This window comes from Trachurus trachurus (genome assembly GCF_905171665.1).
Source record: "Trachurus trachurus genome assembly, chromosome: 4".
NCBI lineage: Eukaryota > Metazoa > Chordata > Actinopteri > Carangiformes > Carangidae > Trachurus > Trachurus trachurus.
This window is the reverse complement of record NC_139898.1, coordinates 11018768-11595483: the sequence shown is the minus strand read 5'-3', so window position 1 is coordinate 11595483 and position 576716 is coordinate 11018768. Positions and strand designations below refer to the sequence as shown.

Below are 576716 nucleotides of genomic sequence, written 5' to 3'. Positions count from 1 at the left end.
TTGTGTTAGATTTCATACAGGTTAAATGAATAGAATACAGTTTATAAGCCTCACTAGGTGTGTTTCCATTACCCCTAGAAATGTGCAAAACCTAAATATCGAAATAAAAAACTGGTAATGGAAACACCTACATTAAAAAAAAAAACTCTCAAATATCGCTAAAAAGTTTTTACGCTCTCATGAGGTGGTTTTTCAGACGTATCGATATAAACGTGTATCGCACAAGTGTAATGGAAACACTTTTTCGCATTTACACGTCACCAGCGTCACTGGAGTTGTGTGTGTCCACAGCTGTGTTGGTTTATGTGACTGGAGGGGACGAATGAACGGCATGTTTTTTGGCATTGCTGACCAGGGGCATTGTTTCTCAATAAATAAATTAGAAAAACCCTCCTGCACCGAAAGGTCCCCTCCATGTCACATAAACCAACCCGGTTGGACACAACCACCGTATATTGTTGTCAGCACCTCATCATCGCTGGTGTCTCTTATTTGTGGCCGCTGCCAGCGCCACACGGGCTTTGCCTTTCAGCAATCAAGCGCTTTTCGTCTTTGTTAAAAACAATAACAGCAGCAGCTGAGATTGCTGTACTGTCACCATGGAAACTTAAGACGCTTACGTCCAGCTTCCTCAAAGTGTAGTCTCGTGGGGCGAGAATTATGGGATATCGCGAGACTAGATTATATACGGCTCATTCGCCAAACACCTTTCAATGGAAACAACCGCAAATAGCAATTGTACTTTTTCTAAATTTCACAAATACCGCTTTTATTTTGCGAAAATCTGTAATGGAAACGCAGCTACTGTTAGGCTTCCTGTCTTTAGGCTCAGCTATAGGTGCAGCACGCCCATATTCCAGCTCTACACTTCGTGCACAAACAGAAGACTGATATTGATTTTTTATTTTTCCATGTAACACATGTATTTATCCTACCCTACATTGGTGTTTACGTGTATGAGTGTGTGCTGTAACGTGTGTGTGATTATGTGTGCATACCAGAGCGTATGTGCGTGTGATAAACATCTTGGCCAGTGTCACTGATACAGCGAGGTTAGAAAGGCCATCCGTGCTTCTCGTCCCTTCCCCACCCCGCCATCTCTCTCTCCCTCTCCTTCTCTTCGTCCACCTACGTCCACCTTCACTCTCTGACCTGCACTGGGTCACTCAGCCTCATCAGGAGATGCCTCTCTCTCTCTCTCTCTCTCTCTCTCTCTCTCTCTGTCTCTCTCTCTCTCCCTCTCATATAGCTGCTAGAATAAAGGCAGCACTGTATCCTACAAAACCAATGATGATGTCAGCTTGTTATTGACTCTCCCAGGTCTGAATGACTGAGCAGAGGATAGGGGGTGGGGTGGAATCTATCTATTGCAGTGAGGTGACCAGCCAGGCACAAATGAGCTCTAGTGTGTATGTGTGTGTATTTGTGTGTGTGTGTGAGTGTGTGTATTTGTGTGTGTGTGTGTGTGGTGTGTGGGGGATGGGTGGGATCCTGCAGTCCTCGTTTCCGCAGACATAATCTGTCCCAGTTGCTGCACACCTCTTACAGTTTACAATAAGCTCTCTCTCTCTCTCTCTCTTTCTTTCCACCCCTCCCCCACGTTCTCTCTCTCTCTTGTATAGAGATGGATGATATCATCTGAGCAGCCTGAGACATGGACATAATGGGCTGCAAGTAGAAAAAAAACACAACAGACTAACAATAATAAAGTCAGTGTAAATGCCATCATCTCTTAGATTTCACTGTTATATAGTATGTTTATATTTCTACAGGAGTGCAGAGGACAGCACACCTGACTAGAAATAGCTGTGTCTAAATGATCCATAACAGTGGTTTTGAATTTGAATTGAATTAGAAAATGATTTTTCTTATCACTACCAATTATTTTTATCTGCTCGGCTTTAGCTGGGACTTTGGTATTGTTCCAAACAGCCAATGATACAAACATGCAAACTGAACCATGACATGGCTGGTTTATGGTGATGGAATTTGTACAGTGCATTCAGACCGCTTCAACTCTTTCACATGTTATTATGTTACAGCCTTAAAATTGATTCATATTTTTCCACAAAGTGGTTGAAAATAATAATTATCATGGTTCAATTGGTTTAACACTTTCATCAGCTTAGAATGAGCCCTTTATATTTACAGAGGCAGTGGGGCCCTTTACTACAAAGCCAGCCATGTTGCATCACCATGTTTCAGGAAGCTACATAATGAACACTGTAGATAACCCGACTTGTTTTTTTTGCGCAACTCAAACGCCAGTGTAAAGCATAGATTGCAATCTGCAACCTCCCTGCTACATGCTACTAAATCAGTGGCACTTTAAAGAGGAACTATGCAAGTCTGGTCTCTTTTTCGCTGTGATGCTAACCCTCCTCCTGGCCATGTGCATTTGTTCACAATGAAGCCGGCAAGAAATCAATAGAGCGTCACATAACGTTATTTATCATATACGATGTTATGACGTGTATATTTGTGTAATTTAATCTGTCATAAACAAGAAATTACGGTTGACGGAGCGCGTATGTGTCGCAGTGCGCAGAGACGAGAGCTGGGACACCGGGGTGGCGGCCCCGATGTTAAATGTTTTACGTACTGGCTTTAACATGTTGCTTTTATTCACACAGGACATGTCATTAAAAAAAACCCTCTCGCTTCCCTTTATTAGAGACAGTTTCGTAGTAAATGAACATTTCAGTTGTTTGATAAAGGCTCTGTTGGCGGTGATGAACAGTTTTGCTGTTTCCTGTTTCCACCCATTGTGGCTCTTTCAGCTTGTGGGAGTACAGCTGTTATGGAACATTTACGTGACAGAGACCTACATTTGAAGCCAAGAAGACATTTCTTTTACAGAAGGATAAAGTGTTACATATTCTGCACATTAAAGGCTTTAGCTAGATGGATTGAGATTCACACAGTTCTACTCCAACTTGTTATTTGATATTCACCCTAAGCTTCTTGGTCTAAGTTCCCGGTCATTCCCAACCTCTGAAACCTTTCTGTGTTGTTTTCACTCTGACAACTTTTCACCTCATGTCTTTCCTCACAGTTCAGCCTCAGCTCTCTTTTGTTGAGCTTGTTCCTGTCTAAACACTTTTCAGCATAAACCATTTTACAAACTCTAAACTAGGCTACAATATATGGGCTATTCCACAGAATTGAAAATCAATGGAAAACCTTGTTTTAAAAAAGTTTTTTAATATCAAGATGAGAATTCTTGAAGTAAAAAACTCACTCAGATACTTTAATATTGTTAACTTCATCAGTTTGTGATGTTGAGTTCTTTTGTTCTGAAGAGTTTGGTGTGTTTTTTTGTTTTTGATTTTATACACTTCCAATTTTTGCTCACTATTCACTATGTTTAATAATTTTCAAGCGATTTTGTACATTATAGTGAAATACCCAATCTTGGGTTGAGTTCATTCTGCAAATCCTGTGAGACAATGCATTTCTTTTCAGAGACATAATAGTGGTTTGATTTTTTTTTTTTTGCAATTTTATTTGTTATTGCTCTGTTCAGGCACGTCTTAGGTATTAAGAAATCATCTCTATAGATGATTGAACTATTGTGAGCGTTAAAGTATTTGTATTAGGATTGAAGTCTCTAACAAAAGAGTTTTTTACTCATGGGTTTCTAAATCAATATCTTACTAAAACTGTGGCAAAGGTTGGACACAGATGTGTTGTTGAGGTCTTCCTCTGAGATGATCACTCCTGCTGTTGAACTGTCAAACTGTCCAGGTAAATGTGTGACTGTCAGCCACGGTAACATGGGGGATGTTGACTGTGTGATTGATGGAGCAACAGTATAATTTTACAGCTCAGTGAAAGAGCTCTTGTTTCCATGTAAACTCTTGATACGGAGGCTGTTAAACTGGGCACATTTAAAATCATCTCCTGACATCTCAGTGTTGCTTCAAATAAATAAAATAAATAAATAAATTCAGACTTAGAAAGGATTTGTTGGTCCGTCTGTTTTTGACCTTCATGAAGACGAGTTGTTTTGTGCGTCAGAGTTAAACTAAACTGGACTTTGAAACCACTGAAAGTCACTGACCTTCACTGTCCAATACACTGTCGGTGTCTTTCCAAAATAAATTTGTATAACAACTGATGCCACACAGCTAACAGCGGTGAATAGTTATTCACAGTGGTCTACATCAAAGGTTGTCAGTCATGGTTTTATTATGCTTTGATCTTCATCTATTAGATCGTCATGATAGAACCTCCATTATATGAACATTATTGTTTTACTGCACTGTTAATGACCCCACCCACAGATGGCATAAATATAAGTCTTGGATGATTTGATCAGAAATTTACAAGTACGTTATTTACACATGTCATTCATCTCCAAATATGTTATTATCAGTGACTTCCCATTATTGGATGTCACATACTTGCTCTATATGCAAACTAACATCATGTTTATCATTAAAATTCTGACAGAACTTCTTTGTTGACAAATAAGAACATACATTCTCCGATGCAGATGTTGTCACATGAGTAAAGACGGTCCTTCAGCCAAATGTGGTCTGAGTGATCATATCTCTATGCGTTCACACCTGTACATAGAGCTAGATCGCCTGAAATGCATGATCACAGCAGGTCTGAACAGGCCTTCAACACTGCTGAGCTCAGAAAGGGGGTGTAGGGTTGTAAAGCCATTATCATTAACAGTGAAAAGCAGCTGTCACTCTCCCTGCAGCACCAGTATGGCTAAATATTATTTCTACTTAACAGCCTCCACAGAGAATAACATCTCTCCTCTTTGTTATTTAGTTTTTGGCATCCTGAGTTTCACTGGAGCCAACTTAATGTTAAGTAGCCAAAATCATTGGTACCGACACTAGAAAGATTTTATAACTTCGGCTTGTTTGCACTCTGTGGGATTTATTATTAGTGTTTTCCCCTCCTCCCTCTGAGATGGCTTCTCTGTATTTTCATCTCCCTTTCACTCAGGAGAGTCTTTAACTGTCTGAGCTGGGTTTCCTAGTTGTAAATGTTAATGTGAGCTGGGATCGATGAGGATATTAAGGCGACTTGCCTCTCTTTGTCTTATCAGCCTGACCAAGCAGAACACACCATGCCATTCTCTCTCTCTCTCTCTCTCTCTCTCTCTCTCCTTTTAATTCACACACACAAACAAACCAACACAGTGCCTATGTAAAACATACAAGTCGTCTCTCTCTGTATTTCTTCTCCCCCTCACACACCCACATGAAAGCCCACACACTCACATTCAGGCAATATCTGCTTTTTCTCTGTCTCCATCTCTGCCGTGCTAAATAATTTAATCACTTAACTGAAACAGCCAACCATGCTATTCCAGTCTCCACCATGGAGGGTAAATTATAGCTGTGTAGGCACTGAACAGCCATTACTGTAAGGCCTTATGAAGACATATTATGGACCCATGCTTTGTTGAGACCTTGTCATTGTCAAGGCGCTAAATATGCCAGAGGTAGAGTGAGGTATTGTATGTCCTTTGAAGTGGATATAGTATAATGCTGGTATGAGTTTTTAAAGGCCAAGGCTGTTAGTGTTGGATGTGCAGTGACTGAAAAATGTGGCCAAAGGAGAGGGAGAGGGAGAGAGAGAGAGAGAGTGATCCAGTTAACTTGAGAGAAGGAAGGACAAGACTACAAGCACAGGTAACTGAAACAATGTCCAACCTGCACATGATGAATGTGTTAGCAAAGAATTGCTTCCTGATTAGGTCCTATCAGCCTTGACTATTAGTGTCAATGCAACATGGTTGAGGAATTACAAGTGTTCCTGACCTTGTTGTCATTGCTAGCAGCTGTGGCAGTTAAAACCTGCCAAACTGCCTTTGCTGTTCCTCATATTCTCTGCAACGAATCATCTGCTTCCTGTTAACGCCGACTTTTGCCTGTGTGCGAATAGCCGTGCATGTGTGTGTTTTCAGGTATGTCAGTCTGGACGGAGAGGGTTTTAATTTGAAACGCTGCTTTAAAAGGAAAACCTATGGTAGCCTAGGTTGATACATATGTTTGCAAATTCTACATATTGTATGTTTATGAGGCAAAATTCTGGATTCAAGTTGCTAGAAGCAACATACATAATGACATTACATACATTTTTATTTGGAGAGGAGCAGGTATGATTTTCATAAGTTTCTATCTGATAGTTGGAGTGGTTTTAGAGAAAAATAATTCCTCTGATTATCCTTCTTTAATGTTTATGATGGCTTAAAGGGATAGTTCAACATTTTGGCAAATTCGCCTATTGCCATAATTCCTATAGTCATAGGGTAGGTTTAACGGTACATCATCCCCTGTCTCTCATCAAACTCATCAAATAGCTACATAATCCAACAACTCCAAAACACTCTTGTGGAGAAGTTGTGACCTGCACATTTGCTACGCTATGAAATAATCATGTATAATTATGTAACATCACGACACACAAAGCAAATACTCTGAACTACTCCGCCAAGCAGCCCTGTGTGGAATGAAGTTTGGGTTATGCATTTGCCTCGAAAACAACTCTGTCTCATAAGGTTCGTGGTGAATGTGCAGGTCATAACTTCTCCACGAGAATGTTTTGGGGTTGTTGGATTGTATATTTGATGAGTTTTGAGCGACAGGGGACGATGTACCGTTAGCTCAATTGTGTTAGCTGAGCAGCTCGCGTCTCTGCCCCGCAGATCTCAAAACAACATGCACCGATAATTAAACTACTTCTATGACTATAGAGATTATGGCAATAGGCGAATTTCCCAAAATGTTGAACTATCCTTTTAATCGCTTCTCACATGTCTTTACGTGCAAATACAAATATGTATTTCAGTGGTAAACTGGAGATGTGAAAACTCCTCATACTGCCACCTACATGCCTAAAGTGTCAGTGTGTAGTTCTAGTAGTATGAATAGAGTTGTTTTTGTTAATGTTTGAATATGCAAGATATAAAATATGCTTTTAGTGCTACCTGACCATTCATGCACAATAAGTGCTCACATAGATCTCACCTACACACACATCAATGCATCACTTTATCAAAGACTACCATACACTAAAATATCACAAACACACAATTCAGTATTTTTAGCATTCATTTTGACTTTGCTCATTTTAGCAATAGTTTCCTGTTCACCTTATTTGTCAGTGTTTCATTGCATTGCATTGTCTACATAACAAAATATGCAACTGAAAAACTAAATTACAGGAAAAAGGAGCGAGAGAATCCCAGTGCCAGAGGTTGTAACTCGTAGTGTTTCACCCCAGGTGAGGACAAAGAAACAGACAATCTTGCTGCTGTCTCTGCTGAGCTGTTATCTAACACCTCTTGGCTCAGGATCCTGTGCTGTGTCCTGATTAGGACAGACAACACAAAAACAATATATGCCACACAGTCATTCTTCTGTAACTAGTTTTGTTACATTCCTTTCATTTTTCATCTCACAAACACAATAAACGGATGTGTGTGTGCAAACCCTTTTTATCATCACTATTACATCTAATTTCTTGTAATAAAGTGACCACCTGCAAATGTTTATGTCAAACACACTGATAAAAAATATTATTGTGCTCCACTTGTCTCTCCCTGATTTTACAGACTTCTCCAAATAGTGCACAATGCAGTTAATATTCATGCAACACACAGTCAGAGGTGGAGAGTAACTGTTGCTACTAATAACATTAACAATCGCTCTGTTTCATTGGAAGGCCCATTAACACCTGGTATTAACAAGTGATCTGTGACTGAATCTAGATTATCTGGATAATGACATTTATTCTAAAGGCCTCTGTTTGGACCTGGTTTAGTTAATGATCAGATTTCAATGTGTGAAAACTGGTCCGGTATGCCGCCGACAAGGAGAAGTAATGCCTTCTATGGGCATCTTTTTATTAAATAACTTTTCTGTGAGGCTGCACCTAACTTTCGCCTGAACTGTAGGTGGAGGAGGAGGCAGAGTTAGGTGACCTTACTTGCATGGTGTTGTTTTTTTTTCTCGAGAGTGTGGTCATACTGTACGTACTGCCTTTGTATTCTGCTCACATTTACTCCTCCAAGTGTCCCACTAAGTCACGAGAGTGTGAAGGTGAGACAGCAGCACACAGAGGAGGAAGCAGCCAGACAGTCCTGCAGTCCTAAATAAAGCTAATGGCCCGCTCGCTCTAGCTGCATATTTAACACACAGATGCTGCTATTTGCTCTTTTAGCAAGACAAACAAGTTTTATATGTCAAAAGCTGAACTGTTCCTCAAAATACCACAGCTTAAATAGCTTCATGCCAAAACCTGTAGTTAGCGCTGCCAACTATTATTTGATCTACTATTCCATAGAAGAAGAAAAAAGCACAGGCTTACAGGATGAAAACCGAGCCAAGGACACAAGTTTTACTGATAATGTGTAATTCCTGTTATATGGTCTGTCTGGGGAATGCCTCTCAAATTAGATCACCTCTATTTCTGTTTCTAAAATGAGCTCAGGATAATGTGGTTTGCTTGTGGATTCCTGCATGGGAACCTCACAGTTTACCATCACTTTGTGTGCAAATACAGGACTATATCAGGAGGGGCAGACTAATAGTATGCTTGCTGTTTTTCTGTGCATGAGCTAGTACAGCAAAAAAAAAATCAGAATTTTAAAAAAGCATCTCTGTTTGAGTCCTATAGTATTAAAGTCATACACTGCTGACTAGTACTGGTGGTAGTCCAGGTGATGTATTTGCTGCAGAATGAAGACAGAAGGAGAAAACACTGAGGCTGAGTGCTGCATATAGATGGTGTGTTGTGGTTTCCCAGAAAGTCATTACCCTGACAGTGGTCTGCTGCACCCTGAGGGGTTTCACTTCACAAGTTGCCACACTGGAACTGTTTCTACATCACTGTTTTTCTTCTTCATTCACGGGCCAGCAGAATCACTTAGCACTGTTGTGATAGCCACATTTCCTCTCAAAACAAAAACAAGTACAAGCATTTAAGTGTTTAAATGAGAACAGTGTAAAAAAAGAAAAAGAAAAAAAGATTGCCCCAATCAAATGTGTAGGGCCCCTCACTTGCACTTCAGCTGCATATGTGGAACTACAGGCTGAGGAAATACATCCATGTCAACCCTGTATAAAAGTCATTACCCATCCTCCACTTCTCTGTTGCAGCCTCGATAAAGCTCACACGATGCAGCACCCCGGGGCTTTCGCTCTGTCTGTGTGTCTGTTTATTTCAGCTGGCTCTTATCTGCAGTGTGTGTGTTTGTGTGTGTGCGTGTGCGCGCATGACGATGAGCATATGCTTCCAGTTAATGCAGACAGGCACGCATGAGTAATTGTCTATTCTTTGTTGTTTACATCTACAGAGTATGCCACTGAGTGTCTTATGCATCTCTCTATACAAGCCTCATGCTCCTGGCCCTCCTTACATCTTGTGGTCTGCACTGAGCCTACGTCCACACTGCTTCATTCGATTTTTTTTTTTTTTACTTTTTAAAAATTGAAATGGTGTTTTTGCTATCACACCTAAAAACACATGTACCAAAGCAATCATGTACAGTGAGCTTGTGCAAATTGGTGTTAACAGGAAGAAGATTGTCAGCTGCAGTTGATTACTTGCAAAAAATATATATATTAAAAAAATGGGGAACAGCAAAGGCAGTCGCTGTGTTAAAATGCAGAATTAAATAACAGCTGCTAGCAAAGACAGTGAGGTTGGTAAGAGTTTTATTTCATTCTCTGCTGGTTTCACCACTGGAAATTGAGGCAGATTACATCCAATCAGGGAACGACCTGGTGTGATTGTGTCGTCCTTTCCAGACTCCAGACTGCAGAGCTTTCAAATTAAAACCAGGCAAAAACATTGCATGCATACTTTTAAAACCCCCAAAATAGAGTATTTCAGAAATGTCAAAAAATCATTTGTGACGTTCTAATGAAAAATCTGCACATTGGTTAACTAGATGTTACATTACAAATATAAACCAAGTGCAACGCAGTGTAATAACGTGAATTTCCAATGAATGGGGTTCACTTGATTTATTGACTGGATATTGATTGGACAGCTTCATTCAAATGAGATACGTGTGTGGATTTTGTTTATATTCCATTCAAATAATAATTTAGACCCGGCACAGTGACTAAAACCTTAATGGCTGTTTCACCTGTTCTTATACGTAAATAAATATGTACAGTATGTTGACTGTAAACTAGTGTTTCAGATCATTTACAATTATTGCATCTACAGCTTTAGTTTTGCTTAAGCTTATCCTAATAAATCAGAGGACTATAGGCTCAGTAAATTCATGGTCATTATGGGAGTTGCACCAAACATGTTCTTATTCATAGTTTTGTGTGGTGTATTTTACCTGATCAGACTGTGTCAAATTTAATTTGGGCAAGGTTAAACTACATTGGGTTATACAGGAGTACAGTATGTAGTTGCTATGAGCAGCTGTAAAAGCTGGTCATCAAATGGGAGGAGGGAAAAACTATATGGTTTAAAAATGTTGATGATGGTAAAAGTTTTCAGACAGTCTGTCCACAATGAAATTCAGTGTTGCACTCAGTGGTTCACATGAAGTGCCATGTGCAACAAATGCAGAAAGAGAGCCCACAGCTTGCCTATTGTGTCTTTCTGAAAAGGAGAAAATATCAGAACACGTTTGCATCTTGGGTCATGTTGTACTTACTAGTGTTTATATAATAATCATTTAATTTCAATTTGACAATACAAGACCTGCAAATAAACAAAAACGGACGAAATATCTCACAACACAACCGTGTTTCTAGGGACACAAACAAGTGATGGACAGTGAGACGTGCCTTTGTTCAATGCTCCTTGGCTTCAGAAGTTGTGAAGACTATTGCCTGTTAGTGCTGTTTGATTTGTTTATTATAACATCAATATCACAGGATTCACATAGCTATGTACTGTTAACTTAGCCTTAGCCTCACTTTTTTGTATCTCAGGAAACACTGCTGCTGCGTTGTGAGTTTCTGTATTGCATGTGGTGTCAAACTGATGAAATTGTGTTTTGAATTTATTGTGCGTTTGTGCTTGTGTTTTCTTGCAGTGCAGCGTGTTGAGCCCTTAGGGCTACCATAGTTTAGGCTCCAGAAATAGTACAAATATAAGATATAAACGTACATAAACAAATATAAAATATAAACGATGCTGTGCAAAATTCTGGTGTGACAAAAAAAAAGTATAACAATTTAATATCTTGCAGTTTGAAGGTATTATCAAAACTAGCATGCCAATAGCTGCAATTCACAAAATATCTATATACATTAATTACAACATGAGGCTATTGGTGTAAAATAGATTTCAACTTGATATTTGTAAGTTGTTTTTGTTGAGTTTGTGCCAAGCCCAGCTCCAGTACACCATCCTTCTCCACACTGCGACACCCACTTTGATGTTTATGTGAGTGGAGCGTGCTTCCTGCAGAGGAGCTGGGGCCTAGCTCATTTTCGCCTGGCGGGTCAGCTGCTGTGTGTTTCAGTCTGAGCCGTTGGCTGCTACTGAACCGTTTGGCTCTTTTCTCTACTAGCGAGCAAACCTACAATCCAGACCCAACTGTCCATCCAGCTCATTTTTAAGGGGATTTATCATCATATGTGCCCGTGTATCCAAATCACATCGGTCATTGGGGATTCCTAGCACCGGTTGGCCGGGTCCTAAGGCCGTTATAACGCTTTTTCGAGGTTTAATTAGAGCTAGAAAACAGCGGTGGTGGAGGAGGAGGAGATTCCATATTAGGAGCACAGAGGAGAAGGCTCCCCCCTTGTGTGATTTGAAGCTTCTGGTGAGTGTTTATCGTCTTTTTACGCTGTTATCGCCGTTATAAATTATACCATCGTTTAGCCCGCTGCCGTATGTCCGTAAATACCACGCTTGGGCCGGTTATTGTGCTGTTTTCAACGTTTATTTTGATATTTTCTTTCGGGGTGGGGGATGGGCAGCGTCAGCGCGTGAGTAGGCGCGCGCGCAGCGTGCATGTGTTCGTGGGGCAGTTTCTCCTGAGCGCGCCCTTCCTTCCTGCAAGTACTGCTAGCTTTGAATCAAACGCATATTTAGTAGCTCTCAGCTATTAACGTGTAGTTTCTAATACACACACAATGCTGCTGAAATATAATTTATTTTACTTGGTAATTAACTTTATTGAAATTTTCTGTTTTCAAAAAAATATTTCTGTTCATTTTCATGTATTTTCCATCACATATTCATGCTTTTATTTCCTTACTTGATTTATTTACCTTCTTACATTTTTGGTTGATTACACTCTGATATCTATATGGCTTATGGTTGGCAACAAAAACTACAGCAGTTGTAAATCAAAACTGAAACTGTTCAGGCACAGTTATGATTTGTGCCATAGTTGCACTTAGCAGTTTGAGGTGTTACAGTTATTACCACTATTTAAGCTAATGTTGCTGTTTAACCATGACTGTGTGAAAGATTCCAAAATGCACAAGTGCATTTTACAGTATTACAGTACTATTATGTTTTAACATCTTTTGTCTCAATCTTATTCAAAGGTTACTAGAGTGCTTTGCAGCTGGTTACTCCAAAGCCATGGGTGGCGTGGGGGAGGGGTGAGACACACACAGAGGCCACACACGCACATGCACACACACGCACACACCCACACACCCAAGAGGGCCACTTGCCAACCTTGTGAAGCTCAACTCAATGACACAATGTACCAGTCCCAGATAAGCCTTTAGTATCTGTGCTAGGAAGGAAAGGGCTGGTAATACACAGACTATGTTTAGCTAGAGTTACTAATTGCTAACTTGACTAAAGTATTTATAGGTTTTAATTGAAATTTAAGTCTTTTGTCATTATGATTAGTTTTGAGCACACAACTTTGAAATTCTATGTTGTGCAGTAGCCTGTTGCCTGCATGATTTGTTCTGAGCAAATATTGCTCAAAGTGTGTTATATGAATAATAATGAAAGAGGTGTTTGTGGAAAAGTGAGTGAACTAGTTTATACTTAAAAGTAGAACTGTGAGAATTGGTGATATGATATCTTGAAGTGTGGGTGAAAGTGCAGTACAAGAACAGAGGAATTAAATGTAGAAAGCCATGGAGTGCAGTATAACACAACACCAATTTGTATTCATTGTTTTTGTAGAGCCTGGTCAATGGTATTAAGATGAGGTAATATTAATGAGACACAAACATGATCTGTCCATCCTATATGGCTGGTTAAACATGCCTATTCTATCCCATGTATTTTATTTGTGGTGGTAAATAACAATACTATGTCTTTAGATTTTTTGGATTAGTGTCATTGGCTACATATTATTTCCTCTCACTCAGTTTTATGAAATAGAAAATGTCAGCATTTGTGGTACATTTAAGTACTACCCTGAACAGAAGATGTAAGGTAATGTGTCCTTCACACTGTTGCACTAGCACATCAAGGCTGGCCCAGTACACCTTAGGAGACCTGACAAACCTGAAAGAAACAGTGATTTTCTTTTTGTTGTGCCCAATCTATGTGATATGTAGCTATTTAATGTCAACAAATGAATCTGTACACATTCTGAAGATGATTGCTCAGACTATCCTAGCTACAATTGTAGGCTCTGTTAAACTTAATAAATGAATGAATGGTTAAATGATGAAAGACAGATTTAATGCGGAGTGGCCTTGTCTCTATTCTCTGTATTACTGGAAACAAAAATACAAGTCATTGAGGTTGAATCGGTTAAGTTTCCCTAGATATTGCCTCTATTGTTGATGTCACCCTTGCTGACACCTTGTCTTGGTTTGGTTTTATATTAGTTAATTGGTCTGATATGGCTGTTGTTGTGACAAAGATTATTCTAATTTAATCTCTAATTAGTTACCAGTTACAGCAACGTTGCTCTTGTTGTTTTGAAATGTTGGCAACCGTACAGGAATAAAACACCTGAAAAAGCAACAAATCTGCTCCTTACTGAGCTATTAAAGGTCGTCTTTGTACACCAAGCTCTCAGCTTTCATTAGTCATAGATGGAGCACTCAAGTGTAAAAAGGTTGTCCTGTTCCTGTGTCCATCATTGATGACCTACATTAAGATCAGGGTCACACCTGCACATGTTATGTGGGTGGGTTGCCTGATAAAAAAAGTTCAGGCTAATGAATTGGTCAGTCATATGCAGCATGTGATGAGCTACCCCTGCTCCATGGCTGCAACTTTTAGCAGATAACCTCATTTTAGTAAGTAATTTTCATTATAATTAAGCTGGCTTTATTTAATAGTATGTAATCACACCTATTATGCCATACCTATGTTCTGCCTTGGGACTACAGATGTATATTTTTGCTAGACCATGTCATGTTTATTTTATACAGATGTTTATTACCATGCATTGTCTCACTCAAACAAATATCTGTCTTCTAGCATCTGATTGGCTGTTGTTCTAGGTGCTGTGTTATTGCAGTATGCTTAAAGCCATTTATAGCATTTTGGATAGAGCTGTGTATTGGCAAGACTAAGGCAATATGATACACATTCAGGCCCTATCCACACGAAAACACAGCTTCACCGAAAACGGTCTTTTTCTTGTTCATTTTGAAAAAAATCTCCATAAACACGGCATTGTTTCCAGAAATATCTGCGTACACGCAGATCCACTAAAAACAACTGAAAACACTGTAGTACATACTCCAGGCCTGTGTGGAGCGTGTGTGGCGCTGTAGTGCTGCAGAAACACAAAAAAAGAGAGAAGAATACGGAGAGTTCTTCACTGTAAACTCCAGATGTTATAAGTGGACTGGGAGTCGTGTCAGTGCAAATATGATGATCGGTGATGATTTAATGGGCACGATTCAGCTGTGTGTGAGCGACCTGACGGTAGTCGGCTGTGGTTGTTGTTACGTTACGTTCATAGACTGTGACGTGTAGCGGTGTGTGTCTCAGGTTACAGGTAGAGCGGTGGGGGGTATGGCATCATTGTTTCAGAAAAAAATCAGTTTTGGGCATCCAGACGAAAATGCTGGGGTGGCGTTTTCAGATTTTCCCACTCTGTGACCCGTTTCCAAAAAAAACCTCTGAAAACGCCATATCCGCCTGGACGAGAGGGTGAAACGATAAAATACTAATACAGATTCAAAGAATCCATATTTTTTTCTTTTCTTTTTACAAGTGGACCATTTCTCAAGGCCAACCTTATGAAGTATGTCGCCCGTCCTTTGGTGTTTAGAGTACATCAGAGTGATCAAAGTAAACTCAACTGCCTCATATTGTTACATTGATACAGTTTTCAGTTTTTAACGATTCGTTAAATGAGATTTAAAACAATAAAGACAGGTATTTTCTGTGTAAACAGAAAATATAGTCATCATGGTGCAGTCAGCAGAGAGAAAACGTCATAGCCCCTCTGTACAGTTTTGATTCGGCCTTCTCTGTTCTTTGTTTTGGTAGCTGGTCTGGATGTCAGTGTATGTTAGTCTGTGCATGTGAGTCCCTCCTGTTAAACTGTTGGCCTTGCCTGTGTTTACAAAGACACAGATGGCACAGTGCAGTATGCAGCTTTCAGCTGAAAGTGACCTTCCAGAATTTCTTCCATGGATGAAACCATGTTTTTCGGCTAGAAAGGCCTTGGGCAGAGGAAAAGAAGGACCAGAGGATAGGCAGACTGACTTTGGGGACTACTAGCTCAAATTCTGGCTGGCAGTTTTTACCAGCTCTGTCTTTCTCATTCATGCAGCCCGTCCCACCGGATAAGTCCAAGGGTGAATTTGTTTACCAGTCCGACTGTTGAGCTAACACTGGTCTAGCTTGTCTGAGATGGATATTCCTACCAGCCGCTGTTCAGATTGACCGAAAACAGGCTTTTCTTCTCCTTGATGCAAAAGGAACATAATGTTACATGTCGCTTTCTTTGCAAAATGGCCACAAAATATTAGCTAACTTTCTTTTACAAAAATGATGGATATGTTTTGGCAAATGTTGCTGTTGCTAATTGGTCTATTTTCAGCATGGCCATGGAGCAGCCTATCACAGCAGTACAATTTGTTGTGTCTGGATTATTAGCATTTTTTGAGTGCATGTTTTTATGGCGCTATTTTAATTGGCTTTGCTTCAAGTCACCTTTTCACTGTGGAACAATTTGTTGGGATCATGAAGGGAGGAGAGGTTGGACGTGTGGCCAATCGGGCTTTTGTTTGGTCTGAAAGGCTGGTGGTCTACTGCTGTGTGTTTACAAAAAAAAATCAAGCAGCAAGCGCTTAACACAAAACGTAACTTGAAACTGCCAACTTTACATATTAGTGTTTGAGCTAACGTTAGCGCTTTTTAACCATCAATCTGGTTGACCATCGTCACATTGGTGTCCTTACCTGATTGAACTGCAAGCAAGGTTTCTATTAATGGGCATACTGTACCGTCCACCAGAATATAAAATGGGAGCAGTGAGAGTAATCTGTGGTGTCTCTGTCTGTATGAACAGCTTCACTGGGTGATTTAGACGGAGGTGAAAGCTAGATGCGACCAGAATGGTCTTTGAGATATAACATGAGCACTGTTTGTACATGTGGGATTTAAAAAAAGCTCCTTGATGGTGCTTTCAAAGAGCAAACAATGAGCACAGGACACACGAATAGGAGCAGGCAGCTGAGTCATGTTATCTACACAGGACACATTGATTAGTTGGCCTTATTAAATCACAGAGGAAGAGTGGTGGAGGAGTACAGTTATGTAACCAGCGCTCAGCTCGACAGTGTTGTGAATTGGAAAAGAAAAGGCAAAATGGACAAAGAAGTGCAGTGAGTGAAAATGTCTTCCTTAGTTAGGTAATGGCCTGCCATGAGCTGGAGACACACAAATATGGGACAGCACCAGATCCTGTACACGTGCACAGATGATATAATTTATTAAAAAAAATATGAGTCTAATACATTGTAATTACATAATTTAAAAATTAAATTGATCTGGGGATTCAGGATAGTATGCAGTCAAAAAAATGGCTTCATAAAATAACCTGATCCCCCATTTACAGCAATGTTGACTGTGTATTTACCAGGCCCACTCCCCCTCATTGGAATACAATAGTGTGTATTGTCACGGTGGAGGTTGAGGGGGAGGTGTGGCATAAATACTCTCAGCACATAACTAAAGCGGGGAAATAAGTATTGAACGCGTCAACAGTCTTGCATGGCGAGCGTGCAGAGAGGCCATGGTGGTTGAGTGTATTACTCATTGTTTTTTTTAAAACAACTGTACTAGGGCTGTCCCAAACGATTATTTTTCTCCTGATTAATCTATCGACTATTTTTTCAATTAGTCGATTAGTCTAACGATTAATTTTTTGACTAATCTAACGATTATTTTTTGGTTGACGATTAGTCATTTACAAAAAAACACTTCTGAACACTTTTCTTATTTAAATTCTTCAGATAGGGCCTACTCTTTCTGGTGTGCATTCCTCTAAATCAGTGGTTCCCAACCTTTTTTCCTCAAAGACCCCCCTTGCTTTTGTCAAAGACAAGCCTTTTTATTCTATTTTGTGCGATTGTTCCTATTGATTTTGATTATCCAATTGGATGTATTATTGGAATTTTAAAATGTCAATATGCACATATATAATTTTGATAACCTCACAACCTCAGAACAAACAAAGCTCTGTGGACCCTCTGACATCTCTGACGCCCCCAAGGTTGGGAACCAATGCTCTAAAATTTAAATAATCTTTTTTTTTTGGAGGGGAAAAACTGTGCCACATCAGTTTGCTTTAACTTTTGCCCAAAAGTAAAATCTCGATTTTCTTCTCTCAAAAATCGATTTCCGATAACAATTTTTTTGTTAAATGACAAACTATTTTGTGTGCTGTTTGTGTCTTTTTAAATGGACCTAGAGTCTAATTATCTATCTATCTATCTATCTATCTATCTATCTATCTATCTATCTATCTATCTATCTATCTATCTATCTATCTATCTATCTATCTATCTAAAAATGTGACGTCAACTGACTGCCTTCCACTGATTGGCCAGAGCGTTGTCACCGGAAGAGTTGCAAGCGCGACGTCCGACCATTACGTCCGTCACGAGAATCAATACCGCTCATTTTACAGTAAAAACACACCGACAAATTGTTGTTATTCTGTCACCTGAGTTAAATGTCTGCTGTGTGGAAAACCACGCGGTCCGTAATCGAGACGACACGGCTGTAGCCGCTGTTATATGACTACCCCGCCCCCGCTGAAGAACTCAGCTGTAACTTAGAAAATCCTTGTCATATCACAGTACCGCTGTGATATGACGGCCGAGTCGAGCCGAGCCGAACCGAGCAGAGCTGTAACTGTGTAGTGGAAAAGGGCTGTTGGTCTTTTCGGCAATGAAATCCTGGCTGGTCATAGCAGAATGCCGACATGCTTGTTTACAGTGTGTGGGGAGAGCAGTGGGAGAGCGTGATGGGAGGAAGGAGGCGGCAGTCATTACGATAATTCAGCGCAGCGCAGATTCATGAACGGGGGCTTACCGTAATTACCCTAGTTAGAGTAAAAAATCGATTTTTAGGATTTCGCGTTTTTAACATCGTCCTAGGCAAATAATCGCACTTACGATTTTAAATCGATTAATCGAACAGCCCTAATAGGCACATTTATTTAGTATAGTCATGGAGCAGACCAGTGTTTCCTCTAGGATGTTTTTTAAGCCGGGGGTGCAGGACATCACCCTCACATACGATCTGCTTGCTGTGCTGCGTCCGGGTGCACAGAGAGCAGCAGCGAAGTAGATAAAAAAAAAAAAAAAAAAGACAACACGAGGACGTGTTTACATCTATGGATACATAAAGCAAGGAGACTGTGGCGGGTGGTCTGATTGTCCGACGAGGGAGGGGGGCACGGGGGGTCCGTGATTGGACTGTATGAGTTTCGTTTTTACCGCGCACCCTTCGCTCTGTGTGTGTGTGTGCGTGTGAGAGAGAGAGAGAGCGTCAATAACGGCGAAAGAGCGCTATGCGGAGATGAATGAACGGAACGATATTGCAGCTTCAGGTGCTCGTTCATCACCGTGGTGCTGCTGTGGTACAGCATGTGTTTTTCTGCTGCACGTGTTACAGTCTATGGTTCACAACCCGACGGTGTGTTGTACCTGTCGACGTATTTACGTCATCGACGTAATCGGAAACAACTCGACGGTATGTTGCACGTGTCGAAGTATTTACGTCATCAACGTAATCGATTAGGTCGATTAATCGGGACAGCCCTAAACTGTACCCGCTGATATCAGGTCTGTCTAAAGCTCTCTCTGAGCAGTCCTTGGCTCTTGGACAACTCTTCTGAGTATTTACTGTTGTTTGTTGCATGTCATTCCCCCTCTCTCCCTTTCTCTCTCAACTATCCTATCAATTAAAGGCAAAAAGCCCCCAAAATATATCCTATTAGAGCGTCTGTGACCAATGTCTTGAGAGAGCTCTTTGCTTTAGTTCATTATTCGATACTTCTTGTGTGACACCTTGGTAATGAGAAACCTTTTTATAGGTCATCAATTAGGACTCAACCAGCTGATATTAATTTGCACTGATAGGGGACAGGGCTCCTTTTAAAATACTGACAGATTTCAGCTGGTCTCTTGGCTTTCCATGGCTTTTTTCACCTCATTTTCATATGTTCAATACTTATTCCTGTAGCTTTAAGGAAAGATTACATGTATGAAGTAGGCCTGTTTGATTAATCTGTTTTAAATCGTAAACGCGATTATTTAGTTAGGACGATGTTAAAAATGTGACTAGGGTAATTACGGTACAGCCCCCGTTCATGTATCTGGGCTGCGCTGGGTAACCGTAGTGACTTCTGCCTCCCTCCTCCCAACGCGCTCTCCCCACACACTGTAAACAAACATCTCTGCGTCTCATCTCTTGTTAAGGCCAGCGAGGATTTCGTTGCCAAAAAGACCAATGGCCTTTTTCCACTACAGTTACAGCTCTACTCGGCTTGACTCGACTTGGTTTAGGTCTTTCTCCATGGCGGGGTGGTCATATCACGTCGGGTACGGCCGCGTTGTCTCGCTCTCTTTTTTCGATCCTCGGTTGAAGAAAATCTGGATTTTATTTTTGGCCAAAACTGAACAGCCCTAGTATGAATGAATGGGCCTGGGTGTGAATTTGCTGTCTGTCATGTTTCTCTGATACTTGCATGGGTTTCCCCACAAAGGTTTGCGGAATTGAACCTGAACTGAACCTGGAACCTGGAGGAAATTTCTCTGGCGTCTCAGTGATGTGTACTGCTCTAACAATAATAGGTCTATCGTTGACAAATCAAAGTTTCCGTTTAAACAGCTGACTGATAAGCATCAGACCAGGCTCACTGTATACTCTCAGGCTACATGTTGTTTTTATTTCACCTCTGTTGCTCAAAAAGTTGAGTGAAGTTCTCAACACACATTTCCTCTTTTTAAAAGACAGCAACAACATGAAGTCCACATAGTAGGAGCGCCCCCCCCCCCCCCCGCTCACAGCTCGGGCGCCGGAGCACACTGTCGTCGCTCGCTTTTTGCTCTTTTAATTGCGAGTGATTTGAGGGTATCTATGAGGAAAAATATCACACTGTATGGACAACTGTTTCAGCTGTTTTATTAAAACTGTTGACAAACGAATACTCGAGTACTACTCGAATAGTGAGCCCGAACATTCGGATAGTAAAATATGCTACTCGTTGCAGCCCTACCACATAGCTGCATCAGTATGATCTATTAATAATAATCCAACACAGCCATACTCCTGCATGTACGCTGCTTCAAATGTGCTTATACCTGGTCAGAGATTTTTGCGTACACAATACGCTCACGTTCAGATTTATAAATGCTGATCCTTGCGTCGGATTTGGCATATGCCCTTTTTTTTGATGTACGCATGTTTGATTTTGTCTCCAACAGTCTCCTGTTAAAAAAAAACCTTAACAACATTCAGTCGTACAAAGCTCCGTTTCTGGGTTTCAGAGAGGCAGTTTATTTTGTATTAAGTTGCTTGTTCTTGTACTTCTTGTGTCACACTTAACTTGCCAGAACACAGAGGTTACTTAATGTGGGCAAATGTTAATGTTGAACCCCGGCTCTGAAAGAAAGTTTCACATCACAAAAAATGCTTACAGGTTGGTGAAGGTATGCATGAGGTATTACCTTATATTAAATGAATTGCAGTGTATTTGGTTCTCAAAAATGCAAACATGCCCCTTCCCCCTTCCACTAAAACCAGTTCTTACCTCTCAAAATACAATTTCTGTCCACGGTGACCTTACTTTCTGCCACCACAACCCACTAGGACATAAACAAACAAAACACACACACACACACACAGAATTGACAGCGGTCACATGGTGTGTGTGGTAACCCCAGGGGTCAAGTTCTTCATTGTAAAGAATGTGTCTGTGCTCAGCCGCCCTCCCCCTCTTCACCCTGCAGCCTCTGAGTTTTACAGGCCTGCAGCCTCAGCTTCCTCTGCTGCAGAGAGGCTGAGGTGATTATTTGTACATTGTAGCTTGTGTTCCAGTCTCTGGGAAAGTACCAGTTCACAGCTAAGCTGACTGTATGAGATAGATCATCTGATTCCATTTGAACATATTAGACCGAACACAGGTGCTGATAGACTTACCCAGACTAGATTTATGTCTCACTTACTCTAAGCACTGATCCAACATGGTGATGACCTATCAGCTCAAGCGGGAAATCTTTTTAATTGTTTATTAATGTAAGTCTACCACACTGATTGATTGAGGGTTGCTAGATTTTTTTCATTGGTTTTAACACAGGTCAGACTACAGTTTTGACACTATGCTTGCATTTAGACCAGCAGCGGTGCCGTTTCAAAGAAAACGTAGCTTCATGATGAATTTCAGTGAGACCACTGTGCTGTCACAGCAGGGGCCCTGAGCAGAAATGTGATCCGAGCTCAACCTATAACACAGTTCAGTCCAACTTCATCTGGCCACAGACTGTGTTGGCCAGTCACACGAAGAAATGCACATACCAGGTAGAACACTTTGTGAACTGTGCTATGTAGTGTTGTGCATGTAAATATAGTTTTTTTCTTTTAATGCTACTTATTTTTTTCTAAAAAGCACCTTTAAATGTTATGTGAATCACATCTTTATGAGCACCCAGGCCATGCTTGCATTACAGCTATTCTATTTTATTCATGCTTTACTTCATCACCAGCAAATCAGATTACTACTCACATCATCTTCTCTATGCAGTTCACGCAACGTGATCGTTATAACCTGACACTTAAGTTACTGCACAAATACGCTCATGCATTTGCTGTTTGCGGCTGCAGTTCCCTGTTACGTGCTTTTTCTATTGTTTGTTTAGCTGATATTTACTGTTCATGTATGTTTAATAAAGGTGGACTGGTTATCCCAGCAGAGCCGTCATTTGTGCGCAGAGCTCCCTCCGAGAACAGAGCCCTCTCTGACAAGTGTCCCTGATTAAACCACAAGCATCACATTTGGTCACACATTTTGACAGGAATGCTCACTTTGCTCATTGGCTGATGGGAACGCCCTAATACAGCTGGTGTCCCCGCGTTGCCAGAAAGAAAAGACAAAGCAACAGTGGGCATTCCTCAGCTTCCAGGACAGGGTTGACCCGCCAACGCCACGCTGCAGCTGCACTGTGGACCCAGATTTTGTCCTGTAGTGTGGACTGCTGACTGACACTGGCTCTTTGCTTTGCTAATCCTCTTTTTTTTTTTTTTTTTTGGCCACATGTATTTGATTTTATCAGTAGTGTCTAATTGTGCACGTGCCGTGTGACTTAAATCCGAGAATGGTACTGGTCAGTGGGAAGGTAGATGATAAAAGATAAATTTACAATTCAGTTTCACACATGGTAGTGATTTTTAAAGTTTGATATATTTTCAATTAAGCACAAATGTTTGGCTATTTTATCATTTTAGAAAACTATAAATAACCAAGTAATACTTAGGAAGTATAGTTAGTATTCTTGCTCATCCAAGCAAAAATAATAATTTTACAATATATTTTGTCTGTGCATTGGCAGATGAAGTGGCATGACAGTTTTACTTAAGGTGATTATACGACAGTTATTGTACTGTGCTTACTGGGCCTGTGAACTTAAAGCAGAACTATGCAGGATTTCGGCTGTAATTATTGTGGCTCAGAGTCACTGTGATGGTAGAGTGACCTATTATGAGGTGAATGGGGTCTAGGCCAATGCGCTCACCCCCCCCACTGGCTGAAAACCGCACTTGCAAGATCAGTCCTCCGTCTCGGTGTAAATCTCATCAATGGATAGAACTATCGCGAGAAACTGCCTTACGGCAGTACGAGATAAGAACGCAGATGACGTCATGCATGTCATGAATCGTGATTGGTTTGAGTTCGGAAAGTCGGAGGAAACCATGGAAACATGTTTGTACTGATGAAGTTCGGCTTGTGGCTAACACGGAGCTAATGCTAACAGACACACACACACCATGGATCTTTTATAAGATAATGTAATACATCATGACACACACACACGCCTTCGCGTTTTGGAACCTTTATTCATGTGTGTGTGTATGTCTGTGTCTTTGTGTCTTTGTCTGTGTGTGGCCGTATTAGCGTTAGCTCCGTGTTAGCATTAGCTCCCTGTTAGCGTTAGCTCCGTGTTAGCATTAGCTCCGTGCTTAGCAAACACCGCTCTACCTTCAGCAGTAAACACAAGCACGTGTAGGGAGGGGGTGGAGGAGGTGGGGCGGCGAGTTTTTTTTTTACGACAGTGACATGTGCCTCCCAGAACTGTGGGGGAGCCCCGGAGAGGGAAAAAAAGAGAAACCAACGAAGGAGCGAGCTATTTCCGGCCAAGTTGCATAGTTCTGCTTTAATAGTGTGTTTGATTATTTGATAGTGGCAGACCTGAGCTCTACAGCCGATATTGACAAAACTGAATGATATGAAACATCTACTTAATGTGAACTAGGGCTGCAGCCGATATCCAAATGAACACATTATTGCGATTTAGCGCATATGTTTATTACCGTCACAACGCGACCTGTCCATGTGCCCGTAAGTGTGTGTGTGTGTGTGCGTGCGTGCGAGAGGGAGAGTCACGGCCGCCACAGACTCGTTTATTAATTAGGAAACGCTGGTTCATAAGTTTTGTTTTTAGACTTAGATTGCATTGGTGATGGAGCAGATGATTCAAATTAAAAAGAAACCAAAAACATTATTGGACGGTAGTTGAATGAACAGCCACCGATGTTGCTGAGAAAAAAAAACAAATTTGTTGTAGAAAAGGAAATCTGTACCCAGCCAATTGTTTGAACACAAGCTTTGTCCAAGTTGACGTCAGAAGCAGCAGTCATGTAAAATTGTTGCCTCGGGTGCCCTGGGCTTCTCAAAGGAGCCCTGTGTTCACATTAGTGAAGAGTCTCCAGTGAAACCTGACAGTGTGACAACTGGCCTGCTGTTATCTCTGGACGCCTGATACATCTGTTCCTTTGCTTCTGATTTTCTAGCCAACATACAAAAAGCAGGTGATTCATTTCCAGCTGTTGATCTTGGCCTTTTCTGGTCAAAATTATGACTTGACCGGCATGTAGATTTAACTCACTGTAGCTGGCTAATTACTGTTAACTCTGTTAGATGGTTAAAAACATATTCCATTGGTTAGTTTGACGGCCTCTATTTCATGGGAACATCCGGTCAGTGGAACCACAGCCTTAAAGGGACAACGAGGAGTTTGTATTTGGTTATAAAAAAGTCTCACGTTAATGTGGATGAATCTACGCTACCCACACTTGTTAATGGCTCCATTTTCGATAAATATATCGTTTTGTCTCCATCGTTATTTTGTTATTTTAATTAATGGTGGAAATGCTGGGCGAGCCGACCAGCGTTTCCTTACTTTCGGTTTCGTGGACGCTGCCCGGCGGGTCATGATAATAACGCCGCCGAATCGCTGTTTATGGTCGGAACTACGACGGTATTTGAACGTCTTCGAACCTCTGACTTTCATTCTTGATGAATGAAAACATTCTTGGCAAGACGTTCGTCTTGCGCCGGTCCAAGAATTTCACCGTGCGCGCGGAGGCTCATGGTAAATGTAGTATGAGAACACTTCGCTTTCCAAAACTCCTCGTTGTCCCTGCTGACAACTAAGCAGCTCCACTGGAATAGTCGGTTTTCACGGCCTTGCTAAGGAGCACCATGATGGTCATATTTGCAGCTTATTCACTCGTCTTGTGATTTTGACTTTGGCACATCCAAAGACATGCTCTCTTTCCATTCGATGTGTGAAATTCATACAGCCGATGTCAGTCATGTACCTGTGAAACAGTTTATTCCACTGCAATCCCACATCGTTCAACATTACTGCAGTGTCAATCTCAAAAAATAAAAACTGTGCACTACAGTATAAACAAAAATATGCAGCTCTCTCCCTCTGACTTGGATGTAGCTGTTTACCTTTCTGTTGAGGTGCTGCTTGTGTATTTAACTGCACCTAAATGTGATGGGATCCCTGCAGTGCTGTGATGTATTGTATTCCATCATTATCAGGATAGCCTGGGCTCAGCGGTGCTTTAGATGTTGATGTGTTTATTTGTGATTCGGGGTTAAATCTGTCCATACTTCAGCTGAGCTGGTCTCACATGACTTTGGATTGGCCAGTATTAAAGGGAGACTGATCTCATCGTGGATTTGTGAGGTTAGCGTGTACTTCTGATCTGACCTGTGTTTATGTGGTGGTGTTGAGCCGTTCGCCTGTGGGCAATAAGCTTCCTTTGTAGAGGAGCCGTGATTTTTATGCGTCGTGGCTTGCTTTATGATTGTGGTCATGTCTGACATGGATTACAGTGACTGTTATTGGAGAGAGGAGGGATTTAAGATGCGGGCTGATAACTTGTTTTATTTCAAAGTGAAGGAATTTTTCAGTGAGATGTTGTTGTTGTTGTTGTTGTTGTTGTATACACAATTCAATCAATTTGTGCAGAAGAGAACTGATACGATGGGCGATTGTTAACAGCATTAGCTTTAGTGAAACACAAGGAATACAGGGTTGTTATGCAAGTTGTGCAAATTTGACAAATGGGCACATGTGAGATTTTAATGCAAAAACAATTGTTGCAAAATATCACATGCAAATCACAACCATCACTGATGGAGGTTCTCTCAGTGAAGTGTGGATGAGCCCAGACCCAACATATACATGGCAAGCTCTGTGCAGTGACTGTCCACAAAATCCCACTGGCATCAGACTAATTATGACAGACCAGAGAGAGAGAGAGAGAGAGAGAGAATGGAGGGGCCTAAGGGAATCATTGCACTGTGCACAGTTTTACAATGAAATTACATTTTACTCATCCCAAATGTTAACTAAAAATAAAAAATAAAACCAGTGTTTGGTAGTCAGTGTCAATATTGAGGCCGGATACTGCAAATACACCAATGAATGGGAAACATTGTAATCTGAATGGCTGCAGCGGCCACGGTTTGTTACTCTGGTGATTTATCCCAAAAAAAGGGTTTTGGTTTTTTCATTATTTCTGTTTGTTATATCAGATAAATAGCGTCCGTGTCCGGTCGGCTCTCTTTGAGGGCAACTATAAAAAATCAATAACACAAAAAAAGATATAAAATGTATTAACATTTTTTAAGCATAACACACATCCGTTTTTCAATGAGTATTGCAACCTATATAATATAATGTCTGAATATGCACACTCAGGTCCTTGAGGATGAAAATGTCTCCATTATATTATACTGTTTTTATAGCCAGCCAGAGGTCAGTGTGACTAATGTGGAACCAGGAAATCAGCTCCAAAATCTTAGTTATTTTTTTTTACTCTTCCACTAGTTGAAGCCCAATTTGGCTTCTGAGGCAAAACCGCATTATGTTCATGGTGTCCATCAGAGGTATTCCTTCTGTATTACAGAGCACTGTAGGGCATTGTAAAAATAAATGTATGAAACTAAAGCAGTTTGGGTGTGTTGTGGTATAGATGTCAAGGTGTGGTGTATATTGAGAAATAAGAGACACCCCTCATCCACTCACACACCTGTATGTGTAGGCTTTCACACCCAAAACAATACAATACCATATCTCTCTGTATATGTGTTACAGTAAGGCTGAGGCTATTCAGCTCTGAAGGTGTCTGTTGTGTGTGTTGGAGGTTCATGTCATTTATGAGCTGTGAGCAAGTGGTTCTCATGGTGTTATTTGTCCTATAATTCAGACTGTGAACACTAGGGCTGCCCCCGACCAAAGATTTTCTTGGTCGACCAATAGATGGTCATTTATGGCGGTTAGTCGACTAATCGACCTCCCACCACCCACCCAGACCAGACACGGCTCCAAATGTTTTTTTGTTTTTTTTTACTGCAACCAATCGACCAATGAAATTTTGGTCGGCTAATGACCTTTTGGTCGACCAGTGCTTGGTCGACTATTTGGGGGCAGCCCTAGTGAACACCCCCTTAGCATTTTGTATACTGAAAATTATAGATATAAAAACATGCTAGCATTGTGTAAACAGAATGGGGTTTAATGTCTGAAAGTTGGTTGAATTAGTTAATATTTGGTAGCTATGACTTATGTTTTACTGTATTTGTGGCATTTTCTTGACTCTGATATTTTTTTATATTTTTAAGTTTCATTATTGCTATTGTAGTGTATGGTGTGTATATTGTGACCCTTAGCTATGGTTGTTTTTTCCTCTCACCTATCTCACCTCATAAACATACTATCTTAAAAAGCTGACTTGTACTGATTTGTTGAAGCTGTTCCAATGCCAATACCTAAATGATCTGTTGAGAGAAAACAAATTTGGCTGATGTTCCAGTTCTCTAATCACAACAAGTCAAAGTAAAATACAGGCCAAGCTGTTTTGCCATGCCCGTCACTTAGTAAAATTGCTGCTGGGGAAAAATATGACTTCTTGGTTTCTACAAATCTACACATCTACTGTGCCTTCCTACAAACTGCAATGGCCTGTTAAGTAGCAGAAGGATGGATAGGGGATAAAATGTTAACATTACCCTCTGTTGAAGTTAATCCACTGACTCTACTTACCTGGATTCTGCTGTATACAAGAACATATTGCTGTTCATTCCCTATTTAAAGAGTAACGGACAAAAGCAGAGATTAAAATCCCAGATGTTTCGCAACATTGCTATGTATCCTCTAGCAAAACCCCAGCAACCTTCAACACTTCAGCGTTTCTCTGGCCACACCCATCTGGTCTTGCTTCCTTTGTGGTAACATTATCTCTCCCTTTGCTCTGCAGCCTCCGCCACAGCTTCACCAACACTACAGACAGAGGTAGCAGAGAGCAGAGGGAGGGAAATATGGGAGCCATCCAGGGAAAGGGTGACTAAAGGGAAATAGGCACAGGAGGAATCAAGGTCAGAGAAAGTAGGGAAGGAAGCAGTGAGGAGGGAGAAACGGATTGGAAACGGTCAGTGATTTCCAGTGGACATGTCGCTGTTATGCAATCCGGCTTCTCAGTCTGAAGCCATAATTATCATTATCAGTCATAGATCACAGGACGTTACAGGCTTCAGGAAAGGAGTGTTGATAGCAGAGCTTTTGCAGAGCATTACTTTACACTACCCAGGTGTTGCTTCTTTGAGGACCGCCCACTGGGAATAGAGGCAGTGAACATGCTCTAATGGTGTGTTGTTGTTTTCCACTGTCCTCAGACTGAGGAGGTGAATCACTGCTCAGACTCCTGAATGGGCCTCAGTCACATGCTGTGACCATTCAGTCCCCGTGTACTGTTGGCTGACGCTCTGAGCTTTTTTATTAATTGGCATTAGTTAGAGATTATTTAACATGTGGAGAGTTAAAATGTTCGTAGTTACATTAGCAATTTGGAGTTGCCTACTAATGCACTGTAATCTGCTTTAAAGGTCCCCTGTGTGCTACTCTGTTGAGCGAAAGCAATCATACAAAAAGCTGCATGTGTGTCACAGCTAAACATCAATAAATAAGCGGTAGCCTATATGTGGAGTAGTAATGGGAATGTGTGTTGTGTTGCGCATTAAGGCTGATGTTTTGCAGATAAGTTTTGATTATTGTGCCAATTTTCTCCATCAATTCAATTGTTTGATGTTAAAAATGTTAACACTGACAAAAGCCACACATGATTTCATAACCATCAGCCAGAAAGCTTAACCTAAAGACAAGACTGTGATATTTTGATTTAAAAAAAAAAATTGATAATGGTAATTAATTTTCCTGCTCGCTGAGTCGTTTAACCTGTTGTGTACATACATACCAATGGGGGAGGAGTTACAGTGGACACAGGGCCCATTCATAAAAAGAAACTTAATAGCACCACTAAAGATCAAAAACTCTAAAAGTATCTTTCAATAAAACCAAAAAAAAAAAAACTTGCAGCAAGCTTTTCATATCTTGTCACATCTCTCATAAAGAGAATAATTCAGATTGTTTGCCATCATGAATAAATCTTCCAGTTCTCACAATGTAGATCTGTTAGAAATGGTTGATTTGATGGTTGACAGTCCTATATTGATGCTTAAAAACTGTGTCAAACCTGATTTGTGTTGGGGTAACGTTTGATTTCCAAAGTGTTTTCCAAGATACTGTTTTGGATTGTATTTCTGTTTTCTATTGTCTCACCTAACCTTATTCAAAGTCCTCTAACCGAGTCTTCCATCTCTTTTTGTTGTAGCTGCTGAGCCCATGGTAGAAGGCCCTGACTGAACAAACTGCTGGTGCATACATACTTACTACTGTGGTGAGTGATCTACCCCCAGATCAGATCTAGCTGGGAAGTGTCTCTACCTGCCTCATCACATCATAGGTCGTGCAGAGTTTATTTTCTAAGCCTGGACCTGAAAACATGAAATATTCACAACTCTCAAAAGACAAGGCAACCTGGATTTCTAGTGTCCTTTCACAATAATGGCTTTTGAATAAGACATTCGTTTGTTAGCAATGCTGGTTCTTGTTGCTTGACATTGGCCTTTTTGTTTAGAATTATTTTGAAAAATGAACCTCTTACTTTTGTAAAAACCTACTTTGCAGTTGCTAATTCACAATTTCTACTTTGATTTTCACAGAATTTCTGGAATAACATATCACATTATGACATTTGTAACTTTAGCTCTCCCCACATTCTGCCCAACTCTCCCAGAAACACTGTTGCCTCTGTGTCCCTCTCCCTCCCTGGTGTCTTCTTTTACAGAGGAGAACAGTGAGTTTAATTTCTGTGCTTCTAATCATCTGTGATTGCCAGACGGCTTGACAGCAGCTTCAGTTTGTCCTCAATTGGAAGAACAGCGCACTCTTCCTGTTTTGTACTGTTTAAGAGTCCAGCAGATTTCCTGTGAACTCTACCCACCAGCACAACAATGTTGATGTTAAATGCAGGATAGGACCCCGCAGAAGCTATCAGTCTCCTTGGTGATGCTCTTGTTTGTTTACGCCGGGAATACCCAAGGACATTCTGCCCGACTTGCTGACATTGTTCATTTGGTTCTCTGGTCGGATCCAAGAAGCTTTGCTGTGACAGCTTCGCTACTGCCGTCACCCATTTTAGCAAGTAGCTGTGCTAATGTCAGGTCAGCCCTATTGGAAGGCTTTGTTTTCCTCCCTGTAGAGCCCTCAGCTCTGCTCGTTTGTTTAATAATATTTCAGTGCTGCAGTACTTAGTCATCAATTTATGTGTTAATAACATAAATAGCTTATACGCCTTCATGCATGTTCTCACCAGAAACCACGTCATTTTATTTGTAGCACAGGAAGTGGTTTTCTCTTGTGATATTGATGTGTAATGGGCTGTGAATTTAATTGAGATCAACAGATATATCAGAGAGGTTCCGTGTTGCTGAGATAAGACTGGGCGTTAAAGTAAACAACACACCTAATTTGTTTGTGCCCCCCAGAAACCTTTCACCAACACACTGTGTCCTTGTATGGCTGCACAAGTGTGAAATGTTTTTCATGACCTCAGGAGCGAGACCAAAATGACACAGATGACAGCATGCCGTCACAGAGGCCCGGCTTTCCCACTGCTGGTTTTAGAGGAAGGTTTGAAAATCTTGCATGAATCGTTAAGGGTGCTACGAAAATGTGGCTTCTGCTTTTTAAGGATGTGTTTTATACTTTTATTGATGCAGTTGTGTGGAACAATGTGTTGCTCCCACAAGGCTGTTGCCCGAGAAGAAAGAAGTCTTTGTTTCACAATGATTCAGGCCACACTATTGATTCAGAGCAGCAGTTTGCCTTGAAATTAGTTTGTATGTTACGTCTCCTCCAGAATGCGCCCCGTTCTCAAAATACACCACAAATATTTCAGACACTTCTCCTCTAGTGTGTCTCGAGTTGCACAGGCCTTGTCCCTGGTTAACCATGACGTTCAAAACCCTTTGAGTCCCACAGTGTGAAAGAGTAAAAGAGGAATGAAGAGAGACAAAGTGTGATGGTTCAATATGGATGAGGTTTGGGTGATGGGCTTTCTACCACTTTGTTTTCATTTGTCCACATCTCTGGCAAACGTACAGAAACATACATCTGGCAATAAAACTTTCCCTGGTTACCATTAAAAATGCCACTGCGATGATGTATGAATGGCTTTAGTAAGAATGCAATGATTTCATTTGAGTTTTTCTTATTTTCTCCAATATCACTTGCACAGGCAGTTGGTATTGCAAAAACAGACGGCAAGAGGCAATTATATAATCATGTCCTATGTCTGTGGGAAAAGACAGAAATGAAATGTATCACTTCAATGGGCAGGAAGTAGTCTGGATTTTCTGGAGGTACAGTTACAGATGGTGAACAGCAGTTTTAAAAATTAGGCCAAGTTGAAAATATGATAATAATAAAACACTAAAGGTTTGCTCCCACCAAAGCCTTTGTGTACAAGGAGCTTGAAAACTTGGTAGATTCTTCATAGTAGGGTTGCTGGGTTGCTGCAATTACGTCAATATTTTACGTCAGCAAATCGTCTCCCTCGCATTGATTTATTTGTGGTGGCCAGTCACCATTTACCACCATCTATAATTCCTGTTTATCATTTATGGTCACACTGTTATCTGCTATCTGGTGAGACTGCGTAGTATCCACACTGGCCCTCGTTTATCAGACGTGCATAGGATCTGGTGTAAAAATAACAGGTGTAGAGTTGCACAATACCCACGGTACCTGCGGTGCCAAATCGTCACGGTTCCTACTATACCAGCAATTCTACACGACGGTACTACCGTGGATTACTATACTACCGGTGCCAGTTTCCGCTCCATAGCGGGCTGCCTCTACTCTCCTCCTGGCTTCTCACTACACACCACTCTGTTGTAAACAAACCCACATGGCAACGATGCTGCAAGGACAATTACACCATTAGTATACTTGACTAATTGATTGACAGGTTAGGCTAATTCATGGAAAAATAGTTAGTAGTGGTAGCCCTAGATTACAGCCACCTTAATTAAATATAAATTATAAAATATATTTTTAATGAGCAGTGTTCAAAGCAAGCATATTTCTTCTGGTCTGTATGAAAGTAACATGGTGCATTGACAGGTCATTGGGTGCATACACAGGTGGAGTTCACCTTATCTCTTATTCCAACACTCCAGCCCTGCTCACACCTAGCCCCAGCTGTCAACAAATAGGCTCATCCTGTTTGTCTGCCGCGTTGCCTCGGCGGTTTGCTACCGGAAATAGATGCTTGCCTAGTTCTTAAGTAAGGGTACGTGGATTAACAGCTTACTACATTAAAACCAACTCAAAACAACAGAATACTAAGGCTTTAATCCGGGATTTCATAAAAGTGTAGAGACTGTACAAACTCCGCACATAATCGATTCATTAGCATGTCTTCGGTGTCATGAGACCTTGCAGTCAAAGATTAATCAGAAATCACACTGATGTTCTGATGATTTTACACCTAATAATTTGTATAGTGAAAGAGTTTAATTTCAGAGGTCAGCCCATTCTCCTGACTTCATTAACAATGAGTTAATTAACATCTTTAGAGTTTTTAGTCAGCGATTGTTGTAATTTATTTCCGATCTGTTTTCGTATTGTACTTGGTAATGAATGTCTGTGCATGTGCAATGACGTTGTGCTGAATGTGGCAGGACTCCCCCCTGATGCTCCTCGGTCTGACTCTGACTACAGCTGTTCTTATTTTAACAGCATGGTGGTGGATGGGGTACTTGGTGTAGCGCCGTCACATTATAACCAAGCCTGAGATCTGTCCAACCTTCATCTCTGTTGACAGTTGAGCCTCCTTGAACCCCCAGATGTGTAGACCTGGCAGGCTGATGGGTTTGTAATACATTGGCAGAAACGCTGCAATGTGATGTAAACCATGACTCGTTCCTGATATTTGCATCACACTTGACCTTCTGAAGAGATTCCCCAAAGTGATTGGGACTCTCTCGGACGAGGTTGTCTAATCCACGCCGGCTTGGCAGTTCAATGTGAGATAACCACCGCTGATTCACTGACCTGCTGCATTCAGGTGCTCTGAGCAGGTTTAAGTTTCCGTCATGCGAGGCTAGCTGGTGAGGCCGGCGTGCTACCATCTGTCACCGACAGGCAGCTAGCCTCGCTGACCTCACACAGGCCATGTGAGCAGAGCTAGACTTGCCAATGCAATCTGTCACTCCAAGAGACCGGTAACCCTGGGGGTGGGGGGTGGGGGGTGGGGGGGGCACATACACACTGTGGTTCATTACTGTTGTCATTGCTCCTTCAACAGCTGCATGATAGGACTCATTTTACACATAACCATGGATAACTGTAGGTTGAGATTCAAGCATCTCTGCCCTTTTTCTCACAGCCAGTTTTGGCTGCTTGTGGCAACTGTGTCAGTGAGAATCTTTTTTTTTTTCCATGTAGTCTTTAACTAGGGAGAGTTGGGTGCATTTTTAAGCGAGAGACAATAAAAAATCGGTTTGCGCCATTCCCCCACTGCTTGATTTTTTTTCAGCTCCTCTGAAAATAGACCTAAACTGCCAGGTGTCAGACGGAGCCTTTAAATAGGAATAAGCCCCATCTCCACCTGCAGCAGAGAATCAGAGCAGCAGCCATCACAGCTTGGGTCTCCTTTATGTATCGATGCAGGAAAGGCTTCAAAGAACATGGCACCTAAATGGTGGATAATATTATCATGGACTGAGAGAGACAGGAGCACACATGATGGAGTGGCGGTGTCCGTTTTTCAAAATTTCATGGCCTGCTCCTAGCTTTTTTAAAAAGCTTGTCTCATGCAGTCTGTGATGTTAACACAATACAGTACACAGGCTGTTTCAAGTGAAACGGCAAAATCAAAAGCTTCTTTTGTTAGTACAGCCAGTGCCTTAATGTCGTTTTAAACAGAAATGACGATTCACATAGCAATTTAGATGGGTTGTTCTGCACAAATGGCATGTGATTTTAGTTCACATATCACAGCCAGTGTTTCTGTTTCCCACGGGTTTTCAGAAGACTATGGCGTGTGCGCGGGGGTGTGTGTGATCGTGGTTTAATTTGAAGACATTAGCGCGATTTAGTGCATTTAGCTTTTATTATTTTTACAGCGTGACCTGTCCATGCACCCGTGTTTGTGTGCGTCATGGATGTACGACGTGTGTGTGCACCAGCGCGGAAGAGAGCGTGAAGGAGGAGGGGCGGACTGACAGAGATGAGAGACGGTGAAACCCTGTTAAAAAAACATATTGTTGTTTTTGTTTTTTCCCGTGAGGGACTATGGCAGACCCATAATGTTTATTAATGGGAAACACTGACAGCAGTGACCAACAGCGATCTTTTCAAACACAGAGTTGGGAAACAATGGGGCATTCATTGTCATAAAACATATTGACAGTATTTCTATTAGCGATGCCCCAATAATGGTTTTTGCTGCTGATACAGATGGTCTAAAATTGAGATTGGCCAATCCACAGCCTATACCAATTATTTTTTGGTTGGTGTGTTGTGACAGTTTGTTTTGTTGTGGTGGCCTGTTGAGATGTGGGACTGCACAGCACACGGTGCTTCTCAGGTGTAGACGCTGAGTATTAACAACAGCTGATCCAATAACCAATCACATTGACACATAGACACAAAATCACCTGATCTTGATCAGCGGCTGATCAATGGTCCCTAGTTTTGGTTATGTAATTCTAGTAGAGCCTGACCAACGCCTGGGGGCTGATACTGTTGTCAGTGTATGAGTTGTTTTTTTTATTTTGATAATGAGGTATTGATATAGTAGCCAGTACTCCTTTCCGAAATATAAATGTGTTGCCAAACACTTAACACTATGAAATGAAAAATCTTTCTCCAGTGCAGTTTTCTGATAATATTGCCACTCTGATTTATCACAGTACATAATGCCACCTCCTACATTTTAGAGCCGAGTGTCATGGCAGAATAAGACGGGCTCGCTGGTCCAGCAGAGACATCCACTTTGAAAAAATGTGTTCCAACACTATCCATCAGTTCATCTGCTTCTGCTGTTTGTTTCGACAAGACACGGTCTTTGCTGCACATTGCTGGCTAGTTAACATTAGCCACCCAGCAGGCAGGGAAGGACTGAGATGTTGATGTTTCTGATGATATTGTAAATGTTCCAACATAAAAGCATACAACAAATACATTAAGTAAACAAAAACAACAAATCATATAATTTTGATGTAAATATAATCCTCAGTGAGCAGCCAAACGCCCTCATGACGTTCTTTCTACGATAGAAATACGTTTTGCACTTTTGCACCCCAGACCAGCTCCACGTGGTTGAGTCTGGAGACTGTGCTGGTCCTCCATCATGTGAAGCCACCATCTGGTTCTCTTGCTCTTTATGTTTTGGGTCATTATCTTGACCAACCAGTCTGTCTTCTTCTGCCTCTCCTTTCTGACAGCAGTACACAGAACTGCTCCCTGCAGCACAGTATTGTCATAATACTGCATCAGATGCCGTCGCAACAGTCTGATCCAACGCTGCTTTTTGTACAGCGTGTTTGCAAGTCGTCAATAAATTCCGGGTAACCTGTAGGAATTGTTGACATTGACTTTCATCCATTCACTTCCACTGCTGCAGGAAAGCTGGAAGTTAATCCACTTCTTTCTAGAAAAAAGGGTTCAAATTCCAAGAAACTTTTATTGACCATTTCCACCTTGGCACGTGCGCTGCTCACATCCATGGAAGGTTTTTCATAGTCGGTGTTCAAAGTCTTTTAACAGTCTGTTGCTCTTGTGGATAAACTGTTATCATGGGATAGCCTGAGTTAGGTAAACACCTGAAGTTGATGTGGTTCTGTAAGCTGCAGCAGGTGTGCACAGTTTAACTATTCATATGTTATGTCACCCAGCTCATTGAAGAGCTGACTTGTCCGTGGTTCAGCAGAGTAATGTGTTGCCACTCATACACCACCCTGGAACATGTCATTGCATTCAGTTCAGCTCCAGCTTGGCCATGTATACATCATGTTAGCACTCCTATTTTCTCAGGGGGAAAAGATTACAGCGTATTGATAGGCTGTAGTAATATTCTTATCACACCTCTGTGACTGAGCTAAAAGCTCTGATCGGACATGTCATTAGGCTGTTTGAGTTAATGAATTATGTATGCCAGCTGATAACCCACAGCAAATACACTATCATTCACTTAACACTTCTATTGATTTCATATTGTGGGGGAGAGACCCTGCCTCCTTGCTTTACATGTAACAAGCAAAATGCTGCATGACTGAAATTGTTATGTCCTGATTTTCCTTTGGTGTTGACTGTCTCTGCGTCTCTCTTTCTCTTCCTACCTCCCTCTCCCCCAATGCTGTGATTTAAGATTTATGTGTAGGCCAGTTTGCCACTGGTAGCAGTGTGTGTGTGTGTGTGTGTGTGTGTGTGTGTGTGTGTGTGTGTGTGTGTGTGTGTTTGAAAGAGAGAGAGAGAGAGAGAGAGAGAGAGAGGAGGGAAGAAATGCAGAGACAGAGATTCCCTTCTCTTCTCCCATCCCCCCACTGTTCTCCCACACTGTCAACACAGAGGATCCAGGCTGCAGCTGGCGGCTCCACAGCGCCACTGCAGTGGGATGGCGGCCGAGGGAAGTGCACCTCACTGTTTACAAACCTTGTGTGTCCTCCCCAGGCGCTGCTGCTGTCAGATGGGATTTTAACTGGGGGTCTGAATGATCCGTGACTCAACAGTCTGCAGGTTTATCGTTTCAACCAAACACAACATCTGTGGCTTCACCTTGCACTCGGCCCCCCCTCCCCCTCTCCTTTCTTGCACATGTATTATTCAGGGAAGTTGTTGTTGTTGTTGTGTTTGGTTCGGTTAAATTCCTGTATGCTTCACAGCCTAAATGCACAAGATTCAGCATTCAATATAATTAGCATTGTGCAACACAAGGTTGATGGAGTGTGGAGGATGAATTCAATAATCTCACAGCCTGAGGAAGGAAACTGCTCTGAAGTCAGGGGGTGTGGCAGTGATTTCTTCTGTATGGGCTCTGCACCTCACTTCACCCACATCAGTGTTGCTTAGTGCCTTAGTGATGTTCTGGCTGGTTTTAATCGCCTGTTGCAGAGCCTCGACTGTTCTGGGCCACATTGTGATGTTTAGAAACCAGGACTTCTGCTTCTGTATGAATTAATTTAGCTTTTATTGAAGAAGTGCAGTCATCTCCGAGCTTCCTTTGCCAGAGTGGAGAGACGTACGGTGACTGTGACATGTTCACATGCTCCACCACAGATCTATAATTAATGTAGGCAGGGGGTGTGTCTTAGGCCTCCTTGTTTTTTCATCAGCCCAAATGGCTTTAATATCAGTACAGTTAAAATACAGCATAGATGAACAGTATTGGTAAAATCCTCATGACAATTGTTGTGTTTTCATCCTCTCTGCTCTCTTCTGTTGTTTGCCTCTTGTTGTAAAATGCAGTCATGGAGCTTTGTAAGAGATGTAATGTGTTGTGGAAAACTGTGTGTTTACTTTTGTTATTGCAGCTCATGTTGAACAGAAAATCAAATAAATCACTTGGCCTGATTACTGTAAGGACTTAATCTTCTGTCGCAGTCACTGATTAGGCTGCTTTTGTGATGTGGCAAAATGGCAGTTTCGGAAAAAAGTTGTGGCATGTTGTGCCAAATGTACATGCATGATGAGAAATTAACTCAGGGAACGTCTGGCCAATGGCATGTCAGGAAATGTGGCCTCCTTTACAACATAGCTCTGGGGCTCTGGTCTATATAGTTTGTGTGTGGTTGCATTAAATTACAGTATAAACTCATTGTTTTGATGGAGGTTAGCTGGTTAACTGGTGGAGAGAGAGAGTGAGTGTGAGTAAGAAAAAAATACATTGTGGTTTTCTTTCTTGGTAACAATGGCCACAATTATTTTTATGAAAGTGTGAACATATTCCACATTTGGTGTAGTATCAACAAATGTAATTTCTTAGATTTGGTCCATGACCTCATTCAACTCACTTCCCCCCCATGCACAGTATCAGTTGGAGGAAGCGTATGTAGTGTAGTTGTGGTGATTACAGCTCGACTGTCCTTTGGTGTAAATGTTGCTTCAGAGTTGTTTTTCACTCTTCAAAGAACAAAAGTTATTAACAAACAGGATTAGCTTGAATTTCATTCAATATTTGTATGTTTGTTGCTTGTTGTGCAGTAAATTGTAGTGCATCATTTTATAGTTGTATCTGATATTTCACACCTTTGGAAAAGACTGATGCAACATCACAGCCAATCACCTCCACCTCATTGCATCATATTACACTGATTTGCGGTGCATAAATGTTTATTACGTGTATTCTTTCCGGCAGAGATGAGATTAGAGATATCAAGATGTGAGTATCTGAGCCAGCAACTGCTCTGGCAGTTGTTTTGTCCTGTTGCGACATTGTCAACAGTGGCAGTTACACATTAATGTCATTAACACGTGCTAACCACAAAGTGCTGGGTGTGGTTTTTAAAGTTAGCAGGCAGCTGCAATGTTTGCAGTATGGAACTGCTGTAAATTGGAAGTGAAAGCGGCCGACAGCTGCTTATGATTTAATAATAGGCCTAATTTGGAGTACATTATGTCTGCAGTGCCAGGGCACTAGTAACAGGTCCTGTCCATATGACAAAGTGCTGCCAGCATCAGACCACTATTGGGATTCTGATTTTCCTTTTGAGCTGAAAACCCTCATCTGAGGTGGTTTGCATTATTTTGTCCATCTGTCTGTCTCTGTGGAAAACACAACTCTCTCAGCAGAGACAGAGGGGACAGATAGATGTCGCTGAGCCAACATGCCACAGAACAATGTCACTTCTTCTTCTGCTGTCTTGGCTACAGAGTTGTTTCCATCTCCTGAGTCATGAGCAGCTCCCCAAACAGCTCAGCCATGGCACTTTACTCTGCTGTAGGGGTGATGCAACTGGCCCTGAGTCTGCTGCCACTGGCTTTAATGTGGAGAATGCTGCTACTGCTGCTGCTATTGTTGTTGTTGTTGTTGCTGCAGCGTGATTAGACAGCACAGGAGTAGACACACTGACCCTCTCTTACTTCACACAGAGTCATGTGTATTGTACAATTATGTCCTATTTGCTTTGCAATAACAAGTTTCCCCTCGGGCTGTCATTAAAGTTTAACCTCATCTCATCTTCTCTTGTAATTACCTGTGCAAAGTGGAGGGTGATACCACCACTGTGGGAAAACCTACCAATTAATCCATCATGCTATTGGTCAGTAAAGCCAGTGAAATGTATTAGCCTGACAGCCTGATCTTTAGTAACTGATATCCTGCCTGCAATGCTAAAGCCACACATCATGTTAAAAGTTTTCCTGTGCCAAATGACAAAAGAAATGTAACAATCTAGGAAAGAAATGTAACCTACTGCTCACCCCCCAGGAGACAGTATTTCAGCCACTTAGTTGCCATTAAATGCACAGAAAGCTTCTGCTTCTCCAGGGAGAAGGGGCTGCAGACACTGAGCTCCAGGCATTACATGGCTGATTATTCTCAGGTGAAACAGACTGTGAGCTGGTCCCTATTTGGAATCAGCTCCGTCTTTAAAAGATGTAGCACCCCGATCGTTATAAAGCAACAGACAAAAGCTAGGTTGAATCACAACACATTACAGTATATTCAGGTGGAGGTGGAGCCGCTCAGGGTGCAGGGCCCAGTCTTCTGGCTTTAAGAACTGCTGAGGGGAAATAATGTATGCATTTGTCATCACAAACAAGTGCAGCTGACAGCACGTCCTGAGCAGCAGTTGTAGCACAGAGCAGCACACAGCCAGCAAGTGTTTGGATCATGTGGGGAATGTAGATGACGGATCGTAAACGCATCAAAAGTGTTGTAGGTGCAGTTGAGACAACAACATTGTTGTCGTACCTGTTGTTAATTAAACAACTGTAAAAGCTGTGGAAACTGTACTGTAACAACCAATCTTTATGGAGCTGCTGTCCACGCTCAGGGGGGATTCTTTCTTTGCAGAACAGAAAGGGATTTAATTTACAAAAAACAACCTTCCTTAACAAAGAAATACCAGGCAAAGTTTGGCAGCATGAAAATAACTCTTTGCTTTTAATTTAGATGCCCCGACCCAGGATGCAGCATCCTTCCACCTTTAAAGGACAGTTCCGGGCAAATTCAACTTGGGGCTGTATTTTCCTAACATTTTAGGTCTAAAAGAAGGAATCTGAAGATTTTCAGTTTAATTGCTCCTGTTTTGCAGTAGTTGTGTTTGTCCCCGCATCGCCGTGCGGCAGCGATGAATGGAGCGGATTGAAGTTCCGCTGCTTAGGCTGTTTACATCCCTCAAAACTGCAATTTTTTTCCACAGACAGCGTCAGGTGGCTACTCAAACATGCACCGAGAAATCTGTTTACTTGAAGCAAGTCAAGAGTTGATATTCCTGTGTTTATGACACAAACCTTCCGACTGCACATAAACACACCGAGCGCGTCAACTTGGGTCTCGCACGAGACGCCGCAAGACTTTGAATTAGATCTAGTTTTACAAACACGTCGGCTTGCTTTAAGTAAACAAACTTCTCGGTGCATGTTTGAGTAGCCATCTGACGCTGTCTGTGGGAAAAAAATTGCGATTCTGAGGGATGTAAACAGCCTAAGCAGCGGAACTTCAATCTGCTCCATTCACCGCTGCCGTGGCGATGCGGGGACAGACACAACTACCGCAAAACAGGTGCAATTAAACTGAAAATCTTCAGATTCCTTCTTTTAGACCTAAAATGTTAGGAAAATACACCCCCGAGTTGAATTTGCCCGGAATTGTCCTTTAACCACGACTTTGTTGTCAGTCGTTGACGTTGACACAATCGTGTAGTCATGTGTCACAGTTCACTGTCCGTCTACTGGAAGATTACATACCTTCACATTGACACCTGTTACTTACCGTCTTGATGCAGCGATGTAGGCAGAGCTGACTGGTTTGTTAATCCCAAGGTGCATTATGGGAAGCAATGCAGGATATTCTTGAGGGATCACTCTGACAGGCAGCAGCAGGCCTGAGTAAAAAGGCCAGCATTACTAACATACCTGAAAACAGCCATACTTAAATATTTGAAGGCTTAACAGATGCACATTAGTTTAAATAACCAACTTTCTCAAGGCAGTAATCATTTATTTCTTTTCTTGAGATGATCAGCAGGTAACCACAGACCGTGGCGTTGACATCGCAACATAATCTGGCAGGAATGTGCTCTAGGGCCTCGCTGGTTGACATTCCACTGTGTTGTAGCAAAAGTTGAGGCAGGTTCAGATTTCACAACACCAACGTGGGTGTGAAGGCAGTGTGGGATAGGAGAGTAGTCTTCATTTTAGGCCAAAGGTACCTGCTCACACATTCCTGTCTTTGTGGTCACATGTATTGTGTCTTTTTTTTGATGAATCTCTCTGTTTTTCAGGTTAGGTGTGTGCGTTCTGACCTCATGGTGTAACAGGAGTAAAGATGAGCATTAGCAGTGATGAGGTCAACTTCCTGGTCTACAGATACCTACAGGAGTCAGGTATCCTCAAGTTCTTCTGATCATCATATCTGCATTTCTTTTAATTAAAATGTTCAGCCCTGCCCTGCGTCACCAGCTGTGAATTAAGATGAATCATGTCATATAGTCACTTACTTTAATTAGTACTTTTTTCCAAACAATCTTTTTTTATGAGTCATGGTCGGTTGTTGCGCTGTGGATACGGTTTGGCCACATCATATTTTTTGTCTCATGTAATGTGAAATTATAGAGCATCACGTTTTAATACTTTGGATCATTTTTCTGCAGCGCAATTCTGTTGTGATTTATGGGGAACTTAACAAATTTGTCTAAAGCACCTCATTAATCATTTGGTGTTTCTGTTCAATGAGTAAAATTAATTCAAAGCTCACCCTCAAATAACTCAAATGGAGAAAATTTGAAAAGTTAAAATGGAAAAAAATGAATGCGTGGGAGAACCTGATATAGATAGTTTAATTATTAAGATAAAATGAGTGCAGCGTGATGTTAATAGCAATTAAATATCCTGATCAGTAGTTTTTATTATTCTTTTCCATTAAGTTAGGGATAAATAGTAGCAGATAATAGATACATAGAGATAATTTGTGTTTGTGTGTACTATATATACTCTCCAGCTCATCTCCTCCTCACTCCTTACCTCTGTCTGCTCTCTCCTCCTCTCCAGGGTTCTCCCACTCAGCGTTTACATTTGGTATAGAGAGTCACATCAGCCAGTCCAACATCAATGGTGCTCTGGTTCCCCCTGCTGCCCTCATCAGCATCATCCAGAAGGGCCTGCAGTACGTTGAGGCTGAAGTCAGCATCAATGAGGTGGGACACAGATCGGATCACGCAAACACTTCTTTCCTTCTCTGTGTTCCTCCTATAACCCCGCTCGCCTCTCTCCCACTCTCCAGGATGGGACGTTATTCGACGGGCGGCCCATTGAGTCCCTGTCCCTAATTGACGCAGTGATGCCCGACGTCGTTCAGACAAGGCAGCAGGCCTACCGGGACAAGATGGCCCAGCAGCAGGCCGCCACTTCAGCCCCGGCGTCGGCAACCGGAGGCAGCATCGCCGGCAACGCCAAGAACGGAGAGAATACTGCCAACGGGGAAGAGAACGGAGCCCATGCCTTAGCAAGTGAGTAATATGACAGACACAAGGATGTGTTGGTTACCTGTGGTGTCAGAGATACTTCTCACTGTATGAAAAAGTGTTTTTATCTATTTTTCCACCTTGCAAATAGTGGTTTAAGTGAAATTGTTGGGTTAAAATCTCTTTACGTACGTTCAACAATCTCTACATGCATATTGATATCTACCAAACTCTGTGCTCAGACAACCACGCAGACCTGATGGAAGTAGACGGAGACGTGGAGATCCCTCAGAACAAGGCCATGGTGTTGAGGGGCCACGAGTCAGAGGTCTTCATCTGTGCCTGGAACCCAGTCAGTGATCTGCTGGCATCAGGGTGAGTCGCCCTCCTCTCTCCTGTGGTCTCTTCACTCTTTATAAAGAAAACCAGAGAAGTCTGTGCTTTTGTGCTTTTCTGCATATTTGAAAACTAAGTCAGCTAGAAATATTTTCCAGCTGCTTCGGCTTCACTCTTTTCTACTGTTGCAACAGAAGATTATTTAGATTATCGATTAATCTGTTGCTTCTGTTTTCAATTAATGATGTAATCTGCAACATGTCAGAGGGAAAATGTCTATATGCCAGAGCTGTTTTGTTTTGTCCAGGCTCAAGTGCAACACCATTGTTATGATGATTATTAATGTTATCAGTGTTGTTATCACTATTATTATATGATTATGCTATTTTTTAATATTGATTGTAATTAATTAATTGCTATTATTTTCTGTTTGATTTATTAATTGACCTCCCGTGGCATTGTGTGATTATTGTGTAATTGAGGAGATTACAATCAAATAAGTACCTCACCGCTGCGACTGGTAGCGTTATATATACAAATGGTAGCGTTGTGGTAACACTCTTGTGTAGACTGATATCTGCATGTTATTGTGGACAGACAGTTGCTGACATGTCTGTGTGTGTCTGTGTGTCAGGTCTGGTGATTCGACAGCTCGTATCTGGAACCTGAGTGAGAACAGTACGAGCAGCTCCACACAGCTGGTCCTGAGACACTGCATACGAGAGGGAGGACAGGACGTCCCCAGCAACAAAGATGTCACCTCGCTAGACTGGAATGTACGGAGACACACACACACACACACACACACACACACTTGTACAACAATAAACCATGCAGGACACTGTTGTGTACAGTAACACACTTCATGTATAGTCCTAGACCAGGGTGGCAAAATGACAACAAAGGCCTCCATCATAGAGGAACTCCCAGCAGGCACTGAACATAACATTTGATAATATCTAACAGCCGAGTATCACAGAGCAGAATTTTCCTTCAGTTCAGCCAATGGGCTGCAAAAACCGAGCCAAGGGCAGAGGCAAAAATTTCCTGGAAAGCATCCACGCTGATGGAAAACACAGGCCTCTTTTATAACAACCAGCTGAATCACAGCAAATGTTCATTCAGCCCGGACTGCTCAGGCAAATACTGCGACTGAAAAGGACATGGCTCTGTAAACATGATCTGATCTGGCTCTGTAGGACACACACACAGACACACAAACACACACACTTGACACATCTGTCCCTCTCTCTCTCTCTCTGACAGAGCGAGGGCACACTGTTAGCAACAGGCTCCTACGATGGATTTGCCAGAATATGGACGAAGGACGGTGAGTGGACTTAAATGTAGTTAATTTGTGCTAAATTCAAAGTTCTCAGTTGTATGCTAATGCATTTTCTGGTAAATGTTTGTACATTAGCAATGATTAAAATCAACCACGTGTTACCATGGAAACACTAACTGTGGTGTGATGTTTGTTGATGCTGTGATTACAGTAACGGCAGTATTACAGTGTGCCAGCATGGCTCAGTTAATCCTTGTGCAGTGCTGCCACCTAGAGGCAGGCTTGCAGATTACTGTTGGCTCACTTTGTCCAGGTTGTCGTGCCCTTAGTAGCATCTTGTTGTTTCAAATTTAATTCTCATAAGTTTTGTTTCCTCTGTGTTTTCTGCTCCGTAGGCAACCTGGCCAGTACGCTGGGCCAACACAAAGGTCCCATCTTTGCCCTTAAGTGGAATAAAAAGGGCAATTTCATCCTCAGTGCAGGAGTAGACAAGGTAATCCAGGCAACTCTAAAATTGTTGCACAATTTCCTGTGTAATCTTTCATTGATTACACAAACACTAACATTATAAGCTCTAATGGAACATGTCCATATCTCCTCCCAGACAACAATCATATGGGATGCCCATACAGGAGAAGCCAAACAACAATTTCCCTTCCACTCGGGTATAAAAGCATCTTCAGCACTGCTGTTTTTTTTTTAGCTGTAAAGTCTTACAGTCTCATCCTCTCATCTCTGTCTTCATCTCCCACAGCTCCAGCACTAGACGTGGACTGGCAAAGCAACAATACGTTCGCCTCCTGCAGTACAGACATGTGCATCCACGTCTGTAAGCTGGGACAGGACAGACCCATTAAAACATTCCAGGGACACACAGTGAGTTGTTTGTTTGTGTGTTTGTATATGGTCACTGTCATGTAACACCAGAACGTGCTGCACACGTCACCCCTCTTCTCTCTCTCTACAGAATGAAGTAAATGCAATCAAGTGGGATCCCACAGGGAACCTGTTAGCCTCCTGCTCAGATGACATGACGTTGAAGGTGAGCAGAGAGATAATACAAAAAAAAAAAACATCGGACGTCTTGTGCCATTTTTCTCACTGTTACCTTGACCTGAAAGTGCTCACCCATAAAGAAAGAGATGATGTATTTATGACTGCTGGGGAAAAGGAAAATCCATCTCACTGACCCTTGAAGTTGTAATTCATATTGTCCTCTAAGCTGAAATCTTGAAAGCTTCAAAAAGAAAAGTTACTGCTGGTCCAGATGTTGTTCTTCTGGGCAGCTTTTGTTTACTTGTGTGTTGACTGACTGAAGGAGTTTCCCAGGTCACAGCAGGTCATCACCTGATGGCAACAGACGATGGTCGAACCTGCAACTTGATGATTCGGTGAAGCGGTGGATGAAGTTTTTGATTTTTTGCTTGTGTGTGTTTTTCAGATCTGGAGTATGAAACAAGAGTCGTGTGTCCATGACCTGCAGGCTCACAGTAAAGAAATCTACACCATCAAATGGAGCCCCACCGGCCCTGGAACCAACAACCCCAGTGCTAACCTCATGCTAGCCAGGTGAGTGTCTGAGACAAACAACACATGGTCAGTAACAGTCTGCTGGTCAGATACCGCAGGAGGAAGTCAGGACACTGTCTCCTTCACTACCTGCTAGTAGCTGCAGCTACATCATTATTTTCATCCAGTTAGCCCACTGGTTGTTGTGATAGGCAATCAATTTGATTAACAAAAATGAAAAAAGTGTTGACCTTTGTTACTCACTGATTGTGCAGACAAATCAACTGCTACACAATAATACAGGATGGCACTTTGGGAGGAAAAATGAAACGACAGATCTGAAATTTAATTTTTAATTAAATTTTAATTAAATTAAAAACTTTTTTGTATTATTATTTTTATATTTTCCCTTAAACAGCAGGTAAACTTTTAGCAGTTCACACTGATTGTGAGTTTGAACATTCTGTTGCCTTTAAAGGACTAATATAATGGGCTTTGGAAATTTCAGTGCTAACAATAGTAAATCATGTTCTCACTGCGTTTTTCCCTGCTCTCTCTTCAATTCCAGTAACATTTACTTTTTAGTATTTACTTTCAGTGACTTCACCTCTACAGGTGTGCAGTACCTAATAGTAGATTTGATTTAATGTCGGCAGTTCTGTGTGACAGTGCACCAGGTTTCATCATTGTTTCCTCTCGGAGCCTCTGCAGACCAGTGTCACTGTGACTGCTTGACTCGATTGCTTGAGAACATCAAGGTTGTAATTATGTCATACAATTTGTCTGAAACCCGCAACCAGTATGAAGTGAAATATTTTTTTTAAACATGTCCTATTCCTCATTAGATGAACAGAAGCACCTCCATAACCCTGTTTGTCCCTCTCTCTCTCACTCCAACAGCGCATCGTTCGACTCGACAGTTCGTCTCTGGGATGTGGAGAGAGGCATCTGTATCCACACGCTGACTAAACACCAGGAGCCCGTCTACAGTGTGGCTTTCAGCCCTGACGGTCGGCATCTGGCCAGTGGCTCCTTTGACAAATGTGTACACATCTGGAATACACAGGTTAGTGGAGAACGGAAAGGGAGACAATGTGTATGTGACCTTTATCCAGATTTCACAGTTGAGATCAAGGAGGTTTCCTAAATAACGCTTCTATCCCCTGTGTGTGCAGACGGGCGCTCTAGTCCACAGTTACAGAGGGACGGGGGGAATCTTCGAGGTTTGCTGGAACGCAGCAGGGGACAAAGTGGGAGCCAGCGCGTCAGACGGATCTGTAAGTGCACACAGGGACTGTTTGACTGCAGCTTCTCCTCTGATAACTTTTTCTCTCACTTTCTCACATCGACATCTTTGCTTTCCCTCCTCAGGTGTGTGTACTAGACCTCCGGAAATAGTACTGCTGTTTGTTGGAAGCCATGGACCGACCATGAATGTGTACATAGCCAAATGACTGTCCCTGCCTGCCCTGCGTACTGCTCACGCTTATGACTATGGCCCCGCCCACCGACAGACAGGAAGCAGGAAACAGGAACAGGAAGCAAGCACCCGACACAGCAGGTCCAGACGCAGGGATGAACAGATGAACGGACAGACGGATGAACGGACAGACAGACAGACAGACATACAGACGGATGGATGGATAAGCGGGCGGATGGAAGCGCCCCTCTCTATCTGTGCAGACTCTTCCAGAGATGCAGAAGGGACGCATTGAAAAAAAAAAAAGAAAAAAAAAAGTTACAGATCCGTATATGTACCAAATTTGGAAGCTATTTTGCTTTTTTGATCTTTAAACCATGCTCATCGTCATCGAAATGAAAAACAATGAAAAAAGTGTTGATCTTTGTTACTAGCTGGATCTCATTGTGCAGACATATCAACTTCTCCACCATAATACAGGATGGCACTTAGTTTTTTTAAATTTCAGATCTCTCGTTTCAATGTTTTTATATTTTCTATTTTTGGGGGTTGGGGTGGGGGCTGGTCAGGTGAGAGTTTTATTAAGTGGAGAAGTACATACACACAGATACACTCAGACACACACACCAAACACTTGTCACAAACCGTGCCCTCGTCATGATTTCAAACCTAAAAGGCTTTTTTCCCTCATGTATTTCACTGTTTTCGGTTTCTGCAGTTGTGAGCGGGTCAAAATGCAGTAATTCTGGTGTCATCGCTTACTTTGACAACAAACTCTGGATTCTTCTCAAACACCCACCAGGGCACTGCTGACACTGATGTATGATTGGATGCTTTAAAAACAGCCGTGTGCACTATTTGGTCTAGATGGTGTGACCCACAGTGCTCCTGTCTGGACTCTTGACAGCAGCGACACATCTGACAGGACAGAGGCTGTCTGTTCTCTCCACTTGTCTCATGTTGTTCTCAGTTTGGAGTAATGCAACAATAAGTCAGGTCCCATCTCAGATTAGATTGTCAGTTCTTTTTTATCTTTACTGAAAACCATACAGATTCACAACACTAGAGTATTGAATTCATCGGACTTAAACCATTTCTAATTTGACTCACAGACACCTTCAAAAGGCTTCAAATCAAACCCACATGCCCGGAGGTGGTGTGTCAGCTGATTGTCCCATTAAAAGTATTTTGCTACTTTTAGCTGTTGCAGATTGAAGATTCTCAGAGGTCGATCCTCCAGGGGGGGCAGAAATAATAATCTCAGCGAGTTAAACCACAGAGGGCAGAGCCAAAGAAAAATTCACCAAGTACAAGAGGACACAGCTAATGTGACAGACAGCAGAGCTCCACTAGGACACGACAGCTGTGTTCAGAGTCGCCCCCTGTTCACTGTCTCCTACAGGTCACTTCCTGTAAACTGTTTTATTCTGTTGAGCAGGAAAAAGAGGTGTTGGATCATCTGTAAAATGTGAAACATAATGGGATTGCTAGTAATTTAGCATGCTCAACCTGAATAGTAACATTTTCTCCTGTTGTGGAAATTTCAAGACCACTATATTAAAAAAAAAAACATTTTAGAATATTAATTGGCAGTAAGTGTGAAGTGAACAAGGGGTGCGTTTGAACGCAGCCTCCGTGTAGCAGTCCATGCTAACTGGTTTAGCTCAGCTTCTGTCTACAAAGTAGTCATACCTGTCCGAGGTACTGACGTCGTGTTTTTATCATTCTTTCTCCTAATTGCTATGTAATGAATGAGTGAGAAAATGTCATCACCAATAATTTCTAAATAGTATTTTGACCAAAGTTTTGTCTTTAGCAGTCAAATTAGCCTGTTTCCTTCCTGCACTGTGGGGAAACTGTTCCTTGGCTCCGCTCTGTTGGACATTTAATTCAAACAGTGACTTAATTAAGAACCCCAGAGCAGCTCTGCCCCCGACACTTGTGGAACTGAAATTTTAATCTTCTGATATATATTTTTTTTACTCTTGTATTAACACAACATCCCACCTGACCCCTGGAACTGATCCTTGGAACAAGGTTACTATTCAGAAAGAGGCAGATTGAGCGTGAAAGCAGGACCTGAAAGTTTTTAATTTCCATTTCCATCTGCTTTCATTAGCAGGTCTGGTGGAGGATGTGGGGGAATAACAACACACCGCTATTCATGTCCAGCTGGAGCATTACAGGGCATAAACAAACGAGACCTAAAATAACAGTCGTAGCTAAAGGTCAAACGTAGAATCTGTTTCCCACAACACGACAGTCTGAAAACAGCGAGCTGTACTTTTGATGTGTTTGAATTCATCTGCCCTCTCAACTTCATCATTGGTTCTTCACCAAAATTCTGCCCACATTTTATTCTGAGGTTCCCTACTGACAAAACATTTTATACTCTTTTAAAGACAAATTTAAAGTTACATTTTTGTAATTTCTTTGTAGATTTGAAAAAAATGTGAATTAATGACTTATTGGCAGTGTTAATTTACATGTTCTATAAATTTTAAAGATTTTTTTTTTTTTGATGCTATTGCAAATAGTAAAGGTTGACCCTGTAATGTAAGGCTTACTGAGCTGAGCTGTCATTCTGAAGGCACCTTGCCTGGGAAGTTTTTCCCAGAAGCAAATTACCACTAAATTTGTTCTATGTTTTAATAAAGAAATGTTTGACTTTTACTTTTGCTTGAATCATTTTGGGAAGCCTTGTCCCAGGAAACGACTTTCTCCTGAAATCCCTCTTGGCTTTGACGGAAGAAAAAATTTAATAAAATTGTAATTTTTCAATCAAGCCAAGACTCTGGGGAATTTTTCTGTCCCCTCTTTCTCATAAAGGTCTACATATGTTTTATGAAGAAAGTTGCTCTGGAAGCGAATATGACCATATTGGTAGAAAATATTCGTCTAAATTCTGAGCAGTCAGACATTTTGAGCCCATAAACAGACTGTGGCTCTGCATTTAATTTTTTAAAGAAACTTCTCAAAGAATAATTCTATTTGGAAACAAACTTCTTCTCTGCTTAAATATTTTTGTGCAGCTCCAACAATTCACCAAAGTGCACATTCATAAACTCTTATTTTCCCCCAAACACTCACTCCATCATGACTTGTTTGCTTTGTGCACTCTGAAGTTTTGCTTGTTTAAACTGGGAGTGGTACAGTGAACTGCCATTTCAACCTGAAATGAAGCTGCTGATTTCTGAATTCTGTTTTACTTTTAAGAAAAACATCGCTAGTAGGATCAGTGATGAGAAAATATATGAAAATGTCCCATCCAAAACTGAGGGAATTAATAGTTTCAGACTTGAGCTGGAGATTTTTCTCTGGTAATATCTGACTGAAACCTGGTGATCAATCAAGTCATGGATGGTTTGAGCATGTCAGTCAGTTTAGCCTGACTGAAGTTTGATCAAACCAGAAACTGCCTCCAGAGCAGCTCTGCTTCTCACGAAACATTTGTACAACTACCAGTGAGCATCTTCCACTGTAAGAAGCCAGAGATTTCTACTGCTGGAGTTACAGTCCGTGTGTTCCTCCGCAGAGTCCTGTGTGCTAGTGAACTGTTGTTTCTTCCCTGTATTTGAAGCACTTGGTTTTGAATCCCTAAATGCATACACCTCACACCTCTCTGCCATCTTGGATGTGTGCCACACAGTGTGTCGGGGTCAACGTGGTCGGTCGGGCTTTGTGCCTGTGTTGCCGTAACAGAGCATCATGTCAGCCCAGCACCATCCCTCTCTCCGATGGCTCTCACAGCCTTTGTTTTTTGTTTTGTTTTTCTTTCTGCAACTCACATCACATCGATCTGTTCTCGTTGAAATCAACATCAGTGAAACAAAAGTCCAGAATAAAAGTATATTTTGATAAGAGTTTGGAGTTTTCATTTGTTTGTGTGTGTGTGTGCGCAGAGTTGCATTAAAATAGCATCATGCTCAAGTCAATAACATTCATGAAACCTTGTTTTATTCATGTAAAAACGCAAAACAGTTAACTTCATTGGCTTTTCATGAACCGATAAAACTTCCACTCTAAACAGGCTGAACCTCTCTCAGGTTAACATCCTCATGCTGGTGCTCTGTGCAGTGAAATTGAAGAGGCATGCTTCACTGTTGTAACGTGGGAGAAAGGGGATATTTGCTGCACTTCTCGTTCTCACTTGACAGAAAATTGCAGCTATTTGGATACTTCTATCTCCTAATTGACACCTTATAACCACTGGTGAATCTTGACCTTGTGAATATCAACAATTAGATCCAGAGTTATTAATTAATTATTTTTAGGGAATGGATCTGATGCTTGACAAAACAAAAATTCCACTTACTGAGACCAAAAACTGTTGAAATGTCCTGTTAAATCCAACAGAACTGAGATCAGCAGCTTTCACCATGGAGGTCGCCAACCTCCATGGTTTCAGTTCCTCCTTCACCACTGTGAAGATCAAATAATCAATATTAATCAACCATCTGACTAACAGGTGATGTTGGAGGTGAAGGAGGAGGAGCTTTGAGCATTAAGAGATGTTCACTGGTTACTAACTTCAAGACTGGGTTCTTCAATGATGCTCTAACCCTAACCCTTAATGACCGTCAGCTACAACATGCACTCGTTTAAAACTAAAGCAATAGAATCTAATAATACACAAGTATTCATAATGTATTTCATTTCAAAACCACCTCCAGCTCAGGGTAACTTTTTTCTATATGTAATATTTGTTTTTGTATTGGTATATTAAAAAATAAGCCGTCTGTCTTAATCCTTTTCTAGTCTACATCTGTATTTTCTATTTAAATGGCTTGCTGCAGTGTAATGAGCAATGACAATTTTTAATCTTTGCCACCATCACTAACACAAGCAATTAACCAATTACTGGCAATTAATAATCATCTAAACCACAATTTAGAAAGTATCCAAATAAATTAACCTGATCAAGAAATCTGTAGAGATACTAAAACTAAAACCAGGCTGGTGATCAGCGAGTAGTAACGATGTAGGAACAGATGTATCCAGGTAGATATTTATAGAAATAAAATTAGATTTTTGGAATGTGGCCTGAATCAAAGCCTGGTGGATTTGTGTGCATGAACTTGCAAACAAACCAATGGAAATCTTTGCCTAACATCAAGTTTCACGACTGCGGGCAACTATCACACCTCCACCCTCAGAGCTGAAAGTTAAAAAGGTGTAGAAAAAGTTGAGACTCTTGTTGTGGAGAATTATGGTTCAGCTTTTTGTGACAAATTATGATAAACTTTAAGAGAGCTTGATAATATACATTCTCTTTATAACTTTATACTCTGCATGGTGCATTGACGCTGGCTCGCCTTACAATATATTATAGTCTTTAGCGTTTCATTAAAATATTTATATACATGTGTAAATATAGAAGTACAATTAAATGATTCAGCACCTGGGACCAGATGTATAGACTGTGGCCGGTCAAACATACTGCACATCACTGCAAACAGCTGTGTCCACTTTGTTGAAACCGACTCAGATTGACCAGCGGTGCAGTTGTGTATCTGCACCGGAGTGGCAGCAGTAAACATGTCTGTGCTTCACATTACGTTGGGATCAGAATGGACGTGATTGGCTGCCACTCACACTGGATCAGAGGGTATTTCAATATAGCTGAGTCGTGCACAACTTTTCCTCAGCTGGCTCCACTTTTACTCTCTGTAGCCCAGTAGATAAAACAGTTTCTACTGTGATTATTTCATCACATTTGTGTTACCACACAGTGATTTGACTCCTCCTGCTTGCTGCTTCTAGCTATATAGAACATTAAATTGAGTAAGCTGAATAAGCATTCATTTTTACAGAAAGTTGCAGAATGCTGCAAAGTGCAAAAGTGAAAAACAATCCAAATGTTTTATTAAAGGATTTCACCTCTTATCTTATTTTTCATAAAACTACCTGAGGCTGTGACCTGCACACATTAAAGGTTGAATATGGAGAATGCTTATTAAAAGCACATTTTTTTCAAAAATAATACATCCACATGGCCTTTAGAGGGGAGTATTGCTTTTCCATAAAAAACATATTTAGTCTGAATTAACTAATTTAAGAAATTTTGACCGGTTCGACAATGCTGGCATTGTGGGTCACTTCTCCACTGTTTCGCTCACCCTCCGTGTGCATTTCTTTTCAACAAAGCCTTTTATAATCAATCGGGGGATCAATGGATTATCATGTTACAATGTGTGTATCTGTGTAGTCTTCATAAATAAGAGATTACAGTTTACGGGGCGTGTTTGTGTCACGGACTCGCCGAGAGCTGTGACACCGGGTCAGAGGCTCTGATCATGCAGGTTTTCAGCCACAATGTCGAAGCGAGCCTCCACCGTCATTTATCTAACATCACAATTAGTCAGAAGCTGTTTATTGAAGGTAAGAATGAAAACTTTAGTTTTGATAGCTGCTGAATTTCTTCATCTGTTTATTGTTTGAATGTAGAAGGTATTAAGATTTTTTCTAACCATCAGTCAGCTGGCCGATGACGCCTGTCTGTTTCTTCAAAATGATAAAAATGAAACCTAAGATAAATATCCTGCATAGTTCCAATCTGCTCTGTGCTACTCCAATCAGAACGGCGTCCCTAGCAACAGTCTGTTTTACTCAGCAACGGTCTATTTAACGATTTTGGGGATTCCTGATTGGACTGTACTGAGGGGGTGGGTGCTTATCAGTTGTGCAATTCGAAAAAAGAATCTTAATTCCAACCATCTGGGATGGTAACTTTAAATCTCTTTATGACTCTATAAAATATGTAAAAACAAGAAAGCTTTCAAGACATCCGGTCCATATTTAAGCAATATTACCCGAGAGGGTGTGTTTTAACGTAATTTGAGCACGACGGTGATGCGGTCAGGACCGAGGCGCTTATTATTTATTTATTGATAAAAAATTATCTTTATTGTATTTTTATTTAATTTTATTGATTTATTTTTGCCAAGCTCTGCTCTATGTATTATGCACTCCCTGTACGTCAGTGTTGTTTCATATTTGTATGATGTCATGTTGTTTGTATAATGTCATGTTTGTATAATGTCTCTAATATGATAAAAAAAAAAAAAAGGGTCCTCTCTTAATCAATAGATGGTGGTATTCTGCTCATTCCCCACTGACTCAACATATTCAACCTTTAAGTTTTACCATCAGTAGCTTATGCGTAAGAACAGGTGCATGATTCTTTTGGATGGACATCTCTTTGATACATCTGGCTCCAGGTGTCTGATGGGAAAATCCTTTCACACACTTCAGTTAAAAAACAACATAAAATAAAAATAAATAAATAATGAAAAAAATAGTTGAAACCTCTCTGCACACTGTGAGTCATGTTGAGTCATCATGGGCGAAGAGTGCAAAAACACAACGCTTACCTTTAAAGTTTTCAGACTGTATCAAGAGTTTGTAAAGTATGGACGCATGATAAAAGCACTTTGCAAAGCTTGAGATTTTTTGGCAATTGAACTCATTCTGGTCCAGTTCTGGTACCGCTGCTGGAGGATCAGAGCAGCAGAGACAGATTTGATGCTGCTAAGCTCCCAGTCAGATTCAGGTTGTGTGCCTCCTGACTGTGGCTGTAGAAAGACAGGTAATGAGCCACATCGGCCAGAGTCTGTAGGACGTCATAGGTGACTGCAAACAGGAAGTAGGTGGGCAGCAGCCAGGTGAGGCTGAAGACACAGTCACCCACTGGCAGAGGAACGGCAAGGTGTCTAGAGGGAAAGAGAGAGAGGTGAGGGGAGGAGGAGTTTCATGATGTAACCACAGACTAAAGAATTCATTCACCAAACAATCAAACTTGAGTTTCACTTCTGGTGCAGATCCCAATGTTTTGAAATCAGACCAACTTGACTGATCTCCAACATATGTGGTTTTCCATTTAATGAGAAGCCGCCGTGCAGGAAAACTTAAATAGGCAGCTGTTTGGCCTACTAATGTCTTCTGTCACAATCCAGTAATCTGTTTAATGAAAACAGGACACAGACTCTGCTGTATTGTCCTGTTCCATTCAGTACACAAAAGGTTCACCAGGCCTTTTATGGTCATTCCGACAGCTGTGAATTAACAGTGAGGAGTGGTGTTTACATTTAAAGATCTTTCTGGAGCATTCAGAGATAAAATAGGATTAGCATGAAACTGTTAATAGCCCTGGAGAGCCACATGAGACCCCCTGTAGCAGCAGGGCGCTGGTTGACCTGTAAAACTCCTTCAGCCTACATGGAAATACACAATGAAGGATGTCAAGGAGGGATTAAAGGGGAAATGGAAAGTCAGCAAGTGTCTTTTTGGTTTGACAGACAGAGCGAGGCTAGAACAAGTAACCTCTTCACAGCTACTCCCCCAGATATCAGTACAGTACCCCTCCTCTGCTCAGCTCCAGAGACTTCTTCATGTAAACATGTCATTTTAAAACAGGCTATGATTCCATTTTACTTTTCTTATGAAGACATTTGTATTAGTGCATTAGAGATTTGCTGGCATTAACGTACTTTCCCTGTCGCACTCCAGTATTGCATTCATTTTCTTTCAGGGAAGTGTAATGGTATGTGTAGTGTTGTGCTGTGTTGCTGTTGTGTCAAACGTTGTTAGTAGTGTGCAATAATAAATATTTATTCTAACTATGAAATCTTTGTTTTATCTAACTTTCGGTGTCATCATGTGTCTGAATCTTGTGTTTTGTGTGTCATAAAAAAAGTGTCAACACTTTTGACTAATCACCAAGAGAAACAGTTGTCAATTTATTACATTATTTATTTATTTCATTTTTCCTACTCTTATAATTTGGTTATAATTTAGGGGAAATTTTGATTTTTCTTGTAAGAGCGGTTCCATTTAAAACTCAGATGAATAGCCACCCAGTAAGTACCACATGTAACATTATATTTCCCATACTTTATGTTTCATAGTTTCCTTTCCTATATTCCACTTTTATATTATTTCCATCGACCTGCAGAAGTCTGACCAGACCAATCTCCGGAGTACAGGAACAGATGATTTGGAACTAATATTACCAAATGGACAGTTACTACCAAATTATTCATCTTTCCAGAAATGTTCCTGAGATAATATTAGGAATTTGCAGAGCTGTAAAAAAAAAAAAAAAAAAAGTGAAATATTTGAGGGGCCTCTTTGCAAGTTTTATTTTTTCACAAGGTCACAATCAAATGTAATTTTATGTCTGAACCAGGCGTTAGTTGCTGGACTAGAAATGTGGGTATTGATCTAATTAAAATACAAGTGAGCTACATCTTCAGAGCTAGTTGGAGGCTACAGTGAGTTGTAGCACGTTTATATCTTAGCTGCAGTGTGTTGATCTCTCTGGGACACCATGGAAAAGATTTTAACCTCACAAGCTGACAAGCTGCCCACCAGCTTCACTTTCAGGTAGAAAATACGTCTCTCACGCGGCCGCAGAGGTTCAGGTTACTCACTGGAATCTGTCCTCTCTGGATTCTCTCAGCATGATGAAGACAAACAGTCCCACCTCAGTGTTGAGAGAGAACGACACAACTTTGTCCAACATGACGACAAAACCCTGAAGAAACAGAAAACACTGATGACTGCTCCAACAAGAAGTTCATTATCATCAGCATCAGACTGTAATTATAATCATGCCTGTGTGTTATGTGTGTTATTTACCCTGGGATCACACACTGACACAATAAAGATGACGAGAAAGCCAAGCAGTGACATGAATCCTTTAGCCATGCTGGAAGAAAACAGAGGAGCATGTAATCAGCTTAATTAGTCGACATTAATGTCTGAAAAGTGTTTCAGATAAATCAAATGTCACACTCACACTCACACACACACACAAACACAAACACACCCTCCTCTTCTTCTTTCATACACTGAAGATACAAAAATACACCAGACGGTAAACAGCCTGTGCAATAGGCAGATTTCCTCAACAGTGTAATACAGTTCTTAATGTTTGCTTTAAACCATAATTATAAAAAGGAAGTACCATTTTTCAAATTAGCAGTAACATCACTGCGGTGCAACGACTGTCATTAGTTAAAATAAAATGAAACCCACTGAAATGTTGGAGCATTTTTTAATTCAAACTTTTGGATTTAGATGCAACAATGAAATTAACACAGTATGAATGAAAGGAAACCCTAAGATATTCTCATCAGGCTGATGGAACCAACAGCTCAAACATACTGTTATACTGTCATTAAAAGTAACATTTATGCAGTAGCCTAACTCATCTACACTTGGCAGTGTTTTACTTTCTGTTTTGACGAAGCTTCCTACGCTCATTGCCCATTACTTTGCTTCTGGATGGTGATGACAGGAGTCACCATCACCCACCTTTAATGGTGACCTTCAGCTCCACAGTTTGGTAGGACAAGTCACATACACGTAAACCAGTGTGTGGTAAAAAGCAAGACTTGGTGAACTTAATTCCACAGCTTGAAAAGCATTATATTGCATATTGGGAAATTAACTGAAATTGCAACATTTTTCAGTTTCTGTGTTTATGAAGAAGAACAAAATATATAATTTGCAAGAAAAGATATTCACTGAAGCTTGAAATGTCTCCTGATTGTAATCTTCACTGGGCTCCTACATGAGCCCTAAAACCTGCTGTGTCTCCGTTCAGCCAACAATACAAAAATAATTTTGCAAATCCAACTTGTTACACTCAGCACAGATCTGATGACTGATTTGTCTTGGTCATCATCAGCCCTGTTCCAGCCCAGGTGGAGGTGATAATGCACCTGATGCTGTTTGGTAACTGCTACAAACAATCCAGAGGAGAAATAACGGGGATGAACAATAACAAGAACTCATGCAGCTTAGTTGCAACAAAATCAGTCAATCTAAGCACCTCATGCTTTCACCACTGCTTCGTGTGTGTGTGTGTGTGTGTGTGTGTGTGTGTGTGTGTGTGTGTGTGTGTGTGTGTGTGTGTGTGTGTGTGTGTGTGTTCTGCTGCAAAGTGCATGTGATGACATTGCTCCTTGCAGAAATGCTAACTGATTTGCAGAATGTGTGAAAGTGTGGGTCCGCTTATTTATGCATACATGTATCTGCTGTGTTCCTTAGGCCTTCAACATGGATATCATTTCAACCCTCTATCACTCTATCACATGAATTTTTATTTTAGGGGTGGGGGTGGGGTATTTCACCCCAGTTTTTGGGAACTTCATGGCAATCAATGAACCCAGCTACCCGCTCAAACCGGTTACCATGCAACCAGCTCAAGCTGGCTACCAGCTGCCTCTCCTCTACCCTCTCATCCGTTGTCACCACTCACCTACGTGCTGAGCACACATGATGTTTGTTTGGCAGGTTTCTCTCCCAGGCTTTGGACAGCCACTCCAGCCGTTTGCTCCACATCGAACTCACCAGACCATCAACTGTAAGAAGTATTCATGATCAATTCATTACCAGCCCAACCACTGTCAAGCAGAGTAAAACAGTTCAAAGTTTCCAGCAACTTTATATGAAACAGAGGAACAGAGTTAATGAATGAACAACAGTCAAAGGAAAGGAGTGAACTTACTTGTGTGTTTCATGGCGGATCCCATCACCAGGAAGGACACGGTGACACTGATGGCTATAAACACCTGGATCAGCTCAGCCACCCAGGAGTACGCCTTGTAACGTTCATTAATAATCTGCAGGGGTTGGTGCGGGAGGTGATGGACGATGTTGGAGGATGAAAATGAGGACACACAGAGGAAGGAAGGCATGTTCTTTTTATACTTAAGCACTTTGCTGATTTATATTGCATCTGAAATATCTATTAACAGTATGTTGTTGCTATGATACTCTACTATATTCAAATTCATTGTAAAACATGGTTTATACTATTTGTGATTGTGAACCTGCTTTCTCACTAGCCTGATGATTTTTTTTTACTCCCATTAGTGAACTCGTCATTTTAGTGGTAATGAAAACCTGCTGACTCCATCTGAATAAAGTTTTTGTTTTGTGACAGACACTATTAAGTTGGATTCTGTCACTATCTGCACCAGAAAGTCTGAGGGTGCATTTGTAAAGCATGCATGTCGGCCAGAGTCCCATTTGGAGTTGGCTGATAAGACGTGTGGGTTTTTTCATAAAAATCTTAAACAGTGGTGCCCTGAGCGAGATCAGGCCAGGCCAGCCCCACTGTGCAATCTCTGACTACCAATTAGTTTGTCAGCCAGGCCCAGCCAGCCACCACAGCTAATTGCTGCATGTTTCCATTTAGCATCCCAGTAACTTGTTAGCTGGGGGACTTGTTAGCTAGAAGCACTGTTTAATGTATAATTGAATCAGAACACACTCGGATCACATCTCACCACAAACCATTATCAGACGCTGCATTTACTGCATTACCATATACTATCCACTGTGCAATGGCTTTTTATTTAATCAGTCCATAGTGTCGGCATTACAGCAGAGCTGCATGTAGACACTGTTACAGCACCAGCAGCACCAGCAGCTGTTAAAGGAGCAGTACAGAAATGTAATGTGAGATTTATCAATAGTAATGTTACCAAACATATAATCTATAAGGAGATTCATTAATATCACATATGTCCTCACATGGTATACAGTAAGTTACTGACATACAATACCTATAGACAGTATTAAGATATCTAAAGAATATTATACGTTATTTATTTGGCCCTGAATCATTGTAAAAAGATTTTTTTTTAAGTTTTCGCAGCCAGTGACATTAGGTAAAGACATTATCATGGCAGATTGATAGTGTAGGTCTGTGAACTTTTTTCATCCATGTTTTTATTGCACTACACTTTCCCTTTTGCTCTACTACTGCAGATGCTGTCATTGAAACAAACAAAACAACAAAAAACAGACACTTGACCCAACTCTCACCCATTCTCTTTCTCTTCCATTTTTTGGCAGTAGTACTGTAGTTTAATTTATGTGTTAAGAGTTTTCCTGTGTTGATGCAGGTTCAGGTAAGAGAGGCTGAGAGGCTACTCCTCTCTTTTTTGTTACTTTTAGCACGTCAGGCTACTGTTCTTCATTTCCGCTGTGAATTATACTTCTTTTTTCATTCTTTGTGCAGTAACAAACAGTAGTTTCTGCTGCCTGCCGTGCCCACGCTCACACCATCCTCCCCCTCCAGCATCACCACTGTCAGAACCAGCTGTGTGTCTGCAGTACAGCTACTAGGTACTGAGGATGCACATCCTTGACTCACACCATTAAGTCACAGGACAAAAATAGTTTAAAGTGGGCCCTGTGAGAGTTCAGGAAGAAAACGTTGTTTTTAAAAAAGCATGTATTTGATTGCTCCCAACCACAGCGAGCGGCCCCATACATCCTTGGTATTTATGTGGAGTAAAAATAACAGAGGTTAACACGCCTACCTGGAGCAGAACTGTTTGAGCTGACAGGCATTATGTAAATTCACAGGGGGCCTCTGACCTGAACAAACACATACTGTAGCGAGGAGTATGGAGTCCTACCTTAGTCAGTGGAATGGTTGCAATCTCTCCTGCTTTCTCAGACCTGAGGGAAAAACAAACATATAGGTAAGACATGTTTGTTTGCTTCACACTTAGTGATCACTTGCAGTTAAACGGTTCTTCCTCCCCCAGCCACATCTGTGGACGTGTCACTGAGCAGAGCAAATCTCCACCCAAGCAGAAACAGATGTTTAACAGCTGTAATGCCAGTCCACCTGCAACTGATTCTTCAGTCTTTTGACGTTACTATTATCTTTGCTCTCTGTCATAAAATACTGGACGATAAATTCATGTTTTCATGTAAATTAGTTTCTGTGATTACACACTGAATCAGAGGAAATGGAAGTGCAGAGATGGAGAGAATGAGGTCTCGCTAAAGTACGACAGCGATGCAGTTTTATTTTTGTAGCCTGTTTACAGTGGGTTTTATAGGAAAGCAACAAAATCACAAACTGCTCACTCAAACCTCCCACATTTTCTTTAAATGTTAATGGTAAATCCTGGCACTGGCCATGTGTTATGCTATCATCACTCCCCTGCGAGTTGGGTCTAGTAGTGTATAGCCTACTTGTGGGAAGTGAGTAAGTTTTATATAATGTAATCTACCTCAAATCAAGTTAAAAATGCACCCCGAAGGATAATTTAACAAAAAATATGGGTTCTGAATACTGTTGTAAATGAAGGACTGAGGTCTGTTATTTTAATGCATTTGAACATGTTCCAAGAAGATGGTTGTTATGAGTGGGTACTGAGTGTCGAGTCTGTCGACTGATGGGCAAAAATCTCATTTATCCTATTACATAATAAAGAGTGAAAGGTGAGGGGGTGTGAATGTGTCCTCTATCACCTGTATTCAGAACATCATCACAAGGCCAAAGACTGGATTCATACTAAAACCTTCCCTTATTTCCTTTGCATTTATCATAGGAATCACCATAACTAAAAGGCTGCCCTCTACATGAATTAATCTTCATTACGGGTCATTGATATAGAGCTTGGATCTCTCTTTCCTCTGGAAGCTGGCCAACTCCCAGGCTGCAGAGGGATCTCCTGGGGAGATACAAGTATACTACAGTGCAGGGAAATATTATCCTAAATATTAAATGAGGCACAAATGGTAGTAAAACATATGGCAGGCCAAGGCTAAAACTATGAATCAGTGTTTCCTTTTTAATTTTAATTTTGGCTATTTGTCTGCTCCTGCTGTAATGTGCTGTTTCATTAGTTGTTTCCCCCGTTTTCTCCCGCAGCCACAAACACACACAAGCAACATGTTCACTGGAACAGGAGGTAAGGAGAAGGGGAAAGAAGATGAAGTTATAGACTAACAAAACAAAGAGTGCTCTTGTGGTGCACAGGGCATGACATCTGTTACACAGCCAGTGTATCCTGCACGGTTTGCATAGTTTAATTACTCACACACAAGGGCAAAATAACCAAATGAATATTGTTGTTCCAGAATGACTCCTGATTCACAGCAGTCTAAACAACTACAGGGCAGAGTGATGTACAGTTTGGTCTATAGTTGTTCATGATCCCAGGAGGATGAGCCCTCAGACCATCAGTGAGTGTCTCAAAACTGACAGCAGCAAGTTGGTCTGTAAAAAGTCTTGACAACCAGTGGGTAGGTTTCTATTATATTTGCTCACACGGATGAATCAAGCTGTTTCCAACCTCTACAGTTCCTGTGGTACCATCATCGTTTCATACGGTATGTACACAAGAAATACCACAATGGATGGACCTAAGTATATCACTATATGAATGCTATGAGGTAATGAAAAAAAAAACGGTTGTATCCTAAAACTCCATAGTTCAGTGCTCTATCAATCTTTTCACGTGTTTTCATGAACCATATTCTAACATACTATGTTTTCAATCAAATCTCGTATTTCACTATACACGGCCTTTAATTGGCCTTGGAACTGGTGAGTATTATTGGGCAATGACTTGTACTGACTGAGCTCATACACAAATGTAAAGTTTGTTTGAGAGAAGAAGTTCCACAGATATCCAACAGTTAGTCGTTCTGGGTTTTTTTTTTTACAGACATTTATAGTCCCATGAAGCTATATCCTAATAACTTTGTTGATCTACTTTTTGGTGACTTGATCTAGTGGCGTTACTGATGTAGACTGCCATGTCCGAGTAGCTACTAAATGTATTGCCAAGAAATTCCCAGACACTCTTGTGGCACCGTCATCAGGTAAAAAAAAAAAAATCATTTAGCTGATGTTTTAGTATTTAGACTTAATACTTGACCCAGAATATCAACGTACTGAAGGGTGTCATGGCTGGTTAGTGGTGTGCGGTCATGTTTTTCATTTAGTATGATAATATTACAGTTATTCCTTGAGACAACAAGACAATAATATATTATCACATAAATGTATTTAATATTCAGGGATAAAAAGGACTATTAACAACTGATCATGAGATAAAATGATTAAAATAATAATTACATCCATGGCTGCTGTCACCTTGTGTAAAAACCTGGGGCTCAATATATGTATTGAATAGACCATTTACTGAACAGTGGGGTTGTCAGATAATTAAAATGTTAGATTTGTAAAGTATTAGTCATTAATGTTTATATTACTGGGCACCACTTTGCAAAATAAACTAGACCATCAGGTTTCTCTTTTGAGACAATTATAAGTATGTATAAACTCTCCATTACTTGACACCTGAGTGAGTGTGTCTGTGGGTGTGACAGTGACTGTTGTATTTTTTTTCACCGAGCATAATGTTAGATATTGCTTCATGAAGCATCTAATGGGTTTTGAATTAAAAACGTCCTGGCAATAACTCACATCTGCTTCAGTCTTTTAATTTCTCTCCTTCTCTTCCACTCTCTCCCTCCTCTGCTGCTCTATCTGCTGCTCAGCCAGTGGGGTTTAAACTCTGCATGGGTTGTGACATGCTGTGTCACAGCAGGGGGATCAGGGAGACAAAACTAATTAAGGGGACAAGCAGTAGCAAAGACGCAACACTGTATGCATCATTTATGGAGTTTCAAATCGCCAAAGCTAATAAACCTCATGCAGTCAGGAAACAGTTTTTGTCGTTGGCTTTGAGCAAAAACTGTAAAAAGAAAAAGAAAAAAAACTTTCGAACAAAAAAAAAAAATTCCACTTTCAGATACAAATGGAAAAGCAACAGATTTAAGATATACAAGAGTGTTTTTTGTGATCCCACTTGATGATCTAATGTACTGTACAAAATCAGTGCTTTCTGTGATAATCACTCTGGGCATGATGAAAGTGCTGAGAAGTGACAAACAGGAGGAAGAGGGCAGCTATCAGCAGACTGTATAAATAACTTCATAACTGCAGAGTTTTCAGTGGACCAGTTGTGTGGGTTTATGAGATGAACAGCTGTGAAGTGGGTTTATCACACTGGTGAGGGAGATCCCTGTCTGCATTTCACTGTGTCTTTTCTCTACTCGACTACATCCTCAGTTACACCTTTACTTAATGGCAGGCAATTTTCTTTTAGAGATGATGATTGCCAATATACACTTATCTGATTTTTTTTTATTTTTGTTATTTGGTTTGTTTTTGTTTTTATTAGCCTATGACATGTTCAATAAAGAATCGAAATGAAATGACTTACTCCTACATTGTAATTTGCATTTTTGCAAACACCACCTCAAAATCAAGTGTGCCTTTGAAACCAATCAGTCCTGAGAAGGAATTTACCTAACTTAAACCTCTCACTCCACAGAGTAGCTATAGGCGTAAGGCATTGTAATGGTTCAGTAACTCTGGCTGAAGAATTGCTAGTATGATAGCATGTGAGCTAATCCTGCTAATGTTAGCAGCTGATGTTACACAGAAACACTGTTTAATCCCTGATTTGTGATTAACCTCTGATTTGTGATTATATTTTTGACAAGAAGAAAGTTCAGGAGGACCTAAAAAATATTCAGATGCTGTAGCTATAGTACGTTAGCCAGTCTTGCTCAGCTGACATCAGGGACTAAACACTTTTGTCCATCCCTTACGCTTCGTTCTTATATATTTAGCTATAAAATACCAGACTAATCCAACTATTGTGATATCAGGTATCAAAGCTTGGAGCTTATCACTGAGCACAGTTGCCAGCAGCCCATTAAAATGATTAGCACATAGCAGTAGCCTAGTATTAATTTTCGCTTCTCTACAGAGATATTCATGGGAACTTGCTGCTAAGTCTTGCACCTGTTGCTATATACTGATGGCAGCTAGCTGTCCTGAGGCGAGGTGCTGACTCACTGCTTGACCTCTGGGAAGAGCTTTTTGCTGAATGACTCTCAGACTGTGCAAAGTCCCAAGCTGGCACATCTGACACCTGTATTCACCTGAGTGCCCTGCATGAAAGCATGGATGGCTTCCCCTCATCCATCCTGATGAACAAGGATAAGGTTACAGCTCTCGCAGGAGTGGACACACTCACGGGACAGTGCTGTGTGCTTTCATAGTCTAACCTTGGTGCTGAAACTATGAGAGATGCCATGTGTACTCTGCTGTCAAAAGCACTCTTATTTTAAATTCTGATTTGATGTATTTTTCTCCAGGCCCTTCAGTTTATAACACAGACCAACTGACAACCTATTTTTCTGCAAAAGATTTACAGGTGAGGGAGAATGAGAGAGGATATTGAGGCCTTTGCTGGGGGAAAAATGCACATTAAAATTGAAAATGTAAGTTTTTCATTATATTTCTATTTTCTGTAACTTAAAGCAGATATCAGCTTCACGGCCGTTTCGGCTAATGCTGCGTTCAAGGCAGGCTTTTGAAACCATAAGTTACAGCTTCAAGTCACAACTACGACTTGGTAGCGTTCCAGGTAACCCGTAGCTCGTGTTTTTACCATCCTGGTTCCTGTGAAAGTTCCCTATAACGGCCACTCGTAACTTCCGACCCGTGAACTCGTACCAGATCGAACTGGTATGACTTCACAGGAAGGAAAAACACAAAGTACGAGTTTCTTTGAACGCACCATGAGTTAGCAGCCCCCGCCCTTGTCAGGCATCAATTGGTCCTCGTGCTACGTCACCACATTCACGCGCATCCCTTGGCTGCACACACAGCCCTTCATGCCGTTCTCTCTCCTCATTGGATAACACTTGTATCCCACAAGGAAAATTTTCTCCTCGGGTTACAGCAGAGCAGAGTGACGGAGAGACTCGTGTTTAGGCTGAAATACTTCATGTAAGTGATTGCTGACGGAAAATAGGACTATTTAGGACTTATATTAACAAAAACATTCCACTGATATCTGCTTTAAGCATGTTGAAAGCTCTGTATAAAGCAGAATAAAAACAGAAAAGGAGGAAGTCAAGTCAGGATAAAAAACAATGACTGTACAGTCTGAGACTACAACTAACACTGTGGCTGTACTAATATGGCAAAAACTATGATCTTGATTCTTCTTATTATAAATTGTACAATCGATAACTTTTCCAGGAACCTTTGTACCTGGAAAATCTCTTCATCATGAGTTTTGGGTTCATTGGTTTTGTACTTTCAGGTATTCATAAAAGAGAGATGAGTTATTCCAGGAAATTTCCTCTGTGTATGTGAGTAAGCGATTCAAGTACTTTGTTTTTTCTGCCTTAGCCATGATGCACTCATCAAACTAGATTCAGTGACATCTCAGTGACAAACAAAGGATGTGAGGATTTGAAGAAGAAGACCATGAAGACAACATTTTCTAATGTGTTTGACATCAATTATATTCCCAAATAGAGGAAGAACTTCACAGATTTTCTTTTGCCAGTCATTGAACTGAAGTTCATTTAAATTTTGCACAGCTTTTAGACACAGACTACTTAGAGAGACAAAATTATTATCCCCCCTCTCAGTGGTTAGAGAAGGATATAAAAAATTTTTTTGAAAATATTCAGAGGCCGTCATCTCTGAGAGAGTAGATGGCAGTAAATAAAGACTACCAACGTTTGCAATGCTCGTTTGACAATTTTCCTAGAGAATTATATACATTTTTGAAAGTTAAGGATTATCCAAAAATTCCTGGAGATGCCTCTCCATCATCATCATCATCATCATCATCATCATCATCATCATCATCATCATCACATAATCCTATTCTAGCTCAGTTTGATATTTGTTACGAGCAAAGTCTTCCTGAGACTATCAAACCCACAGTGATACAATGCTGAAATCATGACTAAACCAGTCTCCTTATAACCAACTCTATTGTGAACCACTGTGAGTCAACTGTTCCCATTTGAAAACTAAGGTAATCATTCAGAGTGAAATTTAAATTATTTCACTCCGAGCACCTGTAGCTACATAACAGATTCATGAGTGACCCATTAAAGACAATAGTCATTCTTACTCATACTTAATAATAATGATAAAACACATTTAATTAATTTGAACTAAATCAGCTGTATCTCCCTGTAATGTTGTAAAGGCTCGATAATTAAAATGCTATTCAAAAGAGATTTGTGATATTTTAATTACCCTGAAGTAGTGATTTATGTAATATGAATCATTTTTGATTGGTCTCCACACTGTGTCTTTATTCACTGTCGACAAGTCACTTGTGAAAGTGCCCAATAAGACAATACGGTGTGGCTGGATGTCATTAGCACAGTGGCAGCCTTGGGTATAATCAGGTGTAGTAGGCAGTAATTTCAAATAAGCCCTTGACAATTGTGCTCAGCACATTCGTCACGGATTAAGTACATCCGCTCATAGGAGCAGATTGTATCAGAACAAATGAAGTGTGTTAATTGTGGAAATGTGTTCCCAGTGTAATTACAGTGACACCAGTAACAATGACCATGAACAGACCTACGGTCCAGATGCATGATGCAAAGCTCTTTCACACACCTACAGCATCTTAACGGTATTGTCTGTGATGCTTTTCATCCTCCCACACCTAGTAACTCTACACCAAGGCCACTGAGGCTTTCAAAGGGATGTGCTGACCATATAAGGCTTTCTGGGGGTGTTTCTGTATGTAAATGAGGCTGAGGAGATTTACCACTGAGAAGGCTGGATGATTACTGTGATGGCTACTGCGCATACATTTTGGAACTTTAAGTTTTCTATTAATGATTTTAGCCCTGGACTGGATTAAGGCGCCTTTGGCAACAGCCCTATCCGCCCTATACTTGGAGAGCACTAGTTGCATTTTTCCTGCAACTTGAGCATCTCCCCAATCACCTTTACCTGAAGAGTGATGCTCCCAAGTGTTTAGAAAACTGCAGGATATCTAAAAGCAAACTGCTGTTTTTGATCCCACTCACAGACGACATGAGGCTGATGGAGAGGCTGAAGAATCCCCTGTCCTCACTTATATTTCAGCTATTACCCTGCTCATCCTGACACGGCTTTAAGAAGCAAACCCTGCTCTAAAAAAAAACTCAACAGTTGAGGGAAACAGGGTTAAAGGACTGGGATTTGAAGCAGCATAACAACCATGTGCTCCTCAGCTTCTTTTTTTCAAAGAAATGAAATAAAAGTAGGTGAATTTTTCCACTAGGGGGCACTGTTGTTCTATCGAAACTGGAGCTGTGACAGGCAGAGAGTGGAGAGTACCTGTCACATAGGTTGTCTTAGCCATGTGGGTCACAGAGGCTCTGCTTTTTAAAGAGATGAACAATGAACAGTGATGGGTAGGGGGAAAAGAATAACACAGACATAAAAATTCATGCCAAGCTATCAGAATGAGAAACGGCTGTTCTGCAAATCAGAGGAATGAAGGAAGAATTAATGGGAGGGGACGGCCTGAGCCAGGGAGCTATTACAATTCAAGGATGCTTTGAAACAATTACATATTCAGTACCAGAGCTGCTAATTGTGCACATTCACACACTTCCCTGCTGATGTATCACTGCTGTCACCTTTGGGCGCCAGCATAATGGCGTACTGTACAATTCTCAATACAAAAAGCTAACTTTGCATCAGAAATGGAAATCTGCTGCTGTTTTTATGGCCAGAGTGGCTGTGGATGATGTAATGGCATAGAAAAGAGCTCCATGCCTGCCAAATAATTTAAGGGCTGGCCTGATATCACTGGATGTTATTTGATAATATGTCATTCTACCTCAGATAATGGAGGATAATTTGGAATAGTAGCGTTGATAGGCTATGGTTCATTACTATCCAGACCTCTGCACCACTTATTATTGAATCTGCCTTTCAATCCCGTTAACAATTTTAAACTCCAGAACAAAGTTGTGAATGGGGACCAAGTTGAAAATGTTTTGCATGTTGTTATTTGAGATTAGGTTGAATGCTCCACAAAAAGTTGGCTTCAGCTAAAAGTCTTTTGCGATTGCTGCGTCATTCAACTTTTGACCTAAGTCATAAACTTGCAGTTTAATAGATTTATAATGACTTCAAACTGAAGACTTTTTTGCTTGTTATCAGCCCACATGTCCATGATAACAAATAGTTTTTCACAGAATTCAAGGATTTTACATTTCTGATGACTGTGACTTTGAGTCATATTTTAATGGGAAGCACAGGATTTTCTACTATGATAAATCTCCATTTGCCTTACAGCTGTGTTCTGGACAATCCAATATCAATGCTTTGGCCTAGTCCTAAGATCATATGAGAGTTTATATCCATCAACCACGCAGTGGCTGTATGTGATTTGAAAGTCAGTATTCAGTAACTGCACTGACCAGTCTGGACCCATAAACAAACAGTGGTGTGAAAATGTAGTCGGAACTAAAATCCAACCTCAAACACATACAGATATATCAGTAACAGTTATTCCAGCAGTTATGCGCTGAACAAATATTCACGTAACAATGGGAAAACAAGGACACTGTACTGTGTAGTTGGGCAAAGTCTTTAACACTCAAGATCTCCTGCTATACATCAAGGGGCTATTTGTAAGTTTTACTTCCAACCAAGCACAGGATCTTGGTGGGTCAGGAGTGGCTGGTTATTGTTGCTAGACAGAGGATTCATCCATCATTGCTTTTAAAGGACAAGAGGTTATGATTCACCCTCAGAACAGCGTTATGTCTTCAGGGCAGACTGGAAGCTACAGTGAATGGCTATCGGAAAGAGATGTGACTCGGTGATTAGTGTGCTAACTTCTGCCGAAGAAAGGCATGTTACACAAAGTTAACACTAGCGTTCATTTCAACAGATGGACACAGGTGAACAAAGATAAAGTTTGATGCTGAACTCTTAATATCTCTGTTAAACGGGAAGGTAAACAGCTGTTAATATTAATGTTGCCGATGTAGGGACAACAAACCTTAGCTTCTTTGACTCAACCACCAGATGGTGCATCACTGCACCAGAAGTTGCTATGACACAGTGTCATAGCAACACAAAACACATGCAGTAATGGAGCAGTGTCTGCATAAAAAATACCAAGTATATGCCTTCACGTAATCCCCAAATTGTCAAAGTATGTGTTAAAACAGAAATTATTTTGTAACAACAATGTCAACTGCAGGTTGCAGTAAAGATTACAACAGTATTAGTTGTAGCTTACAGTACAGTATGTAAATACCCTGTGTAAATGTCTGGCTGCAGTAATTTACAGGCTACAGAAGTAGGCTCGTGGTTAAACAGTAGTTGGTTATGGCGAAAGAGAAAAGGCAAGAGAGGAAGACTCACTCCTCTAGTGAGATGTTGGAGTACCGCAGAGTGGGGGAGGTGGAATGAGGACCAGCTGGGCTGCTGGAGTCCCGCTGGGTCGTCTCTACTGCCATCCACCTCTCTGGTAATGATGTCTGGGGAACAATTTCAAGCACTGCCCAGCACCTGAAACACACAAACACACCCAGAGAAAGAAAGCTAATAAATAACATAGCACAATATCAATAAACAGCTCATTTTTCAACTAGTACGGTTCACATTCACACTTGTCACACATGGTCTCAGTGCGGCTGTTTTCGTGTGCACCTGAGTGCGACTGTTGTGTTCACACTGACCCAAACGCACCGCACCGCACCGCCCAGTGTTCAGCTGGGCCGACCCAAACAGTGCCTGTGTGAAAACATCCTCCGTCACTGTGTCTGTCACCTGAGCAACACGCCTCAGATGGCTCTCCGGCTCCACTCACCTACAGTACAGACTGCAGCTGGACCTCTCCCCTCAACTCAACTGTTTCTGTCAGAGAACGTGTTATGTCAGGTTGTTTTTATACAAGCTAATGGCTGTAAAATTAGAGCTGGCCAGTTAGGTAATGTAACAAGGCTGGTGAATGTTAATAGCTGCGCTGTTTCTTACCTTCTATTGACATTAGCCTACTGTCTGGCACTTCCTCCCCCACTGCACTTGTTCTAGCTTCAATATCACCTTAAAAAAAAAAAAAAAACAACCCTCAAGTCTTTATTTTGCCTCTTCTCTTCTCGTTTCTTTTTTTGCACATTTCCACTGACTGACAGGACATTCTGATGTTTTACTACAGGAGCTGGCTAAATGAACTCTGAAATTTTGAGTCAAAAATTGGGTCAGTGGCCAAAGGGGTGAGGATGTACTTAACCACTATTTCAAGGACAATTAGGAAGAAAAATAAAATGAAAAACTTTCATGTTACTCAAATATTAAAATATTTTTACCCAGTTTTTACAGTTCTTTTTACCCAGTTTTTTGCCCAGTTCTGGGACCCCCCCCTTCACCACGGGCCCCTGACAATTGACCCGTTTGTCCCCCTGTCGGCGGATGTGTGTTGTATCAACAGACACTAATGTTGGCCTACTACCATTGTTTCTAACCCAATGTGATAACATTTGTAACTCTTTGAAAAACAAACAAACAAAATAGCTGCACCATAGGCCCAACTTTAGTGTTCCAGGTACTATTCTATGGATTATTTGATAAAGCATGTTTCAGAACGATTCTGTCTTATCCAATCACAGTGTATAGGGCTTAGTGTTTTATGACCGCCAAAGCGGCAAAGACAAATGGCTGTAGTATTAATGGCTGCTCGGTGCCAACATGAAGATAAATGATCATGATCCAGAAGACAACACCACGAGTAATTGCACAATTTCCAAGATATGTATGTACGTACATCTAACTTTTCTTGAGCGCAGGGGCAGGATTAAATACATTTCATGATATGAAAAGATTTCTCTTAAACTGTTTGAGATTAGTTGCCAAAGGACCAAAAACAAGCTTCAGTTTCTTGCCGGAAGATGTTGTAAGACAGGGCCATTAGTCACAAAGATACACCACAGCCTATAATCTAAAGTAAGACACACACTCTTGCTTAGTCACCACTGGCACCAGGCTGCTATAATCAACATTTTTATATGAACAATGGATCAAATGAATGTGTAATGTGAACAAGCCACGGAGAATTATCACCTACCTCTGCACTTCCCCTCAGCCTTTCAAAGTATTGTCACATTTTTCAATGTACTGTTTTGGTTTTATGGCACAGCTTCACTGTTTTGATTCATTCTCACACTCAGCAGTGGTGAGACATCCAATGAGCCCAGCACCAAACAGCAAGAATTTAATGACTAGCCAGTGAACATAGCAGAGCACTTAGTAGCTAAAAATCCAGCTATTTTTTCTCGGGTTTTGGTGGAGACCAAAACAGAAGATGGGTATAGAAACAAAACTCCTGGCTAAGTAAAGACAGAAGAAGGCCATACAGTAGGTAGCGAACATGTTAGACAAATAAAAAGCAGCAGCAGCTTAAACAAAGGAGTGCAAACTGTGTGATCAACTGACTCAGATGTCATGATTTCACACCACCAAGCCCACTGTAATGTTGTGTACCAGTGGAGCAGCCAATCACAATGATTTTAGGGCTGGGCAAGTCACCCATGGTGGCTCAAGGTTGGTGAGTGAGAGCCTCACTATATATTATAATTAGATAGTGGCGGGAATGTGCCGAATCTACAATGAAATCTGAATAAAAAGAGCAAAGGTGGCAGAACAAATGCATAAATTGTTATGTATATAATGAATTATTAGTACAAATTTGTTTGGTCTTACTCATGATGTATCGTTGCTAAAACATGAGAAAAACATACAGTGCCAGTCAAACCTCTAGGAATGCATCTTCGTTAGAGTTAGCTTCTAATTGTTGTCAACGACAGCGCAGAACAAAATGATTTTAAATAGTGACAGACTGTGAGCCGTGCTTCTTCACTTAAGAAGGTCTGAAGATCTGTGTGGTCTCTCAGGTATTAGGTTTATTATAACCAATATCAACTTTATATGATTGCTCATATGTGCTGTTAGCTTAGCCTTTGTCTTTATCTGGGTCCGTCACTTGGGTCCTCAAAAATAATGTAAATTCTAAAAATAGATACTGAACAAGCTTTTTATTTAGATGAGAAAATAATGTCAAATTATTCTAATCTTATTGTTTAAAAGAGTAAGAATAGAAGAAAATTGATCAGACTTCTTCACATTAAATGTGTGCTCTGGCCATAGACTGTATATAGGCTCCGGCTCTTTCCTTGGGTCAGTCGGAGTTCTCGACAGCCTGGGCTGGCTCAAACAATACGGCTGGGCACGCCGGGTTTGAGTACAAATAACTCGGTCAGGTTGGCCATGGGCTTCCTTTATTGGCTGCATTCGGGGTGAGAATTAAGGCTCATAAACCGGCCACATTGGGTGTTTTTGTGTCACCTGTGTCTTTGCATGTGTTTTGTTAAGTTGAACTCTCGGGGCCACCATGGGATGACCATGTCTTGAAAACAAGCAGCCTCAACAATGTAGGCAGAAGTCTGATGGTTCCTTTGCAGGGAACCCTCTGAGACTTCTTACTGCATAACACTGTAGTCATGGCTGTCTTCCAAAAACTGTTTTTCTTCTTCTTTTTGAGAATGAGATTGCCACAAGCCTGACATGCAAACAGAGACATAGTACCTCTAAGACCTCCCAAGGACACTGTTTTGAATTAATTACACATTTATCAGAAAGACCAATCCACTCTAAACTGAAATTATTCATTGCTTTAGTTTTGGCAGGGCACTGTATCACAAACACGCTCAATCAAGAAAATTAGACAATCTTTGAAAACTGACAGTCTCACTAATGCTAATGATTTCATTCTAAATACAAGGCCACTGCAGCTGGTTAAACAGGTTCCACCTAACTGCTGGATGCCAGGGTTAACACACGTGTTGATAATTTTCTCTCTCCAACACCACAGGCCCCTCCTGTTCTAATTTTCCTTTGTTTATGATAGTCCTCATGCCTGACTTTGGCATCAATTTCCTTGTGCATTATGTAAATTCACTCACTCAGTGCTGTGTGTCTGTTGGGCTCTGTACTGTGTAGCCCTCAAGGTTTACTGTGCTCCCTGCTGAGTCCCTTAGTGCTTGATTCTTAAGGGGAGAATTTCAAGAGCAAAGCCTATTCAGAAAAACCTGCAATATGAAAAAAAAAAAACATTTCACACAACCTGAAGTTTACTTTGTAAAAAACACCACATCTTCTAGCAGAAATAATTCCCAGAAGCATTTGTTAAATTTGCATTAAATAATGAAGTGAGAAAACATGCTTATTATCAAGCAAGCATCTCGTACAAGTGATTACCATAACATCAACTTGATGTATACAGAGGAGAGCCTGTCCTCATGGAAGGAGTGCATGGAATCCTCAATAGGAAATGTTCAGGATCATCTTCTGCTGCTGTAGAAATGTGTCTACATAATTTATCTGAAATGTTATACCATCACTTTTTCCTTTTTATTGTCTGTTTACTTTCTCTGAGGTGTGCTAGAACTTTCACAGCTATGATTTACATCAGTCAGCAGAGGCGGCAAACTTTCTGCTGTTAATTGCCTCACCATGCCACATGCAAACAAGTCATTTTTATGCAAGTAAGGCATAAAAAAATCACTCTAATGTTTCCCTTCTTTTACTGCTAGCTTTTTAATGAGGTATCGGTCTGAAAACACATTTTCTATACCCATTGAGTCTTTGATCAGTTTGGTTTTAAGTTGATTGGCAATCTTACTTTAAAATGTTTAGTTCCTCACTGGACTATTACTGATATTGCTACATGTTGCATATAAACATGGTTACTTCCCCCCCAAACTCTCCCAAATTTAATCCACAGCTCTGTTGTTGTTTTAAACTGCCTCAGCCCACAACACTGGGAAGATAGATCCATAAATCATTTCCAATTCACATTCAAGAGATCAGCTGTATATTATCTCATCTGCCAGAAAACTGAGATAATTTGTTTTGACGTATTCTGGAATAAGCGCTGAAGAGGTTTCGAAGGCAAACTGAGAAAACAATATAGAATTATCTTTTGCTACAAGCATCCTCACGTCTTGATAGTTGTGGCATAAATTATCATCCACTTTCAAAAGACTCATACATCTGTGCCACCTTTCCTTCCTTAGTTTTGCCACCCTGTGATATCATTGAAAACCAACCAAATATTCCACTGGACTGTACAGTGAGACTGTTTCGCCAACTATCTTCTTCAAGGTCAATAGTAAACTCACATTCTCAAGTTTCTTTCTCAAGGCCGACATGGACAAAAAGTCCACAGCAGCTATAATTGGACCTCATGGTGAAATTTCATTGTTTTGTAAGAGTGAATTTTTCATCATCTAGATTCTGAATGCATCATATTCTCAATAGTATATTTCAATACTCTCATTTCAAGATGTTCACAAAGTGGGAAGTATCCCACACTCTAACAATATAACTGAGTATCTCCTGTCAACTGCTACAGTAGGTTACATTAGCGGCTCAGATACTGTACATGTATCGTGGCTGATCAAGAGTTCCAACCAAACTCCCCTTTGCATCGTCAAGGTGTTTAGCTCTGGTGGAAATCAGCCTGATAATCCCTCAGGGTACGGCTCGTCTTTGAAGGTTTTGCGAAAACAAAAACAAAGGGAGTGGGAAACAGAGAATAAATCACAAGTTCTTTGTTTGAAACCAAAGGCCATAAAGTTGGGATGCAGGAGAGAGAAAGGAATTCATGGACAGGTAAATTCTCCCCCCTCTCTGCGGCACTGGCAGTTGGTCTCTTTGAATCGGCAGTGCAGAGTGCAGCTCTGAGAGATTTATCCATTCATTTGTTGTGGCTACGCTCGAATGCACCCAACAACACACCATTTCTATTTTATTCTACTAGTCTTTCACTCTGCTGGGTGGCTCAACAGAATCATGTCCCCAACGATAATTATCAATCAAAATTATGGTCTGAAAAATGGAGGCAGAGGAAACTGCTTACCAGGACGTCAAATATGAACAGGACCCAAAATGAAGTAGTGTGATAAGAGGGAGAGAGAGGGGAGAGAAAGGTTTTGTATATCTGTGCAGTGCAAGCCATCATGATTTCAGTCAAAACACAGTAACAAATTGGTCCAGACTTTGAAGGACAAATAATCTAAATTTAAATTCACTGTCTAAACTCTGGGGTTAACTTTTCATTGTTTCCTAGCTATCAGACAATGTCTGCTATCTCTGGAAGCACAGTGAGTATCATAATGTATCCAGATTAAAAAGCTGTGGGCCTGAAAAGGTGAGACTATTTAAATGATAAATACTTGTTGTGATTTATTGCTCTTGTTCCATTTCATTCAGTAGAAATTACCCTAACAGAGCCCACACACCAAAAATGAGAACTATTAAGGACAACGTACTGTCAATGCACGACTAAAGGAAAAGACTCTCGATATACTGCAAAATATCACACTCAAAAGCCTGATGCTGCAGAGAGGGCTGAGATGTTTTAAACATTTAAATAGGCACACGCTTTAGGACAGTCCAAGAGAGGGATTCCTAGAGTACTTCACTGAAGCTACTGTGAAATAATCTTCAAAAAAAAAAAAAATGGAAAAAAGGAAGTGGCACTAGTAATAACATCTCATTCTGATTTCTTACTCATCTCCATGTACCTGCCTAATTGCTGCATGTGTGGATATGCCTGTCAACCTGCTGATTTCAGAAAAGGTTACAATATGAGATGCCTCCCCTCCGATGATGGAAAGGTGTTGGTGGATAAGAGGTTTGAGATGCTGTTTGATGATCACACAAGTATTTTGTTTGAACACCGACTCTTAAGGCACACTCTAAAAATAATACATATTCAGTGCTGAGCGTCACACACAACTTAACTAAATGCTGCCTGGACCTGAGGGAAGGATGTCAGTGCCAGTTCACCCTCCTTTCCCCATGTGTTAGTGAGCTCTGGCTTCCACTGGTTGTATAATTACTGTTCATTCAGAGTCATATTTAACTAAAAGTTCAGACACTGCTATAATCTTTAACTCTCTCAAGTGTTTTCCCATTGTAAATGACAGTCCCACAGTTGTGTCCCGACTCAGAGGGTATGGTATACAAAGGTGTGAATCTTCAAAGCCGTCATAGACCACAAAGCCTGACCTGAAATGAGGTGGTTTGGTCTATGAAGGATTTTTATTGAGAGTAACCGGCTGTGACCACGCTTGCCGTTGCGTAACTGAGTGCATCTCCAGGTGCCTAGCAACCTTAACAACACATACCGTATCAGTTTCTGTTTTTAAGACCCATGATTTTAACAGTTATACCATTAGCAGGTGAACTGAGGTGAAACCCAATACTCAATCAATATCTAACTGTGTAATCCTCTAGGTCTCTATCTGTGTTATTACCTTTCTTTACAGACATGCAATGAATCTTGGGATAGTATGGGCTGCATTTAAAGGTGCCTTTGTAATGGGAAAATTCAGTCGCATCACTGTGACCCAATTGGTCTTTCAAATCCCTACCACTTGAGAATTTAGTTCATAACAAAGAGAAAACTCATGAGGTGACACAACTGTTGAGTGCTGTAGGTTTTTAAATCACTTGTACATACCACTTGAGAAAAAAAAAAGTTTTGTATGACTGGTTCTTGCATGAGCCTCATGGTAGCCAGATCATATCTGATACATCTGCAGTAGCATAACCTGCAGAGTAAGTATCTATAGGAGTTCTCATATGTGTCAACCATGAATCTTAAAGAAACTGTGGGGTTGAAAGGTTCTTCCACAAAGATCAGTAAAAGTGAATGCAATCCAAAAGGAAAAATAGTCAATCATGTTGAGCTCTGTTAGAGAACAGAACCCATATAAAACAAAACACAAATTGAGAGGTAGTGAAAAGTAGTTCTTCAAAGTAGTAGCTCTAAGAATGCATTTACTGGACTAAAAATAAGAACAACAAATAAGCAACACTATGTAGGATTTGTGGTAGCTACTGCTCTGGTTGAGAAGACCAGCTGGCTGGGGTCTTTCCCAGAGAAGCCCAGTAGCCTACGTGAATTTGTTGCTGGTACCAGCGCCATTGCTGCCGCTGCCGTTACTGGTACTGATGGCGTTGCCATGTCATTACTGGTACATTACCGGTGCCATTTTTCTACCACTTTAATGAGTTTAGAAACATTATTTTAAGCTTGAAATACTACATAGCGCTGCTTTAAGGGTTTTCAGCACAAAGGTGGTGGGAAAAAGTGAAGTGTGTTTTCAGCGCATGGACATCACTGTGAAATGTTATCATGAATCGATAAATGGAGCTGCCCTGTGAAAAAAAAACCCAACAACCTGCCATTGTAGCGCATTGCTTTGCCACGCAACACTGCTTTCAAAATCTGGTGTGTAGGTTGGACACGAAACAGAAAAATGCAGCCTGAAGCTCATAAATCTCAGAGAAGTATCCCAGAGGAGAGAGACTTATTGTGTGGAGCTGCTGTAAGTTGTTTTGCCAGAAGCTGATCAGTAAAGTACACTAAAGGTCAGATACAACCAACTGGGTATAGCTCAGTAAAATTTGTCATGGGTGTGTGCAGCTCATGCAGCAGTGCAGCAGAGCATTTTCGTCTTATTTTCACATTTTCAGTAAAATTTCCTCCTATTATTTAAAAGATGTGATGGACACAACAGGTCTGTGAAAAGACTCTCTGAGGGTTACAGCGAGAATTATGATTTATGATGTTGATATCTGTTGGATTTGGACTAAAAAGAAACAAACCTAAAGAAACCAGTTGGGACAGTGCAGGTTTAACCTATCATTCATGTTGCACCTATCGTCCTTAGAAACCCAGAGCTACTGTTTCCATATGGAGTGGGCGGTGGTGATTATCGCTTGACATGAGCATGGTCTTTACAAGACCAGAGTGCATATTACACTTTCTGAGTAGCATTACATGTTGACAGATCTGAGGCTGCAGTGACTCGCTGTGAGAAAATCTGTTTAGCCTGCACTGAAGACAGCTCTTGGTGAGTAAAGGTTTCATGCTGAACTCATAATGTTTCTTCAGATCTGTAAGTTTACAGCTGTGAATGCTAATGTTATCTTTAGGGATTCATCTATGTACTGGTCTTTAACAATGTTCTAGTGCCAAAATGTCTAAGTAATACAAATATTTTTTTCTTCTTTCTTTTTCTCTGAAAAGTCTACAAGTAGGGCATAACTATGCTGCTATGGCAACAAGAAAGTGACTAATACTAATAAGTGATTAAAGAATACTGTACTGGCAGGTGTCACATAATTATACTCTCTGCATTGTTACTATTGATAATAATAGTGTAAATAATAAGCAGCTAGTCTGGGTTGGCACGGTGGTACAGTGGTTGTCACTGTCGCAAGGATTGATCCCCAGGCCTGGAGTCTTTTCCGGTGGAGTTTGCATGTTCACTTCTCACTGTGACTTTGTAGGTTCTCCCCAGGTTCCTCTGGCTTCCTTCCACAGTCTAAGGTTGATTAGTCACTCTAAATCGCCATGTCACGGACTGGAGACCTGTCCAAGGTGAGCACCGCCCTCACCATACTGTATGTCAGCTGCGAGAGGTTTCCCACAACACTGTATCTTTCACCTCCCATGATGCAACTAGACTCTTTTACACTCCATATCTATTATATACAGTAGTCTAAATCTATTATATAATCTATAATGCAGGTTCTCTATTAAAACACCTTACAAAGCATCTCCATAGCCATAAGGATCTTACAGAACTATTTGCATGGCTTGGTAGAGAGATGTGTTAAATCTGTTGTAGAGCTTTATACAGTTGTGTGTCTCTCCTTTTGCTTATTACACTCTGTCATGATGCTCTCCCAGTCTCACAGACTGACACAAACTCAAATGTCACACAAAATCACAGACAGTGCTGTTTATTTTCTTCTTGAGTTTTTTCTTCTGAGTGCTTACAGTATGTGTCTGTGTAGTGATGCAAATGTCTAAAGTGTGTGTGTTTTCAGTTCACCTGCTATCATGAGGTCACTAAAGAACTTAGGCACAAACAGCAGCATTGGTTTTAGACAGTAGAGACACAGTTGCTCTGTTTAAGGTCGCTCACCATATTTACCGAAGAGGATGAGGTCTGACTCCAGCTTTTATAAACCCCTCAGGCTTGTTTCTATGTCAAGGCCGGGAAACTGTGGGTTAAACGTTCTCCCTTCATGCACCTGTCTGAGACTCTTCAACTGAACCGAGTGTTTTCAAGAGTTTGTGGGTGGTCTGTGCTCCCTGGTGCATCCGGACTCTTCTGTGGATGATTGCTATGCCAGTCGGCTGTTTTTCACAGTGGATCAGATTTTCTCCACCATCCGGCCCGACAAAAGACTCAGAGCATCTCGTCTCTGCAGTCAGTCCTGACAATCTCTGTTTCCCAGATGCTCCAGCAGTGTCACATGTGATTATCCGACTACAATACTCGTTATGTCAGCAGGTTATGAACTATATAGGAAGATTAAGCATTATAATTACAGAACACTCAAGGGAACAATGCTGAGAATAACACTAACAAGGCAGGTGATAATTATGGCGACAATTTTATGCTTTCCACCAAAAATGTAACATGCATCTGTGTGTAAATACACACAACAGGAACACACCACCACTGCCACATGAAAAAACACAGAGGTCGATAACTGACTCTTATTGAAAAGCCTATTCTTATAGACTATAGCAGCTCACTGAAGACTAAAGTCACACAACCCCAAACCACAGAAGGGGCCAGACTACAAAAATAATACTAGAATATACTTTCTAACACCCAGTGTCAATCATGGTTTATCACACAAGCAGAATTTTCTAAATTTTCACATTTGGCGCAGTCTCTTCAAGACCTCGCTTCACCCCAGCCACACAACAGTCTACTGACCTCCTTATGAAACATACAGAAGCTTACACATAATGATTACTACAGCTACTACAGAACTATTCAACGCTTAGTACGGTATGAATCTGCACCTAATTTTGCCACAGTTTTTTTTATTTGATAACTTAAAAGCTGATCAGTCCAGTATGAGATCATATCAATACATAATTTTTGTTTCTCTTGCTTTGTCTGAAAAGTGCCATTTTAGTGTAAAAAATCTGTGAAAAATTATTTGTAAAAAAAATGGACAGTGCTGAAACCCATGTGACAAAGTTATGGGAAAATATTACTTCTGCACTGTCATTTTTCAACTATCACTGAGAAGCTAAAACATAGCTGAAAAAGATGAAACCCGAAGAGTATGTCAGATAAGAACAATTTATAACTTAGATTCTTTATTAATAAATACGTTTTAAAAAACTGGAGAATGGAGAATAATGTTCTCACCAGAGGATGTTGAGCACAGTGCAGGTTGTCAGACCTCCAAGAACTGCTCTTCGAAACCACAGGATCTGGATATGAAGAAAATAGAGTACACCGTGACCATCATCCTACCGTACGCAGACAGACTTACAAAAAGACATCTGTAAGATCAAACCATCTTAATCCAATACCAGTGACAATCAGTAAGTCAGTAAGTTATCAACTGCAACTTCTTGCTGCCCCTTCATTTATCCACATCATGTTATTAGTATGTATTGAAGAGAAGTCTTTATTAAGGCCTGTCAGTGACAGTGAGAAGGCGTGATCCTCTACCCTCTAGGGGGCTTGACTGTCTTTGTATGTTTTATGCAAAATATCTGTGTACAGTACAGAACGCCCTTCTTCAAAGACACTTTGGAGACAGTGACCTCCAAAATGAAAAAGCACATCAGGGACGATGATCCATTTATCTGTTGCACAGTCTCAGTCAGATGTAGGTCGTTATTTCTATGACACAAGGTTTGTTACTCTGACAATGACGCTGAAAAATGAGAGCAGCAGAAACACAGGCTTGATGTCGGTGACAGTGGGTAAGGAGCACATTCAATCCCACACTTAGAGCTCACAGCTGCAGTTGTGGCAGTCAGCATGGACAAACTGTTTAGAAAGGAAGTGGAGCCAGAGTTACAGGACGCTGTGCTCCTGGACCAACACTACTTCTTGATTGTGGGCTGATTCTCTGAGGATGATGATGAGGTTGGGAAAACAAGACTGAGAGAACTGTCATAATGACATATTAATGAACTACTATTCCCCTCAGCATCATCTAAATCGATCCAATGTGTGGATGCTAAGACCAGGAGATGGTTTACTCAAGCAAACAAAGGAGCAATGAGAGAAAAACAGATGCAGGGGTATAAAACAAGTGTGGATAAGGGACCATTTACGACCAGATCTGTGTGGAGGATGAATACATGAAATAAATATAAATGCCAGAATCATATTTTCCACATGGTTTTCCGTAGTTTGAGGCTTGACTGCATGAGTCTCTTTCAATTACATCATCTGGACCCTCATTCCCGTCTTAGCTTATTGGGACTTGACTGACGCAATGGTGCCACTGTTTGCTCAAGTGCACTCAAGTCCTGCTTTTCAGACTGTAGCGGTAGGAAGTGTGCATCATTTTGTTTTGACTGAGTGTCACTTGCTTTCAGTCCTGATAATTGAATGATTCTACAGAACAGCTCTTGTTTACATTAATGTCTTTTACACGTTTTGAAGACGCAAAGTGTTAATTAAAATGTACATACTTTTTTCCATTTGGAAATGTGTCATCTTATACATTATTCACAGACCTGAATTTGTCCTTCAAAAGCTAGTGAGACACAGTCGAAAGCAATGGTGTGACCAACTGTGGTGTCGGAGAAATGCAGCACTAAATGCTGAACTTAAGGTGCCATACTGAATATTTTCATATATTCTATTTAGATAACGTCTCAACAGACTTACTTGCATTGTCTTAATACATCTTAAGAAGAATTAGATTATTAATTGCCTGCTTCTTCAGGCCATGTGTGTTTAAGTCAACATTTAAGTGCCACAAATGAACGTCAGGGGCTGCACAGTTGCACCACAGTACTGCTGGCTCCTAAGGTGCTGAACTGGACCTACTGTTGTAATGACCATGCTGTCTGAAGTTATAAGATGAGAGAGACAGATGAGTGAAAGGTCACCACAGCCTTTCAGTCTTTCACTGCGCCCCACATGTTACAGTCTCTCTCAGTTTACTAATGCTGAAGAATAACAGTGCCACATCTTAATTCAGGACATAAGGGTGACAGGTCCACCAGGATGTAGTGGAGGACTAGATTTACCTGTGTTCTGTTGTGCGAGATCTGTGAGAAAAGCAAAGGCATCACGTTTACAATCCCTCCTGTTGAGACATAAGCAGAACAGCAGGTAAATCTCACAGGCCGTGCTGTCTGACCATTTTTTTCTTGACTGCATTCCTTATTCATCTACATCATTCATAGTGGCCAACTCAGTCGGTAACAAGCAGGAAATAACACACTATATGTGAAACAATACCATTTTGGAGGTACCTACTAGAGCTGGAAAATAAACCAAATTCAATAAATGACTCTTACTGACCGAAATGTATTTATACTATATATTTATTCCATTTTCTAAATCCCATGCGACTAAACCCAAAATAGAGGTGAAGTGACACAACAAAGGAGAGCAAAAATAACACCCTAATGTTGTTACTTCATCGAGAATAAGTACACCAAAGGGTAACTGAAGTTTTTATTTTTTCATCTAAATATTATATTAAAATGAATCTAATAATGATAGATGTCTAATAGATTAAGTCACAAAGTCAGTGTAATCTATTTTTTAAGTAATATTTTCCTCGCATGTTTGGTTTGGAGTCCACTGCTTCTGATATGTTGGTGTTTTTTCCTCTAGCTGATGCTTTAGAGGTGTCAGCCCATATAAGCTGCACTGAAATCTGTTTCACTCTGCTTTGAGGAACTGCATACAAAACTAAAAGGATTGTATTAGTCTGCGTTTCAGTGGGTAGTCGTGGAGTCCCATCATTGCCAGAGTGCTGTTTGAGAGGCTTTTAAATCCTGACCAGAGCATAATTTTGAGGTAAACATAATCCTTTTTAATCTTGAGAAAATGATTTAAAGTTGTTATATACACAGCTCCACACAACTAGCAATGACAAACTGCAAAGCAGCTGTCATAGCTGGCAGTTTGCATGTTCAAATAGCCCTCAGAATTAATGAAAGCTGGAGGAAGTACAGTCAGGGCTGTCGTACAGAAGCAAATGAAACAGAGCAATAACCCGTTGTTCTGCCACATCTGATGTGTTGCAGCAGCTTCAGGAAGTCAGAATCCTCTCTTGTGCTGTGGATGAAAAACTTTGAAGTGGAGTTGAACACTGGTTTAGATATGAGCTTAACACATGCTTGAATGCATTTTTGGATATTTTCCTACACATAGGATTGGGCTGCGTGACAGATTATACACTTGATGAGACACCAAAATACACTGTGTTTTTATGTGGGGGAAAGCATATCATGTAAATTGTAGGGATTACAAGCAATATACATGTTCAACACAAATATGGCTTTTTTGTGAAGGTCTAGCAACAGAGAGGAACAATGAGAGAAAGGGAAACTGCAAACAATTTCCCTCCAAACCTACAATAACAGGATGAATGCATTGATTTTCATCACAGACATGATGTTGTCTGATTGCACAGAAGTCTATAACATCGCAGACCATGGTGTGTCATGATAATCCATCTAAGTGCTTAGTCATACTACTCACATGTCATCACTTTTTTATAGGGTTCTGTTCAATTAAACAAGAAAAGGTCAGAACCTGTTATGTGGCTGCCGTGACGATAGAGACTGAAAACTGCAATAACGTCTGGCAAAACCACCAAAATTGTTTTTAAAAAATGACCAAGACCTCATTCTCCTGCTCAGTGAGTCTTATGTATAGTTATCTCTCCGCCTCCTTTATTAATAATGATGAATAATTATGAAGGTGAGGCTCAGTGATTTGAAAATTCTTCTCTGCTTCCCAGCCAGAGATGCACAGTGGACTACGCCTGGGAATACCATGGCTGAGAGGTGGAAATATCATCAGTCAGTCAGTCAGTTTCCAGATTACTGTATATACTGTAGCCCCGCTCTTGCAGTCCAGCCAAAAGTTAAAGATAGCACCAAATATCTTAACAAATCAATACAATACACAGGTGAAGTTTAGCTTGACACAGGGATGCTGTGTACATCTGAAACATCTGATCTATGACTTGTGTTCATGAAAGGTACTGGAGTCTGTTTTTCAAAGAAATATTCCCTCCTGACCAAACATAAGTGAGACGTTTTCAGGATGTTAAGTAAATCTAAATCAAACAGTATTACTTTTGGTTACACGTAAAGAGTGTGTTTGTTAATAATTATATATAAACTCTATGAATCTCTGTATTTTCTATTCAAGGAGCACATTTTGACCACTTTGCTTTTGATCACAGGTATGGTAAAAATAACCTGTATAATAGTAATTGTAAACACACAATATCAATCATACAAGAAAATATGTACAGTAACAAATGCAGTGATATAATGCATACAGTACAGCCACTGAAGGAAAAGAAGGACAAACTGAAACTATACTGTAAAGAGCTTCTTACCCAGAGCCACTGTGCCCATGAGGAAAGGTTTCCCCATCTGACTGAAGTCATTGGTGCTCTGAAGGCCGACCTCTGACCCCACTGCAAATGTCACAGCCACCTGAGACACACAAACACACGTCAGGTCTCAAGAGATTAATTTTGTCAAGGTCAAGAAGAAGATGAAAGCAGATCAACATCAAGGTGTCTAGCAGGCATGTAATTAATCCTCCACAGCAACACAGGGCAATAAAACCAAAGAAACATTTATTTGAATTATTTCATTCCTGAATCGTTGGGTTTGTTGTTAAATTCACCATTAATCTTTCAACCAGCTGGGGAACCAGATCTTTTTTTCTGATAACATAGATGAGACAAACACACAAACCATGGCATAAAAAGAGAAAAACAAGATTCTCAACTTCCCACACTCTCACAGACCAAACAATGTTGTGACTTTGTGCTCTGAAAAGTAGATTTAAAATCAATAGTTCATTTCATGTCTTTGAAGTTAAAGTGAAGACTGCAGTCAGTACATTTGTCTGAGTTCTTTTTTGTTTACTCACTGGGACACATGGAGGATTTGATCATTTTTGTTGATCTTCTCTAAGAAAGTGAAGATCTCTATTAAGAGGAACAAAAACCAGGCAGAGACCTTCAGTGAAAACACTCAACAGCCACAGTGATGTCAGAAACCTATGCAACATTTAGGGAGAAACATAAGTGCAGTCTGTGTGTGAGGCCAAAAACAGAGTGCCAGAAAGCAGGGCAAAGTTTAATCTTTGTGTTTTAAGTTTTAAAAAAAATGCTCTGTGCTCTGTTTGCTAATGGACAAAGAGAGAAGTGAAAACTCTGGAGATGAAGAAAGCAGGAAACCATTTTACAGCCACAGGTAAGTAATGGAGTTAAGGTAAGAGAGGACTGGAGTGAAGGCAAGGACAAAGAGGACAAAGCAGGGCAGAAACAAGACCCAAAACCGAACAAGAGCAATGGAGGAGAATGAGAGTACAGGATAAGTTAGTGGCGATTAGTTCTAATGTTAAGTTAATTCTTTTTTTTTAGAAAGTCTGAAATCTCAGAGACATCAGACTGTAGCATCAAACAAGACACTTGTCTGTGGTGGTAAGCGTGTTGTTTCATGCCTCAGTCTGCTGGGGAGGCAGTATGAGACACAAGCAATCAGGCTTTTTAAATTTTCTGACTCTTCATGAGAGTCATCTCATGGTGGACAGGTTTCATTAAGGCCACTAACTACTCTCTCTCTCTCACACACATACACACACACAAACACACACTTTACCGTGACCACTGCTTGACAGATTTTTACAAATTTAAACTTAACCTGAACCTTAAATTACCTTTAATTAGACACTTTTGTCCCCATGAAAACGACAAGCAGCCAGTGGATGTGAGGGTCTAAGGGCAGAGGATGTTGTTATGATGCTGTGTAAAGCCCTTTGAGACAAACTGTTCGTAAAAATGGGCTATACAAATAAAATTGCCTTGCCTTGCCAAAATATGAGAGTGGGGGCGCGCACACACCATAAACCTTACTTCATTCATTGTCCTGTTCCAAGTGATGTGACCTCCTGCCCCGGCTGCACCAGGGCACAATATTGTCATGGGAGCCAGTAGCATTAAAGGTTCAATGACAACTTTATTATAGGTGAGGGTCTGGAGTCTTGACCAATTATAAAGCCTGAATAAATGTCACGCTAATTATTTCCAGAAAGCCGTGAAATTGTAGTCGATTCTCCGTGAATAATCTACCTTCCAACACAATTCCACAGCTCAGTGCATGAGAGAGTCATTTAAAAGTGTGTATGTGTTTAGCGCGCATGTGTGTGTGTTTGAGAGACTGTGTTCCTATGTGTGGTCGTTGTAATGGCCAAAGCTTCATTCAGGCCTATTTCACAATGATTTAATAGGACTCTCATCAAGGTGTATCAACTTCATTTGGGACCCAGTGTTATTTTATTTAGCAGCAGAGGAAAGGAGAGGAGAGGAGAAGTCCCATTTAGGAAAAGCAGTGCAAAAGATAAGACACACAGAAAGAAGGAGAGAAGAAGAGAGAGAGAGTAATCAGTAACAAGGCTTCCTACTAACAGCTCTACCCATACAGACAGAGGGAGTCAGACAGAGCTCTGCTTCTAGTTAAAGTCTGTTAGGTTCTGGAGTTGGATGTAAATAATTGTGGATCCCAACTGGAGGCTGTGCTCAGTGTAAAATAAAAATTGCCTTTCCAGTCAACACCCGGTAGAATCCCTGCTATTTGGACTTTGTCTGTGATAGAGTGGCGTCTCATTTTCTGTTTCTCTCTCTCAACACAATTGTCCCATCGCTCTCTCACTATGGACAAAAATATAGATACTCTTTCTCTTCAAACTTTTTCTCTAATGGATGATATTGCTGTAAATACTTATAAAATCACTGCCCAGTCTCCTATGTGTATGTTGATTTTTAGGGCTGACACAAAAAAAATTGAAGCTTCGATCGTTGCCATGGTAATCGATCATGAAGTCTGTGATTGATTTTTCCCCCTCTCTATTTCTTTTTTGACACCGGTTCTCATCGGCAATTGTTACATTGAAATGAGTAGACTACTTGACATCCTGTAAACCTGCCTGATAAGTTTCCCCTAGGTAATGGGGACAGCCCTAGTGATTTTGTCATATTTTGTCAACTTATAAGTTATAAAATCAGCAATCCAGCAGAGGTTGTAGCTCTACATCAGTCTACAGCAGGTGCTACTGTAACATCCGCAGCGCTGCATTCACCATATTGCTGTACCATTTTAGATAGATTCTTTATTGTTATTTCCACAGCAACAAAATTGAAGTGCATCTCCTACAGTGCAAATAAGTCAGAAAAACATTAAAATACATAAAACACATACACACACACATACAGTATACACACACAATATACTGTCATTTTACCTATTGCACATTTGCTCGTTTGCAACCATTTGCTCATTAGTTCTATGAGTAACACATCACAAAACAAAGTACTGGACACACTAAAATGGTGGCTTGATTACTGTAATAGAGGATCATTCATATTGATCACCAACATCAATAAAATGAAATCACATTTTATTGTTCTTAAACTTACTGGACATTGTCTGTCCACGTGGAATTGTAGTAATTCTGGGGCATTAACAGATAACACTGGTGTCCCAAATCCATGCCTATTTCCTGTCTCACACTGACATACACAGACTGACAGGTCAGGACAATTATACAGATGCACTCACAGTGGCGATCACACAACTCACAAACATGAACCACACACCTCCAAAATAAAACTTCCCAAGTAGTGGGTGACATGATGTGAACTCTTTCCACTATCGGTGTCCTAACAGAAAACCAACCATAGATACAAAAAATCAATCCATCAATCAATGAAGCTGCCCTGTGATGTTTGTTTCTCTCTGTCCCACCACAGACCCCCAACTTACTCTTATTTAAATCCTGCTCAAAACTTCAGAAGTTTGGTTTTCTCTGTGGTTAGAGACTGTGGTTTTCTGTGGTTTTCGAGCTGTGGTTTTCTCAAAGTGTTTTTCACAGTGGAGGAACATCTCCCTCATGCCTCATGTTTATAAAGTGGAATAAATTATAGACACAATTATTTTGCATTATACTCCTGTGATGGAAAGGAATAAAAGGGACCACAGCATTGATTTTGTTTTGAGAATGTTTGGGGAAATCAGGTAAATACTGTAAAAGGCACAGTTTTTACTCCTGATGTGGAAAAAGACAATGAAAACAAAGTATTTGTTTTAGATGATTTTTTCAGTAATATCCTGAACTGAACTACTCACAATTCATGCAGGTGTACACACTGCAAGTGTGGGATATATTTGGTAAAGAACTTGAAATGGATAACAAGCACTTTAGTTAGAAATGAAATAATACTGAAAGGCTCACTCATGTTTATCATTCAATTTTGAAAGCAAATTTTAGGAGGGAGATACAGTATGCAAAGCAATTACTTGTCAAAGATCATATCATGGTACAAAACTCAGACCAACTCATTACCAGAGGCATTTGCTAGTGAGGATAAATGGAAAGAGAAAATAACAGGAACAAGAGAAGTCATACTGTAGATCAGTACTCCACCTCCCTTTTAATTTCCCTGTTGATGTGAAACATATTGTATGCATTCAGAGTTAGCCAAGTTTCAGTTGAGATTTTAAAAAAATCATGGGAGCATTGATTTCATTTTTGGTGTTGGAATTTGGCCAGCGCTGTAGAAAGTTTAACAGTTGTTTTTGAGAAAATTTTAATGTAATACGTGATGATGTGGGTCACACATTTTGTAGCTGTGGCAACAGGCTCGGCATTTTTGATTTTGCATGGTAATTCTGTATTATGGAGTCGGTAATTGGACATGAAGAAACTGGCCACAGTCGCACGGTGAGTCAACAACGGCCACTCTCCTTGGCTCAGAGAGGGAGTTGTATGGAGCCTTTGTACCAGCCAGCAGCTAGCGGGCCTATAGCCTTGCCCTGATGGATGGACTGAGGACAGTCTGATGACAGGTGTTCAGGCCAGTCAGTGGCCCAGGATGCTGATGCACTGCTGGCCAGGGGAGCTTGGGATCTGACAGGCCAATGACGGAAAATCCTGCAGATCCAGGATGTCGAATTTGTTTTAGCGATGGATTTCCACAGGCTGTTGGTAGTGGGGAGACCCCCTGTCACTGAGCCTCCATTTGCTGACGGCAGTCTAGCCTTCCACAAGCCCAAACAAGGGGGGTAGAGCTAAACAGGCTTTTGGTTCCCCAAGGAGATTCAGAGAAGATCGATCTGACCATCGGCTGCCTCCAAGGCTCCAGCGGGAAGCAACCAAGGTGTTGTTAATCTGCAGGTCCTGAAGGACGTTGGCTTGCCCTGATCCGTCCCGGACATTGCAACTACAGCTCAGTACACAAGTTGTTTAGGCCAGCCAAGAGCTCCACGGCAAGTTTGTCCTTCTGTTTGAGTTCAGCCTCCAGATGAGAAATGTTGCCACTCAATTTTGAAAAGGTAAGATGGCACAACTCACACATGGCCATCAGGTTAGAGGCAGGTGAGAAAAACAAGTTACAGCCACATCAGATGACAGATGGAATTTCTTATTCACTTAAAAGTTGTGAACAGAAACAACAAAAATCTGGAGACTGGAGAAAATGAGACAAAAAAATGAAAACATAAAGGGCCGATTTTAGTCAGTTTCTGGAGGGTCATTTTGAGCTAGACTTGTAGTTTTACTGTTTATGTACTGTGGGGGTGAAAGCACCCTGAGGTATTGTTTTAAATCACTGATTTAGTGAGTCTGTCATAACTTTGTAGGTGAGCAGGTGAAAAGGGGAAAATTGAAGAGATGGGAGATTGGTGGCTTGGGCTGAGGTGTATAACACATTGATTTAGCATTCCTAATTGCCAATGTCACCCCACAGCGAAATTGTAACAGTGCTCTGTTTGTTTACACGCAGGGCACTGGCTGCAGTTTATCTTAGTGTTTAGATATTTTATTTCATGTCTACTGGACCTTTAAGTGTGGAATGGAGTTTACAGATCTAATTCTGTCTCTGTGTTTTAGTGCTGCAGTGGTTGGCGGCCTCCAGTCCGCAGTGTGGTCAGGGTGTTGGGAGTTCACTCACTTTTAATGGAGATGTATTTTGTTGTGCACGATTTATTAGTGTTAGGCTTTAAATTTAGTTTTGATTTGGTTTATTTTTCACATGTAGCATACTCCCTCTGTTTGCTAGGCTTCCATGCTATGATTTGTGTGTCCTTTCTTCACTTTTAAACTGTATTACATGTTCTGATAAATAGGCACTGGCAGTTATGGCAGGTAACTGACTGTTGTGGCAACTGTGTCTCATTGTCCTATACATTATCCAACTTCATGCCACCACACTCTTAGAGGAAAAGACATGGAATTGTGGTTTTAACAAGCAACCAGGTGAGTATTCACCAACAACAGCTGGTATTTTGTACATATGGGGGGCCCACTTTCCATCTACACCATGAGGCTACAGCGTCAACATAGCTATCATCTCTGAACAAGACCCTCTCGATTCCTGAATGAGAAGACGCAGCATGTGAGTAACAATTGTAGCGTGACCAAGGGAGTTTAACTATTCTGTACCCTTCCTCTGGCAGGGAAACTCTTTCGGGACTGCTAATGGGCGCTTTTCAAAAGTCTGATTTTCATAGTACTGTTCAGTCAGCACAATCCAAATGATGGAGGATCTGTGTTGATAAAATGTTAATACGTTCTTTTGAGGAGCCTTAAATTATTACCGTGCTCTCAAAGCACTGATCTCACAGGGTGGTGCAATGAGTGTTTCCCTAGGTTTTGCTTCACAGTCTATTGACCTGCTGACCTACCACAATGGTGAAGGATTTTGGTAGCTCTTTGCAGCTTGAATACCTGCAAACACCCACCACCAACATAATGAGTAACTTGAATACATTTTCTGGGTTTTGTTCTTCCAACTTTCTGAGAAAATAATATGACCATATCTAGTCTTTACAGAAGGGAGAGGCAGTTGAAAGGAAGAGCTCCCAATCAACTGTAAGCCCCACATCAAGTTTAGTCAAATTTAGCCTCTTTATTAAGCTTACTCCTTAGAACATTTCATCATTATCCTAAAAAAAAAAGTTATTTGAGGTGGCCTATGTGCTGAGGTTGCTAAACTCTGAGCCGTCAGTAATGGCCAAACCGTACTACCCCTGCAGTCCTATTCCTCTACCAAAGTCACATGAGGCAAGGTATGTTTTTCCAGTTAAGAAAAATGGTAATAAAACAATCTTAAAAAACACGTCTGCGATATTGCTGTTGATGCTTTACAGTAGTTCCTGACTGAAGGTCATACTTTACCCACCCTTTTATTTGCCGTGACATCACTTATTAAACCCTCCGCCCCGTCTCTCTCTCTACCCCCCCACTATCTTGGCAGCTCAGGGCCTGGAAACTGCTGTTTTCTTTCAAAGTACACCAAGATAGAAACATTAATATTTCAGCCATAAAGAGAAAAATCACATTTGCTGGGCCATAAATGGCTGGTGCTTGACGATAGTGTGTTTTATTCTGGTGCAGTCGGCCTTGCCTGACCAGCTCTCTTTCATATTGATGCAGAGTAGAGGGAATGGCTCTCTGTCCCATGCTCCAGAACAGAACCTCTAAATCTTTACACCCCTCCCCCTAACCCACCCCGGACCCCGCCTAGCTCTAAGACACATTTCTTTTGTATTGTGTGTGTGTGTACATGCATATACACGTGAGCGAGTTCCTGTGTAAATATCTCCATCTACAGGATGTAGATGAAACAACCTCCTCATAACAGTGACGGACAATTCGCGACTACTTTCTCTTGGGGTAGTCAGTGCAATCTAAAATGAATCTGTCCAGTTTCTCCATTGTTCTTCAAAGACAGAAGATCCTACAGGGAGTCATAAAGGTTTCACTGGTTGCCTCCTGCTCTACAGGGATGAAGTCATTGATCTAATGTTGTGCTCCTACAGCCCCAGCATCTATACCTTTAACCCCACTATGACACATTAGACAAGGGACTCGTCTCACTGTACATTGTATGGAACTGGTGTTTGAATATGGATGATGATAATCAGGCACAACTTGTATTCTGTGCAATCAAAATGTTGTGTCAATTGCTTCGTTCCAATATTATCCAAATTCTTTTGTATAAATGTACACCCTAGTGATGATGCCAGAATTACGAATGATGATTGGCTACTGTCAATCTGCACAAGAGCTACTGACTCTCTGTTTTAAATACATACATGCACACAAAGCCTCAAAGACAGCCAATTAACGTGAACCAGGGTGTGAATATTATCACACATTTCTTGTGCTGACTTTTCATAAAATGGGAAATTTGATACTTCAAGGTTGTGCTTCAATGCAATATTACAGAAAATAAAAGGTTTTACATCAATAAGTTCCAACTGTAAGTGTTTCATTTGTCTGTGAGAGAAGGTTATTTGAGATAATGTCCCTGACAGCCTCCCCTACATTTATATTAAAAATATCTGAATGTTTTTTCTTTCCCAGTACAATCTTTTGTTCTGATAAAATTAGATACTTTTCACCAAATTATTCATTTTTTACTGGTAATATTTCTCACAACAACAGTACATTGTCTTATGTCACAAAACTGTGTTGTCATTTTACAAAAAAAGATGCATGTTTTAATGACACACTAAGTAATCTCACTGAAACAACATTTTGTTCAATGTTATTAGAAAAAAATGGCTTTGGGTGTTGTCATGCCATTATTTTTGTTGTGCATAGAGAGCAATTCATGATCTTTGAATTATGAATTGTAAGGATCAGTATGCATTTCAAGTTTTACCCTACAGGCACTCTGAACATATCACCAGTTGGTAAATTGAACTCTTGTGGCAAATACATCAAGTAGCATTACCGTTTCTCTGCCTCCTCCACATAAACTATTTAGTTTCAGGTTACATCCGCTTTATCCAAAATATAAACCCTTGGTGTAAAAGGTTGTGTTAATTAAGTCCTGATTTATGGCTAAAAAGTATTTTGTGACATCACACCATTGACTTTTGACCCTAATGTCCAATTAGTTGAAGTGACAGTTTGAGTGATATTTGCCTTTGGCCAAAAGTAATGTTTTGTGAGGTCACTGTGACCTTGACCTTTGACCTTTAGCCACCAAAATCTAAATGTTCATGAGCTCAGTGGACATTTGTTCCAAATTTAAGTAAATTCATTCAAGATTTTACGCTGAATTAGCAAGGCCAAACATGTTTTACACGGTCATTGTTACTGTACTTTGACTTTTAACCACCAAAATCTGATAAGTTCAGCGTTGAATCCAAGTGAACATTGTACCAGATTTCTATCACGGTGCTACAGAGTAACTTGTCCACAGGAATGGGATGTACAAGTGAACTGACACACAACCCCAAAAACAATATCATTGTACCTACAGCATATCAAATGCTGTAGAGGTGCATTTTCTCAGTTCTTTACTTAGATAAAATATACTGCATATAAACAAATTCAACACACCTCTCATAATCAGAGTCAGCCATTTTGGTTGGTAATGAAGATGTTTCATCGGCACTCCTTTGTCAGTCATGATATCCATAGACTGTAAATAAATGGGAGGAAGTAGCCTATAGGCCATTCTGACACCATTACCATCTTGCTAGTGCCACTGCCTAATGCCACTGAGCTCCCAGCAAAAATAAAAATGGTAAAAGAAGATGTGCGTGTGTACCTGAGACTTCGGTACATGCAAGCTTGTGGCAGGCATCCCCTCAGCCGCCTGTCATTCCAAGCGACATGCCGTTTACTTACAGGACTTTAAGCCTTAGTAAAACTTTAATGAGTAAGGTCTTTACTGTTTTTTGTACTAGGTCATAAACATGTATGTTTCTGCTGTTGTACATTTTAACATGGGGGTCTATGGGGACTGACTCACTGTTGGAGTAAGGCTAAAGCGGCCATTCAAAGTTTTTTAGTGCTGTGCCACTTTTTAGTGCTGTGCCACTCAATTATATCAGACCTAGTCAATTTTAGAAAAATGGCTGTTGTGTGACCTAATGGATAGAGGTTTATCTTAATAGATGGGGGGGTTAACCCATCTGCATGTGAATAAACATGAACAGACTGATTGGTCTGGTTTCAGGCTATTAAAGCAGCACAAATCTCAAGCTATCAGTGAAGTTACATTATTCACACAATTTTTGGCTGGGAAAACCATGAATCTGTCTTTCACAACATTATGCTATTAAACTGTGGGTGTTTTTTATTGGTGTTTAATGTTGTGTTTTCTTTTTAATGTGGATAGCTCTGATGTTGCTCCAGACAACCCAAGGCTGACTCTGTCTCTGCCAGTGGGAAACGACTTAATAACTCTGACTTCCAGCTCTTCCGGTACTAATTCTTGCTGCATCAGCTTATCTGCCAATATGTCAATAACTGAGCTAAACTAACGTGGTATATAAACTGCAGAAGAACAAAGTTAGAGCACATACAGAAAAAATGAGAGTTCCGTCCTTGGGGGCATTTTATGTAATAAAAGAATTGTGACGACAAAAATGGCTATTTGAAAGAGCGGCAAGGCCTGTAGAAAAACAATGGAAAGCTGCGTAAGCACTAACTGTAGTGACAGAAACATTTTCTTCATAAGTTCGGGAGTAATGTTTCAGGAAAATTGCAGTAACACAACAGTAGAGCTACAAGAATTTAGAAATTGAACTCAACACACAATTAAGATGTTTTACCATCTCCCGTGAGTGACTGATAGCAATTTTGAAAAGTCACTGTGCATTCAATCATAAAGTGAAACTTGGTCAGATCTGGCCAATAATGAAGAAGTTATACATCTGGATCTAAGATATAGGTGATTCAGGATGATTGAAGATAATGAAGAGTAAGGAAAACAGAACTATGCAGTTTCCAGGCAGTTTACATGTTTTTGAACTATATTTAACTTTGCATGCATGACCACTTAAAAAGGAAGTTTGATAGTGACACAAAATGTGCATTTTGTAAACTACTGCCTTAATTGGCTTTGGAAAACGCATATTAAACAAGCATGGGGTAACTGCAAAGAAAGTTGAGTCACACATTGTGTCCATGAATTTTCAAAATGTCACTTGCATAAATAGCTTCAGATGATACTAGCGTATTACATATGTGGTGGTCATGTGAGTAACGCTGTGTGTACCTGTGTGTTGCCTCTCTGTATATTTGGTGAAAAAGAATATTGGATATAATAATTGACACTGATATAATGAATTTTTCATTATTTTTTTCATTTCATTTTCTTTTTTTATCTTTTGTACTGATTTCACTTGGTTGGTGGTGGTTTGACAGTGGCAGCACTGTTGAGGGGAGCTACAATAGTATGGAGGTAAAGAAATGTTTAAATGTGGATCATTAAATAAAAGTGAAAATTCAAAGTGTTGGCCATCATATCACAGACTTTGTTTTTTCCACTTGCCATCAGTAGGTGTAGCAGCTAGCTGTACAAGCTTTGGAGTCAGTGCAACCTTGTGGGATGTAATGGTGTTGAATGTATTCTGACACAGGCCTCTAGACCTAACCCTTTCCTTCAAGAGCTCCCGCTGAGCTGCTGACGTTCCCTGACGTTAGCATGCGCTGACCTGGAAAGGCCCCAAACCATCACACACACAGTGGGCACTCAATAAGTACCACGACATCTGCATGAGGCGACAAGTGTACATTGCTACTTCCATCCATTTTCTCAGTGAGCACATGCACAGCTACCATGGCAACATGAAGTCCATCAAGAAGGCAGAGGGAAATACACTTTAGGCAGTGAATACAGACAAAGTAGAAAAGCACATAAAGTGTGAAGGTGACTGAGGAACTTGGAACACTTTTATTATTTTTTTAACAAAATAAAAAGAGGGAGAGACTCAACAATAAATCACTACAGTCCCAGCTGTATACTGGACAGTTATTCTTTTTTTTCATTCTTCAGGCTCTACGCTTCAGCAGATTCAATTTGAAATAAAATAATAGATGCTACATTAAACTGCCAAGTATTAACTTTACTTTGAGTCATTAGTAATATAGTAAGAACTGAGTGGGAGCTACACAAAGCCCAAGTTTTAGAGGTTGAAAAGTAAGCGAACATTTGGCTTCTAAATGTTTCCAAATGTTCCTCACTCAGACACCTGTATGTGCTTTTCTTTTTTTACAATGTTGGTTCATGATCAGAGGAGCTCATATGTGGCTCAGAGCTTTGAAGTAAAATATGAGAAAGTGAGAGAGAGTTGTCTGTCGATGTGAGAAGTAATGAATTGGCCATGCAAGTGAAGATTATAATAATGTGGCTTTAAAAGTTAAACAGTTGTAGGGAATTTGTTTGCCAAAATCAGCTGTTTTAGAAGAAAGTAGCAAATGAGTTTGTACAATGAGAAGCACAAGTCTTGTGGATGCCTACTGTATAAAATCATTTCCACAGTGAAAACAAAACCCCTTTTGACTGCACAGTGAGTCAACACTGTTTTTTTTTGTCAATGACTGAATGATTTTTTTCAAGCACAGAGAATTGTGAAGCAGCTGCCTCTGCCAAATTTCATGACAACTCTTGGTCCCGAAAAATTCTGGTACTTTCTTTTTCATGTTTGTCCAAATGTTCGTGACTTCAGTGGTGCTGTAAGGTAGGTGTGTGTGTGTGTGTGTGGGGGGGGGGGGGGCTGTAAGAGAGTTCAAGAGGAGGAGAATCGTGAGGACAGGTGAAACAGCACAGAGCGCAGGCATCATTAGTCTGGCTGGCAGCACCAAGATGCTTGGTCAAAGCTTCATTCAAAAATGCTGCTTAACAGCCTACTGGTTATTAGCAATTCAAGTCTTGTACCTCACGGGTGTCAACAAGACTCACATCAAGGCAACATGTCTGACAGTAAGACGTGTGCCATATGGACATTGGACAGACTGAAATTATAGTGCTTGCACTTGTTAATATAGGTGATATTGGCTTCAAGTGAGTAATTTGAAAGTTTACACTACACAGCTGCACTAACAGAAGTTGTGTTTCCTATACAAGGTGACATACTGAAACCCTAATACTGTACACCCTCTAAGCAGCGTTTCTCTATTTCTTAAGGGCAGACTGGACACTAGAGTGACTTTGTATTGGAACCAAACACTTTCTCTTAGAAAAAACACACAATATTTGAAATAAAATATTTTATGAAGCTCAAATTGATCTTTTAAATTAATGTTCTATTAAATAAATTTGGTATTTTGTTTGTAATATAATCCAGCATGTCTTAACTCACTCTAAATACTGTGATGGAAATACAAAATGCACAAACAAGGAATTGGATGAGTCAAACTTGTTTTATGGAGGAAAGAGAAGAAAAAATGTGATATTGAGAATGTTATTGTTTTCTCAGTAGTCTAGCAACTGCAATAAAAGTTTAATGTCAACTGTATCTCTCTACCTCTCCTCTCTTTCCATGTTTTATTCGTACTACAGATCAACACCTCTCCATTCCCTTGTTTTTGCGGTCTGTATTGATGCACTCTTCGCCATAAAGAGGAAAGCATATGATAAAACCTTAGCATTTTAATTCAGATGGGTGCAAGACTCAGACAGAGGTCACATCGCATTTGTTTAACAAATGAAATATATAGAACAGAGATGTATAGTAATACATCATCTCCCTAACAGTTTTAATAGTCATCATTATGGGGTGTTGGCTCCATAATAGCAAAAAGAGACAAGCTGTCAAAGCAAGAACACATCTCTGATAGATTCCTCTTTAATTATGGAGGGGTGGTAATACATCTCTATTTACTCGGACTATCATGGGATTCATCGAATATAGGATGTACACGCATTTGATAAAGTGAGCACCACACAGCTTCAATCAACTCAACATATGGAAAGTTTAATTAATAATGGTGAAATGCACCATCTGTCTAATCTGCCAGATCAGTTCATTAAACCAGGAAAACATCTCCTTCAGCAGACTGATGCTCTGATGAGGGTGCAGTTTATGTTCACTCTAAGTTGAAACTGAATCTATTTGTAGCAAATGTATCAAATGTTTAAATCTGCATCATCGGTACTCAGATCATGATTTATCTCTCCATCCATCAATCATCTCTACTGCTTATCTGTGCAGAGTGGCAGAGGGACCTGCAGCCAATCCCAGTTTAAACAGGGCGAGGACAGGGTTCACTCTGACCAGGTCTCCAGTCTATCTCAGAGCCAACATATGGACATCTTGCCCACTATCCAGTCAATTTACAGGTAATATGGCCTATAATAATATCCCCTTGATTTGATAATGTTGAATTGTAACCAGAGTAGTTTTTGCAGTACATTAAAATGTCAAACCTTTGTCCATCCAATTTTAATCAGTTCATCCTGAAGTCCAAGTGGACTGAGATGTGATGAAACTTCCTCTGGATGTTTTTGATACATTGTATCCATGAGAACGGGGCCTGAGTGACAACCTGAATATGCCTCTGGCCACAGCTGTCGCAGAGGTGGAGACATAAAACCCATTCTGCTCTCCTTCTGGAAAGTATCTGATTCATCAATGCGGATGCAAAACAATTACAGGGGCAAATGCAAGAAAAATAATGTGATTACCGTAACAATGAGCAGGGTTCCTTTCAGTAGGGTGAGCAGGGAAGTGATTGGCTGGATGACTGTGTGGGCCAGTAAGATAGCGAGAGTGAGAGTCCAGGTGAAGGCTGGGATCACATAGATGTGACTGTGGAGAAAACACAGACAGCCAATGAATGCCTTCATTTATTTATGTAAACTGGATATCTGCTCTGTCATGATTCAGACAAGGGCATGGAAAAACAGTAAAAAATAAAACACAAATACCATATTAAAAATAATTTAAAAACAATACATACCAATCTTAATGATTGAGAAATATTTTCTTTTAAAGTCATGTCAACAACAACATTTGATAAAATCAGTTAAAGGAACAACGAGGAGTTTTGGAAAAGCGAAGCGTTTTCACACTACATTTATGAGCCTCCGCGCGCACCGTAAAATTCTTTTGACCGGCGCAAGACGGACTCATGTTTTCATTCATCAAGAATTAAAGTCAGAGGTTCAAAGAGGTTCACATACCGTCGTAGTTCCGACCATAAACGGCGATTCAGCTGCGCTATTCTCATGACTCGTTGCGAAACCGAAAGTAAAAAACGCTGGTCGGCTCGACCAGCATCTCCGCCACCACTAATAATAACAAAATAACGATAGAGACAGAACGATATATTTATTGAAAATGGGCCCATTAACAAGTGTGGGTAGCGGAGATTCATCCACATTAACGTGAGACTTTTTTATAACCGAATAGAAACTCCTCGTTGTCCCTTTAAGAGTTAGAGTACTTTAACCAAAAAACTGTTAATTAACTTTTACTTTTAGCTTCATAAAATGTTCAATGACTTATTTAATCGATTAACTACTATAGTATTGGGCCTTGAAAGATGTAATGAGATCCACATTTGTATTGTTCCTTTTTGAGCCATTAGGTTTATATACTGTTTCATTTAATGTTTTATGGTCACTGTGGAGCACAGATGTGCAGGTTTTACAGATGAACTCTGGATTAAATAATTCAAAAGTTCTACAAAAGATTGTTAAAACCAAAGGAGAAGATAGATAACAGCCCTGGAAAATGCCCCCAAAGGAACAAAACAGTTGTAACTGTAATTTTTGTTAACACACAGAGCACAGTGCTATCAGTTATACTGTGAAGCCAAAAGAGGGACAAGAATTGAAAATAAGTTTCATGCTTAGTACTGGAACAATGTTTAAGTGCTCTCTATTCAATAAATAAACTAAACACAACAAAATAACATTATTTATTCAAGAGTTATACCTAAACCTGAATAATGCACCGTATAGCCTATGAAGCATATTTATTGGAGAATATTTAATACATATACTCTCTACTATACCTATACTATACTACTCCACTATGCTCTGTCTCCCCAAATTATTAAATATCTATTCAATATTGTAACATACAGGAAGGCATACTTTCACTTTTGTTATAGGTTAATCTGAGATTTTGATATGAATGACTTTATGCCAACAAACTGGATTGGCATGAAAATCAAACGTGTTTGAATTAAAATGTATTGCATCATGCATTTATATATTGCTATGATTTCACTGTGACCAACACGGGTATGTCTGTTTCCATTTCTAACCGATTATTGCTGAATTTCAAGTGGCCTAACTTCATGAATTAAGGCACAGTGCAAAGTGAGGCATACAAAAGTGCACTCAGGGTCCATACAATAGTGTAGAATTACTGTACATTGCTAGTTTGCAGGCAGCTCATGTGTGGATGTATATTGGCTTTTGCATGCAGATTCAAGTGCCCACCCCTCATGGGCACCAATGGATGCTGCTGCAGTGGCGATTTGTCACACGTGGATATAACTTAATATCACATTACTAATAAAGAAGCTTGTGTCCTGTCCTGCATGAAGAAGCACAATTCATTCTCTTCCAAAGATGAAAACAATTGTTCATCCAGAAAAACTTAAAAGAAATTAGAGACATTTAACAAGAACAAACTTAAATAATCAGATCATGAGAAATAACACAAAATGGGCTCAAACAACCATCAATATCTTTTCTCTTCAGGGCCAGTAAACATGCCTGATTTCATAGCCAATCTACCTGACATACTGTATCAATGTAGATCTTTGATATTAGAAATGTCTGCTTCACATACGGCTCTCTACTGAAGCTGTTTTCATGAGACAATCTTTTGGTCTGACACTGATATTGCATTTCTCTTTGTACATCAGGAACAGTTTGTGTTGCGCATCATACATATTATTTAAAAAATGGAATCAATCACACAAAATAAAGGTTTCCTTTCAAAAAATCCAGAATTGTCCATGTCCCAAAGATCTTTCCAGTGAGCTACTGTACTGTTCTTGCAAGTCTGTTCCATGGTCGAATCATCACACTTTTATGTCTGACTTTTAGATGCTGCCATCACATGCACTAATGGCCAAACTTGTGTGACCTTACAAACCATATCCACTAGGGGTGGGAGAAAAAAATCGATTCACATAAATATCGCGATATCTTTTTTGACGATTTTTAAATCGATTTTTTTTTTTCAAAAGTCGATTTTTTGGGGGGGGGGGAAATATGTAAAGCTAAGCAGCTAAAAGCTATTTTACTGTAATTCTCGCTGCAGCGCTGTTAACACGTCACTTTTTAAAGTTTTAATATTTTTTCATGCCAGAAAGTCACAGTTTAGATCCCCATTCTGTGGTCAGTTTATCCACATATCGCCTGTTGGGAGATTTCCTCCGACGTTTTTGGAGCTAATGTGGTAGCAGCGAGCAGGAGGAGCGGGGCTTCCCCAGTCTGCAGCCGTCTGCAGCTGCTCACTGGCCGGTCAACCTCCGTCATTGGGGGAGAAAACGACTAAGAAAACTTATCAGCAGGTTTTTAGAGGTTTACCGCCGGGCCGGCTGGTTTAATACTTTCTAGGAGATAAATGCTGGTCTCATTGATGAAATCTTACGTCTGTGGAAGTCATATTAGTTTGTTTGAATGAAAAGTGGAGCTTCAGGTGTGTAACGTTATTGGACAGAAGAGCTGTACTGCACTGTTTATTATTTTTTGTTTATTTTTTTTTTTTTTTAGGATAGTAGCTATATAAGTTCTTGTCATTCCAATTACAATGGTTAAAAAAATACTCATGAGAAATAAAAGTTTATCGCATTTAAAAGGGTCTACTTGCATTATTATGAAATATTATTATTATATTAGCGGTTGATTTGTTCTAAAAAAAAAAAACGTGTCAATAATATCGTTTATCGTCAATAATTTGTGAGACAATATATCGTCCAGCAAAATTTATTATCGTCCCAGGCCTAGTGCAGATAAATGTTAAAAATGCAGACTAAAAATCGAGAGAATCGGCAATATCGTAGAATCGCAATTTAAATTGAATCGCCATCCAAAAAATCGTAGAAGAATCGAATCGGGAGAAAAGCATATCGTCCCAGCCCTAATATCCACTGTGTTATATTATGCATTGTTTAAGGTTTCATCGACATTTTTATATACACAAAATCTTGTGAACTTGGTCATAATGTGCTTATTATATCATTCACACTTTTCTTATTTAACTGAATTAAAAAAAATAATGGTCACATCAATTTAGTGGTCAACTGGCTAATTATGTGAACTGTATTAATCCTTAGGGGCAGGATTTTAAGATTTGAGTTCACAAGAAGTAGGAACAATGGTGACCTTCTATTCCTTTTAATCAAACACATGAGATTTTACTGAAATGCAATGGTTAAAATGTTTTAATTCCTTAACTTTTGAGCAAGACAGAAAATGAGCAGTTTTAGAGGCTACAATTCCACTGAAAGATTATAAAAGACACAATAATCTGTTCCTTGGGTTGAGACTGAATCTCAGTAATGCCTAAAACCTTGCAGCACTCAATGGGGTTAGTTTTCAAGACACCCACTATTCTCCAGGAGTGGGACTGAGAGGAGAGTTTTTGTGCAGAGACCTGCAGTAACCTATTGATTGCTGCCCCTGGGGAGGCAGAATAAGGTGGTTTATCCAAAAGAGGCTGCCCAAGGTTTTTTTCACTCCAGTAACCCTGCCTCCCACTCCCACAACGCATCGCAGAATCTCCCCTGGCACTGAGCAGGCCGATAATGAAGCACCCAGCCGTGTCAGTGGTCTGACCGACCTGCAGTGTGTGAATAATATTATTTGGGTTAAGTATTTACTGGGCCATGACAAAGTAAATTAGTCCTGATAACCGATAAAGGTAATTATAGGGAAACAGTAGGTGTGTATGTGTTTGTGTGTCTGAGGATGGGGAGGTGCTTCAGTTACTTAAGTGTACTGACAAAGTTTGGCAGCAGCACCTGTAATGATAGCGCACTGTTTAGTTAAAAAACAGTAGTCTTTTTATGTACAGCATTATGGGGATTTTTGATATTTCCAAAATAAGAAATGCTATCAAATCCGGAGTAATAATCTGAAAAGTGACACAGCAAAACTAATAAGTTACGTTATGTTACATAACTGGGACGCGATATTTTTTTTCCCAGCCTAGCCACGCCAAGACGCCTTACTCCGCCTCTGATTGGCTGACCTCTGCAAGGCTAGCCTACCAACATCTTACCCTAACCTTAACCACTCCCTTCTTCATGCCTAAACCCAACCAGCAGAGTAGAGGGCATCGTGATAAGCCAATCAGAGGCCTAGTAAGGCGGGTCTTGGCGTGGCCATGCTGGGAAAAAAAATATTGCAACTGGGACTGGATGCAGTGCAGGTTCACAGTGTAAACTTAGCAGTGGCTAACATCATCACACCAACTAAAAACACACAGCATGTAAATTTGACAACTTTGTTCTAACTGGGACTTACATTGCTGCACTGCCCCAGACCAGTGTAACCAGAGGAACCAAATGGTCGGGCATACAGGCTTATTATTATTATTATCTAATCTTAAAAATCATTCCAGTACAATTTGAGTTGTGTTATCCTGTTCAAAGACAACTGAGCCATCTGTAAGTCTTTGGTTGTGATTCTGCCAGACCTTTTCAGGTTGGTGTTAGTGGCAGTAAAACCACCACCACCAAACATATGGAGGACTTTTTGAAGCCAGTTGTTTTTTGTTCTATAGTTTTGCTTTGGGGTCTGAGACTGAGATGAGGACAGAGAAGCTCCACCAGCTGCTACTAAAAGCTCACAAGGCATGTAAAAGCAGGTTGCTCTACAACGAAAGAGATGATAGGTTCAGGAGGAAACTACCATTGTAACCAAGTCTAAAAAGAAGACCAGGAGATGCTGTATAGTCAGGTTCTTTATGGCCACAGCATGAGAGGGGCTGCACACTGCAGTAGATGAAAACATTTTACACAAAATAGATCAAATCAACTATGACCTCGTCTGGAAAGTATAACTTCAGCTGTGTACACATAAGAGTAAAACAGCTGCACTCAGATAATGTTGAAGATAAAGCACGTAGACCTCAGACAAATCACAGACAGAATTTATTCATTTTTAATCTTAAAGGCAAACTCACAGTGTACATATGCAATATGGCGAAACACATTGGAATAGCCTTTAAGCTTTGTGGGTGCCAATTTCATGTGCAAGACCCGAAAAAACAGGGGTTCAAAAGGTTTATTATCAAATGTGAAGACAGAGCCTGTTATGGCTCAAATAATTATGAAATCAAATACAGCCACAAATGAAGGCATGAAGAGCTGAGTCTTTACTGAAGAAAACAGGCTCACAGACAGACAAACAGCATTCTTCTCTGTACTTGTGCTCATCAACTTCATCGCTTGCAGCCCAACTACTGTTCAAACTCAAAGTTCACCTCTACCTACAGTACCTGTAAGTTCAGATCAAATCTCGCTCGGCCCATTTTATCGATGATTCATCAGTACATCACATACTGTGCGTGATGTGTGGACCTGAGACAGCCAAGTATCTTAGATTTATTTCACACCAAATATCAGCAACAGCATGGGATTCTGAACCAGACTCAGGGATGAAACAACATTTCCTCTATGGCTGTAAACTTTTGATGGTTTGTCAAAGCAGGAATCTGACCATTAAGATAAAATAGCCCATTTGGCAATTTTCATATGCGTATTCAGAGATGTGAGGACCACCCTGCTGCGAGAGACTGACCTCCATGTCATCAACTCACTGCCCAGCTCCTTAGATGATTGGCTGGTCAGTGTGAGCAATCAAAACTATTGCAGTCTTTTGGTAATTATCTGTAGCAGCTATATGATTACACTTTTCCTTTGGGAAGATTGGATTTGAGCCTCTGTGTACAAATACAACAACACATTTCAATAAAAATAAAATGTTTATGGATGAAAATGAGTAGCGGCAATGCTCTTCACATCAAATTTTGTTAGATTTTGAAAATGCCCAGATATGCTAGTGTATAATGTCCTACTCTGTCATTTCAGTGTGTCAGTCTGTTCGGTAAGATGAAGCTAAATACACACCAAGGCAGCATGTAACAAGACATAGGTGCAACTGATTGACAGACATATTGAAAAATGCCCAATGCCCGACATCGCAGATATGATATGATAAGGACAGTGATTCCTGGATCTGCCCATTTAATTGGATCGGCTCTATATTTGAATAGTTTCTTCCCTGGCCCACTCCCCATCTCTCCACCACATTTGCTGCAAATTGGTTCAGTCCATAATCCATCAGGCAATTAAAAAAACAAAATCAAACATGAGTGATAATGTAACGTCCTTGGTGGTGGTAAAAATACATAAATCCTCATCATCTAATAATGGAATAGTTTTGCCTCAGGAAATCACTGCTGTACTGTATGTGTCTGCTTGCTTTAATCAGAAAGGAATGCCGTGGGTTGATGAAATGTTTTCTGAGCCTCCCACTCTGGTGGGCAGCTATTATCTTTCAGGGTTGCATCAGTTTGTTTTTGTCTGTTTTTTTGTCAAAAATTCAGGTTTAAGAAAAAAATATGTTATTGTGAAGTCATGTTGCCTTGAGCAAAACTCCTCTGAACTGACAAGTCACTTGCAACTTTTTGCTTTTTGAGAAATGAAAGAGGAGCTGATCAGGCTGATGTGGTAGACAGGCGATTTTGTCAATAATGACTCTTTCTTTACATCTGATATGAGAAGCTGGATACCTGCAATGATTTTTCAGCCATATATTTTTTAACATGTTAGAACATTATTTTTTCTATTATATTTTTTATTTCCTGTTTGGTGTATGGTTGATTCATTACTGAAAGAGGAAGCTCAACGAAGAAAGATACAAATAATGAAAACCTGATGGTAAATGGAAAAATATAAATAAAAACTTTTTTACTGTTAGGTCGTCAGTGACATGACTGTAAGGTTTGTATTTGTGATTCTGGTGTCAGAAACATTTGGTCGGTCTGTTTCATGTGCTCTCTCACAGATGCTCTTTCCAACTGAAGAGGAAAAAGATGCAGTGGTCCTTAACATCACTCCACAACGAGTGGATGGTGTATTGTTGCAGTTCAACAAGCCAGAGTGGTGAGTTTTACTCGCATGAAATGATGTTGCTGCATCACCAGTGTCATAAGTTGAAATGTCCCAGTTTAACTTTAATTCAAATCCTAACAAAAACTCAAGCTAATTAAAGGGATAGTTCCCTCAAAATTGAAATTTCACTCATTATCTACTCACCCTCATGTCGACTAAGGGCTGGGAGAAGTTTCAGAGTCCTCCGTGCCTTCTCTGAGTTACAGCGGGGCTCCGTGCAGCACTGCATGTCCATATGACGGTGGCGAACGGGGCTAAATTTTCTTTGTCCAAAAAGACACACCAAAAAACATCCAAATACCTCCATAGTGCTCGTCTGTAATGTCCCTCTTGTATTGAAGCCCCAACATGAGAAATTGTTCCAAAAAGAATTAAATAAGTCTATGTTTTAAGCTTGTTTGTAGCGGAAGCTCCCAGTGTTGCTCTGCCGGAATCTCGCGCGATTTGCGGAGCCGTGAACTGGGTGTCAATGCAAATCACGCGAGATTTGCACTGACACAGGCAAAGCGGTGAACTGAGACACTGGGAGCTCCTGCTACAAACAAGCTTAAAATATAGACTTATTTAATTTTTTTGGAACAATTTCTGATGTTGGGGTTTCAATACAAGAGGGACATTACAGACGAGCACTATGGAGGTATTTGGATGTTTTTTGGTGTGTCTTTTTGGACAAAGAAAAGTGAGCCCTGTTTGCCACCGTCATATGGCAGTGCAGTGCTGCACGGAGCCCCGCTGTAACTCCGAGAAGGCACGGAGGACTCTGAAACTTCTCCCAACCCTTAGTCGACATGAGGGTGAGTAGATAATGAGTGAAATTTCAATTTTGAGTGAACTATCCCTTTAACAAATACTGAAAGCTGAACCTAAATGGATTTTATGGAGATGATTCACATACTGGCTGTGTCATGTTACAGTAAGTCACTGAGGATATCCAGAAAAACAATGGTTCCATTGCGGTCACATATTGAACAACTTTCATTTAGTCTACAATTGTTTAGTGTATGTTGAAGTCAGACTTACCTCACATTAAGAAGAGCAGCAAAGGCCTCACTGCCAGCCAGGACATAGCTGATTCCAATAGATATACTGGAGAAAGACAGAATGAGAGATGAGACAGATGAAAGAAGAAGAGAGAGGCAAAGAACAAGGGGGAAAGACGTTGTTAGGTACTGTATAAGACAGTGACTGGCCGTCATCTACTGCCCTGGTTACTTCTGACACAGATAATGTCAAAAGTTGAACAAGCACCTCCTACGTTGTATAAAACATTAGGATGTTGCCTGACTGCGGCGCCTGAGGCTATGGACAGCCAAGAGATTTCATTTTAAAATAATTTCTTGTCTGAAGTGAGTCGCCTGGATCCTCTACAATTTCTCTGTCTTATATTTGCTCAGAACAAAAGTTTCCTTTGAGGGCTTGGTTGTATATATCATATACTTTTGCAGTTTGTAGACTCAATCACACACATGCAAGTAAGAAATTCATATAAGGAGCTGGTTGCTGCTAAACATTAGAAATTAGTGGTTTTTACTGTAGGCTTCAATCCGAGGAGAATGACAAGACAGGCTTTTGTAGCTCAACATCTGTTCCTTTCCTTATAAATTTAAGCCTCTATAATCTCTCAGCAGTTGCTTGTTGAGAGTGCAAATCCATTAGTGGGTTCTCTAGACAGCAAAGTGTTATTTCGGAGAGCTGAGTTACACCCACGCTTTCAAAAATCTCCTCTTTCAAATCTTAAAAGGAATTTCCAACAAATTTAAGAACTTTCATGCAGGCTCGTCCTCTCATCTACGGCAGTCTGAGCCACATTTTCTTATTTTCAACTTGCCAAAGATGCAGAGCAAAAGAACAGAAAGGCAGTGATGTCAAAGCTGCAGTAAGATGATTCAAACTCAAGATGCAAAGGCAGGATCTCTTTCATACAAAATAAATAGAGATATTATAAAGTTAACTTAGATCATCAGGGATTAGGCACGCAGTTTCTGCATATCTGAATAGAAACTCTGATTCCTACTCTCCCATATACATGAAACCTCTAAATGAGCTGCAATTCACACATCAACACACGATCAGCACAAAGATTTTACCATCTAATGACCTTGTGATCTCTCCAGTGTAACATGTTGTAAAACCTATAATTCAGCATCAGTATGATGTGTGACAGTGTGCAGCTAGGCCATTTACTGGAGGAACACTGGATCTACTGTATAAGCTCATGTGCACACATTACTGCTTGTGAATTAACACCTTCTTCTGTCACATGTCAGTAAGTAAAACATGTTTCTTTAACTTTTAGTAGTATGCAAACTCTCAGTCCTAATTTGTAGCAGAGGAATAATAATAATAAGGAGTCAGTTAACTTGACACACACTTGTACACTTGTGGCAAATCCAATGTCCTCCACTTGACCTATACATGTAGAGGCTTTGAAGTGAATTCCTACCTATCCAAACATGACACAAATGGGTAAAAGACCAGTGCAATAGTGTTGATCCACCGTTAACCTTTAGAGCCATGGTGAATCCATTTACAATAAATGATGGTTATACTGTTAGATTTGGTGAAAGAGCATCAGCTCTTTGAGGATTGAGGATGTGGTTGAGAACGTATCTCCCTTCAATGAACACAGAGTAAAGTCCAAAAGCCTGAGACCATTTAAGTGAATAAGAAAGGGGTCTCAGACTTTTGAAACCCACTGCACATGAAAATTAAATACAACTTCAGCAAAATGGCAACATGGTAGATTTTTTCTCTCTCTCTGAGACCCTACAAAGACATTGTTTTGTCACATTTTATGCCTCTTTCAATACTGTTATGTATGTATTCAGAAAATGGTTTCCCTTAGATACATCACACTTCCTAATCCTGATACTCAGTAAATAAATCGTTTGAATCCCACAGCCTTAGTATTGTTGCTGACCATGTGGCTGCAACATTAAAAACTTCCAGCAGGATAACTGGTCTAAAGAACACAAGACAGTGGACTGAATCCAAACCTCTGGGATGTGGTAGATTGATGCGGGGAGATATGACAGGAGATTGGCAGTGTGAATGTGCAGCTGACACATGATGTGAGAAATACCATGCCGTAATGCCAACATGGATCAGAGTCTCACAGTGAAATTCATGTCACAAAGAACTGAGACTGTGTTGAGAGCAGCGGGAGGAACTTATAAACGATGGTGTATCTAATAAAGTGTTTACACCTATCTATTTATCCTATCAACCAATCTACCTACTGTATTTATTATGTGAAGTCATTTGTCTTCCATATTTCTATTTTGCCAAAGTTAATTTTGAAAATGCATTATCACTGTGAACTTTTGCAGACACACTTTAAAGAACTGCCTGCACCTGCCTGTGTATTTGAGTGCATGATGTGTATATTTGCATCTCTCCACATGCTGCATACGTATTACAGTGTTTCTTATGTGTGTTAAACACCGTGTAGGGCAGAACATAAAGACCACAGTGCACCAAGGTTAAAAGATGCAGGTCATGTTCTGTGTGCTGTATGTGTCTGTGTTCGTGTGTGTGTGTGAGGTCGAGACTTGGCATTGATCGACCACTAAGCCTCCTTGAACACAATGAGGGAATTATCGATTGGCCAGGTATTACAGAGCTGCTCACACTCTGATAACAAGACATTCTACCAGCGACGCTGAGGGCGCCTGTGCCTATATGGACACGCACACACATCAAAATATACACACAAATCAACACACCGTCCTGTCAGTGCTGCAAGCACTAGATTCAAGCAATACAGGACAAAACAGATTACTATGCAGCATGTAGCATGGCAGATAAGTGAATATTCCCAGTGGCAGCAGTCAATCCTAACCTTAACTGAAGCATGTTTCTGGGTGATGCATCAGTGTTTTTCTCAAATAAACAATAAATATGAGCCTATACAATGACTTTTCCAGACCATTATTTTTACTGAGTGGTGCAGATAGACCATTAGTTAGAAGCGATTGGAGAAACTGATAAGAAACAGAAAAATAAACAGTTCTCCATTACAGCAATCAGACATCCCTTTAAGTTTATAACAGGTAATATGATATGGTGTGTGTGTGTTTGAAACTGGGGTTTATACTTTACGAAAAAAGGTAGTATTTTTCTGTTTGTAAGTGATTGCATTGAGTATTCTTTAGCATACATCTTCATACACCTCAGTGATCTCTAGGACATCTTAGGACATTAAAACACTGTTTCATTTAGCAGCTGTCAAATTCAACTAAAGGCCAGAAAACTGTGAAAACTGGCTGGTCACCTACAAAAAGTCAGTGGACTGCAGATGCTGCAGGACTGATCATATTTTATCCGTATTTGGCTCCAGCTTGTAACTCTCAATATCTCAAGATTGTGCAGCAGAAGCCAATGATATAAAGTCTGAGCCTCAAGGACAGTTTGTACACAAGTCTGCTGCCCTTGCTCAGTTCTGGCTAGTTATCCTGGTCCAGGACACTGACCCTGAAATAAGTTCTTGACATTGTTGCAGTAGGCATGTTAGGATAATTTATTGTTTTTATTGAATGGGATTGAGGTCAGGAGTCCTTTTTTTAACCTTAGCCTATAATCATGATATCAGTTTGTGAAGCTGTTGCAATCATCAACAAGTCATAACTATTCCCAGGACCTTTAAAATGTAAACATCACAACATCAAACTAATTATAATACAGAGAACATGTTCTCGTTAACTTTAACTATCATGAATATTAGGTAGCTTTCATATTAATTAATATCTTATAATTAAGGGGGGGGGGGGGGGGGGGGGGGCTCTTCATATAACATATCACTGTACCTTATATTCTGTGTAAGTAGCTTAATTAGATCTTGTGTCAAAGATATTAAAGGGAAATTCATGAGGGAGAGGCAGTCAAGACTGGACAATGGTTTACTTTGTGGTTACTTGAGGACAATCTGATTTGAGTTATTTAAATTCAGGATGAAGATTGCAAGTGTGCTTTTAAGTTTGCCTTTTTTAAGTACATTTTTGTGGGTTTTTCACTTTTAATGGATAGGACAGCTGAGAGAGAGTACAGGAAATGGGAGGCAGAGAGGGGGGGAATGACACGCAGGATACGGCCACTCAACGTGGGACTCGAACCGGGGTCGCCTGCAGTGAGGACTATAGCCTCAATACATGGGGCGGGTGCGCTACCAACTGAGCTAAACACCGCCCCAAGTTTGCCTTTTAAACAGCACTTTTCTGTCAGTGGTCAATATATGCAACTATGAGCTTGTCCTGCTAGGCTTACACACTATCCACAGTATCCCCTCATATTTCATATTTTTGTTTTACATATATCATCTAAATGCATTTGTACAATCTTTATTTAGACACATGATGATTGTCAGCTTTGACTAATATTCTGATAGTTTTGTGTGAATGCCACTAAACCCCTGATGCCGCAAATTTAAAGGCTGGGAACTGCTCTTTAATTATTTGGTGATAATGCCGAGATGTACTGAATATGACAGGTGAAAAGGTTTGAACATATTGTTGGGAGCTAATTGTGATAAGCCTCTTTTGTGAAAGGAAAAATGCACAATTGAAAGGGAAACCAGCTTATGGTATAAAAGTAACAAGGAAAAAATACACACTCAGCCTCGTGTTGCCTCACACATACAGTACTGCCTCATACATTCAGTGTTATTATTGCTTGCTTAAATGTTTGTTTGTTGTATTACCTTCATGTGGCATGCTATTGTTGCATGATTGCTGTGTTGATTGTCTGTTTGTCTCCTCTAGTTGCATTCATTTTGGAAGTCCCTATGCATCTGCCGTGCTCTTCTTCTGCATGCCACATGTGCTACACCCTTATGTTATGTCTCTATTTGCTGTGTGCCTATGCGTTTCTATATACGTAAAACTATTTTAGTGATGTGTGTGCTTTTAGGTAGTATTGTTTTAGTGATATATCATGTAATTAGAGCCCTGCACTGGAGCCCCAAGTCCGAGGGGCCTGAAAGCCATTAACTCGGACAGAGGCTGGGCTTTTATAGCCAGGCTAGCGCCGCCTACTGGTTCCGGCAAATTTCATTTGCCTCAACAATGTAGTCAGGACACTAGCAATGTGTTTCGGTTTGCTCCGTCCGCCAGAGTGGACGGACCAATCAGCGAACAGACGGGTAAGTGAAGGCGATGACGTTGAACTCAAGCGCTCAAGATTAACCTATGAGCTTAACCGGTGTATAGCACACGTGACCACCAAGCAGCAGCGATTAGTTGAAGCAAATGTAAGCAACCGCCTCCCGGAAGCAAACAAATCTCTACGGCTGGTGTTCAGACGCTTTTTGAAATGTAATGAAATAAGCGGCTGATGCATCAGGCTAGGGCTTTTAAACCTACCAATAGGAAGATGTTTTTTTTGTTTTAAACTTAAAACTATTTAAACGGTGACACTTGAACGCAGCAAGCCGCTCTGCCCCCTCCCTCCCCGCTGCACGTCACTCACATCACTGTCACTCGCATCACATTACGCCAATCCCACTCCTGCATCCCGACACAAACATGGACAACAAAAATAAAAAGATTAGAAACGGCGAACAGACAATGGACAACGCCAGGGGAAAGGCTACGTACTGGAGTAAGTTTAAACTCATCACAGCCATTGAAGATGAGCCGACCGGGTTTGTTCGTGCGCTGCTGCAGTTGCATCACACTCACTTGGTTACTTCAATAATTTAATAAATCCATATTTAACTTAATCCTTTCAATCAAAATATTATGAATATAGTTTAAAACCACGCTGGAACATCCAATTAAACTATTTTAATGTCTGCATTAACAGCCCACAGGTTGTTATGGGAGGGGAGGTTTAAAATAAAATAATAAAAAGTCTTAGGGCTTGATTCGGGTTGGGCCTGAGAATTCTGAAAACCTGTCGGGCTGGGGCCCAGACTGTAGGCTTGTGCAGGGCACTACAGTATGTAATGACTGTAATTGTGTTTTGTGGTGTTGTTTTACTACAGGCTGGCAGTTAACACCTTTCCCAGGGACTACAGTTGAAAACTAGCTACTTAGCTAATACTGGCACATTTACAGTAATAATAACTAATGTGCACTGTTCCTGTGTGTAGATAAACAAACAAACAAAAAAAAACATTAAAATTCTGCGAAGATCAACCTCAAGGTAACTTACAACTGGAAGAGGAGGATGCAGTTGAAGGCATGGCTCATGGGCCGTGAGAGGAAGATGAAGCCAAGCAGATGAAGATTGGGATGCAGGCCTTCTTCTTGGTTGTGCAGAGCAACTGCATCTGACTGCAGAAGACCTGAATCTGAACAACCCAGACAGACAAATGGACAAGATGGTCAGTTCACTGAATTCTTACCATCCGGAGAGTGTTCATGGTTAGTTCTTCTCAAGATTTTTTGAAGGCTGTTTAGGGGGTATTTCACAAATGTTCTATCAGAAGATAAGGCACTCACCTTAGCTCCACCACATATTTCATTATTTCACATCCTACTTAAACTATTAATTGCATTGTGTTGTCCTTTTTAAGATTATTTAAACTGACTCATCTGGACTGGAACCATGTTCTACCACAAACCCAGGGGAACTGTTGCTTCTCCTTTTAGTTTAAGCTCCCATTCAACTTCCAGAGTGGAGCCATGTAGCCAATTACAATTGTACTGCTTGTTTGTAGTGTAATAACTTTGATATAAGTGGTCCTGGCATAGTGTACATTATTAAACATGATAGTCAAAATGAGCATCTTAAATTAATGACAAACAAGCATGTTATATTCATGGCAAAGCAGCGGCTCATTATATAAGAACAGAGCACTGACACACAAACACCACCACCACCACCATCTGTGCCAGTGCTCAGGTTTAAATAAAAAAACATGCCAGTCCTTTACACCAACAACTGCACAGCATGCACATGCAGTTTTTATGGTTAAGAGGTGTTTTTGTCTGATTTGATTAAATAATGATGGCTTGTTTATACCGGTGGACTCTGCTGGACGAAAGATTTTATATTTATTTCACCTTGTGCTTTTTTCAGCTTAACTTTCCCTTTGTTTGTGTCATGGAAAACAATACGGACAACAAGTGCCTAAAAATCTTCTGAAGCATTTGCATTGTTAAAATTAGTTAAATTATCAATACCAGTTTGGGGTACTACCAACAATTAAATGTCCTGCAACTAAAAAAAGTTCCTTAAAGGCCCCATGGCATGAAAAATGTGATTTTGGTTATTTTTTCGTGCTTGGGGAGGTCTCTGGGCCTCGTATATACTGCCCCATGCATCAAACTGGTCATAAACGGAGAAACACACACCGCCCATTTGTACGAACATTCTCTTTAAGACGAGCAGATAGCACTTCCTCCTTTCTGTGATGTCACACACAAGGTAACTCCGCCCACCGTGACCAGTTGTTTTTTTTCAATTTTTATGAATGCAGCTTAGGTTTAAGTTACTTGCCTGTGATTGGCCCGACCACATGACACTCAAAAACAGTCAGCCAATCAGAGGAGAGGTTCTCATTCTCTCTTCTGATTGGCCAAATGACCTGTGCCTGCTAGAGCTCCAGAAAGAGGCAACAGAAAGGGGCAATATAAACGATATTAAGCAGATCACAGGTACTCATCAATCTTGTTAGGGATATCAGCAGGTAAATAAACCCAGAGAAAAGTGCACAGCATGGGGCCTTTAAGTCAAGAAAGATCATAACAAATGTACCTTAATTACGAAAAGGAAATACATATAATTAAACACTGTTGATAGACAAAATAAGGAGCCTTTTAATGTTGTTTGGGTAGTGGTAGCTACACTATACTTCCAAGTGAGGCATTAAATGGAAATAACCAAAAGTGCCATGTTGTTCGGTATAGGTTGGGTCCAATACAAAACAACAAGGTAGAATTCTTTCAAAAATGTCATTAATTAACTAATAATCATGTAGGTGAGTGAGACAAGGTCCATTAACACAAGTCTAAACCCAGATAGATTCCAAAAGGTAACATGAGGGTCCGAAGTGAACAAAAAGCACTAAGGGACACTGGGGAAACCAAACTGGCACACAAGGAATTACTGGGTAGAGCTGAACAGAACTACACAAGCAAAACAGATGAACTGACAAAGAAAGAGGGGAAGGCAGAGACTTACTGTAGATACACAAGGGAAGCAAGGGTGATTGAACACAGATGAAACACATCAGGGCCGGGCAGACAATCACAATAGAGAGAAACAGGTCAAAGACAGGAAGGAAAACTAACATACACGGGGACTGTTTCCAAAATAATTAACTACTCCCTCTACAGTGAGCTTGCCACTTGGTAGTGCCAACCAAATGTATAGGATTATCTTATATAGTGGACTCATATGCATCATTAGAAAATATTGTAAACTATTGTTACTACTATCATGCATTGTGCTGACACTGAAAGACATGAAAACTCTGCCAAGAAAATGACTTGATTTCTGTCTAAAAGTGTTTCCTTTTTTTCATTTTTACTTGGTGACTTGTACGTAGTTCCCTATATAGACCTCCATGGATAATGAGTAGTGAGTTGGAGCACAACCAAGAGAAGTGATTACAAAATAAATGCTGATGTTTCCACTGCTGAACAGTCTGGCTTTAAGTGACAGTTGGCAGAAACCACAAAAACATGACAAACCAAAACCCAAAAATAACACCAGTAAGTACAGAACCAACTCTAACACTGAAATGAGCCCATGAAATTACAGCCTATTGCTGAAAATGAAATCCGGCAAGTTACATAGACAACAAATTAGCCATTATACAATATAATTTTTCCAGTCAGTGGGTTACCCAAGCAGCTTAGAAGTAAAGGCCAAAGAACCCATTGGTCCATATAATTATAAGGCAGTTCTTAAATCATGGAGTAAACCCTTTGTGAAAGTGTTAGCATAAATTGCTTAATTTCATTGTAGGCTACACTCCAGCAAACTTGACAAAGTAAAAAAAAAAGAAAAGAAAGAAAGAACAACCCAATTATCTTGTTGCAGTAAAAGCATCAAGGTTCATCACAGGAAAAAAAACAGCAGGTATTCTCAGTCATTTTTGCCTGTTGTGTAAGAAGAATTATGTTATGTTCTGGAAAGATTTGTTATTCTCCATCTTTTTTTAGCATACTGTAATTTGCACATTAACATGCATTCAATGGTTTATTCAAACATATAGGCTAGTAGTTGACCCCCCAGTGTTACATCCTGATTAAGTACTTAATTAAGTACTTTTTTTTTCATTAACATTGTCATTTATGTTTTTTCTCCTTCTATCTCAAGTTCAACAGTTTAATCAAACAGGGCTATGAACACTTTTTAATTCATACCCTGGAAATGTGGCACACTAATTGGAGAGGTCAGTCACAGGTTTAAGAGAGCAGAGAGATCTCAGAGCCTTTTATGACTGATGAATGCATTCAAATGTTCATAATCTGTGAATATGTGATCCTGAGAACATAGCTACCAGTTATCCCACTGTTGCGCAGTAGCACAATGTTACTAGTTTAAACTACATTTCTCAGTAGTGTGGCGGTAATGTCACAGATTTCTGGATTAAATAACTTTCCAGTATCAAACCTCTTTAATGGATTAAGTTCTGCAATGTCGTCCAGGCGAGCTACATTTTCTCAAGCATTAGTGAAGCTCATACAAAGCTAATCATTCTACTGCAGGTCTGTGCATAATGCCAATGACATACTATGCATAATAAAAGCTACACAAACTGCTATATCATGAGGACCAGTCCTTAGCCTGATGCGTATGACAGGTGAGTTACTACAAACTCACAATCATGAGTTTACTTGATGTAACTATGGCAGCGTGAACCTGTAACACAGAATTTACCCAACAGTGAGTTATGCATGTGTGCGCATATGGCTATCCATTCAGAAGTTTAATGAGAGAGCTTGACATTTTATTAGCAAATAATAGGATCAGCCCGCAATAAGCCTCATCACTAATCCACCAGTAATCATGGCTGAATGGTTTTCTGCGTATTGTCTGATATCCCTGTGAGTCTGAAAGTGTAAATACATCTTTAGAGATTTTGGCCACATGATGCTTGTAATGGAGATGATAAAAATAGAAAGAAAAAAGCAGGGGAGATTAAACAATAACAATTGAATATCACATTATTTGTTGGCTATTTTGTTTCAGAGGACCTTCACACATCCAGGGAAAAACATCTTTTGTTGTTTACTGTTGAAAAGATGTCTTTGTCATGCCGCTCACTCACACACTACTTACACTTGTGCATGCACAAGCACTCACACACACACGCTAATACAGTCCATATATGCCCCTGGTGACTATATGCAATGCAGCTGGAGTCAAATGCATCATGGATAATATGTATAATCTGGGATTTTATTTCTCAAACCAAAGGGTTTGGGGGTGAAAAACTCAGAACACTGAAAGTATTTGATGTGTGACAATCATGGAATTTCACAACCACCTATAAAATGTGACTGATGAAACAGATATCAAAATACACCTGTAAAATCATGCAGATTCTAGTCATACTATTCCAATATCTTGCAATTTGCTAACTCTATCATAAAGAGATCTTATAAGCGCTAAGATATGTTTTGTTATTGTTACATTGCCCCAATACCTTCCATAACTTACCATAACCTTTAGCCACCATCATGTTCACAGTAAAAGAGGTAATAATGTGCACTCCAACGCTTATGAGGAAACTCACTCAGTGATGTTGCTAGGTACGCGTCCTGCGTCACTGATGCATTAAAATCTGAAAGGACGCAGTAAACTCACTACCCATGCGTCCCAGTGAAACACCCCATTTTTCCCATGAAAAACGATACGTTGTGAACAACAACTCGTGTTTAAAATCATAGTAACTAGTAGGGTTGTCACAAGGACCGACACTTCGGTACCAAGTCGATGTTCATGCTGAAATTATACAAGGAGTGAGAAATATTAGGCCAGGGTTATACATGTGTTGGCCCCTCACAAAATTGTTGCGTACCTGCTTCTGCATTTTCAACATCATCTTCATCCTCATCCTCTGTGAAAGCTGGATCCTCCACGCTCACCTGGTCCATCACAATACACTCTGCAACATCCGTCTAGGATCAACATACAGAGATTACACTGTCAATATGTTGTTTTTTCCATTACAAAAAATTTCTATTATCCATTTGTTGAAATTTGATTGATAATTATCTAATGGAAATAAAATCAGCTGAAATAATACATCTGACATTGCTATGGATGGTAAAATGTATGCTGTTGTCAATACATTTTGACCTCTGATAAAAATTCCATATTAACACAACCACAAGCTGAGGACTCAATATGCAGAAGTCAGACACAGAGATTAGAGGCAGCGTCTTTTCTACAAACTTGGTCAGTATACATGAATCAATCAGGCAAACTAATCCAAGGGCTGAAGCAAAATTCTGGGACAACTAAGAAACTGGTCATAGACACATTAACGATGAACAAGAAATATCCTCATGGAAGAGTGTGAGCACCTGTGCGAAAACTCTGACCCATGTGGGACACGGTAATGGTGAAACACGGTGAGAAAATTCAAATATTAAATCATGCATACAGTCACTGCTTTATCCTGCCATCATGCAGGCTTTTCCTTTGGCATTATAATTTTAAAATCATTGAATTCATGCATTCCTTTGCTGTGCAGTGTATTATACTGCAGAGCAGCTGTTTGAGCTGTAGATAAAACCACTTTGTGGAAAAGATGCCAGATTAAAGAAATTAAAATTAGCATTCAATCAGAATTCAACTAGGAGGTTATAAAACCAAATCTACATGCAGCACATTGAAGTTGTTGTTACCAGTGGAGCCTAGCAAAAACAATACAGGTAAAGTTTAATCAGCTGCTCACCTTCAGAGATTCCAGCTGCACCACCTGACATTTCTGAAGAAGTTCCACAAACAGGTAGATAAGCAAGGCCTGCATGACAGATTATGAAAATTATATTAACAAGTTATCAATTGTTGTTGTACTATTATATTTACAATGAACAAGAATCCGGAATGCCCTGAATAAATGAACTCTGGGAGACTATAGGACTTAAAGCGATTGGGGCTAAACCGTGACATCCAGCGTTCAGATTCTAGATTGCAGCGCTCACTCGCTCACCCCTCCTGTCGGCAAAGTGACGGTGGCCGCCGAGGACAAACACGTTCACAAACTAACCACTAACTGCTAACAATATCTTTAACCAATTACTGTCGTTTTTTTTTAATCTTTTTTTTTTTTTTAACACACGTGCAGACTCATGCCTTCAGTCATATTTCACAGCAAAAAGTTACACAGGAGGACTTACAGGATGTGCCAGTTACACAGTGCGGTCGCATGAAGGAAGATCAGAGGACAAACGTACTAGGACATAGATACGGTATGATGAAAAAAAAAAGGACGTGGGTCGCTGCGCTCTCCAGTCGCCGGTTCAGCTGCAGCTCCACAGCTGTCCCTCTCTCTTCAGCCTGGTGTTTGGCTGCACTTTATAAAAACTGTTATAAAAACAGCTCAACTAGCTGCTAATGCTAACTAGTACCGTGAGTGTTGTGTAAGGGCAGAAAAAAACAAAAAAACTATGTCGATTATCCACTCAATAGTGTGTTTGAGCCAGGTTTGTCCACTTTCGCGTACCGTATTCAAAGATGGCGATGCAACATGACAGCCTCCGGTGGGTGCACCTACCACCTGTGTATTTGTAAACAACTTGTTCTGAACTACGAGACAGCTTTCATTTGTATGCAGTTGTGATTAGACTTCGGTAAATACGTATTTATGAAAGCAATATTTAATTTTTGCTAAGACAAAGCCAAATAAGCTACATACAGTATTGTCCCTTTAAGTTGAGCACTGAAGTGAATGATAATGTCATTTTTTGTTTTATAAGTCAGTTATCAGGCTCCAATTATATCAAAAGGCTATATGAAGGAAGTGCACACATCACAAACAGTTAGCCCTCCTCTTGCCATTGCCTCCATCTTACATCTTGAGAAAGTATGAGTCATCTCATTTGTCTCAATAGACCATGCCCATTCTATAAGAGAATACAAGTCAATGTATTATTTACCTGGACAAAAAAGCCAACAAGAAAGGAGACAAGGAAAGGCACCAATCCAGCGTGGGCTATCGTGACTGGCAGACCTAGAAAGGGATAAAAAGGAGTTCTGTTCTGAATTTGATCTCGCATCTGAAGACATGTTCAACTTTTAGGCAGCATATCTACCTGTCTACATGTCCCTTTCTCTGCTCATCTCTCTCTCTCAGACAGACACTTTCCGCTCTGGCTCCAACTTCCCATAAAATTTAATGGATAGTGCTCATTTCAATATGAGATTTAAGTGATTGAACAAGTATTAACTTGGAAGGGCTCCACCTTTGTGGAACTACATGAAGACCCTGCTGAAAACAAAGTAGTTAAATGTAATGTCCCATGTAATTTCCACCTCTACAAAAATCTCTCTGGTGTTAACTACACTTCATAAACCACAGTTAAATTTGCCATGCCAATGAAAACCGAGAGATGGACCGAGCTTTAATTACGTTCCAAAATGAACTGATATTACAGAAAAAGAAGCCTTGTAGACAGAGCGAATACAGCTCATCAAAGTTTTCCACCATATTGCTTGAGTCAACCATACGCAAGTCACACCTTCATAATTGCAGTCCAGTAAAATAATTTTTTTTTAAATGCTTGAGACAGTGAACTGTAGTGTGCGGTGCTGCTGATCTTAGTAATAATAATAGTAATAATAGTAATTATAGCTGCTGCGCAGCGATGGGTAGGGTCCGGGCTATTGGCAAATTCTGAGCAACAAACAGGAGAATAGGAAGACAAGCCAGTTGGCCTTATAATGTTCATTTTACACCAGTTGAGGCTTCAACCAGCAATTTCTGGAATTAAGACCATTGTCTATCACACTGAGCTAATTGGCAAGTGGCAGTTCAACAGTGGCTTCACAAATTGAGTAAGCCATTCACTATCATGCAGGCAGATTTGAAACCACAGTAAAAAAGACTTCACAAAGACTATTTTGATGTATTATCATTTTCACCCTTGCTGGGGCTTGAAACCCACATCCTCTGACACCAAGAACCAGCTCCTAACTCACTGAGCTAATTGTCTGGAAGTGAGACCTGGTGTGTGTCTTCTCAATTAGACTCAGGGAGTCACAGGCCGGGCAATAGTTATCTAGGCAGAGTTCAAAAATTGTCATAATGTCAGAAATTCTGTTTTCTTAACAAAAATCTGATAATACATAAATTGCATCTAGACACCGTGGACATGTTGGTGATTTGTTTTTAATCATCAGTGTTTTGCTGCACAAGAGAATATCTGATGTTTTAAAATGATAATTTCATTCACCTGTTGACACAGAACAGTATGAGGGTGATGTCCTGGTGTTTAGATTGTCAATTAACATTTGTTAATATCCTACATAAGAAAATAAAAGTGCTTACCTAGGATTCCAGTTCCTAATATTGTTGCAATGGTCAAGAAATCTAGGAAGACAAACAGAGCTTGATCAGACCAATGAAAGCATTATTTAGTCACAAAATGAATACTTGTCACAGAGGTGGAACTTACTCTTAATTAATAGTCAGGGCTTGGTCTTGTATCAAAACACCCAAATACATTTACTGACATGTTTAATTTCCAGGAACAATTCAGAAATGCACATTCAGGTGGTGGAATGATCGCCTGTGATGAAAAAAGAAACCGACCGTCAGCGTGAACTCAAATAACTTCAGTAGCAGCAGCGATATCTCAGCTGAGTTTCCACTGTAACCGGTCCCCCTTCTACCGCTCCATCTGCTTTTTCAATTTATTCACAGGTGTAGAACGAAACACATTTCTCAAAACTGCACACATCATCTCTACAATCATTCATTTTCACACAACTAGTCCTAGCTCACTGCCACCGCTAGGAGATTAGAAGCCACCATTACAGCAAATCATCTGACCACCGACTCGCCCCAAACTTCCTTCACACGACTCCACTTCGGCGGCAGATGGCAACATACACAGACGTACAAACATGCAGGATGAGAGAGGTTGATACCATCTGCCATTACACAGCCTCAGCACCCCATCATTACCACTTACTAAACTGAAATGACATTATTCAAACTGCAAGCTGTTCTCTGTGTTCAATTTAGCTTGTACCATTGTTATCACTGTGTGACTGTTGGTCTCTGAGTTCTGAGTTGCAGCGGAATTATGTTTATGTATGATGTTTTCATGACTTTCAAAGCTGTCAGAGTTGTGGATGCTGTTTCCCTCTGAGAAACAATAAGCTAAAACAGTACCTAAATCATGGTTTTAGTGACTGTTGGTATAGCTTTTCAAATATCTTTTGACCTCTTTGAAAAAGCAATGCCTACAGTGACCTAGGATTTCACCACATATGGAAGGAGGTGATTGTTACTTGACAAGAGCTTTTGGCTATTATTGTGTTTGAAATAAAAGAGGTTAGGAGCAAAGCTATGTCTTCAGTGCAGACTGGAGACTACACTGACTCGCTAGAGAGAGACAAGACAGGCAGGACAAGCTGGTGGGCGCGCTAACTTTAGTAGAATAAAAAGACACGACAGAGGCAACAATTATACTGGTGTTGCTTTCCACTGCTGGAGACACTGCCAGTTTGACTTCATGCAGCTTTGTGCAAAGATGACTTACACACTCATCAGTAAAGTTTTCAGACATGCCCATGTCACATGACATTAAACCCTATGAGAGTTTTCAGACCCAGGTGCTGTAGTCGCTCTCCTCCAGCTGCACCTACAGGGGACCAACCACCTGTGACAACACAGCTTTGCCTTAATTGGCTTAAAGCTTCGCTGACACGCACGATGTGCTCTAGGTTTTTATTCTAAGAACTTCAGATCCATTATCTCCCATGGTTATCTCTCCCAAAAGGGATGCAATTTATTTGATCTCCTCCTCCTTCTGGCAGCACATTTTTATATATGGGCACCAACACCATCGTTTTAATTTCAAGGCAGAAAGCTGTAAAAACGGCTTTGTTCAGGAGTTTGTTGTTGTAAAAGAAGTAATGTCCTTGTAGGAGGTCATATTTTTTTAACTGTCAGATTTCTTTTCTTTTCACTCCCTTGTCAATATGGTGGCACTTGTTTTTCTCAGAGAATTTTCTAGTCTGTGGCCTTCAATAAACCTGAAATAAATAAAAATGTAATTTCTCACAAAGTGCTACTCGGGCAGGTATTAGGTCTGTGACTGTTCCCCGTGACTTAATCCAAAATGTTTTCATAAAATATTACTTCGATTTAATTTAATGTGTCAAAAAAACTAATGTAAACACATGTTTGGCCTTTAAAAGCTTTTGCAGCCTGACATGTTGAGGATGACACTGATATTTAATTACCAGACTACATCAAAATCTAAAATGTGGCTGGACCCTGTCCATTCTGTCTAGTGTCAGCCAGTTTCAGCCTCTCTGTTGCTGTTCAGCCAAACACTGAACATCTGTGCAGTTATTCTGCACTGAGTTGTGACCAACCTGCTGTATGACACAGGTACTGATTTTCCCAAATTTGTGGCATGATGCTCATTGATTATGCAGTTCTGCAATGGAACAGATGCCTTGTAGTTTTCTGTTTCTCTTTAGCTTTAATATATAGAAAAGGCCTAAAATGTATCATGACCATACACAACATGGAGAACAAAATTGGGTATTGAGTATTCAGTGATTATTACTATATGTGCATTATTACATGAGTAGGCCACTTGGTGCTCATGGTTCAGGCTACATGCGTCTTTGAACTAGGCCTTCTTTCTGAAGGCACACTCAAGTGCACTGTGATGTTTCATGCATCTTATGATGATAACAAACTCTGTCCACAGAGAGACAGAAGACACAAATACTGCCTCTGTGTTAGTTCACAATAGGATTCTACAGGACCACATTTTGTTACACACACACAGACTCACAGACTCACAAGGTGAAAACAATACCAGCCTCCCTGTTGTGGCTGGTAATTATCCCTGGTACACAATAACATAACCTTGACTTCATGAATAAAGCCTCCAAAGCATTGATGTACGTGGTGGGAGCAGCGCAGCCATCAGCCAAATTTAAGATGACTCCCTATTATTTATTTACAAAAAGTCTGATCTGAAGCAGCTAATCAGCCAAATGGAATAACAACTGTATGAAACAGTTTTAATGATTAGGAACACCCTGTTACTAATGTCTTCAAGTGAGTGGGTTTGAGTCAAATTGGATCTCAGCGATCTGCAAATGTGGGCCCAGTTGTAAAGTGTGTTCTCTACTTCAGACCCCTAACTTGTCTGACTGACTCAATTTGAACTACACAACTTCATCATTTATTTACTATTTCTTACACAATTTTGACTATTGCAGTGACAAAATCTGTTCCCACTACAGTTGGTAACTCTGCCAGGCTCTTCCCCGCCCTCTGTTTTCATTCTGCCACAAGCTTCCCACTCCACAGGCCCCAGTCCTGCTCCCAGACCCCTGTACCCCCAACCCAGAAGTGAACTTTACCAACAGTCCCCAGTTCAGTGGTCTTCTATTCCACTATCTAAGTGCACACCTATGGAAATAATTAATGTATAAGGTTGCCATCTCAAGACTGATAGGAAGAAAAAAGGTGGTCAGGAGTAAAACAGAAAGTTAAAGGCAGGGGGGGAGATCTATTTCTGGAGTATTTTTTTTTTACTGAATTGCTGCTTAATATAATAATGCATTTTATTTATAGGCGCCTTTCAAGACTCTCAAGGTCGCCTTACAATTGCTTTACTCCTCTTTTTATTTTATGTATGCCATTTTTACTGTAGGGCAGGCTATAATCTTCAATTTGGAGTGACAAATAAAACCTTGAAGCAAGAAGATTTTGCCTTTTGTTTGACATTGATGTACATACAGTAATTCAATAACAGTTGTAAATAAGGTTTATTTTTTAATATTTTACAGTTCAAAAGTAAGCTCACTACTGTCTGTCCCATAGAAGAACATGACAGCGGCAGCCCAGTCAGCAACAGGAGGACTCTCCTTTGTATTAGAATTTAAAAAATATAAATAATCGTTTTTTTTCACCACCCCTAATATCGGATCAATATCGGTATCGGGCCGATATTGAAGGCTGCAATATCGGTATCGTATCGGAAGTGAAAAAGTGGTATCGGGACATCCCTAGCAACAATAGTCAAATTCTGGTGCGGCTCATTTGTTATGTGAATGTGGCCAGACCTCGATCCGTTCCACCTGCCTGGTGTATGCCACATGTTTTGATTGAGTCATGTAAACATGACGTACCACGCATCTTTTTCTGGTCAGATGTCATGGAAACAAGACACCCAACATGCCAGTGGTGCGGTGTTTGGCCCAGAGTGAAAACAAACGTGGTGAACGCGAACTGAGCAGAAAAATGAAACAATGCCTCATTTTTGCATCTAGTGCACACCCTTGGTCCGCATCGTGGTATCGAATTTAGAGTATTCACTGGTATTTGCATTGACTACTGAAATTCTGGTATCGCACACACACACACACACACAAGAACACCAATATCAACCCAAATTCGAGCTCAGCCGTCAGACTTGCTCTCACTCTGCCTGTTACAGTAGCTTTAGGTTAGAGAAGTTTCTCATCACTGAAACTCATTAAAACACACCTCAGGTCAACTGTGTCACTGGACTGGATGTCACATTTCATGCTATCTCCACAGAGCATATAGAGTCAGGAAGTCACTGGATATGGAAAAAGTGACAGCAAGATCTGCTGAGGCTAAGGCAGTCACTATGGCCATGTGACCAGAGCCCCCCAGCTATACACAGAGCTGCATGGTACTACTATATGACATACTGCAGTTCCTGAGGATGCATGAGACACATACAGTGGGACCCCAGGACTTCTCCCTCACTGGAGCTGAGCTGATTATAGCAAAAAAATGTAACACAAACTCAACCAGCATAAATAAATATACTGACAACGAACAAATCAGTGATTCTTCTGAATCTAAGCATATTAAGTTTTTAAAAAAAAGTTTCTTAAAGGAACATTGTGTAACTTTTCCTGTTATCTATTCACGAAAATCGATTATTTCATTCAAAAGTATGTTTTTCATTCATCAGTAATCACCCCCATCAACAAACTTAAGTGTTCCGGTAAGCTCTGAATTTGCCGTTCATATCATTCATGGAGCGGGTCAGCTCGGTGCTGGCTGCCATGTCGTGTCGCCATGTTTTTACGTTCAGTGGCAGCGTGACGGTAGGAAACCACGGAAACTCAGCGGAGACACCGGAGCTGTCGGCTCAGGTCGAGGTGGCGTCTGTGAAAAGTCACAGCGACAGTCTGCGGTCTGCCCAATTTCATGTGAATGCAGTATGAAAAATATGATTGAGTTGCTTGCAATATATACAACCGTAACGCTAGATGGGAGTAATTCCTACACAATATACCTTTAATATACAAGGTCAGTTTGATAAGATATCACCTGATCGTAACAGGTCTTTTAAAAAGTAAACGTTACTGACAAGATGCACTAAACTTCTCAGGTCAGAGTGAAGTACATTTAGTCTAAATTGTAAAAGAGCATTTCAGTTATTATTTATGGAAGACCTTTTTAGTTCATTATTGTTCTTCTGGGAATTCCTCACTTGATCTCCAGAAACATGTTGCTTATTAAAAGTGTTGCTTGAGCCAGCTGAGGACACGGCACTGTACTGTACACATGATTACCTCCAACTAATTTTGAGTGCATACAGAGTTCATGTTCTCTACGAAAATAAGACTTTTACAGTGGAAGAACTGAGTAAACTAAATGTGTTTTTCTGTATTTTTCACACACGTAATTCTGGATCCATCTATTGTATATCTGGACATCATTGCGGTGTAAAGACCAGACTGATCTGACTGAAATGGGAAAACAAGAGATGTGGAACGTGGTATGTGTTTACCTTTGGCCCAAACTACTATCACTTTTTTCCCTATAGAAATACTCAGCAGCGAAAAAAAGAGAGCACAATGCATTAGCGGAAAAACTAAAAAGGTAATAAAGATGTTGGCTCTTACACTTGGATAGTGAACGATTAGCCATCATTGGCATTGAATAGATCACAAAGTACATCACAACATAAACCATAATGCACCATCATAGTGGTATCACTGGAGCCAATCAAAATAGGGAAGTTGCTTACAACTTACAAGAGGGTAAAAGACCCACATGAGGCAACAAAAGAGGTGACAGTCACGCATGTATTACGCGAATAATGTGAAGTGATTAGGCTACCTTTACTGATATTAATCAGACCTTTAAAGCAGATATCAGCTTCACGGCCGTTTCGGCTAATGCTGCGTTCAAGGCAGGCTTTTGAAACCGTAAGTTACAGCTTCAAGTCACAACTACGACTTGGTAGCGTTCCAGGTAACCCGTAGCTCGTGTTTTTACCATCCTGTTGTCTGTGAAAGTTCCCTATAACGGCCACTCGTAACTTCCGACCCGTGAACTCGTACCAGATCGAACTGGTATGACTTCACAGGAAGGAAAAACACAAAGTACGAGTTTCTTTGAACGCACCATGAGTTAGCAGCCCCCGCCCTTGTCAGGCATCAATTGGTCCTCGTGCTACGTCACCACATTCACGCGCATCCCTTGGTTGCACACACAGCCCTTCATGCCGTTCTCTCTCCTCATTGGATAACACTTGTATCCCACAAGGAAAATTTTCTCCTCGGGTTACAGCAGAGCAGAGTGACGGAGAGACTCGTGTTTAGGCTGAAACACTTCATGTAAGTGATTGCTGACGGAAAATAGGACTATTTAGGACTTATATTAACAAAAACATTCCACTGATATCTGCTTTAAGATCAAGCAGTTTTAACTGAGTGCAACATTACTGGTGAAATTAATTTATTATTTATTTGATGTCCTACGTGTATGTTCCTTCCTGGAGGTGGGAGGAGAAGAACTTGAAACAAATATCAACCACCCCGAGGCAAACAGTCTCAACCGGACAGCCTATTAGCGAAGACAGTGGTTAGTTAGTCAAAGCCTGAACCAACATGACTTCTGGCATTAAGATGACCTCTGGCATTAAAATGTAAAGCCTTAGACCTCTGAAATACTTTGTAATCACATCACCCCTTGTGGTATGATTCTTGTTCATTATAGGGTTGTGGTTGGTGTGGGTTATAAGTATAACCCTCACCTCTACATCCCAATTCCCTACATCCCCATCATGATCAAGGTTGTACAAAATACAGCAAGCAGATGCTGAAAAGCTGATGGTCTGAATATTGTTTCTCTGCATGTGTGAGAACCAGCAGAACGGCTTCAGAATCTCAAATGAATATGTTCTATCACGATTCATGCGCTGAGGCCAGGGATCAGCATGAGCAACTGCTGTTAAGGCCAAAAGCTCTGGCCAGCTGCCATGGTGCCCCACACTGATGGGACACAACCGCCTCTGGCTATGAGCTGGACAAAATGATCAAATAGATAATTTTCCAGTTCTCATAGGGCTTTTAGAAAATCTATGTGTCAAACATCAACATCTGAAACTGTTCTGTGGAATCCAGCTTGGGCCCCTTGCAGGGCTTCTCACGCAGGACAGGTTATGTAATGTACCATGTGTTTAGTATGGCACAAAACTCATGCAAATGTTTCAGTGGTGTGTACTGTTATATTACACACTTCACTATAACCTTGTGTGGTTGAAGTCCATGTGGGCCATAAGTCATCATGCTATGCTCAGTATGCTGTGGGTTTAACTCAGATCAAGGATATTATTATAACATCATGGGTAACAGTAAAGACATATTACACAGATACATTTTTACAGCTGTGTAGCCTCCACATACCCTGCGCCCCTTCACTTGTCCTTCAGAAAGTTTTAAGTGTGTGCCCAACCTCTCTCTCAAGAGAAAAGGGATGACATCCTCCACAAATTGGAGTATTTTAAGAACAATCCCAGAGAAAGGGCGACACAAACTTTAACACTGCTGCAAAAACACCAGATTCCAGACAAAGATTTTCACCAAAAAAAAGGTGCTTTAGCCAAAATCCAACACTGTGGTGAGAGTGAGCCAAGACAGTGAGGTTGTGGGCACAAGTAAACAATCAAGTGGCAATCACAAAGATGCTCTGTAGGCTGAGAGGAGCTGTAGATTCAGCCAATAATTCCCTGTGGCTCTTTTACCACGAGCTACCACTTACAGTTTTCTCCAACTCATCATCATCATCATCATCATCATCATCATCTCATATCTGTATGTGACTCAGTCACTCAGAGGCAACATCAGGCCAGTTTTCAATGAAAGGGGCTTGATAAAGTGTGTAAAAAAAAGACGAGTTTTTTTCTAAATTAAAAATATATCATGTAATTGGGTGCTAAATTATATTTTAATCCTTGTTAAGAGATCAACTTCCAAACTGGCAAAATAGCTTCCGTGATCATCATTTGTGACAAATACTACTACTATCTTAAAAGGCCTTTCTCGAAGCAGACAGTCTCACTTGTCATTGTGGGAAAAGTATATTACTAATAACATAACAGATGAATGTGAGAGTGTCACAGTACGCCCTGACATTGTGATCGTGATCAAGCCTGCAGCACCAGCCTTGCACTGCTGCTGTCTGAAATTCAGACAATTTTTGATTATGTTATTTACACCTGAGCTGACAAGTCACAGCATGCACTGTTGTACTGACCAACACCCACTACAACATCTAAGCTGCAATACAAAATAAGCTGGTTGAGCTGCAAAAATAGTTAAACCTGTTGGTGACTTTCTATGTGCTCACACAGATACAAACTGAAAACAAAATGCAGTACTTGAACTCTCACAACAATACTTTTAGTAACACGGCCCATTATAAAGTATCATTCGTTATTGGTTGACAGCTTGGAACGACACCACCACTGTACAGCTGAAAGCCAAACTTATGAACAGGATCAAAACAGCCATGAAGGTGATCAGCAAAACAGACTATCCATCCCTCAGACCACATATAAAACAACAGGCACAGGATTTTCAATGACCCAACATCAAACCCCCTTTTCACAGAATATACAGAATAACACTTCTTAATAAAAAAAACAGGCCCTGCATCCTCTTCAGTAGAGTTGATGCATGTGTAGTTAGTGGTTATGGCCTCTCTTTTTTTTTTTACTTTTTATTTAATCTATTTAATTCCTTCTACCTTGTCTTGAACTCAGTTCTAACTGTGTGTACCTGCTTTAAATTGCACCCTTATCTAAATTATAAATTGCAATGTATCTTAATTATGAATTATGAATTATCTAAGTTGTGCCAATCAAGGTGGTAGTAAACAACATCAAGGTCTTGTCCCTGCCTAGAGGAAACTTTACGCCATGCTTGCCAGTGTTGATGGTTGTTTATGTGCACCACGTGTACTCTGTACTTTCTGCAGTTTTCTGTTTGCTGTATTGTTGAATGTGTACCATGTCTACACCATGTGTACGCTACACTTAAAGCATGTTGTGAATGTGGTTTTAGGAGGCAGCTGTGTCAGCACTCGTGCCCAAGATAAGTTTCCTGCCAAGGATAAATAAAGTGTATCTTAATTAAAACTACATGTTAATCACCAATGGGCAAACCCTGATTCTGTAACCCTGACACTGACTGAGAAATCTCATCACTTCTGCTTGTAAAATATTCACACTACAAATGATCTGTAAACATTGTTAAAAACACAAGGTAGTAAGTCAAGGAGCCGGATACTTTAGGAAATCAACTGTACATTAGTGGTCCTATTTGTGCCAAAGACAAGAGAGCTCACACTGATGCTAGAGCATTGGTGTTCACTACAAACATTACATAGTAGCTAAATACCTGCACACTCTGAGGCAGCTGTGAGACCCTTTTCTCAGATGAAAACAAAAACCATCAAGCGGCCCCCTCTGTCATCACGTGCTGTTAGTTGTATTGACGAGGCGGGTCACTTTTCTGTCACATTCAAATCCATCACTTGCACTCTATGGACCTCCCATCATCACTAGAAATAAGCTGTCATTTTAAATCACCTTGATCATTTTTCATTCCCTTATCAATCCTCCTCCGTGCTCTTCCACCACCCCTCTGAAGACGGCTGTGGGACATATGGCATCAGTAATTAGAAATGTCATTATAATCTTTTTCATATTGTCTGTGTTCTCACAGCTGCCAAGGCATGTAATATAATGACTCAATAACTTGTGTTACAGAGACAAAATTATGACACTAAGACAAGAACAAGTGACCATAATAGACATTTTGATGCCACAGACATTGGCCCCTTGTCTCACAGGTATAAAGGTAAAATTGGGCCTATGTCCCTACTTTCTGCACAGGTTGCCAAGGATACTGTCTCCAACCAAAACCATCAAACTTCTGCTTTTTTTTTTGTCCATTTCCTTCAAATTGTGAAAAGCCCCATTTCCCCTGCCATATATCACCGCCACTTTGCTTCACTTGTCAGCAGGAACTTTTTCAAGCTCACTTCTAGTTATTTTCCACGAAACCTGAGTTAATCACTTGTCAGTGGCAGCGGGACAGGAAGTGAAGTTTGACCACCACCAGTGACAAAAATTACACAGAGGAAATATCAACTGGGCCAGAAGTGTCAGATATGAACTGGATGAACCATTGGTTGCTTTGCTTTAGCTTAGCCTGATCAATAACATTATATAGCCTACATTTTATCTCCTTATTTTGTAGGCTAAATAAGGAGAACATTTTTAAAATAGCTTTACATAAAAACAACAACAACAACAACAACAACCTTACAGCTCAATTAACAAACATGGCAGGGTAAAAACGAGCAGCAAACGTGCTCATTAAAAAAAAAAAAATGTTCACGTGACACACTAACTGAGGAGTCATTACAAAAAAGGCTGAAACCTGAAGTAGGCTACGTAAGAAGCACGAGCCACTGGTTCATTTTAGGCATGCCGAATTCAAACGTGAATCCTAATGCTTGGCTACAGATAATGGTTGGCTAGGTATCAGAGCGATTGACGTCGACTTTGTTTATTTATTTTGCCTTCTGGTGGAATTTGTTTCCTCTCCATGTTTGCCCTCGCGTGCCTGTATCTCGGTGCATCCCCCACCTCCCTCCCTTCCCCCAAACAACACGTTTGTGGCTCGTCTCCCTCCTGATGTGACATGTCCATGTTAAAGCCTGCTAGTGCATTTTCTCACGGTGACGAAGCAAAAGTCGGTCAGTACAGTGAGGCGGCACATTTCTCAGCACGTTATGACAGAGATAGTGAAGCCTGTTATCGGCGTTTGAGTGTGTAAACGTCGCGGTGCGTCGGTACTCACAGCACTGAAGGTAAATAAACCGCAACTTCCAGTGTCTGTCCTGGTTTTTCCGCGTTATTTTGATGGACAGAGTGTTGAGACTGGTGTCGGGGACAGGACAGGGACTTGTTTGGTTTCTTATCTCCTCTGCATCGGTCGCCATCATTTTCATTACCCTATCTTCCCCCCACCTCATCTCTCACTCCCTCGTCCTCCTCTCCCGCCCCTCTCTGTGGCCAAGCGTGAACGCGCACGGTCCTCCGGATGCTGCACGTGCCCGGTAATGCTGTGGGGTTGAGCAAGACAGCATTAAAAAAAAAACATAGACACATTGATAACAGGAGTAGTCTTCTCTCCTGGGTCAGGTAGAGTCCACTTATAGATAATTTGTCAAAGTCATTGATCACTATTAGCATACACAGAAGTGAACCAGTTCGGTAGGCTATAGACTACCTTCTATTAACACAACATTTTTATAGCAGCAGCATTATGAATAGATATAAAACAAGGCTAGAGTTGATAGAAAGCCACAGTGATGTGATCAAGAAGCACATAAAACAACAGTGTAATAGGCTATCTATTTTCACAAATATATGAATGTAGGCTATCATTTACATAAGCTATACACTCACCTTTATTCATCTGTTCTGTGACAAGGAGACATGGTCAAGATGATCTGCTTAAGTTCAAACCAAGAATAACAATGTGGAAGGAAGGTGATTTAAGTTCCTTTGTACCATTGACAGTGACAGTGACAGGGTGCCATCTCGTTAGCTACAAACCAGCAGGATAACACTTCATGTCAGATGCACCTAATGAAGTGGCCAGTGAGTATTACAGCATATAGCTAACAGTAATAGCTACCATTCAGAGTTGTAGTTTAACAAATAAAACAAGCAAGCAAACAAAAAATCTGATGCATTACTATGGTACAGTAATCCACATTTGGATCTGGATGCTGTCTTTCTGATTATCCCTTTGAAGTCAAACCAATTTTAGCCCTAATTCACAACATAAGTTATCTGAAGGCACACTATAAGAAAAAACGTGGACCTTGTTTTCCTTAAAGAGACCCAATAGATCCCACCAATAGCAAGTACATATAGAAAACCTTTCTCAAGCAGAACTAGACTCGGGGTGCGCGGCCATCTGCCTTGATCGGTTGGTTTGAAGAAGAAGGAGATAGAGAGAGAGAGAGAGAGAGAGAGAGAGAGAGAGAGAGAGAGAGAGAGAGAGGGAGAGGGAGAGGGAGAGGGGTACAACATGTACAGGCAAAATCTAATAGCACAAATAAAGCTGAGAATTTTTTTTGCAGTTGGCATTAGACAGGATCAGGCAGCAGAAGGTGGCCCATAGTTGCAGATCTAGACTTTTTGAAATTCTTTTCCAGCTGATCTGTGAAACTAGCAGGAACAAAGACAGGCGCTTAAAATGTTTATTGCATTGAAAATTCAACAAGTCTTGAACAGTGAAGAGGACAAAAACCATGCCAGAAAAATCCCTGCGTAATGTAGTTATTAAGTTCTTCTGTCATGCATACGGAAACCAGGCTATATTGAATCATCAGATAATTCAGCTAATGACAAGTGTAGTATTGAAGTGGAGAGGCTTTTTGAAACATCCACTTTGACAATTTCATACAATTATAAAACATAATAATTGTTTTTTTTTAGATATTCAGAAAATAAGGTAGCACAGTGTGAAGGGTTCTTGGGAAATGCAAAAGTTTGGAGAAATCTTCTAAACAGTATCATCACAGAGAAAGTTCACAATTATGTGCAAATCCCAGTTTACTACTAGGTCTAAAAAAATATCTAACCATGTATTCTATTAAAATGTTCAAATAAATACTGTACATAGAAGATAGCTCACGATTCAACCAAATCAAGCATTTTTCAACCTGTGAGTTGAAATGCAGTGATACATTTTGTACTGCAGATCATCACATGTAAGTTTACCGACATTAAATCATAAATGTCTAAGTCCTCTAGTCAATAGTTAAACCAAGTCAAAACAGATAATCAAAATACACATTTTTTAAGTCAAAGGAAATGTGAGAACCACTTAACATTTTTATGTACAACAATGTAACATATAAGCATGAATTCATACTACAATTGTGAGGAACAATGACATTCAGCGTAGATGTATTACCATGCAAATGCAATCCTAAAACAAAGAGCCTTACAATTGCAAAGGAGTCATGCTGGGAAACAGACTTGCCATAGTGTTACACATCAGACCAACTGGAATCTAAATCAAAGAAGTATTATGGTAAACAGTAACTATGTTAATGTGCAGTGACATACTTATTTCTAGGTCAGGCATACATGCTGTGCAGCAAAGTCTTACATAGTTGATTGATAATTGATGGAAAATAGTGATTGGTGATAGTAATGACAGCTACAGGAATACCTGATGTTGCTTCCAGTATGTTAAGTTTGTGCCACAGCGACAGTATCAAAGTACACTTGTTTCACCATTAGACAATGCACAATATACACTGGTTTCACAAAATGTACAAAGACCAATCAACAACACAGCCTTTCTTTCAAATGGGGAATGTAGCATTGAAATATTCAAGGTGGTAATTGAAAATCAAGTATGTAATATCACTTTTTCATGCCATGAAAATGATTATTGGCTCATTGGATTTTTTTTTTTTTAATCTCATAATATATTATAAAAAACAAGCTAAAATTTTCTTAATTTTACCACACCTCATAATTGGTGGAGCGATTACATTTGTGGATACAGCACAGGATCATCCATGTATCGTTGTTTTCTACTGTACTTTGTCAACTAACCAACCAACAAGCAGCAGGCCTTTTTAATGAAGCATTTTGTTATTAATATATTAGCCAGTACAAGAGATGCATTCAGACTGAACATGAAGCAAAACTTGTAATATGCATGCAGTCTGTTTATTTACCACCTGCACATACTGTACTGTACTGAAAGCGATAACAGTGTATGTTTTCCAGCACAGCAGTTGGTAATGGATCAGATTCTGCAGCTGACAGAGGTGATACCTCCAATAGTGCATTACATCAACTAAAATCTGGTACTTAATCAAGTTTTTGGTATACCATTTGCATTATTAATTAAAGCATTTGTTTTATTTCTACTGGACAAAAGGCACATGATTTAAAGCAATGGAAATTTACATTTCTGATCCCTGGAAAGTTTCTTTTTTCAATCAATATTGCAAGTCTGCTTATTTACAAATACAAATGAGCAATTCCCCTTTAAAAAATTGTGTATCAAATCATTGGTATAAATTCAGATGTAATTCTTAAAAACACTATATCTAAAATGATCTTGAATGCATCATTAGAACTATTTAAACACGAAACACGAGAATACCGTCAGAAGCAATTGTAGACAATGCTCTTGCTATCTTTCAGAATATTTCAAAAGTACATGAACTTTACAAAATTCTGATTTAGTAAGAAATACAAGGTGCAAAATTGAAGCCCATCCCATACCCTCCCACCATCCTACATGCATACAAAAGTCTATCACGTTCAAACTATTACAAATAAGCAAAGGTATGAAATAATCATTTCACAGTATAAAATTGTGTTTTATGCATTGATTTTTCTCACGAACACTATTCTAGCAAATAACATGCCTAACTACAAAAAACCTGAAGCCCAATTGCTAATAGAAATGATGAATTACATAATGCCCTGCAATTTGAAAGGTTTGCAGAAGGAGCTGATCTCTGGTTGGTTAGATTCAGTGATTTGGTTACATCCTGAAACCCATAAACCAACATAAACTCTTCCTCACTAATTAGTCATTAAACAGTAACACAAAATATATTGCTCAGGTCTCAACTCAGGCTTGTGGAGGCTATTAAAACCAGCACATCAGCCTTAGACTCATGAATTTCTTGTCATAAGTGGAGCAAACCGCTGCACAATGACAGAGATCACTGAATGGGGTTGTTAATTAAGGAGAGAATGTAAAAAGAATGAAGAGAAAGAGAAGCGATAACACTGACTTCTGCCCATTAAAATATTAAGAGTTTGTAGAGTCTAGCACAGAAACACTGTGGGTGTGGGAAAGAATAACAAGTGGAGACATAGAGCAATTTTTGACAGTTTAGTTATAATTGTTGTTAATACAGCTATGTGTATCATGATGCCAATTCTGCTATTTGATGTAGTAAGGCAGTATTTAGGTCTAGACACAGTTACTTAAAGAATTGTCTCAAATGCCAACTTCTTAATAACAACCCATTAAAAAAAATGTAAACTACATGTATTTGTAGCATTTTCTCTGGTTATCTGCCAAATTTAGTTGTTGATCTCTGCCATTGGCAGCCTGCTCTGGTGACCCATGAAAAGCGTAAACTACCACTCATATGCCAGAAAAACTGCTTAATTTCACCTGGCATTCAGGATTTGTAGGACTTGCTAGTGTGAGGAGCAAGGACATGCTCCCCCACCAGCTTCCCACCTGCTAACATTGCCACATAATATGGGTGTTGATTGGGGCTCCAGGCCAAGCCAGAGGCATTGATGGCCAGGTGTTGAAGAGTCCAGAGATCTCTACAGTGGTGAAGTGGGTGTTTTGCATTCAAACCACTAGGATGTCCTCATTACAGTCATCCATGAACAAACACCTACTGTATTTATATACCACATTACTTTATTTCTTTGTGCCGTTTACTGACTACACTGCAAGGTGAAAAAATAAGGTTTCATTTTTATTTACTTAAAGCATTTGCATTTGCTCAAATAGCTTTGTTCTCTGGCTTTAAATATGACTTATTGCTCTTTGATCAAGCAATGACCCATCAGATGTCACGCCGGCATACTTTGATTTTAGAACAGCTAAATGGTGTTGTCGGGTTGACTTACAGTATATTAGCATGGCTTATTGCTTGAGAAGGGACAAGTGGGATTTTGAAGTTGTAAAGTGAAGTTGTTATTTAATTCAACAAGACAATTACAGGGATTTTTAACCTGGTGTCTTATAACTTTTTGAGTTACATTTGTAATCTCCATCTCCCTTGTAGAACTGAAGGAAATATGACTTGAGCAAAACAACATATAACAATAATAGATGCATCAGCAGCGGCATGTGGAAGCCTCCTGAAGCTCTCCAATAAATCATTTAAAACACTTCTCTTTGAATCCAAACCAGCAGTTTGGTTAGTCGGCTAATGATTGGTTCAGCAAGACCAAATGGAAAGTTTTATTTGGAAAGTTTTTGGAAGAGTAAGGGTTTGCTGCTTGTCCAGATATACCTTGCTTTGCCTTGCAGTTGCATTTCAATGTTTCGAAGTGTTCGTTTCACAAGATTCAATCAAATTGTTCCTTATTGAGATACCACTTCTGAATTGCTGCTTTAGTCTTCTCTGAGATTTATTGCTGGGTTATGTCAAGGAAAGGACAAAGTTTTCTAGACAACAGAGCAAGTGTCTGGTGATGGCGAAGGAAAAGTCTTAATTATCTTAAAAAAAAAAAAAAAAAAAAAGACCATGTGCCTCTTAATACTAGTCAGCTTTCCTATGAAGAGGAAATAGTGCAATTTCAACGACCCCCATTATTTGCATATCAAAGAGCAATGTGCAACAAGTTAGTTTCAATACATTCATCAATCAGAAAACATTTTTTACGACCTTAATTATAAATCATTCAAAAAATGTCCATGAATTCTCACTATATTCTGGACTGTTGTTGATTCAATACTGCTGATTGAGGAAGTTTGGAATAATGAAGCTCAATGTATTCTTTTCCTATGGATGCACAACCCGTCAGGACATTAGTACAATGATGTGGTTTAAGGTGAGGTCGGTCATGGGTGGTCAGTTGTGTATTAGTATTCCCGATGTGATTTAATTTTATTGACTTGATTAGTGGCAGTGTTGAGCGCATCCAAGCTGATTTGTGGATCTGGGACGGTCAAGATCATTTTGTGTCATTTGGGTAGTTTTCAAACAAGTCCAAGCCAAAGCACACCAGCCTCTCAGCTGACCGGATAGCCCTGAGGATAAGAGACAGAGACTGGTTCATTGTGCTGTGGCAAAGCACTTCTTTGTTGGCAGAGTTATGTTTGACTGATTTGCTGGTGACACTGCAGTGCAAGACAGCTTCCTGTGAGAACCTGAGGATGGAAAACTGAGGAGTCTTTCCTGGGAGGCTGTATAACAGGTTCCTGTAGAGAGACAGAAAATAACTTAGATCAAAGGTGCAGAATATGATTTAAAGTTAAAGATATCTTATTAATCCTTCTCAGGAAATAAAAATTGTTACAGCAGCAGCACCAAACAAAAGACCAAATACACGCCACAGCATATTGCACAACTCGTTAAGCATGAATAGATAGATAAAAGTAGCAAGGTCTAAACATAGAGATTAAAAATATATATAAAAAGAGGGCAGTACCATTGATAAAAGGAGACATCAGGTTACCACTAGTTAAAATCTTCAAATAATATCATCAGGGTTACTTTCTCTATCTCAATGTTCTCTTCTTCAGACCTGTCATTCACCCACAAAATGTCCCTGGACCTTTCCCAGTTAAGGTTCTTACACACCAGGAAGGTATTCAAACTCTAGTTTTCAGTCCTTTCACACAGACTGCGAATGTTAATGCAGCGGAAATGCGACATGGGTTTTTCTGAGCTTTTGCCCGGCGAATGAACAAATCAACCAATCATGTTGCATGCAAAGGAGGTACATTACAACCCTACACAACACCATGACAACAATGTCAACAACATGTGTCTCTTCTCCACCCTGTCTTGTTTGACAAGGGACACAAACATTACAAAGGAAGGACAATGTGTGGTGAAGGTGTCAGGATTGTGATCAGATATTGAGTTGCTGTTTTGGAGGTAGTAGAGTTGGTAGCAAGACGACAGTGGAACAGCAGGTTGTCTAACTTTAACAAACCAGTGTTGAATACGTCAGGGATCATCAACAAGGCAAAGAACCACCTGACGCAAAACTTTGGTTTATAATTCTGTCGCATATTCGCATCTCCTCTGGTATGAATGGATTTGATGTGAAATGTTCGGCAGCAAGATATTTTGCAATTTTGTGTCTTTTATCTGTCACGTCCCCGGTGTGTAAGTGCCTTTACACTTGTGCAGCTTGGTAATCACTCACATTTTTCGGCCCCAGTCTAAACACTTGCTTTTGTCACTGCTTCGACATCAAGTTGTCTGAACATGTTCCTGTTTCTGTTCTTTGATGGATTCCATGTAGGTGCTTACTGCATTTATTTCTCTATTGTCTGAAGCTGGATACCCTCTGATTGTGAGTCTGTTTTCATCTTTTAAAAGCTACTGCACTGCAACATCCTTCCTGTGTGTCTACGACTGGGTGTTCTGCCTGTGTTGTTTTCAGCAAACCCTGACACCCATTGCATTGGGAACTTTTGGCAGGAAGTTTCATTCAAGATAACTTGACACTTGGTGGGAAGAAGACAGAGAAGATGGTGAGTGTGACATGACTCGTACAGAATGAGCTCTGCAGAAATGTACATTATATTTAGTTTGTCAAGACAACAGCTAAACATGAAGAAAGTTTCAGTTTGAGTGAGTGGTTCTACGCCACTGAGGAAAACAAGGCTGGATCAAAACTGATGGACCACCTATGGTTAAATCCTGATTTTATAACTGACTGACAAAATCACCAAACACATAAATTGCAGACAAGACTATTGTGTGATTGCAGCTGCATTTACTTACAAAACAATTGCTCAGAGAGTTAGAAGAAATAGACAGTCTGTCTTTCATTTTTGAGAGCAAGTGAGCGAGAGTCGGAGGGAGAGCGGATTACACCCAATAAAAGGCTAAAGACTGGACCTCAGACCATCAGGGCACTAAGTCCAAATGGCACACATCCCACCAAGAGCGCCACAGGGTCTTAATATCTTAATTTGTCCATCATACTGAGCACAGCCTCCACCTGTGATCCCCAATAGTTTAGTCTCAATTTAATGGATGGGTTAGGGCAGTGTTTTTCAACCTTGGGGTTGGGACCCCATGTTGGGTCACCTGAAATTAAATGGGGTCGCCTGTCTAGTAATTGATTAAAAAAAATGACTGATAAAAATATTTTTAAATTAATTTTAAAATTATGATTAAAAACACCACACAGAATCTTAAACAACTGTATTCTATACTTTAGCTTTCTCTAATATAAATAAAATGTTCAAATAAAATGCAGCATATAAAAATATCTGAGCTGGCACATTTTGATTGACGGGCTCGCCAGAAATATGTGATGTCAAAATGGGTTCATGAGCCAAAAAATGTTGGGAACCAGTGGGTTAGGGTTATGAATCCTCATTAATGATGACTTATCTCTGTGCAGTGTGTCTTACATTTGCTTCTTCCTCTGCCTCCTTTATTAATATGCACCAGTGGCGGCTGGTGACTGAAAAAATAGGGGAGGACAGGAGAACACCAGTCCACGGCGTCATGTTATTTTCTACTAGTTGACTACTTATCCCTACTTTCTTATATTCAATGAAAATTAAACAGTAAAACAATGTCTTACAAGATTTCTTAAAAACAAGATAATTTTATTCAATCTTACTGTTTTCAGATTAACACAGGCCTAATGAAAAAGACAGAGCCTTTATCATGGATGTGGGATGTCAAAAAAAAAAAGAAAAAGAAGGAAAGGAAAAACAAAAACCATGAAAATCTGTAATTAATAACAAAGCAAAGTGTTCCACTCAAATTACATACATATTTGGCTTTTACCTGAGCTGAAAAAAAAAAAAAAAAGTCTGGTCGTGTCTTTGTTTACCCTCCAGATGCCCAGGTCACGTAACTGAAAACTATGAACAATCTCTCTGACTGCTTCTCTCTGATATCTCCTAACAGTTTATCCAGAAATTTGCTGGTATTTCCTTTAAAATCGATGTCATTATCGCTGAAAACCCCGTAATTCTTCTGCTAGGAGCAGCATGAGCAGCCCGGCTGAGTGAAAGTTTAGCGCACATAGCAACAGTAACCAAGGGGGGTTTGAGAACTGTCATCATTTTACGTGTCTTAGCCAATCACAGATCAGCATGAAAAAATCCTAAATGCATTTAGTGAATGGAAGGAGAGCCCGCCCCCAGGTGTCTAGAGGAGGACAGAAGCCCTCCGTCCTCCTCTAAGCCCCCACCTTCCTGCTCCCTGCTCCTCACACAGACTACTCTGTCTCCTCCGCCTGCAGGCGGCGCTGTTGAACCGTTTTAAGTGGATTTAGTGGATTTTCTTCCATAAAAGAGATTAAAAATATATTATAAATGATTTGGTAATGGTTAATTTCAACCAGTTACTCTTTATTAAAAATATGTTGATCTTCCTCTTGCTTCTCAAAAATAGAGGAGGACCAACCTCCTCTGCCTCAATGGACCAGCCTCCACTGATATGCATGTAGTTACAGTAGGTTATTTTTCTATAACGCAGGCGAGGCTCAGTGTATTGGAAGCTGTCCTCTGCCTCACTGCATCTTGGCACTCCAGTGACAAGTCAGTGAGTCAGTACTGTAGCACTCAAGATCATAGGGTTGGCTTCATTTGTGTAGTCCAGCCAATAAAGGCCCTGATTTAAGATCCAATGATAATGAAGGGCATAACGCATATAATTCAATAACTCACACATATCATGTTATGGTTCACATTAATTTTAGGTTTTGTGTAATTCAACCTGCAGCTGATTTTTTACTGGCCAACTGATGCTAAATGAGTGCAGAAAATAATAACTGCTGAAAATAAGTAAAGTTAAGTTTCATTCTGTGACCTCTGGTTAATTTTCTGAATATGAATTATTGTCCTGAAAGACCTTCCTATCCATGTCTCTTTGTCTTCTTGTCACTTGTGTAGTACCGGGTACACGGCAGCATGCACACATGAAGCAAAAACACATATATAAACACAGGCGAGCCTTTGGGGGCAGAAGTGTAGTCATTTGTAGGTCAGAATGGCAGAGACTGCAGAGGGTTGCTCTCCTCGGGGCTCAAGTACATCGATTTCTCTTAAAGTGGCTGAACGGACAGTCTTAGAGAGTAAATGGAGTGATTCTTCATCTGTTAAGACACAAGTTGTGAGCTGTAGGGTGTGAAGGAACACTGACCTTCAGCACACAATTTAAACTCAAAGTCACAGCAGTGTGATGATTCTCTATCTACTCAACTACATAACACCAGTATGTGACACCAGTAAGGATGAACGGAACGTTTTTGGCAGCAGCTTTCATAATTCAGAGAGCAGCACATCAACACATGTGTCAACAGCAGTCTCCCGAAGCAGGCCAGAGTTTTAACTGGAAATATAACACTTTTGGAAAATATAAAACAAACATTGATACAAAACACTGCATCAGCACTGTATCAGGCACTACCTATCACAAGTCATTTTCAAGTCACTGTAAAGTTGTTCATCACAACTTTGCTCTAAAGTACATGAGAATCAGTGGCTGCCAGGGAGGTAGAAAAACTGACCCTGTCACAGTGAAAACATCAATAGGCCTTTTTCATGGAGGACATTCTGACATGTCACAGATGAGAAAGCACAGTTGTAAATGATAAAATTAATGAAGGCTGAATTCTATTTAGCTGTGTCAGTGTCAGGCTCCTGGTGTTGCATGCTGGCACACTGTCATGGCTTATCGGATACTTGTAGGAAGAGAGTGAATCAGTTGCTATATGTCTGCTATGAAACGAGCTAAACTGGTTGATTCTGCAATATGTGGGTGGCTTCTAATTTACGCCCATTTTCCCATTCTTGTAGATGCAATACCTCAGTGATGCCTTCACATGAACCTCTTTAAATCGGACTCAAGAATTACATTTTGGTGCTCAAAGGTCAAGGTCATGGTGATTTCATAAAACATGGTTGTGGCATAGTGAACACAATATCTCTGCAACACTTTAAGGGATCTTCTCCAAATTTTCCCACTTTGCCCACCAAATATTCATGTTCATCGTTACTTATTTTGGACCTTTAAAATAGGAATACATTTATACTGTGGAGCTTACTGTATTATTGTACGGTAAGGTTTTGATGTTGTGACATGCCTTACAATAGGCCTACCGCAATAAATATTAAACCGTGGACTTGTTATTGAGGTATCGAAATATTTTGAGTTTTTGATATTGTTACATCCATAATGGAAACTGTAGAAATGAAAGCAGGACAATAAATGACACAAACAGTTAAAAAAGAAAACAAAATAAAGGGGTGCTCTGCAGAAATAAGGTTATCTTGTCTGTCCACCTCCCTTAACCTGGGGGCTGTCACCCCCCATGAGTATTTGAGTATAGTTCTCTTTACAGCAGCTCTGAGTACACATAAAGACATCTGCTATTGATTGGCGTGGCCCTTGGCAGCCTGACATCTACTCTTAAGTGAGGCCACATCCTGCTCTGCCACACAACAAAATGGGTTTAAACACAGTGTTCACAGGTCCCAGGTGTCACTCACACTAGAGCAGCAATGTCCATCCTGCACTGACAGCTGCACGGTGTGCTTGTATGTGCTCTGCCACCTTTTTCGTGGGATTTAATTCAAGGGCTGACCTTCCAGTTCTGCAAAAAATGTAAAGCTTAAGGGCTCACATCTGTAACCTGACTATTCTAAGGTAAGATGGACCTTTATTTGGCACTACATACACCTGAAAGCCAATAAATGCAAGAAATATGTATTTAGTGTCCGTGTCGCAGCAGCGCCGCGCCACCGGAAGTGGCTAATTTTTATGAAATTAGGTCCAACCTCCAGATAGATGAGAAGGTGAAATACATGATAACTCAGTGTGCTTAATTTATCAACTTTCAAATCCAGGAGGTTCCTGTTTAATACTGTATGTGGGTCAATGTAATGGTTTCCTTTCATCACTTTTCAGAGTAACATAACATAAATGTGTTTAATATCTGTGGGAAAATGTGAATTTTGGATTTCAAAATTGATACATTAGTTAAACATTATCTTCATAATATTCAAAGACACAGACCAGGTATTTAATCTTCAAAACATATTATTCTCCCAAAATCAACAACTCATCAAAGAAGCCTAATGGTTTTGTCAAAGTATCTACATTTATATTTTATAACCAAATTTGTACAAATTAAACACATAACAGCTTTCATGTAACTGTAGAAGTATGAATGAAAAACCTATTCAAGTGTTAACACTAACAGGTTTGTATTTTAAAGCAAACATCATCATCATCCCTGTCTAATGATTAAAAATGAACTGTGATGGTGGGCAGAAACCATCGTGGGTTCCCAGAAGTTAATTCCATGGCAGAGGCTTTAAAGAAGGGTGGCATCTGGCATCATCCAAGACCTGAGTGAGTCAGATAATCCAAAATCACCTCAAGTACCTCATATCTCATCAGTATCCCCATGACATCAGAGGGTAGAAATTAAACATTATAGCCAAAGATCAATCAGTTCAAATTCCACCTCAGTCAAGGAAGTCAAATAACCAGCCAACCAAAGGGGGTTATTGCATGTATTGCCCTAGTTTAGTCTACTCGAGTCAGACACCCGGGATATAAATGCAACATGAGTGAATGAAAAGAGCCAGCAAGGCTGGACTTGATTGATGTTTTACCATTACCATTGCTGATGCTATTGGAAGGAGTTGCACAAGTTGCCTTGTCCATAATTCAACACCTTTTCCATAATGTTTGCACATCAAGTGTGGAACGAGGCAAGCTAATAAATGTTTTGCTTGACATGCATTACTTTGGCTGAAACATTCTAGGCACCTAAGATACTATTGTTCATGCCCAACAAGGACGAGGGATCAATATACGAGATGTGAAATGGATATACGACACTACAAAGACAATACCTTTGTTGAACAAATTGAATAATAAGGTCAAATGAACTGCCAGAGACCTAGTCAGAATAACACTAAGGTATTACAAGGATATTCTTCATGAAGGGGTTAGCCAAGGTTAGATCTCGTCTACAACACCACAGGGTAAATTGGACAGACTGTGATGGATTTGGTGCAGTGGTGTGTATTTGGTTAGTCTCACTCCAGTGAGTTGTGTGAAACAACTACAATGACCTTGGACTAGATGAAAGTTGACTCATTCACCATTGGAAATCAAACTAACATCAGTAAGTGCATGGAAATCTTTGTTAACACAGACAAAAGGACTTCATCTCTTTCTGGTTGCCTCAGCTTTGCTCCTCATTTGCATTACAATAGTGTATCACATATTATGAATTGCTCCTTCTGTATGTATTCTGTTACATCAAAGGCACCAAAATATACTGCTGTCAGAGTCAGCTTTTTTTTTTATATATGGGTAGTAGTTTTGGATTCCATTTTGCCTAGCTCAAAATGTGTTTTACACTGTCTCTCACTGTAATATGGTTCCCAAGCTGATGGTTTTCACATAATCTTGGCTGCAATATTGTAATTCATTGCATTTCTGGTTTACCATGTTTTATACTTTATAATATATCTTCATCCTAGAAACCAAGATCATATCACTCATGCTGAACTCTCTTCACAGGTTATAAGGAGTTTTTGGAAATTACTTTAAGATTTTACTGATAACATTTAAAGCACTTAATGGTTTAGCTCTCAGATATATTGCTGAATTGCTGCTCCCCTCTGAGCTTGAGTGCAGCCTCAGATCCTAAGGCTTTGCTGGCTAAAGAAGAATAAAGGTGCACAAATCTTTTAACGTGACAGTAAAATGAGGAAGTCTCTGCCCTGAGATCTGGGGTCAGAGAATCAGTTCCATTTTTGTAACCTGATCAATTCAACTGATCCATTTCATTTTATTTCACTCTTTGATTTAAAGGTAGCCTATTACATAGGTTTGTTTTCATGACCTATGTGTTTTATCACCATTGCCATTTTATATTACATAATTGTTGTTTCTTCCATGTTAGTTCTGTATTGCTTTTGTAGTTGTATATCCATTTCCCTAGTGCCTGATCCTTGTGTGACTTGGCTGAGAAGTAAGGGATTTCAGTGTGCTGTCAGTAAGGCAGCTTAACTGTACAACCAAACCCACAGTCATGTCAAATATGAAAGTGAATGTGTTTAATAGGGGTTTGTTAAGACTAATGGCGCGTTCATTACAACTCAGAAGTCGTAAAAAAACAAGCTCCGAGTTGTCAAAAATGAATTGAACGGCGTGGAACTCGGAAATTACAGGTCGGAAACTTAGGTATCATTTCAGAGCTCCGACTTTCCGACTTGACATCACGACAACATCAAAACATGGCGGCCCTCGTCTTAAATGGTTAGAAATGAAAAAAAATAAGTTATTTGTTGAGGTTTTAATGCATATTTTATGTGTATTATTGCAGTATATGAAATACATTTATATTAAGCTGTAATTGTTGTATTGTGTGAAATTGTGGTCCTCCTATGTAACGTAAATAACGTTTAATTTGTTATCTAGGGCTATAACGTTATATGTGCACTCATCTGCGGCATCTCCTTCATTTGCCTCCAAAATAAACATAATTTGCTGCTGTATATATTTTCCGTATGGGTATCCATGTTTTGTCTCTTCCGAGTTATTGCAGCGTGAACACAATGATGTCAGAAGTCAGAAATTTCCGACTTCCGAGTGGTTTTGAACGCAGCACAAGACTAATGACTAGCTCATGTAGTGTGTTTAGTGAAGGATCACTCTAGGCTCAGTGAAGTCTGGATTGAGCTTTAGACCTGGTTCAAACACCAATTCAATTCAGTGTCAGTAATACATCACTTAATGGATACATTGTCTAGTGTTTAAGTTGCTTGTTAATTCAACCTCTGTGGATACTTTTCAACAAACTGTGTCGTTTTTTAGTGGGTAAGTCATGCCAGAGTGTGAATGTGGGTATACGTCTATCCTTCATCCAAGTCCAAACACAAGAGACATAATGTCATTTTTATGGCCTCACAGTTTTGCTAATGAAGCAGAAATACTTTATCAAGTTTGGCAAAGAAAGGCAAGAAAAGAACAGGACTGAAATAGGAATTGACACATCCAATTTGTGTATGTTGTGTAGTGCAGCTGCTCGGATCAGTGCCTTAATGAAGGCAGAAAGACTTTTTGTGTTCAGCCTAGTTGAAGAAACCTCTGGGACATTTAAATTATTAGTTTCAGATAGACATAGTATTTTATGCAGTCTGTTGTTTCAAACATAGATCTGTATACTATCCTCAAGAATATTTTGCTTGACTACAAAGTTACCCAGTGGAAGCATATGTAGAGAACAACAGGGGGACATTGATAGAGCTTTGGGGAACACCACAGGTCAGAGGGACCAGAGGGGGAGCACATCTCGGAGAATAAATTCTAACACATATTTTTAAGGTAGTATGACAAAAATCCTCAGCAGCTGAGCGCATTAAACAAACACTTACATCAGTTTTTGCAAAATTATTTATTTCAGTGTTGCATATGAAAACCTGTTTGGATTTTCCTTTCCAATAAAGCATGTTTACTGTTGTGTTTACTGTTGAATAATAGTTGTTTTGTTTTTTTTTAGTTAAAACTGATTATTTATGAAAATTAATCAAATTTGAGGAAAACTGTTTCTGAGAAATGATAATTTGGAGATGATTATTTGATCTGAGAGGATTAAAGCAGAAGTAAGTGATATATTTGTGTTAATATAAGTCTTAAATAGTTATATCTTCCGACAGCAATCACTTACATAGAGTGTTTGGACCGAAACACGGGTCTGTCAGTCACTCTGCTCTGCTCTGAGCCGAGGAGAAAACATTTATCGTATCCTACAGTTTTTATCCAATGAGGAGAGAGAACGGCATGCAGGGCTGTGTGTGCAGCCAAGGGACGCCGTGAATGTGGTGACGTAGGGACGAGGACTGTTATGGTGCGTTCAAGGAAACTCGTAACTCGTGTTTTTCCGACCTGTGAAGTCGTACCAGTTCGATCTGGTACGAGTTCACGGGTCGGAAGTTGCGAGTGGCCGTTATAGTGACTTTCACAGGTAAAACAGGTCGGAAAAACACGAGTGGGTTGCCTGGAACGCTACAAAGTCGTAAGTTGTGACTTGAAGCTGTAATTTACGGTTTCAAAAGCCTGCCTGGAACGCAGCATTAGCCAAAACGACCGGATCGCTTACTTCTGCTTTAAAGTTGGATGAACCACTGTATGTTCAAGGTGGAGAAATAAGCTGTGTAATAAACTGTTAAAAAACCTTTCTTAAGAAAATCAGAAAATGTCTTAAAGCAGAAGTGAGTGATATATTTGTGTTAATATAAGTCTTAAATAGTTATATCTTCCGACAGCAATCACTTACATAGAGTGTTTGGACTGAATCACGGGTCTGTCAGTCCCTCTGCTCTGCTCTGAGCCGAAGAGAAAACATTTATCGTATCCTACAGTTTTTATCCAATGAGGAGAGAGAACGGCATGCAGGGCTGTGTGTGCAGCCAAGGGACGCCGTGAATGTGGTGACGTAGCGACGAGGACTGTTATGGTGCGTTCAAGGAAACTCGTATTTTTCCGACCGTGAAGTCGTACCAGTTCGATCTGGTACGAGTTCACCGGTCGGAAGTTACGAGTGGCCGTTATAGTGACTTTCACCGGTAAAACAGGTCGGAAAAACACGAGTGGGTTGCCTGGAACGCTACAAAGTCGTAAATTGTGACTTGAAGCTGTAATTTACGATTTCAAAAGCCTGCCTGAAACGCAGCATTAGTGAAAACGACCGGACCACTCACTTCTGCTTTAAGTATTTGATAAAGACATAGTTTATCAACCGTGTCCTCCAAAATGCACAGTAAACAGCCTTGAATCCATTTAAGGAGGCAATGTAAACATGATGCTCTGGTGAAATTGTTTTTTTTTTTGTTATGTTAGTGATGGTTCATTGCATTTTAGTTATCTACTGTATGTGTTTCTCTGGAACTCCTGTTTTTGTCCAGAAGTATTTTAATAGCTGAAGAACTATGTATTTTCACATTTGCAGCTGATCTGTTCAATGTTAGTGATGATATTAGGTCTAAAAATGAAAAGATTGTCTAGGAAGTATTTTAAGGTTTAAAGCAATACTTACCTTTCTGGAACTTTTGCACATTTCTTTGTCTAAGTTAAAATGCTATTAATAATCTGATGATACATTAAAATGTAAGAGAAACCCAACAGGGTTAAAAACTCATCATTTTTTAATTCTCATATAATTCTGAGAAAAGTCTGACCAATAATATTATTCGGTCCGATTAATAAGATTTGACGAGCGACCGAACCTACTTAATATGTAAGCACTTTGTGCACCCCTCTCCTCCTCTCCCCCCTCCCGACCAGGAAGAACGCTTATTGACACAGAGCAGTAGCAGGACATGAGCAGAGGAGACTAGAGTCACAACACACAAGAAAGAAGGTTTTTGGAAATAAATAGTTTTTTAAAAGACCAATAACTGCAGCCGCAGCTGGTCGCGGAGTTTCATGACTGATATTGTAACGTTGATAGTGATCAGCCCCGAGTGATACGTAAACATAGGAAGTCAAAAGCATCCAGTGCTAACGGCTAGGCTACTGTTAGCTCCCTTAGCTCTGTGAGTTCTCAGCGGTCCGGACCCGGTTGAACTCCGGACCGGCGCGGCTCGACTCGGCTCGGTCTGGATTTATTTTCGGCCTGAACCAGCGCATCAGGTGGCGCCGTTCCCGGCCGCCAGCCCGGCTCGTTGAGAACTGTAATCTGTAACAATCACTTCCCCTGCGTCTCCAGTAGCAGTAGGCTAACAACAGTTTATTATAAAACTCATTAGCAGTAGGCTAACAACAGTTTATTATAAAACTCATCAGTCATCATCACTGAGTCCGTTTATACGGTTTAAAACTCCGGTGTTGTGTTTGTTTGTGTTGTTCCCGTTTCACTCGCGTTCCTGTTCTGTTTACCGTTGCCATGCCAACGCATGCAGCAGGGAGGGAGGGGGCTCGTGGAGATGCAGGAGGAAGGAGAGGTGGGTGGGACTTGTGAGGGAGGTGGAGCTGTTGATTTTCAAATGTTTGTGCTGTGCTGAGTGAAATGCCAGATCGGTAAGTATTGCTTTAATGTACAATTTGATGATTTAAATGGTTCCTTGATAAACATAACCACGATGATACATAGGAATGAATGAATTTGCACCCCTGCATTTCTGTACACCGCAGATGTCACAATAATGTGTTCTCACTGCTTACGTTACATTTTGCTGCGTAAAAAACAGGACGAGTTAAATGAGAAAGAGTCAAAAATGTTTCAAGTCTGTTTCTGTGCTCTTAGTCTAATTGTTTGAGTCCTGAGAGGGAATGGTAACTTCCTTTATAAATGAGTGCTATTAAGCCTTAATGTTTTCCTAGCATGATGGAGCAGCTAATTTCAACTTGGATACTAATGGCAGTCTAGGACAATTAACATGTCTGTTACTGCCATAAACTGTGAATAACACTGAACAGCAGATGCCATTAATTCAGTTGGGATCTAGAGGAAATGTAGACAGCTAAAAAGCTGTGTGAGTGTGAGGATGGTTAAATTCAAACCGACAGAGGTGTTACTGTAGTGAGATGGAAATATAGTCACTGGGAAAAAATTCCCACCATCAGTCAAGGTCAGCCATCCTCCAAAAAAATGTGACTTGACATGAGTAATTGTGTTTATTCTTCAGCTACGTGGGCAGTTTGACTAAGGGCGTTTTCACACCTGCAGTTGTTCCGATTCAGCAACTAAACCGATACAACTGTTGCGTTCTTTTTTCTGGGCCGTTTGTGTTCACATCGCATGATTCTAAAGCGGTACAGCGCTTTGCGCTGTGGAACAGCGCCATAGCAACGGCCCTAACAACACCCCATCAGCTGATCAGCAACAATGGCAACAATGAACCGCGGGCTGACTTGCAGTAGTGAGGAGGTTCAATTTCTTATTAATATTTGGGCAGACGAGTATTTAGTTGAAGTTCAATACCCAAGCTGACTGGTTTATGGCTGGGGCGAGACCTTGATCTTGTGCCTATAATGTGCTATAGATACAAATGTAGTCTAATAGCTACATTATTGTTGTGTTGTCTGCGTGTGTTCTTATTTCTTCAATAACGACACCGTATATTGTAGTTCTCTGAACGTTTACTGTCTCAGGTAAAGATGGCACGTTACAGGCGCACATATCCGGCTGGCCGATAACCCGGAACTACCCAGCATGCAACATGTCTGTGAGGTCATAGAGAGCCTAAGCGGAAGCAGGAAGTAACGGTCGCCATGGGACCTCAACTCTGAAAAACTCGCCATTCAAATGAATGAGACTGAAAATTTTATTTCGTGATCCGTTTGAATTGTGCCATGAGAAAAAAATATGTCCTCTACCTGTTTAAAACATCACGTTTCATCCCGAGAAATCAGCAGTTTGTTGTAAAGCTATTGTAGAATAAAATTCAGAAGAATCTGTAAGCAGAAAGACTACAGGTCGCGTAGGTGACGTCACACACCAACTGCCGCCCTTTCCCGTGTCAGTTGGTGACGTATTTTCTGTGGGACACAGATCTGTAGTCCGTAGAGCGGTCTTTACACAAAATACATTCTTCTGTTGCCGTTTTATGATAAACGGCTGATTTCTCTTCATGAAACGTGATGTTTTAAACAGGTAGAGGACATATTTTTTTCTCATGGCGCAATTCAATCGGATCACGAAATAAAACTTTCAGTCTCATTCATTTGAATGGCGAGTTTTTCAGAGTTGAGGTCCCATGGCGCCGTTACTTCCTGCTTCCGCTTAGGCTCTCTATAGTATCAACAAAATACAGTCACACCACATCCCCCTTTCTTTAGGCTTTGAACTTACCCTTACCTTCACTTCAGTTTAACCTTAGCTCAGGCTTCAATACAAATCAATAAACATTCTTTGTATAACCCCAAAACAGTACTTTCAGTTCCTGCTATCAATGTCACCATATTTCACATAACACAATAACAGTTGGATCTCAACAAGTCTAGTAAACCTGTAAATAAACTGTATTAACATTGGTCAATTTCCACATCTCCATAAACCATAATAAAACATAATAACTAGACTGTTTCCTCAAATACACTCTTGTTATCTCCTTTTTTTTTTTTTTTTTACATTACTTGTCTTGTCTTTTTTCTTTCTTTTTTTTTCACAGATTATCTTTACAGGTCAAGCCTGTGTGGCTTCTTTACTTCTCTGCCTGACCTCGTTCTCATGATGCCAGCTGCATCCTGAAGTTTAGCTGGTGACACAGTCTCTGAAAAAGTCTTTTGAGGAGTCTCACTCTGAGACTCAGATGCTGGCATGGGCACCAAATGCAGTCTGTTCCTCCTGAGTTCTCCTTGTGGTCCCCTGACCAGGTAGGACCGTGGTGAATGATGTTTAGATATCACAGTCCCTTCTGCTTTTGCGTCTGAGATCCACACATAATCTCCAGGTGAGAGCTCTGGGAGATCTCTTGCTCTGTGTCTGTGATTGAAGTGTCTAGCCCCCTTTTCTCTTTGCTCCCTCTCCTTGTGTTGGACAGCTTGAAGGTCTGGGAGAGCTGGCTGTAAAGTCTCTGGGAAGGTGGGCAGAGGGGTGCGAAGGCGACGTCCCATGAGCAGCTGGGCTGGGCTGTAGCCGTTGCTCAGAGGCGTGGCCCTGTAGGCCAGTAAAGCACGGTAGGGATCACGAGCTTTCTTGAGCAGGTTTTTGATAGTCTGGACTGCACGCTCTGCTTCCCCGTTGCTTTGGGGAAACTTGGGGCTGCTGGTTACATGGACAAACCCGTAGTCTGATGCAAACGCTTTCATTGCAGCTCCCGAAAACTGTGGGCCATTGTCACTCACAAAAATCTCTGGGATACCGTGTCTGGCGAACATTGATTTCAGGTGAACGATGACATCTGCTGACCTGGTTGGGCTGAGCTGAGCTATTTCAACAAAACGAGAATAATAATCTACCACTAACAGAAACGTGCTGTCTCTTAGGGAGAACAGGTCAGCACCGATTCTTTGCCAAGGCCTGTCTGGTAATTTGTTAGGCATCAAAGGCTCTTTTGCATTAATCCTCTCTTTGCAGCATTCTCTACACCTAAGGACTAGCTCTCTTATCTGACCACTAAGTCCAGGCCACCACACTGTCTGGCCAGCACGGTCCCTGCACTTTACCACACCCTGATGACCCTCGTGAATTTTCTCGAGTACATCATTTCTCATGTTAGCTGGTATAACTAACCGTGTGCCGTACAGAAGAAGTCCATTGTGTACACTTAAAACTGCTCTCTCGTGCCAGTAGTGTCTGATTGGTGCTGGCAATTGGCTCTTGTCAGGCCAACCTTCCAGACAGTATTTCATTACTTTAGCACAAACACTGTCTGCACACAGCTGCTCGCGCAGCTCAGTCATGTAGTTGTCGCTCGCTGGTAGGCCCTCAATGACACAGTCAATGTAGATGTTAGTATCCTCCATCAGGCCTATGTCAGCCTGTGTGGCACTATTTGTGAGGGGTGAACGTGACAACGTGTCAGCTGCTGTGAGGCTCTTACCCGGTGTGTGTGAGATGGTGTATGAGTATCTCATCAGGCGCATCCTGAACCTCTGTATCCGAGGCGGCAGCGAGTCGAGAGCCCGCCCACCTAGTAAGCTCACCAGAGGTTTGTGGTCCGTTTCTAGCTCGAAATGGAGACCAAGGATGAAGTCATTGAACCTCTCGCAGGCCCAAGTCAGAGCTAGCGCTTCTTTTTCCAGCTGGGCGTAGCGCTGCTCTGTCACCGTCAGTGACCGTGAGGCGTAGGCGACAGGTGCCCACGTCTCTCCAGCCTTTTGTAGCATCACCGCCCCCAACCCGTAGGATGAGGCGTCAGCAGATATTCTCAGAGGTTTGTTAGGGTCATACAGCTGGAGAACAGGTGATGTCAGCAGCTCCTGTTTAAGTCCATTAAATGTCTTTTGCTGCTCTGGACCCCAGTACCACTGATTCTTTTTTGACAGGAGGTCTCTTAGCGGTTTGTCCTTTTCCGCCAGGTTAGGTATGAACTTCCCTAACTGATTCACCATACCGAGGAAACTCCTGACCTCGGTTGTGTTCGTCGGCTCTTTCAGCTCCTGCACAGCTCTTGTTTTGTCAGGATCAGGTTTTAGTCCGTCAGCTGAGACGATGTAGCCGAGAAACTTCACCTCTTTCTTTCCAAACTCGCACTTTTTCAGGTTGAGCGTGACTCCTGCTTTCTCTGCCCGCTGCAGGACTGCATGCACCCTCTCATCGTGCTGCTCCTTCGTGGTCCCCCAAATGAGGAGGTCATCCATGTGACAGACAACCCCTTCAAGGCCTGCCGTCACTTCAGTCACCATCATATTCTGGAAGTGCTCCGGTGCGGAGGAAATGCCGAAGGGCAAGCGGTTGAAGTGGTAACGCCCAAATGGCGTTATGAAGGTGGTGAGGAGCGCCGATTCTTTGGCCAAAGGAATCTGCCAGAATCCCATGTTAGCGTCTAATCTGGTAAAAAGCTGTGCATCAGTAAGCATGCCAAGAGTCTGGTCAACTGAGGGAAGAATAAATTTTTCTCTGCACACTGAGTCATTTAGGGGTGTCATGTCCACACATATTCGGACCTCTTCCTTGTCCTTCTTTGGGGCTACGACCATGCCGCAGCACCAGTCCGTGGGCTGTTCTACTCGACTGATGACCCCTAGACTCTCCATCCTATCTAACTCAGTTCTCACTTTACCCATTAGAGGTATTGGCACTCGTCGTGGCACCTTGAGTGAGAATGGTTTAGCATCAGGCTTGAGTTTTATAGTGTAGGGCTTCTGAACCCGGCCAAGACCATCACAGAGTTTTGGGTAAGCAATTTTCACTGTGTCTAGGTCTATGCTTATACTGTCTAGCCTAGCCACAAGCTTGAGCCGCAGTGAAGCTGCTCTGCTCAACAGTGCTACCTGTAGATCCTTCACTACAAATAACTTCTCTGTGGTGTCTCTCTCCTTGTATGAGAGTGTCTCTGTAGTAACCCCTGTGACATCTAGTTTTGTACCCCCTGGGCCATAGAGTGGTTTCTGAACTCTGTCTAACTTTCTGTCTTTGTGGATGATGCCTTCTAGCACATGCTCAGGGATAGCTGATACGTCGGCTCCGGTATCTATCTTAAAGGTTACTTTTCTGCCTTTCACATTGATGTCGGCCATCCATGGACCCTCACTGTCCTCAGAAGTCATTGTTCCTAGAAACAGTCCATCAGCATCATGCAGTACTCCAGTGTCCTCAGCTACTGCATTGACTGAGCTGGCAGATCTGCACACCCTCCCATAATGACCACGTTTTCCACAGTTGTGGCATTCCACACTTTTAGCTGGACATTGTGATGCAGGGTGAGAAGGTGATTTGCCACATTTATTACATGACTTGAATCCCCCCGTCTGAATGGGTTTCTTGAACGGCTTCTGTTGCCTCTGTGGCAGTTCTTTGAATTTGCTTCCGAGTTGTTTACTCTTTTTGAAGTGCATTGCATCTATAGCTGCTTTACTGGAATTTGCCTCCCCTCTCAGGTCTGATTGCTGGCGTCTAATTTCTTCTGACTGCCTAGCCATGGTGATAGCTTTGGTGAGGGTGAGGTTTTTATCCAGCTGCATTTTCTCTGACAATGCTGCATCTTGGAGGCCTACAACTAGCCTGTCTCTCAAGAGTTCATCATGCAGTTGTCCATACTCACAGTTTTCTGACAGTGCATAAAGTGCTGTGATGAATGAGTCCACCGGCTCCCCTGGCTGCTGCACTCTCTTGTTGAACCTGGCTCGTTCATATATGACGTTCTTTTTAGGAATGAAGTAGCTGTCAAATCCCTGCTTGACAGTCTCGTACTGCTTACGCTGCTCACTGGTTAAATCCAACCCCCGTAGCACGTCGTCAGCCTCATCTCCCATGCAGTAAACTAGCGTGTTTACTTGGTTAGCGTCGGATGATTCATTCAAATTACTTGCCAGTCTGAAGCGCTCAAATCTCCGTATCCACTTCTCCCACTCATGGGGCTTGGAGAAGTCGAAGGAGTCCGGAGGTTTTATGGTGAACGTAGCTGTTGGGCCGGCCTGTTGCGGTGCGTCTGCCATCTCTGCGCTATCGTCCGCCGCGGTCCCGGCGTCGTCTTGCCCGGTCAAGTCCCCCGCGGTCTCGACGTCGCCGACCTCCGCCGCTAGCCTTGCGTTAGCCGTGTTAGCCGCCAAGCTAGTTCGCGCCTAGCTCCGTGAGGCTCGCCGTGACTACCGCCGCACTGTGGACCGAGGCAGCTCCGCTTCTGACACCATGTTGTGTTGTCTGCGTGTGTTCTTATTTCTTCAATAACGACACCGTATATTGTAGTTCTCTGAACGTTTACTGTCTCAGGTAAAGATGGCACGTTACAGGCGCACATATCCGGCTGGCCGATAACCCGGAACTACCCAGCATGCAACATGTCTGTGAGGTCATAGTATCAACAAAATACAGTCACACCACAATTATTATTATTATTAGCCTTATAGCCTATGTGTGACCAAGCGTGCTGTCCGCTGTCTCAGTGCTGACACGTGAATGAATGACAGAGCGTGTAGGCCTACTGCCCGTGAGAGAGAGACAGAGAGAGAGAGAGAGAGAGACAGGGAGAGGGGTGGTCAGGTTGTGTTGGTCAAGCTGTGTTTTCAGTTTCAGGTGTCATAGTTATGTCAGATGAATTGTCCTCTAACACAGCCATTCTCAACCTTGGGGTCCCTCCCGACCCCAGTCGATGTGACTGGAGGGGACGAATGAACGACATGTTTCTTGGCATGCATTGCTGACCTGGGCATTGTTTCTTAATAAATTAGAAAAACTTTTCTTATCATTCCCCTTTTCCGTGCATGGTTGAAGGAGATTGGCTTGCATCCACGCTCCACTCGCTCCTGCGCCGACAGGTCCCCGCATGTCACATAAACCAGCCCGGGTGTGTGGACACCGCATCAACTCGCCACCCGCATCTATTTAAACTCTGTCGCTTTGTTTTGTTCTTTTGCCCTGATGAAAACCTCCAGGTCGGAATATTGGCCATGGAGACACAACTACAGCAGCCAATTGATTTTTTCAGTGCAGGGATCAAGAACTAAAAAGGCAAAAAAAAAAAACCCCCACCGCGGACAGCGCTGCGCTTTATCCATCATGCGTTCACACCGGCGTGTGTGTGTTTGTGTGTTGGGGCGGGGGGGGGACAGCAGTGCATGTGAAATTGGGGTCACGACTCAAAAAGGTTGAGAACCACTGCTCTAACACACCCTACAGTTTGACTCTTTATTCTTCTAGTAAACGGGCACCGTAGCATGACTAGTTATAGGGGTTGTTTGCGGAGCTCTGCCCGGTGCTGATCGCCGCGGGTCAGCTTGGAAAGGCTGGTGGACTCATGGCTAGAGTTTGCGTCTTTCTTTTCTTTTTGCCACCGGCTTTCCTGTTTTGTGTACATTATGAAAAGGCCAAGACGACACGCTGCTGATGCTCCATTATGTTTTTGGGGCAGTTGCCCGTGGTCCTCCTCCTCCGGTTGCCAGGTAACCGGTCAATTTGTTCCGATACATGTGTCGGTTGCGTTCTCACTACAAACGAACCGCTCCAGGGCTCGGATGGAAATGAGCCGAGACCGCCTCTCCCAAGCGATCTCGGCCCGCTTGTTTTGTTCCGCATCGAGCGCGATTGCTGTGTTCACATCTGACCAAACGAACCGATATATGACGTAAACGCTCCCTGTTTCGGAACAAATGGTCAGGTGTGAAAACGCCCTAAAATAACTTCATCAACTAACCTGCATCCTTCCAACTGAAACAGCAGTGGTAGCTCAGAGCCAATGAAATACTGCTGCTCTGCCCCCAAAATCACAGCAGTGTGTAAATTATTTCCTTTTTGTTTTTTCTTTTCCTTTTGTCTGAAGGAATAAATCTGCATTCACTGCAAAGCTTAAGTTTTGTGTTCCATTATTGCTGTTAGACTCGTAGAACAAGTAAAAAAAAAAAAAAGATGTGGTCCACTCAATACAAGATACATGGTGAACGTGGGATTTAAATCATGGGCAACACTACATGTGTGAAAGTTATTAGCAGAGGAGGTCAAAGCAGGGAAAATGATGTGTTTCTTCTTTTTTCTGAAGGGAGGGTGGAGTAAATATGTACCAGAGGCGATTCCTCTAAGACTGCAAGGGAATCTCTGCTTCCTCTAAAATGTCATAAAATAAATGGTCAAATATGAACTGTCATGTTTACAGTTCATTGACTACAAAAAGTGTTAGAACACGTTCAACTCTGAGATGAGTTTGTTCAGAATCAGCTACTTCTCCCATAGCATCACAATGCATTAAACCTGTTGAAGCTCAGTGTCTATGGACTTCAATGGGGCAGCATAGAATTTTTTTTTCTTTCTTTTTACTGAAAAAAATCTTAAATCTTAAAATAAGCATCATGGCTACCATCTCTACTGTAGTTTCTCCTGTGTGTGTTTTCTTTATCAGTGCTTTATTACACAGTTTTTTTTTCTAGCTTTCTAGCTGACCACAGCAGAAATACAGCACATGAAAAGCATTTCAACTTCAGGGATGTGAACACAATTCAGGGACACACAAGAGGGATTTAGTGTAGAGTGTGGTGAGACAGGTGATACTACTGAGAAATAGGTCTTATACTGTAGAAGCTGTTAGCATTACATTCACTTCCATATTACATAGTATTATACACTAGATGTACACTCAATAACTTTACAACCTCCGCATGTAATGACAGATGACACTAAGACCCAACATTAATGTGTGTACAGAATGTGACAAGAGTTGTTTGTTTCTTTTATACAAACGCACACCAGGGCACACATAGTCACACACAAGCATGCTGCAAACACAACACACATTCCCACCGAGGGATTTATTTCAGTCCGCTGATGGCAGTGGCAGTAACGCATTAAGAAGCATAGCAGTGGCAGGGAGGAGGAAAGACTGCCAGCACTCAAACACGGTTGTTGACAAATGATGAATGGTGTAGAGTTTCAATTTAAATCCTTTTTAATGATAACTAGGATGGAGAATAGGACCAATTATTGCACCAGAAAGCGATGCAGAAAAGAAGGAACTGCTGACACATACAACAAACTAATCACAAACGAATTGCTGGACGTAACTGAAGTATGTTGGATTCTGGAGAGGATGAGTTTATGGAACGTGAGGAAAGACATTTCAATATTTTCCACTGAAAGAGGGAGGGGTGACAGTACACCCACTACCTCCTTCTACACGACAACACCATAGCAACTGTGAAACAGTAGCTTCTCTCCTACCTGTACACTCCAGATGGTGTCTGTGGGATGATGAAGCTCTTCTCCAGGTCACGGAGCACATCGTTGAGCATTCGCACGTGGGAAGGGTCCCGCTCCTTAGGGTCATTGGCAGGACGCATAGTCTCTGACTGGAAGAAAGCTGCGTGGTCTCTCAACGATGCTGCTGAGGACAGCAGGGATGGAGACACCACGCTTTTATCTAGACACATACAGTATGTGGAGAAAGGACAAAGTAACAGAAACAACAGATGAAGACACGGATGTTAACTCATCAGGTATGTAAATGTCTGTGCCAGCTGAATTACGTACATAAGTGAGCACTGGGTGAATCAACTACATGCAAGAAAATGCAGTCACACTGGAAGGAGGAAGTGAAGGTGTCATGCTGAAAAATCATTGTAGTTAAAATTGTACAATGAACTAAGGGACCTGACAAATCATTTACAAAAACAAACAAACAAACAAAAAAACATGAATAATGTTTTCTAATGTGTGAAAAGAAAGAAAGAAAGAAAGAAAGAAAGAAAGAAAGAAAGAAAGAAAGAAAGAAAGAAAGAAAGAAAGAAAGAAAGAAAAAAGCCATGATAGGAACTTTTCAAGTAGTCACTTGTGGACCACCAACATTTTTGAGATGATTGAGTGGGCCATGAGTCAGAAAAGGTAGGAATTCATGAAAAAAGAAAAAGAAAAAAAGAAAAAAACCATACCCGTCATTAATCAATACTTTTTGAAATATACAGTACATTATTCAATAGATCTGCACATGCAAGCACTGTTTCTGTACACAAACACATTTGAACAAGAAACCATGGTGAAAATAATTTAAAACTTTTCTCTCCCATGTCTCTCTTTAAACCCCTAAAGCACCGTCCACTCAATAAACAAAATTAAACAGACCCCGTCCTCCATTTTCACTTGTAGCTACAGTACTGATCAGTTTATTCCAACAATTCTATCCTCATTAGCTTGTCAACACAAAGCTGGCTTGTTTTACAGTGCTCCTGGCACTGCAAATCAATTACCTTGTACTTACAGTTAATTGGCTTGTATTCTTAGCTCTATTAAATTATATCTGGCTGAATCCACTGGGCTTGTCTTGGATAATATGTTATTGTCTGCATGAAAACAATGGTTCACGTTCAGGTGTCCAAGCAATTACATGAGCTCCATAATACCACTGTTCACCATTACTGCAATTCTACAGGTCAGAAGTTGTTAACGCAGCTGGACAAAACTAACAAATCCATCCATCTGTGACAACATTACGTAATATGTTTTAAAAAGAGCAGAACATTTTGATGTGCTGCTAACGTCTCCGACTGTTGTACTCTCCTTTCCAATTTCTGCATTGTTGTGTCTAAATCAGAATGACTGCCAGAATAAATATAACATTCATTTACATATCTAGAGTGTGATGTATCCTAAACAAACATGTCCTGGAAGTGAGAACTCTATAAACTAGTTTATTGAATGTTTTAATTATTTAAATTATTCAATTCATGTGCATACAGAATAGCATGATTATTTGGTATTAACTGGTATTAGTCCATTTGTGTATTTCTCTCTCTCCTACAGCTTTTCATCATACAGACTATAACAGATGTGAGTGTGAACGTGATCCAAACTGCCATGCACACATAGTGCAGATCAAACCTGCACATAATACTGGGTTTTGGAGAGTTATTTGGTGACAAGGTTGATTGCTTTGAACGTGATTTTCATCGGGACAAAAGAATTTCATCCTAACATGGTAAATTCAGTAAGAAAGAACAATGGATGAGAGACATGAAGGTCTGGTGTTCCTGACCTTGTTCACAGGAGGTACGGTACAGCATGTACAGTATAGACACTTTAGAAAATGATGGGGATGTGCTGTGAAAGATTTATGTGCACAGAAATTACAGCTGCATGTCTTTGCTTCCATTGTTTGGTTTTGAGAATATGAAGAATTTTCTGAATTGGATCATTGCCCGTTAATGAGCAGTTTTTATACTCTAATCAAAAGAGACTATAAACTAATAACTTTCAATATAACGAGTCTTAATCAACAGACTTTCCAATGTGTTTGTGTGTGTCTGTGGATCAGAGTGTGTCTCTGTGTTGGGAACAGAGTGTGACTCATCGGAGAGGAAAGGGGAAGACAGTGGGGACAAAAATAGACAAAGAGAACTGTTCTCTCTTACAAATTTAAATGGCTCTGCTGCTTGCAGCCAGCTGGGACTCATGAAATATTGTTTGATTGTTGTAATCCATCACATCTTTTGACACTCAGGGACCTTTTTGGATGTGTTTGTAATTGGGTGTGCAGTTGGGACTTGGCCTCTTGCGATAGCAGTCAGAAAAGAGAGAGAAAAACAAAAGAGCTTCAGAGTGACAGAGTGATTCAATGGAATAACGTCTTTAGTTTCTATGCAAACCAACATCTACAGATGCTTATAAATGTTGAGGGGTTGAGTATCATGTGGATTTAATTCATTCTCATTCGTCATTGAGGTTGATATACCACTGAATCCTGGCTCATATTGTGTTTGTGTAAGAAAACAGACATGACTTATACATGGCTTTTTCTTGATTTAAATATATAATTGTAGAAAAATAAAAACATTACAATGTCTCTTTTGCACACCTTGAAAGTTCAACTGTACTTGAAGTAAAGTGAAACAAGTGTGACATTTGAAGATATACCTCCTTTCATAAATATTCTTTTCTGTCAGATTTATAAGACTGTGCACACACACATACTCACAAACACACACAGCAGTGCTATTTTCACCCTCAAAATTCATTCAAATATGAAACAAGGCATTCACATAACTATTGCATCCATTTTCATTTTCGCTCTTCCTGAACATTGTTGTCTTCAAGTTGCACAAGAAATCAATGTATAAACCAAGCTGACATTGTGACATTTCTCTAACATGTACAGGCCTCATTTTGACTCCCCCAGTCATAGATGTCATACCTGTATATGGATGTAGATGCACATTTAATCAACCTGTTAGCATACGAGTATATATACAGTATATGTATGTACATATGTATTTATACCTCTCCTCCCACTCGTCTTTTAGAAGACCTATTCAGCCTCTTGCACCGAAAGATCGTCAATCTGTTCCAGAGCTGTCATTCTTACACCTGGCCATTATGCACAGCTCTGCTATTAATAGCACATGTAGAATCAATAATTCATTAATCAGAGGACACATCTGTATATTGTCAGTCATGGCACATGTACTGTACATCACAAGGTACTTAATAGCCAATATATCACAGTGAAATGGTGAAAAAAACAAAATGCAAAAAGAGTAAATTTAAGGAAATATAAAAGTGAGCATGGCGGTTAATACAATTTGTAACATGCAGATAGGTATGTAGACTTTGTTGTTGTTTGTCATTGTTTATTCCTGGGAAACGACAAGTGCATGGCATTATCATTTTGTGATATGTAATGGTAATATTGTTCTATTACCATGTGGCAGATACTTGGACATTTCATTTTATCATGGGACAAACACACATACAAAGGGAAACACAAAGGGACCAAGTGAGGATAAAGATTCTGATCCTTGCAGTAATCATCCAATGCTAACTATATTTCATTTAGTAACAAGGACACTTTTCTATGAGGGGCCGTACAAGACATAATTTATACTGGCATTCTCACACACACATTCTCCATATTCTCACTCTCACACACATTCCTCTCACATACATATATTCTCACTCTTAAGGCCCTTTCACACCGGAGACGTTTTTTCCGGAGTCAAGTCGATTTTTCTGAGCTTTCGCCCGGCGAATAAACGCATCAACTAATCATGTAACATGAAAAGGAGGTACGTCACAACCCCCACGTCACAACACCATGACAACAATGTAAACAACCTGTGTCTCTCACCAAAGACGGTTTAGAAATAGCAATAGAGTGTGTTTGCTCGCACCACCTTCTCACCATCTCTTTTTATATACAGTCTATGTTCACCACCTTGTCTTGTTTGACAAGGGACACAAACTTTAAATATGAAGGACAGTGATCAGATATTGATCAGACAGTGATCAGATATTAATCAGTGATCAGACAGTGAACTGCTGTGTAAAGTTGGTAACAAGACAACAGTGGCATAGCAAATATGGGAGGGATAATTAACGAGTAGTTGTGTTAAATGGATTTAAGACATGACGTGGAGGTGAAGAACCACCTGTCGCAAAGTGAAACTTTGGAATATAACTGTCGCATCTGTCGCATATTTGTGACGCTGCCGATATGAATGGTCGATGTGAATGGTTTTGTGTCGTTTATTTGTTACGTCCACGGTGTGAAAGGGCCTTTACACACATAGAGAAGCAGTATAAGGCTGAACCAGAGACCCCCACCCATTTGTGTCCATCGGTGAATAAGCATGGAGTGATCTACTGTATTGGACTAACAGCTGGAAGGAGGTTATTTGTTATTTGAAGAGGAGGCAGCATCTGAGTCCTTGGGCCGGTTGATAACAATTGCTAAAGAAAGAGATACACAATGAAATAGGACCAATGATGATGATGGTGCTTGTCATGACATCGCTGCATTAGCAAGCCTCCCTGAACAATATGCAGCACCACAACTGAGTTTCCAAGCCTCTACAAAAAAACCTGAAGAGGAAATACAGTAGAAAGGCTGCAGCAGCAACCTAGCAATATGTTGTTGCCACAACCAGCTACCTCAATAGCCACCCAGCCACATATATGGAGAAAGAGGTAAGATATTTGGAGTTTGAGCTCTGACTGCAAAATGGTCCATGTACTCGGAGCAGAAAATCTAAAAGCTTTCTTCCCCATTTCTGTTCTCACCTTAGGAACAGTAAAATGACAAAAGTCCTGAGAGCGGAGACTGTAGGCCCTATTATTCAAGATCAAGATTGCCCCATATTTAAGTCATATTCAAACTTGATCCACCAAATTGACATGGGATTAAGGAAAAACCACAGTGACGCAGAGATGATTTAAACGGTGGTAAAAGCCATTGACACAGGCTTGAATTTACGCGATATGTAGGAAATCCAAGTCCAATCTCACCCTTTCCTAACTGCGCACCATTTTAAAGGGCCATTACAAAGAAGATGGCTCCACTGATTTGTACCATCGCCTGATAAACATCACTCAGGACAGTAATTGCCCTAGAACTTCCTTTTTAGGGCAAAAGAGCTGAAGTAGAGACTCTTAGTTGCATCAAGAGAACCCAGTGCAGATGAACAGTATAGCCCTGAATCGGTACAAAATAACTTTCTTAGGGCTGTTGGGACAGGACTCATTAGTGACAATGTAAAATGACAGCTCAAAACTAACTTGGATGATGTAACTGTCACTGAGGATGTGTTGATTGCAAAGACAAAATCTGGAGGCCACAGTGTGAGCAAATGGGCATCCTCTGCATCCACAAACTATGTGAACTTGTTAGTTATGTGTAATAAAAGCTAAAGTTTCTACTTATTGTTCTATTCAGACCTCATCACTTGAGGGAACGCTCAGTTGTGTGGGAAGTTGACATCTTGCTTTGATGTTATGGCAAATGCAACATGTTGGGAGCTCCAGGGACTGATGTGGGCTTCATGACACAGTGACCAAAGAGTTGGCTTGGAGTTTGTCCTGACAGACTTTCAGTTGTTAAGAAACAAAATGCCCTATTCTGATAAAGCCACGACTGAACAAAGACAGGTAGAAAATCCCCAAATCTAGGTGTCAAAAGCTTGTCATATCATGCACAAGAAGACGCAAGGCTGTCAGGTGATGTGACTACGCACTGAGTAAAGGGTCTGAATGCTTAATGTCACTGTGACATATCAGTTTTCTCCTCTTTGATAAATGTAATTTTCTTTTGTCATCTTTGCTTTGTCATCATTGGGTAATGTGTGTCGACTGATGGGTCAAGAAATGTAGAAATAATCCCTTCATATATATATCCCATTCACTTTATTTATTTATACTAGTAATTCCCAGCACTGACAGTAGCCTGTTTTACCTTTCTGTGGTAGTGCTGTTGAGGACCAAAGGCAGCCCTGCTACTGAGCTCTATCACTACAGTAAATTAATGGAGATTTATGTCAGATCAGAAAAGACCACAGGCAGTTTTATATGAAAAGAGAAAAGAAAGGAGAATTGTGATTAAAAAAGTTGAACAAAAGGTTTTGGGGGTTTCAATTAGCTCTGGTTGTTTGATCTGAGTCCCCTCCATGACTGCCAGTTATGAATACTGCAGTGCTTCATGCTGGCTGTGAAGAATCCATTAAATATCACTGGTCCTCTGCCGCAGGGGGCTGCTATAACACCCAGACCAGACACACACGCACTCTCACACACATAAGTATTTCTGCTCATACACCCACAGACATAGCCATTCCCCAAAATATACTCGCAGTAATCTTTGAATAGACCTCAGAATTACATGTGTCACGCATACATACACACATGCACATCATGTCCTCTCACTTATCGCTTATCCACATTCACACTGTACTGGCACATTCATGATCACATCCACTTTCTGCTCAACACACACACACACATATTCTTCTGCAAATATGGGAGACAAAGCTCCTTTCAGCAGCTGCAGTTATTTCCTTGACTTTGCCTTGTGTCTTGAACCTCTGTCACATCTGACCAGTGAAACATATTTATATGGAAATCTGTTGTTTGAGAGGTCGGCTGCTACCAGCTAGCCAACCTTTATTTAGTATTCAACAGTTTAGAACCGGCGGCACCTCTGAACAGTATTTGCACAGTCAGTGTGCATGGCTTTTGCCTCTATGTTCAAGGGGTGTGTATGGGGCTCAAACACAAAGGTAACTAATTTAGGTCACTGTGACTACAAGGTTAAAAGTGGCTTGCGTTGACTCCAAAGTCTGAATAATTAATGGTTGTCCTTATCATCCTATTTTGAAAATGTATGAGCACAGAATAACAAGAGTAATATCTCACAGTAAGTAGACATGTGAGCGTTGGCTCAGACTGGCTTCCTCTCTGTATAGACAGTGGTATAGCTAATGGATTAATTTTGACTCATATTAACCTAGAATAACCCATCTGGATACACAATCACATAAGGATTTTAATTGAGGCCATTAAGATTTCTGAGAAAAATAAAAACCATAAGGCTCTACAACATAACCCTAAATAATAAAAGACTCCTAATGCATTTTCTGTAAAACTGGGCTCACCACAAACTCTGGTCTAGACGCAACTGTTTGAAAAATGTTTTGTTTTTCTTCTGGTTTTTAAATGTCTTTTCTCTGAGCTTCTTTTCCCTCTTTGTTATTCTTGTAAAGAGTTACGTCTGCTGGGGAGGCAGACGTGAGGGAGCTGATGGCCACACAGAACCACAGGGGGCTGCATAGCCTGCTCTACTGGGCTGATCACCACACGCAGCACTATCGATCTCTCTCCATCTTGCTCTCTTTTGCTTCCCGTCCCTCTCTTGCCCTCTTTCTGTATTACCTTTTTTTCACATTGAACCACTGGCCCATATGCCTCCGAGCTGTCATGTAAAGTTGTTGTTGAATTGAAGTCGTAAATGTGCTCACAGTTGTCTTCAGAGATGCCTCAAACAACCTGATCTATGTAGAAAATGGGTGTGTTTACTGACCCTGTCACTGTCGCTTTCTGTTTGCAGGATGTTGTTACAAGTGCATTACCAAATCTGGCAGCAAATGTAAATATGTCCCACTTAGTAGTTCACTGTCTATAGTAGTAACAGAGTCACTCAGTCAACCAGGTGTATAAAAAATGATTTTAGGATGGGAACTTGACTCCATCCTGAGCCGCTGTCACAAGCCAGCAGATTGCTATAATTTTGCAGGCTAATGTGCCAACAGGCTGACGCAACAGGTACCAGACTACATTAATTTGGTCACTATGTTCATTTGGGATGAAAATTATCCAGATTACAAAATACAACATTTTGTTGCTAACTAATAAATATTATAATAGAAGTCTTTGTTGTTGCACACACACTTTTTTGCACAATTTGGCGAATTGTGGCAAAACTTTACACACATGCCAAACGAGAGGGAACACTTGGAGCCGAACACATTGTTCAATGGCAGAATGAAACAGTTAAGTCAAAACCTGATAAATGCATCTTTCCAATTAGTACTATTATTACTATTACTAGCACTATTATTATTGTTGTTGTTAGTCTTAATTATCCCAGAGGGGCAGTTTGAATAGCGAAAGTAGTGATGCAGACAGCACACATCCCAAAATAAACAATGAGAACAGACATACATTATTAAATATAATTTTTGTAGAGTGTAATGTGCTATAAAAAAAAAAAAACTAAACAGCACAGCACCACCAACAAAAATGACCTAAATCTTGTCATTATCTGTGGGAACAAATGATCTCAAACATCTATTTGACTTGTCCTTCCTACAGAAGATGGACCTTCCTACACATGAAGGAGAGTCTAAGGGTGACTCAAGGTGCACTAGAATGGGTTTTTGGCTTCTGAGTGGCTCTTGTATTTCATTTTGATTTTGTCACACAACGCAAAACCAAATTCAGAAACAAGCTTATTTAGCCAAAACAGGTTTTTACAGCACAACATAATTTACATTTACATGGTACTGTGAATACGGCATAACATAGTCATGAACAATGACGGGGCTGGGTTGGGACAGACACCAACCCCAGGATGTGGGGCACTAGTGCCTGGGTCACATACTGCTCTGTCTGAATGTATGCATTAGTAACACCTCAGAATCTACTGCCATAGCTTCACAGCACAGTGATGCTTGCACATATTCATAGAAGGCCACTGTCAGGCCATGACTTACATTAGGACGTGGTTCACCAAAGTGACCCTAATGTCATATGAAATATGTGTCTGCCTGTTGCCTTGTCGTCTCTGCTCTTGTCATCCTCCTCCTCCTCCTCTCTCTTCTCCTCATACACAAGGTTAAAAGCAGTTTTACATTTTTGCTGGCACTAAAACCACAACCTTTATCAATTCTATTGTTCACCTCTCCTGAGCTTCATGCATCCTGGTCTAAAAAAAAAAGCTTTAGAAAATAATATTTCAATAACTGTGTGGAGTAGAAAGACAAAAGAAACAATTGACACCGTGTATGGAAAATATTTGTTTAAATGGATAAAAAATAAATGGTCAATACATTTATTTGAATGACCAAACTTTCTAAATCCTCACAACTAGATTTACATAGAACTGCTAAATTGAACTGTCTTGTCTTTGGATTTTCTGACACATAAAAGAAAGACCAGATGATATGAAGTAGTCATGAGGTGTGTGGTCTGGTTGTGAAAAAAGTCGCAGAGATGAAGATGTGCATGCACTGTCACGTAGCGGTGCTGACTTGGAGAGTAATTCCTGATCATCACCTCGCACATGGCTTGTCTGAGCTGCTATCTGTGTTGTTGGAATAAGATTGAACGTTACGAAACAACACAACTTATTCTGCTACGCATTTCACTCAGGAGATTTTGCAATGGTTGTCTGCCTCCTAAACCCCATCACTCATGATATGTGTCAACTGCAGCTTGATGGTGGAAACTTCAACTAACATAAACTAGCGCTGAAAAAAAGGCCATTACACAACACGGATGGTTCAGAACCACATCACACAGCATATGTTTTGTTTTCTGGTGAAAAGTGATCATGACCTTTTTTTAGTACAGCTTTGGCAGTATGCTAATACTGGACTGTACTAGCCTAATCTCACCATTGCTCACCTGAGGTCTACATGAGGTAATAAGGCTCAGACTGCTGCATGTTTTGCACTTCAAAGTACAAGTGTTTTCCAAATGATTGAAACATGTAAAGTATTAAATGAAGTGTCAAATATAAAATAATGTCTTGTATAGTTGTAAACAAATCAAAGTTTTGATGCTTTGATTGTACAATTCACTCTTTTCCATTATAAGCATTATCATTATTATTATTATCATTATTACTATTATTATTGAATGAATTGAATTTCTTTAGGATTCTTGCAATTATAACACGAGAAAATGGAGGTTAAATGTGACTGCTCTCTGAACGTTTCACTCTTTAGACTGCTGAGCAACAATAGAATATTTATTGACTGAGGCACACTCAGAGAGACACGACTGGCAGGCAGCACCACAGCAGGAGCAGTGTGGACACTCACTGTGAGCTGCAGCAACTCAGTAGGTTGTCATCATACACATTTTTTTTTTTTGACACAACACAAAACAACACTGACACATTATCCCCTTGTGAAGTTCTGGTTATTGAAGTAAGTCACAACCAAAACAATGCACTGAAAGATGTTAAAATGTTTTGCAGAGGCAATAGTTCAGGTAAAATTCAGAGTCAGTGGTTTGTCACAATGGGTGAATCCTTTCACACTGCATAGCATAGTAAACTGATCAATTGTTAATATAAAAACTACTGACTAATGCAGCTTTAAATCTGTTTCAGGATCCTACAATCTTATGTCTCTGTGCTGAGGAACATTGAAAGTATTAGTCATATGGTAATTTGCGAGATATTTTGGAATCAGAGACTCATCCTACTTTACCCACACATACTTGTGTCTTTTTATCTTCAAATTATAAGGTGCTATTCTAAAATCTACATGCCAGTTTTTCTTTTTACCCTGCAACAACTGCCATTAACTAAACCGCACGCAATCCTAACACACTAGAAATTATTTATCGTGCCTCACTATCTGTTACCACACACACACATCAAACAGTATTCATTTCACTGTCCTATTCCTCCTCCTCTTCTTTTTCTCCATCTGCTTCCCCTGTATTTTTAACCAGGAGGAGATAAAAGCTCTCTCCCACCTGTTTTCTTTCTAACAGAAGCTGTTCTTTATAAAGCATTAAGAGTATCCGCACGCTTCACATAGTCAAATTTATAACTTTAAGACGTTTATAATGCCACCTGGAATTAAATTTAATACCAATTTAATAACCACAATAAAGAACCCAAAATCTGTCACAAGCAGCCTCTTTCTGATTACACACAGCTGATGGGAACAGTAAAACTAAATGTAAGCATAAGGAAAATGGCACTGGGGGATGAACTGAAGGGATGTGGTGTCCAATTGTGTATTATAAAGCTCAGGTAATTAAAATAAAGCCTGTTCCCTCATGACCTCATTTCATAACGCAAGGCCAAATGTGAAAGCCACACTAATCTGGTCCCATTCACAACTTTTGTTGAAACCACTCAACTCAGGACTTCCTATTTGTTTTATTTTGTAAACATAAAGCCATAATGTTATATCCTGCAAATACATTCAGATATATAGATTATTTCAGAGGCTTTAAAAACCAATGGATGACATCACAGTCACTTTGATACAGTAATCATGCTAGCAGAGAAGGATGCTCAGCTAGTAGCTACTTTCTTGCAACTTTTGTGCCTATGAAATGAATTAGAATATGATGCTGAGAGTTGTGACTGTTGTGGTCTCACCCAGTTTTAAGAACCAGTAGAGTGAGGAATTTCTAGGAGTCATATAGTACCCTGATCTTCATAAAGGAATCTAGAAAATCAGACCACAGAACCAACAGAAACACTATGGGTATATCATCGTATTTTTAGTCGATGTCTTTTCTTCTCGATGAAATGACAGCCTTATTGTACGGTTCTTCAACTTGGCACTATCCAGCTAAATTGCCAAGAAGGTGTGGCTGCCATAGCTGCCATGCCAATGTGCACATGCATGCAAATTGAACTGATATAGGGGGAGACAGCAGGAGCAGACATAGGGGCACAATGAGGGACAATGTGATGAAGAGACAGACAGAGGCTACGGGCAGGTATAATAATCAGTCATCTCTCTCTTAGGTCATAATCCCTCCATTAGTCTCAGATGGGGAAGCATAACCACTCAATCTAGGCCTTAATGGGACAGTGCTTACATGCTTAGACAGAGCCAGTGAGCTGCTCAGCAACTGCCTTGGTGGTAGAATGAGTGAGACTTGAAGTTGGAGCATTCCTTTTTCTCCATGCTCTGCAGTCTCTGATCTTAGCGTGTAAATGTTTGATAGACATTAGTATAGATGTATTCTATTTAAGCATGAAGAATTAATTCTGTATTTTCTTATAGTAAATCCTCAGCTAATCCGGAACAGACCAACTTAAATACTGAATTCATTAACTATTCATGCATCTCGCTCTATTTGTCAACTCCTGTACTTTTTTCAATTTTTTTCTTGGTGCACAAGAAAAGAACACTGCATTTGTTTTTTTATTCTGAGTTTGCCAGTGAACACAGCATGCAGGCTAAATGTATCAAAGCCACTGTTGTGCATCCTCTTTCAAAGGTCATCTTAATATTCATGCTCTGAGTGTGACTGAATAAGCGGATTTTGGCTCCAAAGGCCTAAGATGTTGAACAGAATGTTAACTGCTGAATATTTGGCCGTGTTCATTTACACAGAGTTCAATTCAGAGCCTGACTAAAGCGTTGCATTCTTCTTACTGCGCTTTGATAAATATGTAAATCATTCATGTAGCTCATACACTGAGGAGCACATTCTTAATTTAACATAGCTTGAACCTCAAGTTGAGGTGGTGCCCCTAAAATACACAATGTCCCAAATTGCACTGTAAGCCTACTGCAGCTAATATCTATACTGTAGTCTACCAAATATGGCACTGAAGGTGATGGTATTGATTGATATTGATATTTGGATTGATATTTATATCCACTGAACTATTGGTGCTTTCCAATTACCTCAGAAATCGGAAGTTGGAGCTGGGAATTATGTCACACCCGAGTTGGCGGTATTCCAGTAACCAAGTCGGAAAACATGGACACCTAGTCCTGTTGTTGTTGTTAGCCGTTGTTAGCTGTTGTTAGCAATACCAGTTGAAAACAACGCATAGAACGGTATTTAAACCATACCGTACCACATGGGCGAGCGGTCATAATAAGCTATAAATGCAGTGCATGCCCAAGCCCTTCAATAAAAATAATTGAAAATATTAATCTGGCAGCGTGTTCAATTATACAATACCTTAGTTCTACTGTTTTGGTCTTAAATCCGTGCCTAATCTGTCCGTTTTGCTTGCGAAAAGCTGGAAAGCTGACAGCTTGTTTCGCGCATGTGCACTGTGACACCGAGTAGTACAGTTACTGCTAGAGGCTGTGTTTACTGTAGATGAGCATTTTGAATGGCAAAAAAGCTGTCAGTGAAGCAGCTTATCTGCCAACGCGCATGCGCAAAATTGACTTGTTTGAATTGTTCCGCGGGAAACTGTCAGTGGTTCATTTCATTGTGTAGCCTGGTCCAGTCTTTGCGTTCAGTGCCGTTTTCGCGGAGAACTTTTGAGGAAAAGAAAACTATACTTTCAAGTGTTGTCAGGAATAGATTCTCGGCTTTTGGCCCGTTCCGTTCACCTCCGCATAGAGCTCGTTGTCCGTTATTGGCGGAGAGAGAGAGAGAGAGAGAGAGAGAGAGGTAAAGTGAAACTCATACGGCCCGACAGGTCCGGTCTGACAGTGACATATTGCCTGTTCATTCATGAAAACCATCTCGAAACACTCTCAGTCAAACAAGGTGGGGAATGAGAAATCTGCGGCGCCACTAGCCTAGAGTAGTTCGCTCATTTTAAAAACACACCAGCAGCAGCGCCCGCGGATCTGTACCTCTGATCTGTACTGAGACGTGTCACGTAAATGTTGCTGTGTGGAAAATCAGCTGTGGTCTGTGATCGAGGTGAAGACGGGTGAGTTTGGAGCTGACGAAATGATCGCGCTGATGACCGTTTCGTTACATTTTTCTCATTGAAAATCTATACAACTGGCATTTAGATGATGTTCTGCATAAAAAATGATCACTATAAGCGGTTTCCACCTTAACCGGTGTATTTTAATGCCAACATATTACATTTATTAATTGATTTTATGAAACAACCAGAGGTTACAGTGATAGTTCAGATCATTCCACATGGTGGCGTGTGAGGTAGTCACTGCTTTGTCTTCTCTTGGAACAACAGTTTTTCCAGCCATTGTATGTACAAATTCATACAAACAGGCAGTAGGTGCGCTTGCACATAGTAATTCTTTTAAGTGGCTAAAATCAGTTTTTTTTGTGCCCCCCATCCAGCAGTACATCACTCAGCTTCTGTGCCAGTACCCCAGGCAGGTTCTCTAAACTGGAGTGCACAACCCAATGCAAAAAACCCCCAACAAAAAAACACTTTCACCTTCAAGTGGAAAAAGTGAACTGGAAAGAAGGGCAAGCCCCATAAGGTCAAAACAGGATAGTTAATTACTTTTAGATCCTTCAGACAAGTCGGAATACTTTAATGAAGACACCCAACTGTGTAAACATTGTGTTCCCACCTCAGACCCAGTGCATGCTGGGATAGCATGCTGCATATGGCCAGCAGCAACGTCTTCAATTCTTGTAGGTTGCTGGGACCTTTTACATCAAAAATTCCACTGGGATGGTAAGAGATTTAAATTTTTAACAACTGACTTAACAGACCAGAAGAAGAGGGAAAACCAGAGGGAACATAGGACAGACAAAAGAAAGAGATTCAATGAAGGGAGAGCAGAAGAAGAGAGGCCTCAGGGCTGTCTGTGGAGGTCCAAGGTTAGAAGAGGACAAAGAAGGATGCGGAACACTTGGTTTTGAATTTTACAAATAGGAATCAAGGTCATTTTGCTGGAGAATCATAAGAGAGATCGATATTTTCAGCTCAACAGCTGAACCAACACTAAATCATCCTAATGGGTGAGAAAGTCTAGGGAAAAGGCAGTGTGTGTGTGTGTGTGTGTGTGTGTGTGTGTGTGTGTGTGTGTGTGTGTGTGTGTGTGTGTGTGTGTGTGTGTGTGTGTGTGTGTGTGTGTGTGTGTGTGTGTGTGTGTGTGTGTGTAAAAATATGTAAAAACCTTTACCCAAAATGTTTTGCAAGTGAGTTGAGAGTGTTCCGCATACTGTACTCTTGGGGTTCTTATGTGCATGTGTGTATGCTTGTGTGTGTGTGTGCATGGAATGTCATTTTGCCTTCCATGTGAGTGTGTTGTTTGCTGGAGTGTGTATCAGGGATTGATGCTGAAGCTGCCTGGACAGCAGAGATGAGTTATGCCTCTGCGTAAAAGCCCAGGACAGCAGCCACTGACGCACACACACACACAGGCATGCACGTACTCTCTCTCACACACATACACACACACACACAACCAAGTCTCAGAGTTGTTTGCTGCTACAGTAAGACCATAACCAAATCATGATCTTCTTCATATGTCACGACTTAATTTACAACCGCATCACTGTTGGTCTAAACACACAGAATGACCCAGTGTGCTATGATATGTATCTGCGACTATACGCTGTGCTGCAGCTAAACACAAAGCCTCAACAAACGAAAGCACAGTTGTGCAGTCTACCCAACTGTTTCATGGTGTCCTCCAATTTTCCTACTAAGGTAAGCTACAGTAGAACAGGTCATTTTTAATTCTAGCCGTCTTTTACTTCGACGACTTGCCAAGTCCTGAACTCATCCTGACATGTCATAGCGGGGAAAACCACAGTGTGCTGGTGTTGTGCATGCTGGCTCACTCTCATGGCTTACACTAGGAGACATGATGAAATCAAGCCATCATTTTTTTCACTTGTCTCACAGGTTAAATACCTGCAGCAAACAAACAACATTGAACACACAGAACTGTTTGATTGAGTAAAAAAGAAAGAAGAAAAAACATTGCCTTAGGAGGTGATGCATTAATTGTTTTTCTGTGCAATGAAGGATTTATGGCATTACTTCCAACTACAGTGCAGCATATCTGGTTACACTGCCACTGACTTTCAAGACCTCAGATCTCAGCCAGTTAAGTACTGTATTATTCATCATACATGTTGGGTCTTAAGTCTGACCACTTGTTCACTTGGGGGCAGCACAACAAGCTGTTTAACCTTCAGGTGTGGAGTCATGTTCAATATTTGCTTTCTTTAAGATCTGTTTTGGTCTCCACCAACCTCTGCAGAGTAGTCAAACAGAACAGTATTTTACCTTTGAGTTTGTTTTGCACATCCAGGGCGATGTCCAGAGGGTAGAATGGCAGTACAGGATCATTGACCAGGCGGAGAATGGCTTCTGCTGTCATCTGTAGAAACAGCCAGGAGATGATTAGGCAATATTTGATTTTGTTTTTTTCACTACTGCAATGATGTCATTCAGACGTAACAACACAACGTTTGATTAGTTGTTAGTGTGATAAACTTTGTACAGGTACACAGGAATCGCATTGGTGCACATTATTGAAGTGCAAGGTTAACACTATTACTACTATTATTTTGAGATTTTGTTGTTACAGTCAATTTTGTACTGTCTCTATTGTCAATCAATGAGTCATGTTTTTTGGTTGTAACTTGTATTCTTGTTAAAGGACAATTCCAGGCGAATTCAACTAGGGGGTGTATTTTCATATAATTTTAGGTCTAAAAGAATGAATCTGAAGATTTTCAGTTTAATCGCTCCTGTTTTGCGGTAGTTGCATCTGTCCCCGCATCCCCACGGCAGCAATGAATGGGAGTGGATGTAAGTTCCGCTGTTTAGGCTGTTTACAGCCCTCAAAGCCGCAATTTTTTTCCACAGACAGCGTCAGATGGCTACTCAAACATGCACCGAGAAGTTTATTTACTTCAAGCAAGCCGGCATGTTTGTAAAACTAGATCTAATTCAAAGTCTCCCGGAGTCTCGCGCGAGCCCGAAGTTGCAGTGCTGGTGTATTCAGGCGCAGTGGGAGCTACCGCTTGTGTCATAAACACAGGAATATCAACTCTTTACTTGCTTGAAGTGTACATTTTTTTCCACAGACAGCGTCAGGTGGCTACTCAAACATGCGCCGAGAAGTTTTTTTTACTTGAAGCAAGTCAAGAGTTGATATTCCTGTGTTTATGACACAAACGGTAGCTTTTCCCACTGCACCTGAATACACCAGCACGGCAACTGGGTCTCGCGCGAGACTCAAGGAGACTTTGAATTAGATCTAGTTTTACTAACATGTCGGCTTGCTTGAAGTAAATAAACTTCCCGGTGCATGTTTGAGTAGCCATCTGACGCTGTCTGTGGAAAAAAATTGCGGCTTTGAGGGCTGTAAACAGCCTAAACAGCGGAACTTACATCCACTCCCATTCATTGCTGCCGTGGGGATGCGGGGACAGATGCAACTACCGTAAAACAGGAGCGATTAAACTGAAAATCTTCAGATTCATTCTTTTAGACCTAAAATGATATGAAAATACACCCCAGAGTTGAATTCGCCTGGAATTGTCCTTTAAATAAACATTTGATCACAAAAAAAGGAATCACATTGGTAAACAATAAAAGTATTTAGGGTTTCATGATGAATTTTGAAATGAAAGCTTTTTCATAGTTACGTAAAGTGTCTGTAAATGATGCTGGAAGTTAAGACAGTTAAAGCCTATTGGGTATAAATGATCCTTTCACCACAGCTGAATGCCCGTCCAGGTTTGAATAATAATAATAGTAATAAAAACCATTCTTGACCTCAAAACAAAATAATCTTGACTTCAAAACTAAATTGCTTTGACGTGTGTGATAGCCCCTGGAAAAGAAAAGACCAATGATGGTATGCACAACATTTACAAGAATTTGTTTTTATTTTCCTAAAGTTTGACCCATGAAAAATGACTAGACTACTGCATGTTGTAAAATAAGGACTCTACCAATGTCTACCCACAATAACTTCCCTTAAATCAGACAATAGCAGACTCCATCAAAGCTTCTCACACCTTGTGATAATTAAAACTATACCCCTCTTAACCATCTTGTCAAACACAGTGTTTGCATGTTTAATAGACTGAAACAAGCTCAAGAGGAAAAATCTCACATAAGCATATTTGAGATATTTTCCTCAAGGTTGATGCCAATATAAACATATTCTGGTGGGATATTATTCATAAAATCTTAAATGAGTTTTTAAAAAAAAGGGTCAATAAAAATAGACCTGAATCTAGACCTTTAACTCTTCACTCTTGGTCTCTTATTTCTGCTTGCTGTTGTTTTTGCTTTTGTAGCTGCTTGATTCTGCTTGCACTTTACCTTTTGCTGAATCTCTTGAATTTATATTCAACACCATTTTTAAAAAACATTACATAAGAGCTTTCCTCTTTGTCATCTTGTACTAGACAAGTGACAATAGTATGCATAAAAAAACGTGTTAAAACATTGTTATGAATATTTTTGTTGATAAACTGGTGCATTGTTGTGTTAATATCCAAGATGCACAATCCAGACACCATTCAAAAAGATCCCATGGTGCTGTGTTTGTCTTAAATTTCTCACCTACTTCAAGGCTGTAAAAGACATCCCACATCAATACAAACATTTTCAAACTACTGTATAATGAAACACATCATGTTAATTTCCATGCCTTCACTTGTCTTGTTTCACTAACGTGTCCTTGTGATTGGTACTTAGGAAGGTGCAGAAAGTCAGTCACATCATGCTGTGTCTTGTCTCCCCTGTCGTCACAAGCCTCAAATTTGATTCTGCACCACACACCTTTGTGGTCTGCTCTCTAAATTAAAATTTCAGACCCCAGGAAACCTTGTGCTTTTCATACTGACATGACAACAGCTGTCATGTAAGGGAAAACATAAATAATTGGGACACCTTTGGCTGTAGTGTGAGCAAACATTTATGGAGATCTCTGCCTGTTCTGGCACCCCATACTGAGCAGCACCGTCCAAATCACAAAGAGTGTCTGTCTGGCTCTGCTCTCAGACAGTGAAGTGTCATTCTGATGCAAACTGAGTCACTGATTCAGCCCTTTCTCTCAGCAGGTAGAGGACTTGGCAGGGCTTCGACATGGATTTTTAGTGGAGTATAACATCACTGCAGCTCAGTGTGCTAACCAACTACTCTATAAAAAAAACCACACAGCTGAGATTATTGATGCACCGATCCTCTTATTTCACACCTAGACTGTATCATTCTCACAGGAAATACAGCCCTCATTGGATTGCAAGAAAATCTTGCCACACTATAATTGCAATCAGCTATATCAACCAAGGACATCACATGCATGGTTTAACATGAACTAGCTTCATTTACACATTACAAATTTAAGACTCAAGATACAGAGCTGAACAAGAATCATTTTCTTTTGTATTCACATCATTCTTTCATCCGGATCTCCCTGACATGTACAGTACAGTATATCTAGCTGAATATTTCCATCAAATTATATTTTTTCTATTTTCAATTGACTATTTATTTTGGGGCATTTTTGTCAAATTGACCAGAATTCGTAATAAATGATAATATGAGCTGTACAAAATGAATCTTTTCAAAGTTGGATTTTAAAAAAATGCACATGAATTTCAGAATCTCTTAGTGTTTGCTTTGTCCTGCTTTAACTAGAGTGTGCTCGAGCTGCAGCTGTGTACTGATACAAGTTTGTGCAGAATCTGATGACCCATGTTATGCCAGAGTGACCTGACAGTTCTCCGTAGAGCTTCTTGGGATGTCACAGAGTGCTTAACATTCTCATTCAAGTGCCCCCATAAATGTTGAATGAGGTGAAGGTCAGGTAACTGTGGAGGAAAGTCCATGTCAGTCAGGTCTTCAAGCAGTTTTTGCTAAGCACTGAGGGGTTCTTGGAGATGTGTTGTGCTTGAGTATAAATCTATCTCCACAAAGATGGAATCCATGTCTCTGAGTGATGGAGCAGTACTTCTCCTTGGTCAGAGTGGAGTATATGCCGTGCATGTACTGTATATACCCAACTCCAAAGCAAGCAAACTACTCCTGGACATCAATATTACTTCCATTACATTGCAGGGTTGATATGCTGCAGTATCATTTGTTGTCTGCCATACATGTCAAACTTTGATTCATAGGTAAATTTTTTCCAAACTTGTGAAATGCTGGTGTTTGGTCTTGTTTTTTCCACCTGAGAAGTGGTTCAAAAACTGTATTGATCTTCTGATGTTGTGGTCACTTTCGGTCTGCCTGATCGTACTGATCGTTCAAAGACCCCTCAGAAACCTTTAGCCATGATTTGGGGCTGAAAAAAAGCCAGTCTTTGCTAAGAATGACAATTTCACTTATGGCGTGTTCAGGTTTAAATTACATTTTTCTTTGCTGATCAAGAAATTGTGCAGGTGTGGGACTTAAAGCAGAAGTAAGCAATCCGGTCGTTTTGGCTAACTTCCTGTCAGCAGTCCCCGCCCTCGTCCCTACGTCACCACATTCACACGCATCCCTTGGCTGCACACACAGAGAGGACCGCCCCTTTATGCCGTTCTCTCTCCTCCTTGGATAAAGGTTGTAGGATACAAGGAAAGTTTTCTCCTCGGCTTACAGCAGAGCAGAGTGACTGACAGACCAATGTTTCGGACCAAACACTCTATATAAGTGATTGCTGTCGGAAGATATAACTATTTAAGACTTATATTAACACAAACATTCCGCTTACTTCTGCTTTAATTACAGTGCATTCAGACCAGCTCATTGCAGGCTTGTTTTAAAATCTAAATGATTGTACCACTTCCTAGTGACCTTGTGCAGTCCTACTTTATTTTTTCTTCTTCTTCATTTGCTCGGTTTCAAGTTTCATTGTTTGAAGTGATAGTTCTGGTAATTTGAATTTGGGCAGTGAGAGGTACGTTTATGGAGTTCATTTATTGCTTGCAAAAAATTCGATTCAATATGCCACCAATGGAGAAAGAGGCACTGGCAGAGAAACTGAGTGTCGTACAATTGGGGATGGAGTTGTCTGCAAAAACATTCTTTAGCCTCACAATATGCCCCCTGAAAAAAGCCTATATCAGTTGAAGTGTACTGTATGTACTGAATATTTTCTCTGCTTAACATTGTTGCCAAACAGTGTTTTTCATTTGGCACAACATTTTGTGAACCAGTATTCTTGCACACTGTAGCACACTACAGTATTGGTGCTGATTGGTTCATGTATATTGCTTGATATACATTTCTTAAAGCAACACGCATTCCAGTTATTTTTTTTCCAAATGGTGGGTTTCATGCATTGAAAGAAGGTTTGACCACAGAGCAGTTTTTAGGGAAGGATCAGTCAGGTTTAAGAGATCTGAAGACATACTAAGAGCAAATCAGATCTATCATGCTTTCACAGCGATCTTCAATCTCACTTAATCTACCTAAACAGCTGTCCCAATATAACTACTTTGCTAGTATTTGAGAAAATGGCTTACAGTGTACAGATCTGTTGTGCACCTCTGTGCGCTGTTGTCACTGAAATCAATCTGGTAGGGGGGACGGGGGGGGATTAGAGCATTGATTTGAGGCTGGTGAGTAATACTACTGCAGAAAGCATACATCAAAAGCCTGTAATGTGGTGGGACAGAAAAGGACGTTGATTTCTTATTTATGGCCTTATTTCTGGATCGTCTCTTTCCAAGGCAGAGGGAAGAGAGAGACAGAGGGAGAAAGAGGGAGAGAGGGAGGCAGTGTGAGACGAGATGGTGAGAGATAATGATGGAGGAAGAAAGGCAGAAAAGAGGCTGTGACATAACAGAAAGAAAAAGACAATTCATACTAAAGAAAGATGACAGTTGGAGTGGAGGAGAAGGTAGAACAAAATAGCCTAAGCATTCCCTCTCCTGTTTCCTCTTTTCTTGCCTCATGATGTCCCCTATTCTCTTCTCCCCTGACCTTTGAGATTATAATGAAATCAGTCCCATCTGCCTAGGTTAGAGTTCAGGGATGAAACACCAGTTACCTGTTGTGAATTTACACAGTATATCAAAGGAGAGACGGAGAATTGTATATGCTACGTACGTACAGGTATAGACAGGTATATGTATTTACCAATGGGTCAGAGGTCAGAAAGGGCAGTGCTCCCACCGTAGCCATTACATAACACACCAGCAGGCTAGAAACACGACTGTACTAATAGGTCACAATAATGACCTATGGAGCTGCTTTCTATTTTCCCTGCACTGAACTTTTTGCACTGGACTACTGAGTCCACATTCCTACCTGAAGCTTAAATTAAGTCAGGGCTAATGTATTCACCAGCAAAAAAAAAAAAAAAAAAATGTTGGCACAGAGTGATGAGTGAATGGAGTTGACTTTGTTTTATTTGTCAACCAATAAAAATATAAATCCAGCAGATTCCAGACACAAGCCTAAAATTCAGATTTGTCTGTGTTTATATAAGGTCATATATCTAACAAAAAATTACAACTGTCACTGCAACAATTTGTTATATTTTTAATATGTTGCCATTATGGAGACATCTGCCAATGAGTTGACCTTTTCCCCAGTGAACTTTGTGTTTCAGTATGTGTTATAGTTCCAGTTTCCATTTTACTCTTTGGACTTTCTTTATATTTTTGAATAGGTGATTGTTCTCTTCATAATTAAATTATAATTTCCCAAATTTTATCTTCATTGCATGCTGAGTTGGATATCACTGAGACTGCTGTGATCTTATTTCAGATGAGTCCAAGGTAAATGGTTATAGCTACAACTTTTTCATCAAAACGATTAATTTAAAAAAAATAATACATCCACAGAACATCTAGAGGGGTGCAGAATAAAAGTATCAATTTTACTGATTTTTTTTAATAGTATATAAATAATTGTTTTAGTATGAAATTATTCAGCTGCTGCTCGTTAAATACGGTTAGCGTTAGCTTAGCTTTAGCTACTAGCTGCTCCCAATAGACGCACCTGGAAACCAGTGCAATTAAAGGTTGGAGCGAGAGCGGGCGAGTGTGAGTGCGACACTTACTGGCCAGGAGGAATCAAACTTGTAGCTGACACCTTTAATGTAACCTAATGAAACTGTTAACTTGATGACTCAATACTTAGCATTTAATATTGTTATATTTTTCATAACCAACGTAACAGTAATTAAAATATCTTATTTTATCATATCTTACCATTTTAGCAGAGAGGACACTGAGGATGTAGGTCAGCAAATGTGGGACTGTGGGACAGTGAGGGGGTGGGAGGTTAATAAAATTCTGGAATCAATTCTCAAAGCCAGAGGTAGCCACAAAAGAGGAGAAACTGAATCATATTTGCCTGTCTTGGTGAGAACCGTGGCTGTATTTTTTGTTTGTTTGTTTGTTGGGGCTGTTGAATGGTGCAGCTGGATGCTGGGTTTTGTGGCATACCACTGAATGAGGAACTGAAAAAATCCAACTGGTTATAAATAAAGGCATTAATCAAGGTTTTGGTAACCTGGAATGAAAAAAGGAAAACACAACTAATCCTAAAAATGTGCCTGTCCTGAACTGAGAGATGGCAGTCATGTTACAATAATGACAAGAAAAGTTGAAGTGAAAATGAAGAATCACAAATCCCAATCAAAAAACTGAATCCCTCATGTGCTTTCAACTCAGGGACCATCACTTCATCTAACATAAGAAATAAGAAAGGACGCCAAAGAGGTTGCGAGTGAAGTGATAGAATAGAGGTCTGCAGAATTTATGGAGTATCATCAGTATACAGTACCAGTGGAAGAAATGCTACAATCCACTGCATATACCAAGAACAATAAAGAGCCAAGAACTGACACCACAGCTATTAACCCTAACCCAGACCCAGGTAAAGTTCTGTTACTCAGCCAATCAAAATCAGTACCTCAAACACAACCAACAGGGAGTATGGTTCAGTGTCAGACATTAGTATCTGACCATATTTTCATGGGGAATCCCATATGGGTCACAGAATGTGGTAAAAATTACCTTTTCGGGCATTTGATCAAATACACTGAACAGGGAAAAGACACCGCAGTAGACCCATGCCTCCCTGTAGGGATAAAATTATATAATCTAGCCTGGGAACACCTTGGAATCATCAGGAGGAGCCGGAGTTCTGAAATACTGAGCTTAGCCTGCTGCCACTGTGACCCAACCACACATAAAAAGAGAATGGATATATGGATGGATGGCTAAAAGTCATAATTGAGATGTATTTGAAGTTCCAAAGGCACTGGCAGCAATTACCAACTGAATATTCACTGACATTAACAACAGACTTTACAATGAGTTGATTTGAAAGAGCCCATGGTGATCCACAACATCAAAAGCTGAACTTAACAGCCTTAATTTTGGGTAACTGTTTAATGTGCTGGAATAAATGAATAAAGCTAATGTGACACATCTGAGTCATATAGTCTCCAGTCTCCAACGTGAAGTGTATAACTCACTTAAGAATTACTGGAGTGTGAAGAAATAGTAGAAAGACCAATAAGGGTGGGTCTGAGCCCACTGAATGGAAAACTGTGGAACTGAGGTCACTATCTTCCTGGTTATCATTCCTCTTAAAATAAATTGGTGATACCAAATACAGTACATATATGAGTTTCAGTAAAGTGCAGAATGACCTGCTGGCAGTCATCAGGCTTGTAGCACTGGTGATGCAGGATGACATCACCAATGAGTCTGTCACTAGAGACTCACCGAGACTTGGTGACTGTAGCTCGTGGTTTGTTTGTGAGATTGTGTAAACACAAACTGGAGCAGATGGAAAAATTGCCCAGAATGCCAGCTGTGAAAACCTGTTTACACTAAATTTGAAGAACTGAGGAGATCAGACCAATTACCAGCAGTGTGTGGCTGTATATAAGCATGCGGGTAAGAATGTAAGTATTTGATCCTTCTGATAAATTTGAATTGGAAAATATTGATGGTATAAAAATTGGATTATAGACTGGGACAAGGGGTCTGGAATGTAATGGTACAATCAAGGATATTAATAATGATAATTATTATTATCATTATTATTATTATTAAAAGAAGAAAAACATGCCATAATTGTTCAAGCACTTTTGCTGCCTCAGTTGGATAAAAAAGAAAGGTGAATTACTTTACATATTTAATGTAAATTTCAGTAAGGACTCAAATAAATTGTATATATTTAAATATACCTACCTTAATCTTAATTTTCTTAGTTTACTTGTGCATGACCATGTCTGATTGGAAGTTGTAAAGGACATGTGTGAAGGTGGAAAAGAAGACTGAAAATGTCAACAAGAAAGATAAAATCTGCAGTGGCAAAGGACTGGATGCTCACAATTTTTTTTTATTACTTTCTTGTTCACTGTTTCAGCTCATTATATAAAGAGACTACAGAATGACAAACCATGAAGATATGTATCTGTTCATATTAGTGTTTTGTAGCATACGTGAGAGTGAAATGGAATAAGACAAGTGAAGGACTTTCCAAGTGTAACAGATATAATCCTCACTGAGATATTCAAAAATTGAATTTTGAAAGTAGACTTTGGATAACCAACGCAACAAAGGGAAATTCTGAAAGTGAAACTGTGATTGAAGGACTTACTGTAGAGCTGAGAACAAACCTTGAGAACAAGATGAGAGGACATGTTGAATGGTTGGTGCTTCAAACAGCAGAGGGCTCTGGTGTGACATGCTATCTACCTTAGTTTCTCTCCCTCTCTTTCTCTCTCACACACACAGAGAAGCTATAGTATATTCTCTGTGACGCACAACTGACACAGACTCACAGCCAACTCCTGTCCTATCCGGATCGGTAGCATCATTTGCAGTGCCAGTCTATATAAATGCATGCACGTAGACTTCCAGAGTGGCAGCGCTACCTTCAGAGCATGCAGCGCTTACATCTACACACACACAGACACATCCCCACAGGCGCTTGTACGCAGATGAAGCAGGCGAGAAAATGAAATGATGATGGTCAGATGGGATGGATGGAAGAAGCAGAGCAGGTGACGGACATCATTTTCTCTTTCTCTCTCAGTGAAGTGGTAATTCTGTCCGAGGCTGCGATCTCATTTGCCTGCCTGCCTGTTTTCCCCTGAGGCCTGTGGAGAGATGGAGAGATTCTGCTCTGATTCAGGACGCCCAGTTCTCTGGGCCAAAATAGGCCTCATGAATAAACCATAAACTATGTAGTTAAGTTATGTAACGACAGCACATGAATAGATGCAGCACGGTAAAGTACAGTAGGGGTGGCATTCACTTTCTCTTTTGAAGCTTTGGTCAAGTGAATAAACAAACATTACAGTGCACATGCATTAAGTGGGGCCCCAACAAATGTTCATATGGGTAAACACCCAGTGTGCTGATACTGACTGAAGTTATACCAAAATTCAATATTACATTTCCATGTATTAAATACAGTACATCTAAAATAATTATAAACCTGTTCGGAACTGGAACAACTCTATATATGGACATGTGTCCAACTAAAATATGTATGTATAAGATACTTGAATATACTTCCATTACAAAGCCAGTTGATATTTGATATGATGACTGTAGAGTCTAAAGTTTTGACACCAGTTTCCCAGAATGTGAAAAATCACATACAGTATACTGACATTTAATACTATTGGTATTTCATGTATATTATAAAACTTCTATCTCCATATGTATATGTGTGTGATAATGGATCCCTTTGAAGGTCACAAATGTATCTATACTTATATACATATCCTAATCCACTGCACAGCAGAGCATATTTGTCATATACCGTATTACATTTTGGTATGGATGAGGCCATACTGTATGCCCCATTTCAAATACACTGATAAAGCAAGTTGAGGTTAGTTGAGGTTAGAGGCTCTGTGAAACTGTATTTAGGCCCAGCTTTTCTTTGGCATCAGCCAACCATTATTCAAATAGTGACAATATTACAGTATTGATGTATGAGTTATTACAATACATCTTGAGGTAGACATGGAGATCTGCACCAAATGCTATGACGATCCATCCAATAGCTTATGAGACATTTCTTGTAGCTAAGGTAGGCGGAAATTGTTTGAGGTCACTGGTAAAAAATTCCATAATCACCTTCCAGTATTTTGTAATTCAAGTGCTCTGAGAGTAAATTATGAGAGTGTACCTCCTCTCGGTTCTATTTTCAGGCTGCAGGCAATCTTGCAGACAAACAACAGGAAACTCAACTCGAGAATGTTCCTATCAAGTAGGTACTCTAGAAATGTAGATGTGTTTCTACCTCTACATGTACATGACATGTGAGATGGATATACGTATCTCTGTAATATTGTTCAAACATTGCAAAGCATTTCCTGAACATGAAATGCATGAATGTGCCCCAAATAGGCAGCAGCAGCTTTCTTTCTTTCTGTCTTTTTTTCTTGCTTGCTTGCCAAGTCCACTTTTAAAAACTCAGAGGATCATCAAATCAGTAGTAGTTAGTGACATATTTCGACCCGACAGACGGGTCTGCATTGCGTCCCTAGATGCTGTTGGTGAAGCTAAATATGAACATACAGGGTTATTGAGCCCATGTCTTGAAAAGGTTGAAGCTACTGTATGTGCTGCAGGATGTGGTTAGGTGGAATGTGAAACACAATGGTGATACAGTAGCAAAATATACTTAATTATAATCTTGAACCTGTGTGAGCTTTCAATCTAATCCTCAAAATATCTGACACATCCAAGATTTATCCGATAGTGGTAACTAGTGGGAAAAGGCACCAAACTGAACCCAAATGTGCTTAAAGACAATGATTTATCTATTTATTTTTTCAATCAATTATCATGATTGTGATGCTCTTGGATAGGATATTATTCACAAGTGACGACTTAAGCAACATTAGACATGGAGCAGCAGTGAGCTGTGCTACGATTTTGGGCACACGACACACTTCCTATTACAAACTCTTCATCATACTGAACAGGGTTGGATTGATAAGAGTCAAAGTATGGATGGTCATCTATTTCTTCCTTTTTAAAAAAAATAAAATATCATTAAATAACTGTGACAACTCTGGCACATATTCACTATAAATGAGCAGTGTCTTTTGAAACAAATACGATACATACCGGTAACGCTGAAGTGGCAGAATAGTCTCTGGTTTCAGACTGTTGGCCTCAGCCCCAAATACTCAGCAATTGTATTTTATCTCTTTCAGATCCAAGACTCTTTGAGAAGAATGTGCTGCTTCTTCAAACACTTGCACATGTAATTCCAATGTTATTACTAGAGGACGAGAAAATATTATGGTCCCAGAAACTCTCCCACTATCGTCTGCTGTAGCAGCCCACACCAGAAGTCATCCTTAATTTTTTTTTTTTCATACAAAAAAACTCAATTTGTTGAGATAGTGATCGCAGCAGGGAAGAAGTCAACTCAGGGCCCCAGAGTAGAGGGAATTAAAAAAAAAAAAAAGCTGTGTGCTGGAGTTGAACTGGGGTTCAGCTGGCGGCAATGCTGCTCTTATGACAATGAGCCGTCTGCTGCCTCTAGGCCGAGCACAAGCTAGACTACTTTGCCAGAATATAGCTTTTTTCAGCCTTCACTGTTCAAAGTTCATGCATGTTTGTAGCAAAATGGGTAATTAGATTTGTGAGAGAAAAGTAGCAAGGGCACATTCTGTTGTAGTTTCAGGAAAGTGTGCCTTGAAACTGTGAAAAGTAGCAATTAAGGGAAAAAAATCACACAACTGCCCTTAACTTGAGTGAAAATGAGTTTCAAAACATCAACACTAGAAAGAACCAACGGCACACAGTAATGCAAACAGATCCAGACAGATCCAAACAGATCTGACCAACAATACTGAATGACTGTGGGCTGAACTCTATTAAAATGGGCTTTCCCTATTTTAAATCTGCTTAACAAATTTGACTTTAACTTGAACCATTGTTAACACAAGCCCAACAACATAGTTAAAGCTGCACTCACTGATATTCTTAGATCAATAGGTCAAATGGCTAGGAGCAATGCGACAGATGGTGCTCATAGAGATGAACCCACAAAGAAAGAGTTTCAGCATCTCTCAACCTATTGGGAACTTTTATGTTTTTTTTCTTACTCTCACTGCTTCTTTTCAGTGGCAGTAGACAGGCGTTTTCAAACGCAGACAACACAACTTTAGCTGATGAACATAACCAGCAAAAGAGCCTGATATTTCTCTGAGAGTTGATGGAAAACAAAACAGAACTAAAAGGACAGTAAATGTTGGAGTCAGGTGGTTAGGTTAAGGCAGAAAACCCTAACCACCTTTTGGGTTTATTAAGATTAGAAGACCTTCCACATCATAGTACAATTAAAAACAGAGGGGCATCGTGTAGCTCAGTAGAGCGAGAGCAGGCGCCCCATATACAGAGGCTATCGTACTCGCCGCAGCGGCCCCTGGTTTGATTCCACCGGTGGCCCTTTGCTGCATGTCATTCCCCCTCTCTCTGTCTCCCCATTTCCTGTCTCTTTACTGTCCTATCCATCAAAGGCCTGAAAAGCCTCAAAATATACTTTAAAGAATAAAAAATAGATGGTTAATATTATGAAATAGTTTTGGGAACAACACTTCCAGCCATTCACCCTGACCCTTTTCTCCACAACTTGGACTTGCCACCCTGCATGAACCACTCTTTATACAACATCATTAACAGAAGTAGTCTAACAGTAATGTCACAAAGGGTCCCAATAGACATATGACAGGACTGAGATAGGCCTGGCTAGTTCTGCATTAGCTCACAAACTTTTTTCTTAGTGTTACATGTTATATGTCGTCCAAGGAAACAGATGTTATGTATTTTCACTTACCTTATCTACAGTAAAAAAAATATTATTCATATAAATGGCACTAATCACTTACATAAATTTGGCCTTTTAGGGTATTTTTTTTTAATCATTATTCTGTTCAGGCAATTCTTCTCTGCAATTCATGTTTTTCCCAAACATGGTTGCTATAGGTGATTTCTGACATGACTGCAAAACCTCTGTATTTTACTTCATTAATATAAAAAGCCCTCACACACCCTGCTGTCCATGCAAAAATACATTTACAGTCAGTGCCCATGGCTAACACTAGCAGGAATATTTACAGACACAGGGCATGCAATGAGCTGGTTTTTGGAAGACATCTTTCCTCTGCTTCAACGAGCCCGAGTTTTAATAACAGATGGTCGAATCGGCAGTTCTCCTCTCCTCTACACTGCATGTGTGTGCAAGTTTTTGATTGCACTGACATGGAACTAAATCAAAGAAAGAGTTTCTCTCCCATAGACAACCAATTATGAACATACCTAACTGGCTTAGCTTTAATTGGATAAACACAGGGTTGAACCTACGCTACCCATAACTGAATGTGACAGCAGTAAAGTAGAAATACACACTGATCTGAAAACATTTAACCTGTCAGGCAGCCATCAGATATGATAGTCACTACCTTTTTCAAATTATCATAATGGAACAAAAACACTTTGTAGCAGAAACTGAAAAGATGTGAGACAGACCTATGCTTTTGCATATTATAAAACTACATTTCTAGAAGGCAAAAATAAGAACAATTTGGAAAAGGGAGTTATCTTCTCCATTCATGCTCAGCTCGTTCTAGAGGACGATTTCAGGATGTGTTGGAGAGTGACTTTGCTGCAGCGTGTGCTTTTTATCTGCTCTAGGCTGTGTTAGATCATCATGTGTGACATATTGGGGAGCGGTGAATGAGAATTCTCAGACATGGTGCTAATTAATTCGCTCTTTGGCGACCATATAGGCTCGCCCCCGTGCCTGCTGTCTCTGTATGGCACTACGTGACATATGTACTCTGGAAGATTGATACTGCAAATGGCGGCACTCAGCCACGCTCATTACAGAGAAAGCCTCAACAAAACCTCAAGCACTTTCCAAGGATCAGGTTTGGTGCTTGAAATTCCCATCTAAAGAGCAGGTGCAAAACATAAAGCTTTATAGATAAGAAAGATTAGTGAAGAGGACAACCTATCCAATAAACCTGTCGAACCTTTGTTTGATTTGTTCCATTCTATTATCTGAATTACAATTCATCTATAAAAGCTAAAACACAAAAATACATATATTCACAGGGAATACACGTGTTACACGTCTAATTACATCCATTAGTGATACAGAATACAGCGTCTATTGAGTTAGGCTACTTGCATCCACAATAATTTTAGGGAGCAGACTGACAAGTTATTCACTGTAACAAACCTAATACTGCGTTCAAATGGAGTCCGGCAGATGGCCAATGCCACTGGACGGAACGGTGAAAACAAAACAAACGGTCCGACGGCAAAACAATACACACGTGTCACTATGTTGCTATGGCAATGTTGACATATTCATACTCATTCGTTAGGAGAAAGGCAGTTTGTGTGTCCCTTATCTGTTTGCATGAAAAAAAGACGAAAACAGCAACAATATGTCAATATAATATACTGTTGTCAATACCAGCCATGTTCCACTCGCCTGGCAACCACGTCACATGCGGTTGATGGCAAAAGTTTAAATATTTTAACTCCGGACGGCATTGCCGTTTGCCGTTGCAGTCGACGGTATTCTTAACCGGCCTCCCCCAAGTTTTACCATCGTTCTCTCCTCCACTAAACTGACATCCGGTTTGCCGTCTGCCAGACTCCATGTGAACGCAGCATCAATTGGCAAATATAGGTTCCCTTCATCCAAAAAGGAGTTGCGTAGAAGCACATGTTACAACACATGAAAAGCACATTTAAGAAAAGCTTGACCAAAGAAATATTCAACTTGTAATTGTTTAAAGCAATGCAACTTAGAATAAACTGAGACATAAAACATAGGGTTTTAGTCATAACAGGGTTTAAACTGAAATTTTATGACGTTTGTATTAAAGAACAGGAGTGGCTCTGTGATTATGTAAGCTAAGCAGACAATTAGGGCTGAAACAACAAATCGATAAAATCGATAAAAATCGATTAGAGGGGAGGGGGGAGGGAGGGTTATGTTAAAATGTTTGTACTGTTGATAATATTTGACCTTGATATATGAAAATTATGCCAATAAAAACAGTTGTTCAAAAAAAAAATTTGATTATTAAAAGCTAATGAATAATGAAATTAGTAATTTCATTATCCATTTGTTGTGTTGCATGATTGATATGTCACTCATTATGTGGTGGAGCTATTAACTTCATGTTGAGCGGAGCCAGTAATGCAACTTGATGGATGCAAACTGCCGTAAAACACCATAGAAGAAGAGTGGAGAGCTGGTATTTTAAAACATTTACCAAGGCGGAGAAAATGTTTCAACTGAAATCTTCTAAAATGTGGGAGCATTTCACTCTACTTAACGGCTGGTAGCCCAGGGCGGCCATCGGCCAATACACAGTTCCGTTTCTTTTTTTTAATATAAATAACTGACAGCCGTGTTTATCTGTGATCTACCTGTTGACCAAAAGCCTCTCGTGATCGTTTAGTAATACTTACAGAGGTCTATGAACAAGCCTTATAGAGAGGTCTGGTTTTAATTACTGTACCATGGGGATGGTCAGACCAGCCCGTTGAGAACTCAAATGTAGGAGCCCCTACAGATCCATGAACATCTGTTAGTTCAGAGTAACAGACAAGCAGCCCACTGCTTTAGAGCATAAAGACAGGAAAGAGATGTGTGTGTGTGTGTGTGTGTGTGTGTGTGTGTGTGTGTGTGTGTGTGTGTGTGTGTGTGTGTGTTCTTTATATGTGGGCATAAATAAATATTTCAAATGTGAGTGACAACAGAATCTCACTGGGCCGGGCCAAATCAAAGTCCAGGGCTGTTTTTCAGTCCCAGCATGTGTAGAGAATAAGTTTGTTGTGTGTTGAAACAGATCATGTTTACAGTTAGTTTTGTGTTAGTCCACATTATCTGTGGTCAGTCAATGTCAAGATAATCAGTTTTGCCCATTGAGATTCACAACACTTGACTTTTCTTTGACCCAAACAGTCAATTTCAAGCTCTATTGACAACTCAAGGCAGTGCAGCAGCAAGACCTTCAACCTCCAAAAAGCAGGTTGCTTGTGTAAGTGTATTGACCCATGGTGTCTAACAGCATCAGGCATACTGGACCTCTGTTGTCATGGTAACAATGGTAAAGGTTCTGGGATGGTCGTGGTTTACATATTAAGTCAATGCAAACAGGCGATTGAGTGAATATTCGCTCAGGTGAAAAATCGCTGAGGCTCCGAGCGACAGCGACAGAGCAATAGAGGGAAAATTCGCTCATCGCTCGAGATGAGAAATCCCAAGTCAATGTCATTTTGCTGGTCGTCAGTCGCTTGCCGTTCAATGCTGATTGGCTGCCGTAATCCCGGTGGTGCCGGTGTATACAAAGAGACCTTCTTGTGTCTGTTGTATGTGCCAAACTGACGAGCGATTGCAGCTGAGCAATGTAGCGATAACAAAGGGGTGATACGAGCGACAGCCTCGAAAAAAGTAAAAGGTCCGGTGTGAATGCACCTTTAAGGAAAGGCCTCATGCTGTGCACTTTTCTCTGCGTTTATTTACCTGCTGATATCCCTAACAAGATGTATCATTGGTTTTGAGTACCTGTGATCTGCTTCATATCGTTTCTACTGCCCCTTTCTGTTGCCTCTTTCTGGAGCTCTAGCAGGCACAGGTCATTTGGCCAATCAGAAGAGAGAATGAGAACCTCTCCTCTGATTGGCTGACTGTTTTTGAGTGTCGTGTGGTCGGGCCAATCACAGGCAAGTAACGGAAACCTAAGCTGCTTTCATAAAAATTGAAAAAAAAAAAAAACTGGTCGCGGTGGGCGGAGTTACCTTGTGTGTGACGTCACACAAAGGAGGAAGAGCTCCATCCATGCACCTCAGCTTACACTACTGGAGACTTTTGACCTCTTCCATCTGTTCCTTTTATAATTACTACAGCTGCAAGAAGTCACCCAAGAATAACATGGGGGAAAACAAACAAACACACAAAAAAACCTATGGGTTCTAATAGCATCTTTTACAGAAAATATTTGTATGTTTTGACAGGACCGCCTTGAGAAAGGTATGATTAATGAATTCTTCTATACTGCAACAAAAACAAAAACTGAATTATCAATTTTCTAATTGCTTAGGTTTTCAGTACCTCTACAAAACAACTCTACAAATACACTGTATGAAGCTGTTTGCATCAAATACAAGCCCGGAGTAGAACTGAGACAATGATACAACTGTTTTCATGGGAATGTTGGTATGTTTTCTCTTGTAAAATTTAAATTTGACCTTTTGGCTGGAACACTCACACACACACAGGATGACATTTGCAATGTGCAAATTGTATTTCTCTGGTGTGTTGTGCCTGTACTTTGTGGAAACTGCATGTACATAGTTTTAAACCAGGTACTGAATTACCGGCGTGCCCTTCAGTAAGTCAGTCAACCTTGATTCTCACCGCACAGATTCCAGGCCAAGTGGTTCCATATTGCTGTGTTTGTATAAAAGCTTGTCTCACAGGGGGTTTGGATGTGTGTGTCAGCACAACAATAGCAAGTCTTTCAGAATAAATCAACCTACATCGAATCCTTAAATGTCCTCATGTTTCAGCATTCAACAACTATGCTTGTTTTTCATGCAGGCGTCTGACAGGAACAGAAGAGAAAAGTATAATAAAAGCTGGACAGGGGTGGCAAGCTATAGTAGGAGCGTAGTATGAATATTCATTTCACATTGTATCTGCCGCCACTATAATGAGTAAAGGAGGGTTTCTGTAATACACAGAGGTCATGAATCACTTGACCTGACAAGAGGGAAGACAGAGGAGGGTTGAGAAGTACAAAGGAAAAAAAAAGTCATAGAAAATTGATGGGGGAAAGTAGCAAGAGGAAGGTGAAGAGGTGGTGAAGACAATGGAGGAGGAGGAGATCAGAAAAATAGAGGCTTATGAATGGAAACAGAAAGAAACACAGATGGATGGAGGGGAAAATTAGATGAGGTAAAAGGGAAAGGACAGGTCATGAGAAATGAAACAAAAAGAAGAGGACAAGAAGAAAGACTGAAGAGGAAAACACATCAGAGAAAGAGTGGAGAGGAGGGCCATTAAAGGAATCAAATGTTCTTTGTGCTCCAGGAAACATATGGTGCTTCTGCTAACTCAAAGAACGACACAAAGTCAATTGAAGTATGCATTGTAAAAAGGAAGTGAGGAATACGGCAGGTTTTTCAGAGACTGTCCCAGATTTGAAGTGACGAGAACACAGACAACAAAATCATTCATGTGTCCCTGGTGGATCATTTGCTCTACATAATGCTTGGCAATAACACTTGTCAATGCTAACACAACTAATTTACAACTTAAGCCATGCTATCATAAAATGTGCTGCAGCAGAAAAGGTAAGTACAATGTGAGTGTTCAAAAAATATTTAGTCTGTAATTTTACTGCTGATTAGTCTGACTTCATTACATTCTCTCATTCTCTATGTCAGATCAAATGAGGTAATGGTCAAATTTGATCTGCTGCCACTGACCTTTCACTTTGTTTACTCTGAAACATCAAAATACAATTTTAATATTTTGAGACTGTAGTTTTATTTCAATGCTGTTTTTCACTTTTTCAGATCAGGTTTTGTTTTCAATGCCAAATTTTTATGCTCCGATTTTTTTATTAACAAAATATTGCTGTTACTGTTCCAGTTATGCATGGAATTAGTACAAGGCACGAGACAAAAGATTCCATAATAATTAATTAAATTGATTGTAATTAAAAAAAATACAAACAAGTTCAAATGAATTATTTTCGTTTATCGTTAGTCTCTGATTATACATTTCTCTGTTTTGTTCATCATAAGCAATAAAATACATCAGTTATGTTTTTCTTGAACTACAAAATCTCTGTACACTAAGGTAAAAAAAAAAAAAAAGGTAAAGTACATAGATTATCAATTACAATATATAAATATTATAATTATTGATAATACTACTTTTCTTAGCAGGTAAAACATTTTACTGGATGATGATCATTGCTTTTGTATTTTTCAGTACTTTTATGGAATTCTAACATGGGTCAAATTAGAGCTGCAAACACTAAAGGATCTAATATCAAAGAATCTCCACACACACACACACACACACACACACACACACACACACACACACACACACACACACACACACACACACACACACACACACACACACACACACACACACACACACACACACACACACACACACACACACACACACACACACACACACACACACAGGTGTCTCCACTTCTTATCTGTTTACACCTCTCCAGTAAAAGAGTGTGTGGGTGTGTACAGACTGTGATTGACATCAAATCAAAGAAAATTTAATATTATTCAAAAAAGAAAAGCCTTTGAAATTTGTTCAGAGCCAGAAAACAAGACAAGACAAACAGAGAATTTGAGAGCTTCATTCAACTAACTTTATACCTTTAACTTTATATGAAGAAATGCACAGCAATGATGAACAAACAAACTTTAAGCATGGTGGGATTTTGTTTTCCTCTGAAATATTTTTTCTGTGGATATCTAAATGTCTGTCCTTGTTTTTTGATTATACAGTATACAGTATGATCTGAAAACAAGTAAATGTATAACAGACACCAATAAAGCACTACACTCATTTGTGTGTGTACAAAGTTGCATTTTTACAGAAATAAGGACAGATGATGTAATGGTGCAGTTGAGTCAGAGAATCTTATTGTCTCTTTAAAGTTTTCTCCCTATACGTATATGTGTGTGTTTATTAAACAGGTCTGTCAACTCAGCTTTCAGTTGATTTGATGGGCTGAGATCAGATGTGACAGCAACAGAGACTGTAGGGACGCACACACACACACACACACACGCACACAGTCTCATGGGAGCTCTCCCTCTCACATTCATCTTTAATCCGAAGCAAATACAATGAAACCCTCCCCACTCCCCTGTCTGCCAATCATCCAAGCCTGATAACTCCACTTTTTGACTCCCAGAAGAAATACACACACACACATTGATGCACACACGCACATACACTTGGCCTTTATGTGTGTGTTGACCTGTATCTTCGAGGTCTCTGAGGCGTTTCCCTTCACGCCAAAAATATCTAGCTCCTCTCCATCAACAGCGCCCCGGGAGTAGCCGCATCACATTTTCATGTCCGTCTATTGATTAAATGGTAATGCCAATCAATTTTTCATCTTCTGCATCTTCAGCACTGTTGTGAAAGTGTTAGAGAAGACAGAGATACAGTAGCCACTATGATAACAATACAATCTGGAAGAAACTGGCCAGAGAGCAGCATTAGATAAAGTAGCAAAGAGTAAAATAAAAAGAGTACTATATATACTGTATACACACACACACACACACACACACACACACACACACACACACACACACACACACACACACACACACACACACACACACACACACACACACACACACACACACACACACACACACACACATACACACACACACACACACACACACACACACACACACACACACACACACACACACACACAAACAAACCCACCCCCCAAAAAACAAGAAGGTAATAGGAGACTATGGTACATTTGTGTTATTGCAGTATAAAAGCCTTTGGCTGTTTTGCAATGTGAGCAGAGCAGTATTATGTTTTGGTTTAATAATTCATTAGACATGGGGTTTAAAAGTTACAGCACACATATCTGTCATGTGACCTTGTCTGGCTCTGTGTGTTAACTAATGTCTGTGTGCCCGAATGACTTCCATTTCTGTCTATGTGTGTGCATGCATGCTGATAGGACTGCACTTCCATTTGGGCATGAGTGGGCATATGCTCTTCTCTGTTCCCCTGAGGAGAAGGAGAGGAGCATGAACTCATCTGCAGGATTTAGAATCATATATATCTTTTAAAAATTTCAATTTAAGGGCCATTTTGCCAAATTATAAATTTGTTTCTGGCTCCTTTAATTGGCTTTAGTGGGACTTGTAACACCACTGCAGGGCAGATTACGGGAGCAACTAATAGAGAGAGATAGAGAGCAGAGTGAGAGTCAGTGAAGATGGGAATCACTAGAGTATTCATGAAAAGAGAGAGAAAGGAAGACATCTTCTGGCATCAAAGCAGCTCAGCTTTCTACTGTGTAAAATAATTAAAAGGAGCAAAATGGAGAGAAGAGTAAGTAAGTCTTTGGAGCGATCAAAGAATCAAGGGGAAATGCAGACAAGCACGCGGTCAGTTAAGGTGGAAGATTTTCACAAGGTCCACTGGCAACAAAATAAAATCTTAAGCTCTATAAAGCACAGAATAGAGTTTAAATTACCTGTAAATCTTACCGCACCAAGACTAAAAATAATGTACGTGCTGCCATTCAGTATCCACTCATTCAGGTGTTTCACGTGCTGTCACAGCAGCACTTCACTATGCATTACTGTCTACTGCAACAGCCGACATCTGACCACACCCCACAGTGATGATGGGTGTAGGTGTGCAGCTGATGCAAGTTACTCAAGCAGTGTGAAAAAGTGAGAGAGAGCAGGGCAAGGAGGGCTTAATCTCTGCTCTGCAATGAAATATGAGTTTATTCATTTGGGTTTCTGAGCACTGAACATTATTATGTAAACACAAAAATTTTACAAACAAAAGCTTCATGACCATTTCATACCTGTGAACTCAGCTGTTGCTTTTCCCAAACCTGGTGGGTTGATTAAAGCAGAAGTAAGCGATCCGGTCGTTTTGGCTAACTTTCTGTCAGCAGATGGAGTTAGCAGTCCCCGCCCTCGTCCCTACGTCACCACATTCACGCGCATCCCTTCGCTGCACACAGAGAGGACCGCCCCTTTATGCTGTTCTCTCTCCTCATTGGATAAAGGTTGTAGGATACAAGGAAAGTTTTCTCCTCGGCTTACATCAGAGCAGAGTGACTGACAGACCCGTGTTTCGGACCAAACACTCTATATAAGTGATTGCTGTCGGAAGATATAACTATTTAAGACTTATATTAACACAAATATTCCGTTTACTTCTGCTTTAAATGGCTGTGATGGAGTGATAGATCACTGGACTTTACAAATACACTTTAATGTAGGTGGAACTCATGTTGTTCTAACAACTATCAGTACATTTACATAACATTCATATTTTGACATTTGTATCCACAGTGACCTGCAAGTGAGGAACATCACTAAAGCTTCAGTGCATTAGCCTAGGAAACCCTGGAGTAAGTACTAAGTAAAGCTCCTATTTACATAGGTGCAAGGGAGGTGAGTGTGCTTCAAGTGCATAGTAAGTGTTTGTTAGGCATGTAAAGATGGTAAAGGAGAGGCCATGCTTACATACAGTCTTGTTCCACCATCAGGGAGCCATGGATGAGAAAAGACTGATCTGTGGTTGGCTTGTGTGCAGGGATGGCAATGCAATGCAAGACAGTGACCAAGAAAGAGCATTATTAGTGGCTTAAGTTTGATTTGGGTGCTCATGAGTAGCCAAGTCACATGACACCTTTTCTGATCAAAGAGCAGATGGGCTACTACAATAAATTGAGATTTTGATGGAGAGACTGATGAGCAGGGATCACAAGAAGTTCACCCTGAGACATGTTTATTTAAGGAGGCGTCCCTCTATCCATGTGAATGAGTCAGAGAGACAGGGCAATATCAATGCACTGCAGAGTCTGGGGACTACAGATGAAAAATAGCCTCTTGGCTAATTCTGGCGCATTTGCAGTAATGTTATTAATGTGCACTGTCCCTGTTTTCAAATAAACTTATTATTATTATTAGACCACAGGTTAGTCTTGCTCCAATGAGAGGCACAGTTTGGTATTGTCTGCATAGTAATGATATGAGAAGCCATGTAATAGGATAATTGGGCCAAAGGAGGTGAAGTGCATTGTGAAAAGTAGAGCTCCAAGTAGGGATGGAGTGATTTTCGATCGGATCGTCTATCAGCGATCGAAGGGGACGATCGTGATTTTTTTTTCAAATGGCGATCTTTAAGGTGATCTTTAATTAATTTACTGCCATAAAATGTTAAAGAAATAATCTCTAGAACCTGCGCTCTACTGTGTAGGCTATTTGAAAAATGTTTCGTGGAGCAACATGTCCATACAGAGCCTTTGGATCTGTGCAACAGAGGAGTGAATATTAAACACACACACACTGTTGCATCTTTTTTTTTTTTCTCACTTTTTTTCGGAGGTGCATGCCGCGGACGCAGGCTGTGCGGGGGGCGGGTCATTAAAAACACTGATGATGAAGTCCAGAGTGTGTTATCAGGGGTGCGCTGATGTTAACGGGAAAGCCGGCGGAGGTGTGAGGGAACCGGGTGAGACGGCGGCTGGGCGCATCAGCAGAGCGGGGTTGAAGCAGAGAGCAGAGCGGGGAGAGTGAAGGCGGCGGCGGCGGCGGCGGCGGCTGCTGCACTGTGACTCTCCTCCTCACGAGCTCCACACTGACAAGCTACCGGCAACACAGCGCCTCTGTCTGCCCTTTCAAAGTAAAAAAGCCCGCTGTCTGACGTTTAATTGCGGCGGGATGGGTTGTGAAAATAGATGCGGTGGGGCGGGTCAAAATAGATGCGGGACCGGCGGGTTGGAAAAAAAAACCGGACCCACGCGTCATGCATGCGGCTTGTCTGTGTGTGTGGACGACAATAACGGAGAGTGAGCGCTATGCGGAGATGAATGAACGGAACTATATAGCAAGTTTTTTTTTTTTTTTTTTTTTTTTAAGCTGACGTAATTGCACCCCCCCCCCCCCCCCCCCCCAGCGATTGGATCGCCTATCGGCGATCGACAGTGTCCACGATCGAATGATCTGAATATAGGGCCGATTTCCCATCCCTAGCTCCAAGTACCAATCCTTGAGGCATTCCAATGGGAAAGTAATGGGGTAAGGATGTCTGTTCTGAAGGAACACTTGGTGACTTGTAAACAAAGAGTATTTTGTCTAAGATGCTCATGTTGGAGACTACAGACAGTGATATGTGGTAAAGGACTGAGCTGCAGCTCTTGCTGCCCTCAGGTTGTCTATCACAGAAAGACAATCCACAACAGAGCTGTTTCAGTGGATTGCTGCTCTTAAAAGTCAGGCTAATTATTCATGTGGTTGAAGATCATTCCAATATAGGAATTCTAAAACCTGCTTAAAAACCATTTGTTCTATACACTCGGATATGAATTAAAATTACAAGTCAAATCAATAGTTCTCAACCTCAGTGAATCGAATGAGGGCTTTTGAACAGAAAAGTTACCTTAACATTTTACAATGCAGTAGTGATGGGATGGGCAGTTCTTTTGACTGTACTGAATCACTAGAATCAGTTCCTTAAAATGAGTCGTTCAAAAAATTCATTCACCGAATCACCCCCCCCCCCCCCCCCCCCCCGTCAGACGTTACGGCCGTCATCGCCGGTGCAAAAAAAAAAAAAAGAAAAGAGGGGGGGGGGGGGGGGGGGGTGCGTAGTACAGTACAGTAGACATTCGTGGGAGAAGCAGCAAATATTACTACATGGTGAACGCGAGTCCTGTGTGCACAGTACATTCACTTAACATGACGCTACACAGCTCTGTGCATGCAGTACGCCAGGCAGAGTGACACAGCGCCACATTCAGCACAGTAGGCCTACCTGAACCTGAATCACGTCTGCAGCAGCAGTTCTCTGGTGCAGGTTCGCGAATCACCAGTGAGTGAGTGAGTAACAGCTTCCCCAGCGGCAGTTCTCTGTGTGTGCAGTAGGTTTGCGAATCGTGAGTGAGTGGCAGCGCAGACCTGAATCACGTCCTCAGCGGCAGTTCTCTGTGTGCGCAGTAGGTTCGTGAGTGAGTGGCAGCGCGAACGTGAATCACCGTGTCAGTACGACACGGAGTGAATGGGCAGCCTCAGCCCCCAGTACATGCAGTGAACGACGCGCACAGAGTGAACTGGAGCTGTCAGCCCCCAGTACAGTGAACCACGCGCGCAGTGAGTGAACTGGAGCCCTAAGCCCCGAGTGAACGCATCACTGAACATGCACCGTTCCCTCGCAATGAGAGTCTCCGCCACCAGATTCGCAGGTCATTCAGTGATTCACAGACCACACAGCAGTTCCACTGTCGGCCTGCACGCTCGCTGCTGAGCTCAACTACTGAACTGAGAAAGGAACGAATCAGGTCAGGAAGTGATTCTAGTCAGTACGTTCACTTAAATAATTTGTTCCTTCGAACGAATCACTCGCGAACGACACAACACTACAATGCAGTTGGAATGGTTCCCAATAAAGCAAGTGAGAATTTCTTCATTTGTATGACTGCTGGTGCAATATTTGGGCCCTTGAACGAGGTTGTGAAAATATTCTATATTACAATATTCTTAACACATTGGACAGTTTAAAGCTTACAAGAAGACACAAAGTATGGTGCATATGTTTTACCACCTGACACTTAAAATGACAGTCATAGATGCTGGCACATCAGTGCCATGATAGTGATTTGGATTTATCATTTGTTCATGTACATGTATAGAGCAGTATGCCAGGGTCACGTAGCCTCGTAAACCAGCCTCTCGCGGAAATGCATTTCATTTCATTTCTCGGGAGAGTCTGGCCTCATCCCCCCTGCAAGCGTTTGGGGTGGGCGGGAGCTGGGCGGGAGCTGGGCGGGAGTAGTAGCAAAGACGGTTTAATATCTTTGGTAGTAGCGTTGACAGACAACCCCATTCAGCCAATCAGCAAGTTGGTGTAGTGACGGGGCTTTGCACCAGTCGGTCCCTGATTGGCCAACGTGCTGTGTCAATCACAGCGGGCGACGCTGATTGGCTCGGCCTTCTGAGGGTTTCAGTCCAAACGCTTAGAATGGGGATGAGGCCAGACTCTCCCTCGGAATGAAATGAAATGCACTTCCGTGAGAGGCTGGTTTACGAGGCTAAGGGTCACGAGTGCATGAAAAGCATCAGTGCAACTCACTGCATAGTAAGACTGCAAAGCAAATAATTCTGAGCATGCCAGGGAAACATGAATGATGTAAATGGGAGCACACAGTGTTAAAAGTCCTGCATACATGTAAGTTCAGTCAGAATGCATTTTCAATCATTTCTATTGCTGGTGGGCATGTTTTCAGTCTCATCCGATTACATATTGCTGTGTTGCCAGAGGGGTTGAGATTGACCCGAATAGTCAGCAGATAATTGTACTCTGCTTGAAAAAACAACCAAACAAAAAAAAAAACCTCAATGAATAGCAATCAATTTTTTAACCCACTGATTTCTTTTATATTAAAACATAACATGAAAAAATAACCATCACTGCAGCTCCTTCTTTTATTGTTTAATTGAAGTTACATTTGTCTCAATAGCCTATTTTTTCTGTCATAGTCAATTTAACCAACTTTGTATCTGGGCCTCCAATCACATACAACCTTTTAATGTTAAGTGTATGCAATATAGCCACAGAGCTGCTTGTTTTACATACATGGGTAGGCTAAATCTAAGAGAATAATTTCTTGGTGTCTTATCCTTATTCAAAATTGTATAAGACATTGTATTTTTTTTAAGTGAATGGTGCAATGTCTTGTTTTTAGAAGAAGAAAGGGATGAAAAGGAATTTTAGACAAAACTGACCTTCCAAAGTTTGACTGAGTGCAAAAATGGACTAAAACTGCTTTAGATTGAAAAGACAGATCAAAAAAGCACCTGCTTTTAAGGGACTTGGAAGCAATTATAGTGTGGAAGTGCAAACTTTAGATAATAGCTACATTTGGGGAGTAAGGTATGTAATTTCAAGAACAAACAATGGCTTTAGAGTCGCCAAAAGGTTTAACTTTGCTGTGTGAACGATTCCATTTTAAATTGACAGAACTGTCAAATTCATCGTTCAAGCTACAGAAAAATATGTTACCAAGACTGATTGATTTCAAGATTTCCATGCATGGAGACAAATGTGAAAAGACAATTTGTGCTGAGATAAATCCACTGGTATATGTGACCTTAGACTTTTCGAACCCAGTGTACATTTTTGGCTGCAGTTTTAGTGAACAATTAGGGCAGAAACTTCATTGTTGAGATGCAAAAAAATCTAGATCTGAGCATTTGCATTAAAACACCAAAACGTAGAAGAGACATATTATGTGTGGCTAAATTTTGGTATGAAAAGTCACACATTAATTGTGTATAATGACCTTGAAAATTTAATATTTCAACAAATAATTTGCAATCATTTGTACAAAAAGATATATTTACTGCCCTCTGAAGTGCAGGCAAGTACAACAGACTTTTCATTTAACAATTCCTTTAATACTGTTTTGAAAGGAATAGCATCTTGAATCACTTCTGTTATTATCATGCCATTAAAACCTTTTTTTTCCCATCTGATATGAACAAAGATAAAATCATTTCTCTCTTTTCTGATAGACCGTTGATACCGAAACTGAATGAAATCAACAGCTATCCTACAAGCTTTGATTACAGGAATAGTTCACCAAAAAAATAAATTCAGTCACCCTCATACTCATGCTGATGAATACTCTGGAGTAGTTTTTTATTCCTCAAAGTGCATCTGGAGACCCGGGAGGGGGGTACATAGTCCAATGAAAACTTTATATGAGAGTAATAGCACCCAACAAAAAAACGTCCATAAAACTACACAAAAACCTTGTAACATTCCTCCATACTCCTCGTCCGCTGCAATCCAAGTGTCCTGAAGGGATATAGTCCAGAGTTTACTCTAAACAACGTCATTTAGGACATTTTTACAGCCTAAACAGTGTAATGGTAAATTTGAATATTCCTTTGTTTTAATCACTTGTGACGTCCCTACCCCCTGCTTCCCCTCCAAGGTATCAGATCCTCTTTTGTTTGTCACCCATTTGTGTATTCTAATGTCTAGACCTTGTAATTGCATTTCAAGTTCCAGAGACACCCAAGCTCTCATTTCCTCATGATATACTCAAACCCTTTTGTATTTTAAAGTGCATTGATTAGACCACTTAATCACACTCCAGGATGTCGGTGCCAACACCTGAAAAGATATCCTGAGTAGGGGGCTGACCCCTGCAGCAGACAAAGGGGTGTGGAATATACCTGAGGGGGCGTTCCTCAAGTATAAATGTTTAGGTCTCCCCATTATCTTGGTCTTTTCTTTACCATCACTCGGATATGAATTGACCTTTTCTTGCAAGGAAATAAACACATGTCGGCCGGCAAGGCTCTATTTCATTCTTCACCAGCAACAGAGAATTTCCACGACAACAGTCATGTATTGAATTTTCCTGGTGCATGCTCTCGCGTTCACGCGACGCACATGGACATGACTGGACTTGCCCAAATGACGTAGTTTCGGGTAAACTCTGGCCTGTATCCCTTCAGGACACTTGGATTGCAGTGGATAAGCAGTATGGAGGAATATTACAAGATTTTTGTGTAGTTTTATGGATGTTTTTGTGTCGGGCACTATTACTCTCATATAAAGTTTTCGTCGGACTACATACCCCCCTCCTGGGTCTCCAGATGTACTTTGAGGAATAAAAAACTACTCCGGAGTATTCATCGGCTATTCCAACTGCTTTGCTCAGGGAGAAGGTTCAGGTTCATACACACCAGAACCACCAGAGTGTCTCGCAGCCTCTTTCCACAGGCTGCGGGGCCGCTGAACGACTTGCCACATCATTACAATAACTGTGAACTGGACTTTGCATTTGTGCAACATACAACATTTACACATCTGATCCGGTCCCCTTTCCCCCAATATCCTACATTCAATCTCACACAGCCAACATGGCCACTGTGCTGCTGCACCTTTTGCACTTTTTTGCACAGAATATGGTAATTGCACTTTGTAGATATTTTCTGTCACTGTGGTACTATGCCTGTGTTGCTCTAAGTCATCTTGTTGTTATTTATATTGTGGTATTTATGACACTAAAGTAAAGCAAGTATCAGCCACACTATTTATTATGTTATTAACTCATTGAGTGCAGCGCTCTTTTCCAAAGTTTTAGTCAAGTGTACCGGCAATTTAGACCATTTTTGACGATTTTTGTAGAGCCACAGTGTATTCTATATTATTGCCACCAACACATACTGGTGAAAGGTGAAACTTTATGCTTCAAATTGCCACAAACCGTTTGTTTCTACGAGCCTCCGTTCCTGAGAAAACTCAAGCTAAACATGGCTGGGTTTCACCAAAATCCCTGCTTTTTTTCTAGAAAAGGAGATAGAGCGTCTTTTATGAAAGGTGCTCTGTTTGTGCCTGTCGCTCTTCTGACACTCACATTTCTGGATCAAAGGGCTCGTGTAAGATAAATATATACAACAATTGTTGTTCTATTCACAAAACCACCATCGGGGGCGGGGGGGGGCGCCACTAAACAACAATAACACAGACGCACCTTGCCGTGTCACAGCCTCTCGCCGCGGAACGTGATGGTCTCTCGGCCAAAGCAGGTCGGGCCGGTGGTCCCGGTCCTTCTGTGGTACCGGTCGGTGGTGCTGACCTGCTTTGGCCGAGAGACCATCACATTTTACCCAAGAGGACACGGTCTTGCTTGAGATGAAGACCGGGCGGGACTGTCGGCTGAGCGCTTCCTGTTTGCGCGGGTGAAAGCGGAGCGGCTGCGCTTCATCCACATACAGAACTCGGTTTGCAAAAGCCGAGTTATGATAAAAACTTCCAGATCTTGAGTTGTCTTGAGTTTTTGATCGTCATCTATTTCAGTTCTGCTCGTTGTAGAGTCCCCAAATTTACACATAAGGTGTGTTAAAGTGTCTATTTTCATAATTTTAAAAAAAAGCAAAAAACGTAAAATTACGTTATTGGCACTCAACGCATGGGAACAAAAAACGTAAAATTACGTGGTTGGCACTCAATGAGTTAAAAGGGTGATTAGTGGGGGGGAGAAATACAGAACAAGATATTCTTTATCCGTTTTACAGCAGCAGTTTTCATGCCTGGGTTGAACACATATTTGCCTGGAGGCAAACCAAACTTTAAATCAAGTATTTCCACAGACTTCTCACTACAAACATGGCTGTGTTTTTCTCTTCTTCTTTGTAGAAAACTGTGAAAATACTGGACTGAAACATTGGTTTTACCCTGAGGCAGTGGAAGGTAAAGCAGAATAATATTTGGATTCCTCCCCCTTAGGAAGAAGTCTAGACAACTGTCAAGAGTAGGAATGTAATGTACAGAGCTTGAAGTCACAAATTGGGCCATCTTTAATCCAACCCTTACATTTATGCAGCTGTAGTTTGATATTCAAGATAGAATTAAAAACAAACGACAACAAAACCCTTTACTTTTTACTGAAGAATCCAACAGATTGTGTCAGCATCGAGAAATCAAGAGCTTGACATGCAATCTACGCCCTTTTTATGTTATTAAGCTATGGGCAATAGTTGTTCGAACGTGCAGTTTTACTGTTGGTCTTGGAGATCAGTTTTGTCACATATCTTTGGAAGAAATGGTCACTAAGTCAAGATTTTAAGTTTTTAGGCTATGCAAAAATCAAGAGTTTTTATAAAAAATAGTACCTTTTAATGTTCAAAATTAAGAAATCAACCATGAAATGCCGTATTTGGTCAAGCCTGAATTCAGCACACACACAATTTTTCACAAACACCTTAAATCTTTAATCAGTATATCTCTTCCTAAAGTATAAGCCCCTGCTGGAGTATGAGATTCTGTTGCTCTGCTAAAGCCAGTTTTCAGCTGTGGGAAATATGAAGCAGGTCCTCAGATGAGCAGGGCAGCAGCTTAATCATTAGGCCTGATGGATGAGGGCCTGAGTTGGGCAAGGGGGAGGAAGAGAGGGATGGAGGAGGAGGAGGAGCATTAGACAAGAAGGATGGTGAGAGATGGAGGGTAAGTGGGAAAGAAAGAGTGGTTGAGAGAGATTTACAGGAGACGCAATAGAAGGGGAGCAATGGAGAGCAGGATGAACAGAGGGGAGACATGCAGGTGGCCACAGAGGAGGATCCGTCTAACAAATTACCTTCTCCTCCATTACAAAGGCTGTCAACCTGGATGCCTCTGTCAGCTCTCATACACACTCATGCCCGTCTCTGTCGTACACACACACACACCACCTATAGACATAACCACGCACATGCACCTTACCAACGCATACATACGGCTTGTACTTGCTTCACTGCTTTCCCAACGGTGTACACACACGCTTGCATGCGCACACGCACTCTACCTCCTGTTAACAGATGATAAAGGAGCTTGTCATCACAGCAATTCAGACTGCTGCTGTAGTAACGTCACAGCAACTCCAGAGTGTGTCAGACAGAAGTGACTGTAGCTGTCAGCCGCTCATGTTTTATAGCAGGCTATTGTAAACGTGGCTGCTTTGACAGAATGTGTGGCTGGTTGGCTGACTGACTGCTTCACTGGCTGATTGACTAGTTGATTGGTTGAATGATATTATCATTTTCTGCCCGCCTCTCTCCACAAGCCATACACGTAGGTGCTGGTTCTTCAACAGTCTCCATCAAAAGAGAATATGCCCTCTGATTAGTCTGATTGGAGCTGCTTTCCCCAGCTGTAAACAGCTCTAGATGAGTGAAGGAATTAAGTTTGATTTTATGCTGCTATGTAGGAAAAGCTAAACTGACATTTGTATGCGACTAGATGTGCTTAAAAATGAATGAGCAGATATTTTTGTATAGGTACTTCTAAAATTCAGTGAGTATGAGGCCTACAGTGGTACGTAAGCTGTGTCCCAATTCAGCAGCTGCATCTTTCGGAGGTGGCATTTGAAGGCCGATTACGTCACAGCGTCGCAATGAGGCCTGTCCGAATTCAAAGGCTCCTCCAAATGCGACCGACATATCCAACCTTCCTTTGCTATTTCTAGGAGGACGCACACGCACCAATCCAAGATTCTTTGTGCACTGTTATTATTTGCCACCTAGCATTCTATGCTAACTATCAGAACGCTGAGGTGGCTCCGCGCTGTAGCAATGGCAGGCCCAATTGACCCTTTGTCAAGGCCCCGCCCCCCACGGTTACTGTTGCTAGGTTGGACAAACAATGGTCACGGAAGGGTCAACTCCCATTGGAAACCATTGAAAATTAGGCAGATTTAAATTGCTAGTAAGGAAAATTTGAATTAACTTACACATCAGAAAAATGGTGTCCGTGATAGAAGACAGATGTGGCTAAAGAGCGATTGAACGGGCATTACCTGACTTTTCCGAAAAGTGGGGAAAAATCATTGTTTTGGTCACTCACTAGCTAGTAGCTAACGGCGCTAGCTAACGTTAGCTACTAGCTAATCTCCGCCGATCTCCCGTTTCTCCTCGTAAAACTTCACAAAGTTCAAAAGACATTAGTAGCGGTAATGTTACGTTTGCTAGATAACTTTGAAGGTATTAGATGTTCTCTGTCTATGAACACAACCAGAGAGTGGACTGGAGGATGAATGAGCTTCAATAGCACAAAGTACAGCCAGGGAAAAACAGGCTCACTTCTCATGAGGACTGCACAACAACAAACAAAACTTTGCAGTTAACCCCTGACCTATGCCTAGAGCTCCCCCTAGTGGACCACCCCCAAACCCTATTATTAAGCTCAACTAAATACACAACAGAAGGTTAAAGTAATATTATTTACAGTACATAGGCTAAGTATGTTTATTGATGTCTTGTGTTTAGGGAATGGGATAAAAATGACTCCAATACGTTCCAGATATCGTGAGTCGTTATTGCAGGAACCCCAGGCACATTTTAACCATATTGAAAAATTATAAAGTAGTTTTTGCCCAAAAGTTGCTGTCTACCTATCTCGTTTCATAGGGTTTCATTCCAGGGTTGTCCAACCTTAGAATGTTGCGCAACACGTGACATGGGGAGAAGCACTCTGATTGGTGGAACAGCAGACCAATCAGAAGGCCAACAAAGGGTCAATTGGAGGCGTGGTCGTGGTCTTCCCCTGAGCAGGGCTCTGCTGGCTGTGTATCCCAAGGTGAGGAGCTGAGTAGCCGTTGGAAGTGCAAAAAACCCGGCACTGTCAAATGTTTAATGTTAGGATGTTGGTTGTGTTCGGACACAATCAGGAAAAGCTCCGAAGGGTGGACTGTACCATTTACCAACAGTTGATGCGGCTGTCTGAGGTACCTCGGAAGCCATTGCCTCTGTAGACCACGTAGGCTGGGTCCTCCGAAGGATCTGCAGAAGTGTCTGCAGGAAATAGTCATATGCTTGCACTGCAAAACTGAGATGTTACCAAACTAACTGCCAGGCATATAAATAAAGTACACTTTACCTTGCAAAGAGTAACAGTCTTGCTCAGTACTGTGTGATCAAGATGAGTTTGCCTTAAGCTGTGCAGCTGGTGACTGAACATTTTTTTTCCCCATGGGTTTGTCATAGCTGTTTGTGTTGGCTGCTGAGAGCATTCAGTACAACAAACTGTACTTGAGTCGTCTGCAGCTCATAGTAGCTCTCCTACATACTTTCTGCCTTCGACACTGCTCATATGCCAAACTGCAGCCCATACACTGAGGAATACCCAAGAGACTGCCTACGGATTGTGGGACTCTCATGCACCAGAGTCGCAATAGACTCGGTGCTTGTTAACCTGTGAATATGCAGAGTTTGATGAGACTTACTGCCGCAGCCTTTCACACACTATTTTAAGAGGATCATGAAGAAATAACCTTGCTTCCACTTGATATTTGCACTGTATACTCAAAAACTTGCAATGCCCAATACATCTAGACCAGGTAAACAGAGGCAGTGTACACTGGCAGTTTATTGTAGTTTGTTAGACACCTGGCTAAAACTAACAGTCCAGCAATAAACCCTCCATGTAGGTTATAATTTTAAGTGAAATTGTTTTGGAGTGGTGTTGATTGTTATGAACTTTATGGTCATTTTGGAGGATGCAGTTTGTGGTGCTGTTAAATCATAGTGCATTATATAGACATGTGTTTCAACCCACTTACATAAAACTCTATGCATACCTCAGTGGTTCATCACTCATACACTGCACCTTTAAATGTGGTCATACAGTTAAAACAGTAATGCACTAAAACAGTTCCATTAAAGACTGAAAATGAAGGAGGATGTATTTAAGGACTGTTGTTTGGTCTTGGACTGTATTAGGTCTATCTGGGAGTACCTAATGAACTTTCAACTAAGTATGTACAAAGGCACCAGGTCAAAGAAAATTAAGAGTTTGTGTGGGTTCTGAGAAATACAGATTTTATATGTTATGCTCCTTTACATACATTTTTCTTCAGTCATGTTTTGGTCATTACTGTATTGATATCATATATTCACATTTATATATTTCAAAATGAAGTACTATTTAAGCTGTTTTGCAGCAGGTACTGTAGGTAGCAGCATCTGTAAGGCAAAAATGACTAAAATAAAAGGTGGATAATGATAAAATCAGTTTTAGCACAAGGCCTATGGACCCTAAAACTAGAATTAGGCAGTGGTCAATGTTTATGTGTTATGTGTCGATGTTTATGTGTAAATTTGGTACATGGTTATCAAGGTTACTGTTCTGCTGTGAGGAAACTAATTAAACTTAGATGGGTGCTCGTGGATGGTAAAATTGACCAACAAACCTGGATAGTCAAATCAAGGGCTTCGAGGGTCTGCTTCCTGTCTTCCAGATCTGTTATTAATTCACAGTTAAAAAGAGGACTATTCCAGGATCAACACTGAAAATGGAGACTGATCTGGTCTGGTCATTCTATATTCTGAGGTAATTTGCTTTGGGACATGAATTAGATTCTTTGCAATAGCGAATTGTCTAACTTGTTGAAGGACTTTACTTTCTTTACTCCAGAGTTTTTTTTATTAGATTGTCTATGGATAAACAGTGATGTTATCTACTGTTGCTGAAAATGACAGATTAGCTTACTGTTAGCTACTTCATAGCATGTGCTTTAATTTCCAATGTTGGCTTGGCATTTCGCTACAGTAAGTATCATGTTATCACATTTTACCAAACCCTGGTGCTCAGTCATGACATCAAACAAACAATGCAAAATTAGCTGCAGTAGATAATTAAACAAACAAACAAAAAAAAAACAGTATGTACTAATTGTTTCAAGATTCAATATACAAGACAACTTCATTAATCCTTTAAAGGGCAATTCCATTTGGCAGCTCCCGCACCACATACTCATAACACAAAACACATAAAAAAAGAAAAGGCATCTAGGTTTGAACCCAGAACCTGAAACCCCCATTTACGTAGATATAGCATATTTGCTATTGCATATTTGCATATTTGCCTGAAACCCCCATTTAGATATAGCATATTTGCCTGAAACCCCCATTTAGATGCATATTTGCCTGAAACCCCCATTTAGATAAAGCATATAGCTATTGTCTTTTATACAACAGTTAGTTCCGACCGGTCCCAACCGAGCAATTTGATTGGACAAGAGACGTTCCATGAGTGCTGATATACAGTATAACAGCAATGCGACTTTTTACAGACATTATCACTCCGCTGTTCAGCTGGACAGGAGCTAAGTCAGAGCCACGCTCCCCATACAGGAGCTGCCCCATCTCTCTGCTGCTACTACAGTTATAAACGGACCTGAACATTAAAACCCGGACCTGACCTGGTCCGTCTAATTGGAGATAAATCTCTACTAAACACGGCTGGAAAAAAATCGCCGCGGGGGCAACTGGGTCATTCCAGAATTGGAGGACATTTACGGACTGAAACACCTCAAAATTTTACTATTTATTTGATCATTTTCTGCTATATATTTAAGAAATACAGGTAATTAATCATCAAATAATTATGTTTGGCCAGCTCAGGACTCAAAGTGACACTTTTTATTAGATATTTTATATATTGTGTGTGCTGCTTGGTGCAACCCTGTTACCAATACTCAGGAACCTGTAAAGGTATTATATAAGTATTTATCTATAAATATTTGCCAAAATACATAATGAATATAATCATACACACTACCAAAATAACAATAGGATAAACTCTCATGAGCTGATACAGTCATTTAAGATAATTTTAAGATAAATTACACAGTAACAGGGTTGAAATTAGAGTAACAGGGTTGAACAAAGTAACAGGGTTGAATAGATTAATTACTTTTGATTGTAGATTATGACATAAATCTCAACCCTGTTACTCTGAAGTAACAGGGTTGCAAGTAACAGGGTTGCAAATCAATGCTTATGTCAGCTGTTTAGCAGAAGAAAGATGCTAGCTATGGAATGTAATGTTACTGTAAGGTTGAGAACAAACTTAGTTATTTAAAGGAACAAAGAAAACTTTGAAAATATTTTGCCTTATTCTGGTAATATGAGTAACAGGGTTGCATTGGTTAGAGTGACGCACTCAATCAGGGCAGACGAAATGTGAAAAATATGAAAAACAGAAGAGAGGACTTATCTTGTGTCTACCCATGCTATTATCTAACAGTTTGATAATACAAATTCTTTTGTGTCATGTGTCTCACACTTCTTTTTCTTCTTCTTCTGTGCTAAAAAGGTTTTGGTAACAGGGTTGCGTGGATGTTGAGGGACACAACTTTAGTGCAAAATTACTTTTATTTAAAATATGTTTATGATTAAACTAAGTGTTTTTACACTTACAAAAGACATAAATCAACAAAATCATACAAAAAAATTAAAATTTTAAACTTATTTTAACCGCTTTATTTGACATGCATGTTGGCCATCAAGAGGGTGGGACAAGAGAAAAAGGCCATTTTAGGGGGTGCTTTGAGTTATTTTGTATTTTAAATAATATTTTGGAACCAGTTTTTGTATAACTATATTTATATTTTGTCTCAGAGTAATTATAATTTTCACCACAAATGCAAGTTTTGGAATTTCATGCATGATTTATTGAAAATGAATGGGTGGGACATGAAATGTCCTCCAATTCTGGAATGACCCAACTACGTTTTGACGGCGATGTGTTTTGATATTAGCGTTAGCTGTTGTTAGCCACGTAGCTCAGCTACTTGGCTTCAACTGTGTTTATATTGATTACATAGCAGATAAACAGATGTAATACGGTATCGATAACGTCTCTGTGTGTCTTCACGCTGGTCCTGTTGCTCCGGTGCTAATCAGACACGGGCTCCGAACCAGAACCAGCACTGGAAGCAGCTCGGTGGAAAAGCTTGTAGCTAGTAGCCATAGATATAAATGGCTAGTAGCAAGCTAGTAGCAGAGCGATAGATATAATCGCTCTGGCTAGTAGGACATGTTTATGTGTTGCCTGGCAACAGCCTTGTCTCCCTTCCAGTTGCGGAACTATTTCTGTTGGCGGAGCCAAAGAAATGATTAAATAAACAAACAAATCATAATCTTTTGTAGTTTATTACTGTTCTAAAATGCGCTGTTGTACTGTATATCAGCACGGTGTGATTATCTGCGGCACGAGGCCTGCGACCGAATCACAGCCGTGCTGATATACAGTACAACAGCACTTCCTCTCGTGTGATATTGCTTAATTAACCTATCTTTTCTCCTTCACAGCCCCCCTCCCCCCTCCCCTCAAGAAGCGTATGCCTCTTGTCAGGCCATCATTGTAAATAAGAACTTGTTTTTAATTGATTCTGCCTGGTTAAATAAAGGTTAAATAAAAAAAAAGATAAACTTGTAATTTCAGTTGTTCATTTGTTTTTCTATACAATTTTAAGAAATAGTCAATTTCTAACCCAAACCCTCTAAAGATTTGGTGACTGTTATTCATGCTTTCATAACCATCACTTGGATAACTGCAATTCCCTGCTCACAAAAAAAAATCTCTTCCACACAGATGTACTTCACTGGCTACCTGTTGCTTTTAGAATCGATTTTAAGACTTTGTTGATTGCTTACAAAGCTCTGGGAGGCTTTGCCCCAAGCTATCTATCAGATTTGCCACTGCCCTTTGCTGTGTCTCTTCCAGCTTCCTCAGACTGTCAGAAATGTTGCTCCTGGTTTTTCCAATGTAGATAGGTGAACAAAGGTGATGTAGTCTTCACAGTTAGACTTTGGAATGACTTGCCTGGGGAGAACAGGCAGTCATCTTTTTTTTTTTTTTAAAGAACCTGTGCTTTGATTAAATTTCATGTTATTTTAGTGCTTTTTGTGCTGTTTTGTGTTAATATGGTGATTTCTTTGTCGTCCTTCTTTATTGTTTTTCTTTTCTTCTTTTTGGCTGGACCACAACAGTGTGGCCAGCCTTACTGATTGTTTCTGATTGTTAGTGAGTGATTGACTGAATGACTTACTGACTGGCTCACTGAGTGATCGTAGTTCAGATATCAAACATTGGTGAGACAAATGGCACATGACTGGGTTAGAGTTTCACCATTGGCCACTGCTCTTCCAAAATGAATTTGTGCAAACAGACACAGAAACAGAAACAGAGAAGCACATTCATTACAAAAAAGAGCTGTATTAGAATACTGGATGGAAGTGCAGGATAGAGGCAAACAGATAAAGGGCAATAACCGGCTGGTTGCAGGCGGGATGCCATTAAGGGGCCGTGTCCACCAGACGCGCTTTCAGCTCTGACAGCGCTCTCAGCGCTGCTTTCCCAGCGCTTAGCGCTCTCTCTCTCCCTCGTCAGAATGCCGCTGTTGCTAGGTTACAAAACGAGTCCTCTGACACTTCCGTGTTCCTGCCTTGTTTAATGTAAACACTACAACGAGTGTCAGAAATACACAACAGCATTAGCAGCAGCTTTTGACATGGACCCTGAGGTCGGCCTACCTTCAATACAAGTGTGGGTCATGATATAAACCGAGCCACGTCTCCGGTTGTGTTGCTGTCGGTAACGTATGTCCTGCCCCTTCTTGATTCTGATTGGTCAGTGCGGTGAAAAGTGACATTGACGAGCGCGGCGCTGTTCTAAAAGTTGAACAGATTTCAACTCGAAGCGCTCTGAGCGCCGCGACAAAAAGAAGCAAGCGCCCAGGGCGTTTTACCGCCGAGGGCGCTGAGCTCTGTGAGCGCCCAACTCAATAGGGTTTGAATGTAAAATAGACGCCCAGAGCGCTGAAAACGCGTCTGGTGGACACGGCCCCTAAGTCAGTTCTTTTCAGAGGTTCACAGTTTTCAATTATGTTTTAAATGTCACACATTGAACACATGGTGCAGCCATTCATCTAACAATTTTGTCTTGTTTTTTTGTTTTTTAAAAAGAGTTCTGTTGTTATTGTAAATTACTTTGTAACTTACATAAAGTTACTATAAAGCTCTAAATGTTGAGACACCTTTTGCAGATTGACATAAGCTGGGCAACAAAATTAGGTCTTGGCTATGACTGATTTACACTGCATGGACCAAAGCTGACCGACAGTGCCTGGTCTTACGATACATACACACAAAGCAATGATTGTTACAAAGCAAAAATATTTCACTCTAACTTTGGCCTTTAAAAAAAATAAGGGGGGGGGGGTCCTCATTTCTGGGGAGGGGAGTTTGGACTGCCAAAGTGAAAGTGAAACCTCTCAATCAGTTCACTCTCTGAAGAGACAGAGAGTCAGAGTCAGGGACCATTTCTTGCCTTCATACCCTTTTGTTTTTTTGTTTTTTTTTGTGAACAAGATTCACTTACTAGTCTGACTTTCCAACCTATACTTGATGCATACAAAACATTTAGGTTACACTAAACAATGATTTATATCTCAGTGGTGCACTAGACATAACTTAAGTGAAGCAAGTCATTATTCAAAAGCTATGTTCCCCTTTCAGTTTAAGCACACTGGTGCTGGTCTGTCTACGTAGTCTGAGTGTTGTCACAGAAGTGATGGTCCTGAATTCAGATGAAACACTGACACATTTTTGGATTTTAAGGAGAAACCGATGAAAGCAAATGAGTCAGACGCAGAGCTTTTTCATTACATCTTAACTGAACTGTCCTCAAACCAGACCCAAAATAACTCGCCTTGAGGGAGTGGGCAAGTTTAATTACATGCCCTGTACCTTCCCATTCTCCACACATTTAGTTCAAGTGCTTTCAGCATGAAGTGGAAGTCACACATTATGGCTGTGATTACTGCTTACATTTGCAAGTATGCATAAGAGTGCATGGACGTGGAGGACTATTTCTATGCTAGGATCCAGCACTGCATATGAATGTGACAGCACAAATGCAGAGTACATAATATGTGTCTAAAAATGTTTACTTAAATTTGGGTACTGCAGTGTTCCCTTGTAAGTTACTGCGTACTGTGTGTAATATTCACACCATAACAGACTGTAGCCACACAGGGAAGTGGAAGATAAATGAGACCTAAATGAGTGTGGGTTATAGAAAGAGCTGGGAGGGCAGAGACTGGGTGGTAGTAAGATGGATTGTGAGGTCAGTATTATGCAAGTGACTCGTTCCCCCATAACCAGTGGCCTGCATGATAAAAGCAGCAGTATATTTTTATGATCCTTGATTCCAAAAACTATATCCCAACTTTGTAACCAGGCTGAAGAAGGTTAAAAGAGTTAAGTTGAGTTTTATACTGTATGTGTCTTCAGGGGTTACAGTGAAGTTTCAGAGCCTCCTCACATAGCCACCATGACTTTTTCATGCTTTAGCTAGCGGGCACTACCTCAATGATGATGATCAGCATCTAAATTGAAGTCTGAGAGGCTGCGGTGCCTCATGTGGGCAAATCATATCTCCCAAAAGTTCCTTAGGCCTGAGCAACAGCACACAGATAAGTCCAATCTATCAACACACACGCCAACGCTTTGATGTCAGTGGATGGAAAAGCTTCTGTTTTCCCTCCCCCTTTTGGCTTTGCTTAATCTCTATTTTATGTATTTGCTCTTCTTGAGCATTTATCAAGAAGAGGCAGTGGGCAAGGCTGGAAAGCAATAGTGTTGCACAAATCAGCACGCTAATTAGATTACAAATGCTTTTGTTTAATGGTTGACTATGTTCTGGGTCATGCCTACACACAAGCATATTACAACTGCGAGATTAACATTAAAAACATCATGTTGTTCTTTATGAGAAAAAAGGAGCTTTTGCTGATTAAGATTATTGTGCTGCAAATAAGAGGTCTTTCAATGTCTTAGATCCTCTCAGAAACTGATCCGTGGAACACTCACACGGGTCTAATGTTTATAAATGATAGAAGAGCCAATCCAAATCCAAGAGCTCTAAACTGGTCCCTGGGATAATCAGACAGAGTCTGAAAAGACCTTATTTAAACATTCCAGAAAATCCAAAATGCATTACCAATTAACAGGCCGTTGTGATCCCTGCTGTCCCTTTTCCTTTTCATACTGTAGATCACACATATCATTATGCATCTGGAAAACTTTTTTTTTCCTTTTTATTCCTCTCTGCAGTCCTGATTGTCCTTTTTAGTCTGTGTCTGTCCTGTTTGGTGGTTGAACCAAACAGGCTATCTGTGTTGGATGTCCGCTTCAGGTCCTGTGAGCTGGTGGTTCCCAAGAACCTGAAAGTTTCCACAGTAGCCACAGTGTTGTTGAGTATGGTGATGAGGGGCAGTGCTGGGCTGCTCCTCCTGAAGTCCACTATCATCTCCACAGTCTTTAACGGGTTCAGCACCAGGTTGTTCTGATTACACCAGAGGACCAGCTGTTCAATGTCCCGTCTGTATGCAGACTCGTCACCGTCACTGATCAGGCCGATGACCGTTGTGTCATCTGCAAACTACAGGAGTTTAACAGACTGATCTCTAGAAGTGCATTCATTGGTGTAGAGGGAGAAGAGCAGTGGGGAGAGCACACATCCTTGGGGGGCGCCGGTGCTGTTCGTCCGAGTGTTGGATGTGATCTTCCCCAACTTCACCTGCTGCCTCCTGTCTGTCAGGAAGTTAGTGATCCACTGACAGGTGGAGGCTGGGACTGTGAGCTGGGTCAGTTTTGTGCTGAGAACTTCTGGGATGATGGTGTTGAATGGCGAGCTGAAGTCCACAAACAGGATCCTTGCATAAGTCCCTGGGGAGTCAAGATGTTGGAGGATGTAGTGCAGTCCCATGTTGACTGCGTAGTCTACTGACCTGTTTGCCTGATAGGCAAGGTCCAACATGGGTCCTGTGATGTCCTTCAGGTGGGACAACACCAGCCTCTCTAATGTTTCCATGACCACAGATGTCAGGGCATCGGGCCTGTAGTCATTTAGTCGTTTAGGATTTCTTTGGAACCAGGCTTATTGTGGAGCGTTTGAAGTAGGAGGGGACTTCACACATCTCCAGTGATCTGTTGAAGATCTGACTGAAGATGGAGGCTAGCTGGTCACCACAGACCTTCAGACAGACATATCATTTGGACCTTGTCCACCCTGTGTTGGGACTTGAGAAAAAAGGAACCACAAGGACACCTGAAAATTTCCACTATGGGTCCTGCATGTATTTGTATTCAGTTGGACTTGATGACTATGAATTGTCCTGATATAATTTTGCCTGTTTCATTATAATATCAGACCAGTGTGACTCCCATGTTCCCTTCAGAAGTGTCTACATTTACAGGCAGATCTTCAGACCCTACAACTAAATCTCATAATCGTTAACTTCTTCAAAGTGAGAAAGACTGATGCACACTCTTTATTATCACTTCACAAAAACGACTCTTTGTTAATTGCTCTGGACTTTCTGCCCTTTTTTTGTTCCAAGCAGAACGTCACCCTCAAATGAACTCTGTTAAGAAATTCTTAACTCCCTATACTGATCACGTCTGACGGCATTTGTGTTCTTTGAGACAGAGATGAGAAACGGAGGTTAAGTGCAGGATTCACAGAACTGAATAAAAAAGACAAATGAAGAAAGACTTTAAGATAAAATGTGCTAAATACCCCTCCTATTCATCCTCTTTACCATCATGCATCTGAATTTCTTCCCAGCATATGGGGTGCTCATTAGTGTCTTTTTCTTCCTGCTATCTTTGTTTCTTTGTCATTTCCTGCCCTGTCTTTTTTCTCTTTAACTCTCCAGATTGTTCTCCCTGTGCCAGACTCACAATACTCTATACTTTTATTGTCTTTTTTCCCATTTGTCAGTCAGATCTCTTTTTCTATTTTTCTCCTTAATTTCTCTCCTGTTTACATCAATCCATTTCCCTCTCTCAATCCATAGATCAGTTGAATTTGGTCTTCATCACCTCACTTTCATCTACTTTTGCAAACCTTACATAATACTTTGTCATCCTCCCTCTGTCAATTTTCTTCTTGCTCTGTTGCCACCTACCCCTACTCTCTCTCGAAACTTTCTTATTTTTATCTCCACTTTCTCCTTTACCATTGCCTTGAGGGGCTCCTGTCCTTCAAAGAAACAAAAGAAATAAAAGATAAGAAGTATATAACAAATGTATATTCATTTGGTTCAGGGTGAGAGAGTCTACAGTGTTTTGCTGTCATTTACAGTGCAATAAGAGCTTAACAATTGTAAATCCCTTTAAAACCAAAGACGGACAGACGTCAGTCCCGAATGTCTGAAAGTCAAGCCAAAAATGAACGCAGTGGCGAACCGCTCTCCTGCTGATGCAGCTTCAAAGAGAAGCCAAAGCCCACACCTCTCAAAGCTATCAACCCAGGGGAAACACTGATCTCGCTCTATGCTTTCCTTTGTGCTTCCCTCAAAGACAAGGACATTGAATCAATTTCAATGATACTTGTAAATTGCTTGTAAACATCGTCCAAAGTTTCCGCTCATTCCACTTTCACCATGCCCTCATTCTGCAGGTACCTCTGACTCTCGAGCTACAAAGACCCACGGCAGACAGCCTCCCAATTTGAGTCTGCTACCGTTACAATGACGTTTTTTCTCTCTTCACCTTTGCCAAGAGCTTGTTTGTGGTGAGAACTGTTGGATGGCTCTCTATTGTGCTGTAAGGTCTTAAAGTATTAAATATATTTTATATATTTTATTAATATATAAATTTAACTCAACTAAATGTCTTGAAATGAGGAAAACATGTAAAAAATAAAAATAAAAACTTAAATCTTTTGTCTTCACCCCTTTTACTTTTACATGTTACGATACAGGTCTTGCAGCACATTGGAGTCAGGGAAGGAGGAGTGACTCCAGACTTGGACTGATGGATCATTTTGTTCCATGTAATACATTAGTACAAATAATTTGATGTCACTAACCTTGTGGACAACATTGTCAGTGGGTGTTGTCCAAAAAGTTACATTGTAATAAAAGATCAATGAGACTGTATTTTAAATCATGTTCACTGTTGAAAGAAACCAACACTGACAGTTTAAAGCCGATAACAACAGTGTTCAACTCTAAGGGACACATGTTGGAAAAAATAGTTATAGGTTGTATAGATACTATATTTGTATAGATACTATATTTAGGTTAGGCTATATATAGGTTGTGTAGATACTATATTTCTGATGACAACAATTTTTGACATAGGTGAAGCAAATATTTTGACTGTTAACGATTTGGCCTGTGGGTTGTGTATATTCCATATTCATACATTTAGGACATGCAATCCTTTCTTGCTTGCAAGTAATAGGCATAATGCCTAATTAATGATTAATGCCTAATACATTCATGTTCAGCAAAAGCATGCTCTAAAGCCTCCCCAGGTCCATTGTGCACGCCCAGCTGTGTGCAGCAGGGACCGGTAAAGGAGCATGCCAGGGCTATCCATCGCTGGCTTGATCAATGCCAGCCTCGCCGCGCCAAGTCCGGGAAAGCCAACTCGTACACAACGTCATGCTTTAAAAAATTAGCTGCAAACACAACGCTGCCCATTGAGAGACACCGAGGGAGCAAGGGAGACAGGACGAGAGCGGGAACAAGAGAAAGCGAGAGCGGGGGAGAGCTGCATGCTGTTGCCACCTGCCACCCTGAACCCTCCCCACCGAGTGGAGTCTAAAACCGCACTTGACAAATGAGTAGAGGGACGCAGAGCATAGGAACAGTCCCTGAGCTACAACACTAACAATGCACATACGCCATTCCATAGAGAGGAAGGAGGTGGATGTGGATGTGTGTGTGTGTTTTAGTGCGAGAGAAAGCGAGCGAGAGTGCAATAGAGACAGGAAGGGAGAAGGAGAAGAAAACATTGGGTTGCAATGTGTGAAAAGAAAATGTAAAAAAAAAACAATTTAATCCATATACTGCTTAATTCATTTGTCAAATTATAATTAGAAAGCAGACTGTATAGAATTTTCTCTTGGCAAAACCTCCTGCATAATACACTTAAAAAAAACAACACAATTGCAAATGCAGGGGTCCAGGTTCAAGACTAACCTGTGGCCCTTTGCATCATAACATCCTCATCCTGCCCGTTTCACTCTCACTATTAGAATTAAGGCAAAAATGACATTTTAGAGCCTCTCAATTTTGAAATTGTTGAAAGTCCAATGGGATGTAACACTGTGATATTGGGATCACTGTCGAGTGATCATTGCCAACTCATTTATCTTAGTTTTAAACCATATCGAAACCACATTTTTATTCTGTGACTCAGAGAAGATTCAGCTCTCAAATGACCTAACTTTCCTGTAGCACTGTTCATGCTATATTTTACTTTTGTGTCCTGTTATTACTTGTTATTTGCTGGTGCAATGCACCAGTTTCCACACAGTGACAGTCAAGGTCTTTTGTTCTGCTGCACAAAGGCAACTCATATCAATCGTTTGATGTCAGGCTAAAAATGATGTTGCTTGTTTGACAGACAAACATTTTTAAGCCAAAAAATCTCAAACAATTCACAAACACTTCTAGTGTCTATTTATAAGAGAGTTTGCTTTTCTTTTCCCATGTCTCCCATCCAGATAAATTATTTTCTGATGAGCAGATAGACAGCCTGACATTTGACAACACACGTGCACAAGCCACAAAAGAGGTCAAACACACAGTTTTGCTGCCTTCCCTGAAACCCCTCCCAATCTGAATATTTAACATGGGGAATAGCATCTCTGCCACCTCCCCACTGTCCTTCATCATGGCATGTTGTGTCAGTGCATCCATCTCTATCTCTCTCTCTCTCTCACACACACACACAGTCTTTTTACAACTTGCACAAATGACATCTGGCACTTTGCCTGATCTCCAAGGATGTGATGATTAAGGTCACATGCCAACTGTATTTCTCCACTGCCCACCATGTCTGCAACCTTACTCTTACTTACACACAAGGATTTCCGTGAATGTCTCTGCTTTGATGACAATAAATCAAATAAAAGGTGCTGTATATTTCAACACAACAATGTATGTTTACCTGCAATGACCTGATGACCTACTCAGGCCAAAGCTTCACCCATTAGAAATGGGTGTATATTTGCATCACAGATGTATTATGGAGTTGGTCCCCGGGCGCTGCACCGTGGCTGCCCACTGCTCCTCAGGGATGGGTTAAATGCAGAGAAAGAATTTCACTGTACTAGCTGTATATGTGACAAATAAAGTACCTTTACCTTTACCTTTACCTTTAACTATACTGTTGTTTTTTTTCAATGTTATTATACAAACAATCTCATATGTTTCCAGTCGATCAAACTTCTGCCCGCACATTGAGTTGAAGAGGGAGGGCATATGAATATTCATGTGATAATGACTGTGACATCAAAATGATGGCTACTGCCCATCGGGAGCAAAGGAGAAAATAGGTGACATGCCACACAGTGAGCAGAGGGAGGGGGTCAGGGTGGTTGGGGACACCAAACCTGGAACTGTACAATGGGAAACTACTGGTTACTGTTGTCTGACAAAAGTCAACATTTTTCAATCATAACCCTAACCTAACCCATAACAATATCAAAGCGCAGTATAATGCCCAATTCCAATTCTATTTTTCATCCCTACCCCTACCCCTAGCCCTTAACCCTTGCCCTTGAAACGGAGCTACAAGGGGTAGGGTTGGAAGTCAACCCCTACGAATTGGGACACCACTTCAACAATCACATACGTCATCAGTAGTCTCTGCTGGCTTTCACATAAGCAGACGTGACGAGCTTTTGCCACAAATCCTCTATTCAAAACCATGTTAACTTAATAAAACAAAATAAAATTGAATGAAGACTGATCGGTTCATTGTAAAACATTTCTTTATTGATGTAAATGTGGTGATTTCTGTATGTAGGCTACATAGCCCCCAGCCATGTTGCTCCTGTGTCCAAAACACACATGAAGCTTCACTTTTAATTCAAACAAATAATGCGACTGCCACAATTGTTACATTTCATCAATGAGACCAGCATTTATCTCCTAAAAAGAATGTAACTACCCGGCGGTAAACCTTTAAAAACCTGCGGGTAAGTTAATTAGCGATCGTCTTTTCTACCGGGTTGATGTCGGGAGGTTGGCCGGCTGACAAGCTCTCCGGACGGGGTGGTGTCTCCGTGACGAGCCATTGATCTGCTCCACAGGTGGAGGCTCCAACGTGGAGCTTCACTTCTCCGAAAAACATCGGAGCAAACGTCTAAACAGCCGTCATTTGGATAAACCGACCGCACATTGGGGATCGAAACAGTTACTTTCTCGCATGAAAAAATATTAAAACTTAACAAAATGACGTAATAACAGTGCCATACAGTGAGAAATAAAACAGCTGCCGGTTGCCGCAAGATGCATTCTGAGAAACTTGCCATAGCCCTCGGTTCGTAGTGTGCCCCTGAAAAATATCCGTTTCGAGGGCGAGATAGCCCTACCCCTTCACCCTAACCCTCGTCTGAACCAGAATTGGGACACCCCTACCACTTCACGTGAACGCGCAAAACGAAGGGTTAGGGCCAAGGGCTAGGGCTAACACCTTTAACCCAAACTGCAATATTCTACTTACCTTTAGCTAAACCCAACCAAACATTTGTGTTGTCAGAAAAGTCATGTTGTCCTGTACATAGGGGGAACCAGAGAAGAAACCCCTTGTAGGACATATTTTGCCATTTTCATTTTATTTGTTAGATTTCTGTGAATAAAGCATGGCAGTCTCAATACACACACACACACACACACACACACACACACACACACACACACACACACACACACACACACACACACACACACACACACACACACACACACACACACACACACACACACACACACACACACACACACACACACACACACACACACAGTCACAAAAATGATGTGTCCTTATTTTTAGTCTTTAGGTCACTGCCAAGTTTCTACTCTTCTGTGTGTAGGTGAATGAAGGAGGTGTCGGATGAAAAAATAAGAACATCAAGAGAGAAAAATGAGCTGCCAACCAGCAGCCTTTTAGCTAAGCAATCACCATCCAGCAGGGACGGGATGGACATGAAGGTCGCCTGCACAGTGGACAATAACAGCATATACTTTTGATACTATGAATACACAAACACACATACAGTAGTGTTCAAAACAGTTTGGCCTTCTTTTCGATTTCTGTACACCTTGGAATTAAGCAAAGTGGGAATGCTGTTGGTGAATAATGCACCCATATTTGAGGCCATTTAGGAAAGGAAGGGCCAGGGCCATAGGAACATCTCACAACTAACAACTATTGTTTTAGCCTCTTATATAAAAAGTACCCTGTGGTGTTTGTGACTACCAATTAAAGGGATTAGGCCTGGGACGATAATCAATAAATCAATTAATCGCATGATAAATGAAAATGAACTCGATAGTTTTTCCGGCCTCGATAAATCGCCATGTGCATGCACGTATTTGTTTTCCTGGTCTCTTGCCTCCAACCAGGCTGGATGACAAGAGGCTTCACTCTGTGCATCGGTCTCAGCACCTGGGCCGTTTGTTTTGCAGAATGAAAGGAGTGAACCCTCTTCTCAGTCATCCAGGATCTTTGTTTCCCTGAATGCATTTCGCAGCAACCGGCAGCGCTAGCTGTAAACATAGATGTAAACAGCTGAAAGCTATTTTACCGCAATTCTTGCTGCCGCGCTGTTAACACGTCACTTTTTAAAGTTTTAATATTTTTTCATGCCAGAAAGTCACAGTTTAGATCCCCAGTCTGTGGTCAGTTTATCCACATATCGCCTGTTTGGAGATTTCCTCCGACGTTTTTGGAGCTAATGTGGTAGCAGCGAGCAGGAGGAGCGGGGCTTCCCACAGTCTGCAGCCGTCTGGTCTGCAGCAGCTCACTGGCCGGTCAACCTCCGTCATTGGGGGAGAAAACTAGCCTGACTCTCGCCAGACCCTTGTAGTTCCGCAAAGCTACGCTGAGCTCCACACAAGGGTCTGGGACTGCTCCATAGGCGATTCATTTCAGAAGGCGGGGCCTTGTAAAAAAAATCTTGTATGTGATTGGATAAACCACTTGTCCGTTATCTTGAATGACGTGCTACTTCTTCGGTCGGAAGAAGAGCGAAAACATCCTTGCCACCAATAAATGCCTTCAAAACCGTTCTCTGTTCATCTTTCAAAGAATTAATATTCGATAGATTCGACAAAACAGTTGAAATAGCAGAATCAATGCCAACGCACGACTCCTCACTGCGAGCCGCCATTGTTGTTTGACTCAAACAGTCGCTTCAGCGCTACGTCACACCTCAGAAAGTCCCGCCCGGCGATCCTGATTGGTTCATTATTTTTTGCTCCGGGGAAGAAGTTTGCATTGGCCTCGAGTCCAGACCCTTGTGTGAAGCTGAGCGTAGCGCCTCTGGTGGAGCTTTGCGGAACTACAAGGGTCTGGCGAGAGGCAGGCTAGGAGAAAACGACTAAGAAAACTAATCAGCAGGTTTTTAGAGGTTTACCGCCGGCTGGTTTAATACTTTTTAGGAGATAAATGCTGGTCTCATTGATGAAATCTTACATCTGTGGAAGTCACATTAGTTTGTTTGAATGAAAAGTGGAGCTTCAGGTGTGTAACGTTATTGGACAGAAGAGCTGCACTGCACTGTTTATTATTTTTTGTTTATTTTATTTATTTAGGATAGTAGCTGTATAAGTTCTTGTCATTCCAATTACAACGGTTAAAAAAAAATACTCATGAGAAATAAAAGTTTATCGCATTTAAAAGGGTCTACTTGCATTATTATTAAATATTATTATTATGTGGTTAATGTGTTCTCAAAAAAATGTGTCAATAATATCGTTTATCGTCAATAATTTGTGGGACAATATATCGTCCAGCAATATGTATTATCGTCCCAGGCCTAAAAGGGATAGTTCAACGTTTTGGCAAATTGGCCCATTGCCATAATCCCTATATCTTTAGGAGTAGGTTCGTTATATTTAATTGCTACAGAGGCTCATGGGATTTCTTGGTTTCCCTCATCAGGGAAACCAAGAAATTACATGAGCCTCCGTAGTGTAGCTCTGAGCAGCTTGCGGCTCGGCTCGGCTGTTCTAAAAATAGCTTGCACCGACAATTAAAGGTAACAAACCTACTCCTAAAACTATTGGGATTATGGCAATGGGCTAATTTGCCAAAATGTTGAACTATCCATTTAAGCTGTGAAGCAATGTTTTCATGAATAGGACTTCTCATGTTTGGCGCTCCCTTTGTCAGCCTGTCCTATCTCAACCTCATTGGAAAACACAATTCCAAGCTTTCCTTACATTCCTGTCTCCAATCCATCCTACTGGAGAACCCATCTACCCTGGATGGAATAAACCTAGCCTTTCACAGTCTCTACCAGGGTTGTAGTATGTTTTAAATATTCTTTATATTATAACCTCCCTTTGTTTCCTACCCAAGGGAAAGAGACTGGCATCTTATCTCATCTTTGCTGTTGCTGTTAAGTATTGGGGGGGATACACGCTCCGCCTTTCATTACTCTAAACAAGTGCACACAACTGGACCCGAGCTCCAGTGTCGCACCCAGTTCAGAGACTGTCCTTTGAAGATAGTGTTTGGTGTTTTATTGTATTGTGTGTATTGTTGTATTGACTGCAAATCAACTTTCCAAGTTGGCATAACTAAAAATACAATGTCATTAAACCCCTGTGTGGTTCAACTGAAATCAAGTTCATGACAATTTATTATATTTTCCACATGTCACAGCTGAGACCTCTCTCCACCAGCCCTTTAAGACCACCTGCTGATCCCCCTCTTCCTCTCTCCAGGGTTATGGATAATCACCTGCCTTTCACAGTTTGGCAGACACTGGGTATCCATCATTGGGGAAGAGGATACCAGGACTATGTTGACTGGCAGGGATATGGCCCTTAAGACCGTACATGGAATACCTCATCTTGGACCATCCTCCATGGTGTCCATCCACATAAGCTGAGAGGCAACCTGAGGGCTCTCTCTCTTTAGTCTCTTCCCCTATTATGCCAGGTGCTCACCCTTCAGCCATCTACTTCCAGTCCCTTCACCAAGACCCCCACTCACTTAAAACTAGCAACGGACTTGCCTTAAGTGTACTAATGTCCTGCTCCTGGCTTCCTCTGTTGCTTGTGACACAGACAGCACCCCTGTTCACCATAACAAAAGCGTATTTCCCCCCTCATTCCCACACATCCTGCACTCCCAAATTAAACTGCTTTAGTCTTCTCCTCCATTCTGTACTGTGCTGAATAAATTTCCTTTTTTTTTGTTTATCTGAAGAGGGTGCTGAGTAGTTGAAAATCCACAGTAGCAGGTTGATCTACTCCTGCCAAGCAGTGCTTGTAAACTAAGTGTAATTTCACACATTTGAGGTGCCAAGGCATGCACATAGAGAGTTTCCTCTTTTAGAGCTAGTTCTCCATGGAAGACAGTGAAAATGTCAGTGTGCATTATATCATTTGTAAATTATGACAGCTGTGGTGAACTGGTGGTATTTATAAGCAATGAGTGTGTTCCTCCTAATAGTGATGGTTGTTTTATAAAGGTCCAATCTGTTAGCTGAGAAAGAAATTCTAATTTTGCAGTCACTTAGATAAGAAGTAGTCATTGTCTGACTTTTACAGACAAGTCATTATTGATGTGACACTAAGTTTTATCTTTATAAAAACAGAACATGCACGGCATTTATCTCATTTCCATATTTTCCATTCTGCTTTCGACCTTCACGTGCCTTCTATATATATATATTTTTTAGAAAACTGTCCTAACTGCACAAAGTTGAAAAGCAAAGAGAAAACGTCTGTGTGACATTTTCTCAAAAGTAGCTTTTTTTTTTATCACAACCGGTGGGAACTTGAAGAAAAGATAGTGGCGGTTATTCCAACAGAGCCTTTTTCATCAACAGAGAATATAATTAAATACTATTAGGTTTTGATCTTTGCAGCTAAAATCGATGGTGATTTCTTTTCTTTTTTTTTACTTTAATGACCCTGGTAATTTCATCTGCTATGCCAGCTGAGTGACTGACAGCAGCTGGCTTGAGAGTTGCTTAGCAACAGTGTTCTACCCTCTGATTTAAGTCAGTAAAATAAAGTTAATGTAGCATAAAGCAGGAAATCAAAAATGAGGGAGTTTGGCTGAACAAAAAACAAAAAACAACCCCAAAACAGCTGTGTTACAGGAGATTTGAAAACGTTATGGGTTGAAAAGGAAGCAGCTTTTGTCGGGAAAAAACAAAACAAAAAACTGAGGTCTCAGAGGTTTTTACAACTTAGGAACATCAAGTTGGGCAAAGAAACACTGTCCCAAAACTTCCCATGTTGCAGACATTACCTGTGGCCACAGAGGGAAGAACACCCACAGTGTCTTCTATCTAGTAAGTTAGTGAGTCCAACACAAATTTACCCACAGGGACGATATAGTATATTGAATGTGAACATGCGCAATTTATTGCAATTTTATATTAGGGCCACCAGATATCCAACAAAAGGATTTTTTTTTTTTACACACTAGAGAGCTTTAGCGTCTGGTGGTTTTCATTCCTCAACACAACACAGGGCTAGGGGCTCATGTAGCAAAGAGCTGGACCTCCTGGCTGAGTAAAGAGTCACCTGATGTTACAAGAACCAGTGCTGTTCATGTCATCAACCCCCAAGCTCCCTCCATCTGTCTTGAGACAGACATCAAGAGAGTGAAGCTATGCCAAAAATGTTAGAAAATGCCCTATTTAAAAGACTAGAACACTAGCGAATAAAGTCAACATGAAAGCTTAAGAACTTGGTGATCTTTTCATGCAGCTGCTGGCAGCTAAAAACCGTGGATATTTTCCTGGCCTCACCTTCCTTGATGCTCCTTGTGGGAGAATGAGAAACTGCCTTGAAGCCCACAGGACGTGGCTCCTCATGTTTCCTGGTACAAGAAGCTGCAGTGTAACCTTTTCTCAGTTTGTTTACACTTACCTGTCATCTCTCTGACCCAGATCAGAGACTTGTCAGAGGATGGTGATCGGGTCTCATGTAACAATGATTACAAATGATGTTTTGCAGTACTTGTCTATCATGTAGTACATGTTCATACTGTAGTATTTCTTCCATGTTTAACATGTGAAACATACTTGAGATTAGCAGATTTTACATGGTGTTTATGAACTTTAATTCTGACCATGGAAATAAACCCTGCTATCTGGTGAAGGACTGGAAAGAGTAAACTTTAGAGGACTGTCATCCAGAACTGTAATGTGTGTCTTCAGTGGAGTTATTTGATAATTCTCCTGATAGGTTTCTGTGCATTTGTCAATTTGGTGATGGAAACAGCTGTCTGAAGAAAATGTTGTTTTGTCCTCTGGCATGGAAGACAAACTCACTACAGGATTTCCCTGCCTTTGGCATTCTAACACTGTTATGTAAATTGGAAGCCATTGTGCGCATTGTCACACCTAATTATTCAGTTATGGTGGTCCTACCTTAGCAATGGTTTCATGGAACTTGAAAAGTGGGTCCAGGGTTTTTGGTGACCCCACAGAAAATTGGGCCTCTGACAGGAAACCGGTCGCCTGAGAGAAAAGAAAGAAGAAGCCAGTGTCACATTTGAAAGCACAACAATCATTTGAATATCTGCCCCCTGTGCTTTCTTTTCAAGTTTTGACTTGAATCATTATCTCATTCAGAAATCTTTCCATTATTGTGAGAACACAGTGATTACAAAGTTCGAGCAGAAATCTTCACTTTTCTTATCTTTCCTGTTCTAGTTTGCCTCATTCTGCGTGTGGAAAAAAAAGAGTAGAGTGACCTGACAAGCTTTTGACAGGAAACAACACTAAAGGCTCTCAAGGCCACAGAGCTGCCAGGACGTTTTGTTCTGCTGTCAGATATGCACATACACATGTGCACACACGCACACACTGTCCCAGATGCTGACACAAAGTCATGTAACCATGACTGCACACACACCCAAAAACTACCTCGCTGTCACCTCTGCATACTCTTAATATCCCAGAACAAAGCAAGGCATTGTGACTTCAAAGCTGCAGCACTGCCTTAGTAAGAGAATGGCCTTTTTTCCAGGCAGTCAAATTAAGTAGCAGACAGCTAAGAATATCAAAGGTAGCCCGAAAAAACAAATATCTGACAACTTCTAGCATTACTCGTTTCAGACACACTGCCTCGGCCCTAGTAACACTTTAATTTACTTTAGAACAAGGTTGGCTTGAGTTTATAATAATAATAGTGATTATTATTTACGTCTTCTAGACTTAAAATGTACTTATAGGTTGAGGCTGGCTACACTCTTGACAGGTTGTCAGTCTGTCACTGGTGGACTGTTACCCTGCTCTATGTGTTTCTCTCCCACTCCTCAGATACTCCAGATCCTGAATGCGGCCTGAGGTGGAGAGGCTGGAGCTGAGGGAGATCCCTCTCCCACACATCCAAGCAGCTGTCTGACAACTTGTTCTTTTTTGGAGATTTGAAGACTGAGGTCTGGTAGCCCTGTTTTTAGTTTTGTTTTGTCTATTCATGGGGTCATGCTGTGAGTCGTACAGTCTGTAAGGCAGTTTGCCCAGACTTTCCCAATGCTTTTGTTCTTTTTCGCCCCCCTCCAAACTGTGTGTTGGAAATGACATAATCATTTTGTTTATTGAATTTCAGGTATGGTGTCGTACGTAGATGTTGCTACAAACAGAGTTTAGTCAATTGTCTTTGTGGGGCTGTAAGATATATGGGGGTTTGTCTAGGAGTTGAACCCTCGCTGTTGTAAACTGTCATGCTTAGGATTGTGTCTCTGACAAGCAGGTTGACAAAATCCACATACTACTGAGAGTTATACCGTAGCACCACAGTCCTTAATTTTAAAGCCAGGAACACACCGCCACGACACATCCCGACGCCGACGGCTTTGGTCGACGAGTCTGTCGCCTCTTGTCGGGAGAAAGGAAAAAGTGAAACACACTGCCCCGACTGCCGACCAGAGCGATTGAGTGGCGAGGACTCCCCCATAGAAATACAGACCAATTCTAAGTCATAAAGTGGTAGTAATAATCTTTGCCATGTACAGTAACCATGTTGACTTAACAAAATAAAATGTATTAGACTGATCGGTTCATTGTAAAACATTTATTTATTTACGTAAATGTGGTGATTTCAGTACGTAGCCCAGAGGCAGCCCTGCTCACTTTACATTCAAACAAACTAATGCCACTGCCACAGTTGTTAAATTTCATCAATGAGACCAACATTAATCTCCCAAAAACAATTTAACCAGCCACGTGTTAACAGCGCTAAAGCCAAAATTAAAACAGTTTTTAGCAGCTTACTGCTGTGGCTCGGTTGCCGCGAATTGACGATAGCCGATGCTAATTTCTGTTAGCCCGTCTATGGTGTTTTACATTATACGTTAGCATTAAGCTAGCGGGCTTTACATGCTTAGTTGTGAGCTGTGTGTGTTTTAAACGTTGTTTCAAACTATGTGGGTTTGATTGAACATCTTTGATGTTTAAATATATATACTATATTGCCGCTTAATATATTGCTTTACTCCTCTTTTTATTTTGTATACCATTTTTACTGTAGGACAGGCTAGGACACCGTTTGTTTACTGTGGTCACTTCCATCCTTCCCACACACCGCGCTGATTCGCTTAAGGCACCGCCGATCAGAATCGCCATAGCTAGCACACAGCCAATCAGAGTACCCGACGAGTCTACTCTCCCGACGGCCGACGAGTCCCGACTGAGCATGTTCAATCGGCCCCGACGAGACCTGACAAGACCCGACGCTCCCCGACGGAGAGGAACACACCAAACAGACGAGCTCCCGACGCCGTCCGACGCCCGACGGTAGGGCCGGTGTGTCCCTGGCTTAACAGCCGTGTCGTGTCTCAGGCGGCCATTTTCTCCAAGAAGATTTCATGGTAGATGAAGTAGACAATTGGAGAACATTTTTAGGTTGGGACCAAGACTCTTGTGAAGCCTGAGGTGATGGCCCTCCCTGGGGTAGTGAGAAGTGTCCTGAGAAGTTGGCCTGGACATATCCTGAGGTGTTTTCTGCCTGTGCCTTAACCTGTGCGACGTCAAAAAGTCAAGCTGTGAGTGAGGATGTTGACTTGTCTGACAGTTTTATTGCCACAGGGGTGTTAGACTTGTCTGCTGTCAAAGCTCAGTCTGATAACCTGGTATCTCCTGAGTCGGAAGATGGGGAAATTGGTAAAGTGAGCCTTGATAATGAATCCATAGCACATGAGCAGCAAATGAATCCTGAGTTGTCATCTGTTTTTCAAACCATTCACTCCTATGGGCAATTAAGTGTCCAAATAACCATGCAAAAACAGTCCTCCCTTGAATTTGTGTGAATGTGTGGGTTTTTGAGTTTGCATCATGTCACACACTGCAGTTGCTGCTTGCCTTTTAAGCACTATTTTCCGTAGCTTAACTGTTTCAGTTTTAGCTGGTGCCTTACAATGAGCTTTCCTGCTACATGATTGATACAGATGTTTCCTGGCTGCCATTATGAAGTGGTGATTTCAATCTGCAAATTCAATTCTATCATGAACGACAACAACGATAATCAAACATTGTCATTTGAATCATTGTTATTTGATGCAGTCATATTTCAGTGTGAGCGTTGTGACTCCCTGCCCTCTTTTGTTCTGTTATTTTGTGTTACCCCCTCACCTCAGCACTGCAATCTAATTACAGTTGCCATATGCAGTAAAAATAAATACATAAATAACTGCAGCATAACCATAGTATTATCACTGATCATTTTATGCATCCAATCTGAACATTTTTGTTAATTTGTTTCTAGGTTTAACATTTGACTAGTGTTGTTTTTGGCAGCCTGTTTTAATTTTAGTTCAGTCTTTGTGTCAAACTGTCATTTTAGTTTTTATTAGTTTTAGTCACGTTCATACACTTTTTTGTCTAGTCAAGTTTCAGTCGACTAAAAGTCAGAGCATTTTAGTCTTATTTTAGTCAGAATAATCCATGACTATTTTCATCTGGTTTTAGTCGACGACAACTGATGACATTTTAGTCTAGTTTTAGTCAATGATTCTCTTTCTAGTGATGTAATTTAACCCAGTCAATATACTATAATTAGATGAAACCTGTTTTTTCTTTTAGTCAAACACATTTCACAATTCAAACATGGTTATCTTATTATTATATTATTGTTACCTTATAGACTCAAGAAAACATCCATTCCAGACATGGAAGATGCTCTGCTCAACATATTTATTTTCGGTTCCCATATTTAGCAGATATTTTGGAGAAACTCACTCCAAAATCCCCGGCTGCCCGGCCAACGGTCCCTTTCTTTGTGTCAGACTTAACTTTTTTTTCTTAAATTGTGGTTAACGCTAACCCACCGCAGTTGCATCTTCAAAAAAATGCTGCGAGTGGGGATTGAGGAAGTGACGCCGCCTGTCTAGGAAACAGAAATACTACAACATAATAAAAACACAATTAAACATTATAACGTTATTTCGTCTCGTCTCGTTTTGGTCAACGAAAATGAAGAGACATTTTAGCAGAGTTTTTATTTTGTAAACCACATTTAGTCTCGTTTTTATTCGCATTATATTATCCCGTGCAGAAGACCTTTCAAATATTCGGGATATTTACCATCATGTCCTATCTTCAAATCATTATACCGTAGTGACCACTATTTAGGCTGCGACTCGTCTCGTTTTCGCCATGTGAAAAAGGTTGATTAACGATGATATTTCGTCATAATTCTCATTGACAAAAGCAACACTACATTGGACTTTGTGTTTCAGTTCTAAAATACTGTCATGACCAATATTTACTGATAGCAACAATTCATTCAAAATTGTGTTAATAAATACTCTACATTATCCTGCATATTACTGCACTCAAGCATGTACAAAATTGATTGTGTTGTTGACTTAAAGGTACAGTATGTAAGAAATCTAAAGCAACCGGCCGTAAAATCCTCCTAATATGTCACAGAGACTCAGGAATAATTTTCATATAACATGATGAACTCACCAACAACAATAGTACAGCCAGAGTATTTGCATTAAAAATCTTTTTTTGCAGACTGCAAATCATGTTTATGTTTTGAATTTACGTGTTTACATGTTGCGCCACCTAGCCCTCTCTCCTAGTCACGGCGGCGTCAGTGGCATTTCAGCCTCCCGTCTGGTCCACTGAGCTGCCACTACGACTGGGAGAAAAAATGAGATCGCTGTGTTTTGAATTTGACTGCAGTTTTTGGCCACATTCTGACATATGGCACCTTTAAAGGGGACATATTACTCCCAAGGTTGAAATCCATGTGGTTTTACGAGCTGTTCCCTCAGTTGCCATCCAATGATGTTAGTTTTCGAATTTGCATAATACCACCCCTACCTGTGAGTACCAGTACCAGTAGAGGGGGCGGGGCGGGGTGAGTAGTGGCTCATTTGCATTTAAAGGGACAGGCCCTGAAACCAGCCGTTCTGGCTATTTTGAGCGGATGAAAAGAGACCGAAAGATGGCACAGACATGTCTTTAAGACACCTGGGAATTATTTTAATTTGTGGAAAGGGGCATAATATGTCTCCTTTAAAAGTTGCATCAAATGCACAATTAACATTTTTACATGTATTGCATCCTTTGAATTACTGTCTTTCATCGATTCATGTTTTCCCAAATCACCAATTTAGTGAGATTGTTTTACCACCTGCTGTTTACAAGGTCAAGAGTGGAATTTCAATTTCTGACTGAATCAAGTAGAACTGTTATGAGCAGCATGTTCCACAGGAAAAAACTAAATACCATTTGCAGTTATCTGATCACTGAGAGGAAAACACTTAGACCTAATAGTTAACAGTTACTTGCCTCAGCCCATAAAAGAAGCTGAAATGTAGGACACACCTTACCAATAATCTCAACCAGTAAATATGGCACATATGGCGAATGGAAGTTTTAACTTAACAATTCACATACTTCTGCATTCCAATAAGCCACAAGGAGAACATTTTTATAAAGCTTTTGTGCGTGTGCTGCCTCTGAATAAATATGTGAAATATTGAGCATAACATCTGCCTCAAAATATGTTGTGGATGTCAAGCTGTATATGTGCAGCGTTTCCAAAAAGAAAGCTTCACATCCTATATTCAGAGGAGAAGAATTGAAATCAAACACCTAGTTTTGTCCCTGGTGCAGTATCACAAAGCCATGGCTTCAGGTGCTTTTGAGCTCAGGAGATTTCAGCAGCTGCCAGATTTTGTGGTCAAGTTGCATTTTTCTGTAGTGGTTCAAAATAGAACACTGAAGATGCAGATACCCAGACCAATAGAGTTTAAAAGCAGTCTACCACACACAAAACACTCACTGTGCTCAGTTTAAAGCAGTATTACTCTTTGACAGCAGCATATGTTACTTCACTGTTACTCTACCAATGTATTAATTACCCAGAGGCCCGTAGTTTAAGATTTTGACAGGACTATTATTCTGACTTTTCTTGTTATCAAAAATGGAAAACACTGAAAGCCTTGTAAATGGATTTACACATGCAGAACATGTATTTCCTTTTGTTATCTTTGTAACTGAATGTAACATTGTAGCGTATTTTAAGTTTTAAACAATGTTAAAATACTCTATGCTATGATCTGAATCCTGTTCAACACATCTTTCACACATAAAAAGTACATCTATACATCTATACTGAACTCCTCACATCAATTCTAAATCATTATCACTCTGATGTGAATATGATTCTGTCATCAAGTTTTGTCCAGACCATTTTCACATCTCAGGCTTTTGAACCCCACTGTGTACTGGATATGTGTTTGTATATGATTCAGCTCATTCCAGTACAGTACAGTGCAGTGCCATTTGCCATGGAGACATGGAGCTAAGCAGCAAAAAAGCTAAATCAAGCACTCTGTTCTGTACTTCACAGGGTCAGGATGAAAGTCTAAAACAAAGAGGACGATACTAAGGATCAAAGATACCTGAGTTCCATTCACTTTGTACTTAGATCCCTTTGTAGCGCTTATCTACCCCTCAGTTCCTTGCAGAGCAGACCCTCTCTGTCCCTTTATCTCAGCACTTAGGCTTGCTCTCGCCCCTTCTCTTCTTTCACTCACTGGGTAGTTTAATTACCCTAATTTGACTAAAATACTATCATGCATTTTCATCAAACTGATTTCATCAAGGCTGATTTGATGAGCGATAACCTTCGACTAAAAATGGTAATTTTCGTTTTTGAGTTCCACTATCACAAAACATTATGCCTTGACAATAATTTTATATTGTGCAAGGTTCACAGGTTTGCATCAAAGGATAACCAGAGGAAGGTTATGCTAATGAGGGGGTAAGCAATGAACAGAGTGCACATTTTCACACCCGAGAGCTTTGACTGGTTATTACCACATTAACGGTCCTTTTGGATTTCTGTTGGTTCAAAAGTCAAAAACATTTTTTTTTTCTATAAACGCTTTGTGAGACAAAATTTGTTATTATGGGCAGCATGAATAAAACTTACTTGACTCTGGCCAAACCTGCGCTTTGATGTATTCTTTGAGTAGGAGACAGTACTGTACCGTAGACTTGCTGCAGAACATGCACTGTGCACAGGACCTCATGTTTGTGCATAGGGGTGCCTTTCTGGTGTGTGTTGTGTGTGCTTGCATTAACACCTTAGAAAATGAAAATAAATACAAAATTAAAATTCTCCTTAGGGACCCAATTTGGCCAGTGGTGGCCCTGGACATGGATATGCTAAGTAACCAACTCTGCTGTTGTTTGCTAATATCTTCACAGCAGGCAGTTTGTTTCCAGCATTGTTCTTCATATAGAAACAGAGATCACCTCCAGTAACAATAACATTTTTGTTGCAACTAAACAGGCTAGTGATGCTCTAGCTCTATGCTGCTTGGGAAAAACGCCAGTTGTTCAAATAAACTGTAACTGCAGTGCTGGTACACGTCGCTCAGGTGCTGGTTCGGACCAAGAATTAATGCTAGTGAGTAGGTCCATGTCGGGTCCCGGTTTCAGCACTCAGGCCGGGTCAGGTTTTAATTTTCAGGCCTGTTTAGAACTTTAGCTCGATTTGCCAAGAGGACTTCAGAGGTACAGTACGTGTCAGTGCTGCATTGACACATGCTGTGCCGCTGTTGTGGGGTTGTGAATCGTCAGCTCCAGCCCTACTGCACTGTGATTGGCTAGTAGGCTACTCACAGGCTTTGGGCTGTGTGCTTCAGCAGCTGTCCAATCAGCACGGGGATAAGCATTGCACACCAATCAGAGAGTTATTTGAGAGCCTACAAGACGAAGGCCAAACATTTGCTTTTGGGAGAATTGTCTGAGTGGCGTGAGAGCGTGAGACAGAACGTGAAAGCGTGTGTCACACAGCAGAAGCGTGAGAGTTGGCAACCCTGTTAATGTTGCTATTGCGAGCTAGCTATACTGTCAGCATTGCGATGTAGCATACCATGGCAGTTCCAGTGTAGTTCTAAGAGTTGTGTTGCTGGAATATTTATTATTGTTGGATTTTATGTAGACGGGGTGACTTAATTCATTTGTGCCTCTTTCACTGGGCTGTGTAAAACCTCGCTAAGAACATGAATGGAGAAGGAGAACAGAGCCTTTGTTTTGGTCTGAGATAAGAGTAGTCTGGTCTAGTGGCAGAGAAACTCATACTGTACATAACCTTTTAATGTTTCCTTCTGGAGTCCTTTTTAACCAGGGTGCTAAATTTAATGGACATTTCCCCCCGCTGACCACCGGGTTTCATACTTGCATACTAGCATTGTTGTTGTTGGTTTTCGTTCTTTCTCTCTATTCCACTGTAGCTCCATTGCCATTACAGTCAGTGAGCCTTGCAGCTTTTTATTGGCTATAGACAGTAATGTCCTTGTAGCTGAGTGTTTGAAGTACCTATTTATGGGCAGAGATCTGCAATGTTTGAATATCATTACTTAGCTGCTGGTGTGGAAATCATTTGTTTGACAAAATATTACCTTTGCCACCAAATGATATCTAATAGAATACAAAGAGGGAAATCCACTTAAGAGGCAGAGACGAAGCAAATGTAAAAGCTACACCACACCAATAGTTACTGAGTAAAATCATCAGGCATAAGCTGTTGTAAAACATCCTCATTCTGATATTTTGACTACAAGAGATGTTATTCTTTCCTGAGGACCAAATCAATAGCACTTTTCTCTATCAGTCTTTGGTCATCATCACTCTGGTAAAAAGTGAGTGATAAATAATGTGAAACCTGGAGGAGGTCATACAATGTCTAGTTTTCACAGGGATAGGGTCTCTGTGTAAAAAAATGAAAATACTGTCTGAAAGTCTAAAAAGCCTCCCTGAGACTACTTCAGAGGAATGCCTCAGCAAAAAAAAAAAAAACATTTTAACACAGTACAGAGCAATGCCACTGATTCTACGCTTTTAAGAGTTTACACAAAATCTTCATATGTCCATTCCCCCTGTAAATACTTAACTATAATGCCTGACTGCTAAGATGAAAATTTGTCACTCATAAAATCCCACTGATTATCTCGGAAGCGGTAGCTTCATGATTGCTGCTAACAGTTATTGACTTTATGTAGTACCTCACTGCACTGGGATGAAGGAGGCCAAGGAGGAATCTCATTTGGGAGAGGGAATCATCTTTTGTTGTTAATTTATGTTGTGTATAACTTTGTATCCTCTTCAAATTATTTGAAAAGACTTTCATCTTTATTCAATGAATAACGCAACTACACCTTAAAAAACATAATTATTTTATTCACTTTGTAAAACCTCACATAATTAAATCTAACCTAAAAGAATAAAAAAAGCCTCTCTGAGGTACTCTTTTGACAAAGTGATGCTAGCTGTGTCTGAAATCATTAATAAATTGTTTATAGGGGAGACAGTATTTCTATAGAGAGCCCTGGAGACAACTGATGAAAGTAAGAGCTGAGGGAACAGGAGGTGAAAACCAGCATGAAAAATTCACAGTACACTTCTTCGGCACAGACTACAATACTACATCAATGGATTGTTCTGGAAAGGATACATTTTTATATATTTATAGTCATGATCTGACAGGTTTTAAGAAGAAGGCGGCAGAAAGTTTTGAAGCTTTCCAAATCACATGTTGAATTTCTTGCTTTGGATCAGAAACAGTCTCATTTCGATTCTCTAAAATAAGTACTGAAATCCTGGCTTCTGAGTAAACCAAAGGATTACTGAGCATAATGATAAATGTGGTCGTTATGTACAATTTTGCGTTCATATTTTCTCATAAATATAGCTCATTTTCTTTATCTGGCACAGGAAGATGTCCCTTTAATCCTGTCAGAAAGGTTCTGCTTGCTATCCTGAAAACAGATCTATTTGATTCACACAATCATAAAATTAGGAATGCGGTTGAAAATGTGGATGCCTGGAGCCAGGCTAACCTAATGTCATTAGGTTCTTTGGAATTGAGGTGACAGCAGCTACTTGACAGTTTTTTCCAGACAGTTTTATAGGTTCAACACTGCATCAAATGATTGGTACATTTCTCCAAAATCACTCTGTGTAATAGAATAACTACTTAAAACTATATGTAAACCAATATTGTAAACCAATTAAATTCTTCCTCATTCCAGGACAATACATTGATAATACCTTAGAAATATGACATATCTACACACACAGGCTACTATATCAGAGGTAGATAACACACTGCACAGGAAGGCAGCCCCATATTCAAATACATGAGGGAGATGAAAGCAGTGAGGGGAGACAGAGAGCTAATGAGAGGCTGGAAAAGAGAGACAGCAGGAACAAAAGTAAAGGGAAGAAGGATAAAAACAAAAAGAATGAAAAAAGAAACCGAAAATCCTTGAGAGTGTTCGATAGGTTAATGTGGTGAGTTCAAGTGAAATAAACACCCAGATGGTCATACACTTTTATCGCTCCAGGAAAAAACAAAACGAGTGCGAAGCAGTGAAAGGAGGTGCATTGTCAAGCTTAGTTCCACCTCAGTTGGATTTCCATTGATTTTTTTTCCCTCTTTTGCTTCCTCTGTCTCCCCACTGTCTATCTTTTTCTCTTCCTCCCTGTCTTTCCAGGTGCTGGATGTAATTGGATTCCCTCACTGTAAAACTATGGGTTTAAAACTAGGGAGTAGGAGATTGAGCCCGTCATGCTTGTAAAATAAGCTGAAGAAATGAACAGTTGAAACTGTCAGCCCTGCCAATGAGCAATTACTGCTACCCATCATTAGCTGTATCTATGTACAGTCGATGTCCAGGATGATGTTTTTATGTGTACACACTAGGGCTGGGCGGTATGACCTAAAATTCATATCACAGTATAAATCGAATCCCTTCACGGTAACGGTATATATTGCGGTATAAATTTAAGTGATAAAATTATAATGGATGTGTTTCTGAATTGGTTTTTTAGTCCCTTAGCAAAGCTGGGGAGCATACGTCAGTCCGACTGCCCAAAAGTCCGACGGCTCATTTCTCCGACTACCCATTCTACAGTGTTAAGGTTAGGTTTAGGGTAAGGTTAAGGGTTAGGGCTACTTAAGTCGGAGAAGTGGGAGGTCGGACTAATGGACGCAAAAATAAAGAAATGTATGGTCGGAGAAATGGGTAGTCGGACAGACGTCATGCGCCCAGCAAAGCTAAATTGATTAAAATTTTAAAAAGCAATAATGTAATTTTAGAGCATTTATTATGCAGAAAGCAGATCTCAAAACTCAAAATTAAAACCAGCACTTTATGGTGCACATAGTGCAAATTAACACAAATAACAATGCCATAATGGTCAAATAAATTGCTCATGTTACCTTTGTTTGCCGTCACTGTCACTCCACACATCTTGCAAATGATCTTTTTCTACTCAATATCCAACACACACGCACACAAGAAGAGTGTGTTTCATGGTGAGCGAGATGTGAGATCGTTCTGGAGTCTCCGGTTGCTATGGATACGGTACGTCTTCTCTCTACGAGGTTCATAAAGTCGCAGACACATTTTCATCAACTTACCAACTGTAGCTTTACAGTCGATCCGAGTTCAAATCACAGATGCGTATACCGCATATACCGTGCAGCCCTAGTACACACTTAGTATATGTTCTCGCAGATGCTCCTTAACTGGATACATAATCTGTCAAGCAATTGATCACTAGGTTCCTTTCAAACAAAACATACAGGTACCAAAGGGTTCATTCTTGTCTGCTTTGCAGCCTGGGAAGATCATGTAAAGCAGGTTGAGCAATTGAGGTAAATGCACACAAACGCATCAACCTGCACTCCAGTTGTCATGGTTCTTGATTTTTTCCCCTTCCTGATTACATTTTTTTGTAACTTGTTCCAGACGGGGCTTCAATACAAGAGGGACATTACAGACGAGCACTATGGAGCTATTTGGATGTTTTTTGGACGAAAAAAAGTGAGGCTCATTTGCAACCATCATATGGACATGCAGTGCTGCACGGAGCCCCGCTGTAACTCAGAGACGTACTCTGAAACTTCTCCCAGCCCTTAGTCGACATGAGGGTGAGTAGATAATGAGTGAAATTTGAATTTTGGGTGAACTATCCCTTTAACAAAACAACAATGGATTTAGACCATTAGTGTCTAGCACGAAAAAAAATATTCAATGGAGATTCAGGTTTTTCTGATTTTGCAGTGCCAAACCACACTTACACTGGTGTTAAGTCTAAATAGATCTTCACTTTACACTGGTTCCCGACTTCACCAGGTGATCTGGTTAATTTCTGAATGTAAGAAGCCCATAACTGGCAGGAATCATGATGTTGAAATTTCACCTTTTGTCTTCTAAAAATGACGCTAATTTTTGTCATGATCTCCTTCGTGTGTTCCCTGTTCATGTCTTGTGTGATGACATTCCCTGTGTCTTGTCTTGTCACAAGCTGTGTTCCTTTGTGTAATTGAGTTAGTTCCTGTTTTAGACTACGTTTACACGTGCCCGGCTATTTTCATAAACGGACATTTCACCCTCTCCGTTTACAAAAAAAACTGCGTGCACAACAGCCCGTTTTCAGAAAACGTTTCGTTTACACTAACCCGTGTATATATGCCGTCAAGAGCATGCCAAACCTGGAGGTGGCAGTGTAGCGAGAAGCTCAAGCCCACGTTAGCCAATCAGAATCCCGCACATGATCCCGCATAGCAACCTGATAGCAACAGCAACAACAACAACAACGTCACTTGCCCTCCTTGTGTGTAAAGTTTTAATATTTTTTCATGCGAGAAAGTAACTGTTTAGATGCCAAATATACGGCCAGTTTATCCAAATGACGGCTGTTTAGAAGTTTGCTCCGATGTTTCTCGGAGAGGTGAAGCTTTTTTTTTTTTCGGAGAAGTGAAGCTCCACCTGTGGGACCGGGGACATCACAGAGATAGTGGCCTCTCTGCAATGCTGCTCGGTCGGCCAGCCTCTGTCGTCCTCCCGGGGAACAAAACGATCGCTAATTAACTTACCCGCAGGTTTTTAAAGGTTTACCGCCGGCTGGTTAAATTATTTTTAGGAGATACATTTTGGTCTCATTGATGAAATCTAACAATTGTGGCAGTAGCATTAACGTTAGCTAGTTTGAATGAAAAGTGAAGCTTCATGTGTGTGGAGAGCAGCGCAGCCTCGGGACTCTGCACAGAAATCACCCCATTTAACGTTACATCAATAAATAAATGTTTTACAATGAACACATCAGTCTGCATTAAATTTTATCATTATTATTATTTATTTATTTATGTAATATGGTTACGGTTAGACGTCAGGGTCTGACGTCGGCTACCCAACCCTAGACAACCCTAGTTGTCTTGAACGCAGCATGGTACCCAAATCTCCGTTTTTCTCTGTTTACATGCAAACGTGCAAACAGAGTTTTCCAAAATCTCCACCCTGGCCGGAGTTTTTTTAAAAGCATCGTTTTCAGGGGCGTTTTCTCCGTTTGCGTGTAAACGGAGGGTGCAAACGATGGTTAATGTCCGGGTACGTACAAACGGGGCCTTATTTTCAAGGTCCTGTCTTTTCTTCCTGTGTTCTCCCGCCTAATTTGATTACCTGATGCGTCTCACCTGGGTTGACTGCATCACCTGTGTCTCGTTTCCTTGTGTACTTGACCTCAGTGTTCTCCGTTTGTCTTTAGCCCTATTCGCACGGGATTAGTATTACCTGGGGACCTCTGGTAATTTGTAATAATTGCGGAGGACGTCTGTGATCTTAATCCCGTGCGAATGCGCCATGTCAGTAAAAAAGTAAGTAAAAATTCCCCCGCAAATTACCTACTATATTTCACCAAAGACCGACGTCCCGTGGTAAAACTAGTCCCGTGCGAATCTGCATCTCAGTAATTGAGGGGCATTTTTTGTTGTATCTGTGTTTTTAAGAGCCAAGTCACCACCACACACACCTTCACTGCTGCCGATAAAATAAAAACTGTCACTGAGTGCTGCATTTCGATTTGAATTTGTGAGTCTATCAAGTGCATTGTTTATCAATACGGCATGCGTGAGTGTCTGAGGCGTATCACGAAGCGAGCTGAGCCTACCCGGGGTTACTCTCAGCCTATCCAGCTGAACCTATCCACAACACTGTCACTCCGGATCAGCGGTACCACGACGCTGGTTATCAACTCTGTAACTCAACCCCGGCTTGTCTTGCTGTGAATCTGTGAACGCGCACGTATAAAGGGCGGATTCAAAGCAGCAGAAAAATCACAACCAGAGCACCGCAGCACCTCAGCGCACGCCTTATTTCTCCTGTGATTTTCATTATTTTAATAAACTGGATACAATCACCGCAACTCTGTCCGGAGCTTCGCTACTTTTATTTCCGTATCCTTGGTAACAATAACCCCCGGTACAAGGGCATTTGTCAGATTGTCTGTGTTTCTACCCCATGCGGTGTCCTGAATTTTTTCCGTGTATTCTCCGGTTCTTTTTGTAATTATAATAAAACCATTTTGTGTCACCTACCCGTTTTTGCTTGTCTTTCTGCATTTTGGGTCCAGACCTCTGCACAACCTGACAACTTTCAACTCATTTGTATTAGCAAATATATTTTGTGTCTGTAAAACATTCACAATTATCGATATATTTGCACTAGACAAGGCCTAGAAAATGACAGAAGCATTCCGACAAGCTGCTCATTATGAGGGCGTTGTGTAGTGGTCAGTTGCGTCAAGATCTCTTCTTTCTGTGTATCTGCGGTTTGTTTGTTTTAGACAGAAATTCCAACTGAAATATATAACAAACACTGTATTTGCTAATGTTGTTGCATCATTTTAGTCCATTGTTTCTTCCTCTTTAATGTCTGAACAACATAACAAACACTTGATAAAGAAAACTACTTACTGTAAAGTTTGAAAGTCATACTATAAAAAGTATTCTCAAACAGAGTACTGAAATGCATAATAAACAAAGAGTCCAAAACTGAGCAGAGTGGCTGCGGGTGGTCATGATTAATTAGACATGAAAGCTGAGGCAAGATGCAACAAAAACCGTTGGTAGTTATCACCATATTCCAAAGTTCAGAGACACACATGCTCAAGAAGGAGATAAAAATGAAGGGTGATCAGTTTATATGAGAGTGTAGAACACATGGCTTTAGTGGGGTCAAGCACAAAATAGAAAATGTGTTAATGCTACTTGCAAAATCCATCTTAAGACTTTTGTATATAGCTTGTTGCCCATGATTACAGAGAATTAATATATTTAAACCAGTGTCTACATCTACAGGGATTACTCTAATATTAGAAGAAGAAAAAAATATGTACATTATGTGACTTGATGACATTACTAGGAGCCTATTATGTTTTTTCTCTCATACTGTGTAACATGGTCGACAGAGATGCCAGAATGAAAGTATACGCCAAAATGAGTCATCTGTCCACTTTCCTCATACTCTCATGAAATGCCTCATTGAGGGTCTAATTTCCAATATGTATGCGTCAATATGTTTGTTACTGCTGCTTACCTGCAATCTCAACCAATCATCTTGCCACCCCTACCCCCAAAGCTTGACCGACACCCCAGAAAAAAAGAAACACATCAAGTCGCTCCGTGCCTCGGTTACTATTGGTCTCTGTTGCTTGCACTCACTCTCTTTCATTCCCCCACTCAACACACCAAAGCACATTGACCACACAAGTCTGTCAGATAACTTAAAAACAACTTGTCAATTTCATTACACTCTGGCCTCCTATTTGTTGTACAGCTAAACTACAGTTAGATTTAGAGATTTACAGGGGTTCATATGGGAATGGAGCGCTTTGCCATCTCTTTTTTTTTTTCAAAAGTGGCACCTGTACACTTTAAGAAAGCTGCTAAAGCTTTACAATTTCATGGATTGTCTTTAAAAACAACTGATTAATCCAAATGTACATGAGTCGATATGCTTTCATGCTGATTTCTATTTTTGTCTTTTTTTCCTTTATCACATATAGATTGTTTTGGTGTGGATTTTATTTAGTTGGAAGCAGGTGGAGTTGGGTAGCTAAAACTTTTGAATGCCACACAGTTTGGAATTGAGATTTGATACCAAATATTATAATTGGACCAGTTCTCTTCTTGAATTGTGTGTCCTTTCACTGACTTGGTATACTTTCACTGACTTTCCTAATGTGTAGTTTTCTCTCTCTTCTTGTCAGCATTCTCTCATCTCCCATTCTTCTTAATCTCCAATTCTCCCACATTTTCTTTATTTATCCCTCACTGTCTGTTATCCGTCCTCTCTTCGTAAATCTATTCGTCTGTGGTGTTAGAATTACTACAGCAGGATCTAGGGGAGTTAATGGCTGATTAGGCAGCAGACCCAAGTCAAGCCCTGTTAATAGTGTCTATTTTTCTCAATACAGACTTCCTCTCAATGCCTGAAAGTTAACACACACAATCACATGGCACCACATGACCAAAGATACAGTAGGTGGGCACATTGACATTTACCTCTTAAATCATGGGTATTATTAAGTTGTAGTAACAGCCCCCATTCCACCGTGAGGGCTTTCTACAAAATACAGAGACATGTCCATGGGTCTGATGATTTATCAGACATTAAATCTCTGCACAGTGAGTTATACAGGAGACTTGGAATCAGCAATTTAGAGATGTTTTGTGTACAAGTTGAAAAGCAGGGTGTACTACATAATTTTTTTTTTAAGTATATTTTTGGGCTTTTTGCCTTTATTTGATAGTACACAGTAGAGATAGACAGGAAAAGGGGGAGGCAGAGAGAGAGGAAATGACATGCAGGAAAGGGCTGCCCGACGCGGGATTCGAACCATGGCCTTTGCCCAACCATGAGCAAGTTGTTTTCAGTGGTTACTATGTAAACATAGGACCAAAATTCCAAATCACAATTTTAACTGGGCCCACAGTTTTCTTATGGACCTAGCTTTGCACACATGCAGGGACACTGGCATGATGAAGCATGACAGGGTTTTCCAACAAAGTACTACAGGGGTCGGCAAATAGCGGACCGCAAGCTGAATCCGGCCCGCCAAACCTTACAATCCGGCCCGCGACTGAGTTCTACTAGTTTACGTACTGTATTTTTCGGTCTCTGTGTGCATCTGTAAGTCAATGAGCTGAGACACGGAAACACCTATGCATCATGCATGGGGGGCCGTTCAGATGAAGCGTCTTTTGCGTGAGCTCAAACCCATGATAGATATATGATAGGCAGGCTATGTCAAGATTTTACATTTTATATCATACAAAACATGATACACAAGATGTGTATAAATGGAAATGATGTGCTTACAAGTGAAATGAAAATATAAACAACCAAATTATTAGGCAAAAAGGTGAGGTAAAAGCTTGAGGTAACTCAGCAGGAGGACAGTAAGCATTGTTTGATAATTTGTGTAACTGCTGTTAAATCTCACAATCCGTGTATAGGTCTGTTGCACTTGCACACAGCTGGACAGTACACACATTTTAATCAACACCAAGTTTGGCAGAGACCCTGTATGAAAACTCTGTGGAGCACGGGAAGAAATGTGTTTATTGCTGTCTGACAAGTCTAAACCAGGCCTGGCCGGTAACTTACACCTCAACAATCCCCCTATTTTTGAGAGAACATTTAATAAGAAAAAAAAGTCTTCAGTTCACACACACACGCACTGAACTGTATGCCAGTTCCTGATACACTCCATCTCTGTGGCAGTTATTTGATTATACCCTGGGGCACCATATGAGTGAGAGACAATCTGAGCAAGAGAGGGAGAGAGGAGGGGAAAAAATGAGACAAATTTGAATTTGACAGCAAGAGAGCAAAAGATGGAGAGACTGCGAGCAAGAAGCAGGAGGGCTGAGATAAAGAATCGCAGTGACAGTGCCTGGATCAATAGTGTGTTGAGATATTCATTTGGACTCTGCTGGGGTTCCCCAAGTCAAGGCAAGTCAATTTTTATTTATATAGTGCCACATCACAACAGAAGATATCAGGGCACTTTCCAGCACAGACAGAGGAAGCACGCACTCTCTTGTTCCTCACTCTGTGTCACTCCATCTTTCTCCCTCCACGTTCACATCTTATACTCTCCGCATCCATTCCCTGCCAGTCTCCTTCGTCCACCACTGGGAGTCACTGAGGGAATGCAGGGGGCAGCTGCATATTCATCTTGATGACCAAAGTCAACTGCTGGCAGATCAAAGCAGGGCTCCGTTCGCTTTTTAATTAAGGCGACGTTGTAAATGAAGGCTGTATCATTAGCAAGTGTCTGATTCAGTCTGCATTTGGAGTTGAGTGGGTGGGAAATAACTTGAACTTGACCTCATCATTAGTAACGATGTACTTGTGTTACAGTCCAACAAAATACAACCCCCCCCTCCCCACACACACTAATACACACTCACACACCCACACATAATCACAATCTATGCAGCATTAATGCAGGGTAGCTGCTGTCAGACTGCACAATCAGTAGCAGGTGTATAACTGATTATACATGAGTAAGGGACAAATTAATAGGTCTGAGCAAGGAATACATATGCATATATATATATTTATATGCTAGGGTTAGACTGAAAGTCAACCACATACAAAAAAAGTTGAACATGAAACATGAAAACAAAGTGCATCTGAAATCTGAGACGAGTTAAGTGTATTATGATGGAGTGTGATGGCATCATTGTTAGAGGCCCCGCATATGGCCAGTTTGATAATGTGCAACTCTGGTTCACACATCAATCCAGTTGATTTCAATTCTCATCACATGAGCAACTGCTCCAGTGGAGTTAATGAACAGAGCTCCAGACCAGGGCCAGTGAACCGTTTCAGCTGCTTTAGGTTTGTCACAGATGCAAAGCTGTACATGGGCAGTCATTAGGAAATGCAGCCCACTGGTAAACCTATAAACCTGCACTGTATGCTCTGTCCCTTACAGCCATATTGTTTCACTTGTGTCACTTCTTTTGAATGGTCTCACTAGGGCTGGGTTGACAAAAAAAAAAAAAAAATCAATTTTCAGATTAAAATAGATTTTCACTTGGATTCAATAATCCAACATAGATTCATAAAAGCCAAGATCGATTTTTAGTACATGCTCCTGTGGCTGACACGGCAAGATCTGGCCACCTGAACAATACTCCAACAGATATTCTTTTTCTCAAAATTATGAAAAACAACACAATTAAATCCGGTTGAAATGTTTAAACATGTTTTGCACAAGAAGATCTGATTGCTAAAGGTAATTTAAACTAATAAACAGTTAACATCGTCGTGTTGAAATTTAAGGTGTACTGTCTGATTTCAAATCAAGCACAGGGTATAACATTCCACCTTATAAGTGTCGAACAGCTGCAGGTTGTACAGTGACTGAAATTGTTTTTTAAGAAATGTTAATTTACCTTTCACTCCTCTGACAGTTTCTGTATCTGTGATGAAACATTTACAAAGAAACATGACACTGAAGTAGCACAGGCTCCACGTGTAACAGACTGATTTGTTACATGTGGAGCCTGTGCTACTTCAGTTTCATATGGAGCCACACCTTAACTGTCCTGTGAACTGTTGGTCATGTGAAATAGAAAGTGCATTCATGTGACTGCTTTGGGTCCATTCATAACATGAACATACATGTTTTTAATAAAGAACCATGTTAGAGGAACAATTTAAAGTAAATATCTCTGACTGAATCAAAATTGTATCTAATCAAATTGGGAATAAATTTGAGTTGAATCAGGACCCTGTGAATTGAAACTGAATTAATTCAGTACAGCCCTCCGTCTCCATCTTATGGTCATTGGATTTCCTTTTGCTGAATGGGAATCAAAAAACAAAAACATCATTGGTTTATTTGATTTTCATTTTGAAATACAAAAAATAAAATTGAAACACAAAGCGTTTGGCAACCCCCACAAAGCGTTCTTCTTTTTGAGTGTCAAAGAGCAAGTGAAAACAATTATCCTGGAAAGGACAATAAAATCTACATCTAATCTAATCTAATTAACTAAATTTTGAAAACAGTTTGATTTCATGTTCTATTACACATAAGAAAAAATAAAATCACCAGTCAACAGAAACAAATAGACAGACCAAAGACACTTTTTTTCATATTTTGACACCGGATGTTGTAAAAGAGGGCTAAGGTACCTGTGTGCCCATGTTTCTGTAGGCCAAAATGTCTTTGGAGCCCGACTCAGATATGATTATTGAGGAGATTGAGTTACAGGTGGCAAAGGTCATAGTATGAACCTTCTTTATCTCCCCTTTTCCCTTCTTCTACTCTAGATGTGGTGAGTGTATGTAATGTATGTAATGTGTGCGTGTGAAGACTTTGCTTTTCTTCTAGAGACCAGTCCAGGCCACAGTCTTGCCTTGCAAATGACAACGTCCAAGTGTCAGAAATCATCTAGTGATTTTATTTCTGTTATATGAAATACAACATGAATAACAAACAGTTTTTAAAATGTAGTTAATTGTTCTTTGACACTCATAAAGAAGAATGCTTTGTGTTAAAACAAATTTTTTTTGTATTTCAAAATGTAAATCAAATAAACCAATCATTTTTTGTTTGGGATTTGATGATCTAAAGGACCAACTAAACTCTTCCTTTGAGTTAAATGTCCCAATTCTGTGCAGTTCACAACAGGAGAGGTTCAAAATATAAACACACATCAACAACAACACAATCACTTTGTTTTGATGATATTGGATGCACAGAGCTTGCATAATCACCATCTGCGGTGATACTGTGTTTCAGATCATTAAAAAATCTCAGCTTCATTGCCTCTAGCTTGTATATAAAGATTAGGGCTGTTTGATTTTGCCCAAAAATAAAATCCTGATTTTCTTCTCTCGATTTCCGGTTATGTTCACGATTTTTTTGTGAAATGACAAACTATTCTAAAACGTGAAGTCAGCCGCCTGCCCTGGAAGAGACGCGAGTGCGACGTCCGACACGAGAATCAAATCCACTAATTTTAAAAACACACCAGCAGCAGCGCCCACTGATCTGTACTATGTTGTTAAAGGGGAACTATGCAAGTCTGGTGGCTGTTCCGCTGTTTTGGTTACGCTATGCATTTGTTTACAACGAAGCTGGGGAAAAATCAATAAATGGAGTGGTGGATAACGTTACATAACATATACAATGTTACGGAGCGCGTTTGTGTTGCGGTGTGCAGAGACGAGAGCTGGGACACCGGGGCGGCGACCAGGTACTACACTGATGTTGCAAAGTTGGTTTTCAATTGTGAGACGCCAGGTGGAAGGCAGATAGCCTCCGTCCTCACTCGTACCAAGTCACAAGTATACTGTAGTTAACTATCACAATTACTCCGGAGCTTTTTAATTACGGTAAAAATGTAGCATAGCCACAGGAGAAATCCTGCTGAGTTCCTCTTTAAATGTTAAATGACTGCTGTGTGGAAAACCACGCTGTGGTCTGTAATCAAGGTGTAGACGAGTGTGTTTGGAGCTGACGAGAGGATCAAAAAAAGAGAGTGAGAGGACACGGCCGTAGCCGCCGTGATATGACGACGACCCCGCCCACACTGAGGAGGAACTATGAAGAAGTCAGCTGTAATGGAAAAGCACCTAAACCGAGTTGAACAGAGCCGAGCTGAGCCGAGTAGAGCTGTAACTGTGTGGTGGAAAAGGGCCGTTGGCCTTTTTGGCAACGAAATCCTTGCTGGCCTTAACAAACGCCGACATGTTTGGACACTAGTTAAAGTGAAAAGTCATGTTTACGATTTACACGTTTTTAACATCGTCCTATGTAGCTAAATAATTGTGATTACGATTTTAAACCGATTAATTGAACAGGCCTAATAAATATATTGTTCCAATGCATAGTAAAATAGCCTGTACTAATTGTCATGTGTATCTACACAGAGGGAAACGCATATTGGATACATACATTCATGTGTTCTTTTTTTTTCTTTCTTTTTTTGCAAGATGCTTCTTGGTATGGTATACTGTATGGTCCTATTACAAGTTAAATGTTAGGTAAATAAGAGACAAACTCTTCCATGTGTGTTAACAAAGAACATTTGAATAGTTGAGGACATGTAACAATAGTCACAGACATCAAGACAACACAAGCCGAACACATAAAAATCCAATATGCATATGCTGTCTGCCAAACAGAGACTGCCACTGCAGAGGAACTCGGCTCTCCTTTTCCATTTGCAAATGAGTCTCTATACAAACATCTGCATGCAACAGCAACTCCATTTTCAGACTTGCTTTGAATGTGAATGGTCTACTTAGAGCTTTAGCTCACAAACCTTGAAAAAGGCACGATGGTGGATGTCATCAAAATATTTGCTTTGTGGGCAATGGCCATCCATAGATAAATATGCGAAACCTCAGGATAAGGCCTTGACAAATATTCTCTGGTCCACTGTACAACTGATACAAAAGACATAACACACCGCGTATGTCTCCTCTTCTCTCTAGCATCCAATCAAACATCATACACACAAACTGCACAATGCATTCTAATTGCATCCTCCAAATACTATATATAAATCCAGTGAATAAATAAATCTCCCTCTCACACGCACGGGGGGGTGGTGTATGTCTTCTTCAAGCTCAGGTCGTTTACCAGAGACCTGGGAGTTTGAGGGTACAGCACTGCATCTAGCTATTCCTATTCTGGACAGAGGAGTGCAGTCCTGTTCCAGTTCTTCTTTCACTTCTCCACTTCTCTTGTTCCTTCCTCTAGACATTATGTTCAGCTGGGATCACCACATTCATCACCACTGCCTTCTCCTACTCTTTGTTTATCACCACTATGTCTCGTCTATTTGTCAATCCCAAAGAATCTTATCTCTGTTGTTCTCAACCACCCTGTGATACGTCCCATCGGGATTCGAGGGCTTCTAATCCATACTCAGCACAGATGTTCCTGTCTGCTGTGGTAGACCCTTGCCTCTGTGGATCTGGTGCTTTGAGCCTGTGTTGCCATGATCAGAGCCTGTATGCTCTCCTTCAGGCTGGCCTCTTCTAACCAGTGCTAGGATTTCTTGATGTCAGCCGCTTCCTCTGTCTGTCCATATCCCATGGAGGAGTTTGGTCTTCCAAGATATTTTCTCTGGCCAAGGGGGTGTGTTCCTGATGTATTCATGGATACTACTCAGTGTTTCCCATACATTCATTTATTCGTGGCGGCCCGCCACAAATAAATTATGTCCGCCACAAATCGATTTTTCGGCTTTTGGCTCGACCAACGCAATATTGTTCCGTTCATTCATCTCCGCAAAGCGCTCTTTCTCCGTTATTGGCGTTCACATACACAGAGGCGCGCATGCATGACAGCAGTCATGACAAAATGACCCCCCCCCCCCCCCCCCCCCCGTTGGACGATCCAACCACCCGCTACAGTTTCCTTGCAAACCTGTGGGAAACACTACTGGTCACATTTATCCTCTCCCCTAGTGTTTTCTCATAGTGCTCATAGAGTTTTCCTGTCTTGACATCAGCAGCATGTATCACCATCTTGCTATTCCAACTGGGTATCTGATGACTGTTTAGACACTCTCACACACACACACACACACACTAGGGATGCAAATTATCGAGTAATTCATTAATCGATAGTTGATAGACCTTATCGATCGATGATCGATTAATTGATAAGCGGCGATTTTCCTGAGAACCTAAATTTAAGGGGAAAATTTAAGATCAACATTCCTTATGGACTTTACACTAGTATTTGTTAATTTATTTTAAGAGCACAGCACAATGAAAATGTTTAAGTAGCACGTTATTTGGGACAGAGAGCTCTGAGGTTGAGGTCCTATCATAATGAGATGAGATGAGAGACACCGCTGCGTTTCCATTACAGATTTTCGCAAAATAAAAGCGATATTTCTGAAACTTCGAAAAAGTGCAATTGCCATTTGCGGGTGTTTCCATTGAAAGGTATTTTGGAATGAGCCGTAATGCGTCTTGCGTTTCTATGGTGACGGCACAGCGATCTCAGCTGCCGACAGCTGTTGCTGTTGCTTGATTGCTGAAAGGCAAAGCCCGTGTGGCGCTGCAGCGGCCACAGATAAGGACGCACGGGCCAGTTGTTCCGTACCGTGCTGAAGCCTGAATGCCCCCCCCCCCCCCCCCCCCCCTCTCTCCCCCGCTGGCCCGCACTCACACCACCTCCAACCCAAGCTGCTCAAGCACGGTTTCCTCCGTTGATACAGAGGGATTATTTGTTTACCAACACGGCGGATGTGCGCTTTAACCTGACTGCAGAAAGAACGGAGTCTTTTAACACCAGCGGTGATGAGGCGCTGACAACAATATAGGTGGTTGTGTCCACACACCCGTACTGGTTTATGTGACTTAAGGTGACATTTCGGCGCAGGAGGGAGTGGGAGTGTGGATGCGAGCCAAATTTCCTTCAATCATGCACGGAAAAGGGGAATGATAGGAAAGGGTTTTCTAATTTATTGAGAAACAATGCCCAGGTCAGCAATGCATGACAATAAACATGTGGTTCATTTGTCCTCTCAAGTTACATAAACCAACACAGCGTGGACACACGCGCTGTTCTCCGCGGCACCGCAACGAGCGCTTTTTTTTCTCTTTTATTTTTTTAAAAATTAAGCTCCGGTAGCGACCGGCTAAACTAAGGAAGGATACTGTAAACCAGCGCGGATCCGGTGTGTTTATCAAAGCTTGGTTGCCGTGCTGAGGCACCGGGTCGTTTTGAGCTGCGGTCAGGCTGCATTACAACTCCTCAGGCAGCTCCGTGTCGGCGGCTTTTTGACTCGTTACTCACTGGTCGTCTGTGTGTTAGCGATGGTACAGCCTGAGTCCCGTAAAGCTACAACAGGTAACAGTGTTGTCTCTTTTCACCTCCTCTCCCTCTCTCCCTTGTGTGCTGCAGTGCGCTGCACACGTTTACACAGAGATCCGCTACATTATGTCGGCTTTGCTTGTTTACATTTCACAGTAAAACTCCCATTGAAAAGGAACGATTAATTGCAAGTAATTTAATTTAATCGATTAAATTCTTATCGACAATTAATCGATAGTCGATTAATTGTTTGCATCCCTAACACACACACACACACACACACACACACACACACACACACACACACACACACACACACACACACACACACACACACACACACACACACACCACAAGTCAAGCATATGTATCTCTAGCCATGGGACCATTATGTACTTCAAATTATGGTGCCCTGTCATTTTGCCCCAATGACAATTGTGGTGTGTTTGACAATGGCATTTGTTTGCTTGCTATAAATCCACTCAACCATGAAGATCAGCACAAAAGCACTGTGTTATTCATTGTATTTAAGTGTATCATGTTTGACTGGATGTTAGAAAAGTGGTGCTACGCTGACGAAGTGCCTCTGAGACCAAGCACCTGTCTACCTGGCAGCAACAATCTGTTGAGTGTTTTAATGAGGTGATATGCTAAAGCAGAAAAAACAATTAGCAATCCAATTGCACCTAATGCTCTCACTTATGTACCCACAAGACAGAACTATTTCCATCCTGTGTCCTACAGTCAGAGACCCAGCTTGTCAAGAAGCAAGACAGGCAACTCCGTGGTGCCCAGGGGCCTCATTTATAAACGCTGCGTACCTACAAAAGAAGGCATATGCCACTTGTAAGCAACATTTTGGATTTATAGAAAACAAACTTGGCGGGAGAATGTGCGCACCTCCACAGCAGCTCTGACCCTGCCATACGCACAAAACTTGGAGAAGTGGGAAACTGCAACCCCAACAGCAGAAGAATGAAATCAAAGAAAATATGTGAAATTGATACGTGAAATAATCATATATTACCTTCCATGTATCATATATGAAGGATACATTGGCAAAAATGAGGAACGAGGCATAATTGATACTCCCGGGAGCACACACGCACGCACGCACGCACACACACACACACACACACACACACACACAAATAAGGATTCATTCAGATGGAAACAGAGATGTTAACCTAGGTGGTAGGCCTATTATTGAGGCTAAACTATTAACTGCCTCATAAGCAAATGAGGTTGATCATGGTGGCATTTAGAGATTTTTTTTTTTCACTTTGTCAGCATGTTAAAAATCAGCTCAGTATTAACCTTTTGAAAACATTCTTCAGAAGACCTAAACTAGCTGCACTCCAAATGGCCAAGGGCAGCAACAGCTTATCTGTGAAAAGGACACTCAGACAGGGGGCAAATGCAGATGACTGAATGTCATGCTTTTTAATGTAATTCACTCTTTGCTGAGAACAATGGTGTTGTGTGCCCTTTAGATCTGTAGCATAGCCTACAATTTGAACAATCATACACTTTGTTGGATGACATTAATAAGAGGTTTGGTGATATCCTGACAGTTAAATGGGGGGGACAACTGCAGATGTCTTCCAAGTTTGACAGTGTGGAATTTTTACCCTTTAGCTGAGGACACAAGTGAGTTTACCACTTTTTCTAAAATGTTGTTCTATGTTTGCAATCCCCAGTGCAATGCTAAATTCTTTCCAAGATCTTTGCCAATGTTATGCTTCACACTCTGGTTCATGCACATTCCCATGCAGCTACACTCCACTGCTTCCGGCTTTACTTGTCTTGATGTCAGTAAAGTGGTTGTCCATCAAAGGCAAGATGACCAGTTTAACCATAAATAATAGTAACAGGTTGTACTGTAGCATCATTTCATACACAACTCAGGGTTAAATAAGTCTCAACTAACCCATCAATTAAAGCAGTGGTTCCCAACCTTTTTTGGCTCATGACCCCATTTTGACATCACAAATTTCTGGCGACCCCATCAAACAAGATGTGCCAGCTCAGGTATTTCCATATGCTGCATTTTATTTGAACTCGATTCATATTTGATAAAGTAAAAGTTTCAAGATTGTGTGTGGTGTTTTAAATCATAACTTTAAAAAGAATAACGATTAGTTAAAAAAATGTTTTGATCAGTAATTTCTTTTTTCAATTACTAGACATTTCAGGTGACCCCATTTGAATTCCAGGCGACCCCACGTGGGGTCCCGACCCCAAGGTTGAAAAACACTACATAAAAGGCAGAGGTGGCACTTGGTGGTACTTGATTTTTCAGGTATCTGTACTTTACTTGAGTATTTATTTTTCTGACGACTTTTTACTTTTACTCCCTACATTTATATGCAAAAATATGTACTTTCTACTCCTTACATTGTAAAAACAGGCTCGTTACTTTTTTTTTTTTGACACGACGTAAAAGCACCGGTAAAAGACTTGAACTAGAGAGGGAAAGAGGGAGGGAGGAGGGACGGGGGGCGGTAGAGAGAGAACCGAGTTACCAACTTGTATTGCACTGTAGCAGCGACATGGAGGCAAGGAATATATTGCTTGCATGAAGGAAGCGATGGTGGTCGGACTATCCGACGGGGGGGGGTTGAATACTGTACAATCAGCGCATTTACCGTTTACGAGCGGCAAAGCGCAACCTGTCCATGTGCCCGTGTCTCTGTGTATCAGCGCGCGCGCGCGTGTGCGTGCGGCACGCGAGAGAGCCTGCAGGTGGACTGACTGGCAGAGATGAGAGGTGATGAAACGCTGTTTAAAAATTCTTATTATTATCATTTTGTGAGAGTCTGTGGCGGCCCAAACATTGGGAAACACTGCCTCTGGTCAGTTCAATCTTGATTATTCTGTCTGAACTTTTTTTGTTTAACAAAATTATCAAATTATGTGGGTTTCATTAACGGCAAAAATTCATTTTTACTTTGAAAGTACATTTCAGAGCCTGTACTTTCTTACTTTTACTTGAGTAAAGGAGTTGAATCAGTACTTCTACTTTTAGTAGTAAGTTTAGTGAGTCATTTTTCACACATGTATCTGTACTTCTACTTAAGTACAGAATATGAGTACTTTTGCCACCTCTGATAAAAGGCAAAAAGCCCCCCAAAAAATATACTTAAAAAAAATGTGGGCTTGGAAAGTTTCAGAGCTAATCCCATACCATCAGTGACGCATCAGTGAAGTGACACCATCTGCACAGTTTAATTTGCCCTAGGGCTGCGCGGTAGATGGTAGAAAATCTGGCCCACGGTAGAAATTTGCGCTCTACCGTCCTATCGTCGATGACGTCATCACACCTGCCTCAGAGACGGCGGAGCAGGAGAGCTTTAAAAAAAAAAAAAAAAAACGGTGCAACGTCCGTGATTTGGACTTGGTTCGGCTGTTGCTAAGTAAGTAAGACAAAAGTGAAAGTAAAGTCCGCGACTTTATGAACCTCGTAGAGAGAAGATGTACCGTATCCATAGCAACCGGAGACTCCAAAACGATCTCACATCTTGCTCACCATGAAACTCTTTGTGTATGGCATTGTTATTTGTATTTGTTTGCACTAGGCTATTTGCACCATAAAGTGCTGGTTTTAATTTTGAGTTTTGAGATATGCTTTCTGCACAATAAATGTTCTAAAAATTACATTATTGATTTTTAAATCTACAAAACCCATTCAGAAATACGTCCATTATATACCGTTACCGTGAAGGGATTTGATTTATACCGTGATATGAATTTTAGGTCATACCGCCCAGCCCTAATTTGCCCCCATAGTCTAATAATGAATTCAAGTTTTTTTTCATAGTTCCACGGTGTTTCCTATGTACTGATTCAATTCTGATGGCCCACCACAGTATAAACATCAACCATCACAAATGGATTTTCCTTTCTTTTTTTTTTCACTCGCCTTTACTATACCTTATCATTATAGAACTGTGTGCAGTGGATTGATTTGCTGAATTCCCACTTGCCCCAATCTCTTTCTCTATCTCTTTTTCATAATGTACCAGTATGTCACAGTTGGACTGACTAAAATGCATTCGGTCTTTGCCAACAGGAATTATGTTTGTTTGTTATAAAGAGGGGAAGTTTGGTCTTATCACAGGTTGACATGATGCATATTGTAATGCCAGTGGTAGATTGATGGGGTTGGAGGCATTCTCTTGTGATCAGAGCACCTGAGATACATGCTAATGCCAGGTATGAATGGGACCAAAGTCAACATTTGGAAGTAGTTGCAGTGGATGGATAGGTCAATAATTGCATCTATTGGTAGGATTATCATGCCCTGTCTGCCTGGCTTCTTTCAGGGTTTATGAATATAAACCACAATACTAATGTATCCCTGCTGTGTGTGATATATTGTAATATTGGTATATTAAACAGCCTTAAAAAAACAGTTAACTTTTCATTCAGCTGAAAGAGACAGCAGATGCAAATTAGCTCTAACCCTAAACCTTTAACCCTGATACAATGTATCAAATGGTAACATTAATGTTTAATGTAGGGTCATTTTACAAATTAACAAATGGATGAATAAATAAAAGATAAATAAATAAATGTCTCACTGGGGCCAAAAAAGTCATTTTGTCATGATCATTACTGATTCACTAAGGATTTCCAAACTATGAAACAGATGATGGTCACAGTGCTCTTTTAAGGTCTATTTGCACATTCACACAAAGCAGTTTTGCAGGCTTAAATTGTTTTCAGTAGGATTTCAAACGAGCGCGCGACAGGCTACACAAAAGCCTGTCCGACAACTTTAGGATAGGCTGGCCACATCAGCTTCTTCTTGCCACCTCTAATGCTTTAAAGTATTAGATTTATTGTTGAGCAGACTGAGAATGCTGCAGCCGGACAGAATGGCAGGATTGTTATGAACGCTGCAGCAGAACAAGGGTTTCATTTGTCAAATACGATTCACCAAATAAAGTGTGGAAAGCTGTCACAAGGAACTGGTGGCTTGAATTGTTTAATGTTGTGTAAATGTGCTTTAGAATAAATTGTATTTGCCTTAGAAGGATGGATAATGTACTGTTTAGAGACTTCCAGTGCGAATTAGTGTTCAACCATTGTATCAGAATGCCAAGCTGCATTGTCATGAAACTCAAATTCAGGTGTACCAATGGAGGAACATCACTATGAGTTACACCTTTTACATAGTCATTTCAATAACTGATAATAAAACATATTTTCAGGTTTCAGCACAGTGCCACACTAGCAAATACAGCTTTCTCTAAAATGTCCCATTCAGTGCAGTGTCTTTGTCTCAAGTCTTACGTGACTAGATGTAATGGAACAATTTCCTTGTTGATTAATTTGCACAATTAATCAACCTATTATCTAGACTGCAATGTAGCAGTTTTTTTGGTAAAGATAAAGTGTGTGCACATGTGGTGTCTATGGAGACACCCCGGCGTACAAATCATGTTTTCATGACATACGTAAAACAACATGGTTGTTTTGTATAGATCCCAACAAAAACCACACTGAAAAACTATTGCAGCTGTAATCAGACTAATATTTCTGCCATATATACAATACAAACACAGTCAACGGAACAATCTAACAGCAGCAAGTGGAGCAGCTTTAAGAACTTGAATTTCTTTTTAGACGTTTTGTCAGCGACCTTCTGGGTTGAGCATACATATGTCTGTGTTTTCTGGACTGGTGTACTATACATTTATTTGTAAAGCCATATGGGTGTGTATATGTCTTTGCACAGTCCCCTTAAGTGAATTCCAGTCCTTCCAGCATCCTCAGGCGTACTAAATTAGATGCATGTTGGCCTGTCAGTCCGTGTTAAGGCTGCATGACAAGACAACACAAGCAGACAGGAGTGGCGCTGGGGCATTTTGCATGCATTCAGTCATGTATGATCCTATTACACTCATTGGGTTGGCTGTGAAGGGGGATGAGGGGGCAGCTAAGGGACACTGACTATAACCTGGTAGCGTAAATGACAACCCACAATAACACATGCAAACAGAAATTTTTGCTAAAAACACATTGAAGCAAGCAGATACACAGACATACAGAAAAACATACAGTGCAACAAAATGACATTGACACACTTGGTGGCCGCAAGATACAAATCATAAATGTATGAGAACACATGCAGAGCCTGCTCATGCTCGCACACACGCACACGCACACGCACACGCACACACTTTTTACAACTTGCACAAATGACATCTGGCACTTTGCCTGATCTGGGTGTGCATAGCAAGCACACCCAGAAAGTGGAGCTGCACAGAGACATGGGTCTCCAGAGAACCATGCTATAGCTACCAGCCTCATTCAAGTCATAAATTAGGTATTGGGTTATGAGTTTGAACTTCAATTGGCCTAACACCACTCATCTCTTCCATTTAGACATGGGAATATGGTTGTGTAATTTCAAACAGAATAATAATAACAATGATAGAAAAAAAAATAGTTGCATCCAGTCGGGCTCCTTCAACAGAGCTGAGAGAAGCAGAGAAGCAGTATTTCCTGCAGTGGTGCCTATGTGAGCTGTTTGAGTTAATGCAATTTAACTAGACAGGCTAAAGACTGATGAATCAGTTTATAACAAACCTTAAACATGATGGAGGTTTTTCCCTCCCTCTACCTGTAGTAAAATGTTGTTTCCATCCATGCACATTTGTTTATTAAAATGTTAATTCAATTCTTTGTTTAATGTCCTCACATACTGTATCTCAGAGTTTTTCATATGTTTTGCTTTTACAAACTGTCATCCAGTTAAATGATTTTTATTAGTCTGGGAAGAGTGGACATAGATAGTTGGGCTGAATGGACGGTGAGCTGTTTAGTTAGAGGCTTCCTCAACCTGACAGAGAAACAGAGGGAATAGATATACCTATTTTTGTTGGCATTCAAAATAACATGTTGACAATGGCACATACTAATCTTGGTAACAAACGTCAACTAACCAAAACTAATTCTGCTAGTTGGCCAGTTCTGCCATAAAAGCTGTGAATCATTAACACCAAACCCATGTATGGCTTTTCTACTTGAGTTATGTTGACATTCTCATTACAAGCCCCCCTTCGTCCTCTTTCCTAAAATTATTTCTATTCTATGTTTGTTCTTAGAAACAGACCTGCTTTCACCTGCTGTTGCGATGTGATCAGTATGTATCGGTGACGAACAAGTCAGTTCAAAGAGACAGCTCTTTTAAGTGAACGATGGGAATCAGCTGGTCCGCAAGCTGTTTTCTTTTTTTTTTTCTTTTGTAAAAAGTAATGCAAAGCAGAATGATATGATAAACACCTGCTACAGGTGCTCCATGCATGCAGTAACTGAATGTACCGTGCATGCTGTGCAACCAGTCACATCAGAATAGACAAGGATCATACAGCCAAGCGGGGAGGGGCAGGGGTGCACAGTAGGGCCCGACCAATATGGATTTTTTGGGGCCGATGCCGATTACGATTATTAGGGGGGAAAAAACCCGATAACCGATTAATCGGCCGATTATTATTATTTTTTTATTAAAGCAGAAGTAAGTGATATATTTGTGTTAATATAAGTCTTAAATAGTTATATCTTCCGACAGCAATCACTTAAATAGAGTGTTTGGTCTGAAACACGGGTCTGTCAGTCCCTCTGCTCTGCTCTGAGCCGAGGAGAAAACATTTATCGTATCCTACAGTTTTTATCCAATGAGGCGAGAGAACGGCATGCAGGGCTGTGTGTGCAGCCAAGGGACGCCGTGAATGTGGTGACGTAGGGACGAGGACTGTTATGGTGCGTTCAAGGAAACTCGTATTTTTCCGACCGTGAAGTCGTACCAGTTCGATCTGGTACGAGTTCACCGGTCAGAAGTTACGAGTGGCCGTTATAGTGACTTTCACCGGTAAAACAGGTCGGAAAAACACGAGTGGGTTGCCTGGAACGCTACAAAGTCGTAAGTTGTGACTTGAAGCTGTAATTTACGATTTCAAAAGCCTGCCTGGAACGCAGCATTAGCGAAAACGACCGGACCACTTACTTCTGCTTCAAGTTTTAAAATTGTATTACTATAATAATATATCTATATATATTATATAATATATAAATTAGGGCTGCCTGGTCGACCAAAAAATCATTAGCCGACTAAAATTTCATTGGTCGATTGGTTGCATGAAAAAAAAAAACATTTGAAGCCCTGTCTTGTCAAAATGAAGTCAAAATCAATATGGGCTTTTATTTTGAAGGGCCAAATACAGGAAGTCATGACACGTGATACTTTTTTGTTGTTGTTTTTTTTACACGGCACGGCGTCTCTCTCTCTCTCTCTCTTTTCAATCAAAAGCGATCAGCGATTGCTGCCATGCCCGGCACCGTGTCAAAGCGCTCACCGGCGGTCAGTCTCACAGCAGTGTCACGGAGCAGAGACATGATAGTCCCCGCTGCAGTCAGAGTCCCGCAATGCTCCACACCGCGGACCCCCCCACCCGTCACACAGCCTCAGCTCAGTCACTCACCCTCATCTAGGCTACTGTGTTTATTGGTGATAAATGAGCATACTGCCGTGCCGGTATATAACGGTAAAACCCGACCCCGACCGGCTTGTTGAATCTCGGACCCAACACTGCCGGAGACGAGCATTAATTAATTAGGCTAATTCACAACCCGACCGCGGTAAAAAAAAAAAAAAAAAAAAGGGAAACAGAAAGCCAGTGGCAACACTGGTTTTGAGACAGATCAGTCACTCTGCTGTGTGCTGTGACTGAGGTGGTAGTGGATGGAGCTTGTCATGAGGTCGGCGCCGGTGCGGGGGAATCTTTTCAAAGTAAAACCAAGTTTTATTCCCTGCATTTTATTCCTGAAAATATCGGCGACAATCGGCGAGTTTTGGCCGATTACCGATTAGTTTCAAACGGGCTATAATCGGCCAATTTAATCGGCTCGCCGATAAATCGGTCGGGCCCTAGTGCGCAGTGCGCTTATAGACGAGTGCACTGAGGAGGAAGAGGAGCAGAGAAGAAGAGAGAGGAGTGCGGTGCAGTGCACAAATATGAAGATTTAATAACTGTGAAAACACAAAAGTAGAATTACAAGAGTCTGTAAATGAAATGAAAACAATTGACTACAGCTATTTTTTGATATTAGAAAATGCAATTTTTACTTTTGAATACTTCAAAGAATGTATTGAATAATTTAAGTGATATATGTACATACACATACAAATCAAAAGTCAAATCGGCCCTAATTTTGGATGAATTATAAAAGGTGGTAAAAGTGTCGTTTGGGAGCTGTAAGAATCTGCTCCTTGGTGAGCTGCACCAAATGATCTGGCTCACTAAAAAGAAACAGAATTCCAATCACTACAATATTAGGATGTTCAGGCTGCAGACAGTGATTGTGTTACAACACCTTTAAGGTTTAGAGAGAGTCTATAGACATTGTATTCGTATGGAGCCAAGGTCCAATCACCAGGTGCCCAAGCCTGCAGTCTGGTCAATCCATTTACAATTCACCTACAAAAGTGCTCCAACTCAATTTCCATTTGTGCTTTGCCCTGACCATGTATGACATCTGCATACAGATCACATGTTAATGCCAGGCGTAAAGCTGGTCTGACTGACAATCAATAAACCGTGTTGCCAAGCTTAAAGACTTAAGTGTCACTTTCAAACACACATGCATTTGGATGTGTGAATATATTCACTGAGAAAACTGGTGTCTAGTTTTAGATTTTTCCTAAGAAAATAAAATAATAAATTTACCGATTTATTTATGGAGCAAGGACGTGAGATCTGAATACAAGCAGTCACTCCAGATGCAGTGAAGATGCATTTAAAACCAGATTTGAAATAACATACAGAGAATTGTGTCCATCTCTGGTCTGATCACCTAGGAGGAGCGTTAATGCCAGGTATTCACATGGTCTAAAGAGATTTGGATTCTGGATCTGGATTCCAGAGGCACTGGGAGTTTGACTTGGGACAAACTTTGGCACCGTCTGTTCCTGAGAAGGTAATTGATACTGATACTAAACCCTCTAATCCAGTTGATTGGACTGAACATCTGTTGAGGGTGTGTATGAGAGCGTGTGTGTATGTGTGTTTGAGAGAGCCGGGTGCTGCTGAGGCAGGAGAAAGACAAAGAGAGCGATGGAGAGAACCTTTCATTTCCGATTAAAGTGGTGTGGATGACGGACAAAAAGGGGAAGACACAGAGGAGGACAACAATGAGAGCGGAGTGATGAAGATTAATAACTTATACGGGATGCAGTGGAGGGTAAACCATTAAATCAGTGTGCCTACTTTTTATTTGCAGAATAAGATTTACTTGCCTTATTAGGCTGACATTAATCTTTATTATATGGAATTCATATATCACAGCCTTGGAAGGTAAAGCAGGATACTGTATCCGAAGGGAAAACAAAAAGAAAGGGAAGGTTCTTATAAATTCTAATTGACTTTCATTTAAATGTGTGGTTGTGACAGTTTACGGTCAAAGATTGCCAGAATGTTTATTCTCCTGGTTTAAAGAGAATAAATGGTAAGTAGATGAAGTGAGACATTGAGAATTAAGACAGTGATGACTAGAAGCCAGGGTAGAGAACAAAAGACAGAATAAGCAATGAAGGAGAAAGACATGGACTGGGAAAACATAAATGATGCTAATGTAAAGCTGGGAGGATTTCTTGCTGCACTTGCTTTGCTCAGGTGGTGACAAACCATCATGGCTCAACCCAGGCCAATGTAAATGATGGGCTTCAGACCACAAGGGCTCCCTCTGAGCTATATTGTCACAACTTTTGTTGACTATTGAATGTTAAAGGTAGAGTCAGCAGGAGTTTCTTAAAAAACAAAATATGGGGGCGGCGTTTAGCTCACTTGAGCTAGAGCTACAGCCCCATGTTGAGGCTACAGTCCTCACTGTACTCAATCCCGCATCAGGCAGCCCTTTCCTGCATGTCATTACCCCTCTCTGCCTCCCCATTTCCTGTCTCGCTCTCCACTGTGCTATCGATTAAAGGCAATAAAAAGCCCAAATCAACAAATCATGCTAAAACATCACCTATGGGCTTCTACTAATGTGTGGGAGTGACTGTGTCCGCCTGTATTCTGATGTTTTGGTGTGAGCGGGACGATTCTGGGCGGGAGTTGGTGTTATCTCCCCAGCCAGTGACAGAGCGCAGATGAAGTTGGGTGTGTAGCACGAGTAGGAGGGCTGCTAGCCCTGCGGTGGACACCAGCCGCCACCGCTAGCACCCACAAGCTTGTCGTTAGCACCCGATAGCGGTGGCGGCTAGTATCCGCCGCTGATAACCGCGTTTGTGCTTATCATGATGGCCCTCTTACTCATCAAAGCATAGCCCTCCAGGTTCCTGTTGCCGGCGATGGCCAGCGCTTCCCTTGAACTGTATTTCCTTTTCTTTGCAGCCCTGACAACTGCTGCTGCTGCTGTCAGGGGGCAGAGGGCAGAGGGCATGCACAGTTGAGCCTGAGAGGAGGGGCCCAATTTCTGCTTGCAATACTACTACTACTACTACAACAACAACTAGTAATAATACAACATACTTACAGATTTGTAGTTTTGTTCACACAGCATCATCTCATCAATGAGTGAATCGAGTAAAAACATTTCTTCATTTCAGAATTCATCAGATTAATGTAGCATATGGGTATGTAATTTTAAAGAGGAACTATGCAAAATTTGCAACTTAATTAAACAGCTTTTGTACTTGCGGTTGTTAAATGACTTGTAACGGGGAGAATGGAGGCTCTCTGCCTTCCACCCAGGGTCTCTTGGCCAAAAACCAACCTTGCAATATCAGTTACTCCAACCTGGTGTCCCAGATCTCTTCTCGTGAGAAACACGGACTCCTTTGCAGTGGTACGGCACAAACAAGCCTGGTGATCCATAATCTCGGTAGACATAGCTCCATGGATTGCCTTCTTGTCGGTTTCATTGAAAAGAAATGCACATGGCCAGGGGTGGGAGATGACAGTGAAAACTTGCCCTCTTGCCCCGAATGGCAGAGTCCCCCTTTAAGAGGATATAAAGAAATGTTTGTGTGTTTTTTTTACTACCACTTGATAGATGACAGCATACAGTAATGTCACATTGTGCTTCACACTGTGTGCTGAAAGCAAACCGCAACGTCATAGGCTGAAAAATTAATTCAAGACTATGGTAACACAACCTGTAACACAAACTATTAATGATGTCACAGACGTGACATTGATCTTTATCCAGTTAATAAGTACTCAAATATACACAAAACTAAAACTACAACATCTAGTGATTTGCTGAGGGGGAAACAACTTTTAAAATCCCTCCACTAATCAGAAAGTATGTATAAGTAGATCAAGAGAGCAGATTTAGGAAAAAAGCGCTTATTTACTTCATCATCAACCACTGAGTTCTCTACTTAGCACTTTTCTTTCTTCTTATAAACAGTTTGTGCATCAAAGCTATATTGGATTTCAGATAAGACAAATCCAGCTGTCAGCTGTGCTAATAAGTTACTGTACATTGAGAACAATCTGTTTTAGGCTTAAACTCACAGAGTAGAGTCGGAATGATGAAACATCTGGCAACGCCTCTTCTCTAACCACATTCAGTCACACATGCTCTGTGATGAGGCTGATTCAGTGTAAAACTTTTTTCAGTGGGGTTTTGACATGCATCAGGCTGGCAGGTGGGAGAAGTGACAGCTACATCTCAACAACAGGGACGTTTCAAGTAAGAATAATTTGACATGTGTGCGATACGTCAAACCATCAAACGAGCCACCCACCTTAACCAGACTGGAGAGATGTTTGATAAGGGCTCGGTGTTTGGTGGGTAACTTCGGAGCAGGTTATGGCAACCGGCAACGTGTTATTTATATTAATGCACTATGCAGCATTTTCTTTATATTTTAGTGCTCAAAATGGTGGATGCTGATACACTCAAGAGAAATGATGCAACAGGAAATGTGTGATTAACCATTAATTATGCACAAGCTCTTTTGACCAATCAGCAGCAAGTGTAATCGAGCAAGTTGCATCAAAAGTGGATCAGAGGAACTGTAGCTATAGCCTGGTTTTACATTAAAGTAGCTTGTGATATTCTAATTTTTTTATACTGTTGAAAGGCCCCATACAAACACCAACAAAGATGCAATTTTTCTAATAAATATTTATTCCTCTGGCCTACAGAGCTCTATTGTCCAAAACCTATTAAAAACACATCATTGAGCCATGTTGTTTCAGTGGGTTACATATTCCCTTATTACTAAGAACTCAGGCTATGTGTAGTGCACTTAATGACTTTATCATATATTCAACATCCTACTGCAGTCAAGAAGTGATGTAAGGATGATGATCCACATTATACTATGTCTGACTGTTTGGGTAATGTTTGCTAAAATCCACTGTTCCCAGTTGTTGTGGGACATTATAAGGCCTGTTTCAAAATGAAACATAATTTAAACCCTTCATGAATCTTCGTTAAACTAACTGGGCTGAGAAATCGGAAAGTGTCGAGAAATGAACTAAAGTTACTTATCCAAGACCATGTGTGCATGCAGTCTTTAAAATAAGATATTCAGTCAGAACTTCATCCTATCCTGAGTCATACATTTAACTAAATATAGCACTTGGCTGAGTCTGAGTATAGCTAACTGAGAAGTTTTTCATCTTTCAAACAAATGGTGACTCAGAGGCCGTGACTCAGAGGGACATGATGATAAATAATCTCTTTCATAAACAAACTGCTGTGCCATGAAAAGATTGGGAGCAGTTTTCTAGACTATCAGTATTTGGAGAGAGAAATAAAGTGCTGGACATACAGAAAGTGCTGATGATCTCCCTCAATAATGTTAACTGGACCAAACAGCTCATCCACCAATAAATCAGCTCTGCTGAGTCAGCTACTGTTAGACTGTACTTTATCGTCTGTTTACATGGAAATTACTTGACCACCCAAAAAACAGTAATGGAGATGGAAAATACTGAGAACATGAATATTTAAATGTTACCCTGGGAATAAAGCAGCAGAAAGAAGTTAGCATGTTCCTCTCTTCACCATAGCATTCTAACTTTTACATGTAGCAAAACTACATAAAAAGTTAATTAACTCATTGAGTGCCAACCACGTTATTTCTCGTTTTTCGTTCCCATGCGTTGAGTGCCAAAAACGAGATTTTACGTTTTTTGCTCTTTTTTTAGATTATGAAACTAGACACTTTAACACACTTTTATGTGTAAATTTGGGGACTCTACGACGAGCAGAACTGAAATAGATGACGATCAAAAACTCATGACAGCTCACGTTTTTATCATAACTCGGCTTTTGCAAACCGATTTCTGCATGTGGATGCAGCACAGCTGCTCTGCTCTCACCCGCGAGGCTCCAGCAGCTCGGAGCCGAAACAGGAAGCTCTCAGCCGACAGTCCCGCCTGGTCTTCATCTGGAGCAACACCGTGTCCTCCCGCGGTAAAATGTGATGGTCTCTCGACCAAAGCAGACCGGCACCACCGACCCGTACCACAGACGGACCGCGACCACCAGTGGGGCCGGTGTTCCGGACCTGCTGTGGCCGAGAGACCATCACACTCCGCGGCGAGAGGCTGTGACACGGCACGGTGCGTCTGTGTTATTGTTGTTTAGTGGCGCCCCCCCCCGCCCCCGATGGTGGTTTTGTGAATAGAACAACAATTGTTATATTGTTAATATTTATCTTACACAAGCCCTTTGATCCAGAAATGCGAGTGTCAGAAGAGCGACAGGCACAAACAGAGCACCTTTCATAAAAGACCCTCTATCTCCTTTTCTAGAAAAAAAGGAGGGATTTTGGTGAAACCCAGCCACGTTTAGCTTGAGTTTTCTCAGGAACAGAGGCTCGTAAAAACAAACGGTTTGTGGCCATTTAAAGCAGAAGGTTTCACCTTTCACCAGTATGTGTTGGTGGCAATAATATAGAATACACTGTGGCTCTACAAAAATCGTCAAGAATGGTCTAAATTGCCGGTACACTTGACTAAAACTTTGGAAAGGAGTGCGGCACTCAATGAGTTAACACAAAAACAAAAGATTTAGAAGGTTAGTTTAACAATCAATAAAAGTTAAGTTTAGACTTAATTCTGCTTTTGTTTTACTGAACACACCAGATATGCAGGTCTTTCTGCCTTCAGCGTAGGGATGTACATTTAGATTTTTTTTTAAAAGTCTGATAACCGACACTCATTAACCGATTAATAACCATTAACTGATAAGATTAAAATGTTCTGTGACTAGGCTTGTGCCGATCGGTAACCCGATCGGCAATTGAGAGGACAATCGACAACGATTTTGTTCCTGCTGATGTTATACAACACATGCACACACGCTACTACAGCTATGCAGCGCCTAATCCATTGTGATGTGGCTCAGTTCATCAACACTCAGATGGCAGTTAGATCTTCCAATTTTGAACTCTCAGAACTCAGATGTCCGTGTAAGTCTGTCATCTGACCTTCTTTCACGGGGACTGCGCTGCATAACTGGCACATACTCTAAGTCCTCTCATGTAATTCTTTGGGTGCAAAATATGGATGAAGGCACAAGTGGAAGTCTGCAGGTGTCGACATGAGACATAAGACATAAGAAGCAAATTATGGGGATGGTCCAACAACTGCCAACTGAGTACTTGTGTAATGATAGTAATGTTTCATGAGTGCTTGAGAGATAGAAGGTCAACATGTCGATGTTTCCAACTACATATAAATCTGCAACGTGGTTATAAGCACTCACACCTAAACGCCCATGTTAATAATGATGTTGGTACAAATTAAAGACCAGACGAGTGGCAAAGTGGTTACAGTTGTTGTCTTCACCTGGGTATCCATCTTAGTAAATGCTTTCTCTGTTTCAGCATGAATTTTTCTACTTGGCCCTTTGCTGTCTAGTCCTGATACATACATTAGTTTTACTTGTGAAGAGCATGTTTCTAAACGATGTCCCTGTATATGTTAGTCATATGAAAGACTGGACCTTTTGACCACCTGGCTAAAGTATGCTGCGACAAACTCTCAGCCTGTTTCCTCCAGCCACTTCACAGACTTCATTCATATTCCTTCTGACCCTCAGTCATCCTCATTTTCAAGGTTGTAGGTGGAATTACTTCAAGTAAGATGTGTCAGGTAGAGATATGCATACAGGCACAGCACATGGGTGTGTGGTAGTGGGCCTTAGCTTGCATGACTGCTCCCTGGTGTCAACTCCATTTGAAGTACCAAAGGGTTTTTTTGGCCTGACAGCTGTGCAGGGGAGAGAGGGATGCAGATGTAATATCTTTCTATCATTCCTCATCAGCTTCAGACTTCAAGGACAGTTGGAGGCACTGACAAGTATCTACTGCCACTTAACAAGACTCCATTTACTGTGTTTTACAGCCCAGACATGCGGCTGAGAAACACCATTTGAAATGGACAGAATGCCACCATAAATTGGTGTAATAAACTAGTATTTCTGCTGCAAGGGCCAATAATAAATTAGGACCTGATGCGCTCCTGGAGAAGTGGTGTGATGAAATAGCTGCCATATTCAAAGCATCCTGTCAAATATGCATTAAATGACATATTTAGGGATGTATGTGGAATATGCATCTTACTTTCCACTCCACTGCCACTTGTTCAGCGGAAAACTGGGGGGAATGCTTAATCACATTGTGGGCTGGAGAGTGTCTCTGCAAGCAGTGCTTCACACAGAATTATTGTCTGACAGGTAGAACTAGATTAAAGTAATTTGACAATGGAAGTAATAGAAAATCTGACACGTTACTATCAGAGAGATACATTTTAAGGCCCAGGCAGAGCTGAATGTACCTCTGTGTTTTCAATAAACAGCAGGTCTAGACCTTTGGTGATGTATGACCAGTGTGCAAAATACAGGTGGGTCTTGACATTAGCCTAATGAAGAATGAAGAAAAAACGTTGGTATGACCGAACAGGCAGGCAGCCAAAGCAGCACTGTGCATAGGCAGGAGACAACTCGCAACAATGTAGCTTTGATTCAAGTAGTTATAGTAGCCTATCTTCCTGTCATCTCCGACTAAGAGAAGTTTTCAAGCCGCACCGTGGGGAGGGGGGGGGCAGGCGATTGTGCAGGATAAGACAGCAGCCGACAGATATGACATATCTGGTAATGTTTATGGGCAACAAAGTCACTGTTAACAAAAGCAACATCTAATCTGTCCCTTCAAATTAAAGTTTGTGACGTGTGCGATTGGAGCAGCTGCTGACAAATGTCCAGCTGACAATGACAGTTTCACTAAACCTGAGCCACCATCCGATCCTCCCTTGTTCATGTCGTGATGTCTCTTGGACAAATAAAAAGGCATAAACCTCTGTATATTCTGTGTTTTTCCTCTCTTCAACAGTCTTGTTTCAGTTTTTGCCGATTGGCAATGTGAAATCTGGTTTGCACCTGTTTTTCTCTCGCATGTTCACTCGCTCACTCTCGATCCGCATATAAAAAATAAAAACTAGTCAGGAAGGAATACAGACGCCACGGAAAAAAACACAAAATTGAAATACTGTAGCATACAGTAATAACTCCTTGTGACCAGCTGGTCACCAGTTTGTCTCGCCTCACCTGTCAATGTCTCTATGAACAGAACTACGGGCGTCTTTTATGTTTTTTTTGCCGCGGTCTGGCTTAGTTCCTCTTTAAGACATGCTTTCTTTCAAACTGTGCCTGAAAATCGGCAGTACGGCACCTGCACAGCACAAACAGGACAGTAACATGCCTGGTTAGAAAATTAAAGGTTGAATATGTAGAATATTTATTAAAAGCTATATTTTTTCAAAAATAATACATCCATTGGGCCTTTAGAGGGGTACAGAATGAAAGTATTGCTTTTCCACAAAAAAAATTTTTTTAGTCTGAATTATTATTTTTAATTTTTCTGACGGGCTCGACAACTGACTATCTGTCAACGTTCTGTTTACATTCGTACCTGCCTGTAGCCGACATGTGGCTCAGTTCTCCGCTGTTTTCCTGCCTCCTCCCAGTCCTATGCGTTTGTTTCCAACCAAGCCTTTTTAATAATCAATCGGTGGATCAATGGATTATCATATACTTGTTAGGATGGGTGTATTTGTGTAGTCTTATCTGTCATAAACACGTTTATCGTCGCGGACTTTCGGTGCCACGGAGCTCCTTTTTTTTTTTTTTTTTCAACTTGACGAGAGCAGTGACAGCGGAGGCTCTGAGCAGCAGCGGTGTGGAAGGCAGAGAGCCTCCACTGTCCCTGTAACAAGCTACAAGTCATTTATTATGCTGTTAATGACGGTAAAAATGAAACATAAGGTAAATATCCTGCATAGTTCTCCTCCTCTGCTGTCCTCTGATCAGAGCGGAGTCCCTAGCAACGGCCCGTTTTACCTAGCAACGGTCTGGCAATCGACTGCTGGAATTCTTTTTCTGTTGTTGTTCTTGTAATTCTACATAGTCAACCTTTAAACACTGCACCAAAACTCAAAACTAGTGTCTTCTTCGGCACATAATTTTTCCCCACAGAGGCCGTTAGCCAGTAAAAATCTATAAATTAGCTGCATAGTTGTATAGGCCGCAGGGTTCAAAGTGTGTGAAAAGAGTAGCGGCTTATAGTCTGGAATTTACTCTAGGGCTAGCTGATTAACTACTATAGAGCTCCGGACCCCACGTGACCTCCAGCGTTCGAGCGGCCATTTTGGCAGGAAACTGACCAGTGCGGAAGCATTGACTGTAAGCGCCGAAGCCGTCTGAGTTCACATGATCTCACTTTAATTCCAACACATTGGACTTAATATAAAAAAAACTAAATGGATTAAATATTACCGACCCTAATAATGCCCCCGGGGTGCTTTTCAAAAATATTTTTGCCTAACAGGACGTCCTAGACCTGCAGTATCTGGACACAGCTACCTGATCAACTACTCTACAAGCATACAAAAGCCAGCTTTATGCTCTTTGTGCTCCACAAAATGACACAAGCAGGAAAGACGGTGACAAAAAGAAAAGAAAGAGGCAAACACATAAGATGTGAGTCTCCTTCGCCTCCAGCCTTTCCAAGCTGACCCAAAGCCGGTCGCAGCGCACCGCCGCATCCGCCGCGGGCTGATCAGCACCGGGGAGAGCTCCCGGCCGGCACCCCGACAGCACCCCGGACAGCTACGAGCTAACGTTAGCATGCTACACTGCATTAACTGGGATGATACGACACTTACCCTTCTAGTGAGGATACAGCAGGTTATGCTGGTAGATTCCACAGCTGGACGTTCATCACAAAGCCAGACTGCGTCCATGTGTAACCCTCCAGGCTTGTGTATGCTTTTAGAGCAGCGCGATGCAAAGTTGATCAGGTAGCCTAGCTGTGTCCGCATACTGCAGGTCTGGGACGTCCGCCGGCGGCCGGAGATACTTTTGAAAAGCACCCGGGGGCATTATAAGGGTCGGTCATATTTAATCTATTTAGTTTTTATATATATTAAGTCCAATGTGTTGGAATTAAAGTGAGATCATGTGAACAGACGGCTTAAAATCTTCCATTTTACTGCCTAAATGTTATGCAGCTGTTCTCCTGGTCCACCGATCCACGTCTGCCCTCCTCCCGCACTATATGTAGGCTACATATTGTTTACGTTACGTTGTGTGTTTTAATTAATCCTGTAACACACACAGTGTGATCGCGGTACCGACAGAGTGACAGACAGGTTCATTGTCAATGTGCAGAGGGATGAAATGACAGCTGTTACTCCCCACAGTGACTCCCCACAACACTTAAACCTAGTTGCTTCTATACTGAAAAACCCTGACATGTCAAGCTTTAGGGTGTGTTTGAGGACTAATGTATCCGTCTAACTATCATAACTATGACACCTGAAACGGTAAACACAGCTGATCGATCGAAAAAATTACGCCGGAGTGAATTTTTTCTGTCACTGAAAACGGCTGGTTCTTGAACGTAACTCGGTCAAAGTAAGACGTATCCTCAATATGTTTAGCAGTTCTGTTAGGTCATACTACATGCTGACAAAGTTATACATGTAAAACTTGTATGGGCTCGGAGAAAATCGCTTTGTTATTCTCATTCCGCACCCGTCTCTCCCCTGTATCTACGCTACGAAAATCTGCTGATTCCTGCCAAAATGGCGTCGCTGTCAGTTTCGGGGCTGCGTGACGTCAGCGTGACGTCAGCTCCCGGAGCTCTATAGTTAGTGAGGCAATATTCTATACGCAGGGGTGTTCATGAACAAGTGGGACCAGGACACTCACTCGCGGCCCCCTGATAGACGTGCCAACACACTGGTAGTGCATTGTGGGATTTGTAGTGGTACATACAACATACCGGTGAGCCAGCTCTAATAGTAATTAGATATTATCGGGCCAAAGAAAATTCCATCGGGGGCAAGGAAGATGCTAGCACTCAAGTCAATTATAGTAACATGACTAATCAGTTTATGCGGGATAAATATTTGTTTTGGAGTAGTTTTTAGAGAAGGTCAAATATAACTTGATGGGCTTTGATATTATCTTTTGTTTTTACACCCTGACGCTCTCAAAGGTCAGCAAGGATTAGCTAATGGTCCACATGTCAAAGTTGAACTTGATGTGAAATATTATTAGCATAATTTTGTGTATATACCATTGATTCCTGTAGCGTCTTCACTTTATCAAACAATATATAAATGTGACAGTGTCATATTCATTATTTTAGTCTAGTGAGTAAGTAGTAGTGGGTGATGTGTCACTTTACTTTAGTAAGCCTACATCATGTTGTATCTAGGGGGATCTAACCAGATGTTCTACTGACTTTGGGTTTCTAAAATATGTGACCCAAACTAAGTTTAGCCTAATTAAATTGGGCAAAGATGATTAAAGACAACACTGAAATATAAACTGAAGGAAATTGCTGCTACTTAATTGGTGATTAAATCATGCTGCCAGTGTTCGCTTTGTGTTTCATCAGGTGGATAGCATTTTGGATTGAGTCTGATCATTATCAGGTATGTGGTCATGGTTTCAAAAGCCGTGTTTGCTCTATACCATATTCACACAGCAACATCTAATGTCAGCAGGTCAAATCCTTTAGACAATAAACTGAAATCTACAATAAACATATAGGATGAAACAAACACATACTGAAGAGGCTTAACAGCTGTGTAGTCTTTTTGCCACTGCAAGCTCATTGTTGGGGTCACATTCAGGATAAGGAGTCAAATAATAGAAGCAATTATTTTGAGCTTCTTTTTCTTTTGTCTTTACACAACATGATTTAAATTGCAGCCTGTCAAACAGTGAAGTGTTTATCTACAATGGGATAATCATAGCTGTTGCTGATGTAGTGGCTGAATAAATTAAAGATGAGTAAAGGGAAGCACAATTTATTGTTTCTGCAGTGGACAGATCCACTGATACAGGTCATTTTGCAGAGCTGTCTTTTATGTGCTGCTATGTTAGACGGCTGTCAAAGAGTTGCTTATGAATGTCACATATTGTAGCAGGGCAAATGCTGCATCCCTTGCCCTTACATTTTTGGAGGACTATAATTGTCTGGACAGAGTAAGGTAGATGGACTTAAGTACATACCAATGCTAAGATGGAGATATGTGTGGTTTGATTAATGCTACGCCATCCCCACTTCCAAAAAGACCCAATGATGGAATTTAAGCAAAGAGAGGTCAACCTGCCCGAAGAAAGCCTGAGGGCCTCGTCGGTGAGCGCCTGGTGGCCAGTTATGCCATGGTGCCCGGTTGGTCACAGCCCGAAAAGGCTACATCGCTCTCGATCCCTTTGACACACCACCGATAGGAGGAGCCTAATGGGTGGTGGAGGGTAGCCTTAGGGATGTGGAACGTCACCTCTCCAGAGAGGAAGGGGCTGGAGCTTGTGCAGGATGTGAAGCACTACTTGTTAGATCTGGTGGGGCTTATCACCATGCATAGCTTCAGCTATAGATATGAACAAGACTTCATTTTTGTCTGGAGTTGCCAAGGGCGTGAGGCACCAGGTGGGTGTGGGGATACTCACAAGTCCCTGGCTGATCACTGCGGTGTTGGAGTTTAACCCAGTGGACGAAAGGGTCGCTACCCTGCGCATGAGAGGTGTCGGGGGTAACTGTGACTGTTGTTTGTGCTTATGCACCATGCTGTCCAATGCAGTGAGGAATGCAGGGACACATACATTGGGGAGACAAAACAACCTTTAAACAAATGCATGGCCCAACACAGAAGGGCAAACTCCTCAGGTCCAGTCTCAGCTGTCCATTCACATCAAAAGGAGAAGGCATACTCCTTTAAAGACAGTAATATTAACTCATTGAGTGCCAACCACGTAATTTCTCGTTTTTCGTTCCCATGCGTTGAGTGCCAAAAACGAGATTTTTCGTTTTTTGCTTTTTTTTTAAATTATGAAAATAGACACTTTAATACACATTATATGAAAATTTGGGGACTCTACGACGAGGAGAACTGAAATAGATGACGATCAAAGTCACATGACAGCTCATGATCTGGAAGTTTTTATCATAACTCGGCTTTTGCAAACGGAGTTCTGCATGCAGATGCAGCGCAGCTGCTCTGCTCTCACCTGCGCTGCTGCTCTGCTCTCACCCGCGAGGCTGCAGCTGCTCGGAGCTGAACCAGGAAGCTCTCAGCCGACTGTCCCGCCCGGTCTTCAACTGGAGCAACACCGTGTCCTCCCCAAAGTCCCCCCGCGGTAAAATCTGATCGTCTCTGGGCCAAAGCAGACCGGCATCACCGACCCGAACCACAGAAGGACCGCGACCACCGGCGGGACCGATGTTCGCGAGCCGCTGTGGCCGACAGACCCTCACGTTCCGCGGCTAGAGGCTGTGACACGGCACGGTGCGTCTGTGTTATTGTTGTTTAGTGGCGCCCCCCCCGCCCCCGATGGTGGTTTTGTGAATAGAACAACAATTGATGTATATATTTATCTTATACGAGCCCTTTGATCCAGAAATGCGAGTGTCAGAAGAGCGACAGGCACAAACAGAGCACCTTTCATAAAAGACGCTCTATCTCCTTTTCTAGAAAAAAAGGAGGGATTTTGGTGAAACCCAGCCATGTTTAGCTTGACTTTTCTCAGGAACGGAGGCACGTAGAAACAAACGGTTTGTGGTCATTTGAAGCATAAAGTTAAACCTTTCAATTGAGCTACAGTATGTGTTGGTGGCAATAATATAGAATACACTATGGCTCTACATAAAAAGTCAAAAATGGTCTAAATTGCCGGTACACTTGACTAAAACTTTGGAAAGGAGCGCGGCACTCAATGAGTTAAGATTCTGGACAGGGATGACGGATGGTTTGAAAGAGGAGTAAAAGAAGCCATCTATGTGAAAGAGGAGAAACCATCCCCAAACAGAGGAGGTCTGAAACACCACCTATCTCCCATTTACAATGCTGCCCTTTCATCTGTACCCAGGATATTAAACAACTCAACCTCTAACGACTCTCAACAATCGTTGTTCACCAGGGTTTCACCTGACTGTTGTTCCCCAAGTGGCACAGGACTCTAACCACTGTCACTTGGGACCCCAACAATGGTCAAGTGAAACCAGTACCTTTGTAAACACACCCACAGGTACTCTGGTGACCACTCCCACAGAGGTTAAATACCTGGGTCTTACTTCACTGTCTTTGTCTAGCTAGTGCAGACGGGTGAGGCTTGTTGGGTATGAACTGATGAAGCCCCTTGGATAAGAGGAAAATGTCTTCCCAGACAAATACAAGTCCAGCTGCCTACGATTCAATTTTCCCAGAAAAGAACAATGGGCCTCATTCACGAACCGTTCTTAAGAACAAATTTGTTCTTAAGTCCTACTTACGAAGTTTTTACAAAGATTGTGGCATTCATGAATGTTTTCTTATCCAGAATTTGTTCTTAACTAAGAACAAAATCCAAGAACAGTCAGGAGTATACTTACGCACTTTTAGATGCTGAGACTTCTGCAAAAATAACCGATTATAGCGTTTTCTTTTGTTCTGCAGTTGTATGACATTATATGATTTGAATAAGAATTATTTTCTTATCTTTTATGATGTTTTTAATAATCATATATATTAATAATAATAATTGACAAATCATTGCAGTCTCTTTAAAAAACATTATAGACACTTAATTCATATCATATCTTTTTTTTTTGGGGGGGGGGGGGGGGGGCATACAGCTGCCAATATGATTTTTTTCCCCCTAATTGCGGGCTGCAACAGTGCACTTACTGTAAGTGTTCACACTACACACAACTGTTTTTTTTTCATATGTGATAATATGATGATATTTATGATGGCACACGTGAGAGTGTGGTCTCTCTGATAACAACCCGAAGAGCTGCATCCACTGCTGACGCTACTAAATATAGCCTAAATATAAAAATATAAACTAAATATAAGCCTTTTGTTTGTTTCTTTGTTTCATTCCTGCAGCAGTAGCTCCACTTCACTACTTAAGTTCTTTTTACGTTTGGAGTCTGGTGCTCCCTCCCAGATTTTCATTTGAGCATTTCAACTTTCTTTCTCACTTCACCTTCTCTGCTCAGTGCCTGTGGGTTCTGTGCACACGGCCCTGCAGTCTCATGCCCTTTTACGGGCATTGATGGGGCGGTTACCTATGCTAATCATATGTTAATTAGACTCACCTGGCACACGCCCTCAAATTACGAGGAGATGGCATAAGAACACAGCTGCGAACAATTCTGAGGCTTACGAACGCGTTGATGAATCTGACGTAGGGTTTTCTTAAAGCAGAAGTGAGTGATCCGGTCGTTTTCGCTAATGCTGCGTTCCAGGCAGGCTTTTGAAATTTGAAATTACAGCTTCAAGTCACAACTTACGACTTTGTAGCGTTCCAGGCAACCCACTCGTGTTTTTCCGACCTGTTTTACCGGTGAAAGTCACTATAACGGCCACTCGTAACTTCCGACCGGTGAACTCGTACCAGATCGAACTGGTACCACTTCACGGTCGGAAAAATACGAGTTTCCTTGAACGCACCATAACAGTCCTCGTCGCTACGTCACCACATTCACGGCGTTCCTTGGCTGCACACACAGCCCTGCATGCCGTTCTCTCTCCTCATTGGATAAAAACTGTAGGATACGATAAATGTTTTCTCTTCGGCTCAGAGCAGAGCAGAGGGACTGAGAGACCCGTGTTTCAGTCCAAACACTCTATGTAAGTGATTGCTGTCGGAAGATATAACTATTTAAGACTTATATTAACACAAATATATCACTCACTTCTGCTTTAAGGAACTTCTTAAGAACAACTTAAGAAATAATCTAAGAAGGTTCTTAAGAAGATATTGGTGAATGAGGCCCAATGACCTGGATGAATGAGAATATCCATAGACATTATGCACCAAACAATCACAGCCATGCACTAAACAACTTTGTTGTCCTCCTAGGGGACTTCAGTGCACATGTGGGCATGATAGAGACACTCGGAGGGGCGTTGGGAGGAACTTCCTGCCTGATTTGAACCCAAGGTTTATTACTGAACTTCACTGTTCATGGTTTGTCCGTAATGAACACCATGTTCAAGCATAAGGATGCCCATACAGTAAGTGTACTGTAAATGGTACCACAGCAACCTAGGTCGAAAGGCAATGATCAACTTTGTAAATGTATTATCTGACCTGAGGCCGCATGTTCTGGACACTCGGGTGAATAGAGGAGCTGAGCTGCAAACCTATCACCATCTGTAGGTGAGTTGGTTCAGGTGGAGGGGAAAAGCTCTAGACAGATGTGGCAAGCCTAAACGAGTAGTGTGGATGAACTGGGAGCATCTGGAGGACGTCTCTACCCAGGAGAAATTCAACTCCCACATCCGGCAGAGTTTCTCTCTCATCCCTGTGGAGGCAAGGGACATCGAATGGCAATGGTCGATGTTCGAAGCCCCTGTTGCTGAAACCACAACTGTGATCTGTGGTCTTAGGGTCATATTAGGGTCATATAGGTACCACAAAGGGCGGTAACCTTCGAACATTGTGATGGACACCGGTGGTAAGGGAAGCCGTCTGACTGAAGGAGGCCCTCTGACAGCAAAACCCACGGGACTAAAGAGATCCTCCCAGAGTTACTGAAGGCTCTGGATGTTGAGGGGCTGTCTTGGATGACATGCCTTTTCAAAATCGGACCGTATAAGTTTCACTTTTACCTAGGGGTGTCAACGTTTACAATTTTTTCTACACATGTAACCTGGGCTTCTTCTCAATAATAAAATTGGCTATAAAAGCGCCACTGTTTCACTATTTAACTCATTTACAGCTGGCGTCACCTTTACTTTGACAGTGGAGCTGGACCAGAACGGAGCGTTTGTACGGAGGGAGAGACCGCGCTGATCCGCTGCTGTTGACTTTCTCTCTGAGCATCTCTGCCTGCAGATGTTCAGCTGAGGGAATACGCTGCTCACCTGTTGAGCTGAGCGTCAGGTGTATTCGTGTCGGACGTAATTCTATTGTTGCGGGCCAAATAAAGTAGATTTAGGCTAGCCTATAATCCTAACCCTGTAGACTAATTTTTAATGTTATAACTGGCTCTTTGCCTTAACAAAAAATCAGGAAAGACAAAGAATGCAAATATGTGTGAGAAAATAGAATATTTATTACAACCAATATTAGTTTTTAGTTTTGCGCTGTATGTGTGTGCATGTGGCCCAGGGGTGGGGGTATTGATGAGCAGTGAACCTATTTCCCTCAGTATAAAAAGCTGAACATTACATACAGGGCTCTACACTAAGATTTTCAAGGAGCACAATGAAAAATGTTTAAGTAGCAGGCTGTTTAAGCCTTAAATAAGGCTGAGGGGTCCAACATGACCCATTTTTACATTTGAGAACAGTAAAAACACCAAACATTTTTCCTCAACAACATGTCACACAAGCAGCTCCATGTTGCCCCTGTGTGATGTTCAGGGACAGGTCAGACAGGGAGCTTTGAGGTTGACGTTTATATGAATGTTGCACTGTGAGACTGTGACCACATGTCAGCTGTTCTCACCGCGACAAGCATTTTTTTTTTTTTTTTGATAGCTCCGCGGTAGCCTCTTAGGCCACGTCTTTCCACCTTAGGGCTTCCTTCACCTTACAAACGGGGCAGAGCTCCGTGTGAAACAGAGACACAGCTCGAGACCGTGTACCGGAGGGAGAAGCAGGTCAAACGTGCACGACAAAAAAGCGCTTCGCACTGAATGTGCGCTGCTACGGTGTCGCCTTGGCGTGCATGACGCACGTCTACCTTGAAAGTAATGTGCGGAAAAGACGTTACATCTGAACGGCCCCGATGTACACACAAGCTTTAATCAATGCAGCGGCCAAAATCACCAAACAGGCAGGGGGGGAAATACTGCTCACGTTAAACAGCATGCAAAACGGTGCATGCAGTTTCTGTCGGAGTCGCACTGATGCGACTGAATGCAATTTTTTATTCGCACGGGATATTATCAACTCGCAAATGCGAGCAAAACAGTCGCACTGTCAAGCCCTGAGGATGGTTGTATTGTTTATCAGATGCACTTTCTGTGCCTTTCTCTGACAGTGGGAATACAGGATTTTTCAGTTTTGTGCAGGACACAGGTTTGAATTTGTGAATCATCTTTATCTCAGAAACTTTAATCTACTGCAACTTTACAATATGAGTTCACATCTTTGTGATTCTCCAGTCACCTTAAACCAACTACGCAAACTCTGCAAAACTAACTTTACAAACGACTACAGTGAGAGAGTAATCACAGGATGGTGTGATGACTGCACACGGGAGGAAAGGTTCATGGAGTGAGAGAAAAACAGGTGCTATATGAGAAAACAAATGTTCAGTGAACCACACTCCTGTCATAAACACTGTGGCACTGCTACACAACATCTGGTGGTTTCCCAACACATTACCAGCACCACAACTCTGTTTACTGGGCTAATGAGAATGAATGAATACAATTTCATACACAGTAGATCACATATAGTGGTCTGTTTAGAATATTGAACAATATTGGAAAACAGAGGCAGAAGTTGCTCTAGAGGTGATCATGTGGTTGGAGCCATATACATAAGCTTCAATAAATTACCTAAATGAGTTCAGTATGCGCTCCTATCATCCAATCTTTGCCCTTCTCAGCTTCTTCTCTCACTTTTGCTAGAATGGTGTAAGTTTCTTTCCTCAAATAATCGTACATTACTAAAAATCAACAAGTAATGTTAAGTGTGCTCAGGGGTCAGATGCATAAAACTCACACACAAATCTGATTTCCATCCCCACAGTCAGCCATCGATGGATTAAGACAACTTCATGGGCTGTTGGAGAGATCTATGTCTGCTTAACTGATCTATCAGTGCAGCAAAGAACAAGCACAATTCCATCAAATCACATAACAAGTCCTTCAGCAGTCCCACAGGAGTGATCTCTACTAACGGCTGTGGATCATTAATTCATCACACATACACCTCTGAACCATTATAAACAGAGAGACAATATTCCTTAGTAATGACTGTATATGTTTATAGCACTGCTATCATAATTTACAATGTGGTTGGCAACAAATAGTAAATTAAAAACACAGGAAAAACTAGAATTACTAGAATTTTATTTCAATGCTTCCATCAACCTGCCAAGTTGCAAGAAATATTGTTACAGTCTCTGTTTCTGGAGCTACATAATTGAATAATGGCCCGTGGTGTTTTATAGAATTATGATGTCACAGTGAAGTTGACCTTTGACCATCTTAATATAAAATGTCAGTGTTTAATTCTGCTCTTACAATATTTTTTTCAGTTAAATGTGTCACATTTAGTGTATTAATTCATAAGATATGGCCCAACCTGTTTTAATCAGTTGATTGAGTCCAATTTAATGTGTCAGATGCAATGAAATTTAGTCTGGGTGTTCTTCATAGATTGCATTTAAAAGAATGTGAGGACTATGTGACCTGGCTTAAAGGAGTGATATGAAAGACTGTGGTCAAAACTGTTGCTGTAGTCAAATTTCAAATACTGCAGCGCATTGATTCCCCTTACCCCCAGACTCAAGCCACATGCTAACCCAGGTACCCTGAGACTCACTCACACGGTCTCTACGCCACCAGAGCCACAAAAAATGTTGTAATAGAAATAAACCTGGTAAAGCTGTAGGCATACAGCCATAGCGAGTTAATGATTAATTTTAGTAACATCAGACATAATCCACACTGCTTGTCGCTGCAGCTCAGTGGTAACTGGCAACCGTGGGTGGAGCAACAGGCCAAAACACAAAATCAAAACATACACATGATTTGTGTGCTGCAAATAAAAATTTGAAATGCAAATATTCTAGCTGTATTGTTGTTAGATCAGTATTTCAAATTAACATGATTCCTTAGTTTCTGGTGACATATTGGATAATCTTGCGTGTTTGGTTAGCACACGCAAAATAGGTGATCTACTAAGAGTAACTTGCTAAATGACAACACACGCAAACAACAGTATTTTAATGAGTGTTTTGCGCGTGGTAATCGTTTCTGCCGTGTGAATGAAAATTTGATCCGATGGATTAATAGAGACGGGCAAATAAACATATTATCGAGCAGTAGCAGAAACGTGGGAGATTATCTATGAGAAAGTAAAAATGTGGTTGGTAAAATAAGAAAACATATGAAGTGAATGAACATATTTAAGTTGTTGTTGTTTTTGTTTTGTTTTTTTTGGGGGGGGGTCAATGAAAAAACATGTGAAATGAAATTTTCAGATGTCTTACATGTTTTTGAAGCCAAAATTAAAACGGATAAATCACTGTTTTTCTTGAGAGACTCTCTTTCACAAAAATGTATTTTTCTCAGCTTTCTAGAAAAAAAGGGGTCTTTTTGGTGCAACCAGGCTCTATTCAACTTAAGATATATCAAGAATGGAACAAGGTACAAACAAATGTTTTTTTCCCTAGTTAAATAGAGAGTCTCCTCTTTCCTTTGAGCTGTTTGGTGTTTTCAGAGTAAAATATTCTCTGGGTCTTGAAATATTACTCAAAATGCCCCAAAACGCTGGCACATGGCACTGACCATTTTATAAAAGGGCACTCAATTAAATGAGTTAACATTGTTTTGTTGTGTCTTACATTGCATTTTATTCTTGCTGTTGTGTTATGTTGTATTGTGTGTACTTTGTTATTGTTGTTGTTTGAAAGGTTGTTTGTGTGATGATGTTTTTATATTTGTATGTGCTTCTGTATTAGATTCATGTTATTTGTTCCTGCCCAGGGACTACAGATGAAATTTAGCTGGTAGTTAATTCATGTACGGCTGAGAGCCGTGCACTGTCCCTGTTAAATAAACAAATAAATACAAATAAATGCCACATCAACTCATCATCAAAAGTGGCTCTGAAATGTTGTAAAAATATAAAGTACCTTCATTCTCTAATACTCTAGTACATGTAAAGTACTTCCACATTTCTACTGATACATTAGTGCAGTAAATTTACTCAGTCCACCACTGATGCCGTCAATGAAGAACCTGTTATCTCCACTTTCTGTCTTTCAGCCTTCATACATTCACAATAAAGAAATTAAATAATAGAAATGGGATTACTTGCTGATCTGTGCAACTGCAGTTTTGTCTAAATGCCATTAAGCTAATGCTAATGCATGCGTACAGGACTTTTTCCTAAGCAAACATAATTATGATTCGGACCATTTTTAATTAGGGCCCGAGCCAGTGACAACGTCACAGGGAGGACCCTATTGTAATTCGACATGCACATTAGTCAACGTGCCAGCCGACGAGTAACAACAAGTAAGCAAGCAAGTAACCAAGTACTGCATAGACCTGGCAGCAAAAACCCCAGATATTGTAATGTTTATTAGGGCCCGAGCCTGTGACAACGTCCCAGGGAGGACCCTATTGTAATTCGACATGCACATTAGTCAACGTGCCAGCCGACGAGTAACAACAAGTAAGCAAGCAAGTAACCAAGTACTGCATAGACCTGGCGAAAAATAACACAGATATTGTAATGTTTATTATTATTATTATTACACGCGTTTGAACGCGATTTCGACCCCTTTGCCGAAGCGAGAAACGGATGAAATTTGGCATACACGTGTAGTCTGGCGAAAATAGACGTACCATGACATCCGTTCGTGTGCGCAGAATGTAATGGCGAAATAGCGCCCCCTAGAAATTTTGAATTGATCAGCCCCGACAAACCGTTGCACCTACATGGATGGAATTTGCTGAGTTTATGTAAAATGGGAGGACACACAAAAAAGCCTCTTGAAGCCACGCCCTACACCCAACCGGAAGTCGGCCATTTTGGATTGAAATTTTGACGTAATTGGACGAACTCCTCCTAGAGATTTCGTCCGATTGACTTCAAATTGGCTATGGACCATCGAGACGCCATGCTGATCTTATCTTGTGCTCCGCGCGTCTGTAGGTCAAAGGGCGTGGCTGCTATGATGCAAGACATTTTGGCGACTGTTCGTGTTCGGCGCCGTTTCACTTCGAACGGCTCTCACGCCGACATACTTGATCGTAGCCGCTTCAAACTTGGTGGACATGATGATGGGTCCTTCCTGAACAATCTGACATATTAACTTCCCACGTTACTCATAGCGCCCCCCGGTGGTAACAGGAAGTCGACACAGATTACGCTAACATGAATTACTCGTACATAGTTCACCCCAGCAACTTCGTTCCACTTCTGATACGTGTGAAACAAGTCGGTGAAGCTACATTACGAACACTTTGAGGCTACGGCTAATTGCCCCCGTGTGGCGGCGCCACGTATTGCGGTCCATCAGAAACGAACTCCTCCTAGGGGTTTCGCCCGATCGGCTTCATATTCGCTACACATCATCCTCAGACCGCCCTGATTACAGCTTGTGCTCTGCAGGTCGGTAGGTCAAAGGGCGTGGCCACTGTGGCCGCCGCCATTTCTGATGCCTCGCCATGCATACACGAGCTGCTCTATCTCCCATGTACTTCGTCCGAACTGCTTCAAAATTTATGTACGTGATCAGACACCCACCCTCTACACCTCTATTGCCTCGTATGCAAGCTCGCTCAAGTTGCCCCCTTGTGGACACAGGAAATGACATATTTTACATCGACATTGTCCGATTTGCTCGAAACTTCACATGTGTGATGAGGTCACGACCCCAAACACAACGGCCCACATCCCGTTACCGCCCCCTGGTGGACGAACCGTAAACCTGCCGTAACTCCATCGTACGTTGTCCGATTTGCTCGAAACTTCCCGTGTTCGACGAGGGGACCGCCCTCGACGCAGCCGCCCACGTCCGGTTGCGCGCGGGGGTTTCGAAGAGCGGCCCGGGGGTAGCGGGGACGCCGAGTGGCGTGGAACGAGGGCCCGTCATAGCCGCTTGCGGCTTTAATTAGGGCCCGAGCCTGTGACAACGTCCCAGGGAGGACCCTATTGTAATTCGACATGCACATTAGTCAACGTGCCAGCCGACGAGTAACAACAAGTAAGCAAGCAAGTAACCAAGTACTGCATAGACCTGGCGCAAAATATCCCAGATATCGTACTGTTTATTATTATTATTATTAGGCCCGAGCGGCGAGTAGCACTCGCCGGAGGGACTATTGAAATCGTGCTGTTTATTATTATTATTATTCTTCCGCGACAACATGCCCCAATTTCGCCCCTTTCCCCAACTCGAAAATGCGTGAACATTTTGCCGGACGTCCGTCCGGATCCGACATTCGATATTTTGTGCTGCTCGCGCATGTCCGACGCGAAATGGCGAAATAGCGCCCCCTACAAAGTTCAAAAAAGCCCATAGGGAATTCGGGTCACTTTGGCGTAGACGGACGAAATTCGGTACACATATGTACCATACCCAGATATACAAAAAAGCCTCTTAATGTCATGGTGAAATGTCAACAGGAAGTCGGCCATTTTGAATTGGTCGTTTTTGGCGCCAAATTAACTCGTCCAAAACGATTCGCCCGACACGCTCCAAATTTGATAGACAACATCGTCAGACCTAGCTGAGCTTATCTTGTGCTCCGCAGGTCTGTAGCTCAAAGGGGTTGGCCTCTGGCGTGCCCCCAAGTTTGGCGACTGTTTCGGTGCTCGCCATGTAAATACGATTGGCTCTCATGCCCACATACTTGATCGTAGACGCTTCAAACTTGGTGCAAAAATCTATGGCTAGACCCTGAACGATCCGACATATTATTTGCCTACGTCGCTCATAGCGCCCCCCGGTGGTAACAGGAAGTGAACTAAAATTCATTAAAAATACATAGTTGACCAAATCGACTTCGTTCCACTTCTAATACATGCAGACCCGGATGGTGAAGCTACATCATCAACGCTTTGACCCTACGAGCAACCGCGTCCGTGTGCCGCCGCGGCGAATGTGTATCTTCCCAATTTAAATTACGTTTGCCTTTCACGCGCACATACTTCGTCGTAGCCACTTGAAATTCAAAGGACATGACGTTGGCTCCGCCCTGAACGTTTTGATGTATCAACTTCCTGCCTGGCTCATAGCGCCCCCCGGTGGTAACAGGAAGTACGCAAAAATTCATTAAAAATACATAGTTGACCCCATCAACTTCATTCCACTTCTAAAACATGCAGAACCAGTTGGTGAAGCTACATTATGAACACTGTGAAGCTACGAGTAATGGCGTCCCTGTGGGGGCGTGGCTACCATCAATTCCTCGCCATGAAAATACGTTTGGCTTTTTGATGGCTTTAATGAACTCGTATCATCATGAAATTTGATACACAGGTCCAGGGTGGAGACCTCTTCCATCTGATAGGGGTGTCGCTCATGTGGCCCCCTAGTGGAAACCGGAAGTGCCATTTTTTGCATCAACATTGTCCGATTTCCACGAAACTTCACATGTGTGATGAGGGGCTGACCCTGAACACACCTGCACGCATCCCATTACTGCCCCCTAGTGGACGGACCTTTAACTGCTCATAACTCCCTCATGCTTTGTCCGATTTACACGAAACTTCACATGTGTGATGAGGGGCTGACCCTGAACACACCTGCACGCATCCCATTACTGCCCCCTAGTGGACGAACCTTTAACAGCTCATAACTCCCTCATGCTTTGTCCGATTCACTCCAAACTTCACATGTGTGATGAGGGGCTGACCCTGAACACACCTGCACGCATCCCATTACTGCCCCCTAGTGGACGAACCTTTAACAGCTCATAACTCCCTCATGCTTTGTCCGATTCACTCCAAACTTCACACGAGTGATGAGGGGCGGCCCCTGAACGCACCAGACCACACGCGGTGACTGCCCCCTGGTGGATGAACGAAACATTGCATTTTTGGCCTCCTTCCGGGTTTTTTCTCCATTTCTGCTCCGCGCCACGGCCCCGGCGTGCATCAGGCCCCGCGGTGGCATGGGCAGCGAGGGCCGCCATCGCCGCTTGCGGCTTTAATTATTATTATTATTATTCTTCCGAACATGTTTTCGCCAATAAGACCCCCTATCTAATGCGAGAAACGGATGAAATTTGGCATACGCGTTCAGTCTGGCAAAAAATTTGATAATTTGAACACCTTCAGTGTGCGCTCAGCGTAATGGCGCAACAGCGCCCCCTTGAAATTTTGATTTGATCAGCCCCGGCACACCGTTGCACTTACATGCATGAAATTTGGTGGGGTTATAGAACATGGGAAGACACACAAAAAATCCTCTTAAAGCCACGCCCTATACCCAACCGGAAGTCGGCCATTTTGGATTGAAATTTTGACCTATTTGACCGAACCCCTCCTACAGATTTCGTCCGATTGACTTCAAATTGGCTATGGACCATCGAGACGCCATGCTGATCTTATCTTGTGAACTACATGTCTGTAGGTCAAAGGGCGTGTCTGCTATGATGCGACACATTTTGGCGACTGTTCGTGTTCGGCGCCGTTTCACTTCCAACGGCTCTCACGCCGACATACTTGATCGTAGCCGCTTCAAACTTGGTGGACATGATGATGGGTCCTTCCTGAACAATCTGACATATTAACTTCCCACGTTACTCATAGCGCCCCCGGTGGTAACAGGAAGTCGACACAGATTACGCTAACATGAATTAATCGTACATAGTTCACCCCAGCAACTTCGTTCCACTTCTGATACATGTGAAACAAATCGGTGAAGCTACATTACGTACGCTTTGAGGCTACGGCTAATTGCCCCCGTGTGGCGGCGCCACGTATTGCGGTCCATCAGAAACGAACTCCTCCTAGGGGTTTCGCCCGATCGGCTTCATATTCGCTACACATCATCCTCAGACCGCCCTGATTACAGCTTGTGCTCTGCAGGTCGGTAGGTCAAAGGGCGTGGCCACTGTGGCCACCGCCATTTCTGATGCCTCGCCATGCATACACGGGCTGCTCTATCTCCCATGTACTTCGTCCGAACTGCTTCAAAATTTATGTACGTGATCAGACACCCGCCCTCTACACCTCCATTTGATCGTACGCAACCTTGCTCAAGTCGCCCCCTTGTGGACGCAGGAAATGCCATATTTTGCATCGACATTGTCCGATCAGCTCGAAACTTCACATGTGTGATGAGGTCACGACCCCAAACACAACGGCCCACATCCCGTTACCGCCCCCTGGTGGACGAACCGTAAACCTGCCGTAACTTCATCGTACGTTGTCCGATTTGCTCGAAACTTCACGTGTTCGACGAGGGGACCGCCCTCGACGCAGCCGCCCACGTCCGGTTGCGCGCGGGGGTTTCGAAGTGCGGCCCGGGGGTAGCGGGGACGCCGAGTGGCGTGGAACGAGGGCCCGTCATAGCCGCTTGCGGCTTTAATTAGGGCCCGAGCCAGTGACAACGTCACAGGGAGGACCCTATTGTAATTCGACATGCACATTAGTCAACGTGCCAGCCGACGAGTAACAACAAGTAAGCAAGCAAGTAACCAAGTACTGCATAGACCTGGCAGCGAAAACCCCAGATATTGTAATGTTTATTTGTTATTATTATTATTATTCCGCGACTTTGAACCCCGATTTGACCCCTTTGCCAAGACGAGAAACGGACGAAATTTGGGACACACGTCGGGACCTGAAAAAATTTCGATCTGATACTATCGGCGTTTGTGGGCGGGGCAAATTGGCACAACAGCGCCCCCTAGAACTTTTGACCCCCGGCCATAGGGACCAAAATTTTTTTTCTCGCAGGCTGCCCAAACTTGGTACACATATGTATCATACCCAGACATGAAAAAAATTTGTTTCGTGCGAAGCCCAAAAACCAACAGGAAGTCGGCCATTTTGGTTAGCATTTATTTTACGCAAAACGAACTCCTCCTAGGGGTTACGCCCGATCGGCTCCAAATTGGGTAGAGAACATCGTCAGACCTAGCTGAGCTTAACTTGTACTCCGCAGGTCTGTAGCTCAAAGGGGTTGGCCTCTGGCGTGCCCCGAAGTTTGGCGACTGCTTCGGTGCTCGCCATGTAAATACGATTGGCTCTCATGCCCACATACTTGATCGTAGACGCTTCAAACTTGGTGCAAAAATCTATGGCGAGACCCTGAACGATCCGACATATTATTTGCCTACGTCGCTCATAGCGCCCCCCGGTGGTAACAGGAAACGTACAAAAAATCGTTAAAAATACGTAGTTCACCAAATCGACTTCGTTCCACTTCTAATACATGCAGACCCGGATGGTGAAGCTACATCATGAACGCTTTGACCCTACGAGCAACGGCGTCGGTGTGCCGCCGCGGCGAATGTGTATCTTCCCAATTTAAATTACGTTTGCCAAATACGCGCACATACTTCGTCGTAGCCACTTGAAATTCAAAGGACATGACGTTGGCTCCTCCCTGAACGTTTTGATGTATCGACTTCCTGCCTGGCTCATAGCGCCCCCCGGTGGTAACAGGAAGTACGCAAAAATTCATTAAAAATCCATACTTCACCCGATCAACTTCATTCCACTTCTAATACATGCAGAACCAGTTGCTGAAGCTACATTATGAACGCTGTGAAGATACGACGAACGGCGTCCGTGTGCCGCCGTGGCGACTGACGATTTTTTATCGTACAATTACGTTTGCCTTTTTCGTGGCTTTAACAAAGTCGTGTCCTCACGAAATTTCATCCACAGGTCAAGAATGGCGAGCTCTTTCAGCGGATAGAGTCGTTTCCCATGGGCGTGGCAAAATGCCTCAATAGCGCCCCCTTGAAGTTTTTCCGAAATTCTCCATAGACAAATTTCGCTTACTTTGTCGTACACATACGAAACTCGACACACACCTGTATCATACCCAAACATACAAAAAATTGAATTGGAGCCACGCCCTAAACCCAACAGGAAGTCGGCCATTTTGGTTAGCATTTCTTTGACGCAAAACGAACTCGTCCGAGGGAGTTCGCCCGATTGACTTCAAATTGGGTAGAGAACATCTCCAGACCAAGCTGATTACGGCTTGTGCTCCGCAGGTCTGTAGCTCAAAGGGCGTGGTTGCTAGGGCACGGCCAAGTCCCACGAGTCAGCTAAAAAGGTTTAAATGCTAATACGCCCACAGATTTGATCGCAGCTGCTTCAAACTTGGTGCACATGATGAGGGCGTGACCCTGAACGATCCGACATATTATTTTCCTACGTCACTCATAGCGCCCCCCGGTGGTAACAGGAAGTGCGCTAAAATTCATTAAAAATACATCGTTGACCCCATCAACTTCATTCCACTTCTAAAACATGCCGAACAAGTTGGTGAAAGTATTTCATGAACGCTATGACGCTACGGCTAATGGCCCCCTTGTGGAGGCGACAGGAATTGCGCTCCATCGTGAACTGCCACCTCCCACGGATTTTGCCCGATTGACTTCATATTCGCTACAGATCATCAGGAGACCAAGCTGGTCAAACACTATTAAAAGCTTTTCTCTACGTCAAACGTCGTGGCTGCTAGGGGGCGACAAAGTTGGTCAACTGCTCGTTTAGTCGCCATGCTATTACGTTTGCCTTCCACGCCCACATACTTGGTCGTAGTCACTTCAAAATTTCAGTACATGATCAGAGGCCCGCCCTCTACACCTCCATTTGATCGTACGCTAGCTCGCTCAAGACGCCCCCTTGTGGACACAGGAAATGTCGTGTTTTGCATCGACATTGTCCGATCAGCTCGAAACTTCACATGTGTGATGGGGTCACGACCCCAAACACAACGGCCCACATCCCGTTACCGCCCCCTGGTGGACGAACCGTAAACCTGCCGTAACTCCATCGTACGTTGTCCGATTTGCTCGAAACTTCACGTGTTCGACGAGGGGACCGCCCTCGACGCAGCCGCCCACGCCCGGTTGCGCGCGGGGGTTTCGAAGAGCGGCCCGGGGGTAGCGGGGACGCCGAGTGGCGTGGAACGAGGGCCCGTCATAGCCGCTTGCGGCTTTAATTATTATTATTATTATTATTATTATTCTTCCGACGATTCAATTGCCATTTTGACCCCTTTGCCAAGCCGAGAAACGAACGAAACTTTGTAGCCTCGTGGGGCTTTGCGAAAATTGACGTATGATGCCAGTGTCGCATTTGGGCGGGGCCAAATGGCTAAATAGCGCCCCCTACAATTTTCCCAAAAACCCATAGGGAAAAAAACGACGTTAACGAAAGCGGACCAAAATCGCCACACATGTTCATCAATGGAAGCTGAACACAAAATCCTCCTATAGCGAAGCCCGAAACCCAACAGGAAGTCGGCCATTTTGCTTCAAAGTTTGTAAACGCAAAACGAACTCCTCCTAGGGGTTACGCCCGATCGGCTCCAAATTGGGAAGAGAACATCGTCAGACCTAGCTGAGCTTAACTTGTACTCCGCAGGTCTGTAGCTCAAAGGGGTTGGCCTCTGGCATGCCCCGAAGTTTGGCGACTGTTTCGGTGCTCGCCATGTAAATACGAACGGCTCTCATGCCCACATACTTGATCGTAGACGCTTCAAACTTGGTGAAAAAATCTATGGCGAGACCCTGAACGATCCGACATATTATTTGCTTACGTCGCTCATAGCGCCCCCCGGTGGTAACAGGAAACGTACAAAAATTCGTTAAAAATACGTGGTTGACCAAATCGACTTCGTTCCACTTCTAATACATGCAGACCCGGATGGTGAAGCTACATCATGAACGCTTTGACCCTACGAGCAACGGCGTCCGTGTGCCGCCGCGGCGAATGTGTATCTTCCCAATTTAAATTACGTTTGCCAATTACGCGCACATACTTCGTCGTAGCCACTTGAAATTCAAAGGACATGACGATGGCTCCTCCCTGAACGTTTTGATGTATCGACTTCCTGCCTGGCTCATAGCGCCCCCCGGTGGTAACAGGAAGTACGCAAAAATTCATCAAAAATCCATACTTCACCCGATCAACTTCATTCCACTTCTAATACATGCAGAAGCAGTTGCTGAAGCTACATTATGAACGCTGTGAAGATACGACTAACGGCGTCCGTGTGCCGCCGCGGCGACTGACGATTTTTTATCGTACAATTACGTTTGCCTTTTTCGTGGATTTAACGAAGTCGTGTCCTCACGAAATTTCATCCGCAGGTCAAGAATGGCGAGCTCTTTCAGCCGATAGAGTCGTTTCCCATGGGCGTGGCAAAATGCCTCTATAGCGCCCCCTTGAAGTTTTTCCGAAATTCTCCATAGACAAATTTCGCTTACTTTGCAGTACACATACGAAACTCGACACACACATGTATCATACCCAAACATACAAAAAATTGAATTGGAGCCACGACCTAAACCCAACAGGAAGTCGGCCATTTTGGTTAGCATTTCGTTGACGCAAAACGAACTCCTCCGAGGGAGTTCGCCCGATTCACTTCAAATTGGGTACAGAACATCTCCAGACCAAGCTGATTACGGCTTGTGCTCCGCAGGTCTGTAGGTCAAAGGGCGTGGCTGCTAGCGCACGGCCAAATTCCGCGATTCAGCTAAAAAGGTTTAAATGCTATCGCGCCCACAGATTTGATCGCAGCGGCTTCAAACTTGGTGCACATGATGATGACGTGACCCTGAACGATCCGACATATTACTTTCATACGTCACTCATAGCGCCCCCCGGTGGTAACAGGAAATGACATATTTTGCATCGACATTGTCCGATTTGCTCGAAACTTCACATGTGTGATGAGGTAACGACCCCGAACGCAACGGCCCACATCCCGTTACTGCCCCCTGGTGGACGAACCGTAAACTTGCCGTAACTCCATCGTACATTGTCCGATTTGCTCGAAACTTCACATGTGTGATGAGGCAACGACCCCGAACGCAACAGCCCACATCCCGTTACTGCCCCCTGGTGGACGAACCGTAAACTTGCCGTAACTCCATCGTACATTGTCCGATTTGCTCGAAACTTCACGTGTTCGATGAGGGGACCGCCCTCGACGCAGCCGCCCACGTCCGGTGGCGCGCGGGGGTTTCAAAGAGCGACCCTGGGGAAGCGGGGACCGGGGGGTCGTGGGAGCGGGACGCCGAGTGGCGTGGAACGAGGGCCCGTCATAGCCGCTTGCGGCTTTAATTATTATTATTATTATTATTATTATTATTCCGCGACTTCGAACAAGATTTCGACCCCTTTCCCAAGCCGAGAAACGGATGAAATTTAACACGCAGGGGGGGAAGCCCAAAAATTGCCATTCTGTGGTGGTCTCGCATGTGGGCGTGGCCAAATGGCACCATAGCGCCCCCTAGACCGCGCATAGGAAATGGCAGTCTGCGACACCGATTTGTCCGAAACTTGGTAAACGTATTCATCAACCTGAGATCTTCAAAAAATCTCATTACGGACATACCCGACAACCAACAGGAAGTCGGCCATTTTGCTTCAAATTTGGTTTACGCAAAACAAACTCCTCCGAGGGGTTACGCCCGATCGGCTCCAATTTGGGTAGAGAACATCGTCAGACCTAGCTGAGCTTATCTTGTACTCCGCAGGTCTGTAGCTCAAAGCGCTTGGCCTCTGGCGTGCCCCGAAGTTTGGCGACTGTTTCGGTGCTCGCCATGTAAATACGAACGGCTCTCATGCCCACATACTTGATCGTAGACGCTTCAAACTTGGTACAAAAATCTATAGCGAGACCCTGAACGATCCGACATATTATTTGCCTACGTCGCTCATAGCGCCCCCCGGTGGTAACGGGAAACGTACAAAAATTCGTTAAAAATACGTAGTTGACCAAATCGACTTCGTTCCACTTCTAATACATGCAGACCCGGATGGTTAAGCTACATCATGAACCCTTTGACCCTACGAGCAACGGCGTCCGTGTGCCGCCGCGGCGAATGTGTATCTTCCCAATTTAAATTACGTTTGCCAAATACGCGCACATACTTCGTCGTAGCCACTTCAAATTCAAAGGACATGACGTTGGCTCCTCCCTGAACGTTTTGATGTATCGACTTCCTGCCTGGCTCATAGCGCCCCCCGGTGGTAACAGGAAGTACGCAAAAATTCATAAAAAATCCATACTTCACCCGATCAACTTCATTCCACTTCTAATACATGCAGAACCAGTTGCTGAAGCTACATTATGAACGCTGTGAAGATACGACGAAGGGCGTCCGTGTGCCGCCGCGGCGACTGGCGATTTTTTATCGTACAATTACGTTTGCCTTTTTCGTGGCTTTAACGAAGTCGTGTCCTCACGAAATTTCATCCACAGGTCAAGAATGGCGAGCTCTTTCAGCGGATAGAGTCGTTTCCCATGGGCGTGGCTAAATGCCTCAATAGCGCCCCCTTGAAGTTTTTCCGAAATTCTCCATAGACAAATTTCGCTTACTTTGTCGTACACATACGAAACTCGACACACACGTGTATCATACCCAAACATACAAAAAATTGAATCGCAGCCACGCCCTAAACCCAACAGGAAGTCGGCCATTTTGGTTAGCATTTCTTTGACGCAAAACGAACTCGTCCGAGGGAGTTCGCCCGATTGGCTTCAAATTGGGTAGAGAACATCTCCAGACCAAGCTGATTACGGCTTGTGCTCCGCAGGTCTGTAGCTCAAAGGGCGTGGCTGCTAGGGCACGGCCAAGTCCCACGAGTCAGCTAAAAAGGTTTAAATGCTATCACGCCCACAGATTTGATCGCAGCTGCTTCAAACTTGGTGCACATGATGAGGGCGTGACCCTGAACGATCCGACATATTATTTTCCTACGTCACTCATAGCGCCCCCCGGTGGTAACAGGAAGTGCGCTAAAATTCATTAAAAATACATAGTTGACCCCATCAACTTCATTCCACTTCTAAAACATGCCGAACAAGTTGGTGAAGGTATTTCATGAACTCTATGACGCTACGGCTAATGGCCCCCTTGTGGAGGCGACAGGAATAGCGCTCCATCGTGAACTGCCACCTCCCACGGCTTTTGCCCGATTGACTTCATATTCGCTACAGATCATCAGGAGACCAAGCTGGTCAAACACTATTAAAAGCTTTTCTCTACGTCAAACGGCGTGGCTGCTAGGGGGCGACAAAGTTGGTCAACTGCTCGTTTAGTCGCCATGCTATTACATTTGCCTTCCACGCCCACATACTTGGTCGTAGTCACTTCAAAATTTCAGTACATGATCAGAGGCCCGCCCTCTACGCCTCCATGTGATCGTACGCTAGCTCGCTCAAGACGCCCCCTTGTGGACCCAGGAAATGTCGTGTTTTGCATCAACATTGTCCGATCAGCTCGAAACTTCACATGTGTGATGAGGTCACGGCCCCAAACACAACGGCCCACATCCAGTTACCGCCCCCTGGTGGACGAACCGTAAACCTGCCGTAACTCCATCGTACGTTGTCCAATTTGCTCGAAACTTCACTTGTTCGACGATGGGACCGCCCTCGACGCAGCCGCCCACGTCCGGTTGCGCGCGGGGGTTTCGAAGAGCGGCCCGGGGGTAGCGGGGACGCCGAGTGGCGTGGAACGAGGGCCCGTCATAGCCGCTTGCGGCTTTAATTCAGTTTGGGTTTTGTCTCCCTCCTAAAAAGCCAGTGCTTTCACCCTCCACTACCTATTATTTTCAGGTTGTGAAGATGCCTCGAGGGCGGATAAACATCATGAAGATCTCTCGCACTAATTAAGCTCAAAGTTGCCATTCTACCCAGAAGTTCCAAGATTTGAGTGGGCTGACTTAGCTTGGGCTAAATCTCTGTGTTTCCACCCCAAGGCAGTACAACAAACATCAATACTGCATTTTTAATGGGAGTAAATGGGGGCATGCATAATTTGTAAGCTGTATGATGTGTATTTGTTGCTTGTATAGAGACATAATCCATTTTGCAAAAATAATACCATTAGTCTTATAGGCTGCAGATGGTTGTTATCAAATCAAATCCCCCGTATGTCAGAACTGGACAAATTACTGCAGTGACACACTTCAGGTGTCTATTTCTTCGAGAGATGACACTTTTCTTTAACATATGATACACATGGGCTACTGACAGGTGTGTGTGTGTTTGTGTGTCTATACCAAGAAAGTTTTCACTTCCAATTAAAAACTGAAGATAAACAAGCAGTAGCCTATGGCAAACTCAGCAGTTTATCCAAATAAATCCATTCACAGCCCTCTGTCAAAAAATACAGTGTGACTGTATCTTGCAAGGATTAAAACGACTCTTCTGTTCTCTAGTTTTATATCTTCGCATGAAATTCAACTAAAAGAATGAGAGGGTTGCCTGAACAGAAGGTCATCAGTCTGAAAAATGGGAGCAGGGGATTTAAAAGAGTCAGGGAAATAGGTCTAAACGTACCTCCTCTGCTTTGGTCTGCTCAAAAGCAAACTCCACTGTGGGAACAGCCAGTTGGTTGGCAAAGAAACTCACATCTCCAGGCAATTGCAGTGAGCTGACATTGGGTCCAGGACAGTTTCCACCACGAATGCAACTCAGCAGCTGTCTCTGACACAGACAAAAAGGAAAAAAAGAAAGATGAAAACAAAATAAATACACGGTAAAATGAAAGAAATGAAATGGTCAAAAGAGATGAAAAGAGATGAATTAATGAAGTGCAAGATAAAACTGTCTTGCTATTAACACATTGGTACAACTGCCTGCAACATCAGCTCATGACTCTTTTAAAAATCATTTGCATTTCTTTATTGTAAAACAATGAAGCCATGGTACATGGATATTAATCTTTTTTTTCCAAGTTTTTTCTTGGGCATTTTTCACCTTCATTCAATAGGACAAGGAGGAGAGACAAGAAAGCAGGGAGAGAAATTGACATTCAGAAAAGATGTCTATAATTCAAGTAGAATCCCAGGGCATCTATATTGTGTATCTCTGCATGAATGTGAGTTGAAAATGAGTAGAAACTGAAGTAATGGCACTCAACACTTCCATGCATCTTCTGCAACTACATGGACTTTCCTCTCAAGGCAAATTGGCATGTCACAGGTCAGATGTGTGGCTGAGTATTTTTGTATGTATTTCAATGTGTGTAAAATATAATTTTATCTCCCAGAAATAAGAAAAAGAAAACGATGAAAGAAGACTGTTTGCATGATACATGTTCTAAAAGTCTAATGTATGCTGGGAGAATGAGTTCATGTGATGCATAATTACAGTAGAAGCAGGGTTTCTGCTAGAAAAAAATTGGCACCGGACAACGTCACCAGCGGGTTTTCAATTTACCGGACAATTTGTTTGAAATTCCGGTCAAGTAGCCTATTATCTGAATTTATTGAACTTAAAATTATAAATGATATGCAGGCTATATAAGAATAATATCAAGGCATGTCAATTTATAATCTTTTTATTGAAAACAGGGATGCACATTCTGAATATATTATATAATTGATAACCGACGCTCGTTAACTGATTAATAAGAGTAACTGATGTGCGTCTGTGACTATAGGCAACCCGATCCTCTATTGGCAATTAAGAGGATGATCGAGGATGTTTTTATTTTCCTTTTTCTTTTTGTTTTTTTCTTGCCGATGTTATGACTCAATCCACTGAGCTCTGGCTCAACTGATCAGCACTTCTTCACACGTTGAACTCTTTATACAAAGTGCAGCCAAACACCAGGCTAAAGTGAGAGGGACAGTAGAGCTTCTCTGAAAGCTCGGTGAGTTGCAGGTGAGTTAAGACCAAATTAACCACTAATGTAATGAGAATATATCATAATAATGCAACTACACCCTGTCAAACGCAATAACCCTTTATTTCTCAAGAGTACTTTTTACCATTGTAATTGGAATGTCTATAAGAATGGTCTATATGCTGGAAAAAAAAATGTGAAATGTGCCTTTATTGTATTTTCAAAAATAGAATAAAGGTTTCACAAATCAGAGACTGTGTTTTTATGAACCTTCAATGGTCTGTAGATTAATCTAGTCCAGATTTGAGAAGTCAAGGTACAGTGGTTTTTGTCTAATGAGGTCTAGGTACAAAACAAAACGGTGAAATCTCCCCTTTAGCATTTTGATAAATAAAATAAATGTTTCACAAATACAACAGCGCTATATGGAACAAACGCGCCCAGGTGCGGAGACTGATGAACGAGTGAAACCATCCAGCCTGTTTGGAGGCGAGAGATGAGGAAATCAAACACACATGCACATGGCAATTTTTCGAGGCCGACAAAATTATTGAGTTAATTTTCATTTATCATGCGATTAATTGAGTTATTGATTATCGTCCCAGGCCTACATGCTACCAACTTGAAATCAAACAATGTCCGTTCGCTACAGTATATGCGTTTGAAATATAGATGCAATTAAAACTAATCATAATCCTTCTCCTTAGACCTGTTTGGTTTCAGAAAGATTTGCTTGTTTCAACATGTCCGACCTCTCCTGCGCGGTGCATGCTTTGTCAGAGTAAATGAGACAAATGTGACAAGTTTAGTACCGTGTGAAAAAAGAAAAAGTTCCACATAAACCTGGCCTACACATTCATAAAAAATACGATTCAGTTTTATTTAATAAAGTTTTATCTATTGCAATAAAATTCAAATTGTTCATTTTCACTGGGCATTTTGACCGGAGGGGTTAAAAAATGCCAGACGGCAGATTTTACCGGTCAAAGTCCGGTAGTTACCAGATACCGGAAACAACGGTATGATCCGGATGAACTGCTTCAAATATATGTGCTCAACTATCAACTCAAATAGTGATTAAAAAAAATCCTTGATGGAATAATTTGCAAGTCCCAGCTGAAACCTTTAGCCATCGCAACGGCTTCTAATAATGATATTCTTGCGTCATCTCTGGAGCTCACTTACCATTAAGTGGTGCCTTTAATTAATGATCTGTGAGCGAGTCACGGTATCATATCCCAGTTCAGTACCAGTATTCATTAATATGTGCAATCCCTTTTAGCCGGTGTGAAATTCCAGTCTATATTTATCTACTTATTCAACATGGGAATTTTTTTTTTGTCTGGTTCAATATTTATAATAAATCACAATTTTTCTCCCAGTGTTTCTTTTTTAATTGCATTGTGAGTTGGATGCAACATAATTTCAATCTGATATGCACTTGTCCTGTGTATGATCTGAATGACAATAAAGTGAATCTTGTATCATTATCCAAGTTATTGCGTGTGTGTGTGTCTGAGGTGATTCTCAGACAGGGCCACATTCCTCTGTACAATTTAGCTTGTTTTAGGTTAAATTGGTTTGAGACTGGCCTCTCAACAAAGTTATTATCATTTTATATAATTCATTAATTATTTTCATATTAAAACCCCTAGTTACATGTTATTGCTTGACGACCTACAGACCATAGTAATTATGAGGAGCAAAGCTGGAAGGTGTGTGACCATGTAGGCCAGTGATCATCAACTGGCGGCCCGCAGGCCGAATCCGGCCCGCCGAACCTTCCAATCCGGGCCGCGACTGAGTCCTAATAGTATTATATTTCTTGGTCTCTGTTTGTGTGCGCCTATAAGATATGTGTAAATGAAAATGATGAGCTTACAGGTAAAATAGGTTAGCCTATAAACAAATAAATTACTAGGCAAAAAAGTGAATTTAATTTCAATCTCGGCCTATTTGAATGTCCGGCCCCCAAGGTGTCTGTTGAGAATGATTCTGGCCCTTCAACAAATATAGTTGATGACCCCTGATGTAGGCTATAAAGGGTCCCATGTGAGAAAAAGAAATCAGTTTCTTCCGTCTACCACTGTTACACTGGTTGGTGTTAGGGTTGTTTTTTTTGTGCCAGTGAAGAAGAAAGGGATGACTGATAATCATCATTTTAACCTTTGCTGCAAGTTGCTTCATTGCTGCAGCTAATCAGTGGCAGGCAACTTGAGAAACTGTACTAAACACAGAATACTGCTGAGAGAAAGGTTGAGGTGTGAGTGTTATTAACATCGGGCACATGGCTAATTGCACAATTCATGCTTGGGCCACAGCTCCTCACAGCTAACATGAACCTCGTCACCTTGGTCGACTGCTGTCTGCTGTTATTGTTAATTGAAGATAACTACAAGGTTGCTGTGCAGAAATGTTTGAGGGAAATAGAACACAGCAGTCAATCAACTGGAGCCTTATCACAACCATCCACATCTACAGAGTTGGCCTGATGTCACCATGTTCTACTGTCACAATGCATTTAATTAGACTTCCCCGTTATCAAGGTCCATCAAGGGGAGGGCGCTCTGGTCAAGAATAGAATGCAGCCCTGTTAACCTTTACTGTTGCTCTCTGAACATTAACTACAGTTGTGACACGTTCCCCCTCGAACTGAATGAAGGCCGGTGTTTAATACATTTAACCTTGCCTCACCCTGCTGATATGTACTCTGACAACACAGACATTTCTCAATTTTATCTTTCACTTTTCTGATTACTCCCACTAAAAGACTCGAAGGACAAAAACATTTACACACATATCAATATTCATGAAGGGCATTTCATTACCCACTTATGGCTAATTGTGGGAGTTAACAGAGTGGGAATAAATGCTTGTTCATGTGTGCACAATTTAAAAGTTGATTGAGATTCATAATGGAGAACTTGCACACAAACTTCAACAACAATGTTTTGAGATATTCTGTTACTTACAGCAGTCTGTTAGTGTGTAATTCGTAGAAAGAGCTGTGCATGAAACCTTTTGTTTAAATCCACACACAGGAAATGATGAATTTTAGATAAGTTTCTTGTTTGTTGAGTAATTATAATATACTGGGTAATTAGTCTTAGTCATCAAAGTCCCCATTGCCCAATAGAGTAAGAAAACAACAAAAATTCAAACGTCATCAAAAGAAAAAAACAATAAAATGAAAATAAAAAAACAAACATGATATTGCTTTGCAGCACACGAAACACTGTGTGATTGACAAGTGAGCCGATGAACGAGGACTGAGAAAATGAGACCCAATCACAAACATACAGTCAGTTTCCTGTTTAGGTTTGATCATCTTTTGGTCAATTGAACATGCTGCTCACGTTCACTTACTGAACGCAGCTGTCAAGCCAGAGTGCAGTGCCACAGCAAGCCGATTCACTAAGCAGGAGTACTGACTCACTCCAGAGGAGTGTAGTTGAAGTCTGAGCCTGTGCTGCCCACCCCCACCCCCCAAAATAAATACATACATAAATAATTAAATAAATAAAATAAACAAATAATTTGGCACTGGAGTAGTTTCACATATGCCAACACTGGCCACTTTGAACAATGTCATTCTGTTATACATGCTTGACGTGTCTATGTATCATTCAGTCAGTGAGGGGCTCTAAGGTTACTGTGTCTGTTGTAATACAATACAATTGAATATTGTCCACTATGCAGCAAGGGTTAAACAGTTTTTCCTTTGTCACAAACTGGCTCAGTGAATGTGACAAAGAGGGAGTCCACACAAAGTTGAACAAAGATATATTTTATATTTATAGCATGGAGCCCATGCAGGTAAATCCACCCTCAAACTCCAGGCTTGTTTAAACATGATCCAGGAAGAAACACATAGAATTGTACAGAAATGAATATTCAAATTGTTTGATTGTACTAGTATTATAAATTAAAAGTTTTACTCACATCTACAGAAGAACTCAGCACTGTAGAGGCAGATAAACACAGTCTGCCTTTACTGAAACCTATATAAAGGCAGTGGATGCAAAAAAAACTAAATCTGTACAATATACTGTAATCCACTTGTATATACTTGCAACAAATCCTACCCTTCCGAGCTTAAAATGTTGCAGTTGTTCATAATCTGTGCAAGAGGTTTCAATTCAACTCAATGAGCATTTTAAAGTTTTACATTTGTTGTTATTGCACTGGATTTCATATTGAATTGGATTACACTGAGCAGCTGTTGCTTTAATTGTATCCAGTATAACAGCATGCCTCGACCTCTGTATTCTTTGGTTGTGCCTTCCGCTCCAACACTGCTGCTGAACCAAGATATTGGATAAACTTCATTTAAGCTTGATATGCATGAATGCATGTGATTAAAAAGCACTACCACCACTGAGCAGCCCAATTTGCAAGCAAGTATGCTTTTGGAGAACCTCTGACTGTCCACCTCATATCCATGAGTGAACAAGTTAAAACAATGTAATGTAGACACTCCGAGTCGGTGCCACTGTCAATGCAGCCATTCGTCAACCCAAATTACTGATCAGTCAACAAGGTTCTCTCTAGAGCAGGAATCCGGACCATCTATGATAAATGACAAAACAATGTTCAAATTAACTACAAACTTTTCGTGAATGTCGTCAGTATCATGAGATGGACTATTGTAGGGAGAGAGCTCATCCTAAAGGCACAGCAAGCAGTTTAGACCCACCACCACCAAAAAAAAAAACATTTTAGATACAAGCAGCAAATGTCAATGTGTAAGTTACATAAAAAACATTAATACAAATTAATAAACAGACAACCAAAAGAATCAATGCTTTGTTAGGACGTCTTTCTATGGATGTACTTTGAGCATGCCCCAAAAATGATGATGAAAACAGATGTTCTTCTGTTCACTGACTTTACTGATATGTTATACAATATTTTTTACTTAAAAAAATATGGAAGACAGCCCTGTCTTCACTTTAAGAGTCAATTTTAATTTTCTATTCATACATTATCATCATGGCCAGGGCTCCAGACTGTGACTAAATGGTCGCATTTTGAGACAAAAATTTGAGACAGTGCAAGTAAATCTTTCATCTACTCGTGCATGTGCGACCAGTAAATTTGCTGATTTTTTTTAATGACCACTGTGGCCAATGTGTGAAAAGAAATGTGTATTTCTCTTCTCTACATCTCGGAGCAGAGGAGACGTCTTTCCACAGCAGAGCTCCGTGTGAAACAGCAGGAGACACACAGACCGGCGACCCGCGCATGTGTGTGCTGAACGTCACCCGCAATATTTTTTTCTTCCCACGGCTCGCTACAAACCTTAAACATCCCATTACAAGGCAACTAAGCAGGTTGACTCGCGTTGCAGAACAGCGCTGCATAGAGGCTCCCAAACGGAAATGAATTCAAATATTCTGGCTGTATTGTTGTCAGTGAGTTCAGTATGTTATATGAACATTATTCCTGATTCTCTGTGACATATTAGGATGATTTTACTACCATTTGCTTTAGATTTCTTACATACTGTTCCTTTAATGTGTGTGTGTGACTAATAGTGATGACAGGCATAGGCAGGATAAAACAGGCATGAGAGCTCACAGATTATCACAATGTTGGATTTTCTCCTCCACAGCTATTCAAATGAGAAAACCCTCTTAGTCTCATCAGGTGTGGGCAATGTCTTGAGAAGTCAAGACTGTGTATATTGACCGAAAACAACAAAAACAATGAAGACTAACTAGTTCATTGATATATTTCAGCATGTTCCTGTAGGATGTGATCTAAAACTTATAGTCAAAGTCCAACTTAAACCCAACAGGGCTTCAGGCCATATAACAGGATTCCTTGTGGCTTTGGCTGTTATCTTATATTTTCTGTGCAAAAGGGGGGACAAAAAGAGAGACTATATGGTTACTTTCAAAGGAATTCCAGGTGACCTGAGGTTAGAGAATTCACTCAGCACTCTAAAGCCTGTGCCGTCTTTGAATTCCAGTAAAAAAAAAAAAAAAAGTGAAAAAAGAAAAAAAACTTGAGCTTAAATCACAAAACGGGATATAGATACTAGATAGACTATCATTCTCCCTGCTAGAGAGAAAATTTCTCCTCTTCCTCTCATACAACCACATACAGTAGGGAGTGAGAGGCAGAATGAGAGAGTGTGTATGCATGGAGGACAGTGCTAGCTATACAAAAAATAACAGAGAGGTGTAAAATGGTTGCAATAAGAGGACAGAGAAAAGTAAGTTAACATGGAGGGAAGAAGAGAGAGAGAGAGCAGAGAAAATGGGTAATTTCAGCCTGTTGTGCCACACCGGGAATCAATATTTAATTCCTTTGTCTGCTATGATCAGAAGCTTACCACTCAATACCTCTCAGTCGACAAAATCATATGTGCAACACAGAATGGCTTTGCTGGACTTGGACTTAAAGGCTTGTAACTGGATAATCTCCTGGAGTGAGTACATTGAAGCTATTTCTACTTTTTTGAAATAATCTTCCTTCCATGAGCAGGGTTGAATTCAATCATTCCTCTCATTTTCTAGAAAGAGCAAGCAGTCCAACAGTTGTGTACATCAGCATTATGTCACATTAAATAAGCATAGGGTATCAGAGAATAGTGGTGTACCATAATCAGAATGCAACAAGCAGCATCAACCAAGTGCCAAATGATAAAAACAACTTTGCATTATGTGTGTGATGATAATAATAATTCCGTTCCGCACTGTGGTCTTTGGAAAAGCCATTTGCAGCTGTTCAACTGAAAAGCATGTCCCAGCCATCCAGAAAAGAGTGACTGGGATATTAAAGAGACAAAAACACAGAGAGAGGGCAGGAAGATGGAGGGGAGACACACACACACAGAAAGTGTGGATTAAAAATAGTCTTTGGAATTCTTAATTGAGCTTCAGCGTTTAGGTTGTGGAAAAATGTAATAAAAGTCAGGACAAAAACCGTCTATGGTCAAAGGCAGATTTTATGACTGCGACATCATATCTGACAAAAAACACCAGACAATTAAAAAACAAAGACTGAGCTGTGATTTCAGCTCATAAACAGAGAAATAGTTAGAAGAGGACTATTTTTATATTTCAGTCAAGAGAGAGAGAGAGAGAGGATGACACATAGCAAAAGGGCCAAGGGCCAGACTTGTACCCAGACCACCGGGGCAGAGCACACACTCTGCCAGGTGAGTAATAGGTTCAGTTCCCTTGTAATAAACATAATCACTGTGAAGTTTGTACTGTGATCTGTGACTGTGAGGTGAAACAGATTGCATTGTATTAATAGGCTTTTGAATATTTTGGTCCCCAATACCACAAAGGGTGGCTGTAGAAGTTAATGGCGTTAATCAACACCCCTCTGACTCTGAATTAACAGAGGCTGAGCTGAGGGGTTACTGCAGAGCTTTTGTATGAGACTGTTATGTATTACAATATTGTTTGAAATTCACTATTCGCTTAATTACAGAATGAAAATTTTTGATCATGATCATCAGCAAAAATGTTGTCATGTACCACCTCACAGAAGTAACACAGATATTAAATTGAATGATATCAATATGTGCCAGTCCCAGTAAACATTAATGTAAACAATGGGCAGGGATAACCCTTATTTTACTGAGAACTTCATCTGTAAGGAAATGGGAGTGAGAAGCTGCATTAAGTGAATTTAAAGTATTTACCAGACAAACTACAGTCAGTGGAAATAGAGACATAAAAACATTTTAATGTAAATCATGATTGCATAAGTGAGATAACCAATAAGTCATAATAGGTACTGGTAAAGGCACAGTAAAACAGATGGCAAGGTACATCTAATGCATCCCATGGGGTAAATGGATAAGGTATACTGCATATTGATGTGCATGCCATATGAGTAGTTTATTTATTTCAAATTTAATAACAGGATAAGCCCCTTGAGATGCATCATATTGCATCACAGTAAAGAGGTCCTCTGTACTTCTCTCTCCTAGCAACTGATCAAATGATTGCTGAGTGGGTTAAAAGTCAACTTTGCAGAAGATTGCCCACAGAGAAACGGTGCACTTAGGGAATAGGCATTGATTAATCCCAGCTCAGAGCAATTATGTATATTCCAAGGCCATAGGTTATACACAAATTAGGCTGTAATCTGTCTTTAATTCATTTAGCGGGCATCTATTAGGTAGACATGAATCTCAAGAAAACTCTGGCTACATGACTGCACCTGCTTTCATCTATTACAAACAGTAAGTCTTGCCTGGCATCTGCAGGCGGGGCGAGCTACAAACTGCTGTTGGATGAATGCATCACACTGCAGCACCTGACGAATGTCACAGCCACGAGTAATAACATGGCTCATTCTTCACTTAGCACACACATTCATATGTATTCCACTACTTATGTTCTGTCGCTGTCATATGACGCTGTGATGGAAAGGCCACGATGGCAGTCACATTAATACCGTCTGAGGCTGAGCGGCTTCTGCTCGTGATTATGCAGATTCAAGGAGCCTACTGCAGTCATCCGGCGCCTTCCCTGACAATACAACAACTGTGGTAATTCAAACATATTGCCAACAGCGTACTATTTCAAACATTATGCCAAGCATTCTGTCAAACCATCTTGGACGGATGCATGGCCATAAAGTCAGAGACTCGTTCTGCTGATTTATCATCAGCTTTTTTTCCCCAGGTTTTTCTTTCTTATTTTTGTGGGAAAACATAAATTAGACAAATAAATGTCACCTCCTTGCGTATTCTCTAATGTGAATGATGTTGATATTTACCATTTACAGTGGAATTTCAAAACCAGCCCATTGTCATTCTTTTTTCATGTTTGAAAGGCTGTCATGGTGTCATAATGCAATTAAAATATCAGCCGTTATTTTTCCAGTCAGCGCATACTCTAAGAACGAGTACAAGAGGACGATTTGTCACAGCGAATACAAATTATGTTTGAAATACACCACATTTGGAAATTTGCAACAATCTATTGCATTTGAGATTTACTGTGAGGATGATCTAAATTATGCATGGTTATTGTTTATGTGGAATGGTCTTTATGTGAGACTTTAGTAAAACTGGTTTACGTAGAGGAGGATTGGGACTGGTGTATACACACAAAAAGGTTCCTTCGTGCAAAAATATATGTAAGCCATTCAATTTCCAAACAACGGCAATTATTCCTTTTTTTGTAAGCATAAGTTTGAATGCTTTCCACAGTGTCACTAAGACCTTTGTAATGTCATATACATACAGGACAGACAGGAGTCAAGAGTGAACGCTTGGGCTTGTGTGGGTTGTGAAGCAACAAATCCCTGATTCCTGAAATGGAAAGGTGACACAATGGTTATAGATCTACTGCTGACTGCTCTAGCTGTGACTGGAAACAAGTTAAATGAGTTAGATGAAATTAGTTGAAGAAGTAGTATGCTCGGAGTATGCTTGGTGATGCATGTACTCATGTTTAAACTCTTCCAGAAACACTCCAAATTATTTTAAATTCTTACTTACTGTATGTGATTGGACAAAGACAGGATGTTAACCCAGCTTAAAAACACAACATGCTGAATGACAAATAAAGAATCTGAATTAGAATCTGAAGAGAAAGAGAAAGATGCCAACGGCCTCAAAAGCATCAGTGTTCCAATCTGTATTATTACGATATGTAGTTGGCATTTTATTTTCGGCAACAGCTATTCAACGTATTTAAATCCAGTGGTGGATTACTGTTGATAAGACAATGTAGGTAACCATGGCCGTAGCCAGCTATGAGGTCACCGAGGTCCAGACCTCAGTAAAAAATTTGTTGAGAAAAAAATAGAAGAAGCCATAAATGGCATGATAAACATATCGGACAGCTTTTATTTTTGAAACAACACACGGGACGTTGATGTATCAGCGGAACGCAGAAAACTTGAATTTAGATGGCAGGCGCCTTGGTTAAAGTGGGTGTGTGCGTGAAAAAGTAATAAAAAGTAAAAAAGGATTATAACTATGGCTATTTATTTCTTAAAGGATTCTGAATCATCAGCCTGCACGTATGTCTATATATCTACAATGTACATCAGTGGAGACAGGTGTGTGTGGTAGAGAACAAAAGGCAGAGAATAACAGAGAGAACATAAGAGTGGGCACATGAATGAAGAAAAAGTTTTTTACAGCAGTAATGGTGTGAGGGGAAATTAGTTTCATTATGTCACAAGGATTTTCTGCGGTAAGTATATTGGGTACCAAATTTAGCTTTCGATACATAAGGAGATAATTTAAGGAGCCAGTGTGGTTAGCATATAGGGATGTAATTCACAGCTCATTATTACTTTCATCACCAGTACCTCCAGTTCACCTCAATGGTATAAAGTCACGTATCTCTATGACAGTGGATGGGCTGGTATAATGGATGAAACAGGCTCCTATAGGCTCACAAACTGACAGTAACATATTTCATCGAGGTTTCTCAGCAATCCAAAGTCACACAACTGTATCGTTTGTGTACATTTGACTCTTTAAAACTGTAATTCTTGATTCCACTCGAGACAGCTCTTGGTGATTAAAGTAATAACAGTTTCATGTTCAACTCAGAATGTTTCACTGGGACTGGTAAGTACACAGTTGTTAATGATAATGATGGCCATGAAGAAAAAAATACTAATAGCCGTGGCCCTGTCATGGGCTGCTGCTGTCAACACATACATTCCATGGAAAATGTCCTAACATGTTTGTCCCACTCAAAGTCCTATGAAAATGAAGCAAACACATAAATGCTTGTTTTCCAGATGTTCTGCAGGTGCAGCTTGTCATCTCTGGCAGCTTAATGTGCTACAATCCACCACGTGTTCTTGTTGTTCATTAGTTTGTAAAATCAGGATATATCCAAATGTCTCAAGAAAGAAGGTTTACCAAGATAAACAAAATAAATACATTCAAGATAATGCTGTAATTACTGTAAGCACCACAAATGAAATTATGTGATAGATTTTAAAGAAAAAAAAATGCAGTTGAGGCTAATAAGACAACCGTGTCTCTACATTTTGAGAGAAACAGGTAAATCTGGAGAGAAATGTATACTGATACTATACTATATGGTATACTATACGGTGGACACAAACAGACAATTGCACTGGTCCATGAGGATATGAAGGATTTGCCACTGTGGTCTTTCTTCAGTCTAACAATGCTCTGTCTACCGGTGACCATTTGTTTTCAAATGGAGGTACCTGCTACAAGCCACCCACGCACCAACTGGAGACTCGACACACGTCTCTTGAACAATACCCAATTAAAGCACAAGCCCCCCTCCATTTGTTTTGTATTCCTCTGGCCACCAAAGCTCTTCTTGTTTCCCTTCATTTTGCCTTGTTTTTCTCTTTCTACCCCCTTGTTGTCCCTCCTTCTGGTGTAAATCGCCTACAAAAGGAGCATCTACTTGTATTATAATTGGTTCCCAAGCACCCATTCCAAAATTATCAGTGCAGCAGCATCTCCATTTGGAAGATAGGTCCCAGCAAAGTAAGATAAGTAGGAAGTATTACGACCGTTGCACAAACATGATTAATGACATGCTTAGACCTGTTTCTAAATATTGGGAGGTGGGGAGCATACCTGGGGCAGCTCAGTGCCTCTCTAGATGATGAATAGAGCGATAGAGCGTGCCAGAGACAGCTGCCACCGAATGGACAATTAGGTACACCGAGACAAGACGAGACGAGACGAGACAAGAGGGTAAATAAAGAGTAAACACAGAGGAGGGATTCTTGCAGGATTCTTTGGTTAGTTCAGTGATACTCTGTAGAGCTGTAATGATGCATTTGACCCTTTCCTTTTCTTAGCATGCTGAAACACTGCTGCAGGTTGTAACCACTGTGGAAACATTTGAGCAGTGTTTCTGTGGACACCTTCTTACAAGGATGTACCATACTACCAGCACTATAGGTTTTTATCTGCCATCCAGATCAATTGACTGTCCATTCTGTCTCTGATATGACATAAAAGTGCTTCTTTCAAATGCAAATGAGTGGATATATAATTTAATTATTCATAATGCAACACCTCAACAACTTTTTACTTTTAAATTACTACGGACAGGATGCTCTTTAAAGCATCTATAATTCATATTTCTATAATAGTATATCAAATGTCAAAATGTGTGCCGTGATAAATTTATAAAGGATGTCTGATTTACAACTTCACCATTTTGGTTCACTGCTGCAAAAGGATGCCGTTTTCTTTTTAGTAAAGAGGCTCTTAAAGCCCACTGCACATCATCTCTCTGCTCACAGCAAGAGACACACACTTACAGTCAATATTTAGCAGCAAAAGAACCTAAGGAGCTGGTTGAGACCAAAGCCAGAGCTAAAAGCAGAGTGAAAATTGGACTTCCATTAATAATTACTCTCTCATACTCTGTAAGCGTTCAGTAAGTAAATAAGCAGTCAACAGACTTGCCATATCACTACCACTAGGATATAATGGTGATGAAGATGATGATGATAACTATGCTTGCAGCTTATTTCTGTCTCACTCAAGTCATCAGAGAAATCAATTACATGAGTGTTATGACTACAAAGTTGTCAACAGTTTCAGATAAAAGCTGAGTTCTTACATTTAATTTGCAGTCATAATTGCTTTGGCATACAAATACAATGCTGTGTGGGAGTCATTACTAATAATATAAAAAATTATACTGTCTTTTTTTTCGGTTCTAAGTGTAAACTACGACCTGACTCCTTTCTGTCACATTTGAAAAAAAATAATGCAGTCAGAATCCAAAGTAGGGGCATCGTTTAACTCGGTGGGTAAAGCAGGCGCCCCATATGCAGAGGCCCTTTGCTGCATGTCCCCCTCTCTCTATCTCCCCATTTCCTGTCTCTCTACAGCTGTCCTGTCGATTAAAGGCTAAAGAGCCCCAAAAATATCAAGAAAGAATCCAAGGTAAATGGAAACAAGGAGAGTGAAAAAGTACAGCCTCTGTTCTCACGGGACAGAACACTAAACTAAATCCGATCAGTATAGGCAATAATCAAATAATCTCCAAAGACAGCAGTAAAACGTACCGCAGCAAAATGCACAGGAGAGTGAATATGAATCAGAAATAGGCATATAATACAAACCATAGATGATTAAGCCAGAGGTAAAACGATTTGAATTGAGAAAGCGTCAAGTTGAGAGAGAAATTGTTCTCACTCAATATAGAATGAGTCAAATAGCTGTAAACACACCTGTACATTTCCCTCTTTCTATAGCCATATTCACAGCAGCCTAACGCCTAAAATACACTGGATGCGGAACGACTCCGAAACGGCCCCGGTACGGCGGCGGAGCCGATACGCATTAATTATAATCACCGTGGCAGCGTCCACCGACTCCGGGTCCGCTGCGTCGTGGGTCCGGAACGGCACCGGCATCCGGCAGCCCTCGCAAAAGATACGCAGAGCTTCTATTTTTGCCGGACGCCGGAGCACGGCGCATCAAGCAGCACAGAGCAGGTCGTGTATGACAGGAAATCGTGGGCAAATTACAAAATAAAACACCCGGTTAATTTTCAAAGTAAAATACACCATGTTTACAGCGGAGCATATTTCCTGCTTTACACCTTGAAAACGTTGTAATGGGCAGCGACCGGCCTGAAGTCAGCAGCTCGGAGGTTTTCAGACATAATTTCACCCAGTTTACACCATGGACAAGGAGATAGTGATTGTAAAATCAAGTCAGGTCAGCACCAAGTTGTTTCTCTACTACTCCTCTGGATTAAATTAATTGTTTTTGATTTTATGGTTCACTTTATGGAAACTACAACCCGCTTTATCGCGAGATCACGTGTTCCCGCTGTGCGGCGGAGCCGCAACAATCAACATCACGGACGGAACCGGTGTGAGTTGACGGAGTCAGAGTACGCAGCCGTTCCGTAGCGGACCCGTTTCGGAGTCGTTCCGCATCCAGTGTATTTTAGGCGTCCGCAGCCGTTCCGTAGCGGACCCGTTTCGGAGTCGTTCCGCATCCAGTGTATTTTAGGCGTAAGGCCTCCTGGGTTTTTCAGCCACTATGAATGACGTCTGTCCTAAAAGACCATGTTGATGTGGTCATGAACAGCTTCAGAGAATAACTGAATTCCTTTCTTTCTTTTTTTTAGACGGAAGCAGAGACATGACGTGCCAACACTTTCATTAAGAAACATCAAAAGTCAAAGTTACTTTCTCGTTTTCATTAGTTTATTCTCTTTATATTGCTTTGGCATAGACTATCTGCAGCTTCATTACAGCTCAGTTTCACAGGTAGTTTGGGAATTGCTACTAATTATTTAGTAGTGTAGGTAGTGCAGTTGAATTATACTGTAGTATCCGTACGCTCGTGACCTCTTTCACTGTACCTGGCTGCCCAGGTAGAAGTGCAGGAAAACGAATCTTCCCTAAGAATGGATGACTAACCCAAAGACACAAATAAAAATATAGTCTGGTATAACCTAAAGAGAGACAGCGCGAGTCAGGAGAAGATAAGTAAGGAAGATTTTAATGAGGAAAATGAGAGGGAGGGAAGATGCATTGCTTGCTGCTAATGAAAGAGGGAGCTTAAGAGGTGATGGAAGGAGAGATAGCAAGGAGGGGAGAAAGGGATGTAGTGCTTATGGGAGGGAGAAGGGGAAGAACAAGAAAAGATGAGGAGGCATTGGAGGATGAGGAGGAGGAACAAAATGAGAGCAAGTGACAATGAAGTATGTTCTTTTCAAAAGTTTCGAAAAAAGTTTAAAGAGATGGTAGAAGTTGTGAAGGAAATGACTGCAAGGGCTGAGCACATCTGAAAAACACCCCCAGGTTGGAATAAAGACACTGTTTGGGAGAGTGACTCATAGAGCTGCTAAACTTAATCACTAGAATCGCCACTGCAGATTGTGTGTGAGTGTTGAAGTGTGGGCTGGGGTGAGTGTGAAGTTTTATTTAGATCATACCCAGAATGTTATCCTTTCCCCCCTTTCTCAGAGTAAGTGACATACTTTAAAGAACAAGTCTCTTTTTCTTGTGATCATATTCCACTCATTACTGTACCAAATATCACATCATGTTACACACACCAAGAATGAAAAAGGGGAACACAAAGAGAGCGTGAAGAAAACAAACCCGTAGAGACTGTGAAGTGGAGGTAGGATAGGAACACTGATAGAAGTAAATAAGTATAGTAGAGACGAAAAGTTGAAAGTATGGGGGCATCACAGCTAGAAAAATGTTTGCAATCCAACTGTCACACCAGAAAAAATATTGCTAGAGTGAAATGTTTGGAAAAATGTTAAGACGATGATTACATATTAAATCAACTAGGGCTGTCCTAAACAATAATTTTTCTCCCAAATAATCAACAATTTTTTCGATTAGTCAATTAGTCAAATGATTAATTTAATCTAGCGATTATTTTTTGGTTGACGATTATTAATTTACAAAAACACTGTGGGACGCCATCTCTGTTTTGCAAAGGCTGCGGATAGGAATGCACATGATTAAGCGTTTAACCTTTAACAGATAACAATAACTTTGAACTCATGGAAGCATGTCGACATGTGCAGACTTCCACTTGTGACTTCAGTCATATTTTGCAGAAAAAGGTTAATCAGAATTATTTTTCTTCTTGCTGAATATGATTGTCCAGCAACAGACTGACAACACAGTCTGAAAACCTAGTGTAGTTTTCAAGTAGCTAAATTTAAATTAATATATTCAATTTACAAAATACATGTCATCTGTGTATTGATACAATACTGCCAAACAAAATACTGTGATACTATGCTGCATCAAGTTCACACTCCCACTGAATTGATGTTTAATAGTTGGATCTCTGGGACTAATGAGAAGACATACTGTCATGGTACTGGGTAAGAGGTGTGGAATATCATGTTGAAGCTCATACACAACCTGGATAGAATAGTACACCAACTTGCTTACACAGAGCCAGAAGAGCAGTCTTCAGTGGCTCTTTTGGCACCTTTTAAAGGGACAACGAGGAGTTTTGGAAAGCGAAGTGTTCTCATACTACATTTACCATGAGCCTCCGCGCGCACGGTGAAATTCTTGGACCGGCGCAAGACGTACGTCTTGCCGAGAATGTTTTCATTCATCAACAATGAAAGTCAGAGGTTCGAAGACGATCAGATACCGTCGTAGTTCCGACCATAAATGGCGATTCGGCGGCGTTATTCTCATGACCCGCCGGGCAGCGTCCGCGAAACCGAAAGTAAGGAAACACTGGTCGGCTCGCCCAGCATTTCCGCCACTAATTAAAATAACAAAATAACGGGGCTGTGCGTGGCGCAGTGGTTAAAGCGGCCGCCCCATGTAGAGGCTACAGTCCTCAACGCAGGCATCCCGGTTCGAATCTCGCGTCGGGCAGACCTTTCCTGCATGTCATTCCCCCTCTCTGCCTCCCCCTTTCCTGTCTATCTCATTTTATTTTTTTATTTAAAGGTTTATTTGAAATGGGACCTCACATATTCATGAACATACAAAAAACAACAATTAATTGTAGTAAATATGTCGGATTTAGCTAGGAGCTAGTTTCCATCCGTAGTCCCATGACACTTAAATAAATAGAATTACAATCAGACATTTAAAAAACGATAAACATTTAAGACGACAGGCAATAACCTCCGTAGGGGGTATAGCAGCAGTTATAATTACAGTGATGCAGATTACTCAGCAGGTGACAATGCTAGGCGACGCATTGCCACCTGCAGAGAGAGAGAGAGAAGAAAAATAACACAAAAAAATAAAAAAGGAATAATAATGAATGAACAAAATAAAATAAAATAAAAATGGATAGATAACAGTGCAGGTGATAATGCTAGGTAACGCATTACCACCTGCAGGGAAAGACAACAAATGAATAAATAATGAACAAGAAACAATGATAATAATAAAAAAAAATAAGAATAAAAAAAAAATAATAATAAAAATAATAACAGTGCAGGGGACAATGCTAGGCAGCGCATTGCCTCCTGCAGAGAAAGAAAAGAAAAGAAAAAAGAAAGGAATAAAAAAAAAAAAAAAAAAAAAAAAAAAAAAAAATATATATATATATATATATATATATATATATATATATACACATCTGCATGTACATACATACACACATATATACATACATACATACATACATACACATAAACAACAATAGTGACAATCACCGTGGTAACAGAGGTAGTGTGCAAAATTAGCAGCCATTTTAACAATAAGAAATGAAAGGCCAGATAATGATATCTGCCTCAATTTAAAAGGGGGAGCTACACAATAATTTACAAAAATGGATATGCTATAAGAAGAAATAAGAGCTACAGTGGTACTGTATGAAAGTGCTAATTAGTCAGTATTTCAGACGTGGGTGCAAGTTTGGTGGGACAGTAGCCATGTTTTGAGCTGTTTTTTGAATGCATTAAACGTGGGGCTGTCTCTAATTGGGGTTGGTAGACTGTTCCAACAAGTACCGCCCTTCACAGTTAAAGAGTTTTGGCCTATTTGGCTTCGTCTAAATGGCACCTCGCAGTCCCCTCTGGAGGCAGATCTGGTGCTGAGTGTGTTGTCTCTCCGTCTAAAATATTCCCTCAACGGGGGGGGGGCCAGTCCGTTGAGGGTTTTATAGATGAGACAGCTATTCTTAAAGCTCCTAAGGTTTTCAAAGCTCAGAAAATTGTGCCTCTCAAAAATTGGACAGTAATGAGAGGAAAGAGATTTTTTGGCGAATACCTTAACAGCTCTTTTATACAACTGTTCAATCGGTTTCAGTGTGTTTCACTGTGTGCTATCCAATAAAAAGGCAAAAAGGCCAAAAAATATACTTAAAAAAATAAATAAATAAAATAACAATAGAGACAAAACGATATATTGATCAAAATGGAGCCATTAACAAGTGTGGGTAGCGTAGATTCATCCACATTAATGTTAGACTTTTTTATAACCAAATACAAACTCCTCGTTGTCCCTTTAAAGAAAGTATTGCAGAAAATGAAATTAGGACTAAAACAGCTTTCAAATAAATACATATTTTTGTGTTGACTTGGCTCAGTGCTGGTTGTGATAGTAGTAGTATGTTTTTTTACAAAAATACCCAAAAAGTCATGGCCATATTTTTTGCTATATACGTACACTCACAGTATCTGCGGTGCACTTCAGTAGTTGGAGTAGAATCGCAGACAGCAGATTTCAGCGGCCAGAGAAGGTGTGTTCTCTTTTTTTCAATTGTGATAATGCTGTGAGCTGACATTCACAGCTAGCTTTTATACTGTATATCTGAACTGATTTGCAGCAAATTTAATTACAGCAACAGTGGTACAATGAGGAGTGTTAATAGTTACCTTCTGTATATCTGACGTGAGTTGCAGCAGAGTGGGGGAGGCTGTAGCTCTGAGAGTCTCTGTCCCTCTGACTGGAGAGTTCAGACTGACATAAGCCACTGCACTGCTTTGTAGGACAACACTGTTATCCTGAAGGAAACACACACAAACACACACACACATAGAGGTGTTTCTTTTTTGCACAGTGGCCTCTTAAAAAATAAGGAGCAAGCAGAGGATTAAGGGGCGTGCACAGATATTCAGATTTTCTTTTCATTCATGATCTACACACACATTGACCTGCCACCTGTTAATGACAGATTCCAGATACTTTGAATGGTCCCATCCATGTTTCACCACTGTTACACAAAAAAAGGCCAATTCATTGGTTGCACATGCTCGAGTAGATGAAAAAATTACTTGCACTGTCTCCAATTTTCCAATTTTTCACCTACTGTTTTGAGTGGGCCTCCTTTTTTTTCTAGCAACAATTAATTGTGGTTATTTCCACTTAGATTTGAAAAATCACATACAAGATTCAGCTAAACAGCCTCTAGCAAATATCACAAGGAACCAAGTCACATGTTGACATTTAGTTCTTTGGCTGTTAGCTGGCTTAGTGCCAACAAGCCCAGGCAATAAGCATGTCTGAAAAAGCTTTTGAAAAAATGAAAACGTACTATGAGATGGTATGTATATACAGTATATGCATGTTTGCAGCAATATATTGTGCTTTTACATTAGTTTAAATAATTCCAAAAGCCACAACTTCTGACCTCTACTCTGACATTTAAAAAGATGCTCTTATGCTTACTGACCTTTCCCCACTCGTAGGATCCAATGTTTCCCAGGGCTGAACCTCCCCATGAGCAAAACACAGTGGTGCGGTCTGGCACCCATCCTTGTTTGGTCTGCTCCGTCAGTGCCGCGATGAGCTGGTTCATGATGGCTGAAGCCCCGCTTCCCTGCTCACTGTCATGACGACTGCCTACCAAGACATACCGATCTGAAATAAAAAAAATAATTTCAAAAAATTAATTAATTTTTGCCACTTGAAAATGTTTTAAAATGTGCCCATAGCAGGAAATCAATCAATCGTTTCACTTATGTCTGACTATATGAATTCTAAGCTCTTGGTCAGTTCCTTACTTTTGATTAAATTACTAGTTCAAAGGCTCAAATTTACCTTCTTCTTGTGATATTTCAACATATCACTCACATTTTTTTTTTTTTTTTTTAGATTTTGTAGAAATGGAGGTTTTATTGTCCATTTGTAATAATAAAGCTTGTTTTTCCTAAAAATAGTATAGTGCAATTGCCTGATTCTCTCCACACCACAAAGACAACAAAAAAAGTGGATAGAGATTTTGTTGTACTTTACAGCTGCAGCCCTAGTGAACATTTGTACCAAATTTGAATAAGCTCCGACAAGGTGTTACTGAGATATTGTGTTCACGAAAATGGCTCTGGCTGCTGGCGGCACAGAGGCATAAAAACATATCAAACCTGCTGCCTCACAGCAAGATACTTACTCTGATGCTATTTCAGGCTAGAAACCCTCTCAGGCTCACCTCACTGGAACCTAACACCCACTGATGTTAACATGAGATGACCCTGAATGATACAGTGTTTTGAAAAGATATACAATAACAAAGCAGTGAATTAAAATTCCTCCCTTTGGCGGTGACCAAAAAGAGTTGATCTGTGTATCCACTGTCGACATCTAAAAACAAGCTGGTATAGCTACAGCAGTGTCCTGAAAACTGGGCAACTGTCTTTGGTCTTTGTGCTAATAACTGTTTTTAACAACTTAAGTCTGTTGACATTGTTGCATTTAACTCCAGAGGACATATCTGATGATTGAGAAATCTATTTCAAAATTGAATTTTCCAAACCAAAATTTACCCTAATTCCTGGCAAAGTCTGATTCATGCATTTCCTAAAATGTACAGTACATACATGAGTCTGATGAGCGGGGATAGTTCTCCATTCCAACACCCCGCTGTTCCGAAAGCGGGGTCTTTAGAAAAAATAGAGAACCCTGCTATTACGAATTATGGAAGTCTATTTTCGGAAAGGCGGGGTGTAACCTGATGAGCACTAGCAAACACTGCCACTGAGATTCACACATTGCCTAAACAAACACATAGACATGACTTTTCTGTATGCCCTACGTTTGTATGCATATCGAATAACAACCTAATTATTAGGTTCTTACATAACAATTGAATTATATTAGTAATAACACTGAAGCTGCATTCACCATCGCCACAGAGGAGCCAGTTCACAAGTTGGAAAGTTGTTCTTTGTGTTCATCTGGAGTGTGCACAAGGGATGGCTGCTATAAAGTGATGTTTTATATTATAATGTTTTGGCCATTTCCAGTGTTCCATAGCTAATATTTAAGTTTTGTATTTTTGTATTTAATCTTCATCACTCTACACTAGGCGGACAGCGACCAATGAACTTTCATCATTCTTCAGACGTTTCTTACCATCAAGCAAATCTTAACTTTTGCCCGCCACACCCCTGTGAATATAGCCTCAATAACTCTGCATTCAAGTGAATTTTTCCAGCTGGAACCTAATTTTACCAATAATGTTGTCTCCACATGAATGCAGGGTAATTACCTGCACTCTCTCACTGAGGTTGGTGAGACACAAAACACCACAGCTATTGGAAATTGGCTAATGAGTAGACACTTGCAGACACTGAGTCAGTGTCTGCAACAAAAAGACCACAGGTGTTTCCTGTCAGCAGTTGCATGCAGAGCAAGTTACACAGAGCTCTCCACTGTGTGGTATTGTAATTATTGGCAAAATTTTGATTCATTTGTGGGACTCTATTGTGCTTGTGATTCTATGAATTAGGGGATGATGCTTAATGGAGAAAACTATCCTGCATTTTAGACAGGGTTTCTCCTGTTTCTAGTCTCTCCAGTCTAGGACTTATTTTTTTGTTCTTTGATTTGCATTTTATTGTTTTTTTAAATGAGCAAGTTTGGGGAGTAACGGATCAGAAGTAATAACAATATGTATTTACAACACAAAATATGAGTAACTTTATTCTGTTGCAGTGTAAAGAGGACCTATGCAAGATTTATTCACCTTCATTAAACAGCTTTGGAGTAATTGTGACGGTTAAATTACTTGTTATGGGAAGAATGGAGGCTCTCTGCCTTCCACCTACAGTAGCATCTCTTGGCTGAAAACCAACCTTGCAAGATCAGTGCCTCCGGCCTGGTGTCCCAGCTCTCATCTCAGTGGCACACGACACAACCATGCCCCGTAAACTGTAATCTCTTGTTTATGACAGATAAGACTACGCAAATATACACATCATAAAACGTACGATATATAACATTCTCCACCGCTCCATGGATTGCCTTCTCGCCAGCTTTGTTGAAAACAAATGCACATGGCCAGGGGGGGAGGACGGAGGGTGAGCAAAACAGCAGAAAAATGACTGGACTTGCATAGTTCCCCTCTAAATACAATATACTCATTTTAACTATAACAAGATTGTTCTCTAAAGTATTGACTAAATACAGTGTTACAAAAATGTTTAAGTAAACTGAAACTAATCCAAAGTATTTAGAATACATTACATGTAATCAGTAATCTGTAGGGAAATACATTTTAAAAGTAACCTTCATAACACTGTTCATGAGTAACTCTAAAACATAGGATGGTTCCTCTTCTATTGCTCTTTTGTCCGGTTTTAACTCTTTCGCGACCACACTAATTCCTCAGCACATCCGCTCAGGACCACATGTTTTTGGCTATTTGTTTACCTTTTATCTCACGTCGAACCGAACTATGTACGTCACCTAGAAACAAACGGTCTTCACTTGGTTGCAGAGTGACTTTACAACGTGCTTCTCGAAAAAACGGCGAGTTTTTCCGCCGTTTCGTTCGTGAGTACGAAGGAGGAGAAGAGAGCTGGGTTTCTCCAAAAACGGAGCTCCCGCTCTAGTTTCAGAGAAAAACGCACTTTTGTGTCAAGTGGCAATCTGCTCATTTTACCGCTACTCTGCAGTGTGGCATGTCTCCCAAATCACTTCTACGGCTAAATAAATATATTTGTAGGTAAATCTGGGGGGTGTGGCAGCGTGGAGAGCAGCGGTGCAGCGGTGTGGGTCTCTGGCCGCAGCGGAGCAGCTCCGGGACACTGCTGTGTGACTGGCCGGCGGTGAGTGCTCTGGGGCGGGGGCGGCCGGTCACAGCCCCCGCTGCTCAGCGCCCGCTCCGCTGCACCGTGAAAACAGCCGTGATAACCGGCTTTCAGATCCGAGTCTCCAAACCAGAAACGTTTGTAAACAACACCGGAAAAACTCGCCAGATTTGTCGTCGGTCGCTTTTGTCAAAAGAGGGTTTGGAAAGTCGCCAGATTCAGCGAGAAAGTGGCAACACTGTAGCCGACAGCCGCGCAGCGCTGCACGCTGTCCACAGAGCAGCATTCAAGGAGAACGATTACTCAAACAAAACCAAGATCACACAGTTTATAAAAAACATTATGTTTTGATTTTAGTTTAAAACAGTTTTACATATCAGAGGACTACCATATTCACACACAGGGTACCTCAGAGTGTCTATTATCGTAATCTGTAAAAAAACGGTTTTGACGAGTTTGCTCGTCAGTGGTCGTGAACGTTCGGCAGGCTGTGACGAGTTTACTCGTCAATGGTCGCGAAAGAGTTAAAGGGATATTTCAACATTTTGGCAAATTCGCCTATTTCCATAATCCCTATGGAGTAGGTTCATTACCTTTAATTGTCAGTGCAAGCTGTTTTTAGATTGGCGGGGGAGTACACGAACTGCATGGTATTCCCACGTTTCCCTCATCAAACTAAATACACAATCCAACAACTCCAAAACACTCTAGTGGACAAGTTGTGACCTGCACATTTGTTACGCTATGAAATAATAACATATAGCCTAATTATCTATGAAGCAAATACTCTTTTGAAATCACTCCGCCCAGCAGCTGTGTCTGAAATGCAGTTTCGAAAACAACTCTGTCTCGTAACGTTCCATTATTATTTTGTAGCGCGGTGAATGTGCAGGTCACAACTTGTTGGATTGTGTATTTGATGAGTTTGATGAGGGAAAGCTGGAAATACAATATGCCTCCGTAGCGTTAGCTGAGCAGCTCGTATCTCTGCCCCGCCAGTTTACACTAACAATTAAAGGTAACGAATCTACCCCTAAAACAATAGGGATTATGGCAATGGGCAAATTTGCCAAAATGTTGAAATATCCCTTTTAGTAGTTTATTATTTATCTATTTAACCTGTTAATTAGGGGGACAATTAGATAAATAAGCAACTGTTGCTTTCTACTGTGAACACTGCTGATTTGGGACTGAGTTAGATTTAGGCTTTCTGTATGTTTTCATGGTTAGTTTTCCCTTCATTGTTCAGTTAAGTGTGGTCTTACACAGTGTTCACTATTTACAACACGACAGTTTTTATGGTTCCTTGTGCAGGAAGTTAAGAAATATATTATTCAAATATACTTTTTATACAGTTTATCCTGGCATGCTGTCTCATTCTCTCTTTTGCCGAGATATTTTACCCAAGGTGCAAATCCAAGTATTTTGATAAAGGGGATTGCTCCTGTTACATGGATGAACAAAGCAGCTCCCTGCAGGCGAAGCGAAGAACAGAGAAAACCTCATCACTCAAACATAAAGCACTGATGACTTTGTTTGAGAAAAGAAGTGCTTCGAGAAGCCTGCTAGCTTAGCCTAAGACTCTGACAATATACTCTTGCAATGTGAGGAGCTGGGAGGGTAAATCACATAAACAACCAATATTATAAAGTGCTCTAGATCAGTCATATTTTAAACTGCAATTTATTTTATTGTTTAATTGAGTTCAGAAGGGATTAAGGGTGCAGATGAAATTAAACACGAAGATGAGACACTTATTAATAAATAAAAAAAATAATGAAAATCATTAAATGTAACTGTGTTCTCACTGCCCTGAGGCCACGAGAAATGATGACAGTTCAATAAGCACCAACTGAGGTTTAGTGTAGTCAGTATTTTGTCCTCAATGTAAGAGATGTTTTTATGCATCCAAAGCTTGATTTTATTCTTCTAACGTTATGTCATCATGCTCATACAGTAACATACAGGTAACATGAGACTAGACTTAAAACCAGAGACATAGCCTACTAGGTTTGTTCTCAACATTAGTAGAAACACAGAGACAAGAACTATTTTTGCCTGACTGAAACAAAGTCCTTGTCTTGTAGGCAATAACTCTCTGCTGAAACGCAAATGTTGTTTGCCAGAATAGGCCGACTAGAAGAACATTAACATTAGAGCCACACACACAAACACTCCCGATATGAAATAGTAAATTATCTTACTTTGGATGAAGACAGCAAGCGATGACGGGGCTCAGTTGAACACAGACAGTATTTTTTTTACTGTCCAATGATTCAGTCAGTTCTCTTTCAAAGTAGGCTATCGTCCATGATGTTACAATGTCGACTGGCGGGCTGTATTAGCCTAAAGTTACTGCTTCATCACCAAAAGTGCCACTGCTTGACCGAGTTTAGCAAGGGAGCAGCGGCGGCTGTCATGCTAACATCACTCACTATTTGGCACTTGTTGAGAAACAGGTGCAGGAGCAGGTGTGTCAGCCTGAAGAATGATTCTCTCCTCCTAGAAGTCCCTGTTACATCTTTGTAGGCTTTATTTCCACTAGCAAATGTTATCGAGCTCGATGAGAACTCGGTCCCGCTGCCATGTTCAAACTGCATGACGACGTAAGCTCGTAAACTACGTAGCCTACGTGTTTTAGTTTTTACAAAGATTGTCAAAGCAAAGCGAGATGATTCACTCCTCATTACGGCCGCATGACAGGTTCAAGAGCATCATTTTTACTGTGTTTCTGTGTTTCTTGACAGCTCAATCTACAAATGTTGTGCTCCTTCTGTCTTCAGATGATTTTGTCCTCAGCCAATCACTGGCTCAGTCAGTCTACCTGCACTCTCTCTGCTTACTTAGGTGTAAGGTGCACTATTGAAATGCACAAATCAATAAATTTACCATGCTACAAAGTCCAGAGTGCTCAGAAGAAGAAGAATCATGTGAAAAAGGTGCTCTTTGGTGGGAATATACAGACATCAAAAAAAGGAAATCCAAGGCACTCCTCTTTGTGTAGCTAAAAAGTCTTTATTCAAAAATGGCCTTTTCATATAGAAAAGATAAAAACATAATGAAAGTGTCCCTGGTTACAGCCTTCGTGTTTCGGCACAAAAGCCTTCCTCAGGGTGTAACCCTCAGCACACTGATGCTCCTTATATATAGGAGGACATTGGAAACATGGGAAATAACAGATCATGACAATAGATGGTTCCACCTATGACAATGATATTCAGAAAAATAGAAAGCTTCAGTTTGTAACTTTTTTTTTCTATTATTGAGATATGGTGTTTCTTCTTTTCTTTTTCTATTTTTCTGAATGTCATAGTTTAACAATTGGTGGAGCCATCTATTGGCCATGATCTGTTATTTCCCATGTTTCCATTGTCCTCTTTTATCTTTTCTATATTAAAATAGCCATTTTTGGATAAAGGCATTTTACACATTTAAAGAAGAGTATAGCTAAATATTTTGAAAAGCAAAAAATAATCCTTGTTTTAAGCTTTGGATGAAGTAGTATCACATCTTGACACTATCCGTATATGGTCGTGTTAAATGCAAATCAACTTCCTTTGCTAGGAACTTGTTTTGAATTTTTGTTTTAACCACTGCCGTGATATTATTGACTGGTCTGTAGTGTTATGCCAGTCTAAATTATGCTCATGAATTAGTCTAGTTTAGTCTAGTTTTACAAACTTAAAGGCTATGTCAGACCATTGTTTGTAGGGTAACAGTTTTGGTTAACCTTTTCACCAGTGGTGTAGTGGGGATTTTTTTACTGGGTTAACACCATCGAAATACCAAATCTGTGACGTCATTGAAATAAATATGTGACGTCATTAAAATACCATCCACTGCCACAGAGAGTTTAGTGTCACTGAACAAGACTGTAATGTTTAATTGTTATCCAGCCTAATGTCACAATCATTCACTCCAAAGTGTTGAAAGTCCAAGCCAAAGTGTTATCATCTCTAGACAAACAACTTTTAGACCAGACTTAGTAGGCCTACCTAATCATGACACATGATGCATTAAACTCACACAGAATTTAAACAAATCTGCATCCAGTGGACTTTGTACTTTGCTACACCTCTGCCTGGCCATGTGCATTTGTTTACAATGAAGCCGTCAAAAAATCAGTACATCGCCATGTGCATTTGTTTACAACGAAGCCGTCAAAAAAATCAATAGATGGAGTGGTGGATATATTTGTGTAGTCATAAACAAAATAATGCAGATTACGGAGCAGGTGGAAGACAGAGAGCCTCCGTTCTCACTCATAACAAGTCACAAGTCATGTAGTTAACAATCACAATTAGTCCAGAGCTTTTTAATTAAGGTAAAAATGTAGCAGAGCCACGGGATAATCCAGTTTAGTTCCTCTCAAAAAAAAAAAAGACTGGGGGGACGCCGCACCCTCGCGTCCAACGACCACTACACCACTGCTTTTCACTGGCCAGTAGCAGCGAACAACAGCGCTTCATGATCTGTGGTTTGCTAACACTGTTGTGACGGAAATGAGAACGTTTTTCTTTTTATTGTTAAGCTCTTTGCTCAATTTCCCATGTGAAATGTTCTTGTAACTGTTGAGTTCTTTCAAAGGACAAAGATTTTCTGCCTTGATAGCAGAGCCCTGCAGTTGGATGTGGTTCCTTGGTCGCCTATTTCTAAGTCTTAATTTACATGGAACTCATTGTACCATGGTGCATTGTATGAGTACAAATGGTATAAACCACAGTCAAAGTCTATCTTTGTGGAAACAGATCCCCAGGCAAGAGAAACGATATCTTTACTGAGAAGATGCTATGAGAACATGTACAACTTTTTAGTCGACAAGTCTCAGTGCAGTTTAAATCTGTTATTTTTCTCACCACAATAGATTCCATCAAAGATTATTTGCTCTACCTCCTTTATTGATATCATTTTATAATTTCCATTAACTATACATATTTTTATTACTCTTCAAAGCTTTTAATTGCAATCTCTCTCACTCTTTTATTTTTGCCATGGTATTTCATGATTTTTTTTAAATATTTATTTTGAATTTTCAAAAACTCTTTTATTTCAGTGAAATAAAATAGTAGTAGTAAGAATAATTTGCTGCAAACATAAATGTCAGTTTGACGAAATTACCTTTGCTATGTGCATGAATATTCATTCTTTTTGGGTCTAGGCAAATGCGCATAGAACGGACATATGAGCAAATGCCAACAACCAGTTAAAGGGTCGCTCCCTCCAGAGATTTGTGGCCCATTTTATCTGCTTTAGTGGCCCATTATGGCTGCCTAATATCACAGTGTAAATCAGAAAGGTAATTTTCCACCAGTGACTGGGCAGGACAGGTACAGTAGCAAATTATTGCTCTGAGTGGAAAGGAGGGCAGGTGAGGAGGACAGATGTAAGGGCGAGGCAAGGGCACAATGAAAGGTCTTCTCTGCAGAGCAGCAATTTCAAATAGGATTGGGACAGAAACAGCTGACTGCAGGGGGATGGGCTCCCATTTAAATATTAAAAGGATATAATGTGTTTGGAGATTGCTGGGGCTGAGAGAGGACTGGTAGAGTGGAGAAGACCAACAAAGAAGGAAAGAAAGAAAATAATGATCATTTAAATGTTCATGAAAAATAGGTAAGTAATGTGATAGAAATCATTGATTCTATTTCATCCCAGGTTGTTTCCTAGCCAAGGGGCTCTGATGGCACTGGTAGGTTTGGTAATTGTAGGTATGCATTTTTATTTTTATTTTACCAAGTTCAATCACTCCTCAATATCCATCTGATGTGTGTGTAAAAAAAAACAAATAACGACCCTGCTCTGTTAAAGCAGATATCAGCTTCACGGCCGTTTCGGCTAATGCTGCGTTCAAGGCAGGCTTTTGAAACCGTAAGTTACAGCTTCAAGTCACAACTACGACTTGGTAGCGTTCCAGGTAACCCGTAGCTCGTGTTTTTACCATCCTGTTGTCTGTGAAAGTTCCCTATAACGGCCACTCGTAACTTCCGACCCGTGAACTCGTACCAGATCGAACTGGTATGACTTCACAGGAAGGAAAAACACAAAGTACGAGTTTCTTTGAACGCACCATGAGTTAGCAGCCCCCGCCCTTGTCAGGCATCAATTGGTCCTCGTGCTACGTCACCACATTCACGCGCATCCCTTGGCTGCACACACAGCCCTTCATGCCGTTCTCTCTCCTCATTGGATAACACTTGTATCCCACAAGGAAAATTTTCTCCTCGGGTTACAGCAGAGCAGAGTGACGGAGAGACTCGTGTTTAGGCTGAAATACTTCATGTAAGTGATTGCTGACGGAAAATAGGACTATTTAGGACTTATATTAACAAAAACATTCCACTGATATCTGCTTTAATAGAAAATAAACAACGTATATTACACCGAGATGCGCATCACCATTCCAGCTATTTAGAACCAGAGGGCGTACGGGCTCTGCGACAGGACAAGTGACAGAAACAGAGAATGAGGGAGATGGGTGAAAGAGGGCAGTGACAATGATAGACAGTAAATCTGGCAAATTTCTGCACATGCTACTGAATCATGCTTTCTGTTGCTCTGACTGTGGAGTTTTGAGTAGGGCTGAATGGGAGATTGCAGGTTAGGGGATTTTCATTGTCATGGTTACAATAATAACTACACAGATACGTTTGTGATACAATCGTGGGTGAAAGCAACAATGTTGACTATTGGTTTCATACAGGAAAAGTGACGGTGGTGTTTTGTTGATTTATCCATCCACTGTGACCTTATTACAGCCACTAGAGGTCACCTTTAGTTCATAATGAGCTTCTTTCACAGACGACCTTTGAGCATGCTTTTGTAAAGAAAGACAGTTTCGACACTTCACATTCAATATTGATTGATTGAGAACAATATTTTCCATCGTCCCAAACGGGCACTTCACAGGTGATAGTAACTGCTTTATCTAGTAACATCACGCTGCATTTCTGTAACATTACACATCTGACACAATTGCAGCTTATGCTACACCTATAATAATATGACAAAGGAACAGGTTATTCTTTTTCACAAATCAACACTTCGATGAGTATCTGCTATTTTAAGTTCAGTATCTTGCCTGAGCATACTTGCATACTGTAGGAGCTGTGGATCAAACCAGCAACCTTGAATTGTGGATGACCTGCTCCACATCCTGAGCGGCAATGGCCTGAGAAAATAATCTTAGCGGCCAGCCATGACCATCTACAGATATTTGTTGAACAGTTTTGAGTTAAAGAAAAAAAAAATTGTTGGACATTTTGGGATTATGCTTGTTTGCCTTTTTTGGAGCAGTATATCTCTGGGGTCTGCATTGGTTTCCTGGCAACTGCCCTCTTGGTTAGGTTTGCTAACAAAGAAATTCTGGCAAACCATTCAACACCCGAGAAGGGGGAAGCAGTGCTCTGCCAACAGTGAGGACTGTAGCCTCAACACATGGGGCAGCTGCTCTACCAACTGAGCTAAACACCACCCCATAGTATCATATTATTAATTGTACAAACCTGGATTCCTCCTTCCTTTCAGGTATCCCACAACGTTGTAGATTTTCTTGTGGGATAGCTGGTTTCCAACAATGAGCGTAATCTTCTTTCGTTCTACAAAAATAGAAGGAAACAAACTTTAAGATGTGCTGCAGTGGGAAAACACCTTTCTGAAATAACTGTTTCATAATATTTCAGAAATAATTATGCATGATTTTTTTGCAAATTAAAGTAAGTTCAGAACAACTGAATCAGAAATGATTGCCACAATGAATGTCAAATATTCTATCTGAGAAATCTTGTTTTCAAACCGCCGCTCTGCTGCATAAACTTAAGGCAACTGTGCTTTTTTGAAAATCTAACTGAAACCAGAGGAAAGTAGTGTTCCGTCATCCACAGTGGTTGATTGTTCAGTTTAAAAAGGCACTCTTCAATTGCAGGGTGGAGAAGTAAAACAAGCCATTTTCAATCAGCAGGTTAGCCTTAGGCGGTGTTGACTGATTGATCCTCTCTACCTACTCACTGGTGCAAACCCTTTGTAATAAATCTCTAAGTTATTTCCTACAAAGTAGGTTTATATAACACAAGTATACATTTTTTGCTGTATGATGTTCACTGGGAAAGTTCCTGAAGAGTAAAACAGTCTTTGATTGCATAGTGATTATGCAGCACGTAGGAGTGCAAGAAGTTTTTTTTTTTTTTTTTTAAATAAATAAAATGTATTGACAGAGAACATTTTGCAGGTAGCAATACACACACTATACACATAAGAAATACACACCAATGCATTGAATAAACCTGTGCAACCACAGAGATGGACACAGAGGAAATCAGAAATGAGGGTTAAGATTCCATTGGAGATGTTTGCTGTAATATTGTGTCATTGTGACTAAGGTTCAACCGCACTTTTCAATCAGCCTGTCCTGACATGCTGCAAGCAACATCACTCTGTCCAGCGATGTCGCCCAACCCTGAAAAACTTGCTAACTCTGTCTCTATCTGGACGACATTTTGCGGCGGTGTCCCACCCCTAAACACTTCTTATTGGTTGAAAAGTACACGCTGCTTCCTGTTAAAAAATACTCCAAGATGTGAAAAATGGCGACCAGGAAATGCCAGGAATCTAAAAATAGCGCCAGAAGTTTGTTTATGTCCCTCGATAATTTGATTGGTTTGGATTCTGAACCAATAGAATATAGTACTTGCGACAAAATTGTCACGCTGCATATCAGGACACCTTCGCTCGCTCGCTGTATGTCAGGATGGGGCGTAATAAAGATAGGGGCTCAGGTTCAACAAGTGTCATGCAGGAGGAGGTCACTGGATAATTCAAGAATGTATCCGCTGGGGACCATGAATTATGGTACCTAACATGTAACAATAACAGTAACAGAATTATCACTTGCCTCAGGTGATCTGATCAGAATTGGTCAGGTCTACTGTAAGTTCAGGTGAGGACACACCCAAGACAAAATGAAGACACAATTCCAATCCCTCAGACTGCAAACAAACCAATCAACCACCAACTCAACTGACATCCTCTGCGGTAATTAGACCCAATACATTATAATGAATCGAAAGTATTATCATTTTAAACAGTGAATACCTTCTTTCATTGTAGATCTGTGTGCAGCAGCGTGATTCAATCAGCTCCTCCATGCCTCGCTCTCTTTCACACACAAACACATTGACAGCAGACCTGTCTTTCGTAGCCCAATTAGCTGAGGACGATAACATGCATGTTTATCTGCATATACACAGCTGGGAAGTGAGATCCAATGACAAGCTGCCTATCCAGATTGGAATCACTATTGAATCATGTGTTGTGTGAGAGTGTTTTGGTTGCTCTCCCTTCCTGCCTAAGACTGGTGCTGTTCACCTGTCCTGGTTTTCTCTTGTCTTGGCTTGTTTTTGAGTGGGAGGTGGATGCTGATTGGAGCGGGGTCCGTTTAAAATGGCAACTATCTTTGCCAACTTCATTTTGGCTCCCAACTCCCAAGATGTAGTTGTTGCAGGCGTGGTGTGTAAACTAGTGTAGATTATCAGTGTGATTGATTGTTCAAATGTTGTGTAGACTTTCTTTTCTCCTGTATTTTATTTTACATATTTTTTTTTTTTTAAGTTTATTTCCACTTTTCATTTCGGTAAGATGGCAAAACTGATTAGGATTGTTGTTTGTCATTTGAGCACAGGTCATCCTGATGCTGATTTCCTGCCGCAAATAAGATTCCTCTGTGGGACACCGTGGCACACAACATCCTTGGGAGTGGAGAAAAGGTGTAGTCACTCATTTATCTTATGCTTAGGTTTCTCCCATGTTGGTCTTAACAAGATGCATGTGGAGACAGGGGTTAATACATGTCTGAACAGGGCCTTGGTCTTATCCAATATAATTTCAGTCCATCTGCTGTCCAACCGTAGTTTACAGATGTTTCTGTCATTTGAACGCTGAAGTTTTTGGAAGAGAGGTGAATATAATGATTTGATTGAGCTGAAAGTTGGTGAAAAAAAAAAAGATCTGCAATGTACTATGTATGCTAATCGGTTGATGTGGTTGCCAGTCGGAGTGATATTACAATAATTACAGGCTCTGTTTGTGTTTGTGTCTGTCCAGATCAAACCGTCCCCACCTCTACGATCATCTGTGTTTGTGATTTCTCTGCATCACGCCAATTAGAGAACACTGGTGTGAGGCCTGGCTTTTTATAATAATTGTCCTACATTGTCACTTGAAAGAACAATTTGCTGAGGTCTCGCGCCGTCGCCTTACAGTACATTCAATATCACTCTGCACTAGAGCTCTCCCCCACTGAGACTCATATTTCACTGAGAACTGATTTTCATGTTGTTATAATGGGGACTTCCTTTGTCCAAAACATAATTAGGCTATGTTCATTTGAGGTGTTGAGAAGTATATTCAGAGAGAGTGTACCTTAAGTGGAGGTCAGTGAATGGTACCTCTCCTCCTCTTCTGTCTTGAATCAGTATAAGATTAGTGAACTGAATTTAAAGGTACAATATGTAAGAATGTGGCCAAAATTGTTGATGCAGTCAAATTCAAAACACAGCAGCGCGTTGTCCCCCCTCCGCTACCCACCAGACTCCAGGTTGCCAGACAGCGACACGCTAACCTGCTCTGCGAGGTTTTCATCAACAACCTCACTGTTTTATTGCTCTGACTCACAGTAACTACGAGCGGAGTTCACGTCACTCAGGTGATCTGCAAGTTATCGTTACATTACCGATCCAACGCTGTGTGTCTGTGTGTGCAGCGCTGACACACACTGACACAGACACGCACACACAGACACAAACACACACACACTGTAACCCCGCATCTTCCGGAGCCTACGTGTTCTTCACGCCGTAGATGAGCCAACATATGACCGCAGAATAAGCAACACGAGCCACTCCGTTTCTAACTTTCACTTTTCACTTTGTAATTCCTCGCTTTAGCTTTAGCAGCAGCTCAAACTAACTAGGCTATATGCTAATGCTCACAACAGCAAGCTGTGTATCAAACGGCAGAGTGACAAGCCACTTATTTCTGCCGTGTGATATCAAGGAAATATGACTATAATAACCGATAATAGAAAACAATCATTTTTTTGGCCATCTCGTTTTATCTCCCAGCCATAGTTGCAGCTCAGTGGAAGCTAACTGGCAACCCGGAGGCTGAAAGGCTGGGTGGCGACACGTGCCAACCATAGAAATTCAAAACATAAACACGATTTGCGGTCTGCAAAAAAAAAATGTATGTGAATATTTTGGCTGTAGGATTGTTGTTGGTGAGTTCAGTATGTTATATGAACATTATTCCTGAGTCTCTCTGACATATTAGGATGATTTTACAGCCAGTTGCTTTAGATTTCTTACATATTGTACCTTTAACGCTTTACTCTAATTGTTTTCAACATTGTTTCACTGGGAAAAGACTTGAATAATTGAGGCAATATCCTGGATGTGAGTATCTGAAATTCAAATTTGCTCTCACAAAGACAGCAGAAGAACACACACACACACACACACACACACACACACACACACACACACACACACACACACACACACACACACACACACACACACACACACACACACACACACACACACTGTACAGTGCCATAGGATGCATCTGACAGCAGAGTCACTGCCTATTGTGTCTGCCAGCTCTGCTTCCTTGCTGGACAGCTGAAAGCTCTTGGGGGGTTGATGGCTGGATATCTGAGGGAAATACAGACGAGGTGCCAGTAAAGATGTGAAGCAGGCGCTCAGACTGTGTGACAGAGGTCCCCTGCCTATAGCACCACACTACAGCATGACAGCCCACTTTTCTAGCTCCGCTCCTGTCCTTCATCTCTGCCTGCCTGCTCAGCCTCTTGCTACAGTGCGATACATTATAAAAATTCACTGCTTTCTCATAGGCGCCACACAACCCATTTATCACTTCTGACATTGGCACAAATGACTTTGGCTAAAGAGCAGGGATGGAACATGTGGCCCGTTTGTGTATTCAATCTGCAGACGAACGCAGCGAGAGCGATTTGTCATAGAGTAATTCCCCTTCATGATGAATGGGTTTACAGATTGGGCTGTTTCTACAGGTAAGAGGTGACTCTGAGTTAAGTTCTGATACACGATGGAAATATTTAAAAAGGGGCTATTACTGCATACAGTTGAATTAAATGTGAAAGTCTTGTAACCTCTGTATGTATATGTTTATGAAGACATTGCATCATTTCATACATCATACATTTTGTGTTTCATTGCCATGCTCCTTCTGGCAGGGGGACTGCCAACGGAAATTAGCTATTTGGTTATAATTGGGTGCATTTACATTTTATCTTTTTAAAATGTTCATTAATACACTGTCCCTCTCGAACCAAGAAAGGACAAATTAATGGTAAGGTCTGTCCAAATTTCACCAATGTACTGGCATGTCAGCATTTAGCTCAAGGATCAAATATGAATTGAATATGTTGTTATAGCATAACCTTTGTGTATCACACAAAAGAATGTCTTCTTAAATCTCATTTTAGATTGCAGTGACACAAGAACATTTTTTGTCCCCTTAATCCCCCCTAAATTGCTCAGTGATAAATGAAAATCAAAATTAATAATTAAGTTCAATGTTGCATTTAAAAAAAAAAAAAAAGAATACATCAGATGCACTTTCATAAGACTAAAGAAATTTGATCCTGAAGATTGTATTACTGTGTAACTTGTAGGCATTACATCTTGCATTGAAAAAATCTGATTTTATCACCTAGACCATTTAAACCATAAGTGACGTCTAATGAAAAGAGATCTGTAATCATGGAGTCTAAATTCAGAAGCATATTGTGGCCATTCTCTGCAGGGTAGGGCGTTAAATGCAGAGTTGAGAGGAAAAATCAGTAAGTGAATGTAGGAAACCTGCACACAGCAATCAATAGTGGTGTAATTAAAGGGCCTGGGAGTCCTTTCTATAAAGCCATTTCAAATTGTTCTGCTTCGCTCGCCTCTCCCTCCGTGGTCTTGCGACGTAATTGCCACAGAAATTTGTTTCACTTTTGGCATTTGTTCTGAATGAGTGAGAGAGAGAGTGAAAGAGAGACAGAAAAAGAAAGAAAGAAAGCATGGGGTAAAAAAAAATTACAATAGGAAGAAACGAGACAAAGGAGGAATTCAGCCACAGTTGACTTGTTGAAGTCAAATTGTTCAGCTATGATTTTTCTACAGCCTTAATTGGTTTAAGATGAATGTGTGGGATCGCATGTGTGTGTATGTGAGGGAGAGAGTGAGAGAGAATAAGAGAAAAAGAAAAAGAAATTTGAATTGTACACTATTTTGAACTTTGGCATTCCATAGTTCATTACTAGCCTTAAATTTCTGATTTAGGATATTAAAGATTTATACTTGTATATGATTCCAATTAACCAGAACATAGCCAAAGATATGAGGATTTTTTTTTAACTGCGTTTTTAAAAACCACAAGTTCTGGTTTGGTTTTCATGGTGAGAACTAGCTCCAATTAAGTTAAGCCCCGGCAAACACTGACACTTGACAATGCGCGCTTCCAATTTTGTGCCTCAACCACAACTCCATTCGACACCTTTGGGATGAACTGGTATATCATCCACAACCATCCATCGACTCACATCGCTGCCTGAGCTTATTAATGCTGTTCTGCACTGAATGGAAGCAAATGCCTGCATTTCACCCAAATACACATTGGTCACGAAATGAGTAAAGCAAGTTTAGTTCAACTGAAGGTTCATTTTTAGGAGCCCGAAGAAACTTTGGCAACTTATTTTACTGTCAATAAGATGTATCAGAGACCATAATTAACCACAAATCAAAATTTAATAGTTGCAGACAAGCCAACTTACCCATTCACATACGTGGTGGTTTATGATGTGCAGGCAGGATAATGTGACTGTCTCACTCTTCCCCTACTGCCTGCACTCTTCCTGTCAACACGCCCAATACTCACTTCACTGGACCTCTCAAAAGCAGAAGCATTGTGGGTGTATGTGTATGTCTGCACATAAGTGTGTAAATGTGTGCTTACAATCAGTCAGCCTTGCCAGGGTAAACAGGGGCTTGCAACACGCCCTAGAGGAAGTGATGGACGAGCTTGGTAATTGTCTGGTCAACAGACAGACCACTTAGATAGAGTCAGAGCCAAAGCCCTGAGGCCTGATGGGGACAGGGTGTGTTCAGTGAATGAGTCAATTTAAAAGGGCTGAAGAGATGAGAGAAGTGGACATGCTTTCTCAGATACACACAGCAAAATACAGCAAAGCCACACTAAAGTTAGAGAGCAGAGTGCAACGGTACCTAATACTCTGAACTGCAGCTGCTGAAATAGAAAATGTGTGTTTTCCAAATACATTTGCACATGCAAAAATTAGAAAAAAAATTAAGAAAACTGAGTGGGGAAACCCAAAAATCAGTTCCCTTAAAATTACAAATATAATTGTCAGACTTATGGCAAAAAACTATTTAAAAGACAGAAAGGATGAGCCTGTTGGGGCACAATCATTATTCAATCCTCTTAATTTCAAAAGTCAAAATTGGGCATTGAACAACCAGGTCCATCACTTTTTAGTGTCCCCTGGAATTTGCAGCACAGGTGTTGTCAAGTTGAGGAAGATTTTTTTTTTAGAATTTACCTATTAACATTGGGTTTCTTACACTGCAGTGCGCTAAGCTCCCAGGGCCACTGTAACTTTCCATATCAAAGCAGTGACCTAGGATGGTGCTATATGTTGAAACATGATAACTGGTATCTTGCAGATGGATGATAGCTGGTAAGGTGCCCTATGAGTCACACTTATTTATGAATTTGTGCAGCTAGTTTGGCGTTGTTACAAGGAAAGACTTCAGCCAGAATATATGTGGAAGAAGAAAAACTATGCAGGCTAGGACAGGATCGATGATTATTGATACTATCAAAGCGATACACCTATAGAAGCAAAAGTCATTTGAAATATCAAATATACACCAGTGGGCATTCCTAGGCCAATGGGTACAAATACAACTGAATCATTTCTTTACAGACATGTACACACACAGTGCTGAGAAGAGTGACCACGTCATCTCTTTAATGTCTGGCGGTCTGCATGGAGGCCCCCTGAGCAATTAACCAATGGCCAAGCAATCCAGCCAGCCTTAATTGAATGGGAATTAAAAGAGAAAAATAAGGAGAAAAGGAATTAAAAGGAGAGAAAAAAAATGAAAGGAGGCAGACAGATGGAAACAAATGATAGTGGGATCCCAAGAGTGGTCAGAGGTGCAGCCAATCGATTGGAGACAGATTACATCTCTCTTGCACTCTCTCCCTCTGTCTTTACTTTTGTCTCTCCCTCTCTCACGCTCGTTCCCTGCCTTTGTCGAACTCATTTGAGGTAATGGAAACACTTGAAAAAAGAAGGTTCCCTTGCAGAACTACTGGATGTAAATTAAGCATGGTCTACACAGATACTTCTCCTCACAGGGGCCCTCATTTATCAAAGTTGCACAGGATCTGTGTAGATCCTGGTGTAAATATCAGTGTGCGCCAAATGTCACGTCTGATTTAAGAGAGGTGTTGCAGATTTCAGCATAAAACTGGCGTGGTGTTGATAAATCTGGTGGCTGAAAACAATCGTAATTTAATGTATTAAATGCTTACACCTAAAAAGCGAATGCTTAGACCAAAGCTTCAAAACCAAAACTTCTTACCAACAATAGCTGAAACACATTGTGACAATACTTGCCGATAACTTACACGCATTTTGCAAGATTTGGCTCACTGTCAAAACACACAAGCAAGATAAGATAAACACTTGTTGTAAAACACCTCACAGCTGTGTCAAAATGAAACTCTACAATCAAAACCTAACAATCCTTTCTAAAAAATGTCATTCTAGCGACAAAATGATACACACATGCGCCATTTTGAATCACTTTCAAATCAACAGCAACACACTGATGAACTTTACACAAAACACTTCAGTATTTGCTATTTTATCTCAAACAACATGTGAAGTTCAAAAGTAGAATTTACAATAATCAGCTGACAGGTTTTTTTCACAACAAAGTTTTTCCCCCTCTTCTTTAAAAAAAATAAATCTTACAACAAATACAGTAAGAAAGATAATACTGCACAATAACAGTGTCAGTTGTGATTACAATACAAAACAATTACAGCACATTTGTTTTACTGTAAACACAATAGAGAACCAAAAATATTCCTGTGAAATGTAAAATAGAGAATACGGTACTGTAATTTTGTTTAGGTTATGGATGGTCATGGATCCTTCTATGTGGATCTGGCCGCATTACCTCATTTACATCACAGACAATTTCAGATGGTTCCTGGCTAAAACAGGGCAAATATCACCGAACCCTACCTTGAATTGACCACACCTGAATCACTGCATACTTTTTAAATGCACTGAACACAGTTCTCTGCATAAGACACAACAATCTGACATAAAGTCACATGTTTGCCAAACACCTCAATGGTTAATTCTTACCATTTCAATCAGTAAGTAAGCACCCCCCAGTGCGACAAGCGGGGTCGGCAGGCTGCGCTGAAGATGGCTGTGGCCACGGCTGGCTGCCTGTCTGCGCTGGAACACCTCCCCCCTATCCCCCCTCCCCCAGTGCAAGTTGTTTATGAGTTCTTATGTTGTAAAGTGTGCTCATATGTGCCTATATGTTGCTGAGGTTTTTTTTCCCGGTCCCACACTGTACTCCCCCACAGAAGCATAGTCTGGGAGCTGCTTTTTTTCTCATCCCCTCTCCTCTTGTTTCTCCCCTTTTCCTCCCCCCTCTTACCGCCCAGTCATCCTGTTATATCTGTCTTATTGTATGTATTGTATGCTGTATATGTGCGGACCAGTTGATTGCTGTAATTTCGCTGTACTTCTGTATAGTGACAATAAAGGCTGATTCTGATTCTTGAGCGGTTCATTTCCTTCCTCAATCGCTCTGTTTCCAGCAGAGAAGGAGACAGAGCAGCTGATCATCACTCTGATGCTGCAGGAGATTCTACCTGGAGGAGGTTTCTGTCTGTGATGTGTAGCTATTGCTCTAACAATAACAGGTCGGTCATTGACTGTTACTGTTTACTGTTTTGTCTGTCTACGTCTTGCTTTGAATTCACCTCAGTTGCTCAAAATAAAAGTGGAGTTAAGTTTTCAACACGGGCTTGATGAACATGTGGCAGTATACTCTTGTGTACGCTGTGTCAGTAAAATCTGTTAATAGTGGTCTGACACAGCCTCTGTCCTGCATGTTATAGCCAATGCTCGTTCAAATGTGCGTACACCTGGTCAGACCTGGTGTGACATTTTTGCGTACGTCCTATGCTCACAATCAGATTGATAAATGCCGACCATTGCAGAAGATTTGGTTTGGTCGTTTAATAAATGAGCACACACACTGAAATGGTGCACTCCAAAACCAACAGTACCTCAACAATAACTGGTTTCGGTGCTTACACAAAATAATATTCCCACTATACTGCAACACCCTATCAATACCACTAAATAACCACAAAACTACCAAAAGACAGTAACCCATGATACACTTAAAGCATGAAAGATGATACAAACCAAGAAGAGGCCAAAAAAGTCATGTGAAAGATACTCAAAACATCAAAACACCTAAAAATAGAATTCCAGTACATTATATTCAAGTGATTGGATAAATAAATCACTAACACCATGGGGTTAAGGCTCATGACTGAAAACAATACCGGGGTAGGAATAGTAGGCTACATGCGTGCACAATCAGGCCCCCCTGCAATGAAGGATCAATTGTACTCGTGTCTGGGGCCACTGGTTTTTGGGGGTGCATCATTGATTGGCTGTGTCAGGCAGCATGGGTGCGTAACAGTGACAGACTGCGTGTGTGTATGTGTGACTGTTATCTGTGCAACATGGGAAACAGCAGAAAGCAGTGTTCCAGTCAGTGACCAGCTGCTTGGATTTATTGGGGAATAAATGGAAACAGACAATCCACACACACACACACACACACACACACAATGGGGCAACACGTTGGCAACAAGAGATGAGGACTACCTCACATCCACGCTCAAAAAAACAAAACAATACAACAACAAAAAATGCAGTGGAAGGAAGGACAGAGGGAGGGGGATGAGTGAGTGGAGACTTAAGTGAAAGACAGAGGAGGTGGAGCGAGGGAGAGGAGCAGAAGGTGGCAGAGTCTTGCTGTGAGGGTGCCAAGATGAGAGGGGATTTACACTCTTAAAGCAGTGATTACCCCTTAATGTTGTATAAATCTCATCTCTCTCTCTTCCAGACAGACACACATACACCCGGCCGAACCACATTCACAGTCACACCTCAATGTGCCAAGGCCAAGTTTACACTAGTGGATCAGTTCCTTAGGGGATCATGCCAAAAATTGCCAGATCTCATCAAACACATGGCTTTATGTCAACAGTGACGACACAGCTGTTAGACTGAGGCCCTATCCACATGAAAATGTTTTTTTTATAAACGCAGCTTTTTTCATCTGGATTGGAGGTTCCGTACACACGCAAACGTATTGAAGACGGCTTAAAACAGAGATTTTTTTTAAAACTCCAGCCACAGTGATGTGGACAAGATAAGCGGGTATTTACGTATTTGTCACATCGTAAACACAGCTATTTGTTAGGTCACTATAGTGACCTAATTTGCTAAGACAAACACCGCTACAGTAGCTACGGTCTATGGACGTAACATCAACAACAATGGCCGACTACCGTTGGGTCGCTCAGACAATGCGGCTGAATCACGTCAGTTTAATCATCACCGATCGTCATATTTACTCTGACACGACTCGAATACAGTTGCAGCTAGCCATTGGCACTGTTAACAGGCTACTGTACACAGCGCTACACTGCACAACACACAACGTAATAACACTGCATGCTCTCATACCACAACCACAGGTGGAGAGAGCTCAGTGTGTGTCTACACCTGTTCTCTGGTCACAGTGCAGGGACCAGACCCACTGAGACAGTCAGACAAAGTGAGAAATGTCTATAGATCTGTTATTCATGTATCTGCTACATCACAGACACAGAGGGCCCTAGTTTGCTGGCGCAGCGCAGGTGGCGCAAGGTAGCGCAGCCGGTCTAATGCAAGTTTCGACCAGCGCAGCCGAGCGCAAAGTCAGATTGGAAGATTGGCAGATCGCGCTGCGCTGAGATAGGCGTGGCCGCGCAGCAGGGGGAGGCGTCACAGATTCTGCTTGGTGCAGTGGAAGTTTCGTCCGAAAATGTCCCGCCGAAGTTGCGCTGAAAGCTCGCCACCTCCAACCAGGTCTAGTCTCAGCGCAAGGCGAAGCGCAGCAGGTGCAGTGGAAGTTTGGCTGACTGACCTGCAGTGCACACACGTCACCAAGACCTCACAGGCAGATCTCCACAGTTCCAGACACATTTCAATGCAATAAATATCCACAATAACCACTATTTAATGCATCTAACGGAATCAACACGTGAATTTATATCTATATAGATTGTCCCGTCACATCTGACGTCAGATCAAAGCAGAGATCAAAGGCTGTCGGTGCGTAAAGGAAACTCCACCTGAATTAACACAGCAGGGACGAACTGGCACTGAAAAGCAGCTGTGGATGTCCCAAGCAGGACTGAGGGTGGATGACTGCATGTCGCTGCCGTGTTGAGATACCACTCTGCCCTTGTGATGATCGCTGTATTTATTTATTTACTTATTAATTCATAAGCACGTGCGACCGCATCACGCAGCCGTAATGAAAAACAAAACACAAATCATCATCTCTCTTAGTCCACCACCACTGCCTCGGTATCAGATAGTCAGTATATAGCCTACTACAGTATATTCAGCATCTCTATCACAGAGAAAAAAAGAGAAAAAAAGAGACGGACAGAGAGAGAGAGAGAGGAGGACAGAGAGAGAGAGAGAGAGAGAGAGAGAGAGAGAGAGAGAGAGAGAGAGAGAGAGAGAGAGCGCGTCCTTGCTGATTTCATCCACATGGTGTGTGTTTATGTTGTGATTAGTGTAGCCTACACCTCTGATCTTATACACAGGGTTTGAATAAATGTGAGTTTCTTTATTAGTTTATTAGTTGTTGTTTCTTAGATTGCGTAGGGGTTCTCAGTGTATCAGATCAATCCTGGTTAAGTATATTAGTAAACTCATTATTGGTCACTCTGAGCTCGGACCTCCGGGGAAACAGCTGTTTCCTCCGGGGAGAGGTTCGGCCTCTGGCGTCGCTGTTTCCTCCGTCCATGTCCAAGTATAAAATGACAAACTTGCAGCGCGCATCGCCCTCCGCGCAGTTAAAGGTGAGGAGAGGAGCTCCTTTGATTGGTGAAGATCTGACTCGGCTGTGTCAAACCCACTCCACGCCTTTCTCTCCTCCTCCCGCCCTGTCTCCTCCCTCTTCACCGTTTGCGCCGGTGGGAGGGACGAGGGGAGGGGCTGCGCCGGTCTAAGTCTGACTGCGCGGCCCACCAATCTTGCGAAATGGACCTGGGCCACGCCCCGTTGGCGTGGCGAAGCTGCGCTGATCACAGACTTCACCTGGTCGACGAAACTAGGGCCCAGAGAGTGCGTGTGTGTGTATGCCCCGGAATATTTTATGCCCACACCCCCTTCTGCAGCCGGGTCTGATGCTTGATGCCCGATGCCCGGCTACAGCGGCTCACAAAACCTTTGTGAGGCCAGGCAAGGCAATTTTACTTGTATAGCCCGTTTTTTACAAACAGTTTGTCTCAAAGGGCTTTACATGGCATCATAACAACATCCTCTGCCCTTAGACCCTCACATCGACTGAGGAAAAACTCCATGGAAAAACCCTTTTGACAGGATCGGATAAACCTCAGGGTGAGCAACAGAGGAGGGATCCCTCACCCAGATCTCGCCTTTCATCCTTTTTTTTTTCTTCCACCCATCACCCCCCCCATGTCCCCTAGGGGGCTCTGTAAAATATACCTGTAATCTCATTACATATTTTTTCTGTCAGTAACAGATTACAGTTACCTCTTTTTGTATCCTAATTATGTAACGTTGTTACAGCACTACATGTAATCCGTCCCCAAGCCTGTCAATACGGGAAGACTAAACTAAAATTATCCAGGTAAGGAAATAGTTGTCAATATTTTATTTTTCCATTTGGTTGAACCAGCCCTTTGAAATAATTCCTTCCTTCCTTCTCTGTCTATAAAGTAGTATTTCTGAAAACATTTCCACTCCTCACTTATCTTCTATTAATGTCTTCTGGGCAAAGAAAATTAAACTCTGAACATATGTTTCTCTTCTTTTCTTTTCCTTTTTATTTCATTTAGGCTGCTCAACAGGAGAGAAACCTTTAACGGTAAAGACTGCTGCCTAGCTGATTTCTGTCCTTCTTCATAGAAGGAGTGCTTCTAATGCAGTGTGATTTTTTCACAAGTAATTTATGACCTTGTTATCTTTAAGCAGGTAATCTCCTGCTCCAATCCCTTCATTTTTGTGTCCTTGGCTTCACGGAGGAATGTGGAAACAACTATCAAGAATAATCATAAGAAAGCATCTCTATTATTTTATCTATTCATCCTCCTGTTCTGTGATAGAAGGTCTCAGTGGCTCCTACCGTAAAAGCTTGTCACTGTATTTCTACTCTCACCTCATTCACAATAGGTTAATTAACAACCGGATCTCATTTATGATGACCTAACCAAGAGGCTCATCCAAGAGTCAAGTCACATTTGGAGGCAATCAAAACTGTACAGCAATAAAAAATTGTTCAAGTAATCAAACAGCAGAAAATAACAAAAACAGGGACAGTATACAACTACAATAAAAATAGGAATGTAATAAATGAAGGGTTAGAGATCAGGTCTATAACGTTTCTATGACTGCTAATCTTTCTGGAGGCTTTTTTAGGCTGCACTATAGGAGAGACATGAAACAATAAAGTGAGAGAAACATTGTACACGAGTCACTGACCAGCCTGCTGGGAGACAGGTACAACTGCCTATAACATACAATATAGATATGTCATCTCGGCATGCCTTCTTACTTTTATTCCTACCTTTTCTTTATCTACACTGAGGGTCAACCAATATGAGCTTTTGAACCTCAATACCAAAATACCTATTTTGCCTGCGGGTTGGGCGTTGCACCTCTGAACCGGGCTCTTTAAACACTGATGTGCAGTTGAGTGAGTGAGGAGCAGAGGAAGAAGTGAGAGCTGTTTGTCATGGTGTTGTTTTGGCGTAGTTACGCCCGACAGTAGCTAACTATTACGGTTCCCATAAAAAGGTTTGCAATAAACTCCTCGTCATCCTTTTAACGTCCAGTCAGACGCTACAATAAAAAACATTAAAACCACCCACAAACCATTCATAGAACCATCTCCCTCCTTATTCCTCAGCCTCTATAATGAGGCTTGAATGCCTTTTTGTTTTCTTTTTTTCCTGCTTTCCTCCTTATGCGCCCAAAACTAATTTTTGGCGTCATTGCGTAACCTGATGATTGACGTCCGTCGATCGCATTTTTCCCCTTGTTTCTTTTTTCTCAGATTAAAAAGCCTCCAAAACAGGCAAGCTATGATATTAATACACCTGATTAAGCACAATTCAAATTTGATATTACTTTATTAGTTTATTTACAGATTTTGAATGACCGGTTCCGTTCGGCGGTCAAATTAAGCCCTACCCCAGTGGGTGCTCAACGTGTTCAGTGGGTGCTCGAGCACCGGAGCACCCATGGGATCGGTGCCTATGGCTACGAGCCACTACTGTGTGGCTTGGAAAGTAGAAAAGCTTCTGAAGCAGCATTTAGATGCTAAAGTAGCACTAAAGATTAATCTGAGGATAATCATGTCACCACCACAACAGTAATTGCTACATGTATCCTATCACTTAGTATAGATTGTCAACAAGTCATCTGATCAAAAAACAAAGTAAGCAGGTAAGTTTAAAGTATGAACCAAAAATGTTCAAAATCAGTCCACAACTATTATGGTTAAGGTTTGGCTAGCCTAAACCTTTAGTTTAAACTAAAGGGTGCCCTAAGCTTGACAATTTGTCATCATGGTTAAAATCATAGCTTTTTGGTTCATGGTAGGGAGGGAATGGCTGTGAGAGGGAAATTACATGAGCATTGGTCTCCTACGTTTTCTTTAATGTTTTGTTGACTCTATCACAACCTACAATATAAAGATGCTGATTTTAGACATTCAGAAATGTCCAAAATACAGAAGACAAAGCCATCCTGAAGGTGATCTACTTGCAAAGTTATATGGATGAATTTCAAATTTAAGCAGCTCAGGGCTCAAAAAAGTATTCATCCATCTCCTGAGCTGTCACAGATAACACAGAGCCCATTTCATCTCCTGATTCATCATCATCCACAGTTCTGTGGGTTTGGCCAAGTGTATTCTCTTTCCCACAATTCAGTTATGATGCTGAATTCGAGCTTGAGTGTGCAAGTGCTGAACATGGCAAAGATGCAACTGACTAAACAGGCCAAAAGAAGCAAGACTGCCCAAAACTGAAGCCATCCGCAGCCTCAAATCCCTCTACTGTAAACAAGGAATCCCAGTTTCCTGTGCCTGCCATGGCAATTACTATCCATCAACACTGCCTTAACTCTATGCGGTGGTCATCCCACACGAATGGTGAAGGTGGCATCTGAATCTCAATGCCTGACAAAAGACTTTGCCTGACTGAACAGCATACAGTCATATACACAGCTGGTTCAGTCATTAATCACTTCCTTGACTAAGTCATATCCCACAATTGACTTTGCATTGGTCTTGTGTCTGATAATTTAGGTGTCTACATTGGAAACAACTACAAACACCTGAGTCCTTTGTCACATTTTTTTGTTTTACAGCCGGTGGACAGATGATGATATAATCAAGTCTGTTATCATGGCTACACAATTAATGTTTTACCTTTTAAAAGGGGGTTACAATGGGAGGTTCAGAATGCAAAATTGAATATCATAATCTGGATTGGGCCAGAATGCAAGAAATAAAGTCATGAAACTGCCATCAGCTGAACAAAGGTTTGTTTTCTCTTAACTCAGAGGAATTGTATTTGTGAGAATAAAGGTAGGCTAAAACACAGGCTGTGTCAGGTGGATTTAATTGGGTAAATAAAGGGTGACAAATGGTGAAAACAAGAGCCAGTTAGTGATGGGAAGGAAAAGAGGTAGGTAGGTAAAAAAAAAAAAAAAAAAAAAAAGATGAAAGGATTTTTGGTGCATAGAAAAACTTATTTTCATTCACTAAAGAAAAGAAAAGCAATCCAGACATTCCTCTCCCCTACATATACTTTTTTTTTGCAGGTGTTTTATTTGAAGTTTTGATATCTGTAAGAACAGATATTTGCAGTTTTAAGGACAAAAGTGCATCTCAGTGTAGTTTTACATCTCTCAGTATTTACTTTGGAGTTTTGGCAACATCAGGTGTTACTGGCAGACCATTGTCCAACTAAGGCCAACCACAGGTAACATATTGTAGCATGCTGCTTGATTAAACTCACCAGTAATGAAAATGGCCAGTCTGCACTGGATTGAAGTGTAAAGACTTGTGACACACTGAAACCTTAGGTTTGGTTTCAGTGCAAACCATTGGATCGTTTAACCTGTGACTGTCCACACTGGTTAGGGTTAGCAGAATAGAGTTTATTCACCTTGGCTGCTGGACCCTCTGTGTGGACCAGTACTGTGCCACTGTGGTTCAAGGCCAGCTAGGTGAGCATGCATGACCAGAAAAAAGAAAATCAGGGACATAATGATGGAGGATGATCAGGCAGCAAGTGTGGATTTCGGGTGCACCAGGGGGAGGAACAACCCAGGACATGCAGAATATTGTATGAAACCAGTGTAGGGAAGAGAGTCAGTGCACATAGGGGATGCCTACTGACAGCGGTGTGATGCCGTTTATGGGGAAATTATGGTGGAAATGTGCTTTGCCTGGGCAACAGCTACAGAGACAAAGATGTCAAGCTCTGACTCCAGGCAGTGGATATCATCCCTTAACTGGAAGTAAACAAGTTTGCCATCCACATACACACCTGCAATAAAGCTGGTCTTACAAGCTACATCTCAGGACTTGGTTTCTTCTGTGTGAAGCCAAGTGCCATGTAGCTCCTCCTTCACCCTCACTCAATGCGGGTATCCATTTTTTTTTTTTTACTTTACACATGGATTTTTAGCCCTGAAAAACAGGGTTAACCACTGGGGAAGTTCAACAACCAGCAAGAAAATGTTACTCCTCAGAATGGGGAGAGAACTGACACCCTGATGGTATAAGGCTAGAAAGGTTTAGATCAGTGCTCCTCAAATCTTTCTAGGGCTACCAGGGTGTGACATGGTGTCTACCAAGCACATACAGTAGAGATACATTCCCTACTTGCTGTAAGAAATAACACTGTACTAATGAAACCACAATACAATAGGCTGACATGTAAAAAATAGAATAAAAGTCAATATAAAGAAAACGCAACTCACCTGTGTTGAGAGGCATGGCTAGAGGAATACAGGAGTCTCCTTGCCCTGTGGATGGAGAGGACAGTAACGTCTTGGCCAGGAAGGCGGATATTGGCTGAACCAACAGAGATGTCAGACTCCCTCCAGCCTCTTTTGATACACCAGCTGGTGGGAAATATAAAAATACAAAAAGGAGAATGGGTGAAATGAAGCGACGAGAGAAGGGGGGACATATGTATGGGAAATCTTCAGGGTTCCACTTTGGGTCCTCTGTTAGGGTTGAGGTTATGATGGCAGAAAACTGTATGCAGGAGTGTAACAAGTTATATTTATCTTTTATACTCTCATAGAATTTTTAACCCAAGTATTTTACTTTCAAGTCAAAATCATTATAGAGTACAGACAAAAGTCACATGATGAAGTTGTGATACACAATCTGAGAACACAACAAATTAAGAGAACCAAATCAGCAGTTGCAGCAGAGGTGATGAGTGCCTGTAGAAGGTTTAAAGAAGGTGCTGATTTGACCCTCAGCCTGATGAACATGGTAAGTGTCCCCAATCAAACACCTGCCATGGATGCTGGGTCTGGCTAAAGTTGAGTGCTAAAATAGTGGTAGTAAAGCATCCCATGTACAACATACTTTAGTTTGATGAATAAAACATCATCTTCTGCTTCATTAGTATTTTTACCTTTTTCTAGGATTCACACTTACTGTAGGATGACTCCAAAAAATGTCATAAAATGGATTCACAGCCTCCTATTTAATTAATTATCATTAGCCTCTTTGAGTTGGAGAGGGGTGGTTTTAGTGGAATCCAAAAAGACAGTAATCCTCTCTACAGTTGATAGTTAGATAGCAGAGATACTGTTTATCCTTCACAGGTTTACTTTACTCAGGATCAGATGTGGGCCTGTTCCACCTACTATTTCCATTTCAATTGGATTATATCTTATTCGTCTTCCTCTTGGCCCTGTCTCCCCCACCCTTAGATCCAGTAAACTGACTGAGAGAGACAACGTTAATTTTAAAAACCATTCAGCCAATATGGTGGCTGCACTTTGACTTGGTCTCATTAAGAGAATGAAATTTCCTTCTGAAGTCTCACTTTAGGGCCGAACACTTTGAGTTCATACCATTGCAATGCCACTGTTGTACATCACACAATGTATATTGTACCTGGTACATAGACATCACATGTAATGCATGTGAGTAAGTATTATAAATACAGGATTACAGTAACAACATTCAATATCAATCAATTCATTGTTGCCAAGCTCTAGTTACCACTGCTGCTGAATGTTCAACAGGGAAAGTTTTATTGTGGTGCATAACAAAAAATGTTGTGTTTAACATATATTTTTTAATTCATATGTTTTATTAGCTTCTTATGGTTATGTTTGTATAAGTGAGTATGTTCTACCTTTCACCTGGGTAGAAGACGTAACTGGAGGTAGATTTTAAAAACTCTTACTGTAAAATAACTTGCTTGGTTCAGTTTGAAGTTACTTTTTGTATCTTTTTAATCCTATAATCTAGCTGCAGTGGGAGACGGGGGAATGACATACAGCAAAGTGGCCACAGGCTGAACCAGAACCCAGGCCACTGCAAGGACCAAGCATTTATGCTACATGCTCTACCACAACAGGGGAGCAACCCTGCCTAGTTCCATTTATTTGATAGAACAGGTGTAAAGTCTGGTAGTTTGTAATGGCTCTTACAATGAAATATTTCTTGTTGTTTCCTGTTCTCTTTATGACCACAGCTAGTATACAGATTAGGAGAGTTTAAGCCACGCAAATTGACTGCCAAAGGTGTGAAGGTATGAGATCCAACGACTGCCCTTTGATATGTAGGAAGATAAGTCATTTTACAAATAGTGCATTTAATACAGAGACGTGTTTTTGAATGGCATGCAAATTCAGTCATAAAAAAAACATTCCATGTGCGGCAGGCCAACACAGTTAATTGAAAAATGACACAAAGGTTTAGTTTGGTTACCACAATTACTCACTTTCAAGAAAGAACATCTGCAACCTGCAACCCTTCCACAAAGTTTTTTTAAGCTAATTTGGTAGCTACATACGGAGCCCCTAAAGGGACATGGGAAAATTCAATTCAATTTAATTTATTTAAAAGGGACAATGTACAGTTAAAACATAAATGTTGCCATTTGATGCACTATACCAGATTATAGCTTTAAGCTAATTTGCATCTGTACAAATAAACGTTTCAGGTGTGCACAAGAAAACTTTCAGGTGCGCACAGAAGTTAGTTCATTTGTATTTTGACCTGAGACTTCATTATAAGGACATTGCTGCTTTGCTTGCAAGTCGTCATCGTTATGTTGTGTCTTTAAAACACAATTTTAAGTCATGTAGTCTGTTTCAGCACAAGGGATACACAGCTTTGGATCGTGTTGTTAATTTCATTCAAGATGCTTACGACGCACACCAATTACGCTACCGTGCTCACGTGAAAGTTAAACGTGCGCACCTGAAACTTTCACGTTCACACCTGAAACTTTCTAGTGCGTACGCGAAAGTTTCAGGTGCACACGTGAAAGTTTTGCGTGAGCACCCAAAATGTTTATTTGTTTCCCCTTGTCCATATAGAGACTCCGTAGTTACAAGATAAGCTCATAGACTTCTCACATATAAACTATATTTGCTGATTTTTCTTTTCCAATTGTCCCTTCATTCTACCATGGCCTAATATAATTTTACAAGATTATTTCAACACTGTCTCATGTTTTGTGGAAGTCTTTTTAATGCCATCTAATTGCCAGGACAGGAAATTGCTGACTTGGAAAATGAAGTGTTATGTTACGTTTTCTTGCCCTTTGTCATAATCGTACTTGATCTTCACAAACAAATAGGAGCCACAGTCAGCCATGACGAAGAAAGTCATAACTCATTACATCGGGATGCATTCTTTGTCCTCATTTCCTCAGCTAGTTGCCTCTTGTATACCCCATTAGCTTAATCATATTGTTACTTTTCTGCTTCCATTGCAGCTGATCCATACTTTGTCCAAGTTTGTGAATAATCTATATTCTAACCTTAGCTGTGAGGACAAGTTCAGCAACCCTTGAAAAATCTCTTGTGGTTTCTTTGAACCAAACTTTTAGTCAATAGTTTTCTGTGAAGGGTCTAAAGAGTGTCAGAGTGACATTCCAGCTTCACAAGACAATTCATAATTTGTGAACAAGAATGGAGACAAGGAGGAGAAGGGGAAAGTGGAAGCAGTGAAAAGAAACAAGAAGGAAAAAATGATGGCCTGAGAGGAGATGAGCTGTTAGAAGGAGGGGGAGGGTATAAGGCAGAAAGTGAATAGCAGATGAAGCGACAAGTAAGGGGAAGGTCAAAACAAGACAAGCAGAGGGGCAGCAGAGGACAAAGGAGGGAGAGGAGAGGTACAAGAAGAAGAAAGATGCAGTCCCGCGTCGGACGGCCCTGTCCTGCGTGTCATTCCCCCCTTCTCTGCCTCCCATTTCCTGTCACACTCTGAACTGTCCTATCTAATAAAGGCATGAAAAGCCAAAAAATATATACTTAAAAGATTCGACCACTGGAGTTTTCGCCCTACTGGGCGCTGGGACCCTAGAATTATCATCACCTTTCTCCCCTATACAACGGCCCTGCTCGTTGCTGCTTCTCCACATGTTTGTTGGCTACGCATGCACTTGAATAATACACAAATCTACATGCACAATGGCAAAAATACACATACACTAATCCCTCAAGGATCATTACAGCACAATAAAAACTTGTAACCGTTGAAGTTTCTCACAGTTCACACACACATACACGCATTGTTTTTTGGTCGCCTTTTGTGGACTAGAACGCTCGATGCCAAACAACAACAACAACAACAACAACAAAAATACATCAAAATACATTCACAATCTTCTAATCCTAATACTTACTTTACTACTTCTCTATACGTACATAATTGACACCGAACAAAAGATGGTAAAGAATACTTTGTATACCTGTGGATCCAAGGATACAAGAGCTGTTAGCTTGTTGCTGTTGCTCCAGATGTTTATGTTTGGCTATGCATGCGCAGAGCAGTGCAGTTACTGACTGATTCATTCATTGGTCTTGGACTTTTTATCTCAGAACCTTGAAAAAGAATCTCTGTCGTTGGCCCCAATGCTTCCGTAAAATCACAACAGGTAGAAACACAAAATATGATGAAAATATAAATACAAAATAACTGATTTAGCAAAGTACATAGATAGTTGTAACTTGTTTTGATTTTGAAATACAAGTTGAGTATTTATCTGGGAACTCATGTGGCACCCCATCACTCCAGATCTTCCTTCGTTAAAAGAGTACCCAGAATGACTGTAATTTTTTCCCCTCTGTCACCCTCATCTTCTCCCATGCACGTAAATCTTAATATGTTAAATTAATTCCCATGTACGGCTTGAAATAACAAATAAATAGTGTGCAACTTTCTGACACTCTCTGTTTACTAACAAATACTGATTGTCGGATGTAAATGATATGGACATTGAAGATGGAAACTGGCCAAGCTATTGCATTTGTTCAAGTGTGGCCTCAATACAAATACTGAGCAAGGAATTACATTGGTTGTGATCCAATAAAACAAGCACTTGTACTTTGGAGAGTAGTTTGACAAATGAGATTGTATGTAATTATTACTGTTACTGACTGTTGAGACCCATGGTGCCAAAGTCAAAAACATTAAATGCCCAAACATTCAAACTCCAAGCAAAGATGTAAATGTGCAAAAGCTGTGGGGAAATTCTACGTGATAACTGCAGATAAGTATTGATGTTTATTGTTACTAATAACCAGGGGGGAAGAGATCTTTCTACTGCAGATATTACAGTAAACTTAGTGGCCATTTGTACCTCATACAACCCCACTGAAAAAAACTGAACTATCCCTTTAAGGCTATTAGCCACATTTTGTTTACTTTATGACTGTATTTGTTTGTACGTGTATGGCAATGGAGGATTACATATTGTAGAGTTACATGGCCTTTGTAATTTAATTTAATCTTATGTATTTATTTATTTTTTCAAATTAGGTTTAGTTTAAGTTATTTGTTTATCTCTTTTAATATTAGCCTTTATATTAGATTGAGAATTATTCTTTTCACTAAGGAATTCAGAACTTAAGAGTCCATGTAAAGGCATTTACTTTTGTAGTTGCTGTATTGCACTTCCTCATTTCCATTTTAAGTTTGTGATTCTCTTCAGTTACATCAAGATATTTATTTGACAGCTTTGATTAAACAAGCAAAATACTAAGGAATGTAGTACTTGAGCTCATTGAAGCACGCACCTGCACCTTTGCCCTGGAGAAAATGGTTTCCCAAAAATGTATTTAAATCTAATGGAAATTATATGTGAAATTTGTTCAGTTTGTCAGTTCTTGTTGTGAACTGATGTGAATTCAGTGGAAGACTCTCAAATGTTGAAATGTTATCAACACACAAACAAGGACGTTCAGAGAGAAACTAAATTAACTACTATTTGTAATAATCTAAAATTAGGTTTGAACATCTCTAAGCCTACATGCTTTTTTTCTGCCTGTTTTAACCAACTGAAGTGTTACCCATCTCTCCACATCATTACTCTTTCCTTTCAAACAGTCTTGCTCACATTCTTACTGTTCTTTTTGAGGGGATTTAAACCTTCTCCAGGCCTTCTTCTCTTTTCTTTTCTCAATTCTTTGAATGTTCAGTAAAGCGAGAGCTCAACAAATCAATACCTGGGCACAATCCATGCTCTGTAAATCAGTCTTTCCATTACTGGACACTGATATTAACTGATACCTGGATTGACAGACTGGTTCTATGGGGTCGGTGTTTCTCTCTCTCTCTCTGTGTGTGTGTGTGTGTGTGTGTGTGTGTGTGTGTGTGTGTGTACAGGCCCTCTACACGTTTGGGCAAGATAAGCCGCTGATTCCATGAGATGTGGGGCAGGTAGAAAATCATCAAACCACACAACAAACTGTCAAGAGGTAAGTGTTTATAGGATGTGAGAGAAATCACTTTATTTCTCATTCTCGTTTTTTTTTTGTTTTTTTTCATTATTCTGGTGAGCATATTTTCTTTTACAACAGTTTTTTCTCTAGAAAGGTTAATACCCTAAAAACAATTAAGGTGAATTACTGATGCACCTTACATACTTACTAGCTAGTTAATTAACTAGCTAATTAACTAGCTGATTAACTAGCGGTTAATATTTGCTGATGCCATAGTGATTGCTAGGTTAACATCACCTTATTTCTCATTCCCAAAACGTTCATTCCACAGCAGTGCCTGTTTAAGCTGATGACCCCTGGACATTTATGTCCACCTGGCACTCTATCCTACCCCCCCACGGTCAAAGGAAAGGTCACTGGGGGCTGATTTTTGGCAAGGAGGTGTATTTTTGGGTCACCTCTGAATGTCCCAAATTTCAGAATGATAGTCAAATTTTTGGGCTCGTAATGAAAAACTAGAAAAAGCATTTCCAAGAATGGAAATGGTGTGACTGCTGATAGCAACTGAACGCTGTTGCAGAATTAGCAAATAGTGCAAGCAATGATCACCATACAAATGTTTGACCAAGGTCGGAATCGAACCCACAACCTCATGGTCATTAGACTTCCACTCTGCCTCTAGGCCACGGTGCACACACAGTTAACATCAAGAAAGCTTGAGAGTCAAGCTTGAATGACTTAGAATGAAAATTTCTGTGAATTTCAGGCTGAGAGCAGCAGTTTCAACATGAAGCAAGTTATCAGAAGTCAACAGAGGACAACTGGGAAAATAATTCACTATAATTGTTGTTGAGGCAAGATTTGAACCAGCAAACCTTCAGGTCTCCAGACCAGCAAGCTAACCACTAGGCTACAGACAGAGACAGTATGTGAGGGGTAAAGAAAACCTTTGATACAATGAGCTTTATACTATGAGGAATCAAAGACTGTCCAATGACAGCTGAATAATTGGAATCAAAAGTCAAGCAATGATGTGAAATGACTAAGGCAGGAATCGAACCCATGACCATATGATCACTAAACCTTTACTCTGCCACTCGGCTACAGAGAGCACACTGCTTTCAAGACTGTTGTCATTCATAGTAATGTGATGATGTGCTGCAAACTGGTATGAGTAATCAAGGAGATAACAAACACCTTTAACCAATTGAAGGCGGGGGAGGAGAGCAGAATTCAACATAACATAACAAGAGTTCTTCCCTTGGATTTGAACCAGTGACCTTAGGGTTGGCAAGCAGCCACCCTAACCCCTACACTACAGTGGAGTTGTGAAGAAGACTGTTGTCTGTTAATGATCTGCACACTGTCAACATCTAAAAAGTTAAATATTTGAAAAAGTATAAATAGTTAAAAAGAGAAAAGTAATGCCAATAAAGTTCAAAAAAAGCTGCATGTTTTGATATATGAATTGTTGAAATAGCACAAAGTATGAAGGACTAGAAGAAGACCGTAAAAAGGCGGAAGAAAATGGCCAAACAGAAGAACAATAGTGTGACTGCTTCAGCAGTCACACTAATAAACACGTTAAGGATCCTTCGTTGGACATAAATGTCCACCTCCGCCTATGGGATTTTCAATGTATTTTTGAAAAAAAAATTTAACTAACAGGTATCACCATGTAACGTTCCAATTTTATTACTCACATTTAGACAAACATTTTTTGTATTACAAGTTTTCTGAAATTTTATGTTTAAATATGTAAATGAGGCAATATCTAATGAAATATTCACTGATTTATTTACATTTACATTTACATTTACAGAACTGAAATGGATAAAGCTATTTTCAAAATTCTTTTTTTATTTTGTTGACATATTTAGTGTGACTGCTGAAGCAGTCACACTATTGTTCTTCTGTTTGGCCATTTTCTTCCGCCTTTTTACGGTCTTCTTCTAGTCCTTCATACTTTGTGCTATTTCAACAATTCATATATCAAAACGTGCAGCTTTTTCAGGACAATATTGCTATTATTTTTCTCTTTTATACTATTTATACTTTTTCAAATATTTAACTTTTTAGATGTTGACAGTGTGCAGATCATTAACAGACAACAGTCTTCTTCACAACTCCACTGTAGTGTAGGGGTTAGGGTGGCTGCTTGCCAACCCTAAGATCACTGGTTCGAATCCAAGGGAAGAACTTTTGTTATGTTATGTTGAATTCTGCTCTCCTCCCCCGCCTTCAATTGGTTACAGGTGTTTGTTATCTCCTTGATTACTCATACCAGTTTGCAGCACATCATCACATTACAATGAATGACAACAGTCTTGAAAGCAGTGTGCTCTCTGTAGCCGAGTGGCAGAGTAAAGGTTTAGTGATCATATGGTCATGGGTTCGATTCCTACCTTAGTCATTTCACATCATTGCTTGACTTTTGATTCCAATTATTCAGCTGTCATTGGACAGTCTTTGATTCCTCATAGTATAAAGCTCATTGTATCAAAGGTTTTCTTTACCCCTCACATACTGTCTCTGTCTGTAGCCTAGTGGTTAGCTTGCTGGTCTGGAGACCTGAAGGTTGCTGGTTCAAATCTTGCCTCAACAACAATTATAGTGAATTATTTTCCCAGTTGTCCTCTGTTGACTTCTGATAACTTGCTTCATGTTGAAACTGCTGCTCTCAGCCTGAAATTCACGGAAATTTTCATTCTAAGTCATTCAAGCTTGACTCTCAAGCTTTCTTGATGTTGACAGTGTGCAGATCATTAACAGACAACAGTCTCTGCAACTGTGTGTGCACTGTGGCCTAGAGGCAGAGTGAAAGTCTAATGACCATGAGGTTGTGGGTTCGATTCCGACCTTGGTCAAACATTTGTATGGTGATCACTGCTTGCACTATTTGCTAATTCTGCAACAGCGTTCAGTTGCTATCAGCAGTCACACCATTTCCATTCTTGGAAATGCTTTTTCTAGTTGTGTCTAAAGTTTTCCCCGAAGGAATTTTGGATATCTCTTTTTATCACTCTGTAAATGTAAAAAATACTGTCAATACCGTACAAAAAATCATATTTCGCCATATGCGTATGAATAAAATGTTGTATGAATGATATATCAACAATCCACTTAGAAAAAAAAACGTCAGAATATAATACAGACTGGAATAAAGAATAAAAAAATTAAAAGATTTTTTTTCTAAAAATAAATGAAAATAGAGAACTCATGTGTTGTTGCTGCAACAACAACAGGCCGGGAAGGGGTTAAAAAAATTTGTAACCCATGTCAAAAGTGATTTTTATGATAGGTCAAGATCCAGCCTTATATGTATCACAAAAAATTTTGGAGTAACTGATGTCTAAATGTCTCTTACTACAAGTTGAAAATTGTGTCAAGGGGTAAAAATTGAAAAAGGCTGAAGGAGCACCTGAGGGTTATGCACAACAGATGTTAATCCATAATAAACCATGACCAAACCATGATGTCTAGCCCATACTATCCTGTATTTCAACTCACATAATATATAAAAGAGGCCATATCAATACCCCCAGAAATAAAGTTGTAAAGTTCGGATCATGTGAAAAAACAAAAACACTGGTCAATAAAATATATGCAGGGACACAACCTACATAAAAATACTCTACACTGCTTACCTCATGATTGTCAAGGTTTTAGGAAAAAATCACAACTGATAACAGTCTCCAAAATCCAATCTAATTATATTATTAAGCACTTTGACAAGCCTCTTATAAGCCTTTACACTTATGGATCAATTTAAAAGCCACATCAAAGCCACCTTCCTGGTTTGTATTTCCTCTTTTCACTACAACCTTTACAAACAAAACTGACTAAAAGACCTGTTTGCCTTTTTTATGCTGTGCAGGTTTTGATCTGGCCATAAAAATAAAGGCAGACAGTTGACTTTGTGTGGTTTGCCTTGCCTTGCAAAATCATAATGGACGCAGGACACAACAGGTTAATACAAGAGGTACAGTTTGGCAGAGTTAAGGTAAGGGGATCAACAGAATGCATACTTTTCCCTGAGCAATTTGTCAATGATCTTACCAATAGTTGTTGAATCTTCTTGCATTTATGCCACGTGTCATGCTTATGTGGTACATCAACCCCCCAGCCTAACTGTGCTGTGATGAAAGTCCAGTCAGTCAACCACTACGGTTTGGAAGAAAGAGGCATGTACTCTAAAAGTCAAATGTGTTTTCCTATATATTTCATAATATACCAAATAACATGCCATTTGAATTAAAACATATATTACAAATATACTGAGCCAGACAGCCATGGTGCGTTACATGTGGCCCCAAATCTTGGCTCAGTGAGGTCTTGGGCTCATCGTGTACGTGTCTGTTTTAACATGCATGTACATGTTCCTGAGTGAGAATGAGAGAGTGACTAAGAAAAACTGATGATAGAGAGGCATGACATTTTAGACATCAAACAAATGAGAAGGCAAGAAGCATCTTATGGGTTCCCACAGTGATCAAAGCAGAGGAGAGGAATGCATTACAGCTAATAAGTGCTGCAGGAGGGTCCTCTCATCGCCGTGAATGTGTGACATCTCACTATTAGACGCTTTGCTAAGCTCACATAAGCAGACAGTAATGAAGGACAGTCAGGAATGGAGACATAAAGATAGATTCAGTAAAGAGCAAATAGCTGATTCAGTTTGTTTTGACACAACAACAAAATTAATTTTGTCTTGTAATGATTGGGACAGAATTATTCATTTGTTATACATGTTTTTTTTTCTCCCTTTCTCGTCTTTGGCTCAGAAGCCTGATCTTGTCTGTGCAGAAATAGCACGTTCTTCATTATTATACCAGTGCTCTCCTCAAGGGGAATCTAGATGCTACCAACATGTTATCCAAGCAAATGTCCTCTAAAAAATTTACCCTAAAAAAAAAAACAGTTTTTTAACTGCACAGACCTTGACACATAAAATCACGAGAAAATGGTCAGACTGACACATTTTCAACTCCGGCAGAGATGTCTTATGCCATATCTACACAGGAGGCCTTCCAGCTCAGTGTTTTAGCTGTCTCATGCATCTGATATAATTCTATTTTTCTATCAATCCAATGTCTACATACAGTCGGTCGTATGAGAGCACATTTTACTGGTAAAGCAGACATGCATATTGCGGCTAGTAGTCTATTTTGTCTCCTACAATTACATGTTGAAAAAAATGTATATCCTTCAATAGTGTATATGCTGGGTAATATATCCTGTGTGAACACAATCAGGGGAGTAAAGGTGCTGCTATACAAATGCTATACCCCTCACCTCCTATGTCAATTCACACCACATGATCCACAGTAGACAAATCTGCACCATTACTTCCCCCTTGCATCTCCATTGAGTATTCCATAGCAACATAAACAATTCACTGAAATTTATAACAACCTCGGAAGTTTCACGGTAGGTAGTTTGTGATTTCAGTGTAAAGGCTCAGCATCACTGAGCTAGCCTTAGCATTAGCTCTGAATTCAAATGTGTCCTTGGACAAGACCAGACTTTCTCAGAACCTAAACAAGCATGGTATAAGACTGGGGAGGCTGAAGCTGCTTACATGATGAATTTGACTTGATCAATTTTACTGGCATAAATGTTGCATCATCATCAGAAACAATGACCAACTCTGAATTACAAATTTATAATAACAAATAAACTGTTCCTGATAAGATTATATGATACTTTTGTTTAGACATTTTACCTGGGTCACAGGGGTGGTGCATTTGCTCCTTCGTTTCTTGTGGAATAAAAGTTTGTCTTGCCTAAAAATGTAAAAGAAACATAATTTAGAGTAAAATGTTCATTGCCCCTTAGGCAGGCATTAGGGAATTAAGTTGAGATGGGCCTTGACCTGCTGATGGTTGGTTATTTTCTTTTCCTAACAAATGGTACAGAAGGTTGATAAGGGATCAAATAGTAAATTTAATTTTGTCATCAAAACGACAGCCTTTTTTAAAAACTTGGCCTTCATGTAGCTACTGAATAAAGAAAGCAGAATTGAAGTCTCAGATTTAAACTTAAACTCAATATGAACTGCATATATGAGTGTGACCTGTTGGTTTCAGTTCCAAATTGAGTCTTTTGAAATGCAATATTCAACAAATAATTTATTCAACATTTCAATTTTCTTTCTGCAACATTCAAGTAGAGTTTGGCAAATACATTTTTTACAATTGCTTCTCCTTTCCAACATCTCTGTCTTTCAACATTTAATGATAAAACCACCTTTATTCTTAACTAATGCTGCTAAGGAATGTGGAAGAGGGTTGGGGAGAGAGTTGCTTTGAGGTAGTTTATGGAACCACAATGAAGAAAATGAAGCCAACAGTGGATTGGGTGAGTTTTCTGTGCAGAACTTATTGATTTTCATTAAGTTCTGTAACCACAACACACCCCTGGCCTAAAAATATTAAACTCTCGTATGTTTTGATGTCTCATACCTCATCATGCTCATGGATCTATTACCTCAGCTGGCTCTCCTGGATTGCATTTAGTATTCTACACATGGAGGCTAGAATTACCGTTCTGCATAATCATTTATTTTTCACTCTAGGAAGAAAATGGGCAAATCCCAACACTGTTCTTGTTGCTCAGTGATAATACTTTGTTACTTAACATCCTAAAACCCTAATTTTTAAACCATAGCAAGAACACTGATGCAACTCAGAGAGTTTGTTGAATATAAAAGAGGATACATTTTGTTGCAAAACATGTAAGATTCTTCAAAGTAAGATATTTTAGAAATGCTGTTTTAATCAGGACCAAAGCTCAGGCACTAGGAGCACAATCATTTTGGGTTTAAATGTGAGTTTTTCCCATGAAATATGTTTATGATAACGCTAAAATCAGTATCACTTCCTCCTGTTAGACTGTAACGTGTCCCATTCAGGAGTAGTAGAGTGCGCAGATATACAGTGTACCTGACAGAAGCCTTGTATGTGGGTATTTGCATCGCAGTTTCTTTGAGTAACATTGAAACATTGATCTTTTTGTGAAAAACATGTTCAGCTCCCTCTCACAGTTTTTACATGCTAACAAGCTCATTGCTTGTATGTCGTGTATCAGATACTGACAGTTCCAGGCGCCTCTACAGTAAGACAAGAATTTCTCACTTGAAAAAGACTGTAATGGTAAAAAAAAAAATTAAGGTAAAAAGGATGGTGGAAGCCAACCGACGCATCTGTTAGTGTGCCAGCAACATTGTTGTTTTAATAGACTTTGATATTCCTGTGCTACCAAAGTATTGGATCCAGGGAATAACTAATCCTTCTCTAATGATGATGGTCTTTTAATGAAATCTTAATGGCACTCTTAACACCCTGGTGTACTTACTGTCGTTGTCAAAGACAGAGAAAGATGAATAGAGAAAAACAACATGGCTAAGAAGAGACAGAACTAAAGATGTGTTGGGAATGAGGAACACTTTAGTCCCCTATCATGCTTCCCAAATTCCACAGGTACTGCTGTGTTTCCTCCTGCGTAGTCAAACGCTGAATGGAATGGTTAATAACTGCTTAATGAGAGCTCTTATCTGCAGCTATGTGGATTAAAGGTTTTGCCAAAACTTGTGTGTCAGTTTCTGGCTAATGATGTCTTGGAGGGCAGGCTCACTGTTTTTCAACCCAGATCTTATTAGGATAATGCGTATCATCACCTGTGAATGAACTGATGAAATTTGAATTAACTTTAGCTCGTGCCTCAGTGGCTAAGGAAAATCGAGGGCATAGTAAACATGCTTTAGACCATGTTTGCATCAATGTAGCATGTATGTTGCAAGACTGTGTGTTTCCCATTAGGAAGGATATTTATATTGGTTTTTATAGGCAAAACTGCTTGCCTCAGCTGTGTTTATGCAACAGAACATCTTTCAAGTATGTGCCATATATATATGATCATAAATAATCTAATAAGGTCAAACTTTTAAAGAGGACAAGGCTAAATATTGAGCAAACTTGAGCCAGTCTCTGGCTTGTGTAGACCTATGTGGAGACCAGATATTTCCCTTTCATGTGGCTATTGTATAACAGGAGATCAAGTGTCAGAAAAGCGAACACCAATATATTCTAAAGCAAATTTTAAAAGGAAAATCACTTGAAAGTGTGATTTCCTGTCACTCACCATCTTAAAACCATCTTACCAAGTTCCTTCCCCAGTTCTGCCTGTTTCACAAATACAAACACAAAACAAAAACTTCAACACTGTCCATATTAGACAGCGGGAAACAGGTGAACCCAATCTTCAAATCTGTGTTGTGTAACAATAAAACATTACAATGGCAGCATCCGTTTTCCGCTCGCATTGCCTGCCTTTCCTACAATGTTTTGTACAAACTGACTGGTTAGCAAAACATTCTAACCAAAAAACAAACTATTGCCACATGTTACACCTCTATTCACCACTCAGAATAAGTGAATCATCTTTTTGAAAAGGGAGAATGGCTGAAAGCATCAGTGCTATTCAAGGCCATACACAGTTTAAAGTGCTAAAAAAGATCCAAGCTTGGCAGAGCAAATATAGACATTTTTATAGTGATACATTTTCTCATTCAGACTTTTACTGATTCCATTGGCTCATTTCATGGCAAACATGCTTTAACACTAACACTTTGTATTATCCACCTTGATCACTTTTTTAGGGCTTTTTGTTTGCCTTTAATGTACAGGAGAGTCGAGAGAGAGACAGGAAATGGGAGCCAGAAAGGGGGGGGAATGACACGCAGGAACATAAAAAAATGGCGATGCAACATGGCAGCCTCGGTTCGGTGCGTCGCCCACTTATGTATTTGTAACGACTTGTAACAACTCATTCTAAGGTACGAGAAAGCTTTCATTTGTATGCCGATGTGATTCGACTTCAGTGGAATACGTATTTATGAAAGCAATATTTGATTTTTGCAAATAACAAGCCAAATAAGTTACATACTGGGGCTTTAAAAAGCCCTTACTGGGGAATTGCTGTATAACATACTTTACAACTTTCTTGGTCAGATCAGTATATGCACCAATGATTGGCCAATACTCTATGTACCTTGAGTTAATTCTAATTTTGGGAAGACTGCAAGTAACAGTGCACTTTAGTGCAGTTTTCTAAGCTATTCTAAGCTAAGCACTTTTTAAAATCTTCTTACAGAGAATGCAGTTGTTTAAATTACTCAGCCTGCAGGCAGTTTTCATCTTACTGTACATTGTTCCTATTAAAATTGTGACTTTTTTCTATTTGTATTTCATACGCTGTGTAATTTGTTTTCATTTCTTACAAGTAAGCAATGGGACTCACCTGAATAAATAAAAAGGTTGAATTAAATAGACATTTTGGCTCAGCCACAATTACAAAAACTCATCAAGCAAAGGTCTGGTCTCTAAATATAATGTATTCCTTGCAGATATATCATCTTGCTCCTCTTAAGCACTGTGCACACACTTTTTGAGGGGCAGCTGCTCAAGCATAAAAACAGTCATCCCTCTCATCATTATTTATAGAAAAATTAATAATTAATCTTTTTAATCCTCTGTTCAAAAAGTTAAGAAATCTCAATGCAATGCTGACTCTACCCTGTTTTGACACAAATAGCAACAACATCACCAAAACATATTTTTTCCATCTCAGAAACATATCTTGATTATGCGACTGCACACCACTGGTGACACAGGGCCCTAGTTTGCTGGCGCAGCGCAGGTGGCGCAAGGTAGCGCAGCCGGTCTAATGCAAGTTTCGACCAGCGCAGCCTAGCGCAAAGTCAGATTGGGAGATTTGTAGATCGCGCTGCGCTGAGATAGGCGTGGCGGCGCAGCAGGGGGAGGCGTCACAGATTCTGCTTGGTGCAGTGGAAGTTTCGTCCGAAAATGTCCCGCCGAAGTTGCGCTGAAAGCTCGCCACCTCCAACCAGGTCTATTCTCAGCGCAGAGCGGAGCGCAGCAGGTGCAGTGGAAGTTTGGCTGACTGACCTGCAGTGCACACACGTCACCAAGACCTCACAGGCAGATCTCCACAGTTCCAGACACATTTCAATGCAATAAATATCCACAATAACCACTATTTAATGCAACTAACGGAATCAACACGTGAATTTATATCTATATAGATTGTCCCGTCACATCTGACGTCAGATCAAAGCAGAGATCAAAGGCTGTCAGTGCGTAATGGAAACTCCACCTGAATTAACACAGCAGGGACGAACTGGCACTGAAAAGCAGCTGTGGATGTCCCAAGCAGGACTGAGGGTGGATGACTGCATGTCACTGCCGTGTTGAGATACCACTCTGCCCTTGTGATGATCGCTTTATTTATTTATTTACTTATTAATTCATAAGCACGTGCGACCGCATCACGCAGCCGTAATGAAAAACAAAACACAAATCATTATCTCTCTTAGTCCACCACAACAGCCTCGCTATCAGATAGTCAGTATATAGCCTACTACAGTAGGCCTACTCAGCATCTCTATCACAGAAAAAAAAGAGAAAAAAAGAGACGGACAGAGAGAGAGAGAGAGAGAGAGAGAGAGAGGGAGAGGGAGAGAGAGAGAGAGCGCGTCCTTGCTGTTTTCATCCACATGGTGTGTGTTTATGTTGTGATTAGTGTAGCCTACACCTCTGATCTTAAACACAGGGTTTGAATAAATGTGAGTTTCTTTATTAGTTTATAGTTGTTGTTTCTTAGATTGCGTAGGGGTTCTCAGTGTATCAGATCAATCCTGGTTAAGTATATTAGTAAACTCATTATTGGTCACTCTGAGCTCGGACCTCCGGGGAAACAGCTGTTTCCTCCGGGGAGAGGTTCGGCCTCTGGCGTCGCTGTCTCCTCCGTCCAGTCCAAGTATAAAATGACAAACTTGCAGCGCGCATCGCCCTCCGCGCAGTTAAAGGTGAGGAGAGGAGCTCATTTGATTGGTGAAGATCTGACTCAGCTGTGTCAAACCCACTCCACGCCTTTCTCTCCTCCTCCTGTCTTCCTCCCGCCCTCTCTCCTCCCTCTTCGCCGTTTGCGCCGGTGGGAGGGACGAGGGGAGGGTTTACGCTGGTCTAAGTCTGACTGCGCGGCCCACGAATCTTGCGAAATGGACCTGGTCCAGCCCCGTTGGCGTGGCGAAGCTGCGCTGATCACAGACTTCACCTGGTCGACGAAACTAGAGCCCACAGTCTTTAGTACAGCTGGCTCTAATCTCTTACGTGTGTGTATGTGATATAGGTAGCCCATTGTCTATTTTGTTTTTTCTGAATGTTTTATTTGCTTTGTAAAGTATTATTACTAAAATAAAAATGGAATAATATCACTGTATTGTGTCTATTATTGATTTAACCTATTGCATTACATTTTTGTAACTATTTCCACTGATAGTGTGTTGCTCTTCCAGACTGATATATAACTGATGGATGAATCTGTTTTGATGTCCTAATCTGAGACTGTCCTCCTGTATAAAAAAAAAACAAAAAAAAACAACCCATTGGGTTGTCTTTACAAGCAGCTTATTACAACTCATATGATTTATGATTTATATGGGTGACCCCCAGATGCTATAGTAATGATGATGAGAGCAAAGAAGAAGGTCAGGTGACATTGGATTAAAAAAAATCCACTTTAAGAAGAGGAGAAGAGCTTTTGACTCAGGAGACCTTTGTTGGTTTCCTGTGTGAAACCGGTAGTCAGCTTCATCTGCAACCGTTTCATGACCTTAACCTTGTGTTTATTGTTACAGTAACAATGACAAAGTACAGAAAACACAAGCCGTTTCCGATTTATTATCATTGATCACAACCAAGGATAGGGACGGCTGCTTTTGTCATACTTCCGGTCGACTGGGCTAAAGTTTATCTATTAGGCCCACATGACAGACATGAAACAAGAAAAACAAGTTCATCCAATCATTTAAAGATATTATTACCTGTTCAATGACAAGCAAACTGTGTGATCAAATTGCTGAGATACACAAGAGTCCTGCATATATCTTCTTTATACTGTATGTACATAAATATGGAGTCAGGAAAATTACATTTTCCTAGTGTACCATTACAAAAAGAAAATGCAGTGAAAATGGAGCCAGCGTGTCAAAGGTTATTTCCATTTACACTAGGAAAGATAACGAGGTATAAAGTCGGTCAGAAGTCCAGATGCCAACAGGGTGCATTATTCAGACTAGAAGGATGTTAATAAAAAGGCTCTACCCTAGAATTACTTTCTCTCACCAGGAAATGAAGAGAAGCACCAACACACCAGGGTTACACTCAGCCATGCACATAGGCACACAGTGCATATACCCATACGTGTGGACACACAGGTCATGCCACTAGCAATTAATTCCACTTGACAGAGCGTGGCAGCATGCTGTACAGTGTGCGACCTCAGGAGAAGAGCCAGGTTAAAGCAGAATTAGCCTGGCACAATTTTCATGGATGTAGTGGAGGCACATATGTGGGAATACAGAATCATAGGCCAAAAATCTTGCTGTTGAATTATAGATGGCGTTACAGAAATCAAGCAGTTATTTTTCCTGCAGCTGTTAAACTCATTCTGAGTAAACATATAGTATGTATGAAGTGTATAAACAATGTGGCTTCATTTTGTATGCTCAATGGATAATACTTAGCCAAGCGTTAAAGCATCTGTTAGAGCTCCATACATTATAAATCTGTGCCACAGTTCACAAACAAGACAATTCATCTTATCTCTACCATCCATGCTCTAATCTACACCGAGCAGCCACAGCAACAGAACAAGTCTTCTGTATTTAAGGTATGGATGATTCGTGCATGTGAATGCAATTTATTGTATGATGTTGCTGATATATGGAGATGACATTTTATTACTTAGGTTGAACTTGGCATCTCGATCATGGTTAAAATTCAAGGTAATGGAGGCTTTTAGTGAATGTATTTAACGAAAACCAAATCCAAAAATTACATTAACAGTAAGAATATTGTCTAGCAAAACTTTGGTCTCTAAATAACAAACGATTGTTTCAATGCTGTTTACTCTAAGTTATTTATTATTAGTTCCAACTATACATAAAAAATGCACTCCCATGTATAATTCAATTTACAGTTACACAACATTTCATCCATACATTATGACTATTTGTTTTTCTGTCTGTCAGAATTTGCAAAAAAATTGAATGTGCTCTTGTGTCGAATGCTCTAAGTAATGGATTGGCATTATTCAGGATTGAACTGAAGCATAAACAAAGCAGTCATTGGTGTAAAGCTGTTTCACAAGAGGGCACCACTACATGGGATTATGGAGTTGGGCTGCACTCCCCGCAGTGCAGACAAGTGGCCACTGTACAGACTCTCACTGTATAGACAGGCTCACAGTTAGAGAGTCTGACCCACTGCAGTTGGTGTGTAAGCCTGAGGGAAGACATGCTCTGCTAGTGGCTTCGACTCAGAGTGGTGCTGCTAAAGCTGCTTATGGGGGGAGAGAGAGGGGTCGAGAGATAAAAAGACATAATGACACTGACAGACAGGGGAAATGAGTCAGTAAGGGATAAACACACACTGTTAAATTTGACAGACTTTGTTCAGGCCCAGGAGAGAAAGTGTATTTTCTCCGGGTGTGGGGGTCAAGTGCCCAACCTGATGATGCATCACTACTGTGTGTTTGTGTGTGTATGTGGCTATAGGAGATCAAACCTATGGCTCCATGAGTGTACAGTACAGTGGAGCATCCTGCTGGTCCGCTGGGAAGCTGTGGACCATGCTGTCACAAAATGCCCCCCAGTTGAGTCATTTATTTTCTCTACATACAGTACGCCTTTTCAGAGACTGACCAACATACAACAACCTCCACTGCCCAAAAAGATGTGATAGCTATATCCACTGACTGCAATTCATTGTACTTCTTAATGAAAACAACGACCAATGTTCACAGGACGATTTTCCTAGAAACAAGTGTCTCACAGTACCTTGAAATATCACAGACACAATATTTCTGCACAAAGATGTCTGCTCTATGTCCAAGAACATAATTGTAAGTATACTGTTTTTGGAATAATTGGAAGTGTCAACAGTCTGCACTGAGACAATGCATTGCATTTACATATTTAGCGAGGGGAAGAAGGGGAGAAAAATGTGCTCATGTAAAAATGTCTTGTTTGATTTGCTCTAACTTGCAAACAAAAACTAATGAAAACATGCTTAAAAAAACAAACTAAACTAAACCTTCTTCAATCAATAGATAGTCCTTGTTGCTCTATGGGTCTTTGGTTGTGGGGCCAGTCCACCCACTGTGAACCACCTCCATCAAACAAACTAATGATTACATTTGAAAATGACCAACACGTACACACAAGGGGAGGAAGCAGAGTTGACAGGATAAGAGCAGAAGGGCAGAGTAAAATGTCTCTGACAGCTGTCACCCCCATCACTAATCCTCCCCTTCCATACTGCACATTTAAATAGGAACCCATTTGTGTGCTGGGTGCAAAGGCCGTGTGGTTGTGGTTGTTACAAATCCTTGTTGGGGAAAACACTTTCACATTTGGCCAGACTTAAGTGCTGGTCTCATCCCAAATGAGCTGCCGGGAGCAACGGTCAGAAAGGATAGAGGCAGAGAGAGAGAGGGGCAGGAATGAAACACAGCTTAATTGGTCAGAAGATGCAACTGCAGTGTACTAGGGGGTTTGCTTACTAATTCTGCCTCAATGCTTATTGCCATTCAATCAACCTTACTTTGTGGGGAGAGAAGACTTAAACCCCACGAAGAAGAGGGAGGAAAAATAGGCTTGTTATAAATGACTGAACAGGACAAGAACAATGGCTCAAGAGAGAAATTGAGAGAATATTAAGTAAATCCCACCTATTGTTCATGTATTCATGTCATCTCCATTTTCCTCATCTTGTCCCATTGCTCTTCTTTATTCATTACTCAGATAAAGAACCTGGAGTGTTTTGAAAACAACAGTGTGTTTATGTAACTCTGTGTCCTTTGAGATTGACTCTGCCATAAATCCACAGCTTTACTTAACACTTGATAACAATGCAAACTCAAGTCCAATCAATTTTGACATTAAAATGTCGCAGAAAAACAAAAGCACGGTAAAAATGTTCCCACAGTCTTATAAAGTTTTGATCAGAATAGTCATTTGCGTAGGTAAATTCCTCATCCCATTAATTTGCCTTTTCTATTAGTTGAAGTTCTTTTTTTTTTGTATTAGGCTGCTTACGTGAGCGAAGTCTAAAAGTCAGCTGGTGGTTTATAATTAGGTGTCTAGACTTTTCACAGATTAATTTGAATATGTTCAGTTTCAATTTGTTCAACTTTACAAAAAATATATTTGTCTCACAAACTAGTAGGACAGGAAAAGAAAAGGTACACAAAAAAGGGTCAATTTTGCAGCTTTCTCAAAACAACATGGGCCCTAGTTTGCTGGCGCAGCGCAGGTGGCGCAAGGTAGTGCAGCCGGTCTAATGCAAGTTTCGACCAGCGCAGCCTAGCGCAAAGTCAGATTGGGAGATTTGTAGATCGCGCTGCGCTGAGATAGGCGTGGCCGCGCAGCAGGGGGAGGCGTCACAGATTCAGCTTGGTGCAGTGGAAGTTTTGTGCGAAAATGTCTCGCCGAGGTTGCGCTGAAAGCTCGCCACCTCCAACCAGGTCTACTCTCAGCGCAGGGCGGAGCGCAGCAGGTGCAGTGGAAGTTTGACTGACTGACCTGCAGTGCACACACGTCACCAAGACCTCACAGGCAGATCTCCACAGTTCCAGACACATTTCAATGCAATAAATATCCACAATAACCACTATTTAATGCAACTAATGGAATCAACACGTGAATTTATATCTATATAGATTGTCCCGTCACATCTGACGTCAGATCAAAGCAGAGATCAAAGGCTGTGGCACGCGTAATGGAAACTCCACCTGAATTAACACAGCAGGGACGAACTGGCACTGAAAAGCAGCTGTGGATGTCCCAAAAGCAGGACTGAGGGTGGAGGACTGCATGTCTCTGCCGTGTTGAGATACCACTCTGCCCTTGTGATGATCGCTTTATTTATTTATTTACTTATTAAATCATTAGCGCGAGCGACCGCATCAGGCAGCCGTAATGAAAAACAAAACACAAATCTTCATCTCTCTTAGTCCACCACAGCCTCGGTATCAGATAGTCAGTATATAGCCTACTACAGTATACTATCTCTATCACAGAAAAAAAAGAGAAAAAAAGAGACGGACAGAGAGAGAGAGAGAGAGAGAGAGAGAGAGAGAGAGAGAGAGAGAGAGAGAGAACGTCCTTTACGCTGATTTCATCCGTTACGCATGGTGTTTGTTTATGTTGTGATTACACCTCTCATCTTGCTTACACAGGGTTTGAATAAATGTGAGTTTCTTTATTAGTTTATTAGTTGTTGTTTCTTACATTGGGCAGGGGTTCTCAGTGTATCAGATCAAACCTGATTAAGGATATTTGTATTATTATTAGTAAACTCATTATTGGTCACTCTGAGCTCGGACCTCCGGGGAAACAGCTGTTTCCTCCGGGGAGAGGTTCGGCCTCTGGCGTCGCTGTCTCCTCCGTCCATGTCCAAGTATAAAATGACAAACTTGCAGCGTGCATCGCCCTCCGCGCAGTTAAAGGTGAGGAGAGGAGCTCCTTTGATTGGTGAAGATCTGACTCGGCTGTGTCAAACCCACTCCACGCCTTTCTCTCCTCCTCCTGTCTCCCTCCCGCCCTCTCTCCTCCCTCTTCACCGTTTGCGCCGGTAGGAGGGACGAGGGGAGGGGCTGCGCTGGTCTAAGTCTGACTGCGCGGCCCACCAGACTTGCGAAATGGACCTGGGCCTTTGATCTGACGTCAGATGTGACGGGACAATCTATATAGATATAAATTGTTGATTGTTGATTCCATTAGTTGCATTAAATAGTGTTTGTTGTGATTATTTATTGCATCTAAATGTGCCTGGAACTGTGGAAACCTACCTGTGAGGTCTTGGTGTGAGGTCTCTTGGTGACGTGTCAGCCAAACTACCACTGCGCCGGCTGCACTTCGCCTTGCGCCGAGAGTAGACCAGGGGCCTCATTTATCAAAGAGGGTGTAAAACTGCTACTACATTTTTGCGTACGGCGAAAAGACGAAAATTGCGTACACTCAAAATATTTACACCTTTTTCAGATCTATCAAACTGTGCGTACGCACAACTCTCCGCAATTTGCCTTTGGTAAATCACACCGGACCCAAGAATGGTGCACACGTGAACACACCTCTTACTCCACCCCCAGAACGCCACATATGATCAGCACGTGCATATTAATTAGCCATGTGCGCTCTGTGGAGCGGCTACAAAGTGACAACAAAGTGACAACGGTGACAACAGGCGGAGGGCGGGGGAAAGAGGCGGAACTTCTCCGAAAGCACATACACGGCGATATCGGGCTACAAATCAGTCAGAAAAATGATCTTGCATTTTAATAAGCTACAATAAAAACCAAAACCTCCCAAATCTCAACAAAAGGGAACAGAAAGAAGAAGAATCTTCCTAATCTGCCCCTTTATCCCAGAAAATCTTTTTTTTTTTTTTTTTACACCTAGATGTTAAAACAATGTAGGAAGTAGGACGATAGTTACCATTAGGCTACTTTGCACGCCTTCCCACTACACAGTTACAGCTCTACTGGACTCGGTTTAGGTCATTTTCCATTACAGCTGAGTCCTTCACAGTTCCCCCTCAGGGCCGCGTTGTCTCGCTCTTTATTCTCTCGTCAGCTCCAAACTCACGTGCACCTCGTTAACTCAGGTGACAGAATAATAACAGTCTCAGTAGCTGTAGATCAGTGTGCGCTGCTTCCGATGTGTTTTTAAACTTGGATGGTTTGATCCTTGTCGGACGTCACATATAGCCTAATCAAAAAAGCAAATTCCTCAATCCGCTCTGTTTATCAATGAACATAGAGCCTAGTGTTATTATAGAGCGGGTTGGATTGCCAGCATCAACGGTCCACCACTACCACAATTACTTCATAAAATCCTACTGTGCTCTTCTAAATGTACTCCGCGCTCCTCTCTCCCTCTCACGCTGCAGTTCTCTGACTCAGCAACGGTGTCGCCAATTCCTCCTGTTCCTCAAAAAAGGCGTACGCCAGGGTCAAAATGGGTGTAAATGTCCGCACTTTTTCCCGTCAGGTTTTGGTTTGATAAATCCCAAATTTGGCGGAGAAAAGTGCGTACGCACAAAACGGGGGAAAAAGGGTGTAAAAAAAGGTGTATCCACAATGATAAATGAGGCCCCAGGTTGGAGCTGGCGGGCTTTCAGCGCACCCTCTGCGTTTTGGTATGAAACTACCACTGCGCCAAGCTGAATCTTTGACACCTCCTCCTGCTGTGTCGCCACACCCATCTCGGCGCAGTCTACCAAACTGCCAAACTGACCATGCACCAGGCTGCGCTGGTCGAAACTTGCACTGCGCCGGCTACGCCACCCTGCGCCGCGCCACGACACTAGGGCCCCTGGTGGGCCGACCATTGTTGGGCCCCTCAGCCACTGCAGCTGAATTGCGCCTATTAAGTCATCACTGATCGTCATAGATGCGCTGACACAACTCCCAGCCAATATTTGGAGTTTGAATACAGCGGGGGGAACTTTCCACCTCCTTCTCTGTTTTGGGGGTTTATGTGTGGCAGCGTTACAGCGCCACACAAGCTCCACACAGGCCTGACACACATACCACAGTGTTTTTAGTCTTTTTCAGTGGATCCGGTGTGAATGCAGATAATTCTTGAAATGATACCGTGTTTATGGAAATCTTTTAAAAAGGACAAGAAAAAGATTGTTTTTGGTGAAGCTCAGTTTCCAAGTGGACAAGACCTAAGATAGAGGGAAACTCAGGCCTTAAGAATGTTCCTGGGACAACAAAAAAAGGAAATAATTTACTTTCGCTATAATTTCATCCAGAAGTAACACAATAAACTACAACACAACAAAATGTATTAATATAGCTCTTGCTAGCATTTTATCCAAAGTGCTAGAAAGGATCTTATTAACAAGAATAGAAACGTTTATTTTAACCATGGATAATCAATTTGGTTTTAAAAGAAATCACAGTACAGACATGTGTATATATGCTCTTAAAGAAATTGTAGCTCATTATAAAAGTCAGAATTCCACTGTATTTTTGTGTTTCATAGATGCATCTAAGGCATTTGACAGAATAAATCATGAAAAATTATTTTTGAAACTGTCAGCCAGAGGTATTCCAAAGTACATACTTAGAATACTTGTATTCTGGTATGCCAACCAAACAATGAGGGTCAAATGGGGTAATGTTGTGTCGGCCCCGTTTCATGTAAATAATGGTGTTCGCCAAGGTGGCATTTTGTCCCCCATTTTGTTTAATGTATACATGGATGACCTGTCAAAACAGCTGAACACATGTAACACAGGCTGTCTTGTTGGAAATACTGTTGTAAATCATTTAATGTATGCTGATGACCTGGTTATTTTTAGTCCATACAGTGCTGGCCTACAAAGTTTGTTAAAGGTATGTTCACAGTATGGGAATGCTTATGACATTAAATTTAATGACAAGAAAAGTAATGTCATGATAGTCAGGAGCAAAGAGGACAAGAAATTAGTGTTTCCTCAGTTCTTCCTAGATGATAAACCGCTCATGACATGTCAGGAGACAAAGTATCTTGGGCATGTTCTTACTGATGATTGGCATGATGATAGAGATATTTATAGGCAGTGTTCAAAGCAATATGCTCAAGCTAATATGCTCCTTCGTAGGTTTAGTATGTGCTCAGTTGATGTTAAATGTTCCCTGTTTAGATCTTTCTGTACACCAATGTATACAGCTCACCTCTGGTGTAGCTATAAGAAAAGCAGTATGCGGCGGCTCATAGTGGCCTACAATGATGGACTGAGGTTGTTGCTTCAGGTGCCCAGGTGGCACAGTGCGAGTCAACTCTTTGTTAATTTAAATGTACCCAATTGTGAAGCACTTCTGAGAAATTTAATGTATCGATTTATGTGCCGCCTGGATGACTCGGGGAACAGCATTATTGGGGCTTTGACCAGCCCTGATAGGAGCTGCTATAGGTATTTCTCCAGGCTTAGAAAACACTGGTGGGATAGCCTGCTTATGAATTATGTGGAGAATTGATTCTCTGTCTTTGTGTATGTCTTTTTTCTCTCTCTCCTTCTTAAATCTGTTTTTAACATGTCTGTTGTTGTTGATATGGACCGCTTGTTGTGTCTGCAATAAAGATTAATAATAATAATAATATATTCATCATGGGTTACACACATTAAAAAAGCAGAAATCTTGTCTATTTGGGGTTCATGGTCTAATTTGCCTCTAAAGTTTAGAGGCTCTTGATATGAAAAGGTTTGAGAACCACTGCTGTGTGCTCTGTCTGTTTTATAGTCAACATTTCCTCAGTTAGTCTTTTACTGCACCCTTCATCAATTCAGCTCTGGAGCAGTGTATTTTCAGACACGTCAAAAATATAGCCAAAAATGAGAACCGAGTTGGCTATGTTATGTATAACTGAAGGTGATCAATTGTGTCGATTTTTATTCTACTGCCATGACAAAGGAGGGATATGCAGCAGATTAACAAAGTGCTTGTTTAAATAAAGTTAACGTAAAAAGCAGAGAGGGTCGTCACACATTGTGGCTGCATGGTACAGTAGGTCAGGTGGGATTTGCTCCTTGAATCCATTAAAAGCAACAACGAAAAAAAAAGAAATATATATATATGTATTCACAAATTTTTGTCACATAAATGACCGCACAAATCACTCTGCAATGTCAGTCCTTGTTCTTGAACTAGCTCAGCAGGCCCCACAGTCTCCAGGGGCTTTAAATCTGCCATCAAAGACATACTGTGGCAAAACAAAAAAAAAATGTTTCATGAATTCAGCAAAGGCCTGCATCAGTTCTTAAAGTTCTTGCTGTGGCACTGCATATCCTCTCAGGGGACAAATCTGAAAAATAAATAAAAAGAATCTGAAACTGGCGGGGGGGGGGGGGGGGGGGGGTATCTGAGAGCAGCTGATAGTGTCCTGTTTTGTTGTTGTTTTGTGTTGGTTTTTAAAGGATGACATAATTACAGAGAACACTTTTATTCAAGTGCAATGAGTTCAAGCTGCATCTATGCAAAAGTAGATGTAATTGCCAGGTTAACCATATGTTATATGATTTTTTTTGTCCTTTTGATATTCTACCTGCTGAAGCAGATTCCTTACAGGCAAAACCATCTATTTTCAGCTCTCTCCAGGGCATTGTGCGGCAGTGAGACACAGATGTTCAAATTTCCCACTGGACTCTATTCTAACACACATGCACATCAAGATGGCATAAAAATATAAAATAAATAAATAAACCTTTGGATGGAGAAATTGTCTTGAGAATGGTGATATTTACACCAGTACAATTAAGCCAACACGCTCTGCATAGGTCACATCTCAATTTGTCACCCTGTTAAATGTGAAAATCTGAAGGGCTGAGGTCTGTAAACATCACTTACACCAATTCCTTTAAGTGAGCCTCAGACGCCCATGTTGAAGTGCATGCGTGCCTGAGCGGGACATAAACTGGAGTATGGAGTGCTCAGCTATGCAAGCATCAGTGGATTCATGCCATGATGCTGGTTTTGATATGCAATTAAACTCGACAAACAGAAACTTTGACAGTTTAAAAAAAAACAAAAATCGAGAGCCAAAAAAAAGAAAGAAAAAACAGATGGAAAATGTTTGCACACGTTTTCTTTGATAGAGTAAACGGAAAAGGGATGTAGAACTTTGATCACTTGCGTTTTCTACCTCTCTCGCTGCCTTCCTTTGTGTCTACAGTACATTTCTCTCTCCGCCTCTCCCACCTGTCGTATGCTGTGATACAGTGTGTGACAATACAAACACCTCATTCTGTCACTGTCGGCGTGCTAACAGGCTCATTGGACTGCCTTGTTATCCAACTCAAACAGTGAGACCCAAAGAATCCACGGCACATTTCCATAATGTTATTGACCAAGTGCTGAGACGCAACACTGCCTGGAAATATACATACACACCCCTGTGTTATTTGCATGTCTATTACCTCAGAAAACTTCTCGACATGAGGCAAGGAGAGCCAATTTGAAGCTCTGCTGCACATCCAACACCACCACCAACCCCCACCCCCTCCCGCAGCCACCCACACCCACACACAACCCTGACGCACAAGAGTCATGGCAAAAACTGGAGAGCAAAACATTTTAGGAGACAGGAAATGGGGTAATGAAAGCCAACTGTGTCTTTAGTGGGTTAAACACACACACTTGACGTGCATGATGGATCAGCCGTGAAATAGGCTGGAAGGCAAAGTTCAGCAAAGCCAGTGTGACATGAATTTCAAACAGGATGTACCTGTCTATCTTTCCAACATGATGCCAGGCAGCTCCAGTGGCGTTTAGATTGTAAAGGGAAGATAATAGGATCGTGTATGACACGTGGCAGATTTAGCTGTTGTGACAGTACAAGAGGATTATACCACAGAGTCTGAGAATGTGAGGAGGATCCTGGTGGCTCAGTGAGCTGAGGGTTGTACATGATGTGTACTTGCAATGTGATTAAAAACACAGATTATAGTGTACATTTATAGCTCCAGTGACTTAGTATTAGTACCTCAATCTTCCATTTGAGCTACACATGACTTGCTGCTACACATACCTCAAACATCTCACATTCAAACAGTTAATTGAAGTTTAGCTGATGTACTTGGTGGAAAACTTTGCCTGCTTAATTACACACTAAAACATCTTTGACGTGTGAATTGCAGTTTAAAGGGGGACATTTTTTAAAATACAATTTTAAATGTAAAAGGTCATGTATGATGCCTGTCAAAAAAATAGAAAATGGCCCTGATGACTACACGTATGGGGTTGGCTGAATTATAGTCTTGGTTGAATTATGGGAAATTTAGGATCCAACGTGTTTGGAGGTTGACAGATACTACGCCCTTAAGGTCAGGTTATCTCAGAGTGTCTCTGAAACAGACAATGAACTAATCAACAAAACATTGTTTAAAAAAAAAAAGCATCCCCTGAAAAAGCAGACATGACAGCATGCAAGACTGAGAGGTACAGGAAATAAGTAGACTGTTAATGCCCTTGACTATTTAATCATACATTTTTATGATTAACTATTATTACTACTACTAATGAGCAGCTGGTACTGTAACTTGATTCTCCCCTTCCATCCATCCATCCGGGCTGTGATGATAATAACAATAATAATAATAACAGCAACAACAACAACAACAGCAACAGCAACAGCAACAGCAACAGCAACAACAACAACAACAACGGCAATAACAACAACAATGGCAATAATATTAATATTAGCACATCCGCTCCGGACCGCATGTTTTTGGCTATTTGTTTACCTTTTTTGTCATGTCAAAGCGAACTCTGTACCTAGAAACAAACGGTTTTCACGTGGTTGAAGAGTGACTTTCCAACGCGCTCCTCGCAAAACGGTGAGTTTTCCGCTGCTTCGTTCGTGAGTACGAAGGAGAAGAAGAGAGCTCGGTTTCTCCAAAAATGGAGCTCCCGCTCTAGTTTCAGAGAAAAATGCACTTTTGTGTCAAGTGGCAATCCGCTCATTTTACCAGTACTCTGCAGTGTGGCATGTCTCCCAAATGATTTCTACGGCTAAATAAGTATTTTTGTAGGCAGATCTGGGGGTGTGGCGGCGCGGAGTGCAGCGGTGCCGGTCTCCGGCCGTAGCGGAGACAGCTCTGTGACACTACTGTGTGACTGGCCGCCGCTGAGTGCTTTGGGGCACGGTGAAAACAGCTGTGATAACGTAGCCTCGTAAACCAGCCTCTCGCGGAAATGCATTTCATTTCATTTCTCGGGAGAGTCTGGCCTCATTCCCCCTGTAAGCGTTTGGGGTGGGCGGGAGCTGGGCGGGAGTAGTAGCGTTGACAGACAACCCCATTCAGCCAATCAGCAAGTTGGTGTAGTGACGGGGCGTTGCACCAGTCGGTCCCTGATTGGCCAACGTGCTGTGTCAATCACAGTGGCGACGCTGATTGGCTCGGCCTTCTGAGGGTTTCAGGCCGAACGCTTACAGCGGGGATGAGGCCAGACTCTCCCTCAGAAATGAAATTAATTGCATTTCCGGGAGCGGCTGGTTTACGAGATTTAGTGATAACGTGCTTTCAGGTCCGAATCTCCAAACCAGAAACGTTTGTAACAGCGCCGGAAAAAGTCGCTAGATTTGTTGCTAGTTGCTTTTGACAAAAAAAAGTTGCCAAGAGGGTTTGGAAAGTCGCCAGATTTAGCGAGAAAGTCGCTGTGTAGCCGACAGCTGTACAGCACGCTCAGTGTTGGGTGTAACGCGCTACAGAGTAACGCGTTACTGTAATCAGATTACTTTTTCCAGTAACGAGTAGTGTAAGGCATTACTCTTCTGAAAATAGTAATCATATTACAGTTTTCCAAGCTTGTTACTTGCGTTACATTGCTAGCAGCAACTTCACCACACAGGCATCACACAGAACAGAAGGGATGGGGAGGGGGGCGTGAATGGGTCAGTCATTGGTTGGGGTTTGGCACGAGGTACTGTATCATTTACCATTAGCGATTGGTCGCCACCCGGCAGCCGGCACCCGCAAGGACAGCAAGACACACATGCTGCTGCTAGCTCTTTTCAACGTGGTGAAGGATAGCGGTGGACACAGAGAAACCGGGTAAAAATTGACAAACTGAGGTCAGAAGAACTCGACAATCCGCACGTTACGTTATGTGTTTTAATCAATCCTGTAACACACACACACAGTGTGACCGCGGCACCAGCAGAGAGACAGACGGGCTGCAGAGGGACGAGATTACTGGCATCCCGACAGTGACTCCCAACACTTAAACCTGATTTGCCCCTCTTCTGAAAAACTCTGACATGTCAAACTGACCCACGGATGTGTTAGAGGACTAATTCATCTGTCTAACCATCAGAACTACGACACATGAAACTGTAAACACAGCTGATCGATCAAAAAAAAATTACCGCCCGAGTTAATTTACTTTCCATGATTGAAAGCAGGTTCTTGAATGCAATTTTAGAGTTAAGTAGAAAAAAAAATGTAACGAGTAATTTAACTAGTAATATAACGAGTTACCTTCTCTAGGGAGTAATAAAGTAATGTAAGGCATTGCTATTTTTGAGAGTAATATGTAATGTGTAATATATTACTTTTTTGAGTAACGAGCCCCAACACTGAGCACGCTACACTTTGTCCCCAGAGCAGCATTCAAGGAGACCGATTACTCAAACAAAACCAAGATCACTCAGTTTATAAAAACCATTATGTTTTGATTATAGTTTAAAACAGTTTTACATATCAGAGGACTACCATATTCACACACAGGGTACCTGAGAGTGTCTATTATCATAATCTGTAAAAAAAAAAAAACGTTTTTGATGAGTTAACTCGTCAATGGTCCTGAATGTTCGGCAGGCTGTGACGAGTTAACTCGTCAATGGTCGCGAAAGAGTTAACAATAACAACAACAACAACTATTGGTTCGAATCCCGCTGTTCCAGTCACTGTCGTAGTATCCTTGGGCAGCTTACCCACCATGCCTTGTGTGCATGATAATGGTGGTGGTTGGAGGGGTTTGGCGCACATTGGCAGCCACACTTCCGTCAGTCTGCCCCAGGACAGCTGTGGCTACACACATTACCTGTGTGAATGTGGTATGAATGAATAATGGTTTCTGTAAAGTGCTTTGGGTGTTGGGAAAAACGCTATATAAATGTAAGCCATTAATATATTTATTTCAAATTGTTTTTTATTGAGTTTTCAAAACTGTGAGAACAAACAAAACAAAACAAAACAGTTTAAACTGACAGAGAGCTATTAGACATAATTGCATGAATACCATACATGGACCCCATCTCTAGTGTGCATCGTTTATAATATACATACATACTACATAAACAGTTTTTCTTTCGCTTCAGTTTGTTACATTTTCAATAGTCCACCCATGTACAGATACAAGCCAAAAAAAGAAAAAAGAAAATCAACAAGAGAAAAGACAGGAAGAGAAGAGAAAAAGGGGGGGGGGGGGGGGGTAGAGAGCTACTGATCTAAGGTGGTTGCATCAAATTCACTTGTAAAGTATTCTAAAAAATCGCACCAAGTTTTTTTGAACCTTTTTACAGAGCCCTGAATTGTGCATCTGATTTTTTCTAGCTTAAGAAACGCCATCACCTCACGGACCCAAAGTGAATGGGATGGAGGTGTGGTTGATTTCCAACCAAAAAGGATAAGTCGGCGGGCTAGTAATGTTGAGAATGCTATCAAGTCTGAATGATGTTTTGATAGCCCGCTGTTGCTAGGGGTAACCCCGAATACTGAGATAACTGGATCTGGCTCAATTCTTTTTTTACAAATATAAGAGAATGTATTGAAAATCTCTGACCAGAATGTGTGTAGTTTTGAGCATGTCCAAAACATGTGTCCCAGAGTGGCAGGGGCCTGATGGCATCTAATGCAGTTTGGATCTGAGCCGGGGTATATCTGGGCCAGTCTGACTCTACAGAGGTGTAGGCGGTTGAGTATCTTAAATTGAACCAATCCGTGCCTAACACAAATCGAGGATGTATGTACTCTTTTGATAGCTCTTTGCCAGGTTTCCTCAGAAATCTCCATGCTCAAGTCTTCACCCCACCGCTCTTTCAAATGGTGAAGAGAGTTACCTTCCATGTCTTGTAAAATACTGTACAACTGAGATACACAGCCTGGTATGTGGGGCTTAAGCTTCAGACATTCATCAAGTGGGCAGGCTGGAGGTTTGTGCGGGAATGATGAAAAATATGTACGAGTGAAATTGCGTATTTGAAGGTACCTGAAGAAATGGGACTTAGGTAGGTTGTACTCTTTAACAAACTGGTCAAAAGAGCCAAACAGTCCGTTAATGAATAGGTCTCCTACACAATGAAGTCCCTTCCCAAACCATGTCTGAAAAGCTGCATCTAACAAAGAGGGTCTAAAAAGGGGATTGGCGAGAAAAGGCATTGACACCAAAGCTTGCGTAAGGCCAAAGTGTTTACGAAATTGGGTCCATATACGTAGAGTGCCTCTCACAATTGGGTTGTTTGTATGAGCCCCCACTGCTAATGGTAATGGGCCACACAACATAGATGCTAAGGAGACTGGTAAACATGCTTGTTGTTCCATGAGAGACCAGTTTGGACCTTCCCCTTTCACAAAAGTATTGTACCAGACAGTCACTTTATGAATATTGGCTGCCCAATAATAATATAAAAAGTTTGGCAGCGCTAGACCACCATTTGTTTTGCGTTTCTCCAGTACAGATTTGCGTACACGTGGTATAGTCTTATTCCAAATGAATGTGCTAATATATTTATCTAATTCTTTAAAATATGATTTCGGCAAGAAAATGGGGACTGTCTGGAATAAGTATAGAAATTTTGGTAGAATAACCATCTTAACTGAGTTAATGCGACCAGCCAGAGATAATGGAAGCGTTGACCAGCGGTTGGTATCCTTCCTAGCTTGATCTATAAGTGGTCTAAAGTTAAGTTTAAGAAGGTCTTTATAATGGCGTGTTACCTTGACTCCTAAATATGTTAGGGGGCCAGTTGTGACTCTAAAGTCGCATGAATCAAAGGACATCGTCAATGCTTTACTATTAATGGGGAATAATACACTCTTTGTTAAATTGATTTTGTAACCTGAGGCCAAACTAAATTGTGAGATTGTGTCCAGGCACTTTGGAATAGAATTTTCAGGGTCTGATATAAATAGCAAAAGGTCGTCCGCATACAACGAGACTTTATGGACTTGCCCCCCCCTGTTAATTCCCAATATTTCATTGTTTTGTCGCAAAGCTATAGCCAATGGCTCAATGGCAAGATTAAAAAGAAGAGGGGACAGCGGACAGCCTTGCCTCGTTCCCCTATGGAGGATGAAATACTCAGAATCAATATTATTGGTCCTAACTGATGCCTGTGGCATAGAGTACAGTGTTTGAATCCAAGAAGTAAAAGTCGGGCCAAATCCAAATTTGTTTAATGATTTAAAAAGGTGTCCATATTCGATTCGATCAAAAGCTTTGTGCGCGTCCAATGAAATTACTATCTCTGGAAGTTGGGTCGAATGTTCAGAGTATAATATATTAAAGAGGCGGCGCAGGTTATGATATAACTGCCTGCCCTTTATGAAACCCGTTTGGTCAGGGTGCACAATAGTTGGTAAAACGGATTCTAATCGTAGGGCAAGGATTTTTGTAAGTATTTTGTAATCACATGTAAGTAGGCTGATTGGTCGGTATGATTCGCACTTGGTTGGGTCTTTATCTTTTTTTGGGAGAACAGAAATTGAAGCCTTGGTCATAGATGTAGGGAGCTTTTTTTGTTTAAGCGATTCTGTGTAAACAGAGCGTAGGAGTGGTGTCAATTTACTGGCAAAAGTCTTATAAAATTCAATGGGGTAACCATCTGGGCCTGGTGCTTTTCTATTTTTCATTAATTTAATTGCTTGGCCAATTTCAACATCAGATATTGGCTCTTCTAGGCTGGACTTATCTTCGTCACTTAGGGTGGGCAAGTTCAGATTTTCTACAAAATTGTTTGCATGACAACTATCCGACTTATATAGGGAGGAGTAAAAATTTTTAAACTGATCATTAATATCTTTCGGGTCTGATTTGATGGTGCCATCAGTGGCCTGTATTTCTGTGATATAATTGACAGCCGAGAATTGGCGTAACTGATGAGAAAGCAGTCTACTCGCACGTTCTCCATGTTCGTAGTGGCTCTGTCTCGATTTTAAAAATTTCTCTTCAGCCTGTTTAGAGGCAAGAAGATCGAACTCTGTCTGCAGTGCAATCCTTTTCTTGCGGAGGTCTGTCGATGGAGAGTCAGAGAGTTGCTGATCAACGTCATGAATAAGCGTGGTTAATTCTGTGAAGCGTTTCGACCTGCTTTTGTTCAGTCGAGATGTGTATTCTATTATGTGACCCCTCAAGTATACTTTTAGTGTTTCCCATAAGGTAAATATATTGGTATCTGGCAGCCGGTTAGTTTCAAGGAAAAAGTCAATCTGAGCCGAAATGAAGTCCACAAAGTCCTTTTCTGCTAAAAGTGTAGGATTGAGACGCCAGTTGCGCCTTGTGGCTACATTGTTCTGGAGCCAAAGCTCCATGATGACTGGTGAGTGGTCAGAGATGACTATACTATCATATCTACACAACTTAACAAGTGGAAGCATTTTTTTGTCTATAAGGAAAAAATCAATCCTTGAATACGTCTGATGTGGAGTAGAAAAAAAGGAAAACTCCTTCAGTGTTGGATTTTTAAATCTCCAAAGATCTACCACACCACTGGATTGGCAAAACGTCTTAATAATATGAGCAGATTTGGAGAGAGGGCCTGCTGGGATTTTAGAGCGGTCAAGAGAGGGTTGCAGGACAGTATTGAAATCTCCTCCTAATATCAAGTGGTGTGTGCCTGACTCTGGGATGCAGCTAAACAGTTGCTTATAGAAATCAGGGCTGTCCCAATTAGGGGCATAGATATTGACTAAAACCACTGGAAAATTATACAACCTGCCCTGAACAATAACAAAGCGCCCATTTATATCAGCCACTACTTTTGAAGATACAAACTGCACATTTTTCCCTATCAAGATAGCTGTTCCTCGAGACTTGGAGTTAAATTTGGAATGAAAGACTTGTGATATACAACCTCTTTGTAATCTGGGAATATCTGACGTACGTAGATGTGTTTCCTGTAGGAATATTACCTCTGCCTTAAGTTTCATCAGGTGGGAAAATACTTTGCTTCGCTTTACGGGGTGATTGAGTCCCCTCACATTCCAGCTTACAAATTTTGTTGATGTTCTACTCAACCCATCTAGGGAGGCCATGGGAAAAGGGGACTGACTGATGTCCGGAAAGATTCACCCGACAATAGATCCACATCTCTAACCCTGGGGAGAAGGGGGGGTGGGAGAAAGAGAGAAAGACAAAGAGCACAGCGAGAGAAAAAAAGAAAAAAAACAACAACACAAAACACATAAAGAACCCCTAATGTAACATGTAACCCCAAATGCTGGCCTCTCCCCAACTGAGAGGCTGCACCCTCCCTCCCTCCTAAGCCATTATGAAGAAACCTGTTCAACATCTTACCTATCGGGGCTGAGGCCCCATAAGAACCTTATGTACCAACAATTTAGCTTAACAGCTGTAACATTTCAAGTCAAGGAGACCTGTTCAGTGTGTGCGCATTAGTGTGTGTGCGCATTAGTGTCTGTCTTCGTATCAACGAATATGTGTGTGTGTATGTGCGTGCCCATATGTCAGTGAAGTCGATGATGTATGAATGTGCTTGAGTCTGTGCAACTGAGATAAAATAAAAATGTGCATAGATATTACAGTATCAAAGCTCACAAACTAGCCACTTATTAGCAGGTTGACCCCATGTCATATTACTCCGTAAAACAATATTGTAAAGAATATTATCCATCCCTGGTGATCCCAAACAATCATTAATCAAGAAAACAATATCAGCAACAGTATTTATGAACCAATTCAGTGTCGCTGTTATCAGCCTTGGCATTCACAAGGGGTAAAGCTAACTTTGCTGTATGACAATATACCAGATGGGGTCAATTAAGTGGAATTTAAACAAACAAACAAAAAAAAAAAAAAAAAAAAAAACAGCGACCCTGTTTACTGAAAAAGTTAAATGTCTCTACTATTAGCATCAGGGGCTTATATGTGAAGAAATAAAACATGTCACTGTTTGTGCATTACCATCCACAACTTCACAAATTAGGTAGGCATTACTTAACAACCAGACCTTCACTTACTGTCCAGTTAGAACAAAACTGTAAAGGAAATCATCTTGTTAAATAGTTTGATGGCAGAAGAGGAATCGAAAACTACAACAATGTTTCCTAAATACTTTCAATGTCTTTCCTGTCAGCCATACCTGCGTTTTTACCTCAGATCGCCATGGCAATCTCAGCATAGAGTGACGGAAGTGTCTGATTTATGAGAGTTCTTTTACAAACTCTTCAGCTTTGTCTGGATCCGTGAAGCTTCTCTGCATCCCATCCCGCGTTGTAATCCTCAGTTTGGCTGGGTACCACATCCCGTATTTTACGCCCTCACAACGTTGCAGAAGTTGTCTCACCTGCTTGAATGCAGCCCGCTGCCGTGCCACTGACTGTGTGTAATCAGGAAAAATCCGAATCCTGTCGCCGTGTTCGGAGATGAGGTTTTGTGCCGCAAGTGCTTTACGCAGGATCGCTTCTTTCTCCTGGTAATAGTGGCACTTGATAACGAAGGCTCTTGGTTGCTGCCCTTCATGCGGAGCTTGTTGTAGGGTGCGGTGTGCTCTGTCTAGGACGGGCGGTTTATCCAGCTTCAGTGCTTTCTGTAGTATTCCAGCGACAAACGTAGTTGGGCGGGTGCCCTCTTCACGTCTTTCTTTGATGCCGAAAATGCGTAAATTGCATCTCCGTGATCTTGCCTCCAAGTCCTCGGTTTTTGCCGTGAGGCTCACCACTTCTTTCCTCAGCTGGGACACCTGTTGCTCCAGTTCAGTAATGGTGTCAGAGTGACTGTTGGCCGCAGCTTCCAAGCTAGCGGTGCGTTGCTCCAGAGCGTTAGCCCTAGCGTTAGCACGCTCAATGGCCGTTTTCATTTCGTCTTTAACGATGCTTATCTGCTTGCATATCTCGGCGTTCTGGGTCTCCGCTTTTTCGTCTATTTTTGCAAGCAGTTCGGCCTTCAAAGACGTAATAGCGTCGAGTATAGCTGATTGACCCGGCTCCGTGCCCTCTCCATGCTCTGGGGCCTTAGCACCGCTCCTCAGGTCGGGCATCTTGTTTCGTCGAAAAGTCGTAACAAAATTGAATAAAAACTCACGTTTTCACCGTCTTTCGACCTACACTCTGCTTATACGACACTCAAACTGTCATACATATGTGTGGGTTAGGCTCCTTGACATAAATAAAGGTTAATATGGGGGAGCTCAGAGACGCGCGTCTACATCTCTCCGAGGCTCAACCGGAAGTCGTAAGCCATTAATATAACTATTATTATTATCTTGGTGGTATTACAAGAGATCTCAATTGTAATTTTCTTTTAAGACATCATATTAATTTATTAACAAATGTGGTCACACCATTTATATGCCTCAGCCATAAATCCTATTTGCACCGTTCATAATGTTGCCCATTTTTGACTGATACTGTAACAGAGTTTACAGTATAGAGATTTCCTCCTGTTTCATAATAATCACAAGCAATTGAAATACTAAGATTATGCTCAACAAAGAGACGCAAAACTTGTAAAATTGTGGTTTGATCATACTTTTCTTTTTTGGAACACTGCTTTACAACAGTAAGTACGGCAGCTAGCCTCAGCCATGCTGAATATAGCTGCTCACTGTAAAGCATTTGACTTACCAGTTATTTTGGTCTGCCACACACAGTATGTGATACCTTTCTGCTCTGTCTTTTCTATGAGCAGCCAAAGTTTCAGAAATGTTGGAAGCTGATGGAATAATATAGTCAATTTGGCTCTGATTCCCATCCGGTTTAGTAACACAACTTCGCCATGACCATTGTGAATGTGTCATTGCTTGGTATCCCTGCCGCAGACCTAATCCATTCGTATCTGCAAGCAGACATTAATAAATCATAAGGAGAAGCTTTCAGAAGCTTTAACCTCCATGCATAATTCAGCCTGTGCTGATGCTAATGCTACAGCTGCAGCTCCCACACTCAACTGTTCAGCAGTGTCCCACTAAACAGCCAATTAACTGTAATGAATCCAGCAAAGTCCAACTCTCAGCAGAATGAACAGAGAAAGTACTTTCTCCTGAAAACTGTGCGAGCTAATTCGTAATGAGAACTCTATAAAAGTTTGTTTTCACCTTGAAACATAATGGAAGGTGAGGCGTAGAGTGATGGTTTCACTTTATACTTAATAGCCTCACTTTGAATAAGCTAAGAAATGTGTGGACTGGCTCCGGTTTGATTTCAAATGGGAGCAATTTGTTGCAAAGTTGGACTTGATGAGATGCGTACTTCTGTCAAGACAATAAGAGCACAGCAAGGACAGGGGAGCTGACTGTAATTTTACAGGTTAATATTCAAGCAACCTGCAATACAATCTCCCTCATCCCACACTGATGACCCAAAAAAACACTAAATCTTTATGCAACTTTTTATCATCATATCTCAGATTTCATAAAGTCTCTAGAATATGACTCTAAGGTTAAATTTAAACGTTAATGAAACATAATTGATGAATTCATTTTCATTCAACCTTGGTTCCAGCTAGACCTCATTTACAATGTAACCAAATGAAGTGTACTGCAAATAGAAAGCTCCTAGACACAGGAAACAATGGTACTGAGCTCAAAGGTGTCATTGAGACAAAAACAATCAAATAAAGAAGTGCCAAGAAAAAGAAAAGAAACACCACAACAAATGAAGACAAAAAATATTAAAATAAGGATGTACAGATCAGATCCCCCAGGAATATCTGGAAGTAAAGTGTGATGTAGAAGATTTTATAATTATCTTAGATAATTTAATAATTATCTATAATCATATTATCACAAAGCCTGGAAGTTCTTTCACAATCTATATCAATGCTCATGTTCAACACCACTTCAGGTAGCTCCATGCCATTATTAAGTCAGAAATGAGAGGTGTGGGGTTCAGGGCAGTGGGTGGGTGGGTATAGTGCATCACACCTTCATGCAGGATACTGGATGACTCACATCCTGTGAGATCTGATCTGTATAGCATTGCCCTTTATATAAACCAACAATATTTCCTTAACCTTGGCAATATGTAACTAGTGTGCACATGTGGTGGACATACTGGGATCAGTCTCCACCCATTAAAAACATTCATAGAAAGGACAGAATTGACAAATTCTTACTCTTCCCACCAACAAACTACGGGGCAATGAGGCAACTTGGAAAAACAGACACACATGAATCCATTGTCTATACTGCTTATCTGTGCAGCATCACAGGGGCTGATCCCAGCTGACATTGGGTGAGGGTGGGGTATACCATGGACAGGTCACCAGTCTACGACAAATATCTCCTTCTCACACACTCCAGGTTAGGACTAGCATCTGTTACTTTCACATAAATCTCCATAGACCCGACTATTCCGTAACAGTACAGACAGGGAGAACATGAAGGTACGGGAATCGAACCCAGTACCTTCTTGCTGGGAGGCGCGAGTCCTGAGAAAACAAATCAAATCTTCATTTTGTCACATTAGAATGTCTCTGTATTTGTTGATTTTATTATTTGTTATTTAGAGAAACTCAAAAAGGTCTGTGTTTATCACAAAAGTGTGAATCCTCTCCACAGGATTGGGAGCAGAAAAAAAATTGTCACTGAATATGATCAAGTGTATTCGCAGAACCATACAATACTGGTGTTCCTGATTGATGATTGAGTTTCTGAACTCATATCTTTTGCCCAGTCTTGATGTAATAAAAACCTGTTTTCCAGAGTCAAGACAGTGTGTATTGCACCATCCGACTCCATCAACTTTAAACATTTTTGTTGTGTATAAAGCACCCTAGATTGTCAATTTAGAGGGGGAAGGGTTGGCTTGGGGAAAATAGATGTCTTGTAGCAACCTTGTATTTAAATCAATATGCTAATGACTACATTTTCCATTCATTGGGTTCATTTGAACCCAGCCAAGGTTTCAAAATAACCCAGGGGACGTGCTGAAAAGACCTACCTGTCAACCATTTCAAAAATTAACATGGGGAAATAATTTGAACATTCTCTGTTTGGCCATATGATCGTAAAACAGAGAGTAATGCGCTGCACGTTAAAAGGGTAACACAATTAAAGCAACCTCAGCCATGCACACAACCAGTGGTGTATAATATCAGAGAGAACACGTACATAGAGTAATCACAAACTGATGACCAGCAGTTCTCATTTGTTAAAAGCAGCAAGGGGCTGTGAAAAGAAATCAGAGTAAGACAAACCTCACACACATGGATGCTACATTCAAAGTAGAGAGGAAATTGCCTCACTACCAGGGGCAAAAACTTGGCAAAAGACATGAGGTGCCTGAGATGAAAAGGATGCCAGAAACAATTATTTCTCCTTTTTTATCCCCACAAAGGAAAAACAAAATGTCTATTTCCCTTTTGTATTCCGACATGAGAAAGGAACTGGATAGTCTTTCATACAAATTCATCGTGTTAATGGATACAAACATGTCCGAAATCAGAATTTGCACCACTACTTCTGCTGCATCCAAAGAGGCTCTTTAACCCTGTCTGTATTTCTGAACAGCAACAATTCAAAACAAGATTATCACCAACAACTCCGCTAAGACATGGAATGAAAATGACGTCTCTGGTAGTATTCTGTGAATTTTTTTCCATCCAATCGGCTCTATGCGCAGCTCCACTACTTCCTGAACTTAAGGTAGCTCCTTTATTTCCTGTCTTACATTACTGGGAAAACTGATTAATCCAGGTGTGTCTGACCATTGTGACTACTCAGACACACCTGGATTAATCAGTTTGTCCAATAATGTAAGACAGGAAATAAAAGAGCAGCCTTAAGTTCAGGAAGTAGTGGAGCTGTGCATAGAGCCAATTCCATCCTTCCAATACTGCATTAAGACCCTAACCCACAGTAGCCCTTCATACTTCAGTTAATTTCAATGAAACCACAATGGACACAATGAACCACAATGGAAAAGGAAACACAATTTTTGCTGCAACACAATGCAAACATTACTCAGCATGGCAGTGCACCAACTAATCAAATATATGCAGCCATAGGGGTGGACGATATTACAGCAGTATGAATTTGCACTAAGGTATGGATTTTGACTAGAGGAGCTCTGAAATATCATTGCCATGAACACATCAGTGGTAATAAGAAATGTATGAATACGAATACAAATACGAATTACTTTATCAATCCCCAAAGGGAAATTAATTTGTCTGTCTGCTCATTGACCATTTGCAGGAGAAAAAAAGGCTGATGGCTGATGGTACAAAGGATCTTCTTTCCTCGTCCTGCAGCTAAGAGAGAGGAGCCATCCAAAACCGCTGCTTTCCTGGTCCATCAAGGTCCCATGAAGTGGATGATGTGAGTTGTTCAGAATGGCCTCCACCATCTTCAGTGTGCATCTCTCCACAACATCCCCCAGTGAGTCCATCCGGGAAACATGATTGAAGTGCCTCAGGATGTTTGGCCTGTATCCTAGCAACGACTTCATGGAGAACTTTACATGGAACTTCAGCAGTAGCTTTGTACCACCAGCATGTGAGTGGTTGCTGTGCGCTGGCTAAGATTTCACATGCTCACGAATATCAACAGTGGTTAAGTGGTTAGGTCTGAGGCTTTTGTGGGTGGAGTTTGCATCTTCTCCCTGTTCCTTTAAAGTCATTCATGATTGCATCATCACCCTCTGGCCCCTCTCATTCTTCAAAGCTGCTTTACAGTAGTGAGCAACAAATGTCTTGAAGGTCTCAAAAAAGCAGGAGACTTCACTGTGATGAAGCTTCATTGAATTATTCATTAAGCAAATTTAATCAAATTAAATAATTGAACAAATCTTTATTAAATTGGGTCAAATTAGATAATTAAAATATAAAGGGCCCTAGTTTCGTCGACCAGGTGAAGTCTAACGTCAGCGCAGCTTCGCCACGCCAACGGGGTGTGGCCCAGGTCCATTTCGCAAGTATGGTGGGCCGCGCAGTCAGACTTACGCCAGCGCAATCCCTCCCCTCGTCCCTCCCACCGGCGCAAACAGCAAAGAGGGAGGAGAGAGGGCGGAAGGGAGACAGGAGGAGGAGAGAAAGGCGTGGAGTGGGTTTGACACAGCCGAGTCAGATCTTCACCAATCAAAGGAGCTCCTCTCCTCACCTTTAACTGCGTGGCGGGTGATGCGCGCTGCAAGTTTGTCATTTTATACTTTGACATGGACGGAGGAAACAGCGACGCCAGAGGCCGAACCTCTCCCCGGAGGAAACAGCTGTTTCCCCGGAGGTCCGAGCTCAGAGTGACCAATAATGAGTTTACTAATATACTTAACCAGGATTGATCTGATACACTGAGAACCGGTGCTCAATGTAAGAAACAACAACTAATAAACTAATAAAGAAACTCACATTTATTCAAACTCTGTGTAAGCAAGATGAGAGGTGTAGCCTACACTAATCACAATATAAACAAACACCATGCGGGATGAAATCAGCATAAAGGACGCGCTCTCTCTCTCTCTCTCTCTCTCTCTCTCTCTCTGTCCTCCTCTCTCTCTTTCTCTGTCCGTCTCTTTTTTTCTCTTTTTTTTCTGTGATAGAGAGTATACTGTAGTAGGCTATATACTGACTATCTGATACAGAGGCTGTGGTGGACTAAGAGAGATGATGATTTGTGTTTTGTTTTTCATTACGGCTGCGTGATGTGGTCGCTAGCTCTAATGAATTAATAAGTAAATAAATAAATAAATAAATAAAGCGATCATCACAAGGGCAGAGTGGTATCTCAACACGGCAGCGACATGCAGTCATCCACCCTCAGTCCTGCTTGGGACATCCACAGCTGCGTTTCAGTGCCAGTTCGTCCCTGCTGTGTTAATTCAGGTGGAGTTTCCATTACGCGCCGACAGCCTTTGATCTCTGCTTTGATCTGACGTCAGATGTGACGGGACAATCTATATAGATATAAATTCACGTGTTGATTCCATTAGTTGCATTAAATAGTGGTTATTGTGGATATTTATTGCATTGAAATGTGCCTGGAACTGTGGAGATCTGCCTGTGAGGTCTTGGTGACGTGTGTGCACTGCAGGTCAGTCAGCCAAACTTGCACTGCACCTGCTGCGCTCCGCGCTGCGCTGAGAATAGACCTGGTTGGAGGTGGCGAGCTTTCAGCGCAACTTCGGCGGGACATTTTCGGACGAAACTTCCACTGCACCAAGCTGAATCTGTGACGCCTCCCCCTGCTGCGCGGCCACGCCTATCTCAGCGCAGCGCGATCTGCCAATCTTCCAATCTGACTTTGCGCTAGGCTGCGCTGGTCGAAACTTGCATTAGACCGGCTGCGCTACCTTGCGCCACCTGCGCTGCGCCAGCAAACTAGGGCCCAAAGTGTCAAAGCCAGTTACATCAGCGGTGTTGAATGTGCATGGGTAAAGGTATTGGGTGCATGTGTGCAATGTCAAACATTGGTAAACTTAGTCCAACCAAACATGACCAAACAATGGAGTGTATTGGGTGGGAGGTGGTCTGTGTGTGTGTGTGTGTGTCACTGCAGGAGTTTAAACAACCTCTGCACACTGTCCCCAGGTGTGCAAGGTTTACTGAAATGAATGAGCTACCAATAAACCCCCAAATTAGAGACACACCTCCAAGCTCACATCACAAACACAACATGTCATGACGTAACAAACGAGTGGCAAAAAAGTTATGATGTCTTTGGGGGGGGGGGGGGGGGGGGGTAAAGGGTGTGTTTTTAAATTCCTCAGGGAAACACTGCACATCTCAAAATATGAAGAAAGGAAAATGTGTTCAAAGTGTTACTTTGGACCATGAAGACACGATTACACATATTCTTACTACTTATTACTATTGTGTCCTACATTATAAAATAGTACTATAGATATACTATACTTTCCCTTTCCCTTTTATGAAGCATTTCCAGAAATTGCATCATGATAATGTATACCATTACTGTATGTGCTTGAAATCACACAGTGATACATTCTAGACCAGGCTTTCCAGCCTTATGTAGCCACAAATTCCTGGTAGGACACTGCAAAGGGAACAGTGTGATGTTGAGCACTGATGATATTGTTTATACAGTATAACACCTTTCCAGAGCCACAGTAGCTGCCAGGCAAAGACTTGTAGCAGAGGCCAAAGACAGACTTCTGAGATTTGGACTGTGAGGAGAAATGTGGAGTTTGAGATTTTCCACTAATCTTTTCTCTGTGTGTCTGTGATCATGAAGATCATTTGTTGGATAGAGGCTGTTTGTATTGGGCCTTTTGGCAACATGAAGTCCAATTGCATCTCCTGCTTAACTAACCAAGCTTTGATACGGCAAATCACACAAAACAAAGTTCCTGAGTTGTCAGTGATTTCGCAGTCAGTCATTTTCAATGTGCCTGCAATAAGCTATCTTTCCTCTTGCTGTTGGCTCCAGCTCAGCTTTAAACCGAGTGTCGAGACAGTTATAGGGCAAATAAGAATATCCAAGCTGTGGCATCTCTTCTAAGATTAAATTAATGCTACAGCAGCATGGTGCATATCAGACTAGATGAATGCTGGAGCAACGTGGAGTGAACCTGACAGCGAACACCTGCCGATGATATCTAAGCAAACACTGCGGGCTCTGCAGGAATCTGCATGACTTGATTTGTTTCTCTTTTCATCCATGCAGCACTGCACGTGACACAGCCGAGTAAGAAACAAATGGAAAACACATTCGTGAATACACATCCGAGCAAGGACAGGGATGCAGACATGCACACGCACATCTTACCAAGTTTTTATTGCATACAAAAACATAGCTTGTTCTACTGCAACGCCTATATACACATACGCAACCCAGACTTACCCCGACATGCATACATATATACATAAAGTACAACACAACATAATTGGGAAATACGTATGTATGAGATGGCAGCAGCTTTGATTTGCTGTGGCTGTCTCAGCAGGCGGCGTATGACAACACAGCAGAGATACGACGTTACAAGGAACAGTCAAATTAACAAGCTGAGGGGGGAGTAGGAGGAGAAGATGGAGAGAGGAAGACAACAAAGTCTAAACAATAAACTGAGAGGTGGGGAAAGTCTGGGGAACATTAAACAGAGCCATGGCAAACAGTAGAATTACATGCGCTCTAAACAGCTCTTCCACTGGCAGCATTTCCACAAGGGAGCATTCTTGACAGCTTCTACTGTCTTCTTTTTCTTTTTTTTCTCTTTTTTTTTTAAAAGGGAGGTGCTGTTTACACACTGAGAACTGAGCATGTTGTAAAACTCTTAAAACACCAAGGGCCTGAAAGGTAAAAGATTTCCAACCCAAGCAAAACAGTTGCAATGCAACACCTTTTCAATAGTCACACAAAACAGCGGGACGTACGTCAGTGGTTGAAACGTAAGTACACATGAAGTGTGCAAAAATGGCCTACATTTCAGTAAATTGCGAGGGATTGTTCTGCACCGCAGTATGAGCCTGAAAATGACTGAAAGTCTCTGTGTGTTAAAGTCTCCTCCTCTCGCTTGTTCTGTGTCATGCCAGCAGGAGATGCAGCGATGCTCTTAACATACAGTGCAGCACGTCTGCCTGACAGGCTGGGCTTTAAACAACTCTGCAGTGCTGTCTCACTGAAAAATAACAGTGATACTGTAGTGGCACATACAAGACAACCTGCCCCCAAGGAGTAGCATTGATATATAGTCTAATTTGTAATTGTTTTGCATCCAATGTAACTATTTACTACAAACATATTTAGCAAATTTACATGTTTTCCAAGTAGTAAATACACTGATACCAAACATATCAGTCCAGAGAGAAGACATTTGCTCTCAACTTTCCAGAACATGTCTTTGTTGTGCTACAACATTGTTAAACTTTTATATGGCCAGGCTATATTTTGAGCATTTCCATGAGTCAGGTGAGGTTGGAGCGAGATTGGAGTCTGGTTTAATATGGAAATGGTTCACAGTGACTTCACTAAGCTAAAGAGGCAAACTCTGATCTCTGATTTGAAAGATGTGCACTTCGCATGCCCACCTCCTCTTCATTTCCTCCATCAAAATAAAAACACATCCCACAAAACAAGTTGCAATCTAATAAAAGAAAGCTGTTGAGTGGTGAAAGGACGTAATTTCTTGGAGACAAGGTTACTTATGAACATCTTGTACTAAGACGCTCCAGATTGGATAAACAATAATTGTTTAACTTTGTTGCACAAATGAACCCACTTTCTATCTTTACCCAGCGAGGAGTCACTTAAAGCTTACTGTAGGTTTCATTCTGTCAATACAAAAAACATAAATTCATCACATGTGAAATATTTCACATATGTGAAAGTGCAATATTACATAATAAATTTGTCTTGTATGTATGGTAAGGACCATGAAATCTTCTCTAAGGCCAAATGGCAATGTGGTATTTTTACATTTATGCACACATACTGTGCATTACTTACCTCACACAATTTATATGAATTTAAATGAAAAGGGCTCTCTGCTCACTCTATTCATAAGGAGCATATGTGCTACCAATCTATATGCATCATCATCATCATTATTGCTGTTGCATCATCAAGCTCAGTGGCTTGGCTTGAATGTTGATATGCTTATCTACACAGTGCTCCTACTTTTTGTTGCAAATGTGAGGTTCACATTGCAGAGCCCTACGACACATGTGGTCCTGCACATGCATTATCATCAATACTTTTGACGTACATGCCATACATCAAAAGCTATAACAATGTTGAGGTGGATATTTTTGAATGCTTCAGTAACTGATGACAGTAATGTTCCTGTTGAGTGGCACTTTCGATAGTGAACTAAAAGCTTGTTTATTTTTTCCCATTCGGTGGCTTGAGCACATTTCTCCCTGTCATGGCCATTACATGACAGTAGGAGAAATCTGCATGGACATATTGAAGGAAATGTAAACCTTAAAATGGCAATAACTAAAAGTATAATTGTCTCACTGAAAATCAATTGACAAAAATAAGTGAAAAAACTCCTCCACTGCCAAAACAAAAGAGATGTGAGAAATCAATTTTCCACATTTTTCTGTCGACTTTGTGTAGAGTTTATTTATTGGCAATCACATATGAACATATTTTCTCCTACTTTCTGCATATGTGACATTTAAATGTCATCATAATAGAAGGCATTATTCAATTAGACTGAACAAATAAAAAAAACAGATACATTCAAAATGTGGTATCAATCACAAACGTATTATTGAGTATGGGTGGATAATAAGTATGATAAGCTGTGCACACTGGGATACATGAAAACAGTTTTATTTCTTGTATCATGTGGGCATCAGAGAGTAGTAATAGTAGAGGTGTGGGAAAATGTATATTCACATTGGAACTGTGATTCTGTCTCGAAAGATTCAAACTCCATTACAAAAAATTTGACTTTGTTTTTCTGTCTTGTAACAGTTAATTTGCCAGTCTGAGAGATGGCACTGTGTTGGTTTCTGGCCAGGTAGTTTGTGGCTTGAGCAAGACTATAGATCAATGTCAGCAACAGAAAGCAAAAAGGAAAGTGTGACTCAGTCTCTAGCTTCACTGAGGGCAGTGTTTGGGTACATTTCAGATTTTATATCCTTGAGAAGAGAAAGCAGTTCTTAAAGACCCATGTTATCCACAGGCTTTATGTTCACTTAAAATCAGATTGCCACGAAAACAACAGATCTAAAGACGACAAATGACATGTGAATTGTCATATTGAGATTTATGGTGCATTACTTGAAATACAAAGCGTGCATTCAGTAAGTGCATTGATCACACAGGAAAACATTCCTCTTTACAAGTTGCTGGTTGCTGCTGGTGGTTTCTGAGCTGTATTGTGATTTCATTTGTCAATTAGTAAGGATGCATGCATGACAAAATCAGCTCGTTGATCTTTGGCATGTTACGCTCCTGGAAATGAAAACTAGCTTAGCTACATTTTCATAGCGTTACCTGTATGCTTCTCCTGAGCTTTGTCTGCACTGCAGGCACTTATCATTTCCAGTGCAGCTTCATTTACAAGTAAGTGAATAAATTCGAAAGACAAATTACCTGTGTTCATTCACCTGCTGCTTAATTCTATGCTAATTACATGCATCACATCCACAGTACAGTCTAATGATCTAGATGTCTGTCAAACGCTGTGTCATAAGGTCAACATGATGAAAGTCAGTCTAACATTTGATGAGATCATAGTTGACCAATCTATGTTAACTTGTCCCTGTGGGAGCAGTGATTTCATGTCATTGGAAATAAACTGCATCTTAATGTTCCATGTTCTTGCATGCATGCACATTATAGGTGCTCTCTCCAGTACCTCAGCAAATAGCATTACACCTCTGACCATCATATACTGTATGTTTATGATATATGCTGTCATATGCAATATGACCTGTTAAAATTATTTTTGAATCAAGAATACATTTTGAATCAAATTGTGAGCCCAAGATTCAAAAATTAATCTAATACACAATTTTGTGTACTATATATTCAGGAATAGAATGGGAGAAGTAAAATGTCATACTATCATAGCACCGACAAGATCTATCAGAAATGAACCTGAAAAAAATTGAATCCAAGAGCATAAGAGGGTAGATGCTATGAGATCATTATGGCCTTTATATTTATATCAAACATGTATATATTTAGATTTTATCCGTAGTAATATATTATATGTTATGTTATTTGTAATACAGTATGTGATGGGTGTTTCTGTAGCAACACAACAAATATGGTGCTGACATTGCACAGCAATATTGTGATGCATTTTAACTTCATCAGAAAGAATATTGTGATTTCAATTACATTGTGATTACTTGTGCAGCCAAGTTTTTTAAATGGCAATGGCAATTCTTCAAACTTAATTTTATTTTAATACATATCATATAAGTCCAAGGAATTGTGTTGTGCTTAACAGTTTCAGTCTTGGTTGATTTGTCTCTGCCCACAGTTACTGTGCCTACCAACTTGTACATTAGTGTAACCAAAAAAACTCAAACTACAACAGTGAAAGTTATTCTGAAAATGTTGCAGATAAGTGAAATGATGTTCCAGCTGTTTTACTTATTTCAATCCAGGAACATGAATCTCACTGAATATTTTTTTAGTAGGCTAATTATAAAAAGAGATGTAAGCTAGGCGATCTCTGGCTGTTGAATAAAGTATGGTTGACTTGAGTAATGAGGTGTCCTTTCACATCTTCTGTTCTTCTGAGCTGTATTAGCACCAGGGACCTGAGAGCATTGCGATTGGTGAGAGATCAGACAGCCAGCATCTGTCTCTCTCTCTTCCACTTAAATACCCCCCCCCACACACATATTCGTACACATGGTCACACAGCAGTCCAGACATCTGGTGGGACTCTACTGGGTCTTGCTACTGTGGTACTGGGACTCGTACAAGGACTAAAGATACTTCAGCGGTAATGACACGTCCCTATTGGCCAGACCGGGCAGAAAAACAGGAAGTGGGGACAAGACTGAGGGTCGGAGAGGTCACCCATCTTGGGAGGGTGATTTAAATACAGTAGAAAAGAGTAACGAAGATACAGAGAACTATAATGTCCTCAGCCTTAGGCCAAGGTATGAAATGTGAATAAGTTTTAGGCTCTGGTCATATTCCAAAGAGACAGAGTCAAACTTACCCATGCTTAAATTATTAATAATATTAAATCATATTTCATTTTAGGTTTTAAAGTATTTTTCTAAGTGTCCATTTCCCACCAGATATGATTGAATCTAATTCTATTGGAATGCCTATCTTGAACCGTGCACAGCCTTGATGCAGTTTTGTTACAAAAAGCTGCCCGTGTATTACAAAAATATCAGTATTTTGTACAGCGATTGGTGGAGGGTATAGCTTATATTCATTTATATGTTTCGCACATTACAATTTAAAGGGGAAAAAAAGAGAAATTGGTCACATGGTCTGAGAACAACATCAATGCTCATTGGCACTTATGGCTGATTCAGTGACTTAAGGTAGTACTCAGCCTTCCCTTCGCTTTTTTCACACGTACACCTGTGTATTTAAGGTCCCACATTCCACACAACATATTCGAGCAAAAACCAAGTCATGTAATCCAAAGAATTCCCCGTAGACCTCCATGACAAAATTGTGGTTGTGTAAAACCTATGGTGGCCCTGAGGACTCAAAGCATTGCAAACTAAGAAACCACATATAAACAGCCAAACATGTTGCAAATTCACACATTCAAATAAAGAAATGAATGGTCGTTTGACCAGGATTTTTCACTAAGATTGACCATCCAGCCAAACTGTTTGGCCCTGAACATAGTACCAAGATGAACCCAATCATCATCACTGAAATTTGTTTTGTGGACATTTTTTGCACCAAAACTGGCTCTTAAATATTGAATTATATACACTGGAAGGAAAGTAGGAAAAGGGTCTGGTAAATAAGCACACATCACTGGGTATAAGTCTAGTCACTCACCCATGGCAGGGTTTCCTCCGGGGTTCAGAGTCACTCTGAAGGCTTGATTCCAAGTGTGGCGGCCAGGGGGAGCATCACATGGGTCGATGTAAAGCAGAGCACCCCCAAAACCCAGCTCAGAGAGTAGGGACAGCTGGGCATCCACATAAACACACAAAGACACAGTGAGTAGGAAGAAGGAATGCTGCATTCAGACTCACATAAATATGTTAAGATGCGTGCATAACATTTCAACCATGCAATGCTTTGTTGTGGGTGGGAAAAGAGAAACTGGAAATAACTTGAACTTGAACTTTAAGTTAAAAAGAGTGTTGTTTTGTACTTTCAGCTATTTGGTAGCAAACAAACACTCAAATACCACTGCATAAAGTTGTCAAGGCATACTCACTAAAAATAAGCCAAACTGGTAACTCTGGGGTGGACAATAGAAGGACCTGCCTACATAAGGTACAACTCAAGAGCACCACAATTTATAGCTACCAAAACAATCCCACATTGAATTTCAACACAAACAGACATGGCCACGGCAATGGGGTGCAACCCCTAGTGGCCAGAGTGAGATTTAAAAAAAAATATTTCAAATAATTATAAATACATACTGTATGTTTTGGTTACTAATTAGATCTTCCAAACAAAGTAGACCTATAATCTTAATCCCCCCACTGAGAGAAGCAGCAGAGCGCTCCCTGACAGCTCGTCAGTGTGAGCTGCAGGTGAGTTGGCTGGAGAGCGCAGGACCTTTTTTTTCTCTTTTTTTTTTTTTTTTTTTAAGTATATTTTATGGGGCTTTTTTCGCCTTTAATGACAGGAGAGTTGAGAGAGAGACAGGAAATGGGAAGCAGAGAGGGGGGGTGACACGCAGGATGGTGTCCAGTCTCAGGTGTGTCACCTTACCCCTATAGACTATAGCCTCAACACATGGGGCGGGTGCTCTACCAACTGAGCTAAACACCGCCCCCCTATTTTCTTTTTTTAGCGGCGCCGTCCTTAAACACACAGATGTTCATGTAAGTTTGTCATCTGACCGTCTTTCATGTGGAAAGCTGTCAATTTGAAACTAGAAAGTTGATTGAAACGTTACTTTCTCACTGTTACGTAGAATGGCAGGCAAGGTTTGTTGTTTCTGTTCAAAACAAAATAAAGTTAATATTTGTTTTGAACAATTTCTTCATCATCTGGGGATTTGATTTAAATCCTGATCGCCCAGCCCTATAACAAGGTTCATAGAAAAATCAGGCTTTGGCTCCCGGACTACTATGAGGGGAGTTGCTAAACAATGTGTAAATAGTTGAATAATAATTATTGTGGTGTGCCTAAACAGATTATTTTTGAGATAACAGAGTTGTGTGTGTCATAATGTGATGTTGCATTAACTCTGTTAATTCTGTGTTACAAACCCTCGGTCTGGCTACAATGGGAACTGCTGATGTTTTTTCCCCCTGTATTTATTTATTTTACATTTAGTTTGATTAGACTTATAGGACACTTTATAGCGCCAATAAAAATAAAAATCCTAACCACGTTTTGTTATTATTATTTTTTAATAGAGACTTAATTAAGCCACCCAGTGTGACCCACACAAAACATGGGCAGATTTGTTTTTTTCTGAATTGTACGCTTTGCGTCAAGGCACCATTCATCCTGTCGGGGGTTTATTTCTCCATAACGACTGGCTCACTACATTATCCCTTACATAGTTGACAGTGGTGCCTCTTTTCTGTGAAGATAAACCTCTTCCTCATCCTACTGAGAGCTACAGTATGTTAAAATGCACATATATTTGTTTGTTGTTGTTGTTTTTTTGTCTCCAAAAAGGCTTTTTTTTCAGCTCCCCCTTCTCAAAATTACTTCCAGCGGCCCTGCAAACAGAACCTATTAACCTAATGATGGCAGTATTTATCTCAGGACAGTTAGATCAGATCGCATCAGCTTCAGCCAGGTGTTAAGTAATAAACCTTCTGAGTGTACAGTATATCTCCAATAGATCTTGAGGGTGATACACGTATCTGGTTCTTTAGTGGGCAAATGTTTCCTGTGGAGTTTGTGAGTCACCAGCTTTGTCTGAATATGGTAAATGGACCTGAATGTGCATTTTTAAGTCTTACTGACCAGTCAAAGCACTTACTCAAAACTCAAATACACAACTGGTGTTTTACATTACAATACTAGAGGACTTTCTAATTAGTCAACCCACTATATTCTGCCTTTCCCCAACTATTTTATTTGATGCTGGGCAGGTAGCATCCAGTGGGTTTATAAGAGATTCCTTTTTCTGCTGCAAACAGGACTGATGAAAGCGATGAGAGTGCACAACAAGTAAGTGGAGAAGAAAACCACAACAAAGAACAGAAAGGAAACACCTCACAGAGCTGAGAGGAGATGACAACTCTCTGTGGCTTAATTGAATATACTGTGTGTGTGTGTGTGTGCGTGTGTGTGTGTGTGTGTGTGTGTGTGTGTGTGTGTGTGTGTGTGTGTATACAGTATATACTGTACACATATACTGTATAATGTGTCTGATTGCTGTATGTTGTGTGCTCATTTCTTTTAATACTGATCAGAGAAGAAGGTGCATTTATTAATACTGAAGTGACTTCGCATTAATAATCCTATTTGAAGCTGATTTTTGTTCACACTACTGGTTTCTCATGATGATCAAATCACAGCCTCTGGGTGGGAGGACGTGCGCTGCAGCTGCCACTACAGAGCAGTATTTCATTGTTGTTCATGGGAGATGTAGCATCCTTGTCTTTTACGAGCAGAGATGACTATTTTATTGAATATGTGAAACCGACCACGGCCATTCTTCTCTCATCACAACTTTGTCCTTCACTGCAAAGCAGGGACACTAGACACACACATACACACACATCCATCCTTGTACTGCTGTCTTTGAGAGGTTATTGACATAATGAATTTCCTTGCCCATTACCCAGATCTTAACCTAGCATAGAAGTAGACACAAACACACGCACACACGCACGCACGCACGCACGCACGCACGCACGCACGCACGCACGCACGCACGCACGCACGCACGCACACACACACACACACACACACACACACACACACACACACAATAAGTTAATGTAACATGTTCCAGACATGGTGAATCGTTGTGTATCACATGTGAATCTAGGTGTATGTGGAACACTGAGCCTGCAGTCACCGTCACACACTCTCACACACGCACACACTTGTACACACACACTCATTAGTGAGAGCACAAGGCTCATCAATCACTTTCCCCCACTTATATGTAAAGGGCGATCATTTCTCTCAGCTGCTGACACACAGAGACATTATGAAGCACACATGATCAAATTTGTCACAAACTGTGGGCGAGGAGGCAAAAAATGGGTCAACAGCCTGTTGTTGGAAGGGTCCCATGTGATAGCAAGTCCAAGTCTGATATAATGCTATAATGGATTTTTAAAAGGCTAACTGTTTAAATGTAAATGAAGTGAGGGGTCAGCTCTTTAAATATTTCCTTTACCTTTTTTTGGTAACCTCCATTTACTCCTGTTATGGCTCATTAGCCTGTCATTTTTCACTAACCTCACACTCAGAAGTAGATTAATGTTGGACAAATAAAGCAAAGGAGACAGCTAAAAATAAATTATTTTGTGTTTGTTTTTTTTAAAACTAAATTTAGGGATTCAAACACTACAAGTTAAAATTTGATTTGAGTGAAGGAGGTCAAATTTGATCGGGCAGTCCTAACCCAAGCTCCCATTTCTACCTGTCCCAGAGCATCTACTGCAAGTGAGCAAAACATCTGCTGAGGGAGACTGTGAGATACCATTGTTATCGTGTCTAGTAATCAACCTCGATGCTGCACATTGAATCAGATGGGAGAAGTGCTATGGATGGCTGCGATGTCCACAGAGCCATCTTCATGACATGTGAGTAAACTCCACTAATGAAAACCATAAGTTGAGATTTGTGGGTAAACTTACAACTTCTCAAACATACAAAACAAATATTTCAAACAAATAGAAAGCAATTGAATTCATTATCACTCAAAATGTTTTTAAATGTCAGCACTTTAAAATTGGAAGTAGCCTGTTCAGTCTTTGTTGAGGTATTCTGCCCTTGCTTAACATCAACCCTATAGCACACAAACATTTAAGGATTTTTAGCATACTGTAAACAGCAGGAAAATTGTATATTACTGTACATCCTTTTACTTGTTGGCTAGTGACAATGAGTAGCCTACATTGTCTTCATTTCTAAGTTCACTCTTTAGAACATTTGTTACTGTAAGTAAGTCTCCCGCCAGGTTCACCCAAGGTTTTACTTCTTTAGAGCTTTAAACTCAGATTTCATTCATCCAGTAGCATTCTTTTTTTTCCCATGTTCCATTATTGACCATGAAAATAATTAAAGTTTACTGTGACAGCTTGAAATGACTGTGGTAAGAAATGTTCTTTCACCACTTGCATCATTTAAATTGCACTAATTACCAGCTGAAGCTTTCAGGGTTTGAAAAAGGGGAAAAAAGTGTTTTTCACCTGTCTTTGCATCATACGGAGCCCCCTAGGGGACATGGGTGAAAAAAAAATTGATGGGTGAAAAAAAAAAAAGGATGAAGTTTCTCGAGATCTCACAAAACTTCCCTAGAGATCCCGAGAAACTTTTGGTACATCACAGACTGTCTGTCTGTGATCATAGCAGATACATAAATAACAGATCTATGGACATTTCTTACTCTACTTTTAGTGCCGTACAGACATGATATTGTTTATTGTGACAGTAGCAGCGGTATGATGTGAGACGGAGCTCGGCTCTGGTTGGTCCGGCGGCCGGCCGGGTCTGATGCTCGGCACAGCGGCTCACTTTCTCCCCGTGATGACGGTGGAGTTTGACCCTCTGACTCTGGTCGGAGCAAGTTTATAAAGAAGCATTATTTGGATAAACTGACATAACGTGGAACCACCGGAGCCAGAGGGTCAAACTGCGAGCTGCTGTAGCCGAGCATCAGGCATCAGACCCGGCTGCAGAAGCGGGGGGGGTGGGGCATCGGGGGCACACATACCAGAGCCAGAGGGTCAAACTCCGCCGTCATCACCGGGAGAAAGCGAGCTGCTGTAGCCGAGCATCAGGCATCAGAACCGGCCCCCCTTGGCCGCCGGACCCACCAGAGCCGAGCTCCGTGTCACATCAGACCACACAAAATAAACGATATCACGTATGAACTGTCTGAACTGAACACGTCTCTACGACACTAAAAGCATCATTAGAGTGAGAAATGTCCATAGATCTGTAATTTATTCATCTGCTCACAGACAGACAGTCTGTGATGTAATTTCTTGGGATCTCAAGAAACTTTTACCGGAATCTCGAGAAACATCATCCTTGTTTTTTTTCCCCCCATGTCCCCTAGGGGGCTCTGTAGAATCAAAACCAATTTATTGCACTGTACCTCAGCTCAGTTAACATTCTATACTGTATTTGGTGTCAGAAATCACTGACAGTATACATTTCCCCCTTCTCTATTGCAACACTCTAACCTTCCGTTTTGTTTGTATGGAAATGCGGATAAATTACTAAGTGATTAACATGTAAGTGGATGTTTATGTTCTGTTTATCTGGATTGGAATCTATTTTCCCTGTCATCTTCTAATTGATGGGAAAACTGCTTTGAATTGAATGTGGCAAACATCCAAGCAGAAACAGACTTAATCAATCAATGCATTGCTAAGGTTATATCTTATGAAGGGAAATGGATTCAGACATCTTTGCACTGAAGAGGTACAGTACGGAGTCAGATATGATAAATAAATTAGACATTTATGGCAAAAACAATATAAAGAATTAGTGATACATGACTGGCCATATGAAATATGCCCTGTTGAGTACAAAAATCCCTCTGCAGCAGACTGTATTTTAATTCTGAAGTGTCCCCAAAGGCCAGTGAGTTACAGCTGGGTGCAGGTATACCCAAGATCTTTTTGGAAACTTAGCTTTAAATATTGTAATTATATGAAAAGCACTTATTTTTAAAAGATCAAAAGATTTCATTCCTCAGTCTGGATGGATATTTTTCCTGTTGCAGGATTGTAGTATCGTGTAAATCTCAAGTAGAGCATTAAATCCCACATGTGATTCCCTTTTCAGAGGAGCAGGGGAGCAGCACTTTGATTTTCATCTTACCTTGTACAGCAAAGGTGCTTGACCAAGCTTGACCACGGCAATCTGGTTGGTGAGGTTCAGGTTGTCTTTGGCTCTCCTCAGGTCATCCACACTGCCATACTGAACATCCACCACCTCCCCCTAAAATGGAGAAACAGCACAGAGGCTCCAGGATTAACAGTTACTAATATCACACTGAATGGTTTTTAACCAAATGTTTTCACCGGATGTTTGTGAGTAATTACCAAGCCAGATGTCAGGTAGCCAGTCAGCTGTGTGCTCTCATCAGCTTATCAACACTGTGTATGATCTTACTCTGCATTGGTGTTCAAACTTCATGAAAACCGACACACAAAAACACAAGGCATAGAATAAAGGTATCAAGCTTTCAAAGGTAACATTGAATGTTTTGTTAGGTTTGGTCTGCATTCAGCTGGTTTGAGTAGATCTTTGCTAGCTATGAGCCATTTTTTGGCCATTTTATTTGGTGTAGCTCGTCTTCAGCTGCTGATATTAAGACAATATTAACGGGGCACTCTACTAATTTGTCACTGTGCAAATAAAATCATGAAGCATGGGTCTTGGGTATTGATACTAAACATCAGGTGTTAAATTAAAAGACAATTTGAAAATATATGTACTTCCTGAGATGCTATTTGACAAAGGTTAAAGTAATTACAGAGATTTAATGAACTGCCAGTGTGTATGGAATCATTCCTGATTTAGTGTTCATGATCAATAGCAAAACACTGTCATAGACCAAAACTATAATCACTTTGACTAAGTAAGCTTTTGCATTTGTGTGTGTGTGTGTGTGTGTGTGTGTGTGTGTGTGTGTGTGTGTGTGTGTGGTTTTAGCTGTGTACACATTGGTCTCTGTGAGTGTTATCATGTCCCAAATTAAAGTGACCTAGAATTTGTTAAGGAAAGTCAAAGCATACTTTTTGGGGTCTCTCACTCTCTACCTCTCTGTTCCTCCCTCTCTGTCACCCGTCTGTCACCCCCACCTCCCCCACTGCATCACCTGGGCCTGATTCATTTTTCATGTGGCCTGGGGGCGAGTGTAACACAATGCTGCAGTGAAAAGAAAGTAAAGCAAAGAGTGAGAGAGAACACGCAGGAGGGAGAGAGACAGAGAGAGAGAGAGGAAGAGAGAGAGAGAGACAGAGAGAGAGTGAGCGCACATCTTTTGCATCAGGAGAACCCAGGAGAGGCGAGCAAGAGAGATTTATCGCTCCTGCCTGCATTTGCATCATAAAAGGCCTCCATTTAAACTGCAGACCATGGAACAGTACAAGACACAGCAAATTGAAATACAGAAGAATCTCTATATGCACTGAGATGATGCTGCTTGAACCAGATCCATCTCTCCTCTTCCTCGCTGCCTCTTTTCTTTCATTTCATAGCTGGGAGATAATGAAATTAACAATGTTGTCGGCCTCTGTATGGAAGACGGAGCGACCATCATTCTCCTGGCGAAGTGATGAATTTTTCCTGTTAGCCCAGACAGACATTCAGCTTAGATTTTGATTTCAACTTCTTGAAGGATGTGAAGGAGGGTAATACTCTGGGCAAACTACAGAACGTCAGTGTACAATATGTTTGACAATTTTCACCAAATTAAATTATAAACGCTTTGTATAGATACTGTAGCTGCTAAATGTTGTGGTATTTTTAAACTGTGTTCAGTCCATTAGAAGTAACGAAAAACTATCCTCTGAGAAATGATGAGTTTAAAGATAAATTATATCCACACTCACACCGTAAGAGAAAACCCAAATGTTACCTACATCCTCAGTGGCACATTTATGGTTACTGACTATAGGACTATAGGGGGGAGAGCGTTTTTATCAGTTCATAGAAAACCACTCACTTGGCCAATATTTAGGCAAGCTCAAGAGGTTTTGTAACCTGTTAGGAGCTGCCAGGAAATGGCATTCAGGCAGACATAATCCACCAGAAGAGCAAAGCTTCGGCAAGGCTTGGTGACACTGAGCTCATTAGAAGAATCAGTTTTGACGGTAACCTTATGACTGACTGTGTGATGCAGAGAAGAACACATGTTATCTCTGCAGAAACTGATGTCCTCGCATGACAGTGTTTTTTCAGTAGGGAAAATTAGGAATATACAGTAGGGGATTTGGGCCATGTGTGATTTATTTTTTATTTTTTTTACGAATTTCAAATTAAATCACACAATTCTGAAAAAAAAACACGTGTTTTCAACAGCGATAGAGAAAAGCTTGATTGCATGTGTGCAACAACAACACTCTGAAACTTCCATTTTAAATACATTGATATATCCCTGGTGTCACCTACTGTGTTGTCAAGAAAGACATCTTTGTCTATATCACATTTAAGAGCAGGTTAACAGGTGGGTTGGAGCCAATCCCAGCTGGCATAGGGTAAGAGGTACACCATGGACAGGTCAACACACAAGATACGCAAACATTCACACCTACGGGCATTTTTGAGTTGCCAATCAACCGACTGTGCACCCACCCACACAGGCATAGAAAGAGCATCCATACTTCATCAAAGCCTTTTGTTGATCGGCAATGTTTTTTTTTAATTTAAAAAAAAAAATATATATATATAATATCATATATATGTTCATATTACTATGTATTTCTCAGTGCTGGGTGATTATGATTATAGTGAACAAAATGGAAGGTATGTTCTCCATGGAGAGGCTCCACAAAAAGGTAATAGGCGAAAAAAGGTGAATTTACAAAATAAAGTGATGAAAAAAAGACATTCCCAGCCTCTAAATACTGAGCATGTGAAGGGACAGGAAAATGGTAAAGAAAAGGAGTGCAGTCATGCAGGGAGAAGAGAGAGGAGGTCATGGATTGTTTCTGCAGTCTACTGATTGAAGGCTGTTCAAATCCACCCTGTAATTAACTCTTATCACATCAAGTAAATGAAGTGTCTTCACAGTCACACTGTCATTATTGCAGACAACAAGGAGAGGCAGAGTGAAGGAGGGCCAATGTTGGGAAAGCCATTCTCTGAGTCTTCACAAGCTACCAGATACTGCACACTGCCATACTCAGTAAAACTGAGTTTGAGAAATGCAGTTTTATTGATTAGAGCTGTCACATCATACAAATAAAAAAAAAGAGAGGAATAAAGAAACAAAGTAGAAGGCAGAAGAAGGCAGAAAATCATTCTGGTTTAAATGAAAAAGAAAACTACAGTATTACTGTCTGGCAGGAATCATTGATGACAAGTTCTTATGAGAATGCATATCAAGCAACATGCAAAATACCCTGAAATTCTTCCATGTACATTTATGTTTATAATGGCTTGGATTTATATAGTGTTTAGGCACTCAAAGCACTTTACAGAAACCAATATTCACCAGTGGTGGTAAGCTGTAGCCACAATGTTGCACAATTACAGTTATGACACATCAAAGCACAATTTTATAGTATTACGCTTCATCAGAACAAAACATGACTATATTTCTCAGAGTGTTTGTCCTTATTCTAGTTTGATGGTAGTCCTCTATAAATATATTATGGTACACTTAAACTTAAAAACTTCATGAACGTTAAAGCAGAAGTAAGCGGAATGTTTGTGTTAATATAAGTCTTAAATAGTTATATCTTCCGACAGCAATTACTTACATAGAGTGTTTGGTCTGAAACACGGGTCTGTCAGTCACTCTGCTCTGCTGTAAGCCGAGGAGAAAACTTTCCTTGTATCCTACAACCTTTATCCAATGAGGAGAGAGAACGGCATGAAGGGCTGTGTGTGCAGCCAATGGATGCACGTGAATGTGGTGACGTAGGGACGAGGACCAATAGATCCATGACGAGGGCGGGGACTGCTAACTCCATCGGCTGACAAGAAGTTAAACTTACCTGCCCAGGGACTACGGATGGAAAGTAGCTAGTAAGCTAAATCCGGTACAAGGCATCTCTTCTCATCTCGAGACTAATGTTATTTTGTACATTGTCCCTGATACAAATAAACGTATTAAACTAAACTAAACTAAGTTAGCCAAAACGACCGGATCGCTTACTTCTGCTTTAAGTTTCTGTTCAAATGGTAAGAATTATAGGGGTTGGTTGTAGAAAGTTATTTTTGTCAACATGTACCTGGACATTGAACCCAAACTAAAATGCACTTAAACTGAAATTAATGTTTTTGTATTTATGTATGTATAAGTTTTGTACTGGTTGTTTGCTTTATTGTTATTTAGTTGTGAAGTACACTAGCAGTGTGCAAAAGCAGGCATGGCTATAGGAAAAGATTCTAATCCACCTACAAAGACCATTTCTTTCTTCTTGCTTTTTTTTTTTCAAATTCTTGCCTTAAATTTCAAGTGATATTGCTTCTTTCTGCTGTGGTCTTATTATATGCACATAGTGCAATGTTGTAAAATTAATTGTAATTCACGAAAATTATATGAAACAAATGTGCAAAAACAATTACAGAGGTGCGTTATACATTTGTTTTGCCATAGAAAAAATGCATGTATTACAACATTAATTTTCTGTTTTTCATATAATATTTTTAGGGCCCGAGCGGCGACTGCAAGTCGCCCAGCGAAAGCCCTATTGTAATTGCTATGTTTATTATTATATTCTCCCTAAAATCGCATTTTTGGGGGCTTCAACATGCCCCAAAACGCGTGAATTTTGGCATGCACATCAGGCCTCGCGAAAATTTTGATATTTTAAAGTCGTTGGAAATGGGCGTGGCCAAATGGCTGAATAGCGCCCCCTACAAACACATGTCAATGGCATCGCCATTCGTCTTACTTTGTCGTACACACACAAAATTCGGTACACATCTGTATTATACCCAGATATACAAAAAATCCTCTTGACCTTATGACCTCAACCCAACAGGAAGTCGGCCATTTTGGTTTTGATTTTTCCCGCCTAAACTTAACTCCTCCCAGAGCGTTCGCCCGATCAAGTTCAAATTAGGTACACCACATCTCCAGACCTAGCTGAGCTTATCTTGTGCTCCGTGAGTCCGTAGGTCAAAGGGCGTGGCTGCCAGCGCTCAATTCACTATGGCGTTCTCGCCATGTACATACGTGTGGCTCTCACGCCCACATACTTCATCCAATCAACTTCAAACTTGCTGGACATGATGATGGCTCCGCCCTGAACGTCCGGATATATTAACTTCCCACGTAACTCATAGCGCCCCCCGGTGGTAACAGGAAGTGTACTAAAATTTGGAAATTGTACATACTTTGCCCCATCAACTTCATTCCACTTCTAAAACATGCAGACTAAGGTGGTGAAGCTACATTATGAACGCTGTGAAGCTACGAGTAATGGCGTCCGTGTGGCGACGCGGCGACCATTCCTCGCCATGACAATACGTTTGCCCTTTGGATGGCTTTAATGAACTCGTATCAACATGAAAATTGGTACACAGGTCCAGGGTCACGACCTCAACGTTTCTATGTACTCATAGGCGATCTCACTCCTTTTGCCCCCTAGTGGAAACAGGAAGTGCCATATTTTACATCAACATTGTCCGATTTCCACGAAACTTCACATGTGTGATCAGGGGCTGACCCTGAACACACCTGCACGCATCTCATTACTGCCCCTAGTGGACGAACCTTTAACTGCTCATAACTCCCTCATGCTTTGTCCGATTTCCACGAAACTTCACATGTGTGATGAGGGGCTGACCCTGAACACACCTGCACGCATCCCATTACTGCCCCCTAGTGGACGAACCTTTAACTGCTCATAACTCCCTCATGCTTTGTCCGATTTCCAAGAAACTTCACATGTGTGATGAGGGACTGACCCTGAACACACCTGCACGCATCCCATTACTGCCCCCTAGTGGACGAACCTTTAACTGCTCATAACTCCCTCATGCTTTGTCCGATTCACTCCAAACTTCACACGAGTGATGAGGGGAGGCCCCTGAACGCACCAGACCGCATGCGGTGACTGCCCCCTGGTGGATGAACGAAACATTGCGTTTTTGGCCTCCTTCCGGGTTTTTTCTCCCTTTCTGCTCCGCGCCACGGCCCCGGCGTGCCTCAGGCCCCGCGGCGGCATGGGCGAGCGAGGGCCCGCCATCGCCGCTTGCGGCTTTAATTTGTAATTATTTTTTTTTTCTAAAATCAAACCACAGTGCCACAAATTATATTGTATACTAATAATATATTTTTTTAAACTACAATTATCAACCATTGTAAATGGAACATGGTCAGCATACAACACACAGTTTCAGACTAACAACATGCTCCATTGTATGATTATTATTATGCCATCATGATGTGTTTTTGTTTTTACTGTATGTGGTCACAGTGTGTGGAGAAGCAGAAGAATATTCATAATTACACTCTGTGCTGCCCTAAGATGAGATAATGTCATTAGATTCCAGAGCACATAAGCTTATATTTGCATATTAATGTGGAAAAACAGTTTCCAAACAGTCTTGGAACTAAGAACTCCATTATCCTGTTAGAGACAGAGCTCATATTAATAGCAGCTATGATTTATGTGAAGATAAGTATGATGACATAGCACTAGTTTCTAAATAACCCCATTGGTTTCTAAATAACCCCAATTACCTTAATTGCAGATCTTATTAGTATCCCTTAATATATTAAATACATTGTGGTTGATGAGGGGTTAGGGAACTCAAGTGTCTTGTTCATGTAAAACCTCACTATTAAGCCATTATTCAGACTGAAGTAACATAGCACTGTAGTAATTGCATAAACCTGTATCTTATTTGCAGTGGAAGGTAGTTGGCTGTACTTTTACTGAAAGATGTACTGTATGTCTGTATTTTATGATTCACCTTTGAAAGATAAAGTAAGTGAAGAGCCTCACCAAAGCCAAATAGTGGGGCTTTTGGATTTTACTTAGATTATTGTGTACCTCAGTCTGTTGGGATATAATTAATCATTCATTAACATATCATTCTTAAAAGTTTAGAATCCTCCAACAAGCCAGTTTACACGGAGGAGGCAAATCCTGCAAATGTTTACTCTTTGATTATGAATGCATTAGTGTATAGGCATGTAAATGTACCTGTAAGCTATTGTACACATACTCACTCAGCTGGATTAGTTCCATATGCACTTGACAGTAAAAAGCACATGTAGGACTTGTGAAACATATATAGTGCTTTACTTGTAGTGGAGAATTTATAATTGGTAGCGTGGGTTGTTTGTGTGTAAGCCGTTATATAAGTGTGTGGGTGTTTTTATGCACGTTGAAGGTGGGGGGTAGAGCCTGAATACTAAGGGAGTGTGTGTATAGAAGACAAGGGGGTGTGTAACTGGATGTATACTAAGGAAGAGAATGTGGTACTTCTCAGGTACAGGACCACAGTAAGGGGGGGGTGTCTCTCCTTCACCTTGGAGACAGTTCCAGAGATACAGTAGCACCAGACCCAGGTGTGACCGGGTGAGTCATCTCCCTCCTGGTCACTGCATGGCGCTGTTGTCAGCCTGGCGCAGGTTAATGGGGGGACGGCACTGTTAGGTGATTAAAACAGCTGTGTTGGTCGACATTTTCCCTCTCTGCTTCTGCTGTGCGGTGCGTCCGGTGAGCTGGCCGGCGTGCTTGTTTGTGTCCTCCCGTCGTACCATTAAGTGTTGGAGCAACGGCGAGCTGGTGGAGCGACGCTGTGTGTGTGATTGGGACAGGTGTGTTTGGTCGCTGTTCTCCCTCTCTGCCTCTGCTGTGCGGTGCGTTCGGTGAGCGGGCTGGCGTGCATGCCCGAGTCTCCCCGTCATATCACTAAGTGCTCGGAGCGGCGGTGAGCCGGAGGGAGCGAGCGGTTCTGGTGGGCGCGTGTTGGGTGCAGTAGAGCTCAGAGCGGGGCGCTGTAACCAGCGGCCCCCACTCTCCTAGTTCTGCACACTATCCTGCGTCCTGGTGTGTTCCGGTCATCGGCCACCACGATGTTTGCTGCTGTTTTGTTTGGCTCGATTACATGGTTTTGATTAAATGATTGTTGTTGCCGACGACAGTGACCTCGGAGATATTTAACAATTTATTTCTTTTTTTCTTGTTTTCCTTTTTCTTTTGTGGGGGGGGGGGCGGGTTTGATAATTGTTTGTTTTCCTCTAATTTGCATTTGAATATTTTAAGAAGATATTATGTTTAATTTGGTTTTGTATTATAAATAATATTTAATTGTTTGTGGTGTGTGTGCGAGGTCAGCTAGACTGCGGCCATCTTAATTTTTCCCTCTCTCCCTGTGGACAGGTGCTGTAGTCCAGCGCGGCGGCCCAATCCCTGGTGGTGGCTTCTTCACTCCTCCATTGCGTGTGTGTGCAGTGTCACGGGTGATATTATTTTCTTGGTTTGTTTCTCCTTCCCCTTGGTTTGATTTAGGGTCGCCGTGGCTGGCCCAGCCCTGTCCATTCCCCTTTCTTTGGCCCAGTCTGTTGTGAATGTGAAATATTTTGGCAACTATTGAAGTTTTATAAAAACAATATTGTGACAATAAATTATTATCCTTTTGATACATGAACTCTCCCCTGTGGTGATTCGAGCCTGCGTGACCTTTTTCATTTTTATAAAAAGACAGTAACTATTTCCTGGGGCGAAACTCCCCAGGTGGCGTTGTTGGCAACCACTCACCACTACTCACCACTCCACCTCGCCACATCTTGGCGTTGTCGGCAGGATCACCACATTTAAAGGGGCAGGGACGTGTTTTTTTTTTTGTTGTGTTTGTTTGTTCTTTTTTTTTTGCTATTGAGATTGATTTATTTTTCTTTTTCATTGATATTATTGTTTCTAGTTACAGAGTCAAAACAGCAGCATCCATCCCAAGAACCAGACTTCGGTATCGTGAGTATTGGTGCTATTTCACAGCCATCATGGCGGATGAGGTACAGCGACTTAGGGATTTAGTGTCACAGCTAGAGGCAGACAATGAGCAGCTACAGCGGGAGCGCACTGCTTCCCGGGACGTGCCCGGTGGAGCTGTTGCAGGTCCCTCCGGTTCAGCTAGCTATGCCCCATCTAGTGCTGCTACTGTCACGGAGCGGTTGGTTGTGGTTCCCAGAGACCGTAAATGTCCTTTGTTTAATGGGAAGACAGGTTTAGGGATAGCTGAGTGGACGGAGGAGATCGAGGCATGCATGCGGGTTCGCCACCTTTCCGCCGCCGACAAAGCCCTGTTCATTTTTGATCATTTAGATGGGGAAGCCCGAGAGGAGATCCGGTTTAGGCCCAGCACAGAGCGAGGAGATCCAGCTAAGATTTTTGCTATTCTGAGGGAACTGTATGGCTGTGCACAATCTTATGTAACGTTGCAGCAGGCCTTCTTCTCTAGGAAACAACAGGAGGGGGAGACTCTGCAGGAGTATTCCTTGGGCCTGCTGGCTTTAATGGAGCAGGTTGAGCGGTGCGCACCCGACGGGATTCCTAATGCTGGGGATCTTTTGCGTGACCAATTTGTAGAGCATGTTCTTGACAGTTCTCTCCGTCGAACGCTTAAACAGTACGTCCGTAGCAAGCCGACCGCTTCCTTGTTGGACGTACGCGCTGAGGCTATCAGATGGGAAAGGGAGGGCCAATCAAGTGGGTTTAGGGGGCGAAGCCATTCGTTACCATCAGCTTACGGTCTCCAGTATGGGGTGCAAAGCGACTCCCACCCACGTCATCCCGTTGCCCCTCCCAGGTCAGAGATGAGTGATTTAATGGAACTTTTGAAGCGTCAACAGGCCCAACTTGACCAGCTCACGCAGACTGTGGCTGCTCTGCAGGCCCCACGACCACCAGGGAATTTCTTTCGAAATGGTCCTTTAATTTGTCGAAGGTGTCAACAACCAGGCCACATCGCACGGGAGTGCCGGGGCCCAACCGTACCCCCTCGGGCACGGGCCAACTCTTTTGGTGGTGCAAACCCTCAGGTTACCAGGGCGACCTCCTCGGCTCATCAGCCGGAAAACTGACACCCTCTGAGTCGGCGGGCCTCCGCTCAGATGGGGAAGTCAAGGGCTCACAGGAAGAGTTAGTTGCTGGTTTGATGTCGTCATGTCCAAAAATTGATGTTGTGTTTAGTGGTGTTCATGTCCCTTGTTTGGTCGACACTGGGTCTATGGTGTCCACCATTACTGAGAGCTTCTTTCAACAGCAGTTCTCATCTTGGGACCAGGATCGGCTTCGGTCGTGCAATTGGCTGCAGCTGCGTGCCGCTAACGGGTTAGAAATTCCCTATGTTGGTTACTTAGAGCTTAATGTTTTATTGTGTGGAAAGGTCATTCCTCGCTGTGGGGTGTTAGTCGTCAAGGACCCCCCCGGCACTGTGTCTTCCGTCCCTGGCATCTTGGGGATGAACGTCATTCGCAATTGTTACAGAGAGCTTTTTGGAACTCATGGTTCTTCCTTGTTTGCCTCGCCACCCGTGTCGCACGCTCCAGGTCCAATCTTTGAAGCGCTGCAGCAGTACCATCAGTCTTCAGTCAGCGAGCCAAACCCGTGCACAGGCACTGTGAGGGTCGGGGGTGAGTGGACGATACGAATACCTGGTGGGGTCCTTAGGCTTGTCGCCAGCACTTGTCCCGAGCAGGCCAGCGATCAGGCTGTGCTTTTCGAACCCTTGGAATCTGGTCTGCCATGTGGCTTGCTTGCTTCTCCCTGTCTTGTTCGTGTCATCCGAGGCACTGCTTACATCCCGGTGGTCAATGTGGGGACGACAGATGTTCTTCTGTACCCTCGGACTCGTCTTGGCTCCCTCTGTGGGGCCCAGGTAATCAGCCTACCTCCGGGCGTGACTGAGGTTAAGTCGATCACCGCCAGTGTTTCTGCCCAGGGAGCAACCAGTGTAGCACAGGATGAGCTAGCATCTATTGACTTGGCTACATTGTCTGATGAGGACCGGAGGGAGGTGAGATCATTATTGCAGCGGTACCGTTCTGTCTTTTCCACCCACGATGGTGACTTGGGTTGCTCAAATCTCATATCGCATAACATACCACTGCTGGATGATGCGCCAGTCCGGCAGCGTTACCGCCGCATCCCACCCTCTGAGTACGAAGAGGTGAAGTCTCATATCAACCAGCTTCTTGAGACCAAGATCATTAGGGAAAGTTGCAGTCCTTATGCGTCGCCGATTGTTTTGGTCAGAAAGAAGGACGGGAAACTTCGACTGTGTGTAGACTATCGTTTGTTGAACACCAAGACCCGGAAGGATGCGTTCCCTCTCCCTCGCATTGAGGAAAGTTTGGATTCTCTCTGTGGTGCTCGTTGGTTTTCCACGATAGATCTGGCTAGCGGATACAACCAGGTTCCAGTTGCAGAGGAAGACAAACCCAAAACAGCATTCTGTACACCGTTTGGACTTTTTGAATTTAATCGAATGCCTTTTGGGTTATGTAATGCCCCGAGCACTTTTCGACGATTGATGCAGAGAATGTTCGGGGGTCAGCAAGGTCAGTCTTTGCTTCTTTACTTAGACGACATTATTGTCTTCTCTTCCTCTGTCAGTGAGCACTTACAACGGCTGGAGGCCGTTCTGGGCCGGCTCCAACAAGAAGGCCTGAAAGTTAAGCTGGGGAAATGTGCGTTCTTTCAGCAGCAGGTCAATTATTTGGGGCATGTTATCTCCAGCCAAGGTGTTTCCACCGACCCTGCTAAAATCGAGGCCGTGGCAAAATGGCCACGTCCACGCCAAGTGGCTGAGTTGCGCTCGTTTCTCGGCTTTGCGAGTTACTACAGGCGGTTTGTAGAGGGCTTCGCGAAATTGGCTGCCCCCCTTCACAAGCTGGTGGCGACTCTTGCCGGTACGAAGTCCAGAAGAGGGTCAGGGCAGGCCTTTAGTGATGCTTGGACGTCCCACTGTGAGGAGAGCTTTGAGGCCCTTAAGTCCAGGCTGGTTTCTGCTCCTGTGTTGAGCTATGCAGATTTCTCGCGTCCATTTATCCTGGAGATCGATGCGAGTTATAGTGGTTTGGGAGCTGTCCTTTCCCAGGAGACAGAAAATGGCGTAAGACCACTTGCTTATGCTAGTAGAGGCCTCCGGCCCACGGAGCGCAATATGAGCAATTACAGCTCGATGAAACTAGAGTTCTTGGCACTTAAGTGGGCCATGTCTGAAAAATTCCGTGACTATCTGATGGGGTACAAGTGCATCGTCTTTACAGACAATAACCCACTGAGTCATCTCAATTCGGCCAAGCTTGGGGCGACAGAGCAGCGATGGGCTTCGCAGCTTGCCATCTTTGACTTTGAAATAAAGTATCGTTCGGGTCGCAGTAATAAAAATGCAGACGCGCTCTCCCGGAAGCCCGAAGTTGTATCCAGCGCCATCGGTCAACTCTTGCCTGGTACGCCAGTCCCCAAGGTCCTTCAGGAAGTGTCACGTCCAGCTCCTGGGGCGACGGTGACCCAGTCCGTCGTTTCGGCCCTCCCAGGCCAGTCCACTGTCGACATTGGTTCCTTGCAGGAGGCGGATCCGCTCCTGAAGGAGGTCTTGTCTTTCTGGAGGAGGCAAACTCGGCCTTCTGCAGCTGAACGGCGTCAGCTTTCTCCATCAGTCATGGCTGTGTTACGTCAGTGGGACCGTCTGGTTGACCATGAAGGGGTACTGCATCGTCGGATCTTCCTCCCGGAGGGTGGAGAGGGGATTCTTCAGCTCCTCCTCCCAGCAGTTCTCAAAGAGGAAACTTTGAAACAACTTCACGAACAGCATGGTCATCAGGGCGTTGAACGGACCACCGAATTGGTCAGGCGTCGTTGTTATTGGCCAGGAATGTTCCTGGACATAAAGAGATGGGTACAGGAATGTGAACGTTGTCAAGTTGCAAAAGACTCTGGCTCGGTGCCACATAGCTTTATGGGCCATTTGTTGGCCTCCCGGCCAAATGAAATTGTGGCTGTGGATTTTACACTGCTTGAGCCTTCCCGAAGTGGTTTTGAAAATGTTCTTGTCATGACTGATGTCTTTAGTAAATTTTCTGTAGCTGTCCCCACCCGGGATCAGCGGGCTTGTACCGTTGCTCGTGTTTTGTTACATGAATGGTTCTACCGGTACGGGGTTCCGAGTCGCATCCACTCAGATCAAGGTCGTTGCTTTGAGAGTCTGTTGATCAAACAACTTTGCTGCTTGTATGGTGTTAATAAATCCCGCACCACTCCATACCATCCTGCCGGGAATGGGCAGTGCGAACGGTTCAACAGAACTCTCCACAATCTTCTTCGCACCCTGCCAGTTTCACAGAAACAGGACTGGGCTTCTTGTTTGCCACAGCTGCTTTTCAGTTATAACAGCACACCACATCAGGTTACTGGCGAGTCCCCCTTTTTCCTGATGTGTGGGCGGGAGCCACAGCTTCCCATCGATTTCCTTCTTGGTCGAGTTAAGGACCCGGTCCCAGGCGAGGTACAGGATTGGATCATTGAGCATCAAGCGAGACTTGAGGTAGCATTTGAGGGTGCTAAGGAGCGGCTGTTGGCTGCTGCAGGCCGCCGAAAGGAGAGGCATGACCAGAGAGTCAGAGAGGTGCCTTTTCAGGTTGGTCAGTTGGTATATGTGCGGGACCTTGGTGTCAGAGGTCGGCACAAGATTCAGGATGTCTGGAGCTCTTTGGTCTATCAAGTAGTGAAAGCTCCAGGTCAGGGTGCAGTGTACACTATCGCTCCTGTGGAGGCTTTGCATCAAGAGCGGACAGTACACCGTGACATGTTGAAGGCTGTCGTCAGGCCCGAGCCCCTTATTCCACTTCCGGAGGAGCAACCTCCCCCAGCTGTGCTGGAAGCTGACAGCGACCCTTCTGTTGATAATCTTTACTTGCTGGTTCCAGAAACCCCATTGCCCCGCACCCCAGTGGTGCCAAGCTCGGTTGGCTCTTCACGCCAACTTCGGAGAGACCACCTAGGAGGTGGGTCCAGCCCCGGCGCTGCTCCACAGCCGGGAGGTTCTGTACCAGCTCCGTCGCACCCTCCCAGGGATCCACCCTGTTCCAGTCAGCAGGCTCCACGTCGTACACCTCGTTTAACAGCTGGTCTGCACTCAAATGTCTATCATCTCCCACGCTCCATCGGTCAGGTAGATGGTGCTACCAATGAGCAGCCCGTACTTACCGCTCAGTCTGCTCACTTTAGGCCTTGGAGTTGAGGTTTCACGGTGGTTCATCGGCGGGACGCCGATGCAAGAAAGGTGGGGTAGATGTGACCGGGTGAGTCATCTCCCTCCTGGTCACTGCATGGCGCTGTTGTCAGCCTGGCGCAGGTTAATGGGGGGACGGCACTGTTAGGTGATTAAAACAGCTGTGTTGGTCGACATTTTCCCTCTCTGCTTCTGCTGTGCGGTGCGTCCGGTGAGCTGGCCGGCGTGCTTGTTTGTGTCCTCCCGTCGTACCATTAAGTGTTGGAGCAACGGCGAGCTGGTGGAGCGACGCTGTGTGTGTGATTGGGACAGGTGTGTTTGGTCGCTGTTCTCCCTCTCTGCCTCTGCTGTGCGGCGCGTTCGGTGAGCGGGCTGGCGTGCATGCCCGAGTCTCCCCGTCATATCACTAAGTGCTCGGAGCGGCGGTGAGCCGGAGGGAGCGAGCGGTTCTGGTGGGCGCGTGTTGGGTGCAGTAGAGCTCAGAGCGGGGCGCTGTAACCAGCGGCCCCCACTCTCCTAGTTCTGCACACTATCCTGCGTCCTGGTGTGTTCCGGTCATCGGCCACCACGATGTTTGCTGCTGTTTTGTTTGGCTCGATTACATGGTTTTGATTAAATGATTGTTGTTGCCGACGACAGTGACCTCGGAGATATTTAACAATTTATTTCTTTTTTTCTTGTTTTCCTTTTTCTTTTGTGGGGGGGGGCGGGTTTGATAATTGTTTGTTTTCCTCTAATTTGCATTTGAATATTTTAAGAAGATATTATGTTTAATTTGGTTTTGTATTATAAATAATATTTAATTGTTTGTGGTGTGTGTGCGAGGTCAGCTAGACTGCGGCCATCTTAATTTTTCCCTCTCTCCCTGTGGACAGGTGCTGTAGTCCAGCGCGGCGGCCCAATCCCTGGTGGTGGCTTCTTCACTCCTCCATTGCGTGTGTGTGCAGTGTCACGGGTGATATTATTTTCTTGGTTTGTTTCTCCTTCCCCTTGGTTTGATTTAGGGTCGCCGTGGCTGGCCCAGCCCTGTCCATTCCCCTTTCTTTGGCCCAGTCTGTTGTGAATGTGAAATATTTTGGCAACTATTGAAGTTTTATAAAAACAATATTGTGACAATAAATTATTATCCTTTTGATACATGAACTCTCCCCTGTGGTGATTCGAGCCTGCGTGACCTTTTTCATTTTTATAAAAAGACAGTAACTATTTCCTGGGGCGAAACTCCCCAGGTGGCGTTGTTGGCAACCACTCACCACTACTCACCACTCCACCTCGCCACACAGGCCTTGTTACTCTCCCACGATGATCAAACTCCTCCCGACTCCCATTGGGATAGGGTAGATACAAAAAAAAGAAGACAGCCCTGGATCTGTGTGTAAGAACAAGCCTCTCATCATCAGTAGAGTGTGTGTTTCCGGCCTGCAGATGGAGCTCATAATCTTTTACTTGAAAGAATAGTGACTATCTTTGCTTAGCACCGAGCCCCCAGCTGTTGTCTGTGAACCCACAGAGTCAACTGAGGGACAGTGGAGAACCTTCAGGGGAGGAGACAGTGTCAGTTTGCCTCCTGTTGTCTGCCTTCCATAACAGTGCAGGCTCTTTAACTGCTGCCACACTGCTACTATGGTGTCAACATTTCCTTTCTCTGCAGTTTCATCAACCATGTTCTGCAACCTTTGTGAGCCATCTTCCTGGGAAATCTCGAAGGCTTAGTCCGTGTGATCAGCGATACCCCAAACAAAGACATTTGACAGTAGAAGATACAGTTGCGCTGCTTGCCAGGGAATCATCCTCACTCATCTTCCTTGGCCCAGACATTCAGTCTCTGCTGTATATAAGTCTTCAAAGCAGCAGGACTCCCATGTCTCTACCTCTCTCACCTGTTTGCAAACCTTTCACCGGAGGAGTCCTCCAGGAGAGACTCAAAACAGCACTGTGGGCAGCCACTGTCCTGCTCGAAAAGCAGCAGTATCCTGCCGGGCAAGAAACTGATCAGGTCTCCTTCTCTTCTCATCACTGGCTGTGAGTCTGGGAGTACCAGTGGGGTTGACACCATTTGTCCTTCTGCCTATGACGGCAGAGGGCCAAAAGTAGTTTCTAATAAAGGGCAACATTTCAGACATTATATCTTTCCTCAAAGAGCAAAGTTCCCAACCTCCCAAATACACTATAACTCTGTCTCAGTGGATATGTCAGCTGCTGCCCAGAGGCACCTCACCTGGGGTGGGGTATAGAACTGAAAAGGGATTAGTCAAATCTAATGTCAGGATGCCCTTATCCCCTTCTTCTCTCTCCTCCTCCCCCTTTATTGGTTTATGGAGCCAGTGCTCCACTCTCCTTTACCAGGCAGCCAGGTGTGAGACACCCTCCTCTTCTCTCATCCTGGAGACTCTCTAATTCTCCACTTAGAAAATGTCTTTGAGGTTTGTGATGTTCCTTGTTTCATGCCCAGCTTGCCTCTTTTTCCAGAGTTAAGTGGCCTGTGTCGGTGCTGCCAGAGAGTGCACTGATCTGATGACAAAGCTTGACAAGAATAACCAATACCAAAATCCATCAGGGGCACACAAACTCATAGATCTTCAATTATTCTGGGCAATGTGCCTTGATTATGCCTTGGTTCTACACAATAGCACTGGATAAAGATCAGAAATGGGAATCTTTCCAAAGACAGAAGGGAAAAGTTGAAAGGGGAAAAAGGAGAGAGGGCAAGAAGGAGGATAGGCAGAAGGTGAGGACAACTACCTCACCATAGCTGTAGTGAATTCATCAGAGGCTTTCCCAAAGTGAGCATTTATAGAGCATCAGTGAGCTTTTTGATGCTGTGATGTTGAGTCACATAATGAAGCCTGCACCTTTATCCAAGCTTATACCCTAAAATGTGTCATTATCACCGGGCTGAATTTGAAGTGGTTTGAAGTGAACTGAATCTGTCCTCTACATGAATAATTCATGTCAAGAAAAACAGTAACATGTATTTACACTTTTGGGTCAAATAATATTTTGACTCACTGGACAATCACAAATCAGATATAAAAACTATCATACAGCATTATATGAACCTATGAAGTATATTTCATATGGATTACATAATGCTGGAAATAATTTAATAAAAGAAATAATGTCTGGCTTCTACTACAAAACTTTGCTAGATTATATATATTTTACTTCACAATCATATTAATACTTTTGCCCTTATTTTCCACTGAAAGTAGTAAATATTAACAAACTAATTTAAGGAATGAAATGTTCTTAGTGACTAGAGGATGAAGGAGTGAATAACAATAATTCATATTATACTAAACTGGTGAATTTAAAGAAAAATATTCAAACAGAGCCTAAGATGGGACCATGATGAATCTAGTGAGTCACATGAGACTACAAAGCTGTAGGTAACAAGTCTGCTATACCCAATTTAATGTGCCCATAATGGTCAAAATGTATTCGACGTTAACATTAAGCTATATGCATACTATAGCCGCTTTTCTTGGAACTTGTTCCTGGAACTATGCAAGTTTCGACCGCAGGAACCTGGAACCAAAATGTAGTTCCGGGGTAGAAAAGTTATGGCCCTTGTCGGGGGTAGGTACTTTCGAAAGGTTCAGGAACTATGTGGGTGTGGTCTGTGCACTTCATCTCCGATTGGATGAGCACTTATTTCAACATTTTACCCGGTGGTATATTCACCTTATTCTGCCTCGCCCACTTCTACTTCCGGGTTTTGTCATTTGACTTCCGGGCTAACAAATTAGCATTGCTATCACCGTTCAGCAGCAACAGTGACAGCAGTAAAGCTGCTAAAAGTTTCAATATTTTTTCATGCGAGAAAGTCACCGTTAAATCCCCAGTCTGTGGTCAGTTTATCCAGATATCGCCTGTTAGGAAATTTGCTCCGACATTTGTTTTATGAGAAATGCAGAGGGAGCAGCGACCGGGAGCTAGTAGGCTACATCCATGCTACCAGCTCGTCTCAGAGGCAGTACTGAACTGATCGCCCGGGGCCGACTGCGTCGTATTCCCGCTGGAGATAACGAGCCAAGTAACGTTAGCCGCAGGTTTTTAGAGGTTTACCGCTGGCTGGTTAAACTCTTTATAGGAAATTAATGTTAGTCTCATTGATGAAATCTGATGAATCTGTGGCAGTTAATGCAATTAACTTAGTTTGTTGAATGAAAAGTGAAGCTTCTCAGAAGAGCAGCGCTGCCTCAGGCTACGTATAGATAACACCACATTTACATAAATAAATAAACATTTTTACAATGAACCGATCAGTGTACATTAAAATTTGTTTTTTATTTAATTAACAGTGTTACAGTAGCCTACACAGCAGAACCACTTTCTGGTTATTTCATCAACTTAGCCAGGAGTTTCTCGCTGTGTAGCCAGGAATAGCGTGGTCCAGCGACACTGGACTTTGGTCAGAAATGAGGAAATTAGAAAAAAATATTATCAATGTTTTAAACACAACAGAATTTACTGTTTTCTCCTCCCCACGTTACTGATCAAGCTGCTGAGTAGCGGTCGACGATTCACAACAACGGCACTTCCGGTCTTCACCGGAAGTTAGATGACAAAATTATGTAAGATGGCGCCCCCCTGGTTCCGGTGGAAAATAAGGTGAATAGAGTGGCGAAGTCTCGCCCCTTCCGCTGGACTCCCATTGGACCTTTCGGAGCATAAAAAATGAATGGTGTTCAATGGACAGAAAATAATTATTTTCTGATCCCCCAGTCGTTATGCCTTGGATTACACAAATGTTGTTTATAGGCTTAAATTATATTGTTTCAAGTCAAGAGTTTGACCGTTTATTGTGCCATTGTTCAGTTAAATGCTGTTGAGAAAACACAATGAGAAAGACATGTAATGTCGCGTATGTGACGTCATATCATCACCCTTTCCCTCCCTTCCTTCTCCATCCACAGCGACGATCTCCCCATCGGCATAAGTAAACCTCTCCACATGCCCCGATTTAAAATTATTTTCCCCTCTTTTTATGCTCTTATCCTTCCCTTGGAAAAAGGCGGTGAAGTGGAGAGAGATCGCCATGTCTGTTGCAGAGTTCAAGTGCAGGTGGTGACGTATATCATTCACGTCGAGAGAAGCGAAGAGCTGTAGTTCACATAGCAGGCTCACACAAAACCTAACATTATCAAAATTATTTGCTAAATTGTAGTCATCTTTGCGTGAACAATCTTTAATCTTTAAATATCACAAACAACATATGTGAAATCCATAGCACAATTCAGACGGGACCAGAAAACAATTTTTATCTACCCATTGAATCCCATTGATATTTTTTTTCGCTTTTGAGGACCCATGTACCGGAAATAGAAGGGCTGGACGTCACCACTCTATTCAATTCCAGCTGCAAGCCCACTATTTGTTTTTTTAGTGTTGATTTGTTCTATTTTTTTTTCACCAGATTAATATTAAAAAAATATATATATCAAATTAATATAATATAGCCATATTTACAACATTGTAGGAGAAATAAGTTATTACCTCCATTACGTGACTGAAACATGACGATTTGATTCCCACCAGCGGGGTGTTCGCAGCTCGGGGCTGATCACCGCCTGATGGTGGAGGAAGAGCTGTCGTAAGACGGCCCGAGGCAGACACGGCATCTCAGTCTCGCTGCTCTCCGCCGTCCTGGTGCTCCGCAGGTCAGCGAGACCAAGACACCCCATCTGCCTCGGCCAATGGACCTCACACTCCACGGCGGGCGTCTGACCGGCTACGAGCAGCAATCACCTTGCTGGTGAAAGCGGGCCGGCTGGTTTACGCTCCAGCCCAGTCTCTCCAGTCCTCTCACCCATAGCACTTGTTCTGGGCTGCACACTGTCAGCATGCTCTGCTGTCCTTTTTTTTGTTGAGGGAATGGAGTAACCAGTGATGTAACTTGCAACTTGCAGGGAATATAGAAAGAAATGCACAACATCTGTTCCTATGTAGGTCCATACAGCATTTACTTACTACACCAACTTATTCATGTATGCCTTACGTGCTCTTACATGTCCCTACAGCTGTGACCAGATGGTCCTGAGGCTCTATGGGGAGGCTGGTCTCTTGCCTCACTTGATGGATAATACCCTCTGGTGAATGTGGAATGTGCCAGGAGGATTTTCTCTATTTCATGTGTTGATGTTGACTGCGATGCTGCTTGTGTTTTTACTTAATGTATGCTTTGCAAATCCTACAGCTTCTCTGACAAGTGGGTCTGTGTCCCCAGTGTCATTTTCCACATCCACTCCTATCCGTCATTACAGGTCATTTCCTGTTCTACATCATAGAACATAACCATGATTCCTGTTTCCCACTTTCAGTACTCTACAAATCGAAGGCAATAAATAAAACAACCCAAATCACTCATAAACACAAAACAAAATAGGATTCTACCGGATCTAGTTTTTTTGCAACGTTTAGTCGACGTAATTGATAACGTCGACAATAAAAACATGTTGACGAAAAATTGTATGCGTCGACGCGTCGTATTTGAGGCGGAGCAAATTGCTTTAGCATCACGTCACAATTTGGCGTCATTGTTTACATGACTCCAGATTTTAAAAAACTCGGAGAAAAAAAAAATATCTGAGAAGTAACGCTAAACTTTCACAAGACACCGAGGCAGTTGTTTTTAGTTTTAAGTGCAAAACACTTGATATTATTTATTTCAATATTTCTTTTTTTTTTGTGATCGGTTGAAACAGCATTTCAGGCTTGTGCCTTGGTTATGATAATATTTTCACAACTTATAACATTGATCTGATGCAAGGCTTTATGGAATAACACCTTCTAAATTCTACTACTCCATTTCTGGGGGAAACCCTGACTTTAATATTGTATTATTTCATTCATTTGTGTAAATTTAAAAACAGTTATGTTACTAAAACATGTTTCATGGGTTTTTAATTTGCTCCGAGAATATGAGGTAAAACCAAAGTCGAAACAGATGAGGCCAAAATAATCGTGACTAATCTAAAAAATAATCAATAGATTAGTCGACAACCAAAATAATCGTTAGTTGCAGCCCTAAACAGGATGTACCCAGTGTGAGCTTTAGTTGGAAAGACGGTTTCAGGCACACTTGCAAGCAGTTAGGATTAATGTTCTTACTTCATTAGTTTATTCTGAGCGAGTACATGCATTGACCTTTGACCTCCATTAAAGGTACTGACCTCTGACACCGCTAACAGTAGGTTTGTTACAGCCGTATAACTTTAATGCAACATTTACAAGTTTCTTCAGCACCTGCATCAAAAATGATTTAGTATTACAACCTGTTTTCTCTGCTGTACCTCCACATGTAACCCCCCACTTTAATCAAACCTACCACAAATCATGCAGGGAAGTAGTGGCCAATTACTTATGTATTATTGTTTCTGAACTGTACAAACTGTGAATGCATAGAGATACACAGGTTACAAGAAAAAACGGACCATATCACACCAGTGCTGGCCTCACTGGCTTCCTGTCAAATTTAGGATTGATTTTAAGATTTTATTGTTTGTTTTTAAGATCTTAAATGGCCTAGCCCCCACCCTATTTATGCAACCTTTTAAGCTTTCAAACTGCAGCCAGAGTAACAAAATCATCAAATCAGCTTCTCCTGGAGGTTCCTAGATCGAGGTGCAAAAGTAAAGGTGACAGAGCTTTTGCGGTGGCAGCACCCAGGCTCTGGAATAAGCTTCCTACCCACATAAAAACTGCTGGGGCCCTAGTTTCGTTGACCGAGCGAAGTCTAAGTGCAGCGCAGCTTCGCCACGCCAACGGGGCTGGACCAGGTCCATTTCGCAAGATTCGTGGGCCGCGCAGTCAGACTTAGACCAGCGTAAACCCTCCCCTCGTCCCTCCCACCGGCGCAAACGGCGAAGAGGGAGGAGAGAGGGCGGGAGGGAGACAAGAGGAGGAGAGAAAGGCGTGGAGTGGGTTTGACACAGCCGAGTCAGATCTTCACCAATCAAATGAGCTCCTCTCCTCACCTTTAACTGCGCGGAGGGCGATGCGCGCTGCAAGTTTGTCATTTTATACTTGGACTGGACGGAGGAGACAGCGACGCCAGAGGCCGAACCTCTCCCCGGAGGAAACAGCTGTTTCCCCGGAGGTCCGAGCTCAGAGTGACCAATAATGAGTTTACTAATAATAATACAAATATCCTTAATCAGGTTTGATCTGATACACTGAGAACCCCTGCCCAATGAAAGAAACAACAACTAATAAACTAATAAAGAAACTCACATTTATTCAAACCCTGTAAGCAAGATGAGAGGTATAATACAACATAAACAAACACCATGCGTAACGGATAAAATCAGCGTAAAGGACGCTCTCTCTCTCTCTCTCTCTCTCTCTCTCTGTCCTCCTCTCTCTCTCTCTCTCTGTCCTCCTCTCTCTCTCTCTCTCTCTCTGTCCATCTCTTTTTTTCTCTTTTTTTTTCTGTGATAGAGATGCTGAGTATACGGCTATATACTGACTATCTGATACCGAGGCTGTGGTGGACTAAGAGAGATGAAGATTTGTGTTTTGTTTTTCATTACTGTACGGCTGCCTGATGCGCTAATGAATTAATAAGTAAATAAATAAATAAAGCGATCATCACAAGGGCAGAGTGGTATCTCAACACGGCAGCGACATGCAGTCATCCACCCTCAGTCCTGCTTGGGACATCCACAGCTGCTTTTCAGTGCCAGTTCGTCCCTGCTGTGTTAATTCAGGTGGAGTTTCCTTTACGCGTGCCACAGCCTTTGATCTCTGCTTTGATCTGACGTCAGATGTGACGGGACAATCTATATAGATATAAATTCACGTGTTGATTCCATTAGTTGCATTAAATAGTGGTTATTGTGGATATTTATTGCATTGAAATGTGTCTGGAACTGTGGAGATCTGCCTGTGAGGTCTTGGTGACGTGTGTGCACTGCAGGTCAGTCAGCCAAACTTCCACTGCACCTGCTGCGCTCCGCTCTGCGCTGAGAATAGACCTGGTTGGAGGTGGCGAGCTTTCAGCGCAACCTCGGCGAGACATTTTCGCACAAAACTTCCACTGCACCAAGCTGAATCTGTGACGCCTCCCCCTGCTGCGCGGCCACGCCTATCTCAGCGCAGCGCGATCTACAAATCTCCCAATCTGACTTTGCGCTCGGCTGCGCTGGTCGAAACTTGCATTAGACCGGCTGCGCTACCTTGCGCCACCTGCGCTGCGCCAGCAAACTAGGGCCCCTGATGTCTATCAATTTAAGTCTTTCCTCAAGACCTACCTATTCTCTTTGGCCTTCAACGTGGGTTAAATCTGAGAAACTCAGTTATGTACTGTATGCTCGTAGAACTGGTTATTTGTGTATGTATGTGGAATTGGAGTCTAAATGTGTTTGAACTGATATTATATGTCCGATATGGCTTGTACATCACTTTGGTCAACAACGGTTGTTTTTAAATGTGCTATATAAATAAACTTGAACTTGAACTTGAGCAGATATGCAAGCAGTGCCTATAACTATATTATAAATACACAATTTGTGTAATATATCCTTTTGTTTATTGCACTACAGTTTGCATATTGCATTCAAAAAGTATATTTTCTTCCTTCTCTCTCCTGCGTCTGTGCATACATGTGTGTGTGTGTGTGTGTGTCAGAGTCCCTTCAACACCATCAAAACAGTGCCACACACAGCAGGACTTATTAGCCCAGTAGACTTGTTCTGGGCCCCCATCCATCCATCACAAACACCATATTTAATTGTCTGAAAGCCATGTTCAGATCCAGCAAACTGCCGCTTAATTCAAGGCGGCGTGCAGGAACGGAGCTGGGAAATAATCTGATGATGGATGACTGTGACCCTCGTATGGGTAGACTCCGACGAGCGGACAGCTGGATGGATCGAGCAAAGCACAAAAAGGAGAGCGAGGGGAGAGAGAAGGAGAGAAAGGAGCGAGGAAAACTTGGTATTCAGAGACTCACTCCAACTTTTCATCTGCCCTCAGGCCGGGCAGGGGCTCAAGGGAATAACAAGCGTCTCCTTCAACCCTTTTCTCTGTTCCCGGGATACAGAGAAGTAAAACCCTCTAAAAATAGTGTGACTATATTTCTTTGTGTGTGCGTGTGTGTGTATGCTGGCTAACACAGGCAGAGTACATGCATAATGATTTCCATTAACCTTCACACTCCTGAAGGATGGTGAAGAAGATTTACAGTGCATCCAGCATGAAACAAATACCATGTTGAAGATTTTTACGGCTTCTGCATTGCGTTCGCTGGTGCTGGCCTAATCGTGGAGTTTATCTATTCTTATCCGAGTGTAATATGAACTACCTCCTGTCTGGAAAAAATGGCCTGAGGCACCCATACCAAGAAAATTTTTCCTTCTGCTCTATTTATAAAAATGATCTTCTTGAGTATAACCCACTTAAATAAAGACAATATAGTTTCTTTCTACAATGTGCATTTATATACGTATGACAACCATAGAGCACTGATATACAATACCAATAGATTGGGAAAAAATCTATTCTCTGATTAAAATCAATCCTCCTCTTAATGATACAGTATCAATGCATGAAACATGGCATGTATTGTACACTCGCCTTTGTGTAGAGCTGCTTAATTTTTTTCCCCTCAAAATGATTTAGAGAAAAGTAAATAAACAGATGATTTTATCAATCTTTCAGTTTCTGTGCCCCTGATGATGATGATTTACACATACAATTTAACCAATGTATGGGATGTACACAACTTTAGAAGTTTTCTTTTTCAGCCTTGGAGTTTCATGTCTCAGACCGGCCCATGCAAATCCAGCTGCAGAAACAACCGGGTCAGCGGGAGCATCGCGGTAACCATAATAACTCTCTCACACATACACACCTGTCTGTGTGGTCACGTCTGGAGAGAAGCAGCAAAATGGGAATAAATGACAATAACTTATGTATGGATATTTTACATTTTGCCTAGATGCTCTGTTGAAATCATTGTTTCTCTGTCCTGGAGCTGTCAGTCTCATAACGCACTGACCCACTGCAGAGACCTTAAACTCTCCAAGGAGCAGAATGATGATACAACGGCCAGCGATGCTGTTAGCGCCATAGAGATGTTTAGCGAATACGCGGTTACTTACATTTATTATGACATTTACCAGTAGTCTAGTTAAATATATTTTTTGGGGGCTTTTTCGTCTTTAATGGACAGGAGAGTTGAGAGAGAGACAGGAAATGGGAGGCAGATAGGAATGACACGCAGGATAGGGCCGCTCAATGAGGGATTTGAACTGGGGCTGCCTGCAGTGAGGACTGTAGCCTCAACACATGGGGCGGCTGCTCTACCAACTGAGCTAAACACCGCCCTGACATTTACCAGTAGTCTACTGATGCGGTTAGATGTGATATGAATGAGACTGAGCTCAGTCCTGGTGGAACAATGTTATAGCTGGTGTTATGTGGCATCGCATAACTTTGTCTTTTGGAGGCGGCCCAAAAACAGTGGTAGCAGGATATTTTTTGGCATCCAAAAAACAATGTTTGACCCGGCGTTTATTTGGGATGGGCGTTTAATACAAAAAAATATTTTGCTACACCCGGCAGTTTTACGTTAATGCTTTAACGCGATAAAAATGTGTTAACTTTGACAGCCCTATAGGCTCTACATGTTTATTTTTTTTGCCCATAAATTCTCTGTGCCCCCCTTCGCTAGCTTGTTTAGCTTTATCTCTCTCTCCATCCATAGTCTTATCCATCCACAGACTTTCGGCTACGGCCCAATACATTTAGCAGGTGAAGTGACAGAGGGAGGCGTGGGGCCTATATGTGATTGGGCCAGCCCATTGTCGGTATAGGATGTGAACCAATGGGTCGCTGTCCCCGCTTTGTGGGACATTCGTTGGCCCGAAATAACTTCTTTTTTTCCTCATACTGGCCCAATTGTATGTCAGCACACTGTGCAGATGTGTGGTTGCATGTTGAATTCTTAATATTGAATTAAAGAGGAACTATGCAGGATGACTACCTTTTCATCTTTGGTGCAGTTGCTGCACTGCTAAAACACCTGTTATTTCTTAAGATGCACGTCTAAAATGTTGGTCATGTTGAATAGAAACTGTGTTAATCTTTCAGGGTTTAATTCAAAAAAACTATGAAAACAATACGTACTTACTTTTTTAAAATCTTGCATTTCAGATGGCAGAACAATTAACAGTTGTGATTCACGCATATCCAAAAAGATATGTCTATTGTAGAGATTTTTCAATAAATATTTTAGGATAACAGATTAGATGCTGCCTAAAGGAAAAGGTTGATCTGACCACAGGCTCTGTAGACGATCACATCTGCAGTAAGCTGGAGATGCTGTATATTGTTAGTGCATCTTCTCCCAGGAATAGTTCAGTTTGTAGATTATGCGTGTAGTAGGCAAGAGAGAATAAAAGAGCGAGTTGTCAGTAAATAAATGCTAAAACTCCTCAAGATCTAAGTTCCCACCTCTCATCTGTGATTCTCAACTACATTTGTTACATACAGTAGGTGGTTGTCAGGCTCTGCTTGTCTACTGTATCTGTACTATAAACTTGATTCTTACATGATTTGCTAAAAATAAAAGCACTGAGAAACACCTGGACCTTGAATTGTTGTTCCCAAGCTGTAACATTTAAAAGCACAACCTCTGGCTATGACCTTTACTGGTGTCCCTATAGTCCAGGGGCTGGAGACTTAGGCAATCTGACAGTATGATGGTGATGAGGGGGAGGACGACCTGGATGGGTTTGTATCAGCCAACAGGGTGAAGCAACCTTTGATTTAGGAAATGTCAATATAGGGGTACAACATTAGCAGTACCTGTAGAGTTCCAACTGCCGAGTAGGCTGCGTAGGAGAACTGCTGCTTCGGTAGGTCACTTGGTCCACGCTGATCACAAGGGATCCCATTTGGCAGGAAACACTGGTGACTTGACCTGTCAGTGATGGTGTTGGGTGTGGAACCAGGCTGGCTGAGTAGGACTGTATGATTGGACAGATGGACATCAGTCAATCCAAGTCCAACCCACTGCCTGTAGAGATACCTGGCTCTGGCTTCCTCGCTGTCATCTGACAGGCTGGAGAAAGACCTGGAAGGAGGAGACAAAGTAACTGTTTATCAAATCATGCAGTACAACATTAGTTGCTTATTTGTTAAATTGTTGCTGACCAAGTTATTTCACATTTTCCAAAAAAGCTAACTTTTTGGTATTTCATAGTCATGACTACAGCGTAAAAAAACATCCTTGGTTGTTATTTATCAATTAAATATTTTATACTCAGAAACCTGGCTAATTGTCTTGATGAAACCTGTTTGCGCGCGTGTTTTTTTTAGTTTTTTTTTAGATAAATCAGCTCATTGATCAATATACCAACTGTCATAAAACTGTAAATGGCAAATTAAGCAAATCCTGCTTTGTATTTGTACAGGACAGGACAGAAGAAGATTACTGCATCAATTAAAGAAACCATGCACATTTGAAACACAGAAGAAAAATTGGTTTTGCAAGTGTTTTTTGGGTGAGCAAATATATCTAACACAAAATATATCTAACACACTTCCACAAAGAGTTTTGAGGAACACTAAATGTAAATAATGCACATTTGTTTCTTTTTGTTTATGAATAGACTAGACACACAACCTTTAGACACACTTTGTATCCCACATTAACTGGAAAATGACATACCCAAAATAAATGCTCACTGTTGTTAAACCCTCTTGATAGATGTTAATTATTCTGACAGGTAACTGTCAAAATGTTAAACTGATAACACAAGAAATTTTAAAAGGCACAAGAATGGCAAACATACTGCATATTTTACATGGACAGAGTTATGACAAACAAACAATGATAAGTTCTCATGAAGTGAGTGAATAAATACATTAGTAGTATACATTTTTGAGCAGTAGACTATGTAGTGACGTGACAATCTGCAAAACCTCTCTTCTTTACTGAATATAAAAACTAGCAGGACATGAGATTGTGATTTTTGGCTGCTTTAGAGTTTGCAGATATGATGGAGTTCAGAGCCATAACATAACATTTCATAAGGTTTCAAAATGAATGACCACATAATGACATTTAAAATATATATAGATTTTACATGGAAAGTCTTGATAAAGGTTTACTTCAAAGACTGAATTGTAGAGAAATCCATTTAGTATTTCATAACTTGAGGATGATAATGGCAGTGCTTCCACTAATTAGCCTTCATAATGGTTTAAAAAAAATAATTTTAGGCTAAAAGCTTGGCAATTTCTAATCATGAACCTCTTTTTCTGTCTCCCTCACACTCACTCACTCAACTCAGCAGTGGAGCTGTCAGCCTCTGACAGAACCATTTTCCTAATTGCAGTGAAAAGATGTCAATAAAATTTGATCCAGGCTTTATTTGAGTCTCCTCCACTGGTTCTTGATGTTTACTTTCTTTATTGTTCTGCCTCTGAGAGGACTGGGCTCAAAGGTCCAGCAATAAAAGGTGAAAGATGGACAGCTTTGCTGGTCCTGTATTTCAGCCTACTGGTGAAGAACAAATATGCCATCTAGGAAGGTATATCAAAAAATGTGGTCTCAAGTAGGGTTTGCATGAAGCCACAAAATTCAGTTTTTTCCATTGTGGGTAAAAGTGACATTCAAAAATGTCACTACTTGCATCTAATGGGGCTATAAAATCAGGAAACGGCAAAGTATTATTATTATTTTTTTTTACTTTTACAAGAGGGCATAGTTGTGACTTACTAGTCACAATTTATTTTAATTTCCATTTATAGGCTATATTTATTTCTCTGTGCCTTAATTCTGAATTTATAAGTTTTATTCAAAAGTAAGGCAATTGATATTGCTGTACACTTTCATTCAGATCATGAGAAAACAGTGTCATTAAAGCAGATATCAGTGGAATGTTTTTGTTAATATAAGTCCTAAATAGTCCTATTTTCCGTCAGCAATCACTTACATGAAGTATTTCAGCCTAAACACGAGTCTCTCCGTCACTCTGCTCTGCTGTAACCCGAGGAGAAAATTTTCCTTGTGGGATACAAGTGTTATCCAATGAGGAGAGAGAACGGCATGAAGGGCTGTGTGTGCAGCCAAGGGATGCGCGTGAATGTGGTGACGTAGCAAGAGGACCAATTGATGCCTGACAAGGGCGGGGGCTGCTAACTCATGGTGCGTTCAAAGAAACTCGTACTTTGTGTTTTTCCTTCCTGTGAAGTCATACCAGTTCGATCTGGTACGAGTTCACGGGTCGGAAGTTACGAGTGGCCGTTATAGGGAACTTTCACAGACAACAGGATGGTAAAAACACGAGCTACGGGTTACCTGGAACGCTACCAAGTCGTAGTTGTGACTTGAAGCTGTAACTTACGGTTTCAAAAGCCTGCCTTGAACGCAGCATTAGCCGAAACGGCCGTGAAGCTGATATCTGCTTTAATCTGAGTAATATATGGAGCTGGATTTATTTTAGACTATCAGTTTGAAACGAATGAAATTGGGCCTTGACAACACTAGCTAACATTTCTAGTAGGAACTGATAAAAAAAGACTCATCTGCTGTGTGTGGATTTGCATCTATTCTATAAAGGTTATAAGTAGCCAAGGGCTCAAGCTGAGCGCGCACTGTACAATTTTAACCCTTTCTAAGGCACAATTTTTCAGCTGAGTCATTTTATGGCCCTTTTCGCGACTTGGCTCAACTCGCCAGGGCTCTACTCTGTTTTATTCCTTTTCCACTATACCAACTAGTACCTGGTACTTTTTTGGTAACGCCTCAGCCCGGGTTCCAAGCAAGCCGAGCTGATACTAAACGTGCATCAACCGACCGCCTTCCACTTATTGGCCAGAGCATCATCACTGGAAGAGTCACGAGAATCAAACCCGCTAATTTTAAAAACACACAGGCAACAGCACCCACTGATTTGTACTGACACTGTTGTTATTCTTTCAAGTGAGTTAAATGACTGTTGTGTGGAAAACCACGCTGTGGTTCATAATTGAGGTGCAAACAAGTGAGTTTGGAGCTGACGAGATGATTGAAAAAAGACAGCGAGATGACGCGGCTGTAGCAGCCATACTATGACGACCCCGCCCACACTGAGGATGAAGTACTCAGCTGTAATGGAAAAGGACCTAAACCGAATCAGGCCGAGTAGAGCTGTAACTGTGTAGTGAAAAGGGCCATCAGAGTCCTTTTAGATTGTCACAGACATATTACTGTATCTGCTCTTGAATGGCCATTGGAGGGTCAGAAGAATTTCTGGCATGTCAGACATGTTGGTTGGCTAACGTCAGGCTCTTGCACGGTTGAAGCAGAGCCACGAGTCAGAGCCTTTTTTCTCACTTTGCCTGCGCAAAATGACAAACAGATGGCAACAAAGGTGGATGGAAAATAAGGAGGCTGAGCTGCCACAACAGCTGCTGCCTCTGATGTTTCCTCCTCCTCCTATCATGACCGATATGAACGAGAGACAAAATCGCCGCCTCTTTTTTAAGAGGGTTTCAACACAGATTATCGAGGCAGCAGCTTCTTCCGCCTTGTTAAAGAAACCTGCCTTGAAGATTTTAAACAAATGTTTGACAGTTGTCAACACTGCCCACGGCCCAACAAGCCATCTCTAGACATACTGTGTGAGCACCCAGGTTGTAGCTGAAGATTAGAACATGTAGTATAGGCACATCCATCCATCCATCCATCCATCCATCCATCCATCCATCCATCCATCCATCCATCCATCCATCCATCCATCCATCCATCCATCCATCCATCCATCCATCCATCCATCCATCCATCCATCCATCCATCCATCCATCCATCCATCCATCCATCCATCGCAATTTGTTTAAAGCAACCACAATACAGTAGCATTAATCTAACAGTGAACTGTTCTAAATGAAGGAAATGAAGTAAAGCTTTCCTTTTTCGATTTCCTGTTCTGCACGAGCTGCTCTGTGCTGAATTTATGCGCTGTGCTCCGGTAAAAATAGAAGCTCTGCGTGTTGCGGACGGCTGCCGGAGCCGTGACACAGTGGAGCCGCAGCCGGTTGATTCACACACATTGACTAGAATAAAAGCATATCGGCTCCGCCACTGTGCCAGAGCCGAGCCGAGCCACAGTCAGTGGAATTTGCCGGTTACTCTCCCTCTTTCGTTTTTTAGTCTCCTCAGACAAAACTTTTAATTTATTTGGTTTTCTTGCTGCTTCTGCCATGATAGCGGTAATCCCACATAGGTGTTCCCATCGACTTCCTTCTTTTTAATGAATGGGGGAAGTGACGTATGCCGTAAAGCAGTCAGCACATGTGTAGTTTTTTGTGTGGAGGGGTGCCAGTGAAGGCGATACAGACCCCCTCAGGCCATGACAGATGTATCATTCAACCTGTTGTAAGTCGATGTACCATCACAAAAGTTCTGAAAATATTATATGATGGTTGAAAAGTTACTTGGTGTTGTTTTAATGTAAACAAAGCAATTTGCACAAGAAAAACCTTCTTTTTTCTGAGGCCGTTTAGTCTGACAACTTTTTTTCTGATGGTTATATGCATGTCATTCAAGGTGGGACGCTGTCATTCCGACATGCCATTGTCCCATAATTCCGACAAGACTTTCAATGTAAGGAAATGTGCTTTACTCAACAGGTGACTCCCTCCTACTTATCTGGACTCTCTATTTCTGGACTCTCTATCTATCTGGCCTGTCTAACCACTACCTGGTCTTTTTACTAAACTCTTAAAGGCCCCATGCTGTGCACTTTTCTCTGGGTTTATTTACCTGCTGATATCCCTAACAAGATGTATCATTGGTTTTTCGTACCTGTGATCTGCTTCATATCGTTTCTACTGCCCCTTTCTGTTGCCTCTTTCTGGAGCTCTAGCAGGCACAGGTCATTTGGCCAATCAGAAGAGAGAATGAGAACCTCTCCTCTGATTGGCTCACTGTTTTTGAGTTGCATGTGGTCGGGCCAATCACAGGCAAGTAACTGAAACCTAAGCTGCATTCATACAAATTGAAAAAAAACAACTGGTCACGGTGGGCGGAGTTACCTTGTGTGTGACATCACAGAAAGGAGGAAGTGCTATCTGCTCGTCTCAAAGAGAATGTTCGTACAAATGGGCGGTGTGCGTTTCTCAGTTTATGACCAGTTTGATGCATGGGGCAGTATATACGTGGCCCAGAGACCTCCCCAAGCACGAAAAAATAACCAAAATCACATTTTTCATGCCATGGGGCCTTTAAAGGAAAATAGGAACCTATGCCTTAAAAACTGTTTTTACCACCCAACTAGTCACTCACTTTAGCAGCATATATACACTCACTGTATTTTTGTTTGACATTGCAGATTCAACTTTTTGTATTTCTGTTGCTCGTAATTGCTTTCTAAACACTCACTCCCAGAAACAAAGCAGATGAACATATTTTAAGTGTTATGGGAAAATGCTGTGTATATATAGAGGGTTTAAATGGATAATACCCAACACAATCTTTGTATGGTCTATCTGCAAGTGGTTGAGCATAATTTGCGTTTTTGCCTCTAGTATTTGTTCCTGTGTGTCTAGGGTGTAAGTGTATGAGTGTGATATCTATATCAGTCTCAGCAGCAGATGGCTCAAACACTCAATTCTACCATTCTCTAGTCAGCAGGCCACATCGCATAGCACGCCAGGAGCAGCAGCAGGAGGCGCTATGTGTGCTGCTGGGTTTTCATGCCTGGGAACCAGTGTGTGCATTTTCGTATGTGTGTGCTCATAGAGACCTTCATCTATAAGCCAAGCTGTTGGAACGAATCCCTGTGGTTTGGTGCACATGCCCAATTCTGGTGACGCTTCATGTCTAATGTGTCTTTGAGTGCATCTCTGTTTGCATGTGTGTGTGGATCTACACAGCGGTGTGTTTATGTTGAGGCCTTAATGTCTTGTCATTTAGATGAGGATTTAGCCCTGTTGGCAGTTAAAAGGAAGATTCCCTATCCTACATTTGCCCAGCTTTACAATAATAAAGCTATTGTGAAAAGGTAGACAACATAACAATTACAAAAGCCTAGAATATGGCTGGACAACCAAAGTGTGATACCAAAGACATACTTTTTCACTATGTTGACCTTTTTGTTCCATTTATACATTTTACTACTTAATACTTAAAGGGATAGTTCACCCTAGAATGATATTTTCGCTCATTATCTACTCACCCTCATGTTGACTAAGGGCTGGAAGAATTTTCAGAGTCCACCGTCCCTTCTCTGAGTTACAGGGGGTCTTGGCGTAGCAGTGCATTTCAATGCAACGGTTGCAAAGGGACACCAGAGCTCTTCGTAAAAAAACACACACAAAAAAACATCCAAATACCTCCATGATGCTCGTATGTAATGTCCGTCTTGTGCTGAAGCCCCAAATTGCGTAATTGTCCCTAAAAAAATTAAATAAGTCTATATTTTAAGCTTGTTTGTAGCGGAAGCTTCTCGAAGCTCCTCTTCCTGGTCCGTCCAAATCTCGCGTGATTCGCAGTAACCGCACTGACGCCGGCGCAAATCACGCGAGATTTGGACGGACTAGGAAGAGGAGTTTCGAGAAGCTTCCGCTACAAACAACTTAAAATATAGACTCATTTAATTTTTTTCGGGACAATTACGCAATTTGGGGCTTCAGCACAAGACGGACATTACATACGAGCATCATGGAGGTATTTGGATGTTTTTTTGTGTGTGTTTTTTTACGAAGAGCTCTGGTGTCCCTTTGCAACCGTTGCATTGAAATGCACTGCTACGCCAAGACCCTCTGTAACTCAGAGAAGGGACGGTGGACTCTGAAAATTCTTCCAGCCCTTAGTCAACATGAGGGTGAGTAGATAATGAGCGAAATATCATTCTAGGGTGAACTATCCCTTTAATACTTTTTTTCTATAATGTGCATTGAATTCTACAACTTTTATACCAGTAATTATACTTCTGTTGTCGGACAACGGAACAATTTTGAAATAGGTAGTGAAATGTGGCCCATTACTGTATGATATCTACATTTTAATTTCCAAGTTGCTGCTTTGCATTGCTCAAATCATTATTTTATGACCATGGTGAATGACAAAATCATCAACACGCAGGTAAAAACTACTGGTTGTGCTCTGGTTTTAGTTTTATTTACTTGTAAAATTGAGAAAGGTAGAAGCTCAAATGTGTCAGCTGCTGTGCACTCGTGAGTCTCTTCAATACCAACATTTGTTGCTAGGCAACATTTAACCTATTGCTGTTTTTGATCACTAATTAACTGAGTGCAGAGGTGAAAGAGAAGGAGGATGTGGTTTCTTCTTACAGTGCTCTCAGCCTCGAGGATTCAGTGTGTGCATTTAATCTTGTTGGTTAATGGTTAATAGACAGTTAATGAGTGTCAGCTTCCGGTAAGAAAAAAAAAATCTAATTCCCTAGCCTCCTTCTACTCATACAAGTAAGCATGTCTGTTGTGTTAAAGCCCTAACTTAAAGGCATAGTTCAGTTTTTTTTAATGGGGTTGTATGAGGTACAATGGCCCATAAGTATAAAATCTGCAGTAGACAGGTTTCTGCTCTCCCCCAGTCAGCCATACCAGTGCATCGTGCTGGACAGAGACACAGGCAGTGAATGGCAGTAAACGGACGCAAACTAACAGCATATTTTTGCAGCCTACAATAAGTCCCATCTCAAGATAATATACCTGTTTTAAGTGTATGCTAAATACAAATCATTTACATTGCATCAACCAGTTGGAATAAAAACAGATTATCTGGTAGTCCTCTGCACAGGCAGCTTCTACGACGCGCTGTATCCCTTTAAAAAGAAAATACAGAGTTGCATCACTTTTAGAAAGCTACAAGAGAATTAGGAAGATGTCCAATTATTAGTAAGAAGTTATTCAAGGTCTGTTTTGATGTTTTATCATCTTTGAATTTTTTTCCTAACATCAATCATCTTGATTGACCTAGTGTGCTTTGTTAGGGTTACTAAGCTATGACTGGGCAGCGAAGGGGACAACTCAGTCAGGGGTGGGTTGAATGTACTTTTGGAGTGTAAAAAGTAGAACTCTGTAACATTACTCATCAGTATTTTGTTAGTGAAAAGAGAAATCAAATAATGAATTCAGGATGAACTGATCAATAAAATGAGCAGCTGCTGCAGAGATGAAGCTGCAGCGATTGGATGCACCTGACATGTTACGTGTCCAAGTGCATATACCGTCTGGCTGATAGCTAAATGATAAAGTAATGACTGTGAATCCTTTCACTGTGACTGAGAACTAGCAGAGAAGCTGGAATTAGAGCAGACTGTAGAGAACGTTTTGCGATGCACAAGACATTGAGTGACATCCAGACAGGTGTGTGCAACATAGCATCCACATCAGCTTTTTCAGCTACTTTATTCTGGGGGGGGGGCAACCTACATTTCGACATTCCACCAGTCCGACATAAGCCTCTAATTGTCTAAATGGCAACACTTAATTTTCTATCAAACGTCCCACAATTTTTGCCTCATATGGTCGGAATGACAGTATTTTATTTTTTATTTTTTGAAACATCCTGCCTTTCCGACAATTCCTTTAATAGCGTATTTTTCCCCAAAAAAGATTTTGCACTGGTTGGGTTTAGGCAATGAAGAAAGGAGTTGGTTAAGTTTAGTAAAAAGACCAGGTAGAGGCTAGACAGGCAGGCTAGTCCCTGTCTGCGCTCTGCTGCGTAATTATGCACAACTATGTGGGTATTCCTCTATCAGCATATCTTAAAGAGAAAGGGAGTCACCTGTTGAGTAACACACATTTCCTTACATTGAAAGCCTTGTCGGAATGGTGGGACGTTCGCATGTTGGAATAGCGGTATGTCGGAATGGTGGGATGTCGGAGTGGTGGGATGTCGGAATGACAGCATGTAACCTTTATTCTGATATTCAATTTGAAATTTGTGATTTAATTTATAAAGCTTAACACTGCTATGATGCTAAGTCTATGAACACCTGCTATGTCTTGTGTCTACATTTGACCCCAATGTATAGAATGTGGTCTTAACAGTACAAACCTCTGTGTAAAAGGGAATAAAGCTCAAAAACAGCACAGTCCACATCCACCAAGTATCATAGAGACTTCCTGATAAGTATGTTTGTAATTAAACAGTTGCATGCACAGGCTGTAAAGTGTCTGGCTGGAATTTTATTTTGTTGCTTTCACTGCAGTTTTCAACTGGGAACAGCATTATGAATAACTAATGCATACAAGCTAAAAAGGTTATTTTATTTAGTAGTTTCATCATATTGTTATTGCCATATTTCCCCCCGCTTCCTTTCCCTATACCTGTTTTTGAATACAATTTTCTAGTACTTTTCAACTGTGCAATCAGTAAGTGTAATCATAGTAAGTGTAAGAATATGTATTTTATTATGGCAAAATGATGAATGACACAAAATGGCATATTAAAGCATGGTCCTTATAACAGAGTGTTTGTAAGCTCACTCTTTCTTGCTTTCCTTCTTCTTATTTTTTTTTTATATAATCCTGTGTAGAGATTTCCCATCAATGTCAAGCATCTGAATTTATCAGGGCAAACAGGGAGAAGGTATGATGTGCCATTTCTTCTGAAGGACAGTGGTCACTCAGCACAGTAGACCACAGTGCCATTTGTGATTTTGATTACCAAAATTTAATGGATCCACGTTTCACACTCCACTAAACCTGTCATTTCAGAAGGTTACTCTCCCACCACTACCACGAGGAGATGTATCATGTCTAGATGGCTCTACTTCTTGACATTTTCCTGCTAATAGGATTGAACATTGATAGCACAGCACATCATCTATATATATTTTAGAGAAAACAATTCTGAAACTTCAAACACAAGAAAATCACTGTTATTCCCATGCTGTGTAACCTTAGATGCTCCGATTGTTTTTGAAGTGTTAATGAACCGTCTGCATTTGAAGCCCAGTGACTGTCATTATCTGATGAGTGGTTTGAATCACCCCCTCTGAAGCCTCTCTACCCCACATAGTGATGGGAAACTGTTTATCCAAACTTCAGTCAGTTGCAATTGTTTCATAAGATGCTCTTTAATCCTTCGTATCTTGTTTCTTTGGCATGTGAGCTTTAATTAATTCTCTATTCTCAATATCACTGACATGGGGTAAAGAAAAGAAATGTGTTCTCATCACGATTTGAAACATCGGTTTAAAGTCTGGTCCCTAACTCCAAGGCTTGTATTTCTGTGGGAATCTTAAGCCTTTGTAGAAAATGGTGAGGTCACTTCAAAGCCAAGTTTTTAGCATATCTGGACCATTTCCTTTAAAAGGGAAACAGAGAAGAATTTACTTTGAAGTATGTGTTTTAGGTCTTAAAGTCCAGTTTTAAAAAATACACACTTTTCACATTGAGTATGCTTTTATTATATGTTTTATGCTTGTTATGATGATAATGTGTAAAAGCTATTAGCAGGAGAGCAGACAGATAAATCACATGTTCTGCTCATGCAGAGTATGCATATAATTGCCTTAGTGGAAGCTCAAGGTGCTTTCTCGGGCCAAGCAGACTTGGAATATGAGTCACTGTTGCCTCTGCAGGCAGCTGCTGGGTATAATATATTCCTGTAGCACACAATCATTTTAATAGCTCATCCATTTGTTCAGGAGACAATTGATTTTCTGTATTTCCATACACGTTAGTCACATTTGATTTCTCTAGTTCCATTTGCATTCGTCACATTTTCAGAGTGTGGCGCCAGTGTTCAGGCTCCATGATAGGAAATCTTTATTCAAGGGCTGGAGTTAAGGTGGAATCTGACTGATGATGGAGACTGCCAATAAGGACGATTCAACACATCACTGGCACTTTGATGCAGTGCTATACGGTAAAACTCAGAGGGGAGAAAATACAAATGTACAGCAGCTGAAAGTCCAATCACTGAAACCAGTATTATTCAATAGAGCAATCTTTCTAAATTGTGGTCTAACCAAGAGATTAAAATTAAATATTAATAGTTAACAGCAAAGTTCTGTAAATAAATATCAGCATTACTAGTCTGATGGATATCGTATATCCATATATTCTATATCTATATATTCAATTCTGCTTATGTAAATATTAACTGTTTTGTCTGCATGGTTTAGAGTCAAAAGAAAGATACCTGGACTTGTTAAAAGCAATGGTAGTCAAAGAATCAGACAGTATCTTTAAATTACCATGTAACTGGTTTACAACACACATTTGGATATTTATGTACCACTCACACAGGGTTGTTAAAAATCAGTCTGAAATTGTGTCCTACACAGACCAATTTACTTTTGTGGTTTATTTTCAAAGGCTCCCGCCAATTTTAACCTTTTTATCATGTCCCACAATGTTTGTTGTGAAAAACTGTAAAAAAATTTCCTGTTGAAATGAATGGTAGGAGGCATTAAAAAAAGACTCAACTGCTCCAGCATATTTTACCATCAAACTTAAAAATATAGTCTATTGATGTATTATTCCATGTTTCGTAGGGTATTATAGTTTTTGATCAATCACTGTTCAGTAACCATGATCATTTTTTGAAATTTGAAATTGTGCGATTATAACGATTACAATGACGGCAACGGTACTGGCAATGGCGTCGACAACCAACGTCAGCAACGGCACTGGTAACGGCGACGGCGCCACCTGTACCAGCAACGACGCCGGTAGGCTACATGTACACCATATAGCGAATGATCTGTCTGATTGGCTTTGTCTTGACTTTAGTGTTGTGGGTTTGATTCCCATGTTGACAGAGATGGCACCCCCAGCAGCAGTCCTCGTGGCACTCTCAAAATTTCTCAGAGGGAATTTTCAAGTTACATCATACAAGATAAATAATGAGCAAACAAAGCAGTCAAGGACATGACTGTAATAAAACTTCCAAGGTTGGAGGGTGAGCAAAATAAATCCTAAATATGAATTCACTCATCCACCAACTCTCCGGCAGCCACTCCCATTTGAAATCCAACAAACAACATAAACAAATGATACTAACTGTGCTAAGTGTGCTAGTCATTGAATTCGGTGAACAACATTAAAATGTCATGACCAGTAAACCTAAAACAAGCAGTGGTGGTTGGTGGGGCACAAGACCTGATCCAGAATATCTCTGAGGAAGTGAGAGTAGATGCGCTTACAACCCTAGTTTAATTATTCATTTTTTAATTTTTTGCATGTAAAAATTTAATAAACAACACTGACAGGAATAACAGACTATTTGTCTCTTGTTTAAATGTGTGTGAATTTGCTGTTGAGTGCAGACCGCTAACACAGCAGTGATAAATGAAGGTAGAGTACAGAGACAGACTGACTTTGAATAAAGCAGCAGTTAAAGAACTGCCTCTCACTGAATGTAAAACAGTCCAATGTTGCTGTGCCCAGCTGCGCTGCTGAATAGAAATGCAGATACCGACACCCACACAATATACACTATGCAATTAACCTTCGACATCCCTGAACAAAAAATTATTTTGCCCTATGAGTCCTGGTAATAAAAGCAGTAAGGAGATGAGAAAGAGGAAATTGGTGGAAAAGACAAGCAATGTAGTCATTAACAGCCATGATGATCTTGGTTTGTATGAGTCAAATTTTGTGTTGGGAGTGGGACCATGCTTGATTAATGAACTTAATCCCACCCCCTTGCCTTTCATGCAGGGGGCAATGAAATTCACCAAAATCATGATGACGCCAAAGCAGCAGCCACTCAGTCAAGAAGATGTCATCCCATCACATCATCATTATGCCCAGTTTTATCATAAGCATTGTTAAATCAACAGTCAGCACTAATGTAGTGACCTGCTCTGTGCTCATGGAGTAGAAACACTCACTGACGATGACAAGTTGTGCGCTCATGGATCTGTTATTTGTGCCTTAAAGCCCCTCTGAGGAACTTTCATGACTGCATTTTCCATGAGTCCTAGCCTCTATTGTCGTGAAGACACTTATGTGGCTTACGTGTCAGGGCTCCAGACTAACTTTTTTGTGAGCAGTTTTAGGCAAATTACTTTTAAAATGTATTTAAACTCCTTAAGAACAGCCTCTAGCAGGACAGCGGAGTACCAGAGCAGGCATAAAGCCCAGGATGGGTGCCCAAGTGTGGGTGAGAGGAGAGAGGAAAGTCGGGGCAGAGGAGGAGAACCAAGTCTCGGTAAGCCCCGTGTGAGACAGACATGGAGCACCAGGACCACTGAGGTTAGTGACACTGAGATGCTCCACCTGCCTTGGCTGTTCTTCTCACTCTGTTTGTTTTCTTTTTCTTTCCATCTCGGTCTTCTGTCAAACTGTTCTGCTAGTCTCTGTCGGCACATGCGTGTAGTCGGTTGCAGTAAATCGCTCTGTCGAGTGCGAGTCAACCACTACATAATAATATCAAAATAACTACAAAGATAAAACAATATATTTATCGAAAATGGATACATAAACAAGTGTGGGTAATGTAGATTTATCTACTTTAATATGAGACTATTTTATAACCAAAAGCAGCCATCACTGGGTATCTTTAATGTTTTTAAGATTTTAGCATGACGGGCCGCCACACAATAATGTTTCCAGGTCATTTCACTCAGATAGGAACCTTCCTATGCAAAACAAGACTTAACAGCGGTTACATGTTGTCATTCCGACATCCCACCACTCCGACATACCACCATTCCGAAATACCGCTATTCCGACATGCCAACGTCCCACAATTCTGACAAGGCTTTCAAAATAAGGAAATGCGCGTTACTCAACAGGTGACTCCCTTCTTTAAGACATGCTGATAGAGGAATACCCACATTTGGACTCTGGCCTGTCTAGCCTCTATCTGGTCTTTTTATCAGACTTAACCAACTCCTTTCTTCATTGTCTAAACCCAACCAGTGCAATAAATGTTTTGGGGAAAAAATTGGCTATTAAAATGAATTCTCGGAAAGGCAGGATGTTTCAAAAAAGAAAAAAATATCGTCATTCCGACCATAGGAGGCAAGAATTGTCAGAATGATGGGTGATGACAGAAAATTAAGTGTTGCCATTTAGACAATTAGAGGCCTATGTCGGACTGGTGGGATGTCGGAATGGAGGTTGCCCCCCCCCCCTCAACAGGCCTGATCATTATACCATATGTTCGATATATACTCCAGTTTCATGGCCTGACAAGTACTGCTTGCGAAAAAAAATAAAGAAATAAAAAAATGAGCATCACACAATGAACCATTGTAGATTATGAGCTGCACCAGTTGTTTCCTGTAAGCAAAGTAAGCTACATTTTTCAGCAATGCCTTTTCATCTGTAACAACACATGCAGACCAAAAAAAAGAGAGCCTTCATAGAACACTGCCCCTGAAATTGAGATGCAATGATCAGATTTGTAGTGTGTTTGTCAGCCATAGTCATTCCTCACCTGGACATTCTCCTGTATCCTCCTTGGTGCAGTCTTTTGCTCTGCACACCTGTTGCTCACTGTCTAATTAGTCCTGTGAGTTTCTGCCTGCCTCAGCTGGCTGCATCTCACCATCTAATTAGTCTGTGTATTTACTGAAAGAAAGAAAAGGAGAGCAATTTCCCAATTTCCTTTGTCACATTTTTAACCTGCCTTTGCATTCCTGTCTTGTTTTGTATAACCTGTTCACCTTCCCATTTGCAGGACAATTACCTTGGTTATGGTTTGTTGGGTGCTGCCAGACTGTTACTGCCTACAAACTTAGAAACAAACAAAAGTAATTCGGGGATCATTATGTGAGGTGCAGACAGAAAAACCATCATAAACTACGAGCTAAAGAGCCAACTACACAGTAAAATACCGACAGTTTCCTTGATCAATGTTCAATTATGAAAACAGCTGCAATTTTTTTCTTAGATTGAGAGTGGTGAAGTTTACCAAACATGTATGCTTTATTATTATTACTTGTTTTGTCTGCTAAGCCTGTCTTTGGGCCAATTTCCATTCTTCTACTGTACATGAAGAGTAGATTGTATTTGTCATGGATTTAACAATAGCACATGACAATTTCTCCAATAAATGCTGCCATTAGTACTGGTCCAAAAACAAGACCTCCAAAACTGTTAATGCTGCAGGGGAGGTGACTGGCAAGTAACAAAAACAACTTGGCAATATATTTGACAGTGCTGTTCACACGAAGGCTAAACACTCAGAGTTTGAGGAGCTTCCGTCTGGCCATTGATTGAGGGCCCCAAGGGCCACTTGAAACAGCTGCTTTTATTTGCTGTGCCGTGCAGGCATTGAACAAAATGACTGCACCTGGGAACACTTGTTACTTGTCTTGTTATTTTATAAGATTTGCTCGTTTGTATCTATTTATTCAATCTATCTGCTCATTCGAACTACTGTATTTTGTTAAGTGGTTTGTATGTATTTTTTGTTTGTTTGATTTTTTTAACCTCCTTTGTACTTTTCATACTTTCATCAGACAATGAAGTCAATAAGAAAAATACTTTTATACATCAGCCCAGATCTGGAAACTACAGATAGAGGTTCCAGTTTTGTAAGCAATCCACACAATCTCTGTGGTGGACATATATCTCTCATGCAGATTACATAGGCTTGTCCACTGTAACTCTTTAACATAGGAGTCAAAATAAAAACCAAAACATTACTGTCCTGCACACTGAGACTTAAAATGAAGGGGCCCTTGGACTCAAAGTCCTTAATCACACTCCAGGTTCTGGATTAAATGTTCTCAGTGGAGGCTGAGAACGTACATGATGTAAACAGACAGGCTACAGCCAATGATCACCACCAGAAGGAAAATATCATAACCCGTACATAAGTTTTAACACACAGGACCAACAACGTATGATGAAAAAATGCTTTGCTGAACCAGCAGCAACAGTACTGTACCAACACATTTGCCTACAGTGTTTGGCTGAAAAACACACACACACACACACACACACACACACACACACACACACACACACACACACACACACACACACACACACACACACACACACACACACTCGTGGTGGCTTGATTTATCTTTGTTGATAGAACCAAGCTTAATCACATCTGCAAGGTGAATGTCAAACTTTGACTCGACATTGTTCCATACCATTTGCCAAATTTTACCACTTTCTCAACCATATGTGGCCTTGGGAGAGAACTTGTGTTCAGTTTGATGATGCATCAGGAAAACATGCTATCTAATGCACTTTCCAAAGGATTTCTCACATTTCACTGGATAAGAGTCACATTTGTTCCATTGCTGATACCACCTGTCTCATTAGGTTTTGACCAACCAACATGAAAGGACAACAAGGTCACAACAATAACAAACTGTATATTCTATTTCATTCAGTATTCATCAGGGTTTACACAACAACATGCAGGTTCAATTTTGACCTGCCATACTTATGGTAAGTGTGCACACATACACACAGTGTCCCAGTGCAATCAGAGATTGTGATGTTTCCATTTCAGTTTTAACTCTGTGATAAGTGGTTTAGATAATTTAACTGTTGCCCCTTTTCAACCAGCCAAACTGTGTGACATTTGTTTGTTGGCCTGTCTGACTGCAATCAATGGCAATGCTCCCAAGTTTACTAATCTTTTAATAGAAACAATGGCCAAAACTATACAATAAATATCCTTAAACACAACCCAGAGTGTGCAGCAACAGACATACTGTCATCACTGTAACAATAATAAATGAGTATACGTATCATTATCACTAGGCACAAACAGTTCTGTGTTTTGATCACCCATTCAGGTGCTGTTCACTGCAGTAGATATATGCAAACAGTGCATTGCTTTTTGAAATAGAAAATATTTTTAATTTAAAGGCCATAAAACAATTTAGATAGACATAGATGAAAAACTACTGGAAAATTCATTCATGTTGTAATTGGTTTGAGATTTTACACAGGCAGACACAAAATTACAATGATGAAGGTGAAACTGAGTGAGTGTGAATTATGAAACAAAAAACTGAACAAAAAAGAAAAAAATATACTTTGGTGATCTGGATGGGGGGACAGATTGATAGATGAATCCTGGCAGACACAAAAAAAGAGGTACAGGTGGTCTTGCCATTCTAATGTCAAAATAATCCTTTTCAAACTCTCCTCAGTTTTTCTGCAGGTTGTTGAATTTACTGTGAAAAGGCTCTGCAGCTGACTGTTCCCTCTAGCGTGAAATGGAGAGGATTAAAGGCAGTACAATACAGCACAGTTAACTGACACAAACTTCCAAGTTAAAGTGGTGTTATTGTATCAGGTGCTTAGTTCCCTCCTGCAACTTGCCTGATAAAGTCTCAAAAGAGATGGCATTAGAGTTAAGGAATGTTGGATGAAGAACAGCAGGAGAAAAAAAAGAGAAAACAATCAAGTCACTAGCCCCAATCATCGATAAGATTTATTCTGGTTATATTATTCTGACTATAATGAATTAACTGTAGTCTGCCACTCACACCGACAATCATGACATTATAAGGGAAAACCCATCTGTTGTACAAGTCGTCACATATACTGTATCTTTAAAGGGACAACGAGGAGTTTCTATTTGGTTATAAGAAAGTCTCACGTTAATGTGGATGAATCTACGCTACCCACACTTGTTAATGGCTCCATTTTCGATCAATATATTGTTTTGTCTCTATCGTTATTTTGTTATTTTAATTAATGGTGGAAATGCTGGGCGAGCCGACCAGCGTTTCCTTACTTTCGGTTTTGCGGACGCTGCAAGGCGGGTCATGGGAATAACGCCACAAATCGCTGTTTATGGTCGGAACTACGACGGTATCTGATCGTCTTCAACCCTCTGACTTTCATTCTTGATGAATGAAAACATTCTTGGCAAGACGTCCGTCTTGCGCCGGTCCAAGAATTTCACCGTGCGCGCGGAAGCTCATGGTAAATGTAGTATGAACACACTTCGCTTTCCAAAACTCCTTGTTGTCCCTTTAACACGTTGTGTATAAGTAATGTTGGGGATTGGTAAATTATCAGTTACTGAAGATAACAAAATATGAATATGAATATTGCTGAAAATATGCTATCAATGTTCTGTGTGCTTATGTGAACAAAGACTGCATTAGGGTACATAAAGCTGTATTTTTTGGCAAGTAATGTCATTAACAAAAGTTGATTATGAATCTGCTCCAAATATCAAATTCAAATATCATCAGCTCAAGCAAACTTTTAGACAAGATATTAGGTATTCTTCCTCCCATAGTGTATGGGAGACTATTAAATAATTTGCCATAATTGACAACCTACCATTGTGACATACTGTACAGAGCTAGACTATAGACAGTTTGTGGCATGTGCTGTTATCAGTTGTGATGAAGGAGTGTCACTAATGGTCTGTGACAATTTTTCCCCGCTCGCTGCATAAATGTTTGATTGCCCAATTTTGGGAAGACATTTTAGAGGAACATTAGTAATTAAACGCAGGCTTTTTCCTCTTCCGTCACACAGTGTTGTGTGTAAACAAATTCAAACCCCCTCCCCCTCTCACTCTCTCTCGCTCCATTTACCAGGTCATGGTGGATCCCTAGCTGTGCGCTAATTGGCCCGGCCCAATGTGTTGGCATTGATTATTAACCCTTCAGAAAATCCCAGTGGGATGTCTCTGAATGTTCAATAGGCTCATACCTCTAATACCACACTCATTTTTTACCATGTGTGTGTTGTTCATGTCCTTCTTGTTACGTCTCTCCTTTTTCCTCTTTGTAGGTTTTGTTCAAACTTTCCCACTCCCTTCCCCTCACCCATTAATTATAAATTATTATCTTCCATTCATACCTTTGCTCAATATCTTTTCACACATAGTAGTTGCTGGCTTGTTATTGACTTGAAATAGACACTTAGAAGACATGCAAACTCTGACGAATGCAGGTGTTTGTCAACACTAAGTAACTTTTCAACCTTCATATAATATTTTCAGAACTTTTGTGATGGTACATCGACTTACAACAGGTTGAATGACACCTCTGTCATGGTGGGGGGTCTGTATCGCCTTCACTGGCACTAAGCAACTTCGAGGTGGATGGTAGGAACCCCTCCACACAAAAAACTACAAATGTGCTGACTGCTATATATGTCACTTCCCCCTTTCCCCATTCGTTAAAAACACAGAAGTCGAGGCCAACGCCTATGTGGGATTACCGCTATCATGGCAGAAGCAGCAAGAAAACCAAATAAATTAAATGTTTTGTCTGAGGAGACTAAAAAATGAAAAAGGGAGAGTTATGCAGAACGGCTGCAGCTCCGCTCCGGCACGGCGGTGGAGCCAATACGTTTCTATCCTAGTCAATGTGTGAGCTTCCACCGGCTGCTGCTCTGCTGTGTCACGGCTCCACCACCAGGCAGCCCGCAACACCGGACACTGGATCACAGAATACAAACTGAAACACAGGTACATTTTCAAAATAAAATACACCGTGTTTACGGGGGATCATATTTCCCACACTACACTTTGAAAACGTTGTAATGGGCTGAGGCCGGCCTGAAGTCAACAGGTCAGAGGTTTTCAGACGCCATTTCACCCTGTTGACACCATGAACGAGGAGATACTGATTGTAAAATCACAAAATAGGCAGATCAACAGGTCAGCACCGAGTTGTTGGACGCGACCGGGAGATCAGAATGTTTACGATGCTATATACACTGGTGCTCATGGGAAATGGGGTCTTCCTTCAGGCAAAACACTGCCGCTTTGATCCACTGGCGCTGCCAAACTCAACCAAAATGAAAAGTTCTTAAGTATTGCTTTAAATCCTTGCTGATGCAGGTCCACTAGGACCATCAATCATGCAGTAGGCTGACAAACCAAAACCACTTACACCATTTTATGAGTAACAGATGCACAGATAATTTTGTTCATGTTGAATAGCTGCCTTTGCAAACATGTTGAAATGGTTATAACTTAATGAGTATTTCTATTAGGGAATCAGGAAACAGTTTTATGTCTTTTATGAGCTTGCTGATATAAGCTGAATGTATAATTAGCCATTGCTTTGATAAAGGGATGAGGGTGTCACTTTTGTATTTCAGTTTAGCTCAGACTGTTGCCTATGAAGTTGGAAAAAAAAAGTCCTCTTTTTATTCCTATTATAAAGGTTAATTGTGGTTTAATTTTCACGGCGATATGTTTGGAAAAGATTGATCAACATCAGGAGATGTCGACTTTATCAAGAATAAATCACATTTTTTACAATCATTTCAAGAGAAGAGGTAAAAAATAATATTTTATTCCAACTGTATGGGCAACAGTGTCTTAACTTTGTTGCTACACCTGTCCATCAGCTTTTTTTTATAATCAAATTTGATTGAACATGCAGTGCACAACTGCATAGCAGTGAAAAAACAGAGACAAGCTAGAAGAAAAGAACAACAAAAAACAACAACAAAAAACAGAAAACCATCATGCCATGATATTTTAGTTCAGTGAGATACTGTAGATTGCATTCTTTGAAAGTGAGAGATTAGAGGCTGCCAACATCTATAAAATTTGTCTGTTAAACCACGAATGGTGTATTTGATCTTTTCCCATTTTAAAAATGATGACAGATCCTGAAGCAAGGATGTGTTTGAAGGGGGTGAATGACTCTTCTAGAGGAGGAGAATCGGACGACTGGCGATTAATGAAGCACAGGAGAGAGTTAAGTTGCCCATTCATTACCCATCCATTCAGACCAATTTACTTTTTGGATTTTAGTCCATCATTCTGCAGTCAATAATAATGAGAGGTTTAACAAAGTCATTAATAATCAAAAACTGAAATGTCTCATTCATAAAAGTATCCAAATCCCAAATTCAGTACTTTGTACTTCTTTGGCAGCCTTGTGTCTATTGGGTAAGTTTCTACCAGCTGTGTATGTGAACTGCAATCTTCAGGTTTCTTGCTTGTGTACGGGTGGAACACATTGAAAAAAATGAAGGAAATTCCTTAACACTGGGAAAATACATTCACAAGGCCAAAACCATGTTTTGTGAGGTCAATATGATCTTGACCTTTGATCTTTGATGACTAAAAATCACTTCATACTTGACTCCTGAGGAATGTTTTTGCTAAATTTGAAAAAGGTTCTGTCAGGATGTTTTGAGATACTGTGAGACAGATTGACAACCTGAAAACAATATAACTCCAACTCTCCAACTCAACATTGCTAAGTCTCTGTACTTGTAAGAAAATGTCGCTCATTAACAGAGAAGACTAAACTTAACTGCCAGGCAGCTGGAGTGCAACAACAGGTCACCAGCTGATGTGAAAGTCTGTGACATTTAAACTGTACACAGCGTCTCTAGGAGCCATCATCCAACCTGTGTGTTTGGATTTTCAGAGTACAGTTGGGTGGAGCTGAGAGCAATGCCGGCACAGGAAAAGTCACTCACATTTAACTGAATACATACACAATATGAAACTGTACAGATGGGTGGTTCCGCCTTTTAAGTCTTGATAAAGACTGTTTTCTGTACATGCAGCTGTTAATCTTAGATATTTACTATATAAACTTTTACATTTTATATAAATTCTTTTTGTCTAGCTAACAGAATACAGTTGTGAATAAAACTGAAAAAAACATCACACATTGCGCTCATACTGCCAAGGAAATTGTAAGCATTTTTATTCACACACATAAAGTAACTTCCATACATCAGAGTAAAACGAAAATGTATACAGCATCATATACTGTAATATAAACACATAAACAAAAAAAAAAGCCTATGGTGCTGCAAATAAATATATGGTATTCATGGTATTGTGTTCTTGTATTTGACAATTGATCAGACTATTGTGCATGTGATGACTTATACAATGAAATGATGACATATTTTGGAGAGAACAGCCATTAGACTGAGAATCAATCAGTCAGTTTAGATCAACAAGATCTATTCACTTGGAAATTGTGCTAACTGTAGGCTACCTTTACTTAATCATTTGAAAAGATGTAGACATTTGCAATTTGATGAAATGAATAAGAAATGGAATTCTGTAATGAACAATTGCCAAGTAGTTTGCAGATTTGTCCATGTTATTTTGAGAATGCAATTTCTGTTTCAACAAATGAAAACCAAAACCAATGGAGAAAAACTGTAATCCAAAGATAAATGATCCCAATCTAGACGCTCATAAAGACTGAGGATTTTTGTATCAGTCAATATTCAGAGATTTTCACTCATATAGATTATCTGTTTGTTTTCCTCATGAATTTACATCTTAATGTCCACAGACGTCCCTGTGTTGTGGACCTCTGTTTTTCACACCTGCACATCCTGGACATCTGTGTGTGAGTTCCAGATAAGGAGGAACAGAACCATCACAGAGAATATCAGCTTTTTCCAGTTTACATTCTTTCTTGATCCCTCATGTGCCTTATCCTCGTCTCCTCAATCCCTCCGTCTATCTGCTGGTGTGCGCCTCAGTATCACGGGCTTTAATAGCTTCATGAAAGTTGTAATCCTCCCTCTGCTCTGTCCTTGATCCTTGTGTAAAGGTTTATCTAGTTCTCTTTATCATGCACTCATACAGTCAACACACATCGATGCAACTTGGCACTCTAATGGCAATCTACCAGAGATCCTAGTGCTCAGAATACTGATAGAAACTAATCTAATGGCAAGTGTTTTGCTTTAAAGTGATTATAGATCCAAGATACATACAGACACTGACACAAGTAGGCTAAAAAAATCTTAAGAAATTGAGGAACAGATCTATCATAACTCAGCTTTCAAAATATATATCATCTGGTTTAGACTTAGGCCCTGTTTACATGACAACGCTCGCGGATGAAAACGGCAAACTATTTCATCGGATGTGCCTTTCGTTTAGACGGCGACAACTTTTAGTTTTTATTTAAGCAAAGGTAGAAGTTCCATTTAGAAGAGATTATTGACAATACATTTTTCATTTTAATAATGGATCTGTGCTGTGGCCTTCTCACCATGTGACAATTTCTCTAAACAGCGCTGTTGAAAGCCTCATCTGGCTGAAGGACTCCCATATTTTGAGGCAGAATTCATATAATTTAACTGTAAAAAAAAAAAAAAAAAAAAAAAAAAAGTGAGAGAGAAATAAGACAGTGACTCACACTTGAAATGTGTTTTTTGAAAGCTGATTAACCAGAAGTTTTGTTTGCATGAATATTCATACAGTGGTAGTGTCATATTTTGGAGGGAGTTCTAAGATACTACTTTGTTGAATCTAAACAGAAGTGGCACATTTCATTGCTGGTTGATTAGCCACGTTTCCAACTTTGTTGTAAAATGTTCTCCTCAATCCTCAAAATAAGTTGTGTGCTATGACACTGCTGCATGCCGGTATTATTCAGATTGTGCTCATGTGAATTTTTTTTTTCCATGTACTAATGAATACCATCCTTGCCGTCTATGCACAGTAGAAGTGGAAAGACAGCTTTGTGTTCAAGCTATCACTGGGTCAATTTCCTTACGTACTTCAGCTGAATGAATTGGAAATAACTAAATATGCTTCTACTGTAGTTTAACCAATCTTGCGCCTGTCAGACGTTCTCACCAAATACACATGAATCTACATCAATTAGAAAGTTGTTCTGAGTGTGTTTGTGTCGGCAAGATATTATTTTAATTATGTGATTCGCTGTATGATTTTAGGCCCAGGGAATCTACTTTAACTGGCAAATGCATGTAGTATGTCAACTGCAGCATTTAGCCCTCCACTGTGCCTCGCACTGTAGTCACTGTGTCACCTGGCTCTGTTTGAAGTCAGTGCATCATCCCCAGGTCATGGAAAACTTTACGTGTTATGATGAAACCTGTGCAAACGTGCATGCACACACACCAATGCAAATGCTTTTTGAAGTCATTCTAGCTGCAGGCATCGGAAAGACTGATAGCAATGCAGCTCTTTAATCTTTAATACCCAAGATGCTGTTATGCTGTTTCTTTGTAGCTCATATTCACACCACAGTAACAGCAGCTAAATGTTGCTGCTTAGCTGCTACTAACCTGCTACATATCCTTTAGCAGGTTAGAAAGTCAAACACAGTGAGGAAACATGTCTGTGAATGAGAATGGCCATCTGCAAATGATAATGACATCAACACCTACAAATCCACAGCACTGATCATTAACCTCCCTGAAGCATCTTGCTATCAATTGTCTTAGACATGTTTATTGTCTTTTATTGCTTAATAGAAATGTATTTTCATGTACTGAACAATTTTCATTAGTTCATTGTTTGTGGGATTTCCATCTATGAAATAACCTTTACAGACTAAGCTGTTATACTTGTTTATTGTGACACATTGGATGGTTTGTTTGTTACTTTGTTTTATGACCAAATACTTGCAAACAGATGACATTGAACATAGCAATATTGAAGTTGATTCTTTGGACCCTGCAATGCTCCACATGGGTACACATGGTAACATCACTTGTGCAATCTCCATGTCTGTCTTCCTGCAACTATTATGATACATTCAATAAGACCTTTCTAATTTTCGTGTTCTGGTGACCTTTAAGTTAAAGGACTCATAGCATCATATTCATTTCAAAATGATTTTCATGCCACTTTTCATCTTGCAAAAACCCTGCAGATCTCAGTGACCTGAAACTCTATGAGGCGATCCACAGAGACCATGCAAAAATGGGTATCTTTTGTTATTTTTACCCAATTATTTAAGTTTTTTAATAGGCAAGATCTAAACCATGCATAGTATAATTTGTTCTTGATTGCTATTGACTTTACAGTTATAAGCCTGTGCTTTTGTGCTCACCTTAAATAAACCACCTGCTCATTTGCATACTGAATGTTTTTTGCCAGTTCCAGAGGAGTTCTAAAATGAAAATTAGCCATTACTAAGTTTGGCCTCTACTGTTCTGTCACCAACACTCCACCTTATAAGACATGCTTGATATTTGTACATGTAAAACAGTGACATCAAAAGAGAGTTTAATCTGTTTAAATGTTTTTCATATCCAGCATAAAACCACAATAAAACGTAAATCCAGACTGATGTTTGCTGCCACTATTGAGATTGGCACAGCTAGCAACATTATGTAAGAACTTGCTCTAAGCTTGTCTCCATTTTTTTTTTGGACACTGCTTTGTATACAGCACTAATGTTTTATTCCAGAGTCATAACCCTGGACCTTTGAGGAGTAGTGGGGGGATGGTGGTGGTGAGGGGGTGTGTTGCCTCGCTCTAGATGGATGGGTGGAGCACAACAGTGGCCGGGGAGGACGCCCATGGAGCTACTGTAGCATGGCTACCGATGGAATTTACAGCATCCTAGCGGGGTGTTTGTGTGGAGAGCGGTAGATGAGGCGGCTGGCAGAGATTCATGGCTGAAGGATGACTGTGTGTTTATTGCTGGGTCTCCCAGGGCAACACATACTGGGCTGGAGGGGCATGGCTATCAGTCAGTGTGACACACACACACACACACACACACACACACACACACACACACACACACACACACACACACACACACACACACACACACACAGAGAGAGAGAATTTGTATAACCCTGCAAATAAACTCTGGCTTACGCACAATGAGATACCTAGATGTAGCTGCTCACATCCCACTATTTCTAACCATCTGAGATTTCTGTCCATTAAACAAGCACAACAGTTCATCAGTATCTTTATCTTCTCCCCTGCCACTCTGTCTCTGCAGTCTGATGACTGATTCAGCATGACAGGTGCCACGTACCAACATCATACATACAAGCAGAACAAGCTAGTGACTTGATTAAGTCGAGTGAGCAGTTTCTGTTCCATCACGTGATGACATGATGTCAGATAATCTAAAGGTGTTTTCACATCGTGTCAAAGCCCAGGAGCTTTCCCTGCTTTAGTTTAGTTCCTTTGGGAACACACTTATCAGATAAGGATTTGCTTCAGATTTATTGTGATAAGCTCAAAGCTTTCTGACATAATCACAGAAAAGCACTGGGCCTTAGGGAATTAAGGAAAAATAATGAAAAGATGTGTCTCCACTTTGTAATATATGATGTTCAGTTCAAGTTGCATTGTAATGCATTTACTTTAATACTACTATAATACTTTTAGGTAGGAAAGGTGACAGTATGGAAACTGTTAGAGCGAATTGCTGGGCTGCAGTGTAAACTATAACCACAAATGGCAGGAAGAGTTTGTATTATTGTCTCTAACTGAGTTCATTCTGACCTGTGTGACTGTGACAGAAGGCCTTGCCCTTTATCCGGAAAGGTTAAAAATGAAAACACATTTCCCATGGCTGAATCAAGTTACAAAATGTTTCAGTGCAGCATCATATTGGGCTCTAGTTTCATAGACCAGGCGCAGTCTAGGCGCAGTGCAGGTGCGCCACGCCAGGGGGGTGTGTCCACGCACATTTTGCAAGTTTCGTGCATGGCGCAGCCAGGCGCAAGCACTCCGCGTTCCCACCTCCGTCCCTCCTACCAGCGCAAGTGGGAAAGAGGGAGGAGAGAAGGCATGGCGTGGGACTAACACAGTTGATTCAAATCTTCACCAATCAAATGAGCTCCTCTCCTCACCTTTAACTACGCAACGGACGATGCGCACTGTACACAACGCCAGACGGCCAAACCTCTCCCAGGAGGAAACGGATGTTTCGGTCCGGGAGGTCCGAGATCAGAGTGGCCGAATAAGGAGGTTACTAATAATATATCAGGTTTGCCCTGATACACTGAGAACCATTGCCCAGTGTAAAGAAGAAAAAAAACACACACACACACACACACACACACACGCACGCACACACACACACACACACACACATACACACACACACACACACACACACACACACACACACACACACACACACACACACACACACACACACACACACACACACACACACACACACACACACACACACACACACACACACACACACACACACACACACACACACACACTCCTCTTTTCCACAAAATGTTGTTCTTCCTTTTATATGTTAGTCTCAGACTGGCTGGAAAACCAGTGGTGAAAGTTTATTTTTGGGGGGAGCAACAACAAAGGAAGAAGAATAAAAGTTGGAAAAGAAAGAGGAAGGGACGAACTGCCAGGTGGACCAGCCAGTATTTTGACAGTTTACCCACTGCACGGTACAGTTGTGGCAGCAGTCTGTCAGTCTCAGAAACCCTCCTGAGGCCTATTTACATCTGTGTCTCTCCTGCTTTCTCTCTTCTGGTGTGTGTTCTTTTCCATTTCTTTCCATCCTCACAGTGGCTTTTTTCTCTTACACATTCCACAAATTCTTCTCGTCTTTCCCTGTCTTTCACTTCTCTGTCAAGAAGAGGGACAGAGGGACAGCGCCTGCTATACCATTTGTCCCCCTCCACCTCCAGGCTTCCTTCTGTTCTTTGGAGTTCCTGAATTGGCTGTAACATCCGACAGATGCCATCATTTATCTTCAGAGATTGTCTCACTGCCTCTAGTCTTCTAAAATAACATCATATGCTATATTAATACCAATCTGGATGTTTCATTGAAAGTATCTTCAGGATTTTCATACAGATGGCCACTGACAAGTCCCACTAGCCATAATGGGAAAAAAAATGGAAAAAAAGAAAAGAAAAAAATCTTCTAAACAGAGGTTATCCAGTTTCTGGCCTTTCAATGTATTTTTTTTAAGTGTGCAAAATTACAGTTAAAGGTGTTCAGAAATGGCTGTTTGTCCTGTTTGTCGTGCCTCCTTCCATGAGTTTTCACGAGTAAGGAAAACAAATTTGATTGGTCGGGAGAAGAACAAAGGCAGTGGCAGCATGATGCCCTTATATTTTATAACTTGGGACAGAAGCCCGGGGAAAGGCACACAACTCTTCAGAGATTTCTGATCCAGTGCAGTTAGATCAGACCACCATTTGCTCATGTCGTTCCATTACTACTTTAAGAGCTACCCCAGTCCTTCAAAAAAGATGTAAAGATGTAAGTCAATATTTGATTGAAGAACTTGTTGAAAAGGATATTTTGTACCGATCCGCCTCTTTCCACGAAAGTATTTAGCAGACAGATTTATACCTTTAACAGAAATCCCTCAGGAATCACAGTATAGAGCCGCTAGCCAGTATTGATCAGAGGGACACTGGTGTGAAAGACAGCGCTGTGGCACAGTAATTACCTGTAGGCTTCACACTCCAGGGATGTAGTGTGTGTATGTGTGAGTGTGTGTAAAGTGTGTTCAATGATACACGCACGTGTGCGCAAGTGTAATTGAAAGTGGATGGCTTGCCTCAGCATGTTACACCACAGAGAACTAAACTACATTAATGTCTGAGTCCCTAGCTTATTACAAGCTCAGGTAATTACCCAGCCGAAGAGTATGAGGACACGAGGAACTCAGGAGGGAGAGTGGAGCAGTAAGTGGATGCAGACCGGTTACGCAAAGCCTTGATTAATGCCTTATATGTATAATCCTAATAATGAATGAAGAGAAAAAGCGGAAAGTAATTTATCTGAATGTCACACAGCCAACAAAAAAACATACTGCTATGCAAATATATTCTAATGTTTTAGGGTAAACACGACATTTATAGATATGCAAGCACACAACATGGTTGACCCCATAACAAGACAATTTGCTTGCACAAGAGTAAGAATGTGTTTATATTACATATAGCCTGTGGGTAATGTTGAAGACTTGTTTTAATGCATAAGGACATTAATACAATGCTGTTAAATCATATAAAATTGAATTAAAAGAAATACAAGATAATATAGTTGCATTTAGTATATGGTCATACAATTGTAAATGCCAAGATGACTTCCCAGTGGGTCTCGCCCGATTAAACCATATGCTCTCACTGTGGACATTCATGTGTTCACCAACTGCTTTTCAATTTACTCAAGCCTCACATGTGAGCATTTGAATGAGTGAACGTGTCCCAGCCATCTTAACAGCCTCCATTCCCACTGGCTCCAGATAAATGAGTTTCCACTGTAATTTGCACTGAGCTGTGCAAAACGACTGTACCAACGTTTTGTTTATTTATGCTCTGTGAGCGTGTGAGGGCAGAAATTACGCCAGGGAAATTCCAAATGCTTTCTAAAAGGAAAAAAAAGACTAATGACTGTGAAACTTTGAAACCTACTTTTTTTTGTTTCAAATACGACATAAAAAAAAAAAAAAAATCAGATGGTCCGACCAGAAGCAGAATGAGGGCCTGCCCACCAGCAGCTAAGCAGTTAGGTGGAACGTGTCAAACTATTGTCACCAGCTATCAAGGAAAATGGTTTGATGTAGTTCTACATCAAAATGACAGGCAGCAGAGACATCTGTTCTGATGGCAAATGACACGCACGCGCGCACACACACACACACACTCCCTACCAGCGCCCCTAGCACCAGCCCTCATCAACACTACTGATTTGTTGTCGTGGCAGCTCTCAGCCATTTTCGAGGCTGATTGTCCGTGTAACCTTTTAGTTGATGTCTGACTGTCTTGTCATATCTCAGCAACAAACACAACACCCCTCCCATCAACTCACACAACATTGACATTTGTCTGTCTTGTCATGTCTTAGCACAGCAGTGTAAGAAATGATGGATGTTGGGTGTTACATAAGAAGAAAAGTGGGAGGGCATGTCTTGAGTAAAGCAGCATGAACAGAGAGACACTTTGACGCTCTTAAATGAAACGATGCACAGTCAGAGGAACATAACAGGAAAAAAAAACAGTCACTCCAAACTCCTTAATCTATCCCCAGATGCACATACAAAGCTTGTCTGAAGCAGTGGAGGATATTCAGTGCATGTCTACATTGTGGGAGCTCACTGTACACTCCTCACTGTAACACACACTCACACGCTCAGATTGCTGAACATAATACTAGAACGGCTATTTAAATTTCCTTTATTTCATTTTCCTCCCTGTCTGACACACACTTGCTATGGGCTTTTGCCACCATGCTAAAATAGGCTGGATTAGTGTGAAGTAGGTACTGCATAAAATTATTTGGATTGACATTCAGAAATATAAGTCATTTCCTCTTAGAATTGGACCACTCATTTCTGACCCGGTTTATGGGATTTTCCTCTTTTCACTCCTCTCTGCTAATGGGATGTCTTTAAAATATAGCTTCATTCAGCTTTATTTAGAGTGGCATTACACAAAGATTGCATCAGAAGCAAAAAATTGTTCATGGAATGTGTTCCTATTTCTAGGAACTGATGCAGTCTGTGACAATTCAGGAAGGAAAGATTGCAGCAGTTTCGTGCATCAGTATGTCGATACTGTAAAATCCTGCTCAGTTCATTTGCTCAGTAAAAAGTATGGAAACCAGCAGGAAGCAGTGGCTGATACAGTCCCACAGCATCCGTGGGACAGCGGATTGACATGTCTGCTGACTCATACATCTTGCTTATCTGTAAAGGATCAAAATTGACCCACTGTCAAACTTTGAAACTTTTTCTTTTCTTTTTTTCCAATGCTTCCATCACCACCTGAGCAATGAGTTCTTCTCATATATTTTTCATTTAACACAGGAAATGTCAAGGAGTTCTAGACATACTGTAAAATTTGGGCTTCATAAAGAATTCATCATAATTGTCTGAGGCACTCTGCCAATTTTACCCTCCTTTTTTTTAAACCATGACAGTCATACCCTTATTTTATTTACCTTAACCTATACGATAACCACAGTTTTCCTAACTTTAAGGAAGTTGTTTCGGTTGTTTTTTTTTTTTTATGAAATATAATCCTAGTTTTCACACACTCATCAAAAATCAACACATCTGTGAATGGGGGAGGATTCATAAAGAAAGAGGCACAGAATGAAAACTGACTAAAGTTTCTAAAATTTATATCTGAAATTTTAGAAAACACAAATCTTAGGTCTATAGCTCACACAAGTCAGCAAGGGAGATTGAGCTCTGTGGTGATTTATATCGGTGGTAATGTTTGTCTATCCTCTGCTCAGGTCAGTAAGTTTTTCTCTCAGCTTTTACACTGTACTTCCTCTCTAAACTTTATAGTGAAACTGGATTTTGAACTATTGACCTTTTGGACTGGATTGATGCTCCTTCAAGCTGACATTATGATAATAAATAGGATATGACACATGTCACAGTTGCACCACAGCCCTGCTGCAGATTGTTTGGATCAGCCGTGGCATTTGACCTTAAACAAAACCCTTCTGTCTGTCAAGCACAGAGCGCACGCATTCACAGACACTACAATGCAAATGCAGACATACTAAGAGTATGCTATCAAAAATGAGACCAAATGTCTCAATTAAAAAAAACAAAAAAAAAACAACATAGCCTACGCACCATTTAATTAAGATTAGTTTACAATGTGAAAAAACATAATTCATAATAATATATAATATAATAATTATTATAATGGTTGTGAAATATGTACTGCAAACTATAGTGCTATTCAACAATAGTGCTATCAAACTGTTAATAATTTTCAGTGTAATATATATAACATATGTGAGTCTGTATAAATTAAAAAAACAACAACAACAAAAAAAATCTCACTCATCACTCTGAGGGTGGTGTTTCTTTTCCTCGAGCTTGGGTCCTGGACCAGAGGCCTGGGAGTTTGAGGGTACTGCACAGCATTTGATCTGATCCTAGGACTGAACTAATCTGGACAGAGATCTCAGATGTTGTTCTTGGAATCTGCTGGGGGTCAATGTCTGGGGTTAATGCTACTTTGGACTTCCTCTTCCACACCTGTCGTTCTCTCAGCCCCAGGTACTTCTTGATTTGATCTTGCTTGGCCTTCGTTATGTTTTCTAAGCTCTGTTGTTCTCAAGCACTTGGTGATTCGTCCCAAAAAGACTCAGTGGGCCCTAGTTTCCTAGACCGGGCGAAGTCTAAGTGCAGCGCAGCTTCGCCACGCCAACTAGGCGTGTCCAGGTCCATTTCGCAAGTTTGCTGGACAGCGCAGTCCGACTTACGCCAGCGCAAGCCCGCCCCTCGTCCCTCCTACCGGCGCAAACGGCAAAGGGGGAGGAGACAGGGCGGGAGGGAGACAGGAGGAGGAGAAGTGGGATTAACACAGCCGATTCGGATCTTCACCAATCAAATGAGCTCCTCTCCTCACCTTTAACTGCGCCGCGGGCGATGCGCACTGGAAGTTTGTCATTTTATACTTTGACATGGACGGAGGAGACAGCGACGCCAGAGGCCGAATCTCTCCCAGGAGGAAACAGCTGTTTTGGTCCGGAGGTCCGAGCTCAGAGTGGCCGAATAATGAGTTTACTAACATCCTTAATCAGGTTTGATCTGATACACTGAGAACCGGTGCTCAGTGTAAGAAACAACAACTAATAAACTAATAAAGAAATTCACATTTATTCATTTCAATTTATTATTCCCTGTGTAAGACAGATGAGAGGTGTACACTAAACACAACATAAACAAACACCATGCGGGATGAAATCAGCGTAAAGGACGCTCTCTCTCTCTCTCTCTCTCTCTCTCTCTCTCTCTCTCTCTGTCCTCCTCTCTTTTTTCTCTGTGATAGAGATGCTGAGTATAGGCTATATACTGACTATCTGATACCGAGGCTGTTGTGGTGTGCTAAGAGAGATGATGATTTGTGTTTTGTTTTTCATTACGGCCACGTGACGACGCAGTCGCCCTCTAATAAATTAATAAGTAAATAAATAAATAAAGGGGATCATCAAGGGCACAGTGCGTTATCTCAACACGGCAGCGACATGCAGTCATCCACCCTCAGTCCTGCTTTTGGGACATCCACAGCTGCTTTTCAGTGCCAGTTCGTCCCTGCTGTGTTAATTCAGGTGGAGTTTCCATTACGCTGCCGACAGCCTTTGATCTCTGCTTTGATCTGACGTCAGATGTGACGGGACAATCTATATAGATATAAATTCACGTGTTGATTCCATTAGTTGCATTAAATAGTGGTTATTGTGGATATTTATTGCATTGAAATGTGCCTGGAACTGTGTAAATCTGCCTGTGAGGTCTTGGTGACGTGTGTGCACTGCAGGTCAGTCAGCCAAACTTCCACTGCACCTGCTGCACTTCGCCCTGCGCTGAGAGTAGACCTGGTTTGAGGTGGCGAGCTTTCAGCGCAACCTCGGCGGGACATTTTCGCACGAAACTTCCACTGCACCAAGCTGAATCTGTGACGCCTCCCCCTGCTACGCGGCCACGCCTATCTCAGCGCAGCGCGATCTACATATCTGCCAATCTGACTTTGCGCTAGGCTGCGCTGGTCGAAATTTGCATTAGACCGGCTGCGTTACCTTGCGCCACCTGCACTGCGCCAGCAAACTAGGGCCCAGTGACTTCTAATCCATACTCGACACATAATGTTCCTGAACACTATCCCAGACACTTGGTTGTGCCCCTCAGTGTATTCTGTCCCAGCTGCATTGTGCATCCTGCTTCTGTGTGCTGGACTGTCTTGTGGGCATCTTTGTACAGTCTGCACTTGGGCCCTTTCTGCTGGGGCAGACCCGTGCCTCTGCGGATCTGGTGCTTAGGGTCTGCTGGGCTGCCCCTGTCTACCCCTAAGCCTCTTCTGACTTGCCAACCACTTCCTCTATCTGCCCACATCCCATGGAGAGGCTCAGTCCAACAGTTCCTCCTCCTTCTCATCATCCTGTCTTTTGCAACGGGAGGCACACTCTCATTCAGTTCATCCCAAGGGGCCATCTTCCCAATGTATTGATCATGTCATTGTACTCCATATAGACATGTGTATCAGCAGCTTGGGGAGCTTAACTGACCAGGACTTGAATTTAAACCACAATCTGCTGTTCCAAGGGTGGTGGTGATAGTGTGCCATTCAGCTGCCTTAAATATTTTGAACATGCATATTGTATACAGTGTATGCGTGTAAAAGGAAAAGAAAAATTCAAAAACAGAATATCAATGTTTTCATTTTGAGAAATACAAAGTTGCCTGAACTTTAACCTGCTTTCAAAATTCATTTACATGATTTAAATCAGCAAAATGCTTTCCTCTGCACAAATATTCAGAATAGTTGCTGGGAAACCATGTTGGTGTCCATTTTAACCTTCATAAAATTGAGGGAAGTTTACTTGCGAAGTCCCAAATCACAGCCACGTATGGGCTGTGATTTGTGAAGAGGTCATGTCTAAGCTCCCCTCCTCCATAACCCTTGCTGAAAAAGGCTAACGCTGCAATAATCCTACTAATGTTGTAAATTATACCACATGCATTAATTTTCCAGCTAAGAGATTATAGCTTTTGTTCTTAATACACATTTCTTGTACTTCAGCTTGACAAGACCTTTTGTCCCGTAGAAATCTGGATCTGAAAAAGGCCTCATACTGCTAAGGATGCTCCCCGATCAGGACTCTTATTAGAGGTCATGGGCTAAAGCAATTGATTTGATTTTCAAATCCATATGGTCTGAACAGAAGATGCTGCTGTAAATGTGAAGATTTGTATAACAAAACCTCCAGCCAGGAATGGAAAAATGCTATGCTGGCTGTTCTGCCAGTCTTAGTGGGCTACGGCATGTACCATGTAAAAAGATGACATCCTAGTTTTGAGCTTGATCCAGGACCTTTGTAGAATGCAATGCAAATCTTTGCTTTGAGGCAAATACACAAAATACAAATCTTAACACACATACACACACAAAGCACATTTCATTGCCTCAGTGTGGGTGGACTTAATATGGCAGCATATACTGTAAAGTGGAGTCAAGATTATTGCTAGACTGCAAATACTGTTAGGTAATGTAACAATTCCCTGTCCCTCTGGAACTTCCACTGAAAATCAGACTTCAGTATGTTGTTATGTAACCTGGTTAAAGTTCAATACCTCATGTAGAGTGGGAAAAAATCCTCATGTTTAGGGATACATGTTTCATAAAACACACAGTGGTGAAAGATACCATGATAGCGAGTCACAAATGCAATCCATGAGCAAAGAAATACCCACTGCAGTGATAGTACCAGTATCTAGTGGAATTAAGATGTCAAACTCAAGGACATCAACATTAAACAGCTTTTACTGGGCTATGGTCTTGGGTGGGTGAAGAAATCCTTAAAGCCTTGAGAAATGAGACAGAAACTTGAAGTCGATTAAACGAAATATCACTAGCAGAAAGCTTCAGGATGATTTTAAAAGCCTGTGACTGACAAGGGTGTTAACATTTTTGAAAACTTAAGGTAATTTTCTTTAATATTAAATCATTTACCTATCCTCACGCACTAGAATATGGATTGGACTGACCACATTTCCACCCTTCCCTAAATATACAACTCCGAAATCTGTTGCAAACAGTACGAGACGAGCATTGGACTGCAGGCCAGGAGCTGTTAGAGCATAATTTTGAATGAAGTGAAATCAGGCCTCAAAAATAGAAGGAAAGATAACAATGACAGGAGAGGGAAAACTGTGGGCGACAGTATGTCATGCAATGCTTCACAGAGAAAAGTGTGTGTCATCTGGGAGTGCTGTAAATTAACCTGTGGGCTTCATCCATTTGAAACAGGCTACTGTTGCTCACCCAACATCAGTTACTCTACACCTCTATGGAAGAATTTGAGTGTTTACATTTCTCACATCTTTAGCCATTATTATTGAAAGCTTTTAAACTAATACCTTGGAACATCTAAAGAAGGTTCTGTATGTCTCCATAGCTTTGAAGCAGATTAAGTGGTCATTTGTTGATATGAAATAGCAGTTATTCAGCATTCTGCAGGATGCAGTGCTTTTAAAGCAACACAATGTAGTTTTTTGACTTTAAAATAAATTGAAGTGGTAGAAAAACGATTTATAGGATGAATAGTGCCAGGGACGTGCACATAACTATAGAGGGGCAGGGGCTCAACATCAGAAAAGGGCAGTATGTACAATTTTTTCGGGCCTTAATATCAAAATAAATAAATTAAAATAAATTACAGTTACTATTTAGTCGGTAGAGAAAGCCTGCACGCCTTCAGGACTGCAGTCAACACGCTGGACCAATTTCAGTCATGACTTCTGAACTGGTAGGCTAAGGCTATGGTATTAGGTGCACATTAACATGGCTTGCAGAAAAAAAAAGTGCAAGTGCAAAATAGAAGTAGGCTAAGCCTACAGGCTACACACACAAAACCAAGAAATGACTACTGTGACTGCTACTGTGCATATTTACCAACAGCAGCAATATTTACAACAGCAAAGTCACAATTACCAGTAACTCAATATCTGGAAACTAATTCAAACAGTCAGTGAAATCAAGCTGAGTGAGTGATTCCTCCTGTTGCTGCTGCTGTTCACTACATTCAGGTGATGTTAGACAGAGGACGGGGTGGGGCTTAACTCTTAACAAGCAGTTAGCTAAACAAACACAAATGAGCGCTTTTCTGAAATATGACTCATATTAAGCTCGTTGAATAAGTGGACGGCGACTTGTCAGAACCGACAAGGAAGTTATGTTGGTTAGGTGGATTTATAATAACTCACAAGATTCGACACAAGTCGCTCCACTGTCACGTCTCATCTACGCGCGGCAGTGGCACACACAGAGTGGCACACACAGAGTTATTGACGAGGCAGCAGCTTCTACTTCTCTCTCTCTGGACGTGCTGGACGTGCATGTGAGGGAGCGCGCACCGCGGGGCAGCCCCGCCCCTCAGTGAGGGACGGAGCGGAGCAGCAGCGGACAACACACACACCAACGTACATACACAATACCGTGTGTATTACAAGGAAATGCATACGGTAGATAACCGTGGCATTTTTACAGCGCGGTTGTTTACATCCTCATGCACAACAGGAATGCATTTATTGAAAAAAAAAAAAACATTAAAAAAACATTAAAAAAGGGCACTTTTTAATACGAGGCAAAAGGGGCAGGGGCTCAAGCACCTTTTGGGCCCTATGTGTGCACGTGCCTGAATAGTGCTGCTACTGCAGCCTGAAGAGGATTAAGCCGGCTGCAACTCTACTATGCAACTCTCCCGATCGGGGAGAGTTCGCACAGCACTGGCAACGGCGACAGCATGGTACTGGGAAGGGCGACGTCACCGGTACCAGCAAGGGTGACGGCAATGGAAACAGCAATGGCACTGGTACCGACAAGGACAACGGTGCTGGCAGTGGCACCACCGGTACCAGCGATGGCAACACTGGCATCGGCAAACAAAGGCAACGTTACCGGCAAGGGCACTGGTACCGAAAACGGTATCAGTACTGGCAATGGCAATGAATTCACGTAAGCTACTGTGCTTCTCTGGGGATGAAACAGGTAGTAGACAGTTGCCATTCTCAACCAGAGTACCAGTACCAGTAACTTACTTACTTGCTTTAAGTGTTTTTTTCTGGTGTATGCAGTTAATTTAAAAGCACTAAACGGTTGCAACTGAATTCTTGCCATAATAATTTTACAATTAAAATGCTGCAAGTTGTTTGCATATACACATAGTTATATTTTTTTTAGGGTTGGTGTGGTCTGTGCTGGTGAAGGGAGGATGGGTGTCTCTTGATACAGCCTAATCCCAATTCCCAACACAGGAATTGGAAGCTCTTAAGGACAAAGGGCAGCCTCAGGTTCTTGCATCACTATTGAAATTCAGCCCACCTTGTGGTGATGGCAGTTACCTCTAGCTACAGATATTTCAATACCGATATGGGCAGATATAATCAACTATCTGCATGGCTGTTGAATAAGAAAACACTGTGGGCTCTAATTTCGTAGACCGGCACAGGAGAAAATTGACACCTGACCCCTGTTCTTCTAAATGACTCACTGATAAGAAGTTCCTGTACAGAGACTGAATACACACAGGGTAGTGAGTATAAGATCAATACACTCAAGACTTCAAACAACATAGAGCTGTCTTTTGAAAGCCATTTTTTATGAGCAGTGAAATGACATATTAATCCTTCAGGAGGGCTATCAGCCATCTCTGAAGCATCTCCTCTGAGTCATGGCTCACTGAAATGTCCTCAGTTTGAGGAAACAGTGGAACCGTCACGTAGTCTATAAATGACATGGGCCTTTGACCAAACATTAACATGATTAATAAATAAAACTAAACAAATTTAGCAGCCATTCCTATGTCTTTAACATTTATTTAACATTTTATATCTCAGGTTATAGAGGACACCAAGATACATTACTGTCTTTAGTAAATTAGATTTATATCAAATTAATTGGCAACAGAGGAAATGCGGTGCCCCCCCAGATTACATTTCCAACAGACCATATCTACTAGTATAAGCTAAATTCAACAGCTCATTGCACAGTCTCTGAAAAGTCTGCCAAAAGTCACATTCAGGATATAGGATGGGTTGGAGCTATGGCAAAAGCTAAGACATGTATCATTAAAGTCAGGTAAGATACTTGATTACTTTCAAGTTTAAGTGACCTACAGGGTCTTCACACAGACCAGCTTTATTTGGGAAATTGTGCAGTAAATGAGTGATGTAACCATGTGATGCTGTGAGGTATATACACCCTGCAGTAAAACTACCCCGATTCACTTTGCTGACTGATTGTACCACTTATCACTTGCTCCTCTGTGCATCAAGTTTCATTAAATTCCACTGTCAATGACAAAAACATGCCAATAGCCATCATCAAGCAAAATAGAGTATCCTGTGCTCTGATATGCTGATACACAAGTGAGGATTTCCTCAGACTGAGGCCAAGAGTGGGCGGTGGAGCAGTTGGCTGGCACAGTATCTGCTTTACTTCCTTTCTTTTTTCAGAATTCAGGCGAAGACTGAAATATGTAAATAAGGCACCTGCCATCACACACTCACAAAGCTACAGCTCTGTCCTTATCCCTCTGACTCAAATACACACTGAGGTATGTGTGCTGTAATACTGAGAGAGAGAAAAAATACAATTAACTGCACTCCAACTTGTTAGACTGTGAAACTCCAGGTACTGGTTTGTAAAAAGCAATTAAAGTCCAACAAGCTGTGTGTGTTGTGAATGCACTTGTTTATGTGTCCCTGAGTCTGTGTGCAAGACAAGTGGCAAACAGAGAAAATGAGAACAATGAGCAAATCCCCACTGTCATAATACCATTTGGCTTTATAACAAATTTGAGGCACGGATCAGACTCAAAGCCCCTGAAAAAACAAAAACAAAAACAAAACTACCAATCAAGTTTTAAGTTTAAGTTTTAAAAGTGAGAGCAATAGTACTGAAGATTTGAAAGTGAGTAGAATTGAGTAGTAGAGTAAAAACAACAACAACAACAAAAACATAGGATGATGTGCGCTGACACATAACTTATCCTTGACCTGACAGTAAATAGATGTGTGGTTAACAGATGTCATGGCAAAATCAGCAGGAGATTTTGGAGATGTTGATTCAGATCTCCATGAGGTTGATTGATGCCTCAATCCAATAGGGGAGTTCGTCTTTAAACATATCTTTATACCAAGGGTTAGTGGCCAATACCCAGCCTAGCTTCCAGGATCAGCATTAGCATTTCAATTCATTCTCAATACCTCTTTTTTATCGTCAGTCATTTTTTCTGTACTTTTATACATTTTGTTATTTTATGATACCATCTTGGTTTTATCTTCATTGCACTCCTTTACTAATCTTACATTAATATTCTTCAGGAAGCCTCTTTGAGATAGAACAACCTCTTCTACAAGACAGACCTGGCCAAGGTAGCAACCATACAAACTCACCACATACAAAAATACAGCATAAATCAGAAAATACCACATACACGACAATCAATTTGAAATCAATTACCTCTAAAGAAAATCTTAGACAAGTCTAACTTATCTCTTTCTTTGTAAAGATCTTCAGTCTAATTTCCTCCAACTTAAATAACATTCATATCATTTTTCTACCTACTCATACAATCCGTTCCTCAAATACTGCACCTATAGAACCAATCATGTTGCATAGTTACCATTGAAAATACATCCTACATCATGGTTTCAAAACGAATGGTTGTTGCTTGATTATATTTAATCAAAAAAACTATTTACAAACTGGAGCCGCATCTGCTCTGCTGTGGAAAAAAATGAGCTGGGGTACAGTAAATGGGACCAAGGAGCTCCCTGGCTGCAGTTAAAAAAAAAAAAAATATTCTCTAAGTCTCAGTGCTTTGAGCAAGAGGACAAGTGTGGCTATCAACTGTGGCCAAAATCAAAAGTGTGGAGTGTATTTTGTGGCTGTGAGGACAGTTTAAAGAGAAAGGTTTCAGTCACTTGTTTTATCCACGCTGGCTGACGCAATACACACTCATTGAAAAGTGTGAAATTTGTCAGAAAAGTTCATGTGCTTTGAAAAGCTTAATAGCAATAATAGTAGAACATATAAAAAAGCTGTAAGTTTAACAGTTTAAAAGTTTGTGTTTCAGAGTTTAATGAAGCCTGTTGGTGAAAGTATGTGGAAGCAGATGAGGTTCAAAGTAGGAGCAGTACCTGAGGATTTTGAGGACCATTCCAATGTATTTCCTATGGGACAAAAAAATCTGAAAAACTTGAATATTTGAAAAAGTATTAAGAGTATTACAAATTTGAATAACAGCACTAATGTCCTGCACAATTTGATGTTTTAACTGTTGAAGTAGCACAAAGTATGTACAATAGGACTAGTTAGACTGCAAAAAAGGAAGATGTGAGAATAATAATAAAGAAAGATGGTCGACCCGAAGAACAATATGTGAGAATGCTGAAAGCATTTACACTAATAAATACTTATCATGGGACTGTGGGCGTCAGAAGGCTGTAATCCCGAAAGGTGATATCTGCTTGAACTCAGGAAGTTTCCCCTGTAACGCTTGGTCAGTTAAAGTACATTAGTACTGTGATTGGTAATGATGTCCAGTTCACCAATTTAAGCATAATGCAATACTGTGTATTAGTCCTTGGGCCAAGACCCAAAATTGCACATATCAGTATCACCTGGGAGGGCAAATTCTAGTTGTGATTTCTTTTATTCCTATACACCCCTAGATTAAGTTTTGATATGATAGACCTTGCTGACTGGCAGCTTTATAGTATTGATCACCTCTTAAAGTAATAGACTGTCGCTGTTCAAAAACAAAAAAAGTGCCTTCCCTGGAAATCATCTTTCTTTCATCATATCCTCTCCTTTGGGTGTGTTTGAACTATTGGCCAGCCACAGAGACTTGTAATAAACCCTTAGTAGTGTTTCAAGTAATTTATCTAATACAGGTGTAAATAAGCTTCAATTAGCCCATGGTCAGGTCTAAATCATTGCGATGTATTTTCTAATTAAGGATACTTTTTGACAAATTATATTTCTTCCCAATACCTTATTTAATTGGTGAGATCCAGATATCAGTTCAGTCCTTTATTTTGGTAACTGAACAATGATGAACGTATAGATCAACAAAATGTGAACAAAAGGTGGTGGATGTGAAAGCCCTGTCAATTAATTTTTTTTTTTCTCAGGGCTTGAGGCAGCAGATAATCTAAGGTTCTTCCTTCAAATTCACTTTAACAACTTTGGGCCTTTCTCAAACGAAATCTGGTGTTTGTCTCACGCGCTCTCTTTTTTCACACTCCCTTGCTTGCCCTCGTATCGATCCGCATAGACTGGACAAAAACAGACGCACGGACACCATGAAAATGAAACACTATAATTCCTGTGACAACTGACCAAGGTAGTCCCGGTCAGCCCCACGTGTCAATCACAGGCTACAGAGGTTCAGCAAAACATGTGGGCACGTGAATTAATATTATCATTGATGACATATGACCAGTGTTGTGGGTAACGAGTACTTTAATTACTTTTTTCGTGTAACGCGTAACGTAACGCGTTAGTTTCGTGCGTTGAGCAATCAGTAACTTAGTTATTTAAAAAAAAAAGTAATCCGTTACTTTTCGCCAGATAAGGAAAGGAAAATCCCGACTGCAGCCTGCTTTTTGTCAGACAGTACGGCTAGACTACTGTGCAACCTGCGGATGTGTCAGCCGAGACGCAGCGCTGTGATGCGTCTGTGCCCTGCTGACCTACGTGTGTGTGTGTTTCAATTCGCCAGCGAAAAGGACATAACGGTAAAATGCACACTCTGCGTTGGTGATGATAACCTTCTGTCGACCGCAAAAAATCCACTTCCAATTTAAAGCAGAAGTAAGTGATATATTTGTGTTAATATAAGTCTTAAATAGTTATATCTTCCGACAGCAATCACTTACATAGAGTGTTTGGACCGAAACACGGGTCTGTCAGTCACTCTGCTCTGCTCTGAGCCGAGGAGAAAACATTTATCGTATCCTACAGTTTTTATCCAATGAGGAGAGAGAACGGCATGCAGGGCTGTGTGTGCAGCCAAGGGACGCCGTGAATGTGGTGGCGTAGGGACGAGGACTGTTATGGTGCGTTCAAGGAAACTCGTAACTCGTGTTTTTCCGACCTGTGAAGTCGTACCAGTTCGATCTGGTACGAGTTCACGGGTCGGAAGTTACGAGTGGCCGTTATAGTGACTTTCACAGGTAAAACAGGTCGGAAAAACACGAGTGGGTTGCCTGAAACGCTACAAAGTCGTAAGTTGTGACTTGAAGCTGTAATTTACGGTTTCAAAAGCCTGCCTGGAACGCAGCATTAGCCAAAACGACCGGATCGCTTACTTCTGCTTTAAGGGCCCATAGATCAGCTCCACGTACAGAGCTGCTTCTCCAGCAGCAACAGTGCAGCCCGTCTCTCAGTGCTTGCCCGCTTTGAGCAGCGCCCTCTCGGCGAGCGGCAGCTCAGTTCTCCCCCGGTCCAGCCCCGGATCTCTACTCCATAGCTGCCATAGCAGCAGTGTGATAACATTACATTTAACCGCATTTTTAACTTTTATTACACACAAGGCAGGAAGTTCACGTCTCGCCAGCCTCCCTCCTCTCCACACGTGAGTCCGCCATTTAAACTGACAGACAGATCGAGCAGTGAAGCCGCTGAGAGGGATTCACGGCAACTCCTGAATCCAAAAAAAAAAAAAAAAAACCCCGCTATGTGGCATATTTGACTGTCTTTCCTGTGAATGTTATCCTGTAGAGCTAATTTGGTTCGATGACTGATGTTATTCATTGTCAGGACTCGGTGCATTTAAAAGAGGCTGTCTATCAGTTAAGTTGCAGCATGTGCGAGGCGCGCTGCAAAAGGCTTTTCATTTTTAGTAACGCATGAGTACTCTACCGCTTTTATTCATAGGTAACGCTGTAACGTAACTGATTACTTTTAATTGATGTTAACATTGTAACCTAACTAACTACTTTCCAAAGTAACTATACCCAACACTGCATATGACACGCATTGCCAGGGAAGATCCGATCTGTCTGTTTAGACTGCAGACGTATTGGCAGATATCCAATAAACTAGTTATTTCTTTCTTCTTCTTTTTTTAAGACTGGAGTTTGTCACGTTATGATTCCATAATAATTTTAAACAAAGGTGAGTCTGGTACTCAGAGTTTATATCCAACACGTCACTGTTTACAAAGTGAACACCTAGTCTGTCCTTATTAAATAAAGTCAGTGAAGTGAATGCGTAGAGCGGACCTGTTGTGAGATGAGCAGCTGACAGTGACGGTGACAGTTGTGCCACCGTTCAATCCTCCATCACTCAAGTGAGGACAGGACAAAGCCTCTTGGACACATTTGTGTACATTGTTTGTTTTTCCTGTGTTGATTTCTAATCGGCTCGATTCAGTTTTTGCCGGCAGGAAAACGAAATCTGGTGTTTGCTTCGCGCGCTCTCTTTTTTCACACTCCCTTGCTTGCCCTCGTAACGATCCGCATAGACTGGACAAAAACAGACACGCGGACACCATGAAAATGAAACACTATATTTCCTGACAACTGGCCAAGGTAGTCCCAGTCAGCCCCATGTGTCAATCACAGGCTATAGAGGTTCAGCAAAAGTCTCACAGAACAACCATGTGGTGTGCACATTAAAACACTGGATCCAGATATCAGTTCAGTCCTTTATTTTGGTAACTGAACAATGATGGATGGATGTGAAAGTCCTGTCAATTAAGTATTTTTTTCTCAGGGCTTGAGGCATCAGATAATCTAAGGTTCTTACTTCAAGTTCCTCGGTCTGTTGTCTCACTCTACGAAGCTAAGGTTGCAGGCTCTCCCTCCAAACCCAGATATTCTGCTGTACCAGGTAACAACATTGTGCACTCCGATCCATCATCTAAGATGGCATAGGTATCAAAGGTTTTGTCCTTGTTAGAGTCTCACTTTAACAACTTTGGGCCTTTCTCAAATGAAATCTGGTGTTTGTTTCGCGCACTCTCTGTTTTACCACTCCCTTGCTTGCCCTCGTATCGATCTGCCTAGACTGGACAAAAACAGACGCGCAGACACCATGAAAATGAAACACTATAATTCCTGTGACAACTGGCCGACACTGCATGAAAAGTGGGATTTTCGACAGTTAGCAGCACTGTAGATTGTCGTGGAAGTTCAGGTTTGCGACTGCATACGACAATTTGCAGGAAACACCCACAACTGTCGGGAATTGTCGTGAATGGTCAGAAATTGCCGTGGGCTTTGCTGGGCAGTTTCCCCCCCATCACCCCCCTCTCCCTAATTCAAGGGAAGGCTTTAACATGTAAATGATCGTGCTGTGAGCTATACAAATGCAAATCAGTGTAGCATGGTAGCAGGGGGAGTGTTATTCCAGGTAAGATCTTTCTAAAAGGTATTAACTTCATTTTAATCCTTATAAAACCCACTGTCAATTTAAAACATCCACAAAAAGTTTTTATGCATTTGAATTTTAACACATTTTGTCAATACTGAGAAGTACGCTGGTGTATTAGGGCCATATGTAAAAAAAACAAAAAACAAACAAAAAAAAACCAACTATTTTAAAAGAAATATATTCAGAGAAAAAACAAACAAATTGACTTTAATCATCATCTAAATAGGTTTTTAAAAAATATGTAAAAATGTGTTATCTACTACAATGTTATGTAAAAAAGAATACAACAACCACAACAGTGAAAAGCAACCACATTTTAACTAGACAATTTAAATGGGACACTATTTCCCAGGACTTTTCCCAGGTTTGTCTAAATGAATACAACTTTAAACATATTAGGCTACGTTTGGAATGAGTGTTGGGAGATGGGCAAACCACATCTCGCAAGTTCTTCCATATAACAATGAACTCTGTGGAGGACCCGACGAGACTCCGGGTCCTCATCCAATCACGTGAGGTCATGGGCGGGACTAACACGGAAGTACTTGCAAGGAGTTCTTCGCTTGTCTGAAGAGGCTACAAGGCGAGGCTACAAGGAGTAAACAGACTTCTTCACAACTTTTTCTAACTTTGCTGATTCGTTGACTACAATGGCTGGACGGCGTCTTAACTTCGCCTCCCCCTCAACTCCTCTGCATGGACGCGAACACCTTTCCACAGCAAGTCCGCACACCGACGAGAGGAGAGTGCTTTTGAACGCTGTTAGTGGGCTGTCTCGTCAGATAACTACCGCCGACACAGACTCGGACTGACTGCCTTCTTGCCTTGGAGATGAAAAACAGGCCAGAGGAGCCCATATGGAGTTATTTTTGGGACTTTATTATCCACATATATGTGAGTAGAAATCAATACAAATATGACCGGATTTACAAATGTATATATAATTAATATAAATGTACATACATATGTGAGTAGAAATCAATACAAATATGACCGGATTTACAAATGTATATATAATTAATATAAATGTACATACATTTGTAAATATATTTTCGAGATTTTAATATAAAATATGCTTGCCTTTGTGTGTGCAGTCGTACAGTCTGCATTTGTGAATATATTTTATATATTTGTGGATCTCTGTTGTGCTCTCGTGTCTACGGCGTAATTTTGACACACTCCTACTGTGCTGCAAGATGCACAAACAAATGCATGCCGATTTGAATGTGAAGAACGGCAAAGCCCTCAATTCACGGAATGTCCACCAGATGGCAGTGTGTAAGGTATAGACCGGGCAATGGCATTCCCTAGCTGTTCAAGACAGGCTTTGGCCGATCAATATGGAGTCGACAAGTGGAACATCTGGATGGGTATGTATGACTAACAGTTTAATCATTTATGACTTTTCCTAAATCCCGTTGGTTAGGCAGAATGAAAGGTAGAATGTATCGAACTTAGTTAGTCCAAGTATTCTTCATTAAGACTGGTCTGGAGCTAGCATTGACGTAGATATTACTGATAGTTTTCAGTCCCGTGACTCCCTGGAGGCCCTGGCGGTCAAAAACAACATTCGAAACTGAAAACTGAAAATATTCTCTATTGAGAAACAACCGAGTAGTGACTAAATCACCTGTCAGCAGCCGAGACAGAAAGATATAAAAACAACTTCGACGTTTTTGGGAAATTGTGACCCATATACAACACCAGCAGCTGTATATGAGCCGTTTAAAATCACCAGTTCCCTGCCGAAGCTCGAGTTGGGCGGTGTTTACATAAACCTGGTGGAGAATCCATCATCCTCCACCGCTTGCAACCGGTATTTCCGGTGTTATGGCCCTTGTGCTTTCTGATTAAAAGCCCCATTTTGTAGTTTTCGATCTTAAAATAATGTTTCTAAACTCGTTGAAGTGGTAGAAATGTACCTGTAACTTCCCTGCGCGTGAACACCGTCCTGGTACCGCAGCTCCGCTGAGCTCCACAGTCGGAGCTCCAGCCCAGGCTCCGTGCTCCTCTTACCCACAAAACAAACCCTGTGCTGGGATGTAGCCTACGGCCATCAGCCCCCCTCTGGAGCTTAGCTAAGCACCGCTACCGCCGCGCCGTGCCGTGCGGTCCAACAGCAGCGGGATCGGCGGTCGCGGCAGCAGCGGACACGACAATGGGACCCGGCCGCGTTAGCAGCGACAAACCCGGGAACGGCGGCCATCAGCGGCGGCGGACACCGCGACGGCGACACGGTAACGGGAGTCGGGACCGAGCTCGGCGGCGGCGTAACGGGACCGGCAATGACAAATTCACGTACGCTGCTGTGCTTCTCTGGGAAAGAGCAGAGCAGACAGTGCTGCTCTTCTCAACCAGAGCACCACCATCACAACTGCAGCTGTGCTTGTTGTTTAGCGTTTTTCCATTAGGCCTAGTTCATAACATGTGAACTGCGGCTTGATTTGTGAATTTGTGACAAATCTGCGGACGGAAGTGCAGCACAGCTGTTGTTTGGTGCGGTAACATGTTAAATCAGAAACCAGTTGGGTCAAAACACCGTCTTGAACAGCTAGGGAATGCCATTGCCCGGTCTATACCTTACACACTGCCATCTGGTGGACATTCCGTGAATTGAGGGCTTTGCCGTTCTTCATATTCAAATCGGCATGCATTTGTTTGTGCATCTTGCAGCACAGTAGGAGTGTGTCAAAATTACGCCGTAGACACGAGAGCACAACAGAGATCCACAAATATATAAAATATATTCACAAATGCAGACTGTACGACTGCACACACAAAGGCAAGCATATTTTATATTAAAATCTCGAAAATATATTTACAAATGTATGTACATTTATATTAATGATATATACATTTGTAAATCCGGTCATATTTGTATTGATTTCTACTCACATATGTATGTACATTTATATTAATTATATATACATTTGTAAATCCGGTCATATTTGTATTGATTTCTACTCACATATATGTGGATAATAAAGTCCCAAAATTTCTCCCATAAGCCCAACTCTAAGTGGAAAAGACGGATGCAATCCCAAAATTGCGGTAAGATGAATATGTTCGGTGCCTGCTTGCTAAGCTAGTAGCCTCAAAGTAAAGCTTTCTTTCCGTAGCCCAAGCTAAAAGTAGCCTGAACCAGTGTGTTGCTTTATCAAAGTGTGTTTCTGTGTATTTACAGGATGCAGTACGCCGTCTTCACAACTCTGAGGCAACTTGGAGGAGCTACAAACCAGAGCAAGGGTAAGATTTAAAGAATAGGCTGTGTTCATTCTGCTGCATAAGGAAAAACGTAAAATAGATACTCATCTTAACCGTACATTTTGTTTTCACAGACTGACCTCGTGACCACTGTGCCTGATGCCGATAAAGACACTATTGTGTGTAAGTAACGTACTACTTTCTGCTTAGTGTTCAATGTAAGGAGATGCATGTTAATGCTGTGCCTAAGTGTTACTGTCTTATACTTGCAGCGCAGGCGGAAGCTGTGAAAAGTTCTCTGGAGCTCTGCAGCCTCACATTCAGAGGCAAATCCTAAATACAGGGCAACACACCACAGACGTTTACAACATGGACAAAATTAAAAAAGAATGTCATCTGTTACCTACAGCCCAGACGCAGCAAACAGAGCTGTGCCTAGGATCATGGAGGAGACTGCTGTGTGTTGTGTTTTGTGCTATGTATAGGCTACATACATTTTTTATTATTATTTATGCCAATAAAGCTCTTTCTGTGAATAAACATGTTGCTGGCAATTTTTCTTTGCTCAATAAATTCATGTCCATAGGATAACAATAGGTGTATATTTCAACCAATTAGGAGTCATTTTCCTAGTTTAAAAGTAGCCTATATCAACCAATCACGAGTCATTTTTCTAGTTTAAAAGTATACATATCAACCAATCACAAGTCATTTTCCTAGTTTAAAAGTATATATCAACCAATCACGAGTCATTTTTCTAGTTTAAAAAGTATATATCAACCAATCACGAGTCATTTTTCTAGTTTAAAAGTATACATATCAACCAATCACAAGTCATTTTCCTAGTTTAAAAGTATATATCAACCAATCACGAGTCATTTTTCTAGTTTAAAAGTATACATATCAACCAATCACAAGTTATTTTCCTAGTTTAAAGTATATATATCAACCAATCACGAGTCATTTTTCTGGTTTAAGAGTAGTGGTTTCAACCAATACTGAGTGAGGCCATTCAAGCCCCGCCTGGCCGCTGCTGTTCATATGCTGATTAGAGCCATTAACACCTTCTGACCAGGCGCTGTTTCGCCGCTATTCATATGCTAAGTAGCCCCTCCACCAGTGGTTCGTTTCCGTCAGTATGTGGCACGGACAAACGCGACGTTTGCAGTCCATAAATTGTCGTTAATTGCCGGTAATTAGGGAAATCTGCGGGCGTTTATGGGGACGAAAAACCCACTTTTCATGCTGTGCGAGGTAGTACCCGGTCAGTTTACACATTCATGTTACAGATCCAATCTGAGCCACTTGAAAGGAAAAAATCGGAAATGGGGGCCACTTGAGCCATGCAGTGTAAAGACAGCCTTAGGCCTTGTCCACACGAGCCCGGGTATTTTTGAAACCGTGAACATATGTTCCCGGTTGTATGTCCTGTCCACACGCAACCGCGCTTTTGGAACCCTGAAACCGTGGTTTTTTGAGTCCAGGGTGGGGTTTTCGGCCGGGGTTGGTTTCACCGGGTGCGTGTGGACACTGCAACCGCGATTGTTTTTCTCGTTTACGTCATAGCTGCACACGTGCTGATGTAAACACTGCCAGCTCCAGAGGTTGTTTGCAGCGGTTTGCAGGAGTTGACGTGAGCTCGCAAAAATGAAGGTGACAAAGTGGATTTTTATTATTTCACTTTCACTACACTAGTTATAGTTTTTCAATGAGAAAAATGTAACGAAACGGTCGTCAGGCCAGGGCGATCTTCTCCTCCAATCTCACTCGTCTGCACCTCAATCACAGACCACAGCTGGTTTTCCACACAGCAACATTTACAGTAACACATGTGCCACGTCTCAGTAGCCTACAGATCAGCGGCGCTGCTGCCGGTGTGTTTTTAAAATTAGCGAACTCTAGGCTACAGTAGTGCCGCATATTTCTCATTCCCCACTTTGTTTGATTGCAGAGGTTGCGCTAGACTTTTTCGTCGCCGGTCATTTTGACTGACGGGGTCATAAAAATTCCGTCATAACCTATTTTTACCACTTAATTTTTTTTAAAATGATAATAATGCCATATTCAATAGCATTCAATTTTAATTCATGTTTAATTCATATCAAGTCCAAACAAATTGAACAGAGAATGCTCCGGAGCAGAGTCGGCGTCAGAGCACATCTAACCGTGGGCTAATCAGTGAATGCGTGGTCACTTTCTGCCACTCAACATCTAAATACAACGTTAGATGACATCAGTTTTCTGTCAACAATCAACATGCTAATCCATGTGTTATACCAAAACATCCAAAAAAGCACGTTTTCACATAGGCACCGCATAGTGCACTGGCGTTAGCTCTCTCTCTCTCTCTCTCTCTCTGCCTCTCATTTCTCTTTTACGCACGCACGCAGCCATTGCGCATCACTGAAACAACTGAAGCTGTAGACCACACAGCCAGATGCAGCACAAATTCAGACAGGACAAGACCCACTCAGCTTTAAGTGTTATAAACAATGCCACGGCGGGCAAAATACATTAAAAGAAGGCTTAACGTTGTGCGCGGCGAGTGTGTGAAACGGTGATGTCCTACCCCCACCGCTCTACCTGTACCGAGACACACCGCTGTGTAGCTACAGCTACGTAACTTAACAACAGCTGACTACTGTCGGTCCCTCGGACACTGCAGCTAAATCTCGCCCGTTAAATCATTATCGACCGTCATATTTGCACTGACACGACTCCCAATCAACATTTAATCCACTTGAAGGAGTTTGAATACTGCGGGGAAGCTTTCTGTCTTCTTCTCTGTTGTTAGTGTTTCTGTGTGGCAGCGCTACAGCGCCACAGCTCCACACAGGCCTAGAGGAGGTACTACAGCGTTTTCTACTGAGCGCACCAGCCAGCTGTGAGGTTTTTTTTTTTTTTTTTAATCTAATTCTCACCGTAGTGACTTTGTGACATTGTATATGTTATATATCGTTATCCACTGCTCCATTTATTGATTATCCGCCGGCTTCATTGTAAACAAATGCACATGGCCAGACGGCCATGGCTGTGAATTGCAATCTGTCAAAATGACGGATGGCCTCAAAATTTTTCCGTCACCGTTGGAAAATATCCGGTTAACGCGACCCCTGTTTGATTGAGAGTGTTTCGGGGTGATTTTTATGAATGAATGGTTAATATGCCTACCTCTCTCTCTCTCTCTCTCTCTCTGTCTCTCTCTCTCTCTCTCTAACGGAAAAAGAGCGGGTCCATTTTCCAGCATGGGTGTTTGCTCCGGCTCGAAGGACCATGTGTGATGTCCAAAAAAAGTGTTAAATGACTTTTAATGTGGTATTGGCCATCTGTGTTCTTTTTGGAATTAATGACAATCTGCCTATAGGGGAAAATAACAAAATGTGGAAAAAAATATATAAAAAGCTGCTCCTATGAAAAGGCTATCATATTTTAATTTACTTATATTGACCCTAAAAACAATTAAGTATAGGTAAGGTTTTGCCCACTCAAGTGATACCGGTATCTGGTTTGGCCCAAGGACTATATGATACTTTGCATTAGTGATTACAAAAAAAAAAAAAAACTGATGCATGATGCACTGAATCAAGGCTCAGTCAAACACAACACAAAGGAGGCAGCATGCATTCATATGTTACAGTAGTAGACCCCCATAATCAGTCACGGGCAGAAAAGTACTGTAGTTTCCACAAGTGCACTAAAAGTAAAACAAGATTCATTTATAGATTAAAATCCTGCTTTTACTTAAAGCCTCTGAAGTCATTATACTTTTGTGCATCATTGTGTATGTGTTGTTATTTTTTTGGTAAGTGCCATGCAAATAAAGTGGATTGATTCCTCTTCTGAATCTTAACTTCAGAGTTGACTGTGTTTCTACCAGCAGCAGTGATGCTCTCATCTGAGGACGATGAGAACATGTCAGCTCTGGGCTGTGATGACACATCTGCCTGTGGAGATGACATTTCTTAATAGTGCAACACATTCTGACAAGAGATGATGTTTTTATTTGCATAGGGTGATATAAACACTAGCCTTGGGGCACTAAGGAAGGAAATTGATGCTAGTTATTCCCACATCCAGCTGAAAAGGTCAATCCAGACAGGCTAACTGAAATACTGTACAGGTGAATGGACATTCATTTTGAGATGAATGGTGTATCAAGCTCCAAAAATCAATAAAAAAAATGCCACACACGCGCACACACTGTAAATGAAATACACACTTTAATGTATTTTTCTTGAACTGGCTATATAATAATGTAGAAACAGAACAGGAAAACAGGATGTATAGCCTCTATATTCAAAAATGATATTTTTAATTTTGAACACAGACTCTCTCCTGAATAGGGGTGGGAATTAATAAGAATTTAGCGATTCTGAATCGATATTGTTTATCGATCCAATTCCTTATCAATTCTCTTATCAATTCTCATTGGGTGAGGGGATAAAAGAGAAATGGGTTTGTTTACATTAATGGCTTTAACATTAAAAAAGTAGACAGGACCGACCTGCCTTGAGAGACCACTGTGGCCTGTTGGGCCAGCTGTGGTCACAAAAGTTACTACAATGTTTCCATTTTGTGGTTTTCACACACACTTTCACATCACATCATTGTGTATTTGATGAGTTCGATGAGAGAAACCAAGAAATCCCATTAGCCTCCGTATAGCTCTGAGCAGCTCGCGGCTCTGCTCCGCCATTCTAAAAATAGCTTGCACCGACAATTAAAGGTAACAAACCTACTCCTAAAACTATAGGGATTATGGCAATGGGACAATTTGCCAAAATGTTGAACTATCCCTGTAATTGGTGATTACAAACTTGACTGCATCAATACAATATACAATTTTCAGAGTAGCAATGATGTTTCTAAGCATTACCATTCTGTTCCAGTCCATTATTGCGAACAGTCAACGCTGTGCTTCCTTGAGTCCTCGGAAACGCACTTGTGAAGTTTGAAGTTTGCACTTGTCAAGAAAATCGAAATATAGACCAGAAGACATTTCTAGCAGGATGAAGCCCAGCCTTGACTGAGGAGAACATATGCATGCTCAGCAAAAACACCATCAACACCCTGCCTCAGTCTCTTATTTATTCCTGCTGCTGTTTGCTCTTTCTTGTCTGTTCATGCTGGGGTACACAAGCCATATTTTACGCTATGCAGATGGCTAGTCTTTCTATGAATTTTGACCAAGACTTGTTGCCCTCAGATGAATTATTTATTATAGCCCACTGTTTCATCTGCACATCACTGATGGAGAAAGGGTGAAGAGGTTTTTTTTTTTTTTTTTTCCTTTTCTCCCCCATGAAGGCAAGTTTCATTGCTTACTACTAGCTTACTAGATGTGAGCAAACAACCAACACAAATGCTGAAATTGTAAATCAGCAGCCAAGATGTGACAGCGGACACAAGCGTTACGTTGGACTAGGTTTACAAGTCCTGTGGTGTGAAGTCCAGCTTTGCATCTTAAACATTATGTTTTTCAGTTTCTTAATTCCATAATCTCCTGTTTTATTTTGATGTACTTTTGTCTTCTTGTTGTAAATCCATCATCTCATGCACTGCTGTGTCTCCCCCTCTGAGATTACTTGTTCCACCCTAATGTGTTGCATCTGTGCCTCATTACCTGCTCCCCTCGTGTATCTCTGTCTCCCCTTCCCTCTGGGCCACATCGTCTTTGTCCCTGGTGTGTCCAGCATTTCCTTGTGTGAATTTTCTTACTTTTTTCTATCTTGCTTTTGAGACAACTGGTTCACTGGTCATAGTTTAGCTACACATCTTGCAATTGTAGAGCCACTTTGTTATTATCATCATCATCATTCCCCTGTACCAGCTGTCATCTCACCTCAGCACCCTAAAAACGGTCTATCAGGCCCTGGCCAAAATTGGGGCCCTAAGCAGACTTTCTATTTTTTATTTTAATTTTCGAAGGTGTTTATGCGGATAAAGTTTAACATTTTTATTTCAACAATATAACCACCTTAAAGTGAAGCGAGGGCTTTTTTTTGTTATATATTTTCCCCCCTTTGTTGCTCCTGATTTGTGATGTCTCTTGGATGCCGTCTCTTGACCTGCAGCCTCTGACCAGTGATCGATCACATATTGATTGTTGTCAATCACTGCAGCGGCAGGTGTGGTGTCAGATTACAGCTCTCATTGTTCTTTTTCCTTGTGCTGACTTGGTGCCCTTTGCATGCCTTACAGTATATTGTGCAGAACATCAATTGCACAATTTGCGCATATCGCTCAAAATGCGGCACTGTGCACAAACATGAGGCCCTACGCACAGTGCGTTCTGCCTGTAGGGAGTGGTGGCCCTGTCTATTACTTATATCTGCAAGCAACTCTACTGTAGGAATAAACATTATGTTAAGACATACAAATACAAAAACTTAACTTCTGAGGGGATTCAATTGCAGTACTTAGTTGATATCTGTTTCAATTTACAAATAAGAATCAAGAGTGTTGGTTCTGAACCAAACTCAATCCCTGCTCACTTATCCAACAATCAATGAAAAATCTTGTTGCAAACTTTTTTCAAAGTCTAATTTATTTGAATATCCATTTGGTCAAAAAAAAAAAAACAACAGCAGTGATTTGTAAAACTCGAAAAAAGAAAGAAAGAAAGAAAGAAAGAAAGAAAGAAAGAAAGAAAGAAGTCTTTCACAAATATTTTAATCCACCACACAGTTTATGATTCTCATCAACAGCTTCTATCCCTGCTGTTGCAAACACTGCCAGTCTGCAACACTGCTTGTGTGTGATGGCCTAAGATGCTCTGCACTCTCTCTGTGTATTTATATTCATTTCCTGATGCCTGCACACCCTTTACATCTTCATCAGTTTCTCTCATGCCATGTATCCACCTCTTTCTCCACCCCCACCCCCAGTCCCTTTATATCAGCAAGAAATCATCTTCATGAGAATAAAATATGCCTTGCCTATATTTCAGCAACAAACACTGGGACATTGAATGTTAGAATAATTTAAATATAACAGCTGCAAATTGCATAATGTCTCAGTTCTGCTGCTGTCTTACTTATTATGCCGTGGATTTGTATTCATCCTTTCGGCATCATATTGCTATTCACAGTCTTGATGTTATAGGGAACACCAAACACAGTGTTACTGCCACAATGTTACATTGACAATGGCTCCCACATCACACACACACAAAGAAGAGGAAGAAAAAAGAAAAGAAAAGAAAACAGGCACAGGGGACAAAAAAACAGTATTCAAGTCTGTGTCTATTTTACACAAATAATTCTTTATGTAACCAAGGTTATAGTCTATTAATATAGCTGTAAGCAAACAAAAGAGCATTAACTGGAAAATGAATGTTACTTTACCACTTACAATGTGATTTTTTAATTACTATTTTTTTTTCAAATTTTTACATAACAAGTGCTCAGTAATTTTCAATGTCAATGCCATTTTCTAGGTTTATTTGCCTCATATATTCTGTACATTTAACCGGTACAATGTTTACAGCCAATGAGTGCTGACCATAGTGCTACCTGCTGAAGAGGGAGAGGAAGGAGACCACCTTAGGTCAAGCGAGTGAAAGACAAGCTCTTATTGAGTAAAAAAAAAAAAAAAGACAAACAAATAAAAGGTCTGTAAATGTCAATGGTAATAATAATAAGAGCACAAGGTGAGTGCTTTGTCAATTTTTGCACGTTTTTTTTCTCAATGTTATACAAATGATTTAAAATCAAATGATCATTAAAAATGTTGAAAAACGTTTTTCTAAGATATTAGACAAATAAATAAAGTAGCCGTTAGTAGATTTATTGTTTCCAGCAGTCTTAATTACTGTCACCTGTTTTGAGATTGAAACTGTGGTAATCCAAAACCTAACCTAATTTAAAGTTATTATATGATTCAGGTGCAGACATTTCTTAGATACACACACACACACACACACACACACACACACACACACACACACACACACACACACACACACACACACACACACACACACACACACACACACACACACACACACACACACACACACACACAGTAGATGAGCAATTAGTTAACATGCAAGTCCATAACCTATTTCACTGTTAAATGACTGGTCCATGTTGTGCTTCATTTGTAGCGAAATGTCTTTATATAAATAAAGAATGCTGAGGGAACAGATGACGAATGCACAGCATGATAATATTCCATGACATTTGTTATCCTGATGCTAGCACAGCAAAATCCATATCTGCCAGATGAAGTATCACTGGAGAAACAACCAGAGACATCATCCAGTTTGAATCAGCACTAATTAAAGGCCAGGGGTTAAAAACTACATCTCCAGGATTACCATACCTCTCTCAGACAAAAACAAAAATGCTCTAACTAAATTCTCTTTGCACAGAGAAAAAAGAAAAGAAAAAAAAGTAAACAATAGAGGGGTCTTCTCTCCAGCTGTGACAGTTGAATATATTACAGTAGTACAATTAGCAGGAGAGATAAGTATCAGAAAGACTAAGATACAGTACTAGCAGTGGGAAACCATCTTCTAGGGATTTGAACTTAATCCACTTTCTCTCAAAGTAGCTTTGCATGCTTACACACCTCTTTGAAGTGTAAATTTAAAAAGAATTGCTTGTATAAAGTTTCTACAGTGGCAAGTAAGAAAAAAAAATACTGTATATATTTCTTTTGCCTCGACTCCCTTATTGAGGAAAAACAGTGGTGTATGTCTTTGGTCCACAATACAAGACAAATACGCATGTTGACTGTTATATGTTGAATATCGAGCTGGTCATCCATCAATCACTTAATGTGAGAGAATACCACAAAACAAACAATATTTAATTAACACTCACATATCGCCCTCAATTTGTCAGCCACTGTCTCAAAAAAAGGTACCATAGTTGTGGGAGCTTCATTAGACTATTTCCTGAGCGATTTAAATAATTGTCAGGCTAAAAACTGCAGTTATGCACATACAAACGGACAATGACAACAAAAGAATGAACCCATTGGAAAATTTGAAGAAGAGAAGTCCCTACACATCACATTATTTGTTTTCAAAATGTCCTTAAATTTGCACACAACATTTGTGGACAAAGCAGATTAGTGTTTTATTATTTGTTAAACTGATTTGCTTGATCTCAAAAAGAAGGATGTGTTTTAAATTGGATTGAACTGTATCTTTGGGTTTGTGCTATTTATGACAAATGTCAAGCATTTACTCCCCTTCAAGATCTTCATTTGGGAACTATAATTTTGTATTATACATACAGTAATTGGAAGGCATTTCTGTAAAAGTGTGTGAGAAGTTAGTTCAAAGCTGAAACACATGTTGGTTGTTTGAGATGCATAGGGATGGAGTTCCACAACTTGGCCTCCTTTGGTTATAAGATTAATGAAAGGGAGTCTGCATAATGTACATTTTGTCATCAGAGGGACAGGTCATGTTACGTGAGGCTCTGGTGTGTTATGTCCACTGGGATACAAGAGTACCAACTGTGCATTCTCTCCACCAAGTGCTACTGACTGCACATGAGCTGGGAAACAAATCTGGATGCTGAGTTTGAAGAGAGGCTCCACTGCTACCCTCGCTATAGCATCTTCCTGTGCATGTTTAATTTGATTTGTAGCATGTGTGGACTACATAAACAACAATCTATACTCTTCACCGTGAATGGAATGGATCTTCAAAGTAGACTCCAAGATGAGTATAGATAGGGAAAAAGAGAACAGAACAACTTTACATCAATGTCCACAACTGTCTATGTATGTATCCACGAGCCAGAATAACCAAGACCTTACAGATTTGTCCAACAGCTGAATCACTCGTGAAGTTGGGCTTAAACTAGAGATTTTTAGTCTGATTAACCCAAACTCACCCCTCCCTACAGGAGCGGAATCCTAGTCCTGAACCATGGTCTGTGCTGATGTTCAGCCCACATAAACTGATCATGTCTTCTGAATGATTTGCAGACCCATCAGTGCCACTTAATGGTATCAAACATGTGGTATTCACACTTTACACTAGAACCATTATAATTATGATTATGTCAGTTCAAAAGCAGGTGTTACCAAGCAACAGCAAAAATAGGGGCTAGGAGCTAATTTGAGGCTAAGGTTAGCCAACACAGCACTGTAGACAGATATTAAAACTGAAATCTCGTCTGTGTGAACTGCATCACCACGATTATTTCTCTTCACCCAGACTAATTAAGACTGTTTTTGTTTGTTTCTCAGTCAAAATGTTAGTAATCTTGTTATCTCTACCACAGTCTCCATTTTGTTTACATCTGCTTTAGTGTGAGTTCACCAGAGGAGGTGAATCATTACCTGATTGCTCAATCTGGTAAAATGATCTTATTTATACCTTTTAGTGTGTGCTCTTTAGATACAATTTCTTAAACTTCTATAGTGTGAGCATGGTTTTAGTCCAATGTAAATTATCAAATTCACGCTCAACACACACACACTTTATTTACTTTAATTGCCAAGAGGAATTTAGTTTAGGTCTTGTATTAGAAAGAGGCTTTTATTTCTGATTTACACTGTTCCCCAGGTAATGCAAATGCTTATGTTGCCCTGGACTCATCTAAAAGGAAACAATACACTATAAGCTTTTTTTTTTTTTTGGAGAGCGAGTCACCCGAGCCCCAAGTCAAGTATTTTGTGAACATAATTTGTATGTTCTCCCCACACTATTCAGACCAATAAATGATGCCACTGCTTGTAACTCGCTGTCTCAAATTAGTTGCATGTGATTTCACATTTGTCAGAGACATGACTGCTCCATTCTATGTTTTTTTTGACTGAGGTTATTTCAGTGTCTTTTCTCCTTCACAGCACAATGAGAACAAGGTCTGTTGAGGTCAGATGGCAACTGTAACATGACCTCATAATACTGATTGACTCAAATGTTTCTATTTGAAATAGCCTCTAATGCATAAAATCAATAAATATAGCTTACTGTAGCCTTCAGCGTGGGTGAACTACTGACCACAGCAATTCTAAGGTATAAGATAATATAGGGCTGTATACTGTATGTTGTTATATTTTATGCTGGTCTATTGTGCAGGTTAAACAGAGGTCAGAGATAAATGACTTACACCAAATGATATATTAATTAAGTGAGGACTAGCAGGTGGAGAAAATATCCATTTAATTTCATTAGTAACCCACTCATTGTCATCCACCAACAGAAAACAAACACTCCATCATTGTCGCAGATGGTAGCGATGCAGTGTGTGTGGTTCTTTGGTGGTTATGGATGAGTGGGTGGGGATGATTCTAGCACACTGAAATGTAAATGTGAGAAAATAAATAAGGAAAAGCATGGGAAACTCAGAGAGAAACCATGGTGACATGATTGTCTCAGTTCAGTGGCAAAGCCAGTTATCTCACAGAGACACATACACCCAGGCATCCCATGATCCCTTGGCTTGGAGAAGGCAGCGTTCAGGTTGATCGAGGTTTGTATCAGTTAAAAAAAAAAAAGGTTTTCTACCTAGTTGAGAGTCTTTATCTCGTTTTCTGTTTTTTCTCTACTATTCTACCATTTTTCTCTTTCCTTTCTTCTTCAGATAAAAATAAATCATCACTCACAGGTCAGACTATTAATAATGGTGATATTAGATGTGGTGTTTTCATACTGTACTCTCTGTTACCTTCATTGAACATCCATTAAACTTCATCAACAGCATGGGTTTGGGTTTTTTTCCTCTAACAACTTCTCTCTAAAATCCTCTACTCTTTTCACACGCTGTCTTTCTGTCTTGGTTAAGGGAACAAAAAGTGCTTTTAAAGTTCGACAGATCATCGTCAGGGATAAAAAGGAGTATGTCTGTTTAGGTCTGGGAATGAATGAGATTACAAGTAAAGAGATCAGAGAGATATTGTCTCTGTGATTAATGTTTGGTCAGGTCAAGATGAACTTAAGACGTGTGGGGTTCAGGTTAAGGAAAGGTTGTGTTGACAGTTCCAAAAATTAAAGGCAGCAGACAGGTTGCAGAGCATGCTCTCTGGTGTCAAATTCATAAGGTCGCACGAATCAAACACTGACTGTTAGTAGCAGAATGTGAACATCAGGCTCCATTGTCAAAGCTGGACATTTTAGACTCTATTTTCATGGTCCAAAGCACATGGTATAAAGCAAATGGCACAAGTGCATTTAGGGTGTTTCTATGTCTATTTCTTCTGTCAGCAGCCATAAATAAAAAATAAAAAAATAAAAAAAACAGTTGCTGCCCCAGGTGCGCAGTTCAAAATGGTTGCACATCTCCCTTTCCTTTTAAAAGCCAAGTGCGCTTCCACCTTTGTGTATTAATACTATATTGTGCAGTGTTTTACACAGAGTTAAACTCTATTTGAGGTCAGTTGATCAGTATTTTGACTGATCAGTGACAGCTCAACAGGGAAGTATGGCTTGAATCTGAGTAAAAAAATATTTTGTGTTATATGATGAGAATTATGAATAAATCCTCCAGTCATTATGAAACCTGGACAAATCTAAGTGATGAATTTGAAACAGTGTGGAGGTTTTTCCTGGTAGTAAGAATGAAGCTTCTCTACATAGCCACATTCAGGAGATGTCCATGACACATGACCACATTGTACAACATGTGACAAAGAAACTCCAAAGTCTGAAGGTGTTTTGAAACGTTGAACCCAAATGACCACAGCTTCTACATGCATGTTCTGCTCACTCTGCTTGTGTGTAAGAGTTGTGTCCAGATTAGGCCCTCTGTGCACCTACCTATTTTGGCGCATCTTAATGTCTCGATCAGTGGCGTAGCCAGAAAAAAGACATTGGGTGTGCACCTGCAAAGACTGGGTGTGCCAAATTTATTTTCAACAAACTGAGCGTTACACCTCCATAAATATTCAAAAGAATTCCAACATTATATGTTGTGTGCATTCTCATCAGTAATAACAAACCATGTGTTATTCGCTCTCAACAAGCCATAGGCCTTTAACTAGCATCAGACACTGACTGCACATAATAACCTGGGTTTAACAGTGGCATCATGGCAAGCCTGTATGATCATACTTATCTTCTAATCTATATGCAACGCTGAGTAAAAAAAAAACTGCTTAGTAACTGCTCTTATAGTCAACAGTACAACAGGTCTAAACATTCACACATATAACGTGCTCAAATAAATCAATAACAAAGTCATAAAAAAACACACTTTTGCGTGTCTGGTTAGCGCACACACAATAGGTGGTCTACTAAGAGTAACACGCTAAATGATAACACGCGCAAACCGCAGTAGCCTATTTAAATGAGGGTTTTGCGCGTAATCGTTTCCGCTATGGAGAGTGTGGACAGAGAGCTGGATGGATACAAACGCAGAATAAAAATTTGATCCGACGCATTAATAGAGAGAGGGACAAATAAACTTATTGTGGAGCTGCAGCATAAGAAACGTGGGAGATTATCTATGAGAAAGTAAAAATGTGGTTGGTAGAACAAGAAGAGAAGAGATGAAGTGAAGAGAAGATGGGGAGATATAGGCCTATGCGGCAAAGAACAAAAGAAGATTTTAGTTCATAATAAAACCTCAGCAAACGAGGGATAGCTGCTCTGATCAGTGTTGAGCAGCAGCTGAGCAGGTAACTGGGAGACCAGCTGTCATTCATTGAGCTGGAGCTGCGCACTATGGCACAGAGCTCAGGTGGGACACTCAGGCCACACTCGGATCTAAACGCGCTGACCAGAGGGATCACGGACGGAGTGAAGGCAGCGGTGACGTCTCTCAGCCCCGGTCCCAGAGCTGAGCAGCCAGGTACTGGAGAGGGAGGAGAGGAGAGGAGCGCACTGGACGAGAGAGGTGCGGCGTGCGTAACGGCGCTTAAATGACTTTGATCGCATGATCAACATCTGAACACAACTAGTGGGCTCATCATTCATCACATATGATTATGTAACAACTTGGCCTGATGGTTTTATATCGCAAAGCAGCAGAGTGTACTGTACCTGTGCGTGCACTGCGCAGCTCTCAATTTAAAGGGCAAGACGGCGTGGCTTGGCCTTGAACTCGTTAATTATTCCATTAGTCCAGATTCTCCGCGAGCCGGTGCAGGTGTCGCAACGCATCACCTGGCGGCAATTTTTACAGATGTATTGACTGATCGATAACATGTTAGTAGCTATAGACTATAACAAAAACAATAAATGCATCAAATTTTTGGGTGTGCCAGCTTCCTCTGTGGGTGGCACTGGCACACCCTGGCACACCCGTGGCTATGCCAGTGGTCTCGATGCACGAAGGGTCATTTGGGTATATAGAAATATAAGATGTGATTGTAAAATTTGGTTATTTGAAGTGTTTAAACACCCAATGTGCTTTCTATTGATTACAGTCTTGACTGCATACTAACTAAATGTATATATATTTAACTTTACCTCCTCTCATTAAGGAACAATCTTGCATGTCGTTTAAGTTTAAGTAGTTTTTTTTTTAGATGACAATAACACTACACAACAACTACAGTTGCAGAAGAAAACAAATTGCTCTATTCAACCTATTTTAATCACTTGCCCTTTTGAAATATGGTAAACCAATGCACCACACATTGTGTTGCTCGATCTGCTTCCTCTTAAAAGACTAAATTGAAACAATTCAATCAGTTCGCACAGCAAATGACAAATCTTTGCAGTTACTAAGCACCATTCTGTCTCTGCAAAGCAGGTTGAAAATAATATCCAAGTGAGTGTCTGCCTTTGTTTCCACTTTATGCCCACAGCCAAATTTGACTTTTTGCTTTTTAAAGTTTCAGTGTGAGTCGGGATCTTACCTCTGCAGAGCGTCTATCTTGTCGGCTGTAATTCTTTTCAGCAGCTCCTCCAGTAGGTCAGAGCTATCCACTGGGGGGACAGACGGTTTGACGGTTGGCGTGTGAGTGAACCAGCCAATCAGGAGACCCAGGACAAAAAGACCCACTGCTGCCAGGAAGTACCTGTAAAGAAAGAGTAAAAGGTCAGAAATTAATCAAGACATGATGTTGCTTGTTTCCGATCAATTAATCCCCATCAGATTTAGTTTATCTACCTTCTGGAAAAAAGCTAATAAAATGCCCTGTAAAAAGTTAGAAAGTAGACTTTGAGATCGAACCTTTCCGTCTGCTATTCCCAAGGTCAACAGGGTTTTTTCTGCATTATACATTTTGAGGTGGCTCTCACCCGACTAGATCACCATGGTAACTTATGCTTAGCTCATAACCTGGCCCCAACCAGGTTATGTTCAGAGTTTCATCCTAAAATCGGCTATAAAAGCGCTGCTGTTTCACTATTTACAGCTGGCGTCACCTTTACTTTGAAAGTCCAGTGGAGCTGGATCAGAATGGAGCGTTGGACCGCAGGGAGAGATTGCACTGATCCGCTGCTGTTTACTTTCTCTCTGAGCGTCTCCGCCTACAGATGTTCAGCTGAGGGAATACGCTGCTCACCTGTTGAGCTGAGCGTCCGGAGCTATATAGGCTATTAGACTCGCAGCAGGACAGATAATCAGATAATCGGTAAAGTTAATAATTTCACCTAATGTGGCCATGAATAGGCTAATTCCGATGTTCCGATCGCCTGTTATCAGTGTTGCCCAAACGCAAACGCAAATCTTGAATAGGTCTCCGCTGTTTTCACATTTTAAAAGGTCTTTGTTGTCTTTGTACAGAGACAATATGAGATTTGCTTGCAGCCACAGCACCTAAAAAACATACTGTAAGTCTGTAGCCTAACCTATTTTGATACGCACACCAGTCTTGCTTTCAATAAAACACACACTCACATTCCATAATTGCGATCAGTGAAATATATGAAAACAATAAAATACAATTTAAAAATGAGAGTTGTTGTTGCTTTAGTTTATTTAGTTTAAATGGATAAAGCTTCATATTTAAAAGTAGCACAATGTTCAGCTGTCAGAAATTAAAAGCAGCCTCCTCTCTTGTCATATTTGCAGCAACACTGTTATGTTGCTTCAGGCTGTGATCAGGCTTTTTTGTATCGCTCGTACTCTCCATCAAAACAACCTGCTCCTCTTGGCTGAAATCAGCCCGTCGCTCCATTTCATGAGGTAGTAGAATCATATGACGCCAAACGCCTCCTTTAATGTGAACGCGCACAGAGCATGAAGCAGAGAGCCGGACTTGACAAACCAAGTTGATAACCAGCTTCGTAGTACCGTGTTAACTCGGACCGGGACTTGAGGTTTTGTTTAGCTGGAACATGAACACAAAGCCTGGCCATGTTGAGCCTCCTTCGCAGTCCGGGCGTGAGTTCCACCCCACCCCCCCACGCCCCTGCGCACGGCTGCCTCAGCCCAAATTTTGGCCCGAAAAAACCCTGGTCAACAATGAGTTCTGACCAAGAGAGTCATTGAGGTACCTCTCGACACCTCAAAAGTGAGGTAGTGCTTGATGTGCAGGTTAACATGTGATAGGCTGCTATTGCCGTTTCATAGCGGCTGAGTCAGTGTTAGTGTTGGGCTAGTGGCTCAACGTCTATGTGCATCATCCGCATCTTGACTTCTCACAAGTGCTGTGTCAATTGGCTGGGTGTCTGGTAGTGTGCTAGAGGTACTCTGGTCTCACTTTTACAGTCTGTGGTACAGTTTGATGACAAAGAAGGGATTGACAGACACATACAGGCTTGACACTGACATGAGAAGAGGCTTGGTCAAGTACCTGTGTCAAATTGAAATTATATGTGGTGCCAGCGTTGAGGACATGAGGCAAGGATTTCCATTCACATAATTTCCAATTCAATTATTAATATCAGGGACGCATGAAGCAGACTGTGGCAGGTTCGTCCAACCGACGGGGGGGGGGTTGATCGGACCATATAAGTTTCACTTTTACCGCGCACTGCTGTCATGCATGCACACTCTCTCTCTCTCTCTCTCTCTCTCTCTCTCTCTCTCTCTCTCTCTCTCTCTCTCTGTGTGTGTGTGTGTGTGTGAACGCCAATAACGGAGAAAGAGCGCTATGCGGAGATCAGCGCGTCTGTTTTTTTCTCACTATTTTCGATTTTCATATAACATTTGTTTATGTGCCGATCAAGAGTGAGCGAGTGAAAGAGAAACATCAGGCTTGCCTTTCATTCATCCCAGTGACTTTCATGACATGCTAAGGTCTTTTTTAGTCAGGTAATCCACATTATGAAACAGGTATATGGCCATGTCCCTTCCAGCTTGTCTTTAAATTTCATGGGACTGGATGATGTTAGAGGTACTTGAAAAATCAAAGAATATGTAAAGTAGGGTGATATAATAAGTATTGGGCATGGTGGAGCAAAAAAGATAGCATCATCTGCTTCAATATGTTCCTTATAGGCAGACTGCAGGGGGTCTAGTGTGTGTTCAACCTGTGTCCTCAGAAGGTAGAGGAGCAGTTGCTCTGGGGTCTATGTGATGTGTGAAGTGAGAGCAACCCATCTGTTACGATGATTATGATGCCATCCCTTTACTCTCTCCAAGCAACATAAAGCCTTTGAATCAGAGGCATCAGCTTACACTTTGCATCTTCACTGGTGATACAGCCCCCCCCCCCCCACCCACCCAGGCCTTCAATGCAGCCACCTTAAGCTCTTGGTTATTATGGGATCTCTGAAATCTGATCCTCAGAAAGTGCAATACAGATCAGATTGAGATTTATTTGGACAGTCAAAATATTCAACCTCTTTGTCCTAAAACCTCTTTGGTTTTGGCTGTATGTTTTGGATCATTATCCTGTTGAATGATAACTGAATTGAGAGATCCAGTGAGTTTTGATGGATTTTACTGAATCAGAACACACAGATGTTTGTGCCAGTGTTTCCCATTAAAGCAGAAGTAAGCGGAATGTTTGTGTTAATATAAGTCTTAAATAGTTATATCTTCAGACAGCAATCACTTATATAGAGTGTTTGGTCTGAAACACGGGTCTGTCAGTCACTCTGCCCTGCTGTAAGCCGAGGAGAAAACTTTCCTTGTATCCTACAACCTTTATCCGATAAGGAGAGAGAACGGCATAAAGGGGCGGTCCTCTCTGTGTGTGCAGCCAAGGGATGCGCGTGAATGTGGTGACGTAGGGACGAGGGCGGGGGCTGCTAACTCCATTGGCTGACAAGAAGTTAGCCAAAACAACCGGATTGCTTACTTCTGCTTTAATTAACGAGAGTGTGGCGGCCCCGGTCGCGCCATGGTCTCCTGAAATCATGTGGGAAACACTGACTATATTCATCTTTCCGTCATCAGTGAAATCATCGTTAATGCCAGTTCCATTACCAGTCATACTGCTAATGGGCTACTGAGCTTTAACACAGATCCAACATGTTTTTTTTAATAATAATAACAATAATGGATTACATTTATATAGCGCTTTTCCCAACACCCAAAGTGCTTTACAGAAACCATTATTCATTCATACCACATTCACACCTGGTGGTGGTAAGCTACGTGTGTAGCCACAGCTGGGGCAGACTGACAGAAGCCTGGCTGCCAATATGCGCCAAACGGTGTTTGTTTGTTCTTTTGATTATCATGACGTCTTCATTTAATCATTGTCAAGGAAATGTTTCCTACAACCTGACACATAATTTTGAATTGATGCACGGTCATAAAGGAGTTACTAAACAAATTACCCAGTCATCCATAAGATTTGTGCTTTTATCTTAATTCATAACCAATGTGACAATGCCCCCCCCCCAAAAAAAAAAAAAAAAAAAAAGAGTAACTGTCCAAATACCTGTGGTCTGGGCTATGTTTATGTGTTTTATTGAACAAGTTATTGACTCCAATTGTTGTGTTTTCTCTATTTGTTTGTGTATTTTAACTTATTAACAAGTTCTGGCTGTGTGAAACACTTGGAATATTGTTTTTGAAATGTTTGTAAAACATTCCTGGCCATGAACATGTTTCATGACCTCCATACCTGTAACAAAGAATCTCTTGACCTCTATAGGCAGGCTATGTCAGCAGCCCTGAAATTACCTAAGCAGGAAGCAGTGGAGTCTCCGTTGACCTTTAAGGGCAGGAGCCCTTGTGAAGTGAGAGATGTAGTTGGGATCTTCTTGGAGTCGCTCAAACCGTCCATGTGGCGAAACTGAAACTGATGGCTGGATAGGCTCCATCAGCTCAGGGTCAGGATCAGGGCCAGGATCTGAACACCCTGCAAGTAATAACAATGAAAACAATTTAAAATAGATTTAATTTTCAAATGGGTTTAACTGAAATGTCACAACCACTGAACAGTTAAGTACAGATATTCATTGTCAACAGACAAGGTCAACTTGTTTGGTAAAGTGTTTATCTGTAAGTACTGCCACAAAGATTTGGTAGCATGACAGAAGATTTCTCTATTTCTCTATTTTGTCAATCACAACAACAGCAGACATCTCACATAATGGTAATGCAGGCTCTTACAATGGCACAGTTTTTCCTCAAAGGGGTAGATCGATTATGGTGCCAGTTAATCACATATTATCACTGACCAGTGAGAAAGCTCCCGACACAGGCAGCAGCAAATTGTTGTATTGTTGGGATCACAGAAAAATGATAAGGACACTGACCTTGTCAAAAAGACTGAATGCACCATGGACAACATAACTACTGTATGGATTATGATATACAAGCAAAGACTTCTCACTGCCTTGGATCTCCAGTAACATCTAAGCCTTCATCAGCCATACAGTACAAAGAAGGCCACACGAGGGAAGGACATTGAGATGGTGCACACTTAAAAACACCAAGCTGTATCTACTAGAAGGGGAAGATCTGGCTCAGGAAGCTCAGGGCCTTTGAAATCTGCAGTGAAATGCTGCACATGTTTTATCAGTCAGTGGTGTTGAGTGTATTTTTTTTTTTTACATCGCAGTCTTCTGGAGCAGGGGAGCTAGTTAAACGCCTAGGTCTGTGTATGACAGGGGTCTGGACTCACTCAAATGCAGCCATCTTGGACAATACCAACCAGCGTCTCCACAACTACAACTGTTACCAGAGAAGCAACTAAAGCTGCAGACAATGTCTCATCTTCATGCAACACTGAGCACCTTGTCTTGTGAATCAGATACCTCTCAGAGGAGATTATGGATTACGCCAAGATCACAGTGATGTGTGTGTCAAAATACAAATGTCAATACTATGATCATCATGAGTGATCAAGAGAAAACAAAATATAAAAATCAATGTAAGCTCAGCCTCTATAATCTTGTCTGCTAGAGAGACAGGTGGAGTTGGCTATAGCTAACAGACACAAAACTCTAAGTGTAATGGGAAAACTGTAAATGGGAAATGAAGTCAATACTTAATGTTTAGTTTTCAAACAATCAGTCGGCTTGCTTCAGGAGGCATTTGTGAGGATAGAACACAACTACTATTCCAGAACTCCAGGCACAACTCAAAACTGAGGAACTCAAGTGTAGCTGTAGGGTACTTTTGAAGTTTCTCCCTTCTGCAGCTGCTGGCAGTGGCAAACTTCTTACATTAAATACACTGTTTTTTAACAGTGAAGTGTTGTTTCTGAATAATTTGTAAGAGTTTCTGTCGACCATATTTTTTAGATCATCAAAAGCCTAGTATGATGCTGTAAAAAAACAAAACAAAACAAAAAATCAGTTCATTCAATCAGATGTTTGTCATAGACATTAAATAATTTAATTTAACATAATGTTCAGCAGCAAATGGTAGTAATATAAAGTGGACATAAAAATTCTGATTATGATGGTTGTGAGAAATATTTTGTAAATAATTCAAACTCATCTTACTGTTATGACATTAGTCAGACTGTATTAATTTACATTTAATGAGTGTAATTGTCCTGTTAGAAAAGCAAATTAATCACCTCTTCATAATCACAGCAGATTGGTTTAAATGGGAGACACTGCAGTATGTATCTCCATGTATTATGAGTTGTAAAAATGGATGGTGTATAACAATTACTTTCTACACAAAGAGTTTTGCAAAAGATAGTCATTTTCTACTGTGGATTAATTGTGTTTGGCTGCTAATGCAACTGAGAAAGTGAAATTTGGAATCTGCAGGTCATTATGTTAATGGAGGCTTTTAATTAATTTTATTACAAAACTGCTCCCCAAAAGACACATTAGAAAATGGATTGTGTGGTTGATTGTGATTGGCTTAACTGCAACTGAAGCTGTTGTAAAATACTCCATAGACAAACCTGTGATAGAATTACATCATTACTACGGTGCCAGACTTTTTAAAATGTTAGATGTTGCTGCCGCTTGCAAAACAGAAATATACAAAAACTTTCTGATCCTCAGCCGAGATGCAAATTGCCCCTGCAAGAGAGGATGGTGGAGCAATATCTTTGCTCGTGGCAGCACTCAATTGAAATGTAGTGGTCCAGAGTCAAATACCATAAAGAAAGAAAGAAAGAAAGAAAGAAAGAAAGAAAGAAAGAAAGAAAGAAAGAAAGAAAGAAAGAAAGAAAGAAATGTTAAGTGGAGGGCTAACATTATTCATCAATGATGATGTTTAGATAAATGTTTATAACCACACCAATCTTGCTTTTGACTGTGGAAAGCAAGATTGTCCACTGTCCACTGTGTTTTTGTAATGCTGCACCTCTGTCACCTCACAATCATTCTAATTAATGCTGAAGAACTTAATTGCTTTGTATTGGGAGAAATGAGTATTTGTTATCAATAAATCATGCTTTTTGTTTGTTTATGTGTTTTGTTTGGTTTTTTTGCCCTTTTGCTACCCATTCTCTTCATAAAACATTACCAAGTCTATGTAGAGTTAATTTCATGAAAGCAGTAAGCCATGCAAGGCCGAGGTTCACAGTGATTTCAGAACAGCTACTGGGGTTTTACGCTCTGTGTAGTGCCTAATAATGCTCCCCAGCTGTTTTCAAAATGACTGTAAACCATGGACACTTTGGACGTCTTGCTTTATTTCACTCTTTCAGCAGATACCTTGACTGAAATGGGAATTGTGGGAAAAAGCGAACCTGATCTCTGGCAATCTACATGTTGCATCTGCATGCGGTCCATGCTTGGTCCTGGCTCCTGCAGCTCCTCCTTGTCCAGGTCCCAGTCAAGATCCAGACCTCCAGAGCAGTGCAGAACCTCACTGACCAGTGGGCCACCTTGGGTGTCACACACCTTCCTGTATGCCATATTGTCACCTGGAATACACATGCACAAAATTTACATTCACATAGCTACCATATTTGTTTATGTCTGTATTTAATCCAGACTTTACTAAAACTGTTCCTGGCAAATTTGGTGGGGCATAGCGCACCATGCCCATACCAAGGGCAAAAGGACCATCAAGTACCATATTAATATATAACTTGAAATCTATACCTCAAACACTGCTGCTTATCCCTATGAAAAGAAGAGCAGGAACACGGTAACTGCACAGCCTCTACATGGTAGTGTAGTAATGAGCTGGTTTCTTTGCAACTGAATTGTATCCTTCAATATCATTTAGATTTTCACTAAGATAATCTATTTGTCGTACCGCAAACAATGGTAATCAGATAAAGTTTTTAAAACAGCAATGTGTTTAAACACTCAACTTAACCCTTGTCTTGGTTCTAAAATCAATGGACAATAATCCAGATTTTAGTTTTAAAAAAGTAGCACATATTTAAAATTGGAATTTTTGTAGTGGCCATCAAAATTATGAAATTGAACAGAATTTCTTGATTCCAGAAATGTAACTGGGATTGCCAGTTACCAGGTATAGGGTAAAATTGCCCTGTTCAAAGTGCTTTCATGTGCAATGTGATTGTTCAAACAGAGGTATGGAGCTAGAACAGTCTCAAAATGAATAAATGCACACAGAAATTAATAAATGCACAAACAAGGATTCACAAATGTATTTGGGGAAAAAAAAAATCTTAAAAAATAAGATTTATTTTTATTTTCATTTGTGATGCACACACAAATATTTCTAGTTTTAAATATGTGCAATACAAATTCACAAATGTACACATGTAAAAGTAATTCTCATTAATTACATATTTGGAGGTTGTTACAGTGATACAAACTGTCAAACCTGCATTTACAAAGTGCTTCTAATTTGTAAAATTCCCTGCATTTGTGTGTGCTAGTTTTGAGACTCCCCTGATGTGACTGGATCCACAGATGCATTTTTTCAAAGAGGGGATTGTCTGCAGTCAATCAGATGTTTCACTCCTTTACAACCAATCATATGAGTGCCTCCCCACGAAGGGTGTTGATGATGATGCAACAAAGGTGACCAGAGCATGGAATCGGTGTCTACTACTTTAGTGAACTACTTTAACAAAATGATAATGGCTGAGAGCTACTCATGTTTTGTGACATTCATTCCTTACATTCGGGAACGACACTCTGTTTCCCACTCTTTTGTGTAAATAGTATGTTTTTAGCCTCCATCATGATAGCTGAGAATATTACTGTCAATTGTCCCCCCTCTATTCAATATGAAAGGAGGCTGAAAATCACAGGACATGTCTGTTCTGATGATACAAGTCAGCAGTCCTGAAATGTGTGTTTCTCTTCTATGATACACATTCCACATCTCTATGTCTTTCCACCTATGGGCTTCCTTCTTCTTTCAAACGGGGCAGAGCTCCATGGAAAATAGTAGGAGAGACACTGACCAAGGGGGAACGGATCTAGATCATGAATCTATGATCTAGAGATCCATGGGCTGGAGGCTGCAGCAAAGTTAACAGTCAACATGACGTCTGGTAGTGGCACTTGAATTGCCGTGGTTGCCACTACCAGGCACCATGTTGCTTCAGTCTCCAGCCTCTTCTTAATTTTTTATTATTAATTAGGCCTACATGGCCTACAATCCAGAGCTTCATCCAAAAAACAACATACTCATAAAAGTGACTCTTGTTTTATCTCAGAAATGTGATCATTGTAAGATTTGAAAATGTGAAAGATAAATGTATTCTATGTTAAGTGTTCTCAGTAGTAACTACATTCCTATACACTTACAATTTGACCCAAGTATTTTTAATTAGCAAAATGCATGTTGACAGTTAAGATCCATACCGAGACCCATCTGTAGCTAAACCAGGCGGTGTGTGTTGAAAGCCTGGTATCAGCCATTTGGGTCAGTTTAAGACTGCTCATTCAATGTAATGGATGTTACATTAGTGCTGCATGTAGTGGGAAATGTGATAAATGTGGTTAAAAGCTACTTGGGCTAAGTGACTGACCACAGGCTCTCAGCACATAATTATGAAGACAAAAAGCACCGCGGGGTGCTGCACAGGGTGCATTTACACGCATTAATGTGATGGAGGAACTTAAGTTAAGCCAAGTAGTGGATCTATGCATATGCGTTTCTATGCATTTGTGCGTCTTTGTGTGTGTGCACAACATAAATTCATGAATTTAGGGGTGTGGCATGAAGTGGGAGAGGGTGAATGAGTGTGTGCGTGTGTCGTTGTGTTTTGCCCTGTTAAACCAGCTCTGGCTTCAATACAGCCCCTAATCAGCATCATTAAACCTGTGTGATTTTGCGTGTCGGCTGTAAAAACCCTCCCAGCTAATGTCTGTATGTCATCAAGTTCAACAGTACCTTTTACATGCTCTATCATCCAAGTCCACTATGAATGTGAAAATGAGCTGCCCAATCAATAACCTCTAGGTGTAAAACAAAACACTGTTAACCCTTATGTCCTGTTCCAGTCAAACTGACAAGTTTAAGATTTTTTACTTCGAGAAAAATACAAGCTTGCTTTCTGAGAAGAACATGAAAAAAAAGTTAAACTTTGAAGAACATACTCACTCACAGACAAGGAATTAGAAGGTTTAGATACACACACAAAACAACGTGTATACTATGTACTAAAAGGATTCCCATGTGATTTCACACCATTAAAGGAAAGGGAGGCAGAAATCTAGAAAAAAGCTTTGAGTTGAGTCCACACGGTTCTCATCCCCTCAGCCAGAGCAGCAAGTAGAGAAAAAACGTCTCTTTCTTACGTTTTAAAACGTCCAAATAATACGAATAAGGGCTGCTGCTCTGTGATTGGTCAAAATCAACCGTCACGGGTAGATTCTTTGCAGGCTGAAAACAGAGCCTAGGGGAGACGAAGACGTCTGATCTTTTTTCACATCACTTCATTTACATTATCCCCAAGGTTAGTGTGTAAGTTTTTGCCTAATACTGTCAAAAAAAAGCTGCCTCCCTAGCCTTTAACTGTAACTATTTTTATGTCACCAATAATGCTTCTTTTGGGTAAAGCTCAGACTAAGCTGTTCGGCTGTCATCATCTTGGTACTACCTGACTTTACCTAACTTACCCACCTGCAACTCAAAGCAGCACAGCTTCAATTATGTTGAAATATAAACCCTAATAAAGTTAAACTAAGGTGTTATGTGTATAAACATTCATCCCATGTATAGCTGTAAATGACAGGGAAATCAGCCACAGAGACCAAACTATGTTTTTGACTGTAAACATGTTTATTTCTGCAGACTCCACTGCCAAACTTCCCAGAACATGGGAATTACAGCAACTATCATGTTCTGAAAGAGGGGATTCTAAATCATATAAAAGCAAAATAGTATACAACTTAAACAACCTAAACTCATGAACGAGGAGGTTTGTGTGTCTACACCACAACCCAGTGTAATTTTAAGGTGATTTAATCCAAGTGAAGCCTATTCTGTGAAGCCTGACTGCATAGATTTACACATGCGTACATGCAGTTGCAGGATGCACTCACGTATACATACACACCTGGGTTGAGCTATACACACATCAACTTCTTGTATCACTCACTCACTCACTCACTCACTCACTCACTCACTCACTCACTCACTCACTCACTCACTCACTCACTCACTCACTCACTCACTCCTTCTTTTGCATTTTAGCATTGATCCAAGAGCTCCACAGCTCTATAGAGAATCTAAACCTGCTGATTAGCCAGCCATCATCATTAGCCAGAAGATCATTATGGTCCCTGAACACCCTTTCCCTTCTAAATCTTCCATTCACGTAGTTCTCTAGCAGTGCCAGTGCAATCCATCATGCAGCATCACACACAGCTGTCACCATGGAATTTACTGTATATGTCAACACCGATCAGACTGACATTCACACCTAACCAAAATGACTGCAAGAAAGCAGTATTCACACTGTAAAATTAACATCACAATGGACCTCAAACTCCTAATAGCCTGACTACTTGGCTTTGATTATAAATAAAGGTGAAAACAACCAACAATATTAGTTCACAATAATTAACATCACTAAGTATTGTAATTTCTCTCAAAAATAAGCATGGTTTCTGCCATACCATCCTTTTTTATAGTGATGATTTAGTAAATATGATTTAGTAGATCTTAATTCAATCAGTTTTGAACTGAAATAATATCACAGGTCAGTTTGACGCCCACAGTGCCAAAGTGCACAAGGTTAATATTAAAAGCCTGAAAACTGCAGGCAAACCTGGAGATTGTTACTCACTGAAAATGTGTCACTTTACTAAAATATTTATCCAGATGATTACAAGTTCAAATCAACTGCAGTTTAACTAAAGAAAAGAAAAGAGGAAGCATGGGCAGAATGTGATGTGAAGCTCAAAGCTTATGATGTAACTAGCAGATAATACAATAACAACTCTTCAAAGAAGATATTTATCCAGAGCAGGATTTCATTTCACTTGTACCTTGCTTTATTGTGCAAAAGCAGAAAGTCCTTATGTAAGAGTGTCATTTCCTTTGTATCTTCCCATCTTTTTTTGTTGTGTTTTTTTGTTTCTGTCTGTGTCAGGTTCATTTGTTATGATGATTGGCTGATCATGGAGTAATGCATAAACTACTGCGCAGAGGAAGTCTGTAGGCTTTATGCAAGGATGAGCAAAATTTCAAGCACAAGTCACAACGATGACCACTGAGTTACTATTAATAAGACTAGACATCTGCTTCCAAGATGGCTTCCCTTTCATTCATTCAATGAATGTCACTCACTTGGAACACAAAAATGTCTTTCAGGCATCTGCATCCTTGGGCCCACAGTTCACAGACATTAACATCCTTCTCTGTCTGAGCTGACGTCATTTTGACTTATCCCACATGTAAATCATTTGAAAATAATTGACATGTCTCATTGACTCTGTAAAGGGCCTGTGACTGACAAATGCTCCAAGACCAATTAAAACATAGACAACATTTTCCTGTGGTCATTATATATAGAATAATTATATATTGTATACTGTATTACAGTATCCTTATGTCATGAAAATGTAATCATATTTATTTTATTCATCTATTTTTTTTTTTTTACTGCTGTTCCTTTTGTAATGAAACAACTCACAACAATCCCATTAACCTCTTTTACACTGTTTGTTAGCTGTTACACTTCTTGCCTTTCGAGAGCCGTTTCAAGAAGCCATCAGGATGGAAAGGACGGAGAATAGAGCTAGGGAGACACATAGACGGAAACAATTAGAGAAGGAGTCCCGGAGAGGACAGAACATAGGCACTGTGAGGTAAAAAGAAAAAAAAGACAGAGACTGTGGCAGCCACTCAAAGCAAGACAGCTGAAAACAGGAAGGCAGGAAAGAAGTGGCTGAGTGTTTATAGATGAAGGGGAGAGGGTAAAAAGCAGAGGGAAGAGGTCTGGGAGTTCCCTGGCATCAATCTTCAATGCTCCACCACACTTTCATTACTTCTAGCTCAATGCAGATGAAGGATCCTCTCAGTAAAATGGAACAAAAGTTCATTTAACTGCTGACCTCCTGCGACAGCCACTGCAGTGGGCTTTTAGCCTGACACTTATCGCTGCTGGGGGATGAAAGTCTTCTTACAACAGTGTCTTTCTTTTGTTTCTTGTATGTACATGCAATTTGATCGTCAATGCTACTTCAATTTCATTTTTTGATTTCATTAAAGATGAAAGGGTTTCCTCAAGACTGTAGGGGAGTGGCTGCCTTTGCTAGTTTGGCTATTGCGCTTTGTTGCTTTTCTATCATATTGCATCCATAGATTCAAAAATAAGTAAATAACAAGAAGAAAAAGACTAACTGTACAAAACTGGACTAGTCCCTCACTTACTATTAGTCTTCAAGTGCACTTCCTAGTTCTGAGCTGATCCCAGCTGACATGGGTTAAAAGGCCGGGTACAGTGTGGACAGGTCATCAGCATGTCACAAGGCTGACACAACATATGACATACAACCATTCACAAGCCGGTGCATATTCTCATTTGCCCAGGTCATAGTATTTCAAAGGAGGTTTAAATCGAAAGCAACTGGACTTAGTTATTTGTCTAGGAAGACGTTTCACCTCTCATCCAAGAGGCTTCATCAGTTCATGTACACAACTGACCAGGCTGGGACTGGTCCAACTATCTGGTGTGGAGACTCACTATTTAACCTCTTGTGTGGGCGTTCACAAGGGTGATGATGTCATTCATTCACGTCATTCATGTCATTCACGTCATTCACACTTACAGTCATACCTATGGGCATTTCAGAGTCAAACTGACCTGCATGTTTTTAGACTGTGAGAGGAGGCCAGATACCTGGAAGAAACTGCTGGAGAGAACATGTAAACTCCCTACAGACAGACCCAGGTCTGTGCCAGCATCTAACACAAAGTGGGCCACAGCTGATGGTAATGGGATTAGGTTTACAGGTCATATGTCATAATATTGGGTAAATGTACAGTTTGAAACTGAAAGATTAAAGGATATAATGTTAATTGACTTGTAATGCATTTTTGACTCGGACTCTTCTGATATTCAGTCAACCAAAATGTATTCAGCAAAATGTGATTACATGTTTGTTTGGTTTTTGCATTTTAAGTAAATGACTATTTTAGTGAATCAAATTGCCTTTTAAAGTACGTTTTCTAACTGTGTTCTGACTCCAAAGCAACAGTCACCATATTCTCACATGAAGTGGGTTAATTCTACACTAATGTATTTGTTAGTCTTCCTCTGGCTGCTGTTCCACTGCCTCCCTGTCATCTCCAGTTACATGTGGTTGATGGTTGATGCCTGTGACCGAAACATCACCATACTTCAAAGTTCGTTTTTAATAAATCATGTGATGAGGGGGCGACTTGTGCCTGTCGTCCCGACTGGATGGGTCACTGAATTTTTAAGGTTGTACCCCTCATCATGGTTTGGGGACAAAAATAGAACCCCGCTCTTTGAGCTCACAGCTCCATTTCAAAGTGTAACAACATTTGACACTAACGGTTGTACTGCTATCTGTACACCTTTTCTGACCTGATTTTAATCAAGGTGACAGCCCCATATCTCAGAGGAGTGAGGCTGAACAGCTGCATTTCTGCTACTACGCAAGGGCATTCATGTGTTAAAAAGTCATGTTTGAAATATGAGAACTGCTTCAGGATCAGTGGATGTTGAGCTGTTGACACTAATGAGAACACAAGTAAGCACAGTATTGATTTTTACCGTTTTATATCCAAAACCAAGATAACATAATACATTTCAGGATAGGAGATGTTACCCACAGAAATCTAAAACATGTCAATCATTTTTATAATGATTTGCAAGGCACTGAAAAACAACCCACTAATTATTAGGAGTTGTTTAATAGAAGACATGGAACCTCACTGTTGATACATTTAGTGGTAGGAGAAGATTTTTGAAGGGTTTTCTCTTGGAATTTAATTGTGGACATCTTAATGTTTCATTGACTGAATGTTATAATAGATGCTTTCAATATTCAAGAAAGCTCTTGCCAATAATATCAAAGTTATGATGACGAAATAAACATTGTGGTTGTAGCAATGAAAGCTAATTTTCAACACATTCAGAGAGTGCAACACAGGGCTTGTTTTTCAGAGAAATGTGTATTTGTAAAGATGAAGAAATGATCATGGTAATGACCTCTGAAATAAAATTGGTTTTCATATAATGATAGAAATTACAAAAAAGCATCGATATCAGAAGGGTAAACAGAAGGTGATTATACAAATACAAAACATTCTTTGAATGAACTGTCGAAAATTAAGACAGAAAACTGTTGGTACAGACTAACATAGTTGCCTTGTATTTAATCTGTGGGCATTCCAGCTACAGTAGTTAACTTAGTAGCCCTGCAAGTAGGCACAATGTCACCAACCCAAAGAGCCAGACCCAAAGACCAGAGCCCAATGGTGTCTGGACAAGATAGCTGTCAAAGACACACTCCATAGAAATGTACACATTACAGGATGGCCCTGTAAAAATATATAATACACCAACATGTAATAAACACTGTAATGGTTTTCCCCTCAAATTTCATATTCTTGTAAATAACATATTTTGCCCATTGTTGTCTCAAAGACATAATAACACCCAGTTTTTATTTTATATACTGTTGTTGATAGACGTATCAGTATCGTATGAAAGGTTTTCTGGTACAATAATAACACAAGTGCAAAGCTGCAACTGAGCAGAAAAAAACAGCCTAATCAAATATGTAGTTCATTCAATAAGCCATAACTGCCTCCATTATATTCAATAGCAGATCAAAGTAGTCCTTTACAGAGCCAAACCTAAGAACAAATTCTGCATACCAATTACAAAGCCTGATGCAACAGCTGCTCTGTTTGACCTTCACAGTTCTCTATAATCATAAACAGCTCTGTGGCTTTGAAGAGGAGAGGAACAACAGCATTGGTATGCTGGGGCAAAGTCACCCTTCAAATCCTCTCTGATATGAAATACGTGCACACGAGGACTCACACACATATCTGTTTAGGCCTATTACTTAACCATATAGGAAGAACAATGCAGGTCTGAGACCAAGTTGTCTTTCATCTTGTCTTTGGCTTCAAACAAATTGACAGGTCATATGCTCTATCTGCTGTCTTTTAGTCGTCTACATTAGATTCACCTCTCATTCATAAATTACTGTGGCACTGGCATGCTGGTGAGACTCTAAAACATGTTTAGTGTGATCAGGGCAGAGAGACAAAGAGCAAGAGAGGCAGAATATTTCCCCAAACACTCCTCCTCACCAATCATTTCACTTGACATGACCTTGTCAGCTGCTGTAGTTACAGAGCATGAAGTGAGCTGTCAATCATGGCTTTTCCTCCCTCCCTGCCACCGAGAAGAGCCGGGAGGGCAGAGGCAAACGCTCGCAAAGAGCACAAATTATTCATAATCCAACGTAAATTATACATTACAACAACCTCAAAGTTACCATCCTTTGTATATTTTCACATCTATGAATAAAACACATTCCGATTATACAATAACCCCACCCCCTGATGGTAATTTTAGATAATGGAGGAAATGGTAACAAATAAGAACAAGAACGCAAATGGCAATTTAATGAAATGATTGAGTGTCTCCATGGAGACTTGATTCACATTTTGTGGGGGCCAGCTAGCAGTCATGCTTGCAGAGGAGCGAAACCTTTATCCAGCTTTATGTGAAATTGCAAACTTATTTGCAAAAGGACGAGTGACTGGGAGTGTATGAAACAAGTAAATAAATGCTGCTTGCTTTGTGTGATGGACATTCACTCGTGGTTATCTGTGTCTCATCCTTGTGTGAACAGGAGTGAAAGATGTAGTTGTCAGCCTTTTTCAAGTTTTATTGAGGGAGACAAGGTGACTTCGTCTTTAACCCATCAATCACTGGTGCACTGCCTTCCAGTTTGTAAGATAAATGTTATCTCACCGCATCTGTCTTCCAAGCTTTTAATGTTTTCGGCTAATTTATGGGAACCAATTTTTTTTTGAGCACATGCAAAGGTACTGTGTATTTAAAGGTTGAGTCTGGAGTTTTGTGCCCAAAAATAAGCGGTAGTTTTATACAAATTAAATCCATCTTTATCATCACCTATGGGTTTTTAGTCCTGTGTGGTGGGGGCTGTGTCTGCAGCACCCCCTCCCCCTGCCTGTATTTTGGTCTTTTGCTTTGTTTTGTTATGCACGTGGACGTTTCTGGGTGGAGTCTGTGTTTTTTCTCCAGCCAATGACGGAACTCAGGTGAAGCTACGTGCAGCAGAGTAGGAGGGCTCAGGGCTGCTAGCCACACTAGCTTTCCCTGATGCTGCTCTTTCTCTCTCTCTCTCTCAGTAGCAGCAGTGAGGACCACAAAGAAAAAGAAATGCAGTCTGAGTGAAGCGCTGCAGCCGCGGACCGATTCCCGACCGTCACTGACAACTAAAGCCTCAAGTGGTATCAAGTATGAGGGTTGTGGTGAGCTAGCACGATGCTAACTTCGGCTAGCGGTAGTGGTTAGCATCCGCCGCTACAGCCCTGTGCCCATACACCGACTACCAGCTACTCACAACCCCAGCAGGGAAACAGGTCGTGTTTCTTGGTTTCCCTGCATGCCCGCATGGAGTGAGGTTTGCACCTGCCTCACTCCTCCGGCCGGAACCCACAAACAGACTCTCGTTCCATCTAAAGGAAGGCTTAATTCTACCCGCCCCTTAACTGTTGCACCTCCACTGTAATTCCCTTTTACCTTCTGACTCCAATATTCACTCTATGTACCTAACTCCAGCCTTCATCAGCTCCTAATGGAAAATATCTACCTCTTAAGCTGCTGAGTGCTCCATTATGCAAGTTTCTAATTTTGTCTGTCTGCAGCTTGGTGCATGGTGAATTTTCACAGCTTCATCCAAACAAGCCAAAAATATGTGAGAGAAATGGTGAGTGAATCAACACGGTGAAGGTTTGCTGGGCATCTAAGAGCAATGAGATGAAAGTCACTATAAACCTGTGTAAAGCATGCTGCAGATGCAGGTGATCATTCTTTCTGGGTTTATCTCAACATGTGACCCATTTCCCATGTTTCACGTTCTCAAAAAGCCACTTTGACTAGAGGTTTTGCAGATATGTCCTCTTTGCCTGGTTGGACTTATTTCAAGCTGCTTCTCAAACCCATACCATGCACATTAAAGAGGAACTAAGCAGGATTTCTCCCGTGGCTATGCTACATTTTTACCTTAATTAAAAAGCTCCGGAGTAATTGTGATCGTTAACTACATGACTTGTAACTTGGTACGAGTGAGAACGGAGGCTCTCTGCCTTCCACCTGGAAACCAACCTTGCAACATCAGTGTAGTACCTGGCCGCCGCCCCGGTGTCCCAGCTCTCGTCTCTGCACACCGCGACACAAACGCGCTCCGTAACTCGTAATTGTTCATGGCGGTTAAGACTACACAAACACGCGCCGTAACATCGTATATGTTATGTAACATTTTCCACTGCTCCATTTATTGATTTTTCACTGGCTTCGTTGTAAACAGATGCACATGGGTGAGAGGAGCATAACTGAAACAGCGGAAAAGCAAGCAGACTTGCATAGTTCCCCTTTAAAGGGACAACTAGGAGTTTTGGAAAAGCGAAGCGTTTTCACACTACATTTATGAGCCTCCGCGCGCACCGTAGAATTCTTCGACCGGTGCAAGACGGACTCATGTTTTCATTCATCAATAATTAAAGTCAGAGGTTCAAAGAGGTTCAGTTACCGTCGTAGTCCCGACCATAAACGGCAATACGGCGGCGTTATTCTCATGAGCATCCGCGAAACCGAAAGTAAGGAAACGCTGGTCGGCTCGCCCAGCATTTCTAGCCTCGTAAACCAGCCTCTCGCGGAAATGCATTTCATTTCATTTCTTGGGAGAGTCTGGTCTCATCCCCCCTGTAAGCGTTTGGGGTGGGCGGGAGCTGGGCGGGAGTAGTAGCAAAGACGGTTTAATATCTTTGGTAGTAGCGTTGACAGACAACCCCATTCAGCCAATCAGCAAGTTGGTGTAGTGACGGGGCGTTGCACCAGTCGGTCCCTGATTGGCCAACGTGCTGTGTCAATCACAGCGGTGACGCTGATTGGCTCGGCCTTCTGAGGGTTTCAGGCCAAATGCTTACAGCGGCAATGAGGCCAGACTCTCCCTCGGAATGAAATGAAATGCATTTCCGCGAGAGGCTGGTTTACGAGGCTACAGCATTTCCACCGTTAATTAAAATAACAAAATAACGATAGAGACAAAACGATATATTTATCGAAAATGGAGCCATTAACAAGTGTAGGCAGCGTAGATTCATCCACATTGACGTGAGACTTTTTTTATAACCAAATAGAAACTCCTCGTTGTCCCTTTAAGTTAGCCAGACTTATCATGCTGACAAACATAACCAATAATTTCCCCAGCCGCACTGTAATCCTGTAATTCAAAGTCTACATGTTCCTGGTAGACTCTTCTCAACAGTCTAATCTGAATCAGAACAAACACTGAATCATATTTATTTCTGAAGTATTTGGTAAATTGTGAAAAATGGTGCAATGGAAAATTTCACCATCAGACAGACCCTCCTAATAAGCTCATGAGCTACAACAGAATGCAGTAATGTCCTACTTGTATTTCAGTCAGCTGTGGTACCAAACTGGCAGGCAGTTCATTTAAAATCTGGCTGTCATGTGCTTCTACGCTGTCTGCGGAGACACAGAATCACCACACAGCTTATTGGAATCCATTTAATAGCACAGCCAAAGGTAGACTCTGTTCATTTCTGCATAAAATATAACCTGGGTCTTGCATGCTGGTATCTATCCAAAACCACAGCATCAACATCTGCCTGGTGCCATGTAGCTGTGAGAGTTTGTTACAGGCTGCAGGGCCATCACAGAGAAACCTTTATTTTTATAGTGTTCATGAATTAAAGATGGCTTCCCCTGGGGTGTTGAGGGAGAGTAAAGGCTTTATGGATCTCTCCCTCTCTCTTCCACAATAAATCTCTTGAATACCATAGGCCATGTCTCAGGATGTTAGACACGGAAAACAATAACAGCCAAACATTCTTATCTAGCTGTGTTTTTGTATTTCTTCCTCTCAATATCCATTCTCCTCCTTGTTTCTTCCCTGCTTCCTGCCCTCGCTCTCATTCCCACTACATTGCCGCCTCTGAAAGTTTGAGGTAGTCCATTAAAAACCGCATTACCCACAAGTCAACAGGTTATACACTCCATTATGTCTGAAGGTCAGTTTTTGTTGTGTGGTGGGTGGATTTTGGGAAGCAGAAAAGGTAGATGTGGATGTGTGGCATAATGGACAAGTTCTGCTTCAGGAGTCATCAAAACACACTCTAAATTTACTATTTCAATAATATCCTCCACAGGTTTTTCATGAGAATGGTCAGGACCTTGATGCACGTGGAAAAAACTGTGAAAAACAATCAAATGACACTGATTTATAAATTCACAAGAATGAAATTGCAGCTGGTTTCTGGTTATATGAAGAACATACTTTGAATATTTAAACCGAGAAAACACCTGGTCAACAAAAAATGCGTGTTAATTTCATCACAGTGTTTAAGGGCATTGATTTCGTCTCGTCTTCGTCTCGTTTTCGTCATGAAAAAAACCATCGTTGACAAATTTCTTTCGTCTCGTCTCGTCTGACGAAATTAACACTGAATGACACGCAGGACAGGGCCGCTCGACGCGGGACTCAAACCGGGGCCGCCTGCAGTGAGGACCACAGCCCCAACACATGGGGCGGGCGCTCCACCAACTGAGCCAAATACTGCCCCAACTTGCGCAAGTTTGTAGTTTTCACCAAAGTCCGTACTGTGAATGGAAATACACAGGATTCAAATTTCTTTTAATGCCTATTTCCCAGTGATTTGAATCACTTTTGGATGGAAACATGGCTACTGCTCTGTAGCAATGCTTCCTGTTATAACAAACAGCTGGGCGAGCTCGGGTTTCTACGCCAGGAAAGACCGTGGCTTCACCTGGAGCACCGCCGCTAAGGCTTCACCTAAGCGGGGCAAGCCAGGAGGCATCCGTGCTGGGTGATAAACATTATTACAGTCAAAGCCAATGTTTACATCAGATCACTGCTGTATGTGAGTAACATTGTGAACGATCCTCGGTGTGTGACCAGAGGTTTCAGCCTCTCTCCCTGTGGTGACTGATCATGGTGTGAATACATTGGCCATTTGGAGGAGGATGGGCACAGATGCACAATGCATTTTTAATTTCTCAGTGAAAGATGTAGAATATCGCAATATATTGCAAAAACATTTTGATATCGCAATTTTGTATTGTATCGTGACTCAAGTATTGTGAGGTCCTTGCCAATACCCACCCCCTATTCCTGATTGGTGTATACTATACTGAATTTACAAAGAAGGAATTAAAGACTGTATCCATTTGTTCTTTATCTTCTATCCTTTTTGATTCACACATTTTGAACTTTGTAATTTATCAATATTTGTGTAAACTAATTTACTGTTTCCCTCTAGGCACATTGATAAAATTTTGTCCTGTCTAATTTGTCTTACTGCTATCTTTCACAGTTCCCGAACCTTTCCCTTTCTACCATGGTGATCCAGACATAAGCAATGTCTTCAATGCTAAGTCTCTCTGCTTCATGAAGCTGTTCATTTAACAACATTTTTGCCATAAGTGTGAGGCCTGACTTCAAAATTTAATTTTAGTCTCACTGACTCTGGTCATCATATCACATGCATATTAGACACCTTAGATGTGATCAGACTGCAGAACATCACTCTGGTCCAAGAGCTTTAATTCATTCTCAAATGAAGATTTTGGGTAAAACTCTCACCCGCTTATCTGCAAAGAAATTGTTGTCAGTTTTATTTATTTATTTTTTATTCTGAATAAATAATATGTGTTTGTGATGACTGAATAACCCTGGTTGGGCATTAAATTATTAGAGTGAGACAACTATAATAATTAGTCTTATAGTTAATTACATTAAATTAAAGCAGAAGTAAGCAATATTTTTGTGTTAATATAAGTCTTAAATAGTTATATCTTCCGACGGGAATCACTTACATAGAGTGTTTGGATCAAAACACGGGTCTCTCAGTCACTCTGCTCTGCTCTGAGCCGAGGAGAAAACTTTTCTTGTATCCTACAAGCTTTATCCAATGAGGAGAGAGAACGGCATGAATGGCTGTGTGTGCAGCCAAGGGATGCGCGTGAATGTGGTGACGTAGGGACGAGGACCAATAGATCCATGACGAGGGCGGGGGCTGCTAACTCCGTCGGCTGACAAGAAGGTGCGTTCAAGGCAACCCGTAACTCGTGTTTTTCCGACCTGTGACCTCGTACCAGTTCGATCTGGTACGAGTTCACGGGTCGGAAAAACACGAGTGGCCGTTATAGTGCACTTTCACAGGCAACAGGTCGGAAAAACACGAGTTACGGGTTGCCTGGAACGCTACAAAGTTGTAAGTCGTGACTTGAAGCCGTAACCTACGGTTTCAAAAGCCTGCCTGGAACGCAGCATTAGCCAAAATGACCGGATCGCTTACTTCTGCTTTAACAGTTGAACAGTTTACAGTAGCCTCCAGGTAATTCATAAGTGCATTGTGATTCAAACAATTCAATTCATCTTTTTTATTATTACTTTTGTGAGGTATTACTTTAACAATCATTCCTTTTCTTTGGCCCAAAACTGTTTGTTTGTTTCTCTACTGCAAACCGATCCTTCAGTGACCAAACCAACGGCTGTGAACACGTGTCCATCCATTTGTCAGGCAGTCCACTCCACCCACATGACCTTTGTATGGTGCACGTGCAGAAGCCAAGGCCATGTATTGCTCAATGCTCATACAGCAACAACATCATCATAGATAAACCTACTGGATCTTTCAAAGTGTCATGACAAAGACCAACTTTATTATATTATGTAATTATATAATTATAATTGATTTATCATGAAGCATACAAAGGAAGTGACGAGTTTCACCAGCAGCAATGGCAAAACCCAAGAGCAGAAGATATTTAAACCATATAAAGTGGTACACGTGCACTAAGGTTAGTATCAGGGTTGATTTCATAGACGGGATTGGTGCATCTCAAGGTACCATTACTAAATTTCCATACTGGATCATGCGATCAGTTCAGCCAAATAAATACACTTGAAGCCTCCAGCTAAAGCTTTGCAGAGGAGTTAAGAGTCACAGTTATATTGTCACACTTTTTTGGTGCAGTTGGAAATCTCACACATTGATTCACTGAGGTCCTTGCACTCAGAAACTCAGGAAGCATGAGAAGCACTTATTTTCTGTACATATGCTACTGAAAGCGCTATTCAAATTATCACGCTTGATTATTTAGTTTATGTCAAAGTCATGTTAAAATTAAATTAGATTCATTTGCTGCAAGCTATTTGATGGGCTATTAATATAATTCAGTGTGCATATTTTAAGATTTGTCTAAAGTGTCTTTAAAATGCCCAAGCTGTCAGAGGTTTGTTTGTTAATTGCCAGCTGTAACATGCCACATACTGGGAATAATTTGACGAATATGGTATTTTTGCTACTGATGCCACATCCTGATGAAAACCCTCAAGGGCCTGGTGACTGTGAGTTGTGAAATATGTAAATGCGAATTACATTTTTGGAAAGAAGCACAAATAAGTTGTTCAATATGGCTTCTTTTAGTACCGTAAACTGTTTGCACCATGTCCCAAAGATGGTTCAGTCTGCTGTATTTGAGGTTACTCCAAATATTAGACAAGTAAGTTACGACATAGACCTGCATGACTTTTTTTAACAGGAGCAGCCTTTGGTGTATTAGAATGATGCAGTCCAAATACAGCATACATCTCTTGAGACATTCTAGCTGACAATGACATGTCTCCTAAGGGCCAATATACAGTAATCACAGACCTGTGTGCAGAACCCACAAGTTAAACACACAGACACACATGCACACACAAATCAAGTTGTTGTTGGTGTTTTTTTTTCTTTTTACTGCCAGTTTCTGACAGCTGCCATCAGCCCCCTCTACTACCAATCTTTTTATCTGACAACAGCATCAAGCATGGCCATGGGGAGTTCTCCACCAACACACATTCACAGGAATAAACACCTCAGTCTACCCATCAGTCCAACCCCAAACACCTCTCCTGTTTGATCTCTCCCATTCATCCCCCCATTTAATCCTTGTTTCTCCCTTGGCCTCCACAAAATGAAATGCAAATAGCCCAGCATAACCTGGGGCGTCATTTATCTAAATTAGAGCGGAGAGTGTTGATCCCCATGGGGCACCCATATGCTAGCACAGTTAGCGTCATTAGCTTCATTAGCTAGTGTCAGACCATTAATTACACATCAAGCCTATCAGTTAGCTGGGGCTGAGGGCTCCTATACACTTTAGCACGCAGGACAGAGAGAGACAGAGAGAGAGAGAAAGAGAGAAAGGCTAAGTTTTTACCTATGGAAGAGCTGTCTGTGATCACCATTTCATAAGACTTAAACATGATGAGACAATAATTAAAACAAAGGAACCTCACAAACTGACTTAAACATAATATTTAAAGCTGCTTTTGTAAAGTTAAACTTGTAAGGAATGTAAAGATGCTCTGATACTTTTTTTGATATGTTTTCTGGAGAGACTGTAGGTTTTGTTCAACAGTGGCCATTGTGGCCAGAGGCGCACCAAATTTGACCATAGATTGACTGAACATAGAGGAAGTACAATGGATCAACTTGCAGGGAATGACAAATGTCTCCAGGTAAGATGCTACTTGCTATACTGTAGGCTAAATTTCTCATGTGGTTACACCCCGCCTTTCCGAAGCCCCGCCTTTCCGACAATAGACTTCCATTCATCGTAATAGCGGGGTTTTCTATTTTTTCTAAAGACCCCGCTACTCCGAAAAGGCTATTGGGGGAAACCCCCAGTGAGCAGTGCCAATGATCCTTTTTTCCTTTTTGGGGTCAAACAGATCATGTGCATAATTAACTGCAAAACAAGCAAATACTTCATATTAAAGCAGAAGTGAGTGATATATTTGTGTTAATATAAGTCTTAAATAGTTATATCTTCCGACAGCAATCACTTACGTACATAGAGTGTTTGGTCTGAATCACGGGTCTCTCAGTCACTCTGCTCTGCTCTGAGTCGAGGAGAAAACATTTATCGTATCCTACAGTTTTTATCCAATGAGGAGAGAGAACGGCATGCAGGGCTGTGTGTGCAGCCAAGGAACGCCGTGAATGTGGCGACGTAGGGACGAGGACTGTTATGGTGCGTTCAAGGAAACTCGTTTTTTTCCGACCTGTGACGTCGTACCAGTTCGATCTGGTACATAGACTGTACAAAAAGACGTACTGGTACGATTTCACGGGTCGGAAGTTACGAGTGGCCGTTATAGTGACTTTCACCGGTAAAACAGGTCGGAAAAACACGAGTGGGTTGCCTGGAACGCTACAAAATCGTAAGTTGTGACTTGAAGCTGTAATTTATGATTTCAAAAGCCTGCCTGGAACGCAGCATTAGCGAAAACGACCGGATCACTCACTTCTGCTTTAATCACTTATAATGTTCATTATGCTTCTAGCCTGTCTAGCCTCTACCTGCTCTTTTTACTAAACTTAACCAACTCCTTTCTTCATTGCCTAAGCATCTCCCTCAGTCAGCTGTCAGTGCGAGCGGCGGCTGCAGCAGCCTCGCGCCCTTGTGAGCTCAAGCCGGGTTCAGCCGTGCTCGAGCGGAGCAGGGGGGGAGAAAAAGAAAAAAAGTGTATTTCTTTTACTGTGTGTCGGGGAGAAAGCAAGTGGGACAGATCTGCCCAGTCCCTGAGCAGCGCACGTTTCACAGACAAGCCACAAAGCAGAATGTAAACAACGTCACGCGGTTCAGCACCTTGGACAGCTGCGGGGGGGAGGGTGTCGGAGTAGCGGTGTTTCGAAGTGGGGGTATTTCGGAACAGCGGGGTGTCGAAGTGGAGGTGTGTCGGAATGGAGAGCTGCCCCCCTCTCATGTGTTGCCTTACTTATCTGTCTAAACGTTGCTGGTCTTCTCCAGAAATGTCCACAATGGTTCAGCTTCTCTGCTCACCTCATCTCAATAAAAATGATTAGCAGTCCTCTCAGGTGATTAACCATCATAGTGCAGACCTCACTAAAAGCATCAGGCCAAACCCAGTGTGAACCTGATGGTCACGCAACACAGCAGGTATGTTTGATCTGAGAGAGCATCTGGCGAACACACTGTGCCCCAATTAAGTGATTAAATGTTTCACTATGGGTTTTCTTTTTCTGAATACCAAAGTGATGCTAATCTTAACTGTTGCCCCCATGTTGACGGTGCCTCTTGGGTTGTTGAAAGTTATAGTTCTGTTCTTAATATATTTGGCCATGCACAACTGTGTTCACTGACTGACTGTGAGTGTCTGGGGTCTGTGAACAGAATACAGAACACCAGCCTGACCAGTGGCCAGATGTGGTGTTTTCTTTTACATAACAGTTGAGGAAGTCTTAATGTATTGAGTATTTTGAGTATTTCACACGCCTTTAGCCCACATTTCTACTGTTATTTTTGTGATTTGAAACAAATAAAATTAAAGTGTGGATACCACATCCAGGCAATAGTTATATATACTCTCTGTCTGACAACTGACTCTGCACATTATAAAATTAAACAGCGCTTTCTGAGTGATGGTACTATCAACAAGGGCTTGTAGATTGGGAGTGGGGAGGCCAATTATTTCAGAGCATGTGTAAGTGATTTTTAGGAGTTTGTTTCTGTTGTTTCTGACAGGCAGCATGGTGAAGTAGCAGAAGAATGGATTCAATGAACTGCAGTGCAGGAGGAGCAGAAGGTGGGATTTGACTGAGAGGGACCTGTGGATGGCATGTAGACCCTAATGACAGCATTTATGGATGTCTGAAGTGTGTTGGTTAAAGTTCAGTATATTGTCCAAAGTGATGCTGAGGTATTTGAAGTCCTCCACTATCTCTGCTGCTGGTTGTTATGTAGGGTGGTGATGTTGCAGGTGTCAAATATGAGTTCCTTTGTTTTTGTGATATTGAGAAGAAGGATATTGTGTGTACACCACTGTGTGAAGTGAAGACTTTGTGCGTTTTTTATTAGCATGGTCCACATTACTCTTATACTGTGTGAGTTAGAGCTACATTTTTACAAGTGTCATTAAAAAAAATCAGAGAGACAAATGAGTTTGTTTTGCTCAGGCATCCAGTGATTCACATATGATGAACTTCTCCTTTGTTGAAAGTCACACCTTCCAAGCTCTCTGTACCAAAAACACAATTAGCTCTAAATATAGCCATACTGCTGTGCAGCTAATGCACATCACTCAATATTGCCTGCCACTGTCATAATACACACAGACACCCACACTCGCCAACCCCCACGACACACACAAAGAGTGTCACCTTCCCTCTGCCTTGAAATGAGGCTATTACAGTGAGTATGTGTTGATCATGGCAAGTATGTTATACAGGAATTACCATACACTTACAAGAGATGCAAATCATTTACGTAAACATAAAGTGTTTAGTCATAATGCAAAGTAACTCTGTTATATTTGTAAATCATGCTTAGCAAATACAGAAACTGCTTGCTTATGTTAACTCCCTCGCTTTTCGTTCTGACTTTGTTTATCTTAAAATGTGGACAGACCATAAGCCTGTTACACAAATTGTTTGGATTTGAAAGAAAGGCAGCCTAATTGTTTGGATGTTTCTTGCAGATGTCTTCAGGTCAATCCCACACTATCTCATTCAGGAAGGACATGACCACCATCCCAGTGGCTATTTAAGACATGACACCTTAAAATGCACCTCAGCCCTGTTTACAGGTCCTTCAATAGGCAATTCCAATAGGGTGCACCATATGTCACATCCTGTTTGTAATGGGCACAAACCCTCCAATAACAACAGCAGTCAGCGTGACTTGCAGTCCTACACTGTTGTGAGACATTGCCCTGCTGGCATAACGAGTGCTCATGGATGACATGACAATAACAATTGTGTCAAATGTCCAAGGAATATGAGTGTTGGAATCTCTTGGCAAAGCAGCTCCTTGGGTGATGATATGCTTCAAGGGCAGTAGGTCCAGGAGCATGGCAGCTCAGCCTTAGGATTTAGGGTGAGGTCATTACATCCAAGGATACACCATCTTTGAAAACATCTTTAACTCAAGTATGGTATAGGTGACAAGGTGCTCCTGTCTCTTGTAGAGCAGTGGTCACCAACCTTTTTAAGCCCAAGATCCCTGACCTCAGCCTTGGTGACAGTCAAGAGCTACCTATTGGAGCATTGGGAGTAAACAACGGTCCAAATTGTACTTATAATTTGAGGGCATTTTATCAAGCCTAATTGTAATTAAATTGCATCAAACACTTTGGTCGAGCTTTCAATTTGAGGTCACCAAGAACCGCTGTAACTGTAAGGCCATCCTTGTCTTGTTAATATTTTCACATCATACCTTCATTCTTAATAATTCAATTTCAGTGCATCACAAAAAATAAAGGCATGTGGCCTATTTCCCATCTCTGAGGAAATTATTTGTTAATAATACGCAATAAAGAAAATGAACCCACTTGGAGTGAGCAGATCACCCTGAAACCGTGGTTTTTTGAAACCGGAGTCCAGGGTGGGGTTTTCGGCCGGGGTTGGTTTCACCGGGTGCGTGTGGACACTGCAACCGCGATTGTTTTTCTCGTTTACGTCATAGCTGCACACGTGCTGATGTAAACACTGCCAGCCCGCAGAGGTTGTTTGCAGCGGTTTGCAGAAGTTGACGTGAGCTCGCAAAAATGGAGGTGACAAAGTGGATTTTCATAATTTCACTTTTTTTTTTTTTTTTTTTTTACATCATCTAAATGCTATTTGTATAGTTTTTCGATGAGAAAAATATAACGAAACGGTCGTCAGGGCGATCCTCTTGTCAGCTCCAAACTCACCCTCAATCACAGACCACAGCTGGTTTTCCACACAGTATCATTTACAGTAACAAGTGACGCTACAGATCAGCGGGGGCCGCTGCCGGTGTGTTTTTAAAATTACAGAACTACTACGCGCCGCAGTTTCTTATTCCCCACCTTGTTTGATTGAGAGTTTTTCGGGATGATTTTCATGAATGAACAGGCAATAGCCTATGTCACTGTCAGACCGGGTACGACGGGAGGGGGGGTCGCACTGCTGTCATGCAGTGATAAAAAGAGTCTATGCGGAGATGAACGGAACGAGCCAAAAACCGAAAATTTATTTGTGACGTCCGCGGGCGATATAAAGTGGATATGTTTCATTCATCCATGTTTTGACAGACAACACAACAGCCAGTGATAATGAGTTGCGCCGCACCGACAGCTCAGCCAGCCAGGTTACGCACACAGCACAAGACACAGCGCAGCAACATGTGCAGGCTGCTGCAGCAGTGCACGTCAAAGGGACAATAAAATAAATAGGCTACACGTAGTTTTGAAATTGTTTTTGCGCATGTTTTCATCCATAAAATGACCAAAAAACACTATAAGCGGATTTCTTGATAACAAATTATTTAAACAGCATTTGCATAGAAATGATTCCGTCCCAAGCCTTTTGATCCATAAGCGGTTTCCACTGTATTTTGATTGGTTAAAACAGCCTTCCACACGTACATTGCGTCACTTGGTAGCGGATTCCACGGTTGCGTGTGTACGGAGTGTTTTTATTACACCACTCGTGTGGACGCGGAGCAAAACTCCGGTTTCAAAAATACCCGGGCTCGTGTGGACAAGGCCTGAGTCAGTTCCACTGTAGCTCTGTGCCCCATCTCATGCAGCATCACAATGTCATCAGAAGGGAAAACTGTTGCAGTCATGTTAGCACTCATGTCAGTGTGATGGTTGTGACTGAACACTGTAAGTGTCTTGTAGTTTAGCTCCTAAGTACAGACAGCTAGTCTGAGGCAGTCTGAGGTGTCTGTCAGTCAGGCGGAACGTATGCAGAACGGACTCTGCAGACATCCGCATGACATACGGCAAAGCTCACTTCTTACTACCGTGCAGACTCCGCGTACACACACCGGTGCCACACAAATGTTGACGATTGACGTGCCCAGTCGATAACTAACGGCCACACTTTGCTCGGAGCAACCGGTGAGGAGAACTTTCAGTGAAACAACCACTCTCTGTGCAGCATGATCAACTCTGTGAGTTCTTCCGTGCGGCTTTTCTTATCTCATTGGTTAATTTAATGCAGCACCCGCCTGCTAGATTGAAAAAAAAAAAATACAAAATCTGTATCAAAAGAGCAAGCTGAACATCAATCGGGCATAATGTGTTTCTGCACTTATTTTTCCAGTATTTTTAAGAGCGACAGGAATACTCTCCAAGATCGACCAGTCGATTGCGATCGAAGGGGTTGGAGACCACCGTTGTAGAGGGTGGGAGGCCTTCCTAAGCCAAAAGCCCAGAATACAACTTGCTGTAAACTGCCAGATCCTGGAAGATAATGGTAGATGTGGGTGCAGTTTCCAGAGATGATGACCACAGCCCTATACAGTACTGTGGTGACAGGAAAATGCCATGGGAGGAGAAGGTAAAGAGGCCCACAAGGAGAAGAACCAGCCCTTAGCACATGAGTGCAGGAGAAAAGGATGGCAGGCATGGTTGTTCCCTTTACAGATCAACTGCAGACGTTTCCCAGCCAGATCAATGTGGTGTCTGTTAGCAGCTCTGGGACTGGATGACAGCTCAGAGCCTGAATGGTCACCTGATGCAACTGTTCCTGGCTGAAGGTTATGGTAACCACAGGATCCAGGCTATGATGCAACAGGTGAATGATGCAAGTGGTAGTAAACATGCACAGTATATTTGACAGACAGATTAGAGCACCTAGTAACACCCTTAACACCTACAATACAAGGAATTATTACTTTCTTCTGTACCAATAATCCTGCGTGTCATTCCCCCCTCTCTGCCTCCTGTTTCCTGTCACACTCTCAACTGTCCTATCTAATAAAGGCATGAAAAGCCAAAAAATATACTTTAAAAAAACATTGCTATTGGCTATTCATATAAAGATGTTGATCCAAAGCAGGACATTTGATTTAGGAGGTTTTTTGGGTTGTTTTTTTTTCAGTGAGTCATTTTAAAACAACCAGTTGTACACCTGAAAGTGCCATGCATCCGACTTGTGTTTTTTTGTGACGCCACTTTGGATGCCATTTCTGCGGCTCTGGCATCAAAAAGAGAACATCCTCATCCTCGTGCTGTTAAGCAGCGCAACGGCCTACATGCAAACAAGGAAAGCAACACATTGACACATTAATTAATTAATTAATTAATTATTTTTTGCACACTTTTTGTATTCTGTGTTCCATATTCATACTCAAGATTAAAAACACAAAGGAATTAGTTTCTTCATTTGTATTGTTACAACAAATACGTGTCAATCGTATGCTGTGTCTCCTGCTGGCGCCTGTGACACCTCTAATTTTCATTTCAGTCTTCTTGTTTTTAGTTTTCACACTAGCATTAACAGCCAAGCGCACATTTTGTTGTTGAGGTTGTAGGTGTAATTATATTTAGCTGATCTACTCTTAACCAGTAGCTGAACCACTTGGCCGGGTGAGACGCCTGATAGCCTTCACCATCTGTACCTGACACACATGCACACACCGCACGCCCACAGGCCCCCTCATGACACATGTATCACATTGATAGAGCCAGACTCAAACACATGCAGATGCACACACTCATACAGCCAAGGTTTTCTTTTTTTTCTTCAGCCGGGACCCAGTTATTCTTCATCCCACATCTTAGTGTGGTCCAAATCTACCTGGCAACCCTTCAGGCTACGTGTGTGTGTGCCCGTGTAGCCTCAGTGAACAGATGGTCCTCCAGCAGGTAATAATGACCCAAGACAAACTCTTAAATTGAATATGCCTTTGTGAGGGCAGATATACAAAGTATCGTTGCCAGAGAGAGAGAGAGACAGAGACAGCAAGTCTAAATCCAAATAAATGGTATATTATATATATATATATATATATTAGGGGTGACCCGATTATCATATTTTGATAATCGAAGCTTCGCGGACATAAAATCGAACGTAGCGGAAATAATGAAAGTAATGGCAAACTAACACTGCATATCTCCAAAATCAGGCAGGTGCCAAGTAGCTATACTCATTTTAATGTAACAATTGCCGATGAGAACCGTGTCAAAAAGGAAAAAAAAAAAAATTGATCACGGACTTCATGATCGATTACCATGGCAACGAACAAAGCTTCGAAGCTTCAAAGCTTTTTTTGGGTCAGCCCTAACATATATACCCTAACATATATACATATAATATATATATACAGGTAATACTCAGAAAATTAGAATATCGTGAAAACGTTCATTCATTTAAGTAATTCAACTTAAAAGGTGAAATGAATATATTATTTAGACTCATAACAGGCATTGCAAGATATTTCAAGCTTTTATTTGTTAGAATTTTGATTATTATGGCTTACAGCTTATGAAAACCCCAAAATCAGAATCTCAAAAAATTTGAATATCGTGAAAAAGTTCAATGTTGTACAGTAGCTCAAATTGTCAGCCAATTAATCCAAAACACCTGCAAAGGGTTCCTGAGCCTTTAAAAGCTCTCTGTCTGGTTCAGTACAGTTCGCATTCATGGGGAAGTGAATGAACTTTTTCACGATATTCTAATTTTCTGAGTATTACCTGTATATAGCTATATATATATTCTTTCTTTTTTTTCCCAGATTGCTATTTTCCTCAGTGGATCACTGGTTTGATTTAATTTGACTTTCACTTCCTCTGTGCTTTATGTTCATATTCATCTCTATTTTTTTCCTGTCTTCATGATGCTCTATTTGTTTGTTTTTTACATTAATATTGAATTATATTATCAATATGGACAGAATCAATTGTCAAACATACACGTAATATTCGTATATATTTTACCAAACCAGACCCATCCTTTGAAACTTACTTAGTCATAACTAATATACATCTTGTTTAGTATGTGTGATTTTAATTTGACATTCACAAAGCTGATGTATTCACTTACTCACCCAGTTGGTGGAAACTAGGATGTTGTGGTGAAATTTCAAACACTTGTGAAAAATTTGCTTGACAGCCGGACGGAAAACATTGTTGCTCACAGCAAGAGAGAGAAACAAGGACAGAGAGATTCTGACAGAGAAGGGAAAAATAAGTCATAGTAAAGCTGTTGGACAGAAAGAGAGAGAGAGAGAGAGAGAGAGAGAGAGAGAGAGAGAGAGAGAGAGAGAGAGAGAGAGAGAGCGAGGGAGGGAGGGAGAGAGAGAGAGAGAGAGAGAAAGAGAGATAGAGATGGCTACACATCAAAATCTCAGTCAACCCTGAGGCAATGGGTAATTTAGATATGAACGCTTTCCCTCAAGTATTTGGAGCAAAATGAGGCACACACACAGCAGGCAGAGTGCCCTTCCTGCAGGGCCTATTAGTCGCCATTGGCAGTGTGTGCAGTGCCTGGGCTGAGTGGTCATATCATGGCCAATGGCTCAATAAAGAGGCTGGGATGATACATACTGACAGAGACAACCTTAGAAATAAGCGCTGAATGTAACAAGAAGATTATACCTTTTTTGTCAAACTATGGACCCAAATAGAGATAATATACAAATTCATAGAGAGAAATGGTTCCATTTGCTTTCCATCAACAAAATTAGACATCGACAAATCTGCTGTAGTTGTGTATCAAATGAAGGGGATGAAAGCTTCAAAAAAGGCTTTTAAAGCTAAAACATGGAACATGCCAAAGGAGGCCACAGTTCAGACTGTGATTTTCCTTTTTGCCAATGTGCTTGAAAGGGGTTCAGTAATCATTTGAATCATTTGATAAATGCACAAGCTTTCAGAGGAAGTGAGTAACCCTTGGTGGTGATGATTTGTACAGTCCACAGTCTGCTCTCACCTCTGAATGCACTTGTTTGTTTAGCACTTTACAGGTGTTATGCTCATGTCCACACCTACTGTTTTTTTCATGCAAGTTTACACAGTGCATAATTATACATTTCATCGTAAAATAATTGCCCATTCTTCTGGAAGACACCAAATGAAAGACACAGACACTGTTAGTGTCTAGCTGATGAACATAGTGGAGAATTTAACAGTTCATCAGACAGTTATTTATTTTATATTATCATTAATTGGTTGTTATTATTATACAGTATCCACTATTACACACCAAATTTCACTAAGGACTTCTCATGCAAAGAGAATAGTGCTGGCAGTTATGCATGAATTAACATGAAGATGTAATGAACATGAAACACGTGGAGTTGATAACAAATTGACCTAGCAAAGATAAAAATCCAGTGAACAGTGACATCGACACTTGACATGTGAGAAGTACACATGTCCAGATGCGTCAACTTTGTGTCAACTGTACAGATGCGTGTCACATCACTCAATCTAATCCCCCGAACCACACCCAATCCCGACTCCAACACAACATAATATGAGGAAGTACTAACACTGCTAATAATTCATTCATTCTTATTTTTTCCGAACCGGGGCCGCCTGCAGTGAGGACTGCTCTACCAAATGAGCTAAACACCGCCCCCTTTCAGGTAATGCTAATTTAATGCTAAATGTTTCAGAGGGTGAAAATGGCTTTAACATATTAAACATGATCATGCTAGCATTGTCATTGTGAGTACATGGGCTTGCTGATTTTAGCACACAGCAGAGCTTCTCACAGCTGCTTTGTTGTAGTTTTAACTATTATTCCTACTGATTATAAGAACATTTCAGACATTAACCCTATTGCTAAGATTTTGAGACCTGAGAATGGAGTCCATTAGGATAAGAAACATGCGTGACCATGCTCAAAGTCCCTCCTTAATCACTTCTACGCTGGAAGTACTTGTAAGAAATTCTTAGGCTAGGTTGAGAACTCTCTGGGGATATTTTGGAAATGTTTATGAATTCTGCTGCAGGGCTGGGTGGGAAGATACCAGCAAAGGAGAGCTGTTTCATAACAGGAAATCTGAGGCCAGAGTGATGTGAGGATGGATTTATTTTTTCCATGCTCTCTACAACTACATTGATCTTCTAACTGCCATGCCTCCAATTTCCAATTTCACTCAGTTTTCGCGGTTTTTTTTTTTTTTTGACCGTTATTCTTTCTCTATCTTGTTATATTTCTGTGTGGACGCCAGAGCAGAACTCTTATTTCTGCTTTTAGTAACCCTTCTGCATCTGTGCTTTTCACCCACACACATTCACTCTGACTCAATCATTTGCATTCAGTGTTACAGATTACCAGATTAAAATATATCAGTAATGCACAATCATGCACATGCACATGCACATGCACATGCACATGCACATGCACATGCACATGCACATGCACACACACACACACACACACACGTTATACAAGTTACGTTTCCTTTCAATTCCTAGGGATATCACAGCTTGACAAGGGAAGAGATGGATGAAGGATGCTTACTCTGTCACAGCAGGAGATTTGATCTTTCACATTCATATAGACATACACACACGTGCACACACATATGCACACTAACCAATAAATCAACTTGTGACACTTTTAAACACATACCTCTTCTACCCATTAATTCAACATTATGAGAGTGATGTGTCCCAAGAGGAGATAACATCTCACATCAGCAAGAAGATGCCTCAACCGTTTCCCTCTTTCTTATCACATACGCACTTCAACTTGCACAAGCTGTACAAATACACTGACTTATTAATGTTTCTTAAGGTTATAGGTGATTTACTAGTTGGTTAACTTCAATCTACACTTGATATATTGACACATGTCAAAACAAACACTCGTATGAAAAAACATAAATATGTCCCTGTCAGTCTGGACTGATGTGTACACTGACTTCTGACAAAATGTGTTACGTTGTCTAAAAAGCACCAAATGTACAAATCGTAGCCAATGTATGCATGGGAAAACAAATTAACAAGATACATGTCAGTACATTGGTCCTAGAGTATTCAAGTATGAATCTGTATGGAAGAGGAAAACAAACAAACCAACAAACAAAACCCCGAAATGGTTACATCTGGCTGTATCTGAATAATATTTTTTTTCCAAAATTATAAAGAATAATAATAATGTCATGTAATCTAGTCTAGTGTAATTTAATATGTGATGATGGATTCAAAATAACAGTTCTAACAGGTTTTAATCCTCCCTGCTGTGTATCTGCATTTTCACATTAAACTTAAAGCAGATATCAGTGGAATGTTTTTGTTAATATAAGTCCTAAATAGTCCTATTTTCCGTCAGCAATCACTTACATGAAGTATTTCAGCCTAAACACGAGTCTCTCCGTCACTCTGCTCTGCTGTAACCCGAGGAGAAAATTTTCCTTGTGGGATACAAGTGTTATCCAATGAGGAGAGAGAACGGCATGAAGGGCTGTGTGTGCAGCAAGGGATGCACGTGAATGTGGTGACGTAGCACGAGGACCAATTGATGCCTGACAAGGGCGGGGGCTGCTAACTCATGGTGCGTTCAAAGAAACTCGTACTTTGTGTTTTTCCTTCCTGTGAAGTCATACCAGTTCGATCTGGTACGAGTTCACGGGTCGGAAGTTACGAGTGGCCGTTATAGGGAACTTTCACAGACAACAGGATGGTAAAAACACGAGCTACGGGTTACCTGGAACGCTACCAAGTCGTAGTTGTGACTTGAAGCTGTAACTTACGGTTTCAAAAGCCTGCCTTGAACGCAGCATTAGCCGAAACGGCCGTGAAGCTGATATCTGCTTTAACTCTAAACCAAGTTTGCTTTAGGATTAGGAGACTCTATCTTGATGAGCAGGGTGAGTGCTCTGTGGTGCTGGGTGAGCCTGCACACAAACAGCGTGCAGAGGAAAAGAGCAAAGAAGAGATGGAACCTATCATGTCATTTGTACCTTTTCAAGCAGATGTTTTAAATACTGTAGTAAATATTGTCTATATTCAGTTTGTGGTTAATCTATTATTTTCTTTCTCAATTTCGAAAAGTTTAATTTAAGTGGGCAGGACGGTTGTTTAAGGGGGCATTGCCCCCTCGGCCTCGTTGCATATTCTTTTCAAAGTCCTGGTACTGATGACAATGTGGTGCTGATGTGCCAAGCCCCAGTATGTAGGATTCGTGGTACTGGAAGTATTCTGGTTGAGAAGAGAAACTGTCTACCTGGCTACCTTGTTCCCAGAGAAGCACAGTAGCCCACGTGAATAGGTTTGGAAGTACAGTACATTTATGCGATAAAACATACAGTACATACGAGCAAATTATATTATATCACACGCGCAGAGTTAGTCCTCGCCCGCACAAATTCAACAACCGGAGAGCGTACAGGCAGGTGCGAGCAAGTAAAAATACACAGCAAGAGCTAAAAAAATGTATCTTGATGTGTATATTAAACCCTACAGCACGCGCACAAAGAGCTTCTTTGCGTGCGCTGGGTTGCCGCAGCTCTCTCCCTCTCTCCCTCTGTGCGCTCCATGTTCAGATCTGCTCGCTCAGTCACAGAGTTTTGACAGTTTGGGGGCAGAACCAAGGGGCCAGCCCTGGCCCTCTTATGATTGGTCACAAAGGCAAACAGAAACATACCCCCACGTGGGTGCCTTTCCTGGTTTTTGCTGATTGCAGCTTCCGCCACAGACAGGAAGCTCTGTGTTAGCGGCAAGTTGAAGAAGAAGAAGAAGAGGAAGACACAGGACGGTACAATAGCAGTGACTCCTGAAGATGTAGCCTATTTTAATGTAATGTAGGCTCCACCTGGGCCAAGCCGCTAGAGGTGCTAGCCGAGCCTCCAAGCCACCTAGGCCGAGCCATCAAGCCTCCACGGGGCCAGCACCTGAGGCACCTTGGTCCAGATAACTTGCGGCAGCCCTAGCCACACCAGCCTTCCTAATCATCCATTGCCATTGCTATCGCCAGCTATCGGGTATGGTCCCGATTCTCCACAACCTCACTTAGACTCTATTTCCTTTTCTTTGCTGATACTGTAAGCGTGTATCCTCCATTTCCGTCTGACGACGTCCAGTTACTATCTTGGTGGTAGTAGCAAATGTTCAAAGGAGAGCTTTGAAGGTCGAGTGGAGAAGGGTTCCATGTGAACAGCAGTTGAACATTGGTCAGTCCTGACAACTGCTGTCAGGGGCAGGTTTGTACATTATGTGTTCAGAGTGTAAGGAACAAAATAAAATCAAGGGAACTGTGTTAGTATCACAGTTTTGGAGAAAAAAATAGACTGATTAAATGAACAGAGTCAGAGACTGAGTGGGAGAGAAGAGAATTGGAGCTGGAGGTTCAGAGAGATGGGGGATGCTTAACAAGTTAAGAGGATCAAGGACTATGCATCTACAATGACTTCTTACAGGATCAGAAAGGCCAGACTCATGAATTTGTCTCCAAACCTGCACCTGCTTTCAGGCTGTAGATCAGTGTTACTCCTAGACCTGATCCCTGATGGAGTGGAACAGCCTCTGAATGGCACCACAGCAGACAAAACTGTCCACTGAAACCAATACTAATTAAATTTTCTGATAAAGCATCTCCACCACATAACTCTAAATTCTCCACTGAAACCAGTATAAATGAAATTGTATGAATCAATATTTATAGTGTATAGCACAAGTGATGTCCACTGAAACCAATACTAATGAGATCCTCCAAAACAACGTTTTGACCAATAATGCTCTGTACTGTGGGATGACAGTTTGCATGACCCTGGGTCCGCTGTTCAGTTATTGAACAGTGGACACTACGGCCACAAACAGTGATAACAAAATTTCAGTTGACCGATTTTCCCTCTGGTTTCTGAGATTTGCTTGATTCAGTTACTGCAAAAACTATTTCAATAATGTGACTGACACAGATTGGAAAGTGATCACAAAGGCTTTTCTTGTTATTTCAAATTTCCATTATAAATAAAGGTAAAATATAAATATTGATAGAAATAAGTACTCGGTGATCACCTCAGAGTAACAGTAGTACTACCCAGCTCTTTGTTCATTTGTATTTCAACATTTATCATATTTTATATCTGTATCATTCCCTTTTACTACTAAGTTAGTGTAGTAGCTGAAAATTGGATGATTCTTTAATGATGAAAGTCACATCTTTATACAGACTGAAGCTGTATTTCATCATACATCCCTGCTCTCCATCTCTAGTAAAACTATGTAATAAATATCAATATACATTTAGGTCGTGAGTAATTTTAGACAAAGCCAGTGTCTCTATCCAAAACCAGCTGTCTGTCGTCCTTTGCTCGCTGAGAAACTCTCAATGAGCAAGGCTGAGGATGTGGCTCCCTGCTGTAATGATGGAATTGGGGTTCTGGTGAAATATTTGTGTTTTGTGGGTTATTTGTTTATTTGAACACTGAAATCTGGTGAAATTAGGAAAATTGCTGGAATGTAATTCCTGGGACATACTGTATATTGTCTACATTAATTTACCAGTTTGTGCATATAGTCATTCCTGTTACTGTCATTTTATCTAGTTGTATCCAGTTTTGTCTTTATTTCTTATATTTGTTTGTGTGTAATGACAGTGATTTTGCTCACCTTGCTTGTGTCTGTATGTGATACTCAGTGCTAACTGTATGGTTTGATTAGTTTTATTTATTCAGGGTAAAGGGTAGTCTTTATAATAGCCTACACATATAACTAAAAGATTGTGTGACTCATATGGTGAAATAGTAGTTGTCAGTGGCACAAGCCTTGTTCAAATTATATTGCACACATGTATTTACAGTATGAGTTTCTCTCAGTCTACTCAAACACGCATGATGTGCAGGAGATCCAAGCTGTATCAAACTCTGCTTTGTGATTGTGCTGGTCTGACCCATTTCCCTGGAAGGAGTTGGCATTGACTTCCAGCTTACTGAGCTCTGGGGCAGTTGGCTGCTGGTGAGAGGGCTCTGTTTGGTAATGTGTTGGCTGGACCACTGTTAACTTGGGCTGGGATCTGTCTCCACAGCCATCTGGACCGCTGGCCCTTGTAGTTCTCCCACTTTGATCTCTTTATCTCCATCTGTCTCAATGATTTGACCCACTGACTGACTCTGTATGCATATAGCTGAGTGACTGGCTTTAAATCTCTCTGACTGACTAACTGGGAAGCTGACTGACTTTATGTGTTTCGAACTGTCAGTCTCACAGACTGATTGAACATTTGTCTAGTTGACTGATTAAACAAATGGCTTATCTGCCCAATGCTGGATTTAACAATGCAATGTTTTTAGTCTGGTTAGATGGTCACTGTACCAAATGTGGTAGGTTTAGAGTAAAAACTTACTCCGACCTAGCTGAGAAAAATAACAGACAGCGTTTTGATATCTGAAAAATCACATTATGCTGTCGTTCAGAAATTGTGCAGTGTCAGCAGAAGGAAGAGCACAGTCGTGTGTCTGGCGCTGATTGTCCTCTATCGCATGGACAAATCAGAAGGGCAGAAATGTTGATGCACGTGATCCTCAAACCTCTGTCTAAACCTGAGCTACAGATTTGAACCTTTAAATCATTTTAAGTTTGTCCTGTAAAATTTTGGTGCCATTTTTTCAGCATATTTCACACTTTCATTTCATTTCTGGAGTCAATCAAATATCCATGCACAGCCTCAGGTAGAGTCAGGTGCTAGCAGGCACGCCAGGCAGCATGATTTAATTTCTTTTTTGTAGTTTAATGGATTATGAGCATATTTGTTAACAATAATTAGATTTTTTCCAGTTCCAGTTTTCCAGTTCTTATCCATTAGCTAGCAATGGACAAGGGCACAGTTTCTGTCACTACATCTGTCATTGTTTAAAGTCATTAGAGACTTTAAACAACAACAGAAAAAAAGAAGTGGAGGAAGAATCCAGAGAGAAAGCATTAGTTTTGCTATTTCTACTATAGCTGTTCCACAATGTTGGACATCACGTTGAGGAGATGCTTATTGTAACCCAGTTTACAATGTTTTCCTTTACCTTACCAAAATATGACCATTAATATAGTAACCATAAGTTTTCTTACAGCCTGGTTGCACTGGACGCGGAACCGAAGCGCAGCGCCCTGGAGCGGAGGAAGTTTCAGATAGGTGCACATGTTAACCGGTCTGCCTGGTCGCACATCTCGCGCTGTGGAGCGCAGTGCGCGCGCCTGTAGCGCTTCAGATCGGTTCATTTCTATTTTTCACGCGAGCCACGAGCGCCGAGAGCGCCGTCTGTCAAGCTGGATGGACCGAATCGTACCAGACAGGAAGTCGGACACAGAAAAGGCGAGAAAATCCGGTCAATTTTCAAAATAAAATAATTAAATGATGATTAATGAAGTTGTTGCTTGTCCATCTATACATATTTGACCGTTGCATCTGCACATGAGACACACACACACATGTTTAACATGCACAGCTTCCGCGTGCAGTGCGACCAAGGGGTTATGGTGACCGTTTGGTACATCTGCTAAAGTACAGCTGTTATTTCAGAACACGCTCCTATGGACTGTACCATGGGCAAGACAAAAACAAACTTTATAGTTGTTCAAGTTGAAGGACAGGCTGATGTAATCATACATTATGTAACATTTCTTTTTATTATCATGGTCATTTTTTTTAATTATATGCAGAAATAAGAACCATAATTATAATAATCCTATATGTCTGTCTCACATTGATAGCCTTCAGTAATACTGTATAAATGTGCTGGCCACTTGGATATGAGGGGAGGGAAAGTGACAATGCAGCAGAGAAATGAGAGAGAACAGGGATGCAGGGGGGTGATGTCTTTGTGGGATGGTTTGCTGGTAAACAACGCAGCAGAAACAAATTGGACCAAGGACTTTTTCATTGTAAATTTCATAATGAAATAATCACTCCGAGTGTGATCAATTTGGCCTGGACCCTGTGATTAATCACTGGTTTTATTAAAAACAGTAAATTAAATCATAATGCAGAGAAGTTCACTTCCTTCCTTCCATGCTTTATTGGCTGGCCATAATAAACCATTAAGCGGTAACAAGGAAACAAAATATGACACAACATGAAAAATCCATTTAAATTGACCAACAAATTAGTAAATGTTAGAAGGGAGGGGGTGTTGGTACTGTGTTTCATGTAGCAAAATGGTTGTTTAGCTGTTCCACTGTAATTAACATGGGAATGATAAACAGTAATTCCTTTACATCATCCTTATTCAATTAACGCGTTATTTAAAATCCGGTCAGAGGAAATGCCACTAAGATAAATGAACGCACACACGCCACTGATCATCAGCATCATCCACTTCATGTATGGTGATGTGGTGCATAGAGTAAATGTAGTGTTTATTCAATCTATAAAACAGCAACAAGAGTAAACAAAAATGATCAATATAGAAACTCATATCGTTTCATGTTTACATCCTTAGTACTTTGTTTAGCCTCTCATCATCTCTGAGTGAGATAATTAAGACCACTGTGACCTTATGCCACCACTTCCTGTTTACCAGCCTCTCGCCATCCCTCAGGCTTTCTATATGACAGATTAGTGTGAGAAATACCTTCAGCCCTTAATCTCTGCCTTTTTATCATAGCAGCAGAAATCCTCTGAGAGTCACTGATTGGATAGTCCACAATTCATTGTGGTGTTAACTGGAACAAATGCTGTTTAATGCCAAGGAGGACTGAGAGCTGAAAGCTTCTCTCCCCAGAATACTACAGAAGTACTATTAGACTCATACAACTGGTTTGTGTATTGATTAGAAGGGTATAATGGAGGGGAAATCAGCTCCATGTCATGCTAAATATTACTCACCCAAAAGATGTCACTAAGAAAGGATTCTTGTGAACTTAATCAGGTCTTCACCTGTTTTAGCAAATGGAAAGTAAATACAACTCTATAGCCTTATCTGTAAGCACAGCACCATATTGACACCTGCCAGTGTAGCTGTGTCTGGTGCTCAGTAGGTGGTGTAAAAAAGGGTTTTTACAGCCTTTACTGAAAACAGTTGCAGACAGAAATGAGGTTGATTAAAACGGTGAGACTAAAACAAACTAGTCACTTTGCAGGGTGCAAAACAAAACGGCAAACATTAAAGGGACAACGAGGAGTTTTGGAAAAGCGAAGCGTTTTCACACTACATTTATGAGCCTCCGCGCGCACCGTGAAATTCTTTGACCGGCGCAAAACGGACTCATGTTTTCATTCATCAATAATTAAAGTCAGAGGTTCGAAGACGATCACATACCGTCGTAGTTCCCACCATAAACGGCGATTCGGCGGCATTATTCTCATGACTTGCCACGAAACCGAAAGTAAAGAAACCTGGTCGGCTCGACCAGCATCTCCGCCACCACTAATAATAACAAAATAACGATAGAGACAAAATGATATATTTATCGAAAATGGGCCCATTAACAAGTGTGGGTAGCATAGATTCATCCACATTAACGTGAGACTTTTTAATAACCAAATAGAAACTCCTCGTTGTCCCTTTAAATGCTTCATAGAGCTGAGGGGAACTGCAGAACTGGGTTAGAATTTGCTCTGAGTTTGTCACCTCATGTGATCACTTGTGACACATCATTTGACCCACTGTCAATATAAAATATTGTTTAACTAAGAACAATTAGTTTAACTTATGATCATTGAGAATAGCCCCTTTGAAAACAATGTATACACCTCTATGTTACATAACAATTGTTATGAATGCAAGGAGCAGCTTGTAAATTGCAATGAATACAGGCAGAGCTAATCTGACTCTCTAAATGAGACTGTTGTGTAAATTCATCACGTTTTACAACCTAAAGTTCACCTAATGAACTGCTCATGTGTGCTTTACACTACGCATACATCATATTCTGGAAAATTAAAGGGATATTCCGACGTAAATTTAACCCATGGTCCAACGCACCGTGACACTGAGTTAGACCCTTATGGCGCATTTCCACTAGCACGGCTCGGCTCGGTACGGCTCGGCTCGGCACGGCTCGGCTCGGTTTGGTTGTGTTTCCATTACAACTGAGTATCACTAGTGCCGCCGTGACGTCATTTACACGGCGCCGAGCAACGCTCTAAACTCTGTAAATATATAACTTTAGCAACATTTGAATCATTTTCAGGCGAGAAAGTAGTCGTTTAGATCCCCAACATGTTGAAAATCTGACAAAATACCAGCTGTTTACAATTTTGTTTCAACGAAGTCGGCGTTACTAAAGTTAGCCGTAGTGAGCAACGCACTTCCGGTTATTTTCACAAAATAAAATACCCGTTGCCTTTTATCATAAGGAAAGCCATTACGATAGAATTGGTGCTTTTACTTTGTAAACAGGAAGTGAACCTACCCTCGCTGTAGCTAGCTTTAAACCGCCGTTTTGACTGCTCTCGTCCCGTTAACGGCATTTAACCGTTCAATATGCCTTACCGGAGAGTCTTGCCAGCTCTGAGATCGACCTGGTTCATTGTAAAACATTTATTTATTGATGTAAATGTGGTGTTTTCTGTGCGTTCAGACCCCAAGGCAGTGCTGCTCTTCTTTCTAACCACAAACAAACTGCTGCTACAGCCACAATTGTTAGATTTCATCAATGAGACCAACATTTAAGAGTTTAACCAGCCGGTGGTAAACCTCTAAAAGCCATCGGGTAAGTTAATTAGCGGTCGTTTTCTCCTCGGGGTGACGGTGGTAGGCTGGCCGGCGGAGCACGTCAGGAGCCGGGCTGCTGCCTCTGTGATGTCGCGGTCGCTGCTCGGACCTGGAGCTTCACTTCTCCGAAAAACATCGGGGCAAACTTCTAAACAGCCGTCGTTTGGATAAACTAACCGCACATGGGGATCTAAACAGTTACTTTCTCGCATGAAAAAATATTAAAACTTAATAAAGTCACGTAATAACAGAGCCAGTCTCAATATTAGAAATTCTCTGGTAATAACAGGCTTCAGGCTTCAGCAGGAACATTTCTGTTGTCGGTCGTCGCTTCCAGTGACGACACTCATCGGCCAATCAGTGGAAGGCAGTCGGCTGACGTCACGTTTTAGTAACGCTTCGGCTCGCTTGGAACCAGGGCTGAGGTGATACCAAAAATGTACCCGGTTGCAGGTACTGCGTGCTAGTGGAAACACGCAATAGCGCGCCGAGCCGTGCCGTACCGAGCCGAACCGTGCTAGTGGAAATGCGCCATTAGTCTGCTAACCGCTCTCTAGTTGTAGGAACTTACACTGCACGACTATTCGTCTGCTCACATCTCAAACTGCACAAGCTTTGCTCTTCAGTCCTATGACTCAGATCAATCTCAGACCCCCACTAATTGCACGTCATTCTATGATTGCTCTCCACTACGATTACCCTTGCGATGCCACTGAGATTTGTGCTGCTCTATAATTGCTTGATTGTAAACCTCAAATTGGCATTGGTTCCTGATGTTGGTTACTATAGCGCAGAATGGCTGACGAACGGCAAGTTGCGCTTTTTGTTTGTGCTTTTCTGTGCACTGAAAAGAAAAAAACCGCTAAGCGCAGACGGAGATTGTGGGCCAGAAGTTGGTTGCAGAAGCGTGTCCGTGTCCGTGTCAAAATGTGAAGAGATGGGATGTAATGTGATTTTGAACAGTGTGGAGACTTTTGGGGGCAAAAACATTCAGAATCGTGACGTAGGACCCCATACATTGTCCGACGAGAAATTTTCTGGCATGTCAGAAATTTGTCGGGAGGTCGGTGACTCATCTTTAGGACATCGGGACGTGACGCAGAGCCTCACTAACTAGTATGTGTCCCGATAAATGCTCACGACCCTGCGATCCCTCTATGATTATGCAAATTATGCTGCGACTAGTCTGAGACAACAAAATCGTGGCAAAATCGTACAATGTAAGCCCGCCTTTAGAAAACAGTGTATTTGAATTTGACAGTTTTGGAAATACTGAAATATGAATCTGACTGGTATGTTTTGTTCAGAAATCAAGACATGTACTGTATATTAAACACTTACACTCTTTACACTGTGTCTCTGTTGTGCAGTCATTCATTCAGCAAGTCAGATGTCAAAGGTATTAAAAAACAACAAAAACAGAGCAACTCATTGCAATGCAGGCCTGAAACTTTGTACAACTACAGTATTGTTTCTCTTCATCCACTGTGAAATCTGGGCCCTGCGGAGATCCTCCTGGCTACTGAGCTATTGATCACACAGATCCTGACCTTGACTTCCTCACTGAGGCGTTAAAGCAGCTGTGTGTGTGTGTGCATGTAAGTAAATCAAAGTGGGTCTTGACCTTGCTTAACCCTGTTACATTCAGCATGCCCTTGCTCAACGGAGTGTTGAGCAGGGAGCAGGCAGATTGACAAAAGAGGAAAAAAGTCAGTGTGATGCAGATGTAATTACATCTACCTGTGCATGGGTGTCATCATCACTGGATTTGGATAATGTATGAACCTGCAATATTATATTGTGATTTATCCTTTTTTTTTTAAATGAGAAAAGATATTGATAAATGCAGCCTACTGAAACCCATTCAACCACAGTAAAGTTTATTTGGAGTTGACTATAGACCACTGTTCTCTACCACACTAAGATAAATCACTATCAGCTCAGCAAGAATATTGTACGGCCCATTATGGTGTACACTATGCACAGAGGTTAATGGGCAGGTATTCCATATTTATGTTTAAGACAGAATGTAGCATAACATAGTGACATAATAAAATGACGGCTGTTAAATAATGCAGGGAGATTCACACAGGGTTAAATATAGGTCATTAACCGTACGAGTATCAAACCTTGCTCTATATTTTGAAGGCATAAATAAGGCATAAACAAACGAGCCAGCTGATGTTTAATGTGACTACACTGGGACTTTTCCTGTGATAAATGGGCTTTGAATAATGCATGCAGGTACAACGGAGGGGCTACAACCTTCAGGTTTGCCATCTGCTGTCCCACACCAGATACTGTGCTGGAAACACACGATGAGATTTAACTGACACCTCCGTCAGATGGCGAGGGTATGTGAACTAACTGTTTATGTAACACACAGGGTGAATGGAAGAGCTGGTTGCATACAGCTGTACTTAACTCGAGGACTCAAGGTACCTCGAGTCATGTTGATTGTGTTGAATTTTCTAAATCTAAGGGTGCGCTCACATAAAGACACAAGTTTTGGAAGTGTGGCTACATGTGTCGGATATTGTGTTCCAAATACATGTCTTGGACCTTTTGATGATTGAGTGCTGTATTTAAAAAAATAATTTGAAAACTCATAAAACCCATCAACTTGGATCAATCTACAATTATTTCGACAAGAGCATAGATCATGTCATATTAAGCCTAGGAAATATATGGAACTATATGCAATGTGCAGTGATTTATTAATTCTGTTAACTACAGATTTGCCTGATCAAAAATCTCAGTGAGAGGAAGAGATGGAAAAGCATCCCAAAAAACACAAACACACAGATCCACTTGAGAACTGGTTCAAAACCATGCAAACCATTGCAATCATATACCCCAGAGCTTATCAATCTATTCCTTTTATGGGTGCCTCCTAGGGGTGTGACGAGATCTCGTCCCACCTCAGTAAAAACAAAACTTATCAACCAGTGCATCCAGCGTTAATTAACGACTCTGTGGCGGCCGCACTCTCTCTCTCTCTCTCTCTCTCTCCCGCTGGCGCACACACAAACACACACACACGGGCACATGGACAGGTCGCGTTGTGACAGTAATAAACAGCGCTAGACCGTCCGACGTGGGAGGGAGGGAGGGGGTGGGGGTTGGTGGGGGGGGGGTTCCGAGTATCCGAGTAGTGAAATGGCACTGGGGGGAGGGGGGGGTCGCTGCCACTACTTTAAAAAAATCCTACAGGAAACACTGCACATAATATTGTTTGCACTTGAAAAAAAGAAATAAATATTTAATTTTATTTAATTTATTTTAACTTTTATACATTTTTGTTTTAGTTTCAATTTGTGGAAGAAGAAATTTATTTAAAGCTAATGCTTACATCATGCATGTAAATAGTTACAATAAAACATTTCAAAATGCAAGTGCAACTCGTTTAAATAAAAGTCTGTTGGTCCAGTCATATTTTGTCATTGTAGTTTTCTTAAAATCTCGTCTCGTCTCGATCTCGTGAACCCAATCTCGTGTCTCGTCTCGTCTCGTGAGCTGAGTGTATCGTGTCCATCCATGTTCATAAGAGCCTGGCAGGCCTATGCTTGCTACGCAAATTGTGTAGGGCTCCACAAATCTGAAATCACGAAGGCCCCATCTCCCACTTGTCAGAATGGGCATCAGTGTTTACAACTTTGATAAGAGGATGAAGCAGAACGATCCCTCTGGTCAAGAAAAGACAGCAGGGAAAAAAACAACACAGCACATGGCAAGCTGGTTTGTAGTCCTACATTGGAAGCAGCAATTCACTACAAGCATGCTGGTCTGGTGTTGTTCATCAGTTGCTATTGCAAGACAGGCTAAATCCCTAACTGACCGCCACCATAACAATGACCCCTTCCACCTTACCCAATGCCATTCAACTGGAAAATGAACAGGATATATTCAATAGAAACCATAAGAGCTCTCTCTGTTACAAGCAGCCTGGGCTGTGGATGGTGAATCATCTGCTCTCACAACACCCCAAACCTGACATTTTCTAATCTTCTGGATGCACAGAGAAAATGAAGGGTCCATTTTGGATTTACACAGGTTCAATATGAATTATGGACTGTCTGCTGTTCTTGTTAGCACTAAGCCCATGACCAAAACATATTTCTCAAAGCCTTCTGTATTTGCAAGAAAAGCCTGCAAGGTTCCTAAGCCTTTGCTACGACATGACATTGATGGTGAGAGAAATGGCATATCTACCTGAGCATTAAACAGGACCTTGGATTTGGCCTCAAAATACACTTTTAGAGGAAATCTGCTTACTACAAAAAAGGGGTCAAGCCAGGTATAGAGATAAATAAATTGCTTTGCTACTGCTCGGCTGTGTAGTCTGCCTTGTTTCAAACCAGGTCATGGAGACATCTCCACACATGAAACACAGGAGAGAGAGAGAGAGAGAGAGAGAGAGAGAGAGAGAGAGAGAGAGAGAGAGAGAGAGAGAGAGAGATGTAAAGATATAGGTCTGATGGAGCTATTGGAAAGCAGTGTAGATGGAAGAAAAATGAGAGAAAATGAGAAGACGGGGAAAGAAAGTTAAACGAGAGTCTATAATCAAAGAGAGAAAGGTGAGGATAGAAGTGGGGGGAAATAAAAAAGAGGAAATGATCAGAGGAGAGGACAGGGGAGGATGGAGCTTATAACAGGTATAACAGGACCATAAAAGCATACAGAATTCTGGAGAGCAGATTCTGATCTGAGGATAGTGGAATGGAACAGCAGATCATTAAGAGAACAGCTTGCGACTGGAGTCATGCCTATATGCGTGCAGATGCTGCAACTCAATTGCATAGAAGACTGTCCTTTCCTTTTAAAAGAAACATTGCAGCATACAAAACATCCAGTTTTGTATGCTTGCTTTGCTTTGTGCAATGTTTTGTTGCTGTGACAGCGCTCTCCTCCATTCATGTTTTGCACCTGTTTGTGCCACTCTGTATTACACTCGGGTGTGAACATCTAATTCAGTACTTTCCTAAATGCCATTAGTGCATAACCCCTTTGTAATGGCTTCATAATATAAGGGACAGGGGCGTGGTTAGAGGGTAGAAGAGATGGCTGCAGCTGATTCCGTTTGCCTTTTGCAAAGAAGAAGCGGTTGCTGACTGAATGAGGATTATGGGTGAAAATGATGGGATTTTGATGCTCAAAAGCCCAACTGAGAAGCACCACAGCATGAGACCATGAAGCATAGCGGGTGAAGAGACGCGGGCTGGGTTTCAGCGCCTGAAGCAGACAATGTCACTTCTCCCACACAAAATTGCAGCAATGATTATAGTTGAATACGGAGCTTGAAAACCTGTCATTCTATGATGCTGGAATGAGGCAAGCTGTCTAGTAATACCTGGTTAATGGTAACAAATTGATAGACCAGACAAAATTTCAATTTCATTTTTTTTCCTATCTGTTCTTCTGCGGTAACTTCATATCGGTAACTTGCAGCTTTCAGAGTAGTTTTTTTTTTTTTTTCATATTGAATGTGGTTGCGTGCAAACGTTTTCCACTCAACATATTGAATGAACTGAAATGTCATCATTATTATCAGGAAATATTGGTGGAGGGGAAAAAAAGGTAAAAACCAACAAGTTTGTATATTTTCTATCTACAATATTAGGCTATATTATTATTAATGCAATTTTTTTTCCCCCCTGCACACCCAAAAGGTGTTTATAGTTATGCTGGTTGGAGCGTGAAAAGTGGGTGGAGCTATTAGCTACTTGCATGACCTCACTCCATGTATAAGAATGATAAAAGTACAATCTGTCTTCCCCAAACAAGGGCAATATGCTTGAGCAGTTTGTACACAGAATGTGAACTACTGTTGACCAAAAGTGAATTTGTTGAAGGGCATATTTGCTATTGCTGACTGATATTACGGATTTCCAACATGAAATTACCTTTTTTTTAGGCTCCCAGGACCCGATCACTCTATGGATATACAAAATATGCATTAAAAAAAAAAAAAAACAGTTTTGAAGATTTAATTTACTCGACGAGGACAGTGCAATTTTCTGACTGTTCTGATTTCATAAAGATTGGCTTGACAACCAGGTTCAAGGTTCATGTACTGACAACAAACAAAGGCGTGTTTTTGCTGAGAGACAACAGCCTCTTACAATATGAGTATGCATAATCTACTGACATCTAATGCCAATAGCGACTATAAAGACTCTGGTGTGTCTTTATATGATTTATATTGTTTTTCAAAAATGTCTTGTTGGAGAACCGCAGCAGGACACAAAATTGTCATGCATGAAATATATTAAGGAATGCAATGCCTGTGTTCCTGCTTTCAGTCTTACTAAATACACAGACTCAATTTACTTTGAATTTTTCTCTATGCTAAAAGTATATATTTATTGAAATTTGTACATATTTTCTATTTATAATCAAGATATGTACTGTATATCTTAACTGAACGAATGAATTGTTAAAAATAAATTGGATTTTTCTGTCATTAAAGATATTTTGGGTAAAAATTAAACAGGGTTTGGGTGCTTTGAATAATTTCATTGTGTGAATTAATTGTCTTCCCTATGCAATTTGAAGTTCTCTACTTCTCAGACTCATATTAGAGGGTTAAAAGATGTACATTTGAACCAGATATAAAATACAAATTGAATTGTATGTGTCGTATTCAGTTTTCTCACTGATATTTATAATCCATCCATTTAAGATAAAGTATATGGAACAGCAGCCTTGGAGCAGTCCAGATACTGCAAACTTACAGTATAAATCCTGACCACTTATTTACAGCATATACTCCTGAAAGGAGTGGTTGGGCATTTAAACACTGGATAACGCTGTACCTTACACCCTGGTCCCTATATAGTACAAAGACTGGTATAAAAATGAGCCTAAAATATGTAGGCTAGGGTGTTACTGTATAGCGGTATGTTTTGTATACAGCATGAAAAAAATGACAATTAGAAAACAACTACATTGTGTTGAGTTATTCATTTACAACGATAAATCAGATGGAACCAGAAACAAAATTCTTTAGTGGCATCATAGATTTAGATGAGTGCATAAAATAGTGCACAAAATAAACTGCTTCCTAGATGTGAATCAAGGAAGCAGGTTATTGTGTAACATTAGCAAGTTTGATCATTGTTTAACAAAGGGTTAAAAAAAATAGAAACAAAAAATAAAAATAAGGATATTGGGAAGAGGTAACATGGGAAATACATTTTGTGATAAGGAGTATGACTTTCTGGCACCTTATCGATGTACAAATTTGAGTGCACCTGCAAGGTAATATTCCTCAACTAATAATGCAAGTATTACAGTGGTGTTAGTAAGTGAGCCCATCTGTCTCAAGTGTATGATGAGTAAGGACTCGGAGCTGAAGCCTGCAGCCAATCCTCCATCTAATTCTCTACCCAGCATGATTCCTATTCCCTCCAGCCTTCCCCTGGCCCTCTGGGGGGGATCTGGATCAGCATCTAATGAACCGCCTTCAATTACCCATTCCCCCACTATTTGCCCTCTACAGTTAACTGGAGAGTATGATCAAGTGCCCCCGCCCTCACCCTTTTCCGATGGACCATAAGGCCCTCAGATGAAGGTTTTGCCTAAGTTATATGGGTGGACCAAGCCCTGGAGAGCTGTCCAAGTGATGCAGCATCTCTCAAAAAACACAGTTGTGAGGCAACTCTCCCTTCAGTCTTAACAGGCTTAGAATATTTTCTGTTTACTCTAATCTCCCCAAATTTCTGGACATCAGCTGTTTATAGGATTATGTCAAGGAGAAATAACTGGCAACGGGCAGTAAATTCGACACTGAGATGGCAAAGTAGAGAGTTAAATGTGTGTGACGGTTGGTCGATTTCCGGATATATTTACCTTGAATCCTAATACCTTGTTATTTATCAACAATTGGCAATTTTGAGGTTTGCTTGGGAGATTGGGCACTCATACAGCTGCAAGAGAGAACTCATACGTTTATTGTAAAGCTGTCCACTGAGGACAATAAGGGAACAGACATGGTGTCAAAGCAATACGTTTTCAGCTTATATTTGATGCTCCATCAGATATACTTTCTGGTGTACTTATTTTCTTTTTTGACTGATACATTTATGAGGAGTGACAAATATCAATGAGTTTTGATCTTAAGCTTATGTGATAGAGAGAAATTGTTGGTTATACACTCTTATTTTGTCTTTAACTATCAACCGATGAACATAATACAATATTGGTCTTTGTAACCTTATAACACCACTGACCTGCTGTCGTTTTGCTTTGCTTTGCTCTCGTCAGCAACAATAACAAATGTCCTGCTGATATAATTTCATAACCTGGCACCCAGAATGCCAAACTTAAGAGTAGATGGTGATTCATAGTAGCCTGGTATATGCCTATTCAAGCTTCAAGCACCCCTCCTGAGGCCTTATAAAAGCCTTTTTAGTTGCCTAAACATAACACAGTTGAAAGAATCTGTAATGCAAGTCAGAATGTTTTACTGCTGACATTTGCAGACTTAAAAGTTACAGCTGGCTTTAAAGCTTCTTCAAGCCTTTAAATATGTTGCTAAATTAGATTTTTTCAGATAGTCAGGAATGAGCAAGGATGTTTGATTCCACGAGAAATTGTCCTGGATCTTTAAAATTCAAGGTATTTTCAAACAAAACACAAGACTGTGCTGCAAGATTTCAGAATGCTTCAATATGTGATGAAACTTTTTTTGCGGTGCAGCCGTTGTTGTGTCCCCGGGGACATTAACTGTGGCCAGCTAACCCCCAAAACTCTGGGGAGCTGTGGCTCCATCATACAGCTGTCCCCTGCAGAGGTTAGATAACTGATGATTTCATAACCTCCCATGCTCCTCCAATAATGTGGCAAATCTTAACCCTCGGAGAGTCTTGATTAGTTAGTCCGCTTGGTTTCACACTGCTGAAGATGTGACCTTGATTGTCACAGCTGTTAAAAATGGTTTGCAGATATTTCTTGGCACATTCTGACCAGCCCACAGTCCCTGTCCTTTCTCAAATCCATTTGTTCTCATGAAATGTAATTATTGTGGCATCTCAGAAATCAATTCTCCTTACCTTAGGTTAGATATGTCACACTCACGTGCACACACTGACAAACACACTTGCTCTCCCTACAATGATGTACCACAAAGCCATAAAGGTTTGCTAATCTCAGTTTAACTACTAACAAATGCTATGCCTTTGCAGTGAGATGTCATTTTCACTCCATGACTGAGCATCAGTGTAATTACTGTTAATGCAATCCTACATAATTACAACCAGCAGAAAATCAACAAACAGCAGATGTATGCAATGATGCCAAGTTGAGATAATAATAATTTTAAAAAAAGTATCTTCTTCTGACTTTCATTTTAACCAAACAGATAATGTGATTGAATCTGATTGGTTTGCCAATTTGGATTCTGCAAATAGCAGAAAATGGTTTTGCACATTTGTACACGCATGCATCCATTAAGACAAACAAAGCAAAGATGTTTGGGTTGGTGCTTTGACTTCTAAATAAAAATCAGTGTATGTATGCACGGCTCTCTTTTCTACACTGATGACCACTTCTGGACCTTCAAACCAATCAGATACTAGAGCAGGAAATGGAAAAGATTGGGTTTATGAAACATGTCTTTAAACTGAAGTGACAAAATGTGCTTGATACCAACATCTAAAGAGATAATTATTAGATTCTATATCCAACTGTAGTCAGCGTAGTCAAAGCCTGGTGTACATTTTATCATTCACCTCTGCCTTGGAGTGCCAATGTTGCACAAAAACAGTTTTAAATCGTGCATATTAGCCATGCTACTGCACTGGATGACAGGCTGCTACAGACATGCCGTCCGCTTTATATACGCCACGTGCTGCTACAAATATGAGTGCACTAAATCTATGGTTTAAAATAGTTCCAAACCCATATAATATACATACACACATATATATATATATATATATATATATATATATATATATATATATATATATATATATATATATATATATATATATATATATATATATATATATATATATATATATATATATATATATATATATACATACAAGCACAGCTGGTAAATTACTTTGTAATGTGAACTGAAATTCTATGATTGACCTTTACATCACACAACATCGAAAAACAGAGTCTAGGTATCTATCTGGCCTTTCAGCTGATAAACTCAACTACTGTAGCAATGTTTGTATTTGCTAGTGGAATAATCAAGGTGACTTACATTATTTCCTTAACTCAACACTTTAACTAAGTGTCACCACTGGGTCTTGTTAAACCAAAGGTAAAAAGGTATTTCTATGAATATCTTACTATTTGGTACCTTATATTTAGCTTTGCTGCCATTTGACTGTGGCAAGGCAAGGCAAGGCAAGGCAATTTTATTTGTATAGCCTGTTTTTTTTACAGTTTGTCTCAAAGGGCTTTACATGGCATCGTAACAACATCCTCTGTCCTTGGACTGTGGTTCATCTCTACCTTCCAACCTGACCCCTATCTTCATTAGCATATAATGTATTTCAATTGTCATAGCAGTAGGAAATTAAACGTCTCATTTTGGGTTCATTATTGGAATTAGCGTTTGATGAACATCAGGTTATTAATGTGCTAATTTAATCCTGTCAGTTATATAGGAATATTTTTGTGTGTTTGAGTGCCATAGGAAGATAGACAAAGAGAGAGAGAGAGAGAGAGAGAGAGAGAGAGAGAGTGGGGGAGAGAGAGAGAGGGTTAGTGAAGTGGAAAATGCAGTGTCAGCCCAGCAGTGTTTCAATCAGTGGATCTGAGGACCTGCCTCTGAAACAGATAGCTTGATAATAAACTAATTATGATACAGTCAGATGTGTCAACAGCCGTGCTCTTGACACCTGTTTCAATCTCAACTCAGAGACGTATCACTGCTTCCTCATTTGCAATAAAGACACAAGTCAGTAAGACTGTGCTATGCAGACAGCTAAAACATGGCCCCAGATCATAATACAGATTCATATAGAGATAAAATAGTTAAACTTTAACAACTGTAACAAATACAGATACAATGATCTGAACTGAAGGAAAAAACTTGGTCATTATGCTTAAAAACTTAAGTATAGTGACAGAGCGTTGTCCTTATTAGCTTGATTATGATCTTACATCCTATTCACAGGGCAGCAGATTTGATTACTAGATTTTAAAAACCTAGAACTGAAAGTGGTGTGAACACATGCAGAAGAAATCAGCAGGGCAATAGATTAGTGGTTTTGGTTGATGTCTTTCCATAGTCCATTCAGTATGATTAGTGGTTTCAGCTCACATCTTTCAAAGCAGATTCAATGTAATTAGGGAAGGTTGTAGAGAATGTAGACAAGATTAATGGATCCACTACTTCAGCAATGTATACATGTCTCCATTGCTTTTATTCTTCTACATTGCTGCATTCATCTTTTGCTGCCTGCTGCATCCAAAGCCAATGTTTCCTTTGGGTAATGTTACTTTTCCCCATGATTTGGGTGCAGATCAAAGTGCTTATATAGTACACCTGTTTTTAAAAGCAAATAGTTTTCAAGTTGATGATACAAAGAGTTTGAAAGGATTGCTTGCTGTTGGAGGTGTAATGTCAAGATTACACACATCTCTTTCATTATTGCACTCTCGGAACGTATTTTCTTTATCTTGCCACATTCAACCACTGGGGCAAATCAGCAGCAATTTTTGAAGGCACATTAGGACTATAAGTGCTCTGTTACACCAGTTATAAATGAATCTCACCATGTTAAAAGTAATGCATGGGGAATTTTTTACTGGACTTGATTACCTGTACCCGCTGTTCTAGGTTTTTATTTTTTCAAATTACCAAACACAATGATGATTTTGTGATGATTTCAAATACATGTGTGAACAATTCAGTGGTTTATCTCTGCATACACAGTGTTCAATTGATTAAACATATTCTTTGTTATAACCATTGACTAATATTATCTTCTCCACATTGTCCTTCGTTCCCCTGTTACAAAAATTGTTTTTTAAACAGTTACTGGCATTCATGCTTACTGTGACACTCAGGCTTCTTTTAATCATTGAGCTTGACTTAATCCTGTGGATTCCGGTGTAATGGCAATGAAGCACCTCTCTGCAGCGTGTTAGATCCTATGTTTGCTGAACCTGTTTTCCCCACAGAGTCCCTCAGCAGAGCTCATTTAGCAGCTTGGTGCTTTGTAATTAGGAGTAGCGCTGGATAGCGTCACCAATGCTCAGTCAGTTCCTGCATTCTGTTTTCAATTGGAGACTGCTAATGAGTCTATTAGTCTCCTGTGAGGGATTGGGTGGAGTGGGGGTTGCGGATGGGGAGTAATAATATGCCAGATGTTTGTTGACATAGAGTGAAGAAGGTTTTTGGATCTGGGTATATGCCTTGTTTCATTTTTTTCTTTAATTATTTTGGTTTGTTTTTTCACAGATGTATACTATGTACACTGTTATTGCCACACTCAAATCCAGCATCTTATCCTGCTTATTCAGTGACTGAGAGTCCATCCAGAACCACATGAACCTCTCAGAAGCTCTATGTGGCCAAATGATAAAACTACTTCTACAAACAAGATGTAACAGTGTATTAGATCTTAGGCCCTGTTTACACGACAACGCTCACGGGTGAAAACGACAAAATATTTTATCGGATGTGCCTTTCCTTTAGACAGCAACAGCGTTTTTGGGGCTTAGAAATGCAAAAAAGTGAAACCACCCTCCAGAGCAGAAATCTAAAAAACGTTTACGTCACAGGCATGCGCCAGTGTTTCACACTGCCACCTAGCTGCCTGGCGTGCACACAACATCAAATTCCACAAATTTTTGGGCCATGGTGTGCACACAGATGTCCCCCAAAAAACATAGAATTAAAAGTGAGAAAGTGAAAGTGAGCGTTTTCTGTTCAGATCGTTTCTGTGTAAACATAGTCTTAATACCAGAATAATTCATTTTGCAGCTACTCTGAGGCAGAATAGGACAAAGAAAGTGTAAACACAGTTTTATACCAAGAAGATGAAGAGCTAATCCAGCATACTGTATATACACATTTCACATTACTTTCACTTTTAAGGATTATGTGAAATGTTTAATGCTTAGAAATAGTTTCTTGTCTGGGATACGTTCCTTCTTTCACATATGATATGTATCATTTGCACTGAACATCAGATAAAGCAGTGGAACAGGCTGAAAACATTGATTATAACCTACTGTAATAAAGATGTTATCGATTTTCATCGAGCAGACAAAGGTCAAGAATTAATTTACATTTGAGTTTTTGTCAACATGAGGATTTAAGCCTAAAGTCCGATTTGGTTTCCTACAACTCAGAGGAAAAAAAACCTTATCAGTAACTGGCTAACTTTGTTTAGTTTTTTTAGTTGTGCTGAGCAGAACAGCACAGGTGGATAATGATTACATGTTGGTTTACCACATCTGATCCATTGCAATACAATTAGTTATTGATTAGCAGTGCTTTGAAATATGAGCTACAAGATAAAAATGATCAGTTTTCATGACCAACAGAAACTAAATGAAATAAAGAAGTCTGCCAGTATTTTCTTATCAACAAATGCCAAACTTGTGGCAGCTCATTTCTCTTTATTTAGCCTTATGCTGAATAAACACAATATCATCATTCCCTTCTATTTGACTGCCTTCATCTTCAAATCTCATTTCACACTTGCATATCAAAACAGATGCAGAGAATAACCTCCAGTCTACTCAATAACCTGTGATATCCCTCAATTAACATCTACTTTCTAATATGTGGGCATAAACAGCCAACCTTCCCTGTTATTGTAAAACAAAGAACTGGAAAAAAAACAAAACATTATGGCGTTATGGGATGTATCCTACATTGTGAAAGCACGCTGTCAGCCTATTGTTATGATGTGCATTGATTGAAGTGAAAAGCCTAAGCCATTATTCAAAGCTATCCAGCACTCAATTAACACTCCATTTGCATTATGGCAGAGCTCTACTGCCGCCTCTTGATTAATATGTCTCCTTCTCCCTTGCCAGTCAATCATGAATCATCCTCTCTGCCACAGGACGCTTCACTCCCCTGCCAGGAGAAAGAGGGAAGGAGAGGGGGATAAGGGAATGAGGAAGAGAAGATGGAGGAGGAATAGGATGGGAAGTGGAAGAGGGAATTCAACAGTGCTGACAGAGGAAGATGAGAAAGATTGAAGAGGGAAAGAGTTGGAGAAAGAGGGGGGAGGCAAAGCTGAGATGGAATATGGGAGACAAGGGAGTCACGGGAAAATTAATCAAAACCCTGAAGGATGGATGCTGGAGAACTGAAGGAATCAAGTTGAAGGGAGATGGAGGCAAGGGTGGCTGCTGAGAAGGTGTGATTATGGAATAGACAGTGGACAACCTGAGCCTAACCTCATCCAAAGAGGGAGTTAGATAAATATTAAAATACAAATGATTCATATTTCAGAATTGATTGATACAGTTTCTCACACCACAGTACATTGCATAGTAGCTTGCTGCTTTTGGGTTTGGAGTGTGTTGCAGCCATATGTGAAGGAGTTATCTCAAGTATGTTGGGGTCTCGTACGTCGAGTTGAGTGGAGCAGGAGACTGTAAAATGTTAATTCCTGCAGTGTCAGCAGTAATAAAGGCATATTAGCAGACTGGTTGAGGAGCTGAGACTTGATTTGCCAGCTTTTCAGCATCCCAACACTCATCTAGGGTCACGGGTAGTAATCAAGTGTGATAACGGGTACGTGTGGTTGAAGTGAGTTTAAATATAATGGAATATGCTGGAAAATAAATGAACAAACTAATCTTTCCGACAGACGTTTCTGTATTAATACACAGGTACAGACCTTTTGCAGTTTATAGCTGGAGACTTGCACTTTGGTCTGACACTGATAAAAGCTTTAATCTTCCCCCACCTGCTTTCCTTTTTGTTTCAAAACTAACTGCCAGACGTATAAATTCATATATTACAAACTTAGATTGTGTTTCTAACTCATTTGCATACTGTGTATCAAAGTGCAGCTGGTGACAGGCGATATACAGTATACAGCAAAGGTCATCAACTATATTTGTCGAAGGGACGTAATTTTTCTCAACAGACACCTTGGGGGCCGGACATCCAAATAGGCCGAGATTGAAATTACATTCACCTTTTTGCCTGATAATCTAGTTGTTCATATTTTATTTTCCTGTAAGCACGTCATTTTCATTTATACACATATCTGCTGACTTATATCCTCAGAACAGACATGCCCTGTGATTTTCAGCTTAAATAGGCTGACAATCACAGGAAAGGTCTGTTCTGATGATACAACTCAGTGGTCCTGAAATGTGTGTTTCTCTTCTATAATACACATTCTACATCTTGGAGGCGATGTCTTTCCACACACGGGCTTCCTTTGTCTTTAAAACGGGGCAGAGCTCTGTGGGAAATAGTAGGAAAGACACAGCCCGAGGGGGAACAACACAACACCGGAGGGAGAAGCAGGTCGGTGCAGCTGTGTGCCGCAGACATGCATAAAAAAACAACGGCGTTGCATCAAATGTGCACCACTATGACGTCACTTTTCGGTTATGAGCATGCATGACGCGCCTCTACATTGAATGGGTTTAAGCGCGCAAAAGACAATACATCTGAACGGCCCCCCATGCTTGCACACACGGTTAAACCGTCCAAAATCACCTAAGCAGCCCACCTTTGCAGACAGGCAGGGAAGACCCTGCAGTCCAGCCAGCTCCCCAAACTTCCGCACATGGTGATTGGATGTTTACTCTGGATGCGCCATTTCCTTATCCCAGTACAGGGGCTCACAGACACACATAACGCACATGTTCCTGTGTCCCAGTGCATTGACTCACAGGCGCACACAAACAGAGACCGAGATGTAAACTATTACAACTCAGTCGCGGGCCGGATTGGAAGGTTAGGCCGGCCGACACAGGAAAAACAATTTCCTGTGTGTAATTTCAGAAATTAACTAAATAAAAACGTACAAAAAACATTAACACACTACGAGAGCTACAAATGTTATTAACTGAAATTCAGTGGTAATATATTGAACAAAACAAACTCAGCTTAGGCATGGGAGGAGTTTTGGACCTGTCTCAGAGATGTTCTATCCACATCTGCCCTCAGCAGTTTATATCTTCCCATCTTGAGTTAGTTTTGCATTTTCAAAACAGGTTTGATGATCACTAAAAGTCTAGTGGGAGGTCGGAGGAAATGTCAGGTGTACAACAAAGGAGGGCATTTTATTGCATTTATATTTTAACCAAGTCATGCACCTTCACTGCCACTGACTTTCAGAAAGTCATGCGTTTTCATCAATGCTCTTCTGCAACATCTTAAAAGCATCACAGTCTGGTTAAGTGTAAGGAAGCATGAAGTAAATGCAACAAAATCAAAATGACTGAGTGTACGGATCTTCTCTTATCATCTACATGATTGCTAAGAAATTCCGGTCGACCATTTGTGGGAGAAATTCTGTCGCTCGCCAAAGCCTCAAAGAAATGTCTGAATCTTCACACACATCCATGGGAAAATTGACTTGTGCACATCCTCAACAGGAGGAGAGATGTTGGTAAATGAAGACAGAATGGTGCTGATGGCAGTGACAGAGATAAGGAATAGGAAGAAGAGTGAAAGACGGAATGATGAAGGATAAAGATTAATGGTTTGCTGGGAGATGTATGGATGAGGGGGGTGGTGAGGTACGGGGAAGGATACAGCTATAAAAGGAGTGAGTGACGAGAGAGAGTAAGGTACGAAGGGAAATGTGTTCAACACGATCCTCCCTTTTGATTTTAAGCCTTAGAGAAATAATGAGCCTTACTTTTGTGGTGATGTAAAAGTTGCGAAAGAACACAGAGGACAGGAGAGGGTGGAAAAAATTATATTTTTTTCTATTTCTAATAAGTGTAAACTCTCTCAGGTCAGGGTTCAATTTTATCCACAGAAGACCTTGTGATTAAAAAGAAGAGAACATAATAGACAAATCAGAGTAACACACAAATTAATAATTTCTGTTGTTTGATTGTTTTTATTTGTTTGTTTGTTTTTTTTGGGGGGGGGCAAGACACATGCTCCAAAGATGTTACACAAGCAAAAAATAACCATATGGACGTGGACAAAATTGTTGGTACGCCTCGGTTATAGAAGGAAAAACCCACAGTTGTCACTGAAATAACTTGAAACAGAATTTTTTTTTTGTTAAATTTAAATGGTAAATTATCTGTATTTATATCGCACTTTACTATACCTGAACGATACCCAAAGCGCTTTACAGTACATCATACATCGCATTCACCCATTCACACACACATTCACACACTGATGGCAGAAGCTGCCATGCAAGGCGCGAACCACGACCCATCAGGAGCAAGGTGGGTAAGGTGCCTTGCCCAAGGACACTACGGCAGCAACCGGGACAGAGCGGGATTCGAACCGCCAACCCTCTGATCATTGGACAACCCACTCTACCACCTGAGCCACTGCCGCCCATTTAGTCTGAATGAAAATCAGACATTTCTTTAGAATTGTAGTTCAACAGAATTATTTTTTAAAACAAACTAATGAAACTGGCCTGGACAATATGATGGTACCCTTAACCTAATCTTAACTTAATATTTTGTTGCACAATCTTTTGAGGCAATCACTGCAGTCACACGATTTCTGTAACTCTCAATGAGACTACTTCACCTGTTGACTGGTATTTTGACCCACTCCTTGTGAACAAACTGCTCCAGCTGTCTCAGGTTTGAAGGTTGCCTTCTCCAGATTGTATGTTTCAGCTCCGTCCACAGATGTTCAATAGGATTTCGATCAGGGCCCATAGAAGGCCACTTCAAAATAGTCCAATGTTTTGTGTTTTGGGTCATAACCCTGTTGGAGGACCCCTGACTTTTTCTGAGCTTTCTGACACTGGGTGGCACATTTCACTCCAGAATACCTTGATAGTCTCGACATTTCATTGTACAGTAGAGATGCGTGGATAGGCAATTATTTCATCCGCAACCGCATCACAAAAGTCGTCATCCACCCGCCATCCACCCGAACCAACGTTTTTTCAAAACCACACCCGCCTGCCATCCGCCCGTTGTTGTAGGCCAATATCTAATATGGATGAGGGGGGTCTGGCCGTATGAGTTTAACTTCTGCCGCGCCTCTCTCTCTCTCTATAACGGGAACAGAGCGCTATGCGGAGATGAACGGAACGAGCCAAAAGCCGAAAATCTATTCCTGACGTCCGCGGTCGATATAAAGTCGATAGGTTCCATTCATCCACGTTTTGACAGACAACACAAACAGCCAGTCATAATGAGTTGCGCCGCACTGACAGCCATGTGGCTCAGGCAGCCAGGTGACGCACACAGCGCAGCGACATGTGCAGGCTGCTGCAGCAGTGCACGTCAAAGGGACACCGCCGAAAATAAAATGAATATGATGCACGTAGTTTTGAAATTGTTTTTGCGCATGTTTTCATCCATAAAATGACCAAAACTGAACACTATAAGCGGATTTCTTCATCAATATGACGAATTATTTAAACAGCATTTGCATAGAAATGATTCCGTCCCAAGCCTTTTGATCCATATAAGCGTTTGATTAGGCTACTATAGCCTATCCGTGATCACTATAAGCTGTTTCCACTGTATTGTCATTTCCATGAAGAAAGTGTTGACTGTTGCCAATGCCCTCAGATCAGGAGTGCGTTCCTCACAAAATGAATAAGGTGTTGCCATCTCTCATGCACAGACACCAGTGGGCAATTACTGCAGTGCCTGATGAAAATTTGACTGTTTCAAAGAGTGCTGCTCGTTTTTCGTATATGGGTAACAATATTTAGCTAACTATGTATATATTTTTCCTAATTGGTTCAACCGCCACCCGCCCGAATTTAATTAAAATATATTTTTTCGTCATGTCACCCGCCCGACCCACAGTTTATCCGCGGACTTCGCGGTTGCGTCCGCAAACCGCGCATCTCTATTGTACAGGGTTCAGACTCAAGACACCCTGTACAAGGTGCAGCAAAGCAGCACCAGAGGATAACCAAGCCTGATCCATGTTTCACAGTAGGTACAGTGTTCTTTTCTTTGTATGCTTCATTTTTGCATCTGTATATGATGAGCTGATGTGACTTGCCAAAAAGCTCCAGTTTTGTCTCATTTGTCCACAAAGCTTCTGGGAGAATGTCCTTTGGTCCTTTACTTTTGTCACTTTCAAGTTATTTCAGTGACAATTGTGGGTTTTTCTTTCTTTAACAGAAAGGAACCATCAATTTTGTCCACGCCTGCATGTGTTCTATTGATCAAGGTATCATCGTACAAGGCTAGCACTTGGCTAGTTCCTCCAATATGTGGATTTGCTAAAGCCCAGCATCATAATAACTAGGGATGTCCGATTTTGGAAATTTGCCGATATCCGATATGCCGATGTTGTCCAGCACTAGAATTTCTGATTCCGATAATAACCGATATGCAGGCTTTTCCCCCCAAAAAACTAATTAAAATAATAGTTCACCCAAAATTCAAATTGCACTCGTTATCTACTCACCCTCATTTCGACTAAGGGCTGGGAGAAGTTTCAGAGTTATCCGTGGCTTCTCTGAGTTACAGGGGGTCTCGGCGTAGCAGTGCATGTCCATATAACGGTTGCAAATGGATACCACTTTTCTTCATAACAAAAAGACACACCAAAAAAGATCCAAATATCTCCATGCTGCTCGTATGTAATGTCCGTCTTGTATTGAAGCCCTGAAATGTCTTGCATGATTAGCTCCGGCGTCAGTAATCGCACTGACGCCAGTGCAAATCTTGCGAGACGGACGTTACATAAGAGCACTATGGAGGTATTTGGATATTTTTTGGTGTGTCTTTTTGTTATGAAGAAAAGTGGTACCCATTTGCAACCGTCATATGGACATGCAGTGCTGCACGGAGCCCCGCTGTAACTCAGAGAAGGCACGGATAACTCTGCAACTTCTCCCAGCCCTTAGTCGACACGAGGGTGAGTAGATAATGAGTGAAATTTCAATTTTGAGTGAACTATCCCTTTAACAACATACAGTACCTCCTGTCAGGAATTAAGACATTACTGTATGCCTTCCTTTATTGTGATTCCCCACTGGATGCATTCTACAAATTAACATTGTTTATTTGTCTACAGACAAACAGACACACACACACACACACACAGACGGACGGACAGACAGACAGACACAAAGCTCTCTGACTGACGGACCAAACCATCAGCCACTGCATACGTTGTGCGTTGTACCATAGCGCACGCTGATTGACTTAAATGGGGGTGCTGCATTGCTACAACGTGCGCAATGGCGACAATCGGAGCAGAGACGGATTACAAGGAATTACGGATGACACGCAAACAGCCAATCATCTAACAGACACGTGTGCTCTCTGTGTGGCTCAGTGAAACAGCCTATCTTATCACTGGATGCTACGAGTGACTGGCGAACAGCCAATCATGTAACAGCTGTGTAGCTTGGTTGCAGCACGATCGCCATGTTTCTTCACAACAGAACAGCTGTAGTAAGAACACTATTATTGTGCGTCAGAATCAGTGACGGCAATAATTAAGTAAGTAGCGACAGTCCACGCTACTTATCTCACTACAAAATCCAGGCATTACGTTATCGGGTTTTCATTATCGGCAGAAAAACCGATAACGATATGGGCAGATATTACATTTTTATGCTAATATCGGGCCGATATTATCGGACATCCCTAATAATAATCCTAGTTGATCTACTGTAAAAAAAACAAAAAAACAATTTGAGTCAAGTAATTATCTATTAATTCTCAATTGCTTGAAAGGTGAACCTGCACACAAATGAGCCAGTTGGCATCTCCCCAGTTAGTCAGCAAAGAAATAGACAAGCCATCAAATCAAATTATGATTGCAATTAAAAGGTAATTACCTAGCTAAAAAAATCTGTAATTAATTAATTTGTAAACAGAAAAGTACACATGACTTCAGTAATATGCATGATGCTCCCTTTCTTAGTCAATGACATTCATGTGGAGAAGCCTGGCCACACTAAACTTAACCTTTAATAATAATAATTAAATAAATAAATGAATAAATAAATAGGTCTCTTTGTGTTGAATTTAGTTTGAACTTAAATTATGTAAAAACCTAACATTTTGTTGGTGATTTCTTCCTGTTAAAGAGTTTTTCCTCCCGCCTGTTGCCAAGGTTCTGTTCCTTCCATAATAAACTCGGCTAAAAACCACAATGAGATAATGTAAAGTATGATTTTGTTCTATACAAATAACATAAAATTGAATTGAATTAAACCTACAATAGTATGTCAGTATTTTATATTAAATATGATAACCTGGTGTTGGCATGCGACTTTGGAAGACATTGGACTTCACTTCACAAATTAAAACTAACAAAGTATAAATGTCAGCTGCCGTTAGTGTCCTACATCAACTTGCTGTTGGCATTAGACGTCTTGATACTGACATTGGTCAACAGACATCACAATCTATAGCACATTCAATCAAACATCTGAGAATGTTAATGGCCAGCTGTGTGCCTGCTGGGAAATTAGTGGACTTCAGAGCACAGTGGCAGATTAAAGTAATGGTGTACAGCGGCCTTCACATCTGTACTTCACAGCTCCATCATACAGTACCTAACATGAATTTGAAAGGTGTTTTCATACATGACCTACACATTTGGTTTAATTAACTCTGGTGGATTTGTCTGTGAAAGCTGTCAGTCAAAGTCAAGTTGAACAACCCTGTCCATCACACCAGGAACATGTGGCCTGCGTTGCGTGTGTTGACAGGTTACACAGGTCCAAACTGTAAACTGAGAACACCTTTACCTACATGTTCACACAGCTGCCAGCCACCCGCTCTTCCCATATATTATGGCACCTAAAAAAAGTGCCATTTACAGTTTCTTTTCGAGCTACTGATGCATTTAGACAAATATACAAAAGCATGAAAATGATGTCAGGAGATAGGAAATGACTTCCTGTAAAAGAAGTCATGGTTTTAATATTGTACCCACTCCGTTTTTTCCTCTATAGGTTAGACTACATTTAATTCACATAGAAATTTCACTCTAAGTAAGCAGCTATATCACTTTCTTTACAATAATGAGATAACATGCTAATGCCAGGTTTTAGCAAGTGTACTCCATCTATTTCATGCCAGTTCAGTTCTCACACCAGGTCTATTACTTCCTCTAGTCAAGCCCCGCTGTTCTATGTTGAGCAAGTCATCTGAAATGTGTGAGAAAACAACCTTATATGTCAAGCTCAGCGGTGGGGAGAGGATCTACCTGACAACAAATTAATGAAAATGTCACTGACTTATACCTCCATCTCTTCATTTCAGAAATGCTCCACTGAGCATATTAACATAGCGGCCAGGATGTGTTCACTCTTTTCCCTAACCGCCCTCATTCTCGTCTTCTACAGTAACCTCTCTTCATTCTTCTTTCTCCTGCTTCTAATCTCCTGCATGCATGTCTGTGCTCACTGTTTGAATGTCGCATGCTTGTTTGATTAGAGAGTAGAGAGTAGAGCAGGGCCTGTGCAAGCCTTTGGATGATCTTTTACTTCATCTTGACATAACTGAGCCATAGCCCCGTGAAACCAGGAACTGCAGGTTAATGGGAGCCATGACAGTCAAAGCCATTCTATCAGCAGTGGTAGTCTACCTGAAAGGTCAAACTCCAGTCCACCCAGCTGACCGAACAGAAATAAGGAAATGTCATTGTTTGTGAGGGGGAAGTAAGGAAAGACTGTTTGTATGGTGAATGCATTTTTCACATCTAAGTTAAATTATGTGATTGATTATGTTTTTTCTAAAGGAAGGAAAAAAGAAAAAGGCTCAATAGGTAAACCCTGGCCCAAAACCTTTAAAAATGGAAATGCCACTCAACTTGCTGTGCATCCACGCTGGAGGCATCACAAGGCATAGGTCACCGGAGGACTATTCAATTCTACTGACTTTGAAAGGCTGGCGTCCAGTGTGACTGTAGCCACACACACTCCTGCGTCACAGAAGTTGCACAGTAGGTGTGTGGCTGTTCCCACAGCAATCCCAATTCAATGTCAAGAAACTTAACTACTGCATTAGCAGTGGTGTGTGATGTGGTCCAAAATAGTTATTCTCGACAGAGCCTGATGAAAATATTTAAAACAATTTTGACTACTGTCTTTAGTCTTGTGTGCACTTGAGGAATATTAATGGGCACACTTAGCTTAGCTCAGTTTAGCTCTCAGACAGTGCAATTGTTATGGGGTTAGTGGAAGTTAAAATAGATTTATTTCATTTAGACAAAATATGTCCATGATATCCTCGAAAATACAGCTCCTCTGAGGCATCCTCTGCTGCAGGTTAGATAAATAGAACATTTTTCAGTTTGGATGTGTGTTATCTCACTAACGAAGACCAGGTGTCTTCTTGTCTTACAGCCTTTTGGGATACATGCTAACCTTGAGCATCCCAGCAACGACGGTGAGGACAATGATAAAGTGTGATGGTTTATTCGTCAATGCAGCAAATGGATGCACCAAGTATTTACATGAATGTGAGTTTCAGTGTTGTTAGGCCTTTCCTGTTGCTCTTGCTGAAGTTTAACGGATGAAATCAAATGTTACATCATAATCCTGTGGTGAGTGTAGTCAACTGCAGAGTAGACGGTAGATACACTGAAGCCATTTGGGAAGGTTGAAAGCTTTCGCACAGAAAAACAAAAAACAAAAACATAATGAATAATGTAATGAGCAATATTTAATTGGGCCTTTTTGCTTCATGTGTGAGTTTTGAATCCTCTGGCAAGCACTAGCAGCCCTCCCTCCATCAGGTCTATCCCTGCACTCCAACTACACCACTGTCCATTTCCTTCATTTGCCAGGTCATGAAAATTTTATTCGTCTGGATCCATTGTTAGCTCATGGCCTTTCATTCAGGTGTAAGACCCATGGGAGACCAGCTACTGCAGCTGTGATTACCTGAAGTACAGACAGACAGATGGCCGGACAGTTAGATGCATTACTGTCTTGAATGTCTAAGCTATGTGCCACATTTATCTTGGGACACAGGCAAATGTAAGGGAAAAAGCCTGCAACCCATCAGCCAGGGGTGGCCACAGATCCACCGAGCAAAGCCTGTAGCTATTTCACAGTTAGTAGCATCTGTGAAATACTACCCTTTGATCTTTAACAATATCTGTAAGAGCGTTTGCCTAAAAACAGCTCTGTGTCCAGGCATAATGGATTTACCAATTGGCCACTTTACAGTACCGGCAGCTATGGATCTTCCTCTAAGAGAGTGATTTCTCTGGCAATCAGAACATTTAATCAGAGTTCAAGAAGCCACAGAGACTGTCTTCTGATTCTGTTAATTGCTTTCAGCTCTTGGATGCACAGTTCTCTCCTCTCCTTGGAAATTTCCAATTTAGAGCCATTTCATTTAATTTTTTTTCTTTCGCTCCCTCGGTTCTTATTCTGTATAGAGCAGCGAGCCGTTCTGTTCTGCAAAGCAGCTAAATTGCAAGCATTAATCATTTCAGAGTCATTATCAGCATTTTAAAGGTGAAAATCCAAACAAATTGTTTTTCATTTGGCCCAAGCTTAATAGGTTTGTTTTCTTGTAATTTGTAGTCTTGGAGCATTTACGACAAACAATTAACAGCAAATTGGTAACTCTGCTTATCTGTTACCAGTTCTACATAATATTAAATCTTTAATAAAGCACCTCAAATCAAGGAGGCGTAGTACAGTCAGATAGTCTACTAGATATCATCAAGATAAATTAGATGTCAGATTGATAAATAAATTGACAATCATTAGATAGATATGTGAAGAGCATCTCAAGTGTAAGTTTATCTAGGTCTGTATATTCTCAATTAACCCTAGAGGTTATTACATGGATGATTTATCCATTGACTAGAACACTGAGGCTTTTGCAGCCAATATATCACTGAGGTCAACAGGGGTTTTTGTCTATGGTGGCCATCGGATTTAATAATAGCCATGTTAGCAGCAGAGTAGCGAGGGAGTAAGTAAGCTACAATGTTTCAGCAAATATGTATTCTGTAAATGCAAAGTAGGTTACTGTTGAGACTCATGACAATGTAAGTAACTGTGCAGGGGTTATCACATTGAGCCACTGAACTGAAACTGTGACTAGATAACAATGCTAGTTGCAAGTTGAGACTTTGAAGCGTCTCCAAAGGTACTGCAATTGTGTCCTGTGTGAAACATTAATGTTGATCAAATTATGTGATACCTGGAATGTTTAAAGACCGGGTAAACCAAGAATAAATATGTGTTTTAAGTTTATAATACCACAGTCAAATTTGACAGAGCTGATTAAACCGTCAGGAAATATTTCTTACCTTCACTCCTGGTGTTCAAAACAGTCAGAAGAGTCAGTCATCAAGCTCCAACAGTTTAATAATCCACCATGCTGTTCCTGGTCAGCGTGTTTCATCCATTTGCATTGTCTAGTTTTTAGCTAGCTTTAGCTTCACGTGTCAGGAGAGGCCGACACGAGGAGACAGTGAATCATCTCTGGGCCTGGTACCGAGTCCAGACCACCAGTCCAGACAGCCCATGACACATCGCGTCCGAACTGAGCAGCGGGCCTTGTCCCGGTGGGAGAAAACCAGGAGAAAACAACACGGTGGAGCTGGGATCAGAAACACGTATGGCTGTTGCCGCCGCTAAAACTTTTTTTTTTTTTTTGCTCACACAATGCAAATGGATGAAACGTGGTGAGCGCGAGGAATGAGATGGAAACGGGAATAATGTCGGTGGATTATTAAACTGTTGGAGCTGGATGACTGATGCTGACTGTTTTAGACACCAGGAGACGCCGCTGCTGTGTGCTTGTGTAATGTTGTGAAGGATCCTCGGTGTGTGACCGGAGGTTTCAGCCTCTCTCCCCTACTGATGTTTATTATGGTCTGAACACGCTAGCACTGTAAACTTGTTATATGAAGGAACAAGACAGTAGTGGTCTCCCCTGTGTGTGAACATGAACTATGTTTAGTTAGCTAGCTGCTTTCCTTTTCAGCTAGACTCAATAGCAAGTGGGACAGAAAACCACGGAAGCTAGTTCGCTGAATGTTTTAATGCCTAGAGCGGAGAGGGCGGGTTTATGCTAATTAGGGCCGTGTTACGCCCATTAAATCCTGAACACAGAGATGGTGAAACACAGTCTCTGAGGCATAGCTCCACAATGAAATTATGAATGGCAAAAATACTTTTTACATGTTTTGAGGGACACATTTAAGACCTAGGGCTATTCAATATGTTAAGAAAAAAAATTCTGAATTTGGTTTACCCGGTCTTTAACTCAAAAGCCCCCCAAAAAATGTCAACCCACTAAAGGAACTACAAACCAATTATGTGACTTATTAATTTCAAATATATCAGCAATGTTATATTCACCTTGTTTACTGCATTTTATTCCATAGCTGTCTCACTTCAGATATAATTCAATTTATTGCAGCAGCACTGATATTTGGATAATTTGGTGACTGTGTCCTTCTTGCCTGATTGGAGAGATGTGGTAGGTGTTTTCCTTCAGGTTCAACATCATTAACTGTCATGTAATTTCTCTCTGCACTCTGACAAGACGTGGCAGCTGTCTGTAGATGGCCCATCACCTGTTAATTTTGACTATCAGCAGTTTCTAAGCAATAGTTCAGTACAAAAACTCAGTCACTGTGATGTCCAAACCTGGAGGACACAGTTCGCTGCCTTCAGGGTCAACACTCTGTGAACATTCACCAAATAGTACAGTGCTGAGTGGAAGAGATATGGTGTGTGTGAGTGTTTGCATACATGGGTGCATGTTTGTGACATGGCACAGGACTGAATAGATTGTGCGTGACCATGGTGCCTGCGGAGCAAAACTGACAGAGATTAAAAATGAGTGGACCACTGCTACTAAACTACAAACGCAGCTAAATCAACACTCTGCACATACACACACAAACACTGAGTAGACATATGGTATATACACACCATATGCGCCATGCACAGGCCAGGGAAGTGTTCTTAAACCGTAATCCCTTCTTGGACTTCTCTCCTTCCCCATTTGAGTGGAAAATTGGAATGTCAGAAAACTCCTTACATATCATGGAAGGTTCCTAATATTAGGGATTTGAGTATATCAAGCACAGAGAGAGAGTGTAGGGAGCAAAAGACCTTTCTGATATACATGTTCACTACCGGTAATCTGTAAAAAATAAAATAAAAAAATGAACATTTAACTGCCTGTGCATATGAGAACATGTGTTTTGATATTTGTGTGTGTGTGTGTGTGTGCGCGCGCATACAGAGACATACAGATTAGTGTCCCAGCAACCTCAAGAGAGCCCTGGGGGATGACTCTTGTTTATCTCATTTTCTATGATGTCATTGATCTCATAAGCTACACAAGTTAATCTTTTACCTTAAGACAATTTTATTTTCAAATTCATGACCGCCCCATTTCAGAGATGCCACAAAATAATGATGAAAAGTAATCATCATATAAAATACTTTGTTTTTTTCTCACTCTATTTCTTATAAAATAATAAATATTTTATTTGATTTTTATTTTGCATATTAATGAACATAAATACTGCAGTAAATATGCTGGATTGTAGCCGAGCTGCTAATTACATCCGTAGTCCCTAATAAATAAAATACAACTAACACTACACCACAAGGAATAAAAACAATACAATATATAAAATACAAATGGCGATACACTACACAAACAGGAAAGGCTTATTTCGTCACCGAGCATCCTCCAAGCTATTTTCAAGGTGAAGAGAATATAAGAGAATATTTCTACCACTATACAGCACTCTTGTTGAGTGTTGTAACCTTTTTTTTTTTTTAAGTATATTTTTTGGCTTTTATGCCTTTATTTGATAGCCATAGTAGAGATCATAGACTGTAAAAAGAATGGACGTAGCGTCCGTGACGTCACCCATTGGTTTTGGGGAGTCGTTTTTGTGACTCAAATATGGCGGCCTGAACAGCGCCATGTTGGATTGGCTGGCCGAGAACCCGCCCACTGGCCTTGAAGCAGCCTGTCCACGGAGCTGCTCGGACCTGTCACTCAACGTTTCCGCGCCCTAATTGGCCAGAGTTTTAACCTAACCTTTAAACTAAAACGGTAGAGTTAAAAAAAAATTCACCCCCCTCAGAGTGTGTGCGGGGGGTAGAAACTATCGATTGAGACGAAAAAACGTTCTGACACCAGGCTTTTAACATGTTTACTGAGGATGTAAAGTCGGCGATTTTAACATGGGGGTCTATGGAGAATGCTCCCTTCTGACACCAGAGGAATCCGAGGGGATTGCAGTTTTTTGAACGCGGAAGTGAACTTCACTTCTCAGACCGACAACTGCCCCCTTGGTAGAGATAGACAGGAAAGATGAAAGCAGAGAGAGGGGGAATGACTTGCAGTAAAGGTCCGCCACGCACCACCCCGTGTTGTAAGCTTTTAACAACATTTTATAGAGGAGAAAAAACAACAACAATACAATGTTAGAGTGATATCTAGCCTCAGTGAAATACCCCTGTCCACAAAATAAGATGCATCAAAGCAGTTATTGTTAAAGCCTCTTGACATAAGTGTGTCATGGCATGGCAGCCCATGGTTAACCCACTGAGGTCCCAAGGGCAATACATTGGCCCCCTGCCAGTGGTCATTCTGAGTAAACAAAAATATACAGAGTAACTCTTTTGAGCCTTGCTAAGGCATGTCTTTTAGGACATAATGCATCTGCTTGATTTTTTAGTGGTAATTTAGATATGAAGATATGTGGGTCTGAGTGCACAAAGACTTGAGTTCCTGGTCTTTCCTATTATGATTCAAGGTGACAACAAGCATTTCAGTGAACAGTTCAACATTTTGGCAAATTCGCCTATATAGTCATAGGGGTAGGTTAATTACTGGTTCATGTTGTTTTGAGATCCACGGGGCAGAGACGCGAGCTGCTCAGCAACACAATGGAGGTAATGGTATGGTCCCCTGCCCCTCATCCAACTCATCAAATACACAATCCAACAATGCCAAAGCAATCTTGCCAAGAAGTTGTGACCTGTACATTCACCACAAAATAATCATGTATAATTATGTAACATTACGACACACAAAGCAAATAATCTGAACGACTTGCGCTTTTGAAATCACAACGCCCAGTAGCCGTGTCTGGAATGTACTGTAGTTCCGGCTATGCATTTGCCTCCAAAATCAATCAATCTCGTTATGTTACATTATTATTTCATAGCGTGGTGAATGTGCTGGTCACAAATTGTCCACAGGAGTGTTTTGGAGTTGTTGGATTGTGTATGATGAGTTTGATGAGGGACAGGGGACCTACCGTTCACCTCCATTGTGTTAGCTGAGCAGCTCACGTCTTTGTCCCGCGGATCTCAAAACAACATGCACAGATAATTAAAAGTAATGAACCAACCCCTATGACTATAGGGATTATGGCAATAGAGATGAGCATGAGAGTCATACATTATCCTAATTTGACCAGTGATTTCTTCAGTGCATTTACTAAATGTATGCACAGGGACAATAGTTAGGCTATTTGGTGAGAGGCCCAAGAATGGAAAACACCATGATTCAATCCAATTTGCTCAGATGTGCAATAATGGATATAAAAGGTTTTTCTTTTCTAATATTATTTCTTATGTCATTTCCCAGACAAATTTGTAATAAATCAAGACTGCAGGCAAGCCTGCTATTGCTGGTCCCAAGAAGAGGGTTGGGTGAGTAGCTTGATATCCTGACCAAAAGAATTTGGACCTTCATCAGGAAGTTTTATGCTGCTGTATAGGAAAGCTGGAGATACTGTATATGGCAGCTGCCCTGCCAATCATCCTTTCAGCGAGGGCAGTGAACATCATTGGAACATGCAGTGTAAGACTGTGTATTAAGCTGGAAGGACTGCACAAGTGGCTGTTGAGATGAGGAATTACAACTTTGCCGTACTTAGAATTAGCAACTCAAGATGTAATGACTTTGGATAGAAGTGGGTTCTGCAAGAGATTTGCTGCTGTACTTAGGCCTTGAAGAGATGACATACACAGAACTCAGAAAGTGGATGTGGTGCTGTTCAGGGTTTCATTGTCATCAGAAGCTTCTATAAGAGCGATGACCTTCAGGGTGATCCATGGCAATCCATTTAGTGGCACCTCCCACACAACCAGGAGTGAGTTAGTGTGGTTTGTCATCACCATTTTTGTTACTGCTAGCAATCGACTGCATTCATGATGTAGTTTACAGCAGAGAAACAAAATTACACAGTGGGTGACATGCAACAGCACAATGTATGAAAAATACCAGCATACTTGTCGACTCATCACGTTTGACTTATAGGGATAGTATTGATGTGGGCTTGTATGAGGAAATAATCAGCTTATTACCTGTAGTTGTCTTGAGTTGGAGCACTCCCAGTTTGGGGAAACAAGCAGGAGTACCAGCACAGGCCGAGCAATGTACAGAGCTGTGTGTGGGGACACAGAGAAAAAAATAAAAATAAAATAATATATATACATATTTTAGAAAAATAAAAGCACCCACATAAAATTGTGAAAGTACTGTATACATTTAAATATTTCGATATTTTCTCTTGCTGCTGTCATTAGTATTTAGAGTAAAAGCCCCGGTGAGTTACAGTAAATACTGTAACAAAAACAGATAAGTACAGACGCACATTGCATTCACTGGATAAAAAAAAACAAACACCTTATCTCTTAATTATGAGAAAAGATCTCATAATTACGAGATGAGTAAAAGTGCCACACTTTGGAAAGATATTCACAGATTTGGACTTCCGGGATCAATACATCATTTTGCTTCGGCACTCTATAGGAGCTGTTGGCTCAACAATTCAGTTTCATTGCTTTTGTGTGTTTTGATTTTTCATAGGCTAACATATGTTTTATTATTATTATTAGGAGCGAATGTTAGAGAGATTAAAAAATGAGAGAAATGAAAATAATAAAACTGACAGGCATGTCCAAGAGACTTCATAACGTCCTCAGGATATGAGGACTGTATGAGCTGTATGACCATGAGGAGACCGTTGAGGTGTGTAGTGATTTTAGATTCTCTGTACTGTATAACAGTGGAGTTATTGATTTTTGTTTGCAGCGTCTTGCTCTTGTATTGCAATTTGCAGACGGTCCCTGCGCACTCGTTCGGCTGCTGGCTGCGCATAGAGATCAATATTTTCCGTCCAGCTAGGAGGACGGCTTATTTTTGTAAAAATATTATATGTTAGGTCACTTCCTCATTAATTTTTCTCTTAAGATATGAAATTTGTAAGATTAATTTGATTGAAGATATGGATCTTAATTTATTTAAAACAGAGAGCTGATGGCGTGTATCCTGATTATGATTTACAGTGTTGAAACTAATTTCTGTTTCTTTTCTCTCTTTTGAGGTTATCAACATGACTGATTCAACAACAAAACAAAAGTGAAATAAAATAAAATAAGTTGGATTGAGTTGACTCCTGCGTCCTCTGTGCCAAGCCTGGTTGAGTTCAGGCAAATTAAGTCATAATAACTTGACAGGAACCTAAGGAGAAAGCCTTCAGGGTAATGCCTGTTAAGACTGAGGTTCATGTCTTTGCAATCCATCCTGTCCATGATATGCAAATGCACATGTTTCACCCCACCTCTGCAGCAGGCGGGGAAATGTGGTGACAAGTAGAAAAGTTGCTATATACTGTCGTTCACATCTCTGAGAAATGTCACAGCTAATGGAGACAGACCAGCAGTGGAAGGGAAATTAAAAGCAGTAATTGAGAGCTACTTGAATGGCCAACATGCTGTTCTCAGTCCCTGGGGGCTTTTAGACTCTCAGAGCCAGAAGACTGATGACTTTGAAGGTAAGCATGGATCCATCCACTTCCAGCAGGGCTAAATCACCGTGTCCTGTCAGTTTGACGACACCACACAGTGGGCCCATAATATGTCCCATATGGCTGCTCTCTTTGGTGGGGATGCATGCTGCACTTACACAAATGCACTGCATGCTTTATCTCTGCTGTCTTTACAGTGCATATGGAAATATTGTAAATTTCAGAATATCTATTTTAAAGGAGGAATTTCATTCCTACTGCTGATATGTTTGACAGCTAAGAACAGATTGAAACATCTTTATTTACTTTTAGTTCAGATATCTATTTTTCTATATTTCCTCAGCAGTACTTCTTTGAGTTATACAGTTTGACAAATTTTTACTGAAGTCTGACACAAGCTGCTGCTGCTCTTTTCCTCCAAATAGCTGTGTGCCTTTGCAAATATGTACATTTGTTCCTGATCCTCTGCTGCACAGCATCTATTGAATTAAGCCATCAGCTCCACATGTCAAAATATTCAGTTTAGCATCTAGATCTGTATACATATACAGACTGCTACATCAGAGCCTCAGAGCTGACGGCAGGGCTCAGTCAATCCACACAGAGTGTGGCTTCACCACACATCCCATGTTCCTCATTAGTCAATGGCAAATGTCTCCCTCCCTCCCTCTGATTACATCTACTGAGTTAATGAGCCACACACGGAACATCCTCCCTTCCTCACTATATATTTCACCACCTCTCCTCCATCCCTCTTTCCTTCTCTATGTTTCATGGAGCCATGGAGACACTCTTCAGTATTAATTCAAGTTGTGCCGATTTCACTTTAGGAAATATATTACAGACTTTTTAAAATTATTTTTTTTATTTCTAACCGAGCATTTGTTTTTCAACATATCAGTGGGAGGACAATCTACCAATTATCAAAAAATACTGTTCCAGCACAGTGCTGTGTGTATGCTTCCCTGGTTGTTTCAGGGTGACTATTTGGTTGCACTCACTGGTGTTCTTGTCAGATGAAACACTTTTTATGATGATTTTTATGCAAAAATAAACCTTTTGCATCAACTCAAAACAGAAGGGAACTCTACATCCTCTTCACACTATGTACTTTTACCCTGTTGCACCAAATATTTTGTAAATATATTGTATTGCAATTTGGTCACAATCAGAAACTGATGAAATAAAGTTTGGAAATATGATATTGAAGATACAGTATAAAGGTACTTGAAGAATTTTGAGGCAGCTGGCACATTATCAATGTAATGGACTACCATGTAGAAAAATCAACAAGCGCATCAACAATGCAGTTACAAATGCCTACACCAGCATTTATCTTCTTTGTTCCTAGACCCATGTGTAAAGAATAAAAAGTGACAGAATCAAAGATTCAATGTAATCAACAGAAAACATGAGTGTGATAAAGTAGCCCTCTATCACACTCTGTATAAGGAAGCAGAATCTTACTGTGGAATCAACAAAGGTCACTTCCTGTGCACCATATGTTGAGGGCTGCTATTTTATATATGTCTTCATGCTCCAGTGATGATAAGGCCTGTGTGCTGATTCCAGAGCTTGTCTCCATTCATCTCAACTTAACTCCATTGGACTCCATTTATTAACCCACACACATAACCCAGCCACTGGAAAACGCAGAGTCAGCAACCAGCACTCTCTCTGAGATACACCCAGTCAGAGAGTGTTTCCTCCACAGACTATTTGGGTGGTCATGGTCTGTGCTTTTTATATTTTCTGCATCAGATAGTTTGTGCTCTACTCAAACATACTGAAGAGGAATGTATCAAATATTCAGCCAAATTTAAATAATTTCTTGATTAATTATACTGTCACTCTCTATTACTTAAACTTACAACAAGTAAGGGGCATTTACAGAATATTTGTCCCATCATTTTTTAGAGACAGATCTCCTCCAGGGGCAGAAATGCTCTACTGGGAACCAACCCAACCACTGGGTGCTGTGTGATCACTGACTTAAACTGAGAAAAGCTAGGACTAAGAGACCAAGAAATAGATATTATGAAGCCTGCAATGCAAAATCAAATGTTTCATTTGAATTAAAGAAAATCACGTCTCGTGAAGTGCATTGCTGTTACATTTATCTTAAAATAAGATAAGATGCCTTGACTGTCACTGTATTTAAAATACAATGAAACAAGTGCTGTAATGTGTATTTGTTTGTTGAGAGTCTTGAGGCAGCAGAAAGGAACTGACCAACATAAACCTGGTCTTACGTCAATGGTTCAGGTTATTTCACTGATACTTAATAGGCACATTAACAAAATACCTACATTGGCAGGTACACAAAGTGTAGAGAGTTATGTTGTGTTATGCACAAGTAGTGTGCTCAAAATGCAATGGCAATGTTTGGACATGTCAGGTAGAGCACAGCAATAGGCTACAGAGGCGGATGTACAATTCATTATGACATGTGTGTTGCATAATATTATATAATATTGCCATGCGTCATAAAGGTGTCTTGGGTGTAAAAGAGACTCTGCAGGGAAATACTGTACCCATCACATTAACTTAATTTGTCCCAGCACAACTTTATAATGAAGCAGAAATCTATGGACCCACTGTTCAAACACAATGTGTAACTCGCCATAAGTATGCTCCAAGTCTTTGTGAAACATTCTGCCATTGAAATGACCATTCACCAAAAAAGCAAGTATGAGTGGCTTTTATAAAGGGGATAGGAGATGACTCCACAGGAGATGTGACTGCATGGTACATACAAAGCACTGATTACTGGTAAAAGACAAACCATTTGAACCATGTGCTTTAGACCTTCTATAGAGTCCTTAGATTCAATACTGTATTCATTTCAACTTGAGTGCATACTGTACATTTAAGTGAGTTTCTTGAGCTGTTTATAAAACATATATAATAATAAAAAATTAACAAGGCCATGCTGTTTTGTTGTTACCAAGTGTCTCAGTTGTATGAATGCTGGACATCATAGTATGCATGAGAAAAAAAATAATAAATCCACTTGTGTAGTTTGTTTTACTGGACTTCTTCTCAGTCTGACCATGATGTCTCTTCGGCTCAGGCAGCCTCTCTTACAGTAATGCACCTGACTAACTGTACATCTGAGTGAACAAGCATGTCAAGTAGAACAAGTGAACAAGGACAGTTGACCCTCAGAATGAGGAGCTGTTGCCATGTACTTGATGTATGTTCATCAGTCAGTTTCTCTGTGATAATTGGCCACAACTTGACTTCATCTTTCCAGTTAGCCTCTCCAGTAAAGCCCTGCTCAGGACAAGTTATCAATGTCTGACACAAGAGGGAGGAAACCTTATCCACTCTGCAGCCTACATCAACATCCTCTTTGAGTTCACTAGAGCTCTCTCTCTCGATGGGAATTCAGTGTGTCTAATGTTATTACAGCACAAACATCCTGTCACATGTAGAGCTGAACCATACAACAGTAACAACTACTATTACTGTTGCTACTGTTACTTCTACACCTATTACGTTCTAATTCTATTAGCCCAAAGTTTCTGATTACAGTCAGGTAAAGGACTATGTGTGGACCAGTAGCTTATCATTTGAAGCTTTCAGTGACAATATTGGTATTTTTCATAGCTGAATGTAAAACCTTTTTTTTCATTTAACTCAGTTGGAAACTGTCTGAACCAACGACAGGCTAGCAACCTTTCAAATGTTACCCACAATTCAATATGAGCCTTTGGCATTTTTCAGATTTGGATATGTAATACAATGGACATATTTTGGTCATTTTGGAAGCCTGTACATATTAAATCAAAACCTTTTAATGATCTCACAAAACAATTTTAGTCTCTCTCTCTCTCTCTCTCTTGGGCATTTCCTTACTGATGATTGGCACGGTGACAGAGATATTTATAGGCAGTGTTCTAAGCAATATGCACAAGCTAATACGCTCCTTCATACTGTAGGTTTAGTATATGCTCAGTTGATGTTAAATGTTTCCTATCTTTCTGCACACCTACTGTATGTATACAGCTCATCTCTGGTGCAACTATAGGAAAAGCAGTATGGGGCGGCTCATAGTGGCCTACAATGATGGACTGAGGTTGCTGCTTCAGGTGCCCAGGTGGCACAGTGCTAGTCAACTCTTTGTTTATTTAAATGTACCCAACTGTGAAGCACTTTTAAGAAATTTAATGTATTGTTTTATGTGCCGCTTGGATGACTCGGGGAACAGCATTATTAGGGCTTTCACCAGCCCAAATAGGAGCTGCTACAGGTATTCATCCAGGCTTAGAAAACACTGGCGGGATAGCCTGCATATGAATTATGTGGAGAGTTGATAATTGATTCTCTCTCTCTCTCTCTAATCAGTTTTTATCATGTTTGTTGCTGTTGATATGGACCACTTATTCAGCAATAAAGATTACTGTAATAATAATAATACCACCACCAGTGTCTCAGCTCTGGGTAAAGTTTCCATCCTGGAAGCATCTAATGAACAGGACTGCTTCACATTGTGATCTCCTCCCTGCCAGGGTCTAAGTGCAAAAGTCTCTCATGATTGATCTACAGCTGCTTGCTCTTAGCTTAGCAGTGAAATAAAAATAACTTTTTTTCTGTTTCAACAGGCCAGATTGAAGATTGAAGGCATTTGAACAAGCAGCCAAAAAAATGCTATAAAAAGTTCTCAACGAGCCCTTGAGACAAACACCAACCACTGCAGATGAGGGTTGAAAGTCTTTCCTTCTTGTTTTCAGTTTTCTCATTGTTATCCTTGTTTTATGGCCCAGGAAGAGGCTCAGCGTCGTACGTCTAATTGACTGTTGTTTTATGTGAAAGAACAGCTTGTGTTGCTCTAAAAAAAGACTTGATTTTATTTTCAA

The 576716-nt window shown here is 41.0% G+C and overlaps 2 protein-coding genes and 2 long non-coding RNA genes across 4 annotated transcripts; 3 read left to right on the top strand and 1 right to left on the bottom strand.

The window, feature by feature from the left end:
* The first annotated feature begins 11510 nt into the window (after window positions 1-11510).
* On the top strand, window positions 11511-51271 carry tbl1xr1a (TBL1X/Y related 1a). The gene is made up of 16 exons (XM_083970682.1): window positions 11511-11773; window positions 29602-29667; window positions 41786-41887; window positions 42552-42697; window positions 42784-43009; window positions 43207-43339; window positions 43935-44076; window positions 44567-44630; window positions 44981-45078; window positions 45190-45250; window positions 45340-45461; window positions 45553-45627; window positions 46027-46154; window positions 46995-47160; window positions 47270-47371; window positions 47466-51271. Exons 3-16 carry the CDS (start codon window positions 41830-41832, stop codon window positions 47490-47492), a joined length of 1548 nt encoding a protein of 515 aa, XP_083826808.1. The 5' UTR covers window positions 11511-11773; window positions 29602-29667; window positions 41786-41829; the 3' UTR covers window positions 47493-51271.
* Window positions 51272-139409: 88138 nt separating this feature from the next.
* naaladl2 (N-acetylated alpha-linked acidic dipeptidase like 2) lies at window positions 139410-502809 on the bottom strand (the record flags this gene model as incomplete). Its single annotated transcript, XM_083970485.1, has 15 exons — window positions 139410-139656; window positions 160716-160914; window positions 176710-176803; window positions 230950-231039; window positions 299434-299580; window positions 319015-319143; window positions 319812-319999; window positions 330669-330761; window positions 348626-348769; window positions 399792-399924; window positions 405951-406070; window positions 432816-433083; window positions 495489-495650; window positions 499658-499835; window positions 502641-502809. The coding sequence occupies 15 exons, from the start codon at window positions 502807-502809 to the stop codon at window positions 139410-139412; spliced, it is 2361 nt and encodes a 786-aa protein (XP_083826611.1).
* Window positions 413344-414410, top strand: LOC310985052. The gene is made up of 2 exons (XR_014595347.1): window positions 413344-413583; window positions 414149-414410. It is a non-coding gene; the product is annotated as an uncharacterized lncRNA (long non-coding RNA).
* Window positions 420061-421139, top strand: LOC310985051. Its single transcript, XR_014595346.1, has 2 exons — window positions 420061-420314; window positions 420878-421139. It is a non-coding gene; the product is annotated as an uncharacterized lncRNA (long non-coding RNA).
* Window positions 502810-576716: the final 73907 nt, after the last annotated feature.

Coding starts and splice junctions, on each gene's coding strand:
- tbl1xr1a (XM_083970682.1), top strand. CDS start 41,830: ATGAGCATTAGCAGTGATGAGGTCAACTTCCTGGTCTACAGATACCTA. Junction 45,462..45,552: donor AAACATTCCAGGGACACACA/GTGAGTTGTTTG, acceptor CTCTCTCTACAG/AATGAAGTAAATGCAATCAA. Junction 46,155..46,994: donor GCTAACCTCATGCTAGCCAG/GTGAGTGTCTGA, acceptor TCACTCCAACAG/CGCATCGTTCGACTCGACAG.